Raw genomic sequence first — 553750 nt, 5'->3', positions numbered from 1 at the left:
TATAAACCAGAGCTTGCAGTTTATTCTACAGTGGCAGCTTCACTATATTCAATTAAACTTATTTCTTTTTAATCATATCCCTTATGAAAACGAGCCATCCTAACAGGGATGATTCTGACCCTCTTTGGTGAGCGTTACCTCACTCCATTCCCAAAACCAGTGAGGGCATAAAAGAAGCAAGATCCTGCTCCAGGTAAAACCATCACAGCTCTTTAATATTGCACTAATATCTCAGGTTTTCCTGGAGGGGAGAGAAAGCCCATAAAAGCTACTGTTGCTGGATCTGATTGCACTTACTGAGTCCGGAGTCATTCCAAGGGCTTGTTATTGCAGTGGTCTCAGTAGGGATGACATAGGTGCTCTTGTTCTTTACGAGCTGTTGGATCTACTTGGAAGAGCGTACGTGTTGTAAATAAATGGTGTGTTTTATATTATTGGAAGTTCAATTTATGACCAACCAAGGCCTCTTGCAGACAGCTATTTAACTTGTAAGTAAAATGACCTAACGCTTAAGAAATTTAGAAGCTACAAAACAACCTGTGTTGTGGCCAATATACTTATTTATCCTTGATTTATGCTTCATGTAAAACTCGAAATGGCTATATTGAATATGTTTTCTGTAAAAATAAAAATAACATTTTAAAAAAAGAACAAAGTTATGCTTTCACACATGCTGAAGGTTTGTGACTACTGTAGCTTCCTTCAGTTGCACCACTACCTCTGATTCAATACACAGGTCCCTTCCTATTTCCTTTTTCCCTGCACTGGCCTGTCATGCAGATGTGTAGGGGACATGGTGGCCTGTCTTCTGTCAACTGTGAAAGAGCTACTGCACTCAAATACAGTGCACTTGCTGGACATGTCTCTCTAAGTATCAATGGTAACTCTGTTGCTGCTATGTCTGTTCACCAGAGGCTATTCTGCCATTGCACTTTTACCATCGTTTGTAGGATGGTATCAGCACGGACCAGCAGGCTGCCTGAAAGGCAGCTTCTGCACCACAGAACAGGGCATAGGCTACATAAATCTTTGGTCTAGGCTGCTCTGGCTAGTCCTAATGCTTATTAAGTATAGGCCAGGTTAGCCTCCTTAGAGAAAGAACATTAAAGAAAGGATCCAAAGCAGAAGCTTGATCTGATGCTCTGAATGCCTTCTAAAGGAGTCTCTTCCCCTTTCCCTTTCTCCTCTTCTCTCTATTCATTATACAGAAATTCTATAGATAAAGATAACCTTCACAAACTCTTGCTCCCTGCTTTTTCTGTTTCTCTTTGGGAAGGGCCTCAGAGTGCTCTGCCCATGCAAACATCCCCTCTGCCAGGGTATGACAGACGGCTGCATTTTTATGACTCAGGAGCATGAGGAACAGCTTTCCTGACACCTGCAGAGGGAATCATGCAGAAGAAGAGCACACATTTCACAGCTGGATGTTGGCCAAAGCACCAAGGTTCATGCTACAGTGCCGTGCTGGTAGTTAAAATAGATCAAATGAAATGAAGGGAGCAGCAGGGAAGGAAGGAAAACTCTGGTCAAAGAAGGGATAATTTTCTCCATGGCTTTGTGTTTCCCAGCTTGTTTCCCACCTGCAAAATTTCAGAGGGCACGAGGAGTTACTGGCCATGAGGCAAGGAAAACAAAGAACGGATGCTTATGTAGCTATAAGAAAGACCTGGTTTTGAAGAGTTTAGATCCGTAGAGCTTTTCTTACAGGGATTTTTGGGAACAAATGTACCATTTTTAGCTCCATTACCTCTTTTGCCTGCTACTCTGTTGACCAGTCGTGCAAGCATCCATCATCTGAAAAGCCGATGTGACCGGTGGCACAGCAGTGGGATGGTGCTGAGAGGGTGTCAGCCACCTGCTGGGATGGAAACGACAATGACCCAAGAACACAGCTGGGACTGATTTGCAGCAAGCTTGGAAAGGAGAAGCAGCCCCAGGGCTGGAGTCTGTAGGTGGGCTGCCACACCCTTTGGCAACGCCAGCATCCTGCCCTTGGCTGTGGACCTCAGAGCCAAGGCACTCCCAGCCTCTGTGGCTCAGCCAAACTGCAGGAAACAAACATGCTTCTTCCTTTCTGTGCGCTGTTATTGTATAGCAAGAACCCGGGAAACTCCAGGTGCTGTTATTGGCCCCATTTCCCAGCTGGCAAAGAAGCCCTCGGATAAGGTACCTGCCTGCTGCACTTAGCCATCTAACTGGCATCTGAGGAAAGTGCCTCAACTGACTGAAAAGTGTTAATTTGTTTATTTTTTAAGCAAAAAATGTCTTGATGCAAATCATTTAACCTCTGTGTCACTCATCAGCAATGACGATAAGTGAAATTTGATGGTGCTACATGAAATGCACAGAGGATTAAACATCACTCCAGGCACAATAAAAGTAGGTGGTGTTACTGTATCTGGGAGATCTTAGGGAGGAGTGAGAAAATAGGTTTTTCTCTGCAGTCCAAGAGGCTGCACCCCCTTAACACCAGCACCAGCTGAGAAGGGTGCTCCAAATGGTGATCCTAAACACTTCCTGCAGGCCAGTGAATTTCCCTCGTTAGCAACCATCCAAGAACTGAACAGGTCTCACCTTGCTTGAGGAGCTCTCAGGAAATGATCGCTTGTCTTAGCAACGTCAGGAGATTTGTCAGTGACTATGAAAAATGTTTTCAGGGAATAGAAACTGGGACTGAGCCAGGTGAAGATTTCTACTTAATTGGAAAAACAAACAAACAAATAAAAAAACCCAAACAAACAAACAAACAAAGAAACAAAAAACAGCCTTTCCATCACTAACTGGAATTAGGAGCATTTTGAGCAGATAAGCAGTGGTTCAGGTGTTGAAAACATCAATGGCACCAAAGTAGTTGAGAAGGCTTCTCTTAGAGATAAAAGCCAGCTCTTGGCCACTGAACACTTAAAAAAAACCATTGTAATTGCCCAAATTAGAAGGGAAATGTAAAATCTGATCCCATTCAAAAAGCCTTCCTAAAATTTAACACATCTTAATAGCGCATTAGCCCAAAAACTTCCCAGCTTTAGACCCTGAATTGAGAAGAGCATGGGGCTGAAACATGACTTCCCAAGTAGTCCTGTAAAATCGACATAGAAAAGATTTTTTTTTTCTCCTAAAATATTATCAGTACTTTTTTTTTTTTTTCATTAATGTTTTAGCTGTCATTTACGTTTTTAAAATAACTTAGTATGCAAAGAGCTAGGCTGGCTTCATCATGGGTGAATCAATGCCAGAAGAAGTCATGTCTCCAAGGAGACCACAAAGAGCTGTTTTCTACCCCTACTCTTCCGACAAAGTTTTTGCACTTGTGAGAAGTTGGGATCAAGCAGATCTCACGAAAGCTGAAAGTGTAAGATAAAGTCAGAGGCTGAGGGCCTTTTAGATTAGCATAATCTCACCTTATAACAGGAAAATCCACATTGTTATTGTTTAAAATTATCCCGACTAACACACTGGGTGTTGCAGGTAGCTTAGCTAAGGCAAAACATCTTTCCCAGCCCTCATGTCAGTTCTGACACAAGGTACTTCAGGCAAAGCGATGGTCCGCAGATGTTTCAGCTGGGTTCAGAAATGGTTCATTTGGGAGCAAAACTAGTGAACAAAGGAGGGGGTCTTTCTCCCTTCAGACTAAACCCCATAGACAGAGGGGAGGAGGGTTATTTATTTTAAGATATTTCAAACACCTTTGCTATTCCTAAAAAAAGACTGCCGTTACTTGAGTAAAAATAACCTCAGAACCATCAGGGATTTGCAGTTGTAAACTTGCTTTTGTGTACACACATCAGTGCTCTCTATTAGACTGAATGAATATTACTTCAGAAAAAAAAAAAAAATCCTCAAATGAACCAAACTGGGTCTCACACCAAAACCTGAAGATTCTCCTCTACCATGAGTAGTGCAAGTGAAGCAGCATCATTTGTCTCATTAGCTACATTACCATGAGGCCATCCTGTCACGTGAGGATCCAAGAAGGGTGCTTAGGCTGTGTGAAGAATGCAGAAGACAGGAAAATGTGGAAAGATTCCATTTTGACAGGGTTATGGTGGAAGACAGTGAGTACAAGGATGGAAAGGTAAAGGTCCAACATCTGAGACACTCTGACAATGGCACCATTACCCTGAGATCCCCACTACCTTGACAAGTGGTCATCTCTTCCCATCTTCTCCAGGGTGGCCTGTGGCAGATCAAGTTGAATGTGCACTGTGTAGATACCTCCCCACCATCAAAGGCTGCTGCTGCCTATCCTTGCATGTTTCGCATTCTGCTCCTTGCATTGCTGAATCCCTTCAATCTGACAAAACTTATCACCTGTCAGCACATTGTGTCATCTCAGAGCATTTCTTCATCCAGCCCATTCAATTAAGACAGAAAAGATCTTGAGGTCAGGCCTGAGCTGTTTGTTTCTTTTGGTGGTGGTGGTTTGTTTTTTCTTAAGACACTGAACTTCAAGCCTACTATTGCTCGCAGCTAAAGAAAGCACAGACGGAGGGCACTCATGGGCAAACCTAGCCCGAAAGCTGAAACTTTGGCCAAGAAATATTTAGCTGACCTCAAGGATTTAGCTAATCCTGTCCTCAGAGAGATTTTTTGCTGGAGGCAGATGGATGTAGCAGCTTAATAGAGTTGCAAGGTAAGGCTTTGTGCTTTACCTAGGAGTCACCAGCAGTACAGCTGTGCTCTTTGTGTCAGGAAGCAGAAGATGGAGCAAGTCAGGGTATAAGCCAGTTATAAGAGACATCTGAAAGACCATATGAAGTATTGGAGGCACAATGACTCTTTGGGTGGGTTTTCCTGGCAGCCGTGCAAGCTTCTTTTTCTCATTTTGTAAAGTACAGGATGAGACAATGCTGGTACCATCATTGCTTCAACCAAGAGGTAAATTTCTCATTTAAAAGTTTATTTTAATGAAGTCACAATAAGGCCTCCAGCTGGAAAGGTTATTTATTAACCTCTTATTTACAAATTGAGCCCTGATTTGAAAATTAAGGCATTGTAATTTAATATTAACCCACATGTCAGAAGATAATGAGACAAACTACAGGGAAAATTGCATTCCATATTGCAAAAGACCCATTTTATTTATAATGACCAGGATTACAAGTCATGCCAACATTGATGGATCATACTTTAAAAATCTTGATAGCTCATTCATTTCTATAATTATATTTATTACAAATTAAATAAGTTGCGGACACCCTTGATATACAAAGAGACAAAATTAATTTGTGAATCAGTATTAATCTGTCATCAAACTAAATGAACTCTCTTTCTGGCAGCCTACTGAATGTAATGTACTGTATCAGCCTTCTGTGATCCTTGGGACATGAAAGTTATAGAAGTTCCAGCCCAAGATGTTGAAGGAACATCTCTTCACTTGGATGTATGTCATTTCTCAGTATGACCTTTCAAGGCAAGAGATGAGATCACAATAGAAAACTTTCTTGGCCAATTTCTGGTAATCGAAACAAAGCCTAACATTTCCATGAGCCTTGGTGCAAGATCTCAGTGTCCAGGTGCCTCACTGCAGTCAGTTGGTAGAGCTCCATAGACCTCAATACAACCTAGCCCTGAGCCAGCAGACCAAGCCAGTGGTGGCTGGTATATGCTTGGTGCAGCAGCAAAATGCGGAGTGCAGCATTTCAGCACATTTCCTGCGACTCTCTGTACCCAGATCACACTATGGAAACCAAAAAGACTCATCCATCACTGCTGTCCTTTCCTGACAGTGCAGCTCCTGAGTCCTCGGGGCAAAACCCCGCTGTGCACTGAGGCAGTGGTGAGCAACAGCAGCCCAAGCCACGAGCATGACTCTTGCTCCCCTCAGCCAAGAGACACGAAGGCGGCCGTTCAGAAGTTCCTGGATGAGATTACAGACCCTAATGCTCAACAACTGCCACTGCTGTTAGCCAAAATGTGTGCCCATCTGCTCTGGGGTTTTGTGCCTGCTGACAAGGAGCTCTGCCAGCTTCAAGAGGACTCAGGCTTTCTTCCAATTTAGTAAATTTGGAGGGGGGGGGAGGGAAAGGGAAGGCTCTGTCCTGCAGGTTAGAGCACATTGTCCTAGTGAACACAAGTAAAGCACTAGAAGAAGGGTGGTGGTTGCATGGTAGCCTGTCCCCTTGCTACCAGCCTTTCCAATGCAGCATCGTCCGCAGAGTCAGTGATAATGAGCCAGTAGTTGGGCTGTTCCTCTCCTTAAATACCACAAAAGTTGGGAGCAGAAGCACTTGCTTATCTCTTTGAGCAGAAGGGTATCATCCCTGTGTTCACAGTCATCCTATTTTCAATTTTGTCACCATCTTTTCTTCCTTTCTTTTTAGTTCTTCCCCCACCTCCAGGCTCTCCCAGAGGGAGGTGCACAGACTCATCATCTCAGAGACAAATTTGCAACTCCAGAAGGTTGGAATCCACGCAAAATTGGCCAAAATATGCTGAACTCCCCTGTCATAGTCTGCTGATCTCTCTATGCCATTTAGCAGCTAGGATCAACTAATAAAGTGCAAGATGTAGAAATGTCATTTAGAGTTACCTACCCGTAACTAAATAACTTTGTAATGAATGAAAGGCCATTTTGAGCTGATGCCTTAAAGACTAACTTCATCTCCATAAAGAAAGAAATATGACTCTAACAGAGACAGCCCACATATGGCATTAACAAACCCTCTTTGTGTTCCTGTAGGAAAGACTGACACCAAGTGAGTCGTGTGATTGCATCATCTTTACCTTATTTTGCTTTCATGCTGACAACTCCACCTCCAAATATTCTTAGGGCTTTAGGTCTGCTTGCAGGGAGCTGGTGGGCCCCTTCTCCAGGAAACAGGAACGGAAAGGTGTTTCTGAGAAAAAAAAATTTGTCTTAGGTTAACTTTAGTTATACAACAAGAACAGTGCCTGGTTTTGTAATACAACAGTAATTAATTCTGACTGTTCATAAAGAAAAACTCAGTATTGCAGGAAGAAATGATTTACACATCTTTCTATGACAGTGTTTTTCCATTCACCGTTTTTGGACCGTTTCCTTCAAAAGATGTTAAGCCCATACATTACTATTTAAAGAGTCTAATTCAACCCAGGCAATAATGATCCATAAATATTCATGATTTTGTTTTAACATTAAAATAACATCTGTTTCAAAACATCTGCAATCTGTTTTCAATGCTTCGGTAACATTTAAATTAACTGTAACTAATACAATAAACCACTATTAGGGATAATGATAATGAAAGATGCCCTATTAAGAGACAAGAAAAACATGGAATTGAATGAAAAACAAAACAGGGGGTTGGAGGGGACAAACCCAGAAGTCAGATACCAAAACTCCTTGCAACTTAAATCCACCATTACGGGAGAGTTTCCTCTATGTAGGACTATTGTTTAACCATCTCAGCTGCTGCGCCGCGGCTCCGCTTGGGTCATGTTCAAATTTCCACTGCAAAGGCAGTAATTTATGGCCCAGGCAGTGCAACTACTCTTAACACAGGGCAGAGAGGCTCTCGCTCGCAGGCTGAAGGGGCCCACAAAGTATTCCCGAGCTGGAAAGCCAACCACAGCCTTCACAGGGCTCTCCCAGCTAGATGTGGTTAATGAGCCCATTTAACCTCCCCAGCCAGCAACGACGCAAAGTGCAGAGCTAACCAAAACGGTTAACTTCCCCTCCAGAAGGGCTATTGTTTTCTGCTGCGATTTCTCCTCTTTTTCTCCCCCTGGCTGGGAGAGATGACATCATGCACATCTGCGTATCGTTGGAAGGGGAAGGTGAAGGTCGGGCGAGTGGCTGTGCCGGGGAGGAAGGTTCCCACCCTCTGCCGGTGGCTGCCGGGGCTGACACTTGGCACTCGCCTCCCGGAGACCCACACACACCTCGCGCCCACGGCCTCCAGCTGGGAAGTTTTACTTTCATGGAAAGTCTTGGTGGGTCAGATCATCAATCATAAATCAATTTGTTTAAAAAATCATCATGCTGTGGGTTGTTTGCGTTTGTTTTTGTTTTTTTTTTAAGCCAGCCCTCTCTCTTTGCTTCTCCCACTCCCCAACAAAATCTAGGAGGCGTTTTTAATCTCCTGGACCAAAAGCAAAAGGGTCAGATCAGCAAAAAGCAAGGATTACAGCAGCTGGGATTGCTTTTATCTGAAGACTTCTTTAAAAATAATATTCTATGTTCAAATACATTTTTTTTCAATCCAAACAAAGCCAGGACTTGCCACACATCTGTGCAACCTCAATGCAATGAGCTGTTTACGCTGCCAGAACGACGCCTTTTTACCTCAAAATCCTCAGGCAATCTGAAGAGGCAATTGCATAGGTACAAATAGCTCCAGGAATAATGCCGTGGCTGTTCATCCTCCTTGGCCCAAGCACTGCACCTTTGGCACAAACTCTGCCCTGGCCATGCTCCTGGCCCCTGGCACCAGGCTGGACCAGGTCCTAGCGGGCCACCAAGGAGCCGTGCCTCCATGCCTTTCCAGTAGTGACAGGAGCCTGTGGAAAGCAGAGCATAAATCCAAACCATTTAAAGTGTGATTAAGACTTCCCCTGATTACTGCTCTGCATGATATTGAATGCTTCGGCTGTTGGTGATTTATTGAAGTAATATATAATATGCTGCATTCAGTTAACAGTCCCCATCAAGCACAATCCAGCTGAATGGGAAAAAAAAAAATAGACAGAGAGAGAGGGAGCACGCATGCTCTAAGGAGAAATCTCCCTGGATTTAAGGGAAATTGAAATATGCACATGGTAATCTTTGTCCAAAGCTTTTAGCACTCAAAAAGTGCCACTTGCTAATACCATTGGCTACAATCAGCATTGCTTCCATGGCTAATGGTCCCAGTGCCATCCTCATGCTCTCCCTCCCGCCACCACTGAAAACTGGCACCTTCACCCAGGTTACTTCGAGGTAGACACTTGGCTTTTTGTTTTCATTTCAGCTTTTGGCTGCTTTTTTTTTCAGGTTTATTAGAGAATGAAGTTTCAGTTTCAGGTTCTTGGCAAACGGGAGGCTGCACCACAGTGTGTTGTGCGTTACCACCAGTGCCAAACCAGAGCAGAGGAGGTGAAATTGCTGGTAACTATAGACTGAAAGGGAATAAACTGGGGCTGATATTAAATATATATATATATATATAAAGTCATTCAGAGTAGTTCCAGTGCTTTTAATGCTTTAGTTCTAATAGCAGAAGTAGCTTTTAGTCATGCAGGGAAGAGGTTTATTTATTTTCATCTATGATATTTGATGTATTATTGCTCCTTTAGGATCTGTTTCAATGAGATACCTCCACAGTGGGCTAATTTTAAGACGTCATCTTCAATTAACAGTGATCTCAATCACAAGCTTTCCAAAAGAAGGTGGCTGGTTTAGAAATGATAAGATTATAAATCAAATGTTTTATTTGACATTTGCTTTTAAAGGATCCATGCGTCCAAGTTGTTGGGTGTTTCCCACCTGCCCCTCCTCCCCCAAGGCATAAGCGTTGGAAATAACTTTTTTAAAAACAGTCACAACAAAAGTAGATATTCTCACACAAGCAGCTCTGCTTGGGTTTTCACAAAATCAAGATGCACTGTCCAGAAATCACAAGCATTTTCAGTGCAATACTCAAACATCTCCAGCTCAACAAAAATGGCACCTGAAAACATACATGGGCTTTGATTCTTTGGTTTCATTTCTTCAGCTCTTAAAAATGGTGAAATAAAGACCCCATATTGAGCCTGATACTGGTGAGAAGGATCTTCTTCAACTCTGATGTTCTTGCATGAAAGTCATGGTGTTAGTTTTCTTGCCCCACAGTAGGATGCTGACTTACATCAGCGCCCAGGTGCATTTCTCTCCCTGCAGTTAATGTGGATGCACTTTGATGGGAGCAGCAAAAGCACAGCCCTGACCTGAGGGTAGGCACATGCCAACTGTTGAGGTCTTGCTGCAAGATCCAAGAGCCCTACAGCTTCTCTGGAAAATGCCTGTAAGAATATTTTAGCTTGGGCATCATATTTTCCCTTAATCTCAGAAATGACAGCATCATTTTAGCTGAAACTTTCCAGATGAAATTCAGCCCAAGGCAAGGACCATTAAAAGTCTGGCAAACTTGTAGGCTGCTGGGTCTTCCAATGGGAAGACTCAAGCAGCCTCGCAGAGAGGTGGAAATCCCAGCTTTGCCAAGGAGCTCTGACATCACCTATCTACTGAAACCTAGAGGAGCATCACCAGCCCAGAGACCAGACATTACAAACCACAAAATTGCAGCAGCAAAACTATTGCTATTTCTCAGCCCAATAAAGCAAAAAATGCATATGCAATAAATTGCCTTTTTTTTGTTATTTTTTTGTGTTCTGTTTTTTTTCACAGTTTGATTATCCGTCATGATAAGACATTAGTTAAAGCAGTGGTGACACTGTCTAATCATTCTTGTGAAATATAGACTTCTCTCTCCACTTCAGACAGAGCCGACATTAATACACATTTATGCAAAGCAGAGCTGGAGCTGTCAGGGGCTAATCTTTACAAGTATGATAAATGATGTTTATTTTCAGTGATGGAACGAAACACCCGGGCTGACAATAATTGTAATAAAAAGGACAGATCAACTTCTATAAAGTGATTGAATTACCAGTCTATTGCATTAATGCCTGATCTTGGCTCTGTCATAAACCTGCTTTAGGTTGCCAACGACTGAGCATTAGGAAACATCCACCTTCAGTAGACACCCTGCCCTTGACCTGTCAGATTGCAGGGGAGTCCCTGCTGGCTGCAGGTTTTGGCTACTCTTACCTTCCCTTGTTCACAGTAAAATAATGTTTACTCTTCTCAGGTCTGACAAGGCAGCATCCCATGTCTCTGGAGCCTTGCAGAGAAGTTGCAAAAGCTCAGCAGCTCCACGTGCCTCCTTCATGCACACACGATGCCCAAGCTCCCACACACAGGGACGTCGGCGCTGATTCATTGTTCATACCTGCAACGCAGGTCGGCGTCACCAGCATCCACAGGGACCAGCACAAGGACTGTGGATTGCCAAAGTTCCCTTGAAGCAAGAAATGGAAAGAGGTTAACCTTCCTCACCTACCCAGGGTAACAGCAGCATCCTGCACTGATGCAGCCCAGAGCTGTGGCGAAGAAGAGGAGAGCTGTGCCACACCACTGGGTCAAACCTGTGTCCCTCGTGCATTCAGACCAGCCTCCAGCTGAGACATAAGAAGATTCCCTCCACATCTCCAGCAAAGGCAAATTTCCAAGAGCCAGCCTTGGAGGTCAGAGCTCTTTTTGTCCCTGTCTTTATTTTCACAGAGAAGGATATTTTGATAAAATGTGGGCTCCAGACAGTCCACATGTCTCAGCTTTATCTGTCAGTTTTGTCGAGTGGGTGCTTCCACTAGTTCTTCTGTGGATGCCCTAGCTGTGACATGATGGGGAAAATAAGACACTTGCAACCCTCACAGGGCATCCCAGTGCTTGGGGTGCTCACAGGTAGCATGGAGACACACATTTCCAACAAACCCAGCTAGGGGCAGGGCTTATGTAGCTTCCCCAGGCTGCAGAGTGATTTACTCCAGGTTCAGGACTCAGCCATAGCCCACTGCATAATAGGCTAGATGAGGAGATGTGCTGCTGGCCCTGGGCTACAGCTCACCTCAGCATCCCTGGTATGACCAAAAACTCTCATAAATTACTGGGCCAATTGACTGCTTTGTAAGTAACTCTGTCACAGAAAGTAAAAACATTTTCAATATTCAGAATGAGACAGGTGTTGTGGGAAACAGAAGGAAAGATGGACAAACAGAACAACAGAGTGTGCAGTTATATCTATCTACGTTTATACACATCTATGTATGTTGATACACATGTTCATGCATCTGTTGTTCTGTGTTTCCCTCCAACTAGGAATTCTGATATGTGACTAAAATCTGAATTGGAAGGATAAAAATAGGATTCATCAGCAATCTCTCAAAAACAACATTCTGGAAACACTTAGCTTCAGGTCAATTGAAACAGTTGTTTGCATTTTTTTGTTATTTCTTTCATAGGATTCCCATTCCATTATGTTTAGATTTAGTATATATTTCATATTTTGAGTATTCCATGTTTCTGTTTCAGTCCAGATTTGTAGAGTATTATTCTGCATCATAATTCATTTTGCATTATTTCATGTAAGCATTTGTAAGGTGGTATACATTAATGCACAGTGGTGCCAAAGAGAAGTAATTTCAAACTGAAAACTTGAAATGTCCCATTCTGACAACTGACTGCTGCGAGTTTATTGAAATGAGTTATTCTGATTGATTTCCCCCCCCCCCCCAAATTTAAGTTTGTCCAAATCGACGCACTCCCATGGGATAGTTCAATTCTGGCAGAGCAGCATTTTCTGACAGCAGACATTAGGCAGGAAATTTTCAAGCTTTCTCTGTCATGTGTTTGTCTGCGTATGAGTGTGTGTGTGGTGCCACAGGGCAGGACCCACTGGGCTGGGAGCTGATGACCACGGTTGTGTGCTGGGCAGCAGAAGTTCTGATCACAGCCAAGATTATGGTTTCTGACAGCCCCAACTCCTGCCCAGCTGATGCTGGAAGGGTGATGGTACTCCCAAAGGTCCTAACAAAGAGGATCATGATTTTGCAAACATATCACATAATGCCATATATTCTTCAGGGTAAACTGCTGTCAGAGTGAAAATCAATCTCATTGGCAGCTACAGATTTTTCTTCCCCAGACAGCAATGAGAAAAGATCCAGCACAAACTCTTGATCATCCTGCCTTGCCTGTGTTTACACTCTAACTGCAGAAGTGCTTGAGGGCTGAGTCAGAACAGACGTAGCTGCTTCTGTCACATCTCACACATTTAAGAGACAAGCAGGGTTCCATCATCCCATAACGTCAGCAAAACACCAGCATTCTCAAAGCATTGCCAACTCCAAACATGCCCAGCTTTTAAGCCAGCCAGGCAAAGGTGTTTAGCTAAAAGAAAGAAACAGCAAAGAAAAAAAAAACATCCCCTCCTCCCCTGGCTCTGGGACAGCTGTCACTAAAACAGCTGCATTTCCCTGCCCTGCTCACGGGCTGCTGGGATGAAAAACATAGGTAAAGTGGCAAGAAAATATGTGGTATTTTCAGAGAAAATGGTTGGCTTGTTTTCTTTGGGTACCAAAGCAGCCACCTGCACCCCAGTGCTGCTCCAGGCAAGGGGGCGGATGGGGCCAGCATTACAAACCTCCCTGGCACTTCCCAGGAGGAGGGCAGGGAAGCCTGAATACATTTAATTTTTAAAATAACTTGTTTCCTGCCATACCCATCAGCTTTTCTTTTGTATTTTGTTCATACCGATCAACCTTTCATAAGGAAAACTAGAATCGCCTCCTTGATTGGCAAGAGCAAACACATCCCTCTCACCTAGACATGTACAAAGAGAAGAGAGAGAAAATCCAAGTATAGCCCCCAGGTAGTGGAGGGAGAAGCCCAGGATGGCAGTGTGACCGAGCTGGTGGCTGTAGTGGGCAGTGCCTGGCCCCCATGTGGAGCAATGATTGCCACCAGCATCCCAGGGGAACATGCCTCTAAAGAGGAGGCAATCCCAAACAAAGTCTCCAAGGTGTGTTGGGCTTCTGGTATGAGCACCACCAAGCAGGTGCTCTAAGAGTGATGGGGAGCAGGATGACCAGCAGGAAGAGGTACTGGGATAGCAGAGGCTTTTGTTCTGTTCCTCTCAAACCACAGGACCAAATCCCCAGACGCAGGGGGGAGCACATTTCAGCACCAACTGTTGGTGAAACAGGTCATGGTCCCCCGCTCCCACTTTGACCCCTCCAGCAGGAGCTACTGCTCTTGCAGATCTGCTCAAAACAGCCTGACTCACTCACACTCAGTATGTTACTAGTCTTGGGTGGGTTGCACCTGGGAGAAAGGAGGGGAGACTTGCATAACCTGCTCTCCCAGCAGTGATGTAATCACCCTGGAAAATGGAAAAGCAGGAGGAGGCAGAGCACAGAGACCTCATTCACTGGCACAGACCACAACCAGGGTATCTCACCATGGTAAAGAACAGCTGCAAGAGGCTGGGGCAGAGCAAGGCCAGGGTGTCTGGCATTGCAAAGCAGAGGAGTCACACAGGGGGTTTTTGCTGGGACTGCCAGAGCAGGGAAAGAGGTTTCTGACACTTGAGAGCACCAAAAGGCAGCACCATTACAAAAATTGCACGAACAGCAGGAACGTTTCTCTAATAAGTCCCCAGAGAAATAAATCACAGCTTAAGGAGAAATTGTGGTGCTATTTATTAGTCATTTGTGCGTGATTTGCTCACGCCATTGGTAGTGGAATTTCTTTTTCAGGTATTTAATTTTCATCAGAAATTATTTTTGTGCTGCACAGCAGTTCATACTGACACCACTGCCCTGCTGAGCACGGACACCTACCTGTAACCAACCATCTACAGATGGCTCCAGCCTCAAAGGAAAATGCTGACTGTGACCTCGTAAAGTAGACAGACAACCCAGTGGTTAAAAGCATCAACCTTTGCATGCATCTTTCTTATTTTTCAGAGATGTTAGGGTTCCTTGCATGACTGAGCAATACCCATCAGGTAGAACATGATCATTTAAGCTGGATTCCTTATTTCCAGCTGTTTCCACAGCCCAGTTTTGCATTGGGAAACAACAGACTGGGCGATAATGGGTGACAAGGCACAGAACAAGGGAGTTAAATGCTGGTGTAAAGGAAAACAAACAGAAACCATTAAACACACACAAATAACTTTTCAGAAGACTGAGTTAAATGCCACCCCAATTTGTACCTGATGTTAGTCCAAGGGGTTAAGTCAAAGCTGAATTTTCTCCCTGTATGTAACATCCAGCAGTACAGCAGCACTAGGGGTAAAGTGACTTTGCAGAAGCTCTACAGCAATTACTGCTGTACAGGGGAGACCTTGCTATTTCATGCTTCTCTGGAGCAGATTTTGCCAGCTTTTGGAGCAGTAATTAGCTGTCTTTCAGAGATCTTCATTTTGTGACCTAATGGCTGGTTTGACTGCATATGGCTGGGCAATTTTGACATTTCGACTAGCAAGAGGTAGCAAAGCAAGATCTTGCATGGTAGCCAGAAGCTTTCAAGCTCTTCAGGACTAGCAACAGCAAAAATTACCTGCTTTGAATACTTTTACTTAATTAGAAATTGAAAATTATCCCTATCTCTTGTTCTGATAGTTCAAGGTACACTCACTTCTCTCTAAGTGCCATTTACCAGAAGAAGCTGTAACTCAAAGGGTTTGGACTTTGAAATGAAGAAACCCAGACTAGACCATTGTGGAAAATCCATTTCTTACCTTATTCAGATACACAGAGAAATTTAGTCCCTAGTTTACTCCCTGGCCAAGTCCTTGAACTTGCAAGAAACACTAGCAGATGTTCATTAATGCATTGGTAACTAGAGAATTGGAGGTACTTGCAGACTCTCTATGTGATGAATAAATGTTGGAAAGTTTCTGCTGGGGAACAGCACTTTTGGTTTGAGGCCAACTGGACACACTCAAAAAAGTGAGAGGTAAGGGGAGCTGTGGCCAGCAGTTCTGCTTTGTTGCTCTTAATATTATTAATTTTAATTATTTGTGTAAGCTGTCAAAAACCTGAGGGTATCTACCCCCTACCTAAACATAATGAATAACAAATACTTGTGTGAGATTAATTTTGGTTTTAGGGTTTAATAAGATTTGGCTGCTTGCAAATACGTGTATGATGCCCTCCTGCTCCCTGGCACCATGAGAGCCTGGACATCACAGTCATCTCACAGAACAGCCACCAAGAGCAGAGCTGGCAGAGGACTACTGCAAGCACAGACACCACTTTAGGTGATAACATACCTCCCAAACTCTTCTTCAGATTGCACTTACCTGGCAAGTTCAGGATGTTTTCCTACCCTGCAAATACCCCTCCAGAGCCTGAGTCCACCATCAACCCCTCTAAATCCAGCAAATATTTCCTACTCCTTGGGTAGCTGTCACTTGCACAGACTAGTATCTTTTACAAGCAGAGAGGTGCTTTCCTCAGCATGAAATTATGCTGCATGTTTCCCAGGCTGGCCTGGGACTGCAAGCAAAGTAACACTGCAAAGAAAACTGAACTGTGGAAGAGAACAAAGGCAACACATGGCTTGGTGGTGGAGAAACTACTTCACTTTGAAAAACTCAAATGCTTAAGCGCTTCTTGTTAAAGTAATTCAAAAGCACAACACTGGCCCAACAGGAGGAAAGCCAATGCTTCTCCCAAGGCAGATGTCTGGGCCAGAGCTCTCTCTGCATGTGGGAGTGAGCAGCTCCGGTCAGTCTGTTAGCAGAAAAATAACTGAAAGTGATCTGTTGGAAGCTGTCTCCATACACACAGGCAGGCAGACACACACACACACACAGAGCTTTGATATGTGGGGTTGACTTAATTACAGCTGGCAAGCACAAAGGTTAGATATGCTTGAGAATTATGCTTGACAAAACTATACTCTGCAAAGGGGAACTCGGTTTCCCAGAGAAAAAATAAAGCAGATAGTGGCCACGTCTGGATTTTTTCTCGCTCTCACATCACTCTGCATTTTCTGGTTAGAGCTGGGATCTCCCCAAGAGAGGCTTTTCTTGTGGTATTTCTAGCTGGGACTGGATGCACCACAAATCTCATGAGAAGGTCTCTCCTTCCAAGATTCATGAGCTGGAGGCTCATGAAGCACAGATAGTTCAGGGATGTGACCGACTATGTGGATGCTTTCCAGACTCTGAGCCTTTTGGGGGGTCTGGTAGCACTCGCAATGATGTAGAGTCCCCTCTCGCCCCCTTCCCACCAGTATGGACACTTGATGTTACAACTGTCTGGAAAGCTCTTTACTTCAAAAAATTCAGAAGGGAAAAGAGAAGTCCCACTGTCAAAGAGGAGCAGCAGGACTTGGAGACCTGCCTGACTGCTTCAGGGTTGTAAAGCAGCCATCTCCCGAAACCCGCTGCTCTAGTGGGTAACACACCAAGGGGACAGGGACAATCCAACATCACTCAACTGCTGATTTCCATTTTCAGGGGACACCAGCTTTCCTCCATGCTGGGAGGTGAATGGTGTCCAGAGGAACCTCAGAGTTTCTCTTGCAGGGGAAAAACAAACAAACAAACAAACACCAACCAAACAAAAACCAAACCTTCAGGCCAATCCAAACCTTCTACTCCCATCAATCCCAGGTGTACTCCATCTCCATAGCACACAACAATAAATCATCTGAGAAGAAAAAAAAAACACCACTGTCTTCTCCACCCAGGCTCACACCCCTCTGGTGCATCTCCGGGTCTTCTGAAAAGGTACATAACAAGCACTTTGGAAGGCATTGAGCTTCCTGTGGGATACTTAGGATCTCAGCCTGGGTAATCCACTTAGCTGATCTGTGCCTCAGTTCCCTATCCATAAAAACAAGAGGGAGAGAGAAGTAACAGCGTTTCCTGGCATCCCCGAGATGTTGTGAAGATTAATGCATTAAAGAACAAAGTGCATCAAGATTCTCTAAAGGAAAAGCAAGTCAGAAGGTCAATACAGCACCGAGAAGGAGTGTGTTTTGACACAAGTTTTGTTTATTCCATATTGTTCCTGTCCAAGGGGGATTTGAAGCAGTATAAATGCATCTCTGTGTTCCAGAGGGAACTACTCAGTGTGTGGGCACATAGGAACACTTTCAGGAATAGGAGGTTTGGAAACTGTTGTGAAAACTGTGGTCAAGAATTAGTAAAACCCACTGAATCCCCCAAGGAGCCCTTACTGCCAACCAGTCAATGATGTCCTCGTGGGCAGAGGCTGGTGGACACAGACTTTCCTGCTCTTTGACCCCAGTGTGAAACCTAGAGCTGCACAGCCTGAAGGGGCTCAGCCACCACCAGGTGCTGAAGCTCTTCCTCCTCTGGCTGTATTGTGGCTTCAGGGTAGCTCATGCTGAGCCCACAAAACCCAGCAGGCACCTCTGAAAAAGCTTGGCACAGACCTTCCGCAAGGCTAGGGTTAGAGATCTCTTTGCAACATAAACCTGCTCCTGAATCACACAACCCTCCTTCCTTCCACTTCATCATCATTCAAACCTGAAGGCTTGTAGCTCTGCCTCTCCTGGAGGAAATCTCACCCTAACAGTGTGTTTTGGCACAGCATGCATTGGCCAGGGTCACACCACATGGGGACTGTGGTATCGTATTTTAGCACAGGACAACGGGGTTTCCAGGACCTTTCCTTTTCACATGAGACAGTGGCTATATGAAGAGCCAGCTGGGAGCTGAACGCCCTCCAGTTCAGTCTGCAGCATCATGCACCACAAAGTTTATTTTCCTTCTGGACCCATGAGACACAGATTCCTGAGAAGAGTCCTCTCTCTTTGGGGAAGTTAGAGCTATGTATTCAGACCTCCTTCAGCTGACAAAAAAAAAAGACAAAAATTCAGGTCCACCACCTCCTGGGTTCTATTAGGAAATACCTATTATTATCATGAGCCTGTCTATCTGAAGAAAACTGATCTATTTCTATTTAAGCACTCATCTTGACAGCTAAGAACAGAACACATTGCCTCTGACTCCTCATGTCATGGAAACAACTACGCTTTTGATGGTCCCTTGCAGCCTTGGTAACTACAAGTAGCTTCAGCTCCAAGCACATCACTGGTACATTCTCTCAATTGACTTAAACCATTGTCACATCCATCCCCATCCAGGCTATTGTGCTTAGGGAATTCACTGCATGGAAAACGTAGGCATCTGAGCCAGCATTATGCATCGCAGTGCAGTGCTGGGATCTTGAGCTTTCCAGGACAAGACCAGCTCTGACTTCTCGGCTGCACAGCTCTTGTTCATCCAGTTTGTCCAGAGAAGCTTGAGCGAGTCCCTGCTTTCATGCCAACTCATGTAGCCCATCCATTCAGACTTCAGATAATTCAAATAATAGCCAGCTTTTCCACCCTCCTCTGAATTACAGAGGAGTGCAAAAGTAAATCCAGGCATGACACTCAAGCAATGGGCTCCTGACATACCTCCAGACTGCAGCACCTATCACCTTTCCTCCTTTGAACTACTATTTTAGATAGTGCAAAAAAATTCCTAAGGTGAAACGTGGTACCCCAGAGGCAGGGAGAGGGCAGGCTGCTGGGCCAGGGCTTTGTTCCCTGCCAGGAGCCTGGCAAGCACAAACTACAGTGAGCAGAGCTGAAAAATCAAGCTACTCTTTGGTCTAGTAGCAGTCAAGGGTCCAATGTGCTGACCCATGGTTGCATCTCCCACTTTGCCCAGCCGAATTGAGCCTGAACTTCAAGGAAGATTTGGATGATGGGGGAAGGGCACAAAGAGGATGAGTGTGAGGGATAGAGGATAGACAAGGAAACACAAGTTTCTGAGAGCAGGTGAAGTGGTGGGCTTCAGATATGCAATAAACTAAAAGGGAAAACACTGTGTTCTTCCATGTTCTATGTTGAACTGTCTATTTCATAGCTCAAGACAGCAGCAAAGCTAATTTTGATTAATTTCTTATTTTATTCTATTAAATATGTTTGAGTTTCCAGAGGGAAACTGCAAGCCTCCCAGAAATTCAAGGGTTCAAGTGACATGTGCCAAAACCAAGCTTAGCCAGTCATATTCTTTTTGGGATCTCATTTGGAAAAATTTCTTCTCTTGCTAAATCATTCTTCTCATGATACCCAACATCAAAATGAGTTTGCAATTACATTTGGAAATACAAATAGGATGAAATGTTACTTTCAAGAGAACAGGAAAATCTTTACTCTGTGGTCAAATCATAGTTGCCTTCTCCAACCACTCACAGTATCACCATGTTCACTTCAGCACAAAAAGCCAGGGGCATCAAATACAGCAAAAAAGGTTCAGGTTAGATAGCAGGAAAATCTCTCTAACCATAAGGGCAACGCACCCTGGTCTTCCAGGGTGGGTTGAAGAAGCCCAGGCACACAAGTCACCTGAGACTGCTGTGAGCCCCAGTCCTGGGCTGTCACTGGGAGCACTGGAGATCTCAGTGGGAAATGTCACCTTCTTGAAGTGGCAGGGCTTCTCATGCCAAGATGCTCAACTCCCCATTCAGGCTGGTCGTAGATCTTACCTTGGGGTAACTCACTTTCATCAGTGAAAATTGTTGCCAATGCAGAGGTGTTGGACTCGTACAAGGGGGGAAAAAGGAGAGATCCAGGGAGTTAACAGAAGTGGAAAACACTAAAGGTGCAACGCAGATGTCAGGCAAAGCTCACCAGCTCCTTGATGGACTGTGGCAATGCTAGGCTCCCCTGCAATCAGCATGAGCACTTTCTCCCCCCCCTCCCTCTTTTTATTAGACACAGCCCATTTCAAACCATATTTCCTAAGATCAATCAGCAAAGGGTCATAAAACACCTACAGGTGTCAAAACAAATGTGCCACCGTGCCTGGTGCAGCAGGGACAGTAGCTGCTGGTGAGCAGGACCCAGCTCTGGCCGGGCTGCTGGCACCCGGGCCCTGCTCAGCACCCTGCCTGCTCTCTGCCTCTCCCCCCGCTCTCTGCAGTAGCACCCCTGGTTTACTTGGCTCAGCTAGAGTCTCGCTTAAAACAGAGGCCTTTAGTTTTCTATGATCCCCCCCTTACCTTGTGCTCAGCTGTGAGAAGCGGAGGATTTTCAGCCAAGCTCTTCTCTACCACCTAGTGGGAAAACTGATTTTTCCCACTATGGTGAGCACGGCGCTGAGCCCGATCGCTCTGCTGTTGCCTGGAAAAGCCCTTTGCAGCCCATCTGCCTGTACCCACCAGGGACATCCCAAGGGACCCCAAAGGCCAGAGCAGCACAGGGGCGATGGGTCCCATCCTGCCTCTTAGCAGCACCCTGGCTGAGGGGCCAGCAAGGCACGGCTGGGAGAAGTTACTCTCTCTGGGTCTAGTGCAAAGTGGGAGCATCCAAGCCCATTTTCTGATCAATCACCAACCAAAAGGGCACCTAAGTGTGCAGCATCTCAGTGACTCCCGAAGGCAGCAGCCACACCCTCCCCCCCCCCCCAAAAAAAAAAAAAAAAAAAAGCTCAACACCAAATAGACCTCAATTTCCCACTCGTGCATAAAACTCTCCGTGTTTTCCTGCTTCCAGCTACCCCATTGGAGATTTTGGCACCAGCCACAGAGCCCCGAGCTGCCCGCAGCCTCCAGAGCTGTGACGGCCGCACAGCACCCGAGCCCCGGCCCCGCAGCAGCTCACAGCAGAGAGGGGCTCTGGCCAAACTCCCGCACAGGTAATTGCAGCCTGTGTGCTTCAATTCCCCCTGCAGATACAGACGCCTTAATTTCCTGTCCTGAGCGGCAGGGCAGTGTTGCAGGGCCTCGTTAAACAGCTGCCACGAGCTACCCAGAGGGCCTGGTATGTCAGCGGGGGGTGGGTTCAGCAGGCTCCATGGATGGTCAGAAAGCAGGCCAAGAGGGCCCTGGGTGGGGCTGCCCCTGCCTCCCTGCTTCCCTGGAACAGTCCAAGCATCTCCGGCTCTCTGCCCTCTTTTTCACACCACCAAAATCTGGGCATCCCACACCTTCCTCTTGCCTGGTAAGCAAGTGCCGACGGGGAGAGCTGGTCTTCCTTCCTTCCAGCTGCTGCCAAAATGCCAGGTTTGGAAAATAATGGATGCAAAGGGTTAATGGTGCAACCATCAAGGCGGGGGGGTTCTCCTTGCAAACTGGAGACCCCTGCGAGTTTTATGGGGAGGGCTGGCGGGGGCAGAGGGATTGGGCGGGGGAAGAGAATTTGCTTTATGGCTTTGACAGGAACTCCCATCATGGTATAATTATGGAAGTGAGAAGTCTGCGCATAATGAAGACCATATGCTGTGTTAAAACACACACGCACAAATATTAGGCCCCCGTGAGGCCTGCGGGGGGATCAGGAAAGGGTGGTGGACCCAGCCCTGCCCCCAAAGCTCCTTTCAGATTTTCCAGCCACCCGGCTGTGACCAGGGCAGCCGAGATGTGGGGTGGCTGAGGAGCCCAGCACAGCTGAGCAGGGATGGTTTGGGGTGAAAAACATCCGGTTTCAGTAACATGCTGAGTGGAAGGAAGAATCTAGATGCCAAAAAAGAAAAAAAAAAAGTTTCACCCTGCATTGCTGTAGACAGCCCCTGGGAGCTGGGTCTCCTTCAGCAGCAGTTTTCCTCCAGGTCCAGCTACAGTTTTTCTCTTTCAAACTACACCCTCGCTGGAAAGCATCTGCACACATCTGTGGAGGAGACCAGCCCTCCTCCTCACCCGACCCAGCTGCACTGGCAGGAGCAGCGGGAGCCACGCGACATCCCCGAGCAGCTCCTGGGCTGGGGAAGATGACTTTGGCGAGCACCAGGGCCACCCAGCTGGTGTTTGAAGTCCCCATGCCATCCTCTCCATCACCCTGCCTGCTCTTTATAATGTGAAGCTTTCTTGGCTACGGCATATTAATCTCTCCTTTCCGGATCTCACATGTCTTCTGCTTCACATCTCCCCCTTGCTCTCTTTATGGGTCCTTTTGGCTTCTTTTGAGGCTGCTCCTCCCTTTGCAGGCCACACGCTTGCAGAACTACCTTCTTCCCAGCTGACTTTTCTGGGTGTGTCTCCCTGCAAGCCCCCATGACACCCTCACCCCCGCTCCACCAGCCTCCCAGCGCGCACTCACCAGGGCACATTCAACTATCCACCACATCTCTTAGGAAGCCATTCCCCACTTTAACCCTCACAGGGATGGACACAAGCTGTGCTTCATCGGTCTTAAACCCACTTAAAACATCCACCCCCACAGCTTTGTCCATCCTTTTCCCCGTCAACAGGACAGGCTCTAAGCTGAAGCAGGTGACCCTGTTTTTCCCCCACTCTGGACCATTTTCTCTCAGTTAGTGGGGTCTTAGCTGAGAGCTCCAGATCAAACTGCCTGGCCCAGGACCATTTTGTTCTTCCAGGTATTTTGCCAGCAAAAAGGGAGCTGTTGCTGTTGCATAGCAGGGTTGAAGGAGAGATCTGCAGGAGTTGCTGCTCTCCTTGCCCAGCAGCACCAGCTGCAGGTCTGGCTGGGGTCAGCAAGGGAATGCAAGGGTATGGGAAAGCAAAACTGATTAGCTCAACAGAAGCTCTCCTTGCACCTAAGAAGGGAAAAAGGCATCCCTGCACCTCTACAGTAGAAAAGAGAGGTGACAGGAAAACTCCCCATTCCAAACGACTGGTGGTTTATTCCAAACGGTTTCACTTGGACTGTCAACATGCAGAAGAGGAGAGCCCATAAACTGTATTTGCCTTATTTTTCATACAACCTCTGTATAAAATACTCTTTTCATTAATTTATACATAAACCGTTGTGTCCCCTCCTAAAAAATGTGGCTGCTTTCCACCCCCCAAAGCTGCTGGTATAGATTCATTACAGATACAGGCTTTGGGAGCACAACTCAAGAGCAGTGTTAGAAGAGGTCACCCACTCCAGAGGGGAAGAGCCTGCATTTCCCAAGCATGCAAGGGGGATCCACCAAGAGTACAGTGCAGAAGGTGCCTGGATGAATGCTTCTGCCAAATGCATGCTCATTTTAGGATTTATTTGTCCTCCCCACTTTTATCAGTTTAATTTCCTCCTGAACGTTTCCAGTCTGCATCTGCTCTCAGGCAGAGCAACGAGCATTCACTGTTGGGTTTAATTTTCTACTACATACAAAACTGCTGCTCTAATTAAAAGTATCCCTCACCATAGTGGCCAAGAATGCTAACACTCACGGATCACCCTCCCCAGCACCCACTGCAAACCCTCCCCACTGCTGCCTGTGCTCCTGATGGAAAACAGACGTGCCTGGAAGGGCCCATCCAGCTCAGCTACGACACAGGGAATTCTCCAGGGCTCCTGCAAACTTTTACAGCTGGGTTTATGGGGAAGAGCTGTCACACGTAGGTGAACCACAGGTGCAGTGCAAGTGGCCTTCCTCCACCAGGGACAGCAGGGCAAAGTCCAACCTCTTCTTTTCCTGGTGTCTGCTGCAATCCATGATTCCCGTCATGCACAGTGTGTCATTTCCCATGAGTACCTGCCTGTTTCTGCCATCTGCCATGATTTATAGAAAATGGGCAGTGATTAATAGCCCAGTCAATGCCGAGTGAAGCCATTTTCTTTCATTTACCTGCTCCCTGACCTCCCTGCGCAGTCCCAGACAGGGGCTGGGAAAGTGTATTAATCATGCACTTAAAAAATATTTTAAAGGCGAGATTGGCCAGGAGCTCGGTCGTATTCATGGAGTCATTTTCTACAGAGGGTGCAAGCTAATTGCCAGATAAAACAAATGGGATCTTTGAAATGGAAATGAGTCACTTGGAGGTACTCAGTGTTTAGTCCTTGAGTCATGCCCCAAGCCCACACTCCTCCTAGGGCTCCCTGTCACCTACCTGGGACCAAATCCAGTGGTGGCTGTGGCTCCCAGACACAAAGGATGGGGCACATCGCACCAGCTCCGTGTGCAGTCTGTCACCAGAGGGGTCTGTGCTCCCACCATACCATGGTGGTGGCTCCACAGCAGAGTGCCAGAAGGGGACAGAGAGCTCATACCAGGCTCCTCCACCTGAAGAGATCCTCTAACAGAGGAAGGGTATTTAGGGAAAAGACCTTGATTTCCTAGCACATAAGTTGTATTCCTGAAGCATGTGAAAGTATTTGGTCCTTGTCTGGGCCCACAATATGAACAGGCAACAGTGTTCCAGCCTACCTCCCCAGGCATAAAATGGCCTCTCCTCACTACTTTTGCCACCTCTGAGTGACAAGACCAGCCCTAGGGCTCCTCATGCCCCAGGAGGGCCAGATAACTTTATGGAGGTAAGCATCAGCGTCTCTTGCTTCCCCAGTCCCAGGACACGAGCCCCTCTTTGCCTCTGCTTTCTGTGGCACATTGCCATGATGCCATCATCTGGAGTGGTACCCTGCTCTGCTTCAGTTCTCATCTGACATTTCTGTTCCTTGTGCTACGTCCCCGGGTGGCACCGCGGGCACCGTGTCCTGTACGGCTCTGCGTGGCCTCCTGGAAAATGCCACTCTCCAGTAGGGCCCTAAGGACAACCAGGGTTGATAGCAATAAAATGAAAAACTCCTGTCAAGCCAAACAAAATTATTGAGTTATTCTCACTCACCAGAGACCAAAGCTTTGTTGACAACTTAATTAACTGTGTTTGTAATGAATTTTTGGCCACATGCAACAGACTAATTATCAAAGCAAACCTTAATCTCTTTCTAGTACATCAAAGTATTGGGAGCACAAACTATTTACATGACTCTCAGATAAAATTCTTTGCACTAATTCTAACATAATTAAAATTATGTAGAGGCTAAGGCAATTATGCATGGTGCTTATATGGCATGACAATGTAATACAAGCCTGTGATTTTTTTCACCTGTAGTCAATCAGCAAAGTTCTCAAATGTGCGTAACTTCTGTTAAGGGCATTTTCAAACAAGAGAAAACAGCACCACTTTTAAGCTCCGTTAAGGCATTTCAAACTGCCCACTAAGGCCAGGTTGGACATAAGGACTTTCATTATTTGTATTATCTGAGCTTTTCCCAGCAATAACTAGATATGAGAAAAGTTGGTGAATTTTAAATGGCCTTTCCAGCTGTTTCTGTGCCACCAGTGATGGTTTTCTTTTTCTTTCCCTCAAAGCATTAATGTGAATTGGATGACTGAGAAGCCGAGACTGTGACAACCCATCCTTTCCTAAGGGATGCCCCTCCCATGAAAAGGGTGCATGATAGGGAGAGAGAGAAGAGCAGGAAAGGGGGAAGCTTCCTGGGGTGAGCTGTGGCATGACACCTCTTTGCTCTGGAATGGGGGCACACTGTGACACAAGGCTGGCACCTCTAGCGTGGGAGGTTGCAATGCCTGAATATCTCTCAAAAGCCTCAGAGATGAAAGGGGGTCACAGACTATCCCTGTTAGATCCATCTCCTCTGCCTGGACCTGCACGAGTGGCTGTCCCAGCTGTCCCCATGGCTGTATGGTCTGCCTGGCCTCAGCAAGCTCGGTCCCAGCTGCACGTGTCACCAAGGAACTGCCTGCGGTGCAGCTCCCCAGCTAAGCCTGAGCATGAGAAAATGACCAACAGGCAAGGTCATTCCCAGGTCCCACCTGCCATCTGTGCTGGGAGTCACTTCTGCTGTCACAGGAAGTGACCTATTTTCAGGGAGCAGGTCCTGGAGATGTCACTCTGCATCCCCCACTGTATCATCCTGTCCCTGTGACCAGCACACCTGTGACCCAGGGCCTTGCGATGCGGGCCAAGCAGAGTCTGTGATGACCCAGATAATCGTTCAGCTGGCGAGCTGGGAAGGCAAGTTATCTGGGTGCAAAATTAATTTTTTTTTTTTTTTTTTTTTTAAAAATGCTGTCTTAGATCTGTCACCAAACTGCAGAGATACGGCTTCAGATGTCCCCAGCTTGTTCCATCCTTAATGTAGGACCAAATTTTCTTCCACATGTCTGCCTGATGGTACTCATAATGAGTTTCCTGCACTGAAGATGACACCTTGTCCCTCCATGATAGCACTCCCATTAGAAAGTTCAAAAGATGTAACTCTTCCTTGCTGGTGTTTGAGCTTCATCTCCTGTCCACCAATGGTGGGTCGAGCACAAAACCTCCATGGGTGCAGCAGCCTTGTCCCTCCCAGGACATTCATCCAGTGCCTGACCCCCATTCCAATCCACAATGAGGAGGGTCTCCTCTGTGTGGGTTGTACTACGTTGGAGCCTTCAGCAGCTGTTAAAACTGCCCCTTCTTGCCAAAGCACAGAGCTCAGCTCCCTCCTCGCCTGCCACAGTGGGTAACCCAGCATCAAAGCCACTGGGGCTCATGCTACACCCCTGACCAGTGGCTAAGGCTGTGAGGAGCACCCGGTCCCAATGCTGTCACTGCCACAGATGTCAAGGCATATGTTCCTGTTTTTCCAGATACTGAAATCAGCTCCTTTTGCCGCCTTTGGAGACATTTGTCAGCAGAAAGGCTGCCTTCCAACAGATTTCTGCCTAGGTTTTACTTCATTAATCAAATAATTTCTTGACACAAAACACCAAGGACTCAGTGGAGGTGCAAGGCTAGAGAGCAGGGACATGCCAAGCAGTTCCAAGGGGCTGCCCAGAGGTGCTCACAGACACACAGCTTCACAGAATCTTAGGGTTTGGAAGGGACCTTGAAAGATCATTTAGTCCAACCCCCCTGCCAGAGCAGGGTCACCTAGAGCACATGACACAGGAACTTGTCCAGGCGGGTTTTGAATGTCTCCAGCGAAGGAGACTCCACAACCTCTTCAAGGAAGCTGTTGGGCTTTCAGCTTGATCTACAAAGCTTAAAAAATTAACAGGTAACTTTAGGACAACAACAGCAACTCCTCCTCCTCCCAACCCCAGTTTCCCCAGTATTGCTGCAGAGCTGGTGGGGCCGCAGCGACAAGCCCAATCTTGACTGGTGGGCTTGCCCCCAACTCTGTAGGCATGGTCACCCCAGAAAAGCACATGTTTGGGGCAGGACTTGGTGGAAACCCAGGCACATGCCACCATAGGCATGCCCAGCTCCTCTCACCTGGGATGAGATCACCTAAACCCACTCCAAAAAGCTTTATCCCTGTGGCTCATGATGGTTGGGGCACAACCAGGAGCTTTCCTACATTTCAGGCTTTTGCATCAACCACAAACCACTCTGGAGCCAGACCAGAGTTTCATTTTCTGACTGGACCAGACCTCTGATTTCATATTTCCTAAGGTTCCTTTCTCTACAAAGCACAGAGCATCAGACTAAACAGAGACACAGATCTAAGAGGTGGATGAATGAGCAGAGAAGAGGCTTTCAGGGGATAACAGTTTTGCTACTCCTCAGTCTCAGAAGGCAGGTTGTTGTGAAGACTTTATGCTCAGTTTCCCACCAAGAGAGATGAGGAACTCCTCATGGGTAGAAAGTGCTCTACAATAAGCTCTCTTACTGGTACCAGTATCAGCCAGTGCTGGTCTACACAAGAGAGCTAACTATGCCAAGGAAAAAGAGCAATATCACATCTCAAGGTCCTCAAAAGGTGAATGAGCTATAGAGAGACTATATGGGTTTCTTCCAGAGCAGAGTTCAGGTGTTAACCTAGATTCACTTAGGAGACAAGCCCTACTGTTTGGCCACAAGAAACTAACCAGTTAATTGCCCTGAGGCATCTGAGGGACAGAATGGAAGGAAGCCTGATCATTAAATCTGTGTGCAGGGAAAGGCTGTAAGATCCTTTCCTCCCCCTGCCTCTCTGGCCAAACAGTTTTGGCATTTGTTCAGCATTTGAGTGGATGAAGTGAGATGAAGTCAAGTCCAAACATTCGCAGGCTCCTGTGCAGTGCTGCTCCGTAGTGCCTGATTGCCTAAAAGGCAACTCCCACGTTCCTCAAGTTTCTGAGCAGCTTGAGGTTTTGGGATTTTTTTTTTAAAGCCTTCAAAGCTCCTGCAGGATTAGGGCTCGGTTTAACCTGTGGCAGAACAAAGAGATGTTTTAAGAGCTGGAAAGATTTTAGGGGCTCTTTGTCCTTGGCCTCTGAGCAGAGGCCAGGACCTTTGTATTGCTGCCACCTTCCAGCCAGAGAAGAGGTGGTAGGGCTGCTCTCTAGTGGCCAGCCTGCAGAGAAAGCAGAGGAGCAGCGTGCAGATGCTACTTACATCTGAGCACCCGAAATAAACCACAGCTGGGGAGGCAGGCAAGCTTTTTGGGTGCAGGGAAAAACTGTAAACATTAGCTAGAGGAGTGGGGCAGGCCTCAAGCTGGTACGAATATCCTCCACTCAGGTTGCTCTCAACCAGAATCATAGAATCATTAAGGCTGGAAAAGACCTCTAAGATCATCAAGTCCAACCATCAAACCAATACCACCATGCCCAATAAAACACATGTCCTGAAGTGCCATGTCTACATGTCTTTTGAACCCCTCCAGGGATGGTGACTCCACCACTTCCCTACGCAGCCTGTTCCAATGTTTGACCACTCTTTCAGTAAAGATTTTTTTCCTAATATCCAATCTAACTGGCGTACTATTTTCCATTAGTTATCTAAAGGAATTTTTGATATCTGCTCAATGCACTAGATTTTTGTGTTTGCAAAAGGAATGCTCTGGATGTCCTTAGTGTGACACCTGAGCAGCTCCATATTTTTTAATTATTATTTATTTTTTAATCCTGACAAAACACTTTTAATATTAGGGAATATTAGCCCCATTTAAGTGGGGCTAACTTTAAAGGTGTTTTAGTACTAGCATAAAGGAAGTTTTCAGCATTGGTGGAAAAGGTGCATGGAGCACACCTTTGCATTTTAAGAGAATGAAATAAAATAAAAATGTCGCTCAGAGCATGAGGAAGGTCAGTTTTAAAAAGTAGTTTTGTAACCTTTTCATCATTGCGTTTTTAAGTTCTGAATACTAGGAGTTGGGAACTAAACAGAGTACTGAAATCCTCCAACTATCTAGCAGGGAAGCAATCTGAAGAGTTGAGAGGAGAAGGACTCGTGAGAAAACTAAATTAAAAAGAGTATTTTCAGTGAACATTTTCTACTTCATAGCTATGAACACTTTTGGCCTTTTCTCAGTGCAACATAGTAACACCACATTATTCCCAGATTATCAGTCCCATCATCCTGAAAAAGATGGGATTTGTCTATTTGACTGAAAACTACAAGATTGCACTTTGGGGGATAGGGAGATCTGATTCCAGCCTCCTGCCAGCCCCTGCCAGCAGCTGTCCCCTTTTGAGGCCATGCACAGAGAAAAGAGCTCAAGGTGGGCTTCCCTCATGGGATGAGCCAGCTACTGCATTCCTAGGTCCTGAGCAAATTCCCAAGGCAGCATCCAAAGCCTCTAAGGGTGCCCTGCACCTCCAGGCTTCCTCACAGCCACCAATGGCTGCCAGCATCAAAAACTGCCACTGGGCTGTGAGGGAACTTGACTGGTGGGAACAAGAATCAAAGAATAGGAACAGAATCGTTTGGGTTGGAAAAGGCCTTTGAGATAATCAAGTCCAACCATTAACCCAGCACTGCCAAGGCCATGACTAAACCATGTCCCTAAGCACCACACCTATATGTCTTTTAAATACCTCCAGGGATGGTGACTACACCACTGCCCTGGGCAGCCTGTTGCAGGGCCTGACAACTCTTTCAATGAAGAAATTTTTCCAAATATCCAATCTATAACTTCCCTTCTAAAGACATTTCCTCTTGTTCTATCACTTTTTCCTTCCAGATGAATCAGGACAGAAACATTTTTTTCCTGCTGCATAACAAAAATATCAATCTTTAATGACAAATCCTTAAACTGGTCATAAGCACCTACATCTAAGCCTAATGTTTATTCTAGAGAGGAAAAGGCACCAGCTCAGAGCCTGCGGTCCCACTTTGGGACGCGCAGAGCAACAGCAGATGGAGCTGCAAGACCAGGAGTGTGGGCTGGGGGTGCCTCGTACAGCTCCTCCCTGCTCAGGAGGGAAAGAAACATTTGGTTTTGAAGCGAAGGTGGAAAGTCTCGGCTCGTTGTGGCCTTTTGAAGCTCCCTCTCCCTGCCACAAATTAAGAATGGGAAATGTTTGTTTCAAATCCAGGGGAGAAAGGCCGGGAAGGAGCAGAGCCTGCTGGGTTTTACTGAGGAGAGGGATCCTCTGAGTTTGAGATACGGTTTTCAGCTCCTGGCCCCACTGCCACCACAGACTTCCTGTGCAGCCTTGCCCACATCACTCAGGGAGACACCTGAAATGGCCTGCCACCATTTTCCAGGGAAGTCAGGCAAATGCCATGCAAATAGACACTGGAGTATCCCTCATTCCTTGCCCACCCCTTCCCTCAAAGCCCCCTGAGATACCATCCATCCTAAAGACCCCTGCAAAAGCTTTTGGTGGTTGCTAATATTCTGCTGCTCATAGCCAAAAGACAGAGCCACAGTTTATCCAGGGTTTTTTGGTATTTTCAGAGCTGCCTTCCAGGGCAAAGCTGATGTTTGCCAGTCCTGAGCCACAGGACCAGCCAACCAGTGCTGGCCCCAAAGGTGGTGCTTTACACATATCGTTCTGGTAGGTTATAAAAACCCCTTTATGAAGTCAGCAATTACAATTAACGTAAATTTTATGGATATACAATGTTCTTTGGTGTTTGGGTCACAGGAAGGAATAAGGAGAGAGAGACTGATGCAAAGGTGCCTGAGCCAGCAAGCCCAGGCTGACCCTGAGACAGTCAGGGGGCTGATCCAGCTCCCCACTACATGCTCAATGTACAAATGTCTCAGGTTGGGAGAGATTTTATAGAAGAAATAAAGCAATAACTAAAGTGTGATAAGCCCACATGCAGCCATCCTTGGCTTAATTTTTAACTGTGAGGGTGACAACCAGCCATCCGAACAACTTCCACAAGGAGTGAGAGGACTTGTCATCTTCAACAGATCAGATCCATGTCCTCCTGTGGGGTTTTTCTCAGGAGTGGCAAACTAACTTTCTGGGGCAGGCTTAGTTGACATCCCAGCATCTGACATTGCAGTACTCAGAGAAGTTTTAAAAGAAACATATTTATCTCAAACTACATTCATGCAGTTAGATTAAACTTACTGCTTTGCAATGCAGTTGCATGCACACTATGCTGAGCTGTTTTAAGAGTCTGCACCAGTGCTCAGCACAGGGCTGGATCCCACACTGAACTATCAGCAGCAGCCCTACAGACCCTGAGAAGTTTGGATAAAGCTGTTCTGCAGGGCAGATGCAGCTTATCCCAATTATCATCTAATTTACGGACTTAGGGCAGCTGAAACAGGAGTTTTTGGCTCCAGGCACATGGGAGCCAACACATGACTGCAGTGGCTCCCCCTTGCTTTCACATTTCTGGAGTGCTTCTGCCACATGGTAGCAGCAAGGAATGAACTATTTGCTCCACAAGCATAACCACAGCCTAACATTGCACAAAACACATAGGAACAAAAATAAAGGCATGTTCTAACCATGTTGCAGCTATTGTTCTTTAGCAGGATTTTCATCTCACGGCAGTTTCTGAGGGAGTTTATGTCTTTGTGGTTTCTTGCATTTGGGGGGATGAAAAGATCAAAGTACAACACCCTCTGAGATCTGGCCTGGGCAACACTGTCCCCAGATCACTCTGTGGCATTGTAGTCTGCAGAACAGGTTTTCACAAGGCAAGATGCATGAACCTGAGGCTGGCAATGCCACCACAGGGCTGAGCAGCAGGATGAGGTGGGTAGTGGCACCTGAACCCCTACATGAGATGGGGGGACTTTGTCCTGGGTAAGGCCAGCACAGTGCCCTATAAAGCCTGTCCTTTGATACAACTTCTCCTCTGCGTGGTGGTACCACCTGCCCTGGGACACACAGTTCCTTCACACTCCAGCACAGCTCCTGCTTGCCAAGACAGATCAAAGAATTTCCGTGAAGGAAAACAACCTAGGAGCTCATGGGCAGGCAGAGCAGACATCCCGCAGTGCCCTGCCCACCTCTGCAGCCTCTGCAATTTGCAGGTATCCAGTGCCTGTGCTTCCAGCACTGGCCAGGTGACCATAGTGACCAGCTTCTCAGCCTTGTGAGGCAGGGAACACAACACATGGGGTTGGTCAGAGGAGCTGCAAGCCTCAAGCTACTCCCAGCAAACCCTCCTGCTTGCCTCCCAACTGCTCTGTGCTTACCTACAAGCCTTACAAACCCTGCAAAACCCCAGGCAACCTCAACTAAGATCAAAGTGAGCCCTGATTAAAGCAGGGAGTTGGATCAGAGACCTCCCAAGGTCCTTCCAGCCTGACTTATTCCGTGCTGCTACCTTTGTGCACCATGGAAAGTCATTCCAGGCCACCACCATCTCTTCCTATATATCTCGTATAGAGGTTAAACCACCCAGTGTTCCAAGCTCTAATGCAGAGGCTCTGCAGCCAGATTTTTCCTGGTATTTAACTTAACCCTTCTGCTGACCCAACTGGTAAAGATCATTGCCTGAGCTGGCAGAGGATGTAGAAGAGCCCATGCATCACAGCTGACTCAAACCCAGCTCTCCCAGGATTCCTCCTCTCAGTTGTGTCACACCAGCAGAACAACCCCAAATCTCCCACCAGCTTTTTGCTACAATTGACTAAGCTGATGCAGAAGGCCCAGGGCTTAGGCACCTCAGCCCTGTTAAGTTTGGAAGGTTGGAACCCGAGGAAGGAGACATTGAAACCCTTCCCACACCAGCCTCAAGAGGCAAAGCAGAACTTTGACCCTGGGAACTTTGATCACCTTGGTAAATAACCAGGCAGGGATTGGGAGACTGGAGAAAGACTCCTCTAACCCAGCCTGCCCATAAAATTAAAGAATAGGCTGTACATTTAATAACTTTGCATGTTTTATGACATTATTGTCTGTAAACCTTCTTAGTTTCCTTAGTAATCAGAAAACCGACTCCTTTAACAGAAAACAGTGTACTCACCACAAGAGCAGAGAATGAAAATCAGTCTTTCCTATGCAAATAGTTCAATTATGATCAAACATAAACACTGAAAAAAGGTCAAGTTCCCAAAAGGATGTATGTTTACATTATAAATAAGGAACTGGGAAACAGGAACAATATGACAGTTTTACTGCTTCAAGGCCATGAGTCGCTAAGGTAAATGGCAGTTTCACAAGGGGGCTTGAGGTGTGGCAAACTCCCAGTGAGGGCACTATGCTTGGGGGGGTTTTTTGTGGAAAATGGGAAAAAGGCTAATTATTTTTTTTCTACAAAACCATGAGGCTGACCCCAGATAGGTCAGCAGGGTTTCCTGTTTGGTGTCGGGCCTTGATGTCTGCTGAGTTTACCTGAAATCAGCACAAAAAACTCAGAAGAAAGCAGAATTTGTCACCCAAACATTTCACTGAAGATAAAATAGTATCTAAGATGAGTCCAAATGCCCATGGGTAAGGAACACATCAATTTCTTTTAGTTATTTCATAATTCATTTTTGGTTCCAGTCATGGATTGTTAGTACAGGCTGGCTTTAAGACATTGGAGCTTTTCTGGAGTATACTACTTATAAGTAATCTGTTACAGGCAAGTAATGCAGCCCTACTATAGCTTTGAATTAATGTATAACTTAAATAATTGCTAGCCTAAGTGCCATTGTGTTGGTTTACATCCGGGAAGGCTTCAGGCAAAAGCAGGGCCTGCTGCAGATGGTTTAATAAAACAATACAATGAAAGAGAGCCTAACACAAGAAGGAAAATAAGCCCAGCATAGGGAAATATAAGACAGGAAATATAAAAGGAAATATCAGTACAAGATAGTTTGCTGTAAAGGAAGACAGAAATTTCCCACTGTCATCTCCTGTGAGGTGCCTCAGTTTTTTAGGGCTGCAAGCTGAACCCACAATGTGGCTCCTGACTCCCACTTGCAGGAAGAGGTCAAGGCTGAAGATGATCTTCCATGAACACCATCCAGGTATGAAACATTCAGCTCAAGAAACATTAAAATGAGGCTGGGAGTGCCCAGTAATGAGCTGTGACTGCTCCAGCACCCTGAATGCAAGAATGCCACTCTCCTGTAGTGTTTACTCTGATGCACCTGCTTGGAAAGGATGCTCCCAGACAGAAAGCAGTACCCAGTATCCCACTGGCCCATCAGCCATGCACAGCTTCTCAAGAAAAAACAAACAAACAAACAAACAAACAAACTGGTGGAGAGATCTTTCAGGAATTCCTTGCCCTTTCCATTTTGAGTTGGAAAATTGGATGCTCAAAACCTCATTTAGTTCTTCTCAACCCCTACATTATCATACCTTGAAATTTACAATTAACAATTTCAGGCAAAAAGGCATTCAGCTACACATTCAAGAGAATAAAATTAACAGAATAAGAAGTCACATCCATACAGTTTTGGTGGAGTTAATGTTGAGATTGGGCATATGCCTTCACTCCAGCCATGTACTGAGTGCTGAAGGCCAGGTATCAAAATTTCCCTCATTTTCAGAGGTGCAGAACAGTTTCAGCTCCCCCTGAGATGCCAAGGATAGTTTTGGGGCGGAAGACTATCTTTGTAACAAGACAAACCCACAGACAGCAAACTAGATTCCCCAAAACTGCCTTGCATAAGAGCTCCCAACTCCCCATTGGAGCCACACAGAGCTTCAGACAAGGTTCAGCAGAGTTTAGCTTGGGTTTTCCCTAGTTATGAAATAAAACTTTGTATTGATCTCAAAAGAGATCTTTGTTATGAGGAGACAGTCAAAGCTATTGAATGCAGGACTTCACTACTTTATTTGCCTTTCAACATCAGCCAAAATTTGGATCACTTTTGTGTCTGTACCTGAGGACCTCAGCTACTTCCCTAGCAAATTTGTCAAAATTTATGAGATGCAATTGAAAAGTAATGCAAGAACCTTGAGTATCATTACTCCCAAACCCCTCTTGATCATTAGCAACCATTTCTACATAAAGAGCGTCATGCCAGCAAACTCAGAACAAAGAGGAGATGCACCTTTGCTTTTCAAAAGAGAGGAGAACTCCACATTACACACAAGTCAAGTTTGATCTGAACAAGACCTTCACATAGGTGCAGATCTTCACCTAGACCTTCACCTAGCTGCAGATGCTAACAAAATAATGCAAATAATTTCCAGGACACACAGGAGGGCAGAAATTATTCTGGAAATCACTACAAATGTCTAAAAGTTATCCAGAAGTCTCTGAGCTTATGCTGCCAGAAGAGAATTGACCAACACTATCAAAGAAAAGTTGTACCCGTGATGTCTTCTCCTGAGGAAAGCAGATGGAGCTGCCACTGCCCCCCTGCTGACCCCCACACCTCCACAGACACTAGGAACCGTATGGCAAAACACCTCCCAAGGAACACTTAGATAACCTGCCCAGCCTGCCCTGTCCACCAGCTGGTAGGCTGACAGTTCCTATGGGTCAACATGAATTGCAAAGCATAACACGTAGGCATTACACATGACTTATTTTATCAGTGCATTATCTAAGTATTTTCCAAGCACCTTTGCAACCATTTTACAGATGGAAAAAAATGAAAGATGGAGAATCCAAGAACCTTCACTTCACTTCTGACATCCCAAGTCAGATATACTCACTGATTTCAGTGTTTTTTGGGGAAAAACCCACATGGGGAAAAACTGTCCGTACTAGTTACATACATTTGTACACGTGACAGAAGAAGTCCACGTCAGTTGGTGCCTCTAACTCTTGAATTAACTCCCCTGCCCCAAATCAATCAGGACAATCAGCAGATTTACAATTTTCTAAAATCACATTAACTATAACAAACTTTTGTGAGCATTCCCAAAGCTGGATATAATTTCCACTTCCAAACAAGTGCAACAAGATATACTGCACTTCCCACCTAAGACCAAGCTTCTGGCAGTGTTGGCTTTTTACCTGCCCTAAATAGTCAAGACATTTTAAGCTAGAGGAGAGCTATGAGGATGATTAAGGGACTTGAACATCTCTCCTATGAGGAAAGGCTGAGAGAACTGGGGCTGTTTAGTCTTGAGAAGAGAAGGCTGAGAGGGGATCTTATAAATGTCTACAAATACCTGAGGGGTGGGTGTCAAGTGGAAGGGGCCAGTCTCTTTTTGGTGGTGCCCAGTAATAGGACAAGAAACAATGGGTATAATCTAGAACATAAAAAGCTCTGCCTCAACATAAGGAGAAACTTCTTTACTGTGAGGGTGACAGAGCACTGGAACAGGCTGCCCAGAGGGGTTGTGAAGTCTCCTTCTCTGGAGACTTTCAAGACTGGCCTGGACACATACCTCTGTGATCTGCCCTAGGTGGTCCTGCTCTGGCAGGGGGGTTGGACTAGATGATCTCTAGAGGTCCTGTCCAACCCGTAACATTCTGTGATTTGTCCCAGATATGTCTCTGCTACCAAATGCACAACCAGGTTGTAGCTTAAAGCACCTGCAAATGCAAAAGGTCAGAGAGCCCCAGGCCCATGAGGCTCAGAGCCTGCCCCCTCTCCCCTGTTAAGACACACAGCTGAGATTTCAGCTCTGCCAGCAGCTGCATTTGGCACATGGGATCAAACTGGTTCTTTGCTCGGATGCAAATTTTCAGGAAGGGAGGAGACACAATATGATTCATTGGAATGTGGAGTGAAGGTAGTGAAGGAAACCCAAGTCTTGAAAATACCCAGAGGAAAAAAGGGATGGCCTGAGGGGCTGAGTAATAAAGTGCTTTTTCTTCTAGGAGGCTTAAGGAGAACAAACAGTGCGACAGAGATGAACAGCCCTGCTCCAGCAGAAAGAGGGAGTAGGGACTGACTTCCAAGGGAAAAGACCCACTAATAAATTCAAAGCAAGATTCAGCAAGAATGTAAGAGCAGGATCTAGGTGACAGCAGTTATTTACTGTATGTTGATATAGACTTCAGCAGGACTCTTTTCCTCTTCTCCTCTTCTACATGTTACCTAATGCTGCTGTGCAGCATTTGACAGCTGCAATCCCACACTCCTGGAGGTGGCTGCACAGCAGCAGGGTGAATGTGTGCACACAGCCCATTAAATGCATAGCTCTCCCAAAACAGTCTCTGTCTGTACATTAACCACTGACCCGGGCTGGCTGCAGACAGACATCTGTGTAACACTCAGTGCCAGTGCTGCACAACCATTTTAGAAGGTTGAGTGAAGAAAAGCACAGATGTTTTCCAAAATCCTGCAGGACATTTTCACTGTTACCAACAGCTGGGCAGGCTTTTGCATGATAACTTCACAGCAGACAGTAACACAGAAAAAATGAAAGAGCTGGGGCCTGAGCTGAGCTGCCAGCATTCCATCAAGAAATGTTATTTCAATAAGGAACACAAATGGAGATGCAATTTCTGGGCAGAACACAACCCTTCCCCACCAATTCTTCATATGTGACTTGAGCTTTCTACCATCTCTCCCATAATAAGTGAAGTTATTTGTCAATGTGATTTTTGCTGCAGTCACAGTATTCTCAGCCACGGTGTTTCAGGAAAAAAAGGAACTGCAGGTTTCAGTGGCTCTTGTACCCAAGCCTCTGGGTCTGACTGCTGTCACTTGGTTTCCACATGTAGCAGGAAGTCTGTAGCTCATGGTGGGCCCTCCACCATCCAGAGCACTGGAGGTGCTGGCATCAGGATCCAACTGGGAAGCCCAGGAAGGGGAACCTGTTGCACGTGCATTCTAGCCGCAGGTGCTTACAAGCAAGACAGCTATTCTGCAAGTGCTAATGTTGTTTTCACACACTCTGGCTCTCTCCATCAAAAACACACAGGCTTGCCAAGATCAACGTGTTTGCTGGAATGAACCAAGACCTGAGAAAACCTCCCTTCAGCCACACATCAGCAGAGCCGAAGTGACCCCTCTCGACCAGGTTTTAGAGGAATGTGCAGTGTTCTGCCACATCATTTGAACAAGTTTGCTTCAAGAGGTGTGCAGAGGAGGGAGGGGCAGTTACCAATGGGCTTAGCTCATTCCATGCAGAGGTGTCATTAAAAAGTGAAAAACAAAGTATATCTCACAGTGCCACCTATTAACACAGCAATTTCAAAAGCTCTGCCACTGTACCCTTGGAAAAAACATCACCAGAGGAACAAATGTACTTTGAGCCTGTGTAAATGTGTATTGTCACATTACCACAGCTTCTTTCCACTCGAGAAAAGCACATCATTGCAAGTCAGTGTAAAAGAAAGCCTTATGTTTGTTTCTTTTTTGTAATTAAGTCTGTCTTGCAACCAGACAAGAGAAACTGGAGATTGGCCTGGATCTATGAGAGAGTAACACCAGGAGCTCAGAGCTACACAGTGCCCCTGGAAGTCACTCTTTCTCTCTCTCTGCTTTTCTTTCCTCCTCTTCCTCAACTGCTCTCAGTCAGGTCCACATACACAAAATCTTAATGCAAATAATCATCATTTTAGCCTATATATTGTGCTAGAACCTAGGAATCCTCCCCATCACAACCAGTGTCCTCACTAGGATAGGTGCTGTGGAAAAGTAGAAGCACAAACTAGTTCCTGACCACTTCTGAGATAAAAGCTATCCAACAGGAAAAGTTCTGGAGGGCCAGCTGATTTCCTAGGGAGAACAGTCAGAAATAATGTGTATTCCTTATCTCTAATCCAGGAGATCCACAGCCAGAGCATATAGGTCCATTCAGCAGAGCTGCTTTTCTGGTCACTCCACATCTCTCTGAGATTTGGTCCAAAGTGCTTCTACTCTCTGTTTTAATTGAGGAAAATGCAGAGAAAGCCTCAGGCTCCGTTTGTACTAACCTACAAAACAATTTAGTTATAGTTTAACTTCTGCTTGAAAACGAGGTCAAGAGGTGAAGCCTACCAACCAAGGAGAAGTCCTGCAGCAGGCATGTGGTTATTGGGTGCACCACATAAAATCACCTATGCCATCTCTGAGCATAAACTTATGATTCATCACGTGCAGAAGCCTTTGGAAACTCTTGAATACAACTATTTTCCCCAGAAATACCAGCTGAATTGGGTAAGAACATGAAGACCTTTTTTTGTGCTTTCTCCACTAGATGTGGTGCTGGGCAGCCCCTACTTTGCCCCAAAAGAAGCTGAACTAGTAAGTCAAACCTTGCAATAATCTGTATGTGCTCAGCTCAAAGTTACTGCATGTTTTCACTCTGCCAGGGCTGCTGGGACTCTAAAAAGCTTCTCAGAAATCCAAGACAGAACAATTACAGACTGACATCCGTCTTCCCCTTCTCTACAAGCAGTGAAAGCTGTTGCTGCACACAGGTCCCAGAATGTGCTATTCACCTTGAAACACACAGAAGACATCAGACAAGTAAGAGAAGAAACCCTGAGGCACCTGCTGTTGTGAATCTTGTCTCACTAATGGGGAACAGCACCACAAGTGACATTTCCTAAAGTAGGGGACTGTCCAGAGTACACTTGCAATGCAAGTGACCCACGAAAAAGCAGATGTGGTGGTCCTTTTGCAAGTTGCCTTCCAGCAAGGGCCACATGCTCTCCTTATTCAGCTGTAGCCAATGGATGGGACATCAAAATTCCTGAGGCTGTAAGGTTCATCTTTTATCTGATCTCACACTCCTGTCACCTTGGTATCTTAGCACAATCTGAAGCTTTTCTAAGTAAACATTTCCACAGAGCACCACTGGTATGTGCTAACTCTTTCCCTTTGCCCTCTGCATTTCCCAGGGTTGCAGGCAATTTCCTATTCAGCAAGGCTGAGGAAGCTTTGCTGCAGAGCTGAGGGAAGAATCCTTAAAGGATATGACCAAGCATAGCACATTTTTCTCTCTCTCTTTTTCCCTGTAGTGATGGTTCTGCCCCTCCCGCAAGCCAGCCAGACAAGAGTCTCTAGTCTGACTTGCTCTGCTTCCCTTCACCCCTCCATATTACCTTCCAGCATTTACCATGCCACAACAAAAATGCTTGTCTCCAGAAAATCTCTGTGACTGATTCAAACCTGCCCATGGATCCTTCTCAGATCCCATTTTCAGAGTTGGATGGAGGTATCTCAGTAGGCTGACAGCATTCTGGTGGCCTTCACCCATGTCACTACAGAATGAGTCTACAATCCTTTCTACTTCGTGGGATCCAGAGAAAGTAACTAGGATTTGACATTTATATCTGGAGGGCTTACAAGTTACTTCGGCATCTGTGAAGAACTATTGAGCTTGGGAAGTAATTGTCAATCTAAATTACATGAAACTGGAAGATTTCTTCATCCACCCTTCTCTGAACATCTGGGCAGATCTTCAGCTGGTGTAAATCAGTGTAGCTGTACTCAGTTACTCCAGCTGAGTATCTGGCACATATGTCTTGTAGCTCTTCCAATATTGAAAACACACATTGTCTTTTTATGTGAGCTCAAATATTTATATGACGTTCTTTGGACAATTTTACCTTTTTTTGGGGGGGAGCAGATTAGTCTCCCCAAAGAGATAGGTGTAAGTAAAATGGTTGCAGTGTTTAGGCTTTACTCAGTCCCCAGTTTCTGTGTTTCTTCTGGTTCTTGTTTGCATCATTTTTTTAAAGATGTTAAGTATACATGAAAAAAAATCCATGTATGGGAAAGGAGCTGATAGAGAACCAAAAGCTGTTTACTAATGATATGCAAAGTAGTTAATAGGCTTAATGCCAGAAGAGCTCAATAGGGCCAGCTGAGTTACAAGGGTGCCATTCTAGAGTTGAAAAGCAGAGTTGGTGCATTTCTAAATCTTATATGTAAGGTCATTGCATTGGACTTTATCCATTACCATTGAGATAATGCATGTATGCTCATTTACCTCAGAAGATGAACTTATCTATATATGGAAATGTATTCACCTCCCTGAGATTACACCACAAATTTATCTTTAGTCCTAGGCCACATGAAATTGAATTTAAAAGCTCTGTGTCACCATAATACCCCAGTTTCTCTAAGGATAAGACCCAAACTCTAGTCTTCTTGCAGCATCCCTGTCTCCAAAGCCATGAAGGAGTCTGGGGAATCTTTTTTGCTCGGCTGTGAACTTCTGCATCACAAGATTTTTCTCCTGACTTTCACTGCTTTTTTACATTATTTGATGGCCATCCCTTGAGTACAAGAGCAGACTTGCTTGATGGCTTCTGAATCTTGCCTGCAGTTCATCACTGTTTTTCACAATGTTTGCTGAAACAGCTCCATGTTAACTACTACATAAATCTCCTGTTTCCCCAAACACACACAGACAGTTTGGAATCCTCTGCTATGTGACTACAGTGTTTTTCCTTCCCATCAGTCTCTCTAGAAAAGTTATTAAAACCCCAGAAAGCTGTGTTTTCTGTACATGCCTGGAGAGCAAAAGAGGCTCCTTTGCAAAAGTGCCACATGCAAAGCTTCTATCATCTGCCAAGGAAACAACACCTGTGCTCAAAGCAGCAGAAGTGAGTGAACTGCAAGAAGAACCTGTGCGTGTTTGCTTTACCAACCAACCTCCAGCTGGTTCAGAAAAATTACTCTAGGAATCAGATTTTCTGTGCATTTTTAAAGCCCACAGGATTCCTCTGTCAGTGCTACAAAAATCCTATTGCAAAAACCCTCTCCATCTTGTATTGTCTGCCTACAGAATGAGCTGGCTAAGAAACATGGTTTACTTGGTCTGTCGCAACATCTGGAAGTCATATTGACACATCCAAGCAAATGAGAGCTGGAGACCAGTGAGTTATGTAAAGAATGAACATGTCTGGCTGACCCTCTCCCAGACACGGCGTTATCATGAGGGGAGATAAATGGACCCCAAAGGGACTTGCAGGTGTAAGAAAAGGATGATACTGGTACACTAACCTTTGTCATGTCAAAGGTCCTGCCTTTAGTTTGTGTTCAGAAGGACAACTGAAAGTACATACTAATCAATAAACACACTCCCCTGAAGAGTTTAAGGAAGATATATAGAAACGTAGTTATAACAATTAGTGGGGTAATAACTCCTAAGCTCTATTTTTAGCTCTTCAGCTGAGATACTGGTCCATTCTACAAGTACTGTATTACCATAATAGTCATGGGTGCATTGAAGCTGCTGGCGACAGCATCATGTCTTGCTAATAAAGCTCTGATTGTAAATGCCATTTTTTCCATAGTGGCTACTGACTGGCAGAATTCCATATTTTCATGCTACCTCTTTTCCCAGCTGAGCACCACACTGCAAACTGAGACACTCTAACTTGGACTGTTCAGCACGAACAGCTTGTTATCACCAGTTCTCAGTTGGTGGTGTCAATTGTATGGTTTTTAGGTCACCAAAGAAGTATTTCTGGGCTTGTCCAGTTGTCTGCCTTTGGAGGCCACCAGAGAGTGCAGTGCTAATCACAGCTGCCAGACCTAGGATGCTGGCACGCTCCAAAACATCTTATAAATTCTGCCCTACCATCTGATGTGCAGTTTGGAGCACAGGGGGCATTGGTGAAATATCTCTTCAATGCACCAAATATTTGTCAACATCAATTGTTCCCCAGGAGTCTCTCAGGAACATAAACTTCTTTGGTAGAAGCCAGACTGCTCCCAGCTACTTCCTTCTTGGTGTAAGATAGGAAAGGTTCAGGGCCTACATGGGGAAGCCATAAATTTCCCCCCAAGAAAGATCAAATAACTAGAAAGAACACTGGGTTTATTGTAGGGCATTTGTATTCTAGCTAAATATAGTTTAGGGTTCAGATTATTTATAAATGCTTTTTAGCATATTGAAGACCCAAATCTGACTGAAATTATAACACATAAATTTGAGATTAGGAGCTAGAGCCTGCCTCTGAAATGCCATCTCTGTATCTGAACTGAGAACAGCCACCCCCTGGGCAGGCTTTCCTTGGGAAAGCACAGCATTAATTTGATTGACTTGCAGTGCAACATTATTTCTCCATGCAGCTGCAGTCACAGAATGGGATGGTACCTCGTTCCTGCAGGGATTACAGAGATTGTACTGCTGTTCATGAAGATTCCATTCCCACCCACTGCTGAGAGCAGCAGCAGGCAGAGCAGCCCAGCTGCCATGCAGACAAGCAGCACTGTCCCTCTGTACATCATCCCACGTTTGGCCAAGACCAGTATGTTCTGGTAAAGACTAACTTAAATTTTTGGAGGTTAAAATTTTTGCTTCTGGAGGAAGCAAGGAGGTACTTTAAAGGCAGTTCTGAGCCTCCAATACATATGTCGATGTAAACGGCTGGAATTTTAAAGGCATCACTCCATGACAGCTAAGCACCTTCAGTTATTGCCCTGGTTTCAATTCAGATCCCATTTGAGGAGCCCACCTAAAGGTGAATGAGGGCCAGAAATTCAATCAACACCCTGAAGATCAGGGAGCAAAGAGCAAGCACTGTATAAAATACAATAAATTCCTTTGGTCAGATGAGAGACAGGCTGGTCTTGATTTGACACAAACAGTTGTAGGGCTTTGTTGCAAACTACAACCATGCAGGTATTTAATTTGTTTTTACCCTTGGCTGTTATCTCTCCAGGGCTGGCTCAGGCAGAACCAGGTCAGTTGGTTCCAGTCTAACCTTTCAAGGAGGGACCACTTATTTGCACTGCTAAGTAAAGCCAATCTTTCTATCACCATCTGCCCTGCTCCTTTGCTAGATGGCTTTTTTTTGTTAAAAAAAAAAAAAAAAGCATAGCTAGGAAGAAAAAAACCCACAAAAAAAAACCCCAACCATACCTCACCCAGCCTGCTTCTACTACATAGCTGCCCTAATCAAAGGTTAAAAATGAACTCTGGCCAATGAGATGGAAATAGAGAATAAACATGCAGAAGCATCTGAGATTTACTGCTCAGATAGAACTATTTTCCATAGGATTTGACTAATAATTCCTGGCAGAGGAATGGAAGGCAAATCTCTCTCTGTCCTTTGAATGGAATGGGGATTTTCAGGTCTTTCTCTGCCTAAGAGCAGGCATGTACAGCTTTCTGTGCATGTACTTAGATGTAAATACCATGTTCTGCAGTCAAAGGTTCAGCACAAGCTTGCTGCTTTCAGAAGATCTGAGATTAAAACAAAGCCCATAAAGACAGCAGGAGCCTTTCTTTGACTCAAATGCCTGATCCAAGTGCCAGTGAAGCAGCAGGTCTTCTGAGTATGGGTGATTTGCTCACTCTGAGAGTTTTCACTGAAATTTATTATGAAAGTTTGTAAAGAACCTTGTAATAATTAGAGCCAAAAGATGCAAATTTCCATTCTTCCCCTTTATTTCAGCTAAACAACTCCAGGCTTCAGCAAATTCCAGCTCTGCAGCCCAAACACGCAGGAGATCATTCTCAGCAGTCATAAATGCATACAGCTCTCAGCACACACCAAACCTATTTTTATGTAGGAACTGTTGCAATTAAAGCAATAAACCTCTCCCAATCTGGGAGCATCACACATCCCTAATTGACATGTCACAAACACAGGACATCCTTAATTAAATCCCATATAATTAACTGTGCTTCTCAAGCCACTCCAGCTACCTGAGCTGGTATCTCTGTGAAATGCTGTTCTAGGAGGCATGGATGCCCCCATTTGCTCCAGGCTAGCCTGGGGACCTCCAAAAACCCTGCTCAGCACAGATTGATCTCACTCCCACACACCCACAAAGAGGAGAGATGTTGCACTGACTCAACCAGGCACAAACAGTACAAAAACCCTTCTATTTTTTTAAGTTCACATGAATAGGTCAGTCAATTTGTTTAAAAGTTGAAAGAAGAGACATGAGGAGGATGGCTTTGGGCTCAACATAAATTTTGTGTTTGTGTAGGGTAGAAAAGCGCCCTTTTCCCCCTATAATCCCCATGCAGAAGAACTGATAATGTTGTCTGTGGACCTGTTGGCACTGTACTGACCTGCTTATTGAAATCAGTCTTACATGCTTACTTGCTGATTTATGCCTGTGCATGCAGACTCCCACTTGGGAAGTCCTGATCCTTAATTTCTGTCCACTGAGTGATATCTGCAAAATAACCACCCCATACTAAGCCCTGCAGCAGGCACAGCACAAATGCAGAGTAGGAGACAACCTATGTCAGTCTAAGCAGACTCCACAACTTAAACAAACAAATGGGGGAGTAGAGTCTCTCCCTTGCTGGGCACTGCTCTGGCCCCTGCTGGCAAATCTTCCACTGCTGGCCTTCACTTAACTGTATGTTCCACCACTGGTATCACTTCAGGAGTACTGGCAGGCAGATGGCTTTCAGTGTCCCTTCTTCCCCTAAAACACCTCCTCTAAAGCATCCCTTCTGCTTTCCCCTGTGCCTTTCCACATGCTTCTGGTGGCTCCTGAGGAGGATGGGGATGCCAGTGTTGGGAGAGTGCTGCTGAGGGAGCAATGGCTCTTGCTCATGGGCCAGCAATGGGTGCTGAGAATCCCCAATTCCCTCAACCCTCCTGGTTTTGCACCTCTGTGACCCATATAGGGTAATTTGCTATGCTAGGGGGACTGAGAAGTATCACTCCCTTGGGAACAGGAAAGTCATGTTGCAGCGTAGAGATGTTTACCCCACAGGATGCTACAAGAAAGTATCTAGCATTGGAGGGAAACCCATAAAAAGCCAGGAAAACACTAAGTTGCCAAAGGAAGGCTCGACATTCGAAGCCGACTGCATTCTCCTTGAAGCACAGAGACACAAGTCCTCAACTGGTGTTAACCGGTGAGCACCAGTTACATGATCCATCTCTCTAACCAAATTCAGTATATTCCTTGGGACCGCATCGTGCTTGGCAACAGCCTCCTAGTTCTATATGTGCTCCCAACAAGCACAACCCACGTTTGAAGGATGAGATTTCCAGCCAGAGCATTGTTTGAAGTTTGGGATTTGGAGGTGGCTCAGCAAATAAAACATCCCACATGACTTTAGATCACAGCAGTGGTCAGAAGCAGAGTTGTGCATGCTGGCTCTGCCTGAGGAAATCCAGAGCAAACAGAGCAAGCAAGCAAGGGAGGCTGTGGCTCAGCCTTTTACAGTGCACTTACTATGTGGACATCTGGGTACAACAAGTACAGAGAGGGTGGGAGGGCAACAGAGAGACTGTTTGAATACTTTTGCTTGAGCCATGAGAAATTTTCCACTGTGTTATCTTCTCACCTCGATGTGTTTAAATTCTTCTTACCTCGATGTGTTTAAATTCTTCTTATGGTTGGTCCCATCAAATTGCTGAATGGGGTTGAAGAAATCTCTTGGTTTTGAGACAGTTATCTCTCAGATTCATAGTGTGATATTGAAACTGTTCAAGGTTCTAATTCTTACCAGCATAACCAAATTCCTATTTAGGAACCTAAATATCATTGTGAAATTTAATCCAAACTTACTACTTATTTTCAGAACTGCTGAGCAAAATATGGAACTAAATATCTTTTTGAGCCTCCATACAGATGGGCTTATCCCTCAGTCATGGTGGATCCAGTGGGGCATGCAGGGAAATCTGGGCAGCAAGTCCCATGTTCCCACACCTGGGATTTCTGTATAAAGTTCTCACCTGCAGAAACCTCAGTTTGGATTTCTTCTGAAAGCACAATGCCACCCAGGTGCCATGCAAACTGAGCAAGGGACAAGCCTGCTGCACCTCCTGTGCTCATCTGCCAGCTTAGACAGACAACAATCCATCGCTGGCACCCAACATTTTGCATTAAGCGAAGGAGAGACATTGGCAGTAGTTTGCTTTTGCCCCACCTTTGCACGTGTACTGCAAACCCAGCAAGAGCTCTGCACACACAACTACCTCCTCTCATCTCCACAAGGTGCTCAAGGTCATGAACTGAGTCCAGGCAGGGTTTGATCTGAAAGCAACCAAGATCCAACTCAATGGACATTTCAGGACAACATTCACTTTCCATGACCCTTAGCAGGAGCCATCCTCAGTTCTCATGTAAGAGACAACTCTCCCTCACTCCAGGGAGCAGACACACTAATTCTGCTCCCTCTCTTTCTGAACACTATAGGAGTTCCAGCAGTAATTCACACCCTGGCTGGAACCGTTCTGAACCATGGTCACCGCTTCCAGTTTAACTCATGTTTTGTCACCTGCAGCTCTCCTTGGTGATGCAGCTTCCTCACCTTTAGCTCTAGCCTCCTGGAAATGTCCTGCCTTTTTCCCCATTTTATTACTAAATTACAGCTACTGTAAGCAATGACCTGAAGAATCTCTTTTTCATCTTCATGTTGAGTAAGTCTTTACATTTGCATGAACATGCGAGTCTTCACATACACCACTCAGAAATGTTCTTAGGTGACACCAGGGCAGGAAGACTATGGACACATACCACTTCGGAGGTGCATCACTTGTCTACAACAGCTACCCCATCGTCATGCCAAAACATCTTTCTCCCTGTAATGTCTGTTTCCTACTAAGACTGCAAACTTTTGGACAGACAGAGATCACCCTTTTTCTCCCTGATAGTATTTTCTTTGTTTTCAGTCCAGCAAAAGAACCAAAGAGAACTTTCTGCATGGCTAGGATTCCTGACAGGAGTATGTCGAAATACCTAATAAAGGTAGTCAGTATCACAGTTCCCAGTTGATAGCTGGGAAAAGCTGAGGAAGAAAGGTCATGCCTACCCTGGTTTGAAAGAGCAGGTCTGAGCAGCACAGCCTCCCACTTGCTTGCCTGTGCAATCTGCAGGAAGCCCAGCTAGCTTTGCCTGGGGGCACAATAAGCTGATGTGTGGGGGGGGATAAGAACATGCATGATCTGGATGATGCCTCAGGCATGGGTCACTGGCTGGTTGTACAGCAAATGATGGCAGCCTGAAGGCACACATTGCCAAGCAGATAGGTCAAAGACATCTGACAGGCCCATTTCTCCACATGGAGAGATGGACTTCAGACTCCTGATGCTGTTCTGTGTGTATCCTTTTGCCTTCCGGTCCACAGGTAATTAAAACACCCCCCAGCTAATCTAGAGAGGCTGCATTTTCAAGATTCTGACAACATTCAATCTGAGGATTTATCAGCAAAGACACGGATCAAAGTGTCCAGTGCCTGTAATAGTGACATTTGCATCAATAAACTGAGTGACATACCAAGTGCAAAGCAGGGGATGGTGCTCTGAGGGTAAGTAGGTAAGTATACCCTGCACAGGGTCTCTCATTCTCTGCAAAATCAGCTTTCAAGATATGTGTATTGTGGAACAACAGGCTTTAGAGGAACAACTAGGATTTACCAGAAAGCTCTTTTTTGTTCTTGTCTTCTTATGATATCACACCTAACACTGTGGTGTGTGCTACAGTACATGGTGGCAAAAACTGGGCCATACTGTAAGATAACATACTGCAAGTGCTAAAAGGTAAAGTAACTTCTGCTTAAACAGCAGAAGTTATCATCTAGATATTCTGATAGGACTTCTACTCGTGGCAGACAATTAAATAAAATACTCTTCAGCTGCAAGTCATGCTCTTTATGTAAGTCCCTGTTGGATACACTACAAGGAATTGCTCTAATCATAACAACTATGGGTTTTCTGTGGAGGCTTTGAAGGCAAAAAAAAAAAAAAAAAAAAAAATCAGACTTTACCAGACTTTAGTCATATCTGTGCCAGTGCACAGAAGAAAGACACTAGTGCTATTAAGGAACTAATGTTATTGCAAACCAGATATTTCATGCAAGTTGCCAGTCCTACTTCCTCAATATAAAGTGGTAGAAATGTGTCTATAACACAGATGTCAGGTCTGCTTCAGGGCTTGAAAGTTCATCTGGTGTGAACAACTCTCATTCCTTGGATGGGTTCTCTCCTTGGATTAATCACTCTGGAAAAAAGTCCTAAGCAACCACCCCAAAACAGATAATGTTCTTCACCTGACTGCAACCACATGTTAGCTCTTTCCCACACTGAATTCATCAAATTACCAGTGATTCACCCACTACTGTAACTGGTACAAGTCCAAATGCAGACTTACCCTGAATCAATTGGACATCTAAGAAAATTAAAGAAGAAAATTATTCCTGAGTTGGAAGGACAGTTATCAGGACAGTATTTACTTAGCTAGAACAAAACCAGCTAGGTTTTACTGCAAGAAATTAGTCCTCTTGCTTCTTCACCAGTGTGGCCTTCACTATTTCATCCATGCAAATGCCAGCTCTTTATATAATTTTGAGTGAATCTCAAAGGGTTGGGTTAAACAATCCAAAACTTGGAAAGCTTGTCTAAGCTATTTGACCTTCTTAAGTCTGCAAGGTCTGGTACCAAATACTTAGTCATTTACATTTCAAGCCAAAGAAACAGAAGGACAAAGACCTAAACAGATGAAAAACAAGGTGGAGAAGGGTGTGCTATGGTCACTGGAACTGGTTGTCAGGCTGACAAGATAGAACCACAGAAGCCAACAACCACCATTATTTGTGACAGTCAAAGCAAGTTTTGCACACTAGAAGACACGGGAGTGACTGCTACCAAAGTAAAAGGGCTTTTCCAATTGGTTTCTGCCTCAGCTTTGTTTTCCAAGCCAACTCCATCTTTTTTCGGAAATTGCTCACAACTTTCTTTAAGGATTCCTTTGGGAGATGAAGTTTTCTAGGCTAAGATTCAACCCAAAAGGTTTTAATTTTAGCCAAATTGATTTGACCGTTTTTGAGTGGTGAAGGAATGGAAGAAAATACTTTCCCCATATGTTCCAGTCAGAGGAGTATGTTTGCCGAGAAGAAAAAAATCCTTGAGGAGACAGAGGGAGAGAGGGGGTAAACATCTCAGAAGGATAAAAATATTCCCAGACACAACACCACCATGAGCTAAGCCCCAACTCTGCGTCAAAGAACACAGCAGCAATGGCATTTGCGTTTACACCAGCTGAGTATCTGGCCCATAGGAATAGAGAAGAAAGCTTTCTATTTAAATTTTGGATAGGACACATCAGAATCTAAGCACATGGAAAAAGCTTCATATGTTAACTCCCTTCTTGTTCTTTCTCAAGACTAAAGGACAGCATATTCCAGTGTATGGAGAAGACAATCTGTGGCAAGCCCTGCCTGGATGTGATGAGACCCTGCAGTAAGACATCTGTCTCCAGACCTTCAGGAAGTCTCAAGACCCCCCATGGGTTAATGATCTGGAGTAATTAACCACAAGGTATCACTAATAGCTGTGTGCTCCTGGCAGCATAGCTGGACATGCTCTAAGCCTCAAGACTAAGCCTGCCATATCTCCAGCAGGTGCCTCTTAGCTAAGGTAAGAAGATACCAAGTCTATGAAGGAAAATGTACAAAGTCAATGGTCAACAGTACTCAAAATTAGAGTTGCCCAAATCTTAGCAGTTCCAGCACAAGGCAAAGACAAACCTTAAAGCTGACAAATTCCAGTCCTGCTTGTGGAAGCCCACAGATCTATACTGCAGGACAACCAACACTGTAGTACTACTTTAAGTAGAATTCATAAGGCTTTAGGCACCCCATGTGAGATAAGAGAGCCAGGCCTCACAGGATCCCAGCTGCACAGCATGAAGCCCAGAAATGAAGAAAACATCGTTTATTTCTTAACTTACTCTTAACAGAGCCTCCAAGGTTTTCCAGATTCTTGTTGTCACATGCCAAGCCCAAGACGCTCCAGTTTCTTCAGTTTCCAAGGAGGTTTTCATCATGAAATTGTCATGGAGCTGTGGATAAGAGAGGCCCTGGAGTCACGAACAGCACACTCATTCTTATTTTTTACTATTAAATACCTGTATCATAAGTACCTCACCAGGATTTCTAGGTGTTGCACAAGCACAAATCCTCTGCCTCAGAGAGTTTCCAAGCTATAAAGATGAACGGCAAATAAAGGAGGAACTAGGCAAAGATACAAGCAGAAATAGATAATTCAACATCAGTTACCAGCATGAAAATCTACAGGTTTACTCACCTGAATGAACTCGTTCAGGCTGTTGCTAGTCTAGTGGATCTTTACCACGGTATTTATTACAGATGCAGACCTTGGAGAGAAAATAACTGGGTTTGTGCTCTGTTTCTTACAGTCTCTTTTGAAGGCCTGACATTGATCTCTGCTGGACACTGGCTCCTTATAAGTGCATGAGTACAGCTGGAGGACACTGAAAATGCTTGATAGGACACAGGTGAGTAGGGGGCAGAGGACTAGGTAATGAAGGGGTGGGGAAGCAAACAAGGTCTGAAAGCCAAGCCTGAGCCCCCCACACCTGCTACAGGTAGACAGAGAGGAGCAATAATGGAAATGAAGTGCAAATGTCTGTAACACCAACATCATAAATCAGTAGATCTTCCTAGTGATGATCCAGCTCCCCTACCTTTAGCAGTAGTAGCCTTTGGGAGGCTGTTTGAGAAAAGGAAAAGTAGTATGAAGCTGAGAAGGAAGAGAAAGATGAGAAAAGGAGGAGGGAGAGAACTTTGAACATACAAAAAAAATTGATATAAGTTATACATGTATGTAGTACAAGGGTCATATAAGGTGCCAGCCCAGATACATGGGATACATATCTAACTATTGCTGGTCCATAGCAAGGTAAGTTCTTGCAAAACACACCTCTCTCAGGTCCCAGCCCCGCAACAGGATCAGCAAAGTGACATTTGAGGAAATGTTTCCTGTGTTGCAACCTGCTAATTTGCCTGCTGTTGTCAAATCTCAATGATTAAAGACATGACTCACATCCCCAAAAAGCTGTATGTTTAGATAAAATATGATGAGTTGTTTGTTTTGTTTAAAAAAAAAAGATAATAAACACTGGCCTTCTTTTTAACTGCCTTTTGTTTAGGGTTGTCAGTTTTGTAGGTTAGAACTTGGATTACAATTGAAATTTATTTTTTTCACCCTGGGAACTGCAGCCAGAGCCTGGCAGGACCAGCTCAGTGTATCCCAGAGCAGAGCAGTACTGCAATGTGCACCCATGGCAGCACCTACAGCTTGCTCAACCAGCCACTCCTCCAGGTCCAGCTATCAGCGGGGACACTCGTCCTGGCCACTCAAGGGAGAGACCCAGAATCTGAACATGGTACAGCCCTCTTTCCCAAACAAATAGAAGGTTCCCGTGCCTCAGTCACGGGGTTGTGACTCTAGAGAGGACCTGGAGCTCCCTATGTGGCCTTGGGTCCTCATAGGACCCTATATGAGTTTGATGTTGTGTCTCTTGTGTCCAAGTATCCTATTCATCAAATGGAATCATAATGCTTCAGAGGTCCCCACTGGTCTCTTTAAACTATTCAGAGCAGCTGAATATGAGTGTAAAACAGGTTAAGGCAAGAGCTTCACCTGCAAATACAATTAATTCATGCTTATAAATGCTCTTTTATTTAATCTAACAGTATACTTAATTTTGGTCCAGAATAAGCATACTGACTTGCAGACAAGCAGCCAGGTACTGAGGTGCCATAGGCAGTACTTTGTTGCTTCAGAAGTTCTTGATTCTTGAGAGACAAAACCTGTCTCTATACCAAATTCTACTACACTGTTAAAAAAAAACAGGACATTTCTGTGCATTTACTGCAAGGTCTGGGCTGTTGGGTTAGTGGAGAAGTCGCCGAGTTTAAACATTAGGAATAGAGTAATGAGGCAAAGGAAGTGTCATGAAAAGCAAGCCTCAAGCAGGGGAGGAGAAGAAATTAACAAGGTGTTACAGCACTGCAATAACTGTGACCCTTCAGCACTTATTCTCTGAGGACCTCAGAAGTCTCTAGAAGATACTAGCTACCATGAAGCTTTATGGTTCCCCACTGGAAGGAGAAATGGGACCCATTAATTGCTCCACTTACTTGCTGATGGGGCACACTCACCCCCACCCTCCATTTCCTAGACACCCATGCATTAAGGACTGTGTTGACCACAGAGGTTCCAAGAGGAATCCTGATACCAAACTGAGATGTGGAGATCTTCTCTGGTTCAGATTTCAAGACTTCACCAGAAGGGAGCAGAAGAGACCTGCAGAAGAGCTCAAAGTAATGCATGTACTGTGGACATGGCTGGCCTGCACAGAGCCTGGCTTTGCTGTAGCACATCACATCCAGGCATCCAATAGATAAGACAACTGCAAGATTAAGAAATCTCACCAACATAATCTTGTAGCCTGAGAAACTGTAGCTTTGCAGTTCTCTTTACATGTGCAAATTGTATGTCCATACAGATAACTGAAGATAGTACAAGTTGTCCATTTCCTTTCCCACTGTTAATATACTGAGGGTTCATAAATACATGTACACCAGAGCTCAACCCTATGTAAAAGAAACAAAGTCGAGTCTCACATACTTTTAAAAAAAATTTAACTGTATCTATGTTTACTGGTAGGACAGGTTAAGACCAAAATAGAAATCTCCCCTTCCCTACTGACTTAGATATATTGGCCCCTATACCAAATTTGCAGTCAAGTATTGAGAAATCAAGCCTTAATTGAGCACCATGAAAAGAACAGCAAGAAGGAACCTAGTGTAAATTGTGTCTAGTTAGGAACAATATTTCTGAACATGATTCATAATAAAACAGGACAGTAAGTGCAGAAAACCAAGCTTTTGCCTGGTGCAGAAGTTTCCTAGACAGCAGTTCATGAGTCCCTGTCCTGGACCCAAGGCTTCAGTTGCTGTCTGGCACACAGTTGCAGAAGCAGCCAAGCAGCCCTGCAGCAATTTTTACAACTGGTTTTTTGGAAGACCAACACTAGCAAAACTTTCAGTGTAAATATGCCAATCTTTAACCACTTGGAGACCTGCCCTTTCCTACCATCATCTGACGGCAGCTACCCCCAGAATATGACTCAGGGCTCTCCACACCACTGTGCCTTACACATGACCTTGACAAACTTATATCAGAGGAAAGAAAGGTTTGTGATTCACATCTGGCCCACATTCAAGGTCACAGTCTTTGGGAAGGCTTAGGACTACGTGTTTTTCTCAAAATTCTCATACCACCTATGCTAGTCACTGGTAGATGTAGTAGCTGGACACCTTGGACACTCAACCCAAGCAATTTGGTTGCACAGAGTCCACCTTCACCTGCAGAAGCCTGGCACAATGGGCATGAGGAGTGCACTAAGCCCCTCCTCTCCATGGGTAAGAGTTCATACTAATGAGCCATTGTGAATAATTAGATTCAAAACCTGGGTTTGAATGACATTTGCTCATTAAGTACAAGCTGATTAAGGAGTTACGTAGGGGAACTAGCTAACCTGCATACAAGCTCTCTCTAACATCCAAGAGCAACCACCCCTGTTGCATCTAGCAGAAGCAGTGATGAATATTTACTGCCCATCTCTGTCTTCACTCCCTGGCTCAGTGTTGGTGCCAAGAGTTACCTGGGGCACATGGGCATTCCCTAAGTTGTTCCAGTGTAAGACTAGCCAGCTCAGGGCACATATTTTGTACCACATTAAACAGACAGATGACCCCTTCAGAGAGGAGCAGGTGACACTTCCAGGAGCAAATTACTGTCCATCTACCAAAGAGCACTGTGACCAGTCACTTGGATTAAGTTTCAGTGACAGCTCTGAGTTAACCCAACTGATTTTGCCCAACGTGAAGAAAGGAATCACATCCTCTGCTAAGGTGGAAGAAAACAGTAACTCTACAGATGGTGATAGGCTGGTGGTCACCAGAGGAGGCAGATATCTGTCCCCAGCTGAGATAGCCAACTTGGCACTGAAGTGGCCAAAGAGTGCCCATGAGGTCTGGGGTCTGGTGGGGCAACAGGCTCCACCACCAGCAGAGCTGCAGGTCAGCCAGGCACAGGTAATGCCCAAAACCTGCCTGGACATCTTCAGGAGCATGGACAGGAACCCCATGGGCTGCGCAATGGATCCTATTTAACCTTCAAATCAAAGCAGAGTTAGAAGCCATGAAGCTTTCCTTGCAGCTGGGTTATATAAACAGCAAACTTGGTGCTGATGTTTAGAAGACTAAGAGCTCATATCTGTTCATTTCTATGCACAAAGAACAAAACATTTAGGTACTTTCCAAAAAAATTTTGCTGTTGTCCTTCTGCCTCAGCTGTCCAAGAATGAAGGCTGTGTGACCAGGAGAAGGGAAATGCTTAGAAATCCTTCTCCTTCAGCTGCTGCTGTTCCTTGCTGACATTTAGCCCAGACAATGCGAGCACCACCCTCAGTTACACCCAGCTGGGCTCAGTGACTTCACTGAGAAGCCATGGTGTGGCACGGCTGTAACCAGAGGCAGAAACAGCCAAATATTTCTGTGTGGAGAATGAGATTGTTTGCTAGACTGAATTATTCTTTGCTTAGTATATTTTGGGTGCAACGTAAGTTGCTTCAACCTTGCTGCACAGTGCCTGGTCCCAGGGGTAAGAGTGCAGGGCAGAAGAGATGGAAACCCAGATTGCTCCTCCTGCCTCTGCCCCAGGGACAGCACTCACCTCTGCTCCTATCTCCTCATGAGGGGGAAGCAGCAATCCTCACACTGTTTTGCAGGCCCTGCAAGCTAGAGCTGACAGAGCAGGCTGAAATGCTGCCTGGTTTAGTTGCTGCATCTCACACCTTCCAAAATGCACACTGCAAAGGGTAATGGTGAACACCTAGGGAGGTGTGGTAGACCCCATTTAAAGGAAGCAAGCACTCAGACCTTCACTCTGCTGATCAATCCACATCATTTCAGAGCTGCAAATCTGCAAGCCTCTGAAATCAGGGTGGCTCAAATACCAACCCAAACCAAGACATGCCCCAGTTGAATACCAACATGCGGCCATAGGTAGAGGATGAAGGCAGAAGCAGGAATCATCTTGTCACCAACCATCTCCAGCCAGGACAGAGACCAACTCAGCCCCTACCTAAAAGAGAGCTCTGAGCCACAGTGCAAGAGCCACAAACCCATGTGCTGCAGGGAGAAAACCCCATCCACACCACTAGCCTTGTGACACTGCTCCAGCCCTCGTGTTTCTCCAGGGATCTTCACACCATGATGCGAGTTTGGGTCTTGCTGAGACAGCCTGATTCTCCACATGCAGATGCCCAAATCCTGGCTCTGGCCATGGGTCACCCTGATGCCTTTGCTTTGCCCATCGTAAGGACAGGCTCTTGACACTGACCCAGCACACTGCCAAGTGCAACACCAAGCATGGATCAGCGCTCAGCCAGGACCTTCAGACAGAGAAGCCAGAGCTCCTGATGAGTAACAGCCAGTTTCACTCACTTCATTCCTGGAAACCCTGCTTTCAGTTCTGGTGAGCTGTGCATCACTCAGCTTCACGTCCCCGGAGCAGCTTGTGCTGCGAACAGAAGACAAGGATTAGCCTGCAGTGCACCCTGGAGCTCCAGATCTCTGCCTGCCTTTCAGCCTGCCCTGCCCAGTGAATGTCTCCCCTCACGAAATCCATAAATAAATTAAAAATTGAACAGCTAGAATATCCCAGTTAATTATTAAGTGGGGACAGTTGCACAACTTCCCCTGGAATGTCTGTGTTGATGGCTGCGGTACACTGACGGGCAGGAATGGCAAAAACAGCTGGATAGCAAGGAGAGGACAGGGCCCAGGTGCCGCAGCAAGACTTGGCAGGAGATGGGTTGTCCTTCCACAGCAGCAGGCTGGTCCCCCCCACCCCAGTTAGCATGTCTCAGCCCCAAGCTCCAGAGGTTTGGGATCAGGGCTGGTGACAGCAGGGCTGGTGGCAGCCAGCCTGAGCAGGGCGCAGGAGTCCTGCTGGAAAACACCGTCATGCTGCGGGTTTGGTACCACCGGTTCACCTGCAGGCACGAGTCAGTGCAAAGCAAATGCAAACCTCGTGCCTCAGCGTCCTTACATATGTGTTTAAAAGCACAGAGCATGCTCATAAAAGGGCTGAATCTCCAGGGCTAACTCGTAAGCGCCAGACAAAAATCCATCAAGATCGATGAGTCTTTTTTTACAGCATTCGGCACATCCGGTGTTTCATTGGACATTGAAAAAGCCCTGCAGGAACAAGAGCCATTAAATATCTAGAATAAATACAGTAAAATAGAAGTTCAGACACCCAGCTGTTAATTTGCATGGGCATGTCCTACACTTGGAAATGCAGTAATCTTTCATGTCAAATTCCTGGAAAGATTAGCCTAATGCATGACTCCCAGACCCCACAGCTCATTAGGAAGAGGCTCTAATGCAACACCTTCCAAGCAGCCCATGTGCATGCCAGCAAGGCAGCTTCTTGCATGCAGTTGTTGGAGAAAAAAGTCTGTTTGGCTGATCATTGGGTCGTTTTGGCTACAGAGACAGCACCCAGCCGCAGACAGCACCCACCCAGCATTTCAGGGTGACAGGGAACCAGGAAACCTAACGCTGCCTCTCAAAAATCAGTTAGTGAATTAACTCATCTGTAGGTACAACGTGCTTCACAGCACACCTTTTACGGTGTCCAATAGAAGGCATGAGGATGTAAAGGTAATGGCCAGCACAACGTGTGGGCTATTTAATGGTATGTCCTGGAAAGAAAACTCTGCATTGCCAGCTTACTTCAGGATTTAAAAATATATATATATAAAGGAAATTTACTGACCACAGACTGCATGAAGGCATCTGGAGGTGAACCAGATAATTTCCAGTATTAATAATGTGTTACCCTAAAAAAATTCAGGAGAGGGATCTCTGTAAAGGCCACTGAGAAGCAGTCTTAGAGACAAGGCAGAGTGAGGGAGTGAGATGGTCCCACTGGGGAATGATCAAGAAGGACCAACCCCTGACATCAGAGACCACCCCCTTTCTCCCATGTGGAAGAAAACATAGGTCTATGGACTGACATTTGTTGCAAATAATCCATCTGGACCACACAGATGCTTGACTCACCTTTAGATGAGCAAACCTCTCAGTCTTGAGACCAGTTCTGCCCCTCAGGCGTGCCTTGGCCCCCTAGTGGCCCCTGTCTGGTTGTGACTGCAGCAATGCTTCATAACTAACAGCAATTATCATTCTGGTTTCATCATTGCTTTTCCAAGTGGCTTCTGCCTCTGTTGTTTGGAAACAATGCTTAAGGCTACCAGCACCAGATCAATAACTCATCTGGGAACAAAAAACTGAAATTAAGAGAGGTGGTTGAGGAAGGACTTTTTGCTGAGGGAAGGTTTTTCACCCCGTGAAAAGAACCAGAAATGGTCATGGAAACGTGGGCACAGAGAGCTGAGCATCAAGAGGCGATGCTGGACACAGTGCAAAGGGAGACCAAGAGCTGGAGAGCATTGCCACATTTTGCTGACATTAATGCTCTTCACTGACTACAGTTAGCTGAGAACACAAGATCCTTGTAGCCATGGGGGCAACATATGGAAATCCCAAAGTGCCAGAAAGAAAGCCAATGTGATTTTTAAGAAGAAAGCTCTGCTCTAAAAGTTCATGGGCTGGCATGCCCAGGGTTATATGAGACAATATTGAGGAATTTTAAGCGATGCATTTATTGTGGTTCTAGAGACCACAGAAGAGCTGGGGTTCCTTAGAGCTTGTCACAGGGAGAGAGAAGTGCTGCATGCATGGAGCTATTGCTGGGAGGGAGCCAGATGTGGCACTGTGCTCAGGCACAGATGGAGTCAGGGATGTGCACATTCCTCCCTGTGTTTCCCAGCCCTGTGTTCTCACTACTTTTTCAGCAGCATGGCTATATTCATCTATGTTTGTGGCCAGTGTATGCAGCACTGGCACCTGTTTGAGCACTCAATGCTCTGGGCACATTTGACCTCTTTCCATGGGTCTTACCTACCAACACAAATTAATTATTTACATCTCTACTAAACAAGTTACTCAAGACACTGTGCATAAAGCATTCAGCTTTCTGATTTTCAGAGCCTGATCCATTGGCCACCCTTTTAAGCCTTCATGTAAATTCTAACTTACAATGAAACTCTATCTCCTACCCAAGGGACCAGTGAATGGTTTCAGAAATCAGAGAAGCAGGATCTTGGGAAAACCCATCTTTGCAGATGCATCAGTTTTGCATGCACTGCCTGCCTTTAAGCCTGGGAAAGCACTGCTTTTAATGGCAGCACAACCATCTGTACTGGGAGCCCCAGGTATTAGCAACGTGCTGAGGGCAAGACGCATACCTCATCTGTATCCATGGCTATTCACAGGGATGTGCCAACATCAAGAGAGCTGAGGTGTTGACACCCACCAAGAGCACCAGTGGCACATGTTCCCTATATTCCACTGCAGGAATGAGCTCCTTCACAAGACAGTCTTGCTGCTCACCTTCCCAGATGTGCCAGGCGTGTGTCATTTGTATGTAACAAAGAGTTACCTCCTCATATCAGGAATATCTGAGGATGATCAAAACTAGGATTTTGCTTCCAATCTTGTGAGTTCAGGTTTTGAAGTACTTTGTAATAACGTACACTTGTACTTTATCACAAGTGAAGGTACACTCATACACCACTCATCCAAGTCCTTTTCACATGCTCTTATTTCTTTCCAGTGTTCTGAGTATTAAACAAAAGGGTTTCCCTTGTCATTTTTTCCTACCAACACATCTGTGGATTTTTTACCAAATGGAGCACTAATGAGTGCCTTCACCAAGAGATGGAACACAAAATTCTGTACATCTGCAATACCCAAAGACTCAGCTTTTGATAAATATTAAGTCCAATATTTGCACTGGGCTGATGCCTCATAGAAAGCTCAAGGTAGGTTTCTCTGTCATGTACCCCCATCCCCACTGCAAGATGCACCCCTCTCCAAAAAGAGGGGAAAGCAACTAAGCAAAGCACACACACTTCCCTGCCCAAAAAAAGAGTCAGAACAGACCATCATCAAGACAATGAAGAATATAATGACAGAAAACCTGCTGGATACAGCAGAAAGGAATAAACATCAAGCATCAAACTTCAAGCTTCTGGCCCAGTACGTGCTTGGGTCTTTTCCCAGGACTGAACACTGGGGAAGGTATAGAGAACTTCATAAAAGGCATGGGTGGAAAATAAAACACACTAATACCATGATAATTCAGAGAAGCTAAAGCCAAAAGCAACCATCTTGACTGTTGCCTTTCTATTTACTCAAACAGCTGTTTCTGTTTAAAATAGTATCTTGGTATGACTAAAACACACCTTTCACCAAGGACATCACGCAGTAGTTACCAAGAGACTTAATCAACCACATCCCATAGCAATTTGGTTAAACACCTTCCCCTTAAAAGTTGCATTTTATTTTCCAGTCACAATGTCTCTCTTCAGCTGGCTGCAAACACTTCATATTATTGCTCTTCTTTCCAGAAAAGGCATGCTGCTCTCCCTTCTGGTAGTACTTAGGATGATAAATTCAGTCTGCCCTGCCATAAGTGTAAAAAGACTCAGGGAGTTTCTTACATCTCTTACTGCAAAAAGAGGCTTCTACAATTCCAGTACCCTTATTTGGGGCACTTTTCTGTGCATCATTCATTTTTTATTTCTTTAAAAAGCTCTAGGGGTGAAGTTACTACACCAGCATCAATCTCACCAACAGCCTATCAAAGCAGCATAATCCACCTGAACAGACGAATGAGAGGAAAAAAGCTACAAATTTACTGAAATTTTAGTCACACACTTGGCACTTCACCACCACCAAAATGCAGCCAACTTCCAAAAGCACTATTGGCCCTTGAAAAGTTCACTTCAAATACACACTGGTTTGTTTGGCCATGATGAGAAAAGCTCTATGAAGAGCATGGTAAAATATAATGCAATATAGCACAGCGTCCTACAATATCATTTTAGCACTGGAGAGATTAATACCCTTACACTTAGAAGAAACACCTTTTTCAGTCTTTGAGGGCTATCTCTTAAATCCTTTAATAACCACTTAACTTTATGGTAGTGCCACTATGTCTATGCTGCTGCACGTGATTCAGTCTTTGCATACAGTCATTTACCAGAGGTTATGTTTTGGTTATATTTTAACTGAAGTAAACATGCAAGTCATGTAGCTGCTTCATATGTGCCAATATCTCATTTGTATAATGTAATCAAAGTACCCTCTGAAACTTCATATACCTATTAAAGATGTCTTTAATGAGTAGAATTGGACTGCTGGTAATGAATCTGTTATTAAAATTATTGTGCATGTTTGTAGCACACAACACATTAGGTCAAAAAACCCCAGGAACAATCTTTTCTAGATCACAGATAAATATATTTGAAATTACTATTGGTCTACCCTTAAAAATCTTTGCAAATTCCTCAAGTATCTTAAAATCTGTATTTCTCAGACTATGATGGCAAGGATTTCAAGTTTGCACTTCATATAATCACTAAGTTCATAAAAAGCATACTTCAGACTGGACATGCTTTTTCACTCTCAGCCACACAGTACACAATCCTCAATGCACTGCAGTTTTTCCATGAGTCAGCCATAAGAACCAACCCAAATAGCTCACAGCTTGTAGCTAGATTAGAGATTAAAGATGAGCAGGAGCAACAATCAGACTGACAACAAGCTAATCCAAACAAGATGATCTGAGTACATTTTACGGGGAAGGTTTCTCTGCAAAAACACCAGCCTTTGGGTTGGTTTGTAGTTGTTGTCCCTATGTGTGAAAATTGCTGTCAGCACATGTAGGTGATGGGCCAAAGCTGAGAACTCAAACTGCAGACCACCTTTGCTAGGGGAACTGATTTTTTCTTATACAGACAACGTAAGGAGGAGTCTGTATGAGCACAAGCACATGAGTGTAAATCATGGAGTTGTCTGAAAACACGACTGGTCAGCTCTGTAACCAACTATTAATTCACGACTTCTTGGAATAACAACTTGGAGTATCTTTAAATGTGGCACATATTAAATTCTGTTCATAGGTGCTTAAAAAGCTAGGAGAGAGGAAATCTGTGTTTCATAGAGGACGCCAATGCTCTGACAGGGACTGCATATTTCTGAACGCATTGATTTTCAAATATACTCTGAAAGTTTTCAAAAATGAGTGGCAGCCCATTGTACAGCATGCACTGCGATCAGGGAAGGAAAACAATATTTTCCAGACAGTGTCAGTGTCTGCACACTGCATATCCTGACTAAAAATAAAACAGAATTACAGCAATAAACTTCCAATCACCGTATCTGTGAATAAATTCCACCTTGTCACTGAGAGCAAAAGATTGATTTAATACTGAAAAAATGCTCAAAAGAGCATTAAAATGTGACATTTCTGGGGGTATTTGTTTGACTCTTGAAAAATTAGTCAAGATTAATCACAGAGAGCTATGTAAATGAAATTAAGTATGCACACAGACATATGCATACATGATGTTTATTATGCAAAAGCATACCCAGAATTTCTCCAGCCACACTGGTTTGAATGCATGCCATTCCCTTGTCACCATCCTCTCTAAACAGCATTCCTTCATTTTAAAACAGTAATGTGTTTTATGGAAAACTGGCTACAGCCAGTTCAAGCAGGTTGAAATTTATGTTCTTTCTATCAGTAATCAGTCTCTTACAAGGAAAGCTAAAGGGAAATGATCCTTGAAAAACCACTCTGGGTGGCTGTGGAAATCCTTTTAATTGCACACTATTGCCAACAGTGTCAATAAGTAGATACTATTTGCCAATAACATTGATTACCATCAGTCTGGGGTTACTATACTTTCACACATATAAACTGCATCTCAGATAACCCACATACAAAAGTATGAGCAGTCGAAATTGTGTCCTCAGTTCACCTCAGCATCAACCACATCTCACAAAGCCAGAGCTGGAGGCAAGTGCCAGTGGAGGTGGTGATCAGGCAGTGCAGCAATGCAGCTTCCCCTCGTGCTGTGCTTATGTGCACGTTGTCCCTCCTCCTGCTAAATCACAGGGAGTTTTCTACAGGTGACATGTGGATTTATATATTGCTACTTTAAAATACTGGCAGGAGAAGAATGAGGATGCCCAATAGCATTCCTCAAGCTCGGCACACTAAAGCCTCAGTCACTTGTCAGTTCAGTTTCAGAAGAGCAGTCACACACCAGAAAAGCTGAGGGAGATGCAGAAGTGACAACAACATGCTGGCTTTGATGGTCACAGCAGTGTCCTCCATAGCTGTCTGGCAGGGATCTCCTCACCGTGCAGCAGGTAGGGAGTACAACAAGCTGCAGTCACTTGCTGAAATGCCATGCCAGACATTTCCAGCAAATCCTGATCTCCACAGACTACTTCAAAGCCTGGCAAAAGTCATACTAGTGCTACCAGGACATTTTTCAAAAAAGAATTATATACATGCATGTTTCAAAGACCATCACTAACTGAACTTATAAACTAGGGACCCACTAGGTCACCCAGTCCAGCTCTCCACTGGAGTGTGGAAGATACAGGAAGTTCTGCAGAGAATACCCACGGCCAAAGTAAAGCTTGCAGAAATAAATTAAAATTACACAATAATTTCAAGGTAAACCCCAGGGAGAGGGAAAGTAGTGTGGGATAGGACACAGTTTGATTACAACCAGAATAACCTGCATGATAACATTTGCATGACATGCCCACTGCGACAGGTAAAGAGGAATATGAGGAGTCCTGAAGATGACAAGTGATGCAGGGACATCATGTTCCTAGAAAGGAAAGAGAGATCTATTTTGCAAGAATGTCCAGCAGCCTGAGTAGGCAAATCTTGAGGAGCTGCAGACAGTTTGCAAAGCATCAGCCCTGCAGTAGCACACAGGAACACAAAACTAAGATGTTTCCAAGCACATGAAAATGGGACACCAGTTCCCTTGGAGCAGCAGCAAAAGTGGAGAGAGGAGGCTTATGCATTCACATAACAGCAGCAGTGCCAGCGTGCAGAAACAGGGAAAGCAGCTTTGGCTCACAGGCAAGAAGCTGCTGCATCTTCCTGTACCGTGCAGCCCCTCTTGGTGTGTGTTGTCAAGTACCATCCCCCATTCAGAACTACAGAGATTATGGGCTCTGCAAATTGAAGACAAGTGTGGGTTAGAGTGAGGGGCTGAAGAAAGGGTTTGACAAACCAGAGAGGAGCAGAGACCACAGAGACTCTGTGTATCACAGTTATACCCAGAAAAAAAACCTGTCTGATCTCAGAACAAATTAACGACCACAATTGCCAGAGTTACTGCTGAGAACTAGACAGTAACTAAAGCACAGTCAGGTCAGGATAGCATTTTCCCACCATTTCAAGGTAGAGATTGCAGTAACAGGTAGTGTTTTGTTGAAAAGAACCAACAAGGTGCTCAGTAAAACATTACAGAAAAATATTGGTGAAAGAATCCAAAGGTTATTTGATAATTGGGAATTAAAGTCTCAAGTCATTTTTATTTGCCTTAAATGAGCAGTGACATAGAGGACATTGGTCAAGTCTGCAGCATGGGCAGATGCCTTGTGCTGCTGGAATAAGAAAAAGTGTCCTTCTGAGAGCATTACACGCACAGTTCTTTAAATTGAATGAGAAATTAATCTATATTTTTAGTCACACTTCCTTGAGCTGGAGATAACACAGCCAAAGCAGTCATTTTGCATGTCAGATGTATTTTTGCTGGACATAGCTCATCTGACACAGGATGGCAGTCACATAGGGTATAGCTCTCTTTGACTTTAAAGACCTTTAGGTGTTGCATAGGCAAGTAACTGCTTGGCCTCACTGCTAGCAATCCAACAAGCCACTTGAAACCATTTTTAAATAATGAAATATAAATATAAATATAAATGAAATATAAATATAAAAGGGTTTTGACATTTGACTGGTGCGTTTTTAGCCCTGCTAAGGCACACAGCTGTCCCATTAAACCTGCAAACATTTTGTGTAACAGAAAACTGAAAATAAAAATGCCTGGAATGGCAGAAACTGAGATCAGAGAAAGTAAAGATCTGTAAGCATATTAAGAAACAGATAACATCAAGCTCAACAAGAAGGCCATCTGAAATGAGGCCGTAGGAATGCTCCCACTTCAACATCACACCAGCCCTTCCATGCAATGACTACAACCAGGCAGAGACAACCCTGGCTTTTGAATGGAGTGACCTAGAGAAAAGACTATCCATCTTCCAGAAAAGAGAGGATATGGTTAAGGAGGACTGGGCCCAACTAATTCATTCTCCAGCATTTGAAATTTAGTCATCAATGTAATCTGGTCACCTAGGCTCTTTCTGCATATTGATGGGTGAAGAGGATTCACCCCAAATTGATGTGGAGACCTGAGGCAGGCTGGAGGAATAGCTCCATGCAAGCTGACCATAGTGGGATATGGTACCACTAGCTTAGACAAGATACTTGATTTTTGGATGGCTAAAAATTACTCCTAAACATGGTTTGCCATTTTGCCTGGAAAGGTGTGAGGGCCAGGCAGCACAGAGCAGCCACAGGACCTAGCACTGCCTGATCTACTGAGTTGATTTCCTCCAAAACATGGCAGAACTGAAGGAGATCTTCGAATCCAAGCTGTGGCTGAGGAAACTGGGCTTTGCTAGCAAACACTTGTGTCCGGGAGTGCCAAATTTCCTTAATCCTATCAGCAAAAATCTTCAGACAAACACTTATTTGGGTTTCCGACGCCAAGGCTGGCAAGTGAAACAGGCCATGTGGCTCTGCTGGTCTTATGTCCCTGCAGCTAAGCCCTCTACTCCACCATGGTGGGACTGGGACCAGGCTGCCTCCTGGGATCAGTCTGCCGTGGAGGAGAAGATGAAAACTGCCCCTGGCCCTTACCTGGGAGAGTAACACCAGGTGTGACCTGAGGCCATGCCAGAGAGCATGCTCAAGATTAAACATCATGGACAGCAGTGGGTCAGAAGCAAAGACCAGACTTCGGTGCTGTTTGATTTACTAGGTCTCATTTTTCATTACTGGAAACCTACCAGCCAGCACATCCAGGTCTTATTCCTGTGGAAATACAGCCCATGCATGTCAAGATCTTGCCTCTGCCAGGCACTGGGACACAACAGGGCCAGGCATGAGGACACAACAGGATCAGGCACTGGGTCTGGCAGTCACAGTCAAACTACTTTTGGTCCCATGCTGTTCCAGAGCCACTGCCTATTTTAAGCATTTCAGTTTCTCAGGCAATGGAGATGGCATTTTTCTGGAAGGCAGAGGACTCTGTGGAGCTATGTTACTGAATAAAGAGGGCTTCTTCTAACCACTTCTGGCCAGTGACTCCTGAGCCCTCCAATTTAGCTAAAGTTATCATCTGACTAAATCCAAAATATCTTAAGTTGTCCCTCAAGGAAAGATTTGTTCTGACCACCGACAGCCTCTGTCTGAAAAATGTCTTCTAGAAAAGGCAGAACACAGTAAATTACCTCATTAAAAAAAAAAAAACAAAAAAAAAAACCACCACGAAAAAAAACCCCCACCCACCAGAACTTATGGACATTTAACAAGCTTGAATCTTGAGAAAAATAGCCAGTTAAATCAACACACTTAGTAACAGCATTACACTGTCACATCCCAGCTGATATTGTTACTCACCAAAAGCCATGTTTGTATTATCGAGTCAAAATATTGGCACGTATTGCTCTCTGAAGGCATGAGTCTAGCATCTCATTCCTCCCATCAACCACAAATGTCTTCCCTAACGTTAGAAGACATCTTATTCCCTTTGCACACACCAAGCTATTCCCCCTTATCTTCCCTTCAGGAAGGTTTTGCACCTTCTGTCTGTTGAACTACCTTCCCTCCTTGATTTTCATTGATGACAAAATCACTTCGCTAGATACACTCACAGTAACAACCCAGGTGATTGATTTGCCTGGTTATATATTGCTATAACACTTAGTTTCAGTACTCATGTCCTATGATCAGCTTCACTGCTGGTAGACTTTCCTTCCCCCTGGAACACAGGAGGTTCCACGTAAACATCAGAAAAAACTTCCTTACTGTGAGAGTGACAGAGCACTGGGACAGGCTGCCCAGAGAGGTTGTGGAGTCTCCTTCTCTGGAGACATTCAAAACCTGCCTGGACACGTTCCTGTGTGATGTGCTCTGGGTGATCCTGCTCTGGCAGGGGGGTTGGACTAGATGATCTTTCAAGGTCCCTTCCAACCCCTAAGATTCTGTGATTCTGTGATTCCCCCATTCCTTGGGTTTTTAAGACGTCCTCTAATTTCTCTGCTCTCTGGAAGAAGCTGGGTTTCAGGGTCAACAATTTTCCATCTTTGGAAACTCCCCAACTAATATTTTTCTGTTTCTTGTGGTGTCCTTGTGACTATGTCAAGCTGCTATTCCTAAAACAGTTTTAGACTATTTTATTCTTCCCCTCCTGGGATGAGAGCACACACTGCTGGTTCACATTGTCTTGAATTCAATCTTCACAGCATTACACATGTTCTCAGCAGTTCCATTCATTGTAGCTCATTTGCATTGTCTGAGGATACATCCATAACACTATCCATTTTCCCTGCCTTTGTCAGTGGCTGCAGTTAACCCACAAGATGAGAAGTGGGATAGTAACTCTTGCTTACCATGCAATTATTACAATTTGTTACCCTAATGGATTTAGCATTTTGTAGCAGAAGATTTACATCTTCTGCCATTCCTGGTGCTCTGGATTTGCAGCTCAGATGACATATCAGATCTGAATGGCATGACACATTTTCAGATCCAAACAAAGACCTTCCCTAAGCCCCCCAAAAGGGAGCTGTCAGAGAACATAAATTGTAATGGCTTGTACAAGTCCATGGTATGGTTTCACCAGCTGGAGTTCAAGCTAACTTCATCAATTGATGAAGCAGTTAATCCCTGCAGTCTTCTCTCTTTTTGAAGTAGTTCTATCACTTTTTTTTTTTCTGTCTACACTTCTAGTCCTAATGTCGATCCTCAAGCTGTCAGCTAAATTGTTCTCACTTGTTTCAGTATCACTGACAAACCATTTTTGGTAACACTAATGACTGTCTGCTGGTCTAGGTACTTGGCTCATGCCCTTTCACTATTACCAAATTTAGCTTTGCTGTTATGTTGCAATTGGTGGCTAATGCCATATGTTAACATTCCTTTCCAATTAGTTTATCCTCCAAACACATGTGACAAAGAGAAACCTTTTGTTTTCTAAGTGCATACTGCCAGGCAACATTAACATACAGCATGGTCTTTGTGTCTTGAGTGAGAATGGTGTGTTTATGGCCACAAGGCCAACAAAGTTAAGACAACACAATCCAGGAGATTACAAGATGAAAGTTGCTTGCTGATGCCACAGATTTTTTAGTATTTTTTAGTACTTCTTTTAGCTTAGAACTCCCTCCCCTCCTCCCCCCAAACCCAGGCAAAACAAAACACAGAGCATTAAGGCAAAATTCAGAGAAAAGGAGAAGAAAAGGAAGGTGTTCTGCTACAGCCCAGCAGAGGTAAAGCCACTAAACCTGCCCGTTCTTCTCCTTTGTTTAGAAATACAAGATTGAATGTCAAGAATATCCTTTCCAACAGGCAGATTGGATGAACCAGCAACAAATATGCCAGTGAGAACTACACTTAAGTTGGCTCACACATGTTGCTAAAGCCCAGGTCACACTCAGCTCCTTGGCCTCATCTGACCCCAACACAGTAGAAGATGAGAGAAGACACAGCATCATAAAGAAAACTTTCCTATCTGCTCTATTCTCAGCTCTGGAGTCCTCAAGTCTACAGTAGCCAGTAGAAGAGTCTTAAAAAAATAAATCTTTCCTCAAGAATGACAGGCATTTAATGTAAGTACAATATGTTTTACTTTTGTGTGATTAATTTGTTTATCTTTGAGTCAGAACCCCCTATCCCTGAAGGAATCATGGCTGACCATAGCTCTCCTCATGGATATAAGGCCTTGTAAATGAGGAAACTGTTCAGAGGCCTTCAAGGTAACAAGTCATAACACACCCAAGTACTTCGCACATGTATACTTCCCAAAACAGAACTTCATAAATAAGCATTGAGCACCTCCATGACTGCTTTTAACCAAACTCAGTGTTCAAAAGAATCAGACGTGGGTTGAGCACATACAGCAACCAGGGCACCTTTGAGATGCTTACCTCCTTTTATCCATCCCAAATAGCACACAGAGGCAGAAAGGCATTTGAGCAGATGACTCAGCCAGACTAGGGTGGTTCTTCAAAGACTGAGCATTTTTTACATCATGGAAAAGATTTTCCTCAGAGTTTGGGAGCCTAGAGCACCTCACACAATTACAGAAATAAGATAAGACACTATGATTCGCTATCATGGAAAACCTGACCTGCTAAATCCCACTCAAACTATATTTAAGACATCTGTAGGCTTTGTTGATTGCTTTCCTAAGTGGCCTGTCCTCTAACACCATGACACTTTAGAGATGAGAGTTGAGCTTTCAGACTGCAGAGCTAGATTTAGAAGCAGCCATATAACACAACCCATGGGGCAATGACTTGCCTCTCAAGCAAATGTTTTAATTTGCTTTATGGAGCCTCATGTAAGTAACTGTTCGTCACAATGAGGATTTAAAATTCAAATTGCCATCAATTCGATGTGATTTACAGAATGGACAGAAGTTCCTTCCCCTGCAGCTGAAGTAAATGAGACATCTTGAGTCTTTGTGTCCAGTCACCACAGGTCAGAAGGCACTCAACGCAAATGCCACCGGTTTGCTACCTGATCTTGTCACTGTCAGTGAGAAAGGGGCAGCTGAGCTTCCCTCTGAATTTCAGAGTTCAGCTTAATACCAATGACCATGATGTTGCTCAAATCATCTGGTGTGCTTTGTCACATCTGTAAGTCCTGTTAGCTAAGGACTTCCAGGAGCCAGGCAGGATTCAGTCTGGGTGGAGATGGACTGGAGCCATGAAACCTGGATACAGCCCCGCGCAGTAAGTATCTCTCATGGATATATGTGTCTTTTATTAAGAGTCACATAAGGCGGCTAGAGAAGACAATCTGATTCCCACCTTTTTCGTGTCCTGCAATAGCTTCTTTAAGGCCTCACCACTGCTGCCTCTAGCCCAACCTATGCTTTACTTGTTTCTTTTCTATGTGTAGGACCAAGCAGTCTTTACACAGTCCTCTTCACATGGCTTTGGTTTGCTCTCTGCCCCTGCTCCCAGTTCCCTCCCAATGTCTTATCTATTTCAGTGCAGACCTGCATCAGGAAGCCATGGCGGTGGAGCAGCCCCATCCACCCCCAACCCAAGCCCCAAAAGACAGCAGAGGGTCTGGGGCACAGCAGCTGTGGGAAGTCATCTCCCCAGCATGGAGAGCAGGCAGCCACCATAGTCAGTCCAAGTCATCCCTGAGATGCCACAGTGATGAGAACAAGATGACCATGTTAGAGAGATGAGGAAGGGAAACCAACCAGTTTGATGCACATGTCAAAAGTCTGCAACACCAGCACTGGTGCATGAACCAGAGCCAGCTGGAAATACGGAGAGATGCTCGCAGGAAGGCAGACAAAAACTTTAACACCACTCTTAATAAAGGGTGAAGCAGAGGCAGGGAGGTTAAGTAGTTTACTTAAGCTATGGAGCAGAGCCTAGTTAGGAGTCCTGCAGCTGGGCACAAGCCACTGTTAGACCCACAGATTTGAAATAATCATTCCCACAAACTTCTTCTGTGGTGATATTTCTGAACAATACCAGGGAACATTCCATCATAAATTGTGCTGTGTTTCAGTTTCCACATTATAGCTATGATGTAACTCAGTAACACTTTGTCCCATCAAGCCCAACAACAATAGATTTAATCAGAACATTTGTCTCAGAGAGACAATGGGGAGTTCTGATTAATCTGGCACCCAACTCTGGCAGTTGCCTATAAGGGATTATTTTTTAATATTTTTTTTCTAATGCTTGCCCTTGGCAGCTCTTCAGTATGCAACATGCCAAGCCTGGAGGCTGCCAGGAGAGCTGTGAAAATGTCCCATGCCATTTGACAGGCAAAGAACATAGTTCATTTCAGAAGTTTCATTTCAGAAGAGTATCATTTCTGCAGAAGCTCAAGGAGGAAGATGCTGCTCCCCAGACATTTCACCAGCCAACCACATGAGCATTAGGGACATCAGACCACAATCAGATACAAAGGGTCAGTCCTACGAGACCTTGCTGGTGGAAACCAACCTGCAGCCGCTGAGCACCCAGATGAGGAGACTGGACAAGGGTATCACTACATCCCTTCTCTGCAATGGGTTGGCTGGTTCCTTTTGCACCTCTGTTACTTTTCAAGAAGCTCAGACCACAAAACCCTATGGATTGCTGCAGAGTGGAGAGACCCTTCCACACAGAGTAGGTGCAGATGGGAACTGAGGCGAGAAGTCAAAGTGCAGGTTTCCTCAAATATGGCAATTGACACACACCACAGTCAGTCATCAGAGGTACAGGAGCACAGCTACAGCCCAGTGAAATTACAAACAAAGGCAGGGCTCCATTCTGCTTCCGTGCACATTTCTGCAAAGATTGGGGTTGTCGTAGGACAGTGTATCCGAGATGACAAGCTGTCCTAACAATTTTCATGGCTCTTGATAATGCTGGCAATAAGCTGCACTGCTGTATCCAAGCAGCAAGTGGCACCAACAAGTCCCCTCAGGCCTGCAGGGTGGGATAAAGTATTTCTCCGTTTGGGCTGAGGAGGTAGCCTGCATTGTTCTCTCCCTGCTCACAAGCCATTCCCAACAGCTCCCTCCCCAGCCCACATGCAGGCAGCCTTTCCATCCCTCCACCTGTCCCACACACAGCATTTGCCACGGGTGCTGCTCAAATCCCACAGCCAGGCTGGCTCCCTGCATGCAGCTGCTTGCCACCCCAGCACTGCAGATTCAAAAAACCTTTGCATAAAGGGCCAGGATGTACCAAGGCCATGGCTCAGATGTCTTCCTGAAGTGGACTGCTGCTGGGCAGTGATGCTTTGGAGTCAAAAATGTAACAGGAGTGTCTATCTCAAACTAGTCCTTGGCATTTGCATTCTAAGAAAGTTTAACGTATGTTGGGAGAAGATATGAAAAAATAAAACTATGAATAAGAAAGAAAAAAGTAGTAACCAAAGCCTGCAACAAGGTCCCAAAGCAACTATCGGGGTCCAGCTCTTGCTCCATCCTTCTTTCTCCTGTTCAGTTTGCTGTCACTGCTTTCATTGCAGTAGCACGAAGGGGTCAGCTCTGCTAGAGGAGATTTGGGTGCAAATAAAGAAAAGGGCTTCCCCAGTGCTCCCCATCCAAGGAACTATAAATAACTCATTAGCATGGCACCTTCTACAAAGCCTTCTTTTTCCACAAAAAACAAAACAAACAAAAAAACCCCAACCAAACAAAAAAACAAGGTAGCTTCTCCAATACTTGAGACCATACAAAACTGTAGGTTGTCTTGTTTCTGCTAACACCCTCTTCCACTTTCATCCTCTTCCCTTTTTCACACTCAGCACAAAAAAAGTACTTCTGCAGTTACAAAAGCTTTCCTCTGTGTTGATGCTGGAGTTGAAAAAGATTTCTCTGGATGGATCTAGTCAGCCAGAGAAGAAGTTTCAGGGTTGTTATAAGCATATGACTCATCTTGGCCAGCCCCCACCTCCCATTCATTTCACTAAAATATGTTTTGTTATAAATCTTGATTTAATTTTTTGGGAAGTGAAATGCCCACCCCTGCTAAGAAGAGATGGTACATTCTACATGTCACCACTATGTCCTCCTCTTCTTAAGAGCTAAATGGAGTGAAATAAAAAGATCAATTTATATTGAGGCCAGATTTTTATCAAGTCAAGGCTTGTAGTGGTTAGAATCTGTGTATGAAAAATATATTAAAAAAATGACTGAGAATTACTAAAAAAGTCACTACTCATAGCATGTAAGCCACTACCTTGTTTGCTACATAACTTATTCCAAAATCCCTAACATTCTCATGACAGGTATATTATTGTTTCATCCACTACTGAAGTACCATCCTGACTCTAAGAATCCATTTCAATAGCTCTCAGATCATGCAGGTATATAGCTAAGTATACAGTCAGAAATGTAAAAAGAGTGGAAAAACACCTTTTCCTGAGCTTTCTTAGAGGGCCTTAAGATATCAAGTAGAAACCTCTCTTGTTTCCTAAAACCCTGGCTCATTGCAGGAATTCCCACCTTGGAGATGTGCAAATACTTCCTGAGCTGTTAGAGTGATGCAATCATTAGAGTTTGCTCCAGTCTCAGGGCTTGCTGGAAAATTCTATAATGCCCAGATTAAAGAAAAAAAAAAAAAAAAAAATCATTGTGGAGAGTTTTGAAAAGCAGATAGAGAAGACCCAGCTGTACAGACAATTACCTTCTAATATTATTTGGAAGCTATTCAAGAGCTGATAGTAGTGTGTATACACCATATTTTTGTTCCCCCACCAACAGCAGACTAATTCGTATGCAAGTACATTCCCAACCAGCATTACCCACATTCCTAATTCATGGCATTTCAAGTAGACTGTAATGTCACACTTAGCCTCTTCAAGACTAACCATATGGGTACTTTAAAACCATCTCTTCTGTTGCTCCATACCTTCATCAGAGATGTTTCCAAATTATATTTCTAATGCCCCAGCTTTGGAGCCATACACTACACAGACCTTGGGTCTATTTATTCTAACAAGCAAAAGCTGTAGACACGATGTTCAAGTTAGAGCAGTCCTTCATGCAGAGGCTCTTTACACCAACAAACTTGGTTCAGGCCTGAGCATATTTTTTCCATGCCATTGAGTGAGATACATTTACCACAAGTCAACCATGCAGTGAACATGATGGTTGCAGCTGGAAGGAACCAAGCCCTTCTCTATGGGTGGGGTAGAGACATAGAAAGAGGAACAAATTGAGCTGGCCTAAAAGACAGGCTCACAGTCAAGAGGAGCTTACATGGTGCTTCTCTACACAGATATTGCTCCCAGAACCTATTCACATAAGTAGCCATACCCACAGTTATCCAGTACTCTTCAGGGGCTTGCAAATAGCCATCACCTACAGAAAACCAGGGTCCAAAGCCAATCATCACCAGGTTAGTTCATATCTATATGTTATTTATTCATCCCTCACTCCAATATAAGATATTCAATCTAAGATATTCGAAGTTGTACCTCCAGGTTTTTTCTTTCCATATGCATTTCTGTTGGAGCCTAGTAGGTTTTATTATTTCCAGACCTTACAGCAAAAAGTGGAATGCTGAAAAAAACCTAACACACACAATGAGAACATTTTTTTTTTTTCTTAAAACACGATGAATAATCCATTATAACTGTCTTTGGATGCAGTCAAAGTAAGAAAACAAGTATGTCATAAATGACATCTTGATGTATTTTGCTATACCACTTAACTGCGTCAATGAAAATACTTTTAACTTGTTTGGATTAGGTTCCTGAGAAATCTTATCAGTATTAATGCTGAGGACAAGCCAAAGTTGATATTGTTTGTATTTTGAGCTGAAAATTGAGGGAAACACAAGAAGCCTTTTGGGTAACTCTTCAAGACAACTAAAAGAATGAATGATTTGAGAAAACAACAGTGGTTGCAATGGTCTAAGGGCACAGGCACAGCAATGTCTGAAACAAGACTATAGTGTTTCTTAAAGTGTTCTTTTGTGCCTGAAAACCTACCTATGGTTCTTCCAGCTATAACAGCCAGTTTAACAGATGGTGTGGTCTCTGCCTACAAACTTTGACCAGACTACTTCTACCCTACCCTCTGCCTACAAACCCTCCCATCCCTTCAGGGATTCCAGTTTTTCTTTAGGGCAGGTGGGATACAAGTGACACTTAGTGATGACCTACTGTGATGTGTGGTCTAATAGTAGTCACAGCTTATATTCACACGTTTAGATACATGATGCTGAAGAACACCACACACCATAGCACATGCCTGCATTCTTTTCATAGCCAGAAATCACTGAAATGACTTGTCTTCTTTTCAACTTTGAGATTGCCATCATAGGACAACTCAGTCCACTCTTCTTTAACATAAAGCTTGGCGATATAGCCCACTCTTCTAGCAAAAAAATGGTTTCTAATCATTCATTACTCCTCCAGGAAAATACTCATTACATTCAGCAAGCAATGTGCTCCCATGCTAAAAGTAAGATCAGGGTACATTTCTCAGCTCTGAAAGGCAATTGCCCAAATCAGGTGAGCAGTTTTCTCCTTCACTTCTAAAACTCTACAGCTTCTCTGTCACTGCCCTTGTTTTGTTTAGAATTTACAAGGATGAACTTTCTGCCCCTGCAATCAGCATTTGGCTTTTAAAAGGCCAGCAAACACGCTAAAGCAAAGTAATTCATTCATTCCTCAGAAATGGTCTGCATGCTAAGGAAATCTTGCACCACAATGAGTTCAAAGTAATTAAGTGAGTCTATCTTCCCACACATCAGCTCCCTCTCTCCAAAGGAAGCAGTAGGCTGGTGGCTTCCCATTTTGCTGCACAAAACAGAGAGCAAGTAGGAATGTAGAAGTCAGGATTAAATAAAAGTGACAATCCATGCTGCCTTGCAGAACGACAGGCACTCTGGGTTTGGGTTTTGTCTAGCTGACATCTCCAAAAAATACTGCAGCGCAAGGATTTGGTCTAGGCACCAATTTTTCCTCTTTTGCCAAGTCACCACATCTCCCAGTTTGCATCTGTGTGCTGCCAAATCCCATGTGAAAGAAGTTTTGCCACAGCAGGGCCACCTGTGATGATTAACAAGCACACGCACTGAGTCTCCTCTGTGGTCATGCTGTCTTGCTAGAACCTCATGCAGTCATAACTCATCTTGAAAGGGCAGTTCTGATTCAAACCTTATGGAAGAAGTCACACACAAGAAGTTAGGCAAAATCAGTGGTGCTGGTGTTTGTCATTGCAGGTAGACCTTAAGACTTCTGCACACTCTATGAACTCTACTAAAATGACACATCTTTAATTCTTTAAAGCATTCCTTTTGGTTAAAAGAAAAACCCACATCAAGCTGCTTTGCAGCTTCAGTCTTCAGAAGAAATGACACCATGTCTGTAGTTGCAGATAAAAATGAGAGCTCTTGGTGTGAGGTTTCCTAGTTTGAGCAATCCTGAAGCTTTACATACTATGACGTCTGAAGGACTGTCACAAGAGAGAGACACTCATTGAGAGAGACCGAGGGCTTTGGCTGTTTTTCAGCTTTCTCTCAAGGGAAAACAAGAGAGAGCATATATTTGTTTGTCTTTTAAGCAGCTGTACTTAGTGGAAGCATGAAAACGGGGGCTCCGCTGGGTGATTAAATCCTTCATAGCAAGTAACAAGTTTGCTCACACTGTTTTTTAGAGCCAGTGGCAGAGCCAGGAGCTGGGATTGCATCTCCTGACCGGTACCGGGCTTGCAGCAGGGAGCCAGTAAGCAGCTCTGGATCCAGGCTGCTGCCCGCTCCCTCAGAGACTTGTGTTCTGTTCCTCTGTGGGCTTGCATTTTTTTAAGCTACCCTTACTAGTGAATTGCTGCATTCCTAGCTGACGTCCTCAGTCAGATCCACAAGCAGCTTCCAGAGCCCAAGCTCAGATTCCCTATAGAGAAGCAAAGAGTTGGTGGAGGGAGCAGCAGGCAGCAAGGGCAGGCCTGGCCTGCTGCCTCTCAGCCTGCAACAGCACAGGAGCGAAACAAAAGGAGCACCCCACCCCTGCAGCTGTTTGGGAGGTCAGGCACCTCAGTCCTGTGATCGTTTTGACAATCACTCTCACACAGCCTGTCTCCACAGAGGAGAAAGGATCTACTTTGATCTGCTAAACAGTGAAAAGCAGGCTCATCATAACGTCTACATGAGGATTTTACCTCTTGGTAGTTCACAAACTCACAAAGTCTCAGTAGACCTGGGAAGCACAGGCTGGAAACGTCACCAGCAGGTGCTCAGATTGCCCATGACTCCTGCCTTACCTGTGCAGCAAGATGAAATATTGCTCCTGCCTGGAGCGGGGAGTCCCACCTATGAGCCCTAAATCTCCACTGACAATGGGAACTGGTGCAGCCACAGCTCCCTGCCCTTTGTCCCAGGGCTCTCCCTGGCTACATTTTCCCATGTGGAGGGCCTGGTCTGTGTGGCGTGATACACTGTACCTGCTTGGTACTGACTCAGCACTTGTATAGCTCCTCTTAGAGGGCACTAACGTCCATGCATGACCATCATCTAAATGCACTCTCTCCCCACCACACTTTTTATCTCCCTAGTAAGTAATTGCACCGAAGGAGGTTCTTGGATAAATAACAGTAGTAACACTTTCTCCCTTACTTGTCATTGTTCTTTCAGGATTCAAATGGCAGGTTTGAAAAACAGCCAGGGCTTGTAAAGTGTGGGAATGGAAAGTTTCTAAATGCTGGCAAGTGCTTATCAACCTTTGCATTGTAATATCAGCAATAGAGCTGTGCCAAATTAGGTGGAAAAGGAGAGCACACAATGAAAGATCAATAGATTTAAAGGTAGAATTGCTGTGAGTGTGAGTAATCCTGAGTAATTTCACCCACTATTTGCTGCAGCAGGAGTTTCTCTTCAGTAGCATCTCTAAGTATTGTTCCAGTGACCCTCAGGGAAGCTGGCAGAAACAGCCAACATATAATTCACCCCATTTTGCAGCTCTTATGCAAAACCAATCCAATATCTCCATCATCGTTACTTGGGGGAAATATTTTATTAACCCATGAACTATTTGTATCTGCTTAAGAACATCAGAGTGTTCAGATGGCCTCCTCAAAGGGAAATGTTACTGGGTGTCAATTGCGATATGATGCCACAGAAAAGTCCTTGCTCTGTACCAAATATATGGTTCTGTGGGAGGGGATGCAGTGCTGTAGTTGATAGTGTTAGTTCACTGACCAACACTGAGGTGATGCTCTTGCTTACACTATCAGGGAACCTCAAACACTGAGCAATCACATGCTGTACATCATCTCCCTGTGGTATAGACAGCTTAGCCATGCTTCCCTAGCACAGGTGCTGTCACAGGATTCTGACACAGCAAAGCTTTTTTGACTCTACAGAAATTCCATTTCCAGAAAATGTTAGGGGGTGTGAGGTAGGGGGTGGGGCTTGTGAGACCCTCGCTCCCCTTAAAATCCATCCAAATGTTACAAAAACAAAACCAACCCTTTTCTACCCTTCCTTCAGCAATTTTTGCAAGAACTACAGCATCTTCACCAAGCATGGTTGCCTCTCATGCACTGAGAAAACCCATCCTTGCCATTAAATTTCCACACATACCAGACACCATCCCCTTCTAAGCCCTCTCAAAGGCACTCTGTTAAAAATATAAAAATAAATTAATCACGTCACAGACTAGTTAGTGAAAGCTGGCATATACCTAATGCTACTAACCCTACAGATCTCATTAGAGCTGTTCCCTGAAACACTGCATTCATAGCCAGGAAGCATTTGGATTTATCCAGCATTAATGCCTTCTTCCATGCCAGGCACAGATACAGCAAAGTCCATATTAGACAAGGGCAGTTCCACACACTTGTGTCATTCCTCCTGAAAGGAAAATGCTTAAAAACTTGATCCAAGATTGTTTTTTTTAAAGTCCCCTCTACTGAGACCATAGCTATAATACCTATATCTTATGCCTCTGACTTTTGATATCTATTTAAAGCAGGAGAACAAGACTTCTGGCTGTTGCCATGGAAATCAGGAATTGCTGACCCTGGTAGACAGACCTATACTAAACTATGGGAAATCACTGGGAATCAAGGAACTGTGGACTAAATCTCTACTCTGTCACAAACTCCAGCCCACAAGTGATTTCTCCCCAGGTCTACAATAGCATCCAGGCACTAAATGGTGTGGAGGTGAGTCAGGTGCCCAAGTAATTAAGAGGCTCTAAATCTAAACCTCCTTGGGATTTCATTTCCTTCACTAAACATGAAGGAAGAGCACCTCCCAGCCTCTTGGAAAAAATCTGGGAAATAGGGGGAGATCACACTGCAGTTCATCAGCAGAGTGGCTAATATGCTGGTTAGCTGTGAGGGACACGTTGGCGGGTCCAAAGGACAAGAGCTAGACAAGGTAATTTGCCCAGAGTTCACATAGTAAAATGAGTGATGCTTTTTGGGGTTTTTCTGTCCTCTTCCTTAGCTGAAGGCACAGGGGATATCACACTCATGCTGCCCAAAACCACATCCTTCCTAGGCCAGGAACTGCAGCATGTACAACTGCATATGCAACATGCCAGGAGCTGCTTCGGCCAAGTCACTAGGTCAGGTGCCTTTTCAGAAGACACTTTGCATACTTGAAGCAGTGAGAACAAAGCGTACAGGCTAAAGAACCTAATAAACAAAAATGTACCTTAGGCAATTGGTGTTCCACCCTGCTCTGCTGCCCTTCATTTACTGAGGTGAACAATGAATTAAATTGTGCTTTGCCAAGGAAAGAAAAAGAAAAAAGTGATCTGTTGAATCGTGTCAGAACATCCCATTTTGGAAACAAAGCACAAGTATTTTTGAATGGCAAAACCTAAATTTACCATTTGTTGAGTCACAGTTCTGAAGTGGTATTTTTACCCTAAGTATAGATTACTCAAAAAAATAAATAATCATTACCAGCTATGAAGCAGAAAGAAGACTTCTCTTTCTCAAAAGCCTTCTCAGACATAGGTGGGCTGTTTGAGGGAAGTTTAAAACTAAATCCCACAAAAGTATTTACTACTGAACAGACCATGGTACCCATAGATCTTCAATAAAGTTAGCAAGGACTACTCACAGCATCAAAGGTGTCGGGTAATATTGAAATGAGGAAAAACCCAAAATATATATCTTTGTATTATCATCATTCATAGTTCTTCACATTTTTTGGTCTTTCAAAGGTCAGAGCCTTTTCCTGGGGTCTGTCCCACAACCATTACGAATGAAGGTGATGCACTGAGGACTAGGCTCTTCAGCATGGAGCCCATGCTCACAACTCAGATGATTAAGGAAGTTGCCAGAGCACCTGCTAGAATTTTCCCCTTTCTGAAGGAAAGAAAATCACACTTTCCTCCAAAGGAAAGGCATGAAAGCACCATGCAATGCTTCTTGTGCTTATAGCCTTTGAGCCAGACTTAGCTTAGGCTTCATAGTAGAGAGTCCTGACAATTGTAGCCTCTCCTTTCAAATTAAAAAACACTGAAAGGAAGACAACTTACATCTTCATTTACTTTAAGCCAGTAACTTAAGGATAAGCATCTCTTATCCTCCAACTCCACAGCCATTTCCCCTCCAAATTGTGTATTCTTTTACCATATACAAAACAAACAAGCAAAACAACACTGAGTTAATGTACCCTCTCACATCTGGGTTACACAGGACTCCAGAGCCAGCCAGCAGAGCTGGGAATTTGCAGTGCACACCACCAGTCCCACCTGTCACTGTGAAGCAATACTGTTAGCAAGTAAAACTTCAATCTCGGGTTGCAATTAATATGTGCTCAGCTCCACTGTGATGAGTTATAAGGTTAGCTGGCAACCATATCTCCACAAGAGCTGCCAGGCTTAGCAGAAAGTGGTTGCCAAGTTATATTCTTTCTATTTGCTGGGAAAAGTTATTAAGGAAACAAATATATCCCAATTTAATTTTTAAACAGTCATGCTTAAGGGATGAACTGAAAGATAATTATGGCTTGGCACGCCTGTGTTATTTTACTTTTCTCCCACCCAGCACTGGAAAGACAAAAGCTTTTCTTAGCGAGTATATTCATAGATTATCTGAGGCAAGAATGGGACATTATGCTCTCTGGTTGGATTTCCTTGCTAGCACTGGCCATGGGCTTGCCCTTGCTGACCCTACACAACACCAAGCTGTCTTTGGACTGGCCTGGCTTTGAGCAAGGTCTGGGCCAGATGACTTTTGAAGACTCTTTCCACCCTAAATCACTTTACAAGTCTATGAACCTATAGCCTTTGTCACACTCACAGGTCGGTATCAATCACACATTCTGGCAAGATGGTGAAACCCAATCTTTAGGCTGGGAGCAAGTTTCATCCATACTGCCAGTTTTTCAAGAGTAATTATCTCACTGAGTGCAAAATCACCAGACTGTAATTAGTTTAATTGCATCCTTCTGCAGCTCCCACCAATGCCAAGCACTACTCAGCCAGCACTGGCCTGGTAACAGCTTAAACACCCAGGTGAGCCACATCAGGACTGATCACCACAATTTGCAGCAGCAAGGAATAGGGTCTGGGGTCTGAAAACTTGTGTGCCTGTTTTCCTCCCCTAGAAAGCTGAGATAAATTTTTTGCTCTGACTTGCTGAGGAGTTGTTTCATTTACATGGCTGGATAGGCAAGCAAGCCTTCAAGTCACATAAAGCATTAAGGAATAAGGCAGAAAGAGAAGATGGGGCATCATCACTCACTAGAAAAAGACCATCAGGATCAGTAGAGGTTCCCATGAAAAAACTTCTCCAAACTATGCCATTAGCTTCATTCCTAAGTAGCACCCATTGCTATAATGACAAAGCCTTGTAGCATAGCTGGCATAGACCAGACACTGCTGGCTCCCAAGAAAAAGAGAGGCAGGGAAAATACCACTAATAGTGGGAAAGAGCAAAGCAATAGAGATTTTCACACTATGAAACCTGGGACAGACCTTTAAACAGCAAAATAAGGCTCAGCAAGAGGGGCAGCACATACTAATAGTTAACAACACACAAATTCAGACTGTTCAGCCACTTACCTGGGATACGTCCCCTCCGCATACTCCAGCGCTGCCTCTGCTACAGCCACCAAGAAAGGGAAATGACTGGGTTTATAAAGGCAGGTCTCCTGACCAGGTGCAGAGAGGGCTCGTTTTCTCTGCAGTAGTAATGCAGACCCCATCATAGAGCAATCCAGGAAATTAAAACTCTCAGCAACACCTGCTGGCTTGTTTGCACATCCCAGGAATATTCTCCCAACTTTAGTAGAAAGGGCATTTCCAGGCTTGGCTTCCCTTCAAGACCTCCCCAAAAAGACAAATGCATAGATTAAAACCAGTTATTTGTAATTAAAGGCCATCATTTTCTTCCTCAACACTGTCTAATAAGAGGCTTCCTTGTCCTCAACCCCCCCTGGCACCCTGCCAAAAGCAACAGGCAAAAGAGCTGAGAAAGGACCCCAGGGTTGTGACTTGGAGCCTTGGGGATACCAGTGCTCTGCTGGGGTGGGGTTTAGTGTCCTGTGTGCCCAGCTACCAAAATGGCCTGGCACTTGGTTCTTAATAGCTTATCCTGGTTCAGCTACAAAACTCTATAGGAATAATCAAGTTAAAAATGGTCTTACACTTAGTGATATGCCTTTAAGCAGACTCTACAGACAACAAACATACTGTCAGAATGGATCTCTATATTTAGGTCAGTTATTAACTAAGTGATGCATGTGATGTTTAAAGTCTTGCCATTCTTCCAGTGCTTAGGGAGTGCTCTGTAAAATTTAATTTATTATTTTGATGTATGCATTTTATATTTACTACCTTATTCTACCTGAATTCACCTCCACGTGTATTTCCATATTAATTCAACCATGATTGCTGGCAACTGGTCAGGACTTTTTCAGGAGTCTGATGGTTTGGGGTATTTTGAGTTCCACAACACTGTAACATCATGAGGATTTTATTTTAAAAGCAAGTTTAAAAGGGCCCCCAATGGCCCTTCCCTCCAGCCAATGGAGCCTTCCCCTCATGCAGGGCCTAGTGGACCTGGGCATTCAGACTAGTTCTTCTCCACAGCCACCAAGCTCTGGTGAGCATGTACATCTCTTTGACCCAGGTTCTCAATTCAGTCTCCCGATCCTTCTCTTTGTACTGCTGGGGCTCAGAGGCTTTGCAATTAACTATAATTTTTAAGGACTTATTCACTGACCAAGACAGACATCATCTGTGGCTGTGAGAGCCTGAAAGGTGATAGATTAACACCACTCAGTGATGTTCAGGAGAAAGGAAAAATTGATTCATTGTTTTGAAGTGGGAGTCTCCGAGAATCAAAAGGCTCATTTGCTTAATTGCTTTGCTTGTGTAGCTGGCCAGTATGTGACCATAATCATCAGCACAATTAGATGGAAAATGCAAAACTGTTCAACAGAGAACTGAAAAATGCAAAATTAAATCAAGGAAGCCTAAGTTGCTTTCTTGCTTTGGTCACCATCAACTAATGGTGGTGGGTTTGCTTGAATTCCCCTTGATGGACTGTCCGGAGACAATTTCTTTAGCTGAGATTCAGCTCCACTCCAGGCAGGGCCACATGAAACAGGACTAAAACACCCCAGCCCGGTTGCTACTGCTGCAGTAACACACGTGGACTTCACCCTGATAGTCTCCACTCTCCATCACAGACAATCTTCAAGTTCAGGTCAGACAATTATCCACCAAGAATGACATGGGTGGTGTTGATAAACAACTCCTTGATTATTTTGGGACACATTGCTTACCATCATGGAGTAGAATGGCTACTCTGTCATGGCTTCACATGTGAGCAAAGACATCTTTTCACCAGCAGTTGGCTTAACTCCCTCCCCAACCAATCCTGGAATAGCTCATGCATTTATTATTTGGGGGAAGACAGAAGCAGCAGCATTCAAAAAGTAACAATTTCTGATATTAGTTTTCACTACATGGCAGTGAAGGAAATTTTCTGATGACAAACCAGAAACCCATCCACTCCGTAAATAACCTACCTTAAATATAAAAATCCACTAGACCTCCAAAAGGTGGAAAAATGAGATTCCAGGGGACAATCCCACCACCTACTTTTAGCCATTACTTAAGGCTAGTATAATTAAATACCTGTATTGCTGTATTGTCCATGGAGCAGCACGGTGTCCTCCAGAAACCAGTAAGAACAGCCTTACTGGGAGGTTTCAGGCTCCAAAGCCAAGTGGTGAAAGCTAATAGTGCAAAATGCTCCTCCCCATCTTCACTACAAAATTTGTGAACTCGCTTTGTTTGTTTAAACAACTCTAGAGAGAGGTGTCCTCCTGAGCAGCCTGTCAGTAGGTTGCATTTCTGAGCAAGGTATGCAGGAGGTGGACCCACATTTAAACCAGTAAGGTGACTGCACACATACTTGGGATCAAGCAAGCCTCTTCTGCAAACATGATGGAGATGCTGCAGGGGCTGGCAGAGCCAGAAGGGAGCCAAAGCTTTTGGAAAAGCAAAGCTGAATGCCTCTCCTTTTTTTCCTTTTGCTAATTACTTCAACAATCACCAAATTTATCCGCATGTTCTCACTTGGACTTCATTTCTTTCAGGCCACACAAGTGACAGCAAACAACTATGGCTGCTCAAGAAACAAAAGTTGTGGCCACATAGGCACCACCATGAAATGAGGTAAATCTGTTGGAAAAGGGAAACTGTGGGTGGTTCTGGAATTATTTTGCTCAGGACACTGTTCTTTATCCTCAGTACAGCTGTGCCCAAGTGTGTGCTCGCTCCAGCCTCACACCCTCAGCCAGTTTTCTTCCTGCAGAAAGTCATGTGCCCATTTTTCACTCAACATTTCCCCGATTTTACCACCACAGGTTAAACTACTAGGTGATGTCATGGAGATCTTAGTTCCCAAAGTGGTGCCAATCATCCAGAAACGCTTTCTTCTGGGAGATGCTGAGCTGTGAAAATGTTCTCACAAAGAAATTCCTCCTAATGTCACATTTGCTCAAGTCTACCCAGCATAATATTTTTAGCATCTCTAAGGCATAGTCTTAACCTCAGCATTTAAATTTTCACCCTTGGAAAATTATTTGTCAGTGCACTAATGTACCCAGCTAATTTTGGATTCCTGCTAATTAATCTTTTTCCTAGCAATAACACATTTGCAGATGACTTAATACCACTGAAATCAGAACCGAGGCTTTTCTGGGCTGCAAAATAGATAGTAGCATTGCTTGCAACAGCCAAAAATAAAAGACTTTATAATTAAAAAAACACATAGTATAAATAAATAAACAAATAAATAAATGTCTATATAGCACTTACAAAAAATCTATCAAGTACCCTCAAGGGAAAAGGCACAAATTAGGGTCCTGTGCCTACAAATCCACAGGAGGAGGCAGGAAGACACTGGTTTACAAGTCCCAACACGAGGACATAGGTGATTTGGCACTTCAAGATCCCTCTTGACCTGGGGGGGGGGCTTCACCCAGTGTGGTGGTTTACCATCTTTTACTGCTTCACCTTGTTTTGTTTAGAATATTATTTTCTTTTAGCTCTCTGTTGTTCTTATTCAACAGGCTTCAATGTGGATTTTATTTGTTGCTGTAACTTACCAGCATAGAATAATATTGAGTGCAGAGCCTGATTTGTACCACCACCCTCCAAGAAACAAGAGGAAGGACTTTTTTTTTGTCATGAGCCAAGTCAGGCTGAAATGCCAGTTTGATGGGGACAACCCGCCTCTGCTGTTAATACACTAAAAAACCCCATAAATTATTGTAGTGTCAAATCTTTCCTACCCAAGTAAGCCTGGAAGTATTTAGCTTCGTTACAGAAAGAGTGTAAGGGATGTTGTTTCCCTGCCTATTCCACAGTTGTGACTAATCCTTTTAACTGAAAGACCACATTGTTTTGTAAATTGGAAAATTAATTTTAAAATGTTTGCTTGCTGTTGAGGATTTAGATGAGATTAGGCAAATGCTTTAGCTAAACACCTCTAGTCTTAGGTCTTGGTTTGCCTCACTCATGAAAAGCTCTTTTCAGCTCCTGTCCAGTTTTGATTACAGCTGCTACTGACTTCTGGCTATGTTCCCTAGGAGGTGTTCTCCTTATAAGCTTCTCTTGGTGTTTCCCATAGAAATTAAATTGTGCAGCATTACACCTTTCTCTGTCTTGGAATCAGGTTTATTAGACAATTTGAGGCAAAAACCTTCCAAGTATTCCTTTATGCATTTATCATCCCCTGCCAGCACATGGGTCATGCTTACAGGAAAAGAGGGTAATTTTGCATGGTGCTTGGTGGGAACCACCCATGCATGCAATGCTCACATGGCACCCAACACCTGGGGGGCAGAGGGGGATTCACCTCTGTCCTCCTCAAGGCCCCAGGGATGGCCCCTGCAGCTGGCAGGGCTCATAGAGCCACCAAGCACCTGCTGCCAGTGGCCCCAGGTGCGAGCACCCTCCAGCCAGCCCTTGAGAGCACAAATGCCAGCCTTGGTCCCCCGAGTGCCTACCAGCATCCTGCCATCACAGCACAACCCACCCAGCTCCCCTGCTGCTGCCTGCAAGTGGACTTGCTGAAGCTGAAGAATCACTGAACCGTTTTGTTTGGAAAGGACCTTTAAGATCATAAAACCCAACTGTTAACCCAGCACTGCCACCACTAAAGTCCAGCACTAAACCATGCCCCTAAAGCACTACACCTACACAGCTTTTAAATACCCCCAGGGATGGTGACTACACCACTGCTCAGGGCAGCCTGTTCCAGAGCCTGACAACCCCTTGCAAGGAAAAAAAAAATAAATTCCTAATAGCTGATCTAAACCTTGAGGCCATTTCCTTTTGTTCTGTCACTTGTTACTTGAGAGAAAAGACCAACCCCCACCTTGCTACAACCTCCTTTCAGGCAGCTGCAGAGAGCAGTAAGCCTCCTTTTCTCCAGGCTAAACATCTCTAGTTCCCTCAGCTTCTCCTTGCAATACTTGTGCTCTAGACCCTTCACCAGCTTCATTGTCCTTCTCTGGACACGCTCCAGCACCTCAAAGTCCTTCTTGTGGTGAGGGTCTCAAAACTGAACACAGTACTCGAGGTGCAGCCTCACCAGTGCTGTGTACCAAGTGAGAACATAGGTTGTAGCCAAATGTCCTGCAGCTTCTTCTTCATGATTCTTGCATATAGCACAGCTTGTGTTCTCACAAAGCATATGCCCTATGCCCACTATCACAGCTTTTGCAAGGATTAGGCATTTCTCCCTCACGCCTTGACCTGGATTAAATATGAACTGGTCACTTCAATGTGCTACAGAGCAATGAAGCCAAGTCCCAACTTGAAAATGCCGCAGGACATTTGGCTACAGCTGAGGTTCTTTCACCAGCATTTTGCAAACTCCAAATTTGCTGATTGATTTTGGGAGGGTGCCCAGCACCTTACAGCCACATGCAGAGGAGGAGCTGACGTTGAGGCTCTCCTGTGCCCATCCACACCCAGCAAAGCAAAGACAAACCCCACATTTCTTACAAACAGGTTTATTTGCATTTTGACTGGAGCACAGATTCTAGATACAGATTTCTTCTGCACAACAGTACAAGAGCCAGTGCAAAATATGCTTTTTTTTTTATTATTCATGTACAAAAAACCCCACCGAAAACCAACAAACAAAAAGACAAAGAGTGTGGCAGTATTTACTCACAACTGGTTCGCCTCAGCCTCCATTCGACCCACCTCGACTCACCCTCACCTGTCAGGCTGACTTTGTGGTCAGCATCTCCTGTCTTGAACGGCTGCATTGTCAGTGAAGAGAGGGAACTCCCCTCACCTTTTGAAAAATAAAAGCTCACCCAAGCAAACTGGGACAACAACAGGCTACTTAGAAAAGCTGGACCCACCAGCTGCTGACCAATGCATCCCCTCACAGGGAGCAGAAGAGTGTTGAGGGAATGGCAATTAAAAAAAGGTACAAATCAAAAATGCACAAAAAATTAGGCACCAGCTTAACTCTTTTTTAAACAGAGGCACAGATGTTAAGATACCCCTCCAGTCTGCCTGCTCATATTCACCCACGGCAGGGATGATCATGGCCAGACAAGCACTCCCCACTTCAATTACCCTGTGCTGTCAAACAAATTACAATCTGAAGAAAGTATTTCTATTAGTAGCATACAGTTAAACCATTCCATAACTGGAGGAGAAAGAGAAGCTACAGTCTGAATACAAGTATGACTTTGAGAACAGCCAAAACCAGAAACAAACAAACAAAAAAACCTGTCCCAGTCATCCACCAGATGATTGTTAGAATTACAGCCAATGCTTAAGCAATACAACATCGAGCTAGGAAAGTCATCGTACGGTTGTTCTGCTTAGGGAGTAGCTCTTACTAGTTTATGAAGCGTTGGGCAATTTATTTCTCTTTAACTAATCTTCAGAAGCTGCAATATAGAACTTCAGTGTTCATGCAAGAATACGCTCATTTTCACCAAGGCCTGGGATTTATATTGCAGAAATTAATCATCTTTACATCGCTTCAAGCGTACCATGTCCAAATCACCTAGAGTCACTATTTCGGACTTTTACATTTCTACCCCAGAAACGTCTGGGTTTTGAAGCTTGATCAACCAGAGTCTTTTACATTGAACTGCAATTAAACAAAGCAGAGTACCAGTTAAAGCCAAAGAACACAAGTACTCAGCACAGATATGTGTTGATACAGTACAGTATGTATGTGTGTATATATATGCATAAATATGTATATGTTACATTATAAGGAGACTGTCATTCAGGACTTCTCAACTGCAAGAATCCTTTGACCACCTCCAGATCTTGAAACTTCAGCCCATTCAATTTCACACCAAGACAGTGAGAACTCCAATACTTTCCAGATTGAATTATTATTTCTATTTTAGCCAATTAACCAAGCAGGACGAGTTGAAAGAACAGGAACTTTAACACCATCAGTTCTCTCACCTCTGTCAGATGCCACAAATTCCAGATTATTTGCCCATTCCCTGCCCTGCAGTTGTGGATCATAGGTATTTCCAGGAGTTCTCAGACCATCACCAGTCATGCTAACTGATCTGTATCAATTTATTCAGTTGCCGAGAAAACACTGCAATTAATGAAATGGTTTCAAACAGCCAGTACAGCTCTGATCAGAACCTGGCAGTACTGGCTGAAGTCACACTGCTTTTCATCATGTAATGGTTTTGCCTTTTCATCGCCAGCAAGTGCACTTCTACTCATAGTGGCTGTCATCATACATACAACCCGAGCGTTGGACAACTTGGGATACCATAAAATTCCTTGTAATCCTAAAATCCAGAGTTTATAAAGGTCTGCTGCACAAATTTCACATATAGTGCTGAAAAAAAAAAAAAAGTCCTATTTAAATCACCTTGAGCAGAAAGTTTCATTTCTTACTTTTCAAAAAGAAAAACAGGAGCAACAACAAAAAAAAAAGGCAAGAATAAACGTAACAGGCACTTAAGAGCAAAATAAATGCAAAACTCTTTGGATATTTAGATTAAGGGAAGCTACTCATCTCCTTTGTCTTTGGCCTATCTTGTATTTAGACATCTAGCCCAGAATAATAATTTTTGCTCCTGCCAATCTTGAGGAGACAAAAGCTGCCTTCTGGAGGCTGTCACACCCTCAAGCAGGGCAAATAAGTCTCTCCAGAGATGCCGGACTCTCTGTAACCACAGGGAGAGGCTAAGCCATTAGCCAGATTTCCTGCCACTTACACTGGTGAGACAAGTCTCTCTCTCCTTACTTTTCCACATAGGCCACCAACATAAATCCTGAAGGCTTTGCCTGGTTCCTGCATACACAAACTCACCAACTTCAACAGGGCAAGGGTTTGCTTTTATGTTTTTGGGAGGCATAGAGGAAGGTTTGTCAGCAGTCCAGTCTCACAGCAGGGTTGCTCTGGTCACTTGTGCTAGAGCTGCTTAGTCACGATGGTTTGCGGCCATTTTGCTTGTGTACAACAGCCTGTTGGTTGTGCAGCACCATGCAACAAGGGCAGAGGGTGCAACGTTATCCTGACACCTACAGATGCATCACAGTCTACACCTTCCTCAAGGGGGGCAGCTGAGGGGGAGCTGCTGATCTCCTCTCTGTGGTGACCAGCAGTAGGACACAAGGAAACAGAATGAAGCTGCCTCAGGGACAGTTCATATCGGCCATTAGGTAAAGGCTCTTCACGAAGAGAGTGGTCAGGCACTGGAACAGGCTCCCCGGGAAAGTGGTCAGGCACCCAGCCTGTCAGAATTCAAAGAGCATCTGGACGATGCTCTTACTCATGTTTTTCTTTTAGGTAACCCTGAGAGGAGCAGGGAGTTGGACTCAGTGATCCTTATGGGTCCCTTCCAAATCAAGAGTCTATAAATTGAAGTAACTCAACATTCTCCTAGACATTAAACTAGCTGTGCTGCACATTCATGGCATGGATGTTACTGAGAACAATCCTCCACATTTCTGCTGGGTCTGGAGAGGTTCAACAAGGGCTACAACTACTCTGCCAAGTAAACATAGGCCTTACACGCTCATTAAAGCTATGCAGCTTTACAAACAGGCTGACCTAGACACAACAGTACAGCCCACCCAGTGGGATAATATTTATAATCTGTTTGTTTACTCTCATACACCTTTTTAGCAGCACAGAAAGGAGAACAAGATATATTGTCAAATTCACCCTCATACCAGTATAAAATTATTTTCTTTTAAAAAATCTATATATAACAAGGCCCTAATAGAGAGTTACTTTTGTTTAAAATTAATCCGGCAAGTGCAACTGAAACACTGAGGAGTTTTGCATATCATTCCTTATGGGCAAGATTTGGTTTTTAAATAATCAAGAACAAGTTTGGGGTTTTGTTTATTGTTGTTGTTGTTGTTTTTTCAAATAGGGAAACAGTTCTCAGTCCCTGGAAGCAAAGCTACCTCTAACCTTTCTTCACACTGCTGTGTTTCAGTATTGCTGTGACCCTTGAATTACAGAGCTATCACATGTAAGCAGATATGGTACATGCTACACTCCTAGCAACTCCAAGGTCTTTCTTAAACACTTTTCATCAGATCAGATTCATCCCTCTGTTGCAGGCCAGTAACAGCCATGCCATATATTGAGCCAGTATTACAAAACAGGATGAAAAAGCACAGCCAACATACATCTAAAGCATCTCCCACAAAAGAAACCAAACAGCTCCTGCTATGCAGGGGTACGTTGGTCCCACCTACTCACACAGATGGAATTCATTCTGTTCTGGAAGGCAGCTATAACTATGTGGCCAGGGACAAGGGTTCCCCAGCTGCCCTCCTCCACGTGTGCAACAGTGGAGCCAGGGAGGCTACAAAGGCACCAAGGCAGGGTCGAGCTCGGCATGGCCTCACCTTTATCTGAAATAGATGGTGTTTCCCATCCTCCACAAAGACATTTCTTCCCCCAAAACTCGCCCTGGCCTCTCCATCTGATCTCCCCTCCTTGTCAGGAGACCACTTACAACCTCCTCACCTACACAACCTGGTCCTTAACCAAGAAGCCTCAAGCTCCTTCACTTCAGGAGGAACTTCTGTGACCCAAAGCCTGAGCATCCTTTTTGCAGAAACACTACAATTCATGGAGCGTGCAGGACAGCCAGTTGAGCAAGATCGTGCCTAAGTAGGCCATGTTACTCAATTAGCTGAGTTGGCCGAAGGTTTTCCCATTGTAACACAATTTTTCTATTCTAGTATTATTTTTGGTGTAAAAAAAAGAAAAAAGTGGGGATGGGTGGTGCTTTCTTCTCAAAACTCGATGCTTTTAATGAAAAAAAGGTTGCTTTTCTCAATATTTCGCTGTTTATTTCTGTTGGGAAAACTTGAAACACAGTGTTTGTGTCAGAAAAATATCAGTCCGTGTCTGTCCGAATTCCTCCCGTGTCAGCTGGGAGCTGTAATTCACGGGCTGCATGTCCCCCTCTTTCCCAGAAGGCTGGGCTCCTGGGCACCCCTCCAGCCTCCGTGACGCATTCCCCCTTTGACGAACCCACAGTAAGAGCATCATGGGATCTGTAACCCAGCCAAGGAGCCAGGCCCCAAGGGAGACACGGCGCACAAGGCACTTGAATGGTAATTTCTGAGGTCTGCAACAGTAGCTCAAACTGATGCTGCTTTAAGGGCCAAATGGATTTAATTAAATGTTTCCATTTCAAAAGGCTAGAACATTTTATTCAGCGTTTTCCAGCTGACAGTTTCTCGTTTTTTGAAAAATATCCATTCCAGGAAAGTTTTTGGTATTTCAGCTTTTCATCTCAATTCAGGATGAGATTAAATGTTCAGGTATCAGAATTTGATGCTATATGGACATTTGGTTTGGAAAACAGCCTTAGTAATTAGCTTCATCCATGCAAGGAGGGTGTCATCCAGTTTGTCTTTGACATCAGTGGAAGCTACTTTTTTGGCTTAGAGAAGCTTGGATGGCTTCCCAAAAGACCAAGGGAGGGAAGAGTTGACTATAGTTGCAGATATTTGAAACAAGAGTCAAAAGTGAAACAGCAAGAATATAAGAAGCAACAACTAAGATGATTGGTTACCTGGACTCAATCAAAACTCAGTTTTACTTACTTCAGTGAGTAACAGGAAGAAAAAACATTCAGATCATAACCTAGTTCCAGCAAAGATAGCAGTTAATCAATGCTTTGCAAAGCAGAATAAATCCATAGTATGAATTTGTCGTGAGCTCTGTAACTTTCAGTGTTCAAAACACTTCCTTGGAAAACCTTCATTTACTCCATTCAAGGAGACTACTCTGAAGCTGAAGACATAACATGGCACTGAACTGCTTGCCTCAGGTTGTCTGTCCTCTCTCAAACCTTGCAAAATCGTTCAGTCGGATTGGTATTACAGAAGCTCTGCCAGGACAGACCGAGGTCTCTGGACTTTGAGCACATCTACAGGTGGAAAGCAGCTAAGTGCAGGCTCCCAGGATTGAAACTCTGGGTGCAGACTGGGCACCAAGTCCATCCTCTGCACTGTCCAATCTGTTTCTATATTTAGTCACAAGCCTTCCACCTCAAAGAGTAAAAGAAGAGCCCCAGGGAGCCTATCTCCATCAGCAACAGGGTGTGTGTTGAAAGCAAGAGAGTACTCAGAACAGTAAATAAATCAATTCACCCAACCATGAAGTGTCTAGAAAATTGGGCTTTGTTTATCTTTCATTTCCCTTTAGTACAAGGCAGATGTTTCTAAGTAATAAGCAGAAACCTTGACAATTTTTAAGACTGAAGAGGAAGGGAGAGAGGAAGAAACATGTACAAGCTTTGAGGATGTTCTCAGCTTCAAAAAAAAAAACCCAAACAACTAAACCACACACCACCAAAAAAATCTGTAAAAGCAAGTTTTTCCTTAAGCTGTTTGGTAATTCTTAGTTCGTAAGAGCATTTTATCCAGAAGGTTCTTCATGTTTCCAGTCTAGGTTGTAGCAATCTCAGTGAGGCACTAATTTTTAGGCTGTTAAAGTCTTTCTGTGCAGGACGGTCATTTTAAAATTATGTGGTAGCCATCATTGCTTTCAGCTGTAACAAAGAAAAGCAAAAATTTTTTCATTGTTTTTAGAAAACAGCATGGATACAGAACTCCAGATTTTCTTCTCAGGTAGTTTGCAATGGTTTGAACCCTTGTTCCACAACCCATTCATAAAAATCCATGTTGAACATCTAAGGCAAAGCATTTATATAAAAAAAAATATAAGATGCTGTCATCTTTTATGATTTCACTAGAAGGTTTTCTGCTCATTTATGTCAGTGATATCAATGGATTTATGGAAGTTTTCTAACAGTGTAACTGAGAGGAAAGCACAGATCAGTCTATCACAGTGTAAGTTGATGCAACACCTTGACTTACACTGAATTAGATTACTTATTTCAGGATAGCTGCACTGAGTTTGTGGTTATATTTACTGCAACTTTTTAGAACTACATGTAATGGCAGCAGTAATACATACCTTTTAATGTGCTGATAACAAAACAAGATTCATCTTGGAAGTTTTGCACCATCTGAAGGGCAGAAGAAAAGAAGCCAACACAAAATACTTTTAAGAATTTCATTCAAGTTTCTTTCAGTGCCAGTATCAAATTTAGAGGACAGTTATCAACCAACATCTGGTGTCTAGCCCTACACAGTCATGAGTAACCCTGCTCATAAGATTATTAAAGTACATGACTGATTAATTAAGGGCCCTGCAGCTGCTAATGAGCTTAATAAAAACTTTACACTAAACTGCTTGCCTGGAACTATCTGGATTGTTTAGCATTTTACCATCCCCATAGCAGCTCTTGATCCTGCATGTTCTTATAAAACTCCAGTTAGTCTAGTAAAGACCATGCTCTTAATTGCCTTCCATGAAGCTAAACGAGTTTAGACTGGATGAAGACAGTCCCTCTCCTAAAATCTAGCAATGGTAACACACACACATTCAGCTGAACCAGAAAGCTTCACTGAGCTTACAAAAGCATCTAGGATAGTATCTAGAGGTGATCTGTTCTGAAAAACAGACTTCTTGCTGAACAAAGGAATATAGTTATGATCAAGCCGTCTCAGCAGCATCCACCTGATTATTTTGACCACGTATCAGTATAAATGCTGTGCTTGCAGGAATAATTTACCTGTTTGTATTCTGCCAAGGCAAAGGAATCTTAATAAAACTGCTAGAAGAGGCAAGACAGATCATGGGAAGTAAGATCAGTATCTAAAGCTATTTGAGTTATTCATGGGAAACAACTAGATTTTCAGAACACATGAAGGTTCTGGTGAGGCCCCTAACTCAAGAGGTGAGTTAGGTATTTAGCTGACTTCAGATACAATCTGAAATGCTCATTTAAGCTTCATCCTCAGTCATTCCTCCCACCTTAGAGCAGCTGTGTGGGACACAAGAGGTAAATTACCTTCAGGAGGTGTCTCATGCAGCTGGAGCAGATCCTGGCCACCTAACCTCATGGGGAGCTTCAAGCAAAAGCCTTCTAGCTATTGAGTATCACTCAGGCAGAGTGCTGAAAATTCTCACACCAAAATCCTTTTCAGCTTAGACTAATCTCCCTATTTTCTTTTGGCTTTAACATCCACCCCCTGCTCCCACAAATCAAACTTCATTGGTCAGTCTATGTGTCTGTGCCTAATGATGCATGAAGTACATTCATAGAGTGCCTCACTCTTGCCACTATAGTACTAGAACAAGAAAAAAAATTTAAAAAGCAATAGACATTGTTAATAATTGACTTAAATAAATACTTATAGGCTTATACCCAAGCTGGTTCAGGCAATTCCCCTACCAAGAGTTGCCTCCAAGCACTTTACATCCATAAAGCATCAAAGTTTCAGATTTAATCAGGCTGAAATAGCAAGGAGACTTTAGGAATAAGCATTACAGCCTTCAATTTAGGGTCCAGTTGAGACCTATGCTCTGCTTCATTTGTTTTAACAATGTTTCTTATAAATGAAGCTCCTTAAGTGATTCTGGTGCATGGATGACTAAGTAATTTAGCAGGGGAAAAGAGGAAGAAGGGCAACTCACTATTAACCCACAAGTTAATGGAATGGCCTAAATTAAGCCATCATCCAATGCAACACAAACAGCTAGCAGAGGTCCATGAAATCATAATGTGCACTTACACAGCACTGACCCAGTGGCTGTCATCACTGGCCAAGATGGAAGACTAGTTGTCCTAATTTTCAAACTTGCCTTCTTCAGGAACTTTCTTATTCAATTTTACAGATTCTCACTTAAGATCCTCTCCTCAGAATTTGTTTAAGTAGCCAAAATTAAAAGGAAATTATTTTTGTGCACTTTGTTTTGTTTAAAAAAAAAACCCTTACTTTACAAAGCAACAACCTTAAATCCACACCAACAACAATCATACTCATTAATGATTTGCTATAAGTATTTGCTTTAACTTGTTGGGATTAGTAACCTTGCAAAGCTTCCTTGAAGATACATTCCGTTATTTAAAATGGTCATTTTAACTTCAAAAAGTCAGACAACTGCTACAACTGTGACAGTTTTCATTAACCCCTTACCTCATTGCTCACTAATACATGGATCCCTGTGGGTCCCTGCCGATAGATTCGATTTATCTGCTGTGGAGAAATGCTGTACAAGTTGGCAATCTTCTCCATTAATTCCAGCGTGGTCAATTCTTCCAAGAAGATTGCATGATATACTGCAACAAGTCAAAAGTACTTACAGAATTACAGAGGAATTACAGAATATCAACTACAGGTAACACTAAGATGTTCAATAGCAACAACCAAATGGGTTTAAGACCAAGGTTCAAATCTTGACAGGAGATAAACAAGTTTAATACCTTTAAAGCAAATCCCAAATACCCCCAAAAATCCCAAATATCCCAAAAAAACAAATGGTTTGATGATCCACAGGAAAACAAAGTCTTTGGATGCAGTAGACAAATAAAGATGTCACTTTTGCCCATAAGAAAACACAGGACTAATGACAACATGTATCACAGGGCACTAACAAAACCTTCTCAATAAAGATATTAACATTTTGAGGTTCCTTCCAACCTGGCATTCTATGATTCTATGTAAGACAAAAGTAGTATTTTATTATATGTTATCCCACTGACTCCATAGTCACAAGCTAAAGACTACAATGTATCAAATAAATGTAGGTGTCAGTATTATTTTTCAAATCCAGTCCAAATGGTAGAAACCACCAGGTAAAAAAGCTATGCCTGGTAAATACTATGTGCAAGAACTAAAGACAATCACTATTCTTATTTCATTGCACATCATGTTGTGAGAGGCAATGAAGAGCAGTGAGTCCTCAAAAGCTTTGACATTTCAAGAATTAGAACCTCACTTTAAGACATACTGACCTTCCATTTCCCAAAATATTTTCAAACAAGCCATAATCTAAAGTGCATTTTGGATGAGAAGGTAGTTTTTAATGCTATAGTCCCTGTTAAGAACTGAATAGAGGTTTTGTTGTGGCATTCTCCACATAGCTTTCAGCTGGGCGTGTTCCCCAGCCAGATGGTACCAGTTGGAATCTTTAGCCCCAAAATTAACCAAAGTGGGATAAACAGGACGTCTTTAAACACTCAGGACACCAAGCTGCCCCACACAGGACCCCAGGCAGAAAGCAGCATTCTGACCAATTAGGTGTTTAACAAAATCCATACATAAGAACTTACCACAAAGACTGCCATCTCCATTTTCTCGTTTTTGGTGGAGATGGGACCTGTTTTGCTCCGGTTCTTGACAGACATAAATTGTCATCTTGGGCCTTACATTTCTACAGATTATTAAAAAAAAACAGTAGTGAGTTATTTAGTAGATCTAAAATTGTCCCAGTCCGCTACCAAGCAATGAGGTGGAATCATGCAGGCTGTGCATAAATAATCAGCTAAGGGATAATCTTGATGCTGGTGACTAGATGCTTTAGGAGGTCTAGGAAGAGCCTCCTGGGAGGTGGCAGTACAGGGCAGAGCACCTTAACCTCTTTAGGATTAGATAAAAACAAGCAGTTCACAGCACTTGCCAAAGCAGCTCATTTACTGATTTGCCTTTACTGATTTGAATCCTGCCCAGCTGTAGAATTTATGATGCAATACATCATGAAAGTAAGTTTAAGAGTCATTTGAGGGTCCAGGGCTTGGCTGGTTTGTTGTTTGTTATCTGTGATGCAGACACAGCACAGAATATTGTAGGCTGTGTCTCCACATGAGGTGGATGCAAGCTGGTAGCAAACAAACCACTGGAGATACACATTACACTGCTTCATTTCAGCAACGTTTCTGAGCTGGGTTTGGATTTGAATGTCATTGTGATCTCCAGCCTCTGATATGAACTGAGTGTTAAAAGCAAGTCTAAATGCTACAGCTCCAGGATTAACTTCTAGTTAACACTGAAATTACCAAGGCATACTGCAGTAACAAAACAGGGGAAGGAAGAAGTACAAACCTTCCTTTGATTGCATTGAAGAGTCGAATTCCATCAGCAGGCCCACAGATTTGAACAAAGTCTTCTTTGGACATCTTCAGTAAGTCAGCACCTACATATTTCAAATTGATTTTTTTTTTCAGAAGTTAATCAAATCTTAGCTTCCAAATTGCATGTATGAGCAACAGGAAAGGGCAGGGGCAGAGAATCCACAAAGCTAAATCAGACAGATTTTCCTAGAGAAGTTGCAAATTCAGAGAGGTGTAGACTGAAAAGCAATCAGTGTGAAACAGAGAGCTAGAAGCTGCCAAAAGAGCAGTGCTGCACTGGTATTCTAGCCAACTCAGAGACAAACTAGATATTAATGTTAGCCATTAAATGGCCCAATTTTCTCAAACTGGCATGTTCACCAGGTTATTTAATCATGTTGCAAGTCAAGGAGAGGCTGCTCAAGGTTTCAACATCTTTAACGATTCCCCCCTTCACCATCTTACTGCTGTGTACAACTACATAATGGGACAGTACAGTGAAGATGGAGGTGCAAAGGGAGCCAGACCCTTCTCAAAGGTGCACAGGGACAGGATGAGATGCAGCAGACAGCAGATGGGAAACACTGATTAGATATAAGGAAAAACTTTTTCACTGTGAGAGTAGCCAAGTATTTGATAGAGAGACTGTGGAATTTCCAACCTTGGAGACAATCAAAGCCCTGGACTTACTTTCCAGCTTCAATAATGCTGTCATTCTGTGATACTTCAAGCAGGTGACTGCACCTAATGAACTCAACAAGTCCCTTCTATCTTAACTTATTCTCTCCCATCTTTACTTATTCTATATTTCTACAAATTGTTTTGACAAATGCTAACTCATCTCAGAATAAAAGAACAACCACACTGGATCAGACCAGTGATCCCATCAATGGTGGCCAACAGCAGATGCTATTGATATGAAGCATGAGCTGCACTTACAAAAGAGAACAAAGACAAAATAATTGGACTGTTTAAACTCACCCGAAAAACTTGAGAAGAGTCTACAGAATGGAGAGAACCTATTACGATGAAGCCACTGCTGGGCATCTTGAATAGAAGCAGAAGGAAGGAGATGCTACATTGCAAAAAGAATAAGAAGGTCTTGAAATGAACTGTTCACCAGTGTCCTAAAAAAGAAAAGCACCACATTAACATGATCTCAAGTACTTACATCATTGCTGGGAGGCAGGAGCTCCACTTGGTGGGTTGGAGAACTGTTGCTAAAAAAATCATATAAAATTGGAAGAGAAAAAAAACCATTATTTTCAATTTTACATTGCAGTGTTCATCCTCTTCCCCCTCCTCCATTTGACTCAACTGTCACAATTTACATACCAATTTGTTTTTTTCCTCTCTCAGATTTTAAAAAAGCTGTCCAAAGTCTGGACCAAGAAAAAAATAAACTCTACTTGAGTCTTCTGTTGAAGGACCTCTACTTGAGGTCCTACTCAACACTGAGAGAAAACTCAGTTTACAGACCTCATTCAAACTTTTCCCTCCAAGTGACCCAGGAATGAGCCAGAAATTCCCTAAAATACACTGTGTCCAATAACGATTCTTAAAAAAAATTGAATAAAGGACCTTATAATCCAACCATAATGTTACCTTAAGCATAGTAAATTGCAATTTAGCTCTATTACACCGACCCACATTTCTACTAAACCCTGCCTACAACACAGAGAGGACTTCTACACAACAAGGATTTCCCCAAAATGTTAATAATCTACCACTGGAAGAAAATGCTCAACAGATCTCTCTGCTAACATATTTTTTATTATTTTGATGTTTGTCCTTATTCATAGGTTGAGGTCGCTCATTGAAAATTTGTGCTACAACATTAGTTCATTGATAAGCTCTGCAGGAAGGCAACAAGGCTGCAGAGCCCAAGGAGGAAAAGAAAGACCTACACCAAATTCCCAGGTGTTGCAGGGGAGGACTCAAAGTACCAAGGGACCCTGCTGTACTTTTTTTGGTCATCAGCTATCATCTTGGGTGTTTCAGGACCACTAAAACTGTTTCTTAATGAAGGCTATATTAATGAACAAAGCAGGCCTCCTGTTAGTCCTTTCCTCTGTAGCAGCTTCTCAAAACCCAGGTTGTTTTGTCCCAGACAGGATTTCTTTACATCCCATTCAACTAAGAATTCAGCACCCCAAACCACGTCAGGATAGAAAGGAACGAAGCAATACCAAATCTGAAGAGGTGCTGAAGGTTGAAAGCCTCCTCTGAGCTGACACTGGGAATTGCTGGTACAGGGCACGGTGTTCTCTGACTCCCCAGAGAAGACTAAGAGAGGGAAGTAATGGCAGGAATGGCCCTGGTGGTCCTCTGATGTTCACCTCCCAGCCACTGCATAAGCAGCAGGCACAAACAGTAGCCTGCATTACAGGGAATTCCTAGCTGGAAGGTCTTAAAGGGCTTTGTGGGAAGTATCTTCCCTTTTCTAGGAAGGGTGATTGGTCTTTGACCTCTTTCTCCAGGGCATGAAATGCATGGGCACACAAAACACATGCACCCAAAGGCTACCGTGTCAACAGGAAAGATAAAGCATTTATTTGTTACATACCCATCTCCAAGGTTGAAGCTGTTGGGAGAACTGTTGTAGCTTGGAGATGGAGCATTGTTCATTTGATAAGGCACATCTGGCCAGGGAGAGCACTGTTGGAAGAAAGGCAGTGGGGATACTTTCATAAGGATGGAAATAAAGGATTTGATTCTCCTCTCATACCACATTCATGCTGTTGCCACGCCACTAACTTCAGCTCATCACTCCTGCTGGGAGGAGAAGACAGGCCATGGATTTTCTACACTGCTCTCCAAGCGGGCTGTCAGGGGGCCAGATTGATTCCAGTTGTGCATTCCACATTTCTCCCATTTCACAAAGCCTGTCCCCAAATAACACTGGGCCAAAGTGTGCACAGCTGTAAGTCAGAGCAGCGCCAGTAAGTCAACTCAGACTGAAGGCAGCAATGATACAGAAATACCCCTGGTCTCAATTAGAAATCCCTAATTAAATCCAGGCAAGGGTGACAAACACGCTCCAGTGGCATCGCTTCAGGTTTATACCAGTGAAAAAGCAGAATGTGCACCAGTCTGTTAAATCCTCTGGCTATTAGTCGAAGAGCTCAAGTTATAAATGGGTATTACAGGGAGAAAATTTAAGAGAGAAAGACACAAAGCTACTAAAAGTCTTCACAAATATAGGTCAAACTCCATATTCTGCTACAGTAGTGTAAAATCAGAGTCACCAGCTAGAATTGACAACTCTGTTCTGAATTTAAGCCACTGTAATCAGCAGGAGAAATCTAGCCCTGTGGAACCCCTTGCCATCAAGAGCTAAAGAAAATGCTCTTTAGTATCCTTGTTTGCAATGATAAAAAGAAGACAAGAGTAGCTTTTGAGTTTTATCATCTTCCCAAGCACTAGCAAATATTTAACTCTTTGGCAACCCACGTTTTCCATGCAATATGTCAAAGTGCATCAGAGACCACAGGAAGAGTGTGGGATCTGCCAACTCAGTAGAATTGGGTCTATGTACACAAGAGCCTTCTTAACCACCACCACGTTGCATTAGAAAACATGCTGGTTCTTCCTGGCAACTTCAGGAAAATTGAGTAGGAGGGACTGGATCTCACAAACAGGAAACTTATTTAAATTAAGAAAATCCCCTCATTTTTAGAAGTCCAGCAAGCCACTTAAAAACAACAACAACAAAAAAAACCAAACCAAGAACTAAATCAAACAACAAAATATTCCCAGAGGGAGATGGAACAGTGCTTTTAAACCACTGTCTTGAGTCCTGTTGCTTAGTAATTCTGCAGCCTGGGGTAAGCTTATATATACATCTCAACAATGGCAGGGAGGGGTAGAAACACAGACATCTCTACACCAGATGCACTGGAACATAAGACATTCAAGATATTCCTAGAGTACAAGCCAGAATCTTCTGAGATCTGGTATGTAACAGTAGCCTCATAGACACATTCACAGAGAAACAGATTAATAATTTAGTCGGACAAGCTACTCATCTGTTCAAGTCCCACATCTCCAACATGAGCTTTTGCCAGACAGCTTTGAAGAAAATACCTCATACCAGTGGCATCAAAGTGCCACGACAAGTGCCCTGGAGCACAGCAGAAGATAAAGAAAATGCTCTCAAAGCCAGGCTGTTAATGGTTGGCTTATATCCTGAAACATAAGAAACTTTGGCATCTTTTATGAACTTCAACAGTGAGAGACATTTTATAATTTCCCTTGGGTCTCAATTTCAGTCAGATCTGGGCATACATGTCTCCACAAGACAATCTCCAAAACTCAGTTAGACTGCATTTTCTCTCACATCTATCTCCCAACATGCTGAAGTAGTCCGACATAGGTCTAAAACACTTTACCTCTGTAAGAATAGTTGTCTCATAGGAAGGCTGATACTTCTCCTTCTCTTGGGTGGTCTTCTTCTCCATTTTTTCCCTGTCAGTCTTCTGTTTTCTGTCTGCTCCTTTAGGCTATAAGCACAAGTACAAGCTTTCCCTCATGCCAAGTATTATAAGTTCGGAGACAGAGGCCAACAGATTTTTTTTCTGATCTTTTCACAAGCCTCCTTAAGATTTATGAGGACTCTACATATAGGAAAAGAGCAGACCTGCATTTTCTAGACAAAAATAATAGTCAAGCATTTCTACTGCTTGTAAAACATCTCCCATTAATACATATTGCAATTCCAAACTAGGCTGAACACGGTCCTGAGATTTGATACCAATAATTTCAGATCATGAGCCCCAGGAGTTATGTGCTTCAACCGCTATTTGTACTGTCTCTCCAGGAACAGGAAAGCTATTGCTCATAGAAGTGAGACTGGAGCAGCAGATCCACACCTGGAATATTATATCCAGTTTTGGGCTCCCCAATTCAAGAGAGACAGGGATCTACTGGAGAGAGTCCAACAGAGAGCTACAAGGATGATTAAAGGATTTGAAAATCTCTCCTATGAAGAAAGGGTGTGAGAACTGGGGCTGTTTAGTCTTGAGAAGAGAAGGCTGAGAGGGGATCTTATTAATGTCTACAAACATCTGAGGGGTGGGTGTCAAGAGGAAGCAGCCAGTCTCTTTCAGTGGTACCCAGTAATAGGAGAAGAAACAATGGGTACAAGACAGAACATAGAAGTTGCATCTCAACATGAGGAGGGTTACAGAGCACTGGAACAGGCTGCCCAGAGAGGTTGTGGAGTCTCCTTCTCTGGAGACTTTCAAAACCCACCTGGATGCATTCTTGTGTGGCCTGCCCTAAGTGATCCTGGTTTGGCAGGGGGGTTGGACTAGATGATTTCTAGAGGTCCCTTCCAACCCCTAACATCCTACAATTCTATGATCCCTTGAGAAAACAGGCCTATGAAAAGCTTGTTAGTTGACTACATGTCCGCCATGTCCAAATTAGGAGCTTCAAAGGTGAAGACAATTGTCTTTCTCTCCTTCAGGTAGCATGGAGAGGAACTCTGTTGCAACCAGCAAAGGGAATTTAAGATCTCCAAGTTATACTCTCACTGTTCATGGAGGACTGAATCAAAGAAACTGGAGATGTCCATACTGTCTTGATTGCCTAGGAGCACCAAAATACTGTGGATACCCTGAATATCATCAGTGTGACATGTTCACTCAAAATTACTTAAACCAGTATCCCCACATTCCCAAGAAGCTGGACCATATTTTGTAGAGTTTGCAATACACATCAGATTCAGGACACAAACTAATGAGGGGAAATGTCTTCTAGAGACTACTTTTCTATCCACAGAAGCACAGTTTGTGCACTGATGCCTCTCCAGTGGGTTTTCATCGAGTTTTGAATTGTTACGCAGTTAAAAGTTTATTATTATTACATCCACACAGCACAAATCTCAATTATTTATATAGTGTTCAAGGCACAACAGACTGGCATACGACTTGGTGCAACACTTGGGTCATTTGAATTGAACTATAATTGCTGTGTAGCAGCTCAGGGCTTATGTCACTTCTTGTTGCAAGAATCCTGTGTAAGATCTGAAGCATACTCAGTTAAAAGTCTGTTCTTTTACCCCACCATCACTGTTACACAATTTTTAAAACTACACATTCCTGTGTTCTTTGTCTAATCCAGTTGATGACAAAGCTAAAACTACCTCATACCTTGAACACTTTGATCTGGCAGCTTGCAGAATGCAAGTGTTCTGTGTATTCACCATTTTCATTCTGCTTAAAGGTGTCGATTTGCACCCGGAAGGGCACCCCTTTCTCTCCTCCATGTTTCCGTGGAGTAAATTCTGTGCTGATGCAATGTACCTGGCAAAACAAAAGCTGTGCTCATCTCTGGAAACAGCTGGAAGCCATGCAAATCTGAATTTCAGATTCCCTGAACTTGCAGGGATCCTGAACATGAGATTTTGGCTCCTCCTGAGAAACTAAGAGAGGCAGAAGAGTTCAAAATATTTTCATTTCTGTTCCTCAGGAAAAAAAAAAGTAGAACTAGAAAAGAAGGAACTTGGAGAGAAACAGGGCATGAGGAAGAGCATCCTTTGATTTAAGTAAATCCCACATACAGATTAAAAACAGATAGTTGGAGTTTGGGATGAAAAACATTCATAAAAGAGAAAAACAAGCAAAACTAACAGGTTGGCAACAGTCTCCTCCAGACAAAACCCATGCTTAGATAATTTTTTTTTTAATCTATTTATTTTAAACAAATAAATCCTAGCTGTAGCAGATAGCACTTCAAAACTAGTAAGTAGCTAGTGAGTTGGTTTAGCAAATATCCTACAAATTAATTATACACGATTGTCACTATATAGTCATTAGCATCTTCATGTCTTGGCCATCTTAACTCTCCAGGTGTTTCTAAGATACCTCATCATGCTTATTTACTCAGAGATTTCACTTCTCTCTTACCTGAATGAATGCTGAGGCTCTCTTTGATGGATCCCACAGAAATTCAACAGTGTTCAACTGGGTTGGACTGGCCCTGGGATCCAAGATACCAACTGACAGCGGAATATCTGTAGAAGAAAAGCCCTAAAATTTTAAAAATATTAAATTGAAGAAGAGAAAGCATTTCCACGCAATTACAAGATGCATGTGAAAAGCCAAGCCACCAATGTTACACCTCTTTAGGACCTACAGTGCAAGATTTCCTTCCCACCCAACGACACACAGGATCCCTAAGAGAGCAGGGTATAAAACCCCTAAGCACACACGCCAACACCTGATAGACCACTCAGCACCTCACTCCCAAAGGAACTGCACAGTAATGAAAGAGTCTCACCTATATCAAGGATGCGGTCCCCAGGCCGGCTCCACCTCCAGCCCTCGAGCTGCTGATGCTCCGTGTACTGCAGGCGTCGATCGTGGAAAACTACGCGAATGATGCTCTGTCAAGAAAAGATGGCAAGATGAACAACGTGACCCAAAGGCCCTTCTCGTGAGATGACTTTGGTTTTCCAGCATAGGAGCAAAAGCTGATCTGTTTCTCGCTCCCATTCATGAGGAGAGCAGAGGGTCCACCTAAGAGACCCATCACAATGTTTAGCAGATTTCTAAGGGACCCCTAAGTGAGAGTGCAACACACTTTCCACCTCATAGCCCGTGTCTATGCTGCATAATGCAGTTCTGTACAGCTTTCTGGGATTCAGTCTGGAAGCACTATAGCCATGTCCATCTCATCTTAGGTGTCATGCCACATAAACATCACTATACTGCCTCCAATCCAAAAAGGCTTACATGGGGGTCATATTTACTGTGTCTGTACCATGTCCCAACCCTAGTATATCCCACTCTAACTAGTAAATGTGAAAGCCAGCTCTCCTGTCCCTGCAACGGTGGAGCTGACATGCCCAGACACCTTGCCAGTGGGAATTAAACTTTAATCCAGCCATTAACAGTCAGTCATTGGCACTGGATTTGCACCAGTACACTGGTAATCTGCTTTCTACACAGTTACATGAGTGCAGAATAGGAAAACTCCTATAACAGGAGAATTTGCATCTCTAGCCTGCAGTGCTGCACCCATGTCTATAACTGGAGAGAAACAAGGCTGGAATAAGAGCAATCCCCAGGGCAGAAAAGTACAAGGTACCCTTAACTTAATATCTCCTTTTGTATATTGAGAATGCTACTCTAGCATGAGTCAATGACTCCTTACTTCCCCATTCCTCAAGTCCGTGCTCCTGCTGGGGACTTCTGTATCAAATGGGAGTGAGCATTTTTTGTCAATGAACCTTAGAAATGCCCAAATAAAATCCTAGCTCCAAGAAGCAAGCAAGCCTTAGTGGAAACACCTGCAAAATTGGAATCCCAATCCATGTGCTTCCTGAAATGGGCCAAAAGGAAAACAGGGAACTGTCTAAATCTGGACAACATTTTGAAATTGAGATTCGAATCCAAATTTTGCAACTCATCCTCACTTCTCAAAAGAAATCCTGAGGCACAACAGCCAAGAATTTGGGAGAGGAAAGTTTGAAGGTTGGATCCAGAACCAAGATCTGGACCCAAATTCTTGAATTTGAACTGTGAGGTGGGAAGCCACAAAAAAATCTCCCCAGAATCAAAGAGCCAAGTTCTGCACATTCATAATTGTGCCCATCACCAAAGTAAACTGGACCTATGCAGAATCTGCATGGCAGAACAATGCAAACACCAGGGTCCTCCAGTTGACAGGTAACAACCCAGCTGTGCTGCTGGGGTTACAAAGGGAGACACGTCTGCCTCTCAGCATTTTTGTCCATGTTCAGCTCTGAACGCTGGGATTTCCCTGAACCCAATATTCACAGTGAAACTCTAGGGTCATGATCATGAACAGAATAAAGGTTCCCCTGAAGCCCTGTAAAGCCAAGCTGCATAGTCCCATGAATCTTTGCACTCAACGACTCCATCAGCCCTACTCCCATTAAAAACAATGGCAAAGTATTTTCCACTGTCTCAGCGTGAGGAAGGTCAGGCCCTTCACTAGAGGCTCTATGTAGTAGCAGGAAGAAAAGAAATCTATATTTCTCCTTACCTTTACATATTTTGTGTTTAAATCTTGAAACTCTCCCAATTTCCTATTCTCAAGTAGACGGATTTCATAAGACTGACCTAGAGTTTAAGGAAACATTTCCAAGGTGTTTAATATGTTGTAGCAACGAGAGAGTCATGCTGGCATTTATGTGGCTAATAAAGCATACGTTTGATCAGGGAAAGCTCGTTTTTTGTAACATAATGCATTTGCCCCCAGTAGTCAAGTAGGCACTAAAGCACAGAACAAATCTGAGGGGACGATTTGCCTTTTGGCAGCTAAAAGCTCTCAGTAAGGGCATTGATTATAGTCTGTCTCCCAGGGCTGCCACAGTTTTTCTGGTCACCCTTCAGGAAGTCCCAAAAGCGTTTGAGGCAGTTGTCCCCATGTCACATGGCTGTAACAGCTCTGCCTTTGTCTGTCCATTCTGTGGAAGCAATGGGCATGTGGAGAGCTGCTGGCACAACAGGTCTAGGTACTGTTCTCCAGAGAACAGCAACTTGGGCAAAATCTTGCCTTCTTCAGAGAGCAGCCAGGTCTGTAAGGTGTTGCAGTGAACCAGATATACAAGATTTGCTCTGTAAGACCTTGAATGTGGCCGCCCAGGGCACAGATACTCCTTCAGACACACGTGTGAAAGCAGCAACAGGTACTACAGAATGTGCAAGGACCAATTCCAGGAAAGGAATTCATACTCCAACATCCCATCACCACCATCACCCTCAGCATAAGGAATTTAACCAATTCAGTAGTTTAGCTAACTGATTTATGAAATAACATCTCCCTCCAAGGCTGACAGTAGACAAAGGAGACTGATGTCCCAAACCTTAAACACAAATGGCTAAGACAGCACAAAAGCTCCCTGTACAGACCAACTCTGTACAATAAACATACAGCTGGTAAAGAGGCAGGACAGGATGGTGAGGTTTAATGGAGCCTATGTATACCTTACAGCTAGTTTTTCTTGTTCATCTTGCTATCCTCCCGCTTAACTGAAAAATGCACAAGTACAACAAGGCAGGCACCCAGAAGGAGATCAGGCTGGGGTTTTCTGGCTCAACCAGTACCTCCTCAGAACTGGCCCTGCAGAAAACTGCAAAGCAGATATATCTCCCTCTAAGCAGCTGTTACCAGCAGAGACCAAAAAATGCTACATTTCTTGATCTGGATGTAGAAATGGAAAACTTATGACTGCAGATGTGTCAGAAGGGCACCACATTTCAGGGACATTGCCTTTTGGGAATCACAGCTCCTCTGGTTGACTGTGTGAGTACAGACCATATATATCACTAGATCACAGGGACAACTGTGCTTATTTAGCTGGCTTGCAGGAAAAAAAATAAAAGGACAAAAGAGGCCTTATCAAAGGCCCAAACATTTGCACAACACTCCTACTGATGTCAATAGGAGTTCTGTAAACAGGAAATGACCCCTGAATCCATCAAGTGGCTTAGGGCATGGGGAGAGGGGGGAATAAACTATTGGTTGTACCAAATTAAGCACTAGAAATGTGCGTAGTTCTTAACCCATCTCTTTGCCTGTACATACACCAAAATAACAGCAGTGATCTCCCTTTGAAGGCTGCTGGACAACAAAAGTAGATTTTGTAAACCACAGTCCTGAAACTGAGGTCTCCCACACTTGCACTCAAGAGACTTTCTGAAGTTCCCACTGATACACGTCAATATTGTTTACTTGGCAATTTTTAGAGATTACGTGTCTCCCCAAGTAATCAACACTGTTGCATTAGAATAAAAAAGATCAGGCTCAGGTTCACAAAACTGGCTTTCTACATTGCACGATGTGTGTATGTAGGACACCTATCTATGTTGTGTGAGGTGCCTGACTGCTTAATGGCTCGGTTTGGGGATAGATTTCACCAGCTACAGGGTGATACAGTTCATTGCCTCAAACAAATGGACACAGCCAAGCATCTCTTGCACTTACAGTTCACTCCCATGCAACCATGAGTCTAATTTGAGTATTTGAGACCTTGAGCATCCAACAGACAGTAAAATACATTGACAACTGTCCTGAGATAGGGTAACAGGGTCAGAGGAATTAAATTACATAACCCATGTTATAGAGGAAGGCAACAGCAGAACCAGAAACACCACCAGCCATTCAGCAAGTATCTCGGAAATGAGTGGGTTTTTGGGACAGCTTTGTGCACTGATACAATGATTTGTTTCCCTGTAGTTCCAATGAGAGAAAAGAAAATTACGGGCATAAAAATATCAGCCACGTTCCCTTCAAACTCACATCAAGCACTCAAAACCTCTGCAGCCTACACCTTCCAAACACCTGCACGGGACAGGAGCAACACTGCGCCCCAGCAGACAGCAGGCACTGCACATCTCCCGATGGGAGCAATTCAGCTTGGATGGAGTGAGAAACAGATTCTGCCCACTGGTAAAAAAGAAATTGTAGTGGAGCCAGCGTTCATATTAAATGGAAAGGCAAAGAGGAAATAAAATGCTTTGATTAAAGATATACAGGTCATCTGATATAAGCCCTGGAACTCAGTTTACGCCATGAAAAACCTCAATCAAAATGGTATTTTATGCTAACTGCTTTCCCCTTGACCTCTGAATGTTTCACTGCAATTACTACAAAGAACTGTTATCAAAACAAGGCTGTTCCCAGCCAAGCTTCATAAACACGCAGTTTGGAACTCTATCAGTGAGAATTTGTTCCTAATTCCTCACAATTCCTTTATATTAAAATGTTTTGGTATTGATTTTTAAAAATTTATTCTCCCTACAACTTACTCCAGTAAATATATTGCTTTGTGGCTAATGGTAATAATAATTCAATGGTATAGCATGGATAGGGTTCAGATCCTTGTACTTTTATAGCTTAGATTGTATTTTTTCCTTTAAAAATACCTTCCAAACTTTGCTTACCCTATGTTTTGCACCATCACTACCAGCAAAACTCCTGAAATTGTGAATTATAATCTCAGCCCTGCGATTATAGCAATTGCAAACAAACCAACCAACGAATCAGTACTTGGCTGCTGAGAAACAGGATCCCTTTGTAAAACAGAGCGAGTAACAGCTACTGAACCTGAAGAAAGCTGAACTCCCCCTGGCGTCAAAGACAGCAAAGAAGTTACTCAAAGGTCTGGTACACAGATCATCTATGAATCCTGCATCACTGACTCATCAGCACCAGCAGGCACAAACTGTAATTTTCTGCTAAAACTATATCCACCATAGATCATTTTTACTCAAGTAGCTAAATGTGTAAAGAAATGTGGCTGCAAGTGTCACTAAAACAAATGGTATTCCCAGTTCCCAAGACAGACTGCTACTAGCCAAGCCCAAAACATAGCATCCCCCTTTACTGAGTTTTTCCATCTGTCTCAGATGGAAATACAGATCAGTACAGGTTAGACTGCATCTTTCCAAGTCAACATTTGTTGTAAAAGATGGAGAGAGGGCAGAAGGTACCAGTGCTGAGGCTGCAATTATTTGATTGAATGGTCTGACCTTGACCAGGCCAGTATCTGGTCCTCACCTGCGGAGGGTTTAACATCCACTGGGCTCGGAGGGAAGAGCCTGAAGAGAACATCTGTGGCAATTTTCAAGTGTTTGCCTTTACCAGGATGATACTGGACACTGCTGAATGTTAGTCTCAAACCGAGTGCTAAAGGCCAGCAACTTGCTGAAACCCTTTTCCTTCCATGCCCTCCACACTGGCCAGAGCTGCACCACCACAGGCAACACAGGTTCAAAACAGCTTCAAAGGTGGTGACTAGCCTGGTGTCTGGTCATGTTTTAATACTGGACACATACAAACAAAGGCACCTAAAGCACCTCTCTCACTATTTGAAATTAAGAATACATTTTGCAAGCAAACCCCCAGCACAGCTGAGGCCAGAGCAGCCTCCTGCATCAGCTCCCCTCACCCAGAGCTTGCCACAGCCCTTCTTCCCTACCTCAGGCAGGGAACAGAATGGTAATAAATATTTGGAAAACCACATTAAATTCCTGAGATGCAATTTGTGACCCAGCTTCACTGAAGGCTTCAGGGGCACCAATAAAAACCTGGGCGGGTGATGATACACTGTAATTTGTATTTTGAACAGACATTCCCTGAGCAACAGTGAATTTATGCAATCTCCTCCTAGGCTAGTGTTTGAGCAACTCTGTTTTATAAACAAGAGTAGTATCCAGCAAAGTAGTAACCACCCAGGTCCAAGGAGTTCCTGCTTGGTGATTCATAAAGCAATTGCATCTATCTTAAGGAGGATTTATAGACTGTTTACTTTTTTTAACTTTTATTGTCTTTGGTAATTAACACACATTAAATGCAGGCATGACCACTTGGTTTGGGGACAAAAGAACTGAGAGTCATCAATTTGCTACGGATGAAAAATAATTTTGTTCAACATGGGAACACTTTCACATGCTCAAAAGGTACAAGCTATACAGTTTAATTCATTTCCATTGCTGGAATTTAGTCAGCCATTAGGAATTCTAGGCAACTTCTGATTATAGAAGATTATAAATATTTCAATTCAAAGTTACATATCGTTCAAAGATTATTTGCTACACAACCACAATATCTTGCTTGCTTTTTTTTTGTGTTTTGGTGTTAGGTTTCAAAGGTCACTTGCACTATGCATTTTGTGGTTTTCTGCATGATACACCAATACAATACAGTCATTTCTAATTAGGATGCTGATGTTCCAGACCAGTATGACTCAGGCCTTACTTAATCAAGCCAAGCAGTCTGCTTGCCCTTCCAGCAATTAATGAAATCCTAACCTTATACTAAGTAATATCCCCAGCATATGTTGGTGGAAAGAAAAAAAAAACAACAAATGCAAGTCTTTCTCAAAATGGATCCACACAGCACTAGAAAGAACCAGCCTGGAAACTGTTTGATTATTAAGCCAAGCTGGTCAATAAAAATTCCATTTAGCAACTTTATATGGACATCCTAAATAGACAACAGATAAAGGCAAAGGAATGCTGACAGTCAAATGCAGCACACAGGAGGAGGGGGAGGGAAAAAAAAATAGAACATATCCTCCTACACCAAAGCACATCCAGCAGGCAGGAGGATCACCTTTGAAACAGCCAAATGCAACTATTCAGGGCATCAGGCACACAAAGATTTCTCTCACAAGAACCATTAATGAAACCACAGGGCAAACAGGCAAGAGTGACAGAGCTGGCATCTGAGCTAGACTGCTTGATTGCCTACACCTTTTTAGCCAGACAAAAGCAAAAATAAAACTTAACACAAGTCTTCCTGAAGGGTCCTGTGTGCAGACACTCTGCAGGACAAGAAGCAAGGGCAGGATCCTCCCACCCCAGGCCAAAAATGGCAGTGGATATTCTGTAGTTGCTTACTGCAGTCTCATTTGACCAGATGCTGTAGATGTTTATCCAGTGGATATTAGGAATTCACCAACTACACAATAGACCACCCTGAAAGCTCCAGCTAAGCTAGGAACATGCAAATCCTGCAAAGGAGGACCAACTGTGGGCCAGGAAATGCAAAAGGAAGAGAAGAGCCATCCTGGAACAGTAGCCCATCTTGCCCCACATCTCATCTTCAACACAACAAGCAGTTATAAGTGCCCAGGGATGGAGCTGGGTGGACACAGCCTGCCCTTTCCTGGCCATAACTTCCCAGTTTCTGGTATTAAGTGTCCAGAACATATCCATATCAAGCTGCCCAATCATGCCCAATGCTCACAAACTCCTCTTTTATACAACCTCCTTCTGAACTTGCTTACACTGTAGCAATAAGAACCACAATTCACACACTCCTTGCTTTAGTATTTCAGTCTTGCCCTTCACCTGCCTCTTGTTTCCCTTTCCAGCAAAGCTCCCTTTGCTCCACAGTACCCATCTGAGTCCAATACTGAGGATACTTGCCCCACGTGCCACTGGCCTCAGAACAGCCAGTCTGCAGGAACTCAGCAGACCAATTCAACTGCTTCAACACCACAGAGCTACGCTGTCATCATGTCTCTCTCTCTGTTTTTCCTCCTTTCACAATCCCGCCCCCAACTCAAGGAGGTTTCTTTGTCCCCTTCTTTTGCCTTCCCTACCTCTTTCTTGTGGGAAAGTCAAACAGATGCTTGGAAGTCAAGTTTGCTGGAGGAAAAATTCAGTGCTCATTTACTATATGAACACTTGGCTGAGCCCTACTCTTCCCAAACTTTTGAAGATGGTGTATTTTACAGTGGTGACACTTCATAGCTGACTGGCACTAAAAGAAACACTCCTCATTTACAGTGTTTTCCACTCAAAAGAGAGGGATGTACACTTAATCCCTCCAACACTACAGTTTTACTTTGAACCAAGGACACAAAACCAGCTAGTAGACACAGAGATGCTTCCAGTTGCTAATTTTACTGTGTGCATTTGGGCTTTTCTTGCATAGATCTTGCTTATGTTGTTGGACTCCGACTGATCTGAGCCATGGTATAAACTTTGATTCTTAGCACAAATCAGTGAAGAAATTACAGACTTCTGATGGAAAGCCGGAAAAAAATACCTGCCTTGTGAAATTTCTTCCTGTATTTCCACCTGTCCAGCATGTACTTGAAACACTCAGGACTATCTCAGTCACATCTGTCCAGCTCAGAAAACCTCAGCCCCTACTTGTGTAAGTAAAAAAATACAGGCTTTTTCTGGTTTCAACCTGTTCTAGGTCAGTTTGGACAACAGGTTTTATAGCTCTGTAAGAGTGGCTTTGTGTGTAATATTTACTTGAGTTTCAGATAACTAAGAAGAATGGTCGGGGGTGAGGGTACTAAAGGGGGATGCAGGAGGTCTGAGTAGATGCCTGACCCCACCAAGCAGCTCCCTCTGGCACCCTGAGGTAAGACACTTCCTTCACCACGTTTCCATAGCAAGAAAGTGGGAGAAAGCAAGTCCCACTCCCACTGCTGGCTACTCAGTTAGTGCCTCTCACAGAACAGGGGAGAAGATGTGATTGACAATCGTCCCATCAAAGCAGACTGAACCCTCAACACAGGTCACAAATGTGGCACAGAGCTCAGACAATAAAAATCTCACTGCTCAAGTATCTGCTCTCTGGATTCGGGAAAACATAATAAATGTTTGGTAGGAAATTAAGGGAAAAAAAGGGCATTTTTTTCCCCAGCCTCCTTAGAAAGAAGGTAGCTGTTTTTATTGGTGTAATGTATGATAATCATGTCAAACCTACAGTGCCTCCAAGCTTCTTATTACTACCTAAAATGTGATCTTTCATGACACTGCAAGTTAGGGAAAGCTAGTTGAAAAATTTCCACATCTGCTTGCACAGATAGATACATTGATACAGACAGCAAATGCTGTAAAATCACAGGCAAAAATTTCACTATTGTAATTATGAGAATCTTAAAGTATGTCTAGAAAATGGAAGAAAGTAAAAAAGTGACATGGAATATAAGAGAAAAAAAAATATCTTAGAGATATTCTGCTATCATTACTCTCAGAGGAACTTCAGAGAACTTCCTTCACAGATACTGAAGATTTATGGAAGTGGGAGTACAAAATGAAGTCTTGGGGCTTCCAGTAGGAGTTGTGCACAGGCTACAATCCAGCAAGTTCACAATTCATTTGAATTTCATCCAGATGTTAACAACAGAAGAAATGATTACACAAAGAATAGAAAACAGCCTCTTAGTTAAAAGTCAACTGAGATTCTAGCTTCCTAGGGACAACAGAAGTCAGATGCTCTACTTATGCAGAGGTGCCCTGTCATCTGAAGCAAGATTCATTGTGAGCTTAGGGATGCTGTGGTTTGGAGACAGGGCTGTTTATCCTGGGCTGCCAAGTGAAGACAGAGCTGCCAAACATATGGGGAAATTGCTGCTAGCACAATTAATGGCTTCAGCTGAGACACCAAAACCTACTCAGAACTGTCTTCAAAGTCAGGCAGGAGACAAATTCCTCCTCCAAAGACAGAGATGTGCACCACAAGAACCAAAAAATACCAAGAAACAGGAAGGACAAACCAGCCTTTTTAGCCATTTTTTAAGCCATCCAAACCCAGGAACAGATTGGAAAGGGGTCAAGGAGCAGTACAGCACCCCACAATGATCAGGGACCAAGGATGCCATAGGTGGGCAGCCACTGACATTCACAGTCTCAAGGAAAAAAAGTCATTCTGTGCTTGTGATCTCAGGCAAGGGTGGAGCACATGTCCACAGAGGAAAGGCCACCAGCAGCAGAGCCCCTGGATATATCCAGGGCCTGGTTAGTAATGGCAGTGACTGTTAGGAAAAGAGGCAGTTCTTAGCGTGGGACAAAGCAAAAAATATCCCCACAAACGGAGCTATAATTAAACCAGAAGCACACCCAGGCAGAGCTGGTCACTCAGACTTCTCTACACTTCATTTAGGCAAACAAAGAATTGTTCCAGGAAAACTACATTCAGACAGTTGTGACCCCATAAAAACTCAATTACGTATGAGTTAACGTCAATACAAAACAGCTTTTTTCATTTACTGTAAATCTCAGTGTTTAAAACTGGGTTCTCTGGCTGTAGAAGATTAGACAACTGAATTTGAACTTTAGACTTTTTAAGGGAGGCAAAGGTTTTCTTTTGCCTTCTGTTGTAAGCAATTTAATCTCCTACCCAAGCAACTAGCTTCATAGATGTCCCCTTCAGCTGCCCAGTGCTTTCTGCACCCTTCTTTGCAGGAGAAACCAGGATATGTTTGCAGTGAGCTGAGGCAGGACAACACCCACCAGATTTTAAACACAGCACAGTTTAAAGCACACCAGTTTGTGCACGTGTCTTGAACCTGGATACACACCTTTGCACCCAAGGGCTGAAATTTTGGGCTTTCATTTAGGTGTGACCCAGACTCAAACTAAATCCACCTTTAACTTCATGAGGCATCTGTTGCTTATTTACCTCTACAGCAATACTTCCAATATCACCACAGGTCTTCTCAGATGTTAGTGGTTTTCCCTCACGGTTTGGGTTTTTGGCTTTTTTGTTTTCTGAACTGTCTAGGACTGGCAATAAAGATGACTCCTGGAAGACACTGTAACATTGAGATGGCCAGCCTTCCTAACCCTAACCAGCTGTATACTAATATCCACACATGGCCAAGAACCACAAGTCGCATACCACAGACCTAGAGAGCTGAACAAAGCTCAGGAAAACTTCACAGGCAGGTGATGGCCAGCTACTCTGAAGTGCCACTGGGGGAGAGGGCTGGATTTGTCACACAGCCTGCTCTCAGTGACTCCCTGCCATCAATCTTAACCACCCTCTACTTGGAGTAATTTAGATCTGAGGCTCTGAGCCAACCCAATGCTGGTCATGAAACGAAATCATGACTTGAATAGCTCAGTCCACATGTGGTTCTGGCACTGCAAGATGATTCCCTTGGGCAATGACTTTCAGGTTTTTGTGTTTCTTGGCTTTTTGTTTTGTTTTTCTGAAGGAATTATTTTATTTCCTCACATTTATTAGCATTCAGATCTACTGTACAGTGCTTGTTTCTTCCACATTCCTCCTGGAGCAATTTCTGGAACCACCTTCATTGCTCCCATTTCTGCCCATGTTTAAAACTGGTTTCAACCAGCCATGGTCAAACCACACCCTGTATGACTGCAGACCATGGAATATGCAACTGCATCAAGCTCTCTTGCTAAAGCAGCGGTCTGTAATATGGCTGCTGGTTGATTGTTTGTCTGAAAAATCCCTATCCACAAGAGACACTGAAACAGTGCTAAAAGGCGGGCTAGTTCCAAAACCGCTAGGAGATGTTTGTGCTGCAGACTTCTGGACAGTGTAGCTCTGTTGACAGATGTGATCCCTGACAGCAGCAGCTCCCGATGTGAGGACACAGCACCTTTACCAGTTTCATTGTCTGCAGGTGGAGTGGCATTAAGACACCATAATAATAAGTCTATACTATGTCCCACTGGATGAGTAATCCTCCTGAGGGCCAGTAATAACCTCTTAATGTAGGAACTGCCATGAGGATTAGGAAACCAAGATCATGTTCAGTTTGGGCTAACAGGGCTCTGGCTCCAGTTTCCCAAGGAATGTGGGAAGGTTGGGGGGGGAGAGATCAGGAAGGACAAGTGTAATGAGTCAGTCTTTGGAAACTGAGCTGAAGATTTGACTCGTTACTTCATTTATAGGCTGGTTCTAGAGCTGCAGCCAGTGAGCACTCATGGTTTCAAACTGGAGCAGACAAGCTTGGGAGCCTGCCACTCCTGAATGTCCCCAAATCAACTTCACACAACAGCTAAGCTCAGTTCCTTATGCTCCCTCAAAAATGCTTCCCCCGCCCTTGCTTAAAACATTGGTCTCAAGCTCAGGACTCCTCTCAGCTTCCTCCTTCACCCTGTGGAAAGCCCAGGCCAAAGACCTCTTCCTCCTCCTCACTGCCACTGACCATCTCTCTGGGTCTACCCAGCAAGCAGTAATGCTTATGAGAAGTCATTGTACTCCACAAGCCGGGAGCCCAATCCCGTCCATACACAAACACAGCAACTGGACAGTCCTTCTAGCCCATATAAAACCCTTTTGCATCTCACCTGAATCTCTCCACTGGTTCCTCTTCTCTCTCTGCTATGTGACTTGGCCTTCAATTCAGTACCCAGTTCTTCCTGTTTTCCCCACTTCATATCTCTTTTAGACCCAAGCTTTCTTCTATGCAGTTCTGCACACAGACAATCTCTTGAGCTGGTCTGCTTAGCAACCACCACTGAATGACTCACATGTGGAGTGTTTCAGTGCAGGGAGCAGAGGTGCTTCACACTGACAAAAGGTCAGCTACCGAGTGGTGAAGAGCTCAAGTCAAGAAGGGACATTTGGATAGCAAGCAGCAAGACTCACCCAGCAAACAGAAAACCTCAAACCCAGTCCTCACAATCTGGGTAAGTAATCACACTGGATGTGCTTTGCTGGAGCTGGAACAGCCGCTGTGCCTTGGTATCTACCTTACTAGGAGCCAGGTATGACTGAAGCTCTCACCAGTGCAGACAAGGTGCAGGGACATCCACTAATGAAGTTACCCATTTGCTAAGGTAATCCATCACAAAACAAGCATATGACAAAGAAGGGAAGTTTTGTGTGAGGGTGTTTGGCCAGTCCATGATAAGTATAGAAAGAGGGTAAGGTGCAAGAGGTGTCCCTTTGCTGACAGTCAAGATAAGGCAATAATGTGTAGGGAATGGTCTAAATTGCTTCATGAGAGAGCTATGGCTCTGCAGCTGTGCCCCAGTGCTCTAGAGTCAGCCAGCCCTTCTGCCATGCCATGAGTATTGGCTCCAGAGGCCTGGGCTGCCTCAAGGTCCCCTTCACATACCTCCTCAGGCCCATGCAATCTAGTTCTATTAATGGGACTAATTTTCTGTCAGAGCCTTTAATTTGCATGTAGCTCTAGCTCAGACAGGACAATTGAGATTAGCATGGGATTCCCTGGCTTATGCTGAGCAGGTCAAAAGAAAGAGTTGCAGCACCCTCCTCTGGTTTTGGAGGAGAGATGAGAAAACATCTACATAACAGGTATGTGCTGAGAAACTATACAGCTCGGAATCTAAAGAGGTTCCCACAGAGAAGTGTTGCTAAAAGTTAAAGAAAATTCTACTAAGTTTTTTTTTAAACAGAAATACCTCCTATTTTTCATTCCAGAAAGGCAATGCATGAGGAACATGCTTTTGACACAGATGTAATGAAAAAGACAAAATACTCATTTATTTAGAAATTCCTAACCAGAAAATTCTAAGTGGAATGAGAGGTTACCTGCCAAGCCATATTGATTCACTGTCCTGGAATTGCAAGACAAATCCTTATGTCTTCTTAACCCCAGACAATGCCCTCACTGATATCCCACCAATAGAAACTGGACTCCCTGGCTCTTACCACAGCTGGTTGAAAAGATGTGACCAGCATCCTCTTTTCCCTGTATCTGTAGTTACCCTCAATGAACACACAAGCTTCTCACAGCAACTCATATCCACACAGGAGTAGACTCCAGTCCCTCTTCTTAACTAGCACAGACCAGGGTTTTTGGTCTATGGGCCTCAGTGTCAAGGTAGACTATATGTCAAGACAAATTTATGATCAAGGCCTGTCCTCAGTACTGGAAAAGGGCAATGCTGGGAACAAGAGTACAGTCCATTAATGGAGTAGACTCTGAAACAACCTGCTGGAATGGAGCAGAATGTTTTTTAAAGTAGGTGCACTGCAAGATCTCAAGAACAAAGAAATCCATCTGCATACAGAGAGCCTTGACTATCAAGAGGTTTTTCCAAGAAACCAAGAGCATTTCAGTGTTAGAAGCAAGTTGAACTGCTTGGGAGATTAAATACATGAGGTGGGGATCCTGAGAAGGTGGCAGGCAGATGCAAAGCTCCTGCCAAGAGGAACAGGAAGCAGTGAGCCAGTGAGTGACTCCTCCATCGCTGTCAGGAGATGCACCACCTTGTACCACTAGTCACCCCAAAGGCCCTCAAGGAACAGGTGCTGTTTCCATCCACTGTGGCAAGCCAGGGAGCACTAAGGAGTGCCCACTTCTTCCCCCCAAGCCCCTCCCAACTCACCCCACCGCACAGCTCCTGCCAGCCTCATCCATGCTTTATTGCTCCAGGCCTGTCCAACCTCATGCTCTCCAGGGTGTATTTTGCAAGGACACATCCTACCTTCCCCCTTGAGGGATAAAAAGATGCAGAAGATAGACAGGAACTGGCAGTCTGCCAAGGAAACAGGTGAGTCCTGTGTCAAGATGGTACAGGAGACAACTTGAGAAAGCAAGCAGGAGAGAAAGGCTAACACAATATTATCTATCTGCAAAGGCAGGAACAATCTTACTTTACACAGGAAAACCTAGACTACTCTAGTCGCACAGTTTTATAAAACTGATGGCACTGGTAAAGAGTTCTCTAACTTTTGCGCTACCAAGGTGAAAAGCAGGAACTGCTTCACATATGCTAAAATATTTGGCAGTTATCTGCTTTTCACAATATAAAATCTTCTACTCTGAAACAGGAAAGAATCTAATGTTTCATAAGAATCTTTATCTCCATCTCACCCTTGATATGCCCTGTATCACCTCCTGGGGTCTCCTGAATTTGAATGGATAAACTGAGAAGACAGTCCCAGATTCTCAAGAATCTTCTGGTTTGTGAGACAACACCATGCCAGCTTATGTGACAGGAAACATCTGGCTGCTTGGATAGAGCCTGCAGCACTTGGCTGAGCTTCTGAGGGGGGTTGCATGGGTCTACCAGCTAGCAACACAGATCCAGCAGCCAGACACACCTGAGGTTAGATCTCTGCTTTGTACAAACATCAAGAAAAACATAGACAGAGCAGCACCAGGGTGAGCTTCATGCTCAGTGCACAAAGTTTGAAGAACTGGGACAAAATCCTGAAGCTGGAGAGGACCTTGGTTGCAGAGAGCCTTCAGTTTGTTCCTAGGCTAATAGCCTTGTTTACAACCTGGCAGAAAGTAAGTGTAGTAAGTTTTAGCATAATCTGTGCCTGGAGAAGTCTGATTCCTCCAGGACCCACGTGCAGCAGAGGGCTGCAAAGCAACAGCCAAACTCTAACCACAGATGCATCTGCACTAATTCTGTCAAAACAGGGGTAAAAAGAAAAGCCTCTAGAAACACACGGCGCTTGTTTAGCCAGGAGTAAAAAAATAGCCTATGAGGTCAGTTACAGAGAACCTGCACTGAACACCAGCAACTTGACTGAGCAGAGGCATATTACCCAGCCTGTGGGAGCCACGCTGCACTGCCCAGACCACCGAGAAGGCCTCGGATACGTGTGAACTCATCCTCTGGCAATGCCCTCCAGCTGCGCCTGGAGACTTGCAACGTTAAGAGGCCTCCCCAACCCAAAGTCTGCCAATCTGCTTAATTAATCTGGCCTGTTAAGACGAAGGCAGGAGGCTGCAGTTAAAATTGTCTGAGATCAAGCCAGACCTGGCCACAGGGAACTGGCATGCTATAATACTGTTTCAAGTTAACAGTTACATCAATGATACTTCATTATTTTATATCAGTTAACAATCTGGTATATAAATGTGAAAAATTAAATAATCCTCCTTTCTTCCATCCCCCTCCCCATCTCCTCCCCTCTTTTTCCCATCCCACTGCCCTCCCAGTAAGGCACAAGTATGGGATTCAACCTCTCTCTCATTAATTGCTCCCAGGAAATATGCCCTCCTTCAGTGTAGTACAAACCCTACCTTGGTTGAGGTAGGTCAGAGTTTCTTCGTGCAGTTTCACAGCAGGTGACGTGGCTGTGCAGAGGACGTACTGAAAGGGAGGCAGTTTGGCATCATTCTCAGGAGACAACTGTGGTTCCTCCTGCTTGAAGATCGGCAATGCAAGGACATCTCTGCAACATACAATTCACACATGCTTAGTTACAAAGACTGCATAGAATATTCTCACCTCAATCTGCATTTGATTCTCATGCCCTAAGATAATGGAGATGGTCTCTGGAGAAATACCGAGTTATGACAGCTAAAAAGGAAAGATTTTTGCCTGTATAATGTAACAAGGCAACTTCTGCCTCTAAGATGTCAGCACTATACACAAAAGGACGCATCATTAGCAAAAAGTAGCATTTCTGAGAATTAATTTATTATTTTTAAGCATAAATCAGATTCACTTTTCCAATAAGCAATCATCTGGATGAAGAAAAAATTATCAATAGGTTCTTCATCCTTGTGGAAACACGTTTGAGTTCTTGAGTTCTCAGACGAAAGCTTTTCAGAAAAAAAAAAGCAAGAGAGAGCACATTTTTTTGACAGATAAATGTCAGATTAGTAAAACGTTTATATGTAGCAGCCAAGGGTCAGGAACAACCACAGCTCTTGTGTAAAAAGGAAATATTCAGGTAAATTAACTGCTGGGTTAATTGACTCATAACATCTCCTTTTACTCTAATAAACCTGGTCCCAATTGCTAAGATCTTAAGAGAACATGGGGCTACTTCATAAATGCACGCACAGGTGCTCAGGAGCAGCTTCACCAGGGCCTGTGCACATTCCCAGTTCTGGCTCCTTTACAAGATGTTCGTGCTGACCTGCCTGCTGATTTACAGCCAAACTGATCCCAACCCACACTAATCCCCAAGCAGAACAGGTATTAACAAGGCTGAGAGCACAACCGAACGATTAGTACAAAATGAGAAGTCAGGAATAAGCATCCTTATCTTAGCATGTCTAAAATTGAAGAACCACATTAGCCTTTCTCATCTTGCTAATATTTCTGATCATTGTGTCCACCTATTTAAGATGTTAATATCCTTCCAAATTAGGAGGATTATGTTGAGCACAGAGACAGCTCAGAACAAGAAGATTATTATTTTTTTTTCCACCTCCATTTCCTCCAGTTGTGTGAAGACTTGAGATTCCCATTACAGAGGCTGCAGCTCTGCTCCTTTCAGTAATCCCACACACACAGAAAGCTTTAAGAAAACCTGCTCAGGAACATGCCATTTGCTCCATATGGAAAGGGCATTAAGAACTTTTTCCTTTTCTGTTCCATTAATGATCTACCCAGCATTCATTCGTGGCACCCACAACCTTGAAGACTACCCAGGTCATCAGTGAAACAGTGCAGCATTTACAGCAAACTGCTGAAGCACCTGGTTCAAACACAGGTACTCCTATTTATGGCAAAATAAAGCCAGAGAACAAACTGTGCCATTTCAGATACAGATAAAAGAAACACCCATCTCTATTTCCATTCTCTTTTCCAACCTCACCCCACTCTGTATTATCACCAACTCAAAGGCATCCAGCTCCATTTGCTTAGTGGCATTACTGACATAATCCAAGCTCTTGCCTAACTGCGGCCATAGAGAGCAAATTTCTTTCCCTTAGTGATGATGATTTACTACAGCAATGAAGTGACAGAAGTGCCTGCAGTAGATTTCTGAAATAGATAGCATTGCTCCACACACACGCAGGATCTGATACTGCTCCACAGAGTGATGATCTCACTCACCCCAGGTGCTGAGATTCGCTCTCAACACGCTGGTCTGCACAGTGCTCTTGGAGCATGTGTTGCTCTACAGATGAGAACACATCACTCAGAAGCCTGAGAGCTTCTGCAGTTCTGCAAAACACAGCGCACAAAATCTGGCCCAGGTTTAACAGTGAAGGGTGAGGAATTTGTACACCTATTCAGCTGAAATGGTGGAGAAGTCAAAATTCAAAGACTGTATTTCACACCAGGCTCTTAACACCCCTACAGTTGCTGAAACAGCTGTGATGACTAAAGACCATAAGCACAAAGGAATCCGTTATTTGATTTCTAAAAAACTTTGCCATATTAAAGTGCTGATGAAGCCCTACAAATTAATCACATTTTTATTCCTGTAGTATTTGAACTAATGGTGAGTGGTACCTGTGACTTTGAATTAAGCTCTTCTAAAATACTTCACTGTATTAAAAGTGTTTGGAACTTGTAAGGTTGTGAACAACAGATCAAGGCTTAAAAGAATTTCTAAGCTATAGGTATTTAAGACCTTGTAATATTTGTTCAGCTCTCTTCACTCAAGAGTTGTAAATTGAGTTTTGGAAAAACCAGGCTTCTGCAACAGTTCTCATCCTTAAAAAAAGACACCCTTAAAACTGCCTCAAGTTTCATCTTTATAGTAAAGCTTTAGAGTTCTGCTCTTAACCAAGGGCTAGTCCACTTACCTGGGAAGAAAGTTATTTGAGACAGTTCAGCCATACAGCAGAACAGAGAATGAAATACATACAGGGTTTCACTAATAATGAATTCCTATTTGTAAGCATTTTCCTGTAGAATTGTCTTGCTATAACCACAAATACCACTGGGGTACGGCAGAATTTACACAGATGTCTCAGATACGCACAAAGCCTTTGATCTCTAAGAACCATAACTGCTAAAAACTTTTCCGACAGCTACTTCAAAGATGGTACTATTTCAGTTTTCTCTGCAAAGTTTCTGCAAGTGGGCATGGAAAGCCTTCAGAAAGACACAACTCAGCAGAAGAATGCCCCTCTAGAAATGCGTGTCTTGACACATTCCCATGGAGAGTGAATTGGCCAGAGTTAGAGGTCCCTACAAGAGGAAGAAAAAAAAAAAAAGCTTTTATTCAATCAACCTTCCCTGAAACACCTGAGGCCATAAAACTGGTTTTAGGACTTTTAGCCCCAGATCAAAACCACCACAGTCAGAGTGGCAGATACTCATGAAAGCTGAAGTTAGTTCCTAAAACACTGACAGGTTACCCTCATACTAGCAGCCTTCCTGCCAGATCAGGTATTCATTCTCCCCCCCAACCAGCATTCAAGTCTGGAAAAATAATTTAATGTGTTTTCTAGCCAAGTCCAAGGAGTTGGAATTGCAGGCTTGAGCCTGATCCAGATTTGATGATCTTGCACCAACTCTAGTGCTACAAATCCGTGGTGTTAATGAAGCAACGTGAGCACCATCATGCTATCACAGAGACCATATGCACCAAGGACCAAAGCTGAGGCTCATTTGCTGCTACCCTTCTCGCTGTCCTCAATTAATCAGGTTTGCAAGCACAAGGCAAAACAGCACAAGACTTTTGCCACACACGTTTTTAGAACAGACTCACTGGAACAGAGGAAGCAGCTGAAGCACTTTGACCGGAGAAACAGGGAAGCTGCCCGAAAGCAAGAATCTCACAGTATTGTATCATTTGATAACGGGAAATTATTATTCAGCCAAAAAAAAAAAAAAATCCTTTGCAAATACACCGATAGGGAGCAGTTAAGATTGCACGTCTCCTTGACAGGGAAGTACTATCTGTGTTTGAAGTGCTTCGCTGGACGAACTCGGTGTTTTCTCAACAGCGGTTTATTCGGGGGTACATTTTTGAAAGCAAGGCCCTTGGGCCACAGCCAGGTCCTCCACTGCCGCGATTCGGCAAAACCGCACTTCAGCGGAGCAATTGACACCAGCTGAGAGCTCAGCTTCACATGTTCCGAAAAGAAAAAAAAAAATTCGTAAGCACCCAGCAGAAAGGAAACTCCCAGAGTTGTTTGCTTTGTTGTCTTTTGGAGAGAGGAAATACGGGTTTGCGCTACACATGTTACAGGCTATTGTTTAGCAGCCCTTGTGCTTAAAATTAGGCACATTTAATTAAACGCGACTGTGTGGAGGCAGGAAAAAGCCGGTTTAGACAAGTTCAGAAAGTGAAATTCTGAGCTTTTTACCCGTCGTCGAAAAAAAAAAAAAAAAAAAAAAAAAAAAAAAGAAGAGAAAGAAATCCCGTCCTGAGAAAACTGGATGCCCTCTCAGGTTGTCAGCAGGCGTTTTTCCAGAGGCTTTTGACAGCGCTCGGCAGCTCTCTCACCTTCTCCCTCGGAGCCGCGCTGCCGGAGCCCCTGCGGAGAGGTGACCCGCAGCGGGGACACAACAAGCCCGCGCACGGTGCCTACCCAGGCGCCCATAAGAAGAATTAAAAATTTAAAAAGAATAGAAGAAATAAGGAAACAAACAACCGAAGCGCGTCTCTCTCTCACACAGAGCCGGCAACCCCGGGCGGTGCCGGCCCCGCCGGCTCCCGCCGCCCCGGGGGGACGCGGGACGAGCCCCCCCAGCCCCGCGCCGGGCACGCCCGGGGCTCTGACGCTGCCCGGGGACTCACCGCAGGTAGCTGCCGGTCGAGTGCTGGTTGTAGTGCTCCGGCTGCGTGTGCCAAAACAGCATCTTGGGGCGGCTGGCGGGGCGGGGGCCCGGCGCGGTCCCTGCGGCGGCGGCAGCTGCGGGCGGCGGGAGGGGGCCAGCCGGGCTGCCCGCCCCGAGGCGCGCCCAGCACGGCTGCGGCCAGACGGAGCCGCCACCGCCCCGGCTCCCGCCGCTTTTATGGCTCAGCCCCGGCGGCCGCGGGTTGGCTGGGCCGGGGCCCCGGAGCCGTCCCGGCCCTCCCCCGGCCCGCCCTGCCCCGCCCCGCCCCGCCGCTCCCGCTCGGCCCCCCGGGGCGCTGCGGGGCCGGGGCAGCCCCGCGGCGGAGGGGCCGGCCCCGAGGGGAGGGCGGCGGGAGGGGCTGCGCGGCAGGGAGGGTGCGGGGATGCGGGTCGCAGGATCTAGGGGCTGGAGAAGAGCTTCAAGACCGTCGAGCCCAGCCCTCAACTCAGCGCTGCCAAGACCACCTGAGCCACGTCCCCGAGCACATCTAGACGGCTTTTCAGTACCCCCGGGGATGGTGCCTCCACCACTGCCTGGGGCTGCCTGTTCCAGGGCCTGACAACCCTTTAAGTTAGGAATTTGTACCTACTATCCAGTATAAACCTTCCTTGGTGCCACTTGAGGCCTTTTCCTCTTGTTCTGTCACTTGTTACCTGGGAGAAGAAACCATCCCCCACCTTGGTACAACTCCTTCCAGGTAGCTCTAGAGAGATATAAAGTTTCCCCTCAGCCTCCTTCCTCCTCTCCAAGCTAAACCACCTCAGTTCCCTCAGCTGCTCCCCCTAAGACTTGTTCTGCACCAGCTCTGCTGGGACTTGCCGTCTGTCCCCCACGTTGCCTATGTGTTTTAAAAGCAAACCTCGAGTCAGGCCATGGGGGTCTCCTCCTGGCAGCTCCAGCTGACAGCAGCAGAGCTGAGTGTGAAATCGTGGCTCAGGTTCCTCTCAAGTCTCTGGTTTTGTTCTGTTGTTTGTTTTGGTTTGGTTTTTTTAAATTAAGGACAGCTGATTGTTTTTAACTTCTTGCTGACCATCTGACCCATGCTTCATGTCTATGTGAACTTTATTTTCCAGGTGGGAGGGTGAAAGACAAAGTAGTTTACCAGAGGAGGTGCAGGAACAAGAGAACAGTGTGAGGGCCTAGCCTCCCCCTTAATGGACTAAGCCATTAGCCATATGACAGCATGTTCAAAAACCCTCTTTCTTTCCTAACTTAGCTCCTTCATCTGTAAAGAGACACTCGTTTCTTCCCATCTCACCAATCCTTCTCGTGTTTGGTAGTTTAGGGAGGGTAGCAAAACAGTGGAGGGGGTTCCCTGTTTGGTCCTATTTTCTATCCATCAGCAGAAATGGAAACAGATCCTTAATTACTCTGAGTCATTAAAAATCTTCCAGTTGTTTTCAAAAGAGAAGCCTTCTGGCCTGCAAGCTTCCTGGTCAAATTTCCACTGAGAAAAAGGCAGTTAACACACTGCTATTGACATATATTATTATATACTGCCATATTTCGCAGCCAAGACAGTAGCATTTCACTGTGAGATTAAATTTTTCTTATCCTGCTATGATTATAGAATATCTACATTGTCATAGCACCTATAGAACAGCATTAGGTCAAGCCCTGCAGAGTCAGATGCAGTATAACCACAGGCATTGGCAGCTCATATCCTGGTGTGTCATAAGGTGAAGAACAAGGTTACCTGAAGAGTAACCACTTACCTTCACAGAGGTGCTACGGGTCAAAGCTTTTAAGTTGCACTATTTTTATCTGCCAGTCTCTGTTAGATTCAAACTAAAAAACAGCACAGATAGATGTACCTTTTAGGTAGTTTCCTCTGTTACTACATTGCTAGACAAACACCTGGTTCTTTCAAAGCAAAATGGCTAGAGTTCTCTTGTCCCTTTTTTATCTTCTTCAAAATATTTAGCTCTGCTCACACAGCATCTAAGCAGCAGCAGCTGCTCAGACCTTGATTGAGCAAAGTTTTTAAATAGCTCTTGGACAGAGAAACAAGACCAAGTTTGCTGAGATGTCCAAGGACTTCTCTAAACAGTAGAAATCCTTCCACAGTTCAAGCAGTTTTCTGGGCTGACTGGAGAAATATATAGTCCAATGTAAGAGTAAATGACCACACTGTGAAATAAAGGATCCCATCAAGTCTGGCATATAACTATTTTCTTTACTGTCTTTCTAGAGAGTAAATATGGTGGAAGGACAATGGCTTTATAATAATCTAATTAATTTCCTCTCTGGCCTATTGGTGAATGTAGAAAATAAGGTGAGATCTGCTAATCAATTTTACACAGACTTTGCCAGTAGGTCTGTCTTCTGAATATTTCTGTCCGTCTCATCCCTTTCTTAGCCAAATCTGATGGAAAACAAACAAGCAAACAAACACATCTGTGTTCTTTGTCTACCCTTTCCTGAAAGAAATCTCAGCCCCGTTCTCATCTAATTCCTGCTCTTGCCCTAGCACAGCAGTTTGCATGACAGCATCAAATACCCTTTCCTGATCTTCAAAATCCACCACATCATAGAGACCAAGTCCTTCTCTGCTCCCCTCTGGGGCTCCCTTGATCATCCAATGTCTGCTCTTCCTTTTTCCCCAAATACAGCCCCTCAGTGAAGAAATGTCCACCACAGCTTTCTCACCCAAACCTCCCTTTGCTCTCCTACTCCATCCCAGATGAAAGTAATTTTGTTCCCTCTGCTGTGCTGATTGCTCTTAATCTCTCTTTTTAGATGCTTGTTCAATTTGCCATGGTAAAATGCTTTGCTCATATGATTAAAAGGGATTGAGAGAATGTTTTGTCTGATGGATTTTTGTACTTGATGTAATACTATGAAGGGAACTCGAGATACTCCATGTGTGAAAAAGTATTTTAAAAAATAAGTACCTTTCCTGTGGACATTTGCACCTGGGCACAAAAGTATGGTGCCACTGAGTTTAAGCTGGCATAAAGAGGAACAATGTTGTTAAGTATATAAATCCTTTTGATGGCGGGAAAAAAGACAAACCAAAACAAAAACGAACAAACCAAAAACCAAAACATACACACACAAAAACAACAAACCCAAACTTAAAACCTTCAAGCATTAATATCTGCATTTTCAGTTTAAGATGTGATTGCTCCAAAAGTTTGTTCTGCTGCTTCTCTGGTCATCACAATCCCTTTATCTTAGCACCGAGTGGAAACACATGTATGCCCTTTACCTGCTTTGCTGCAGAAGTCAAGACATTCAGACCAGCTTCTCAGCACTTGGAGCCCAGCTAGTAGACTTTGCACTGAAATGACAGTCATACAGTCACAAATTTTGTTCCCTTTCTTCTCTGGAAAAAAGGTGTTTCCATTAGCCAAGGGACCGAAGGGATGCGAGTGTGAGAGCACTGTAACACTGCAGAGGTGGCTAAGGAAAAGCTCAGATTGGTAAAAGTAATGAAGCACTTAACTCTCACCAAATTCAGAGGAAACAAAGCATCTCTATACCTTTATGAATTCCACCACAAACACCTGAATTGCTTCCAAAAGCACTAACAAGAGCCTATAAGTCAGTCAGCAATTTAGTGATCATGAAGCCCAAAATAAACTTAGTTATAGGATGAAAGTTGAACTTTATACTACATTGAAGAGCTTCCAAAAGCTGCTATTTGCTCATTATGGCATTAGTCAAGGTTATGCAGGGATTACTCCAACTCTCTCCTGATATATGGGCCATAGATTTGCAGTCTTCCTTGGATGAACTGTAGATATCTGAGACTTGGGACAACTTGCTGGGATGGTCACCCAAGCACTGCATATGCTTTAACAACAACAACAAAAAAATCAACATGCTGCCTTTTTTGTTGCCTTACAGGCTTCCAGCCTCTGACTTGGGGATCCTTGGAGGAGCTACGTTTAAGTAGGCTTGACAAGATATCCAGAAAAAGTGGTTGAACTGTGACTGGTTAATTCGTGCTATTTTCCCTGGGAAAAAAATGAGGATATCTGAAACTAGAAAAGACTGGAAACACAAGTTTCTAGTCAACTGTGATGTTTTGAATGAAGAAAGGAACAGGTTTTATATAGCCCTTATTGTTCTAAAAGCTAGAAAACTATTGTGCCTTTTCCTGGGTTTGGGACAGCTTCCAGTGGCAAGTGCAATTGTTACCACCAAGAGTATGAATGTAGTCTTGGGATTACAACTCAGAAGGAGGACACTGAACTGGAAAAACTGTGAATGAGTAAGGTCTTGAAAATGTGCTTTATAGTGAAAGAATCAAGGAGCTTAGTTTGGTTTTACACAGAGGAAGATTAACAGTTGACTCAAACATAGTCTATAAATACTCACATGGGAAATCAACATTTCATAACAAATGCTCCTAAACCTCACAGCAAAGATCTAAGAGCCAGAGAATAAACACTGCAAATTAATAAACTGAGGCTAAGAACAGAATGCACAATTTAGCAAAGAAAGTAAGTAATCAACCATACATGCAGCTTTCCCAAAGTTTGTGTTAAAGCCCCTTCCCCCATTCCCATTTTCTAGATATAAACCAAGACCACCATTTTTCTCCTAGAAATATTAAAAAATTATTAAACAGAAGGGAATTCATTTAGGTCCTGTGGCCAGTTTGACAGAGGAGAACAAAGATGCTCACCAGGATTCTTTCTATCTTCACAATCTCTGACGTTGCCTCACCAAAGGCTTCCAAAGACCTTCCCAGTAGTCACCTCCCTGTTCCACCCTGTGTGTCTCAGGTGATGGATCCCTGTCCACAGCAGCCAAACTCCCAGCAGCGCTCGCCTATCGTGATGTGCTGTCAACACAGTCATCACAATGAGAACCCCGTTAACTGAACTTAATAGCAGAGCAAATATCAAGAAGAATACCTCACAGACTGGCTTACTCATTTTCTTATTCAAGTCATTCATTAAAACCCTCACCATTTTCTTCCTTATCGGAGGTCACCATCAAATTTCCAGCTGCCTCTGAATTTCCAGGCACGACGAAGCACTGATGAATCCACGAGGCCTTTTTGTCACAGAAATTAAGCCTCGTTTGCGAACTTTCCCCAGTGTCATATTAATCATTTTGACTGTCCTGATTTTATCAGCAGAATCCTTTTTTTTTTTTTTCCCTTCTTCCTGCTGAACATTTAAAGCCGTCTCATTGTGGAAACAAAAAATATTTACACAATGAGGATGATTGATGATTGGATGACAAAATAAGCGCTTTTTAAACGCTCATTATACATCGATTGGCATTGGCTCGCTCATTGTGAGCTGCAGGCTGCAGTGGTAGGGACAGGCACTCTGATGGAGCACACACAGTAGCTGTGTTTACATTGCTGCGAGTAAGAAAGCAACACTTGACCTTAAAAAAAAAAAAGAAAACCAACAACAACCAAAAAAAGCACGTGCTTTTTGGCCAGCAGCAGACACTGACTCTGCAAACAGCTGTGCCCCATGCATGTCTTGGGGATAAGTCACAGTCCCTCTGCCTGAGCTCACTGCACAGAGCCAGCTGTGGCTGCGTGTGCTGCCTGCCCCTCACATCCTTGGCTGTCCTGGATGGAGCAGGGTAAATACATTGTGTCCTCCCACACACCAGGCCAGCAGAGCAAGGGGGATCTCAGCACCTGGAGCTTTGCGGGGAGCAGTGGTGGGAGGTGAAGCATCCTCACCGAGAGCCAAAAACAGAGCGTCTGTGCTTACAGCTCCACTGTCTGAGGAAGCTGCTTCACAGCAAAAAAGATTGTAGCCAGGACAAAAATATCTGTGATGGCTGCATGTAGCCCACATCCACCCACCAGCCTGGTCTGCCACCCTGCCCCAAACACTGGTGTCAGAGTAACCAGACTGTGGAAGGGGAGGGATGGAGCAGCAGGGGGCCAAGCTGCAGCAGAGGCTGCTTAAACCAGCTGTGCCCAAGAAAAAGGAGTGGGAAAGCATGGAAAGAGGTGCCAGAAGATGTCAAGTCCATAGATCCCACAAACCAAGGCTGTCTCCTCTCTCCTCATGATAAAGGGAGTCTGAAAAGCCTAAACAAGAGGCAGCAGGCATGCTCTGCCAGTTTGCAGACAGCACCAAATTAGTTGGGGCGGGTGGTGTGTGGAGCACCAGTGCTTCCCTTCAGCTGGACCGTGGGAAACTTGAGGCCAACAGAGACCTCATGAAGTTTAGCAGACATGTGAAGTACTGCACTGAGCTGGAATAACCCCCAATGTTCCAGTTTGGGCTGGAAACCAACTGGTTGAAGAGCAGCCCTACTGAGAAGGCTGCATGGGTTATCTTGACAGCCAGCTTAAATAGAATACAACAATTCAGCCTCACCACAGATGAGGCAAACTGCTCCTTATAATGCAGGAGATCAAGTTATCATCCCTTCTAGTTGGTGCTGGTAAGAATTCACCTGTTTGAGCTTCCAGTTCAAGAGTGATGTGGAGAAGCTGGACAGGATCTAGCAGGTGAACTGCTAAAACACTCAGGGCCTTCTCCTGCGAGGACAGCTTGAGGGCACCAGGCTTGCTGAGTAATGATGATGAAGTTAAGACAGGACCTAATAGCAGCCCACAAACCATGTAAAGGCAGTTAAAGAAATGATGGAGCCAAATCCTCCTCAATAGCAGCAGCAATCAAAGCAATGTAAACAAACTATGACTCGGGGGTTAGACTGAACACTAGGAAAAACTTCACTAGAGGACTAGAACCCCAGACAGGCTGTGGCATCTCCATCCTTGGAGGTGTTCAAGAATCAACCAGGCAGAGCAGTAAGTAACTCAGTGTAGACTCTGGCCCTGTTTTGGGGTGGAGGTTAGAGACATCCAGAGGTCCCTTCCCACCAACATTCTGACAAGTCTGTGAAATCCACTTGCAAGGGCTACCATGGTCCCAACACAGGTTTTAGTGTACATGCCCCACAGTTCTGTTCTTGCTTAAGCCCATGTCCAGGTCTCACCACACAGGTAGTGCCCAAGCACATGTGGGATGTTCACAGCTTCTCAGCTTCTGAAGAGAGTCATGGTAAAAGGTCTATATGCTGCACTATTGCATGTGCTCTCCTGCCCGTTGAGACTTCCAAGCAAAAAAAAAATCTGAAAAATGGCTATTTTTAACACTGAGGGAAAGGCATTATTGTAATTTGGGCCTGGCAAAGCAACAGTGACAGACACCTCTTCTCAGATGTAAACTCAAACGGGAACTTATTCCAGGATTGTGATTAGACACAGCTGAGCATGTAGAAAGATCTGAAAAGCTGCACCCCAGGGTGTTTATCTGTTGTAGGACAGCACAAAGCATGAAGAAGTACATTACAGAGCCTGTCACCTCCCCTCAGACACTTTAGAGATAGTTTAAAATTCCTTGAAAGGAAAACATTTTAAGGCTCTTCATGTACTCAAAATACTTTTCAACAGCCCCTCAGAGAGAACTCTGCACCTTAGCAGAATCACTGTTTATAGCTCACGAGATAACTAGTCCTTCACAAATACTATGACTTGTAAACACTCAAAATATGAGAAATCAATAAGCATTATACTTATAATATTTGGTCTTTGCTTCAAAGCTCTCTTCCATAAAATTAGGGATTTCTTATAGAAATTCTGTAATTACATGATTCACACAACAAATTCATAACCAAGAAGATAAACTGGAAAAGGGAGTGTGTTTTTTTTATAAGCTACACATAGTTTGAATCTAATTATTCTCAGCTGGTATATCCATACATAAAAGCACTTTTGCAATTACAGTCATTTGTACAATTATTCTAATGACATGTTATTTCCTTAATTTTTATAAACCCAGTTGTTTTTGCACAGCAATTCCTGAATCTAATAACAAGGCCTCCAAAGTCCCCTGCAAAGAAAGGTGAGATGAGTAGAGCCTCATCCCTCTTGACTACTTACAAATGCTTTTGTTTCTTCAGTATTCCTTTTTCCCCTTTATATCCCAGATTTCCTGCTTGTACAAGGTGTCATCTCTCTGTGAATCCTGTGGGGCAAGTTAATACATTTGTATTAACTTCAAATATCCTGTCAGCATTCAGTAAAGAGCAAGTAGTCTTACCTTACAGGGGAGGAAACCAAACTGATGTCCCATCACCAGGACAGCAACAGATCTGTGAACAAACCCCAGGGTCAGGAGTCCCAGCCTGTATAGTCCAGCTCTCCGTAAGAGCCAGAGGGTTAGACCAGGGAGAGGACTTCTCTGTCAAGGTGGGATATGCTAAACTGAAGTCTGTGAGTTCATGTTCTTCTTATGCATGAAGGGAAAAACTTGGGAATTGTTTGACAAAAATTAGTGGGGTTACTCAAATGTAAAAGCAATGTAAGTGGAAGAAAGTCGGACCATTTATCTTGCTGTAGCAGCAGTGGGCACCTTGATCTCTCTGAACAATAGCGTTAGTAAGATCAATAGAGAGTTGGCAATTGTAGCTCATTCCCACACAACCCAGGGCAGCTGTACTCACAAGGGTTTAAGACACTGTTGTTTCCAAAACAGCAGAAATTTCATTTCTCTTTAATAGACAAACGACCAGACTGCTGAGGTACCCCTGTGGCACTCCTAAAGGCTTCCCAGGGCAGGATGGGATGGCAGTCTGAGGGCATGAACCAAAATGAGTATCCTCAGATAAGACAATCCCAGTGACCAAAGTGCAGAACTGCTACATCCTCACCCCCAGCCCAAGGCTCGCTGGTTCGTTTTCACAGTGAAATAACCAACCTCACTGCAAAACCCTCCTGAGGACCGTGGCTTTAACTTTTCCCATGATGTAGTTAAGCAAGGTCATCAGCAGTTCAGATGCACAGTATTCAGTACTGCCAGCTGAATCATGGCAAAAACTGCCTACTTCTTGTCTTCTTTAGGTTTCCTTGCAGAACAGCTGTTGGACTACAGACACCACAGACACTGAGGACGTAGCCAAGGCTCGGTGTACCAAACCAAACAGAAACCCTTGTCTTCAGAAGGATTTTATATCAGGCTAGAAGCCCTCCTATATCTCATACTAAGGACAAGCCTCAGACTTCCAGAGGATGTTTTCCTTTGTTCGACTTTAATCAGTCTCTGCCAATTAGTCAACATTTAGTTTCAGCTTGTGGAAGGAACAACAGAAATAATGACAGACATCCCATCAGCCTCTCCAAACCACCTCAGACAAATTGGCAATCAATTAACTGAGAATAAAAAGTCTAACACACAAGTCAACTTCTTTACAACCCTCTCTATTCCCATCTCTAGAGCCAGAATGACACAAAATTACTATCCAACCTCTGCATATATTCATATAAATGCAACATTATTCTGTCTATAAAACAATTTTGGTGGTTCATCCCAGAACATGGGCTCCTCTCATACCAAAATACAATGTGGACTTGTTCCAGGTGGCCCCTGACAAGGGAACAGAACATGTCTATGTATAAAACATCAGCAAAACAACTGTATTATCACAGAACAGTTAAATAAAGAGTTATGTGCTATAGGTTCAAGTTGTCCATCATAAAATAAACTTGCAGTCTTGAAGACAGGTTATTCTAGATGGATTAAAGTTATTAAAAATAAACATACTAGTGTGAAACAGAAGGGTAAGGATGTTGTAACTTTAGGTGTTTACAATGTGTAGGTCTGCTTTGTTTGACTTAATGTTAATGTCTGTGTAGGATAGGATGCAGCATCCTAGACTCCCTGGATCATGCCAGAGAGATTCCCCTGTCTGTAAACACTGGAGATGAATCAGATGAATCCTGCCAAGCATCTGCTTTCATTTATCAAAACAAGGTTAAGAAATTCAATCATAGTTTATAAACATCTCTTGGGAAGGGACTTTTTGTAACACAAGCAGCAGGGAGGCAGTAACACCGAACAGGAAGCTGACCCCGTCCAGCAGGGTCCAGCTCCTAACGCCTGGGGTGGGCAGCAGAGATCACCACGACTATAACACGAGAGAGCAATGCTATTTTTATAATGAATAAACAGAATAAACCCAAAGCAACATGATCTACTCGGCAGAGTCAAGCAGCCAGCTTTATACCCAACCCTCATAGCTGCTTTTCAATAGTTTATTTGGACTCCAATTTATTTGGAGTGCCTGGCATTTTGATTTTGTTATTGTACATACCACCTAAGCTTTTTTCCTTCAAATACATAGAATAAATTATTCTTGAGCTCTTCTGCCAGCAGGTTCCTTCTCTGGACTTTGGCAACCATAGCAGTGAGTAAAACTACACAGTTTTAATCCAGAAAATCCAAGCATTAACTATGCTGAAGAACCATCTGTACTTCTAATGCCAGCATTTAGCGTGACTTGGAATCCATGGAGAATTACAGCAAAAAACCCCATGTTGTGACAATATTTACGAAAGGGGAGGGATGGACTCCGTAAGCAGCTTGCTAACTGCCCAGACCTAAAGAATCAAACAGTAAATAACGTGGCAATATGAGGAGATGGAACTTGGTGGAGCCTGAGAGTGGCACACCCAGTGTTAGCTCAGCTCAGTGTTGGGAACAATCACAGACTGTCGTCTTTTAGTCAAAAGAAATGTGTTTTTCATAAAGGTAATTTCTTAGCCAGATCTCTCTATCTTAAAGATTTATATTTTTACCACAGTTCTCTCTAGGAGCACTTAGAAAAATCTAAAATCTGATTAACTATTCAGAAGATACAAAGATTGCCTGACTGATACATACTGAGGAAGACATGAGAGATGCCAGATTTCCTAAAAGAAATAAAAGGCAAAAAATAAAGTTCTAATGCAAGCAGGAGCAGCACAGGGCATGGGTAGGGGCAGAGAGCATCAGCCTTACTCATAGGGAGTGATGTGCCTAGGAGATGGTAGGAAATACGCACCTGTTGGTTCATGATTACAGAGAAAGTCTCAAGATGAGACTCTGGAGGAGGAAAAATGGATTTTATTTTAAAAACAAACCCACTTTCATTCAGCCTCTTGCCCACATACTCATAATCAGAAAAAAAATGTACGTCTGTCATCCAGTCACCAAGACGTGTGTGTCCAGGGTCTGCTCGGGTTCCCTCATAGAAACACAGAATGCAGGGGACACAGCTCTTTAGTCCTCATCCTCGCTCCTTCCATGGTTTGTGACCTCTCACGGCTTTGGGATGTGCTTTTTGAACCTTGGAGCTGACAGCAACTGCAGCCTTTTGTCTCTCCATCCCACCTCACCTCTGTGGGCCATCAGGGCTGACTCACTGCTGTTATCTCTTGAATGGTCTGAGCCTTGGGTGTATTCTGGCCTCTGGTGTAGGCCATTCCTTGCTTGACAGACCCAGCCTGAAGGTGTAGTGTTGCCAGTTCCAGCTTAGTCCAGCTTTGCATGGGTAAAGGTGACCAGAGGTGTTCCTCTGCAGCATCACCTATAGTGACTTAGATGCCAGCAACTGCAGATGCAATCCCATGGCTAGATGGGAGGTCACACTACAGCAGACTTCAGCCAGTGACTCAGAGACCTTGCAAGGGCCCAGGTTGCTCCTAAGGGGTCTGTAGAAAGTGACTGCACTGAGCTGGCCAGCTGGCTAGAGATCCAGCTTTTTGGAGATTCCTATCTCTACTGGAAATGAAATAAATAAATAAGGTTGAAAACCATTGGACTAGATAATTCAAGAGCCTTCCAATGGCCTTGAATATGCTATTCATTGAGGTCGGAAGCTGTTATGGAATTTTTCAATACATGATTTAATCTGAGCAGCCTGAGCTCCAGAAGCAGAGGGAGGAAACCCAGTGACTCTGGAGCCAGGGCCCCTCAGGCAAGGAAAGGGAACATTTTCAATGGCTTTTAGAGGATGCACTGGCCAAGTCACACGTCACAGCAGTTCATTGGCAGCATTATAAAGCTAGAAAAGCAGTGTCAGGTGAGCTGACTGGAAGGGCAATACTCAGTACAGACTAAGATTTGGGCCTCTGCGGGTTAGGCTTTTGTGGCCATCCCAGACACAGCGTGAGCAGCAGCTCCTCAGTGGGCAGAAACCTGCTGCACCACTGGCTTCTCATCAGCTGAAGTGTTCCACAGTGGGAGCTGGGGTGGCACAGCCCTGCCCAGGCAGCAGCCATGCCTCCCCCGGCGCCCCATCCTCCCACCACAGGACCTGGCCCACCTCTGCCCTCAGCTGCACCAGATGAGCAGCTCCCTCTGCGAAACAGGCTTTCTCCGTGAGAACAAAAAAACCTACTTTTATTTGGTCTTCAGTTTCCTTCTCAACCAGGTCAGTCCCTGGGGCTGAGTCCACCATGGCCATGCAACCAGCGATGCCAGCACAGCAAGGGGAGCAGGGAGGGAAGAATCCATGGGAGAGATGGGATGGATTCTGCCCTCACTCCTTTGAGGTATGAGCACCACTGAGGGTGTAACTGGGTGTCAGCTCCAAAAAGACCAGAGGCAAAACATTTTTCCATGAACCACTTCAGCAGGTCTTGGCCTTGATGATGTTCCTTCCTCCCTTGGGCCTGGAAAAGTTTGCTGAAGCTTTCTGCAGATGGTGTCTTCTTTTCTATTCCAGAAAATCTGGAACTTTATTAATAAAGCAAACAAACCCATGAGCCATAACCTTCACTGCTTTGTTTCATTCACTCCCAATGGAAAATAAAACATGCACTGCCCAATTCCTGCAGGGTGCAGGAACAGCTCACAGCAGGGAGAGGTGGCCTCTAGCCATGGAGCACCCAGGGGACACCATGACTGTCCCTCCTCACCCTGCACTGCACAGCTCTTCCCAGGCCCTCTGATAAACGTGTGCTGTGACAGATCTTCAGGGGTAACGTCCTCCAGTCAAGGGAGCAACACCACCACGTCCCCACCAAGGAGGAGCCCATTAAACTTTCTGTCCCTCAAATGCCAGCAGCCTGTTTGTGGGTGACTTTGATTTTAGAGATCAATAGAGCCCAGGTATTTATAGCTCACACTCAGATACATCCAACTGTTTTTAAAGCAGAGGGCATTGCCAGCCCAAGAAGTATAATCTTATCTCAAGGCCTTGAGAAATTCAGTGGCTGTTGTGTGTCTGTCAAAAGCAGCTCTTGGCCAAGGGCACCCACCACTAACCAGCATTGATAAGACCTCATCCCCCGCTGCTGGGAATGGTCCTATGCTCAAAGTGTGTCAGGCCCTATATTTTGTTAAACAAAATAAAGCCACCACAGCCTGGTGACAGGCACCATGCAGGCAGTGTCCGAGGCAGAGCTCCCTACCTGTCTCCAGGTACCCTCAGCCCTGAGTGTTGATGGAGGCCTCAGTTCAGGCTGTCAAATTTTCGTGCTGGCTTTAGTGCCAAAGGCAGTGGCATCGCCCCATGCAGACAGGGACCAGCAGTTGCAATACCCATCTGGGGGTTAATTCATTGCAGAGAGCTGAGAGGAGGAAAGCAAAGCTCTCCAGCATGGGCTGCATCCATGAGTGTCTGCTGCACCTACAGCAACCATGAGATGGGGTGAATCTGGGGCATAAGAGGTTACAAAACAAACCCTAGCACAAACAGAGCTGAAGGGATGATTTGATATAATTTAAACATGTTTTAACAATAGAGAAAGCTCATGTCTGAGCAGGTTTTTTATCTCTCTGTAGACATGTAATCGCTGTGGAGGGATCCCGGAAGTGCAGGGAAACAGCAGTGACTTGCCACCCCCTTAGTAACAGGTGCCTTGAAGGAAGACATACTCCATGCTCCCAAAAGACCTCCCAGTGGTCATAAATGCTTTGCTAATTTTGGTTTTTTTGGATGCAAGGTTTGTGTAGCCTTCTCCAGAAAGGGATCCTGCTAGCACACCATCCTGTGCCTCCCTTTTCCCACCTGCACAGTCAGGAGAACCAGGCTGTCCCCACAGGACCACTGGGAAGATGGATTGGTTAATATTTGCTTAGTGCTCTGGAGATAGCACTATATAAGTCTAATTACATTTTATGCCCTTATGTGATAAGGATGTCATCTTGGATTAGAGGGGATTAGTTGTTAATGCCATTCCTGTACATACCGGTCCCCTCCAGGGCTTTGATTTCTGCTGAGAAGGTTTTTCACTCTGCTTTCAAATCAGCAAGGACCTCCTAGCTATGTTTATCAAGTAAATCAAAGGTTCCTGGTGGCTGAAAACAGCACTTGATGGATACCTGGAGATGTCTTCAGCCAAGCAGAGGTTTGCGCTCAGTGAACGCAGGTGCCACAGCATCAGTCTTGCTGTGGCACCCCTAAACCTTTAACAGGACTAGGGGAAGGGGGTTGAGTGTGTCCCCTTCCTGCACGCTGGGCTCCAAACACACCGCTGAGTTATTAAGTGCAAACCTAAGTTAACGTTTAACGTTCTCCCAAAAGACGGAGATTGCTGAACGCCAAAGGAAATGGAGTGAGAAACCCCCTGCCAGGAATGCTCACAGGGCAGATACTACTAAAAAGACATCCCCACAGCCCAGCAGTGCTTGGACATCCCAAGAGTGCTCAGATCTGCCGTAACATGCCAGAGCAAGGGGGGGGGGGGAATCTGCTTCCCACACTGCACAGTGAGAGACAAGTGATGAGCAGGGGTTTTCCTTTTCTAAACCTGTGGCTGCAGAATTTATATCCTTGCACCTGCAGTGACTCTGACCACTGTGAGGACTCTCTGGAGAGCCAGTGTGCTCTCCCCTTGCTTCAGAGCTATCAGGGGTGGAGCCAAGATCCCTTCCAGGAATCCCTTTCCAGTGCTCCCACCTGGTCCAAGCACTGGCTCGCCCCTGGCATGGGCTGGATTTCAGTCACTGACAAGGAAGAAAAAGGGCTCTACTGTCTCCACACCAAAGCTTGCCAGTGGGAAACTCTGGATCTCTCACCTAGTGCTAACCAGCCAGGATTACCCAGGAGAAGGCCTCAGGCTCCTGTCATCAGAAGGAGAGGAAGGAAATCCCTCCCAGGCTCTTAGTCCCCAGTTGATGGGAGCTGCTTTGGCTCACCAGCATGATAAAATTATTCAGTGGAAAGGAAAACCTTCAGGGACTTCTTAACCTGCACTAAACTCCCAGAGACAGATCCCACCACGGTGGAAGAATATTTGTTAATTTGTTAGCACAAATAAAGTTGATCCCAGAGGAAGGAAGAATTCCTAAATTCAGGAGAGGTTTGGGATGCAAAGGGTACTCAGAGCCCTGTACGGTCCTGGGAGCACCCATGACAGCACTGAGTGGCACTGCTGAGCAAGGCAGAGGGTGGCCAGACCTTCAGCCCCAGCTTTGAGGTGCCCATGAAGATTCAGATGACCACAGGTAGGCTGAGCCTGCTAGGAGAGCTGCACTGTGCTGCTGCTCCAGGGTCAATGGGATGCAAAAGCAACCAGGGCTTTCTGCTTACCTGGGTTAGCTCTACAAAGCAAATAAACAGCTCAGTTTCTTTCTTATTATTAGCCAGAGGAGCTGGCCTGTTGCAAGACAGAGACTCAAATGCTGCCACTGTCAGTCCAGGTAGGTGCTCCCTGTCACCCAGGGCAAGAAAAGAGGGGGTGCAGTTTGGAGCCTCTGTCTCCAGCACAACTTTCTTAGCTCAGGCCAGTCCTACAAGGCAGAGCTGAAGCTGACTAGGAGGTTGAATTTTCATTCCTAAAAAAAAAAAAGAAAGAAGATTCAAGATTTTGAGGAAAAAAAATTGTTCAGTGTCTGAAACAAGATGTTCCCTGGAAGCCAACCCATGGCAGAAGAAGGTGCTGGGTGTTACAGAGCTGCAGATGCCACCAGGATGCCCTAGCTTGGCACAGTCCATCCAGAGCTGGTGCTCTGGGAATCACAAGCATCACACTCCTTTGGCTGCAAAGACCAACCTCCCTCCACGCAGCTACTGTGAATGCAGGCATGGAGCCAAGATGTCAGGGAAGCCAGCAGGGTCCCATTAGCAATTTTATCAAACCCAACATTTCTGGGAGAACATTTCCATTTTGGTGAGTCAGCAGCCTTGGAAAGTGCCTGTTGGTGGCAGCGAAGCTCAAGGTGGGTGTGTGGGGAAAGGTCCCTGGGACAACCACCTGACCTGGCCCAGACCCAGCTACATGGACACTGTGCTCAGGAGCCACACAATGAACTGCCCCACGTGTGGGCTGAGTCCATCCACTCTGTTCCTTGTCCATCAAAGGCAACCTAGTCCAAGACGAGTTTTCATGTTAAATAGAACAACACACACCAGGTGAAGACAACAGAAGGATTCACCCCATGGCTCATCTGCTCTTCAATAATCACTCTCTGCATTCTATGCTTAATCAAATAATAATTTTACCAAAACCAGGCCTGCAGACAAAGTCAACTTTATTACCCCAACTATTATAAATTTTTCCTCATCTAAATTTTTCTGGCTAAGCCCAAGACTTCTTGCCCTATCCACAGAGCAGAGATCATCCCCCCCCTCTCTGCATTCCCCTCCCACATATTTGAGGGCTGCTCTCATGTCTCCCCAGGCCCCTTCTGTCGCCTGTTATCCAACCCAGGTTGAGCTTGCCGGGAGTCATCACGTCTTCACTGATCTCTGGCCACCCTCCAACCTGCCCACATCTTCCTTGCCCCAGCATGAACCTGGCCTTTCTCCACAGCCCTTGTCTGCAAACCCCCAGTGCCTTCTTCCAGCAGGTCCTCATGCCCTTCACCAGGATTTATGGCTCGACTGTCGCTCGGCAGGGATGGAGTTGTTAGAGCTGTTGGAGAGATGGAGGAGATAGGGCAGAGGATGCAGGCATGGGGACAGCCGGCAGACAGGAGACTTGCTGGGAGCCCAAAAATGCTGCCAGCCCCTTCTCTCCCTCCAGCCAGAGGGTTTGTACACAGGGAGCAGAACCAGGTCTTCAAGACCAGCTCGCAGCACTTGGACCAGGGCTTCACCTGCCCCAAGACAAGGGACAGCTCCAACATAGCTCTGGGAGAACAAGGCAGTGGGGGAAAATGGGCTGGGGACTCACAGCACAGACCATGGTCATGGAGCCCCTGCCAGAGGAGGACTTAGTTTCTTTCCCCTCTCTTTTTCCCTTTTTTTTTTTTCCCTGTTTGTTTTTAACCAGGCTGGGGTACAGAAGGACTGAGAGAGGCAAGTCTGGCCGGTCGGGGCTCGGCCGCTCATCTGCGGCGCTGCAGACAGACCCGTCACGGCCACCAACACCTCCTTGCAGGAAAAAGCAGGAAAAAACTGGCAGGGAGTGGAACCGAGTGGCAAGGAGATTAGAGACCCAGCTCCTATTTATAGAGCAGACACCGAGAAACTGCCCCTGCGATAGGGCCATCGTTTAACCCTGTCAGCCCCAAGCACCATCCCCGAGGTGCTGAGCCAGCCTTGGCCCATGTCAGGAGGGGTATGGGAGCATTTTAGCACAGGAGAAACAGGAGACCCCACACTGGGGCACCCCATGGTGCAGAGGAAGCAGGAGGCAGGTCCAGGCATGATGGCTCTTTTATGACCCCCAAGTTTTGGCAGGGTTGAAGGCAATGGGAACCATGCATACCTGTTGTCCAGGAGCGGCTGCTGATGCTCGTGGGGGCTGTTCCATGCCACAGGAATGGGTTGTAGTCCACACCACATGCTGATCACCACCATGGTCATCCCAGAACTTGTCAGCAAGAGGACAGCCAGCCATCATCACCAGCTACCTGCCAAATTCACAGTGATTTGTTAAATCTAGTAGTGCTGCCAAGGAGAAGCCACACAAACACCAAAACCCAGAGCACATTGCAAGTGCCCTGTATGCCCAACAGCTGGGACCCGAAGCCAAGCAGAGAATGGGGTGAATCCTGGCAAAAAGCAGTCAGCACCTCTCCATGTCCCAGGAACACCCTGGTACCATCTTCCTGAAGCTCCCCTTTGATTACTACTCTACCTGCCATCATTAAATACAGAAATTAGTTGTTGGCAGCTTGCTCAGCTTCCGCCTTCCTGGGTCTGCATTTCACCAAAAGTGGTGGCAAGCAGAGAAACATCTGGAGAGGGTAAGTTTCATTATGAAAACAACAGTCCCCAATGTTAGTCCTAAACAGATTTAAACAGCTGCTTAGCTCTGCCATACCACATTAGACTTCAGCATAACCAAGTTTATCTGCAGGGAAAAAGACTGCAAAACTGAATGAGGGTAACTTTAGATTGGACAACATAAGGAAGAATTTTTTTGTTGTTATGAGAGTGAGGAGAGACTGGAACAGGTTGCCTACAGGAGTTATGGATGCTCCATCCCTGGAAGGGCAGGTTGGATGAGGCTTTGAGCAATCTAGTCTAGAGAAAGTGTCCTTGCCCACAGCCAGGGGAATGGACTAAACAATCCATAAAGGTCCCTTCTGACCCAAACCATTCTGTGATTCTGTAAAAAAAGCTGTTGTACCTGCTTAGCAGAGAGTTGGGGTTTGTACCTGGTCAGCAGCTGCTGTCCATAGTGGAGACTGCTGAGCAAGAAGCAGCTGCATGCTGGACATGCACAGGCAGTCCCTTCTGTGCCACCAGCAAAGCAGTTCCTGCACCACCAGCAGCAGGCAGGGAGGAAGGAATATTTTTCATTCTATTTTACCTCCCTGCGGCTCCAGAGGCTGAGCAGGTTGCTGAGGCCAATGGGTCCTGGATCACCCCTGCTTCCTGCACAGGGACAGCTGCAGAAACATGGGGCTCGGTGCAGGCAGGTTTCATTGCAGTTCTCCATCATTTAAGAACCAAAGCTCCCCCCCTTCTAACTCCCTCAGCTATAGGCCTCAGACATTTGCTGCCTCTGCACAGTGATTCTCCAGCTGTTCTCCCACTTGCTTGTGTCAATAGCTATTTTTACAAGATTGCTTTTCTCTACTTCTTAATTGATCTAAATCCTTTCCCTTGGCTTTCTTGTTAAAGGTGGATTTAAAGAGAAGGAGTTCATTATCTCAGCCATTTTTGGGTCATTATGTATTTCATCCGTCTCCTCATTAATTACTCATTACCCCTCAGCTCTGGAGGGCTGCTTTGTCCCTGATGTGTTTGTGAGCAGCTTCCCTGGCACCCTGTAATCCCCCCGGCCCCGTGTTAGCTCGGTCTGGTTTATGCTGCCTTTGCTTTCCCCTCTGCTGCTCCCAAGCCAGCTCTTGCCTTCCCATTGCACCTGAGTGGCTGGTTCTTGCTGAGCCCCCCCAGCTGCTCCAGGTCCCTCAGTGGGTTGAAACTCCTGAGCATTGTCCCTACACATCATACCTGTGCCAAGGGACAAGTGTCCATTCCCACTGATCCTCACACCAGGCAGCAAGGAGAGTCGCTGGCTCCTGGTTGTGGGGTTGACACTGGAGTTTGGATATAAATAGCCATTTTTTGGATAGCACTGGCTTTGCTTGGCCTGTTGTGGTACCTGCCAAGTTATGAGAAAGCAATGTTGATTTGGGTTTAACAGGCCAATAGTTCCCGAGCCTTTGGCTGCAGTCAGATCCCCAGGGAGAACCTGAAACATGTAAGCATCTCCTGTGCTATTGCTGCAGCAACCCATGGGAGCAGAGCAGAGCAGCTGCCATGGTGCAGTTGTCCTCCCATCTGCACATGAGCACTTTTCCCTGGTAGGGGCCGGTTGAACATGGTTCAGGCACTTGGGGACTGATCCTACCACAGAAACAACCTTCTCTAGCCCATTTTTCATGGACATAGTAGCTATAATCCCATATTACCCACAAATGGATCCATGACTGGGGATCACAAAGAGAGATGTTTTTTCTCTGCACTTAAACACACACACAGAAGCTCCCAGTGACTGCTGGCAAGAGACTCCCCCCCTCCAACCCAGCCTGATACTTGGGTTGACTTCCATGCCCTTGTTGCCTCAGCAGCTTCTCAGAAGCCTTGCAGAACTTTTGCCATCACAGCAAGGGATGGAGATTTATGATCTGTCCTCTCCTCCCTGAGGTCAGTATTACATGCATTTCTGTGCTGAGCCTCCTCCCAGCAGGCTCCTGCCAGGGCTGGGGCATGCTCACCAGGGAGGGACCTTTCCATACTTCATGTATGTGTATGAAAAGGCAAAGCAGGAACAATGTGTTGGGTTGTTAAAGGGAAGCGAGGGGTGTGCGATATTTGCTTGGGGATGGTAAATGAAGGTTGCACAAGCAATTGGGTTGCACAACCAGAAGCAGTGGAGTTATTTAACTTAACAAGTTACCACTGACCAGCTGAGCTGCACTTTCTCAGGGGTTTTAAGCCAAAACATCTTATTCTTTACCCAGAGCAAATTAAGATAAGGCACCTGGTCCAGAAGTGCAACTCTGCTGACATGCACTGAGCTGCTCCTCAGCGCATCCCTCAGAGGGAGAGAAGGGGTGGCAAAATAATTTGAGGGGGCTTGCAAAGTGTTGGGCTGCAAAGAAGTCTGCAGCAGTTCAGACCCTCCAGGACAGACAAATGGATTGAGAAAAGGCTGCAAGTGCTTAGAGCAAGCCTTCACCCTTGCCAGGAATTTGCTAACTACCTTTAATTGCTGGCAGCAACTCTGGCCCTCCACCATAGGGGACAGCCCAGTGAAACCATCTAAGCCAGCAATTACAGCCATTCCTCATTCTCCATCTGTGAAGCAATCATGGCTTAGGACAACAGGGAACTTTGTGACAAAGGCGTTACAAGGGACAGATACTTTGAGGTGGTTCAGTAAACAAACACCCCCTTGTCAACACACTGAAGTCTCAGACACAGAACCAGCACAGAAGGAGCCAGGAGACTGAGCAAGAGGATTATTTTCTTCTGCTCCTGTATTTCATTTGGAGTAACCTCTCCAAGTGCTCCTGTCGAGCTTTTCATTTGCTGGGGTTGTATCCCACAGAACTGCTCCTGCAGCAAAGAGGGCTGGCCTGTGCTGGCAACCCCCATGGTGCACGTCTCAGCACCAAGGCTCATATTTGTGTGTTTTCCAACATCAGCAGGATATCAGACCTGGGCAGTGAGTGCCTGGAGAGACAGGTCACTGCTGGGAGAAGACAGTTTCCCTGAGAGGAGTTCTGTGCATCTGGCAATGGTTGTCCTGAGCCAGCAGTTGCAGCTCCATCTTGGCTTTCTTCCTTATAACCTGAAAAACACTGCAAGGGTTTGGTAAAAGACAGTCACAGGGTATAGAGAGCTGCTCCCTGGAGATGGGGTAGGCAAATGCCCAGCCTCCTCTGGCCCAACCCTTGCTGCCTGGTGCTTTGGAGGGAGAAGAGACCTCCAGCCATGCAGACAGCCCTCTGCTTGAGTCTTGCACAAACTGCCAGAATGACCCATTTCTGAGCCTGAGGAATGCCCCTCTCCTCAGCCCCCACAAAGGGGTTTGCAAGGGCTGACCATCTTAAGCACGTGTCAGTGAAATCCAGCTGCCCAGCTCGAGTTGTCCAATACCACATAGGCAATGCTTCAGACTTCAGAGCTTTTGCAAATCCCTCATGGCTGCAAGGCTAATTTAGGCCAGCATCTGGGGTTTTACAAGGCACAGATGAGATAGTGCTCTATTCATTTTCTCTTCCCTTTCTTTATAACCACTGCTGAAGAAAAAAACACATGGGAAGTGCTCTGAGAAGAAGCCAGGGTCACTGGGCAAGGGTGGACCTTCCCTCGTACTGCTCTGACACTCAGCAGTGTCAAAACTGACCCTGCCACCACAGGCATGAAATGGTCCATCTGCAGCACAGAGAGTGATCAGTGCTCCTTGCTCCCAGTTGGGCCCCTGAACCTCGATGCAGAAGAGCTGGCATGGGCAGAGCTTAGTGGCTGCACCAGGGCAAAGGAGACATCAGTGAGGCTGCTGATGCTATGAAGGGTCTGCAGCTAAAAAAACCCACTAGAATTTGTCTGACACTTCCCAAAAATATTGACAGTCTTGCTTTAGTTCAGTAACAAGTTGAAGAGTAAAAGGGCAGATAATTTTCTTGCAGGAGGAGAGACAGAGGGCAAGTTTAAGCAACAGTGCCTTATCTAGCATGGCCAGAACCACCATGTCCTGCATGCTGGTGCTCATATACAATAACCCTCTCCATGTACTCCTCCATCTGGGAATATTCATATGAAAAGCATCCCATACAAAATCTGAACCTCCCATGCTCTCCTGACTTGCTTGCAGCCACCACAAGGTATTTGAGGACTAAAGCAATAGCGTCAAGGTAAAGTCATGCATTAGGGAATCTGTTTCCCTAGTATAGAGCACAATTTCACTACAATTTTTTAAACTGTGATGAGCTATTATTCTTCTGGACAACATAGACGCATTTGAGTGCTTCTATGCACTAAAGTTCTTCGTCTTCCGGTACCAGGCAGGGAGCTGTGCAGTTTCCAGCATTCCTTCACCTTCCCAAACACTCAAATTTCTACTGTCACACATTTTAAAACCTCTGCAATTCTCTTAATGATCCTCACAACACAAGCATCCTTTGACGCCCTTGCTCCTTGAGTTAGGTGACCTTGCACAAGACCATCAGCTTTCAAACAGCATACAGCTCTATAACATCACAGGAATCCCCTAAAATCATGACTTCCCGAAAATCATGACTTCCAAAAGGCTTTGACAAGCTGACAACAGAAAATCAGCACCCCAAAAGATCATCAGCCAGCTGACCCCACTGCCACCCACAGGCTGGTGCCTGTAGGGAACAGCCAGACCACCGGCATTCTCTAATTAACACATGAAAACAGAGCAGCCAGGACAGGAATAAGAGCAAATCCTGTAGGAGCAAAGGCTTCTGGAGTGAGGACCTATGTTGCATAACGAATCTACTTTAATACTTCCTCCCTCAAAAAGAAATCCAACTTCCACTTATTCTAGGGCAAACTCAAAAGGTTTTATTTTAGTTTTATTTTTTTAGCAAATTCTATCACATAAATGTTAACAAAAACATCTGTACAATTGCCATGATACACTCAAAAGTGAAACAAATAAGATATAAATACAGATATGGATGTAACATGACAAAAGCGGAAAAAATAGAAAAAAAAATACATGCGCATGAACACGGTGCCAACAAAGCCATTTCTCATGGCTGGCATTCTTCAGAGCAGTTTTTACTTCCCATTTAAAACATCGTTAGCAACGTCCTGCTGTATTCTACAAAGTCTAGCTTTCTTTCCCTTAATACGTAATATTATGCTTGATAAATAAAGGGGTGGGGAGAAAAGGTTTTGATGACAAAGATGCGAGTTACGTTACTTATAACAGGTTATTGGTAAGCTAGTAATAAGCAATAAAAAAGACAGTCTCGTATTGTATTGTCATCCAGGCAAGCACACATAGTGTACCTTAAGAAAGCCACATGCCTCGATATTTCTGCACTACATGAGAACTACAGTACGTAGACCTGTGGGGCGGATGGATCTGGTACTTGCCCATGCCCACGGAGCACTGGTGCAGCCAATGGCAGAAAAAACATCCACATCTGAGATTTCGGCAACCTTGCAGCCCGGAGCTGCTGTCTGCTGAGAGTTTTCTCCCATTCAGACTTTTAAAGCATGGTGGGCAAAGAAAATACACTTTTTTTTTTACTTTTTTTTTTTTTCTTTTAAAGGTACGAAAAAATTGAAGCCCTGCATAATGGGCAGCAAGGAAAACAAAAAAAGGCAGCTGCAGTAGGTGGCTACTGCTAGGAGAAGGTGAACACAAGCTTCACCGGGGCGGTGAGGCACTGCCAGCGTGCAGATCTGTCTCTGCAAGCGTGCATGGACACTGATTTGTGGCCAGAGAGACCTTTATGCTTGTTGAAGAGAAAGAAAAATGATTGTACAGCTTGTTGAAGTCAGAACACTGGAGATCAGAGGTGACATTCAGAGCTAGCCCTTTGAGTACTTCAAAGGAAATGCAAAACAAAAGTAATAAACGGGGTCATGTTCAACATACTGAACAACCTCACTGTGTACAATATACGCAATGATTTATAAATAGCTAAAAGCAGAATGCTCTCTACTGGATACAGGTATCACATACTGCTAGAGTACTCAAAGGATGAACAGTCCTCGACTGACTCACATAACAAAATTAAGTAGCACGTTAATGAGCATCTGTTGACAAACAGAACAGAATCTGATGCAGAAAGTAAGGCCTGGTTCTACCACTTGCAGCCCCAAGTGTGCCAATAGGATGGGAAAACACAGGCTCGTGGCCAGAGCCACAGCAGGTTCCACGTGTCTGTTGAAGGAGAAGCTGTTAACTCCTACCGTAGTGTCAGCGCCAGGGCTGGCTCAGGGACGTTACAGTGCGTTCACTCTCAGTGCATACTCTCAGGATTTTATAAAATATATAAAATCATTTGAGAAGGAATTCAATTCCTGGAGATTTGCTACAGTGTGCCATTCAAAAAAATCATAAAAAAATCAACAGAAAACAGTGATGGGACCAAGCTCCATCACAGCTGGGAGGGACTAATCGCCATCCGGTCAGCTATGCTGACCTTCTGAACCCCAGAACTGGAACAGAAGATGCTGAACTGAGATGGGGAGGAAAAAAAAAAAAGCATAAATACTAAGCAGTGAGAGCAAAAGTTAAAAAACCCAAACAAAACAACAACAAAAAACCAAACCCATTACTAAAAACTCAAACAAGACAGCTAACTGCTGCCAACGAGTCGGCTGAGTATTTCCTCAAAAGGGAAAATAAATTCATGTTAAACTAATTTGAATAAACCAAAAATTTAAAAAAGGATATTCTAACAAGCATACTGAAAGTTGTTTAAAAGGAATGGTCCACAGAAAGGGAGATACAAACCACGGAGCAGCCAATCCTTCCTCCGGCAAGGATGGCTTTTCTGAGCCTGCAGGAAGACCCTGGGGGAATCCCACCCTCCAGGTTCACATGGTTTCTCCTGCCATGGCATAACTCCTTGGGAGAAATGAGGGAACTAGCCCTGCAGCCAGCAAAAGCCTGGACACATCCTGACAAAGGCAGAAGCAGGTCACCTCCTCCGCCCTCCTGTCAGAAGGGAAAGGGTCTGACAAGCATTGCAGTCTACTCCTGCACATTTCCCACCAGCCCCAACCCCTCCTGAGCCAGGGACCGGGAGAGGAGCTGGTACCAAGTATCACCTCCCAGTACAGATCCTTGAGGCTGGAGCCGAGACACACAGGGATGCACAGACGGAAAGGGAGAACAATGGGGCCTTCCCCTCCCCGCTGCAGTACTGGAAACTCATTCTCAGTAGGCTACCAAAGTGTCCCTTCAGCCCCCGCAAGGGGAAATGGAGGGGGCTGGAGAGAGACTAAGGCACTGAGAGCAGCCAGGGAGCACACATCCATCACCACATCTGCAGCTCCACCATCTTCTTGTATCACAGGGGGCAAAAACCCAATTCTGATCCATTTGTAGGTTTGGGGTGGGTATGCCTGTCAGCCAGGATCCAGCCCCAGGCCAAACACAGCATTAGCATCCTCCTGTTTCCCCTGGAGACTGGCAGAGGTGGGGGGAGCTCACCCTCTGCAAACAGAAGGGTCTCCCCTTTGGGGAAAGGTGTTGCTGGTTTGGGTCTGACTTGTTCTGTGTCGCTGCACCCTCACCCAGAGCACCCTGCTGACAGCAATACCCAGTGAGGGCCCTCCACACCTCTCCAAAACACAGAGCACCCAGCAGGGCTGTGCATGGGGCTGACCAGGAAGGAAGAGGTTTCTGAAGGCAGCTAACAGTACTGCAGGCTCTTCAGGCACAAGAGGGGAGCTGTAGCAAGGCAACCAGCACTGTCCCAGCTGGCTCAGCAGGTGCTTCCACAGGGGTTTTTTTGTTCAGTTTCAAATGCCCTTTCTGCCCTCCCGGATGAACATTTTGCCTAAAGCACAAAGGAGCTGTGGGGACCAAGCCATTCACCACCCAACACCAGTGGGTCAGGTCAGAGCAGCAGATCAGCCCTTTGATGAAACAGAATTCAAGAAAAATGCAGCTGGGCCTCATGAGGCAGCTCCATGATACAGCCCTGCCAGCTCCCACTGCCCACCCACAGACACCTTCAGAGCCTAATCCAACACACACCCACCTAACTCCAGTGTCCCATCATAGGCGTCAGTCCCAGAATTGGGTCTCTGGTTCCCTTTGAGGTGTAACAGGTAAACTGAGGAGTCTTTTGAACATAGGAAAGAGCCAAACGGATTGGGAAGGGAAAAGTATTTACAGTCAATTAAAGGAGTGAGAGCCCAGCTGTTTTGCTCAGCACAGCAGGCTGGAGAGCAGTTAGAGAGAAATCAGCCCATCAGAGGTCTGTCAGAATAACTATGTACAAAAACTCAGATGTTTAAAAAGAACCTACTTTTTCATTACTCACTTGATATCTCTCAGTATTAAAGCATCCGAGGCTGCAATCACAGCCACATCTGCAAAGATCTCTCCATGGAGAGCCCTGCACATTAGTCAAGGGAGTACAAAACAGGACCACAGGACTTGTAAAAAGAGGAGAACCTAGGCAGAACAGCTGCAGCCATGGGGAGAGAGCATGGAACTACTACAGAAACCAAAACTGGGCGTGAACTAAACCAACAAGATTTGTTTGACCTTTACGTGTGTCCAGGTTCTTGGACTCAGTTTTGGAACACTAACCTAAACATATTTCCAAGATTTCAGCAGGCTATACAAATATGTTTAAGTATGGCTTTCGGTTGTTCACTTTTAATGAAGACTGCAACACAGACCTTGCTTCCTTTACATTCAATACCAGTAAGATTCTACATAAAAGCTTTTAAGGGTCTAAAATACTGATTGCAATAAATATCTGCATGGCCTCCTTGAGCTGATGGAGCGCGCCAGTGAAAAGTAGCAGAAAGGTCTCTGAGAGGCACCGTTGATTGCTTCTAAGTCTACACATATGTCCACATATCTCCATTAACTGTGCGTTGAAACATCTGAAGAGGAACTGCTGTTACTGTTGGTGGTCTGGGCCCTCTTTATGTACAAGTTTAGTAGCTTCATCTGAAAGAAGCAAACAAACAAACATCAGGAGAAGATGCCAGAAAAAACAGGCAGATAAAAGTCAGCTGCAAATCTTAACACTCGCATTGTGAAGTGAACTCAGTTTTCAGTGAGCTGACACTTGAGCTCTCTGGAAGAAAAGCAGAAGCAAAGCTGAGCATGTTGCAGAACAAACAGAGGCAGGAGGGTATGCCTAGTCCCACTGAAGTTACAGACAGATTTAATGGGATCTAGAAAAAACCTCTCGCATTTCACTTCAGCAGCCATCAGTTCACAGACCTCTATCTGCAGGCCTGCTCTGAGCAAGCAGGATTCCCCTGAAGGCCAGTGGGGCTGCAAGCACACCATCCCTCTGATAGTCACAGTTCCTCCTAGGAAACACCCTGAACTCTCCATGTTTTGTTTCCAACAACATTTAAATATCTTCACTAACTTGGTACACCTAGTGAAACTGCAGCTGTTGTGACTATGTACTTCTTTGCCTGCATTTTTTTCCTCCTGCAATGACTCATGCACACTTTTAACATTAAACATGCAGACAGAAGAATTACTCACATGTTTATAGTTGGTTATGTGGTGGGGTAAGCCTGTGGCACCTAGGATACTGGGATAATAAATTCTCTACAGCATTTTATAGGGGGATTTCCTAACTGCCCAAATATGAGGTAAACCTCAGCAACCATAGCTGTCTCTTTCCAGAGCAATCTGGAGGCACAAGTAATTTCCTTAAGGACAAGGCAACTCAATTCAGCCATAAAATCCAAGTGTCCTCATTCTTAGGTTGTTTTGGCCTATACCATACTTCCTACCCCTGAAATAAATTAGTACTTCAAAATAACAGAACAAAGCCCTCTGAACTAAGTAGCTATTCACATGCAGAGCTCTATTTCAGAAACAAAAATACAGAATTAATCTTAAAATTGCAGAGAAACCTTGGGTACGATGACTTCACACAGGATGAGAAATCTTGTGACTGCTTCCTGAGCAGCTCTGAAAATCAATTAAACACTTCAACACAACACACCAGCTCTTGCCTGATGGACAGAGCTGAATTAGGACCCAGTTTCACTTGCAGCATCAGGTCAGAATTTGAGTTTTGCTTCTACCATGACTGCAGGGCACAACACCATTTGAAGGGTCACCTGTGCTTGCAGGTGTCCCAGGAGGAAAGGGACACATCTGCCAGACTTAAGGGCAAAGTTTTACCTGCATTTCTATCAGCCCCAATCACAACCTGCTGCTGAGTGGACCTGCTCTCCCACCCATCCCAGCCATGCATTCCCACCACTCTTTGACCTCCATTACCTGTGCAGCCACTGAGCAAACTGAAAGCTAATTAATTTGCTCGGCAGACCTGGCTTTCAGCCAGAGCAGCCAGCTGCTCTGACTCACCACGGCCACCCCCGGGACCAGGTAAACACGCCAAAGGGACCAGGTAAACACGGCTGCAGCGGGAAGGACCCGCTTGGTGGCAGCTTGTGGATACACAGGATCAGATGCTTCATGAAACCAACCCCTGAACCCCATCAAAACTTGCTTTGGGGGATTTTGAGCAAGTGCTGTGCTGTTTGGCAGGGTGAAGCGGGATTTAACAGCACAGGAAACTTGACCTAGAGCTAGGGTGAGGCACTGGTGGTGCAGTTAGTGCAAGCCATTCAGCTGGTGACTGTGAGAACAGCAGGGACACATTGCTCTTGTACCTTGCTTCCTGTGAGTTGTGCAAGATGAGGTTTCAGTTCTTCTCCAATTACTGAGTAAATTGCCACTAGGCAAAATACACTAGCTTTACGGACACTGCTCTCTGTATTATCATAACCCTAGGAAACAAGAAAAAGAGATTGTAAGTCAAACAGCACTCACCAACATCCTTCCAGAGCAACAGAATAAAGAGCTGATGAACATTTTTTGCAGGTGTAGCTGATCTAACAGATCACTACAAAGGCCCTGCTTAACGTAACAGTTTGCAACCTGAACACTCAAAAGAGCGAAAGGACACACAAGAATTACCAACTTAAAAGCACAGTCCTTAAATGCTGTGTATAACAGTGCTACACACATGCCAGTCCATGACATGAATTACCTCTGTAACCTCGAGCTTTTTGATTACTTATGAGGTAGGAAATACCACACAAAAGAACATGCTGAAAGATCCCCGTAGGTGTGCCAGATCTCTGGCAGCTTCAGGAGAGCTCAAGCTAGCCACCAGGTCACTCAGCAGCTGGTGACATCAGTCCTGTACTTAGGCAGAGGGTCATCACTAAGCAGCCATCCCATGAGGAACACAGACATCACTTCAGCCTGCAAGACACCAGCTCCCCTGGACACAGGGAGACCTCTGCCGGGAACACCAGGAGGACTGGATGCAGCCCAGGTGGAGTTTTTTCCAGCTGCAGGGCCAAAATACAGCCTGAAGTGACAGTTTCCAACACCAAAGAGAACTGAACTACAAAGGCGGGAGGAGACCTACATGAGATCAGAGAAACATCAAGCTATTGAGGACCAAGGTGGAAAAAAGATTGAACCCAGGGCCAGAGACACAACCCACTGCTGGGAGGACAGTGGGGACACAGGGTACTATGGGTCCCAACCCAAAGGCTCCTGGACTTTGTTGCTCAGAGAAGCTGTGGATGCTTGCTCCCTAGCACAGCCAGGTTGGATGGGACATTGAGCAACGTCATCTAGTGGAAGGTGTCCCTGCCTGTAGAGGGGGTTGCAACTAGATGATCTTTGAAGTCCCTTCCAACCCAAACCATCCTGTGATTCTCTAAGTCATCAGATGCATCTGTTTGATCTCATGTTTCACTATGGGCTTGTCATTTGGCTGATATGTGCATCCCAAATTGCTCCCATGGGGACAGGCAGATCCATGTGGTGTTGAGGCCTGAGAGAGCAGTGACCTGGTGGGTGCTGGGCTGGTAGAGCCTGCTCCACCTCTCCATCCACCAGCCTGCTTGCAAGGCAGCAGCTGCTTCTTCTCCTGGTATTTAATAACAGTGCCCAACGGTTAGAGTATTTGCTCAGGAGATGACATGGGCTCAAAGCTCTCTTTGGCCTTACAGAAGTATCAAGATGCAGCATGCAGATGCACCTCACAGCCTAGCTCTTTTCCCCTAGCTCTGAGGATACCAGGGCTCTGCACTGGGACCAGGACAAACACCATGACACTCCCCAGCCAAGCCCTGCTCTCACATGGAGATTCCCATCTGCTGCTGGGGGTTATGGGGATCTCACTGCGGGCTGTTGAGCTGCACACTGGTGCTCACTCTGTGGTCATCCAACACTCCTCACCACTGCCAGTACCCTTGCCACACCAAACAAGGACTGGGGGATTGCCCTCTGCATATGGTCCTTCAGGCAGAAGGATGCCCAAATACTTCCCAAATGTGAGGAGCAGATTCCTTCTATCACTATGAATTTCTAAGGTGAGGAAAAATCACTGGCAGCTCCCAGATTCACAATGGTAAACTAGGCTCCAAAACAAAAACTGTTTTAAGACATGGAAGTAATTTAATAAATGAAATATAATTGCATTTTTAAAGGCATGCTGCTCCCAAACTTTTCCAGTGCAATGATGCTAAACTGTTCAGTGTTGTCTCCAACAATCATGGCTAAGAACTTTTTACAACAAAAGTTTGAATCAATACAGAATTATCCAATTCCGAGAAGTTAAGATTTAAGAAAAGAATTGCAGCAGGGGACAACTACAGAGTTGGGATGAATGCTAGGGTGCTAGAGGGATTTCTGACTTTGCTCTTGTCCTTTCAACTGTTTATGCTCACAATGAGGTAGCTTCTTCGTCCCAGATCTCCACTGAAGTTTACCCAGCCAAACATGTCTTCCCTTTCACATTGTCTGATTTGCTTCTGTTGCAACCCATCTCCAGTAAACACACACACACACACACACACATATTCTCTCTCCTCCCTCACTACTACCTCCCCTTATTTCCTCTGGCTTGCAGTTTCATTCCAGCTGCTGGCACTGGAATGAGGAATGATTGTGCAGAGGAACAGAAGACAATACCACTACTACCAGCACTGAAAGCCAAATTCACAATGTAAAACCAGGCCTCAGCACTAGCAAGAACATAGCTCCCCACCCAGCCTCAGAGGGTTATGAAAGAGGCTGAATGAAGTCACCAACCCTGGAGGCATTTAAATGACATGTAAATGTGATGTTGAGGGACATGGTTTAGTGATGAGTCTGGCAGTGGTGGGTAAATGGTTGGACTTGGTCTCAAAGGTCTTTTCCAACCAAATGGTTCTATGATTCCAGGTCAGTAAGTAGTTTGGTCCTGATTTCAGAGAGGAAAGAGGAAAGGACTAGCCTGCCCGTTGGGATTCAAATTCTAGTGCAAAGTACAATCAAAGTGCTGAACAGCTGAGAGCTAAGGAGGACTACAAGATGCATTGCCTGAGATGCACTGAGACAGCATAAGATGTGGCTGACTCCTACTCTCAGATTTATCTCATGGCTGCTACAGCCTTACTTAGGACTCGGGTTCAGGCAGCTTACTGTGGGACATACACATCGGAATCTGAGTTTTCTTCTCCTTAACATTAAAAACATCAAAAGTTCAAATATGAAAACTTAGAGGGATTAAAACTTTAATTTACAAAAATCTGGCTCCAGAGGGTCCATTATTCTCTTAGGTCACAGACTTCACAAATTACTCCATAGTGGACTGTGCTCAAGACCATTTGTGACATGGGATTCTGTACCTGCAACAACCCAGGAATTATATCAGGAAGGAGCTGATGCAACGATTCCTTGGAAATCCTCTCAATTACTTTTGTCTGCATTTTGATGGCAGCTAAATTAATTGGATAATCTGCAGTCTGAATGATGGGGCAAAGGACCTTGATGCATTGCTCGGGGTGGATGGAACTTGCCAGGGTGGAAGCAGCTTCTTCAGCAGCTCTGACGACCTGAAATTAAAGCAGAGCAAATCCTTATGTTAATGAGGTCACACACGACAGCCAAAACCACCAGTGTGTACTAGGAATGACTGCCAGGAAATGCTTGAGGATGTTCATTAACAGATTTGATGTGACTGACTATGAGAATTTACATAATTTGCCTCCAATGACACCTGTGCTCCAGCCAGTGCTAAGAAGTCCATCCTGCCTAATGTAAATGTGAAAGTTGTGGCTGGTTTGAAAGAGTCATCTGTCAACTAAGGATAGACACTCCCATCCCTGGAGAAACAAGAGGACAACATCTCTCCAGACACTGTCAGAGAGCCTAAACCCACCAGCTTAGACTGAATACAAAATGTATCTCTTTAAAATGAATGACAACTTAAAATGAATGTGGCAATTTTAAGTATGCATCTGGCCTGCTGAGTGCTTGGGTGCCTGAGCTGAGACACCCACGTCTATGCAGAAGTGTCCAGCTAAACTGGGCTGATCAAACCCAGGCTGCAGACACAAACAGGCTTTAGGGTGTCCCTGAGCAGGCAGCTGTGCTCTCAGCACATCTGAGCCACTAAGACAACACTGGGATCACTATAAAACACGGGAGGAAGAATAAATGGCAACAGTGGTAGCACCCACCTTTTGCAACTAGACCACACTGTAAAGCTGACACACAAGACAAGGGAGATCCCAAATTTAATTCCACTCTTAGCCTGAGGAAAGACAAATCCACAACTTTCACACTCTTCCCTGGTGGGTAGGACAGCTATGTGAAAGAGGAAAGACCCAATTCTGGTCTCTCCCCACACGAGAGTGTACTCATTTTACATTCTGCTGTAATTGGATTAAAAAAACAACAAAATGACCAACAACAAAACCAAATTAAACAACAACAAAAATTTTAAAAAGACCTCCACACACACACAAAAACACCACCAAAAAAACAGGACTGTGAGGCAGGTTTTCTTTTTTTTCAAGCATCAGTGCTAATAACCAGAAAACAAAACAAAGCCTTTTCTTGACTGCACCCTTCCTGGCCACAACTCGCACACTCTGTGCTCTGTTTCTGGTCATCTTGTCACTCACCTCTTCCCAGGGCTTACTTTTAAGGGAGGGTGGATTCTGAGTGGACAGAGATGCCCCAATGGGCAGACCAAAATCTACCACCTCAAGTCTAAAACAATGAAGCATTTACAAATCCTCATACTCAGCATCTCCCACCTAGTCCCTAACTCTGAGCCCAGGAGTATTAATGCAGCCTTTCAGTGCAGCCCACTTTCCTGATTGTACAAGAAGCTCAAGATGCCTCACACCAGTTCTCTAACTCATCCTAAGCTGCACCACCCAGACTTGTCTGAAGTTGGTACTTGGAAACCAGCACTAGATCCTCCCAGGCAATCCACAAAAAAACAAATAAATCAAACCACAGGTCTCCAGTCATTTCAACTGAAGCTGCTGCTGCTGGATACGACTCGTTCCCCTCTTCCATATTCTGTCATGGTATCAAACTTGGGGATTTCTGTTTGACTAAGGCGACCCATGGACAGATGTAGCTCTACCAAAGCCTCTAAAGAAGGCCAGCTTTCATTATTTTTTAAGTAACTACTGTGGATAATGCATGAACCAGGAGTATTCAGAACTTTCACAGAATCACAGAATCTTAGGGGTTGGAAGGGACCTCAAAAGATCATCCAGTCCAAACCCCCTGCCAGGCAGGGGCCCCTAGAGCACATCACACAGGAACTTGTCCAGGTAGGTTTTGAATGTCTCCAGCAGAGACTCCACAACCTCTCTGGGCAGCCTGTCCCAGTGCTCTGTCACTCTCACAGTAAAGAAGTTTTTTCCGATGTTCACGTGGAACCACCTATGTTCCAGTTTGCACCCACTGCCCCCTGTCCTAACACTAGACAGCACTGAAAAAGTTTTTATCAGTCCTTACTAGGACAAGAATGTCTCTCTGTATGTACTACAAAACATTTTCCAGAAAGGTTTATAATTTATTTTTAAGATAGAAGCCCAGAACAGTGGCCAGAAGAGACCATCTTCATCTACAAATCCTTCTTCACCTACAGTCACACCACTATCAATGATCTCCCACTTGTGCTGACAGCTGCCCCCCTGAAAAAGGAATAGCCACAGATACTTGTACCCCCAGGAAATAACTCATCCAACTTGGTGCTTGACATTCTCTAAAGCAAACCCAATAGTGAACATAATCTCAGATACTTGACATAGCACAAACACTGCATTGCAAGGTACAGGAAGGATGGTGAAGCAGACCTGAGACCATGACTGCTTCTGTATCTGTGCTCTATTTGCACAAGAAAAGTTGTCAAACTGCTCCATTACTTCAGGTCTTTTCCAGAAGGAACAGCAACCTACAATGTGGTCAGTATTAACAAAATGTCATCCTGAAAGGTCTATGAATGAATAACCAAGACAAAGGGAATGCTTGTTTTCCCTACTTCCACCAACTTTTCTCTCTTCCAGCTATTTCTTTGCCAATTCCTCTTCACTCTCACACATGAGAAGCATGAAAGTTCGTATATTCCCATGTAAGCCTGCACTAGCTTAGAAGGAAGCACTATTTGTTGGGAAAGCAGAAACAAGCAAGTACTTAAGGGAAACCTCATGCCATGCTGTGGCACCATAGGGTTGAATTGCTGGAGTGGATGAAGTCAGGGGATCCTAGGAGGTCTCCTTTAAAGGAATTCACTTCTTGGCACTGCAGCTTTTGATGTTGGCTTTCCCAGTGCTAAAACATGCTACCATCAAGCTTTCCACAAACAATGCAGTGGACTTACAGCCCGCATATCTTGTAATCAATTTAACAAGTCACTTTAGCTAAAAAATACACCAGCTAGAAACATTTAAATACAGGCTACTTTGGACTTTGCTTTGCAACAATTCCAAATACTGTCAGTATATGCTTTCAGACACTCAGAAATAAAAGCTTGCACATCTATCTCAACTAACTAAAAACTATATATGTGTATTTTAACCTTATATGCTCCTGGTATCCTACTTGATAGGATAGCAACAATATTTTAGTATGTACCTACGGTCAGACTCTGATTTCAAATATACCACTGGAAATTCCAAACAGTAAAAACTTTAATGAGTGATTCTATCTGGGCTTCAGGTCCACATCATGTTTGCATACAGTTTACCATGTACGTTAAGTTGCAGGTATGAGGCAAATGCATGGAATAAAACCTTTTTTTAACAGCCTATTGACCGATTTCAAGCACAAGGGATTAAAATACATCTAATTTTTGACAAAACAAGCAAGGGTTCAAATAGAAACAAAGGTCATCCATATTTTGGACATCAGAAAAGCAAGAAAAGTTGTGAAGGTGAAGGATTTATTTATGCTCCTGCAAGGCCTCATTTCAGCAAAGCTGCCCATTTCTAGCAAGGATCTGGTGGCATTTACACAGCAGTTGGGTATTACACATCACTTCTCCTCGAAGTGCCTTCCCTTTGAATACAGAAGGACATATTACACATGTCCAGTAGGCTTCCTGCTGATATTAGCTTGTAAATGTGACAACACCAGGGAGACTTCCAAGTCTTCTGAGAGCACATCTGGCAGACAGAGTTTGCATTTAAGCCACACTTCAGCACACCCCTTAAGCATATGTTTAACTTCAATAAGATGTTTCAGTCTCACTGACGTCAATGGGACTCCAGCATGTGCTTACATGCTTGCTTGGATCAGAGCCTCTGCAGGTAGCTAGCTCCTGACTTCCTTGGAAAGGGCTGGCAGAGGACAGGGTGTAGGAAAGGGTTGGGCAATTCCAGCTGAGAGTGAGCCAAAAGGACAAGCTCATCCCCGCTGGCAGAGAAAGCTGAATGCCACCATTCTGCAATGCAAGTACCAGCCCTGTCCAGAAGGTCTTTCCCTACTGGCTTTGGCAGAATGAAACATTCAGCCACACAGAACAACTCCACATCCCACAAGGGAAAGCACATCCCAGAATACTTATGCAGCACTATGAGTCCTGCTCACCTGGTAATGCCAGAGGAATCAGCAGCATTCCCACACAGAGGGAAGTGCATTACCAAAAGATACAAACTGCCAGGTCACGTGGCAACAAGAACATGCAATTACAGGAGAATTTAGCAAAGATATTTTGCATAGAGGCACAACCCTTGTGTCTTGCAAATATCATACAATATCAAAAAAATCAAATATCTTTTTTAAATCAGAGCTTTAGCCTGACCAGCAGAATGAGACAACCTTAAAAGGAGTGGGAGAAATGAGCAAACATCAAGCAACAGTTCTTCCTCCCAACTGTGGAGGAAAAATGAACAGATACACACACTGCAAAGTGACAGGAATGTGCCCATTAGGCTCATACAGCAGACACCACAAGAAGTAGTGGCTATGAAATGCATCCTTCAAATCTGAGAACAAGAAAGGGTGCTTTTCACTACACGCTCAGACTGAGGAGCTCACTGTCACAAGAGGATTAAAAATTGTACAAGTTTACTGAAGAAAACACAAAGGCCAAAACACAGAGAGGCAGGCAGAACCATTATCATGGGAAAGCTGAAAGGAGGGAAGAGATCCTCAGGCAAGCATCACTGTATGCTTGCTCCTTGCTAGTAACTGTCAGGAAGGATACCAAGTGAAGAAAACTTTTTGTCTGACTTAATGCCACTATTCTCAGTGATGTCAGATATATGAAAGAAAACTAGCTAAGTCATCCAATTACAATGGTAGCTGGAAGCAGAAAAATTCAAAAGGGTGGCTATGAAACAAAATGTGCCACATGAGAGCCTACAGTGTTTTAAAAACAGAGACACTAAGCCATGTGCAAGGTATGTCACAAACGTGATTTTACCTCCCAGTAAAACCTCAGAGCAAACCATAGCTTGAACTGGATAATTTGATGTCATTCAACACAGGGCAGGTAGTGCTGGAATGCAGATCTAAAAGATAGCATTTTGCCTTAAAGAAGCAGGTTTTTCTCCTTTCCAAATGCTTACCTTACACTCTACACACTACAGACTAGATTCTGACTGACTTGCTGGCATAACAACAGCTGTGTTTGCTGGTGGGTTCCCTGAAAGATACCTGTGGCACATTAGGACCTTTCCAGTGAGTCTCCCAAAAGAAAGAAGTGGTCATACTTCTACTCAGTTTGCTTTAGGGAAGGAACCATATTCACAGGAAGCCAGAGAGGTACAGCACACAGGTAGAGTGTTCACCTCTAACAATGTCCTCCTTAATGCTATAAAGGTGTAAGCTTCAAAGTAGCAGGTTAGATAATATATACTTGAAATGCTTTCTGATTTCAATGGGAGGGGAAATTGTTGATGAGACATATTAGGGACAGCATGATCAAGACAGCACTTTGCCATAAATCCCTTTCTTCTAATGGAAAAGCCCTTTGGCAACACTGATGTTTTTACAAAATATGCTGGACAAACTTTAGATAGCAACTCCCACTGGTTTGCCTGGTTCACAATGCACTGCAGCCATGGGATCCTGCTTACTTAAGGCAACCAGAACCAAGACTCCATCTTTTCTGCATAATTTCTTCTGCTCAGCTGTTGCTCTCAGTGGGTTACAGATGTTTTCTGCCTGATGGCTGCAGCAAGCAGCTTGCCTGTAGTAATCTGCTCTTAGTGAACATGCAGCAGCTTTCTAAAGGGTTTCTAAAGGGTAAGCCCTGCTGAAAACTTAAGAGTATTTGTATGCTATTGTGAAACACAAAAAGAGAACCACAGAATTCTATAAAGCAGAAGAACAAGGTTTTGCTTGCGGGCTCAAGGCATGCAGCTATGTTTTCTGAGCCAGTTTTTGCCATCTAGAGTTTGTTACTTCAAGCCAGCATAATCTAAGCTGGAGGGGATGGAGGCTTACCAACACCTAGCCAGGCAAACTCCCATCCCTGAAGGCTTTGGTCTGATCCAGCCAGGAGCCAACAATTAAGAATTTGGTTTCAAAGCAGGAAGTGGACTCAGCAATGGGAGTGTTAGGCAGATGAAGAAACAACGGTATTTGTATAAGGGATCCAGAGGCAATGAAGCAGATTTGCTTGTGTATTGGGAATTAGAAAACACATGAACATATACTACAAAACATCAACAACTGCCAAACTGTGGCACTTGGGAGCTTCCAGCATAGACTATATATGAATTAACCTTAAAGACTGATCATTTATTTTCTTCAGCAAGCTACGTTTTGCAGAAACCTGCATGGACCAGACCAGCATCAGGGGAGAGCTGCAAATCAACCTGTAAATGTCAGAGGCCAACCTAAAAGCACCTCAGTAAGATAGTAACAATTATCTGCAGTTAATGGATTGCTGTGATTTCTTTTTTCACCCTCTTAGATGGTTACAATAAAAAATGTTATAACCCAATTATGCTTATGAACCTTCTGGATAATAACAAAATTAGATTATTAAGACATGGCACAATATTGTTTTCTTACACATAGAAAATACTCATCAGCTAGAGCTATAGGCTTAGTTGCAGAGAGAAACAGTAGCAGAGACAGAAGCAGGGTATCAGTTATTTATGATTTTCACTTTGTAACCATTTCCCAAGACAGTGAACTACTTCTCTTTTAATATAGTAAATAAGAACTTCTAGTCATTTTGCTGGTACAGATCTGAAGCAATGTCATATCAATGGTATTGGGTCAGCAGGTAGTATCTCTCCTTAGTTATGGGTGAGTAACTACACTGGAACAAATGAGTTAATATTAACTAACTGGCAACAGAAAGATGGTTCTCTTCCAAATAACTCCAAACAAAGAGTGATAAAAATCAACAAGATTTAATACCATCCACAACTTCAATTACGTTCTAATGCTCCAGAAGTAAGTGAAAGGCATTTACATGTCAACCCCCATAAATATTTCCAGATACGATTGAAGCAGGCTTGACTCTTCACATCACCCCATTAAATCAAAAGCATTGAACAGACTGTTACACTAAAAACAGTGTAAAAAGGCTGAAGTTAAAAAATGCTAACTAAACATGGATCCCAACACAGAGTCTTCTAGTCTGTAGCCTGCATTACTTTAATTTTGAACCCCAGTGAGAAGTGTCCTTTGTCAACCTCATCCATTTGCACTCACAACAAGGAACAACTCAGTATCCAACTTCAGGTACCAACTTTTCCTCTCCGTGACCCTCAAAAGACAAGTGGTGCTCTTAGCTGTACTGTTCTGCTGATGCTAGACCTTGCCTTCAAGCAGCAGAAGGGGTCTAGCCATGGCAAAGACCCAACTGTCTAAAGAATTCTGGTTGGACTTGGAAAAACAGCCAGTTACCTAACTGGCCAAAATATCTAACTATGTTAACACTGCTTTGATACTTAAAATTATACAATCTAGAATAAAACCACACACCTTTTTTTCCAGATATTTAACTAGATATCAGCACTCAGTTGGAGGACGAGGTGATATTTGCTGGTTGGTGAAGGCATTAGTTTGTTATTTGATTCCTCCTGACCATATTGAACAGCAGCAATATTGGACTTCGGGTAGACAAATGGACCTTCTTGATTTTCAGAGAACTGCCTCAATGACATCTTGAAAACAGCACCCAAGACTACCAGTTCTGTACTGGGCTCCTCTTCAAACTCTTTGCTTGGTCACTATAGATTGATTCTCCATGGGTCATACAAAATGGAAAATGTGAGCAATACCTTGAGGCAATTAGCAGTCCCTGTACTGAAGAGGAAACTTGGGTAAGACAGACTGAAACAGACACAGCTCACTCAGCACAGTCCTCTTCTGCTAACTGACACAGCCTGTTGCGTGTCAGAAGGTCTCAAAACAAACTGGGACCACTCCTGTCTTCTACTGCAAGGTAGAAGCAGCCAAGAAACAACAAACCCTGCAGTGACATCCTTTTAGGGCATCACTGGTACATGGATTAACACTTTCTCAACCAAATTATATAGGAACATTCCTTGAAATAGTTTTTACCACCTAGAGGAAGATTTCATTTTATGTAGTCTAAGTGCAGTACATCACTGCTTTAACATTGCTCTGGTTCTGTGAAAAAGAAAAATGTAGAACAGACCACTGAGATGTGCCCTTTCCTTCTTCAGCTGTTCTTCGAAAGTGCCCTTCAATCACAAACCAGTGAATCTTTATGCAATCTGCTGCTCAGTGGGATTAAGTCAAAGGGCAGCTCCTCCACTCCCCCTGGAGAGATCAGTGTTGAAAAGTCAGCAGTGAGAGCGAGCTGGAGGGCCACCACAGGATGGAAACGTGTGACCTTGTAGCCCAGGACTACAAGTTTGACCAAACTGAGCCATGCCCAAATGGGCTCTCAGGTTTTCAGACTTAACTTATATTCTCCTATAAAGAAGTGCCATAACTTGCATCTCTTCATTCCTGGCTTAATCCTTTCTTTCTCTGTAGCAAAGATTTAATTCTTCTCTGCTTTTCCTCTGGAAGCTCCTCATGCAAATCCTGAAGAACCCTTCCATAATACAGGCATGAAGAACATAGTGTGGGGAGTACAGAGGAATAAAGTGTCATGTTTTCAGCACTGTGCTTCATTTCTGACCCAACAGTCCCAACGTGGACAGAGAGTTCTGAAGGCCATGAAAAACAATGCCAGAGACAGTTTGGGAAGGTCCTGCTAGAAATGGAAGTTTTGGAGGACTCTTGGAAAAAAAAAAAATACAAAGGGCACTGAGTCAAGGTGAGCTGAGAAGTATGCAACCAGGAAAACTTACCAATAAAAGGCACTCCTTCAGAACACAATGTTTTGTCTGACTGCTTTATCAGAAAATCAATTTACAACTGCTTCTTATTACTCTGAACTGAAAATGACAGGAGTGCAAAGGCTCTAAATCAAAGAGAGGAAGGTAGAGCACAGCAGTCCTCGTTCACGAAAGGATTAAGTATTTTCAAATTCTGCATTTTAGAGAAATCTAGCCTGTTGGTTTCTTTCCCTGAGGGTGTTTTTTATTTTGTTGTTTTAATTTTTAAACAGTCCAGTTTCCACAACATACAGCTGACATAACCTTATGCCAGTTACGCAATTCTCTGGAGCAGTCTGATCTATACAACGATCTTTTTCATGGCCAAAGCTTTCCAGACAGAGATACCTAAAATTGCTAGTTTAAGACAAGCCCATTGTAGAGAAGAGTGTCTTAGATTTCAAAGCAAGGACTTTGGTAACAAAGACATCACAGGCATCTAGTCAAATTCATGTGGAACTTCCCAAGATTTAGTTCAAATTTGCAACATGCACAAGGTAGATGCAAAGATCCATCTCAGAAGTCAATCTACAAAGGTTGACTTTAAATGTGATTTGAATTAATTTACTTCAACTGCTATAATAATGTCCCTATATTTTTGTTTTACTCCACAATAATGCCTTCAGTTTTACATACAAATTCTCTCACAAAAGGAAAATGCAATTCCTCCATCCCTTTGCTTCCTCCTCTGCCTCAGTTTCTTTCCAACAGCATAGCCTCTCTCCATCTCCTCCTGCTACTCGTCAGTTCCCAGTTCTCCAGCGTGGCCCAATTCCACCATTCGGTTTTCACACACAATTCTGGTTGAACAAGGGCTTTGTGTTCCCCAGTACATTTCCCATCCTTACCTGTACAGACATTGGGAGCCCATTGCCTCCATTGTGCTCTGCAAAATGATTCAACATGCACTTTTCTACTACAGAGGCTCAGCCTCTCCCAGAATGACCACAGAAATCCTGGGAGGTTGATATACAGTGACCTACAATTCCAGATAGTTTCAAGTCTTCAACATCTCTGCCAGTCTCAACTTTTTTCCTCCCTGCTCCTGCAGGCAAAAATCCTGTCTCTTCTTACCAAGGAGACTTAATATCAGTTTGTTCTATTGTCAAGGCGGGTCAACACATCTGCCTAAGTCTCACAGTTCCTACATTCCTTGAGCAGGTCTATATTGCTTCCTCAGTAACAACACTGAAAGGATCACTCACCTCCTTGTGGGAATCCTTATGTGCTTCCAGTGTTTTCATGATGGTCAACTCTGCATAGTTCTTAAACCTTGCTGGCTGGTTCCGTAAGATCTCTCTCAGGACTCTCAGTGCCAGAGCTCTTATTGAATGCTGTGTCAAGAGAAATCCATATTAGAAAAACTAACTTATCAAAATTGTAGTTTTAAGTAAATTCTCATGGCTCCCTATGCCACCAGAAATCTTGCATTGATCTACCAGCTCCAGTAGAGTAAGCAGTGTAATCAATGTAACTAAAATTCAGAACTGGTCTCTATGCTTACTTTTGCACAAATATTCACATAAACTGACTGTTGTCACAGATACAAGAAAGAATCAGAATAACTCTGCTTCATAAATTCCAAACTGTTCTAGCAATCAAGTACAAACTGGTACCCACCAGCAGCATGTCTGCATTGCATGAATCTACAAAGAAGCTCAGATCATATTTGCTTTGCCCTTCCATCTTCTGCTCAGCTTCGAGAAGAACACTGGGCTCCATCCATGAAACAAAGGTGTCTCATGTACTAATGCAGTAAAATTGACCCTCTTCCTGTAACTCATATGGAAATTCCTTTCAAGAAGAGTCAAGTTCAATTGTAGTCAGACTGACCAGTGTGTTAATCCTTTACATTAAAAGGATTTATAACACCTGCTTCAATTTCAAAACTTAATATAAAGTTTTTGGCCTGTAACCACTCCAAATAGATTCTATAATTTCAGCACAGAAGTACTTCCTTTACTCTATACTCAGCTTTTAAAACATGTCCTTCACTATTCATCTGGAAAACTCAGGCAGTAGCACAATTCACATGTACTTAAAGTCTCTGTATCTTCTGATACATGTGATGATGCTATGATTAAACATGTAGTATGAGAGCAATTCATGCTTATACTATGAACAATGACTGAGAAAACATCGGCCACTAATAACCTGGATCTTTAAACCACCCAGAAAAAAAAAGTAATCTACTCTAGGGTGCCTTTATCCTCCCTTTTTTGGGAATAGGTATGATATAGCTAAGAGCTTTTAATTTAATCATAACTTGGATGAGAACAGCTTTTGAAATCTTCATAGGTTTTGTACAAAATTAGAAGATAACTTGTTTTCTGATTGCACTTAAATTCCTAGTTATTTATAAGTAACACTCCGGAGGGAGGGTGAAACACCAGGACACTTCAGAGTACCTTAAAATCCATCATTGAACACACTGAAAATTAAATCTTAAATCTTAAAAAGCAGCTGTGCAGCATCACTGATGAGATGCCATACAAATGCAGCAGGTTTCGTTTAAACTAGTGTGGAGGAACCATCACCCAAGGTGAAGCAACGTACAGGAGAACTAAGACAAAAATCTACATCTCACATCTTTGTCTCCAAGCGTTTCCAGCAACAAAAGCAGAATGGTTTTGAAATGTTCCTCCCAAACTCCAAGATTATCTTCCCTTGTGATCTTCAGCAGTTCCAGGAGAGCTCCCTTCCGCTCCTCCACACGCTCATTGTGGTTGGAGAGCTCCTTCAGAAGATCAGCCACCAAATCTGAGTGGTCAATGGGTACTTCTAGGACAAATGGCAGCAAATCATTTGGAGGAATTGGGAAAAAGATCAAAGATTCCAAGTTCACTACCCCTCTACAGAAAAAAGTGTATCTAACAAGGGCCCCCCTCCCCAAATGCATCAATTCCCAGCTGGCCTCAGTAAAGCTGGCAAGAGAATCCAACTAGCCCACAATTTCACCCAAGCTCATCACACAGCTCATGAATCTGCACGTGGCTTCTAACAAACCAGGAAGACATGACTACTGAATTTAATCCAGTTCCAATAATTCCTTCTACAAGAAGAGAACTGCCACAGTTTTTCCCATACACACACACCCAAAACCAGTGATCACATGTATGACCTTTAGATCAAAGTACAGTGACTCAGGGTACTGCAAAGGAATAAAGCTAAGGTGTAAAATCATTTCAATTAAGTGAAAGGCTCGGTAACAATGAGCTACTGAGATGTTTTGGACAGACAGTGGAAGGTCCTCAAAATAATGTTCCTACAGATGGATTTAGATGCTGATGGGATGAGTTTGAGGGAAACACTAGGCAAACAAAAATTAAAACTGCAGTATAACATTTTCTCAGTAGCCATAGATCAGGTTCTGCTGGTAGAGGAAAACAGATTATTTCATCATTATACCTGAGCCTCAACTCAGATGCAAAGCCACACACAACCTACGCACGGGCAGGCGTGGATCTGAGAGCACTACCCCCACACAAAGATACCAGAAAAGGAGCAAGCTGCCTGCAGTTGTATGATATACTCTGATACCAACCATCCCGAAGCTGATCCATGTCATCATCAAACACTGCTTCCTTCAGGGCAGTCTTGTCGTAAGTGTTAATTGTGTCAGAGTAAGGGTAGGGGTTGTATTCTCGAGTGCGTGGCCCTGAGAAGGCGCGGGGGGGCTGGGTGTTAAGTAGGGAGGTTTTGTTATCTAGAGCCATCCTTCCACCTTCCACAATGTCACCACTTCCACGGACATCACTGGTAGGCAAAGCGAGGCCACCATCTCGAGACACCTGGGGGATCAGAGAAAAAAGACATGAGTACTCAAGTTCTGTGGAAGCTGTAGCTTTTATGGAGTTCACTCACCAACACCAAGAGGCATAAAACTGTTTACACATAAACAATACTTGAGTAAAACTTAAGGTTACCATCTCTTTCCCTTATATAACTACTACTGTTCCAAAAGTATCTAATTATCATAGAGCAAAAAATTATGCTGATGTTCCAAATTCTAAGGTAATATTGTTAAAACTGCACAAGCTGGGCTCTAGAACAAGAGTAATTTTCTATGAAAGGAAAAGGAAAAAAGCAACATTCTCCTCATGAAATTTCACGACCCACTGAAAGAGGAGTCTGTATGACGCTTAGCAAGCTAACATGAAATGAACAATAGAAGGGCCTTGAAGTAGGATCTCAGACCAATTTTTAGCCTTGAAGGCTCATCTAGATAGGAAGCAAGAATGTCATAGAAACTTAGAATACCTCAAGTTGGAAGGGACCCATAAAGATCCTTGTTTAAGATTTCTGTAAATTTTGAAGTTCATGTATTTAATTAAAACAAATGGCATCTCACAATGTAGACAATTCTATCCATTCATGTAGCATAATGTACCATACAAGTTGTCCACTCAGAGTGATTCCCATATATGAAGTATAAGCCTGTGAGGGAAACGACCCTCACATGCATTTTAAGAACTAACATTTCCCATTACAGACCTGACTACACAGTGAAAAAAACATCAGTGAGCCATGTTCAGCCTGAGGAACACTCAGCACTGTTTCCTTCACACGAGACTCCCACAGAAACCCAGTGAGCACATTTCACAGGAGGCTGGAGTTCAAAGGGATGACATTAGTGGGACCCCGTAATTTACATATAAGAAGTTAGTAACCAATAAGCTGAAGACACTTGCAAGTAGACAGCAGGAATAACTGGATTCTATACACCAGCAATCCAAACCAGGTTTGAACATAAGTGTTTTAACATTTCACCTCTCTGGGGACATTACTCTATTGAATACTTACAATGTCACAGTCTTTCTTTCCGTCACGTTTGATTGGCTCATTCAGATCCTCTTGACTACGGAAACTAAATTTTTCAATCGCTTCTGTGACTCCACGAAGAGAGCTGTAGATTTCATCAGAATTTAGGTTCTCCGTGTCATAATCCAGCATACTAAAGACCAAACGTATATGAAATGTTACATATGAAACTAGAATTCACTTTTGACTGTTAACAAAAGCAATGCCAAGTTGCAGACAGACAGGTTGGCATACCCTTTCTAACAGTGACTTCTAAAAAAATATGGATAGAATCAAAGCAGACATCAGGTCTGGGTCCCCCCTCAAGCAGGGCTAAATCTAGGAGAAGCTCCACTGAAATCAGTGGTGTTACATCACTGTGAGGGGAAATCAGGTCCACTGTTTATTACATTCCACAGCAGTGAGCGTGCTAGCTTCTGTAAACCAAAAGAAACCAACCTACCCCCAGCATGGCAGTGGTGTTATTTAAAAAGGAAAAGAAAGAAAAATAATAACTATTAGAACTCAAAGGGTTGTAATGGCTGGTAGAAATGGAATTAAAGTTTCATAACAGATCAAATATATTCTATCAATGGCTTCAAATGTGACAGATTTAAATGGAATTGCTCTCACTGAACTCTAATGCTTTCTTGTCATCTACCCACTCCTCAGAAATTCCTCAAGCAGCATAAAGCCACACAAGTCTTGGGATTCCTTGAAGAGTTATCCAAAATTAAGTTCCATGAAAAATGCCTGGCATGCAAGGGCAGATGATACAAAAAGATATGGCTAGAAAGAGAAGCTTTGACAAGCTCAGAGAAAATGAAAAGGCATTACTGGCAGGGCTTTGCTCTATCTAGGAGAAGCTGAGTTTTCATGACAACCAGTTTTCCAAGACAGATTTAATGAAGAGACCCAGTAACTGAGAACAATTTCTCTGGGGGAGCCTCAGATCTTAGTAGAGCCAGAAACAAATAAAACAAAAGAATCTAAGACATTTACACCAAGTTGCTTGTCAATAAATGGCAAGAAGTGGCTCCCTACAGGGGTGAATTACTATTTCTTAACAGCTGGGGAAGGATGACAGGATGGGCTTAGAGGAGGAGGGCTGAACAAAGAGCTGTGTTCCCTTTCCACAAAATCAAAATTCCCTGTGAGGTGGGTGGGAAAAAATAAACACAAGAAAACAAAACAAAATCCTTTCTGAATCCTGGGAACATTGCTATTATTTTCAATAGACCTTAAAGTCAGATGTTTAACATCTAGAACCACTACTTTTTTTCTGGAAGAAATCAGGAACTTCAGACAGAGGACAAGATTGGTGTTGCCCAATTCCTTTGGGATTAACACACTGAAAATAGTCCCTCTTCCCAGCTCCTGAGCAACACAGTGGCTCTACACTCACACAGGCAATAGCACCATTTATTTTGGCAAAGGCACCAAAGAATGACTCCCCAACTTTGAACAGTGTCTGTCAGGGCAGGAAGAAAAAGACACTTAAAGAACAGATGAAGACGAGGAAACAAAAGCTGGTTATAAATCTACAGAAGTATTTAGGACTTTCCAGGCAGCTGAATGACACTAATGCACCATGATGGCTTTCCAGACAAAAGTAAATGCAGTACTTAAGATTATTTGTAAGCATCAGGCAGGGACAGGACAATCTTTATTTCATATGATCTTGAAAATACTAATTTTGAGCTCAAGCACATTTAATTAATAGATCTTAAGAGGTTCTTCATACAATATTTAAAGTGAGCAATGAAAACATCATTTGAGAAGGTATACATGTGACTGTACCCATGTATCCACACAAAGAGATGACATAACTTCCCAAAGGTAACACAATGAAATCCATGGGCAAAAAACAACAAGAAATAAACACAGATATCCTGACACTAAATCTTCTGCTAAAATCATTGCTTCTTCCCTCAGGGATCAATTTTGCCCTGCACTGCTACCAAAGAATAGATCAAAGTACAGACTCTGCAATGCTAAAAGACTAAGGCAATTTCGCAAAGAGCCACCGATCTGACAGATTATTGAAAAGTGGTTTTGTTATTTGAAAAAAAAAAAAATCTAAGGAATCCAGTGATTTCTTTTGTCAAAAGTAAGCCCATGTAGGAGATCACATTATGGCTGTGTTCAATACGAACAAAAAATTCTACATGTGAACACACACATCTACTGACAGTATGTGCGCTGGAATACTTCACAGACAACACGATGGGGGGAATCAAAATAAAATGTAACTACACCCACCTTTCAGGAAAAAAAAATAAGGCACTAAAGGAAAAAAAAAATGACCCATGCAGAAAACTAGAGGAAAGTCACAGGATGCATAAGAAGTAGAGATGAGCAGCGTTTAGGGATGTCACAACATTATTTTCCATCTTCTGCTGCACTAAAACAATGCAGCTCTCTCTTAAGTTTATCAAGAAACAATTTAGCAGTTTTCCAGCCTGACACAAAACTTTTTACTTCCATAACCTATTATTCAGTTTCCAATCCAAACTATGTGTAAGTAATCAACAGTTTAGCATCCTCAAGCAGTACACAGTAAGACACTTCCTTACACTTTCAGGCTCCGGGCTGCAATACATGCCAAATTATTCCAAACCCTGGGGTCAGCTAATGAAAGGTGAAAAAAATCTCAGCTAGGTGAACTCCAAAAATCAGCATGGATCCCTTCCACAGATGTCTTAAGTGTTCTAGAAGAGTCAGAACATTGATTGAAAGTTTTAACTCTGCAGGTATTCACACAGCTATGGACTACAGGGTTCTGTTTTCTCTCTCAGATATCAGATACCTGGATTTTGAGCCCTCAAAAAAGCATTTGTTTGATTTCTTTCCATAGTTTTTCATTAAGAGTTTCTTACTTCAATGGAAACCTGTATATAGTCCTTTCTCAGGTAATGGGTGTATTTCCATCAGGAGAAACCACATCTACAGAAAGCCTGTTGTCAGGGTATAAACTTAAAAAATCCAAGGAACTTAAGAGGTTTGACAAATTGTTTATTCAGAAGGATTTTTATTAAAATCAGTATATAGCTTTAGTCCACTATACCTATTAAAGGTCTGTATGCAGATTGGAGCAAAACGTGAGGGCAAAGGAGGGCAAGATGTCAAAATTAGCTATCAATAACCTCCAAAACTTGTGGTAAAGCCAACTTAAATTTCAATACTAAACATTTCCAAGATGTTCTACATTCAGTGTGCAAGCAGCTAGTAAATGCAAGCTTCATCCTCACTGTTCTGCAGATATTCACTACCACAGATGTGAAATCAATACTGGGCCATTTTTGCCTGCTTCTAAATACTCAGGTGCTGCCTGCACAGTGTAGCCAAGCTAAAGATGTTGCCTGCACTACCATAACACAGCCAGTGCCTGATGAAAGTGCTCATCAACTGTGTTCTGCATTGGAAACCAAATGTGACACATACATCCATTCAGGAAACCTGGCAGGGAGAGAGAATCTAGAAAACTCCACCTGCCACTTCCCTCTCCAAAAGCTCTCATCATCTCTTTTCCTTTTCCAACCAAAGGCTCCGCAAACCACTTCCCACATTCGAACAAATCCCCCAGTGTGAAAGGTAAATAATACTGTGACACCTCAGACAAGTTGGTTTAACAGGTAGCTTGTTACCTGGGAGAGTAAGAGCGTCTGAAAGTCTTGTGGGAAGGAGCAGTGGGGATGGAGTTAGGCTGAGAAAGAGGGGGGTGCTTCGACAGCCCGTCTGCACTCCAACCCCAGAGCCGACTGCCGTGACCAGAGGAAAAACGAAAGAGAAAAAAAAAACAGAGAAAGGAGAGGGAAAGGGGGGGAAAAAAAAAAAGAAACTATAATCTGAGTGGCTTAGTGCTGTCATGCTGCCTTGGAGAGAGAAAAAAATTAATAGAAACAAAATTAAACAAGAATACTCCATTAAGCCCTGTAATTGTTTTGGATTTTATTGTTAGTTTCCATTTTTATTCCTAACATCACAATGAGGTTCACAGAAAATTAGCCCCTGCTTCTACTAACCAGTGAATTTTACAACTAGATACAGCCTCTATAAACATCTTTGAACGCTCTAATTGAACAATCCCTGATCACACAGCTGTATTAAAACTCCGAGCAGGTATTTGCAAGCAGCAGGATTTCCTTCAGAGAAAGGGAAGCCAGAGTTGAATTTGTCAAACACCCAAAGATAGGTTGTCAAATTTCGCTCCCAGTGCCTCTTTAAGAGCCTACAATCAGGCCCTACACAATCATCAAACCTTTGCAAGGCTTAAGATCTGATCCTATTTCATCAGATTCAAACTGAGCCCAAATATGCAGCAAGTGAAAGTCAGCCTAGAGTGTAAATGTGTATGGTAAATTGGGGACTTGGCCCAGATCTCAGCAGACAAACCTGGAAAGACTGGATGAAACCAGCCTCTAAGTCGATCTTTCATCAAACTCCCACAAGCCCCTTCTAGTTACTGTTTGACCCTGTGCCTTCGGGTCAAGGCAACTATGCCTTATTTGTCTAAACTTTGCTCTTGTCCTGTGCCCTTTATGGTACATGGATTTTCAAAATCATCTTCTCAATAAGAATATAGATGCTTGAGCTGCTGGAGTATTCAGGACACCACTTTGTTTCTATTAAGTACACTGTCTCAGAGAGTCACATTTGTGCAAATGCAAGTGAAAGATACTGCAAGATCAGAAGTGGCAAATAAGTCAAGAATTGTTCCAGTGGAAACAGCAGCCAAGCCAGTTGAAAACTCCTCTGAAGAGTGGTGTCAAGAAATTCACTTGTTAACCAGCAAATCAAAAACCATTGCTATTACATGCAACTATTATGGAAATACACCAGACACCCAAGTACTGAGTCTCATAGCTCAGGTCTCACCTACCTGAGAATTGGCCACCAAATGTTGCAGGCTTGTCTTTATTGCATAAGGTGGGTGGCTTAGTTTAATTCTTTTGCCATGCACTGCCTTGCTCAGTTTAATGCTGAAACTGTCAAGTTTTATTTTTAATTATATTTGGTATTGTCACTGAAAAACCAAGCATGTAAATTTACATAGCCAAATAAAATTGTTAGTCTTCTATTTTGGTGCATTTCTTCTAGAGATCTTTGAGGGACCGAGTTTGTGTTTTTAGTTAATGGAACCATGCTCAGTTTTCTGGGCTGCTAATAAAGGCAGAAACAATAGGCCAAACCTATTCATTTGATATTCCTTCAAATATTCCTACAGAATTCAGGGTGAAAATTCAGAACCCAAACGCAACATTTGAGTGTACAGAAGTTCATTTGCCATTCAGAACAGCATTCCTACACCAGAGGACTTCACAACTTAGTATCTTCCTTTTTGTCATACTACATGATTTATTAAATCATACAAGTTTTTCTCTGTTGAACAGAAACTCAAGCCATTCATCTGAGCACTGCCTTGGAAACATTCTTTCCTCCCAGTCAGAGGTCTGGGGTTTTTTCCTATTATTTTCAGCCTTCCCAAGTGCCCTTCCTTGCTTTTCTTCCACAGAAAACACCTCTTTCCTCCATAACCCCTTTCCCCAGAAGCTAAAACCATCAACCAAAAAAAAAAAATACAAATTCAGAAGTAACTCACAGATGCAGAGGATATGTTCTAGTGATCGTGAAGCAGAACTGGATGGAGCAAACAAGAGCAAAAAAAGGACGGACACTGCCCAAGGCCTTGAAAGCAAGTTAGCCTTCTGACGGCACTAACATCAGGGGATATTTAAGCAGATGTTATCATCTAGACAGGCAAACCAGTTATTTGCATCATGCAGTCCAGTTCAACCAAAACATTCCAAATCTATCCAGAGAGCTCAAACATGTGCACACACAACTACACACGCACAAAAATATCAGTCATCTGGAATTCAGTTGTATTGGAATAACAATGGGAGAAGCAATGTGACCTACAGGCAATGGAACACATATATACTACAGAAAACCAGTATCAACAAAGCCTTGCTGATTAAAATTGAGGATATTGTCCATAAACCATCAGTAATACAGGGAGCAGCTATGCTTAGCAGCATTTTTATACAAGACACAAATGATCCTTTCTACACATATCCCACTCCTCCAATTGGAGCCTCAAGAAAAAATTCAAAGGAAAATATAACTTTCAAAACCAAACCTGGCATTAAGAACTGGAGATAATCCTTCAACTGTCTGTACTCAGGTTGTCCACACAAGACATGGACGGACAAGGTAAGTAGGGCCTGCACAAGGAGCACCCCAGGAAGCAATGGGCACACACAATCTCAGTACAACCCTTTAGCAATAGGTCCCCCATAAAAAGACAAAGCCAAGCCTAGTTTCAGAGAAGGGCTACACAGAGAAACCGTGGGCATCTTTGCATTGCTATCAGAACCACTATGGTGTGCTCCTTTTCCAAGTGTTAGAGGGAAAAGTCACATTTTACACCACTGATGAACAGCCAATGACAAGTATCTGTAATGGAAACAGGATGCAGAAGCACCTATGCCAACAACTGCAACACTGCAGTGTGCCCTTTGTTTCTGAAAGAAGGACAACCACATGGACTTCTCAGAAACAGCTGAATTCTCCCCCCTCTAAGTCAGGACCATGCTCAAACTGTGCTACACAAGACATGTTCAAGAAGGATGCAGTTCAGCAGAGCATCAAAAGCTTCTGCCACCAACTTGCAGTATTTGCCACCACCTTTTCTGCAAGTGGTAAAAATCTGCAGCTACTGCTCAGAGGTCACACACCAAAAGAAATAGAACTTCTTCCCTGAATATTTTAAAGGGTTCTTCCAGCAGCTTCCATCTTCAACTATCACTTTTACACATCGCTCTTGAATAATTAAATCCATCAAGGACGCAGGACACTTCTTGAAGACACCCAATTTTCTGGATCAACAACTCCAAGAACTCCATAGAAAATTGAAGGAATGACTGTTTTCTAAAGGAAATCCTGGACCACTGCTCCAGTGGCAGTTTTGGACTTGACAACTTAATGGCAGAATGCTCTGAAATTACATACTATAACTATTCCTTGAGAACACATTACATGAGAAGACACACTCCAGTTCCTAAACACAAAATGGTAGAAAAAACAAAGTATGAAGTGTAAGCTGAATGCTTTCATCAATATTTTGGTGTGTATCTTGACATCAAGAGGTGAGAAGAGTGCAAAGACAAACTGAAAAGCACCAAGTGAAGTGGCAAAACACAGTTGTGTCCCAGTGGCAAAGCCAAAAAGCATGATAAAAGATCATGGATTTATAAAATAGGTGCCACACGTAAACGTGGCCAGCAAAGCCACAACATAACCACAAGGAGACACATTACAGTTTATAATTTCCCATGTCAGAAATCAGCAGGGCAACAGTGCTCAAGCTAGTCAAAAAGGAAGCAAAATAGATGAAACCATTCCTCTGAAACTCTACCACTTAATTTCTTAATGAAACCTTTGTGGAAAAGACTCTTAACAGGCAACTTAACCTTGGCCTGCAACATCTCAGTCTACTTTTGGATTACAGCAGATTTAGGGGTCACAAAGATCTATTTAGATATCCAAAATTTTCCTCAGGAAACTCCATGTGCTCCTCATATGCTGCTGGAATTGTGGTAACTATTCATTAAAGGCTAAAAGCCTTTGTTTTCCTGCCACGTGGGAACTCACCTGTCCAAGCATCCCTCCAGAGAGAGTTTAGCAACTCATGACAGAGCTGACTGGCAGATTTCAGTGTAAATTATATATTTACTGGACTATGAACTGCAAAGTCCTCATCCAATGTGTTCCCTTCTGACTCTATGACAAAGGGAAGTGACCTCCTATGTAGGGTCAGGGCAGGCAGACAAGTGCAGCAGCTTTTAAGCTTTCCCAGCAGCTTTTAAGCTTTCCCAGCATAAATCAAAGCTTGGCCAGGTAACAACCCAATACTTTCCTCCAATATTTCTATGGTCCCAGAGCACACTGTTTAAATTCCTATCTCCTCTAAGTTGTTATTATGCAAAAAAATGTACATTCCTAATATCCAAGAGTCCATATTTGCTCAATAAAAAAAGTTTTGGAGTCAACTAATACATATAAAGGCAGTACCTGCAACTTCAGCAAAACACCTAGTTGCAACTGACCTGCTGTCAAAACTCCACTGTTCTGCTGATGAGCAACCAGGAAAGTGATTTGAGGGGTGTTGAGCACTGAAACAGTCACCAGCTCTGTTTGTTCTGCATCCTCACAAAGGGTAAGAAAGGAATAATAGATGCAGTACTTCCCTCAGCAACACAAGCACTGCACAACAGTCCCACAAATTACTGATCACAAAGGCATACCTAAAAACCAGACAATATGAAAACTTTGACCTGCAAATCATTACATACTTTTGAGATGTTTGCAACCTCGACAAGAACTCATTTCTAATGCTGCCATTTAATATTGCCTTTATTGAACCCACAAATGTGATTCTGGAGAAGGAAGGCCTAGTTATGAAAGCAAATTAATATTATAAGAAAAGACATTAAGGTTACACAGATAACATGAGGACTAGAACAATGAAGTCAATCACCAACCATGTATTATCATGTTCAAACCATGTTTCTTTGGAGCAATCTACTGTAAACTTGTAGTCCTATTTTTGCTTTCAAAGTGAGTCATATTCTGCAAATGCATACTCAGTGTTGAAATCCTTTAATCTTTTGCAAGTAGTTTAATTAGCTTGCCACATTACCTTGGAGACAGTCCACCATGGGAACAGTTGGTAGGTGAAGTTAAGGGGCTGGTTCTGCTGCTGGAGTGCCGGGAAGGAGTTCGACCAAGGGTATTGCTGGGGGAGCCCTGGCATAGAAGCAGGAAGACAGGGATTAGCAACATGTTGCAATACAGACAGGAGTGAAGAACAACAACAGGTCCAAATATTGCCTTTGTTTGTGCTAGACAAGCTTAGTGCAGTTTTTGCTTCCAGCTCTTGACCTAAAAATATGCAGCCATAGTTCACGTAGTCATGAATATGTTCCGGAAGGTGCTGCTCCACCAAGGATCAGGAACATAACCTGCACTTTTCTACAGAACCTAGAACTTTAACAGCACAACATACATGGCCTGCAAATACTGCCAGAAAAATGGTTTATCAACCCACCAAGCTACCCTGCTTCTTAGACACTATTTTCCAGGCTCCAAAGTATGCAGACCATTACCCTGGCAGTTTAACAATTTAATTACACAGCTATTTTCTGCATTGTCTAAAGCATTCCAATTGTACTTGTTATGAGCATAACTAAGTAATCTAACTTATCATTTTTCCACTGGCCTGCAGAATCATTTATACCACAGTAAAATTAGTAGAAATTGTTCTCAATCACACAAGATGGAAGGGACTAGAGAATCCAGTCCATTTGCCTTGAAGCCTAAAAGTGCAGCTCTAACTTAAATAAAGGTCTACTTCTCCCTATGGAAGTGCAATGATGGGAGGGCTCAAATTCCAGCAAATTTCACAAGACTTCCACCACACAAAAAAGGCAAAAAATATCCTAATCCTTGCTGCTCTGGGAGTAAAAGTTTAGAAGGACACTTGCATTCTTTTCTAACATATTCCTTCAGAGAAATAAAAATACCTAAAAGCTTCATGTAAAACCAAAACATAAGGTAATAGGTGTAGACTGAGGAGACCTAGTCGGTCACATTAAAAATCCTGCAAGTTTCTTAGTAGATTTGGCTAAAACAGATCAGGACCAGCAACTCTGTTTTAACCAGAAAATCATTACTGGCAGGATTTTCAGATGTATCACCAGCTTGAAAGCACAAACCCCACCAACTTTAATGTGCTTCTCAACACTTATTTTTTTTTAAATCCACACTAGTTATGACTATATTAAATTTTAAAATAACTGAGTTTTTTGTTTAAACAGTCCCTAAAAAAGCAACAAACAGGAGCCTCTGTTGCCATCTTGCTTCAAGACAACTACAGCTACAGATAACTCCTGCTACTGAACATCTGCAACAGCTTATCAATGAGCTGCCATCTTTGGGGCTCTGCTGTTTGCAAGGACAAGGGCCTCTCACCACACTGGTGTTACTGGAGTTCTTGAGGTGGTTATGCAGAAGCTTGGTAGCACCATCCTGGAATGTTTTTGGCAAGGCACCAAGTAACATGGTAAACTCGGGCGTATTCAATTCGAAGAGAGAAATCAGGACTATTTGTGCTGCCTGAAAAGAAGAATAAAGAAAAGACCATCAGTTTTTATTCTTTGAACAGAGCATGCATTCTGTCTGTGAACAAGGTCAGACTCTCATACTAGGCAAATCTTCTACATATTCCTTGTCATGTGTCATAAGGAATTAAGTGCTATACCAAACATTTTAGTTCTTTGACCTTAAAATATACTTTTATATTTATATCATGGATTTCCCAGACGTGAAGTGTACAGCTATTCATAGCTAGTGACAAAAATCTTACCATTGTCCTGTCCAGCACATACTTGAATAAGTTACTGCAAACATTTACAAGAAACAAACAAAACCAGAAGCTCAGATAAGTATGAAGAATCTAGGACTACAATTTGTCCTTCCCATGCTTTCTATTTTACACGTGAAAGGGACTAGTTCTTTTCCCACCCAACTTCTTTCTAACAATTTAACAAGTTTGTTTCACCAGACAATCCCTGCTTCTGTTTTTCCACCTCTCCTTGCAAGACTCACCCTTGAGGCTACTCAGCAACAAAGGCTCCATTGCAACTGGAAGATCTACTGGGATGGTGAGAACCACTTTTCTCTCATCCATGGAGAAGTTAGATCCCACCAGATTCCCTGAACATAATTAGTGAAACCAGGGTACCACTGAGACAATTGAGAATTTTACTGTTAATTTCAGTGGACAGGGTTTGCCCTACCTGCCTGTCAGAACAGCTGCCAGAGCAGGATTTCCACTAACTCCATTAGCAAACATACAACATTGCATATCCTGAACTAAGAGAATAGAATCAAATGGGAATGAAAGCAGAATAAATCACACAGTGCAGAACTGCAAGAGTAATTAACATCACATGTTCCTAACTGGACTTCCCCAGCAGCATAAGCCCCACATGGATTGCATGGACTGTTTTTCTCCCCATCTTTGGCCTTGTAAATATACAAAAACATAAGAAGTTATTACAAGAACGAGAAAAATGAAGCAATGATGAAGGACCTCTAATAGTCTGCAGCACCACCTTCTCCAAGATGGGTATAGCCATTGATGTATTAACCTCCAGATACTGGAGATATCTGGATACAAAACAAGAGGCTTGGGCTCACAAGAAAGAAGCAAAGCTACACATGCTCTTAGTTTGGAATAGCATACATACAGGCTTAGGAAGAGCAGACACCTGCCTCTGACCCTTTCTTGAACTTTCTAAAGCTTCCTAAAAATGAAAAAAAAACTTGAAAGAAGGTAAAATATTCAGTACTGTGATTACAAATGAACTTAGTTCATCAATTCAAAGAAGGGATTTCACTAAGCCATGTGTTTGAAAAGTTGCAGTAATTAAGTGTATCTACAGTTCCCTGTGAAGTGGAATTCTTTAACAGCTGAACTTGGGTACAAAAAAACACTTTCACAGTGAGATGCAAAGTACCTCATAGTTTCAGTGTGCAAATTGTAAATCAAGCTGTTCTGTTCCTTATGCTATCAGCCCAAATTTGCAGTACCACTGCTTTGTATATAAAAATATTTTCCATACATAAAAGTTTGGTAGCAACATCCTTTTCATATGGCCAAAGAAACTGAGTCACACCACACTCAACAGGCTTCCAAGGACTGCAGAGAACAGGTCTTGAGACTCTTCATTCCAGACAGATCATGCTGCCTCCTGCCAAATCTCTCACTGACTTGAACAGAAACACAGCATGTCAGCGTTCACTTCAAACTAAAGGCCTAAGGATGAAAGAAGTGGGGAGATAATTTTGCCCGTGGCTTTCTCAACTCCATACTCTACCCTCCTCTGACCTTTAGTTTTGGGCAACTCTGCCATGAAGCCTGCCTGGTATCCCACAAGGTTGTGTATTTCTGTCCATTTTGATCCAAGAACTTTCACGTTTTCACCAGCATAGTATTTTCTATAATAAAATATTACTGCAAACGAGATCTGAGAACAACAACCAGCATGTTGAATTGCATACAAAGTGACAAGTCATGCCAAAACACATTCCTGTCTGTGAATGGCATGCATATTCCAGATGGTTCGGAAGTAGACATGCAGATCTTCTGTGTCAGAACAAGCAGATCTCAATGAATATGAAAATAAAACAGAGGAAAATTGAGCAAGAAGGTTCCTTGGGTTGAGAGATTACTCAGACTACAATACCTTGAGGTATCACCTGGCAAATCAGGAGCTGCTCAAGTGTGAGGCAAGAAAGGATCAAAGATACCTTTGTCCCACATATCTCCCATCAATGGGTTAGAAACAAGGTCATTCTTGGAGACCTCCCATAGGCACAAGAGCAGATGTTCTCTGCCATGTGACATTCTAGAGGTACCTTTCTTGTCTAACAGAGGGTCTAAGATGCATCTCATAGACCTGAGCAAAGTCTTTGCCAAAGCTCCACCAGGGACTTTATGATTCTGCAGCTTCACTGTGAAGCAGAGTTCTCACTAGTACAGTTCAAACCTAACACACCAACACTGACAGCACTCCATGCAACACTCATGCTTGATGACATATAGCTTGAAGAAAGTAGTAACTGAATTTTCCCTTGCCTTTGTGTCCCTGTACCATTAGTGTGGAACACTAATCCATCTCCTTTCAGTGACATATAACATAGACCCTACAAATAATCTAATCTTAATGAAGCAGTTCTCTGCTGGCTTGAGCTGGAGGAACTCCAGTAACTCCAGAGACTATTCAATGGGGGGTGTCTGGCTCCACGTCAGGTTCTTGAATTATTTGCAATGGATTGCTTATGTAACTCCATTATTTTCCTCATAACAATGTGGCCAGGGATCAGGTTCCACAAGCCAGTAGCAGCTCCCAAAGAGTCAGACTTTGGTCAATACAATTCATGCTGTCCAACAGTGACAGCTGCTAAAGGGACACAAATGCTTCAGAAACTTTATTCTTTTGTTTTCACCTAAACAGTGGGGTTTGGCCAAATTCATCAAAATACACTAAAGTCTCTTCAAAGTAGTTTGAACTTATTAAGCAAAGAGATCAAGGCTAACTGGAAAAACCCATTTATTCTAGAGAGAAAAGGTGGTTAGTGACCTAAGCTTAATACAAGGGCCTTGTGATTGCTGGTGTCACTGGTCAAACAGAAACAAACAGAAAAAGCAGCTAGTGGCCTGAGCTGTATGAAAGCAGTTTTCAAGTTACTCCAACTTCCATTGGCGTTGGACTCACAACTGTCAGCCCCACAGAAGGGAAAGCCCACTGACCCCAATTGTTTGATAGATTGCATCTAGAGAATTAACAGAAAAGCACACCAAAGCCAAAAATTACTTCAGACACACAGTTTTTCAGGCTCCCAGTCAAGGTCTCTTCACACAGCTAGACAGTTGAGACTGCAAACAAGATTAGTGTGATTAGTGCACACAGCTTTAGTCTACCTGTTTACATTTCTCTTCCAAGTTTCCTTCACCAGGCCCTGAGGAAGCTGTAGTTGTCCTAGCTGGCAAATCCTCACCCACCCAACTATGCATGGTCTGGGTTTGACAAACAGGAGAGTTTATATTATTTAGAGAAAGAACATATTTCAACCAAAACATCTAAACAGCACACACGCTATCTTTTTGCAAAAGAGTTTAATGAGTTGCTTTCTTAATTTCAAATTAAAAAAAATAAATATTTTATTTACCCAGAAGTGCATTCCTCTCAGCAGAGGGCAGCCAGCACTGCCTCAAAATAAAATTCAGCCACAACTCTCAGGCTTAGAGATCATCCCTTAGTTCTTCTACAAGTATTTGCTTGAGCAACCTCCTGATGGTCTCCACGACCACCTGAACACCTCTGCTAAGGTGCAGAGCCCTGGCAGTGCTGCACTGAGATGGCATTTGCACCTGGCCAGCCAGAAGTAGGGGTAGAGGTGCTTCCACTATTTTACACCTATCCTTGCAGAAGTCTCTAAGTCCAGAGGAAGAAGCAGTTAAGAAACTGCAATCTCCTGACCCCAGTCCAGACATCAGTCTGATGGACCAACACTGTCTGCAATGCCTTTTATCACGTCTGGGGAAGATCCACGCTAACACCTACTGACTTCTGACGTAGTTGTAACTCTGTATGTATCACCCAGTCAGAGGCAAGTGTGGTTTGAATAACTGATGTCACACTGGAACAGAGAAACGCTCCCTCTCATGCTGCTTTGCATGATATTAAACTGCAGATCAAATACAGAGCCATGACATGGAGAGGCAGCAGTGACACATTAGACAGCTTGTATTAGCACACACTGGCACAGGGCAACGCTTCAATTCTCCAATGAGCACAGCTGATGTTAAATTAATTAATTCACATTTACTGAGAGCATTTGCAGGCTCTAACCTAAAGCCATTTAAGTGTACTTTCCAGTGGACAATTACATATTAGCTGGCATTAAGCTAAGAGACTATCTACCAGACCTCCTGCTTGCTCCTTTTTCAGGTCTAGCATCAGATGAGCATGGACATCCAGATTACTGGTATAGTAATATGAAGCACAGTGGCTTCACCAATTCACACATTATCTAAGCATGTTAGCTTGACCACAACCTTTTAAACACAGTTTTCCCAAAATACTTCTATTAGAATATGCTGTTTACATCCACATCCTGAAAAGGAAGAATTTAACAGATTTAAATACAGAATTCACATACAGATTCAATCCACACTGCTATTGTGTTTTATACAGCACACAATATATTATGAAAGGCTTTTACAAGTCATGGACAGTTACATTACATGTGTCAAAGGCATCTCAAATAAGTGCCAGCAAAAATTGTTATTACAAACCTGACATGATCTAAGTCTGAGGGGCAAGTTCCCACATAAGCTAAGAAAGAAGATAAGCTACTGAAGCAAGATGGTTTGTAAGGAAAACATGCACTTCGATCTGCATGGAGTTTTGAAATCCTAGAATAAGAATGGCAGACATGCATCCCAGTGCACAGAAAACAGCCCATGGGCTATTTATCACATGGTTCTACAATGCATCATGTAAATATCACCTCTAATCTTAATTGTCAAAGTAGATACCTCACCTGTAGGTATGTGTATTTATATAAATGGCACGTGCATACGAACATGTTATGCACAGACAGATAATATAAGCATAAGCACACACATTCTGTTAAGGAATTTCTCCTGATCTCATATTACACACTAACTCTTACTGTATTGAAGAAACCAAGAAAATGTGCTTGTGTTTGCCACAATTACAAATTGTTTCAACTCAAAGGATACTAGAAGGCTGTATAAAGCAAAGAGATTTATTCTAAGGAAATCTACCCCAGCACCATGTTTCCAACAAGCACGTGATAACTTTCTGACCACTAACACTGGGAAAAGCCAAATTCCCAGTGCACTGCGTACACTACAAACATTTGGGCTCTCTTAGCTCTCTAGCACCAAATTCAAAACAAACACAAAATGACTGCTACTATTTTGGAAACACAGTTAGGACACTGAGATCCTTTTTGTTGTAATAGGCTTAAAACAAGTAAACACTGAAGTCCACAAAGTGCCATTTTTATTATATCACACTGTTTTTCCTACCACTGTGTTTAAACACCTGAAAGGAGTTCTGGTGTACATTTAGGCTGAGTTTGACTTCTTCAGGAATATCCTTTGGCTAAAAGGCTGACCTCAACAGCATGGACTAGGGTTTTTGATTCATCACAGAGGTTCTGTCTTCCTACCACATCCAATCCACTGTCTGTTCAAGGACAGGTTGGCCAGATTCAGTAACGAGTTCAAAGTAGTTTTCTCAGTTACATGACTGGAAGGCAGAACACGATGGACACATGACATGAGGCTGCCCCATAATCTGTAAAAATGCATTAAGGCCTGTAAAATAAAACTACTGTAACACTGTTTTACCAATGGAGAAGCCAGGCAGGATATCTGGCACAATGGAAAAATCTCCTCTGAGATTAGAAGTCCAAATGATGATCAAGCAATACAAGATCTGTTATTTATCATTAAGACCAGAGTCTGGGTGATTAATAAGATGGTGGGCAATGTCACTGGCCCATCACCTCGGAAGGCCCTGCTCTCCTTCAGCTGGTGCAAACTCCTTCTGAACACAGCTCCTGAGGGCCCTCACAGACTACTCCACCCCCTCAAATTCTGAGCACTCATGTTTAATAAAAGTTTCCATTCACCTGAGTGTTGGACATGAGGCTTTTTTTAGGCTTTGGCCAGAGTCAAAACAGAAGCCTCATTTTAATTTCCATTCTCAAAGTGATGGCTCTTTTCCAAGATCAAAGTATTTTCCCATGCAGAGCCCAAGCCTGTCATCCAAATTCAATAAGCACTTTACCTACGTAAGGATTGCATAACAGCTTTGCTGGCCATACTTGTGGTAACACACGGTGAAGTTACTGACTGACCAGTCATTACAGTATTTGTGTTGCCATTGTGTGTTACTTTTTTGTGGTAATTAATTGCCTTTTGTAAAATTATTTCACCAAATTTTACACATTTTCCAGAGAAAAATCAGAATTAATGCACTATTACAGAGAATAATAAACCAAGGCAGAGGAAAGTCAGGTGCATCACCTAATGTTAGACACTAGCACAATCCACACTGGAGCTGTTATCTGAAATCCTGATCAGTGCCCTGCCCATCAATACACCCTGCTTGAGGAAAAAAGCAGCAAGAGAGCTGTATGTGCAGAAGTTCCCAAGAGGTGCTCTTCTTGAACTGGCACCACATCCCATCCAGGTCTCCACACAATGCTGAGTGACCTCTTCCTACCCAATGGCTGTTTCCCAGCATGGAAGACAAACATTTTTCACCTTTCTTCTAGCACTGCTTGCAGGAAGTAAATCCTAACTTGAATGCAGGGTAAACACCCTTAAGTATTAACAATCTTAAAAACAAGGCAAATATTTACCCATAACACACTGTAGATCACCTTATTTTAAACATAAAGGTTGACAATTTTGACTGTACATAGTTCATGGCTACTATCGGCAGCTTAAATGGTTTCTGCCCTGAGAGGGAATCACAACGTTTGGTCAATGACACTGTAATATCAAACTGTATGTTCCTCAAAGTACATAATGATTTTCTTGTGATAACGAAGCTTGTTTAGCTACAGATATAATTCCCTATGAGAACATGAACTGCTTTATGCCCACCAGCATTCCCTTTGCCTGATATCTGATTTTGCTAGCTATAAAACATGATCTGCAGTTCAAGCAAAGTTTCAGACAGGTGAAGTGTGCTCATTAAGTGTGCTCAGTTGGTGATCCTAAGAATACACAAAGCTTTATTAATAAGTATTCACTTTGAAAAAGGTTTTTGGACTAAATGCCACTTTTTTTTCCCTCTATTTTACTCCACTGCCTTAACAGTATGGGGCTGGGATCTCCATGACCATCACACATAGTTAACAGCAATTATGGATGATCACTAATAAAAGGATAATCCCATTCCTGACTGAAAATATAATCTATTTCTTGAACAGACGCTTTGATTGCTACCATAGCATTTGATCTGCACAATTGCCAGGACCACACAGCAGCCACGTGCTGTCCCCACAAATGCTGCTTGCATTAAGGTAACATTAAGTAACTTAAATCCAACTAAGAACCACACTGGCTGCAGGACTACATTTCTTGGGGGAAAGAGTCCCCAGCTTGTAGGAGCACAGTTGTCTGTACTAGTCTCAAATCCATGTTCTACTGAAAAATTACCTTATTTTAAACTTCTTACAAGCCTCTTGTAGTACTTTGATCATTTGAAGACTGAATTAGTTCTTCTCCCTCTCCCCAATAACCTCAACTGCTGTTTCCATTTTTAGGTTGTGATAATGTTGACAATGCATGGTTTCTTCTGCACTTTGAACACCTCAGATCATGAAGGCCACCATCATACCCTCCACCAGGACAGATTCTGCTAATCCTTAAATTAATATTTTAAAAGGTACTTTGTTTTCCAGTTTACAGGCTCCAAAACGGAGGACAATTTTTTAATTGTGTTATTCAGAACATTTCACCTGTCTGGGTTGGCCCTTGATAATCCAGTTCGTTACTGCACAATGAATTTATTAGTCTGTTAACTACAATCCTGAGAGAGATAATGGACAATGATTGCTTCTTCTAAAGCTTGTGGTTTGTACTATGTTCTTAATAAAATCATAGTCCAGCAACGGTATGATGAAATATAGATCACCTGGGCATTCATTTCTAGTAGCCTCAGTTAGCTTAACTGTGTAATAATTTATTTGGAAGATACAAGCATCAGAGGCAAATCCAAGTCACATGCAGGTTTAATAAAAATTTAGATTCATTACTCTTATCAACTCCCAAAGCACTTGTTCAGGTGGAGTTTGCTGGAAGCTCTGCCAGAGCTCTGTGAGTCTTTGAAACAGATTAAAGGATGGACCACACTGTGAACACCCAAGCCCCACATCCCACAGCTTCACAGTCAACAACCAGTTTTTCCAGCTGCTGCAGATATTAACTCAACTTTGCACGTAGCAATGATGACCCCTAATGGTGGAATATTTCTTCTGCTGAGCAATACGCAGAGATTTTGCTTTCCGATGTAGATTTCAACTTGAATTAAAACTCCCTCTTGCAGACCTCCAGCAGAGCAAACTGCTAGAGGTTTATTTGAAGTGCAACAGAGAAGCAGCTTCTTTGCCTGTTTAATTCTTTCTGGCTTTGTACATGGAAGCATTAAAATGGAAATGCATATTACAGATCTAAAGCCAGGATTTAAAGTCACTTTTTTCTGAAGCAAACTATCTTGCGGAAGCAAATTCTAGTCACACTGGTTTGAGGAATCCCTGGAGAAAGTCTTCAGAAGAGGATGAGATTTTTCTCTAGATCCAATCAGCTGTATGCCAGAAAGCAAACAGCATGCACCCAAAAAGCTTCTCTGAAGCCTTGTGTCTGCTATCAGATAGTGCTACAGTTCCAGCACCTTTGATACCGAGTGATCTTTTCAACAGAATCAAATAATCACTAATAAAAAATATTTTATAACTTTGGAAATCATAATTACATGATATTCTAGTATTGATTCAACATTTTCAGTGCATGTAGAGTGTAAAAATGTAAAAATTTTTATATTCTGAAATGCTTTTTTTGTTGTCAGGTTTGTTTTTTTTTTTAATCCAAGTACCTATCAAAGTCTTTAACCCCTAATGAATCTACTTCTACATCTGAGCTGTGAAGAGAAGGTTTCTAAATTGTGTTACAGATGCCAGGGACATAAAACTAAGTCTCACTTTTCTCTTGGGAGAGATGAATATCACTGTCTGTCCCATTTTAGCTCGCCTGACACTTGCATCTACAGCAAGATAAAGAACAAGGTAACTTTATTACCCAGGCATGACCTAAATGTGTCAGGTTTTTTCCAAGTTGAGATAAACACACAACTCCTAAAAGAAGAGAGTTGAGAGCCTCTGGCAGCTTACTGATTTGTTTACTTTCTTTAAATAATATTATAACAGTTGTGCTAGATTTCTTTGGAATCTACAAAGCACAGAGCTTTCCCCTAAATAAACAAAAACCTAGAGATACTTCCAGACTGCTCAAGAAAAAGCACATTTTCAAACTATGATCTTTTTTGCACGGCAATAGTAATTAAAGTCACACAGCTAAGTACCTACTAGAAAAAACCACAAAGACATTATTTGGAGATGTGTCCTTACTCAAGGGGAATTTTGGTTTGGACAGTAAGGTTTGTAAAATCCATTTTATCAAACTCAAACCTAAAGACTGGAATTTTAATTACACATATGACCACTTTTTGTTCATGTTTTTGGGTTTTGCTTTTGTTTTTTCAAGAGCAATAATTACTGCAAATACTTCATCATTCTGACTTACCTTTCTCACATCTGAGCTCTTTGGTTCAGTTGTCCACGTTATAATTCTAGATACAGCAAGTCTTGTCTCACTCGAGTTCACAAAGTCTGTTGGATCCATTTGTCTTGCCAAGGACTCAATATACTTCAGGATGGCAACTTTCACCTGAAAAGTGAAAAGGGATTTGGTATCATGAGCTGGCAAAGATGGATTTATCCCATAATAAACATATACCACTAGAGATTGACCAGACTTATGTCACATGGGGAAAAAGATATCCCTATGACATGTGTCTGTGTCAAAAAATCAAGAGCAACTTCCTACCCGGGATAAATTTTGTGTAGTGAGAGTCTGGAAAGGTACAGCAGAAGTGATGTGAAAACCTTGTCTGCTTGTGTGTCTGCATGAGCATGTCAGTACTCCACCATGCTGTTTCCACCAGCAGTTATTGTTGCAGATGCAAACACAGCTTTAGGTCTCAAACCAAATGCCTGATGCTGGAGTCTCAAAAGATCCAAAATTAGGGAGACAAAACGATCACTCGAGTCACGTGGCATCGTGTGTTACTTCTGTCTCTGGAATATGAATATGTATGACTTCCAGAGTTTACAGCGTTCCTGTAGTCCCGAAACAACAACCTTCTGAAAACAGTCTGTGCAACAGTATCCCCTTGGGAGGATTAAGTAACAGAAAGCTCTGATGTTTGGCTTTTTTATCAAGTCCCACGGGTGCTATGCCTGATCTGTGCAACAAGCACTGGTTAAGGTGTGCCTAGCGTCACAACTTCCCAGCCATTCAGACAGGGTCTGGTCCCTTCTGTCCTGCACAGCCAGGTTTTCTTCCCACCAAAACCAGAGTCAAGAATCTTCACTGTCTAAACTTCACTATGATGCATTCCAGTGTACCTGAAGCCCAACTCTTACTGACTTGTCATAGGGACCTATTTTAAATATATTTAGAATTACTAAAGTGGAGAATGAGAGAGTTAAAGTTGCTGATGTGATTTCTAAGCAATGCAGGTACTTACAATTAGTTATCTTGTCATGATTTCTATGCTTTACAGTATGCTTGACACAGCAAGGTAAGAGAATCATGTTGATGCTTTAGTGAAAAAGCTTTTGATACTGACCTTCAGGTTTGGTGTTTGGGTCTGATCTACAATAAACCTCATCAGAATGTTAAACTGTTGATCAAATGGAAAAGAATCCCTGTCCAAAGAAAACAAAGGCAAACATGTAGTGTACATACATAATTTCTCAGGACTAAATTAACTTGATACATTAAAGCTTATGTGACAGATTTCAGCTTCTTAACTTTATCATCAAACAGAGAAACTCCAAGTCTCAGGATTAACTGAGTATTCATTTAATACTACCAAAACCTGCTAAGTCAACACCTTTATACACTCTTTCTCCACCTACTCTCTATACACTTATCCAGCTTTCGGCAACACCTGCCCATTCCTTCTTCAAGCTATGCTTTGTTCCCTTATCTCTAGCAGCAGACTGCTTTGTCTTTTCCTCAGAGTTCATACCTGATTTTGATTTCTCTCCTCTTTTTCCATCCTCTATCTTATTTTCTCCTGCATTACTACTACTATTTCCAGGATGAGCTGAATTTTTTTAAGTGTCCTGTGGGGGACATCCTTAGAAAAAAGATCTGGACTACAGAATTGGTGTGCGTATCACACTAGTTTTCAAGGTCTTTCTTACCCTGACATTACCATCACTTGCTATTTGAACACAAAATATGCTCCAAATTCATGGTAAAGCACCACGTGTATTCTGGAAACTGTAAATATATAATAAAGGAAGAAAACTGATACCAAGACATATGCACACCAAAAAGCCAAACCAACAAAAATAACCAGTGACATGTTTTAAACATTATGCTTTAAAGTTATCTAGAAAAGAGACAGGCCCTTTTAATTCAATGCTTGAAATACTGTGACATAACTTTTTTCTCCTTTGGTATTCATCAAGACTGAGCCCTCAAAATATACAGCACTACTGGGTTTCTAAAATGTTCCATCAGATGCCTTCCTGTAATCCTGCAAAAGCCTCCTAACACTGGCCTTCTGAGTACCTGGTGACATCCAGAGCTTTTTGAACTTTAGCCTGCACAGACCCCAGCAAGTCTGCTCCCATCTTCTTTAGCAGCTGGGTCAGGAGAACAAAAAGCCAATCTTGCAAGTCATCTTTATGAATGATGATGAAATCAACCAGGGTTTCCAGAAACATGCTGAAGACCTACAAACAAAATAAGTGTCACAAAAAGGGATATTATACTCTAAATAAAAAAATAATCAAAAGGGAGGGGTCTACAGTGAGTTTCAAGATGATTTTGTTATTGACAGTTTCATGAGTGTATGATTTTAGTGACTACATCGCTCAAAAAAAATAAGACAAGAAACGTCTAAAATGTGTCATATTAAAATACCACATGAAACAAATGAAGGAAGGGGAAGAATAGACTTACTCTCTGTTGTGAATTCCACGGCAAAGCAGACCATGCAACAAAACAAACCACTCGTTAGCACACATAGTGATCAAGGCTGGTTGTTCAGATGCAGTTTGTCAACAGATAAAAGATGCATTCATTGAAAGTTTACATTTTCTTCAAACACAATCTCTCCTCAGCAGTTACTTCAATTAGCATATACCTTAGGTCACACCCAGTCTCCTCACTCAATGTAACATAAGTTATATATAACAAAGTTTACTTATGTTGTAGCAATAATTAGATGAAAGCAGTGCAGATGACAGATCACTGCTGCCACACAGGACGTACTTGAGCCCAGTGTGCAATTATCCCTCACCTTACTCAGAAATTGGAAGTATTTTGCAAACAAATGGCTTCAACTATTTCCACAACACATACTGAACCTTTCAGACTATCACACTTGGTGAGGCCTGTGGAACAGCTGGTCCAGACTAATTATGGCCAAAAATGCATGCTTTGTGCATGACCTGTGACAGGTGACAATGCCTGCCCAAGAGATTTCTACCTGACAGCCATTTTGTAAAACTGGTTTACCAAGTAGTGTGAAGTACAAATACTCTCTCAAACTATATTTAACCCAACTGCAGATGTTTTTGCCTAGCCATTACTGGTTGCTCTCAACCAGCAAAACTCCACAGAAGCACTAAACTCCTTTTCCCCTTTCCCTGCTCCTGCTTACCTGTCAACAGAAGACCAAGAAAGGTATCTGTAAATTCATGCCACAGCCTTTAACCTCAAAAATCAGTGTTACAAAGAAGGCAAAGTGGCTATATTCAAGACTTGATTGATGATATCCAGAACAACATTTTGGTGAGACTCCATACTGCTCCCAGGTATATACAATACACAAACCCCAGTGACCATGATGCTGAACTATGGCTCATTACCCTTCATGGACCTCACTTTACTGTCTATCACCAAGACAGTCCCTAGAGAGGTTCAGATAACTGAACCTCTCACTCCAGGAGCTGATATCTAAAAGGCATTAGGTTGCTCCTTGGAAAGCACAGAGTAACCACTTCCTCACAAAGAGACTGAGATGCATCCCTTCATTGTAAAACAAACAAGAATCAAGAAGATCTAGAAATGCCAGTTCCCCCCAGCAGATGGCAGGGGTAGAAATACAAAATGTTCACCCCAAAACAGTGTCAAATATGCACACACAGTAGTGCAAGAGAGTGAGCCCCACCTTTGTGGCCTTACCTTGCTGTGAGGGTCAGCAAACATGCGAGTAAATATTTCACAGAGCCTTTTTAACTCGACACGGCTAAAATACATAAATAAAACATAGTATTAATGCAAATATGCTCTAGCTGCAGCAAAAAAGCTAGTAAATATTAACAGCTGAAAAATCTAACCTTCTGCATTTACATGTGACTTAAGAAACACTTTGAAAACTCTGTATTGAGGCAAAGCCTTAATTGGCATTCTAGTTTAGCTGCAGGGACCACCAGCCTTACATTAAGAAATCTAACAAATGTTTTTTTCAACCAAAGCCAGACACTTGCATGTTCTGCTGCTTCTATTTTCTTCAGTACTCTGACTTGCAAAAGATAACGTGAAATTTGCCTCTTTGGGGGTTATTAGCTTTCTATCCGTACCAAGGTGACCAACTGGTGGAAACACAGGTCTTGGCAGCCTAGGAACAGGCTTCTCAAGCCTCCTTTGTGTCAAGGAATTTAAATTCTCAAGTAAAACCAGAACTTTCATACTGTTTGTGCAGATAATCTTAAATATTTTGTACTAAGTTCTCAGTAGCTTCAGCAAAATTAGTCTAGAATTGTAACAGTTACCAGAACTGTGAAGCCTGAGAGCAGGCACACTGAGGAGCCCAATGTATAGAACTGGAAGACAGATTAATAAGTGGGCAACCTCATAAATCAGAAGATAATTAGATCAAAGCACAATCTTAGTGTAAATTCTTATTACTAAAAAATCATTAGATGCTCAGGAATGCTCTTTTTATGCAAGGGGAAAAAAAGAATGATCTCTAAGTGCTTTTCATTAGATACTGAGTTAGAGTCCAATGCAGAACTGTTTGGTGCCAAAGCTCTTTTTTGCAATGTATTGCAAATACAAGTCTTAGTTTTCCTGAAAGGCAAACTGCCAAATAATGCAGAAGTTTTGTTTTTCTATTGTGCAAACAAAACCAGAGCAAGTCAGTTAGGTGAAATTTCCTGCATACTATGGATGCAAATAGGTATTTTCCACAACTACTATGAAACCAGAACAAATAGGGAAAGGCACATGGATTGCTCAGAGAACAGCCATTCAGGTCTTGACTATAGGTACTCTCTTTCCAGAAAGATGTTAAGTCTACAATCCACCAGCTTATCTTCCTCTCTTTCAAAGTAAGCTTCAACGCCCAGGCCAGAACACACTAGCAGTCTGCAATGATTTTATGTTAGTTTGTTTATAAGTAATGCAGGACTCTTTTTTTCAAATAAACCTGTGCATGAAAGTCTGATCAAATTTTAAGAAGGTACAAAAACAAGGGTCTTAAGAGTTTGATGCAGAGGAAAAAGTCTTTGTAATGACACCTTGTCAGCTTCATTCAGAACAAGGCTGCAGAGTCTCAAAATGACTACAAGTCTCCTGACTTCATGCAGATTGGAGCTCTCTGAATTACCTCCTATTTATTCCTCTAATGAATCCTCTTTCTGGACAAAGGTTACATGAAGCTAGCAAGTATAAACAAGTCTCTTTCTAAAAGCTCAGGAACCTGAGGTAACAATATAAAGTACTAAACTGAAACAAGCAGGGGAAGAACATTTCCTTAACAGACTTGTTGGCCTTGTTTTGTTTAGAAGACCTTATGGGGGCCCTTAGAAAACTAGGCCACATGAATCTGTATAAGACAAAGAACAAGTAGGTGCCACACCACTTCACATGCACATCTTTCTGGATATGTAAATCCCAGGTAAGATAGGATCAGCCATCTTTCAGTTCAGAGTACTAAAGAAAACCACATTACTGCCTTTTATTAAACTTGTGATACTACAACAGAAGATACCAGATTTAATTAGAAGACAGACAGACTTGCCCCTTAGACTAATGACCTTGATGTTGTCCAAGATGCTATGGGAACAAACAGGATGATAAAATCTAAATTATTAGAATGAGCACCAGATCAACCCTGAATCAAGGAGGAAGCAGACGAAAAGCAAACCAAAAGGAAATAAAGAGAACTAAAAACAGTATCAAATAAAAAAAAAAAACAACAAACACCAAAACAAAACAAAAAACAAAACCTCAAAAAACCAACAAAACAGTGTAGTTTCTGTGACAGGTTTATAAACTACCCAGGATCAAAGCTAAGTAAATGTGCTAGCTTAAGGGACTAGTAACAGCAGTACAAGTTCAAACAGTGCGACCAGCAGCGCTGAAAACAATAGTAGAATTCTACCTGTATTTTGGCTAAGAACTACTGGTCTGGATAAATAGCTGGATAAATAGCTGGGTAAATGCTGTCTCAGCATTTTTCCCTTAAACTATGCCCAACAGCACCCAAACCCTTAGTTATAATCCTCACACACCTTCATGGCAAAAAGTCTCACTCAACTTTTTCATGCACATATATGAAGTGCCAGAGTCTTTCCAGACAGTTTGTTAAAATAAAAAGACAGTATATATGTAGGAAGTAAATTCTGAAAGACTTGTAAAGAGACTACATCAAAAAGCATCTCTGATCTGGAGGACCTATCCATATTAAAAACCTGCACCACATCATGTGAAGTGCTAGAATTTTTTTATGACAGCAAAAGACTAATGTCTCTAGGCCTGCTCTCAGTAAATTTTCATTCAGCCTGTTAAAATGAAACATCAAATATTTTTAGCCAGTGTGAAGAACTTCTGCAAAGTTCTTTGAACAACAGAAACTGCACAAATCCAAGTAGGAAGGCTATAAACCATACAACCACCACTTATGAACTCAGCCATAATGTAAGTACATCATATTCATAACAGGAAAATAAAAATGTTGCAGCTATTTGTGAATGTTATCAAAGGACCTAGAAGATAAACAGCTTGCTTCCAACTGCTTTCACCATAAACTAAGGTTGAAAAGCCTATGCCCTGAGAGCCAGTTGACTAGCTAATGTGACCTGTGGCCATATGGAGCTTCCACGTGACTACTGGATAATTCTAAGATCTGTTTTAATGTGGGATATGCCAAAGGTGTTTGAAGGGTTCCTGTGGCTTTCAGCAAGAGAAAATGTTCTGCCTCTCCTACCATAAGCAAAGTACCAGAGTTGGCACACCTACTTTATTTCCTTAAGAAACTTCCCTCTAGATTATAAACATGATCATTTATAGGAGACTCAAACTGCTAATACAAGATTTTTCAAGAGTTACAAGTAATCCCTCTAATTATACCTAACACAGCCTTCATAAAGAGTTAAAAGTATACTCAACATACTGACAGCATCATCTGATCTCATCTTTGAAAAGACACACACCCTGAGTCATTTTAGAGTAAATGAAGTGTTTGCTTCACCAAGTTCGTGGGGAAAAAAATACTGAAGGTTCAAACAGACCAAAGTAAAACCAGTACCACACTTTGAGTGCATTTACATTACCATCATTGTGGGAAATCTCACTGTGCTGCAACAAACACCTACTGGAGGTGTTCATGAGACAGAAGAAGGCTAAGATAGCATGCCACCTGAGTACTGTCCATATTACTGCTACAAGTTCAATACTAATTATCCTGATGACATAGCAGAAATCTTTCAAAAGGAATTAAAGTCTAACACTGTGGAGATTAAGCCTTCACACCTATGAGAGATCCTGCCTAAATAAGACAGGTAAATATTACCAACTTCTGACTATAGCCAACTCTCATGCACGACTGACACTATAAGACTATGAAGGTCACCTCAGAGTCCGCTGGCTTTTCAATAAGTTCTGAAGACCTATGAGCCCCTCTTTTCTTTCTGACCAGTTGGAGCTGGCACAGTGGTTCAGGACTTCAGCCACATCTTCAGTCTGGCGCAGGTAGTGAGGAATGCCCCCGTTCCTGGAGCCATAGGAGCGCTCCGAGCAAGCGCTGGAGGCATCGCTGTTCGCATCGTCATCAGAATACATCCCATAGGGCTCATATCTCCTTCTCACTGGCTTTTTCTGGAAAAGGGGAAACTCAGGCTTAGTAAGTTACACATAGTTACATCAATGCCAAAAGAACAACACTATCCATAACCACTAAAAGGAAGACTAACGCTATCGTTATAGTGCGATAAGTGTTTTTAAGATGTCCCCAAGTGCTGCCTGCTTAACCCTCCCTGTAGGGCAAGACACATCCCATTGATTTCAATGACACTATTTGAGTGACTAAGTGGAGCAGGGCCTGCCTGGCCCAGTGGAATTAGCTACTGGCAATGAAATACGTTGTTTTACTGTAAATCATGGTCAGATCCATTGTTACAGATTCTATGATGATACAACCTGTACTTCAAGGAAATAAAATAAAGGAAGAAAGAGCTGAAGGAATCTGTGCTGGCATGCACAGTCACTTCAATATTGATAATGAAGTGACTCTAGAAATGCACTCATATATAGGCAATACTTTCTGTTCAATTAGGCTAGGATTTTGAGAGGCTGCTAAGGGAGCTGATTGAGTACTCAAATCCCACTCACTTCCACAGCCTGGCATTAGAGGATCTGATTCCCTCAGGTACATCTTTGACAACCTCAATCCTTACATAATGGATATTAGAATAATTATGGTAGCTAAACAAATTGTATGCTACCCTAAAACACGAAGTCTTACATGAATCTTAACAGAACAGGATTGATAAGACAATGTATCTGAAAATGATCATCTATATACTAAAGTGTTTACTACAGAATTCCTTCCATGTCTAGTCCTGCAGTTCTTGGACTTGAGAAGTCAGCACAATTTTGGTTCCACTAGGACTGCGGGATCGAAGCATAGAAACTAAATTAAGTGCAGTATCATGGGCGTTAGCAACAGGGTGGGGAAAGTTGGAAAGTAGAAATAAAAAGTCAAGAAAGCACTAGTACCTTGCTCCTGGAGTCTCCTAACAGCTGTAGGCAGGAAAATATTGAAGGGTGGGAAAAAGCATAGAGAATTATGTCAGAAGCTTATGTAGGGTTTGTTTGTGCAACAAAAACGTATAGCAAATGTAAAATAAAAAAAATACAGTTTATGCAAAATAAAAGTGGGTATAATAACGCCTGCCTTTACCTCCTGCCTGTTGCACTACTCATACAAGCTGCAATTTCCATTAGTGAGCTCAGATATGAGATTATCTGTTAATGTGTTTTTTAATAACAGATTTATACACAACTCTTGCCTTACTTTTCAGAAACATTGCTCTGGAAGATGCCAGAGTTTTTTGTAATGATGTATTCCCCCAGACATTATCAGTAGCATTTTATTTCAGGGTCTTGGAAAGAAACTCTGATGTCAGGAAACCACTATCTACAGTACAGCACATTTAATCAACTTCACTTAACCAAGTTCTCTTTCAACCCACAGTTCTTACACCACACTTTTTTGAAGCTTAGTTTATTTTAAGTCTCCCTGGCTGGCACCCCCAGCTTAAAGGGCTTGCTAAACACCAAAGTTTCCATCACCCTTTGAGGTCTTCCAATAGATCCAAGCACTAATTCCCAGTACAGACACTGTGGTTTTAGGCCAAGTCCAGCTCTCAAACAGAAGCAGTGGATCAAACGCGAGTTGTACACAGGGAGTAGATATCACAAAATGCCCACTGTGTTTTGTTTAAACTATTTGGCTGAAGCCACCTTTAGAGAAGCTCTTTCCATCTCCTACTACAGGGGAAAGAACACTCCTCTGAAAACAAGGCTGCTGGCTAAAAGCTGGCATCGCATTACTCTCTCAAAAGGAGCCTGAGCCGAGTTTGTGAATTGCTTGTTGTGAGAAGACAACCAAGAAAAAGAGCAAACTGGGGTGGTGGGAAAGAAGGGGACAACAGGATTGCATTGTATCCCCTGAAGTCTTATAAATTCAGATTAATCAAGGAAGTCAGTAGCACCACTAAGTTCCCAGGTTAGACCTAGGGATTTCTCTTTTAAGTGTTAACCCTTTAACATTCTAGTATAATGCTATTTAGTTCAAAAGAGAGTATTTAAAAGAGAAGTCTGTAAATCTAGCTGAAAATTAAGTCACACCCAAAGAGATCTCAGTGATCAGCAGTGAACTGAAACACTGACTCTCTCCTCCCTCAAGAAACCTGTATTTAGCAACTGCTCATATTCTGGGATACACCCCGATTTCATTTACACAGACAAACCATCACCTGTAATTATGTCCTGAACTGCTCCAGTAACAAATTTGAGGTGCTGAGAGCAGAAACTGGCTCACAATCTGTTGTATTCACTAATGAAAATGCCCACTAATGATTCAGTCCACTAAATGCAACAGTGCCTTCTATTATATCATGTCCTATCTTTGTTTTATTTACATATACTTTTTTAATGAAAAAGTAGACTTTGTAAAAAGTGACATTTCTTTAGGAGTATTCTAATAAATATCTAGAAATGGAGGTGACATGAGCTGGGTGATAATCAAATACAAAAAGGAAAATGTTAGCCATCCTTAAGGAAAGTGCACGAGGAAATGGAAAAAGGACATTTATCAAACTCTGGGGAGATGGTTCACTCTCCATTGAGAGCGGTCGAGATAATCGGTCTCAAGACATCACTAAAATCCTCCTCTCAGCTCAGTTCTAGAGCTGGAGAAGACCCAAGGTACCCCTGTACCCAGCTAATGCAGTACACTAATTGCACCTGCCTCTACACATCCTCCCCCTGAAATACTCAAGGTAAATCCAAAGGCTTATCTTAACACTTGTCTTTTGAAGAGCAGAAAACACTTTCTGGGCTCTAGCTGGGAGATATGACAGTACAGGACAGCAAAACTTTAAAAAGTGACAACAAATTTACTTGGAAATGCACTGTTTGAGAGTACTAGCAGCAAACTAGATACACTCTGATTTAAGTGCATTAGATAGTACCAATTGCAGGCAAGTTTTGAGCTGATCCGAATATCTAGTCAGGTGCAAACACAGGACAAAAATCTAACACAGGACAGGTACTTGTGAAATTCTCAGTTCTTGTTAAAACCTGCTCAGAAATCAACACTAACAGAGAACACTGTTTTTCTGACAAAGTCTTCATGCAAGCAATGGGATTGATGGAAATCCCTGACCCCATGGGTGCCAAGCACAGCACCCCCCAGTGACACATGCATCCTCAGACAGCCCAAGTGAAAGACAAACAGCTGATCCAATCCATCCTGCAGCTCTAGCATGGAGCCACAGCAGCCTGCTTGGTAACAACTGTGGAAAACTAACATGGAGTAAGGACACAAATACTGCTTCCTATTTAACCAAAGACACAATAGCAAAAGGTAACTAACTCCACAGCATCAGACACTGGCACAATCAGAACAAAGCTATTTAGAAAGAGGAGAACGTACGTACAGGTAACTTTAAGCCACTTTCCGGTGCCGGAAGCATTTTGTATTTTTCCTCTTACCAGTGCATCAGCCACAGCAGCCTCCAGATCTGTGCTTGTGCTCAGGACTCGCATGGCATTCACAGAAGCAGGCATCCTGCCTGGCTGTCCGAGTCCAAACCGGTCTGCACAAAAGACAACATTGAAAGGGACTATTAAATGAACTCACATTCACTTGGAATCCTAATCAGGTGACCGAGCAGCTCTCCCCACAGGCTCTGGGAACTTGCAGTGCTTTTCCATTAAATGCTCTTTTATCCACAGCTCTAGAGAGTTTGCCATTAGAGCAAGAAATAAACTATTGTTTCTTGGGCCCCAGAGACAACTTTGAATCCTCAGGGCAACTTTTCATCTATTTATTTATTTAAGCTGGGAAGCAGCTTTTGTGTTTGTTTTTACACAGAAGTTGTTTCAAAGTTTCATTTTAACATCAGAGGCCGACATGCCGGTCCCAATCTGGCACTCTCAGAAGTCAAGAGTAAGTTTCTCATTAACTTCAGAGAGAGAATCGTGCCTGGTGTCAGAACATGTTAATACCCAAGCACTCAGCCATCCTGCAGCTTCTTCTCAAGCAAGGAACGCAAGACTAGTAGCACCAGATTAGCTCGTATTAGGTCTCAAGGCTTCATCAGTAAAAGTTACTCCACTACACCCTGCAGTATATAAAAAAAGGTTTATTATTCGTTTCTGAAGTGACGCCAATTTGTTTTATTACTGTTCGTGAGAAGCAGTTTAAATGCCGTCTAAAAGCTCTAAAAAAAAAATTAAATTCTGATAGATCATAATCAAACAGTATCATTTTTCCCCCTTTGAATTTGATGGCAAAGCTCTCAATGGGATCCAGAGCCACAGAGTTGAGTCCAAAATGGCATTTACACTCCTAATATTAATTAGTTGCCCAGTCTGCCAGAAAAGTTACCAAAATTAGTTTACTTGAGCAAAGGGCAAATGCAGAGTGTCAAGCTAGCAGGGGTATGACAAGAACCAATGACTAGAGTACCCCAGGCCAGGCTCTGGCAGCACAGCCCTAGATGGGAGTAGGTCAGATGTCTGGTCTGTAAGCAGCAAAAGACTGGGTTTAGCATTCCAAGTTCTTCTATGTGAGTTTGTCATTGCTCAAGAAGGCCTGAGAACACCCTTCCTGGGACATACCTTACACCTCTGTCCCCTGCATCCACGTGTGGCAGTAAGAATTTTGCCAGCAAATTCAGTGGTGTGCAAATCAAGCTGCATGAACCCATTTAATAGACCTTCAGCCAACCCATGCTGGAGGCAGACATCAAACACCAAGGGAGAAGGATCAAACCACAGAGGTCTTTCATTAATTGATCTATATTTACTTTAACAAAGGAACTGTACTGTTTATCGAAATGTGTAACTATACTGTGGATTTCCACAAAACTGAGGCCAAATATAATATTCAGCAGCTTACTGTATTTTTTTTGGGGGGAAAAGCATTGCATTTATCACAGATCTTCAATGCTTTCTTCTTTAAAAACCTACTTCACTAAAATATCTTTTAAGGATTTAGCTCACACATTATTTAAATCAGAGACTGATGTTTGCCACTCCCCTGTCCTAACTCCAAAGATTTACCTGAGTGTTTCATAGATGAACCTACTGAGGGGAAATAGATTTTTTAAATCTGAAGTATTCTGAGGAAAAAAAAAACAAACCTAACAACAACCCTCGAGAGTAGTACTTATTTTAAATAGAAGTGTTATAGATCAAAATTTGCTGTTTCTCAGAGTTATGTACCCAGACAAGACATTTCAGATTAACAACAAAAACACATTTTCTACAAAACACAAGTGAAAAAAAAAAAACACCACTTCTTAAAACTACTGCCAAAAAGTAATCAAATCATGACATTTCACAAAGAAAATAAAGTTGTATGCGTTATTACTATCCCCTTTTTTAATGCACTTCAGTTGAAGAATCATTTAAAATATTTAGGAGAAACAGGACTTCACTTCCAAAATGGAAAGGTCTGTACTTTATCAGAAGCACAGAGAAGATGATAATGCATTAGGTCTGATTGAAACTGAAGTCACTCCTACAGAGATATACACTACAAAGGTGTACAGAAGACAGGTATTTTCCTAAGAATAAATGATATCTGGTACAATACAGTATAAATGTGGAGAGAAATTCTGAAAATAGTTTTATTTTTAGAACCAACTCCATGACATCACTCAAGTGTTACGGAGATCAGAATTTGGCATTAACTGTTGAAATACCACAGCACCCAAAAATACCAGTCATCTGTTTTCACATTAATTTAGTATTACATTAGAAAAGGGAAGATAGTTTGTTTTTTAAAAAATGAAGAACAGAATGACAAATTAATTCAGTTGTAGATCAGTTTAAATACCCAGCATAAATAAAGAAAACTGAGCTTTTTTAACAAATAAAGTACAATGTAGCATGCTGGCTTTTATCTGTCTCCATGGCTATCAGGAATTTTCTGAAATACTTTTTCTAGTGACCTTTAAATCCTTAACACCCAAATCACTCTGGGCTTCTCCCCTAGACACTGTTGCCACACCTGAGTGCAGAAGTTAGACCTTAGGAGAGACCTCAGCATCTCTCTAATATGGGGCTGGGAATATTTGGCTCCAGGAATAATCATTAGTAAAGGTGAGCCCAGTGTTACTGGGCAAGAAACAAGAAGAACATACTCTTGACACACTCTCATCTCCCTGACTAGACTCATTATACTTGTTCAAAACTTGGTGAAATCTCCTAACCGCCATTTTTTGCTCAATTTTGCTATTTTTAAGGAGATTTTGGAGATTCTTTAGGACTCAGGCGACCATATACAATTTCATTACTCTTTGTACCAAACCACAGGAGCCAAGAAGTGACTATCACATGAAGTTGAAAGCAAGCAAAGCTTAAATTTGCATTTGAGCTGAAGTTTTTTTGGTTTTTTCATGTCTTTATTTTTTAAAATACAAATTCAAATTATCACTTGGAAAAATTCCGAATAATCAAATCAGCTTGCATCATTTCTGCTGAGTAACGTGACAAGGGAAATGTTTTGAGAGCTTTAGATAAGTGACAGCCATTTAACTAGACCTAAGAGAAACAGAACACATTTTTTTGCTCTCTACCTGAAGGGGCTTACTGACGTAACTTTCAGTATCTCTAATTCTTTATGCAATCTTAGCCTCCAAGCAAATACTGAAGTCTTTATTCATCTCTGACATTATCTTTGTCCCCACAACTCAGTTGCTACTGACCTAAAGCTAGAAGCCCTCATTCCTTTAAGACTCCCAGTGAAATATCCTGATTCCAAAGGGAGTTACAGGTTCTCCACAACTGCAAATTCAGCAGAGGGGTGGGGAAGAAGCCACTGGAATTTGCAGATTTCTCTCATTATACGTAAGCAATAGTCTCCTGATGGAAAGCCCGGTGAAATTAATAGAATCCTTTTTTCAACAACTTCCATGTACTTTGGACAAGGCCTTCAGAATTATATGAAGGATGGATCAGCACTTGTTAACCTCCAAAGTTCATTTTGAAAGCTCATCAGGTGCTTAATTTTTGCCACTCTTCTGTATTTTGGAGAGGATCCTGCAAAGCACTTAATTAACAGAGACAGGAGTCCAGAGTATTTAGTAATAAACAGGATGAAAACCACTGGGATCTGGTCCTAGGCCTTGGGAACTGCTATACTGCTAAAGAGGAAGTAAAAACAAAGTTGCAAGTACTCTGCATCAGTCAGGATTTAGCCCTTGCTGCACAACTGATCCAATTTACAGGAGAATCGAGAAAACCCTGGATCACCCTTTGTTAAAACGTTGCTTACAATGTTCCTAAAATACATAAAATTAAAAACATCCAATAAATTAAATTCAGAACAAAAAGCCACATTGAACGAAACAGAACAGAAAGCCCCACAGTGGTGAGAAGCACATGCCAAGTGCTGGCTGATGCACGTGACAGCAAATGTTAAGATGGTGTAAAAACAAGACTACGGATAAGAAGCGGATTCATGCAGTTAGCGCTTGTTCACCTGACTGCCCAACAGAATCAGCAGTGGAGAGAGCACTAGTGGACCTGGAATGACGTCGAGAAGCTGCAAGTAGAAGGAATGGCAACACCCACAGGATTAACACACATTGAACCCGAGACAGAAAATGCCACAATCCAAAGGGGATGCGTGTGACCGCTACCGGCAAAGGTGTTTCGTAGTGACAGGGAAATGACGCTGTGTATGGATGCATAACAGATACAGTGCAAGCCCCACAGCGACGCCTCCATCTGTGGGTCCCCCCTTTGCCCCAGGACCATAAACATGATGCATGACAAAACTCATTTGTAACAGTCCCAAACCCAGTGCAGTTCAGCAAAAAAACCCGGTGCACATCAGTCACGTTCCAGACCCGCAAATCTGGAAGATGGCCATCATGAGAACGTGGAGCACACATCTACAGAGCAGGGTTTAGATGTGTCTGATCTAAACCCCAAAGTGAAGCCATGATGAATGGTTAGGAATTGTGCTTGCAGGTATTTTTCCACAACATTATAGCCTATGCATAAAAAAACAAACAACGTTAACAAAGAGAATGAGTAACCACAGAAGTAGAAAGAGTCATACAGGGAGGTCAACCAACCACTGCATATAGGTCTTCGGGCTAAGGTTTTTTTTCCAAGTAAACACATGTACACACATACAGCTGTTGCTACTACCAAAAGTCTCTTGCTTTTAACAAATTTTGCATACATGTTTCTTGAATCTAAGTACATACATGCACAGAAAATCTGAATATGCACAAGACACCAATCTAGAACTACACCACATGTATACAAACTGTTAATAGCAACAGAGCACACAGGGTAGCAGAAGAGCTGAAGCCAAATACACCTTCCACTTCAATTCCCTGTTGTCAGCAGCACGTGAATCACAAAATGCCTTTGGAGAGTTCTTGGATTCAGCAGAAAGGTAAGTTCTTTATGAAAGCAAATGGAAAGCTGGTCCAGCCACTTCCAAATAACAGAAATGTTGTTTCTTTAAAGAGGTTTTCCCCATGTCTAGCAATGACATGCTCGCCTAGCTCAAAACAACTGACCCGAGAAACTGATTGCTCATTTGAGCAATTCATCACCACAGACTCACTGAAAGCCTTGTTGCTTTAACATCATTACTAGTACTGTCAAGAAACAAAAAAAATAAAGCAGATTCACCTTCTAATAGAAATAGGCTTTGTCAATTATGCATATATGTGTGCAATAGAAAAATTGTTAAGTCTTCAGTTTAAGGCTAAGCATTCATAAACACAAATACTAATAATATAAAATAGAAATCAGCAAAGAAAAACAAAATTTACGGTTTTTTCCCACTGTGAGAGCTTGGCTAAAAGCTACATAAAATATGCAATGTGTTTTTTTAACTATGGAGAACACATGCATTTATTCAAGAGAACAATCCTACTGACACTCTAAGTAACTTCTGAAAGATTTGCAGGATCAGTGCAGGATTATGGAATGAACCTTACAATTAAAATTCTGAGCTCGCAATTGCTTTCTCCTGAGCCATCCACTACGGACATCACTGCAAGATCAAGGCCCATGAAGAAAAAGGAATCACAGTTTAAAAAAATCCCATCTCTGCCAGGAGGCAGAGTGTAGAGTGACTCTTCACTCGTATTTCCTAACTGAGGAAGTGAGATGTTTGGTGCACAGACGGACATAGCTGCACAGCAGCCCCAAAACAGTGCAGAGCAATTTGCAAGGTCAGGATGTCAGCGTTGACATTGACCATACTACCATTAAATGCAAGAATCCTGTCATTCACATATCGCTAGCTTAGGTATAATTAACATACAAGTTCCTCTTTATAAGCAAAAATAGACCGTGCACAGTAGGACTATATTATCTTAGTATCAATATAAGGTTAACGGCTTTTAGAAATAATGTAAAAAGAGTCAGGCTGTTTGGCTTAAATTGACATATGTAAGTTTCTTTCAGATTAATTACATACTACATAAATTCATAAATGTATTTTCATACGAAATGCTTTAAGCTCAAGCAAGAAAAAGACAACAGCTAACAGCTATACTGGGTTCCTATTACATTGATACTTCCTCCCCATCTTACCTTAATGACTTTGAATACCAACGTCTTTCTAGAAATGCATTAATGATCAGGTAATATCATTACTTAAGATGAAATTTGTTTGAATTTGTTACAATCAGTTTAACTGACACCTGTAACTGAAATGTTGTATTCTGTCTACAGGTCAGACTCAGAGCTGGTGGTTTACCCGATTCACACCAACTGATTCTGGTACACAGGGCTCAAGACAGTATTAGAATAAATATGTTTTGACCAAAATGAAACAGCACAATAAATTAAAACACTGACAGGTTAACACTGAAAACTAGCCTGCTTAAACACTTTGGCTGGAGAAAATAATCCAAAATAGAAGCTAGACAAGTAACTAAAAATGGGGTGTAATTGTTTATCTACTACTTTTATGGCTGTGGTATCAAATATGCTTTACTTATTCAATAAGAAGTTCACTTATTTATCTTAAAGAGCTCTGAACCAAGTTCTGAACATTAAGGTGAACTCATTTTTCACCAAAATTTGAGGTACTACAGATAAAGCAAACAGATTTTGTAAGTCACTACAATTCCAAATAATTAAGTTTTGAACCCAAAAGCCTAGTATTAACTTTAAGATTCCACTCTACAATAGTAACTTTGCCAGTGATTTCATATGGATCAAGACAATGAAACCCTCTCCACTGACAGTGTTCAAAACTGAATAACCAAATCTTTTAAACTTGCATAGTTACTGTCATTATATACTGTATATATATTATATACTGTAATTATATTAATCAAGCATGAGAATTGAAAAATTTTGCCCATCTGTCCATGTTCTTCGTAACTTTTTCTCAGGATTGTATTAAAGTTGCAGAATTAAGCCCAGAATGCTATGTTCCTCCTACACACTACTTCATACACCTGCATTTTGTCACTATGTAAAACACAGATCCTGTAATAACATTCTTTGGCATTGATGAAATTTCTCACTTTTAATACCACATGCACAGCTATGAAACTACCACATAAATGAAGAGGGCCTGGAGACCAACTACGTTTCATTATGTCTGAGATGACAAACAAATTTTTCATACAAGTAATGTACTTGGGTTGAATATATGGTATGGTATTTGATCAGAATCATTAACTATCCTGCTGTGCAGAAAAAAAACTTCTGCATGTGGTAAAAGATTTTCTATTTGTACTGTACACACTTCACCTGCACAATAATGATGCTCCTCTAAAACCTCAACATTTCCATTAATTTAGGCTGCTTGACAAAGTTTCCTGCAAAATGGTACAAGCAATTGTTAACTGAGTATTGACAATGTATGTGAAACCTCTACAAAAAAGGTTCTGTGCCTATTGGAGGATTTAGTATAGAAATTATACACTGCTACTGTACTTAGCTTTAAAAAAAATCAGATCATGAATAATTAGAGTCACTCAACAAAAGGCTACAATGCTACTTCACTGTGACCTAGAAAACAGGGGCTTGCTCTCCCACAGATTTCCACCAGTGCTGTAAAGTGAAGCACAGCAGCCCCATATAGGCAGATTAAATAAAACTAAAAATCACCAGTTTAGTTTGAACAATTTTCCTACTAGCAGTGAAATGCTGAGAACTAGAATTGAAGCATGCAGAAGAAAACAGGAAGGAAACAGGGTTGGAAACAGGGAGTGTGTCAGGAATCCAACAGAGGATAGGAAACAAGCTCATTCTACCTAGCAGTGTCTTGAAAGAGCAATCAGAACAAGGGAAAAGGAGAAAAAAATTGACCCTTAAAGCTCCAATGCCTACATGTACTCACCAAGTGGAGGAAAGCCCCGAGCAGGGCTTGTATCTCGACTGCTCTCACGGCTGGTATCGCGGCTGCACCCCTGACTCATGCTGGGTCGGGGGATACGACTGCTCCGTGCTAGCATGCAGCATGGAGAGTTTCAGAGAAGGTGAACAAGTTTAATGAGGACAGAAAGCTCAAAGTCAAGTCACATTTCTGTTAGTTACGGTCATTACGGTAATCAGTAATCATAATTTGCAGCAGCCTGCTCAGGCTCTTTACAAACCGACTACCTTACACGCTGAGCTGTGTTTGTGATGTCAAGTTTCAGCAGCATTACACATCTGGTTGACACCCTACCCTTTCTTAAGCAAACCAAGTTTTGTTAGTCAAGTAGAGCAGGAACCTTCAATCATTTATGGGAGCTCTACTCCTACAAAACATGCAAAACAGATGAGGCTGAAAGAAACCCTTCCGGAATATTTTGTCCTTAATTAAAAAGATAAAACACCCTTCTGGAATTAAACAGCAACGTTTTTAACCAGGTCAAATTTGTTAAAGTAGTGACAACACCAATATGCTATTTTTACATGGGTTTGCCTTTCACAAAGATAGTTTTGACTTGAACAAATATCCTAATGAAAAAGGTGTATTGTACAGACTTGCAGAGATTTATTTCTCCAATGAAAGACACTGGGAAAAAGCATTTAAATCCTGAACACCTGAAGGACAGGTTAAAAAGTGGTTTGTATTTTAAGACAGCAACACCTTCAGATCTTTAACAGAAGCTGTCTAACTTCCACGCCTCAGACCTTGTATTTATGGCTTTATATGCACATAGCTTGAGACATATGCATGCTTAAGGGAAGCTTTAAACTACATTCTTTACTTTGGCAAAAGACTCTTATCTGTAGTCTGGCAGCTATCAAGTGCTCAATTTCCCACAGCCTAATAAGGCTCCTGCCTATCAGCTGTGTCACAGGAACTCATCATGTGCACACTTTATTTAGCCAAACCCAAAGTAGAAGAGAGAAGATGAAGCTGCTTTAATAGTAAAAAGCAATCTCACTGACTTCAGCTGAAGTTTTGTCCAAGTAGGAAAACCAAAGCTAGGCCCTCAGAAGGTCACCTAACATCAAGGATTTGAAATTTATAACTTTCTAACATGAGCAATTTAGGTATTTAAAACTGGATTATTCCTCTACAAATTCTGTGTCATTTTGATAAGACGTTTGCAGAAAGTTATTTACTAAGCTTTATGCCCAGTGGAGAATACAATGTTTTCTTAGATTAAAGAATAGCAGTTAATTGTAATGAGTTTACCTTAAGGAATGTAATAAGTAGAGGGATTTCCTTTGCCATTTGGAAAAAAAGAGTAGCATATTTTAAGTGTCATGAAATACCTTTAAGGAGTTTTGTCATGCAGATTCAAATTTAATTTACCAGCTTTGGTGACAATGTAGCAGAGGCACTTACATAAAAGATGAACCTGATTTACACTAATACGTTAACAGAATCCTCCTATTTAGAAAAAAAAAAGTGCTATTTGCATGCTTCAGAATATATATAGTCTTATAAATCTCTATTGCTTTGTGTACTGAACTTAAATGCCTAGACTTAAGCTAATAAAATTCCCCTACAGGGCTTCTGTGGGCTCATAGACACAGGAACCATTCCTGTCCTTTCAAGCAAAACAGTACAGAACAAAATAGAAACCTTCACATTTAAGCTTTAAAATTGAGATCTGGACTACTGCCAGATCCTTGGTTTGTCAAATCCTTCTCAGTTTTGTAAAATCCAGCTCATATATCTCAGATAAATTAATGGTTCTGATGGTTGACCTTTGATGTCAGACAATACAAGATGAGGTATTGACCGAGTTGATTAGATCACCGTAGTGTCTAAAACTTCCATGTGGGTTAGATGGTCTTATAATAAATAAAACAGACTAAATAATATGAACTGGATGAAATTAAGGTCCAGGAGCACAAGTATTCCTTGTACACCTGAGGTGGAAAAAAGCTGACAGGTGAACTACAGGTGAAAATAACTCTAAAGTCTTCCACACAAATACTTTCTTGAAATTGAGGACTCTAAAAGCAAACTTCTCATTCTTGGGTCTTGTGCTTATATGTAAATAATGGCAGCCTGCACATCAGGTTTGCACAAGCAGTTAGTTATTTAAGTAGAGAAGATCTGTCAATCTTTTCTATAATATAACCTTACTAAAACTAGCAAATGCTCTTTAAAGAGGGAGAGATGTGAATGATTAAAAAGAACTGATGGATGCACACACTACATTGTACTTCCATAACAGCTAACAGCAGCAGCATGAGGTATGACAAAAATGCACTGGATGCAAAAATGCAACTGGATGAGAACAGACTAGCAGGACAATGCTGCAGATGAAGCACAATATTGACTGCACAGAGCACCCAAATGCAAATGCTGGGTACTTCATGAATCATGGTCAAACAAAGGTCTGCATGTTACTGCATACAGACGCAAAAGCAAGGGTGCGGGGAGGGAAAGAGTGGACTGAAAATAAACGAATGATGAGTCTGTTGTGGACTCCCAAGCACCTGTCCTGTATTTTTACTACTGCATTGTGCAGGGAAGACTGGATATCAGCTGTTCAGAGTATTTTTTTGGAGCACTGCCAGCAGTGTTGTCATTTAGACTAGTCTTCTGCACCTTCACAGCCTGCCTTTGCAGTGCAAGCAGAATTCTTAATTTCAGAATTCCCTATCCCCAAATGTTGAACAGAAATTGAGTACTAAAATTGATTAAAAGGAGTAGGCAGGATAAAAGCAGACATTGTGCCCACAGCCAGTTCTAGACTGAGCGCCTAGAACAGGACAAAGATGGGTTGCTTTCAATAAAATCCCAACTTTCTAGATGTGTCCTGTGCTTCTAAGTTTAATCCATTTCATCTGGAAAGGCTGAGAAACTGGTACAGTTCACACCATTATTAAAACCCACTGTTAGGCTGTTTTACACCAGTGGAACCAAACAGATGCAAATACCAGCAGCAGAACTCAACCACACCCGTTTACCAATCTACCACTTGGAAGAAACCTGTATTTCATTAGGGTGTGATTTTTAATGACTCTTTAAGTGGAGACTAAAAAATAGCAGACGCTTCCTTTACATTAATACAAGCATTTTAAAGAGCCTACAAATGCTGCCTAAACAGCCAAAGGAAAGCTCCACAGTGGGATACACCCAATAGAGGCAAGTCAAGAACTGCCTTCAGCTTTCCAATAACCACACAGAGCATATTTCCAGAGTGCTGCTGCACGAAACTGAGAGGCAGAATGCCTGCTCCAATTTTTGGAGAATGACAATTTCAAATCTCTCACTCCTTTCAGATCCAGATGTGTCACATGATCTGATGAGCATCCAACAGAACTTCAAGTAGATAAACATTGAATCCATGGGAAATGGACATTACCTTTTGGGGGAAATCTCCTTCAAAGGGCCCAAAGAAAAGCTCAAGACTAAGTGGACTATACTCTTCCTTCCCCAGCAGACTATCACCCTATAAATCTCCATCAAGCAGACAGCAATGGCAAGGTTAAAAATGCCAAGGGCCACAGAGAAGGGCCATATAGGTGACCATGCAGGACCTCAGCATGCCAAATGTGCCTCCTTGTGCTGCCTCTTGGAAAACAACATACTACTACAAGGTTTCCAGCACACAGCAGGAAAGTACTTCTTGGATACCTGTAGTCATCATGGAAATCTAAGCTAACAGCAAGGTCCTGATGCTAAGGGGCATCCACATGCAGAAGCTCTGTTAGCTTGCCACTGCTCCAGAAGGGCCTGAAAACTCCTGTAGATGCTTCCTATGTAAATCCCATTTGCCCTCAGGGATCCACTCTTAGTGTGCTTAATCTTGCACACACAGCACTGCTCCAGCTACAACTCCCAGTCACCCCTGCAAAAACTACTCAAATCCATAAGTGAGTTATGAACAGGATCCAGGAATTACCCACGTCTAACAACCTGATCTGCACAACGTTTAAACATCCACTGCACTGCAATATGACCACAGGCTCAAGAGATGTTTCTGCCCATTGCATAAATCAAGTATGTATCAAATACATAAATAATCTCACAAAGCCTAAAGTATTGTGTGTACACTTGATCTCACGTGTGTGCTTCTTCAATCAGTCTGAAAAGTTCTAACATATTCAGGAACATTTAGGAAAGGTGAGTGGGAGTCTATATTATGAAATGGACAAATGAAAAAAGCATCAAGTAAAGACAGGGACTGAAGCAACACAATAAGAAAGCATAAAATACTGTTAGCTACTATGTTATAAAGTAATAAATCCAATGGAACAATGGTATAACGATGACAGCTCAAAAGACATCTCCATCCAAGTCAATATTGCCATTTTCAAGATCCAAGGAAGACAATTTCTGTTACTGAGTGCTAAAGGCACCACAAGTGTTAGGCTCTCCTGCTCCCATGGCAGCCAATAGACCAGGTTTTGGCTATAAACTGAGGAAGGACAGGTGGAAACCACGTATCTGATATATGTCAGAGCTCTCTCCAGCTCCCAAAGAACAAGCACTGACTGTGCTCATAGGGAGCACATCAGAGCAACAAGATAGCAAATTACACTTTAAAAACAATTCAAGGCTCCCATAATATACCTGAAAGCAGACAACCCAAGAATGAGGACTTGACACATGGCAGTTTCCCTTCACATGCTCAAGACTCTTTCAAATCAGACCACATTATGTAAAGATCAGCTTAAGCATATGTGATGGTACCATCCAACATCCTTTGTTTCCTCCTTAAAAATATCATTCTTCTGCAGAGCAACAGCAGAGCAATTACTGGGATATAAATACTTTACATTTTTAAAACAACAAACAGAAAAGCTCAATTCATAGAGGCCATAAAATAGATCAGACATTATATTTCCAAACTCAGTGTTCTTCTAATCACATGAACATGCAATATTTTTATGAATCGTAACAGTATATGCACTGAGGTGCTCTAAATTAAATTTCAATATGCTTGAAGGATGAATAAGATACTCCTTTATCAACAACACATTCTAAATAAAAAGGTAGCTTAAATTTAAAACAATTCTTACGACAATAGTTCAACATTTAACTTACAACAGTAGGTCTATCATTCCAATCAATTTCAGCCTACTAGCAAATTCTTTTGAGATTAAAATAATTTAGTAACAATATTAGTGTTCTTCTGCTATATAAGCTTCAAACTTATTTCCATTTAAAACATTAAAACTTTTACTTGTTCAGGCAACAGACACAAGCTTTTCACCTCAATTCAGATACATAAATTTGTAATGATGCTTACTCACCCAACTTAGTGTCTGCTGATAAATTTGAAAATAAAAAACTATATGAATTTTACATAAAAGTCACTGAGACAGGAATATTGGAAGCAGAACAATTCAACCATAAGTCTAAAATGCCACCTAAGAAAGTGGCTCCAAGATATTAAGGATGAGAGAAGCAAACCATTTAAGCTGCAAATTTCTGAAATAATCCAAAAGGTGCTCTTTGCCCTTGATTCCAACTGACTGCAAAGATTGCTCAAATCATTTTAGTCTTAAGTGGTTGATACCAAATGAGGCATTTTTTGCTGGGAAGGTTATTCACAACAGCTATTTTTGCTGCATGATCTAATAATATCCCTCATGTTGAATTTCAAACAGAAGGCATCTCGTGACATCTTTAGGCCTACTTTGAAATTATAGCTCAACCTGGAAAATTGAAATTACTCTTACAAGCCACAATCACATTAACTTGCCAGTGGAAAACCTCAGTATCAACAGTAACACAGTTTCCTAGTGGACAGGGAAGTCTCCCCTACAAGCACACCAGTCAGCATGTCACTGCAGTGACTATACTTACCTAGTCCTATTCTGTTGGGACTTGTCTCCCGACTGCATCCCTGGCTCCGAGGGATCTTGCTGCGCTTCTCTGAAGATGATGGCACTGCCTGGACTCTGGATGTTCCACCACTCAGGCCACCATAAGAGCTTCCTAACAGCTTACCCGGAGAACTAGACCGACTACCAGCTAGAAAAGAACCAGAAATAAAGGGGGAAAAAAAATAATTAAAAACTCCCAAGATCTTAAATACTTTGACAGCAAAACTGGAACACACTCAGGTCTAAGAATTTGATTGAAATCACTCAGAAAACTAATGGGCTTTCAAGGAAGACTAAGGAAAGTCCGTGGTTGTTATTAAGCACTGACATCAGCAATCCTGCCTGTAAGAATCACACTGCCTGGCTGGGATCAAGACCAAAGCAATGTATGAATAGCCCTGCTGGCTTTACCAGAGCTTGGGGAGGTGCCAGGAGCAGCCTTGCTGCAGCAGCATGGAATACACAGGCTGCTGCACCTCCTCACAAAGCAAGACAAATTAGCCCTTATGGAGCACAAAGCTGCAGCAAGCTGGCTTCTGGCACATGGAACCTGCTGCAAGGCAGCTCAGGCACCTTCACACTCCACTGCAGTGCTGGCATGACTTGCCTGCAATAATTCAGTGAAGGGAAATTTTTTAAAATACCATCTCAACAGCAGCACAATAAAGGGTAAACAGAGTGAGCCTGTCACATTTGTAGAGATCCTTACTTGGGTCTGACTGGTTAAAGCTAAGCTATTTAGTTATTTTTCAAGTGAAGAAAATTTTTAGCCAGCCGAGTAGTTGGCCTGTTATATTTTTCTTTGTCTGAATAGTCAATGGCTAGTTTACACTTCTTGTAAGCAGTATTATCTGCAAGACAGTCTTTACTAATCAAGTTATTTACATTCCAGTTGCAGTAGAAATTTGAAATAGTATTTCCAACTTGGTGAGTTGAATGATTTTTTTTCTGCAGATACTCAAATGCTAAGTTGTTTGAAAATTACATAATGCGAGCTTAAAGGTAATCACAAACAACTGTGAGAGCAGGATATGACTTTTTTGCTTTTCCAGGTCACTGAAAATTTGGTGCTGATATTACAATTATATATTTGAGAAGATAACAAGAACATAATTGGGCAAGTTCACATACTGAACCAGTATTCATGTTCATTTCTTTCTGAAAAGTATCTACACATCTCACAAACATTTCAGTTCTAGATACTATTATGACTAGCAGGAGTTAAAGGCTGTTGTTCTGTCTTAATTTAAGATGACATACAATTCTGTTAATCTGATGGACAATATCATAACACATGTATTTTAACTTACTTACCCCTCCAATTTCTTGGGCAAAACTATTCTGAAATAATCAAATCCAACAATGTATGTGATGCTGGCTCTGCCATTCCCTCTACCGCCCTGACTGCACTTGTGAGGTGCAGTTTCACACACAGCATCCCCACTCTGAAAGCCAATATTCCCCTCAGTCACACTGCTGCAATCTCACTGATGTCAGCAGGGTTGCACTGAGGTAACTGGAAAAAGAATTTAGCACCTGGGGTTTAAGCTGCAGCAACAAGCCAGCTTCAATATGCAGAACATGTGCTTACCAGGTTTGATTACTATGAGAAAGCAAAAGACACATTTGGATTTGTGACTTCAGGAATATGCTTTTAAAGTCTCATAGTTAGGAGTGAGGGAAACTAAAAGCTTAGCACAGTTAAAAATGTCAAGGAAATAATGTGAGAAAGCAAGAAAGGGAAAACGTTTCTTACCACCAGCAGGATTAGCTGATCTGGATCCTTGATTATGAGGGCAGACCAAAGGACAGGCAAAAAGTGGATTAAAAGACAGCAAGACAATACAGCATTCAGCATGCAGTTTATGCTATACACTACATAGACAGATTTATTCACAAACATGTCACTCAAAGCTTCTGCAGAATGCAGTGAGTTAATGAGCAGATGCAACTAAATTTCCCAAGGTTGATTAGCTTCTTAGCTGAACACCAACAGACACTGAGCCCCACATTCTGCTCTAAACTCCACCCCAGCCCAGTCTGTGAAATTGCTATAAGGTTATCCACTGTGTGGGCATGGAGAGTTTGGTCCTGCAACCATACTGTATTTGCATTCATATGTTGTTTCATGCAATGTTCAGCTTAAGGATAAAGATCACATCTGGTTGGGCTAGGCTGGAATTAGGATTCAGCAAACTAGACGAAGGGAAAAGGTTCAGATGTGACCATCCTAAAGCTTCATAAGACATTCTATTAAAAAAATTAAGACCATAATCTTTGAAACCTTTGGATATTCAATTATACTTTGAATACTTCTGAGTCTTCTACCATCTGCTCTGATTATTTTTCACCAAACTAAGTTTAGGATAAAAGGTCATTTCTGGCTTTGGATCAGTTTTAGGTTCAAAACTGAAGAAATCTATTTACCTTAGTATAACAAAGCCCAAATTCCTTCATAAGCTCAATGTAAAAATTCCCATTTAGCCCCATCCTAAATATAATACTTCTTTATTTGGCTCTCCCAGCCTTACACAATGCTATGAACCGCTCTCCCCATCCCTCAAGCATGGCAGAGCAAAACAACAAGAGCATGAACAGAGAAGGACTTTTAAATAGGGGTACAAAGCAAGACAAGTCCTCAGAACAAATAGCTCTTTCCACAAACCCCATCTTCTCTTACCCACAAGCTTGAAGGTCCTCAAAACATGAGTAGCTTTCTCCCTCCCCTCCCTTTCTTTTAAAGTTTGAGTGACAAAACTCTCCTTAGATAGACATGACAAATATGCAGCTGTACCATATATATGTATGGCTCCTGGAGGAAAACCCTGCCTTGCCAGGGAAGCCAGAGTGTGCAGATGTATCATGTGTATCAGGGAGCAGAACCATCTCCTCAGTATCTACACAAGATAGGTAACATCCTATTTTAAATTGATGCCAACTCACATTTACTTTAGACAGCTCACGTGTTACACGTACAGAAATAGTCACATAAGCAGGAGAAGTTTGGCAGGGCAAGAACCCAGGACAGCAGTCAGCTACAGAGGCAGAGGGTGGGTTGGTGAGACCCAGAGCAAATTTTGTAGTACTACACATCACAGAAATATGAAATTCTGCTGCACAACTGGTAGAAAAAAGGCAGCAACTAAGCACTCAAGATTTGGGGCCCTATTTGTCAGCAAGAGCACACACTGAGTGGGGATACGTTTTGTTACATGGCCAAACATTATTAGCAGAAGTGACCCCAATCCTCAGCTGAAGCTACTATAAATCAAGAGAAACATTAATAACTCTAAGTTTTGCTCCCCCAGAAATACAACACTGCTTACGCTGGGATTGGGACACCACTTTAGCCCGGCTGCGGCCTCGGGTATCGGCAGGCGTTGAGGTGACGCTTGTGGCACTGCCAGAGCTCTGTCTCCGTGTACGGATCCGACCTGGAGGAATGCAAAGACAACCAGACTGTCAGTACGTTTCTTCCAAAGGCAGCAGCAGTGTCTAGCATGCTGTTCTAGGCTTGCTATATACACAGTTAACCAGGGTACAAAAGGAAAATTTTTACAGGGAGAAGCAACATCTTTCATTAGACTGGCTGAGAAGCAGGGCAGAGAGTGGAAGCAGTCATGGTCCACAAGCCCAAAAACATCTTTTCTTTCTGTAATGTTATCAGCCAGTTCAATTAAAAAAAAAACAACAAACACCTCTCTATGACCTTTGCTTCTTGTGCTATAGTAGCTTCTTTTCATAAAGGATAAACAAGAAAAAGTTTCAGTCTCATAAATGCTGCTTCCTGTATCAAATTATTACTTTCTGTCAAGGTGATCACTCGTTCAGAGACAGGTGTGACAGATGCCCCCACAAAGTCCATCACTGGGTTTCCCAATTAGCAGTTTCGTGCTTTATATCCTGCTCCACACACACAGGCTGGCGTGCACTCCTGCCAGAGTCTGTCAACACAGCCTGACTACACTTTTATTTCAGGCTTATTGCATTTTCTCTCCTGTTTACAGATCCCTCATATTTATCCCAAGATCAGTGTAACTTTACTTGTAATGGAGAGTCCCATTTAACACAATGAATGCTGTGGAAAAATGATTGTCTGCTCTTTATTTAAGCAGAGAATGGATATACAGTCTCAAAGTGTTGGTCCTTTTTCTGTCTTTTCCTCATGAAAAAGCCACAGAAATTTGAGCTAGAAAAGCTAACAGGGTCATCAGTTCATCCCCTTCCTGGGACAGAGCTGATTCCTACAGAATGTTCTTTCCAGTGCTAAGCTTCAATTATCTGTCTCTAGTTAATGGGAAAGAAATGATAATTAAGAGCAGCACAATGAAAGCCTCCACCAGTACTTTTCAACAACTCAGTTCACAGCCAAATCTGAAGCTCTTTCTCAGGACTCATGCCAGTGCTATCCTGCATTCAGAGGATGACTTCAAGTTTCAGGCTCAATAATACAAGGAAAAAAAAAAAACAGGTAAGAGAAGAGTCTAGACAACTGCACCCACAGGTTGTAGATAACCATCTCCTGCCCTCTGTCTCCATCATAAGCACACAGAAATATGAACAAGGAGATACACACTTGCCACCCAAAAAAATAACTCCACATAAGGTACACATGCAGGACAAGACAATGGCAAGACGCCCGGGCTGAACGGATTGAGACCTCTGTGCTTCTGAGTTCTCAAGGTATTCATAACATGGTCTGCAAGTTTCTGCTAGACACAAAGTGACAAGTTGATGTTTAATTTTGAGAAGAAAGCCCAGCCTTGTTTGTGGGGTTAAAGTCTAGTAGACAGACATCTCCATCAGCATCTAAAACAGTTTGGTAGGCAAGATAGAGATCTACATTCAAACAGTTGTTTGTAGACAAGATGTAGAAGAAATCATTAGCATAAAAGTGGGAAAATACAATCACTTCTGAACTACTGGCTCAACTAAACAAGCTCTGACCACATCCATGTGGGTCCAGTCATGAAACAGGCTGCTGAAGTCTTACCACCACCAGCAAGGCTGAAGACCTCCTCTGCTCTAGGACATAACCTGCCCCTTACAAATTGTCAGCCTGATACACCGCCCTGAGGCAGCTCTGTAGCTCTTCGCTGACCCATTCCCACCCATCATAAGTTTGGCACATGTACAGCTACTCATATCTGAACAGAGACACTTTGCAACTTGCCACAAGGTGCACACCCCAAACCCACCCCAGGCCTAAAAACAGGCAGGCATGGGGAAGGAGGAAGAAGGGCCTCACGCTCTTCTCAGAAGTCTCAAGGCTTCCTTTCCTTTCTCCCATCAGGAGGGCATCACTGGTGATAGCAAGGGTGCAACACAGTAAGACAAACTTAAACCTGATGAGTCTTAGGAACCACTAGTGAAATTTACTGCCTTCCAGAATGCCAACAGAAAGCAGTGGCATTGCAGATGGTCCTGAGAGGTAACTCAAGCTGAAATCCAGAATTACACACAGCAACAGACATTGGTGGAAAGCACGTTCCTCGATGTGTATGGGCCAAGGAGTGCAGAGGGACTGATGTCTTCTCTTACACACATGCCACTCTTAAGATCCTCAAAATTTTTTGTTCTTCCTGCATCTACATTTTTTTTTTTTCCCTTTATCAGCAGGTGACTAACAACAAGGACAAAATGGGGATGACATAAGTGACTCTTTCACTTCAGGAAATATGAAGCCTAAAATAATAATAGCTTCTGATCTCAACTTTGGGGGCTCTAAGGAAAAAAAAAAACAAACAACAAACTGAACAAAACACCAAAACTAATGTGTGATTATCAGCAGGATTAGAAAGAGAGCCCAGTCCTATTTTGAAATCCCTGAGAGTGAGCAGACAGATTCCTACCAACTTCAGCAGTTTCTGAATGAATTTATGCCCAGGAACAAAATTCTGGTTCCTTTTGCACTGGTAGATTTGCACAATGTTCTGGTCTAATGGGTGTCAGAGAGAACAATGTGGGATGAAGAGTTCCTCTTGCACAGGAGGAACAGTCCCAACACTGACACTGGGTTTTTCATCAGTCTAAAAAGGCTGACAAGCATTTGACCTAATGCTGCACTGAACTTGCCCTGGGCAAATGATAACAGAAATAGCAGACACTAGAAATTCCTGACACAAAAATCACGTACAAGTACGAATACTGCAATACAACAGTAAAAGCTCACCCCATCCCATGGACTTGAAAAAATAAAGTACTGAAGTAAAACATGAGGGAGAAAAAATGCTCTCAAATTCAAGGTCAAATTCTGCACATGGTTACAAGGAAAAAGCACTGTCTAATACCTGTTATATGTAGCCTTTGAAGCATGAATTGTTAATGTATTTCCCAAGTTTTACTTTCTAAACTTTAAAAGTTATGTGTTTTTTCATACATTAATCTTACTTCTAGCATACAAATGGTTTAAATTAAGTGAATCAAAGCTACTCAAGAAAAAGGATTTCTTTTTTTTTTTTTTAAAAAAAAGGTTTTCCTATCCAGATACAAATTTTAGCTGTAAAACAAAAAATGACCAATTGAAACTCAAAATTGCTTCAGGTGAATCTATATAAGATAGAAAACTGGGAGATGGAGTTGGGATCAAAAAATCATAGAATCATTTCGATTAGAAAAGACCTTTAATATAATGAAGTCCAATCTTTAACCCTACTCTATCATGTTCACCCCTACACCATATCCCCAAGCACCACGTCTTTACAACTTTTAAACACATCCAGGGATGGTGACTCAACTATCCCCCTGGGCAGCCTGTTCCAATGCCTGAAAACCCTTTCAGAGAAAAAGTTCTTCCCAGTGTCCAGCCTAAACCTGCCCTGGTGTAGGTTTAGGCCGTTCCCTCTTGATCTATCACTATTTCCTTATGTTAAGAGACCAGCACCTACCTCTCTACAAAGTTCTTTCAGGTAGTTGTAGAGAGCAATAGTGTCCCTTCAGCCCCCTTTTCTTTAGGCTAAATAGCCCCAGTTCCCTCAGCTGCTCCTCATAAGACTTGTTCTCAAGGCTGTTCACCAGCTTCGTTGCCCTTCCTTGGACACACTTCAACACCTTGATCCCTTTCTTGTATTGAGGTGCCCAAAACTGACCTCAGTACTCGAGGTGTGGCCTCACCAACAGTAGCACCACTTTGCCCTACACCAATAAGAACAGGCAAATCAAGTCACCACTTGCAAAAGGATGAACCAAGACAGACACCCACTATCCTAGCATTTCCATTTAAGATACCATGTTCAGTACAACTTTCAAATTATTCCTTGTCCTTGAAGTCAACAAGGAAGAGCTTTAAGGCAGAGGAGAAAATGGAAATGGTGATTTCATAAACCCAAAGCCTTTGGTAAAGCTCAAGATGTCCAACTGAACTTAGGCTCAAAAAGACATCTGCTATCTGAAAACTCATTTTCTTTCTGGTGAATAATAGAAGCTATTAAAAATCGTACTACTGACTCTGGAAACTGTTGATCTTATTTTAAACTTGCCAGTTTCAGGACAAACTGGCATTTACACTTCTCCCTCTTGGGAAAAGCTTGTCTGAAGGGTTTGTCTTTATGCTCAAGTTGACAAATGCAGCCAGATAACAGAAACACTCAGAATCATTATTCTATACTGAAAGCCAGCATTATGCACCTTTTTAAAATCCTCCTTGAAAAGCTGTTTCATGATAAAACAAGTAGAAACTTTTCTGAGGTTTCCTTTTAATCAGGTATAAGAAATGTGGATTTAGGTCACAACTGCTACTTGTGTATCACTAGCTTTGAAGTCCTGATCAAAACTATAAAGGTTTAGATCTTACGGGCTTTCTGCCTGCAAAGCTCTTAATGAAGTTTAAGAGAGACCCACACATTAAGAATCTACCAAGACCCAACTATACACTGCATGAAGACACAGCCTCACAACACACTGGCAGCAGAAGACCTGCACAGATTTGAGTGGTATATAGACTCATGCTTCCATAAGGAAGTGTATTTCAACAGCATTTGTCAACTGGGATAACACTACTTAAAACCTAAGGACTGACACTCTGCTTTTAATTTGCATTCTCACCACTGGCATAACCCATTGTATCTTGCTCCTGCTTTGAGATGTCTGGATCAAAAACAAAAGACTGAGAACTGAGGGCAAAGCAGATGGGAGCTGCCAAGTTTGCACAATGCTGGTTCCCAGCTGAGGGGAAGGTGCAGAACTTTTACACCGTAGCTACAGAAAGCCATGATGGACACCAGACTGCAGTTTAACATCAAGCTGAACCACACAAAAAAACCACAAGGATTTGCTCTTAAATTATTTACTAGTACCTGCAAAAAAAACAAGGGGCATAGGTGTGGATGGAATTTTTTATATGTTCAAATCTCTTGCACACAAGTATTTCCAGAGCAAGGGGATGTTTCTCTCTTCCCCTACCTCTTTTTTAAGCTTATGTCAAGATCATAAAGTTTTGCCTTCCCTGTAGCTCCTGGAAAACTTTGCAAGATCAGAGAGTTGATAGATGGCAGCAGCTCAGCCCCCACCTGTAGGGCACACCAATTCCTGAACATAGGCTGGTTTTCCCTAAACTGTCTCAAGAAAGGAAAATAAAGATGAAGAATTTAAAACAGTGATTAAACTCCTCCTTCAAGTGCTCTAGTTGTAGTCATGTTGTTATAATCCTCCCTTAACCTCACTTTCCCAAAAAAAAGAGAGCACTAAAAAAAAGGAAGATATGAGATCTGGTATTTAACACAAGGGGATGACAAGCTCCATTTCTGAAAGTTCATCTCACAACCTTTCACCCCAGGCCACTTGTTGGTTTCCATTACAAATTTTTACAAAGTTTGATCTGCTTCCAATGTAGCTTTCTAATCTTACAAAAGAGTCCACCTTTTGCATGATGACAATAAAGCATTTAATAAACTAAAAATAAAGGTATTCCAGAGGACAGGTGTTGAAACAGGCCTCCACGACTATTATTACAACCTAGCAGAGGACTGAGACACGCATAGGGTATTTCATAAATGGACATTAGACTTTCAACATTTCAAAGTTAGGCCAAAAAAAGAAAAGTATGAGAACTGGTGGGAAAGGGAGACGAAGTTAGCAATAAATTAAAAAAGCTCAATTACAACAATTTGCAGCTTCCAACTAATTTGCTATTGATATAAAAACATGGTAGTTTAGGCCAACTTCATATTCCTTATCACTGAGAGATCACAAAGTACAAAATTGCCCATGATACAGGGCCAGTCCATCTCTCAACACTAAGATTAAGTGCCACTTCCAAAAACCGTAGATTCCTTTCCCTCTAAATAATAAATCAATGTATCAATAATAGCAAGGAAAACACACACATCACAACAGCACAGCAGCACTTCTGAGAATGCCACATCCAAATACAAGCAGCCATCAAGGACATGAGAAAAGTCCCACAAGACAATAGCAGATCCCTTGAAAATAAATTTGCTTCAGGAAAAAAAGGTTTGTTGGGAGGTGTGGTGTCTTCATTATGTGTAGAAGGCATTCTTGTTTTCAGCTCCTGTCTACTTCAGAAAAAGTTATTTCCCACTGATGTTTTTTTGCTTGAGAGAAATAAAGAACAAGCTTTGATAATGAGCCAGAGAACCAAACTGGGAGCCCTCCCAAACTAGCAGGCTCAGTGTTCTTGAAAAAAGCCTTTCCTCCAACTGCCTTAGATGTAAGCCATCTCACTCAGACAGTTAGCAACAAAAAGAGAGTTCAGGTTTAAAGAGGTTGACTAAATATTCCCCCTAGAGATCATTGTTTACTGCCCTGGTTTTCCTGCCATGTGACCATCTCATTCAATTCTGTCCCGAAAGCAGTTGGCAGTTGCGACCTGAGCTTTGAATGGAAAAACACAGCAAACCTTTACACATCGAGCAATAAAACCCAAGCCCTGTGTTGTTTTTCTTGTTTGTGCTTTTGGTTGTTTTTTTATCTGTGCGCAGGTCACCTTCAATCAAAAGGAGTGCTTTAAATACAGAGACCCACATACAGAAGTCATAAAAGCAGACTAGTGCCTATTAGTGGGGAGGAGCAAGGAGCCTGAAGAGAAAGTGGAGAATACCCCATGGCATCAAATGAGCGGGACAACCATGCAACACTTCATGCAGGGTCACCAGTGAACATGGATGAGAACCAGATAACACTTTGAGAACAGAGACTAGGCAGGGTGGTACGACTGGACACACCTCAGTTACACAGAGACTGCTTACCCTCGGTTTTAGTGGTAGTACCATCTTTAGGCAAATTAAAAAAAATAAGGAAAGGATTAATAGGGAAAATTAGTAACATTAACAGAAATGGGCATTATATATTAGCTACAGAAATATGCAAAAAAATAAACAATTCAAGAAATTTTAGAAGTTGAAGAACACTTTCAGATTTTCCCTTCCGCAATAACCAACCTTTGCCAAACTCCATTTTCTTTATTTGCATCACCATTTCTCTCATAGGAATGTGCAGGTGACAAATGTCCCTACTAGCTCAAAAGGAAGCAGGCTGCTTTAGGAGCAGTCATGTTTGCATCACTTAAAGTGCATTTGCTGCTTTTCTCCCACACTTGGTGTCAAGAGAAAGACTAACACTGTATGCAGTTTCCCAGCTCCAAGGACAAAGCCAGCTTTTAGCAGATACTTCTCCTCTTCTGTTCTTCCTCATAACATGGGATTGTTTGAAAGTAGTTTTGCCACTGAGGCCAGTACACAGCACTACTGAGAAATGGTTGCATCTGTAAGCTTGCAAGTATGCTGGTATGAGATCAACTTTATATTCTGTGTTGTTTTCTCTGCAGTGTTTCCAAATCCTGAACTGAGTATGAACAGTTTAAATCAGAATAAGAACTCAACTTCTGAACCAAATACAACCACCACATTTAAGCCAAGTTAAAATATTTCAGATATGAAAGAAACATGTCTGCAAAAGGAATCTATAGAAACCATCCCTATGTAACTCACCAAGCCTATTTCATCAGACTGAAGACCAATCCCCTTACAGAAAGGTGAAGCAAGTTTTCAAGTGACTCAGTAAAGAATCTATAGAACTTAAATAAAGATCACAAACTTCGGATTTTTCTTCCTCTTGTAAAGGTAAATTGATGAGAAGTCTGGAATTAGATTAGCATGAAAGTAGCAGAATGAGAAACTAGCTCAGATGATCCACTCAACCCCTGAGTTGAAGCTCTGCAAATAGTGTCAATCACTGCCTTGCATTTCCTCCTTCAAGCCTCCTTCAACAGCATCGCCAGAAGAGAAAGATCAAATGCAAACCTTGTTTTAAGAAAACCTGGGGCACCTGAAAGTGATAAATGATGCTCTGAGACAAAAAAGTGACATGTGACTATAATCCAAAAAGAATCAGAATAAGGAACAGATACTTATATCCTGTGTGGTGAAACAGGAAGGCCAACAGCTTCTCTTTGCTTCCACATCTTTCTCTTTTGTAAAACAAAGTGATCAAACTCAACTAAGATGCACTGTTAAAGCATAAAACAATTAACGGAATAGCAGTTTCAGGAATGGAGGGAAGGAAGAGATGAGGGAAAACGCTGAAAGGAATTGAGCAGTGTTTTCCTCAACAAAGTCCCAGAATCGGAATAAGATCTGCTTTTCCCCAGAAAGAAGAGTAAGACGCAGACTATTAAATAATTCAAAACCTAAGAAGCTGCTTCAGGTCAGTTCTGTTGCAAAAGGGCAAAAGACTGTGCACCGATCCTGGAGAGCTGGTAACTATCTCAGAGATATGTTCTTCTACTTACAGTTTAATATTAAAATAAAACCACGAGGAACTTTCTGCTAGTAAATAAAGTTAACTGCAAGAGTAGAAGAACATGTAGATTTACCTAGTGATGCGTATGAGCCTGGGGGCAAGGCTGCAGCAGAACTGAAGGGGGTGGATGCTCCAGAAGACGTCACTTTTGACTTGGCACTAGCTGCTGCATTCACATCGACGTCACTGCGGGATCGCTGCAGAGATCCTGGTGTTGACACAGATTTTGTACTTACTGTAGATGCTGCAGATGGGAGTGGGAGATCCAGAATAAAGAAGATTAATTTTTTTGAGCTGTGTGCTTCAAAGAGCCTGACAAGCAGTTTAACGTACTATTTTTAACACTCTCTGCTGGCACTGAAAAGCCTCAATTAAGAACACTTTATCAGGGCAGTGTGGGCTTCCCCACACTGCCTGCAAAGATATTTCAAAACTGACCTGATACTACATCTAAGAACTTGATCAGGCACTAAACTAAATGCTGAGATCAAAAAGACTGCCAGGCCAGTAATAAAGAAATTTCTAACAGAAGCTAGATGGGAAAGTTCAACCACAGCACCCATCACCAGCCTGCGAGTGGCTGGCCAAAACAGACCTGCAGGTCGTTCAGTTCAGGTTCTACTAACTTCCTTCCCAACACCTCATCTTCTCATGAGGACTGCTGTTCCCATCACTTGGTGATGCTTACCCTCTTAAGCATGAAGCTTGTCTATTCAGCTGCAAGTAAACATGCATTTATGTGCACAGTCAAGTAGGTTCCACAACAGTTATCTCCTTGAATCAAAGTTTTCATTAGGGTGTAGCATACACACAAACTAGCAATGACCCAATCTTGGTCAGGTGCAGAAGGCAGCTTATCTTCTACCACCAAAGTTTTGTCTGTTATATTCTGTATTAAAATTTAATATTTAGATTACTGCATGCATTTAATTAGGACAGAAAAACTGTGCCTAAATATTCTATCTAATGGTAAAAACAGATTGGCAACAAGATAGAATTTAACACTGTTGGACTTGGGGGCAGATAATGACTCCTGTAAGTCCTGAAACCACAGCAAATTCTAATGCTGAATGCACCATTTGACTTTTTACATGTGTATCTTGGCATCAGTGGTTTATTCCAGGTACTGCACAGCTGAACATAGCTTGGCTACAATTCTCGAGGCTTTTTAGCCTCCATTCAGGTGCAAGCAACAGATTTACTAACTTTAAAAGCATCATTATATCACCAGATGATGCACAGAATGTGGTGAACAACCCAAAGCTAATTAAAATTTTTGTATTTAAGTTGCCATTTTAAAGAGCACCAAACAGTGATCAAAGTTAATCTTTGCATATTATAGTGTCTGAAATTCTCACTCTAATTCACACTCTCTGCAACACCTGAGTACATTTTTCAGCTCTTATTCTCACCTCGAGATGTGGTGCTTCCAGTAGGACTTCTTTTGGCAGACAGTGGACGGCTAGAAGGTAATGTAAATATTTAACATAAAACTGGTATTTCACAGTCCTTAATAACAGTGCTACTCTGATCCCTCACTACAGAACTGAGTTAATAGCAAACTATTTACATACAAAAATAAAGGCTTACTATTTAAGAAAAAACATAGCACCACCATGAAATTATTTATAAAAGCACTACAAAAAATAGCATGCACATTATTTGAGCAAGAAGAGATCTTTAAGAACACTATTTGTAGATTTTAAAAGTTTCACCAAGAAGTTGTGGATATTTTTCATATAGATCTAACACTTAAATTGCAGACATAGATTTTAAGTTGATTGTATCTCTAAGAGAAGTTAAAATACATACACTCAACATAAGAGTTACCCATTGATTTTGCAGTTACAACTCAAATTTAGTTTAGCCATCTTCTCTCTTCTCCATAGCAAGAGGCAGTCTTAGACCTCTAGGATTAATGCTAAACACAGGATTTCAATCCGTGTACTGTTTTAAGCATACCTGGAAGGAACAACTAACTGTATCTGCTGAGCACAAAAAGCTTCCTAGAATGTTATTTCTTAAGTCAAGATACTGATTTAATTTTTTGAAAGCCAGTGATGGGTTGTGCTGGCTTTTTATTTTAATAAAACATCAGCTAAAAATAATTTTGGAATAACCAAGTGCTCAGACCAAACAAAGACCAGGTAAGACAAAGCCATGTGATGGCTCCCTCCAATTCAAGGGATATATCTGCAGTATAAATGGAGAGGTAGTGAAAATTAAGGACTTACTTGAGACTCTCTTGGGAGCTGGAGGAGGAGCGATCTGACTGGGGCAAGGATACGATGCTGTCAGAGTTCTTCAAGTGTGACTGCAGGGCCTTCTGGTAAGAAGACTCCAAGGTGTGGTACAAATGCTCTGCCTCCCTGCTGAAGTGACTATGGAAACCCCAGTAACACCTGGAAACAAGACACAATTTGGTGAGCATTTCTTTGTCAGGTTTTTAGGGGGCAGTGTAGCACAGCTACAGTCAGAGCCCTTTTCACTACTAGCATTAGTGGGCTCATCAGCCCAGTCATTTCAACCATCTACTGCTCCTATGACACACTTGAAACACATCACTTTCTTCAACCCAGCCACACAGAAAACAAATGCAAATGAGTGGAACATATCATTTGGTGCATTGTAAAAACAAAAGTAGTGTGTTTAAAAAGGCTTTATTACAGAAGAAACCCTTATCTCTCTGTCTACCATACATGGGAGATGGTAGACCCGCTAGACTGATACTAGTTTGGGACTGGGTGCCCAATAGTACTACAAAAACAAGCCAAAAACAGAAAACACGTGTGGAACTGACTCAGGAAAACACCAGCTGGTGGTGTTTTTTCCCTTAAGTTTAAGAGACAGCACTTCTATAATGCCACAGAGACAAATCTCATGTACCAACTTGAGGCTGTGCACTGTTTTTTGGGAAAGAATTCACGAGTAAAAGGAAAGATTCTCCTACAGACTTCCAATCAGTGCCATGCTGAAAATAAAGAACATTAAGATGAGGGAAGACTTCCCCTCTGGTCCAAGTCTCCAGGCAGAGAGCTAAACACCATTCATCCTCATCACAAAGGAGATGAGGGCTCTTGGCACTTTTCAGGGGCAAATAAATGGGTAGTTTAAGAGTAAGATCATCATCTCAAATGAAAAAAATAAAATTGCTTGACACCCAGTCCTCAGAGAAGTCATTCTCACATCAATAGAAGGAAACAAATTTCTGCCTTCAATCAGCCACACTGAATTAAGTAACATGGGAAGAGAGAATGAAGCATGCTCTCTGAAGTTTCGTGCCATTCTCCCTGTAGTCTACTCAGCTTAGCTAGTCACCTGCTGTGCAGGCTCAGCACGTACTGTATTTTTCAGTAGGGGACAAGTTCCCCTTCAAAAAGACTTGAGTCCTACTGTGAAACAGCTCTGCTTGTAACAGCATTTAGATTAATGAAATTTATCACTCATTGACTTCATGTTTTACAGCATCCTGTCTGAAGAAAAATGTTCCTGTAGTGTTCTGTTTAGAAGAGCATTATCCTAGTATTTCAGCATACTACCACAAGTACAAACACACTAATGGAAATGCAAGAGATCTTCAGCTGAGGAATGAGCTGCAAATTTTAAGGTTTCCTATAGACAAACATTATTTCAGTGTCATAAAATATTTCCTTCATTTAGGATAACATTTAGCAATGTACTAACATAAGAACATTTGTGTCAAGAGTAGCAAATAGCCCAGGCTTGCATACAGGCCAAACACTAGACATATTATTTTTGCACTAAACAGAAGAAATCTCAGTTAACTGCAAGCAACTCAAACACAAAAAGTAAAGAGAAGGTTACTAGTTCTCAACTCTAGATCCTTGAACAACTCAGCTAAGCACTTTACCTGCTCAGACAGATAAAGAGAGTATTACAAGAGCAAAGAGAAACAAGCACCACCAGAAGGTGCAATACATACATAATTCAGCCCTATGTGATCACCTCATATGACATGTCCTCACATTCCCATTGAAACCAAAGAAAAGCTGGCATCAGCTGCCAGGAGAATGTAACTTGTCTGAACTCCTGTCTCCAACATGCAATACCACTGACTCACAACAATACAAAGAAAGGGAAGAAGACACCAACAACAGCTTTTGCTTACTTTCTTGCCTCTATCCTGGCTTCAGAGTCTGCATCATGAATTCCCTTCTTTATGGTTTCAGCCAACACTGATATGTGTCTGAAATAAGAAGGAAAACATTATTCCACAGTCCAGAAAGTTGTGCCACACTTTAAAAAACTGATTTGATTTTGCCTCAGTCTCTAAGAACAAAATGTTCATCACATACTCCCATTTCCATGTAACATCCTTTGGAGCCATTATTTATTTACTCTTACAAGTCAGTTTTATTTGACTGACATTGCTGACTAGGAAAAGGCAAGCAGGTTCACAGGTCAGTCTGTAGTTAACTATGGAAACAACTTGGGTTGTCTAGGGCTAGGGAAACTGTGTCCCAGTCTCTACTCCCACAATTACTTTCTCTGTTCACTCAGCCAGGTTCTCCAGTGCTGGCATGGGAGACAGAATCAAACTGACTGCCAGAACTACAGGGATGAATGGTGCATGCATGTACATATAGGCATTTTTTGTGACAAAAATCTCTATTAGAACTACCTGATATAACCTTACATCTTCGATTATCCTTTCTCCAGAATGAACCTCCCCAGACATAAGCAGGAGAGAACTAACCCACTTGTTTCCAGAGCTTACCTTTCAAGGGAGTGTGTTTGCCACTCCTGCAACAGCAAGTCTAGAAATTCAAAACAGCGCCTGAGAGAAGAGAAAAAAAATGCCAAGTTCTGAGTTAAGAGGCACACCAATTTGACCATCCCTGCCTCTAAGCAACAGCCACCTTTTGTTAAGAAGCTTTTTGAGACATTAGAATTCAGTAACAACCCATATTTTAAGTGCAGAGAGGACCATTAGCAAATCCAGTCCATCTTCCAGATGACAGAACACTGCTTCTGCTCACTGGATTAAAGAAAATCTGTCACTACTCTGGCTAGCAGTGGGGAATAGGAACAGGTCTGTAAAGAAGCCAAAATAATATGTAAAAATAATAACATGGAATGCAAAGATTAGTTCAAAGAACATTTTTCTTTGAGAAGTGCCTTCTCTGCAGTGCTGCAGTTTACACAAGATAGCTGACTTTGAACCCAACTCACGGCAAGTGAGATGCATTCTCTAGTAAGCATTTATAGCAACTCTTTTAATGAACAAAAAATACACAAATGTTATCAGAAACTACACAGGAACCTATATACTGGTTAAAAAAAAATAACATTCAAACTAAATGCTCACCTTCTAACTGCAACAGACTTGGAGGTACAATTACTGGTTATGATGGGTATTAATCGAGGGATGTGCGTATGCTAGAAGAAAAACCACAAAAACATGAAATCTTTACACCACAGTTCCATGGAATGACAGGTCATCTCCTTCAGCCACCTGAGCCCAGTATGTAGATATTTTTCTTTGATTCTTAAAACCAGAATTGCTAAATAAAGGAACATTAACAGATATGGGCAGATATTTTTATTTAAAATATTTTATATCTATTAAAATATCTTTTACAGATATTTTATTTTCTTGTACAGTGATAGGCTCCAGTGAGTCAAGGAGCTGAAGTCACTGCAAGAGGATCTAACCCATCAGTGGTGACAACCTGAGATATCAAGCTACCTATAGCTTCCCTAATAAATCGCTAGGCAGAAGTCACCTCCATGACCTAATGATTTTAGGAAATGTTCACTGGCTGTGAGGAATTTCAGATCATAATTAAGAGGATGAGTCTGTCAGGCAAGGAAGGCTTAAAACCCATTCAAAAAAGTTTGCTCAGCTCTTAGAGGGATGGAAATACATTACTCTGTATGACATCTGAGACAGCCAGACTCATCAGTAAAGTAGATTAGGCTCTTAATCTAATCTTCATTGCAGTAACATTCATATTTTTTCACAAACACCACACTATTTGGTAGTTTTAACTTTTTCTCTTTTGATGTATACTTACTCGAATGATTAATCTAACTGCTACAACACCAGAAGTAGCCATGACTTTGGCACTATTTGGAATTAGATTAAAAATTGTTGGCATGATGGCTTCTGCCCCATGGTCAAACTTGTTTCCCAGAACTGATGACAAATGTCTGAAAAACAGAATGAAGTCAATCTGGTAAGTGTGGTGAGGATTAAGCCAGTCAGACTTTTATAGAATATCTGACCTAAGCACATCTGACATCACTCTTCCCAACTGTCACCTTGTCAGAAAACACCAGCTTTCAAAAAAGTTTACTTTCATTTCAAACTCGTGTTCTGTATTCATTTGAACTCTGAGAAACAGTAAGTTCAGCATGAAAACTAACAGTTAAAAAATGTATTAGCAAACAAATGGGATCACGCTTAAAGAATGTATTTTTCTGAACTTGTTAATTTGTGCATGTTTGGCTGAAACTACCTATTTTGCCTTAATGTGCACAAATTCAAAAAATGCTGTTAATAACACTGCAGCGCCATTTTTCTTGAAGCATTTCACAAAGGATAAACCATCAGAAAAAACCAAACAACTAGCTCAATCCAAACCAGAGCAAAACACATACATTTTCAGCTTTACACAGTTCAATCCTTCCCTACTTGGTGCATGAACACACGGGGTGAATGATTGAGGAGGCCATCTCAAAAAAGCATCATGTAAAACTCAAGAACACTGGCCTAACTGTAGTTAGTTCTCTACATGCACATTGTTTTAAACAGCTGTAGCTAAATCTTGCTCTACCCCTAAACATGTAGCACTAGCAGCACAGGTTACAACCTAGATGTGCTCTAACTACTGTCTGTCCCTTTTTTCCACATGACATTCCAAGCACATTTAGAAAGTAAACTTACCCCAACGTGATACAAGCCTCTCGTACTACTTGAGATCGCAGATCTTTAGCGGATAATTTAAATGCTCCATCCAAAAGTCTTAAGTGTTGGAAAAAGTTATCATATTCTGCAGCTCCAGCCAAAAGTAAGGAGCGGATCTTTTTCAACTGTTAGCACCACAAAAGAAAGCAGTGACTGTTAATGAGCAATAAACACAAGGAGAGTTGTGTTCATGGCTGGTACTTTGTCGCCAGGTGCTTTGCACTGCTCCTCAACATGCATTGAGAAACTCCATTCTTGAAGTCCAAGTAATTTCATTATTTCAGACCTTATTCAACTCACAGGTTAACATGCTAAGTACAACACTATAAACATGCTAGCTGTCACAGGCATCCAGTAGTGTTGCATACAGCTAGTCAAATTGTCTTCTTAATAACCCAATGATTACTTTATGAGCCAAAAGTTATCTTGAAGGTTCTCCTCTATTCCCCTTAGAAGCCACCTATTAACAACAGCTTCTAAAGCTTAGGTCCCCTCACAGCTAACTATTGTATTAAAGATATTACTAGACTTGAAGGACATGGCTCATACTGAGATTTGAGTAGTAATGACTTATATCTAGAATATGTCTATTGACTTCACTAAAATTATCTGTCTCTACTAGAAGAAGGAACCCTAATCCCATCAAATCAGGAAGTTCTCTACTAGTATTACAGGGACCACCATTTCACCCTACAGACATTCTTCTGGACACTTTCACAGGCCCACATGTATACTGAGGCATTTGTAAGGTGCCAATTTAAGCTGTTACTTCATAGAGAAAAAAAAATATTGAAGCTGAATCAGCAGTTTGCCACTCAGCTCTGTAATGCAGGATTTGACAGACACATGTCAAAGTTGCTACACCAGTGATGAAAGCCTACAGCGTAGACAAGATCACACATCTATTTATATCATTAAAACACACCTCGCGTTGTAAATAAAACTCAATCTTGGCAAGCATAACACATCTGATTTTCCACTTCCACATTTCCCAGTCTTATTTATTAATAACTTAAGTGTGTACATTTTCTGAATTCTTTTACACTTCCTTTTGCAAAAGCATAAATAAGTTCTCTATCAGCAAAGCAACCTTCTGCCTCATCAGTAACTTTTAAGATATTCTGAATATCACTTGTGACATTTTGATTTCAGCATCTGCTACAGAATTTCTAGCTTTACATCTGGATTTGCTGCACAGTTTCCAGTTCAACTTGAAGTTGTCTCAATGGATTCCTGTATATCAAATAGCATTTTCCATCCCAGATGTGGTTTAAATTGTCTCATAAGGAAACATTCCACCCAAGCTTGAGGGAACATAACAGATGTTCACCACTTAAGCTACATTCTGGCCTGAGAGTCTCCTGGTACCCTCTTCATGGGATTAAGCTCAGAGCAGGAAAAGCTGATATTAGAGTTCATATCTAAGTTCACTACTTACTGCAGAAACTCTCTGTTCCCAGTCGTGCTTATCATCAGACAGTATCTCTCTTATTTTGTTTATGGATTCCTCAAGATCCCGGCTAGAATAAATCTGCAAATTTAAACACACATAATGCAAGACTTACATCAACAATAAGGTCACTTCCAAATTACATTCTTACTTCCTTTGTTCCTTAATGCTTAAATGTCACATGTCAGCCTTGGACACAGCTGGATTTGCACAGTGCAAAAAACTTATACCCATGTCATACAATCAAAAATTACTAAATGACCACAAGATGATTACAGGATTTTTTATTCTTTTACTGTAATTTCATAATTTTAAGCAGCATTCTGGGGATATATGTGCCATGCAGCTGTCCCAAATATAGCTCTGGAGAAGGTGTATGTGGCACATGTCAGCTATCCAGTAAATCTATCAGCAGACACACAAAGTCCAGCTGTCACACAGCAGTGATCCTGGATACACAAGTCACCATTACTGCTTCCAGTTTCCAGCTGGTAGGTGAAATGCAGAGAGGCTTCTGCTGACTTAAGTATTTGTTTGACCAAACTGCACTGTGCACCGTGCACATCCAGTCCCAGCTCCATGTCTGCTCCTGTGTTATTACCTCTATCACAACCCTCCCACCCCCCTTCCTTTCACTTCTGAGGGTTTCACACAAACTACTGGCAGATAACACCATTTAAAACTTGGTTGCCCCTTATGGCAGATTTGCCACCACACTGAAGCACAGTTTGCCAGCGATTAGGACTAGATCCTATATCCATCTTCCGCTTTTCATCACTGTCTGTTTTAAAGTGTAATTCTACTTACCTGAACCGTTGGGACATCTTCAAATGCCTTAATGAAGTCTTCCTCATCCACAGCACCTGCTCCCTCTTTGGCTGCTGACACACAAATGAAAAAGCCTTTTCAATCTTCTTATCAACAAGAGAATCAATTAAGAAGCCACCAGCTATCAAGGCACCTAATCAGGAGAAAGTTCACTATCCATGCAGCCTTGAAGTGCTGCAGATATAAATGAAAGCAGACAGGGAAATTCAATGCCAGGCACAGAGTAGACATTCACAGCATCCTTCAACTCCTAGGCACAGAGGGCACATTAGGGAAGTCATTACAGTAGTCACTCAACAGTTAGGGGACAGTCTGAAAGATGAAAAAGAATATTTACTTTAATTATATGGGAGAATTTATTTTAAAGGATTTAATTCTATCTATAATAGATGAAGGTGCAGACCTGAGAGGTGCAGAAACAGATATGGAAGATAAAGTCTCTGGAATACTAATCAGATCAGAGACTGTCTGATATAAGGAACTTTCTCCATTCCTCTCACATGTCAAATTATAGTAACATTTAGAATTACTGCTCAGCTTTCTTTCTACACCTTCATTACCAGCAATGCCCAAAGGTCTTAGGAGAAAGCCAACATGTCAGCTTTAGATTGCATGTGCTGAAGTTCAGCATATAGCTGTAAGCAGCCTGCATCAGCTCAGCTAGAGGTGTAGCTATAAAGGCAAAAATCTACACACTGTAACATCAACATTTACTTACAGACTTCAGTGCACAATGGCACAGATCCAACCTTTAAAGAATGCAAAATGCATTATAGGGATGTGGGGACTGCTTGGAGATTCGTCCTACCAAAGTTTGGTCCTGGCAAACAGACAACGTACACATAGATTTCATAGAGAAAAATTTGTTCCTGGAACCTGGGAGCCAGTCTGGAAATTCTTGCAATTGCATAAAGGTGAATCACATATGCTATCAGCTTACTTGAAGACTTGGAGCCCAGAGCTGCAGACCCAAGTCTACGGGTAGTCCCCATCCCAACTCTGCGAGAGTTTGCGGGGGTCTTTGAAGATGTAGAGGAGCTAGCTGAGGAAGGTCTGTTTCCATCCACAGAGTCTTCATCATCAAAAATTTTATCTGCCAAAAAAGCACACTTGGTTGTAAGTCTCATGAAGCAAAGGGATACCCCAAGGAACATAGCCAAAGTGATGGCAAACATACTACATGTTCAGGTCTGCTCTGCCAGCTTTCATCTCAGCACCATCTTCACTCCAGAAACCTGTTATTCATGAATGACCACCAGGCCACTGAACACAATCCATTGCTATTGCAGCCATTATGTTATGAACTCTTTGAAAGAAAGCATTTAGATAAAAAGAATAACCTTCAAACCTACAACAAAAAGACAAAACCCGCAGATAATACTTGGGGTGTCTACAGCCTATCATGCTTATGCCCTCCACAAGCTATTTTGTCATGGGCCGTAGTGAAACCAAGACCGTAAGCAAATTCAAATGTGGCAGGGATCAGGCAGCAAAGGCTGCCCTGTCCCACCCCACTGCCTGGACCACATAGAGAATAAAGAGGGTGACCCAGGAAAAGATCACACAGCAACAGCCATGCCACTGATAAAGCACAGAACATGAATCACAGAGCCATCCAGAGCTACAAATCCACTTTTAAAACTATCACCAGAGATTCTTTACAAAGAAATAGAAAGTTACCTGAATAAAAAAACATTAATGTAAGATATATTGAAACTCACTGAACCCTCTGTGTATATCCAAAGGGAACTGCAGCCTCTACTTCCAAACATGAACATAAATTAACTTTAAATGAATTACAGTCACTTTGATTCTCAGTCAAGGTCACTTTAATTCCAAAGGAGTGCTTATATTGCAGTTTTATACAGATTAGCTAATCCACTTTAAAAACCAGCCTTAGGTTGAAAGGTGACCAAGTGTTTGGACAGCTGATATAGATGGTGCACATTTATTGAGGCCAGAAGAACCATATCAGGCCCCATCACTTAGCTTTTCAACACTAACACTGCATTCAAGAGTTGAGACCTGCTTCATGTGCATCCCTGTGCAACAGTCCAAGATACAAACTCATTTTCCACCATTTCAGGAACATTTGTGAAATTTCACTTGGCAAAAATTCAAGCAGGTGCTTTAATCCATCCCTACTCAAGGAAAGCACCTGGGAATATCTAGTAACAGACACAGGCACCTAGCTACACACTAATGAGTGAAATTCAATACAGATCAAGCTTTCTGAAAGTAAGAAAATAAATTGATAGCAGTTAGGACACATTCTAGGGGAGGTGAAAGAAAGACAAGACTGTACTATCCTTAGCCCCACAGCCTGCAAGAATTTTCCCTTCCCAAAGTGGTGTTGGTTTATTAGCATCTGGGCACAGGAGAGCTATCACAAATAATCTAACCAGTGCACATGGTGCCATACTCCAATCCAAAACACTGAAATGACAGGTAGACAGCACCATCCAACAAGTTAAGAAAGGCGGCCAAGGACATCTCTCCCCTTAGTTTTGATGTTCAAAAACTCTTAGAATATGAGAAAGGGCTGGAAAAAAACACACAACTGTAACATCTAAAGGAAACGGGTAATACAACAACAGCTACTCTGGCTGTTAGTCAGGGAAAAGTGACCAAGATGTGAGTGAACACATGAACATTAACATCAAGACACTTAAGGTCACACAGCTAAAGAGAAAAATATAAGCCACAGTTAGGATGTGGGCTCTTTAACACAGTGGCCATGGGAGACTGTGCTCCCTCCCTATTGACACTCATGTTCAGACATCCGTAATTGAAAAATAATTTGAAAAGAGCTCAGAGAAGGATCATGAGAATGATTAAATTATTAATATGTTTTTAATATCCACTGTAGGGGACTGTTTAGCCTTACCAGATTCTTAACAAGCTGCTTGATTATAATCTGTGTTAACACAGAAATGTAAGATTTGTTACTGTCATTTTACAATGTGACTAATATTGTTTCTCAATAGAAAAATACACAGCACAGTGGCTGGCTGGAGGCTAAAACCAAACTAAATTCTGAATTGCCTTTTTTCCTCTCTTCGCTCCCCCACTCTCAGTTTTTGCAATAGTTACAGGACCAACTCCCTGCAAGGTTAGGAGTTGTGCCACCCAGCAAATTCTACCACAAGCAGTTCTTAAAAAGCAAGATCTTTTTATCCTGAAAGATACTGACTAGTTCAAACAGGAATTATTTTTTTAAAAAACCACATTTGGTGAGAGTTGCACAGAAGGTCATGGCAGATAAAAATAGACTTTAAAATGTGTAGTCTCTGAAGCCTCTAGAAGGGGGTATAAAGTGATGCAGAAAGACTTGCACAGACCCAAAATACAAAAACTTCAGAGCAAAATTTGCCCCAATTGCATTTATTTCAAAAACTCATGTATAGATACTATGAAAATTATCTGTTATATATACACATACACACACCCATCTCCAGCCAAGAGAAAGTCATACTTAAAACAAAAGATACTTTACTGCTTCAAAACCACTTTCAGCTGGTAATAACATTTCTCCATCAGCTGCCTTTCAGGCTACATAGATGCAGTCTTAGTTAACTCACTTTTTGTATCTCCATTTTTAAAGCCTCGCGTCTCTGAAAGACGAGGGTGTGGTTTGCCATTTCATATAATACATAAAAAAATCAGAAAAATAGATGTAGCAAAGATCACACTCCTTTAGCACTTTAACCATCAAATTAACTATAATTTTCATTTAAAACAGGCTTTTCTGAGCATTAGCTAAAAAAACCACAACACTCCAAACACCAACCAGCCAGCCCACAGTTTTGGGGATGTTTAGATTACAATCACATCTTCCTGTTCATTAAGTCTACAAACTAAGCACTGCATATTCATCAAATCAGAATATCCCTTCAATAACCCAACAGCATTTTCTCATCTGAGCAGTGCAGAATGACAGCACCACATTCAGAACTGCACATCAAGTCTTCCAGCAGCACGTGTGCAGGACAGAAAGAGAAACAAAGAAGAGAAAGAAACCTGAACACGGAAGTACAGGGAAGAATAAAAATAAGCTATTACATTAATGCTAAAAAGCCTTTTTTCTTCCCTGTTCATTGACTGCTGTTGACAATAATAATTTGAACTAGGATCATTTTTTGCAGCCTATCTGCAAATCTTGAGGTGGTAAATTCAGCATGGATGTAACTCTCATGATTCCAGCAGAGGAGCATTGAAGCGGAATCGATGCTGTCTTCTGACATAAAATAATCATTGATGTTCCCCAATCACAAGAACCCCCCGTGCTCGTTTCTAAGGGCCATGTAGTACTCTCCATTGGAGACATGCCCTTATAAAAGAAGCCTTTGTCTCCTCAACCACTCTGTCTTACAGAAACAGAGAACACAATTTGCTTTACATTTTTCAATTCCTTTCCATTATTTAAGAAGAAAAAAAATGGCTTACAAGTACATATCCTTCTGCAAATAAGCTTCCTCAACATTCCTTCATCTTTTCCATAGCGTGCCCAGATGTAACAGTGCTTCACAGAGCGCCGCGGCTTTCAGTCCAGAACATAATCAATCATTGCCCCTCGTATTCATTAAGCATGCTGTCTTCACACGTGGATTTAAACAGCTATGGCTTCACTCCTCTCTGCAACTGCAGCTCTATGGGATTCTCATCAGCACCCATTTCAGCCCAGGAAACTTCAGTTCACTTCTAGGAAGTAAATCCCCTGCTAGCGAGGGGAACTCAGGACAAATAATCCAGGATGAAAATGAGCTGAGTCTGCCTGGCTGGGCTGGCTTGCACTAGGAACCAGCCTGACTTTATCCCCTGGGAAGCACTAACAGGAACATCTCAACAGCTGTCATCATTTGTCCATGATGAATAAATTTAGTCATTATTCATTTTAAAGTGTAACCCCTTCAGGTCTGGGCAAGGTGTAAAATGGAGAGAAGAGACAGTGCTAGTTGTTCAGGAACCTTGGGAAACAAGAGCCAGCATTTCCCCTGCCTGAACCACCAGCCTGGGACCTTTTAAAGCAAAGTAATTGAGTCTCAGATTTCCTTTCCAGTGAAAGGAGATGCTTTCTGGCTTTTAAAAACTTCAAGATGTCAGATTAAAACCTTATCATTATTTATCTGTACGTTTTAAAGAAGAGAGGTACTCTAGTGACCAGAGTGTGAAAAGCATCTCATGATTATGTCTATTCCTACCAAGGATGTCCAGCTATGGTCTTTAAGCCTGACTCTGCAAGGTACTAAACCTGCTCTGGCCCCACTATGCCCAATTATCATGTCCAAGCATCAGTGGCACTGAGGTGGGTGAGCAACTTCTCAGAACTCCCTTTCACAGGACACCACCTTCCTCCCCTTCAATTGTACATTTAAATTGTTAAATCTCTAGTTTGACATCCATATAGACTGAAGCACCACAGCCAGAAGCTGGTATCTATAGATACTCTGCCTGCTCTGGAAGTGCTCCTTTTTGCCAAACACAACTCAGTATGAATTGGCCGATGTTTTTTACACAGACACCCCTTGGACACCTCATGCGATGCCCTGTAAACCCTCTAAAAATGAAATGACATTCTCGTCAGCAGGACTAAATGTTTAAAAGCCAATGAGTCATAGTCATGAGCAGCAATATGAAGTCACAGCACATTATAGTGCCTCACTTGGCCATCTCCCACTGTTTCCCAACTGTTCCCTCCTCTTGGCCCCAGCCATGGCCCCTCCTTCCCCTCCCTCCACACCAGGCACAGTGTTTTGAACCTTTAATATACCACCTGCTTAGGCTCAGTGGCTCTGCTCAGCCTCCCAGTGCCACCCACTGTCTCTCTCTCCTTGGGTCCAGATCTCCCAGGAAGACCCAGCCACCAGCTCCAGCCCATCCCTGCTGCCACTTTCTGGCACAATTCAATGAACCACCTCATCTTCCTTCTCAACTGGCTTCCAAGTGAATTCCCAAAAACTTGACCTCAGTGGGGATCCCTGCAAGGGCTCACCAGGATTGAGCCAGCCTCAGCAACAATCACATCTGCAAGGATGTGTGTATCACCATTACCTTGGCTTCTCTCTCTTGTCTCACACACATTGCCCTATTAAATTAGACCATGTATAGTTGTGGGTGAGAGTTTGCTTCTGAGTAAGGTCTCTGAAGTGTAAATCTAGACAACATATTTATAATTATAATAAATACAATAAGCAATACTGCTGACATCAGCCACAGCTAAGGTGGCATTTAGAGACCCAAGTCAAGTATGTCATGCCAGGTAAGTGGACAAATGCTTTTTTTTTATGATCCTTCTAACACTCACATGCATTTCTTTAACCCAAAATGTTTCCATTTTCCTCCCTTTGCTAGCAAAGATGACACTCATTAACTTGGCTGCTGCCTCGTTCTGTCTAATCACAAGCTAATGAAGCTGCTCATAATGTAACAGCTCTTCAACTGCTATCACAAAAGGGAAAAAGGATCCCTGAAAGACCTAACACTTGGAATATTTTTCTGCTCCAAATACATGACATTTACACAGGCAGTTGGCTCCAACACACATCCTGCTCAGTCCCACACACACAGCCACAATAATTTCAGAGTACTGATGTCTGCCATCCCTCCGTAAGCAGGAAAACAATCAAGAAGTTGTAGCAACAATGAATAAATCATTTCTGTGAGGAATCCTACATTTAGTAAACCAATTCCAGTATGATAAAGTTAACTGAGGCAATTGATGTATACTCTGATCTGACCATATCTAGCACCCAATTCTGTACATAGAAAGTAAATACCAACTTCTGCCTGACAGAATAAGGAATGGCAACATTCAAAATCCACTCTCAAGGACTATCCTAGTAAATCAGACAATCTTCCTGCAGAAGACTAACCTGAAGTCATGCCTCTCATGACTGATTCAAGTTACTTTTCTTAAGGATATTATAATTTTCAATTCTGGAATCAGATGGCTTCAACTTAAGTTGTATCCCTGATGGTTGGGGGGCAGCTTGGAAACAAAGCCTTAAGAACTTGAAAAACGAGAGACAAATAAGAAGGATTCAGTATGAGTCTGTTTGCTTCAAACCCTTATTTTTTTAAACTGTAAGGTTGACAATATTAATGTCCTCATGTTAGGAAGCCACTGCATGCACTCTCAAAGTGTATAAGCATTAACACTAAGAATTCAGGCAAATGCCTTTCAGAAACTTCTGTTCATGAAACTAACTCACTTTGAAATGGGAGTTTAAGAGGTAGTGACACTGTCATTCAGGCAGGTTTTTTTTCAGCAATATAAAAGTTTCCATTAGCTTTCACTAGATGAGATAGTACGAAGGTTTCACATTCCTACAAGCTTTGTAAAATTAAGATGCATTGGGAGACAACAAAAGAGGTATAATATTGGGTGAAGGAGCAACAACTCTTAACAGCCAGAAGAATTCACAAAAGCACCAAAAGCCAAGAAATACCCATAAAAATAGTGAGGACTTTAGTTTCTCTAATTACTTTAGTACAGTTCATACAGACACCTAAACAAGAATCACAAACCCACACGGCTAGGAGCTGCACAGACACAGCTTTTGCTCCATACAGATTAAAAAAGTGATTACAATCAAGAGACAGACATAGATATGCACATAAAAGGGAAAAAAAAAAGTGAGAATAAATAAGAATCTGTTTTTCTCAAGATCATCCTTGGAAATAAAATATTCCCAGTGCCCTTTCCAGCCAGCCACACAGCTTTCCCCCAGACCTCAAGAGCATCAGGAAATCCAAAACACATGCCTTGGAAAAAATCCCACACCCATCCCAAAAGCCCACATGTTTACATAGAGTTTCAATTTAAAAAGCAACCCCAGCCTTTCCCTACCCTGCAGCCAGGCTTTGTTTTAGCCCTTCCAGGGCACCAGCTACTCACAGCCAGGCTGTCCACACAGAGATACCATCATCTGCAAACGCAGCCTTCTAAACACACCAGCTATTTCAGAGTCTATTAAATGCTCTGCAACAGGATGTTGCTTCTGTGTTCTGCTGCCTCAGCTTTCCCTGCTGGCTGCCCTTGGGGGCAATGTCCCTGTTCTGGACCCTTGAAAATACCCTTTATCTTGCACTGGGTGGAAACCAGCCCACAGCAGCCCCAAGCAGACATTAATTATTCCCTTCTCACAGCACTCTCATTAGCATAATCTTAGCAGATAAAGCAAAATGGGTCGTATACCCTGAGCCCTAGAGATACTGATCAATGAGAAAGGCTTTTTATACAGGATGGACCAGGGGGATCTTCTACAGTCAGGAAATACCTTCTTCCAGACCTACCGGAATTAATGGCCTCTTGCAGGCCTGGTATAGCTGCAGAAAAGCATTCCTTGATTCCTGAACAGCATATAAAGCAACTGGTTTTCCATTTTAATATTAAACCTCTGTACTGCACAGTGTCAATATTTAGGTTTCTCCTCAGTCTTAGTAAAGTTTAATTATTTAGGCAAATAATTTATATAAAGAAAGGTAATTCTTCTGCCTTTGTTTACAAGACAGCAAAATTCCTTCTCCAGAAGCACAGGAGCTCCCTGAGGTTCCTGCAAACTTGTGGCAGGGATACATCAGGTTGAAGCATAAGCAATGAACCTTCCCCATCCTCACCCTCACCTCCAGATTTTAGCCAGTGCTCCACAGTTGCCAGAAATCACAGCAACAGCCCAGACTCCCTGTGTTTGCATCAAGCCTCTTGTTGGAAATTCCAGCAGCAAAATGGGCAGTAGCATCATCCAGCTGCTGGTCATCCACACTATATCCACAACCCCAGGCAGCAGATTGCTTTGCCAAGGTCTGTGGTCAACCTTGCACAGAACTTCTTCTAAAATGCTATGCATGCGATTACAAACACAGCCATTCCACAGCTGTGAGAAATATTTTAACATGTGAGCAAACTGAAAAAGAGTTGCTGAGGGATATTCTCAGGGGTATGAAAGACTTAAGGGCATTACCAGAATCTGGATTAAGCTCCATTCCTAAACATACTTTTTTTTCTACATTGCTTTTTCCTACCACCTACTAAAGGTGAGAGTAGCATCCCACATACTTTCTGATTTTCAATATTATTTTCAAAGACTGTTTAATTCATATTCAAAAAGGACATTTGCAAGTGACCCAGAGAAACAAAAAATCACCCCACAACGTATTAGAAAAATAATGTTTTAATTTAGTTCTTCTTAAGTTACTTGAAGCTTATCCACACTTGAAACTGAGTTCTCAGTTTCACAGGAATGGCACCCAGCAACGCTGCAAGAAAACAACTACCAAAGACACTGCTGAACCAAGCTGGTAACAGCTCAGTGTTATTTGCCAAAACCCATCAGAAGAAACAGATACCTGGAGAATCAATAGGTCAAGTTTTGTCTTACCTGGGCTGTCTATACCTTATATAAAGTTAAGAGGTACACCAGGAATCTGAAGCCCTTAAATGGGCATATGCTTTCCACCTGGAAAGGACAGGAGCACTGTGTGCAGTGTCATCAGGTGCCTCCACCCTCAGCCCAGGTTCAGGTTTCCAGCTATTAGCACCATCTGTTGCCATGACATCATAGGAAAAGGCATCTTCTCCTGCCTGCACTCAACTGGCATTCCCCGCACAAATCCCTCTGCCTGCTTCAGTAATTATCATGAGTGTAGCCTGCCTAGATGCTGACTGCTCTAACACACTTCATTGTCAACAAAAGGAAATTGCACTTGATATTGTTATCACTTACTGCTTCCCAAAAGGCTGCTCATTTTCTATACATCCTGCACACTAAAGTGTTCAGTGTTGACAACTAGCATGCAAAGCTGGATCAGGAAGGAAAGCTATCCTGACATTTTTAGGACAAAGCACTGTTATGAAGACCAAAAGCATCTTGCTTCCTCAAGTTACCCATAACATGTTCAGGGGGGGCAGAAATGCTGCAGGAAATCCCACTTGCAGCCACCACAGAACATCCTCCCCAGTGCAAAGCCTGCACACAAGCTTTGTGGCAGAAAGCTTTCTAGAAATACCTACAAAGAGAAAAATGCCAAACTGCAGTTTCCTTTCAGGGCAGGTCTAAGAGCATAGCTGGGTTGAAGTTGAACAGTAAGATGTGTTGAAGGGATTTGGGGAAACTGGAGCACTGGATCCAGAGAGCTTTGTTTAACTGTATTTACAATCAGTAACAGGGGAAACATGCTGCCCAGCACTTCACATTCGCCTGAGATAACCATCCTGAGATCCTGGGGCATCCTTAACTTCCAAACAGCCTCCTCTGAGCCAAGAAATGTGTGTGCAGTTATTCCTGAACAACAAAGGATAAAAATAGGCATGTCAGCTTTAGTCTCCTATACAGCCACAGAAAACAGGAGCCACGTCTTCTGTCCTGGCTAATGCAAGAGGAGAGTTTCCTATTGCTAATACAATAGGCAGTACAGCTGCAAAACCTGTATGGTGGTACGTACAATACATACTCATGACTCCTACCCAGAATGCCTAGCCTGATACATAATTAATATACTTTAATTAGATAACTATTTAAAATACTGTGAAATGCTCAGAAGGGCAATGACCGTGAGACAAAAACATCAAAAACTGCAGGTGGTTGAGACAAAAGAGCCATCAGAAAAGGCAGACGGGGGAGCAGCGGACAGTGATTCTACATCCTATGTGCATCTTAAGATTATCAACTGCTACAACAGGTATGATCAGCATGATGACCAGAAATTTCTACCATAAAGAAATGCCTCTTTATAAGATGCCTATTACTACAGCCTGTCAAGACACATATGCAAACACCAAAGTGTACAGCCAAGTTTTATCTAAATATAATTCAAAATTAGGCATAATTAGGCATTATGACCAAGGCTACGCTTTGTATGTAGAAATGGTTACCCAATAGTAGTAGTTTGAGACACTTCTGCTTTTAGAAAACACTGGGAGAGTTTCAGTACCCCCTGGGACAATTGCTACTATGTTAAAAAGTTGGCTGTATGTTCTCCAGAGAATCTACTGCTTACAGAGCATCCATCCACTTCCCTGTCAGCAAGGGAAAAGGGAAAGTGATAGGGAACCTTCCTTGATGCTGACTCTTGCTCTGGAGTATTTGGTGGTAACAGCTGGCTGCATCAGCACCCTCCTAACGCACTAAACAAATTTTTGCCTACTCTTAACCAATAAAACTAGCACATGGAGGGCTCTTGCTCCAACCCCAGCTCTATGCAAGCCAGCAGAGCCTGGCTTTGTTTAATTGCACACACAAAAGATCTCACAAACGGTACTTAGCACCATTATGCCAGTGCCAATGTTTGCAGCCCACACCCGCTTTTGTAAATTCAACTACAAGGAGAGTTCAGATCAGCATCACACCAGAGGTGGTGAGAAGCATCCATTTCCCACCCACATCACACCCATTTTGATAGATATTAGGAGAAAAGCAGCAGTGGTTTGCTGTCAACCAAACCACCTTTATTTATTCTGTTTTAAACGTGGGACATGAAAACCCAGTAACTGAATATTTAGCATTTCACATTTCCCAGGATCATTGCGGGAAAAAAAAGCTGCGAAACAATATGCAAGGCTTCAACTTTGAAAATGTTTTTATAAGCAAAGGTAGAAACTAGTAGATAACATTGATTACAAAAGCATTTTGGATTCTAATAACTGGTTCAAAAAAGGCACCCAAGCTCAGAGCAATAAGATGTTTTACTTTTAGTGAAAACTATGTTTGTTTGGTAACTTTTAGAAAGCATTTTTAATAATGGTTAATTCTAATAATAAATTGCATAGATGTATTTTTGTATTACCAGGATAGGATTAGTTCCATTTTATTGACACAGTGGAAACAGAGGCAAAAATCACATGAAGAGGCTGACTCTAATATATCCAGAAAATCAGAGCAAATGCCAGAAAATGCATCAGAATACAGGATTTCCTTTATGTAACCACCATCACACTAAGCTAAATTCTGCTTCAGCTCTGTATGTTGGGGATGGAGGTGAAAGCAAGAGTGTGCAGAACTTGACCTGATTACTTTTTAAATGCTAATGTCTCAGATTTCTTTGTGACTTCAAATAAGCATGGAGGGGATTTTGTAAGCTAAACAGTAGCCTATTCAGACACTTCAGTACAGTGTATAGTTTCCATGTGGTTGGATAATGGAATGTAAAAGAATGAAATTCATATTTAATATGGCTTAAAATATAAGCATAGTCTGAATTCCTGATCTCCAAGTGGAAAGCTCCAATTCCAGAGACATCACTTTTTTGGGCTTTCTTCACCCACCCTTCAAAGCTCCATTTTAAGCAAACAATTGCCTCCAGGAAAAAAGTCATAGAAAAAGACTAAAGTAAAAAATGTATCACAGCTTATAAAATATTAACAGCCAGTATGGCTTGTTTTTCCAAAGCCTGTTTCCCATGCCTCCAACTCCTTCAAAACAAAAGGCAGATCTCAACTCCTTACCTCCACATAAACAAATAAAATAGTATCATTAGGTGCAGCAAATAAAGGCATCATAATTTGACGGGGTGTAGAACACAGATATACAAAGGTGGAGTCATGGGAGACATTGCTGAAACTTTCATTCCTTTTCTCATTAATGACTTGAGACTACAAAACATATTTATATTTCAGAGGTAACATGAAACTGAGTAAGTAGAGGGACTGTAATGTCCCACAAAGAAAAATGCATCTTGCCAAAAGAGCTTACAATATAAATAATGCAGTCAATGCATAGTTAAAAAATAATTACTGATTTTCAGACTTTTTGTATAGAAAAAATAAGCAAAAATATCTTCATCCCTTTTTTAAAAATAAAAAGGGCAGTTAAAGAAATGCAAGTATTTGGTCCTAATCAGCCTATTTAAGGCAATCCTGCCTAGCTCATTCTTACTTGACCTCCATCAGTGGTGCTATTCACTTTCTCCCCATATCTCAGCACCCTTTTTTAACCATCCTCAGGTCTTTGCACCAAGGGAAAACCTAACCCTGTCACCCAAGTATCCCATGTTTTCAACTATGAGCCATGGTAGGTCCCAAATGAGACTTAATTTACTTTGACCACACAGTTGGTTATTTGGAACCGTCCTGTCTTCCTCACATATTGTGTGCACAGTAGACTTCTGCAGCTGTTACATCCACGAATGAATGATGAAAGAAACCAGTTTCCCCACAAAGCTTCTTATTGCATTCAATAAAAAAAATAATAAATCAGTCACGATCAATTAGGAAATCAAAATTAGAAGAATGTGGTATGACACCAGTAAAATAAATCCGTTGACCTGGCCTGAATTCTACTGGTTCCTCTACCATATCTCCTACACCACTTGACAGTCACCCTGAGACCACCTTACCCACAAGAAAAGCTAGACAAAGAGAGTAAAAGGGCAGGCTAACTTTGACCTTAGTCACTTTGATTTAAAGCAAATTCAGAATTTTGGAAAGAGGTGGTGAAAGCTATGAATAAACATTTACAAGCCAGCAAAAGAACTCCCCTGGTTCAAGGACAAAATCTGCCAAGGAAAAATGAAGGATGAACTTGCCTCAGGACTCAGACTCGCAATCAAATTATTGCTGTTTAACAAGTTATAAGACACCAGCTGAGCCACAGTAACAGCTCTTGTGCTGCTCTTAAGCTACAGCAAATGCAAAGTAATATAATTTAACTTAGCCCTAAAGTAAGTCAGTTAAGCCTAGCAGAATCATTCACATTTACCACAAAGCATACCAACATTAATCACGACCCACATAAACATCTTACTCTGGGTATAGCCATTACAGACCTCACAAAAACAAATATTGACCTAAATGGAATTGGAGACAAAAATACAAATAGGTTCCCATACAAAGGCTGAGCACACTGACTGCAGAGAAGCCTGCCTTAGCCATTTCAGCCACTGCTGGGGAAAAAAAACAAAACCACTCATCATTCCTTAAGATGAGTAGCACCTTTTCATAGGTGATCCTGCCAATTTAAGAGTAGATGATGTAGAACAAGATTCAGACAAGGTGGTGAGCACTGCTGATTTAAGTCCTACCATCTTTCCTCACTTAGAAAAGACAGGGAACTAATTAACTGAGGCAACAGCAGCAGCAAGCATTGGCATTTATTAAATCAAACACTCAAAATCTGAATATCCATTAGGAAACTCACATCTATGCAGATGCAAAGAAAACCTCCATCCCTGTCTCACAGGTTAACTAAACAGCTGATTTCCATCTATGTAGATTTCTTGTTGCAGACAGGTGAGACTTCAAAGGAGTCAACAAACCAAAAATAAAAAGAAAACAGCATTTCATTAATCCAAGGAACCATTTTCTAAACAGCTTGAGATCTTTCCCCTCCCTAAGGCAAGTCTGGCTGGCACAGCCATCTTGTACATCTGTGACCCTGAAAGATCACTGCACTGATAATTCAAATGGACAAACTGGATAGCAGCTTCTTCCTTCTTGCACTGCTATGTCTACTCTGTAGATAGTTACTTCCTTTGATACATTTACATTCATACTCAATTCCTAACATGCAAGCTGTCAAGTGTAGTCCATATAAAGACTGGGCACCTAGAAACAAGCTCTGCCCTTTTCAGCAGGCTGCTCACGGTAGAAGGACAGGTCACCAGGAGAACCACAGGCTCCATTACACCACTGTTTGTGTTGTTAAATACTGTGTCAAATAGCAAAGAAAATCTAATATACATGGTAAGATTAACAGTTCCTACTTTTATTTCAGTTTCAAGATGTACAATTAACCCCAAAGCTTAAAATGATAAATGTAAGTTTTAACGTTTATTTTTACTACCTGCCTGAAACAGAGATTACCCGACAGAGAAATCTTTAGTCTCAAGTGCCAACTTGTTGTAGCATCACCTACACAGACCCCACACCCTTGCAACTTTTCCTGCCAACTGTGAGGAGTCTACCAGGAAATTAAGGTTATGAAGTTATTCTCACCAATTGTCTGCCACCAGGCACCATCCATCCATATTCTAAGTTTACTGACTAACTTGGAGTGGGGTGGGATATTTTTGAGAATGGGGGGAAACAGTGATCAGATAAAGGCAGGAGACTCAACTAAGTGATTTCTACCAGCAGCACAGCAGTTATTTTTGGTCTCTCTATGGTCAAGCAATGCACAAAACTAGGTAACCAGCACAGAGCCGAGTATGATAATTGACGTACATTGCCTGAGCTAAACTTCAGGAGATGGAAATATGCTCTGAAAAGTACTAAGGAGAGGCAAAGATGTTAAATTTCTACAACACACAGAAGCTGGGATAGAGAGCAGAGAAGTGATGACAAATCATTGTAAAACATGCAACTGGATGAGCTGTGTGCACTGTCAGCCATCCTGGGAACCATCAGTCTCCTTATTTGTCAGATCCACTCATATCATGCTCAAAGAGAAAGAGAATGGCACCCCTTGCAGTTCAGCAATCCAATTAAATACTTCCTTGTGACTGAAATAATGAATCCTTATCCTCTATTATTATGAAGTCACTTCATACAGTTTGATAAGTAAAAAATTACTAGAACAGTATCGTAACCAAGAGATAACTCAAATACTTATTAATCCCACTAAGATTGCCTTCTTGGTGGGTAATTTCTAAGTTGCTAGGCACAGGCTGAAAGCCCAAGATAATTACCTAGGATTAATCAAGGATGACCAATTTAAATCTTCCTCTTGCTCAGGCACATCACAGAAAGTACTTTAAAACATGAAGACGTTCTGGACAGGCCTCAAAAACTTCAGACCCATCTGTTCTCTGGGAATTACAAGACTGAGACACCTTTGTATTGGGGTAGGTGGGAGAACAGGCAGAGAAATCAACATAAAGTGGATTCATAAGATTGCAATATATTACCAGTCTGGAATAGCAGAAAGCACATGAGTTAAATCAACTGCAAAATCAACAAGCAAAAGTCCTAATTATTGGAACTGATGACAGAAACTAATAGATTGCTTTAATGCTAAACAGACTTCTTTCAAAGTTATATGGCAAATTAAAATAAATAAGCAAGGCTGAAGTTTGAGACAATTGAATCTTGGAAATCCCAAATGGTTTCAGGATCAAGCGAATGGTCTTCAGTTACCTACTGGGACTTTTTCAGTGCAGTAGTGCTGATGAAATCTTTACCAGACCCCAGGCTTACTGTAAGTGATGACTGGAAGAAATTTCTTTTTCAAGTTCACTGTGAAGAAAAACACCCCACAGAAAGTATCTGCAGCCATCATGTCACAGAGAGAACAGACAAGAACTGAGGGGAGGAAAGCTCTTTCAAGCACCTATGAAACCAAAGACAGGAGGGGCTACTTCCTCAGCTTTGTATCATTCTTTGTAGCCCCATTTTTACTGAATGTCTATTTTTAGATTATTTTGCTTCCATCTACCCCTCACTTCACCTTCTCAGCATGACTCAGAGCAGAGGAGATGCAGAAGAGCATCATCTGTTTCACATGAAGTGAAATGCATTTTCTTCAGAAGAGTGAGCTCTTCTAGTGAGCTCCATGCAGGTCTTTATTCAAATATACGGTGCTCTACAATGCACCTACTATGCAGCAAAAAAGCCTCATTTCAAGGTTATTAAATGCACTTTGTCTTATGCACAGTAAGGCCTCCAGGCACACCTAGTATTTACATTTCAGAGAAGAAAGAACAAAAGAGAATGACATGTCAAAGAATGAAAATATTTAACATTTTTCAGATACAGGAGCACAACCTTGGGTCAGAGGTACAAACCTTACAGGTATGTACCAAGACTAAAAAGGCTTGAGTCTGCTTTCTAGCATTAATATTTAAATGTTCATATGAAAGGCCTTTGGCAATATGGCTGCTCCTTTTACATGTATCAAAAAAGAGTACGTGATTTGGGGAGAACTAAAAAGATACTACTGTTAAAAATGAAGTATGTTTTATCCAGTAAAATCTAAAAGTAATAGCCCTTGTATATCATTCATATCACAATACACTCTCACGTGTGTAAAGCTACACTTGTATTATATACAAGTATATTTGGTTGCTTGCATTTATTATTTGTACCACTTCGTGTAGCAACATCCAGAATCCAGGTGACACCAAGACCTTCGTTCTGCTAGTTCCAGAGACACTGAAACCAATCTTCAGTTTGCGATGCCTAGTTAAAGAATGCATCCAACAGTTCGTTTCTGAACCTCCAGCTTCTGGGCTCATTCAGCTGGGTTTTCACAGTGACCCACAGCCCCACAAGTACATCTATCCCACAGTACAGGCAACTTCAGCCAGTTGTAAAAGTGTTTGAGAGCAGAGCCTCACTATTTCCATTCACTCATTCAAGTAAGAGGAGCTTAACAAGTGTTGGGTTTTTTTTTTAATTAAAATACTGTTAGAAGCAACAGTCAGATTCCAGATTGTTACACACTTGCTTTACACTTGCACAAGCCAGAAGCAGAAGTGACCGTGTCAGTGTTGTGCTACTTGTAACTACGTTAGTAATCCTGTCTGTCAAAACAAATACTATCTGTTGGCACATCAAAAATGCTCACAAAACCCATGACTCCAACACACACAGCCAGGTATGGAAGTGGTAATAGCACAGGGGAGGCATGAAAGTGGAGGCAGAGATGAGCACCAAATTAGCAAGTTTTTTATTTTAGCAGCTGTTTCCAGGCATTGCTTAGAATGTCTGAGGTATCATTATGAAGAGCTAACAAAAATGTGCACAGACAATTTACTATAGACTATAAAGATGCAAACTGAAGGAAAATGGAAAAGTGTACCAGTAGTAGCAGATCAGAAAACATCAGCAGACCAGATCACAGAATAAAAAGCCAGTTAAATCTTTTTCCATCCAATTCAGTAACATTTAGCATGCAGTCTAGTCTGCTGGTACCTTCTTGTTTAGCTACAGATAACACAGAGTGCTCATTACGAGCTGAAACTGAACAGCTAAGTTATACTTGGCTACTTGCTATTAGTACTGCTGTGGCAGCCTGAAGCAACCAGTGACCAGCAGCAGCCTGGGTCACTGGATATTCTCCAGACATGGCCAGATACTGAATCCATGCTTAGGAAACACAAGCCAGTCAGGGAAGCAGTGTTTGAACCATTAGCCTGTATATGAACCAGCACCCAGAGGGGCTTTCAGTCTGGCTAAGATAACTCCATTAGCTTAAAAAAATGAAACCACACTCATGCTGCCCCTCCTATGAGAGTCTCCTTTTGGGATTATTTAGGTCAAAGGAGAAGGTCTGTGAAGGGATAATGAGACCTTTGCCTCCTGGCACTATGGAAAGAAAAATCCAAAGTGTATGTCCTACATTTGAACTTCTCCATGCATGTCCCATTCTCATTTAGGCTCCACACTGGCAAGAAAGTCTGCTTAACAATACATGACTGGAAAGGTCAACAAGTACTTTGCTAGAATGGAAAAAGACCATAGATCAATCCCATCACAAACTAAAACAAAGGGACATAACTGAGGAATTTGAACTCTCTGCATGAAGATTTTGAACTCAAAGCAATGACAACAAAGCAGTTTCAAGCTTGTCCAAGTCTCACTCCTGCAAGCACACCACCATGCTGGCAAATCATCTGGTTCTCTTTAGCAACCATCTGTGCTTGCCTTCACTTAGAGAAGAATTGGCAAACAGAGGAATTGGCACACATGAAGCACAGCACGTGACAAGACTATATTTAGATTTACTTCGAACTTTGCTTCAGAGATTGAATGCAAGTAATATCAGGTGCTTTAACTGGGAAATAAGAATTCCAATACCATTTTTACATACTGGCATTCATCAGAAGTCATTGCTCCAACTACCCTCCTTTTGAACTGTTTGCCTTGCCTGCTTTCCCATGAAAGCTTCACAGGCCTCTACTGCACTCCCTCCACTTTACAACATGGAGACTCAACCAATGGAGCCTTCACTGAAAAGGCAGCGCAGAGGGAACAAGCCAGAGAGCTTCCACTCTGTTTTATAGTAGTTTTATGTTTAGTTTCTGAACACCAGAATCAAGATCCTACTAACTCCTGATAGCATCTGGAAACCCCCTCCCACTGACACAAAGAACCACTGACAATTACTGCCTAGAACACACAGCTGGATTTGTTGCAAGGGGTGGGGTGTGGGTATGTGTCTTAGTTACCTAGATTACATTTAAACCAGGTTTCCTTTAGCAAAAATTATAAGGGAAAGAGGGTCAGAAACTCTTTGTCAGAGACAAACTGCATTTAATATTTGGTTTTTCTACATGGAGAATTGGAACACATTGCTCAGCCAGCAAATTAAGGCTTACCATTGCAAGCAAAAGTTCAGAAGACTTCTAAAAAGAGTATTTTAAGGAATGGCATGAAGGTTAAATGGAATCAAATAACCTCACCTACTAGTTTGTAGCAAGCTGTTCCTCAGATAAACAATTAGAATGTTCACATTTAAATATCAAGCTTTAAGTTCTTAATATTAAAGAGTAATTTATCTTAATTCTTCACTAAATAAGCCCGTGTGTAACTTGACAGTCACACTGATGACAAATCAGTAAAACTATTCTCATCAATTCTAGTATAACACCAAATCAGCAGACAATGCCCACTAAATGATACACATTGCCATTTATAGAGGTGCCTCTGTTGTGGCTCACAGGCATTTCATGCTGACATCAGGTTGTGTTGTTAACTGAGGTCACATTTTCTTCTGCCTTTAGCCCTGTTAGCACCCTTGGTAAACGGAAGTGTTCAGTAACAAACATCATCTCAAATAACACTGGCAATCAAGGAATCCAACCTCCTTCCAAAAGCAGGATAAATACAAATAACAAATACAAAAACAAATACAAAATTGTATTGCTCAGAACCCCATGAGGCCAAGCTTTAAAAGTCTCCAAGGATAGAAACCCTCTGGGAAGCTTGTTCCAGTGTTTCGCTCACCATACTCCAAGTGAAAATACTATCTGCTCATGGCAAAAAATGAGCCTAGGACTGTTCCCTCAGCCCCTATAGTACATGAACTACTGAAACCTGCATAAAACACAATTTAAATCTCTTGCTGGATGTGAGGGACCCACCCTCAGGACCTAACATAGGAAGTGGTGTCAAAACAGCATTGTAAGCCCTCAAACAATGACCTACCCAGGCTGTGACACTGGAGAAGGTCTTATTTCCAATTCAGAAGAATTAGTGGTCCATGCATTATAAGTACAGGAAAGTCAAGATTCTAGCCTAAAAATTAAAGAGATGAGCTGCTCTTCACTCTGTTATTGGTGTTTGTACTGTGTTGGTTTATAGAAATTGCTTCCATGCTATACAGCAGCAGGGACAACCTGCTTTAAAAAAAGGCTGGTAGGGTCATTACTGGACAAAGGCAAGGAGACTATCAAACATTGTTCAGGTATACTCTCACCTCCAACAGGCAGTATTTTCTAGGGCATGTAAACTGTGCTGGTTTGGATCCAGCCTTCCCAGGAGAAGGCTGGTGGAAAGATCAAACCTTTTTCTCACACACACATCAGAGGCTCGGAAGGGACCTTCCTGCTGTATCTGATGGGAGCTCTCTGCCTGGTTCATACAAACAACACTGTTGCCCATGGTTCTCAAGGAACCACCTTTCCCCACCAAGGGTTTCAAACAAAATACTAAGGTTTAATTCTATTTTTAATGTGGACTAGCCAGATAAAAGATAGGCTCCATGTTTATCTCCAACTGGTCTACAGGACCTTGCACTGTCCCACCTTTGTCTCAAACTTCCCAGTGCCCCAGTACACTACAGTATATCCCACACTCTCAGGCAACAGACTGCACAGAGCTGCTTATCCCACACTGGTACAAACAAGAAATAGTCTGGAAAGAGAGGGACAAGGCTGCTTTAGAGCCCATGCTAATAAATAAGCTTCAGGGAGCAACATGAAGGGGAGCAGCAAGAAGCACAATGTGGGTATGTTAAGACCCACCCCAGACTCGGATCACTGGAGAAAGCCCACTGTAGTGAGACAAGACACAGCAAATAAAGAAAAATCCACATCTGGGAAAAGCTAGAGACAAGTACGAAGATTCTTAAGGGGAAGGGGACAGAGAATAAGTTTCAGTGAACTGGTGCATAAATATTTTGCCTATGGAAGCTGGGATCAGCTCTTATTTAAGTCTTCAGTGAAAAGAAGCGTGACTGTCTCTCCACATCATGGGAGCTCTGAGTGATTAGAAGTCTCTGCAGATTGAGCTCCTGCCCAGCACAGAGCTCAAACAGCAGGAGTGTAAATCGGAGCTGAAGTGCACTGGCAGAGCTGCAGAGGGAGAGACATGTGCCCAGCCCAGCCTCTCCAGAGCTGGCTCCAGGACTGTCCTTGATCCCTCCTGCTCACAAGGAAGAGCTGGGGGGAGGTCAGGGGGAGCAATCTAAACAATCAAGAACAAAGTTAGACCCATTTTTCATAAATCAGACCTAATTAGAAATGTCAGGTCTTATTAAGGCAGGCAAGAATGCCAGAAGATCTGCATGGATGAACAAAGAGCTCCTGGACACTCTTAGATGAATAAAGTCTCCAGAGGGTGAAAGCAGGGACAGGCAGCCTGGAAGAAATACCAATAAGTTGTCTGAGAAGCCAGGGATCAGGTTCAGAAAGCTAAAGCCCAGAGAGAGTTAAACCTGGCCAGGGACATGAAGGGTAGTAAGAAAGGTTTCTGCAGGTACATCAGTGATAGGAGGCAGAGTAGGGAAAACATGGACCCTCTGCAGAAGAAAACAGAAGTCAGGCAGGATATGGAGATGGCTGAGGTATTAAACAACTTTTTTGCCTCAGTCTTCACTGGTAAGGGCTCTCTGGTCACACCGTCCGGGTGTCCGGGTCACAGAAGGCAGAGGCAGAGCCTTGGAAATGTAAGATCTGCCCCCTGTAGGAGAATCACAGAATAGCCATGGTCGGAAAGGACCTCTAAGATCACCACAGGGAAAAAAAAAAAAAAAAAAAAAAAACCACACAAAACCACATCCCAAAAAAAACCACAACACAACCTACAATCTCAGCTGGTAGAGCATGCCCTGAAGTTGTTCATTTACATCCAAGTATGGCGACTCCACCACTTCCCTGGCCAGGATGTTCAAGTGTCTGATCACTAGAGGGAAGGGAGGCCATTCAGAAGGACCTTGACAGGCTTGAGAGGTAGGCCCATGTCAACCTCATGAAGTTCAACAAGGCCAAGTGCAAGGTCCTGCATTGGGCTTGGGGCAACCCCAAGGACAAATACAGGCTGGGCAGAGAATAGATTGAGAACAGCCTTGAGAAGGACCTGGGGTTGTTGGTCAACATGTTGCTCAACACGAGTAGGCAACATGCACTTGCAGCTCTGAAAGCCAACCACAGCCTGGCCAGCAGGTCGAAGGAGGTGATCCTGTCCCTCTACTCTGCACTTGTGAGACCCCACCCGGAGTACTGTGTCCAGTTGTGGAGCCCTGAACACAGGAAGGACAGAGCTCTTGGAGCAAGTCTAGAGGAGGGCCACAAAGATGATCTGCAGGCTGGAACACCTCTTCTATGAGGCTCTCCTGTTCAGCCTGGAGAAAAGAATGAAGAGAAGGCTCAAGAAGACCTTACAGGGGTCTTCCAGTATCTGAAGGGGGCCTGAAGGAAAGCTGGGAAGCGGCTTTTTACCAGGGTGTGTAGTGATAGGACAAGGGGTAATGGTTTTAAACTGGAAGAGAATAGCTTTAGGTTAGACATTAGGAAGGGATTCTTTACTGTGAGGGCAGTGAGGCATTGGAACAGGTTGCCCAGGAAGGCTGTGGATGTCCCCTCTCTGGAGGTGTTCAAGGCCAGGTTGAACAGGGCTTTAAGCAACTCTGTCTAGTGGAAGGTGTACCCCTGCCCATGCAGAGGGGTTGGAACTTGGTGATCATTAGGGTCCCGTCCAACCCAAACTCTATAAAGATGAGCCAGAGCTCTACTAGAGTCCCATTACTCAGGGGATATGTACATGGCATACACACATCATATCGTAAAGATGTACTCATCTTCTCTACCCACACTGCACCCAAAGGGAACAGTCACATTACACAGGGGTGGAGGCAGCACCAACTCCTTAAGAGACAACACCAATGGCAGAAAGAAAACACTGGGAGATGCAGTGCCAACCCTGCTTCATACATAAAATTTGTATTTCTCCCTTCCCTCTGAAAGACAAGGAGCAATCATGCCTAAAACACCTTTAACAAGGCTATTACAACATAGTCAATCAGCACTTTACAAAGGGTCCTGTTCATTTTCCATTGAAATCATTAGGAAGAGTCCATACAGGGAGCAGATTTGGACTAAAAAATAAGTGTAAGTATATCTTTGCTACCTCTGCATACAAGCACCCAAAACTATCAACCACCATCCTGGACTCCAATGAAGCCCAGAGATGTTTCACATTCAATGGACATTAGGATCTGCATCTAATACCACAAGCTTCCACATCAAGCATCTAAAGGATTTTCATGGTGCCCTGACAAGCTCTGAATGAGGGTGGGCCAGGTCTGTGACAGGAAAAGGAACAGGTCTAGAATGAAGTTGATACAGATTTTGCCATTCTTAGGAATAGTTCAGATGCCACTGTACAGTGAATGAAGATATTTCTCTTTTCCTCTATAGTGCATAATTTGTGGTAAAATTCACCTGGTTTGAATCTGAAGGCCAACTGCAAAGCAGCAGCCATTAGCAATTTTCTTCATGAAGATTTGGCTGCAGCAAACTCACTGCAGGCTACACATAGGATGTAAACCAAGTCAGGATAATTCAGGGCTGTCTGCAGTTTTGGGCTTCAGGGGAATAAACAAGAAAGAGACTCAAACTGCTTTGCACAATGCAACAAAAAGATTCCTTTGACAGAGCAGCTGGGCAGAATTAATTCCTTCAGCAGGCAGAAGAAACCCAGCCATTATACAGTATTTGCTGTCTTAATACTATAAAAATAGGACACTTTTACTTATTATAGCTTGGTTTTGCTCTATTTCACATCCCTATATCTATGTTACAAACAAAACACTCGGACCAAACAACATGAAGGAGAAGGGCAATGTAATGCCAGACCAGGGCCAAGTACAGACAAAGCATTAACTGTACTTCCCACTAGAGTAACAGATGAACACTTGTCCACTCCTGTGTTTGGAAATAAGTCCTCTTCATGCCCCTAACTCACATGGCTGTAACTGCAGCTATTGTTCTACCACTGTATATTAAAACTGGATACACTATGTGTACAGTAGTATGTCTTTCTCAGAAATGGACTTGGTAGTCCAATCTTATCCAGTCAATTGTTTGAACATGAAAAGTGACGAGATACGAGAAGTCCTTCAAGCCTGCAAGCATTTTTTTCTTAGGTTCTTTAGAAATCAAGCAGGTGTTCTTCAGTCCAGACACTTGAACAACATCTCATGGTTACACAAGTTGCCACTCCCACAGTTATGCTGTACACACGCTATTCTGCAAGGGCAGGGGTGCTCTTTGTCACCAGCAAATGAAACACAACTCATGTACTCTCACTGCCCCTAAAAGCCTATTCTGTTGACCACCGATTACCTGGGGGTGACTGCTGTCCTCAGAGGCTGCTAACTACAGCAGCTAAACTCAGTTCACTCATTACATGCTCAACCTGAAAACAAATCTCAAAAGAAATTAGAGCAGCAGCACAAGAGATGCAAGTCATTTTATCTCACTCCCAAGCAGTCTTTGGCTATCACTGAGGCTGCTGATTAGGGACAGCAATTTAATTCTAAACTGGGACAGTGATTCTATATAAAAACAGCCCAAAGCATCTGCTCATAAAAAGTATCAGGAGACTATGCTCAAGAACCTAGCACTCAGCCAAAATACAAAGAAGGGGACGGAAGACCTCCACCCCTCCACAGCTTTTTGTGGAGACTGAATTATTTCTGAGCCTCAGGCAAAGTTTCCTAGTCAAGAACACTTCTGTAATTCTTTCCATAGCAGCAGAAAGCATGTGATACCTTCACTTATACGCACTGAAGTGCCTCACTGTGCTTTGCCAAAAAGCACTAAAGACAGAGTGTGTGAAAACATGGACAACAAACACAACCCAAATAAGTTTCACAAATCTGCAGAATATACAACTATGGGATACCTTCCACTCACGCCAAGTTGCCCTTAGTAAGGCAACCTTCCTTTAAGATATTCGAGTAGTTTCTACTCCCCACCTCTCAGAATTTTTGAGAATTAAAAGGTGACTTAAAATCACTGCTGCATTCAGTAATCAATGTGCACACATGCATGTGTATGAACCATCCCATTGATAAATTAGCCCCTGGAAGACGCTGTGTATAATTAACAAAGCTAACAGACCAAAAATAATTAGATTTAAAGTTAGTCCTTCCATTCAAAAAATATAACTGGAGTTAATAGTGCTCCAGCCTTGACCCCTAACCTCTTTCTCACAAAAGATCTACAAAGGAGACACAGCTGGGCAAAACAGCACAGAACATACCAGGAAACTGGTCCAAAGATTTAAAGACAGTGACCACTGTAGACTTGATGCCTTGTTATACAGATTAAACCAACCTGACAGAGCAAAACCTGACAGAAGTTGGAGGAAGACCACAGCAGAGAAAATGGGAACGCTACTAAGCATTACTGAAATCTGATCGGCACTGAAGCTTCTCCAGATATCACTGCAGCTTTCATGGGGAAGGTGTAGGATCTTTTCTGATTTGTTCTAATTCTTGTTATGGACACTGTACTGTATATTCATCCTTTCAACATGTTCCAAGTTTCATGTACTCTAAGACAATCATTGAGGTCCCTCATCTCCACATGGTACTTCTGCCAAATGGGAAGATACAGGCCCTGTATAAAGCTCATCTCCACATGTGCAGGATTTTCATACATTTAACCTCCATCAGTGATAATGGAATCATGCATGTTCATCTTCTGCTCATGAGGTCCATACTAAATGGCATCACCTCATTTAGCTGCCCACTCCTTTAGCCTACACTTGATGCACATCTCTTGGAAATACCATGACATGTACCGGTAGGGTGGTTCTGCTTCGTTACACCAAAGCTGTGCCAGAATAGCACTTCTGTATTCATATAAAACCATCAGGGGTTAAGGAAGTGATGATAGACACACAAGCAAAGTAACTCTGGTCTCCTGCTTCCTTGCAAGGGAGTCCAAGGGTCAAAGTACTTTGTATTCATTTCAGAAGACACAATAGCACTAACAACTTACACACTTATTTTTCTTCTGACATTCACTACTACCACAGTTCAGACAACCAATGGTCTGAACCTAGAGGTCAGACATTTCCCAGCTGATAAGACCAGCTGGAATATGGCCCCAGGCTTTGCATTCCACAAGACAATCTTTCAAAGTTGAGAAGTTCCCAGCATGATGAAATCATCATGCGTAATCAACAACAATATATAATTGTTTTCTTTAATAAAAAGTTAAGCACATTAATTATTCAACACAATGCCAAATTTGGAAAAATAATGTTATTCTATTTTACCTGGACAGGAGAAGCCAGATTGAAAGGGTCTCTCAGCTGTAAATGGTGACACTGTCCAGTGACAGGGGATGCAGTTTGGAATGAGAAGGAGAACCAGCCAAGACTTGGTGATTTGTTCCTGGAGCTGGGACACATTTACTGACTGCTCACAAGTAACACCATACATATCCATCCCCTGCCTCCTCTGAAAACACATGTAGTAACTGCCTTAGAAGAACATTATGAAATCATAATAGTCCAAAAGGATCCAAGCCCCTATATTTAAGAACTGCCTCTAAAAATGGCATGCACTGTCACCTGTAACATCAAGTTCATGGCATCCAATTTGCCCAGGTGATTTCCACCTTCCAATCCATTACAAAAAGCTGCCAGTTAACTCATACCTTGAGACAGTAAATATCAATATATACCCAAGGTTCAGAGAACTCATACCAACAATCTCAGATTTCCTAAATTTCATATACTACATCCAGTGTAATAAGGACTTCAACAAGACAACAACAGGTACACTGAACAAAGAAGGGGAAGAAAAAAGATGCAGCTTTTGCAAAGGGAGCTAACAAATAATTTCCTCTGAAGGCCAAGAAAAAAAGATGTTGGCTTCTGATGTACCAAAAATAAATGCAATACATGCTTCCATCCTCTAAATTAATTCTTCACAGTTGAATGGATACAGAATTCCTCCACCTTCCCATTTTACCTAATCCCCTCCAGCTCCTCTAGCTCCTGCAGTTACCATTTTTGTTACAGAAATGCAGTTAAAACACAAAAACACAGAAAAGCCAGTGATGTCTCCATCTGGCATGTTCTTGGAGCTATGAAGCAATGTTAAATTCAAAAGTGCTTATTAATTTAAATAATCTTCCCAACTGATGCTGCAAATAGACAGTTAGGAAATGAAAGCCTTAGCAATCACTCAAAAACATCACAGACCAGGAAGGCTATCTGAAAATACCTGTCCTTCACCTCTCACAACCTGTTCTCTTCCCTTATACATACACACTTCCCTTATCTATACTCTTTCTTCACCCAAAACAGATCATTTATAACATTTTATAGCAGCTTAAGCTGAGCATGATGCCATCAGGCTGCAGATGTTTACAGGCTATTTTTTTCAAGTTTCACTTTTACTGTAAGATTGCTTCAGTCTCCTTACACCATTAAAAAGAAATTAAAGGCAAACATTCAGACACTGACAAATAAACCCATCTATCCCTGTGGCACGTTCATTAACACCTACCTTTCCCCGTAGTCATTTCTGCAGTGCTTGTGAGATGCTGGGCAAGAGCAGTGAGCTCCGGGAGCAGCCCTACAGTACATGTCTCAGCAACTCAGCCACCCCTCCTCCAAAATAAAAGCCTGCTCAGCATCCAGCTGAACACCATGTGTCCTCCTCTGCCTGCTTGCTCACATCCCTCCCTCCTGCACTGGAGACTTTACAAGCCAGGAGGCAGCAATAAGCTTATTTCCAAAGCTGTGTAAAAGAAAGGGGGCAGAGCTCCCAGGGTCTTGCCCATTTACATCTTCCACAAGGATGTGCTATCACTTAATAGCACTCGTGCAACTATCACTCAGACATTACTGCTCTCAGCCCCCATGAGATGAAGGGGTATTTCCTGGCTTTTATTTAATGCCACAGGAGTGCCGAGTTAAAATTTACACTTTGGTTTTCTATTTCAATTTGAAAACAGTCTTCACAGAGAACAAGCCATAAGGGAAATTAAATTGCACAAGGACATATGAGTGCAGAAAAGCACAGTATAATGTTTGTTAGTTCAAAACCCCTCCTTCCAGCCTCTAATGCTTGTGCTTGGATGTTTGTTGACAAACAAAATATCCCACTCAGACACATGGCAATGCTTGGTAAGCGTGGGTGATTTTTCATCCTTATAATAAATATCAAAATAGCATTTCAGTGACTCTGCTTTATTACCAGCAAAACACAGGAATATAGAATAGTTCTGCTTTCCATCTAATTGCCTCCAAGTTGTCAACTTCATCATAAACAGAATTAATTCAACAAATAGCATATTTACTTTAAACAGTAGCTTAAATACAGAAGTAGTTCCGCTCAAGAGTAACATTGCTCCTTCTTCATGGACTCTCAGAAACTTGAATTCTCATCTGTTATTTTAGCATTGTTGTAGTTAACCTGCATGCTCTTAGAACACCAACTCATGCAGGCAACTACCCAAATTACATTCTCCCCTCACCTTACTCTAAGTGAGTACCTGTGGGGAGAGATCCCAGCTCCATACTTGTGTTAACATCTGCTTTGATTTCCTTGCAGCCCAAGACAGACCACTGCCACCTAACTGTCCCTAAATCTTCTTCTCCCAAGCCAAGTTGAAATTCAGCATAAACAAGAAAGTTCAATCCCCTCCCTACCCACAGGGGCCATACTGGCACACCACTGCAGCATCCCTGCACACAGCCATGTAGAGGCATCTCCATTTGTGAGACTTAAGCTAAAAAGAGAGGTTTTACATAAAACAATTGTGTTACAATATTGCAATGATCAAGAACATATAAAACACACCAAAATGTTGGTGGTACTAATTGCTTTCATTTAGGTCATCACTTCCTATCATCCTGTATCTCTCAGTAGATAACTTATTTCATTCTTACTCTGTCCTGAAGCTTGATGATAAAGTCTTCTAGAGTCCAGGTCTGATCCAAAGTCAAATAAAATCCATGGAAAAAACGTACACTTTATGTTCAGGTCCTTCCAGATATAATAGCAAGAAAACTCATGCATGTGAATTTCCTAGAGTCTCTGCTTATGTTCAATAGCTTCTTCTCTGTATCACATTCAACTAGAGATCATCACACAATGCCACACAAAACCAGCAGCTGACTAGCTAGCAATTATTGGCTCTTTCATGCTGAAAATGTATTTGTCCCAGGGGAATAAGGCATCTGCATAATTAGCAAAAGCAGTTACACAGAAAATAATTAGCTTGCTGAAAGCCGAAAGGGGGAAAGACTATAATTTTTGTTTCAAGAGGCTGACTAATTATATGCCAAATAACAAAACAGAGATGCAGTGAGAATCATCAAGAAATTCAATGTGGATTTTAACTTCATATTCTAGCAGTAAGGGCTGGCAGTAGCCTAAGCAACAAGAAGTGTACTTCAGCATGGCAAAACCTCCCTGACTTAATAAAATACATCAGATTACTATGCAAACCTCCCCTGCTCCACTATGCATTTGACTTTTGTATTAATAAATGCTAAAAACAAAGCCTAGCCAAAAAAATAAAGCCATTAAAAAACTGAAGAGACACTAATGGACCACAATATAGAAAAGTAAATGAGGCATACAAATTATTTTCACAGACTTAAAATCCACATTCTAATTATAATTGATTCATTGGATTTATTCATGGGATCAGCAAATGCTCTATTATTTTAACCACTTTTTCTGATAAACTGAAGAATTTTCTCTTTGTATCTTGGAAAGCATTAGTTAAGGAATCTTGAGCAGTTTACAAAACACTCACCAATATCCAAATTACTCCTGCTACACAAAAAAACATTGCTGCAGTTACTTTCTTTTATCTGCACCTTTAGTAACCTGCTAGAGGAAACTTGCCAAACAGTAGCCTCAGATGACAGGCATTTTAGTCTTCGTTCTTTGACCAGTTCTTTTCCCATATTTTATAATTTCAGAAACCACAAGTTGCTTTCCCACCTGCCCAGTACTGCTATGTTTTGCAATAAGGCAGGTTTGAAAACCACTTCCAGTTCTTGTAATTAGCACCTCCCTAGTCCTCCTGATCATTTAGGTGTAACATTTCAGCCAACAGCTTGCTCTTGGTTACCGATTGAAGAAGTACAAATTCACCCATAAAACAATGTTAAGAAGTTCAGATTTGATCTTTGCTTGTGAGCTGGGAACTCATGATCTAGCTTCAGTTACCCTTTCTGTTTCAGAGACACGCAGTAACCCTGAACAACAGAAAGCCCTTCCCCAAGGGTCAAAGAGTGTTACTTTTCAGCCAGGTCCGATATGCAACCAACATGGGGAGAAGCTCAGGGCTGAACAGCCAGGGTGAGGGAGCAGAGGCTGCTCTTCCTGCAGTGCCACTTTATGCAGACAAGGGCTGACAGACTGCAGTCTGTCCCCAAAAACCTCTGGGACACTCATGCAGCCTGCACAGAGCTCAAAATAGCACATGCTAACTACAGAGAGGGACTAACACCAACTTCTAGGACACAGTACAACTCCACCATATTGCCTGAATTCATCTGATCCAGGCCACATAACATGAAGGTTGAAGACTCGATCATGTTATATATACCCTCAGAGGCAGCACCTGGCAGCATTACAATCTAAAAGGAGGGGTGCTAATGAGAACAGCCTCATCATCAATACTGTACTCTGCCACACTCCAAGGAATAACGAGACCGAGACAGCTATTTCCTGAAAAAGGCAAATCTTTTGGATGTGCAGCATTTATCATCTTTCCTGGTGATTTTGACAGCTGCTGAAAGTGTCACCTTTGTTAAACAGCTGCAGGAGGTGTCAGGGACACAAGAAACCTGACAAACTTAGCTTGTCTTTAGGCCATAATAAACTTGTGACCATGGGTGAAGATAAGCTTCCTCCACTGGCTTGTACAGCCTCAAGAAGATAAACTGGAAGTTGCACAGAGCTGTTGACACATGAGATACGGGGAGCATGTATGCTCTATTTGTTCTGTGTTTGGAAGATGAGGAAGAAACAACCAACCAGCCTATGGCAATATGGGAAACTGAACCCTCAAACACACAAAAAAAATATATTAATCAATATCCTCATTATTAGCTTCACAAATGAGAACTATTTTTACATTAGCTCATGTAACTACAGACTTGCTATTGTTAAGGAAGACGAAACAGTCCTAGTAGAGCAGAAGGAGTTCCTATTCTTCCTATGCTTTGCTCTCTTTGAGCCCTTAACACTCTGGACTCCACTCTTCCCAACTCCCTTTTTCCCCAGGCTACTTTTTGGTCTCAGTGCCCACACAGGAGATTCAACAGAGAAGAAATGCTAACACACACATGCTCTAGGGACTGCATCCAGCCACAGCACGAGCAAGGACAACAAGACATCGGCAGATCAGGTTAAGCACAGTGAGGAAGACAGGAGTACTACTGTCTAGAAGCACAAAAGACCGTTCAATGAAGGCAAGGACACAAGATCGGGTGTGTAAGGTCTCAGACACTGCATACACAAGAAAGTTAGATCTTCGAATTAACATAAACCGTGACAGAGAAAGGGATATTTAAAAATAATTCTCAATGAAGCAAAAAACTAACATCTAATACACATTGATGCTTTCCTTGCACTTAAAGAAAAGTGTTCCTATGGAATCCTTCCCTAATTTTAAAACAGTGTTTGCTTTCTTGGCAAGGGATGACAGAGTTGTCAGCCCAGAAAAGGTCATCCTCATTGTCCCATCTTGCTTCTTTTGATATCTTCAGTGGTGCCAACAGCCTTAAATCACACCAGAGCACATACTAGGATGCTCTGTCTACAGATAAACACTACCTCTCAAAAGCTAACAATTACTAAATGATCTCTGGTGCTGTTCTGGGACATGTACATGCAAAAATTGTTGTACATCTAAAACTCATGTTGCAAATCGAAGTTAACTCTAGTTTCTTGCTCTTAATTGAAGTTGATTCTTATGTATCTCTCACCTATTTCATAGAACATTCTTCTAATCAGTTGTGATATAATCGATTTTCTAAGATCACCTTAATTTGGATTGGAAAATACAAAAAAATATATATTAAGCTCCAAAATCTTTCCTCCTTCCCCTAGAGAAGAAAGCCAACAGAAATCCCAGAAATCCCACCATTAAGCTTTCCCACTACAGCATGTGCTTAACACCATGTAGCAAAATCTCTCACCACAGTGCACAAATGTCTCCTTGAACTCCAGAAAACGGCAATCTACATGGTAGAACATATCCAATTAATGTTTTCTCCTCCTGATACTACTGAGACAGAGCAAGCTAAACAAAAATCAGTTTTATTTGCTGCAAAAGATGTGTATATTTCTGATCACCCATACTTGTTTTCTCTAACAGAATACTTGCTCTATGTCCATTTGAAAGCCTTACCAATTGAAAATTGCTGAAAACCCCAAAGAGAGAGTACAAGTTCTTTTACTCACCACCTGAACTCTGAATCATGTTTCCAGATTTTTGGACCTCATCGAATTTTGTAAAAATTACATTCAACCTGTTTGAAAGTTAAAGAAATAACAGTGAAGAGTTGAATTCAATTTTTAGGAATCTAGTTTAAGACATTACATAATAAATTTTGGTTCACTTGAGTCATTGAGAACACTGTCAAGAAGGTCAGTGTGGAGGGTTTTTAAATTTTAAAGTAGTAAAATCACAATATGAAACTGCTGATAAGAAAAACTAAGAACCAACTGATACTGCAGAGACATAAGAAATACAAATGGAAATACTATATTACTGAAGATGTAACATGTCTAATTTTACGTGCATTTCCAGTTCATTACTATTTGGTCTATCTTAACCATTTGCAGAAATACCAACCTTACACAACACTTGTCTGACCCATGCCTGATGGAGCAGAAGACCCTTATCACATCTCATTATTCCTTCCCACAGAGTTTATCACTTCAAGCCACACTGTGGCAGCAGTTATTATCACTGGAGAACAAGAGGCAACAGCACTGTTGGGCTGTCCTCCCACCTTCCATGTGCACCCCAACTCAAGCCATCGCTTCCCTCACTCCCTCCTGCCTCTGTGCATTCACACGCTGCCATCTACTCCATCCTCAGGTCTAACCATGCTCCATCCTGCACATCAGAGATGGCAGCAAGCTACAGAACAGCTTTCTTACCATACCTGAAGTGGCACACACAGAGGGATGGGGCTTTTGTTTTGGTGTGCGGTTTTGTTTGGTTTTGGTTTTTTTTTGATAAAGCCTAGGAACAGATATTTACTGTTTATTTCTTTATGACAGCTTTCTAAACTGCTTACACACAAGCTGCTCTGAAGCATCCTCTCTACACACGCAGAACACAGGAAAAACACCACATTCAGTCTTAACTCAGTTAACTATGTATACATCTGTAGCAATTTTATTGGTCTTCCCAAGATGCTGCGACATACTTGGGCAAAGGTTGAGGATCCACATTAAGTGAAACCTGAGCATGTGTAGGATGAAACAAAACAGGAGAAGGTTCAGTCATGCAGCTCCTGAAGCCTCCTAAAGGAAGGATGGGATTAAAAAGCAGCCTAAAAAAACCAAAAACATAAAGCATTTCCAACTCACCGGGATTGGGGTAATCCTTTTTTACTGAGATCAGCCCTTACACGTTCACCAACATGTCTGTAAATTTCCACAAGACTGTTTATTGCTGCATCTCGAACCTGAATGTGAGATATGGGAGAAATCAATCATCTTTAGAATTTAAACCAATAAAACCCTGCCCTACCTTGGAGAAAGAAGTTTGCACATTTCTCAGCAAAACCAGCAGCCACTATACATGCTACCACAGAGCTCATGAAGAAGCTTCCATCTCTGCATTTCAGAGAGTAGCAGCATCAGCAGCACTACTCTTACTGAAAAGGCAGCCAAGACAGTGAAAGGTTTCATATGTAGGGACACATACAGGGAGCTCAGCTGCCTTTGCCAGACTCCACCCCTTGTGTGCAACAGCTCCATTTACTGCATCAAAAAAAAGGAAGGAGGGACAAATAGACATGATACCACTAGTAGGTTATGAAGCAAACTGATTTTTGATGCTGTCTTACAAACTTACGTTTCTGCGACAACCAAATATGGAGGGAGGAATAATCAATCACCTGAGTTACTATAAATTTTGCATGTTTTTCAAAGTGATTTACAAAACATTACTGAGCACATCCTTCCTCCCACCCAACACAAGAGCTACAAATCTGATTCAAGTGTCACCTTTCTGTACTGCACTCCCTTCCGCCATCAGACACAGCAGGCAGAAGGTAAACGATCTGCTCTGCCTACAGGAATTCCTACACAGCCATGCACTTCTGCTTCTCAGGTGATGGCCCAGCAAATACCCAAGAAGCTGCACACATCAGCACCAGCCACAGGATATTTTGTGGGCACAAACTAGAACTGCCTATAGGTGGGACTTGAAGGGCAGACATACACTCCACAGCCTTCCCATGCAGCAGTTCCCAAGTGCTGCCTTCACTCAGGCCAGCCCTTACTCAGTGGTCTCACCTCTCTTCTCTGCCCATCAGCCCCACACACCACCAGGCAGGACACTTTCTGGGCACAGCTCAGGGCAGATTCTTTGATGCTTCCAGTTTCTGGGTACAGAGACCCCAACCCAGCCTCATTCTCTACCACCTGCAGCCAGGGAGGAGAGGTGACAGCACCTGCATCTCCCATGTACCTGCACCCAGGGCACACTGACATACCGTGTGCCTGCTCCAGCCACAGCACATGAAGCAGCCAACCCAAGGTCTTCACATGTGACCAGGGAGGGCTGCTTGTGCACCAGGTTAACCAGAGGCACAGTTACAGGACTGGTTAAACCCCATATTGAGGCAAGGCAGGGAGCACCTGCTACTATACTTGCTTTAGTCTGCAATAGCAAAGCTTTAATGCTCGATTTTATTTTTGAGAAAACAGTCATGGTTCTAATACAGTTGTCCTACAAGACACTTACTGGGTTACAGGAGCTCTTAAACTGCATTAGTTGAAAACAACCTAAAAACCACTGAGATGGGCAGTACTAAAACAGCTTCTACGTCTACGACAAAAGAGGAAAAGTGCCGCACTTGACCTGGATCTGTGTTTTTCCATCATCTCTCACCAAGAGAGGGCAGCATTGACCGAGCATAAGGTATCCCAGAGCTCAGGAGAACGCACTGGGAGCCCGGAAGCAGCCCCAAGGGAGCGCAGTGCCATCCCCAACCCCAGACAAGTGCTTTTCAACCAGACGCCACTTTGACACCATTTGCGTCTGATGAGTTCAGGCATGGGATTTCCGGGGATGAAGCACCAGACCCAGGATCACGGGCAAGAGATCAGCTTCATTTCCCACTGCAGCAGGGGACTGGGATAACGAGCTGTGCCAGGCACAGGGAACGGGCAGTGCAGAGGGAAAATGTGTCCTAGTCCTCTCACCAACTCCAAATCTTCTAACAGTTCACCAATGGCAGGATTAAGGTGTCTGTGCAATAAGAGGGTGAAGATTAAACTTCCCCCTAAGCTCCTTGGGAAGACAGGCTAACTAACCCTCATGCATTGGCTAAACCAACGCAAGAACACTGCTTCACCACCCATCCTGCCCTTCAGTAGGGAAGGGAACATGCCCAACTCCAGAGCCAGCATAAGCCCATTCCCCATTTGGCTGTCCCATCCTTCCTTCCAGCTAAACACCTGCTCCAAACCTGGATCACAGACACATCTACCCATGTTGGGAGGGTAACAGGGATATTAAACTCCTTGTACACAAATTGCACTACATTAGTTTGAACCCTGCTTCCCCACCCTGTCTTCTCAGTAATCTCTCATACTTGCATCTAATTTCAGATTAGATCCTGTCCAGAGCAAGACAAAAAGCATAGAGATATTTTTCAGCATGTATTTTCATTTGGTGTGCATCTCTGATTTAAGGTTCCTACACAGCTTCCACCCTTGAGTCAGAATCTCCCTGTACAACTTCTAGAAGTGCACTGATCCCATTTACCCTCCTTGTCCAGGCTGATCCTTCTCTGAAGGTGAAGGGTGCTGCACTGAGCCCAGAGGGATCCCTGCAACCTCCCTCATATTCATGTTGCAAGGCACAGGAGTTCCCTTCCCACAATCATTTTCTGTTCAGTTCATCTCACCTGCATATTCATGTTACTCTGTTGAACTCAGAGTAATTGATACACTGGTTTAGACATACTTCAAATCATACCTCTTCAAAACCAGCCAAGTGCTCTTCATAAACAGCATTGTTCAGAGTTCACCACCAACAGCACATCTAACTGATTTACCAGCCAGAACACAGAGCCCCACACTTACCCACAAAAGCAAATCAGCACAACCTTTACAAGTGACTCACACCAGAAGCTTACCTGGCTGTTTGGATCTCCAAGTAAGTTACATATATGTGGCACTATCTTACTCAGTGTTAAACTCTGAGCTCCAGATCTGGAAATAAAGAACAGAAGGGCACTGGTGTGAGATCCAAACTAGGCTGGTGTACATAGCACGGGTCTACAGGAGGTTCTGACTTACGCATTGAGCGTTGCAATAAGGCAGAGGCAAATCCCTTCTCTTGTCCGGAAATTCTTGTGTTTGAAACCTCCGAGCATCCTGTCCCACACGTACTGTGGAAGACAAACATGGTGAGACAGGAAAAAAGGAGGTGGGAGAAGAGACGTTCTTTCTTCCAGCAGACATGGACCTTTACATCCGTCCAAATAGAACAGGACAAGAAGCAGAAAGACATTTTTAGATGTAATTGTTTGTTCTGTGCTGATTCTGCAGTAACTCCCCATTAGCTAAAACAACAGTTTACTTACAGAAAGCAAGTACCTTCTAAAGACCCAGAACAGCTACTCTAACATACATCCATCCCATACTTGGGAACTCCACAGTCCCACATGTATCCTGACACACAACAGCATTCTCAAGTGAAACATCTCATGCCAAGGCATAGGGAGATGAAGCCATCAGACAGAGCCCCAGAAGAAAACCCTCTGACAGAAAAAAGTTTAAGCAGTCACTCACACTGCAAAGGACTGTCAAACATACCTGAGGGTTAGCAGCTTGTTCCATGATTTTTAGCAGCAAGGTCTGATCCTGCTCCCTCACAGAGTCCTTAGAGTCTCCCAGCCTATCAAGTAAACTTGGCAGCACTGAAGAAAGAAAACAGGAACATCTAAATCCCTCTGAAGAAAACTTTCAGACCAGCACAGCCCCTCTACCATTCCCTCACCCAATGGAGGGACCAGCCCTCCTGACCTTCAGCAGAGCCTGTAAACCACCAAGAGCCTCCAAAGCAGGGAGCAAGAAGGCTTGGTATAGAGCAGCCAGAGCAGATCCCAGCAGAGCCACAGTGACATCCCCCCTCACACACAGAGCCCTTACCTGTGCCAATCTGGGCCTTGAAGCGATCTTGCAAGCGGGACACCAGCGCCGAAAGGATGTCGATCCCCAGAAGAACCACCTGCAGGTACAGGACAGACAGTGTTTCAGCCTGCAGCCCTTTGCCCCTGGCCTCAGAGAGTGCACCCAAGAGAGCCCCTTCTCACCCACGCTGTCAGCAGCGCTCACCCAGGTAAACAGGGTGCACAGATACAGAGAGCTCCTCTTTGCACGGCTTCTGACAGACAAGCAGAGTGTTTTGCAAACAGAAAAGTCCCCAAATGATCGTTCCCTGTGAGATTTACAAGCCAAAACTCACTGCCAAGAGCTTGACAAATCCAATGACTGTAATTGCTGCTCAGTGCTAAATTCATTCATATGTATGTGCAACGTACACATAGCATATGAATAACAATTTCAGTATTTGCTGTAGCTAACATTTATAGTTTATTGTAATTATTAAACTTACAATTAGAAAATCATGTGTACTAACAGCTGCCTAATTATTCAGTTGTAGAAATTAAACCAAATACTTGTGTGACATAACTGAAGCCCAGGGAATAACAGTGGGAGAGGAGCTTCAGTTGAGGAGGCTACAGATCAAAAAACCCACTGATTAACTTTGCTTCACTCCACAAAAAAATGGTTTGTATACTGAATATACAGTGTAGCTCGTGCACTAAGTACTCGAGGAGACCCTACAGATCATAAGTCTGGTACAAGACAGCTCTGCAGGTTTTTTGTGAGGTGCTGAGGGTAGTAACTGCTGGGAGCGCTACAGACAGCCAGGCTTCTGAGGCCATGTCACCAGGGCTGTCAGCCCCGCTCCCTGCGGAAGGTGTACGTGTGTATACACATCCTATATGTATATATACATGTCTGTATGTATCTCCACACACAGGCAGGCACGGCCGCGGCAGCTGGCGGGGCGGTGCAGCACCACGGGCGGGCGGCAGGGGGCGCGCTCCGCCGCCGCCACCGCCCGGCTGCCCACCCACTTATGCAAATACACTCCGGCAGGCGCAGAGCACTCTGGGTAGAGCCGCCACGGCCGAAAAAAGGCTTAAAACGGAGCCCGAGCCGCGACAGAAACGCCGCTTTCCGTGCCCCGACGCAGCGGAGCGCCGGCCCGGGCCAGGCGGGGGGACAGCGGGCCCGCCGGCGCGGCCGCCCCTCGCCTGCACCTAGAGCGCGGTCGGCTCTCCTGGAGCGGCGGCGCGCGCGGCGGTCCGCCAACCGTCCTTATCTGGGGGTGCGCGGCCGCCCGATGAGCGCCTGGCGAGGGCGGCCCTGCTGACACCGCAACAACACAGTCGCGCCCGCCTTGCGCGAGGCGCAATTTTTGGAACCCCGCACCGCGTGCCCGGCGCGATGCGATCACGGCAGGTCCGGGTGGACCCGTGTCTGTCCTAGTGCCGCTTCCCGGCGCGGCGTGCGCTGACCCGTACGCTGACCCCCGCGCACGCCGCCCGCTGCCGGGGCAGCAGCGCTTCCCGCCGCTGTCCGCACCGACCTTGCCGCCTCCTCCAGCACCCCCGCTCACCAACCCTCCCTCCCTCCCGCTGAGGCTGCCCTGGCCGCCGCAGCTGCTCTACCCTCCTCCGGTTGGTCCGCAACCCGAGCTCTCCACCCCTCATCCTGCCCTATGGATTCACTCCAAATTCAGCTTTGTAGCAGCAAGGGAGCCAAGAACGATGTGCAGAGGAAGCAGCTATTCCATATCAAGCCTCCTAAAAAGAAGCTTCACCATCAAAGCACCTGGATCCTGACTTTTTCCCAACATACCACTTGACCTTCTCCTAACAATCCTCCAAACACAGCAACAGAGCCTTCAATCATGTCACTTTTCTAATTCAACACCATTTGCAGCCTGCCAACAAGGTCTAGATTCTACCCACAGGCCAAGCTAGAATTTTCCCCATGCTTTTATAAGCTGTGTGTCATTTGCACATTCATCTTGCACACCGGATTTAATCTACCAGTGACAAATGCTTGGCCAGGTCCAGACCCTGCTGCCTGAAGCCTTCATCCCTGCCACTTGCCTGCCAGCTCCCTGGGCTCCTCCAGGCTGGGCTCCAGCAGCAGAACCCCAGCAAGAGGACAGGCTCTACATCCTCATTAGCTCAGAGGTGCTGTTAAGAAAAGTCACTGGGACTCTGAACACCAGCCATCCTTCACAGCTGTCTGATCAGAGCCCCATCACAGCAGCATCCTGCATGAAGAAGTGTATTGCAGCTGCCTGCAATTACAGGGGTGCCCTGGGGATAAACGTAACCCCGGGAGAGGAAGGGATGCATCTCTTCTTCAAACTGCCTGCAAGCTGGAAAGAGCGAGAGGAACACATCACTGAAATATTAAATGAAACCATCGCAGTGCAAACACAGCCAGTTACCCTGCAGATTGCCCCCAGGATAAGCTGAGCCTCCCAAGACTTTCTGCTGTTGTGCTTATAGAAATGGAGAACTAATTAGCACCGTGATTACAGTGGTGGCTTGGAAAGCTATCGAGGAAACAAACACTTGAGGTGACCAGATGTTACTCCTTCCATGCTGGATTCATGTATCAACCCTGATGTGCCATCTGCCTCTGAAGCTGCCCAAAGGTCAAAGGTGGAAAGTTGAAATAGTGTATGGATTAACAGATCTGTTGGATCTCAGAGAGAACAGAAAACCCAAGAGGCACGACTGGCAAATGAATGACACATGAATTGAATTCCAGCCCTTGCTGCATTGGGTTGACTGCACTTCAGAGCACACCTCAGTTCACTACCGAAGGAGCTATGGAAGCTCTGCTGGAATTAACACACTCGTATGACCAGGAGACACCTCAAAAGCAGGGAGACTGTGAGGCAGAGCTGGAAAAGCAACAGGCCCTGTCAGCAGCCAGCCCATTGCTGTGATCTTGCAGCACACCCCTCCCCAGGAAAGCCAGCTGGCAGGCACCACTCCACAAAGGCACAGGAAGGGCAACTCTCCATCCAAAATTTCAGATAACATTGCAGTGCTGATAACTACAGAGCTATTTCAGGCCTTTACATCAGAGCACGTCTTTGCTTCACGCTTCAAGCAAGGCAGGACTCAACTCACCAGTAACTCTAGTAGCACAGAGGCCCCCAACCCTCAACCAAGACAATACCAGGGCAGGAGCTGCTACTTTTATCCCCTTACTTAACACAGGCTCCTAAAAGAGCCATCTCTGGTCTCCCAAGCCCACTGCAGAAACACAGTGGCACAGCCACAGGTCTGCAGCTCAGGTACTTTGCTTATTTGACACTGAGGTTCCTCAAGACAGTCAATAAAGCAATTTGTGCCATCCAGTATTCAGCTCAATTGGCATCTGCTGCTAATTTGTAATGTCTCAGAGTACTTTCCATGGGGCTGTCAGCAAGCCCTTCTGCTGCCTCACTCCAGCTGCCAGGTCTAAAGGCACTATCATTCCCAGTAAAAAGGTTCTAGTTAGTTCCCAGGATGCAACAAAGCCTTTCTCAGGACAGATGATACTATTTTTTAAGAGGTCATAAAAAAAAAAAACTTCATTCAAAAAACTCAAAGCATCTGTCCTTTAATACCTGGGTGGTGTTGAAAGGCTTGTAGGCTGCTCCATGTATCACAGAGCAGCTCCATGTATCAGAAAGCAGAAAGCCTACCATCATCTGCTCTAGCAGTAAATGCTCACCAAGGAAGCAGATTTGTGAAAAAGAACACTTCAGCTTCAAAAGAACACATTCAGAAAACTGACACAGCACTGATGCCCCACATCACTGCCTGATGACCCCTACTAATCAGACAGGAAGCAGTTCTAATTCCTCAAGACATAGAACATCCACTGTAACTGAGCTGGACACTCAAGACCAAGCAAGAGCTAAAATTAGCTGACATTTGCAAATTTAGTTTTGAAATTGGGTAGGTATTTTGGGTCAGTACAGCAGCAATAATACAACTCCCATCAGGGAAAGAAACATGAAATTAGTTTATGAAATGATGACTGCTGTATTCCATCTGCACACAAATAGAACTACATTCATCCTGGAGAAGTCCATCCCCTTCTGCTGTTCCAGTAGCCAACATTTCACGTTTCAAGGCAGGACCACATCTGCACTGGCAACTTGAGTTGCCCAACAATCCCACTACAGACAGGTCATATGAGCTTTTCTGTAAAACACAGTTTGCAAAACCAACACCAAACAAGGAGGCAGCAACAGCAATACAACTGGTTTCACTGGCATGACTACAAGCTGTGGTTAAACAGCTGAGCAAGGGAAGACTTGAAATAGTTCTTCCTGGGTTCTCTCTTTACACCCATGAGATACCACCCATTCTGTCTCAGACATCACCTTCAAAATTCATGAACAATTCTGAATGCTGGGTCATTGATTTGTCATTCAATACAGCAATGTCTCAAAAGAGTGGCTTTTGGTGTGGCCATGTAAGTTTTCCTATTGGAACCAAGACCACAATCTCCTGGAGCAGCTTCCTGGGGCAAAAATACCCCTTTTATTTCTCATAACCTATAGACAGATTTGTAGATTTGTGAGATTTAGAGAATTTAACTAATCATCATGGGAACTCCAATTTTCAAACACAGCAGTGACTTTTCTTCTGTTTAAGATGCTGAGGACAAGCTAGACATCCATTTTGGATTTAGAAGGAAGGGGAAAGAGCTATAGAAACCTTTCAGAAGGTTTTTTTGCCCTCCTATACAGCCAGTCATTCTGCCCAGAACAAGGAACTACTCTACGCAATACCAGGTACACCAGATCCTGTACACTGGAAAGTATCAGCACAGAGAGGCTCCTTACAGCACGTAACTGTGCAGAAAATCCAACTAGCAGCACACTCAACAGACCTGGCAGGATTTAAACCCCAAATCAGCTTTCATCTCTGTATCCCTTTTCCCTGTCTCTTCCACCTCATGCTTGAAGACCTTTTCTCCTAGCAGTATATCCAGATATGCATTGCTCTTCCTTCCCCACAGTCCATGCTCAGCTTCCAGGGAAGCAGCACTCATGGTAATACATCAGGAGACTTTGCAGTTAAAGGTAGAGTCCCAATTTACACCAGTTTCCTGGCTGAATTATCCTAAGCACTCCTGAAAATCATCAGCAGCAAACATTGTTTCAGAAAGGTAGTCCTGGTTTTGCAGCACCTTACAGATATAGATACCTGCATAGCATGTACTCAATGCTTTGTGTCTTCACATAAAGCAACATCAAAAGGAAAATACCTGCACTACCAACTGCTGAAGCCTTTGGTTCCTCACCACAAAGCTGTTAAACACATTAGTCACAAACACTGCCACCGTTCTGTACATTTCCATTGCCCCCAGCTGAGCACTTACACTTACAGCCAAGTCCTCGGCCATTAAGGAAAAATGGCTGTAGCTCTGTGAGCACTGATGAGATCACACCTGTGTGTGTCACCTGGGGTTCAGGACCACCACATCCTTGAATGAGCTTGTAGCTTTGGGGACAAGTTGCATCTCAGGAGCCCAAAGGCAAAATGAAGCATCATAGAATAAGTGCTAAGATCTCTTACAGAAAAGCAACAAGAATGTCAGGGAAAGGAAAAAAGCTATTCCAATGCCCTGCTTTATTTTCTTGGGAAAACTGAAAGCTTTTATCATGGCAAAACTGCAAGCCTTCATTATGACAACTAGTAAATTGCTAGTGTAGCCATATGCCTTATTAACAGGCCAGATTGGTTTTTTAAAAGTGTTTTTCCCTCCATTAGAGGCAAAACCCTGCTACAGTGCACAGAGAAAGCCAAAAAAAACAAATTGCACTGGTAATCCACCTTTAGGCAGAACTATATTAGCTGGGGCACCTCAGAGCCCAATGCCATCTCCAACACCTACAAGAATAGAAAGTGCTCAGGACATTTTTAAATTGAAGAAGTGATTCTGAGGTTTTAGACAGCATCTGGCTAAAACAAGGCAAACAACATAGCAGGTAATCACCCACAGTGTTCTCTGCTCCCTTAGGGCTCCAGAAGAGTGGCAAGAGGATGAGGTGAGGATGCTCAAATACCCAGCTACCCCCCTTGACCACTAGCACCAGACACTATAAGCTTTTATGAGGAATGGCAATCCTGCAAAGTGATGACAGACTGCATGGACAGTCCCGTGAGGAGGACATCAAATAGGTGTAAACACAGCCAAGACCCACTAGCTGCTGGTAACGTGGAAAAAAAAAACAAAACCTGAGGAACTCTCAAGGGAGGCCAAGTAGTCACTGTGGTGAGGAGTCAACAGAAGCTGACTGAGGGTAATTACCAGGTGCTAACATCTCTGGCTAGATCACAGCTAATGAAGCTTTAATTCTTGCCTTGTTTGGTAAGAAAAAAAACACATGGAATTAAGAGTGCAATAGTATTTTCAGCAGCCACAGCCTTTGCAAAACTCTGGAAACACCCAAAGACTGGACCTTTTCACAGCAGCTCCCAGCCCTGCACAGACTGCCTGCTCAGCATCTACCATATGCTCCCACACCCTTGAGAAGAGTCTCCAGACACAAACCACTAGGACCTAATAGTACAACAAGGAAACACAGAATCATAGAGGAGAACTCCAATGAGAAAAAGAAAGGTACAAGATGCCTTCATTAGCTGCAGGAAGACAATGGCCCAAAACCTAAACAAACCAACACTCCAAAACACCAAACACTTCAAGGGAAGAAAAGTGAATTCTTCATGCTGCATTGCTTGAAGGAGCCAGCATTTTCTTAAGGGAAAAAAAAACAAACAACAAGCCATCTGAGCAACTGAGAGCACAAGTGGAAAACCAATTGGAAAATTATAGGGACAAACCACGTACCTTTTGGCTTCTATATCCAGCTCGAAAAAACACATTTAAGCAAGTCGGGCAAATAGTTCCTATTGATGGTCTAGCACCGCAACTACATAAACAAACATCCCTCACATATAGAGGTTCCACAAATTCTTGTGGTTTAATACAAGAAAAAAAAATAATTAAATGTTCAACTAAATCATTAGCTCTTGGGTTAATTATCTTAAATGGAAATCAAACTGAAGTACATCAGAGGAACAGAAGCTTTAAATGAAATACAAGAAACTACTCAGCTCAGCACAGGGCACACAAACAGCTGACACCCTGGGAAAGCACAAACAGATGAGGCAGGTACCTCCAGGACAGGCTCTACTCATCTTTCACAATGTTTTTACTACATTTATCTCTCCTTCACAACTCACATCATCATTTTCAACACAAAGGGTAAGCTGAATCAAGTGTTTCAATACCCAGTTTTATTGTGATTTTAAAGATCCTTGTTTTATAATTGTCTTAGTTGTTTGCTCTCACTTTTTATCAAAAACAGCCTCCTAACTTTCTGCTCAACAGGATATACTTTATATTTATGCAAGCAGTTAATAGCACAGCACACTAAAAAAACGTGAAAACTTAAGAATTTTAATATACCTTAGCAAAAAAAGAGGCTGCGTCGTGTTTCAGAGAGGGAGGGGCTTTTCTCACCCCAACACTGCAGAAACTTGAAGCAACACTGAAAATAACCTTGAAGAAAAAAATGTAACCTGCTGGATGCAGGTCACATTTCACCTCAGAAGGGGAATGGAACAGCTATTATTCAAATTGTTTATTTTAGTTAAAATAAACAGGTTTGGGTTTTGGTGGTTTATTTGGTTTTGGTTTTAAGAAATGTAGAAATATTTGTAATTTGCCATGGAAGAGACTCAAAAGACTCAGGTACCCCCCCCGTCACCACAAGCAGGTTCAAAGGCAGAATTTAATTGTCTTGTTTTCAAGATCCTAAGGGAGGCTTGTTGGAGTTTTTGAAAGCACAGACTAGGTGACAGCTCAAACAGAAATCAGCAGCACTAAGACCTATAAAAATGTGCCCTTCACATCTTTGAGACTGCTTTGTCCTATGCTGTCTTTTTCTTTTCATACAGGTTGAAAGTCGTGCAAGCCTTCCTGCTGCAATTTGACAAGTGGTTACTTGACTTTGAGGCAACTACTCAAAACTGAAGTGCCCCATTAGTATTAAGCAATATCTTTTAGACAGAAGGGGAAGCAGTCATTCCGAGAACTCCCAGAACCAAGACCTGGTGTCTTGTGAATTCTGAAACACCACACTCACAATGGTGGACAAGATAATGTGATATTGTTAACCTGCCCTGAAAAGGATGCCAGAATGTTTACTCCCATTCCATCCAGCCCTCCTGCACATTCTGCACAGCATAAAAAGACACAACAGCTCTTTAGCATAAGAAGAGGGCCCACCAATAAAAACAGGCTAGACAGGATCTCCAGAGACCAAATAGTCCAACACTACACCCACCCCACTGCTCAAAACTAGACCAGGTTGGTCACAATTCTACAAAGCATTTGATTTGATTCTTAATATATAAGACTTAAGCTGTCATTGACTTCACATGTTCATTAATCTTGAAATAGTTTTGTATATTCTAGCTAGAAGCAGCCCTGTCAATTCATGAATTGATTAAACTAACTTCTGTGTCACTAACAATATGATCTTACTGGCACACTGTGAAACAGCAGAACTGATAGTATTTTTTTTAAATCCTGCTCTACAAATAATCTCCAGCTATGTGATCTGATCCATGACAATTCTGGACTTCAATAGGCTTTCATGAAGGTATAAAGGACCTGAGACATGGATTAGGTAGTAAATTCAGCACATACATGTCAAGTTCAAGTATTTCCAGCCATAGCAGGACTTGGTACACTCTTTTCAGTGAAGAAACAGCAATGGGTTTTTGACTTATTTATCTACAAGGGTTTGTTTAACTTGACATAATCTGATAAAATTAAAAAGTTCAAAGTTATACACAGTGATAGGTTCCAATTACTACTCTATCAGTCCGTGTCAACAGCAACTTTGTTTAGGAAGGAAGAGGGATAGCTGCCTCCAAGTCTTTTACAGTCTACAGCAGACAGTATTTCAGAAGAACAGGAGATTGAGTTTCACAGATAGTAGCTATGTCAGACTAGAAAACAACATGTAGAGAAAGAGGAGTTAAGACATGATGATGCCTGAGGATAACACCAAGAAACATAACATGCTTTCCTGATACCAGTGATTGTGGTGCAGGTTAGAGATCAAGTTGCTGCTTCTGGTTTCTGCACACATGTTGTAAGAAAAGGCAACTACATCAGTTGCTAAATCTTCCACAAAACAAATACCACCAACTGATTAGGAGGGGGATCCAGCTACAGTTACATCTGTTCTTACCCTCCATCTCTGTAAGCTAACTGCACTTCCCTGCACTCTAGTAAGATAGTAAATATAAGCTAGTGTTTTTTTCAAGAACTTTCATATCCTCATCTGGAACTACAGAATGTTATTACTATCATAAACTTGTCACACTGAGGTCTAGCAGTACAGTCTGTATGTTGGAAAGTATTATTTGGCTACTTCATACACATCTGCCTGCAGTGTTGGGACTGTGCCAGCATGCAGTCCAGTTACAAATGAAGTTCAGCCTGAAATCTATCTATATATGCAGGGGAAAAAAAAACCATACAGAGCTACTTGCACACTCACATCACCATTTAAAGGTATTTCTCCTCCATCCTTTAAAGGATTTGAAATTTTTTGAGATCACATATATACATTCTATTCCTTGACTTCCAATTCAAACATCAAAGATAATGCCACAAACACAAAGCAACACAGAAGTACAGAGAAGATTCATTAACTCTTTTCTTTAAAGGACTGCAAGAGATGCGCAGGCTCTGCACTGTTTTTTGATTTATCTTGACTTTTTAATCAAAGGCAAGGAGTTCAGATTTGCTGCTGTGGGCCAGATTCTGACCCATCAGACTAGCATAAACCCAGAATCCGAAGCCAGCTGTCTGCACTAACATCATGCTCCCCAGAAACAGAACAGGGGAAGCTGTAGTCACTGCATACTTCTACCATTTGATGACTTAACTCAGACCTTAAAGGTCACCTAAATTGTATTAGATAGGGAAAAAATAATTCTAGAAATAGATTTTTAGCTACTAAGCTAATTTAAAGATCATATGATCTATTTAGTAGACCAAAGAGTTGCCTGGGTATGTGCTAACATTACATATGCCTTGACAATTTTTTTAAGTGACTTGTTAAATAACCCAAGAGAGCAGAAACTTTATTTTGCAAGACAGATTCAGTTGCATTACTTTTCCTTAAAATTTTCCTTGATCGGTAGATTATTAGAACTAGAAGGCAGGATCTGGCAGCATAAACAGTTTGCTTTTATCCCCAGCAAGAAACACAAGGTCTCAGGCAAAATATCCATGGAAAACAACCTAAGTCCCTGCTCCTCAGAACTTAGTCTAAAATCCCTTATCAGGATGGTTTGAGAAGGGATATAATAGTAACCAACACCCATTGTATTGTTCTTTTTGCCTGTGTAAAGTAGCATGTAGGCAAATAGCACCCTTGTAGCCTACACTGTCTCTGCAAGGACAAAAGGAGGTTTTGTGTCCAACTTTACAGAGAAACTGGTACACTCCCAGCTGACTCTGAGCACCACAAAACAGGCCTACAGCAGAGCCAGGATTAGGCTCCCAGGTCTGCTTCCCAAGCCGTTGGTCAGGTCTTCTTCATCTCTGGGTCTGAACTGTCTCTACCCAGAGCACTTGCAACTTGAGCTGACAGCAGTTGGCAAACTGCACTAAGCCTGGGAAGGTTAACAAACAACATCAGAAGAGATCTTAATTCAGCCCTCTGGAGTGGAGAACCAACAACCCAGCCAGCTGACAGAAAGCAACATAGGGGTAAGCTGTTTTCTACTACAAATTACATCCTGCCTAAACAGACTTCAGAGAATGTTTTTTACTACTGTGCCCACCCAGTAAAAGCCTGAAAGTCACTTCAAGTAGGATCCAATACTTGCACTTCCCATCAGGGCCCTATCACAACAGTGCCTCTCATACCTTCAGTGTTCTGGGTTTTCGTTAAGTCCAAGGAAAGACAGGTTTATATGATAAAGGCCCTACAGAAGAACCTAGCAGTAATTGTCAGACCATGGCTGGAGGATTTCTAACTTCAAATCTCTGTGGCCCCTGCTACCTGAACATAGCTGCCACACAACCAAGCTAAGCAAAAAGCAAGCCCAGCATGTGCCATGCTTAGGAGGGAGCTTGACAGACACCACAGCTCTCCAGCCCCACCAAGTTAAAGCAGAAGAGCAAAAGTCAAGCCAGTTTTCTGCTCACAACTGCAGTTCAGAAACTTCTTTTGAGGCAGGCCTAAATGCTATTGTTCACTCCTTTCAAGCTCTCCCTGTGTGCATTCAGCATCTCTCAAGACAGCAGTGTGTTGCAGATCAGCTTCAGAGAACACGTGAAGTGTGCCCTTCCTCAGGCTGCAAAACTAAGGAGGAACACCAAAAAGGTTGCTCCATCAAGGAATGGATACTGAATACTGCTAATACACAGTAACAGACCAAAGCACTATTAACATCACCAGTTACTTCTACCATGTATCTCAGATTGCTGTAAGACACTTTATAAGCACAATGACCACCAAGGAAAACTACAGCCCAACTGACTTGTCCAGGACTCTTCTGCTGCAAGCCTCCAAGAACATTTCTCTTCTCCACTGTTCTTTCCAGGCTGTAAATGCAATAAGTTCACTCAGAGGAGACTGACTTGGGCTCTATCTCCAAGAGCAAAATTCTCTGTGCACACAGATCAATTCTACCATCTTCTACTGATCCCCTTCCCCAGAAATGCCTTTAATTCATATCATCACATTCTTGATCACAGCAGAAGTTCCTACCCAGGGTGACAAATCAACATTGTGACCTTCTTGTCTACCACAGCACAAAGCTTCACAATGCTGTCTCCTTGATATGACTGTAGCTACACTCACTCCCATCTGCCAGCGTGCTCTTTTCCCTGCCACATGCTGTGCCTTTCTAGAGACCACAAGTATCTCTGCCTACAAAGTCTTCAAAGCTTCATCCCCTATCTCCCACATCTCTGTTAATGACACTGACACAGAACTGGAGCTAGAAGCCAGGGCAGCTAGTGTAAAATGGCTAAAGATTCATTTAGCAGGTTCCTTAATTCAATAATGAAAGTGTTGCACCTCCAACGGCACATGATCCCTCAGTCTAAGAAAGGCATAAGCAAGGCCTCTGCCCTTGAGCAGCTCTATCTACAGGCCAGGGAGCTGATTGTTCTCCACCCTTCAATTACTTATCACCTTTCTGGGATGAAAGAACAGTGTGCCCTTATCCTGGAATCACACTAGATCTAGCAATTAGAGGATACTTAGCACAGACAAAATTCTGCCAATGCACTGCAGAACAAAGCACAAACTACCAGCCTCTGGCAGAAACTACACTGGAGAGACTTTGCTAGCATGGGCTTGAACAAGAGTGGTGATCAACTTTTCCTATATCCTTCAGAAGGATAAAAGAGAAAACCTGTTAGATTAGCTAGAAAGGAAATTAAGCATGAAGAGCAGAAGGGCACTGGAACAGACTAATTCAGGAGGCTCTGCAATTTTCACAGGATGCATTTTAACCATTGGTTGGATTTAACATCTGACAGAAGACATCTGGTTGCCTTCTGTGAACAAGAAACTGGATTTAACTATTTCCTGAAGTCCCTTATTTACAATACCTATAAAGCCTCAAAAGTTCCTCCCTGCCTAGAAATACAGTATCAGCAAAGTAACTTACGTTACTAGTTGGTAAACATCCTTTGTGAACAATAGAAGGCAAACTGACAATAGACTTTTATTAGCAATCCACTGTAGACATAAATTACAAGTTACTCCCCAGGGTAAGGTTGACACTCTTGTTAACAAAACTTTCCAACACTGGCTTAACTCAAGATTTATGTACAACCACAAAGCACTAAAAGGCTAAGTTGAACCTCAGACTCCCTCTTCTGACACCCAAACCATAGCCATCCTTTCTTTCCCTGCACTACACCAATGACACCAACTTAAACAAACACAAATAAAATTTTCTTGACAAAAAACTTATTTTGGGTTCAGTTTTAAAAATTATGAAACATACATGTAATGAGATTTCTTGGCAGAGTAAGCTAGGCAAGTGCTCACTCACAGAGAACATGAAAGAGCTTCCTCCTTCCCGCAAGCAAGATGCAAGCAGGCATTTGGATTCTATTGCGCTGCGCTGGTCCAAGACCCAATAAAATTCCTCATACTTGACATTCATTATTCAACAGCAAACAATAGGTCCTAATAAACTTTGGGCTATTCAGAACAGTTTTCTAATAACCCCATACATCTAACTTCACAGACCACACATGCTGGACACCACATGAACGGGATCAAGGTTAGTTATTCAGCATACTTTGTACCAGCTTCAGTCTCACTGTGACTCAGTTGTGCTGCTCTGCCACAGCAAGACTGAAGTCAGAAAAAACACAGAGCAGCCTTTCTGCAATTAAATTGAACCCACTTATAGAACTAAGTGAGCTAAACCTCATAAAAAAAGTCCGCAGGCCACTCAAATATAAAATTCACTTTAGGCTTATAGTATTTTAGCTCATTAGGGACAAGTTTAAAGTGAACTGTACAAAAGTATGTCAAAAAGGGAATTTTCATTATTTCCCAAGCTTTACAATATCTAAGTGTCTTCCCTCTATGTAGTTGAGATCCACCACTGAATGAAACCTCAAGGCAAGGTCTATGCTGAGAAGCACTCACACATCATCCTTAGCTGTTGGCTCTGGAGTGGGTAAGAAACAAGCTGATCTTAACTTGGGCATCCTTCTCCAGCTACAGGTCTTGATATCAGCTCCCAGTTTCAAATCACTACAATGGCCTTACACAACCAGTATCCTGAACTTAATAAGCACATATTTTCCCAAAAGAACAGAGAATCAAGAAGAAGGAAAGACATTATACACTTGGACACTGTATGCTGCCAGCCAGTGGCAGAGCTGTCAGCTGAACCCAAGTCTGCAACAGCCCAGTTCCTGCATGAAGAATGAGCCTCGTACATATCCTGACTCAAGCTGTGAGGTTCACAACCTGTGCTCCTAGGCCGTGCAAACAGACTCGCTGATCCTCATACAAGTGAAGATATTAAACAGTACTGGAAACAGGAAAAAGAGGGGAAAAAATGGAAAAAAGTTACTTGGAAACAAAAACTTTATTTTAAAACCTTATCTCAGGAGCTTTTTTTTCTATGGATAGCCTGAATACCATAAAGGCAGAGACCACCAAAACACATTCATTACCAGAGGCTATTTGTACACATTAACATGTAGCACTTGTATCACTTTACTGCAATACCCATTCATCTTAAAACCACAAGGGAAGAAAATACAGTTTAGCTCATGGTTAAGGTTTCCTAAAAAGCTATATGTAGTCCCTGAATGCTCCAACACTTTCTTCAGAGCTTTCCCCTGAAAACATACAAACAAAAAGGGCTAGAGATTTGCAAGTGGGCCACTCTGCACTGCTGCTAGAACTGTGTGTCTTCTTCCTTTCTCCATCACAGAGAACAGGAGGCTACCGGCAGGGGCAGTGTCTCCTTTTTGCCTGCAAACACTACAAGTGGGACAGAAATACCAAGAAAAGTCTGCTGATGTCTGCAAGGTACAAAAAACTCTCATGAGCTACCCTGCAAATACGCTGGACTGCTGTTCTGACTTCCTACACAGAAAACCCTCATTGTGGTACAGACCTGTGGTTTTCAAACCTGGATTTTGTCATTAACACCTCTATTTTATAGCCTCAGCAAGTAAAGAAGGAAGAAGGGTTTGCTGCAAGCTAAGAGTCAATGGCAGGCTCTTCAGTATTAGCCATTCTTCATTATTTCTCTCCTCTAAACTGACATTAAACAAAATCCACACAGCTCCTTCACAGGTCAGGCTGGGAGCAGAACTAGTTGGCTAACAGAGATCTACAACAGAAGCTTTCTTCTTTCATACCTACACTATGCAATACATTCAGGGAGGGGGAAATGGTAAGGCTCTGCCCTCTAGTTATTTCCCAAGAGCCCAAAATACTGGAGGCATAATCGCAATTAACTGCTGCTAAGGCCACCAGCTCAGCAGCAACTAAGCCTTTACTGCAGCTTCTGAGGGAATTCAATGCAGTAGTCTGAAGGCTGGAGTAAACAGACAAGACTCAGCAACCAAATCCTGCCAATACACTTCTCCCTTCTTTAAATAGCCTTCTCGAGACCTGGGGGAACAAGACAACATTAATCTGGAAGAAGAAGCATCTGCATGTGGCATTAGCTAGAGCACCTGAATATACAAGCAAGAGAGAAAACACCTTTTCCCCTGGAGATAATGCCTGCAAGGGCACCTGATTTCCCAGCAAGCCTGTTCACAAGCAGAAACCCAGTTCCCACTCAGCTGCTCACAGTTCAGCAATCCAGGCAAATGGCATCTAACTTGTAATAGTAATCTTTAGATGCACACAAAACCCACCTACAGTAGTTTAATCGTGCTTTTACCTCTAAAGCAGCAAGACTAGTAAGCAAACCATCCAGCCTCTCTTGCACATAGCAAGGAATTTTTCTTCTCAACCGGAATTTGTGGAGCAGTCTCCATTCTTTTGGGAGTGACTTATAGCTTCACAGAAACTTAAGTGTGAAAATTATCCAGGGATTTCCTCTCTACTACCAAGTTCCCTTCCCTGCCAGTCTAATTCAGTCATGCAGACTGAGGTGGGCTCCCTCTCATCATGTCTGGTGCAAGCATTTTCCTAAGACTGGTTATGCACCTCTTCCTCCAAATGGAGGTGACAACACCACATGCCAGGCTCTGGTGTTCAGTCAAATCAGAGCTACCACACAAGCATGGTACACAAAAGCTTTGGGCTCTTTGGCCAGAGCTGTGGAGGGCAGAGACTGCAGGCAGAGCAAGAGCAATGTAGCCATTAGCCAAGCTAACTAATGCAACTGCTGGTGAAGCAAACGGGAGAAGGAAAAGTTTCTTCACGTGAAGCAGGGGACAGTGAGAAAGAACCTCTCCACTACTGTTTCGGCAAGCACCCATAACTTCAGTGCATTTTCTTTTCCATTCAGAGGGCAGAAGGGGAGCAGGGTACACTGCAAGTACGCTGCAACACTTTATATCCAAGTTACACAAGGGCTTATTTCTGTAACTCCAGAAATACTGTGTGGAAAACTTCAAATCAAGTCCAAGGAAACAAGAGAGAAGCACAGTCTTAACTCACGTCTAGCCTTGTTTTTACTGTTTGTTTTGCTTTTGTTTTAATTAAAGAGGAGACTGTCTGCTAACACAGTTTGGAAAACATTGTATCTCACAGCAAAGGACCATTCCGGCTGCCAGCAAGAATCAGAACAAGTTTCTGCTTGTAAAGAGAGGAAGGACATCAGGCAGGCACCTAGCTACCATGAACTTATGACACCTGCCTGCCACAGGAGCACATGGCCATCAGGACCAGCACGACTGAAACAAGGACAGCTCAGCAAGACATCAGGTGCAGCAGGGCCCTATCCTCTAGCACAGCCCCAAGGTGAGAGCTGTCATTCTCCCACTCATTCCATGTGCTGGGGGCTGAGCTTCCAGACCTGCTCCACACTCCACTGGCAGCCCAATTACTAGTTCAGAGGCCAAGGAGTACTACAATTCACTAGCCCATTGCCAAATTTTCCCTGTAGGATTGCCTTGCTACTTTTTCTGTGAACTAGGAACTAAATACAACCTCAGCCTTAATGTCTGGTGACTAAAGAACATGGCATCAGTATTTAAAGCAATACAATTCCCTTGACAGAAAACAATCCATTTGTGCCAAGCTCACTGTTCAAGCAGGTACAACAGCAAGCTTCAATGATGAGTTTAGCCATTCTGTTCATATGAAAAGTAATTCCAGATCCTTTTGGATGAAGAGTACAACAGAATTTATATTAATCTCCTCCTTCCAAAATGATTTTCTCTCTTTTGATCTAGCATCAAAGATTTTGGGATACGTGTATTATTAACTATGCCAATCAGAAAAAGCAATGAATCTCCAAACCAACTACTTACAGTAAATGTAGCAAAAAATATGCATTAAATATTTCTAAATCAAATCTTCCAAGATCAGCGGAGAACAGGGTTCCTCCTAATAAGTAGAAATTCCAGGAAATTGTATACACAGAATAGTTTTAATCAAGGCTTTAGGCATCAAACATCAAACAGCATTACTTGCTCTGAAGGAATCCATTAAATGCTTCAACCCAAATATTCTAGACAGAGTCCCTGCTGAAAGAAGTCACTATACAAGGCATTGGGACATAACCACAGTCCAAGATCCACTAGGCCTAGAAAACTATATAAAGACTAATGTGAGGTTCAACTGTCTATAGTGCAGACATATCACTTACCGCTCATTACTAACAAAAGACTATAAAAAAAATAGGATATTACAGTTCCTCTGGAAACCTTTATCCTCCCCAACTCTCCCCTTGAGGACTCCTGGTGCATGCGCACAAACTTGCTTTTATCAAACCTGGAGCTCACTGCATTAAGGAAAAAATTAGCTGTGCAAGTCAAATGAAGAGCATATGCTTCTTTTCAAGTTTCTTTTTAATCTTTTGATGCTAGATAAAAGAAAAAATAAGATCTCACGTATGCAACTGTTCCCAAAATGAGCACTGAACAGCAGAGATGTAAAACAGACAGGTACAAAGATGAAAACAATATCCATATGCACCTTAAGTGTGTCATCCACAAACACTGAACCTGTCAGCAAGAAAGAGATTATGATCTCATGGCAATGGACCCCTTTCAGCCTTACTTGGGTTCAATCCTTGCCAAGCCTCAGCCCCCAGTTCAAAGGAAGCAGAATGCACCTCAAGTTCTTGCAAGAATCTGGACCCAACAGCAGGTCTTAGGACAATCAACTATCTTCTTATGGACTCTTCCAAACACCTCATTCTTAGCTGTTTGCCACAGAACAGTAACCCTCTACAAATCTGATCAGGGACAACCACTCTGGTGAATCAACCAGCACTGACTCAAGCAAATAACATTCTGCGCAATGACTCTCCTTCACTAAAGCCTGGATTCCAAATCACAATCCAGCTTGTAATGCTGGTGAGCCAGCTGCTCTTCTCAGCTACATGTATACCTATAACAACCTATAACAACCTATAACAACAATTCCAGTAAAACGAGATTCTAAGCTTCCTCCAAAATAACCAAATGCAGAAACAAGTATTTTCTGGAAGAGGGAACATCCTTCTCATACCACTGATCTGAGAAGGACAAATGAAACAAGGATGAGAGGAAAAACCTGATTGAAAACAGCATTATCTGCCTATCATCAAACTACATGAAATAACACAGCCAGCAAAGACCATGATCTCTTTGCCCTACGTTATTTGCACCCATAAAAGATTTTTAGAAGCAGAAGGGGCTCAATAGGTCAGTTATTCTGAAATTCTATGCAATACAGGTCATGAAATCCCAACTAGTTCCTCCTGCACTGAAACCAATTATTTTCTGTGAGTAAACAGTTTCTTCTGGAGTAGTGTTAGGGCTTAACCTGGTTTAAGATTTTCAAATCAAATAAAGGGAAAAGATCAGAATGAAGAATTCTGACCAACAACTTATTTTTTGTTACAGAAACAAACATGGCATATACCACAGTAACATGCAGAAAGTCAGATATTTTTCTTATCTGCCAAAAAAGGACTTCCCCACCTCAAGATTCACATACAATCATTTTCAAGCTCCTGAAATGTCCACCTTCTACATACTTTCTAGTACAGATGTGGATCTCTAGAGAGCAAATGTAAGCCCATAGGCAACAGCCTCACTTTCTTCAAGTTATCTTTTATAGCTCCCTAAACAATCTTAATTCCACATGGCCCAAAGACCAAAGGTGGGAAACTGGTGCCAGACTGCAAACAACCAGAAAAGGCTTGGGTTGTTCTCTTATCAATTCCTGCAGCAGTATAAAAATTAGCAAAAGCACGGGAATTTTTTTACCATCTTCTACTTTGTAAACGCTTTATACAAAACAGCATATTTCAGAGATGCCACATTCACACAATGCCACAGTAACTGGCATGAAAGATAAAAACTTCTGATAGAAATTCACAGTTGACAATAAAAGACTAACGAAGTTTTTACTTTAAAACCACAAAAATGATCACAAGGAAGCAAGATTCAAAAGGTTTAATAGGGGTAGTGGGAAAATCTTAAATGTCAATCTCATACTCTTTTGTAACAAGAAGAGTAAACAAGATTAGTTCCCCCCCATTACCAAACATTATCAAACATTAGCCTCAAAGGAATGTCTCCCACATAAAAACTTCCCTAAGAAACAGATTTAAAGTGGAAATTAATCCATATTAATATGCACTCAAGTAACACCAGCATAGATGTTATTACAAGCATTTCAAGAGTTAAAACTAAAACTTCAGACACATTTTTCCCCTACATTAGCTTTGGTGTTCATCCAAAATTACATCCCATCTCTGGATGCTTTAGGCAGCACATTGCATCAGTTGGCATTTGTCTGAAAATGGCAGCAGGATCTGGCTGCTAATTAATTACCAGATTTCCCATTGTTCCAACCCTACCCCACCTTTCCTGATTAGAAAAAGGCAGCTCTTAGAGCATTTTTGCTTCAGCTGCTCAGCCAAGTTCAGCTGCAGAGCCATTTTCTGGCATACATTCACTTACCAGAACTGCTGCTCTCACTTATCACAAGTGTCTTTTTGATCCCCAGAAAGCAACCTCCAGTAACACATTTCATTTCCACCCTCTCAGCTTAAAGATACCAGTCACTACAACTGTTGAGAGCAATTAAGTAAACAGAAGGAAGATAAACAGACTCTAGTAATCTCCTTGACCTCCCAGAAATTGTTTCTGGCTCACCTCCCACCCTGATGACCACCAGCTCAAAGTCCTGCCCTTAGACTCTTCTTTGCCTGTGCTTACCTCACCCTAGTTTAAAAAGGCACACCAGAACCTGTTATCCTGCCCTGTTCCTCTCAGACTGCCATATGACATGCACTACTGTGTATCTCCCCACAGGGAAAGCAGAGTCTCTCACCCTCATCCTTCCCCCACATCCCCATCTTTCCTCAGATCAGCAGCTGTCTTCTTCTCCAGCTCTCACACATCTGCTCAGATTTCCCAGAGAGCTTTATCCAGGCCTCCTGAACCACCAGTGCTATCCCATCTGCACAACAACTAGTTCTCTGAGACATGGCCACTTACACAGCTCCCCAGACTTCCTCAGTAAGTGTGTGATACATCCCAAGCACAGCTTTTAAATGCACTCCTGCAAAACAGTAGCAATAAATTTGGATTCCAGTTAAAAACAGAAAAAAACAACACAGGAGTCTGGAGTATCCACACAGAGCAACAATTACAAACTCCAGCAATTCATCCTGCCTCTCCTCTCTAAGTCAAGTTTCATTTAATTTCCCTCCCTTATGTTAGCTGAAAGAACCGTGGAACCTGTAAGACTCACATGACCTAGATGATTTCACTACTACATCAGGAGAAACCTGTTTTCCACAGACAAACACATTACCCATACAACCCTCATAGCACCTTTCACATTACTTATATTCAGTAAAAGTAACCAACTCTTGCTCATCTGTGTTTGCCTCAACTACAGCACTCTCCTGCTACAATTCCCACACACCGCTTCCTCCTGAAAACAGCCACCAGAAAACTCTTTGAAAGATGCCTGTAAGATAACAATTACCATCAGCCCCAAAGACCTCAATGATAGCACAGTGAAGGGTAAGCAGCTGAGAAAAGACCATGCTAGTACCTAACACTCAATTAAGATCTCTCCCTGCCTAGGAACTTGAAGGATACCTTTCACATATAGTAAGTCTCACCTTGAAGTATTTCATGCAGACCTAAAATCCAGCCTTTTCCATCTGTCCTAAACAGCTAGAAGTTCTCATGTGGTTTTCAGTAGGTCACTTTTCTACTTTCACATATCCTGCCCCTTCCAGCTTTGCCAAATATTCCAGCTCAGCCCCACTTCTGTCATGACTGCTGTAGAGGGAGTTGTCTTACCCTGTTACCTTGGCTAGGATGATCCTCTCCAAACCCCTACCCCTCTCTAGCATTTCCACACATTGAGGTTTTCATCTCTCTACCTCCAAGAGCACTGTTATTTGGCCCAAGATGTCAGCTCCTGCCTTCCCGTTCATCTTTAATACCAGTTCCCATCACATCACTTCTGGGTGCAAGTTTCCAAACAAGAACCACTGCCCTTTCTTTGTACATGCCCCTCTGCTTGCAAAAAGTTTCTTATTAATTGTAAGCTCACTTACTAGAACAGGAAATTCTGGAAGGAAAGATTAAATTGCCCAGAGATAATAGGGCCCAAGCAACAAAGAAGCAGAGCTCTTTAAAAATTACAAGAAAGCTCAGATCTAGACAGGGACTGGAGCTGATAGTCTTCCACAAGCACACTTACTCCCATAACTTACTCACTGTCCAGCAACATTATACAGGTAACAACTTTCCAAACACCTAAAGGGACAGGAGATAGAAGAGGCAGGCAGACAGACTATCAGGAAAGCCACCTATGCAGGCCTGAAAGAAAAGCTTTAGCCAGTCAGACAAAAGAAAAACATTCCAATCTGTAAGAGCAGGTACCTCCTAAAACCTTCGAGTAGTTTCTACTTTGTACACAACATCCAAGCAGTGTGAGAGAAATTCTTTTTGGAGGTCAAGACGACCAGCCATGCACATAATAGCAGTGTATGAGTGGCACCCTTCATTCCTCAGGATACACCACCACAGTGCTCCTCTGAATGACTCAGTTAAACCAAGTTCACAACTATCTTCTCCAGAATCTTAATATAAAAAGCTAGGAGTGTACCCCAGCATCTGTCCAAGGATCATTCTGCCCACAGCACTCTTAATTAAAACAGATAACCTGCACAGATACACTGTCCATTGGGGAGTTTTGGTTTAATTAAGTTGGTGCAATTGGACCAACTCCATCAACTAAGAGCAAACAGAATTCTCTCCAAAATTCAGGTACACTATTTTGATGTGAAGGCTAGACTTTTTTATATTTATGAAGCTATTACAGAAATTGGGTTCTTAACAGGTCTGGCTCCATCAGACAACTTTGGTGATAGGCATACAACAGTAAAAGCCTGTAACATACAGCTTTAAACAGCACTAAACAAGTGGCAACCCTTTCATTTAAGCTCCCAATAGTGAGACATTAAGTCCTCCTAAGCTGCTAAAAGCAGACATTTGTTCCACATCACTGCATTAGCAGGGATGCCTCCATTTGCAGTTAAATTTCCAATTAGACCCAACACTACCATGTCACTTGATATTAGTCAAATGGAGTCATGACAATGCAAGGCAAAAATACTGCCTTTTAATAAGATATGGTTCTAACAGACACAAAGAACTAAGACAACTAGCGGAAAGAGTTGATTTCTAACATACAATTCACAGTAAATGCAAATATTACTCAAACAGTATAATTTCAAAATACACTGAGAAGTAACTTTGGGTTTTCCATTTGGTACTGCCAGATTCTCAATCACGAGCAGACAGGCACAAACACTTCTACCCTGGCAAGCTGGTAACACCACAGTTAACCTCACAATGCTTCCAGATCTCAAAGACAGATCCTGCCAGACTTCGCACTTGTGCGCACGTCCTGCCCGCCTGGACAGGGCCAACATCAAGAGGGATATAGCAAACCAAATTGCTCATTGTTTCTACAAGCTTCTCTCAACAAACTACATTTGGAGATGAAAAAGCATTATAAGGCATGAAAATTCTTTCTCACACTTAATTCAGGGCCCAATCCTACACATTCTTTCCTCTGGCTAAACTTCCAGCCATGATATAAAAAATTATCTTGCTTTGTACGCTCTGATAACTGGGACTCTTTGCTCTAATTCTTGAATACTCAAATGTTGCTTTGTTTTAAAGTTTCATATTTGGCACAAAAGCAGTACTAAATGAGGAACACAGCAGGTTTTGTCTGATCAAAAAGAAATCTGATCTAAGAGGAGAGTAATGAACAATTCGTGGGAGGTAATGTTCACTTGCAGAAAATCAGACTACATGTCTCCACTGTGTTCCACACTTTCCCTCCTGCATCTAATATGGCCACAGAGCAGACAATACATAGGATACAAATACATGAGATTTATACAAACTCACACAGAACAATATGCTCATTGAAAACCTGTAGATCTAGGCAAGCCGAGCAGCAGACAAATAAGACTACTTTGAGCCTCAGCTAGATTGTCACCAGTACCTTGGGTGGCTCATCTTAAACATTTTTAAGATAAACCCAAAACGCTACACTGCCATCACTGGCATCTCAAAAACATTTATATGGGAGTTGATTCACATAGACACTGAAATACACTTATGTGCTAATTAATTTTGTTAGAAAACAAGAAATGAAGTTTTAATGCCTTGACTCTAAACAATTATAGGGTGGATGAAACTTCACAAACCCAAGAGCACTTGCAACCCCAATTACCCTGTGATTCTATGAGCTGATCCTACTACTATACAGGAAATCTTACCTTTCAGTCTCAAAATGCAACTGCTGCAAAGAAGGGCTGCAAGAGCCAGAATCACATATCTGAATGAAATAAGTATCCCTTCACCAGACTGCCTAGTCTCATGGGCTGGTCCTCCAAAAATTGACATAGCTGCACTTACTGCTAAGAACACACTGGAATATGGTTTTGGTTTGTTTGGGTTCGGTTTTCTGTAATATTTCATTACTACATATCAGGTATTTTTCAGTCTTATTTTTAAGGAAGAGATCAGTAAGTTATTAATGTGTCATTCATATATTATTGCATCTCTCCATGATTTCAGTTTTCTGTAACAATTTTAGCAAGCTTCAACTTAACATGGTAGAACAGAGATCCCAAAGCCATTATGCTCTTACAAATATAGTAACCAAGCAAAAGAGATTCCATTAAGAGACAGACTTCAGCATAAAAAAACCCACAGCATTAAACACCAGCAAATCTACATAGAAAAAGCCAAAGGAAATGAGGCTTCATAAAACTTATCTACTTAAAAAATAACTTGAGTAAAACCAGACTAAGTCAGAGGCAACTAGACTTCATTGCCACTAGGACTGTCAGCAGTTGATTTTTCAAAGGATGAGACCAGAGCAGCCTTCAAGATGCCTTCAGGAATATACCACAAAAAAGACTTGGAAGAGCATTCCTACTTTTAGGTGAGAAGCTAATAGGCTGTTGTTGCTGGGGGACCCTGCAGGCTGACTAATGTTTCTTTCAGCATCAAGAGAACAACAGAATTAACTACATTGAGCCATCTAGAGACTAGCAAAAAATCCAGAAGCCTGTAAACCCATCACTGCAATTAACCTCCAGTTCAGATAGTGATCCTCAGGAGTCAGAATGTCAGGGCAAATGAGAATTCTCCCCTACTCACCCTGTTACCTACTAAAAACAAGGAGAGCTGGATCACATATGCATGAGTGCCTGCTAATTCCAACCGAGGTAACAGGAACATGATCCTCAGGCATAACATGAAGAGCCTCTGAGTCACTTTGGAATTTCAAAAAATCAAAGCCAGTACACTTAGAGCAGTTTCAGACACTGTCATACCCATTCTACTGTACAAGCAAAGGACTGAAATGAACTTTATCACTGTACATAATCCTGTTATTCTGTATAGAATATAAACTATTCATAATTGTCATAAGACCTACCCTAAAACCAAACTGTTGCCTTGTTCTTATCTTTTCCTCTAAGAGTTTTTCAGACCCTCAGTGCTCTTGCTGCAGGCAACTTTCATCTCACATCCATCCTAAATTTACTCACTGTCAGTTTATACCCATTTGTTCTTGTGCTAACCTTGCCCTTTAGCTCTAATAGTTCTTTCCCCTCCCTGATGTTCACCCCTCTGATGTATTTATAGTCAGTAGTCGTATACCCTCTCAACCTTCATACTGTAAACCAAACAAGCCAAACTTTTAGTCTCCTCTGGCCAGGCTGGCTCTCCAACCCCCCCAAACACCACACTAGCCCTTCCCTGCACCTGTTCCAGCTTGAATTCCTTCCTTGCAGACACACAACTAGAACTATACAACACATGCCACAGAAGAGCTCAACAAGGCACTGTACAACAGCATTAGTTTACCCTTATCCTCACAGAAATAAATCCCCAATAATCTGCCTTTTCCACCAATGCATCAGCTGTGACCCTCAGTCTGCAGCCAAGTAATACATTCAAGGTTTCCCAAGAGCCAGGGAACTGTGTTAAACCTCTGAACAAACCCTAGTGACAAGCACCGAAGTGCTGCAACTGAAACACTACACCAGCATTAAAGGAATAGCTTTATCATCTCAATTTAGTACCCACAATGGTTCAGCCTGCTGTGTGTTGACCAGCCTCTCAGATCCCAACAAGAGCCTGTTTGGCCTTGCCAACGTGCTGAGACAGCCACACCTCCAAGCACTCAAGAAAAAACAGCTCTAAAAAAAGCCAGTAACAATATTCTTGTCCTGAGTCAGTCCCAGCACTAAAATCCTGTGGGAATGTAATACAAATTTGGTCAGAAAGCAAGACCAGGGGATTAAATCTCTACAAACCAGAAGGATATACAAGGGACACACTTTGTATCACATTTTCATAGTAATCTTTCACCAACCACAGCCGGCCATGGTGTGACAGGATACAGAGTTGCACTGTGTGTACTGCATGCCACTATGGAAACAAACTCCTATTTATTTCTGCATTGGGTCTCTGGTCTTCACACTCCTTGGGATCCTGTAAATTTTCATCATTCCTACTTGATTTCATAATACCTAGGTAAACAACTGAAAGATCCTGTTGTCTGGTACACTCCAGCTCACAAACTCTACTTTATGCACATCCACATTTTATATAAAACAATTACAAAGTATTACTACTACACTACAGTTCTTCTGGAAAAGGAACAAACCTTCCTGCTACAACCTATCATTACCTTGTAAGCATTAAGAAAAGCCACCAAAAAAATGTAAATGCTGATTTCCTACAGTCGTTCATTTTTTGTCCTAAATATGGAGGACTGAAGCTAGTATTAAATCTGATCTAGCCCAGCTGCTACAGATCTATTCTGCATTGCATCTTCTGTGGCACTCCCCATACTGCTGATACCAAACAGACAAGAGCTGGCACCATAATCTGATCAAATTACTGTACAGTGCAGTAAATGTTGGAAAGGCAGGCCCAGCTACTAGAGCCACAGAAAAAAACTGATCAGCTGGACTGGGAATTACCATTAATGCCTACAGGAAACTGGATATCCTGGAGCCAAAATTCTTCTCCTTCCTAAATCTAAGGCAGGAAAACTCACCTATTAAGAACAAGCCAGCACAGCAGCCCAAAAAACAAGGATTGGCCACACTCTGCAAATGCAGTTCAAGCCCATTGAGTCTCTAGCCCTTCCTGGGATAGCTCTTCTCTCCACATGAAGAGGCAAGAAAAGCAGTTTTCTGCCAAGATGCCTGTTGCAATATAGGCATACACTAGGAATCACCTCTACTCACAAGTTCAGATCATTCTTCCTCGGTAGTTGATTTCTCATATCCTTTTAGCATCAAAACGAATCAGTTTTGATTCATTTTTATTAGCAATTAGAGGTTCACAGTAAAAAGTTATCAGGGATGCAACTGCTAAATCAATGTTTGTATTACTGAGCCTCATGTACCCCCCTTGGCATCCCAAAACTCACCAGCTAACAGCAGCTGCTTGGAAACCCTTTACAAGTCTATTTTTTTAATTCCTTAAGTCTTTTTTCCTCTGTGCATTAAATACACAACAGAACACACTTAGCAAATTATCATATCAACCCACAGTCATGCATGATAATTATTTCTTAAATCAGGATTTCTTCCACTGAATTTCAACCAAAATAAACACTGTACAGAGAACAAATGTATGCTTATAGTGAACAACCACTCATCAGCTTAAGTAACCCTAATGGATGCCACTTTAAACTAAGCCTGCACCATCTGTTCTACCCCTCAATTAGTGAAGCCAAAAAAATTATTCAACACACAATTTAAGAAAACCAGCTAATTTATGCATGTAATTTTATTTCTCTTCAGCTCAGTGAATCATGCTCTTGTAATACTTGATATTGAGACACAGATGAGACTAGAAGGCAGTTTTCTCTAACAGAATTAGGAGTTTTGTCAGAGGAAATCTTCCTGCAATATTTCAACATACAAAAAAGTCTCTAAAAATTTAACAATAAAAAAGTGTGATGTCTCTGTAAGTAACAAAAACAAGCCAAAACTGAAATCCTACACACATGAATACAACAAAGCTTGGGACAGAGCCCTGCACAGCTCTCACCTTGACAGACTGGGTCTACCAGCACAGCTCTGCTTCTTCAGCCAAGAGGCTTTCACAAGTGCAAGTATCCTCAGCCACTGGGGGTCTGTTAACCTTGTCAGTCCCTAACTCCCCTTTCACAAGCAAAGCCCAGTCAGTTCCTAACTCCCCTTTCGTCCTGCAAGCTGCTGAGCAGAGCCTCACACAGCTCAAGCTGCACCAGGGCAAAGGGATCACCCCATGCAAGGGTAAGATACCCTCCTTGGCTAGCATAGCCTGTGCATTTGAGGGCAGCACAGCACCAAAAAAATTACTACCTGCCAAAGTGCAGGATAACACCAAAAAGTCTCAACTAGTTCCCTATTGCAAACTTCTACCCAGTTTCACTTCAAACAGGCCTCTCCTACCACTCTGATGTAAGAGAACACTAAGTAGCACCTCTCAAATTTCATGGACCTGACTTGCTTGAAGGCTCTGTCACTACCAAATCTCTAAGCTGAGTTCACTCTCAGATGTTATTACAGTGAACACCAATACCAGGTACCTCCAGTGTAAACCGCAACTCCAACAGCATAGATCACACCCCACAGGGAAGAGAAAGGTACAGGAGACCTCATGCCCATTGCTAGATGAGAACAATGGTACAATACTCTGTTGTGGGCAAGCAGGCAAGAAGGTCATTGCCAAACACCCTCATTCCACCTCTAGGAGTAACAGTCTAGTAGAAAACTACTTTCAGATCCTGGACATACTTCTTCACACTAGCCCTCAAAAACGAAACAATGGGACATCACAGTCTGGATACTAAGAAAGGCACGTTGGCCACAGACGAGTCAGGAGATCCTGCGTATGGGAGCATTACCAAATGGTGCCACAAGCAGCTCAAAGTGAGACTGTTCAAGGAATTACTGATTTCAGCTTTGTCACCTTGCTATAGGATTGTGAAGCTAGAAGAATGTCCTGAAGACATTGACACTGCTATGCTGTTTTGCTGCACATCAAGATAGACCAGCTCAGAGCAGGCCTTAGTTACTGTTCAAGGATTCAAAGCTCTGAAAAATAACTTTTTTCTTAACCAAGGAAGAAACAGAGTCCAGCTGAATGACCATCCTGAAATAGCACAGACCATGCAGACAAAGCATGTGAACTAACAACAGAAGCAGGATTCCTCTTCGGTCTGCAGCATCCTGCAATACCTTCCCCAACCCAACCTCACTATATGTTTCACAACTTACAGTGCCCATACAAACATAGGTTGTCTGCTTTATGTAACTGAGGTCTAGAGAAGAGTAAGAGATCTCAAAGAGAAATAATGTTTTTCAACCTGCATCATTCTTCTGTATTCCACCTAACTAACTACTGCCGGGAAAATGTGGGCCAGGCAATACACTTCAAGTGCATTTCAAGCACACCCGTGACAAGCACAGATACGTAAATGGCCTTGCACTGGACCTCAGTACCTTGCTTCATATAACAACCCTCATGTTTCCTTGACTTTAAAAGCATCCTGAACTACCCAAGTAACTTCTGTACCTAAGGCAGCTGCCTGTTACAAAGTACAGATCAGTGACCAGGTCACAAGGCCATTTGCTAGAAGAGTTTTGAGTGCTGAGTGCTGTCAGAAGTGTTAGGTCTCACCCTGTTTCACACATGATGCTCTTACAGATTTGGACAGCACCACAGTACCTCTTCCACCCTCCCCTTATTCTATTTTTCTGCATCACTTGAAAGAAAAGATTTTGTCTCCAAACCCAGTGCTGAGGTCAAGGACTTAAAATACCATCAGGTTAAAATAGAAACAATGAACAAAAACGACCAAAGCCTAAAAATGTCAATGAAGATCATGACTTACATAGCTCAAACTTCTATGCCAATGAGGGAGACAGCATGAGCCCTCCCTGTAACACCATAGTAACTTTACCATCAGTTGAGGCTTCTTTTAATCCAAACTGAACTGGATTGTCTAAGGGATGTCACTTCTCTATGCTTTGCTGATGTTTCCCCAAGTGAAAACATATAAGCACAAGTGTTTAGTTAGAAGAATCCTAACTGGACTCTTGAATCAATTAGAAGCTGTCCCAAGTTAGTGGGTCTGTTATCCAAACCCAGTCTAAGTCTCAGAACACACTATCACTGAAGTGTTAGGAAATTTCAGATCATGCAGATGATCTCAATCTTTGTTTTAAACTGATTCCCATAATTTGAAAAAGTGTCAAGTGTGCAGAATATGGCTTTTTCAACTGTGGCTTAACAACTGCAGTTTAGCTCTCCAGATGGTTGTTCTAGGGCAGCAATGCTTGGCCTTTCACTCTCAGGGTTGTTACAGTAATCCATGAACAGGATCAGATGACACCAGCTACCCTGTTCTCCCTCACACCAGACAGATTGAGCTTCTGAACCCTCACTTAACAAGCAGTCAAGAAGAAACACAACAGCAACACAGATGCAGGCACTAAAACAAAAGTAAGAGGTTGGCATATGATTAAGTAGTAAGCTTTGGTGGGATACTGAAGCAGACCTCACTACATCACTAACCTCCAGGTAGCCAACTTGCCCCACTCAAACGTTTCACATTCTGTTATGCTCATTCACTGATAAAACACCCTCCAGACGTCGAAGACATGTCTCTGTTATGCTTACTAAAACTCATTAAACACAGCAAATGCTATCTATAGAACACACACATTAATGAATGTCAGCTTAGAAGCATGAGTTCTGGAACAGTCTCACTGCAGTACAGAAGTGCCACCAGTTTGTTACTGGAGAACGAATACCACAGTGAATAGTTTGAAACAATTTCAAGTTTAGTGTGCTGGAACTACCTTTGCAATAAGAATCACGGAAGTCTGAGAAAGCCAGTTAGCAGGAAAAGGGGGAATATCAACACAGTGCTCTCCAAAAATGTTACATATGCCACTTGTTAATGACAGCAAATTAAGATTTCTCCATATGGTCATTCAGAATGGATCCTCTGTTGAGAATGTACTGGCTTTGGTAGCCTGTTGGCTTAGGTTTCTTTTTCTTCCTACATACCAAACAGATTCTATCACAGCTGCTTATTGACAAAAATGAAGGAAAAGATGCAGCTGTGCAGAATATGTTGACCAATACACTGCAATCTCACAACCACTTCTCAATCAAAATTTCTCTTAAAAATAATGTCAATTCATTTGAGGATGGTAAGCTCCAGACCACTTGCAACCTATATGGCTAGTCTCCCCTTCACTACTACAGGAAAGAACTCCAGCACAACTCCCAGTTATCTTCAGGTTCAGCTCTGGAGGAAGTTGAACTCTGTTTTTTCTGGACTTATTGGAAAGGAACAAATTATCCTATTATAGTCAGTACTATAGCTTAAGTACTCTATTAAGAGTACCTTCCGAAGGGACCAGCACAGAAGTTTTACAAGCAACAGCTGAGAACCCCTCCCCAATCCCACAGTCCATGGAAATGTAAGGACTTCCTCACTAAGACCTGTAGGGAGATGAAGCAGCATGACAGGGATAATAAGGCAGTGGGGTTCCATGTCCTACCAATGTACTGCAACACTGTCAAATTCAACACAACATACATATACACACACACTACCTTTACTGAGCTAAGTGCAGTAGATCAACTGTACTTAAGTTGCCCATTGGAAATCGGAAAAAATTCTAACAAGATTTAATGACAGTAAAAAGATACTGCTGGTTATGTTTTCTGCAGTTTTATCAACTTTTTCAATGTGGCTGAAAATCACTGGCATTGCTAACTATGGAATTGATAAAAGCACATAACCAGTTAATAAGGCATACCAAAAAACAGGACACAGTATAGTGTTAATACCAAATGTAAATCCATTTAAAGATAAATCCATTTACTGAATTCCTACTACCTTGAGTCCTCAAGATCACATCAACTATCAGCTACCAAGAAATGGGCCAAGAATGGTTGATTCAGCATAATTATTAGTTTACAGAACAGTGTATTAGCAAGTCTACTGGACAAATTTTACTGGGATCAAGTAGCACTTCACTTTAAAACTTCTGACTGTAATCACATTTCATCTGACAAGTCTTACCTTATAATTGCTGGAATTCACCCAAGAAGTGGCAAGTCCATCAACCATTTTATCCAGCATAGTTTGATCGTGTTCAAGATCATGTGACTTCTGTTTATCTGAGAAGTAATCTATCAACTCCTGGCCAACTTGAAGTCTCTTTCCAACATCCTTCTGCAGCACCTGCGCTAAGCAGTACTCCATACTGGGCTCCATAGTGTCTTAGAAATACAGCACCAGCAAGAAAGCTAGAGGGCAGCAGGTCCAAAAAATCCCTCTATAAGTGTATGCAGGAGGTCGCCTCTTTGTTCGATGAAGGTTACTGAGGGTCTGGGTTTCAAAGATGCAATTCTGAGAATGGCAACAATGCACCATGTGTGTGTGAACAGCAGCTGGCAGGATATTAAAAGTCCAATTTAAATAACTAGTAATAGACGGAGCAACGAGCTGTGCTGTACTGTTGAGTCTGCAATAATTCTCAATTCAGTAGTCCATTCTGCAAAAAATGAAAAAGAATAGTATTATAAGTTAAATTAAGACTGGAGCAAAAAAGATTGAAAGCATGTCACAAAATAGGTTCTTCACATACAGCTGCAAAGCAGTGATAAGCTGGATACCAGCAGCATTGTTCTGTTTTAAGGAATCAGACAAGGTAGATCAGGACAAAAGCCTTTGGTTCTTCTTTACAACAACAGTTACCCATCAGTTCCCTAGAAGTTCTAGTGACAGTAAATCTGAGGCTTAAGAACTGATTAGTAATCAGCATTATTGCAACTACTATCATCACCATCCACCCACAAAGGTAGTGACAAAATCCTTAAGCAGGTCACCAGGAAAACACATCTGCTTTAAGAAGTGAAAGCAGGAAGAGCTCTGGATCCTGTTTTGACTGTTGGCCTTCAGCAATAAATGCCATCAGCTGGCCAGCATGATACAACACTAACACTGTGCTCCAGGAATGTAAAATGAGCAGTTTTAAAAAACTAGGTGCTCAAGCTGTTTCCAGGCTGAACTCTGTTAAAACCTGACTACACATGCCCAGGACACAGCAACAGTGTAAACACAGTTCAACCAACAGCGCCTGTGGCATCCCAAAAAACAAGGCTATAGAAAAGAAAGGCCAACCCAAACCTTTCTGCCACTCAAAGGCATAGCATCATGTGTAAAGTACACTTTTTGCTTCTGTGTAAAAAAAATTAAAATGGCTATGTTTGGGGTTTGGTTATGGTCCTCAAGCCTAGAAACTTTCCTGTCCAAGGACTTGAATAGGGACCCAGCTATAGCCTTTTTGTCCCTCCCAAAGACCAAGGTTCTCAGCATCACCATACTGCTTCCTGAAGAACTCCCAGGTCACGTTAGCTCTTTCAGGAGGGGGTGATAAAAATCCAGAGCATCTTTTTGTTTCCTGTCTAATAATATCTCAAGTTAGAAATCTGCCCTACTTTTTTCCTGTCAGCAGGAGGAAAGCAGGTCAAGCTCAGAGCAAGGGAAGAGGCTATGCAGCAGACACCTGGTTCCATAAACAACTGGAAGGAAACTGGAGACACAAGTTCACACAAATTGGAAGTACTGAGGCAGCAAATCTAAATACCTTCTGTTTGAGTAAGTAAGGCCTTCACAAAAGTCTAAATAAAACAAAGCGGATCTTACAGCAGATGGGATGCACACAAAAACCTTAGCAGGGAGACTAAAGCACACCTAGCACAGCAGACTGTTTCAGTTTACTGTCTCATATCTATCCCCTTGGCCAGAATTACAAACTGCCACATCTTAGCACCACCGAACACAGCATCTAGAAGCAGTACAGAGGTTTGTTGCCTTGAGCTTCCCTAACCCTTCAAGTGCTGCCAGACATATTCCAGCTGCCCACACTGGCTGCGTTGCTTACTCACCAGGCAGGAGGAGTCACCAGAGAACAGGTCCCTCAGTCCCAAACAGCCAGTTCAGATCCCTGCTGGCTGACAGCAAACAAAACTGGTTCTGTACATCCAAGGACTTACCTCAGCCAACTGTCTGACAAATCCTGCCATCAGCCAGAAGGGATTGTTTGTGCCTGTAGAATAAACTGCTTCCTTGCCAGCAAAACCTCATCCTCCAGAGCAACAAGGAAGTATTAGCTGCAACTGCACACACAGTACACCTAGGGCTTTAAGTTAGTGCCATGACAATTTACTCCTCATGACCATCACCCCAGCCTGAACTGTCTAAAGAACTAGAAGCATAATGAAGAGAGTTTGCCAAGTCACTTCAAGAGTGATTTGACTTCAAATTCTAACATTGTTAACACCACCTCAATCAATACTCTTGGAGTAATGCCTTTTTTCTTTCTAAAAGAGAGGCATTGGTTCCAAAGTAGAGGAAAGCCATGTCTTTTCTTAATGCTGAAGGTACAGTTTCTCACTCAGTTCAGTTTAGCATCAACTCTGGAAGATGTGAGTTTTCCCATCCTCAACCAAAATGGTTCACAACACAGCTCTGACTACCCACAGCAGCACAAAGAATAGGGCTGCTTCAAGCAATCCTAAAAGTGCAGCCAAAGTTTTCCTCACAGTCTCCCTTTCCGTACCTTTGAACACTGAGTGTCCCTGCCCTCTAGCATGGGCTGAGCCTGCTCCATGCTGAGGGCACTGCTGTTATGCAAGACAGTGTCACACACAGGAGTCTAAGCATCTAACTGAAGGATTTTCACACAGTAGGGCAGCACTTCACTGGACAGCTTACTAGCAGAGAGCTACTGGAGATGGGGCAGGTAAGTGATATTCAGCAGCTACCATTTTCTAGCTGAAACCTTTAAAGTTAGCTGTGTAGTTTGCTTCTGGACACCAGAAGCTGCATACGTGTTCATAAGGGGACTCGATAGACCATGGTGAAGAAAGTCCCCTAATTGCTTTTAAAATGGAAATTAAGAACTTGCTTAAACTTGAAAATTCAGATTACAGGAGGGTGTGAATGACTGCAAGTTACCACAGAATAGACATTTTTTATTAACTTCACACATAGACAAGTCCAAACACATCCAAGAAACCATTAGCTGGCCATACTGCCATAAGAAAGGAGCATTTGAAGTTTCAGTCTTTCTTCTATGTGGTTTACATTTATGAGTTTATAAGCCTCTGCTACAAGCACAGAAACATTTCAGTCAAACTAATATAAACAAATTTCTCTCCTGAGTTCCTCGTTTTTTAACGTGTGAAGGAAGGTATAGAATTTGGTTATTCTAAAAATTATCATGCACTACAGGAAACAGATTTGTCATAATCTTTATGACTGTAATCCAAAGGAGATCCACTATGTTATATAGCACAACCACCAAATTTGTACAGGCAAGAAGGGCCAGAAATATATTTAAATCCTGAGGAAAATTGAAATAGTAAGCCAAGAGGAAAGGCTCAAATTGGCTTGCATCTACCAGCCAGCAGATGTTTAAGTTGCACCTTTTTAACTTAAAAAAAGCTTTTCCACACATGTTAGGAAGTCTGTGGTCTCCCCCTCTTCCTCACAAGAGGAAATAAAAAAAATACCACCTCAGAAAACCAAGACCCAAATGACAAAAAATGAATCTCCTAGACAATGAAGTATATCTCATCAAGTTCAAAATCTGGGCAGATGCTCCTCACATAAGCTTTGGAAAAAAGTTCAGTCTTAACCCCAGTAGCGTGCTTATGTTCCTGCAGGATTTAAAAGCCATGGGGTTTAGGTAGTCAGTGTTACAAGACACAATTTGGGACTAGAATTTTGAGTACAAACTCTTCCCACAGAAGTAAAACTAGCAACTCGGTGGCACGCGCCCTGTATTTGGAGCTCCTCCAAATTTGAGGAGGGTTGAAAATATAGGCTCCAAAGCAAGGGTTTTCTCCAGTCCTCCAACTGGGGTCGCAGTTTGCTCTCAGGGAGACAGGCTAGGCTATATTTGACATACTGTCGACATGTAGAAAAGATAATTCAAGAGAAAAAAAAAAAAAAACAAAAACACATTCTCCCCACCACCTCAATTCTGTCACTGCAAAAATGAGATTTCCTTTCACTAATAAACCATCAAAACTATGTGTTTCGTCAAAGCCCCTGTCAGTAATGCCTAAATTTTCCACCACGAGCTATCAGAGCCACTAGAAAGGCTTAAATTTAATGCCAGCTTGTAGCTCAAAACGATGAGGTTAAAGGAGAAAGCTGACAAAGACCAAACAGACCAAAGTTACTCAGCCCAGATGCTGCCACCATAACACCATAAAAGCAAAGCAACTGGCTCAGCATGTAGAGTAGGTTCACCCAAATAATAAGGAAATACTTGTTACCTAAAATGCTGCTGCAACAATAAACTGGGTACATAAGCAAACTAACATTTTTCAATGCTTTGGAGAACCCTACTCACCCCAGACTAAGTGAAACACGTAAAATCGTCAAATAAGACTTTATCTTAGGAAAACTCTACAGGAAACTTTGAAACTTCTTCCTCTTGCAATGAGGAAGAAAACCTGAAACATGTAAAGAACGCAATACTACTCTCCTGGGTGTTCATCTGTACTTGGGAGCTCTTCCAACACAGCTATTCCATTTTAAAATTACCTCCCAACCTCTGCTGCTCTATTGATCAGTTGGGGTTACCATATTTACCACATTTCACCATCATCTTCATTTGCTGACAAACCAGGGCAGTCCACAACCTCACCAGGCAGCTGCTCCAACAGAGCTAACTTAAGGCACAAGCTTGCCGAAAGGAAAAATATTGCTGCTGCTCACTATCACTCCAGACAAGAGTCAGTGCCACTCAATAACCAGACCTTTCTAGTCACCTTCCTGAAGGTACCTCTGTTCCTACTTTCAGCCAGTAAGCTAAACTAATAAACATGACAACACTTCTTTAGTGTCTTTTGTTCTGTATATGGTAAGCCATAGCCCAACAGTCGCAGAAATAACACAGCAACACAGTACCAGCAACCCTCCTTTTTCCCTAGTCTGATGACCTAACAGCATGTAAAGCTGAGCTCGAGATTAGTCTAAGGTACATCAGGCAGACAATTCTGTGAACCGTGGCTTTCCACAACAAAACTCCTCTTCTCCTTCAGAAGAGCTCCACCTTAGAGAAATGCAGCAATTTTTCAAGTATAAAAGCCACCAGGCATCAAAACTGCAGTAATTCACCATAACTGGAAGGTGGACAGCATAAATCCTTCGCTATTGGGTTTGCCAGCCAAGCACCCTTGGGCAAGAGCAATTAGAACAGCACCTAGAAATCATGTACAGCAAAGACTAGATGGAGATCTTACCAACAAGGCACAGTGTCAAACTGCAGCTCTGCACGAAGGCTAGAAACCCTCAGCCCTGTGTCTATTAATTCTTCTCTATTTTTGTTTCAACTGGTTCAGCCATTCCCTGCCTAGAGGGGATATGGTATCAAGCGTTTACAAAGTATGATACTCTCTAAGCACTTCATCAAGCCTACTGTTCCATCATCGTGCAAGTGGCAGTGGACAAAGCAGCTCAAAGTATTCTTAGTTTTTCAAACCCTCTGAGAGAATGAGATGGCAAGTAAAATAAGTGTCATACTTGAAGAAAGCAACCCCTTCCTGGAGCCAAAGGCAGTTTGCAGGAGACACCCACCCAAAAACTGACAAATGGGTGCTTCCTTTTGTTTACCTCTCTCCAGAAGAAGGCAATAATGTTTCTCTAGTGCCCAGCAATATTGCACAATTACCGTGATTGTTTTAAATCAGTAATTAGCATTGCTTTGTAGTTGAGTCTTCCCTTAATCCAAAGATGGTATCTTAGATTTCCAGCCTGACAACTCATGCTTTTCTAGGGACAGCCCTGTGCTTATCTCAGTGTACTAAGTGCCTCTAACTGCACTTGGGAGACTCCTTCCACACCCCTTACACAGTAACTGTCTTCAGACAGAATAGCCAACACACTTCTAGTACTTGCCAGGACAGCCTTGTTGATAAGCAAAGCACTGCCCACATGGATGCAGCTTCATTGTTGGGAGTGTTTACAGGTCTTCAAGAGAGGGTTTTTTCCTCCACCCACAGCACCAGCCACACCAGCGAAGCATTTGTAAAACGTCAAATTTGTGGGCAGTGCACCTTCATGAGAACCACACCTGGCTGAAGGCTTGCTAAGACTCTGATAAATATTAGGTTTTTTCCAAATTTGCTTGGACTCTATTAGGGGCTTTAGGCTTAAAGTACAGACAGGGACCAATCTACATCAGGACACAACTTCACAGCCACAACGAAAACTGAGGCAGATTTCTAAAATAAAGGCAGCTGAAAGATTTCCAGGGCTTAAGCTAAGGCCTTTCAGTCCTCACACAATACTTCTCAGCCACATGCTAGCTGTGAAAGTTGCATTACCTTACCCTGGGTAAGATGAGAGATAAGCTTCAGATAACAGGAACATTTATGCCTCCACTGAAGGTCTGCACTGCTGCCTCTGTAACTGAACACCTCATTACAGAGCTACTGATTTCAGTGAAGCATGAATCTTCAAAAAACCTTGCCAGTAATAAAGCTGCAGCCAATCAAGACAACTTGCAGGTCACTTCAATGTGACCCAAATACCCTACACTAATGGAACCACTTTGCAGAGTGGGAGTAACCCTCCAAGAGTAGGGTAGAAAATTAGATGAGCTTTAACATCCTTTGTTTCCCTAATACAACCCCTCTCTGAAATTAGTTTGGGTTTCACTTTGAGACCAAGGACAAGTCTAGAATGAGCTTTCAAGGTCTTCTTCCTTTTTAACAGTTTGAGCATTGAGATGCAGATCAAAATCCTATGCTGTTAGGAGCTGCTCTGTGTGACTCCCTCTTGTAGGCATTTCAGTTTATGGTTCCAGGGCATGAGGGGCCTACTGGGCCACAGAGAAAAAACACCAAACAACTATCCTCATGACACTTTGCCTTGTGAATAGTACCCAAATTGTGGGTTTATGTGTACAAAAATATTCTCTCTCCCTTAAACTGGAGATCTAATCTTACCTTAGAGCCTGCAGACTCCAGCTCTGACACCTGTGGGTCCCTGGCCAGCAAACCAAACAGCACTGGCTCCCTAGGACCTCCAGCTCTGCTCTGCAAAGCATCAGAGCCAAGGGAGCACAGGGTCCCATGAGGGATGGGGGTGTTGTATACCAGAAGAATGGAGATGGTGTCCAGCCCCCTTCTCACTGCATCTGTGAGTACAGGACAGAACCTTCCAGAGTCAAGTCCTAACCTTCTCCTTCCCAACCCAGCAGAACTATTGGATCATCTGGAAGATTACAGGAAGAAAAGGAAGAGACTTTCACCTGTAGCCTGTGGGTAAAATGCTTAGCAAGGTTTGGAAACACAGCACTACTGAGAATGAGAGCAGGGTGGCCCATCACTTGCCAGATTGCTAGCAGGATGACTAGATCACAGCACACATCTGAATCTTGTAATCTCTATCTGTACTGCAATATATGAAGTCCCTCAGCCTAAGATCACTAATTTAGCTGATCCTTAAGATGGAAAGCCTCTTAACATACAGTAATTGAAGAAAAGGGTGGGAGAACACCAAGAACCTCCTATTTTACAGGCAGGAATAGGGCAGAAAATCAGTGCCTTTCCCAGAGCCTCTGCAAAGCAAGTCTCCAGTAGCAGCAGGAACCAAGGGTAAGATATTCCCTTTAGGAAAGAAAAAGCCATAACACCACACGCTGATATAAGACCGGGATAACCTAGTTTTAAAGTGATCAGTGGGTTTGATATAAATTCCATACTCAACAAATGCTGTAGAACCTTGTTATGCCTACTGCTGTATACATAACTGGCTAGAAACACAAAAGAAGCAGGTTAAGTCTTTGTGTACAAATCCAAAGCACAACTACCCTGAAAGGAAGTACTTGAGACACAAGTGCTAGCAGTAAAATGGTAGATTGGAATGAAAAAATAACACACAAGATTACACTTTGGGTACAAGCCCTCAAGGGACACCAAGTGTCCAACTAAGCACCTTTCAGTAAGACTTCTTCCCTCTGCATCTCACATGGTTTTTTCAAAATGTGCAAGTGTATTTTAAACAATCTTAAAATGTGTGCTATGTGGAAGGGGAAAAAACCCCACTTCATGCTATCTGCAGATTGAATAAGTTCACTCACAGAAGAGCCTCAGGCAGGTAAGCAGATACTGCAGCCACAGACAAAAGCACCTCCAATTCTAAGGTAATTCCTTTCATGCATACTTTCCACAAGTCAAGCCAAGATGCTACTGTAGAAAAGCCAACCAGACACCCAAAACTGAACAAGGCAGGAACTCAGGTAGGAGCATGTAACAGACTGGCTATGGGATGCAACAGCAGCAGTTTGTAAGTCAACAGTTTTGGGAAAAAGGTTATTTTCTTGATCTCTAAACACAAACTTGTCTGCATGACAAAACAGGGCTCTTTGCCTACCCCTGTTCTTCCAGGCTGCCAGCCCTCATGGAAGATAGTTGGCCAGGAACAAAACTCCCAGCAGCAGCTGGATTTCAGCTGCTGAAAGGGGGCCAGGAGAAACCAGCACCTAGGACCAGGTCAGTTCCAGGGAGGGCAACAAGGGTAACCCTCTCTGCTAAGGTGAAGCAGATTCTGTTCAGCATGGCATCTGAAATCACAAATGAGTAGATGGCCAAAAAGAAGCCCCAACACAGGTAGCATGGAATTGCAGAAAAGTCACCACTACATTTAAGATTTATAAAACAGAGGGAGCACAGGATGAGGAGCAGAAATTGTTTTTGTTTGACAATACCATGAATTGGGCTGAAATATGATGGCAATTAAGAGACTGCTGGGCTCAGAAACCACCTGAAATATAACAGGCAGAGAGACATACCTGCAATTTCCTCCCTTCTGCTCAGCATCACTTTGAAACACAGGTCAGAACCTGACTACATTTTGATCAGATCTTTGCCTAAGCAACTAATTGTTGGCTTAATTTGGCTTTCTGAAATATCTTGTAATATGAAGCATGTACAAGCAAAGCATAAAGAGAGGGCCCCAGCTTAGACCTGACACCCAGAAACACCACAACAGGGAATGGCCTGGTTAGGTTGTTTTGCCTATTATTTTGCTGGCGGGGAAAACAAATGAGATTTTTACATCTGCCTACTCACTTCCAATAAACTAATGATAATAATACTTTTCTAACAAATAATTTTGCTACTCTACTTGGCATACTGTTTCTAGACATAGAATGGACATCTACATCTTTGTAGAGCCAAACATGCAGAGATTTAATTAAGTGACAGAACAGGAAATCAGATTAACTCAAATACTAACCAGGAATTGAGATCAAACTTGTTGGACAGCACCTGCAGCCTTCCAAACCACAAAACCCAGTGGTTGTCCATCTATAACTTGAACAGTTACAACTCCATCCAATTTATTTGGATCTCGGTGTCTTTTGGTGTAAGAGTGCTAGTGCTGCCAAAGAGAAGAGAAAGCTACCTCTCATGTTTATGACAGACGCTAGTGCAGAACACCAAGGAACTTGCGTGTGTTTAGCCCTTCAGTGTCCTGCTGTGCAAAGCTCACATCAGGCTTTCAGAGATCTTCCAGAACTGATAACTGGTTGGTGCAATAGATAGTAACCAAAACACTTGAGTTAACTCTAAAGAAACATGCAACACAAACTTCAACACTGCATAGGCTGATGAAGAAACTGAGCAAAGAGTAACATGAAGTGTACACCATTAAACAGCAGGGTATGGCCGCTCTGTGCTAGAGTGCCACAAACAGCAACTCTTCATCAAGGAAGGAAGCAAACCCCTTTCCTCACAGTTAGTCTGCTTACAGTTTACTGAAGTCACAGTCTGAACAAATAAATAGACCGAACAAGTTGATTTTATGCACTCAGCTGAGAGGCCTTTATGTACTTGTCAGCATTTTTTTAATGCACTGACAAGCACTCCTTGGAGGTGCAGTGTCAGAATCCAGGAGAAAACTTCAATTACAACTGCCAGCTGAGAAGGCATGAGGAGCAGGAAGCCTGATCCAGAGGCACGCTGAGATTTCCAGCCCTAGTCTAGGCAAGGCTTGAGATAATGAGAGACTCAGGGTGACACATGAGCCAGATCCAAAGTCATATGAGGTCAGAAGGGTACCCATAATGGAAGTCCACAAGCTTCAAAGCCATGTTACTCTCACAAAAATTTGCCTGTATGTTGAAATGTGGAGGTAATTACCCATCTGTACATCTCCTGTCCAGTCTCCTTCGTATTTCTTACAATACAGCATGACCTGCCCTTAACACAAAGGCTGCTGAGGGGAAGAACTAGCTCCTCATGTTGTAACTCACTACAGAAGTGATCAGACATGCTGTCAGCTCTCATCCTCTAAAAACCAACAGCCCGAATGTCTGATGGATAGGGAAGGACTGACTAACATATGGTAGAACCAGATGTATAATTTCAGTTTGAGTTTTGCTGGTTTTGTAAACTGGTTTTTTTAACACTTGTAGCTCAGATTTAAGATTCCTACAGAACTTCAGAGATAACTGGAAAACTAGCTCTTGCAGTTGTGGGCGCTCTCTGCAATTGTCCCTCTAGGGAAAGTCACATGAACTAGATAAACACTTTAATCTCACAAGCATGCTGCTGTGTCACTTTTAGCACTGTACAGTATCAACCAAGTGAAACAAGGCCAAAGTGTTAAACTTCATGGCATTTTTCTTCTTGAAACAAACTTCTGAAGCTGCCAGATCAATTCCAAGGATTTCACAGGGACAATGCAGACATCAGCATAAAAAAAAAAAAATCCATCTATGTTGGTACCAAGTTTTTTACAAAAATTAAATGTGTGACTATGAAATAGAGCAAGGATCACTCATGGTGAGACATTTATTACTCTGTCTCCTAACTCCCAGGCTTCAGACCCACTAACTGACAGGATTCAACAGAGAAAACAAGCAAAAGCTGGACTTAGCCAAGCCCAGGACTGCAGCACAAAGGCTTGTTCCACACAGCAATCTACACTGCCACGATAAGGAGGACCCCGAATATGACAGTACTGCAGTTCCATCTTGAAACTGGTGTAGTCCTTTGCTCCTGTGAAAACTTAACACTATTGGAAGTTCTCCAACATATCCAGCTGCAGCCCCAACTCCAGTTGCAAACCTCTTTTAAATCCAGTTCAGAATCCCACACAGAAGCAAACACGTTTCTAATGCCTTTGCAAGATCTAATTTGAGATCTACAGATCTAAATGGTGGATTTACATCATCAAGTATCAAGCAACAATTCTTCAGTTTGTCTTCTACAGCACTCAGGTAGCATCAAGAGGAACATGCAGCAGAGATGCAACTGCTCAAGAGATGCAGAGAAGTGGTCTGCACTGCTGAGTAGCAAAATGGACTTCAATGTCTTTGCCTGAGACTAGAACACGAACTGAGGTGGAGACCACACCTTTGCCCTGCCGACACCAGCTCAGCACAGGCTCCTTTGCGTAACCTTTTTCTCCTTCACTAAATGTTGACTTACAAAGCAAATCTGAAAGGGACAGAGATCTACTGGTCAGAACAACCCTCGCACCTGGGAAGTCCCGGCTCTACTCCACCACACGCTTCCCACACAACCTTGAGCTTGTCACCCTGCCTCAGCAGCCCACCTTTCCCAAGAAGCTGTGCAGAGGGCTGGGGAAGAGGGGAGGCTCTTCCTTTCCTCGTAGGCATCTGAAGACACACACCTTAAGTGTAGTCTGCACTGGCCCATATAAACTCCCTGACAAATAACTACCATCTCTTCGCTCAGACCTAGCATCTCTGAGGCATTTCTGCGGGATTTGCCTAATGATCAAACCACCTCCCTGCGCAGGCACATACTTGCACTCGAAATTCTGATGGCAATAAATGAAGCAAAGCACCACGCGCGCACAAAAAAGGGGCCAAACACAAGGGCTGAACCCAACCCCACTCACAAGACGGTTTTAAAAACGCAGCAGCCTCAAGACGTTACCACAACCCCGCACCGCTGACCGGACGCAGCACAAGCTGCTCTTCGCCTCCCTTCACGAAGCCTTCGCGCCGGGGGAGACCCTCGCCGAGCGGCCTCTGCCCCGCGGCGGCCCGAGCTCCGCCGCCCAACCCCGCAGGGCTGGCCGCGCTCCCGCCGGCGGGCACGGCCCCGAGCCCCCCGCACCGCCGCACCGAGGGCAGCGGCCCCGCGGCTCGCCGGCCCCCCCGGGGCGGGGGTTCCCGCGGCAGCCGTTAGGCCCCGGCAGCCCCCGCGTCCCCCGCGGCCGTTAGGCCCCCGGGCCGCCCCGCCCCTCCAGCCCCCGCACCGCGGGGCGGACCCAGCGCCGCGGGCGGGCGGACCCGGCCCCGCCGGCGCCCACCCCGCCCCACCCCACCCCGCTCCCACCGCGGCGGCACCACACAAAGCCCCCCTGAGCGCGCTCCTCTGCCCCCCCCCCCCCCCCCCTCCCCGGTTGCTCCCGGCGCAGCGGCCCGCCTCGCCCGGCGCGGTGGGTGCCCGGCGTTACCTGCCGGCCAGGGCGAGCCGGAGGCGGCGGCGCGGGGTCGTGCGGGGTCTGGCGGCGCTCAGAGGCGGCGGCGGGCCCCGCACCGCACCATGGCTGCGCCCGCCCCGCGGCCCCGGGAAGAATGGGAGGCAGCGCGCACGCGCCGCCCGCGCCCCGCCCCGCCCCTCCAGAAGGCTCCCGGGCCGGCGGCGCGCACGCGCGGAGGGCCTCGCGCGCGCCCCGCCCCCGCCCCCCGTACCATAGAGCAGCGGGGGGGGGGGGGGCTGGAGGGCACCCGCCTCGCGCCGCTCCCTGCGGGGGGTGCGGGGGGGCCCCGGCGCGGCGGGGTGAGGTCAGCGCGCGCGGGGCGCGTGCGCGGGGGCGGCACCGCCACGCCCCTAAACCCCGCACCCGCTGCGGGCGGGGCCGGTTGTCCTGGCGACGCCGCGCGCGCGGCCGGAGCCCTTGGGGCGGAGAGGGGGGTGCGGGGGGTGTGCGGGTGTGTGCGGGGGATGTGCGGGAGTGTGCGGGGTTGCGGATGTGTGCGGGAGTGTGCGGCTGTGCGGGGAGTGTGCAGGTGTGCGAGGGGTGTGCGGAGGGTGTGGGGGAGAGTGCGGCTGTGCGGGGGGTGTGCGGATATGCGGGGAGCGGGTGTGCGGGCGGGGGCAGGGAGGGGCTGCGCCCCGCGTCCCCACGCGCTCGCCCCGGCAGGCAGCCCCCCCGGGCTCCCGCGCTCCTGGCTGGGGGGCCCGGCTGCGAGAATTCCGATCCCGGGCGCTCGGAGGCCGAATGTCGCGGTGCGGCAGCGGCCGCAGGCAGCACGGCGGCGCCCAGCCCCCTCACGATCCCCCGCTGAAGGAAAGAGCGTTTTGTGCCGCCTTCTTGCATTTAAGAGCGGCTCTTTCTCCCAAACGGCGGGAGCTGCCGCAGCCCTCGGAGCTGGGGTGAAACCTGGAAGCGCCCCGTCCAGGGGCGGGCGCCTTGGCCTTCTCCCCGTGGCTGGTGTCGGCCTCTCTGCGGGGGCTGGGGAACCTTCCCTGCATCGCAAACACCTCCAGCCGCCCGCGCCCTCTGCTCTGCAGGCACGGGTTGACCCCCGTGCAGTGGTGCAACACTGCCCTTCCCAACACGTACGCAGTCAGAGCCATCGAAACAGTTCACGTGGAAGAACCATGTGTAGAATGAATGGGTTTCACCCATAGCTTCTCAAAATCAGGTCCCTTTGTGGCTCACAGGTTTGGCACAGGAATGGCTTTTCAGCGAAGCCCCCTCCAGATAACACCGAATTTGCCGACTTGTTCCTTCCCACCGTCAGGTCCCAGAGCAACATGCAGTGTAGGTAGGGTACGGTAGGGACACAGCAGCTCTGCTTCAGCTACTGTGGCTTTCCAGTCCCCACACTGCCAGGATCCATGTGCTCTCAGGAGAGGGGCAGCTCTCCCTCCCTCCTTGGGCAGCTCTGCCACCAGGATTCCAGTCGCTGCCCTCCTCTCCCTTTGCAGTCTCCTAACAGGAGCTGATGGTGGGGCAGGATCATCAGTACAGCAACAAAGAACCAACCATTCCACTTCAGCTGAGTATGTTACAACTATAGGCAAAGTTTTCTCAGAGTCTAGATACTAGTTCCCTCTCTGCTACCTAAAACACCCCCACATTCCATTTTGAGCAAGAAAATCAGATTAAAAAAATTGAACAAATAGTTCCAAGCTGAATTTTGATAAGAAATATTTCACTTAGTTTTTGTAAGAAATTAATAATCGTGTATCACACCTATGCTGTGAATTCATCATCTTCAGTGTTACAATAAAGAGGCATTTACCTTGGAAATCCCTCAAGACTGCCTTTGGATATAGTTGGGGGTTTGTCCTTCTTCACAGGTTCTGGTAGTGATGGTAGGGTCACTGTTCAGGAGTCTAAAGCTTCATAAAGAAATAGTAAGAGATGCAGCTGGCTTGGTTTTTTAATGTTTTCTTTCCCCTCTCCTAGATAAAACTTGCAGAGAAAACAAAATTTTGATTTTCTCTTTTGCTGCAAGACTGCACAGAACATAGAAGCTTCCTCGCTGTGAAACAGATAGATTGTTCTCACTTTCTTTGTGTTTTCTCCCCATTTTTCTTATAAAACAGGTAGAGTCTCTGCACAGAAATAAATTTATCTGTCATTTAATCAGCTCTAGTGTTTGGGTTTTTTCTGTTACTACATTACCATTTCCTTGGCTCCCCGCAGAGACTTTTATAACAGCTTCTGCCTGTATTTTTACAGTAGTGCTGCTGCTTGTGGAACAACTGGTTCCAGCAGCAGCACAAAGATGCCTGGCTTCCTACCAACCTGTGCTGTTTGTCCCCCCGCTCCCCCAGCAGCCCTGCCTTTCTGCATGTGGCCGGTGACACTCCCCTCTGAGGGGACACTGGCAGCACCAGTGGGCTAGTCCAGGGCTGTGAACACCTGCAGATCAACCAGCAGGCTGCTGCCAAAGGAGTCACACCACCCCGAGCTCTCTCCTGCCTGAGGCTGGCAAAGATTATTATTTCTCTCCTCCAGTTCTCATGAAACTTGAAATTCTTTCCTCCTCCCGAAAGGTTGAGATGTAAAAAAGGAGGGGGTTAGCCTGACAGATGCAGACAGACTGATCGAGGTCTCTTCCAACCCCTACCATTCTGTGATCATGTAAGCTTCCCATTCATGAGGAATGGAAGTCTAAAATACATTGGTAACCTACAGGTTTTCTTTAAACTTTTTAAAAGCAGGCAGTGGAGGCACTGTTCTGATTCTTGCCCCTTGGGTTCCTTAAAATTAATCACTACTGCATATGGGATTGCACTGTAACACACACCATAATGCATATTTGATCCTGCATTCTCTAATTGGACACATCCTTTTGTGGATGTGTGTGGTTTTAGCTTTATTTTAGAGTTTCACAGCATCCTAGCATTCTTCAACTCTGCTCAGAGGAGGCTCCTCTTGATTACATGGCACAGTCCATCAGCTTGCACAGGGACATCAATCCACATTCGTTTTGTCAGCGTCTGTGACAGACCTGCACGCCCATTACCTGCAACAGTTCACAATGGAAACCCATCATGACAGCAGGTCAGGATTTTCCAAGGACAAATACAAGTTTCTGGATGGAATCAAACCTGCGCAGATGCCTCAGCTTATCCAAAGTTACTGTTAGGTAACAACCACTCTATTTCTAACCAGTCCTTGGGGATTCATCCCCAGGAAACTGGCAGCGCTGCTACCATCACAGGTGAGTGCTTCAAAAGGACTGCAGTACCAGTGGTTTTTGGCATTACCCTTACAAATAATGTACCTAAATAAAGGTACTTCTCACTGTGCTCTCATTTCTGAAAGATCTGCATTTATTTTGCACTCCAGCACAGGCAGGACTGCGGCAGCAGTAGGGTAGGAACATCCATCTCCTGAGAGGATACTGTTCCCAGTGAAGAAGCAGGTATCTCTCTCATCAGTCCACCTGCAAAATGCACTGTTCCCTGCTTGCTGAGAAAGGTCTGGTTCATCACAAGAAGGAGGTGTGTGCCTATACTTGTGCAAAACACAGCACGGTCCATTCGCAAGATGAAACAGGAGGTCAGCTTATGGTCACCTGCAGTGAGGGCACAGAAAGCTGGAAGGAAGGGCAAAGTAAAGGCAGCAACCTTTTTTAAAGTAACAGAACATGTGGATATTCTAGCTTTTATTTACCAGCACTGCCCAGCACTGCCCTTTGAAAGAAAAACACACCAATAAAACTGAACTAGTGGGAAGCAGAGGGATGGACTGGGAGGGAGAGAGGCTCTGTTTCAGCAGAAACACTCACTACAGCTGAGTGACCTGCTCTTCCCCTTTTCTCCTGGGCCCTTTTGCACAAGGTCTGCTCAGGAATCTGATGGCCGAGCACCTCAAGGTGAAATGTATTCATTTGTGAAGGACAGTATGGGGCTGTAGTTGCCCATGACGGCCAAGGTAGCAGCATCAAAGCCTGGCTGTCCCTAGGTTGCTTCCCTAGAGTCCAGCACGCTGGCACCCAAACTTAGAAAGCCACATTTCCTCTATGTGCTGTCCCAGCCTGACTACTGGCATGGCAAAGGGAAAGAACAATTTCACCTGACTCAGTGTAGCACAGCATCTCTCCTTTTGGCATCTCCTGGCGGTTACATCTCCTGCACACATCACCTGAGCAGACTTGTGCAGTGCTAAGGAGGAGGCTGGATTGTTGCTGGCACAAAGATAAATACCATGGGCCAACACAAAGTGAAGTCCAAGTTCCCAGATTCTGAGTGCTGCTGATCCCACTCTGGCATGGGATCCCTGTGCAACTCACCTCCTCTACCCCTCACTTGCCTCTGAAACAGGGAACAAACTCCTTGTCCACACTTTCAAACACTTGAATCAGGGACAGCACTAGCTACGCCAGATCAACATTAAATTTAATAATTCCTCGTTCTTTCCTTTGCACATGACAGTTGTCACAGCCCCAGATTCAGGCACTTTCAGCTCAGACAATATGCTCCTGCACTGCTATCTTTAATTGGCACTTTCCTGCCAAGCCTCAGCATTTTGCATCGGGCTTTTTTCCACGTGAGAGCTGCCACAAACAAAGCAGCCTGCTGACCCACTTAACTCCCACGTGAAGGCACATGAAGCACGGCTTCGGTCACCCAACAGAGAGGAAAATGTGAGAGCAGAAGGTTTTGATTACAGGGAAGTGAGCAAGTGGCTTCAAGGCTCATCATGTCCACATGGGCACGTCTGCATGTGTTCACTCCTTGCAGAAATTTGGCCACCCAGAGAGAAACATCACATACAAAGCAGGTAGTCCTCGTGCAGCATCAATTGGATTTGATTCCAGATTTCCTGTTGGCATGAAAGTCCTGTGAGCCATGTGACATCCCCATGGGCCTCTTGCTCTGACCTGGAGTGACTGCCTCCAGGGTGGCAGGGAACAGTTCATTCTCCCTGGACAAAATATCAAGAAAGGTACCAATTAGTGTTAATTGTGTTTTGTGACTGGAGTCTGAGCAGAGACCCCCCAAAACCAAACACAGGCCACTGGCAGCAGCTCTCCACTGTTGCTGACCCAAGCTAGATTGAATACAGTAGTCTAGAAGAAGATCTCTAAACCAGGCATAGGCATTAGGTTTTGTATTTGCATCAGAGATGATATTTTTCCTGGCTGCCCCCAGGCCTCTTGGAAAAGAAATTTACAGGTCAAACTAACAGGAGTCCTATTTTTGTCTTGCACTTAAATTTACATTAAATAACATTTCGGTTCCATGTCCTCTTCCCTCATAATTCCCTATTTACACTATTTCAAATGGATTTATCTCTTCCTGTGCTCATTCTCTGCTGTTATTTTATAGAGTTATCTGTGTTATTCAATCTTTTTTCCACCACCCAAACACTTAAAATTATGCTCACATCTCTTTTTTCTTTATGCTTGCACATCACACATGCACATACCTTAGCAGCATGGATTCTTTTAATCTTTGAAAAACATTTCCTTTTTATCCTCACCCAAATATTTAGTCAACTGGAAAGTGACACATCAAGGTTAGGAATGCAGTCTGCTCCTGACAAGGAAAAAACGCTGAGCTTTGCAAGAGAGGCTAAGTGGATTAAGATCCTTTTTAAAGATTAGGTCACCCTTCACCCCAAATGCAGATTTCTACTGAAATTAATGGAAGCTCGTACAAAATGCAGTGGTGGGGCTGACATTGAACACAGCAAACATATCCTGGCAGCCCACTCAAAACTGATTGCCCAAATCACCGACTCCAAATGGTTCTTAACAACCCCACTGATTGAGTCTATACTGTGTATTAACACGGCAGGATTTCATCTTGTAAAATTATGAGCTGATGGGGAAAAAAAGCTGAGCTAGTAGTTCTCAGGATAAAAACTTAGGCTGTGATTCATCTGATGTGGTTCCACTGACATTACACCAAAGGACAGGTTTGCCTTAGGAGAATCCATGGTGCCTCTGACACTGGAGCTTTGCTCTCACATAGCTCCTGCCAGCCTGGTCACAAAGCTCCAGCAGCTCCAAACCTGGATGGTTTGGTTTACAGGATACAATTCAACAGAATGCACTTCAAGGATTATTCAGCTCATAAACCACAAACATCATGCCTTTGTGTGGAATAGCTGAGGAAAAAGCCTTATAGATTTGTCTTACATCTCCTCTGCCCATCGCTTCTGGGCAGATGAGCCGAGCCCTTTTAACAGGCAGAACAGCAAATGCAACCCAGCAGGCTGCCATACCAGGTCCCTTCCAGACCTCTCATCAACAGAAATAAAAACCCTGCAGACAACAAAGCAGCTGTGCTGCTGCTGCACACCTGGCCAAGACCCCAGCCTGCTCCCCACTGCACCCCAGCCTTCTGCAGGGTGAACTGCGGAGAAGCAGTAACTCTGAGTGCCCTCAGCAAGGGGAGGTGCTGCCTTCACACTCAACGTGGTGAAACACTTTCAGCCTTGCAAAAGCACTTGGGTAAAGTAACCCTATTTCCCTGCTCTTTTTAAAGAAACCAACACACAAGCTGGGGGTTTGTGCAAGCAGTTGTGGGGAACTGGCAGCAATGCCACGCTGTGGAGCAAGCAGCCCTGGTCCCACGTCTGTACCTGCTCACCAAGCCCTCCACTCAGTCAGCACTGGAAAATGCATTGAAAAAAACCCAGGACTTTCCAGAATCGCTATCCTAAAAACCAGTTGTATTTGGTTTTCTCCTCCCGGTTGTCTCAAACAAGTTTCAAATCCAGGTCAGGCCCTAGACTCCACATGATGGGTCAAGTGCAGGGTTGAATGTGCGGCCACGGAAGCCATGACGATGCCCACGGCTCACTGCAGACACCCATCTTGCTGTCTCAATGTCCTGCATTGGTCCCCACAATCCTCCCTGCTCTCTTCAACACCACATTTGAGGAAAATTATAAACCAGCATTTTTTTCCCTAACTGAAGTCAAGACTTGTGTAGGAGCTTCTCTGTAGCTTACCCTTTCCCAGCACGGGAGATTCACATAGTTACTGACTACAGACACTCAGGTGTGTAACTAATCCAAGCCTCCCGGGGCAGCCAGCATCTGTGTCCCTGCCATATGCTTAATTAATGCTGGGTGGGAGAACTGATAAGAGGCCTTGCTGCAGCCTGCATGGGAGAAAATGTTTCACTTAGCAATTCTCACTCTTGCAGTTAACCATTTCCTCAGCTTGCTCTGACAGCTGCTGGCCTTGGGCAGGAAGGGATGTACCTGGATTAGCAGTGCCAGGCAGCAGCCTGACACACAGAACAGTCCTCCCCACCATCTCCCATGTATCCTTGGCCAAGGAGGTGCAGATTATTGCTGCCTGGAGCTGGACATTTCAAGGTTTTATAAGTTAGGTTGTGAACTGTGGAAAACAGGATGTGTTTGAACAACACCTTGGACAATAGTCTGGTCCACGAGGAGGACTCGTGGGTCCTGAATAACACTTAATAGTGATCACATCTACCACACTCCTGTTGCTGCTTGCTGGCTTTCACCTGCACCACACTGCCTAGGACAGGGATCTGCAAAGCACCTCACACCACACAGCCCCACTCTGGCCTGTTGTGCTGCACTGGCAAAGTGAGAACCAAACACTTCAGCACTCTGAAGGGAAAGCTGGGAGAAGAATTTGCTAGAGCTACCCTCTGCCTTGCTGGTGCTGTACTTGGAGAGAATGTCACCCCTCAGAGCCACGCATAAACCCTCTCCTGCACCATGAGCTGTTTGCAGACAGGTTTTAGTCTTGTTCCCTGGGGCTGCAGCCATTCTAAAAGCCAGGTATGTAAGCAAACAGGCTTGTTATTGGTAAGAGCAAGTGTCACTTGCCCAGCCTGCTCTTCTCCTCCACTCAGAGCTCATGAGTAAGCACTAACACTTGGACCAGGGTTTGCAGCACACTCCTGACACACTGCACAGCCTGGGCATCCCACAGCACATCCAACAGGTGAAACAAAGAAAAACTCAAACCATCTTTAATTTCAAGCAGTCTAACACTGCCGAATTCATCAAGGCCTTTGTCTGTAGAGGTGAGCACTGGCTTCATAATTCCTTTCTCCCCTCTCTTTTGGCAGCTGATTCTGCCTTTCTCTTCCCCACCTCCTTCCCCATTCCATCTCTTCTTTTACTTCCAGTGCCTCATGTGCTGGGGCATGCTGTGCACTCCTAAGCTCAGCTCCCCTTACTGCAAAACAGAGAAATCAGAATAAACAAGTGTAAATTAGCAGGCTTTGCTAGCTCTTCAGTGTTTCTGACAGCTTGAAAATGGTATTACATATGTAGGTGTTCAGTAAGCCAGCTCCACAAAGACATCCATTACAGAAAGGCAGAGAGCTTGCAAGTTATGCCTTGAAACCAAAGTGCGACACTCCTAGCACCCCAGGAAAAAAACCTCCCAGCCTGCCCTAAAATCAGTGGCCAGGAGGTTTATGTTTGTCCAAGATGAATGAAGGACTGGAGAGCTGAGAAATAAAAATCTGTGCAAGGGCTGAGGCATAACTCATGACACAGCACGTCTCTCCATTTGCTATGGAAACTATGTTTGGCAAGTATCAGGTGTCTGAATTTCTGCTTATGTACATCTCCTGGGACAGCAGGATATTAATAACACAGGCAGCCTAAAAACAGACACTATCACCAAGAAAAGCTACCCTTCTGCTGAGAGTTCCTTGCAGCAGCCTGGGTATTGTTGTGCTCGACTCAAACAGCACAGAATTTTGTTTCCTTGCTTTTCAGATTTGCCATCTAAGCTGATCTCAATTGAAGGAAGACAAATAAACAAAAGGAAGGGAAAGGAAAATAACCGCAGGAAGCAAACTTCATTGTAAGCACAGCTTTCTTGAACGTCTTCCCATCAAAGCTGGCACTGACATGTGAACATGGAGAGTGAGCAGCAACCAGGGTACAAGTCTAAAGGCACAAACCTCTTCAAGGGAACCGCAGAAGTGTGAAGTCCCTGGAAGCTCAAGCAGTTCACAGGGATAGCCCCGGCATGGCAAGCAGCATGGAAGAGTCAAACATAGAAGAAAGCATCAAGCAGACACAGGCTTCCAGGCAGGGGCAGTGCACCAGGCACTGACAGGAGCCCAGTAACAGAAAAACAACACCTGGTTAAAAATGCAGGCCAAGGGGCTGGAATGGGAAACACAGGAATAAACCTGCACAGGCTTCAGTTAACAGGATAGGCTCCTCCAGATAAAGCTGCTCTTTAGAAAACTTAGTTTGTCTCAACAGCTTTGGTCAGAGTGTTTTTGGCAGCACCGAAGAAATGGGCATATTTGATTAAGATCTATTCTAAGTTTCTCTCATATTCTCAAATCGTGATAGAGATGTGTGAGTCACACCAGTGCAGCCAGGCACTCCAAACTGCCTGGACTAGACAGGCTCCTTTACAAATCCGGGAGAAATCTTACTTACAAATCCCTGGAAACCCCGTGCTGTCTTTGTGAGAGGGCAGCGTCGGTCCACACAAGAAGAGTGTGCTGCCCCCCGCTGTCAGATCCAGAGATCCAGCTCCAGACAGGAGAAACTGCAGCCACATTTCTAGGACCCAACAGCCATCTCTCTTTGCACAAAACAAAGTTAGGAATATGGATATTAAAATAAAATTGTCCATTCTTGGAAGACGCATTTTGCTTCTCTTCTGCCGCTCTCTGCTGTATGAAGTCAAGATAGAAAAGGTTTTTCAGAGCCCCATGCCAGTTACTAACAGATAAGCAATTTCTGCCGACCACTCTGACCGTGTCTATCTCAACCTGAACTAAGGGTGTATTTTCCAGGGGGTTGAGGTGTAAACACTGCCTGCTTCACATCAAACAATGCACAAAGAAGAAAGCCTGCAGATGTACACAGCAGGACTGCAACTGAAAGGCAAGGACTGTTGGTGACCATCAGGCTGGTCAACAGATTTCCCTACCATGCTGGAGATGACAAGTGTTTGATATACAGACACACTCACCCAACTGTCGTTCAGAGCCACAGAGAATGATCCAAGTCACTGAGTGAATGTCACTATGATCACATGGTTATTAAAGTGATTAGGCCAGACAGAAGAGAATTAGCCAGGCCAATGGTTCAGATTTCTTCTCCTCTGCCAAGTCTTAAAATAACCAAGGAGTTAGTGCCAGTCACCTACCTGAGCAGCTGTTTTTTATCACCTGGGCTTTCCCTGAAATCTTCTGCCAAGTCTGACCTACAGCCAACACTGCAGCAGCAGAGAGTTTCATCTTAAGACAATAAATGATCAAGACTAAGTACGTGCTACAAAACCCAAACTGGAATTTCTACAGGTCTGATTTGTAATAAAATCCAGATTCTAGTTGTACAGTCAAATTGCATTTTCAAACAGGACCGGGTAACTGCAGTCAGCTATGACAGGTTATGCTGGAACATGAATAGATCTTGATGTAAAACAAAAAGTTACACTCAATTCTCTGAACCTGTTCTACTGGTGACAAAATGCTGCCTTCCCATCCCTGGTTCACCCACTCCAGAGGTTTATTACACTATTGTAAAGTTCTTATCACACCCTGAAGCAGAGGATATAGTTGTTTCACACAAGCAGTGAAAACTAAAACACAGGGACAAGGTGCTGCAGGGCCCAAAGGACAACAGAACTCCTAATACAACCCAAACTGTTCTGATTACTGGTGCATCTTCTCCAAAAGCATTGCTCACTCTGAGAACAGCTGTACCTAAGGGAGCTGCTTCCATTTGCTCCTTTCCACAGTTCACCAAGAAGTCCATCTAAAGGCAGCCACACTTTGCAGATGAAAAGACACTGGCTTGCTCAGGCAGAATGGTAATCTGCCTCTGTCCTGGACAGTACATCTTGACTGATCACAAACTGGAGATGAAATTCAAGGTATGGGTTTATTTGTGTAAATGTGTCAGAACTCGTATGCAATACAGACGTTCAGTTAAACAGAAGGACCACTAACAAGAGTCTGCTCAGTTGAAAAAATGTTTGGGTTTTTTTATAGCCCACCATTAATTATAAAGGTAAGATACTGCCCACATCAGCAAGTTCTGAACTGTCAACCTCACATCTTCTTTCCGAACAGTGAGCGCCAGAGACAAGACACAGAATTAATTGAAGGTTCTGGCACAACTATAGGTGTGTCACAGCACAGGCACTTGTGAGGACAAAGTCAAGAATATCTTCAAAGGTAAAGAAAACTGTAGGTCCCCACATGGCTAAACAGGAGGGGCAGGATTTGTGAACAGATTCCTTGGCTAGATAAGACTGAAACAGTCTAGCCAAGATGAACAGAGCCAGGGCAGCAGAACCACTAGAAGCTCCACTTCACCAGGTTTTGAGTTCAGAAAAAACATGGCTAATAGCCACCATGATTTTAAGTCTATTTCTGTTTCTTCCAGGGTTGTCTTTTTCTTGGCTACTTCTTTGGTCTCTCCACAGCTTTCTTAACACTTGCAGGGGGCAGTCTGAGAGTTATTTCTTTGTCCTCTGCATCATCATCCAACTGGGCAGCTTTCCGGCGTTCGAGCACTGTTGGAGTACAGACTGGAGTAGGATCCTGAAGAGATCAGAAAAACATGATTCATTGCAAAGCACCTGCCAGAGAAAGTGGCCACTGCCCCTCTGGTACCAGAAGGCAGCTCAGTCCAGCTCTCCTTCAGAACTTCCATGTTAGGGAAAATGGTTTTCTGTTTATAACTAGCTATTTTTGTAGACAGTATTTTGTGAGACAAAAGTCTCATCTTCAAAGAAGAGTATGTGAAAGGCAAATGTAAACTAATTCACAGTTTCTAACATGTCATCCTGCACATTTGCTTTCTAAACTTTCTGTTTCCTGACTCAAAGCACGGAGAAAGCCAAGAGGAAAAGAATCAGGAAAAAAACCCCACAAACTTGAGACTGGCATACAGAAATGCCACATTCCAGCCCACAACTGAGCTGAAGCATCCCAGCTTTATTATCACAGTAAGTTCTCAGAACCCAGTTGACTGAACATATGAGCTATCCTGTCTTCCTCACAACCAGCCCTGTCCTAATTATCACAAGTAAATCCAATAACACTAAAAAACAAATAAACAAAACAAAACCAAACTCACAACAGTGATGAAATAAACCAGAAATGTTAATGCCTGACAGAGTTTTCAGACTGTGTCCAAACCTCAGTCCTGATGACCTGAGCTTTCTTTTGATCCTACTGCTACTTTTAACTTGCATTAGTTTGCAAAATACTGGACCACCACCCCAGGAGAGCCCAAGGGAGGAGGGACAGCACAGCACGTAAATGGAGACAGACAGTACTAGACTGTAACAGTCCAACATCCTTTTTGTCAAAACAGGCTGGTATTACAACGTAGCACAGACCAACAGAAGGGTGCCAGCAAGGAGACCATTTTGTGTTGGTCTGAAGCACAGATGTAGGTGGTGTAGAGGTGACTGTCCCCAGCACCCTGACTTTCTCCTGCTCCAGTGCTGAGCAGCAGAGCTGGCACCACCGGACGCACCTCGGGACACACGCTGCTGGTTCCACCACACTGAGCGGAAGCTTTTGCTGCCAATTGAGAGGAGCCAATCACCCTCCCTCAGGCAAGAGTGCTAATGCATCTCAAAGGAGCTACTTTTGGCACAAAAATCTCTCAAGCAAATACTATCCAGGTTTCCAGGTGTTGAAATGAATACGAAGAAACCAACTGCAGACCTGAACCACGGGCCCAGTGTGAGTGATGGGCTATGGTGCTGGGCACCACCAGGACTGTTCCATCTTACCTGGCTGCTCAAAGAAATGTCCGGTTTTGACTTCTTGGATGTTGCAATTTTTTTTCTCTTTATGGCAAGCTCCTGTGCAGCCTAGGAAGCAAGACAGACCAGGTGGGTCACTACAAACTTCCTTGTGTGAAGATGTAAACGGTCCCATAACAGTCCTATATAGCTCTATTTGCTTCTTAAAAACAAGGTCTTGGCTACAGCCATTAAGTTTGAATTCATAAATCACAGATCACAGAGGTGATCTGGCTTGAACAAAAACACTCAAAGCAACGTGATAAAAGCTGCTTCTGTGCATTTAAAAAAAATATATCACATTAAACAGCATTGCTTAAATTCAGGGACCTCACCCAAGCACTCTGCAAACCAGCAGCATGCTTGGTCTGCTTAGGCAAGGTCTAGAGATGGAAGTTCCAGTCTTGGAGATTTCTGCCTTCCAACAATTTTCTGCCTTCCAGCCCCCCTGCCACAGCTTCCCACAGGGCTGGGCGAAGCCCCCATCACTACCCTGTGATCTACAGGCAAATGTAGAAACCACAGGATATCCCGGGGTTTATGCTAAATGAAGGAAAGGAATGTCTTCCCTTTGCTGCTCCTTATTCCCTTCTCTCAAGGAAAACCCACACGTTCACACAGCACAACCCAGCAACCACACCACACACATTTCCAGGAGCTTCCACAGAGTCCTCACCACAGGCGACTCTCCCTGGTGCTGCCAGTTCCTCACAAAACGTATCATCTTCTTGCATTTAGCACAACCTCACAAACAGGTTTTGTGTCAAACGCTCACTGAAATGATGTCCAACTTACAAATCCTGGGAAGTCATAATCCAGCCCCTTTTCAGCCAGCCTCTTGCGGAGCAGCTTCTCCTTCCGCAGCAGCCGCTTGGTCATCTTTGCCTTCTGCAGCAGGGAGCGCACCCGGTTGTACCGCCTGACCGCCGGCTGGGAGGGCTTCAGGAATATCTTGTTACTGCTTTTGAAGAGATTTTCATGGACCCTTTCAGGAGGTAGGAACTGACCTGGATCACAAACACAGGACATCAAGTTATAGCAGAGCTGCCCCTCTCACCAAACACACTCACAGGACGCTGCTCAGTTCTGACTGCAACGTTACCCGCTGCTACGACAGAGACCTGGTGCAGCACCCAGGGACAGGGGAGAGGGAAAGGCACTGAGAGAACTGATCATGGATGGATGGAAGGAAAGAACACTTCTGCAGTTTCACCCAGAAAACAGTCAGGAAAACTTGGGTTTTCAAAAGCTGATGCATACGTAGCTCACGATCTTTCACAGAGCTAGTGTGGCTGTCACCTCGTTTGAGAAACTTGCTCGTTTCATTCATCTGTTAATCAGAAAAGCCCTCTGTGTCTGACTGCACAGCAGCTGCAACAGTTGCAAACAAGAAAGAATTTCCACATTAAAAGAACTGTTTCCACAGCAAACCCCACAGCTCCCTGCCATTTCAAGTCACACAATTAAACAAGCATTATCAGCCTAGAGAGAAAAAAAAAACAGTGGAGAAAAAAGGGTGTTAGAGACATTCTTGACACATGAGGAAAAGCAAGCAAAGCTCAGGGCCACAGAAAATCCTTTTGGTACAAAACTTCCCTTAAAAAAACTGCCAAGATTCTCCAAGGAGTCCAAAAAAGTAACAGAAGTAACTATGAATTTCTTTTGCAAGTTAGAGGCCTTACTCTTCAGCTTATACTTACACTTCAGCAGCCTTTCAGAAAACAGGTAGTTGTTCATTGTGTCTGCAACGATCTTGGCCACATCATCAGACTCAAACTCTATGAACCCATAGCCCTTGCTAGCTCCAGTCTGCAAGCAACGACAGGAAAACATCTGAAATGACACTTCTGTACCTGCAGAGCTAAATCCAAACCGTTTTATGCTGCCAGAGTCATAGCCCATTCTCAGCTAAACACAAGTAATTTAATAAAGTTCAGTAAAAACATGAAAAACACCAGATTTATTCCTAAACATGCAATTATTCATAAATACATATTTTCTGCTGCTCAGTGTACACAGCAATACTGTAACACGACAATAAATGCAGAAATGAGAAGTGACATTTATTGAGTGTACAGCAACAAGAAACCTAAACCAAGAGTATTTCCCATGACATTTCTTGTTCTATCTTGAATCCCTGTATTCTGGCATCACTTCTCACGCAAGTGTACTTACTTACAGAAAAAAAAGAGACTACAAACGTCGCTGAAACTGCTCCTCTGCAGTCACAGAATCACAGAACGCTTTGGGATAGGGGGCACTTTTAAAGGTCACCAGCGCCGCCCCAGGCCAGCGGCCTCGCCTCACGGGCTGTCAGGCTGATCCTCCCTCGGGAAGGGTTATTTCTGGGACGCCCCGCGCGGAGCCCCCGCTGCCCGCCCACGGAACCGCAGCGCCGCGCTGGGCAGCGCCCCGTGCCGCGGCAGCAGGAAGGCCCGGGATCCCCGCTCCCCGGCCGGGGACCCGGCCCTGCCTCACCTTCTTGCTCCTGGAGAGCCGCAGCCGCGTCACCGTCCCGAACTGCTCGAAGTACTGGCGGATCTGCGGCTCGCAGAGGCCCCGCGGCAGGTGCCCCACGTACAGCACGCCCGGCCTCAGCGCCTCCTGCCAGGACACGCGGCACACGGTCAGCTCAGGCCCGGCCCGGCCCCGCCCCCGGGCCCCGCCCGGCCCCGGGCCCCGCTCACCTTGCCCGCCCGGTCGCTGCGGACCCGCTGCACCTTCTGCTGGAGCTCCCGCTGCAGCCGCGGCTCCAGGGCCAGGAACGACGCGGCCGCCGGGGCCGGCGCGGCCGCCTCCGCCGCCGCCGCCATCGGGCCGGAAGTGCGTCACGCCCCGCGCCTGCGCCGGCGCACGCGCGGGGCGGCGGGCGCGGTCTCCTAGCAACGGGGCACGGCGCTGCCCCCTCCCCCCCGCGTCCCCCGCACCCGGCGGCGCGGGCCCAGCCCCGCAACACCGCGGCACGGCCCCGCAACACCGCGGCACGGCCGCTGCCGGGAGCAGCTCCCCATGGGCACCTGGCCCCGCCGCCACGGCCCGGGGGCTTCGGGCGCTCAGGCAGTGCGCGGGGCAGCCCCCGCGCCGGCGGCGCGCAAGGCCCCGGTGAGCGCGGGAGGCCCCCGGGGCGGCGGGCGTCATGTCGGTGAGCGAGATGTTCATCGCGCTGCAGGGCGCGCTCACCGCCGACCAGGACATCCGCGAGGTGGGCGGCGGCCGGGCCGGGCCGGGGGCCGGGCCGGGGGGGGCCGGGCGGGGGTCCGGGGTCCGGTCCGGGGCTGACGGCAGGCTGTCCCCGCAGGAGATCCGGAGGGAGGTGCAGGCGCTGGAGCAGACGGCGCGGGAGATCCTGACGCTGCTGCAGGGCGTGCACCAGGGCGCCGGCTGCCAGGAGAGTGAGTCCCGCCGGGCGGGGGAGCGGGCAGGGCCCCGGGGCCTTTCCCGGGTGTCGGTCTGGCTTGCGCGCTCCGATTGCTGGGGGGGTTCAGGTCGGGTACGCAGAAAAGCTGCCGTGTGCCCTCAGGAAATGCCGTTCTCTCCTTCTTTCCCCTCCCCAGCCTGGCGTTCCGCCGTCTGGGTGGAGAAGCGCGTGTTATTTTTACCCCCCAGCGGGGTTGTTGAATTGGCCGGGGCAATAAACGGCACTTGCCAGATGTCACATACTTAGACTGCAGTTTTCTTGTATAATGGTTGTAGTTCCACTGTTCTTAAATAGCTGTTTGGCTTCACTACAGCGTTTTGTTGTTTGAGTCCGTAGCACGTTTTTACTGAGAAACTGGAATGATTCTTCCTTAGTAGATTAAAAAGGGATAAATGATGACTCTGAGGAGGAGATTATTCATTGCAACAGGGCTCTGGCCTGACTCTCTAGCATTAAGATGTTTTTAGCCTTACGTTTATTTGAAGTTGTAAGAAAGACTATTAACACGAGTAAAACTATAGTGAATAGTTAGCTATATTGAACTATAAAAATATTAAATAATAAATGAACTAATAACTAATTAACAAAAAAAGAAAAAGTTCTAGTAACTGCTGCAAGTTTTCGGGACAGAGCAGCTGAGGATGCTTGGTGGCTGTGGCTGTGTTGCTGTGGGTGGTTCAGGCTAGTGCCCTCCCTCATGCCAGTGTATGTGTGGGACAGCTTTCCTTCTCCCACAGCCTCCTGACTGATCATCTGTAATTATTCTTGCATCATCAGTTGAGGCAGAGTGACAAAAACCCAAGGAGAAAAGGGAGAGCCAGTGAAAACAGGGAAAGGGGTTGCTCCAGGCTGAGCAATCCATCCTGCCAAAGAGCAGGGTGAGGAAGGGTGTGAGCTCTGTTAATGAAGTGTGGGATGGTTGGAGGTTGGGTGGAGGGCAGCTCCTGTACCAGCCAGTGGTGCATCAATGGCAGCTTGCACCTTCCCTCTTTTCTCCGGGCACTTCCAGTACCTCTTGGTTAAACCTGCTGGCATTGAGTTTTCCATCCACCCTCGGTGACTGCTGGGCAGCCACCTGCCCACAGACAGCAGCAGGCTCAGGCTGCCCTGCTCTCTGGTCCCTCCTGCACCGAGCGTGAGATGTGAGCTGTGGGAGATGCACTTTCAGACATAGCCTTTATTCAGCTGTGGGGAGGGAAAACCAGCAGAGCCTCAGGCCAGCAGCCTTTGGCACAGGGTTGGAGGATCTCTCTTTCAGCTTCCTCTCTGCTCCCTGCTCAAAATGGAGTTTGAGAACTGCTCAGAGAGCTTTTACATCGGTTTGGCCACAGGCAGACACCACACTGACTCTGTGCTCCCCTTTCCATTTGATTCCAGTTGCCCCTTGGTCTGTAGGTTGTGTGACCTTTCCAGCATTTCCTTCTGCCAGTGCCTGTTACAAAATGGGTTCTTCATCCATGACATCAGTTTTATAGCAGCAGTTATTAATTATGATTAGCAGTAATTCTTAAATCACACTGGGCTCTCCTGTCTCCAGTCTGAAGCTGAGGACTAGAGCAGATTAGACAGGAGTATTTCTCCTCTACCTGTGTGACCCAGGGTGCCACAGTGAGTGTTCTTAGGTCGGTCAGATGTCCCTACACTACCTGAGACAACAGAGGAATGTGCGTAGTGCTGCCTATACTAGGAAACTCTTCACAAAACCCTCTTCTCTGTCAGGTACTGAATGATGCACTGTTTCTTTTTTAGTATCAAAGAAATGTCAGAAGGCTCGTGAACACTTTGGTACAGTCAGAACACAGCTGGAGTCTCTGAAGACCAAGTTTCCTGCTGATCAGTATTACAGGTGTGTGGGATCACACACAGACAGACATGGATGTGGGAAATGCCTGGGCGTATATGTTATCATTAGTTTGGGAGAATGATTTCAAGGTTTGTGGGCCTAATGCTTCTTTCTGTTTGAAAAGTAAATCATGGTAGAAAAGGGTAAGGTTTTTATGAACACAGCTAAGAAATGCTTTTGCTCAAAAAATCTATAACTTTTCACTGAAAAGATCAAGTATTTAATTCTTTTCGTATAAACTTTTTTTAAAAAGAAAAAGGAAAGTTTAAGAAATTTATGTTTATTGGAGCTGCCCTCGTTTCTGTGAGCAGAGCGTTTGCTGCTCCATTAATTCCAGTTAAGTTCTTAGGTTTGGGGCATTTCTGAAAACGGAGCTCTAAATCTGCCATGAAATGGCTGTGTGATGCTGCAGATGCTAAATGAAGCTGTCACCTTGGTGTTTTATTTGCTGCCAGAAGGGGACAGTGTCTAGCAAGAACATTTCGAAGAACAGGAACCTTGTCAGCTCAAATCTGCTGAGGGAAGATGGGAGGGGAAGCCCGGCTAATCCTGTGGGCAGGACAAGTGGAAGAACCCCTGAACTGAGTAGGTGTGTGAGAGGTGTCCAGTGCAGGATCCTGGGGGTGAAATTCTGGAGTACCAAGGAGATGACTTTAAGCTGGTGCTGTTTTGATAAGCCAAAAATATTGCCAAGTGCTATCTATGCATGAAGGTGGAAAACAGAAGCTGTTTAACAGGCCTGTTGCCTGACTCTCCAGTCATTCATGTTGCTTATTTATACCTTGACTTGGTGTTTTCTTCAACAGATTTCACGAGCACTGGCGGTTTGTGCTTCAGAGGTTGGTGTTTCTGGCAGCATTTGTTGTCTACTTGGAGTCAGAAACATTAGTGACCCGAGAGGCTGTTGCAGAAATACTTGGGAGTAAGTTAATGTTGTAACTGATGAGAAAAAGCTTATGAGGTCTGGAGGTGGTGTAGCTTTCAGAGGTACAGGGAAACAGCAGAACTTAATTTCTACCCTCCCCAAAATCCTAAATGTATCTGGTACATTTCACTGTGTAAACAATACATTATTTTAGAAGGTGGAAACTAAGGTGAACAAAAGTACCTATTAATTAATAAGTGCTTTGTCAATGAAGATTATTCACTCAAATTGCCTAACTCTACCAAAATAATAATATAAAGATGAGAGCTTACTTTTATCAGTTTTTGGTGTTATGGAAGTCTGGAAAACATTAATTTTTTTTTATGCTGTAGGACAGCTCTGTCCTCCCAGAGCAAAGGATTTGAAAAACTGGGAAAACTATCCCTGGTGACTAGCAATAGGACAAGAGGAAACGAGGTCACATTGTGCCAGGGGAGGTTCTTCACAGAAAGAGTGGTGAGGCATTGAACAGGCTGCCTGGGGAGGTGGTGGAGGCACCATCCCTGGAGGTGTTGAAAAAACAGGTAGATGTGGTGTTTCAGGAGATGGCTTAGTGGCCACTGGGGTATAGGGCTGACAGTTGGACTTGAACTCAAAGGTCTTTTCCAGCCTTAATGATTCTGTGATTCTATGATTTTTCTAAAAAAGGACCAGACACCCCTCTCCTATATATTAATGTAAATTCAATTATTCTGTTGGATCAATTATAACCTCTTGTATGTCCAGTTGAGGATGTACGAGATGCTAAATCAAAAGGCTGAGAAGAGGCAATAATTACATCATGCACAGGAAAAGGCTGACTTTTATTTTGTAATAATATTTCATAAATTTGATATTGTCAATTAGCTCCAGTAAACAAATGCAGTTTTCCTCATGTTCTGTACCACTCTGCTTTCATTTCAGTTGAAGCTGATCGAGAGCGGGGCTTTCACCTGGACATTGAAGACTATCTTTCTGGTGTATTAACTCTTGCCAGCGAGCTGGTAAGAAAGATATTCTTGTGAATATTTGGATTTAAATTGACCTAACAAAAAAAATGTTTTCTAACTTTTCCAAATTGTTCCTGGAAGTTATGATATGCAACACCTTGATCTGAACTTCCAGCAAATTGCCTCTCAGTATGCCAGGGTTGTTACTGATGATATTTTCAGAATTAAATTAGTCCCTTGATTGAAAATCCAGGATTATGGTCAAGAAGAAGGTAGATCTAAGGATACCTAATCTGACTGCCTGGAACAAAACTGCTTCATTTGGGAGAGTAACTGATGGGAATAGTGACCCGATTGGGTTGGGTTCTTCTGCTGATGTTCTCCTGTGCGTTTTCCTCTCGTAGTCCAGGCTGGCAGTGAACAGTGTCACAGCTGGAGACTATTCTCGCCCTCTCCGCATCTCAGCCTTTATCAACGAGCTGGATTCCGGCTTCCGGCTCCTCAACCTGAAGAACGACTCCCTGAGGAAACGCTACGACGGCCTGAAATACGACGTCAAGAAGACCGAGGAAGTGGTTTACGACTTGTCGATCAGAGGACTCAATAAGGAGGCAACGGTTGGTGTGGGTGGAGAGAAGTGAAGGATGCTCAGTTTAACAGCATCCCTGATTACCTCAGATGGTTGCCAATCCGGGAGGCTCGCTAGCAAAGCCTTCCCACGTAGTTTAGAAGAACTGCAGCTGAAAGCTGCTCTCTATTTTCTTACCGGTGGTGTAGTACGGGTGTTAGATCTCACATGTTTTGTAAAATCATGTCCAGATTAGGGCAGGAGGCTCCCTGTTCCCAGTGGAATTCCTCTGTCAGAACACGGTGCTGTTCTGTGCACAGCAGCAATAGCCATTAGTAACTCCCATGAGCTGAAATTCCCATTAGTTCTGTAGTGCTGCCACTGCTCTGGCAGTGCTGTGCTGCCACTGCCCCCTCACACACCTGCACAGGTGTGCACAGCACACAGCCCAGCACAGGCACACGGTGTGTTTTGGAAAACCCAGGCTGTAAACACTTGTACTTTTTTTAAGACACTGGTTTTTGCCTTTTTGTTTCTTGTATTTTCACCTGTGTCAGTAAGTTGAACAGATCTGCATAACTGTTTAATAACCACATCTTTTTAAAATGGCTTCTGTTAGCGTATCCCCCTTAATTGACAAATTAGTGAAAATATTCCTGGGAATTTCTCCATCAGAACTGGTGTATTGCACCCGGGTACATCTTTGTTGTTCTTTCTCTCTCTCTCTTGTGTTTTTTCTTTTCCTCCAAGATTTCAGTTGCCAGGGAGAGCAAGGCTTTCTCAAACATCTGCTTTCACTGGCTGTTTGTTTTACTAAGTAGATGCTGATCATTTGCCTTGAGAACTTGGTGTAACCAACATTTTTTTTTAACTGCCAAGGTTTCCAAATAAAGATGCGTTAACTGATCAACTGCAGGTAACATCTGAGTTTTAACCACCCATATAGGCTACAACTGTATGTGCTGGGATTAAAAAACCCGCAAAACCAAAACTTCCTGTAATAAAATGTTTGAATCTTCAGAAAAGGGGAAATTACTAGTTTCAGACCCTTTGCATGTATGATGTTTACAAACACCAACAGCCTCTCTCATATCTCCTGGGGTGTTTGTTCTCTTGTCCTGATTGACTTTGAGTTTTGCCTTTCTCCTTCTGGTGGTGCAGGAGCAATAACGAGAGAAACTTCTTCAGGAGGATGAACACAAATGGTCACATTTTCATGGAGTTTGTTAGTGTTTAATTTTGTTAGCAAAGATTTCCCACTGTTTTAGTTAGGGTTTTGGTTTTTTGGAAGAAAATTATTTCTTGATTATTTTGGCCAATAAAAGCTGTTCTTTGATTTTGGTCATTTGATAATTCTGCTTGTTGTCTGTTGTTAATTGCTTCCCTTCCTGGGAGTCTACTCTGAAATATCAAAATTTAAGCTCAGCCTTCAGCTGTACTTGGACAATAACAGGACACCTAGCTGTGTGCTGGTTGGTGGCCCACTATTGCTCACCAGTGAGTGGTGCCTAAGTCAAGTTGCCAACAGATTTCATAGGCTTTTTAAAAAATTATTTGTAATTTTTTACCTGTTCCACCAAGTAAAACATGAGAAATATGGAGGAGCTTATCGTTACCAAATCCAATATGTTGTAAGGTTCATCTTCAGAGAATCATTTTCTTCTGCTGTGAAAGAGGGGTATTGCCATCTCCCCAGGTTACGTGGCCAAGTTAAACAGGAGAGGTAGGGAGTTTATCATTACCGCGTTAATCTTTCATGTTTGTCTTCATGTCACATAATGTAGGGAGAGGGTAATATCCATCTTTCACAGCTGAAAAGAAGGTGTAACTTCCTGAGCCCCATTGCAATGAGACCAGCTTTCAAAGTAGCTCTTTGTTCTTGTCCTACTCCACTGTTTGCTTCTTTCTCACTTTAACCTTGTGGAGGTGGGAGGAAGGAAGGAGCTTAAGCCAGTTCCACTGCCAAAACCAGAGACTGGTGAAGCAACACCTTAAGACTCCAAGACAGCTATGCAAACCATGGTCACACAGGAAATGTGTAGGAGCAGGGGAAACAAAGAGAGGTTTTCTGAGCATCAGTCTGATGTCTCTCAGGCTGGAGGACTGGCATGCAGGACAGGGTTGTGAGGCCGTGTGGTGGGGCAGGTTTCTAATTGCAGGACAGGTGTTTATTAAGGCTTTGTGCTTTGTGTCTCAGGTTCACTGGTTGCATTTAGTCATGCAAAAGGCCTGCTTCCTGACATGGGGTCCCATGTCCCTATGGCAGCTTTTCAGTAGATCCTTGTTCTGCCAGCTCTTGCATTTTACATGGTTTCCAAGAGCTGGTGAGGACAGAACAGTGCTGTGCAGAGATGCAGTTACTGTGGGAGGGACAACTGAAAGAGCAAGTCTCTTACTTAGGGCTTACAGATCCTGTGGGATCCTTCTGTCTAAGGCTCTGTGGAGAGCAAGTGCTTGAGACTCTCCAACATTGTGTTCCCAGGGGGTGTTTAGCAAACACCTTGTTCTTTCCTGTTCCTATGTTTTGGAGAGTCTAGCATCATCCTCTGGAAAAGCATCACTTGCAAGAGCCAGGCTGCACAGTGCATTTCCAAGCCAGGCCTGGTGAAGGGAACAGGAAACCTCAAACTTTCTTCGTAGGCAACAGCAGGGAAAGCCAGGGATGTGCATTTTTTGTGGCTTCCTCTACACAGAGGTAGCCTTTAGGACCTTGTGGCCTTGATTGTGAACCTGCACATTATTCTGGATCTAAATTATAAGTTGTGTATCTGTCTCAGAGCTGGGAACAGAGGCCGGAGGGGAAGACCCAGAAGGACTTGAGTAAGGGGTTTCTCTCTTCGCTGACCCTTCCCTTTCCCAGGCATACTGGGAGCAAGTTGGCCAGTGGGGAACAGCAGTAAGAGATGGAGGTCAGGGGACTGCAAAAGCATGATGGCTCAGGATGAATCAGATGCACTTGAACTCTGAACAAATAACTCCTGTTGGTAGTGAATGGAGGGCGCAGCGTGTGCTGGCAGCTGGGAGGAGAGTGAGTCAGTGCAGGAGTCCTGGAGAGGCTGACTCAACAGCCAGCACAGCTATTCTCTGAGCCACTCCAGCCTCAAGTGTGTTCCAGGGAGCAATCTCTTGGATCATCTTTGTGTTCACTCTTGTTTGGGTTCCCTCCCTCCCGCATCTTGACGTAGTTTCTGTGGGTTTTCTTTATATCAGTATATGGGGCACTTACATAGTTGATTAGCTGCTCTATATTTATAGCACTGCCTGTTAACCCCCTGCAGATCAATGGAAGTGCTGACCTGAAACCATTTGGGAAATAGGGGTGGACAGAGCTCTGCAGAACAGGATGCAGAAGAGAGCTTGGGGCTTGTTGTTGAACTGGGCTCTGTCTGCTGGAATTAACTGCAGCAGGAGACCAGCAACCTCTTTAAGCTGGCACTTGTTAAAGGACATGTCATCACCTCCAGACTTCCCTTTTCTAGTGCCAGCACACGTCTTTGTGCAGTGAACTGGATCAAGGAGCTGATCTAGCTGAAACAATCTTTATTTTTCAGCAGTGTTTGCTCCAATCCTGTTCACCACACAGTCCCCTGGGGTGCCTCTGTGTGTGTTGGGAGGCTTCTTCCTCTCCCTGCAGTGCCAGCTTTCAGTGTTCCCTGAGCTGTAACACTGCATGGTCAATTGTCTGGGTTTTTTGGGGTTTTTTTGTTGGTTTATTTTTCAGTATTTTAACTGCTTCCAGTTCTGTTTGGATTGCCAAGGGTTTCCTCTTTGGGTAAATAAGTTGCCTTCATTTTACTGTGAAGTGATGACTTGGGTGCTGTGGAGCCTCACTTGCCTTTTCCAGCTGGTAAGGTCATTACACACCGAGGCAATTAACAAGAGCAGAAAGGAGTGACTTCTGGGGTCTGTGCATGGATATTGACCTGTTACTCATCAGCAGTCCATCTTCCCTCACTAAAGTACTGCCTGTTGCTGGATGCTGCAGTGCAACTATACTCAGGTGTGTATAGGGGCTGTTCAGAGAGCCTCCTGCCTGCTCCATTTGTGGAAGGTCATTAAGCAAGTGTTTGATGTTGAAAGGAATGGTCCTTTACAGTATCCATCTCCTGTACACATGCTGTGAGTCAGGCATGAATTACTTGAAGATGGGTGTCTCTTTGCAGGTTTCTCTGTTTATGGGAACTTCAAACTGCAGCACTTCTGGCGGGTTTAGTCATCTCTGGAAAGCTGCCCTGCCCAAAGGGGAAATGGCTGTCCTAAAAGCAGCCCCTTCTTGACAGAAGGGGGAAGCACTCCTTGTCTGAGTGCTTGTTCATCTGTACATTGACACTGTGAGTGTACAAATGTCTAACCTGCTTCTGGTGGGGAAAATGTAAGAGCCTGAGTCCTATCAGGGCACTGCCTGCTCCCCAGCCCAGTAGGGAGAGCTGTGCACCTGCCTCTGAGTCTGCACCCAGGCCCTGTGCAGCTCCCACAGGCTTCTGTGAAGTCTGATGCCTACGACAGCCTGTTGGAGACTTCAACAGGGATTGCAGAAAGCCTAAAAGGAGGAAAAAGCCTCGGATTTCAGCCTCTGTGAAACAGTCCAGGGCTATACAGGCCTTGTGCTCTTCACATGTTTTGGTTACCCCAGGCATCAGTCATGGGATCTGCTCTGTGACTTTCTTGTGACCTCCAGGCTTCATCTACCAGCACTCCTCACAACACCCAAAGACGTTTGGTGCAGATCCCCCCCAAGCATGTGACTCTGGCTCTGCAAGAGAGGTTCCTGTTCTAGGAGAGAAGGGTTCAAAGCCACCTCGGGCCCCATCACTGCTGAAAGAGGGAGTTCATTTGCCTACTTATGTGCAGGGCACCTTCCCTGGGAGGGCTGTTTGCAGTCTGGGTATTCTCACCTGCAACTGAGATAATTTCTCAGGGATGCCTGTGCTGATGAAGATTGTACTGGGGCAGGATATGAGCTGGAGAGTTGCAAATTATCATTACATTCATCTCTGCTAATAGGCCTAGAGCCTAATGCCAGCTTTTCAACTTTTTCCAGCTGTGTAACTGCTCCCAGTCAAGCCTGGGCAGAGGCTGGTGCTGGAGGATACTCTGCCTGCATTCTGATTCCTCATTAGGGTTCTTCACTCTCTGTTGAAGAGGACCCTCAAAGTTCCTGTCACTCAGCTTTTCCGTCCATGTTGTAGAAAGGTTTCCCTTAGGGGACCACCTTCAGCTTCCTGAGGGAGATGTCTTCCTTCCTAATGAGTGCCCTTGGCATTTGCCTGGAGGTTTTGGACTGTGCAGTGTTACTGCCAAAACTTTGATTTTTAAATTATTTTTTTTAATTTCTTGTACCTGTATCTAGTCATATTGATATTCTGCAGCAGCCTCTGTGAGAAATAAGGGAATTTCTTTGTCTGCCTCACCAGTAATACTTTTTGGTCCATCATATCCCACTGTAGTGACAGAAGGTTTTGGGATGTGCTGAGGTCAATCACTGAGTCTCCAATGACAGCTACAATAGCTTCTTGCTGCCAAACCAACACTGGTCCTCCCTTTCAGATGTGTTCTTGATCACCCAGCAGAGGCCCATGCTCAACACCCCTTCTGCACCCTCACTTCTGTTAAGGACAACCAGGAATGTGCAAGGACACCACAAAATAGAGGATCTCTATTCACTAAAGCAGAAGTCTCTGTACTTTAAAGTATTTGCTCTTCATCTCCCTGTGCTTTTTTTCAGGCTTTCCCATTCAGCCTGTTGACTCTTAAAGCATCACAGAATCACAGACTCTTAGGGGTTGGAAGGGACCTCGAAAGATCATCTAGTCCAACCCCCCTGCCAGAGCAGGATCACCCAGAGCACATCACACAGGAATGTGTCCAGGAGGGTTTGAATGTCTCCAGCGAAGGAGACTCCACAACCTCTCTGGGCAGCCTGTCCCAGGGCTCTGTCACTCTCACAGTAAAGAAGTTTTTTCTGATGTTTACATGGAACCTCCTATGCTCCAGTTTGCACCCATTGCCCCTTGTCCTATCACTAGACATCACTGAAAAAAGCCTGGCTCCATCCTCCTGACACTCACCCTTTACATATTTGTAAACTTTGATGAGGTCACCCCTCAGTCTCCTCTTCTCCAAGCTAAAGAGACCCAGCTCCCTCAGCCTTTCCTCATAAGGGAGATGTTCCACTCTCTTCATCATCTTTGTAGCTCTGCGCATCTACTCCCTCTTTCCTTGGGACTAGGTCTCTGAGGGGGCTCTTAACCCAGTGTTGTGTTATCATCTTGGGTCTGTCTTGAGCTCAAAACTACATGGACTCAATGATAAATACTGCTGCTTGTTGTTGTTGTCTTCCTCATAAATGACCAGTAGGACACATCCTAAATTCTTGCTAAAGGTCATCTATGAGTTCTGATAAATCAACAGAGCAATATGACATCCTCTTTTTCCCCCTAACATGGTACCTCCATAAAGGCCTGCTTGTGTTATTCGGCTATGTTCAGTGGGCAGGAGTCTTGAAAAGTAATCTTGGTATTGTCAGTCATGACTTCTGAGAGGCATAAAAATATCACAGAGCCCTAGGATGGCCAGTTTGGAACAAGTAATTGCTTTCTTGGCTTATAGACAACCCTGTTCCCAAGTACCCTGGGTTATGATAGCATTTTGTCAGGTTTGTTAATCAGAAATGGAAAAATACAGCACAACTAATCTCCAGTGCTGCCAAGTAAGATGTGTACATGTGGTACTGAAAGACCTGGAGCTTCCCAGGAGAGGGATCATCTAGTTGAGAAAGGTGCCCAGGGATTATGGAAACTTACTGCCCTGTCAGTGTGCTGACACGCTCTGCCCTTCCTGTGCAGGCTCACCCCACAGCACCAGCACCCACAGGGCCATGGAGATGGTGCTGTGCTCGTGCTCCCTTTCAACACCTGCAATTTAAAGGCAGGCGAGCAGCTGAGTACACACCGGATACATACAAGACAAATAACATTGGAAGCACAACCTCTGTCCAGTCTGACAGGTTCAACAATCAGGCTGTCCCAGATGAAAGACCTTGTACTGTTCCCTGGCCACAGGTTTTTTAGGACAGGGCTACAGCACCAAGTACATGTCCTGCTCGTAACTCAACAGCCAGCAATTATTTATGGACTTTCTTTTGGGGAGGGTTTGCTTGGTTCAGAGGAAATAGGCCATGATTACTAGGAGCCTGGCAGGCAGGTGTTTCCTGTGATACCTAGAAAAACCCTGAATCTGACAAATGGAACAATCACCCAAATGCAAGATTGATGCTAAATATCAGACCTTTTACATATACTTATTGTTCTCTAACCTTTTTGAACAGCCAGCATGACTGAAGGTATCTTGATTTAAAGATATGACTGTACAAATAGTCCAAGGCTGGTTCTGAGTATAAATTGGTGTGGAGAAAACCACTGTGCTGGAAAGTAATTGAAAAAAATTCCAGGAAGCAGCAGCTTTCTGTGGCTGTGAAAGCCACTGGCTGTTTGGATAAATCAAGCTATTAGGCTCACTGTACTTTAGCCTTCCCTTATCAAAACTGCCACTGAAGGTAAAGAAGAGAAGGTAGCTGAGCCATTTTGATCTTGGGAGAGAAAACAAAGGTGCTACAAGCTGTTGCTTTTTGCACGTTAGGTGGATGGGGCTTGAAGGCTGTGAGATGCAGATCTGTCATGACAGCATCAGAGAAAGGTCCCTCCAGCAGCTGCCATGCTCAGGCATCCATCTACTTAAAAAAACAAGCAACAAACTTCTCAAAGCAATGTTTCATGCTCGTCAGTGGCTGTTCAGTGCATATTGGGGGGGAACAAACAATTTATTCTAGTCTTATGATGAGGAACAGCTGGAGGGGATTCCAGCCCACTTGAGGGAGTCAGGCTGCTGCCCCAGTAAGCATTTTGCCAGCTTTCACTTGCCACAGCACTTAGCTGTGTGCTGCCACCCTTACATCTTGGCTGTGTGTTTGTGAAGCCTCCAATGAAGCAACAACTCCCATTTCCTTAAGGACAGAACAAAGCACTAAAACACTGGATGGTGCAGGTGCAGATAAAATCCAGCCAGAAATCACACATCTTACTGCTGGTGTCTGCCTCAGTGCCTGGAGAAGTAACGAGCCCAGCAGCTGTGGTAGGAGGACAAAGCACTGGACATGGTTTGGAGGCCTGCTCAGGCCTGGGGTCGGTGGTGTCTTACAACATGAGGGCTACCTACATGAAGCCTCTGTCCACCTTCCTTTGTGTGCTCACTGATGCTGGTTGATCTCTGGAAAAATACACAAATATGCTTCTTTGTGTGAATCCTCCCGTAAAATAAATGCCTGTAACAGAAATATTTTGTTGTGAGTGAATAATGCTGATTAACTTTGTCTTTACCTTGGGGTCTGAAGGAACACTTACAGGTTGTCCTCTGAGATCCACTGACCAAAATTCAGGGTGCTTTAATTTAGCCTCTGGCATTTGCTATGTATGTCACAGTGTGACATTTTGCTGCTCTTGTAATCGCAAGGTCACCATCATTAGTAATGTCAGGCTGAAAAGGTTAAACCCTGTTTGCCTTTTTACCATTGTTCAGTTTCGAGTCATGTCCCTGCTGTGGAGCTGAGAGAGGCTGGACCTCATGGGGGAATGTTTTGTGGCCTCAGCTTTGGCTCTCACGCCTGGACCGCCAGGCCTGACCTGGGCGGCCAGAGCATCAGATTTTGTGCCAGTCTATTGCTTGTACTGTTCTCTCAGTCTCATTTGGGGTAGCCCCTGAACTCTGCTCAGGGGATCCAATGGACAGATGGAGGCACATTGCTCACCTGAATGCCACCCACACCACATGAAGGATCTACACCAGAAAACAAATGTTTTAAAAAAACACCCACCTAAACTCATTGAAACATAACTATTAAAACCTTTTATGTTACTCTACAATACAATGTAAATTGTTGCTTTCAATCAAATTTTTAAATACACTAGATTACATCTTTTAAATAATTGCAAACTTTTAAGTTCACTATTAGTGGCAGCAGAGCTATATTTACATACACTTCTGATATATTTCAGATGCAGGGTTATGGTCCAGTCCCTAAGTCAGTGGGGGTGTACTGCTTTTCCACAGCTTCTACACATATTTGGGGTGTTTGTGTCAGAAAGCAAGAACCCTTTAAATCTTGTCTGCTTTTTTTTTTTTTTAACTTTTTTTTTTTTTTCTGTGTGCATGCAGCTGTATCAGAGCAAACTGATACCTACTTGATTCCGAGAAAAGATGAAAGACCTTTCTTTTCAAACAAATATTTTGACTGAATATACGGAAGTGAATAATGAAATATAGTCCTTAGGAGTAGTGGTGGAAAACATCCTTTTCTCCAACCTTCCTCCCCTGTTGCATAATACTGCACCTAATTTTGACCCTGACTTTACCTAATGCTGATGAAATGCAGTCAATGGTGAAAACCTCTCTCATGTTGTCAAGACTGGCTTTCAACACAATCCATGCAATGGCAAGCATCATACATCATTCTCCTGCAGTGCAATATTAACAAGATAAACTCAGTGTTTCCTTCCAGGGATCTGCTCCTCGAGGAAAGCCCATCTCTGGATGTACAACAGCCACAAATGGGTTGTGAGTCCTGAAGCTGGACAACAGAATTAGGCTGTAACACTCGCTTCCAGTGCTGCTGAGAGTCTTTGTGGGCCAGGCTTCTCCCTGTGTAGTCCATAGAGCAAAGCAAAATCAAGCCACCAAGGCTCCTGATGGTCCTTGCACATGGCACCAGCCAAGCCAAGTCTTCCCAGGTGCTGCGTGTGCAGGACTCAGGGCCTGGTGTGAGGGGTGCTGATCATGATGTTGGGCAGCGCGTTCCGCCGCTTCTTCCAGGAGCCCAGCTCCCGCGAGTAGCGCCTGATCTGCCTGAACCAGTGGTGAGTCCGTGCCCGGTCGCTGTCCCGGAACACAAACGCCTCCCGCCTGATCTCAATGAGTTCAAAAGTGTCATCGCAGTCGGGATCAGTGGAGACAATGCAATTACTCAGCCTCAAGGGCTCCCTGAGCAAATGGAACTTCCCATTATTTTTGTCCCTGATGAGTACCAGCACGGCGTCCTTCACAGGCCCTGGCTCGGCTGATTCCAGGCTGGACTCAGATACACGCTTCATGTTCACCAGGAGGAGGACCTGCATGTTCTGGAACTTCAAGGTCTTGCTGCCTTTCTTCACCCATTGGCCGTCAGGGGGCTGAGCCAGCTGCAAAGACCCCTCCATCACAAACCGTGTTTCCTCCCGCAGCCAGCCTACAGTTTTGAGGGCAGTTTCTCTCATCTCAATGTTGATGACTTCTCTCTTCTTCTTGCTGTCCTGACGAAAGGAGCGGAGGGTCCATGTGTTTCCCTCCTGCTTGGTTTTCATGTTGATGTGCTCCAGGTGAGACTCGATGCGGCTCTTGGCCTCCCGCAGGTTGCTGTGATCTGGGTGGTAATCAGTGGTGGCCTTGATGATTCTGCTGAGCAGCAGTGGGTACTTGGTGACTCTTTGCAAAGGTGCCATCAGGAAGGACCTCAAGTTCATCCGCCGCAGCGCTGTGTTGTCATTCTGGGAGACATTGAGGAATATTCTGCAGGGATTTAAGAAGAGGGAATGAAATGATGGCTGTTCGGCCAGCAGATGCTGCAATCCTACATGCAAAAGGACAGCGTGGTGCTGACAGCTGCTGGGCACTGCAGCCTCCCCTTTGGTTTCAGCAGCCTTGTGAATTCTGTCTTCTCAAAAAACAGCCACAATTTCTGCAGCTGTGCTCAGCTGCAGAAGAGCAATAAGGTGCCTGGGACACTAGAACATCCTGTCAGTCCTCTATTAAATTGCTATTAAAATAATGAGGGTGTGATCTTTCTCTGGTACACACTGACGTAGGCTCAAGGCAGATACACCATCTTATATCTGATGACACTAATTTGTAGCTTCTTTCATCATTAGAATACAAAGCACTCTAAGCAAGAATTTGGTACTGTCATCATTTAAGGTCTTGCAGTGGAAAGAGAGAAGTGACTTGCCTGATGTTGCCCAGCAGGCCAGGGTTAGGAATGGGAAACAAATGCAAGTCATGCAAACTCCACACAGTGGCTTTCCCCAGTGGAAATCCAAAGTGTGCTCTGGAGCAGGGACTGAGAGCTGTTCTCAGCTGGGTGTTACTTGGTGACCACTCAGCCCAGTGGTCAGGGGGCAAACACTGGTACCACAAAATACAGAATATAGTTGGGGACCAATTGGCTGCCTCAGTGGAAGTATCAAGGGGTTAATATATTTTGGAGGGTAAATTACTCTCCTCACCCCAAGAGAGAGCAGTTCATCACTGAAGAACATCGGCATCAAAATTTGGATCTCATTGAACAAAGGCCTTCCTGTCCCCAAAGCCTGGCAGAATACACTCATTCCTTTTCTCACCTGAGCAACTCCTTCTCCTTCTCCAGCGCATTGAGCATGTTCACAGAGGAGGACTGCTGGAGACAGTAGGTCTGAAAGGCTGGCAGCATATTGACAAACTCTAGAAATATTTCGCCGATGCACACAGTCATCAGGTCATCATCACCCTGCAAGCATGAAATACATGGTTAGTTCAGGAGAGGCACAGCCATAGAGCCTGCATTCAGTCCTACCAGCACCAACCTACTGCAGGATCTGGAGAGGGCCAGACCAAAAGTGGAACTGGGCTCACCCTTCCTGGTGGAAAGGCAGTCTCTGCAGGTCCAGGGGGAAGCAGTGCATGGGCAGGGGAAGGAAAGCTGGTCTAACTGCTTGCTCTTTTACACATACAGAGATGTCTTCTCTGCTTCTACAGGCTAGACCAGTGCATCACAGCAGGGGCTCAAAGGCTAGAGGCCAGAGTGAGCCTGCTAGTCAGAAGAGCGTCCTGGGGACCTTCTTGCTGGCAGGTCTGCCATACAGCTAATGCAGCAGTCCAGAAATTAACAGTGAGTGTTTATGAGCAAATGGGGAGGGGAGGCCTGTAACTCAGGTAACAGACAGGGCCCTTAACAACTTCTGCAATTGTAGTCAGCAGCAAGCCTGTCTGGGAAGCAGTCTCCTTCAGTTGTCCTCTTACTGGCTACTTTGATGACTAAGTGAAAAATAAATGTCATGGTAAATTGTTCTCTGACTTCTGGATGTGTAAGCCTAGCAGCTGTGACCTGGCACAGGCCTACTGAAATAACTGGTTTACAATAGCTCAGGGAACAAGGGAATACATAGACGACCAAAACCCAGGAGTCCTACCTCCCAATCCTCTGCTCCACCTGTGCTGCCTCACCAACACACAACCTATACCTGTTTGCCCAGTCTGGCCTCTTTAGAGCATGCAGCATCATACCTGGTCAAAGGCCTGATCAATCTCTTCCTGGAGTATCTCCAGGAAGTTCTCATTGAGGTCGATGAGCTCCTGGATGTTGCTGAAGATGCCCAGGAGCTGCTCCTGGCTCAGCAGCCCAGCTGCCTGCATCGGGAGGTAGAACTCTTCTTTGATGATGCGCAGGTCCTCTCCATAGCTGGCCTCTGTATTAACAAACTCCAGCACAGACTCCTTGCGCTCCGTCCTGCGCTTGCAGCACTTCTCACAGAGGTCAGCCCGCCTCTGATTGCAGTTCTGCACATCGGTCTCCACTGGGAGGTCCCTTTCTCCACAGTCAGTGCAGGGACGGTGGGCTTCCCAGGCTTGCAGGGAGCTCAGTGTTTCGGATGCCCTGTTCCTCCACTTTCTGGCTGGCATCTGGCCAATGCCACTATCTGCCCTCTCCACCTCCACCGACTTGGTGCGGGTGGCCTTGCTGGGATCCAGGTCATCCTGGAGATCATTCACTCCAACAATCCCACTGTCCGTGCTCAGGCTGCTGACATTGCTCCAATGACGTCTGGAGCGCAGGGAGCCACGTGGGGCGCGGCGGGTCTCATCAAAACTGCCACCGTGGCCAAGGTTGGCTTTTGCTACCACTGGACCTGAGAAGAGATACAAATCACTATAGGCACAGAGCTCGCCTGAGGAGCCCAAACTGGCACACCCATGAGTGACAGGAACCCTTGCGGGGGAGATCTGGTGAAAGCAGGGCTTCCCCCCCCACTCCTGTTTTGCTGCTGGGAAGGGCAGGGTCAAAAGTAAATGGCTCCCAGGAAAAATTTGTCATCCCTGCTCTGCCCATACCTGTGAACTCATTCGGTCCCTCTCCCCTGCTTCCATCTGCCAGGCAGGGACAGGGGCACATCAAAGTAGATCCTCATCTCTTGCACACCTGGGTGAAACGCAGAACACTTCCCACCCCCAGGTCAGCAGAGTCACTCCCTATCTACACCAGTGTAGCAGGGCTCGGCAGTGGCCCATCAACCCCCCCGAGTGTGCAGAAGGCGGGTACCGTAGTCTCGCTCCTGCCGGCGCTTCTGTGCGTGCTGTCGCGCTGCCGCCGCGATCTTCAGCTCCAGCTGCTTCCTCTTCACCGAGTCCGTGGGCATCGGGTCGCTGAAGTGCGGCCGCAGCCGGCACTCCCGCTGGGCCTTGGCACCATCTGCACTCTCGTGGGCAAGGTCAGAGCTGGAGCGGCGGCAGCTGGGGCTGGGAGTCTGCAAGAAAAGCAAAGACAAGCAAGTAGGTTTGGAGCGAGGAAGTGGTCCAAGCCGTGCCTGGTTTGCACCCACCGGACTCTAGTTGCCAAAGGAGAGAAAAGGCAGGTCCTCAGTGTTAGGATTGTAAATGAAGCTCTGCTACACGATCATTAGGAAATCTGTCCCCCCAGGTCCCTCTGTCTTGCTTAGTCTCAACAGCAGGGACTCCTCACCCTCTGTTGATGTGTAGCTGTCAGTACAGTGGCTCCATGGTGCCTGGATCACAGCTACTGGAATAACTGTGAAGAAGTCAAGAGCATAGCACTGGCTAAGGACCTAAAGGGGAGGCTGAGCCAGACCTCCAGGGATCTGAGCTAACTTGCCCCTCTTCTCTGAACATTTCAGCACTGCAGGGCCAGGAACTCCAGCCTCTATGCCTTACCTGCCTTGGCGGTTTGGCAAAGTGGGGACAGGGAGGGCATCTGTCTGAAATCCTGGGCAGCACAGCAATGAGGGGCTGGTGCCACACTGAAAGCCATGAGAGGTTATTGCTGAACTCGTTGCAAGAGGTGCAGTAGCAGATAGGCAAGGGCACAAAACTGACTCCTGTTTCATTAACTGTCCTAAAAGAGGCACTAGAAATCCTTGTAACAGAGTTTAATCGCCCATGGGAGTTGGTGTGATTTCAGATCCCAGGTTCCTAGTCTGCACAGTTCCTACAACAAAGGGATTCTTTAGAGCTTCTGACAAGAAAAAAATCATAAACATGCTCAAGATGAGAGGTGAGCTTCTCCCCCTTACATTCTCTGCAGGTGGAGTGCCGCTGGGTGTCTCGTTACTTGGCTTGTCCTCCCAGGTCTCTGTTGCCATGGACATCGCTGTGGGCTGCTGGCTGTCCTCCGGAGGTGGGAGATCAGGTTCCCTCAGATCACACTGCCCCTCCGAGGGGGATTCGGCAGCAGTCTCAGCATTGCAGCTGCAGGGGAAGAAGCAGACTCTGATGAACGTCACATATGCAGTTCACCTGCCATTCCTGACACAGGTGAGACTGAGCAGAAAGCCCTGGTTTGAACAACCAGCCACGACTGTTCGGGGGAAGTGCAGGCAGGAATCTAGATTGACGGCATGACGGCCGTGCGTATGTTTCAGAGGCTCTAAACACAGCCCAATGATAGCAGTGCAAATGGGGTAATTGCACTCATGCCAACATCAGTCTGGGATATCAAGTTTTGGGTGTTCTCAGGGCATTTTTGTGTCCATAAAACACGAGGTTCTCTCATAGGGACCAGAAAAACCTCTTTCTAAGTAGGCCATATCCATATTTGCTGCTATTTAAAGTGCTGTTGTCAACACAGAAACTGAATTGCTCATCTGGAAGAAAACCACCTGCTAAAAACCATAATGCTTTGAAGAGATTTGAGGATTAAAGGAGCTTTCCCTCTGGTTTTCATCTCATATTATCACAGGCTCACTGAAACCACTGGAAAGATTCCCTCTGCTTCCAGTGATCTCAGGTTCAGGCCTTTTGGTGCACCTGAGAGTGCTGAAAAGATTAGCAGAGTCTGTTGTTCCCACTTGGCAATTCTGGGATGCTCGTATTCATGGCTGCCTGGTGCTGACAAAGGCCTGGCCTGGCTGATAACAGGCAGCCTGTTCCAACCCAACATTCCCCTCTCTGTAGACACCACCACCTCTCCAGACAGACACAGTCTGGTGCAAAACCACTGACTTGACAGAGTAGTTGACAGGCTGTAGATTGTGATACTACTTGTGACACTTTTTTTTTTTTTAACAGATTCTCTAAGACACCTTATTTCCATGCATAATGAAGCCTGCCTGGAAGAATACTAATTTTTTCATTTTGGCTTTACTTAATTGGTATGGGCTTGGATTCCTTTAAAAAGAAATCTTGTCAGGACTGGATATGGATGCTTGTACATAGAGGAAGCCCACGTCAGGGACATATTTCAGGTTATTCATATATTTTATGCTTAACAAAAGTCTCCTATGACAAAAATCTGCTTCTTCTTAAAGGCTTCAATTGTGAACTTCTGCTGGTAGGTCACACTGCTAATGTGCAATTCCAACACTATCATCTACAAGCAAACACATGAGACAGATGGGCACTTTTCTTTCAGTGAATGACAGTTGCTACTGGTAACAAACCATCAGCCAATACTGAAACTGCTAAAAAGGGAACAAATCTCCCAGAACACAAACTAACTCTGTTGTCAGGCCAGAAAGTCAGTTTGCGACTTTCTAGCTGATGCTTTTTCAACTTCCTCCATTTATGCTCCTAGGTCCCAGCTAACACTACCAGAGGATTTACCAGCTTAAAAAGAGCTTAGCCACAGCTGCACAGCAATGACACAGTGCTAACAGCAGGCTTCTCTCTTTGCTTTTGCTGTGCTAACTCCCTGCTAGATGGATTTGGAAGCATCGCTTCACCCCTCCAGGCCTCTTCTCCCCAGCCTGTAGAAAGGTGACACCAACACCAGTGCTGCCCCGGAGCAGCCTGTTCTATGGACTGTGTTTGCCCCCCTACAGGGTTGCAGGAAGAGCAGCACAGGCACACTGCAAGGCTGTGGTCCCACCATGGTACTGGCCTGGCCCGGTCCAGCTTAAGAGGTTCCTGTCTCCTTCCTCCCTCCTGTCCCCAGCCACATTTGGCTATCACTTCTTCAGCCAGTCCAATGTAACTGTGTGGCCATGATCTAAAATCAGTCATTAAATGATCTGGGTTTTAAAAAATCCTCCCTCATGTATTCCCAGCTAGACTATGTCATCACTATTTGAGTTGGATAAAGCGTGAACAGTTCAGCTGGGCACACTTGTGGGGGAGATGGTGGAAGTTGGGGAGCAAGAAAGCTCCTGAAGAGGATCTGCCACTGCTAGAAAACCACCACTTCTAAAAGCTGCTCCTGCTCAGACAGCTTTTGGTTGAAACATGCGGAAAGAAGGAATTACAGTGAAGCACAGAGAGGCAGTGGGATGTGTCCACACTCAGTAGCAAAACTCAGCAATGGAATATTCTCCTCTTGATCACACCACCTTCCATCATACAGACCATATTCTCCAAAAGAAGCATCTGCTTTCCTTCATGGTCTCTGTGGGATTCTTCATGGTTTTATCATTGTCCAGGCTGGCAGTCCTCAGTCCTTTCCACATGCTCCTGACTCTTTCTGACTAATGGAAACATTTTTGTCTGCTCTTTCCCTGCTGGAACCTGCCTGACAGACTTGGAGTCCTCTGCTATGGGAAGCTGTTATTCTACCCACAATCCCAGTGTCATTCCAAACACAGCCCAACAGTCTCTTCAGGAAGCCTTCTCTCTTAGTCATGTCCTTTGCTTCCTTGTGCATCTTAAAATAAAGAGACCTAAAATAAAGATGGCTTGGATGTCAACAATCATAACTTAGGACCCAAAGCAGCCAGAAAAAAAGTCTCTCACCTCTGCAGTGAGAATCAATTTACGTTATAAATTAATATTCAGGCACTTTACAGTCTCAGGTAAAATGATGGAAAACTGAGAAACTTCCACACTAAAGAAACTGGAGTTTCCCACTAACAAGTACTTTGGCACTGCCAGCAGACTTGTTTTCCTCTTGCTATCCTGAATAAATTACAAACTTTACCATTAATTTTTATTACTGTGGAAAATAAACAGGCCAGGGTGGTTCTTCCCTATGAAACAATCTCTCTAATACTGGAATCACCATCATCTTTGCTTTTAGATCAATTATCATTTTGGTATTAATAGAATCACCTCATATATTTTAACAAATCCACCTAGGGAGACAGAATACATTCACAGAAACAAAAAACACTGCAGATATTAAAAGCACAGAAACCACTTTGAAACCATAAAGGCCCTGGGCAGAAAGTGTTTGGAGGCTGGGAGGGTAGTAGGAAGGAAGATCATATGCACTACTCAGTTCCTGTGTGCTTTGCTATGCATGCTCCTCAGACTCCTGATACTAGTCAGACCTTTGATCTGCCTAGAGACACCTGTTCTTATGCTCTTACTCATGACTTGTGCCACTCTGTGTATTTCGTTTCATATCAATGATAAAAATATCCTACTCAATGGAAATGGTTGCATCCCATACTTTCTCATCTGTTTCTTCATTGGGTTTTCACAATCTAGGTCAAAAGCACAAAGGCTGGGCTGGACAGCTGAAGGAAGTATTTAGGGCTCTGACTGCCACCTACTTCCCTTTGGATTATGAAGTTGCAGAAGTATTTCTGCTTGTCACTCTGTCTACATGGGGAGCTTCAGCTCCACGGAAGTTCTTTCATACAACTCTCATTCCTGTGCAGAACTCACTCTCATCTCCTCTAAAACCTGAGCCCAGTCTCAGAACTCTAGCATTCCAGAAATACCAAGTCATGATACGATGCTTTGGCATTTCACACACCACATCTGTCAATCTGCCTGAAGCAGCCAGGAACCAAGTCAAATATAATTCTTGGTAAAGCCAGTCCTGAATATCAAGCATATGGAAACAAACCACTCCACCAACACTTACTTCTCCTTTTCCCATCAGCCTTATCTGGAGTCAAGACAGTAATAACTGACCCAAATTTCTAACTTCCAGAACTTTGCTGGTTCCTCTTGGTCCACCTGCTTGCATAGAAAGCGATCCCCATTTCTTTGGCAGGAGGGAGGTAACAAGACTGCAGTGTCCAAAAACAGGATAGAGAAAGCAGTCCTTGTGAAAATCCTACCCAGAGAAGGGTAAAACACGGTTGGAGATGAGGGAGGAAGGATTTACACAAGTACTTTCTGTCACTGTTTACACTGAGTTGGCAGAAGGACATTATTTCCAAGTACTTTCACTTGCAGCCATCATGCTTTCATTTGTTTGCCAGTTCACTACGTACAGGTCACACTACCTAAATCTTCTTTCAAATGTATTACACTAGTACTTCGCATCCCTCTGCTGTCCTCTACTTTTAACAGAAGTTAAAAAAACAAACATAAACAAAAGACCTTTCAACAATTTATTAGAGAAATAAAAGGGGTGGGAAACTGGGTGTCAGGGCTACTAATGGCTGCTGTCTGCACAGGATCAAGGTGTACAAAAAGGCAAAGTCTAGATGTTTCTGATGTTTAATCCCAGGCAAAGATGGAGTTTAAGCTCAATAGCTTCAAGACACACCCTTGTGGCTATCAGAGACCCTAAGATGAAAGGCTCTGCCAACAGCATATTTATGCTACAGGAGTTAAATGTACATATCAGGAGTGAGACCAGACTGTTAACAAGGAAACTGCTTTCAGGTAACCCCACAGAGCATGTTACCTTTTCTTAATAAGTTCCAGGGCTGAACCTATGAATTCATCCTTCATTTTTTGTAGTTTAGCTCCATAGCTGGATAAGTCTGTGGCTTCTAACAGCAGCGATGAACAGCAAGAGGACTGGGCTTCAGAAGCCAGGGACTGCCCTGCAAGATGGAGGACATCATTTAATTGTCTTGTCTCCCCTTTCTGCTGCTCATCACTGAGCATCTCCTGCCCAGCAATGTGTATTGCTACTGCCTGCAAAGGTGATCTTGGATTAGGGCTAGAGCAAATGGGGACCAGGGGTCTATCCAGGCTGGTGATCTGCAATGTTCTGTCCTTCACCTCAGGGCTGCTCATTCTCAAACCATCCCTTATGGCTGGATATTGGGAAAAGCCAGCAGAGGTGTAGTTTTCATGGAACACATTGTCATCATCCTCTGCTGTGACAGTGGCTTCATTCACAGTTTTGGTCCCCAGAGCTTCTGGACAGACATTCTTATTGTTCTCCTTCTCCAGCATCTGGTTTGCAGGCAGACCCTTATTCAAGCACTCTGCCGGCCCACTGCAGCTGGCAGATAAATTTGCCTCCTTCCTTCTCATTTCCTTGAATTCCTCAAAGGTGGGTATGTAAAGATTCCCTTTGCAGTGGCCTTTCCTACTCGGTCCCAATGTGGCTTTGATATCTGTTTCCCTGCTACATGGTTCCAGGGTTTCTGCTGTTTTGGATTTGGCCATCTCATGGCTTTCCCCGGCATGCTGGAGGGGCAAATCTGGGGAGCTATTTTGCCTGTGGAGCTGAAGCCTCCTCTGAGTCTCCTGCTTGATGTCTTCTGGACTGATGATCCTGTGTGCAAAACACAGTCTCTGCCTCCCAGTGAGGCTGTGCCTGAGAGCACTGTGTTCCACCAAAACGCTGCAGCAGTTGACTGCACAACCATTCTTGTACTGCTGGCACATCTGGCATTCAAAAAACTCCTGAGCCCTCAGGTCAGGCAGGGTCCCCTGTGGACACACTGGCTTGCAGGGCTCTGGCACCTTACTGCTGTGCAGCCTCAGCTTCTCCTTCAGCTCTTTTCTGGCATCCTTGTGTAGAGCTCTTTCCTCAGCAGAAGGGAAAAGCCACTGAGGCACTTTGGCAAAGGGAGAGAGGAGCACATTCTGTGCTGATCGAGATGTCTGTTTCGTGTGGAGAGAAAAGCTTCTCAGAGAGTCCAGTGTGCTCTGTACTGGGGCCACATCCACGCAGCCTTCTGTCCACTGACTGGTGCCTCCAGAGCGAAAGATGATCTCATTATCCAGGCTCCGGCAGTGAGAGTACAGCCCAGAGTCAGCAACTGTTGCCCAGTGAAGGTCCTCCACGCTCCGATACATCCGGTTTTCCACAGGGCCGGCCAAAGGTGCCTTGCCTGTGTGGCAGGAGCCTAGGGTGTGGAAGTCCCCAGAAAAAACACGAGTGTCTAGGTTCTTTAGTGGATGCATGCTGCTAACTGAAAAATCCTTTAAGCCATGTTGTGCATAGAGCTGATTATTTTGGCAACTCAAGATCACCCGGCAGTGTTCCTGTCTCTCATCAACACTGATGTATGTCATAGCAAATGCACATGGAGGCTCTAAGACAGTGGCGTCTAGGGGAGAGGAGGGAGCTGGGGTGTCGCTTAGATGCCAGTCAATGTCCACAGACCACAGACAGCAAAATGTGCTGCTGGGTATTCACATAAGAGAGCTCTCACATGGGTTGAGCCGCCATGCGTAGAAGACCTGTGAATGGAAGGAAAGATGAGTTACTGAAGCAGCCTGGTGATGACTCGTAGGATGCAACAGTAGGTCTGCTTCCAGGGGATGCAGAAGTCAAACACCAACAGCTTGGGTAGAAACAGAGCAGCATAACTAGGAAATGAGCTGTGGGGCTTGAGGCAGGGAATCTTTTCCATCTCTAGCCAAGCCAGCAGTGGCCTTACCCTTCTGAATGTGGAGAAGTTTATTCTACCTACTTTCAGCAAGCCCTTACAATAACACTGCTCAACTCTAGTGAGGGATGCTCAGAAGTGCTTGCTGCAGGCTCAACACAGCAGCCCTAAGGAGATGGGAAGTTTACAAGAGACAATGAGGTTCTTTCCCTCAAATGGGGTGCAGACAAGAGTGTGTGGTTTAAGGAGGAGGCTGGGAGTGGGAAAAGATGACATGATGGTGTGGTCTCCTGAAAGGTTCAAGTAGCAAGGAGGAAGAAGGAGGCTGTCTGGTGGTGGGTTTGGCCCTGAGAGTTACACTGCAGCCCCTTAATGCTCTGATTTACCCTCCACAGGTAAGATGCATATCATTTAGTGACTTGTAGCCAAGCATTTCCAAGGCTTTTTCAGTGCAGAGACAAAGGTACCTCACGGACTATCACAAATGCACCCTTCTCACCCCTTAGAATCAGGTCCAAATGATCACCCCCCATGACAGCTCAGCGGAGGCCCAGAAAGACAAGGTGTGGCTTCCACAGCTGTTCCTATGATCTGTGTTCAGCATTGTAAGGCCCAGGGAACTTCAGTAATTCAACCAGATGTTGAGAGAAATGTGGAGAATTAAATCCCAAAACTTCAGTTTGGGTCAGCAGGATGTAGGACAAAATCATCCTTGGAGTTAGAGGGTGCCTCCTTACATTGAATAGAGAGACTACAATTTTCTCTTAAGGATTTAGGCCTCATGGATATGCTTGCAGTCACGCAAGACAGCAGTACCTGCTAGAGCCTGTCCACCCTCTCCCTTGGCAGCCAGAGGCAAAGGGAATAAGTGAGTGCCATATGTAAAGGAGAAGACTGAGCTGGGACAATGGGGTTAGCCTGAGATTTGCACGGACAACTTAGAGCTGGGATGGTGGGGTATGGTCCTCTAATAATAAGCTAGGCAAAAACCAAACAGGTTGACCACCCAGGAAGAGGTCTTGGTAGAGCAAGCCATGACCATGTAAATTACAGCCCAGACTGCTTCGTAGTGCAGCTGGGTTCTCTGCATGCTGCCAACCATTCAGGCAGCACAGCCATCTCGAACAAAATAGGAAGGAAGAGGCTTGTTACTCTTTGAAGGCTAGGATACTTCAGGCATCTAAACTGAGTGAGGCAGCAACAGACATCCTCCATCTGAGAAGACTGAGGCAGTGCATTGCTCGCAAGCCAATCTTGGTAACTCGCTGGCAGCTTGATTCACCCCTTGCTTAAAGTGGTTCAAATTAACATACTTTCCCTGCATTAATGAAACTATCTCTAATCTAATCCCACAGAGGGAAGGCAGAGCTGCTCCCATGGATCACCACTAAGTGGAGAACATTACCTCAGTCTGTCATAATTGCTAAAAATTAAAACTAGCTCTCAAGGTGTGGCTGTTCCCCAAGATGTCATAGGCACTTCTCACCCAGTCTTCTCATGGTGGGGCTGGAGTTCCCCCTTCTTCACGGCTCTGGAGGAGCCCATAGGTGACAGCAGAGAAACGTGAGGACCAGGACTTTCTGTGATCATAGGTTATAACATGATCTGTCAAGAAAGAGAGAAGGAGATGATGTGAGAGCCAGTCACTGAGTAGGGAACAGGGCTCCTGTGAGAAAGTGCTGTTAATGAGAGATGCCATGGCCAGCCAGGTTGGCCTGTGATCCGGCCACAGCCATGGGACTAAAAGCCATCGTGCATTTCCTGCATTCTGCTTTCAGAACAAGTAGAAAGAAGAAACAACTCTTGCTGTAGTGAGGGTTGAGAATAAAGCTGTCCTCGCCCAAGGCAAGGTGTTACAAACAGCAAGGCCTGAAGAGAAACCAAGGCCCTTGTGAGGCAGGTTCCTGAGCTACACGCTTGCTGGGCAAGTGCTGCCTGTGTGCATGTGAGAGCCAGCCAGCCAGCAAAGACAGGGCACAGGCAAAGGGAGAAGCAGTCATGAGAAGAGCAAGGAAGCAGAGGGACAGAAACAGTAGGGTGGGATCTGTCTGCAGCAGCTCCCTTCACCAACAGACAGGGCAGCACTGAAAATACAACTAACTTGTGTCCTCACAGTCTCTCTTCAGATGGAGACTTATTGTCAGGGTCCATAGTGCTGACTGCTCCTTGGGCTGCAGGACAGCTGCAGTGACACCAGGCATGGTGGCATAGACCACATAGGGGGTGCTGTGTCTCTCCATGACATGGGAGAACACCTCAACCCCTCCCTGATCCACAGGAAAGCAGAGGCTCACTTCCCCAGAGGTATGGAGGGTACAAGTGCTCGTGGACACCGCCAGGCAGCCCCGACCTGCTGCTGCTTTGCCAGGGCAGGATTTTCCAGGTGTGTGTAGGGCAGCAAAAGTTGCTTTCAGGGAGGGAGCAGCTGGGAGAAACTTTCTGTAGGCAAAGCGGAACAGGCAGAGAGTAAAGGACAGAGAAGGGCAGCAGAGGCAGATTTGCAGAGGGGAGGACCCAGAGAAGACAGAGCACAGCCAGAGCTGGCAGTGAGAGACAGCAGGAGACAGAGATTTTCCAGAGTAGGTTCTGTAGAGTTTGCTGACATGTAGGCAGACACAAAAAATTACTGGATTAAGAGGAGAAAGAGGGGAATTTTATTTCCAAATAATTTATTTCAAACTTTGTCATCTATTTGAGCTGAATTTGCTTTCTCTAAAAAGTTACTCTTTGCTCTAAGACACAGGTTCCTTTGATACTTTCAGGAGAGCTCAGAGCAAAGGTGTACATGGATGTAGCTCAGAGGTGGGCATGCAAGGGGCTTCAGTGCTCTGGCTGCAGTGAGTGGGAGCCTCAGAAATCCATGAGCTTTGTTTCACCTCATGGCTTCAAGGCAGCTGTGGGATTCCTAACAGCCAGCTTGGACAGAAGCACCTTTCTTCCCTGTCACTCCCTCCTTGAAAGGGCTCTCTTTCCTACTGAACTCACCTAATCTTGCCCTTTTCCCTCATGCCACTACCCTGAGGGCTGTGCACAGCATGTCAGCTAGCAAAGCTTAATTTCACTCATCACCCAGACCAATTGCTGCCCAAGTCATGACCTGTGGCAAGGCACATCCTGCTTCCCCCACTGCCCAGGGATGTTTGGAGCAGGGAAAAAGCAGAGGTCTCTCTAAAATACCAGAGAATTCTGACCTGGCCTGTAACCAGGACACACCAAGCCCTTCCCCCATCTTTTCCTGTCCCTGTGCCCTATTCCTCATGGCACACAGTAACAGCACCACAGTTTCAGCTCGGATGCCTGCGTTTGTCAGGTCAGTGACACTGCTATAATATAAAGTATATGCTTACACACTCAGCTCTAGAGTAACCTGACCACAAGCATGTTCTAGGCACTCTGCTGGAGAAAAGCATGAAATGGAGTCTTACACAGATTCACCAAAGAAACACTGAGAATTACAGCAACACATAAGAGCTGGTGCTCTCACCACTTCAGAGTTCTAACTGCTGTCTATAGCTACAGCAGCAATAGCAAACTCCACTCAAATGTGAGGCAGTGGAGAGAAGTAATTGCTGATCTCTCATGTGGTGACCCAACCCAAAGTCCTAACTCACTCTCTCCTAAAGGTACACTGCAGTCCTAACACACCCTGTGTTCTCTTCCAGTTAAACCAAGGAGTGACTTGCCACTTCTTTGTTGCTCTCTAGTGTTCCCCTTCATTTACCCACCTGTGTACTTCCAGGCAGTCCTGTCCACACTTCCCCAAATCTAGGGCTTTATTCTAGTCCAGCAATCCTCCAGGCCAATGCAAAAAAGAGCTTAGAGTTGGCTGCTGCTTTGAGATTGGCACATCATAACTCTTTGATCATGCTGTCTGTGCAACGTTTGCCTGTTCCCTGGCTCAGGGACTGAAAAGCTCCTGGTGGTTATGAGCCTCACGCCTTAAGAGAGCATAAGACTAAAGGCGTTGTGTGCTCAGCTTATTTTCTACCATGTGATTCTGTTTAATCAACTTCTGCTCCACTACTCTGATAAGTGCTTGCTTGGAGACTTGCCACTAACCTTCATTTTCCTGCAAAATCCCCCCAAAGAACTTTATTTCTTAAGGATTAAAGCTTGAAGGATAAATTATTCCTTCCCATACACATAAAAACTGTTCTGCCTGGCTGACCTTCCCAGCAACGCATCAAACTGTCAGTAGGATGACTCAGGCAGGCACAGAGTACATTGTTCAGTCCTGGTGAAAAGCACTGTGAAGAGGACCAGTCATGTCCAGGGACTCTAGGGACATGAGGACAGGGGACCACAGAACCTCACAAGGCCTCAGGAAAAGAGGCCACCAAATCAGGCAGGGCTGAGTAGGCTTGCCAGTGCTGCTTCACAGAGTTGACTGCAACAAGATTTGCTCGATAGACTTGCCAAACTGGGAAGGTTGTTCCATGAGATGGCACAGAGCAGCTTGCTAGTGTCTAGCCTCTGAGAGATCAACTGAGTTTGGTACATTTTCCACTTTCCACATTTACAACATCCCAGCCACAAGCAAATTAACTTCTGAGTCATGGCCATCACACCAAACTCCTGTGTAGAGGGGAGGGGAGTAACTGGAGCCACCTTACTCCATCTTGAAATGAGATTAAACTAACCTTCAGGTCTTGCTCTAATTTCTCTGCTTTGGGTTTTGCAAATTGCACCACTGAACAGAGTTTGCTTTATCCTGGAGTACAGTATGCCTTTTATTTCAGAGATCCAACCAGCCAGAGGGATGCAAAAGGCACATTTCAAAGAGCCATAAAAAGGTTTTAGCAAGCTACGATACTGCTGAAGGGGCTTTGCTCTGATACAGCAAACCTCATGGACACAGCCCGATCTGTCTACTGCCATGTCATGCACATCACACCAGCTGAACACCAGCAATCTCAAAAGAAAGAATGTCAGATACATTTATTTTTTTCAAGTTAAAGGTTAACCAGAAACATAAAGGTGCCCTGGCTGTATTTGCTTTCTTGGCTGTTCACTTAACTAGAGCTACGCTGCAGGAACCAGTTGACGCAGTAGGATGATTAGGTGACTACAGTAATATTTCTTGGGGGTTTCTGTCTGTTGTAGCAGCTGAAACAGGAACAGGGCTTATAGTGTCTGTTAATTACAGCAGGAGAGGTACAGCCACAGTAGTTATCTAAACTAGTACAATTTCCTGAGTTTCTTTTCCTCCCTAGGGTAAACTGCTGAGCCTAACTTTCCTTGAGTTTACAGTATTATCACTGCTTTCATTGTCTGCTCCATGGCACGAATCAGGATCCCTAAAAAAAGGAACAACTGCTATATTGGTTTCAAAACTAGGTAATACAGAGAAAACCATAACCTCTATAGTCTGCTCACTGTATTTATAGTCCTTGTGTTCTCAACTTAATCATAAGCATGGATGGCGTCATCTCAGACCATCTTGGCACAGGAACAAAGTCTCTTTTGAACCTCTGAAGATCCAGTGCAGCCCAGGGTCTAGGGGGTTGCTGAGAGCACAGGCAATGGCATTACATTTCTGCTGTGCAACGAGCTCCTAGCCTTGTCACATGATATTGTCTAACCATTTTCCCCCATTCGCATTTCTTCTCATTCTTTTTGTTTGTTTAGTTTTGGTTGGTTTGGTTTTTTTTCCTGCTCTCCCAACTCTTCCTCCACACCACTGCATTCAACACAAGTTTAAACAGCCCACCTGTGCCTGCTGCTTAGCAGGTACCACTTCTGAATCATCATCACCATTACCGTTGCCTCCAGAAAAAGACCTGCTCTTGGCCATGGTCAGGGCTCACTGACCAGAGTAGCCCAAAGATACACATGTGCCAGCCAGATGTGCCAGAGAGGAATCTGTCCATATTATCTGTTGATCACCATGGGAATATCCTGCAACAGTACACACAGTTCCACCAGAGAGTGCAGGAATCACCTCCACTTCACATGAACTTCTGTTTTGGTCAGACTGGCCCCTAAATAATCTCAAGGCAGTGGAAAAGCTAATCTCAAAATTTTGTAGAATCACTTGAAGGTCTTAAACATTCTTGGTTCCCTTTCTGTGGGATTTTTAAGCTGTTTGGTGACTTTACTTTATTGACATGAAAGGTTTCACATAGGAAGCCCTACTGCTCCACACATCTGTGCACTTGGCAGCGGTGTCTGATGAATTTTTCTGGCTGCTCTCTAAGGCTGAGCAGCTTCTCCTTGTGTCATAGGATGGTTTTCTCCTTGTGTTTCTCCTTTGAAAAGGCTGTGATGACATGATACTTCCAGCATACCTCTAAGGACAGGCACACTGGTGCAGCACACTTTGAAGGTGGCCTGAGTTCCCTCTTGATTCCTTGCTTTGGTGAAAGGGCATCCCCTTTTGTTTCATCAGTGCACCACTCCATCTCTTGGGCAATATTGTTCCAACAGTCCTACTGACAACACAGCAGAGGGAATGGAGCTTGAGAGGACAAACATTCACCTTGCAGCAAACAAAAGCTGAGTATGTTAGTTACTGTAACAAAGACTCTTGGAGACACCAGTGTGACATCCCCATCATGTGCCCCAGCTGGATCTGCTTGGCAGCATTGGCTATGAAGCGCCCCAGAAGATGGCATCACCCATCACCTAATATTTCAGTTAGTTAACCCCCTCGTTGGCCACAAAGCTCCTTTAGATGACTCCTTCTCAGGAGGAAGAAAGTCCTGTTTGCAATAAAGTTCCCTCCTGGCACAGATCACACAGAGAATCAATGAACCTGCAGGATGCACCTGACTGATAGATTCTGTACTTCACTGTAACACCATGAGACACACTGTTCCCCTCTTACAGCTGGAGAAAGAACCCATGGGGAATATGTCCAAGCAGAGACAATGCTTAGGCTTGAGTTAGCTGATGTTCAGGACCCAGGTGGTTTCCCCGGCCAGTGTACATGCCATGAACCAAGTATTCCCATGCCTTTGGGGCATGCAGAGCAGACCTGGGCTGCTACCCACCTCAGACTTGGCATACACACACAGCAAGCACTATTAGCCTTGTGAGAAGCAGGCGTGAGCTGAACAGCCTTCAACTGTGCTTCACACCTGGCTCCAAGCTCCTTAACTTCAACGCAGCTCTTGGAGGCAAACCTGAGCCAGAAAAACCCATCCTGCACACCATGAGAACTGGAAAGCACAAAGCCATATGTCAGCCCACTTCACAGCATGGCACCCTTGCTCCTCCATATTCCTACTCTGCATAGATACATTAGCACTACCTGCAGAAAATGGTCACAATGTGGCTACAACTGAATTTATAATGCCTCAGGGCAGGTGGGGTGGAAAAGGTCAAGGCTGTCACCTGAAGCTCAGCCCCAACAAAGGGTCAAACATAAATTATAACTTCCCAGTGCCAGCTCCAGCCCATTCTCTGGCTTTCAGCTGACAGAGACACACCACCAGCACAACCCCACCAGGGCTCAGTTGATTGCTAGACATGCCCAGAGCTCTGTCTCCAGCAGTGATCAGCGGCAGATAATTTTGGAAAGAGCAGACACAGATACAGCATGTCTGCAGCAGGCAGATGAGGCTGGGGAACTGTATCTCAGATCATCTAAAACCATCTTGACCCTCTGCATTTGTTTTATGAAGGCAGAGAGGACAGCGCAAAAAAATAATGCGGCATATCAGGTTAGGTGAACATGAGAAGAGAGAGAGAGAGAGAGAGAGACACAGAGAGAGAGAAGTAAATCAAGCCAGCAGAAGGAAAGAGCCAACAACTCCCTTCCCCTTGCAGCATGTGGTAAGGGTCACCAGAGACTTCACCTAGGCAGTCAGCTGAATGTTTTCTTCCAGTGTGCACTAAAGGCTGGCTTTTCAAGGTGGAAATACTCCTGGCTGGACTAGCAATACATGACCAACAGGGAACACAGAAACACAGATTTTCCCAGGTCCTGTTATGTTGCCTCCACCTGTCCCAGGAAGACAACAGAAAACCAGTCCTATACAGTTGGATCTATCAGGGTTACTGAAGGAATTCCCAATTCCTTCTTCTAACATTGCCCCAAGAATCCCAGCCCAATACTTAAAATGCATAGGGCAGAGGAAAGAAAACGGGTTTTGATTCAAAGAATAAGGTGTGCATCAAAAGTTTCTGCTTCCTTCCTTTTACCAGGAAGATGGATTTTGCAGCACAGCCATACACCCCAGACTTTGAGAGCACTAGTGGCCTATTCCAACAGGACAGCATGAACCCTGCCTCTCATCTCACTAGTGGGGAAAAAAAATCCCCCAACCTAACTCTGTTGATCTCAGTTTGTGAACTTTGCACTGGGACCTAGTACAGCACCCTCAAATCCCACAGAAGGTGGAGGAGAAGAATCCTTCTAAGACAGCAATGCACGCCTCATCTATGAGCTCAGAGAGAGGCCTAGGGGAGGAAGGAGGTGTTCAGGAGGGTGAGGGAGATGGATGATCTCATCCTATGCCTTGTTTAGTCACATCCCAAAGCACTTCAGCATATTGCTGGTGGAGACAGGTTTGGCATGAGGAAATGTGCATGGCAGCAGTGTCAGCAGTCCTGGCCAGGGTGTGGATGGCCACAGGCAGTCACACTTCTCATTCCTTCAAGCGTGGAGGTGTTCAGCAATGCTTCTACAGAAACCTGGGAGGACTGTACCCCTCAGCTGTCTCAGTTGAGGGATTTGTCCTCAGAAGGTTCAGTGCTGCATGTTCTGCTACCAGGCAGTGAGAGTCCTGCCAGGGAACTGGTGCAGCTGGCCAGGCTCTGCCTCTGCATGAGCCCCAGGGAACATTCACAAGCTTTTCCCTATCTACCTAGAATTTATTTCCATCTTTTTTTTTCAGATTTTCAACTCCTCAACTCCCAACTGCTCCTATGGGCATCTCTAAACAACTCCCACCCTTTCAGATGGTGATGCTTTTCAGCTGATTAGACTGTGGGCCAGACCAGGAGCTGGGTGTAAATCATAATAGCTTGCCAATGCTAATTTACACCCACTGAGAATTTCCCTTCCTTCACCATTTAGCAGAATTATATGACGTGTCTTTTATCTCTCCTCACAGTTTAGCCTGCTGCTCCCCCTTCCTGGCCCCCAAGCCTCCTGCTTTGCTCTGAACTCCCTGTTGGTTTGCAGGCTAAGTTGCTTATTTGCAATGTAAAATGTTCCATGGTGCCAGAGCCCCGTGCAAACAAACCCAAGAGAGGCACATTTATCCTGAGTTGTGCAGCAAAACCAGCTCCATTTTTTTTTCCCAGCAGCAGTTCCCTACAACACACACTGTACAAGGTTTGCTAAGGAAAGAAGTAAGTCCCTTACTGCCACTAGGCAATGCAGGACCTCTCTGGGGAGATGGAGGGGAGGGAGAAGGAGAGCACGGATCCCACAGAGACCCTGAGCTTTCGCTTTTCTCCTTGAAGCTGATGGCAATGGCTCGCCACCCAGCTCAGCACTGTGTGCTGTCAATAGGCAGGATACCATTAATGACTTCTTGTTTCTATGGTGATATTGATGGATAGTCCCTAGGGTTGGTGGGAATTCAGGGAAAGCTAGCGAAAAAAAAAAGTGGGTCAAAAAAATTCCCCGGGAAAATGTGAGTTTGCCTACACATAGGCAGTTGTGTGACACCCTCGATGAATTCAGTGGCACTTCACACTTCCTGACTCATCCTCCTTCTTTCAAGAATGCCGTGGTGCTGTTGAGAGGCAGGGCACACACTGCTGCTCACAGCAGGGCTCTGGCACACAGGCTCACTGCTGCAAGCGAATTTCATTACCAGGCGTTATTTTTTGCAGCTTCACCCTGGCAATTCACTTCACATACAGAGTAAAAATCTTGGCTCCAGTGAAATCACTTGGATCTGTGTCAGCGGGCACAGAGCCAGGATTTTCCCTAGCTCTCCGGATGCCTTATCACAAGTGACAATTTCATTCAGCTGCCATGATAGCCACTGGGAACCTCCTGCCTCCCCAGAACTTTTTTGAGAGTAGAAGAGCCACTGTTGCTCAGAGTTGTTTTTTTTTGCTCTATTTTCCTGAGGCTCAGCACTGTACACTCTCCAAAAGTGGTGTCATGGGCTCCCTCACAGCCTCCAACTCTGCAATATGCAGTATAAAGTAATCCTTTACACATCATCCTAGCTGAGTCATGACTGCTGGCAAGGACAGGCTGCACTCCAGTCACAACTGGGCCCTCTCACCTTGCACAAGTGTTCTAGGCATTTGGAGCACAGGAACAGTTTCACTAAAACACCAGTTCTCTCTTTGACCTTGCTTTCTCTGGGAAAAAAAGCATTCCTAATTCAGGCTGGTGACATCCTGATGAAGAAGTGATAAAGTCCTTTGCACATGCAATTTATTTAAGCTCACAAAGGGGTGCAAAAACTGCAAGACACCTTGTTTTGGGGGAATTGAGAATGACTAGTAAATATGAGAGCACGCTTTTTTGTCCTATAAAAGACTCTTTTCCACTGCGTTTTAAGTCCAGGAGTTGCCCTACACACATACAAACTTAGTAGAGAACTTTTTATGCCAAACAGTGGTACCCCTCCAGGGATACAGCACTCCATCACCTGATGGGAACTCTTTCTTTCCAGAAAGTTACTGGTTTGGATCTGTTATTATGGAAGAAGTATATCCACAGGGGAGTGGTGTCTATAGCAGTATCATTACGTAGGCAGTTTTGCCAGTAAATGCCCCAGCGTAGATCAGATATAACTGATGTGTCAGCTTTTCCATCTACTTGTGTGTTCAGATCCTGCACCTCCACTTGAACTCAGGAACTGGAGACAAAATTACCCTGCCCCTCTCGTTTGCATCTTTTGATAAATGTAGTTTTAATGGACCATGGAGTCTGAAAGCACTTTACGTCAGAACTAATGCCCAGAGCGAAATTTGGTCAGTTTCTCCTACATTACATGTAGCTGTTAATCACATTCATTGGGCAAGGTTCCTAAGCACAGGGAGGCCAGACCAGCACTGGCACAGGCTCTCGCTTGTATAGCAACCCTTTGATCACACTGTCAGCATCATTTATTTACTTGTGTTTCATATTCTTGAATGCTCCAGCAAGTTATTTTTCCCAGTGGACTATCAGAAGCAAAGACTGCTCTTTCAAGTTAGATTTGCACCTCTTTCCTTCTCCTCAGTTTTAATTAGCTATGGAAATTATTTTTTAATGTTTTTTCCTAGCCACTTTTTGCCTGCCTGTCTGTATTAGAAGCTTTAGGAACACCAATGGCTCCAGTTGGTGTCTTCCCTGTAGGAAAGGTTGTGGTTTGCAATTAGCAATCCTAATTGCTCTGCTTGACCTGCTGCTGGCCAGGGTGGAGAATGCAGAATCAGCTGCATCGCCCTGTCCGCTCCCCAGCTGGAAGCGAGGAGACATGGGGGCTGTGAGGGCTATGGGTGGAAGACAGGAGGTATGACCACAAAGAGGTGGGGCCAGACAGAAGCAGGAACAGGTTTGTTGCACTGGGAGACAGAGAAAGCTATAGGAACATAATGGCTTCTAGAAATTGGGTCTCTGCCTGTGGGGAACTGCATATTCAGCTATTATCTTTCTGCAAATGATTCTGTGACTGCAGAGACATGACAGCGGGTGAACTGCCCAGAGCATCTCAGGGCAGAAGTAGCATTTTTGTGGCCACCCTCTGGACTGGCTCCAACAGGTCCATGTCTTTCCTGTGCTGAGCATGCCAGAGCTGGACACAGTACTGCAGGTGGGGTCTCATCAGGGTAGAGCAGAGGGGCACAACCACCCCCCTTGACCTGCTGGCCACACTCCTTTTGATGCAGCCCAGGATATGGTTTGGTTTCTAGGCTGCAAGTGCACATCGACAGCTCGGGTCCAGCTTTTCATCCATCATATCGTTACTTTCATGCCATTCTGCTAAATGTTCCAATTGTCTCATGAAGGTTGCTACTTTCATGTTAACCTTTATTTTTTTTTGTAATTGGAAAAAATAAGACACACATCATAGTAGCTGCTAAGAGCCCTTTCACACACATTTATATTACCAAGGCAGTGCTAAGAGCTGAACCAAGAGCACCACGGCTGAGCTGCAGGCCAACAACCAGCTTTCTTCTAATGACCTGGCTCCTGCACAGCACTGAAAGTCTGCAGTCTTTGTGGTTGTCTCAGAGTACTCACACCTACCCAAAGTTGAATAACCTACTGCAAGAAGAGATAAAACCACTCCATAGATACAACTTGGTCACATTAATCAAAAGAAGAGGAAATATTGTCCATGCAGACACCCAGTCACTCATGGAAAGCAGGTATGAATCCTTTGTAAACACGTTATTTAAGGGGTACTTTGAGAAGATATGGTGGGGATGCTGCAGCCACTGTGATGGTAAGAGTCTCATGCAACACAGCACCTCAGAAAAGGATTTAACTTCTCTTTCATAAATGCTGTCCATCAACAATTCCTACATGTAGCTCTAACACCTCAGAAAGTTTAATTACCACTTAAGAAATGGAAGACAAAATGAGCTATGTGACCTTTCTGACTACAGATCCTGTAGGTCAGCATTATTTAAGACAACTGGGAGCCTAAAAAGCTAAACATTAGTATTGGCAGATGAACAGATGGATGGATTGCTGCCAGCATAATCCATCTTCCCACTTGCCTCTGCAGGACTGGGTGACATTCAAAACTAACTACTTCCCTATGCAAAGAGAAATGCAGGCAGTGCAATAAGCAGGTTTTAGAATGGAGTCATCAGCTGGCAGGACCAGTGGCAAAATGCTTTATGGCTGCTGTTTAATGTTGCAGGCAAGGCTGTAAACAACAGACATCAGGCTATGACAGAAGTGGGGAATGCAGTGACCACAATGGATTTGCTGTGAGTCAGCCCCTGAGCAAGCTGTAAAAATCTGCCAGGATGCTGCCATGTTTCCTTTGTGTATAAATGCTCTAAATCTAATTAACCTTTTAATCAGAGCAGATAAAATTAGGGTATTACCATCAAAGGGGATGCTCTATCTGCAGTTTCACCAAAAATTTACATCTCTGCTCAATTTGGAGATTTTTTTTCTACTTGGGACTCTACGAGTGGTCCCTTCAAACACAAAAACAGAAAAGAGTGAAGTTCGTTTTGTAGGAGATTCTTTAACATGGCCAGTTACTGTGCAAACACCAACTTGCCTGGAAATTGCCAGATAGGACTCAGTCCAGAGCCTTCAGACCCAGCTCAAAAACCTGTTGTCTGAGCACAGAGAATGCTCCTGCTGCCAGAGCGGGGCAGGCACAACAGCAGCTGTGACTTGTTACCCTCCTGACAGAGAGGGCACCAAAACCCAGGGAATCCCACATATCTCAGGACCTTCTGATGCTCAGCAAGGATTCAAAGTTAAAAGAATTTCCTTCACCTACTAGCTACAGCAGACTATTCTGTCAGCTGTTAAGACTACAACACAACTTCTCTGAATTGACACAAGTATCTCTAACATATCTATTTGTGCCTAGAGTGACCCAAAGGAAAGTGATCACTGCTCTGACTGGCCTGCAATATCTCACCCAGATCAGACTGTATGCTGTGGTTTGTTTTTTTTACAATGGCTGAAGTGTCCAGGATTTTCTGCATTTGCTGGCAACCATCTATACTGTTGACAAAGTCAGCCAATGCAGTCAAGTGCAGAAATAACCCAAACCAAGATCTGAACCTGAGACTCCAGGTGAATGAAGCTTCCTGTCTCACCCACTGCAGCATCTGGCTTCAAGGAACTTGCCTGTGCAATCTGAACCAAAAAAGCACTCATTTCCTTTTACTGTTGCCCATATGCCACCTCTAAATATACTTACATATTAGCATTTAGGCAACATTCAGTACAAAACCCATATGGCTCCTTTCAGCAAGAGGCAACAGCAAGATGGGCGAGTTGCAAAGAGAGGCTGGAGATAGGTCTTGTAAAGATTTCTTTCTAAGCACCATCCAGCACTCATTGCAGATGGACAGTGATGGAAGAGTTGTTACGAACTGCTCCAGATGGGCCATGTTTTCTTTTTTGCATGAAGCTAAAAAATGGATTTCTTTTATATGAAGTGTCTACTAGTGATCCCTGTGGAACAGAAGTTGGGTAGCAAAGCAGACCCAGGCCTAGGCTGAGGAGTATCAGAGCTCCTCATACAACAGCCTCTAATTACCTTGATCAGTCCCGTCTCAGACCTCCACGCTTGGTCCTGCCCCAGTTTCGTATGGGAACTGCATTTAAGCCCTCACCCTGCTCTTTGCCTAAGGTAGGCTGTATGTGTACTGATTCTGGTCTGGCCAACTTGACTTCTTGGGTGACATCAGAGCTGTGTTGTGACTATGGCTTTCTCTGGTGCTTATTGGGCTGTTGGCTGAACCAAGATACAGCCATGGGGCCCACTCTGCTCTTCCCATTTGCGCACAGTGGGACTGTACCCCTTGTTCAAGGTTGCTGTCCCAGCCAGCCCAGCCTTATCTTCCCTTCCAGAGATGTCCACTGTTACTTGCTCCCTCACAGGAAATATTCCAAGCCCTTGGGTTTGGTGAGTATTATGTCCCCGGGATAACAGAAGAAATGTTTACATGGAACAAGGGAGTAGAAAATTAAGTTTTCAAATGTCCCATGCAGCAACCACTGCCAAGAGATCTTCAGGGCTGTAGAGGCAAAGCAACTCAAGCCTGTCACAAGTGGCTTCTGACTTCTGAATGGCAAACAACACAAATAAGAGCCTTTGAATGCTAAGGATTTGCTTTAACAGATAAAGGGCAAAAACGTGTTTGCTGTCACTGCCTAAATCACAGAAAAAAAGGTCGCAGCCAATTAACTACTTCTGGATAATGCTTACCTTAGCCATCCATTTCACATCCACTTGTGAAAGCAAAGAATATAATTGGGAGAAGTCAGCATGGAATCGCCAAAGGGAAATCATGCTTGACAAATCTGATTGCCTTCTATGATGTCGTAACTGGCTGGCTAGATGAGGAGAGAGTAGCAGATGTCATCTACCTTGACTTCAGCAAGGCTTTCGACACTGTCTCCTATAACATCCTCATTAGGAAACTCAGGAAGTGTGGGCTAGATGAGTGGACAATGAGGTGGATTGAGAGCTGGCTGTGTGAGAGAACTCAGAGGGTTGTAATCAATGGAGCAGGGTCAAGTTAGAGACGTGTAACCAGTGGTGTCCCCAGGGGTCAACACTCAGTCCAGTCTTGTTCAGCATACTCATCAATGACATGGACAAGGGACAGAGTGTGTTCTCAGCAAATTTGCTGAGGATACCAAATTGGGAGGGGTGGCTGACACTTCAGAGGGCTGTGCTGCCATCCAGCATGACTAGATGATCTCTGGAGTTCCCTTCCAACCCTGACAATTCTGTGATTCTGTGAAAAAGGCTACATGCCTGTAAGGGACTGCAGGCAGAGGGGTAAGTCAGGGGCATCAAGCTTCTGTTACTCCCAATCTTACAGATTATGGGTTCTTAACTCTGAAAATTGTTGTATCCCTTGTGGGCACATGCTGTGTTAGACTTAATCTGGACAGATAGCAAGGAATTGTTCACAGAATTAAAAACATAACTGGTTGCTTAGTTACCAATGATCACGGCACAGTTACATTTGCTGTGTGCAAACAGAGCCCAGTGCAAACCAATTATCCATCATTAGGACTCTAAAAATGTCAATTTCCGAGAGCTGAAAACAACTGTGAGCCAGGTTATAAAGGAAATTTGAATAGAAAAATTTAAAAAATATTTTTCTTCTAAATGTCCAAATAGCCACAATCCTGTGGCTGAGGAAAGTAAGTATATTGGTTTGGAAAAAAATATTATTCTTGTTCACTGGTAAAGTGAAAGCTAGCATGTTATGAGTATAAACACTGGGAAAATATAAAGTAGTAAATTAAAATTACAAGCTAAGAATTGCACAAAACTGGTAAGGGAAAAAATAGAGTTAAAGAGTCTCAGGATTAATGATGGCATGAAGGAGCTGAAATATGTTTGGTCCTAAACCCAGCATGGTGTCATTCAAAAAATGAAGTGGAATCAGTCAGTAGTAGTGCCATGAAGTTCTGTAGACTGGTTTCTACTTACTGGTTTGCAGTAAGTAGAAAGCTACCTCTGTCAGCTGCTCAGCAATTACTGTGGAGCTCTTGGGAGCTCTTCAGGATTAATCTGAGATTATTTTTTAAATTTTTTAATACTGAAACATGAGATAAGAGTGGCCTTAGATTTAGGTCAGTTTGAAAAATACATTTCATAAGAGAAGAACATTCCCGTAGGTTGGGAACAGACTAGACTAAAGCAGACTACAGAAAGCTGCATGATTTCATAGAAGGTTTTTAAACTCTAGGACCATTTTCTTGGGACTGTGATGGTTAGTGGGAATGACTTGGGCACAGGCAACAGCCTTGTCTGTGCGAGGCAGACTGGAAGAGCCAGCAGGTGCAATGGCTGCAGGGATCTGCAAATGTCCCTTCCACTTCCTGAAACACAGATATATGGATATTGCTCTTTAATACACTGTGAGGAGCTACACTCTTATTTCTCATAATTAAGTGCTATTCTTTCATGTTCCATTCCCACAGATCAAATCATTAAATCTCTCATAACTGTGACCTTCCTTTAGCAAGGTCTGTCTTTCATTTATCAATCAAACTGAGCCTTGGTGTCAGATCTGTGAATTAGCTGCTGTACTTGGATGCCTTACTAGCAGCACATTCATGGTAGTATCCACCACGTAGATGCTTGCAGGTTAGATACTAACAGGCTAACCCATGGACTGAATTCATCACCATGGCTGTAGATAATTTGTGCTCAGCACTGCTAGTCTTCACCCTCTCTTCTCCTGAGCAGTTCATCTTCCCCCTCCTGAAATACATGCAAATGAAAGCAGCAACAGATTTCAGCCTTCCTTGGATGTGCTGTACTGTGCAGTTATGCTATATCTGATCATGTCCTCATGACAACTTCAGTTCTCTGAGATAGGAACAGTCAGGGCTGGATGCAGCCACAGTAGAAATGGGTGAAGGCTGAACACTCTGCTTCTCTCCTGTAAAAACTGCATGTCCTACATTCACAAAGGATAAGGGCCATAAGCTTTAGACTCTCTGCAAGACCTGAGCTGAAAAAAGTCCCTGCCGTGAATAACTTGCAGTTTACAGAGGAGGAAAGAAAGGAGGAAAATAGGTCAGTTTGACTTCTTTATGCAACACAGCATAATATGGTAAAAATAAATTCTAGAGGGTACACTCAACATCTTTTTGCCTTTGACTCTATTATGAGATTGCTTCTTATTTGGCCAGAAGAGCAGAAGTGAAGAACAGACAGAAATTCTGAGGCTGATGGTGACTGAGCAGAGACAAGTGTGCGCCTGCCTGCTCAAGAGTTGGACAGAAGCTGCTAACAGTGCTTCAGTGTCTGTTGCTGGGTTTGAGCAGAAGCTCAGGAAAAGACAGGTTACAAGAGTCACCAGCTCTGCTTTGCATTTGCTTTGGCAGCTCTTGAGCTATGAAGAAGTTTCAGCAGCAGCCTGGACATGATGTATGCAACATTCTGAGGTGCTGCTTGCATGTGTGTTAACAGTGTGCGTGGCAGTGTGTGTGTGTTACATCTAAGCCTGATCCACCCAGATGCTTACTAAATGAGATTGTTTCATTAACACCACAATCTGCCTGCTCTGGAGAAATATTAGAGACCTAGGAACTACTTAATGACATTGAGTCTGTGTGAAAGATGGGAAGTGCCTCTCTCAGCTGTGGTGGAGTCCAGGCCATCTGTCTGAAGGGTTACACTCTGCCTAGGAGGTCAGCATGTAGCAGCTGAGTCCATTTCTGTACATGCAAAGTCCTCTTCACCATGTAAAGATAAGACTTTGCCACCTCCCAAGAGACAGGGGTGTTCTGTTGCCTCTTCTGCCCACTGTAGGTCTACCCCAAATCAGCACTGTCTGCTACTTATCTCTTGTTAACTAACTATAAAGGCCCTGAGGAATGTAAACCTGGACCAAATGAAAAAGACCTCACGAAATAATGGGCTTACCTCATCATATCCCAGCTGGCAGCTCTGCCTAGAACATGATGGAACACTTGATTTATTAAAATTAATGAAGGAACTGGCTGGTTTTCAATAATTCATTATATATCAGCTGCTGCTGAGGTAATAGGAGCTTTAGCACTGCACAGTGCCTAAAGTCTTTAAATAAAATTAAGACTGGCTAAAGATTGACAAGCTTTCTCCATGTGAAGTGGGAGGCCCTGCTTCCAGTCACTGAGGTCATCCAGTTGCCATATGGGAAAAAATGACAAGGTCTTTCAAATGAAAGCCAGCCAGCTAACATCACTGATTTTTGCCAGGGCACGCAGCCTCAGTCACCAGCTTCTGCAGAATATAATGGCTCAAATTTTCATCATTCTTACTGAAATCAAATTTAGATGTTGATATTTACCATAAGCTAGGGATGTCTGGGGATATTGGCTTGCTTTTCTGATTATTATGTATAAAAATAAAACAGCTGGACATGCAAAGAAGCAGGCACTACCATCTGAATATGCAGATCTTAAGATGCAATTTCTGCTCCTGCTCAGGGCTTTTGTAAGCACCAGCAGAATCAAATTACCCACAGCCTGGGTAGTGTCAAGGGTGGATTTTTGAAACCCTGAACAGAATCCTGATAACTTAATCTGGTGCCACTCGATGAAACAAGGGCTCTTTTTCAGGTCTGAAGTCAATGTTAAAACCTTTGATCGATGTGTAAAAGCAGCACCAAAATCAGGAAGTGCAATGGGGTGGCTGATATTCCTGTATGCCTTCCTCCTGCAGAGGTCTGAGGAATTGTAGTAAACAAAGAAAGAGGAAAAAATAGATAATGCAATGAATGCTCTCCTGCCTCCCAGCTGCTGGTACAGGGTCTCCTAATGCAATCACAAAACTCTCCACTACCTCAGCTACAGACCCTCCCTCAAGCTCATCACTTTCTCTGTGATGATGGGAACTGGCCCCACAGTGGTGGTTCTGTTCTCAGCTCCAGCTCTGGTTTGCATTGCCTTCCTCTGTCCCCCACTGGGCACCTAGGAATTTTGACACCCTGATGTTACAGCAGTCCTGGATAGTGTTTAGACAGTTGGACAAGACAGCCTTTGACTCAAGATCCTGATGCCCTGTCGATTGCCTCAAGCCAGATTTTATTTCCAGATGCCATTCTTGCTTCAGCCAGAGCAGATGATTTTAGCCAGGCCTCAGTATCTGAAGTATTTTGGTAGATATACTCTGATGGAGCTAATTGGCATTCTGAGATATCTGACTGAGCCCCAGGACACTGCTATTTTCCTCACCTCTCCAAAATTACTGTTTCATCAATCACTTGTGAAAGTATTTTAAAAATTAAAGCCAACTCCCCTTGCCTTGAAATGAAGGCACCACTTTCTTCTCTTGCTGTTTGTTAATAGCCTCTCTGCAAGAGGTCACAGGACATCGATTTCTGCTCCCGAGCTTTTTGTGGACATACATTAAGATCATTTGGAGAAGCCACAAACTGATGTTGTGACTTCTCACCCCAAAGTGTGTCAATGAAGCCAATATTCTAACTCTCAGAGCTACAGAGTGGGAGATGCTGTGAACAGGTTGTAACCTGGTAACATGCAAGACTGATGTTGGGTCCCCAATTTCCTGGGGTCCTCCCAGACAAGACACCCCAATTCCTGTGTTTCAACTCTGGTATCTGTAAAAGAAGATAATAAAACTACCTTCCAGCATCTGCAAGAAGTAGACCTTTCCTCTCCTCGCAGCTTTTGAGCACCCAGGAAAGTCAGGAAAGGTTCCTAAAACTGAAGTGTAATTCTTTGGAACTAACTGAACTCTAGGACCTGTGTTCAAGTGTATCAGCTCCAAACCACAGTCCAAGCACAAGCTGGCATGGCTCTAGCTACCTTGAAGGACACAGATGCTTTTCCCTCTCAAACTGTAAGGAAATGCAGGTATGTAGGCAAGAACAGGACTATGGTATCGAAGGACTAGTCTACGGAGGACACACACCACCAAGGTAACTGAGTGTGGTTTGACCTCTGCAGCTACTTTTTGCATTTCACCACTTTTTCTTCTCCTTTACCTTCTTTCTTTCTCCCTTTTTAATTTTTTTTTAAGTCATCTGTTATCATCTAGAAAGGGCACCTGACTAATAATGATGTACAGTTGCTCTGAGAACTGTTTTAGGAGGCACAGTGCCCCTCTGACTTGCCAGACAACAGCAGTTGCTATGTGGCTTCCTTTGTTTTATTCCTTCAGGAGACCAGTTGGTATTTACAGCATTTTCTCTAAGCAAGGCAACATCCCTGAGATGTGTTCACGTGAGTGTGCTTTAGGGAATTCCAGCTGGGAGGTGAGAGTAAAGGATTTCATCATTAAAAATAAAACAAACACCAAAACACCACACCACAAAAAACCCCTCACAAAACCCCAAAGAAATCCTGGAGGAGATGCTGTTTTCTATCAAGTAATTCTGTGAGGTGGGGATTGCAAGAGAAGAAGGGAAGCAAGGGTTATACCAGTTCAAATACAATCCCTTCTTTTTTTCAGGAAGGTATTAAAAGTGCATTTCAATGCAAACCCATGCAGAAGGATGGAGGCTGAAACCTGTTCAAACATTCAACTGGTTTCCACTTACCCAGCCTAAACAGTGAAAAAAAAGGTAGAGAAGGGCACAAAGCAGCATAGTTCTTACTCCAGGCAGAAAGGAAGGCAAACTTGGTGTAAAGCAAGAATAGCACAACTCAGATGTTCCTGTTATGTTAGCTTGTTTGTGGTTTTTTATACCCTAGAAGATAGAAAATAGATGTAATTAAGCTGGCTAGGACTTTGGGGACCCTGGGGTGGCTAGGCTGGGATCACAAAAGTCTGTAAGTTGCTTAAAGAGACACACTTGTTTCCTTGGGGTGTGACAGTGAGGGCCCTTCTCCTGGTTCTCCCAGTTCTGCACTCAGTGCTGTGGACGGGTGAGCTGAGCTGTGTTTTAAGTGGGCTTAGTCTTGGGGGCGGCGAAGTTAAATGCTTTTTTATTTTCTCTAAGGATACAGTGGAACTAAGCCAGAAGTGTGTATTTGTACAGTGTCACCTAAGGCAGCATAAGCACCTTCTCTGATGAATCACTGGGTCCCCAAAGCTTTTGCTTCTCTTAAATGAACACCAGGTATCCTGGGGAAATGCTGCAAGGTACAAGGACACTGTGACACTGCTGGGCTAATGCATGACAGGTGTCCATGGTTGAGGGTCTGCACACATCTGCCCCAAGATCCCTAGGATGATGATGTCTGAGATCTAATCCCTTGTATCTGACTGCTTACTGTGCCCAAATTTACCTCAGTTTTTCTGACTAGTGCTATTTTCTAATCTTCCAAAAAGTATTTTCCCAGTCTGTTGCCTGGTACCTCTCAGGGAGCTGGTGACAGCAGTTTCTTGCTGCTCAGGGGCCCACATGAGTAGGATGTCAGGAGACAGGTGCACAGGATAGATGGACAGAAGATTGCTGCCACCATGATGCTATGGAAAAATCATGCATGGCAAGGTTTGGAAACAGAACTTCTGCAAGATAGAGATAAAGGAGGCTGGGCCAGACCCATTCAGATAAACCTGAGGCTTCCTTGCAGCTACAGCAGCCATGTTAACATGCACTAGATGAAAACCAGGCTCAACTGTTTTGATGTTAACTGCCTGGCTGCTTTAATTGGATATAAGCTTCTAAGTCCTAAAGTCATCTGTGTGACAACACAGTTAATACTTACCTCTTATCTCCTTTTTCTTGGCTTGCCAGTGCTGCATGATCAGTACATTTATTCCCACGCATTAGAATTGTTCACAGAGCTGGTGCATTTTTTTTGCAAGAGGAACAAGTAACATTTTACATCTGAAGTGACTGTTCATACTCAGAGTTGAGGCAAAGCTACCAGGGCCTGAGTTCAGTTTCTGCTTCACGGAATGCCTCCCAGGCACCAATAACTATCATCACCAACCAGGTAGTAATGATGGAGCTGCAGGGATCCTCACTGGCAGGGCACTGACTGCACTTGATACCTGATGGCCTCTGGCAATACGACACTTGCATCGCTCATGCACTCAGTGTCCCTCTGGACTTGCTGAGGGACACACTGGTCTCGTGCTGTAATGGCACACAGAGCTAGAGGATCAGCTACCACAAAGTAGTGTTTTGAGCTGGAAGGTTATCAGCATGGCTGAGGATGAGGTAAGACCTCTAAGATGGGTCTTGGCACACTAGGTTTCCTGCTGCAGTCTTATCCAAGGGGCTGGCATGCAGAGGGGATTCAGGGCTGCTGAATCCAACTTCTCCTCACTTTCACCTCTGGCTCTTTGCTACACAGATTGTGTAGGATAGGAACACCAAGGGGAACAGGAAACAGCTCCACTACTTCTGAGCACTGCACTGCCCCAGAGCTTTTTTGATTAGGTGGAGCACCATGTCTGCAGCCAGGCCCAGCAAGCCAACTGCAGCCAGGAGCAGCAGGCTGCATTGTGCAGAGCCCACCTGTGGTTCCAGGCTTGGGCTGCCCATGCACTCCATCCAACACACTGACACACCCAGCCTGGCTCCACTGGGGTGTCTCTGAGCCTATGGAGCAAACTCCTGCCAATGTGGTGGCAGGTTATCTTGCAGTCACCCCTGTTACGACCAGCAAGACATTGTCTCAGCCTCCTTATCTCAACCTCTGGTAGGGCTTTGTGTTAAGAGAACTCAGGCTCTGTCCCTCACCCCCATTACAGCTTCTATGATGTAAGAGCAAAGGAATAAAGGACATTAAATACTCTGCATCAAGGAGGGCAGGGTCTTTCTCTAAAGAAAAAGGGGGAGAACCCCTCACTAGGGTGTAGTCTCACACCACAAGCCCTTCTGTCAAATTCCCTCACTGGGAGACAGGCCCTGAGGCCGTCTCCCTGCTGCTCTGTGACTCCACCAATACCCAGGCAGTGGTGCAGTCTACCATGTTTCCATCAGCCAAGCTCAGCACATGGAGACAGAGGAAAGAGGCTGGCCACTGCCTTGCAAAAAGCTTCCTGGACAGGCACGCTCCTGGAGAAGCGCTGCTGGAAGAGACCTCTGGCTGCAGCTCTCCTCCCTCCCTTGAAGGACGATTCCCCTCAGGGAGGATCCCTGCTGTGTGCCTGGCCTAGAAGCAGGTTTGTCTCCATCAAATGACAACCTGTCCTCACACTCAGTAACATCGAACAGGAAGGAATCCAGGAGACCTGAACTATTGCCTGTCAAGAAGCAGTACCATAGTCTCCAGTTTATCCTCAGTTACATGAATGTAAACAACCAGATCAGAAGCAAGCAAAGGTACCTGACTGTGGCTACTGCCACAGTGTCCTCCTAGGAGGACACTGCATGGGGCACAGAGCTACCAGGGAAAGCTACAGTGGAATTGGCTACCTCTTCAAGCCATTTAGCACATCACGAGGCAGGATGAATCAATATATATTGAGCTGGGAAAGTTAATCTGCATCCAGAGCATCATAACTAATTAAAAGGAAATAAAGTCAGTACAATTCCACTGGCTCTCATTACTATCACAGTGGAGAGTAATTAAATCCGTAGGCCAAATTCAATGCTGGAAGGACTCTCCTGAAGTCAAAGGTACTGTACAAGGGTGTTGCTTTTCCCAGATGCTATGTGTTTCAAACAGCAGCAGGAGTGGCAAAACGGGCAGAGAGGATAGGGCAGGGCAAGATGAGAACCTATTTAGGAGCCAGGCATTCTGCTTCTTGCTCTTCCTCACCTGGAGTCATGCTGCCTGTCTGCTGCTTTGGTGCTTGATGGGGCCGAATTTCAAAAGCTCCAGGCATTTTTATGTGGGGCTCCTGCTCTGACTACAAAGCCTTCCCAAGCCAATACACAACTGTCACTCATCAGCCCTGGCTAACACCCCTGTCCTACCCCTTCCCTGCTGCACTGCCTTACCCTGCTCCCTCTGAGCTCCTCTCTACTCTAGGCTCCTCAGCACGGCCACCCCTGCTACATCCTCTCTTTCTTGCTCCAGAAATTCCTTTCCCTGCCACAGTGCACAAACTGCTTTCCTGTTGCCTGATGAGGCTCTCAACCCATCTTTCTGTGCCTTCCTACAAGCTCCTCATCCTTTGGCCCTCCCAGGTCCCTGAAGAAGCAGCTCGAGGAGGACTATCACCTGCCCCCAAAGCCATAGCCACTTCCATGCCCACTACAGCTTTGGTCCAGCCTTGCATGAATTATGAGCTGGAGCTGTGCTATGAAGTAGCATCCACTGCCCACACTGTGGTACCCTCCCCCTCTGTGAGCCCCCACTGCCCCACACAGCTCTGTCTCATGTCAGTCCAGCAGCTGATTCCCATTGAGTGGCAGGAGAATGTGGGATGCAGCAGAAGCATATCCCACATCTGCACACACAGCACTCTGTCCAACTAATCAGCACTGCAGAGTGAGGTGGGAGAGCAGCCACCCCACAGGCACCCAGGGAGGCAGCTGATGGTGACACTGGCTGCCGACAGCCAGCAGGACTGGGGATGTGAATGCCAGAGTTTTGTTCACAAGGCTCAGGGTCTGGAAACAGCCATTAAAGGAAGGGAGCACTGGACAGAAGAAATCAGTGTGGGGAAGTCCTGCAGCCTGTGTGTCTAGCAAAAGATTGCATCTTATCATTCTTATCAAGCCTTCAAGTTTATCTCACGTTACCACACCCTGTGCATGGCTTCTACCTATGGAAGCTATGCTGGCATCAGCAGGATTATGCAGCTGCTAAATACCATGTGTGGCAAATTGCAGTCTGCACACGATACTGCTGAGGACTTCTACACATGGACACGTTTACTATGCAATAATTATTATAATCTACAAAGATAACACAAATACTATTTTACAAATTGATGTAGTGGTCCTGCAAGTGGGACCATAGACTGACAGCTGTATTTCAAGACATATCATTACCTTGTTCACTCTCTAGGAAGGTGGACATCTCACTTGACCTAGCTTTGCCCCAGTATGCATCTCAAAAGTTGAGTCACTCTGTTAACACATACCTGTCTCTCTAAGTATGTTCAGTTCTCATACTGAACTGCACAAAAGCCTCATTCTTAGAGGTGTTCAGCACCTGTATTCAGAGCCATATTATCAAAGAACATGCTATATTATTTCACTAAAAATAAGTGCTCACATCTTTCAAAACAATTCAGCGGGGACTGCAGAGACTCTCTGGACATCTGACCCTGAAATAAGTACATATTGAGGGGCCAACCTCCCTCATTTCTCCAATTTCCACCTGAACATAGCAGATCATTTATCCTGGTCCAGAAAGCCAGGACTTCTGTGCTGGGCCAACTTTTTATCTATCCTGCTAAAAAAACAATCAGCAGGAGCTTCTGCTGTGTCATGCAAGCAGGTGCATTCACCTTGGCTACTGTGGGAGGGAAAGGCTGGGTCTTGTTTTGGGAGGAAAGCAAGAGCCACAACCAGGCAAGGGGAAGTGTTTTCTTCCACAGATCTTAAGAACAGAAATTATGTCTAGATTTATCTCTTTATGGTGGGCTAGGAACAGTATTTTTAACAATATACTACTGAGCACGTATATCATCTGCCTTTCCTATTACAACAACTTCGAGTTGATTTGTGTAACATTTTGTATAATCAAAGGGATTACCTTTATGGTAGTGCTAGCTTGAGGTGTAACTGCAGTTCTGTCCTGAATATGACTCAAAACCGACTGTTCCGACATAGTCTTTAAACAAGATGAGATACAGGTAAAAGTATGGCTCTTCATGCAGTTAGGAAATAAAGTCCCTGACTCTTATCCCTCTGGACAGGCCAGAGGGACTTGGGAGCTTCTTCCCATGGAGGTCAAAAGCCTGTACAAAAAGCTCCAAGCTACACACTAATGCATGCTGCACTGCTGGAAGCATGGAGGGGATGGCTGGCCTGACTGTGGGCTGCAGTAGTGCCTGTGGTTGCTTCTGGACTGGGAAGCCCTTAAATTAGGCAGAGGACTGCTGCACTGGGGCTCTCCAACAGGTTACGTTGTTTTGCAGAAACCTGAACCCTGATTGTCCACACAGAATAGAGCTGTTGCAACAGCTGTGGTAAAAAAATGGGGCATATCAGTGCAAAACAGTTAAGTACCACAAACCAGGACTCCCGAGGGAGAGCTCTCAGATCTTCTTGTAATTGAGAGGTCTCAGTTCAGCACAGACCTGAGGTTTTTCTAGATTAAACTACCACCGCATGGATTAGCAGTGAAACTGTATTGACCCTTTATAAGATGCAGTTACCTTTCTGGCTTTTGAAAGGCACTTTATTGAAAGCAGTCTTTCAAGTGGGCCTTCCTCTGTGTATTCCTAGAAGCAGGCTGGAAGCTCACCACCATGAGTGACAGTACTTCAGCACAGAGCTGATAAATATCCCCAGGCACTGATGTCCTGTTAGTCCACAGGTCTCAGCTTCAATTCGGTACCAGCCACAGCTGGAGCAGCTAATTCTGCTCCAGTCAAACTCTAAACCCCTGCATTGCCTCTAGACCTCTCTGCAGGGTGGGTTTATGGAGCAAGGTGCCCAAGATGCAAAGATCCTTAAGATGAGCAAGGACCTGATTAGAGGGAATGGTAGACATGTCCTTGAGACAAACTATGAAGCCAGCAGATAAATCTTTCACAGCAGCTCTGACTGGCTGTGACACTAGAAACAAATGTGTATCACTTCTGTGCTAGATCTGAATGGAGCTGTCTCTCCTCAGCGTCTGAGGGTCTTTAATTCCCTTCTTCCTGAGGGAAGAACCTTGCATGAAGAGTTCAGCTGTGTGTACTCCAAGTCTTGTGAATCACTCTCTTGTGATCAAAGCCACTGTCATCTTTCAGTTGCTAACTGGCTTCCTAAACATGCCTGCAGAAACAGTCAGATTGCTGTGTTACAAACAAATGAGTTTTGACAGGACACTGCTAGCAGTGCTCCCAGACACCAGGGAAACCACAAGATGGGCTGCAAAGTGTCTGACTGGAGCAGCTCTAGCACTGAATTCATAGCTAGTGCAGTGTCTGGCTGCTTCTGCAAGCACTGACAAAGAACCAAGCCTGTAAACTCCCACTAGCATCTGCTGAAGCTTCGTATCTGAAAGGAAAAAATGGATTTTTGCTTACACCTCTCTTTAAGCATTTCAGCAGCAGAGAAGGCAAGGGCGTAGACACTCTCTCTAGCTAAAACCAGAAAGCCATGTTTTTTCCTTATAAGAAAAAAATTACTGATGCTTCTTGACTTCTTGTCTAGGAGAGGAGATGGAAAAGGAATTCTCAAGCTTTAGTCCATTTCGTTCCTTCCTAAGTTTTTAACAGAGGTACTGTTTAATTCCCAATCAGGTTATTTCTAGAAGGTGAGAGGACTGACTGAAATCCATGTTCCAAAATGTCTGCTGAGGGCCCCAAGTTGTTTCAGACTCCTAGATGTTCCATGGCAAAATGACTATCAGCAGACAGTGGAGAATTTTTTTTTCATTTTCCTCTTGTGCTTCACCTTGAAGCAGCTGTTAGCAAAGTCAGAAAACTCCTCTGCCCCTCAGTGTATTTAATGCAGCCTTGGCAACGCAATTGCAGTCTGTCATCTCATGAATATGGGAATTGCCTAAATCTCCAGCTATTCTTATTACCTCAGCCTGAGGGTCCCAGCTTTCCATAACTAGTTTCTGAAATCACAGACTCTCCACTGTCCTTGCTGTCCTTGAGCAGCAAATTGCTGCTTCTCATATAACTGATGCTGGCATCTGCTGTGGGGACACAGGTTTCCCCAGGGTCCTCCCTGAGAAGGGATGGCACTGTGGATAGGACTACTGACCCCAGCTCTCCTGTGCAGTTCCCAAAGCTGCTCACCCTTTGTTGCTGTAACTTACAGCAGGGTGTTTTGAAAATAAATGCTGCATGGAATTCTGCAGTGGCTCCGAAGCCTGGGCAGCAAGCTGGTGGCAGTAACACAAGCCATCCCCAGCAGCAGAGGAGATCCCTCACCCTGCTCCTACAAGCCACAGAGTTCCCTGCCTCCTTCCATGTCCTACCACATCTTCAACTGCCACAAAGTCTAGGGATCTGCTGGGACTCCTACGAGTCAATTTTGTCCTTGTCACATACGTTTTCAGTATACCTTCCCTCCCTGTGCCCATGCACCTGTTTTTTGCTCCTGCATTGTTTTTCCTAATATCACTGATCCTGCCAGCCCTGTCCACCCTCTCAAGACTCAGAGCTGAAGCTGTTCCTGTGCTGGAAGGTGATAATGGCTGCCAGGAACCAGCTGTTAGGGCTGCTGTGAACTGCAAAGAAGCTAGAGGATGAGGCTGAGCTTATTATGAAACAGGGACTGTGAAACTTGTGGAGATTCTGGACAGAGGTACCTCATTTATTCCCAGAGACAAACAGGCTCATCCTTTGAATGTCAGCAGGTGACATGTGAGCAGGAAAGTCACCAAGCTGTGGCTAGATTTACCATCCCAGCTACAGAGTGCTGCATGTGATGCCTCCTCATCTCACAAACCCCCACGACTGCTGTTGCCAAGCTGCTCTGGACAAGAAGAATGTTCTCAGGCACTGCAGTGGCAGCTGAGGCAGTCTTAATGCTAGTCTCAAGAGCCAGATTCCTGCAGAAAATAGGCAGATAAAGCCTATTCTCAGAGGCCAAGAAGTGCCTACAGTAGCACAGGCTACTGAGGCAGGGTCATGACAAGGTGGAAAAACCCCTAAATTCTTCCTGTTTCTTTTGTGATACAGATTTCCACCCCACCCCCCCCCCGGAGTTTGCCAAAAGGGTAACTGCATCAATGTTGCATAAAAACTGGATTGTATCTTGTAGTAGTTAATCTCTTCTTCGTGGTTCAAAACTGGCCTATACAGAAGCCACAGAAGGAATCACCTTGGAAGTCCATGGGCTTTGTAACTAGAACCTCCCTTTCAATTAGTCATATTATAGGGCCGCAAATACAGTAATTCCATCAATACTATGGAACAGTCATGCTGAATTTGTATTAACATAAACAAGTCCTAATGTGCCATAGAGCTAATCTGTTATGACAGTAATTGGCTGATGCCCAGCCATTGAGGCCCCAGAGCTATTCTAGCTCCCTCTTCTCTACAAGAAATGTCCTCTGGAATACTGGAAGGGAAACCAACTGTGATACTGTATCTCTCCTGCCAGCAACAAACGAGCACCAAGGGGTTTGGGGATCTGGGGGAAGAAGGGGGACAGTGTGTGTTTGGTTTGGGTGGGAGTGTTTATAATGTGGAATTCGATCTCCTACAAACTCAAATATTAAGAAATCAAGATTTCCAGAACACCTTGTGAGACTAGATCAGACTCAGCAAGCATCCAGTGGATACAAACCCAGAAAAGCCATAAAAGCATTCAGTCTGCTCCTTTCCCTTCCCTCTGTGACTACCAGGAGCTGTACACCATCACCTAGCCTGCAGCAGGCTTTTCTTACCCAGACAAAGCTTAAGCAGCTTAAAACTTTGTAAATGCTTTGGGGCTACCGTTGTTGTCTTGTGCAGGGCTTTACAGACAGGGCAGCAAGACTTCAGTCTGGGACTGCAGCTGGGATTCTCTAGTTCAAGGTCTTACAGATCAACACAAGCAATGCCTAAGGATGGGAACCAGATCTCAAACACAGCCCAAATCCTGTCTGGGCCATGAAAACAAATAAACAGACTCGAAAGCAGACTAGGATCAGGAGTTTTCTGGGTTACTGTCACAATAGGAACCACTTATTCTGCTTTTAGAAATTTGCCCTGCAGAGACAGTCTTAGCGAAGACAGAGCCTCTCTCTTTCATGAGGGAGGCTGTCAAAGAAGTCACAGCAGATATTTAGGCTTTCTGCATTCGGCTCATTGGCTCTGTGCATGCTTTGCTGCCTGGCTGTGCAATGCCTTGCCTAACGCACCCTCATCCATGATAGAGCTATTGAGTTCTACCCCAGTACAAACCAAAGAATTGGAGATTTGTTCTAATCAGAAATCATTCTTCCCAACAGTTTGGCACTAAAGACACATAATTTTTGGGGGGACAATATGCAGGAACAGTATCCCAAAGCACACATGGCCTATCAGAGCCCAAAACAGCTCCTGGAGCAGCCAGTGAAATTAAAAGAGGGCTTTGTCAAAGGAGCTGGGAAAGAGCACGCTGAAGATAGGATTTAGGATGTGTGATATGATGGCTTAGGCTCTGAATCTGACTTACATCTTTCTAGGTCTCTGATCTGCTCCTCCATCTGTAAAATGGGATCAGTAAACCCTCCCCAAATTGCAGAAGGGCTCCCAGTCTTAATTGATGCCTGTGAAGCATTCTGAAAGCCATGAATGAAAGAAACCATCAACAAGCCCTCAGGCCTTACTATAATACTAAAAGACAATGCAGAGTTGTTTATAATGCTTTTCAGTGCCACAATGACTAGGAAAGGAGGGAAGGCAAAAGTACAGATGCACCCAAGGCTGCTTTGCTGCAGTGCAAATAAAAATGGTAGCAGCAGGTTTTATAGATTTCCCTCCAGGGAATTCTGTCATATCTACTATTTTCAGTCATGCAGTAAAACTTCTACCTCTATGGATTCAAAGGGATGCCCTTGCTAATAGCCTGGGTATCAAAACCTAGCAGGAATTTAGGAAAACGCGTCCTGAATTCGAAAACGTTGCGAACCACATGGAGGCGAGAGAAGAGGTGACTCACTTGCACCCCGCAGGCTGACAGAGCTCGGCGCTGCTCAGCCACCCCTTACCATTAAACTCGGGCCAGCACCGCCCAAGCGCACAATATTCCACCTGGCGCAGGACAAAAGCCCCGCGGCATCGGAAAGGCTCTAACCTGCCAATTTGCAAAGGTCGCCGCTGCGGCTGCCTCTTCCAGAGCCGGGGGGAAGAGGCCGGGGGGGCTGCCGAAGCCGCTCCCCGCGCCACGGGGGGCCCGGGCTGCGGCTGCCGGGAGCCAGCCAGGGCAGGGCGGGGGGGCATGCGGGGCCCGCAACCAGCAGCTGTCCGCCGGGACAGGGGAGGGGGGGCTTGGGGAGCCCGTGTCCCCCTCCCCGCCCTCGCAGCGCTCCCGGGCTGGGCGCGGAGCGAGCGCTTCTCTCCGAAGGGCCCCGCCGGGGCGGGCAGAGGACCCGAGGGACGAGACCCAACAACCAACACAGAAATAAAGACACGAAAGGCTGCGCCCGGTGCCGCTGCGGGAGCGGAGCAGGAGCCGGGCAGAGGCCCCGGCCAGCCCCGCAGCCCTCCCCGCAGCCCTCGGCCTTTGTTGCAGCCCCGCGCCCGCAAGGCGCGGCGCCGGGCCGGGGCTGGCGCCGGGATCGCGCCCCGGGCCGCTCTGCCCTGAGGAGAAGGGACCCGCGGCGCGGCAGGGGGCAGCGAGCCCGCGGGAGCGGCTCCCGGGAGCGACCCGCCCGCACCGCCCGCACCCGCCTACCTGCGGAGCCCGCCCGGGACGCCTCGCCTCCCGCCTTTGTTGTGCATGCCCCGGCAGCGCCGCGCCGCCGTCCGTCCGTCCGTCCGTCCGCCCGTCCGTCCGTCCCCCCGCGCCCGCAGCCAGGCCCCGGCTTAGCCCGTCGCCACGGCAACGGCGGGCGCGCGGCGGCGCGTGCGGGGCGGGTGGGGTAACGGCCGCGGGCCCCGCCCGCCGCGCGCCTGGGGCGGGGGGGGGGGGGGGCAGGGCCCGGGGGTCCCCGCGGGGCCGCAGGCGGGAGCCGGGCGGGGCGGCCCCGCAGCCCCCGGCGCTGGCTGAGCAGGAGGCCGGGCGAGCGCTTGCGCCGCTGGAAGGGGAGAGGGCGCAGCCCCGCCCGCCCCCCGGCGGCCCCGCAGCCCCCGCCCCGCTCCCCGCTGCCCAGCGGCTCGGTCCGCTGCCGGCTTCCCCCGCGGCGCCCGGGACCCCCGCGTTCCGCAGCCAGGAGCCTTCCTTTGGCTGCCACCTCGGCAGTCCCTAACATCTGGGCACAGGGCGCACACCCCTGTGTCCCGGAGCGAGCGCGGCTCCGGGGACTCCCGTGACCGCCTCCCGCACCAGCCCGCGCAGGCTCTTCCAGTCGCGCCGGAGCTCTCAGAGAATAAAGCCCCTGCCTGCGGTGCCCCCCGTTGCTGCGCAGAGCTGGGCTGGACCCGGCGTTTGCAGCTCCCCCGTTCTAACTTGCCGTGCCGGCTGGGACACCTCCTCCCTTCCTTCCTTCCTTCCAGACAGCAAAGACTCAGCAAGTGTAACGGGTCCTTTGATTGTTCCAAGGATTAAGTGTCACCGTTCACTCGCTCTGTCACGCAATGCTGGGTTGAGCTGCATCTTCTTACCCCTTTTGTCTGTGTGTATGTTCATCTTCTTCCAAACAGGCAGGTTCTGGATTGGTGAGATGTGTTCAATGGAGTTTCCCTGATCAGAATTGCTCGCTTTTCTGGGTTTTATTAAGTGATCAAGCACAGGTAAAGACTGTTCCTCTTTGAGGATGACATCAAATAGAGAATAACTACACCCTGCAGATAAAAGCTGCATTCAGAGAGAAATGAATAGCTTGGCAACTCTGAGCTCTCGTGGTGTTCAACATCTGATCATACAAATGTTTTGTCTTTCTGGGGCTGCCAAACTCCTCTTTCACCTTACTAGAAAGGGATTTCAGTGGCCCTGGGCTCATGCAGCATCCTCCGCTGAAGGCTCTTAAAAAACATCAGGAAACCTCATCTGAGAGAGGAGAAGACAGAGAAAGAACGTGCTCAAGGTCACAGAGGACTTCTCCAGCACAGCTGGGAAAGATTGCCAGAGCCACCAGGTCCTGCCCTTGGTCTTCACCTACCAGACCTGCCTGTCTGTCCTCAGAAGGCAGCTGGAGCAAACCCAGCCCTGCCTTCAGCAGGGCCAGGGGAGAGGGGGTGGGAAATACCCACACTTCAGCTCCCCCTGGTAGACCTGGCCCCATGTATCACTCACTTAGAAAACAAAGTATTAAAGAGTTTTTCACTGTGCAGGAGGATGCCTGGCAGATGACCCGGTGTTCCTGTGCTGTGAAGAAGGACAACAAGGAGAACCTGGAGACTGATTGCGATGATCCTTGCAGCTCCCTCTGTTTCTGATTCATGCTAATTTATAAATAGCCCCAATTCCTCTACTGGGGGAAAGCTTTCATTTCTCCTTGTCCTTGATGTACGTGATGATACTCTGCAGTGGAGAGCAGATGTTTCTAGCAGATTCTGCTCCCAGGGAAATCAGCAGTGGAACAATCAGAGGCAAGAGGTGAAACAGCATCAGGGTTATCTCCCACTCTCTGCTCAGAGCTCCTGTTACAGCCCATCTGAAAGGCCAGGAGATGCCCTTGGACTTAGCAGTGTGGTCTCAGGCCTGTGTCTGCTGGAGATGAGCATCCTGTTGTGTGCAGAAGCCAGTTACAGCTAAAGCTGGGAAAAAAAAAATATCTGTCTGCATAAACAGGAATTTTCCTCAGTTGCAGAAGCCAGCAGAAGACACTGCTTTGTGTCTTGCTCTGAAAGGACTGGGTAATTTTTTTGTTTGTTTGTTCCTTTTACTGCCTTCTTTTGCTCCATGACTCTGGTGTCACCTTCAACAGCGGAACAGCTGCTGTCCCTTCTTTATTATCTATATCCATCAGGGGATTTAGTTTTTCCAGAATGTTTGCTGCTGCTGAAGCTGTAGCAGTAATGCTCCTGTATAACTTAAGGAAGAAACAAAACCACATGACAAATTGTCTGATTTATCACAGCAACAGAAACCTGCAATTCAGCTAAATCACCCCCACAGGCCAGCTTAGGTGGTGTCAATATTTAATGACCTGAGCACCACTGCTTTTGCAGCTCTGGCTTCACCTCTGCCCCTCCTCATGTCACAGCATGTCCCCCCAGGTTTGTCACGACACCGATGAGGGAGGGCACCCCTGCACTTCCTCTGGTGTGACAGGGTCTGTCTTCAGGCTGCCAGGGCAGATCTCCTTGCTAATCAACTTGGCACAGCCCAGACCTGCTGGGCACAACTGAATTCTGCCCCTTTTCCTACCTGGACCACCTGTGCAGCACATTTATACCCAAGTGGTATAAGGTATACCCAGCTTTCTGGGTATGTCTATGGTCTGCAGGACCATCTAAGCTCATAGCCTCTCCTACAGTCTTTTTTTGGGTGATCTTATAACCCAGACAGGACTATTCACCTGGTAGCAGGATGGAGATGGCTTTGCCTCAGTTGTCTTTGTTCCCATTACTCAGGCAGGAGTATTTTATCCCAGAGGTGAACTAAAACTCTATCAGCGTATCCTGCACGTGGCACAGAAGGACCTGAAAAGAGGAAGAGCCAAGCTATGCCAAATCCCTCCCACCCTTGGGCCCAGGCTCCAAGCTGGCCACAGCAACTGGTACCTGCCAGCATCTTCCAGCTCCAACCTGGCATCCTTCCTGCCTTGCTCTGCCTGGGACAGCAACAGGAACCAGTTACAAGTTATATGGTTATATATAGGGCTACAGGCATGTTCCCTCATGGCTCCCTTGCCTCAGTTTCCCTCGACTGTAAAATTGAGACAATTGAGATCTCTTATTAGGGCAGGGGTGGGGCACAGGAATTTGCACTGTTGGTCTGGTAGTGAACAACCCAGAAACTCAAATTCCTCCAGCAAGACTGCACCTTTCACCAGACTCTCTGTTCACTTAAAAAAAAACCCAAAACATTATCCAGCAAATTGCATATTCCAAAGGGGGAGTTCATTATCAGCTTAAATGGCATGAGTGGCAGAGGCCATTACCATAACAATAAATGGCTTTTTGGTAAGATGGCTCTATAATTCACTTGGTATTTAACACTGGCCAGGGGGGCTCACCTTTATTTACATCAAATCCATTAAGCAAAGCACCTTTCTAAACATCCCCCTGTGCTAAAGAGCTATTATAATGAGGGTGATTAGGAATAAACATAACAGCAGAAGCTGCTGTCTCAAAATAGTTTGGATCAGCAGTAGAAAGGACTATGTTGTGCACAGAGGACTCTGGTATTTCCGAGGGAACAGCTGGCTTGCTGCTGTTCATCCAGAGACACTGGGCCTTTTCCAGCACCAAAGCTTGTTAGCTGCTGAGGGGTCACTTCCATCCCCTGGAGTGCTTGGTCACTGTCTCCCAGCTCCTCCAGTCTGGTGGTTGTAAGGCAACTGTCTTGTTACAGATACTGCCTAAAACTAATAGCAAGGCTGTGCAGAACAACATGTAACTCAACAGATACATGCAAGTGCACTGGCAAACACATAATGGATATTTTCACCAGTTAGCTCTCCAAGAAAGGACCTAAGAGCCAAGTAAGTACCTTCCAAATCACAGCTCTGTTACAAAAATTAACCTGGAGCACAGCTCTTCCACTGGGCAGCTGTCCAATTATTAATTTCAATTTATCAGATGCATCTGAATGGGCTTGGACTTCTGCCTGCTATTTCTATTTATTTGTTTTTCCCTTCATCTTCCCTAAAATTAAAACTCAAAACCTTCTAGAGAGAATGGAAAAACAAACATGCTGAACCAGTATTGCTGCCCACAATACAATTGCCAGAAATCACTGTGCTTTTTCCTCTTCTGCAGTGAGGTAGATCTAATCCTTAAGACTCTCTTGGCGTCTTACCTAAAAAATAGCACAGGCACCTAAAGCACTAGCTGCAGCCTGGAGTACTCCCTGCTGTCTGGGCACATTGGTAAGCAACATCATTCAGCCTGTGGCTGTAGGTTTTTACCATGTACGGGGTCACAGTGACTGCAGAGGCCCCATGCTGGAGACATTTCTGGATCAACCAGCATCTGGATAGTTTAAGAAGATGGATGGTCCAGATGGTCACACTGAGGCTACAATCCCATGTAACAGTTTGTACTGCATCCATGTTACAACATGCTGCACTGGCTGTGGAATGAGCTGCATGCTTTTAAAGGAAAACACATTTAATCCAAGAATGTTGGCAGAGTTTTTCTCCCCTTGCTGTTCTTGAGGCTGGTGAAGGTTCCTCAGGCCAAACTCGCTTGTGCAGAACAAAGTTAGTTAGTTGTTCTACCTTGCCATAAGCACCCAGCCTGCCACGTGCTTGCTTGACTTCTTATTGATGTCTTGGTTTGTTCTGAATCCATTTTACCTCAAAGCACATCACCCAATGAAAGGTTTTGCTATAAAAGCCCAGGCTTTTAGAATGATGTGATTCTTTATGCATCCCAGTGTGAATAAGAACTGAAAAGCCAAAGGTTATGAACTTACTTTTAAAGTGATACAAATTACAAAATATCCTCATTTACAACTACAGTATTTCAATCCTATTTGCAACAGCACAATCTGTAGGATCTAACTTGAAGTACAGGAAGATGTTCTTAATAAGTAAAATGTACTAAAAGAAGGCTTTGGTCTTTTTTCAGTGCTTTGTCTTACAGTTCAAGTGTTTTCCTTCCTTAAAACACACCCAAGTGAATGCATAGTGCAAGGTATGAGTCAAGCTGAGTGAGGAATTCTTCTGCCTGTTACCTAAAAGGATTTCTTCCCACCAATGAATAGAGTTCCCAGTTCTGCATTTAGGGCATCATCAGGAATGACATCATCCTCCTCAAACTCCTCTCCAAGCTTCTTCCACCATGGCCAGTGAGTGTGTTTCAGCATAGTGTTGTGGGATTGTCTTGCCTTGGTAGCTACAGGTATTGATCGACTCATAAAGACATCAAGATCTTTTTCTGTGGTCTCTGCTAACCCTGGAGCATCTGCAAGAACAAGAAGAAGAGTTTTCTGTATTTTGTTTCTTATGCTGTGGTTATACAAGTGCTTCAAACAAAAAAGGAAGGAGCACTACCTTCCTACTTCCCATTGTCCTAGGTCACTCTTTTCCCCAGGCTGGCATACAGTTTCATGGCTGCATGATAAACCTGATTGGAGAAGCAATCAAATTAAGACTAATCTGAAAAAATAAATTCATAAGCGGGGAGGGAGAAGAAGCAGGGAAAACAGCAGTACTTCATTCAGGTGCAGTGGTGGCATCCACCAAAATGACTTCTTGTGAAACTATAACCTAAGAGAAAGAGGTGCTCCTGGTTGCTGCTGCTGGATTAGCACCACTGGTGCAGCTGACATGAGTGAAGTGTTTCCAGTGCTCTGGAACAGCAGTGCAGTGTATTCCCTGCCTGGGGGACACAGCACAGTGTTGGGTGTGTTGCTGATTGCTTGATCAGGCAGAGATGACCTGCAGTGACACAGCATGCGACAGGCTAAGAAATGGAATTCAGTAACTTGCTGAATTTTCTCCTGCTTGGGTGCTCTCTGGTGGCTGCCGTTTGCTATTCTCACTCTTTACTCCGAGCTACTTGTCTGGAATTACAACAGCACAACAGTGAATTCCATTTTACATAAAGCCAAGCCAGAGAAAATGACTTGGAATTCATAGCTCAAAGATTTCCCTCTTTATCTGCCATAGCTGAGAGCACTTCAACCAGCAGCTTACTTACAACACAAAGAAACAGAAAAAAGCAAAAGAAATGTGGAGGAAGAGGTTGTGCAAGTTTCCCCTCTAATGCATTGTAGTGCCTTTTACAGGGCCTTGGCTTTTCCTGTGAACATATTAGAAACGCTTCTAGCAGAAAAATAAGCTCAAAAGCAGTGGTGTATACTTGACCTACACCAACACCTGGGTAATCTTTAACAAAGCCTGTATCTCAAGATAAGGCATATGGCAGAGAAAGAAAGAAATTTTAGTCTTGAAATGAGGCTTTGCCACTGTTCTAATTTTGTTTCTAAATTAGCTTAATCCAAATGGTAATCAGAAGTATGACTAGAGCAACCACTTACTCATTAGCAGCTCCACATCAGTGTTGACCTGAGCCAGTAATGCCTCTCTGCGCTGCGCTGCTCTCCTATCCAGTCTGCTCCTCAACAGGAACTGTGCCAGCTTTTCCTGGGCCTGCATATGTAATTCCTTACTCATTTCTTCTGACATTTGGGAAGCCTGGAGGAAAATAGCAGTTCATTATCATTAGGAGCTGGCTATTTTAAATCTTTTGTGAGCAGAATTATGTCTAAACAAGGAATGCAAATGCTGTACTTAATTGTTAACTTAATAATTATGTTTCCTCTGCAGCTCTCTCCAGAACTATCCATCCTCAAGTATCCAAATTTTCCAATTACAGGTTGCTTGACCCCGTTTATTAGATTAATGGTTCAAATCCCCAACATTTTAGCACCTTGCCCTCAAACAGGCATGGTTAATATTATGAATTCCTCACATGGATTATCTTGATCAAAATTTATGAGAATTTATCCCTACAGTATTTTATGCTGCATCATTAATGCGAATTATGAAATGACTAAGAAACAGACCGGATGCAGTTTGATGTAGTCATCCACCTTCTGCTGCAAAGCCAGTCTCTGCTCATCTGTCACTCCCTTGGGATCTTTCCAAGGAGAGAGAGGTCTCCTCCTTCTTCGTTTTTCCAAGAATTTACAAGCCTTTGTAAAGAACATAGGAGAATATGACAATCACAGGCAGGAAGCTTGTCTTCTTGCTTTGTTTGTAGTCAATCAGTGAGAGAAAAATGTTTCAGTATTGCAACTGTTAAAGTATAAATTTAGCTGAAAAGACAACGTGCAAGGGTCACCATGAATGCTAAATAGTAAGAACAGTCGTAATAAATTCCTGACTCATCTGTAGTGCGGTGAAATTCCAACCTTAGGTTTCAAAGAGGCAGCTCTTATATTTGAGTTGCAAGATGGTATCAGGCTTTGTAACCTATGCAAGGTTTAACGCATCTAAAAAACTTGTGGCTCTGGACTATCACCCTCTGAATAATTATAAAATAAATTGTAGCTACACCAACAGTAAGAGAATAAACAGAGCTTTTTAAGGCATTGCAATAATTCACTCAATCCTAGCTAGTGTCAGAAGAAAGTATATATACTTACTGCTCTCTGAATGATGACAGCTGCTTTATACTCCTTAAGAGATTGTCTCTGTTGATGAAAATTTCTTCTTGCTCTATATCCTCGCCAGAATCTCTGGATAGTTAATGCTGATTTCCTCTCTGTTTCCTCCATATACTTATTTACCTGACCTATAAGTGTAACAGAAATCCAGTTAAAATACTGTAGGTTGGGATCTCTTAACAATTTGCATTTTTAATCCTCAAACTAGGGACTACCAAAAAAGCTCATGAGTTAAAAACCCCTCTTCTTCCAAGATCCATTGGCTGTGGACCATGTCTCAGAGGCTTGTAGCTGCAATGGAGCTTTTTAACACAAGAAAACTGGGTCTCCCTTTCTCCTGCACCATTCTGAAGACAGCAGATCTTGATGAGTAGTTACTGAGCCCTTGTAGAATTAGCATCTCCTCTGTCAGATGACTGGGTCAGCAGGTAGTACAGTAAGACTACAGTGCAAACAGACATGCAAGATAAGGAAATATTTTTGGGGAAACTGTTCATAAGGAGACCCAGAACAGTTTAATCTTCTGATATAGTTTAATGTAAATCATACTGGCATGGATTATTTCCAGAAAGGCCAGCTGTCGTTCATGGAAGAGTCTCATGGCCCTCTGTCTCTTAAGTTGAATTTGTAGTTTCAGAGCCTCATCTTCCTTCTGTTTTTTTAACTGCTGCAGCTTCTGTTCCCGTTTAGCCCTACAATAAACAGATACATTAACAATTAGCTTTAGTTGTATATTTCTTAAAAGCATCTCTCTTTCTCTTGTGTTACATGCACCGAGGGAGGAAATTCACAAAATAATCTGCCATCCCAGCTGTTGGCTACAGGACCACACCAAGCAATGAGAACTCACCTGCAAGCTAACAAAATACCACACTATCTACAGCCACCACAAATTCTGAACCAGTCACTCAATCTCCTATCAAATCAAAGGATATGTTTTTACTTAGAATCAAGTTCTATGAATAAAGAATGTGGGACATTTAGAGCTAGCATGAACTAGAATGATTTTGGTTCCATCATCTGGAGAAGAGGTAAAGCAACATTCCCCATCTGCTCTAGGATGCACCTTTTCCAGGACATCTACCAGCATGCATGGCACCTGCTTTCCATATTACATACTGTGATTTTTGTACTGAGTGCCAGAGCAGGTCAGGATGTTGGCTGTTAAGGCTCACTTCATAAATTTGGAGAGATTTTTTTTTTTTTTTTCTCCAGGAAATACACACTGACACATTTTCTCCAACAACTTTGTTAACAGAACTCCAGGAAAGAATTTTCTTGCAAATTCTTCCTGATCTGTATTAGGTGCGATTTGATGTTGGGATGTTGACCCACTGTGCTTGGCATTGGAAAAGGTCCAGCAGATATTTCACAGATGGGAAAACTGAAAACTCTTTAACTGTCCCTGGAATGTTTAAGCTAACAATAGCCTGTATATCAATTATATACACACTAAGATATTAATAGAGAGACTAAAACATTAATATGAAATATACTGATCTATTGATTCTAATAATTATTAAGATCACTTGGACATAGTTCCAGTGAAGCATGAGGAGCTGTGAGGTAGGGCTCCCCCTCTCTTCACTACCCCTTCTCATCCTAAGGGACCCGACCACATGCTTGAAACTTCATGAGTTCACCCCACAATGAGGTAATAACGTGACTCCTCCACTTCTATTGCAGCAAAATCACTTGCCTGCTCAGGACCCGAGTACCCTCACTGGGCCCACAGCCCTGAGTTCTGCTCCCCTCTAGCACTTTTCTAGGGACAAATGAAAGTAGCAGCTTCAGCACTAGGAATGAGAACAAATGGACAGAGCACAGGCATAAGAGATACCAGTAAGGGAAAAAAAGAGGCTGTAGGCTAGAATTAATGTCCAGTAATTTTGGCACTGCTGCATCTCACATACCTTTAGACTCATAGTACTACTGAGTTGTGTGTTTCCCATTGCTAGCATAAATTGCGTTGTAATTTTTCCACCAACCATAATTTCTCCACAGTTTCTATACCTGGGTGGGGAAAGATGGGATGGAAGCTATTGTGTAATGGAGATACTCTGCATTTAAAGCTCTGGCCCTAACTGACAAACAGCCTCCACCATGATCTGAGAGACCATAATCCTTTTATGACAGTAATGCAGACTTGAAGCGTGCCCACACATCTACCTACAGAGACAGATCATGATGTGTGTGATTAGGTCAGAATGGGCTCAAGGAAACTACAGGTTCTGAGCCAAGACATTTCTGCCAATTAAAGCTGTAAATCTTCGCATTTTTAATCCAGGCAGGCACACGTTACACTTCCAAGTGGAATGATGTCACAGGATCAAACAGGGCTTTTAATGACATTGTCTTGATATAACTATTAATAATTTACCCTAGAAATTTATATTAGCTCCACTGAGTGGAAAACTACAAGGATTTTTCATGAGCTTCTCAGATGTGCATCTGTGAAACTACCAATAGTGTCTATCAGGTATTTAAATGTTTCTTTCCTTTGTAGTCTGCAAAACATGTGTTGTTCTTCATTCTCTGTTCCTCCTAATGGTAAGACATTTGTTTGCACAAGACCACACTGTGACAGGGAAATGCCTCTGAACAGAAGCAAAACACACACAGAGTAAGGTCCAAACTTCCTTCAACAGTTCATGCCGAAGATCAGCCACCCTCTGATCATCTCTTTCTATATATAAAATGGTTTGATTCTTTTTTTATTTTGACACACGAGTAATACAAATTATTGCCATTCTAACAGTTCTACCATGAGCTAAGTAACAGTGAACTAACCTCAAGGAAAGAGATTCACCCAGGAAATATTTCTGAAACCACAGAGTTTCAAAAGTTTGTAACTTGCAGGGTTTAGAATCTTCCACTGCAGCTGCAGGTGAGCAGAGTTCAGAGTCTCAAACTCAGCAGCATTTAACCACGCTTATTCTAAAATAAATCTGTGAAAATAACCAAACCCTGACTGTTACAAATTCAAAGGACCTCCTGAAAGCTTTTCTAAAATCATGCTTACAGTATTCCAAGTACTATTTTTCAGCATAACACTAACTGCAGCTTCAACCTGGACAGAAAAAAACAACACTGGAGCTGTACAATTACTATGCTGTACTCAGTACATTGGGACTGACTGAGCCATGAACACACAAATGTAAGGATATTAATACATTTCCATTCCTCAGCACATTCAAAAGTCCATTTAAATGACTTAAGAACTACTTAAGAGGCACACACTAACACAATAATGAAAATATGACATGGGAAAGTCAAGCAGCTTGTGGATTTTCGCTAGCCTCACCACCCTTTTTCCCTTCTCCTTTACCATGTTATGCCTTAGCCCATCATCCAAATTTTCTGGGCTATGATTTTAGCCTGCAGGCTTGCAAGGTGCCTGATGAAGGAAGGAATATTGGCTCAAAGTGTATAGTGGAGTAAAAAGGAGCAACAAGGATGTCATCCTTGGTGTTACAGCACAAAAGTTGGAGTGGCTAGTGTCCCACTGCTTGCCTCTGAAAATCTTCCAGAATCTTTAGATTATACCCTAGATAGTCCAGTATCTTCTTAATGCCACAAACCATAACTGCCTGCTTTCTAAAACTTTGGTCATAATGAAATGTGATTTAACTAATTGATTTGTAAGATCTAGTTTTGCTCAACATGTGCAAAAATGGTTGGAAAAAAAACCTCTTCTGTGGAAACTAAACTTGATTCAGCTCCCTTAACCTATGTTAAATTCACATCACATTTCTCAAAAGAGTTAACCTAATATGTGCTAACATTACTGCTGAAATCCTACTTCAAGTAAGACAAGTACTACTTACATAGCTTTATTCTTCTGTGGTGCTCCAAGTTAGAGGATACTATTTCTAGATCATCAAAGTGACACCACTTCAGAGAGTCCAAGATTTCAAATATTAATGAAGAACAAGGTCTTGGAAGCACCATGCTGAGCAAGCACCATGGTCCTTGGCTTCTGTAGCACTCTGGCATGGCAGATTGGAAACTCCAGGACAGCTCTACATTCAATTTACAGTGGAATTTTGTGTCAACTGTGAACCAGTTGACTGCTCTACCACCATCAGCTTCTAGTGCTATTTAGTGCAATCCCAAGGTACAGTGTACTGAACACTTTCAGTTTTCCATATGCCACAAATTTTTACACTGAAAACATAAAAAAAACATCATAGAAGTAGTTTGTTTTTTTTTTCATGGAGAAGTCTGACAGCTGGGAAAGGGACAGTTGGAGCTTTTGGCATCAGAAGTGGCAGTTTGATGCTGCTGGAAAAGCACATGGTTTGGATGTTTCTGCTAAAATAATTTGTAGTGAAACAGCTCATATTGGCATCACATTACTTTTATGTTTCAGAAATAACAGCTGACTGGAAAAAGGCATCTTAAAAATGAAAGAACTCTTGGTCAGCCCAAACTTATGCCCTGGGACACAGAAAACAAATCCTTGGGCAAGATATTTCCAGGAAGGACAAGAAGTGAATAGGAACAGTCAGCAAAGATTTATAACAAGCAAATCATATTTGATCAGCCTGATGGTCTTCTGTGATAGGATGACTGGCTCTGTGGATGAGGGGAGAGCAGAAGATGTAATTTTCCTTGACTTTATCAAGGCTGTCATCACAGCCTCCCATGCAGGACAGGGCTGACACTCAGAGGGACCTCCACAAACACAGAAAACGGGTCAGCAGACACCACATACAGTTCAAATTCAGAGCTCTACACATCTGCTACAAAATAACACCATGAACCAGGAGAGGTTGGGCACTGACTAAGGAGACAGCAGCTATTTCCAATGAAAAGGGCCTGGGGTTCCTGGTGGGTGACAAGTTGAGCAGAAGCCAGCAGCATGCCCCTGCAGTAACAAAGCCTAGTTGCAGAGTGGGCTGCACCAGCAAAAGCTGGAAGATAATTATTTTGCTTTACTTAGCACTCTTGAGGACACACCTGGAATATCGGCCATGCTCTACTAGCCCCCCAGTAGAAGACAGTTATTGACAAACTAGAGGGATAGAGACTGTTCAGACTGAGCCAATGAGGTCTAGGGAATGTATGATATACTAAGAAAGGTGAAGAGATGGGTTTGTTTAGGCTAAAGGAAGGGTGGACTGAGCCACACTCTTAGAATTACACAGAAAAAGGACAAGAGGCAGTGGTAAAGAGCTGCAACAAGGAAATTCCCACTGGCTGTAAAAGAAGAAATTTTCAACAGGGGAGTCATGCAGCACCAAGACAGGGGCCAAGTGAGATGGCTGGATCTTCATCCTTGGAGACCTCCAGAACAGGGTACAGCCCTGAGTAACCAGTTTCCATTTTAAGGCTGGCCTTACTTCTAGTAGTAGATAGGATCAGATTACCAGCATTTTTTCTGTGACTCTGTGACCCAAGAAAAAACAAACCAAGCCTTCTCACTAGATTCTTCTCTTTAGTGCTTTTTACAAAGCCATACTGTTTACCTGAAGCTTCTCTGTAAAGTGGTCACTGCTTGGGGTAGTTTTTTCAGCCTTTTCCTTGTCTGAAATCCCCTCCACGTAGCCTGGATTATACAAGCTGCTTGATGCTGCCTCTGAAATTAATAAAGCAGTTGGCAGTATATTTTCTCTGCATATAAAAAACACTTTCTTACTGCGTGTGTATTTGGAACAATTTCAACATTTGGCCAAAACCCATCAGTTTTCAAATGCGTGAAAACTCAGTATTTGTATCAGTTTGGGGAATTTAAGGTCCTACAAGATGGTTATTATCACAAAACTTATACTTCCTCCAAAGGCAGCTAATCTGATCACCTGGATTGATGCTCTCTGTGGTAAACAAATGAATTTACAGCACAAATATAAAATCTAGATTAGCTGCATTAGTCAGTGTAAGAAATTTGTATTTAAAACACCTGAAGCACTTGATGTTTCAGATGGTGATTCAATTAAACTATCTAAATTAAGGAGGACAGAAAGACAAGTTTGGAGAATTAGCAAAAGGAAAAATGTTACATTTGCAATAAGACACTGAAATGCAACAAATTTGGAAAAATAAATCAATGCTATTTTTAAATGGGATTAAAAAAAAATAAAATCAACAAAACAAAACCTAACACCACAACACAAAACACCCTGCTCTGTTGAAGATGGAAACAGGTCTCTACAAATATAACTCTCATTTCCTTTAAAGTACTGTCTCTGAGAAACCTGCATATAAGATGTTGGTATGAAGTTCATAAAGCACACATCATTTCTTTTATTGGGAACACAGCCCAGAAGGTGTTCTTACTGAATATTTTATCTATATGACTTAATTCTATTTGACCGCTGCCTAGAATTCAGATATCTAAATTTGTAACACCAATGTGACAAAAGCAGACACAGTTATTTTTGGTTTATAGTTATCAAAACCAAATTATTTTTTTTCTCTCTATAGTTGTATAGCAATCTATGACGAATCTGCAACAGAAAGTCAATTTCTTGAGTCACAGTCCCATACCTTAATCACTGGACAATTTCTTGATGTCTTAAAAATTATGGAGGAGGAAAAAATATTAAATAGGAAATTTTAAAATCCATTAATATAGTGAAAACATAACATGAGTTTTGATAAATGTCAAAGTGATAGAGTAAATTCATAAAAACATATATATATACACCACATGAAACTCAGATTTCACACACAGAATTCTCATTAAACTTCAGCACCTGCATTTCTGCTTTTCCATTGGATTGTTCCAAGGACAACAGGTCCAAGAGTTGACTGAGATCCCTGTCAAATCCTCTGCCAGTCCACTGCTTACTTAAAAGTCTTTTCAATCCTAAGAGAAAGAAAAGCAGCATGTAATACTGCTAAGATGAATTTTTCTTTCCAGGATTTCAAACTAACAATTTTCAAGTAAAAAATAAATAAATTAAAAAATCAAATCGGAGTCCATGTGCAAAGGAACACTAAATTGGAGCTGAACACCATCAGTCATCTTTGAGTTTCAATGTAGAATACTATCAAAGAGCATCTGGTGCTCCAACCATCACAGAGGAGTATTATACAGGGATTGTAATTCTGTATGTCCAAGTCACTATCTGTTGTATCTACATAACTGGCAGTTAAATTATTAATGTACTTTCAGTCCCTTATCAGTAAGTCATTGTAAGGTACTAAAGGATGTAAAGCACCATGCAAGTGCTAGGTTTTATTAGCACTGCTTTAATATATTTGAAAACTGGAATTCTTTGATATCTTATCTGTATAGCATAGTCTAACTATGAGTACACATGCATCCAATTCCTGAGACAAATATCTTTTTAGGTTCATAGGAGATAAAAAGCATACTTGTGCTCCCCCCAGGACACATACACACTCCCTGCGTGGCACACAAGACACAAGTAGACAGTAACACAGGCTTTTTAGCTTTGTATCAGCCAAGCCCCAGAGCTTGAGAGTCCTACAGGGAGTTGAAGGGAAAAGGAAGGTGGGCAGGAAGTAGTTGTGTTTGGATAGCCTCCTCAAGAACTGCAAATTCAAGTAACTTTTCCATCTTCAAACCATTGTCCTTAAACATAATTGTACACTGGGCAACTGCAAGGAATAATCCATTGCATATGCTTACAGCATCTGGATTTGGAGCACAAAGTGCTTCATGGAAACAGAAATGGCACCTCTGCTCTAGCACACGCAGACAATGATGGTTAAACATTTGAGAGAGACAGGTGAGACTCCAAATGGACCTGGTTGGTGCCCTAAGGCTGCTGAGCTCTGCAAAAGCATGTAGCCTGGCTACACAAGTCAGTTCCCTCACAGAAATTCTGAGTCTGACACAACCATTTGCCAGTTTCCATACAGACTACACAGCCACCTGACCTCTCAGCAACTAACAAGGAGTAACTCAACTGTCTTTCTCAGATGGGTCAACCCCTGCAGACAAAAAGACCAGGCCCTTCTGGAAGCCTGATATAAAGACTGTGCTAGCCTCAGAGGTGTGAGGTTCAGGTGATGTCCTCACCTCTGGCAGGCTGCTTTTACTGACAGAAAGCTTATACTGAAATACCTCACACTGGCAACAGCTCTCAGCCACTATGAAGCCAAGTTACTTCAATGAGATAGCCAGATGGAGGAAATGCTGTAATGCTTGCTTTGTTGCTGCTTTTTCTCAAACTATCTAAAGAATTTCAAAGCCTGAGTAAAAACTAACATAAGGACTCTAACTTAAAGGGGTTTTGTCCCTTTAGCGGAAACAGAAAACATGTACAGAAGAGATATGAGAGTCTCTAAATGACTGTGGCATGTTGTGATTCTAGGGCAAAATAAAACATAATCGCTTGATGGAGACTTGCACCTCTTCAGACAAGTCAGCAGTCTATAGCTGGGGTGATCAGACCATCACAGCCATTTCCTGAGAATTCACAATGTGATACCAGCCTTGGGCACATAACACTCAATTTCATATGAAAATGAAGCCATCCTCTCTCATTCCTGTAGGCAAAAGGGTGGCAAAGCTGCATATCTGGTCCAGAAAGTTATCGGGCTGGTCTTGCCTAATAGGTGGTCAGGACAGACATTAAAAAAAAAACGGATTTTGACCTTTTTGTTTAGCATATCCACTTCTTACTGTCCTTGTCCACAAAGCACTGAGGCTGTTCACAAGTAGTTCTGACCATCAACAACATGTGAAAGACCAGGCAAACATCAAAGCCTCTGTCAATCTCCATGAGCATTGCAGAGGACAAAGACGCTTCCTAGAGCTCCCTGCTAGGCTAGAGACAGAAACCTTAAATGGGACACCTCATTAAATAATGAGTAACATAGAGAAACTTATATGGATTCTCAGCCTCCTCATCTAAAGGCATCAAGACAAAATGATAAACTCATGGATTCTTGGAAAGAGTTCATTGCAATCACTTGGATATCAAAAGGCAGCCAGCTCCTCAGTAACAGAACAGCACCTATCAGACAAGCAGACCTGTAACAGCCAGGGTCAGAAGCTGGCTTTAAGTAAAACTTCCATGCTTCTGGAGTAGTGAGTGTCAGCCCACTGGCTCAAGTCTGACACACTGCTCTTACCCTGGCAGTACAGGAACCCTGCTACTAGGATCTCTCAATATCCTACCTACATAGGAAAACCAGAGGCAGAAACAAACAAGTAACACCCGTCAGCTTGGAAGTGACAAACAGCAGCTTTAAGAGACAACACCCACATGCAGATTCCTCAATACACAGAAGAAAATAAATACAGGAAACAGAAAGAGGTGCAGCACCTTAAACTACAATGAAAATTAACAGAAGAAGAGGAAAAAACGACAACACAGCATTGCAGTTTCCATCTCTGTCAGAGGTGGGAAACCTCCATCTTTGTATTCCTACAGTGAATGTCAGAGGAGGCCAGTGGTTGATCCTGCTTGTGTTTACAAACCTTTGTAGCGAGCTGTGAGTAACTTCACAAGCTGCTGGCAACATTTTGCCACCAACAACAGCAGTTTTGTAGCAGCACTTCCTATGACAGGATTGGTGGTAGATGAAAGCTTATAAACAAGTTCATCCAAAACAGTGTGGAGGGTCTCTTCATCAACCTGAAGCAAGACAGAACTTTAAAAAGAAGGAAAAGAGGGGAAAAAAAAAAAAAGAAGCAGGGGGACAGAAATGAAGTATTAATTAGAAATTATGAGCTTTTTAACAGTGACTTATTTTTAGATACATCAAGCATTCAGAAAGCCAGCCTACCCAGCTGACCAGCAATCTGACCCAAGCAGTACAACTGTTTCAATCAGCTGGCTCCCATTTCCTCGATTTAACAATACAGAGAAAATAGATTTTTTTTTTTCTATTTCTACAACAAAGACTGGGGGAAAAATGCTCCACAACAATTCTCGTGTATGTAAAAGTTCTATTTTACCAAGCAGTAATGAAGTGAGTGCTAAGTTTAAAATTCAGGAAAATTAGTAAAGTAAAAACAACTAACCTACTGACGCTCAAAAGATTGTGTAAAACAGACATCATTATAATTGCGGTTTCAACATCATCTGTTATTAACAACTGCAGGAAGTTCTCATTTTGCAGTACTGCAAAAACAAACAAACAAACAAACAAAACAAAACAAAAACAAGCAATCACACAAACAGAACCAGACTTGACTTGAAAGTACTACAAAACAAGTAAACTTAATTATGGAACAGAAGCCATAGCAAGTAAAACCAGATACTGTTTCTGGAACAAACAGCCTCTTTTGTAATTTTTACACTGAAACTTACTGGAATAAGGAAACTACTTCAACATCCAAAACAATGTGTTAAGGCCTTTGGATGTCCCTTGGGCACTGGTGCTACAATGGAATAGAAGTTTAAAACCTTTTACGCTGCCCTGGTACCAGTTTCTTATGACAACAGTGGAATCAGCACCATGGCAACAACATCCAGGAAGGAAAAGGACTTCAACCCTGACAGTTTCTAACCACCAGGTGTATTTCATGCAAGTCCACTGATGTCATTAAAGCACCATCTTCTTTATTCCAGTGTTACCACTCTTTACGGATTTAGTAATTTTTCTGGCTGTGTGTTTTAATTACCCATCTTGTGATCCTTAGGTTTTTGTTCTATATTAGAAACAGAACCAAATTCTGTTTTTTAAAACCAGTGTGATTAACTTTGGTTTAATTGAAAGTTTATTTTGGTCTGAAGTGTATAGTGAAGTTTGTTAGATATTTGTAAAATTTCCTGGCATGGCAACAACTTCAGAAATCTGTTTTCAAGTCTATCCACTTTTCAGGACTGGCAATGTACTCTGGTCAAATTTCTGTATACGTTAATCACACAAAGGTTAAAAGACCAACTTTATTGTATCAGAAAAAAAAATATGGTTTTTTTTAAGTTATAGAATGACAAAGGGAAATTACAGGAAAACACTTTTAATGTTTGCCTCTGAAAGATTAGAAGGGGAATTCTTTAGTGTTTCCCCTTAGTGGATCTTTTCTATTTTAGATATTGTGGGTTTTGTTGAGAAGACTACTTTAGGATGATGATTTAACATCTACTCCAATTTAGAAAAACTAGGTGGAAAGTAGCTTAAGAGTGATTCTTGATACTTGTAGTAGCCACTAATAAATTTTCAGATGTTTTAGGGGTTTACTTTTCCCTTACCGCATGCTGCAAGTTGAACATGTCCACTGAACAGCCAGCAGGTGGCATCAGTTACTGTTTGGAACCAACGTAAAAAATCTTGCTTATCCTAAACAAAAAAGAAGTAGGTAAAAGCCTGTGTACGAATCTTCACTGAGGACTTCAGCTTGAGGTAGAGGCAAGGTTTGTATGCTTCAGGGATTTGGAGACCAAAACTCCACCAAATTCCTGGATGAGGACGGTTAAACTGTAAGAACCACTAAAAAAACCCAACTTGCAAGTTCTTCAAGGCCAGAGACCAATCAAGAAAATCAAAACATAATTTAAAAAAGAATCAATTCCTGAAAAATAATCATAGCAGAGTGGGAAGTCTTGTTTATGCCTTAACAAATATTTGATAGCATGGGAGGGCTAAGAACACAAACAATAGCTCAGTACAAATCCATCATAGATTTAGTCCACAAAGTGGGAAATATATTGTTTAAGATTAAAGCATAGAGGGAAATGAAAAGGGTACTAAGTGGCCAAGGACACTGTTAAAATGGACAAAGTTCCTAAAAACTGGCATGGTGAGACTTCAAAAGCACCTCCTAGTTGGAGGTCTGGGAGCAAACATCAAACCACTATTAAGCTGAAGCTTGATCAGTTTGCCAAACAGTCTATGTTATGTACTTGCCTGTGATAACACTGGACTGGAAAAAAAGACCAGAAAGAACCCAGGTTTGAACGTGTGAACACACAGTCTAGAGTCTGTATTCCAGGTGTGAGCCACAGGCCCTGGAAATCTAAAATCTCAGCATGTCAGACAGAAAATGGGCTTTTTATACTTCTACAAATAATACTATAAAGCACTTGGCCAGATATCTCCCAGATTAACTGAGCCTCCCTAAATGAAACTCTGGAAAGCATATTCGTAGATCCATGCTGTAAACCCCAGCCATCAGTCATGGTTTAACTTTGCATTTGGTTGTTACTGCCAATGAGAGATACAAAATCACAGCAATAAGTTAAGCTGTAACGTTATCTGCTCTGTGTTTTGGCAACACATCAGTTTCTGAAAGCTATTTCAGTGTTTCCCTTTACTTCAAAGACTTGTACAAAAAGCAAACGAGGGCAGAATAAACTACAAATCTCCACTGGTAGAGTGGGATTTCCAAAGTTCCACTGAGCAAGCACCTAGTCTGGGTGCCCAGTCACCTCTGAGACCACAAGGTTTAAAAGCCAAAGGGCAAATTAGAATGTAGACTGCATTTGCATTCAAAAATAAATCTTTGCCCACAAGCATGACTCAAGTGTGTAGGCTGAGACATAATAAGAAAGTGTGGGGGAAATTACATATTGTGGATAAGACTTGAGTCTCCTGGGACGTCATTCAGGAAGCTTCCTTCTTAAGCACTAAATGCACTTCTAAAGTATTGAACTAACAGCAAATACGTTCAGAACTTTCTGAGAACTGATTGTGTTTGTGGTGCCCATCACAATACTCTGTAGGAAAACTCTGGCTAACTGCAAGAAGTCAGTGAGCCAAGAAATGAGATACTAGGGGGAAAGTGAGATATGAAAAGAAACTATCAGAATCCATGAGGTTGGTTATTTAAATTATTCATGGGTTTTGTTTCTTGGGTTTTTTTTCCTTCTGATTCTGGAACTCAGCATGCTTCAAAGGCATGAGGAAACCTCACTGGGCTAAACCCTTCTTCTCTGCAAAGAGGGACAGAAATGTGAGAAAGTGTCCAAATCTACAAATTCAGTCTGCCTTTGGGGTTCCCAACTTCCAGATTCAGAAGCAGTGAGCATTTTTGGAATTTTTTGCCAATTTTGTGGCAGAAAACGTATGGCAAAACAAACTTCAACAAATCTGATCTGAAGTCTTAAGACTTCCTAAACCTTTTTTTGTAAAGCTGAATAAAGCAGTGGGAACAGAGCCACTACAAAGACTGAACTAATTATATGCTAAGTTAAAAAGACATTACCGTGACTGGGATGCTGCTTTTTGTAAGGCATTCCTTTCTATCATACTGCTCTAGTTCTTCTATCCTACTTAAAATTGCATTCTTGCCCCTTGCCTTTAAAACTTGTGAAAAGTAGTAGCTAAACTCTCTAAACAAACCTAGGGTAACAAAGTAGCTTTGCACAGGTCAGGGCCAGAATGCGTGACAACCACAGATCACAGTTTCAAAGCTCCAAGGCATAAGAAAAACTACTGTAAGTTCTGGAAAATAGATTTTCATACTATATTGTCCCTAGAAAAATATCCTACTTATACAACATGTAACCTTGGAAAGTTTACAGAGGTTCCCTGCTCTTTTAACTATGTAATTTAAATACCTTGATTGCTCGGGTAAACCGTGCTTGCAAGCGTCTTCCCAAAACCAGCAGGTTGTCTATCACTGAAGGAAGGAATTTATTGTAAAAGTCCTCAGGATCTTCTTTCACCTCCAGTCCTACACAACAATGACTGAAATGGAAAAAAGAAAAAAAAAAAAACCCACAACAAAACAACAAAAAGCAAATCAACCTGAATAGTTGAGGGCCTGTTTGAACAGCTTTGAATGAACGTCATGTCATGGAAGAAGAAATGCTTCAGTGACGTGGGACAATTCAACACTGAATAACAGTTAACTGCTGTGACTGGATCTGAGGTGGCTGCCTCAAAAGGAAGAGGAATCACTGGCAGGCTGGAGACAGCAAGCATATTACTGCTTACTATAGCACGTCTCAGTTTAAAACATATCCAAGGCACTTTCTCCTTGAGCTTCACTGGATCTGTTCAGGCTTGTTCCACATGTTAGGGAAGGGCCCTGATGGCCATAAAGGGAAAAAAAAAAAAAAAAAAAGGCAAAATAGAAAGGTAAACAAAAACCTGAGACAGGAAACCTGATGAAGTGGGAGTAGATCAGGCAAGGAAAATATGTACCAAAAAATATCACTTAGCACAAAATCTTCAGTAAGTTTATCTACAACTTTACTCTAGCTGAGGAATACGTGTGGGCTAGAAATCAGTTCTTCAGATCTCAGTTTTATTTTACTCACTGCAAATATGTTGGTCATTTCTGGAAAAGCTTTTACAAGAAACTGAACGTCTGACACTTGGGAAGTTTTTCAGTTCTGACACTAGTGCAACAAAAGAGTCCTCCTAACTTTTGATGAGTTTTGCCTTCTGACATCTTATCTAGGCTTGGTTTGCTTTTTGTGAAGGCACAGATGTAAATCTTTGCTTACCAAAGCCCTTGGAAAGCAAATTCTAGGCACGAGCTAAGATTCATCTACTTACAAAAGGACATTTTTATAGCTAAAATAAATTTAAGCTTTCACTGCCAACTGAAATAGCTTATAGGGGATGATTTAAGTATCACACAAATCTGGCGATAAATCTTATATCTCTTTCTGAAATTCCTGGCATTAAAAATTCGTACTACAGATACAGCATAAATAAGAGATGGTTACTTAATTGCTTCATGACTTAGAATTTTGCTCTCTAGCTAAGGAAAAGTCAAGTACAACTTGGTGAAAATTTAAAACTTATTCTTCTTCCTGACATTGAAGATTGAGATTGGATCACTGGGGATGCGAGCTTAAAGTTGTCTTGTTTCCTAGCTATGAATTAACCTTAATTAAGCCATTTTCACAATATCACTATGTCAAGCTACCTAGTCTGTATGAACTGTGTCCTCTGTTATGTTTAAAACGTAAATAGGTATTTAAAATAGGTACATTGAATAGATATTTCAATAGCAAGCCAAGCTATGAGTCAATCAGGCTGAAGATTTTTTTTGCAAGATGCAATCTAAGTAAACAAACTTTTAAAAAGAACCACAATTCTGACTAAGAACTATGACACTGATGAGTACTGTTCACAAAAAAAAGGTGAAGCCAAACCAAAGTGTGTTCCCACCAAACAGTTTACCCAGCTCAATGAAACACAATGCAAATGAATTAAACAGGACCAATTAGGCTATGCCTGACCCCCCTGCTCTTGACTGCTCTCTGCACTTTAACCCTGGCCTTTCCTGAACAACAAGCCTTTTTCTGGATGGGAGCCAACGTGTTACAGCTTGAAAAGAAAAAGAGCAAGATGAAAGGCCAGAAAGAAAACAAGAGGAAAACTTCAGGGCAGTTGTTTTTACCTTAGGATCTCTGCTAGCTGGGCAGCAGTAGCCCAGCCTCCACGCAGTCTGGAGTGATCTTGTCTAAGGACCAGCATGCAGTACTGAGTAAGACCATAATCATATATATCTTGCTTAATTTTTTTTGATTCTTCACATCCCAAGGAAGCACTGTTTAAAATTTCTGTGGAAAGAAAGCAGGAGAGATACAAAAAGAAGTGTAAGATTCTGAAGTAAGAGATTTATTTTTTTAAAAAAAACACAGGAGGAATATGTGTACACAGAGTCAGGTCTGAGGTAATTCTAAAACTGCTAATAAAGGCATGAAATATTTTCTCAGCATTTTTCACTCCTACAGCTACAACCCATTTGTTAGATGATATGACAATTGGGAAGGACAGCTAAGCTTAGGTTTCCATTTTCTCACTACATATTTAGTAGTAAAACATACATTACCTGGGATATATAGCCCACTTGTATGAATTTCCTAGACCAGATAAAACCACAACCACTGTGAAACATATGGCCTTCCTTATAATTACATCCCAATTTAGAACAGGGCCGAACTTGTTTCTACCCTTCCTAGGAGCAGTGACTGTGTGGCAAAGGGAAAGAGGGGGAGTCACACACGAGCTTGCAACTGCATTTCTACGTTGGGACTTAAACCCTGAACACTGACAACCGTTCTGGCTCTCCCTGCTCAAAGGCACTGGGAGAAATGATCGGCCCAAGCGTAAGATCCTTGCCCACATCAGCAGGGGTGCTGCAAACCCGGTGACAGCTGAGTGGGGAGAAAAGGCTTCTCTCCCACTTGCTCCCCAGCTCCTCCTCCTCGTTGTTGCCAAGCGAAACGCCACTCGACGCCACTCGGAACAAGCCGCGTCACCAGCCGCACAGAACATTCAGGAAAATCTTTTGTGCTTGAGGGGGCGCCAGGAAGGGGGGGCTGCCCATACTCTACCACCTCACCCTCTGACTTCAGAAGCGGCGTTAATTACCCTTCAGCTTCAGGAGCAGCAGGGGGATGTCCTGTTCCCCGCTCTCGGGGACCTGCGCGGCCAAGGCCCGCAGGCGGGGCCCCGCAGCCGCCGGCCCCGCGCGGGGGGCGCTGGCCATGGCGAGCAGGGGCCTGGCGACACCATCAGCGAGGCCTCTGTCCCGCCGCGGCCGCCTCGGCGCGGGCAGCGGCTCCCGCAGCCACCGCTGCCATCCGCCCTCCGGCTCCTCCGCCCCCCGCGCCGCGCCGCGGCCCCCCCTGAGGCAGCGCAACGCCCGGGAAGGAACCTCCCGCTCCCGCCAGGGCTCCCGCACCTCGGCGCGGCGCGGGGGGGGGACCAGGGGGGCGGGAGGGGAACCCCCCCGGCTGCAGCCCCAGCGCTGCCCCGCAACCCCCCCCCCCCGCCCCGCCGCGTGGTCGCGGCCGCTTCTCCGCCAACCAGAGCGCTCCCCTGCGGGAGGAGGGGGTCGTTTGCATATCCGCGTGCGGGCGGGCGTGGCAAGCCGCAGGGAAGCCGCCCAATCCGAGCCCGCGCTGCCCGTGACGTCACGAGGAGGGCGGGGCTCCTCCCCTCGCCGGCCTATGGGAGCCGCGGTGGGCGGGGCCTCGGGCGGGCGGCGGGGGCGTGTCCCGGCGGCGGGAGGGATGCGCGGCGGCGGCGGCCGGGCTGGCCCTGCGCGGAGCTGCGGGCCGGGGCGATGAACGGCGCCGTCCCGCCGCTCTTCGACCCCAAGGAGCGCGTGTTGAAGCTGGGCGAGAGCTTCGAGGAGCAGCCGCGCTGCGCCTTCCACACCGTCCGCTGTGAGTGTGGGGCGGGGCAGCCCCTGACGGGACCGGTCCCCAGCCCCGGGCTCAGCGGCTCCCCGAGGGGAGGACAGGCTGTCCGGGCAGCTGCCGGGACCCGGCGTGGTCTTGCTCGCAGGCCCGGCCGGGCATCGGCGAGGGCAGGGCAGGGCAGGGCACGGCGTGGCGGGCAGCGGGTGCTGAGGGGGGAGGAGGGTTTGGCTTCTCGTGCTTAGTTTTTAGAAGTTCAGTGCGATTCTGCAATCAAAGGGTAGAGGCAGCGCTAATCACAAAGCCGGTATCCCCTCCCTGAGTGCGTAATTACTGTCTGGAGAGGTGTGTGCTCAGGGAGTCTGAAAGTAGCTAGGAAACAAATGCTCTCAGGATCATAAACGCGGTAATTTGGGGCTGCTGCTGCTGCTTTTGGTGTCTCATGATTTATAGACTGATTCTCCAGGATTCGGCCTCACGTAGGCTCTCTGGAGAGTGCCCCGTGTGCTTTCACGCAGGGCAGCGAGACGGGAGATGTGCCTTCCGTGAGCGAGCGGGCTGCCTGCAGCTGCGGCAGGGAGGGAGGGAGCTGGCAGCGGCCAGAAATGCACTTACACAAATGCTGCGACTTGAAATTGGCCCTAATTTTAAAGAGGACTAAAACCCACGTCTGGTCCCTCCTACCCTTACAATTTCTTGCTGACTTCTGTAACTTGATGGTTTATTCTGAGACCTGTTTTGAAATCTCTCTTCCTTTCCAACCAGTGAGACCCGGAGGCTGCCACGGTCCCCGGTTCTGTCAAATGCGCGTGTAAAAATACCCTTTACTGACACCTGAAGTTGATGTTAATAAATGGGTAAACGGGAAGACATCTGCTGGTTAGAGGTTAGGCTCAGAAATCCGTTTATGGAGACGGGAACCGGTATCTTAGTTTTCCAAAGGGCTAACAGTGGCTGTACGTGAAGGCAAACGTTCTCGAATTCCTGGTGAGAAGCTCTGGAGCTATTTCACGCGCAGCCCCGTCGGATGGCGTGCGGGGCTTTGCCGCACACAAGGTTCGCAGGGGCTGCTCCCTTTAGCTTCAAGCCTTCTGCTGTGTGCTCAGTCCTGCCCACCGGCTCCTGCAGCTCGGCTTTCCTGCCCGGCTGGTGTGCAAGCTGGAGCCAGAGTTGCCGGCTGCGGTCTGTGCCGCCGGGCCCGCGGGCTGCGGGCAGTGTTCCTGGGCTGGGAAGCTGCCCGGCCGTGGCAGAGGGGCAGCCGCCTCCCACCGGGAGCGGCTGACGGGACAGGCTGGAGGCCGGGAGCGTGCCTGGCGGGTCCCCCCGTGCCTCTCCCCGGCTGCGATGGGGTGCTGCACCCCAGGGAGCCAGGCAGGGCACCCGACATTCCCGGGGCCCCAGCCTGGCCCCGCGTTTGCTGGAACCACGGGTTCCGAGCCACATCTCTTGCCACGTGCCTTGCAGGGCCTCTTGATGCCTTCCTACCTCTCTAGATCTCTGCAGGCAGCCCCTTCAGCTGCAGCCCTTCCCAATTCGTTTGTGGTGCAAGTAGTATTTTATGGGTGATGGTATGTTACAGAGCTGCAGTTCTGGTGCCTAAAACTTGCTCATTTTCAGTGCCTCAGACTTTTGAGATCAGAAATTGACATATTTTGCTTAAACCTTATTTTAATCAATACCTTAGATGTTGAAAAAGACAAAAAGGAAATAATTATCTAATTGGGAAGTAATTTCACTTTTGACAGAAGCATATATATAGTAAAACCCAAGTTTTGGTCAGTTTCTGACATGCATGTTACAGTCAAATCAGAAATGGATCCAGAAGTGGATTTGAGGATCGATGTTGTTCTTTGCGTTTTCAGGCACTTTTCTACATCTCCCATGTTTGGGACCAACATTTTCAAGAACCACTTACTGATTTTTCTGAAAGTAGTTATGTGAGGATCTATCTTTTGAAATGCAACACAGCTTGTTCAGCCTCTTTAACCATTAAAACCTAAAAGTGTTTTTCTAATTTTGACTGAAAGATGTTGACACTTACACTGAATCTTGGCAAAACCATCTTGACTTTGAATTCTACTGGCTTATGGAATGACCTGCTCAGGAGGACAGTAGAGGATACACTAGCAAAAAAAGGGTTTCACTTAATAGCCTCCAAATGCAATTAAAAGGTTTTTTATATTCATAAGATTCCTGAAAAGCCTGTAAATAATCCAGTTTGTTTTTGTATCTAGATGACTTTAAGCCTGCATCTATTGATATGTCCTGTGAAGGAGACCTTGAAGTTGGCAAAGGTGAACAGGTGACAATAACACTGCCAAATATTGAGGTGAGTGGTGGGCCTAAGGGAATGATTGATCTTAGTGTCTTAAAGATAAACTGAATCGAGAAGGATATGACGTTTCGGTGCTGTTTCAGAGCTGCTTATGTGATTTTTAGAGTAGCAAACCAATTGCCCTAAGAAGGCATAATTGCAGAAGACCTAAAGGTTAAAAAGCTGCTCTGTAACTTTAAGTGCATTCACAGCATTGGAAATATGCTGTAGGATGACCCAGAAGCGTTGAGTACACAGAGACACTGCGTGTGGATGTTGGCAGTGCAAGTTTCCCCTTGGTATTTACTGCCCTGCTGCAGTCCTAAAGCAGGAAAGACTGGAATGGGAAAATTTACTACCTGCCATTCTTTACTGCTCTGCTGATATGGTAATTGAAAGCCCTTTTGGTAAAAGGAGGCCTGCAGTGAGCACACTGTCATTGGGAAATCAGCATTTCATCAGTTTCAAACTAAGCTGAACCGAGTCTGTTCCAGTCAGTCACCAGCTGCTTTTGGTTGTGGCTTCTCTGAATCTAATTTGAAGGAACTGATAACATTTTTAGAGGCTAGAAATGATCACTTGTAGTGAATTTGCCATCACTGTGATGGATTGTTGTTTCTAATGAAAACAAAAAAAGACTACAGTAGTGACACTTACTGCACTTCTGATTGAATAGGGCTCAACTCCACCAGTGACTGTGTTCAAAGGCTCCAAGAAGCCCTACCTAAAGGAATGTATCTTAATTATCAACCATGACACCGGAGAATGTCGCCTAGAGAAACTCAGTAGCAACATCACTGTGAAAAAAACCAGGTGGGTGATTTACAGGGGAAACAACTGTGCTTTACTCATTGTGAAAATCGCTTTGTTAATGAGTCTAAATTGAGATGCAGGACTACCTGTTACTGTTTTTAGCAAAACATCATTTTTAGGAAGTCCTTGGCCTTGTTCAGTAGAGTGAAAAGCCTGCTTCCCCAGCTTTGGGGTCTTGGCTGGTGGAAGAAATGGGCACTTTTTTTTTTAACTAAAAACTGTCACGTGATTGAAAGAGATGCTAACTATTTTCTGATGAGTTTAAAGGGGGGAGGGGGAAATCTGTTTGGAAAGTAGCTTGCCTACTGTCTTCTGACTTCTAAATGAGAAAATAGAAAGGGATAAATTCTGTGACGTGCTTCAGTAATATTAATGGCTTGTTTTTCTTGTACCAAGTTTTGGTATACTTTTTTTTTTTTTTCCTGCTGCTGAGTCCACTTGAGTAATTTGCAGCAGAATTATTATTATTAAATGATCTTTGGTAGCGTGGTATAAAAAATATCAGCTGACAAAGAGTTAAAAAGTTATTGGCACTGTGTTAAACAATTTTTTTTTTAATGCATCTATATATCATTATATGCCATTATAATAACATACCTAGAAATCTAATGATGCTGTTTAGAAAGGCAGGACAAATAATTCTGTAACTTAAGGTGCTTTATCCCCTGCATTTTTGCCTGCTTCCTTGCATTTTGTCTTCTAGAGTAATTAAAGAACTGTTGCTTTTACACACAGGGCTGATGGAAGCAGTAAAGTCCAGTCTCGCATAGAGCAGCAACAGCAGCAAATGCGAAATGCAACCAAGGTTCCAAACAGCACCAAAAATTCTCCACCCAAAGACAAGATGTTTCCATCTTCTCCTATGGATGATATTGAACGAGGTAAGCTCCACTGTCACCCAAGTGACAGAAACTTTGCTCTTCACTAGCAACTTGTTCTTAAGAGCCAAGGGGTTTTTTGTTTGTGTGTATTTTAGTTTTCATTATTTATTTTTATTACTTATTACTTTTTATTTCTTATTATTTCATTTTTTATTTTTATTATTTTTTCTTTTATTTTTTCCTTTTCCCCTTATTTTCCTTTTCCCCTTATTTTCCTTTTCCCCTTATTTTCCTTTTCCCCTTATTTTCCTTTTCCCCTTATTTTCCTTTTCCCCTTATTTTCCTTTTCCCCTTATTTTCCTTTTCCCCTTATTTTCCTTTTCCCCTTATTTTCCTTTTTCCTTTATTTTCCTTTTTCCTTTATTTTCCTTTTTCCTTTATTTTCCTTTTTCCTTTATTTTCCTTTTTCCTTTATTTTCCTTTTTCCTTTATTTTCATTTTATGGTTCACACTAGATGCTGATTATGTAGGCACTTTACCCTGATATGGAAGTGACCACTCTGGCTTGAGTGGTAGCAAAGCAGTATTTGAAACTTTGTAATGTCAAAAACTTAGATGAAGGATTAGGCTTAATAAAGCCAAGGGTCTCACTGCTTTCTCTCCTCGACTCTGTCTCCCACTGCTGTTTAAACAAGTGTGGGGTTGGTTGTACTGGAACCACCTGAGTCACTTCTATTTGGACACTGGTCCTTCTTCTGTCTCTGCCCTCAGAAAACACACAGGTTACCATGTTTTACAACTGAAAATACATTTTAAACTCTCGGATGAGACCTGTGAAAGATGAGGTTCCAATGAAAAAGGCAGCTAAAAACCTGCATAAATCAACCCTTGAACAGTGCTATGTACTCTATTCTTGAGAGACTCTGGTTTGGTGTGACACTCGTATTTCACTTAATAGGAGGCCTTATTTCCTTTTGGAGGGCAAAGAGGATGGCAGGTGGTAATTACTTGCTTCAGAAATGCTGACAGGTGGCAGTTTCGTTGACTGGAATCGACATCTGCCTCCCAAGATGTTATGAATTCCTTTAAACAGATTTTTGTTTTGTTTTTTAAATGTGTCATTATGAAAGATTGTTTTTTACTTCCATTTTGGTTTTAAACTCTGACCAGAAATCTATAGTACAGAACATTACTGCAATACAGCTAAGGTTGCAAAGAAGAAAGAGGACTTGAGCGCATGGAATAAAATTACGCTTTTCCTCGGTGGTCTGTTGTTCTGGAGGCAGGGGTGGTGTCAAACATACCTCAGGACACTAAAGTGGCTGCCAACATGTATCAAACTCTTGTGTAGCACCCGTCCAATGTTGAGTACTGCTAAAGAATGTGGAATAATGGACAAATAGGGATGGTAGGGACCTCTTGAAGTCACCTAGCCCATCCTTCTCTCCTGAGGACAGATTTCTGACAGAATTTTTTAACCTGTTCTTAAAGCTTTCCAGTGGCAGAGTGTGTGTTCCCTCTGGCAATTCATTCCAGGGCTTTGCTCTCCTTACTGTGCAGGTTCTTCCTAATAAATAATCTAACAGTAAGCCCATTACGACTTACATATTTCTCATGCAAGTATAGACCAGATTACTCTGCTGCTTTTCAGCAGTCCTTCATGTACTCAGAAGCTGCTCTCTTTCCCATTCTATATTAAAAATTATGCCAGCTGGTTCAAATCTTTCCTTAGAAGTTAAGTTTTCCAGACCTGCCATTCATTGTCACTCTCCTTTAGCTATCTTCTCATGAGTCCAAAAACTTCCTGGAGTATAGAGCCTAAATACATTTGCTGCAAAGGTTTTAGCAGTGCACTGTTCATCTCTATACACAAAGAGCAGATCATACCATGTCCCAGTGTAATGCTTGTAATTTCTGCAACAGCACGATGCAGTAGAACTGAGTGGAATGATCCACTGTAAGTCTCAGACTCTTCAAGTGTTGCCTGCTTAATCGTTCTTCATCCCATGGTTGTGTAACTGACTATTCTTGCTTAAGTACACTACCTTGAACTTGTTGCTAACTTTGTTTTCTTGAGCAGGTGAAAGATCACTCTGCCTTTGTCCTCTACTATATGTACAGCACTTCTATCACTGTTTGAAAAAAACTTAAATTCTGTCAGATTGAATTACATCAAAATTCAAAGGAGACATCTTGTTCCCCAGTTTTTGGTATTAACTGTTGGCCTTTCACTTACATTTTTTTATCTTATTAAACATTGGTGAGAGCCAGAGGAAATGCATTTAAGTGCACAGGACTTGAGTGGTATCTTTTGGTTAGCTTACAGCTCCAGGTATCTGGTAGATGAGTTGTTCCTTTGGGTTTTCTTCTCTAGCATTACTATTGAAATTATTTCCTCATTGTACTGCTACCTGCATTTTAATTTTTGCCTTAGCTTTTCTATCCATAAGCTGTTCTCTTATACATGTATGGTCTTTTATTGTCTTTTCTATTTCTCCTTGGCATTGGGTTAGTTTGCCCTTGTAGCTGTGCCATTTCAGGTGCCATTTCTCATGAACACCATTCTCCTTTAGCCTGGTCTTGGTTAAACTCTGAGCCATTTTGCATCTTAATGACTTTCATCTTCAACCTGTTCTTCTATATTGGGTAAATTTGAAGTGAGATGAGCCACTCTTCTACTTGCTTTTTATGTCTGCTGTATCAAAGCTGCTCCTGAATTATTCCAAATGCCTGTAAGACCATCTTAACAAATGTCTGGCTAGTTAAAATCTTATATAATGATGAACTTTTGCACTCTGGGTAACTCCTCAAGTCGCTGTATGAAATCTTCATCTACCACAATTCAGTGGTCTGTTTCAGATGTCTTGCTTCAGCAGCACCCCTATTTTGCACAGTTATTATGGGTACCCTTTCTGCAAAATCTAACTTCATCTGTATGCTGGACTTTAGCTAATATATATATAAAAATACGAACTGTGCAGCACGTTCTATCCAGTCACGCTCCCCTAAATATTATTGTAGTCAGATGAATTATTTCCTCAAGAATGCAAGTTGGTGGAGTCAGTTTGATCTGTTAATTTCCAGTATTTCTTGTCTCATGATGTTCTAGTAGTTTTCCCTGCCCCCAAATCTAGAAAGAGAACAAAAATTTGGTGGTAATTTTACTATTACTTCCTAATAGTAAACTGTGGATGATTCCTTTGGATATTGTTCATGCTCAACCTGGATTTCAGCAAAATGTCACACAGTCCAAGCAAGTGTATTTACTGTAATGTTGAACTGCTGGAAGGCATTTTGGGTGCCACTGCCGACATCTTGCAGCTAACCTGTCTGTGTGATTGTAGCTGCACTTTTTAGTCAGTGAAAGGCATCTTCGAGGTGCTAAGAAAAATACAGAAGACTTGCTAGTTGCAGAAATGAAAGGCTATGGTGGGATGCACCACTCTGTGGAATGTGGGGTTAGCATTTGGGTTCACAGTCACCCTTGTTCTCATGCTTGGCTTGAAAGGGGGCGAGCACCCAAGCTACAAGAGAAGAAGACCACATGACAGGCTGGATGCTTGCTTGTGCCCTTTTCTTTGTTCTGAAGAGTCCTGGTGGTTTTAGTTTCAATTTTTTGGTTGGTTGGTTGTGGTTTTTTTTTTAGTTGCTATAGTAAGTGTACCTGACCTCTGTTGGTGATTTTTCCTTTTTATTATTTTTCTCTCTCCCCCTTCATCTATTCCAACTATGATGAATGTTGACTAAGAAACAAATCATATCATTTGCAGAGTTAAAAGCAGAAGCTAGTATCATGGACCAGCTGAGTAGCTCTGACAGCTCATCTGACTCTAAAAGTTCTTCATCCTCTTCATCAAGTAGTGAAAATAGTTCTAGTGATTCCGAAGACGAGGAAATGAAGCCCTGTCCTCCTATGTCAATGCCGTATCTGCAGCCACAGCCTGCTGGGCCTGCCATACCACAGCAGGCTGTCCCTGACAAAGATGCCAGTCATAACAGATCCCAAGAGAGCAGTGGTCATATGATGAATACACTACGTAAGTACAAAGGCTGTTCTTTTCTTAGTGCACAATTCCAGACATCAAGATTCTGAAAGGAAACCATATTGTTTTTAAGTATGACTCTGTTATAATTAAAACTGTGGGAAGTGATGCTAGGGTTTGATTGTTCAGCAGCAGTCTGAATTAGACACTGGGCTTAGAAGGTTCTTGGTGCCCAGAGATATTAAATTAAAGCTGATGCAGTTGAAAAGTATTTCCTAAGTTCTTCTGGCTTCCTCCCAGTTATATGCATTGGTACTGTTGAGCAGTAATTTTGTATTGAAAATACTTGAATTAAGAGGGCACTCCCAAAACATGAGCTTAAAATTTCTTGGATGGAACTGTGGGAAAGATAATATTGTCATACTGGCAATAGTCTGAATTACAGAAGTCATGGTCTATTCTTAGCTACTTCAGTAACCAATATTCATGGCACTGTTTCACTGGACAGTATGGCAAAATGCCCTTTGCATATAAGGAAGGAGATTACTTGCTTTTAGGTGATATTATCTTAATCCATCCATTCAGGCAACTAAAAAAGTAATTAGAAGAGTAGCTGTGATGTTCTTCAAGAAGTAGTTTCTGTACAGCCTGGAGTTAAATGCTCGCTATATTCAAAAGGGGAGAGTTTGAAAAGAAAAAACCCACTAGGTAGAGAACCTTAAGTTTGATACCTAAATATCAGGAGTATTCAGACATAGAAGTGAATATTGAGCTATGGTGACTCTTCAAAAATAATTATATTTTTAATGAGTTACTTAGCTGTAGGCTCCAGGGTTGAAGAGATTCCCATCAACCCTGGTTTGCAGGCTAGGATCTCTAACGTTTATCATTTGTATGTAAACTTGTTATGCTGAATTTTTAGACTCTGGCAGTTCTACTTTATTTCAGTACTTAATGGGTAACATGAACAGGTTTTTTTTTGTAGGTAGTATTTAAATACTTAAATAAGCAGCACAGATATCTAAGTACTGCATTAATGTATAAGATCAGACTGAAAAGTCCTGTGACTTCATGTGCAAGGACTAAAGGCTGCTTTCATTTTACTGTCACTGTAGAGAACCATGTCTTCAGGTTTATAATTTGCATAACTCTAGAGTGTGCCATTTATTTCAACCCTTATTCACAAATGGGATTTCCCGTTCTTCATGCTTTAAATAAAACTGTTATGAAAATGAGATTAAACTCTATCCCCAGTGACAGAATCCCAGCTGGCAAAGCTTCCACTGAGAAACACACAAGTACAGGTGGCCAAGTCCACCAGTTCCAACAGTCATAGTGAGAAAATGCTGCTTAAAACATGACATCAAGACTGTTACAGAAGTTGGTGACTTGATGGTGCTCAAGAAACCACATTGACAGGTAGAACCTCTGCAGTGTCAAGGCTTGGTCTTGACTGTCTGAGCTTGTCTAGATCTTTAGCTGAATCCCATTTACTTCTGTTATGGCTAAAGATCTATTTACTGCTTAAAACAATTCTGTCCCCAGCTTCCTGTATGGTTAACACTTAAAATACACTTCAACTAGACAAAGATAAAAACGGTTACTTTCAAGGAGAATGTGTTTCTCTAGATCCCTTCCTGAGAGAATTTGGCAGGAGAGTGAAACCTGGAGAAACTAAATGGATAGCACATGGTTTTAGCTTGACTGGAAAGAGTTCTCAGCTGGGGTCCTGTACAGTCATTTCTTCCATCTCAAATAATGTTTTACAAAAATAAAATACTGAATCAACAAAGGTCAGCACAAGCTGTTTGCTGGTCTAATCCTGTTTGGAGGTTTGACCACATGTGTGACTGGTTTTGTGCACCTCTGTAGAATCAGGGCCATACTGGGTAATGAGTGAAGTCTGTCTTTGGCTTGCTGTGTGCAGGCAGAAGGCTGGGGGAAGGGTTAGAGAGCAGAGTTTCATCTTGCATGTAGAAATCTTACAGCTGAGGTTTTGTGGAACTTGGAAATCACAGGGGGTGGTGTCTAGAGCATGGTAGCCAAATACTTCTGTCAGATATACATGATCTGTCTCTTCAGGAATCTGGGATTCAAGGCTGCCCCTCACCCTCAAAATACTGCTTCTGCCCCTTTCTGCCTTCAGAAGCTGATTATATAGGCTCACTTGCCTTACGACCAAGTTGGTAAATGGTGGCACTAGTGTATCTGTTCTACATAAATATTTGATCTTGTATTGCTTTATGTCTACTTTTTGTTTAAACAATAGTTGTGTTAAGTAACTTTCCAAAGAAAAGCCAGCATAGCTTGGCAATCCTGGAGGCCTGAGTTGTGTACATAAGGCTCAATGCAACTTCTTTTGATACTTAGTGCTGGTACAAGCAGCAAGTCATGAAATAATTTTCTCTTGTATTAGTCTGGTGTTGGTGTGACTGCGAAGATCTGGGAAACACAGCTCACTCCTGTTAGTTTCCCTGTCCCCTGCAAGAATTCAATGGAATGTATTCCTGTCATTGACTTAAAAGTTGAGGAAATGTAAAGTGCAATGTCTTACCCCAGTTGATACTGCAATTTGCACTGTGAAAACTGAATGAAAGAGTTTTCTCCACTTTTTGCTGCCTCATAAGTACAATAGAGTTCAGGTGTTTCTTCAGAGTCCTAGTTAAATGAACTTTCTGTTCTTGCACCAAACCCATCTGAAAGCTACCAGCTCTAGCCTCTGTTATTTTACCATGTCTCTGAAGGTGTGGTTTGGAGGTGGGGTTATAAAAATGAGGTGGAAAGTTCTTCCTGAAGTAAATCCTAATCCATCATTTCTGACTTTGGAACTTGGAGTTCTTGCTTTTTCTATCTGCTGGTTTTCACAAGCATTCGTATTTTTAGCTGATGTTATGGGGTTTAGTGTAATTTCTATTAACTATGTTGAAATAACTTTTGAAGGCTGCAGAATCACTGCTTGGAAGCTTATCTTCTTATTCATACTTTCAGGCCTCTCCTAAAGTAGGTAGCCCATAGCAGGGCTGGGATTTTTAAGAATTCACTCTAAGTTTTCCTTTAAATGATAAATGCATGACTTTAATTTACTAATGCCATTCTCTGCCATGAAATATTATTCCTTAGGGTAATATATTGTTCTGAATAATTATTGACAAATTACTTCATTCTGTTCTTTCAAAATTCCTTTTAAAATTTATATTAAAATAGAATGGTTGTAAATGTCTCTATATAGAGGACTGTAAACAGCCATTTTCACTATTCTTGCCTTTTATAAAGTGTTTTTTGTTTGGTTGCAGAGAATCATGTACCTATTTCTAAGCTTTAGTGATGACATAGTGGAAAACAAAGGAAGGCTAAATGCAGCCATATGAGAGACTTCAATGTTCTGGCAAAAATGATGTGCCTGATAACAAAAGATCCAGACCAGCTGTCTTGCTGGGTTTACCCTCTTGAGGTTACTTTTTAAATTTCTCTGCAAAAGTGATCTGCAAAGGGTGCTGCAGCTGAGGAAAGGCCATGTGAAAATAGCATGCCTACTCACTTGCAGGGATTTTTCTTTGCTTTTTAGGCCATTTCTGCACAACCTGAGATGCAATCCTGGGTTTTTTTTATGGCTCTTTGGCAAGGGAGGTGTGAATAAAAACATACTAGCTGGCACAAATTCTTAAAAATGCATGGGAAATTGCTAGATACAATGTAGATTCTGTATAGCATGCTGCTTTACTTTTTTTATTAGTTATCTGCCATCCTGGGAAGATTTCCTCCCTCCCACCCCTTAAGCTTATGGACGTTCATTGCAAGCACAATGTAATCTTTCTTCTTTCTTCTTCCTTCCCCATTTTAAAACATATAGAGAGAGCCACCAAATTAAAGTGCTGTGTAAAATTTCTTTTGATGTTTTGTTTGTTCACTTGTTCCAAAACCTGTTTGAAATAGTAGGTCACTGATACATCTTTAAATGATACATCAAAGGCCTGCTCTTCTTGATTGAGACACCACTTTGTTTTCAAGCACAGCTGAGTGGCATTCAGATGCGTTAAAAAAAAAACAACACCCAAACCAACAACAACTTGTTTTTCAAAAAAACTGCCTTCACCAGCAGTTTTCCCACTTACGAAGCATGAAAATGTGGGTGGCAAAGATAGCTAGGTGTTGTCTTTTGTGATCTGGTGATACCAAATAAATGCATTTCTGGCTAATAAGCTAATGGCTTCTTTGCCAGGATTTTAAAATGGTAGAAAAGTGGTCTCTCTAAGGTTCTGTCACTAGGGAGTTTGGTTCTACAGCTGTTTATTCCCTCTTCATGGAATATTTCGGGTTAGAAGGGACATTTAAAGATCACCTAGTCCAAACCTCCATTGGTGACCTGCTTGGTACTAGTTTTTGTAAACCTTTAATGGGGAAAGGGAGTGTCTTGAAAGAAGAAAAGTATTTCCTTGAAAATTACTAATATGATTATTCTCTTTCTTCTAGGAAATGACTTGCAGCTGAGTGAATCTGGAAGCGATAGTGATGACTGAAAACATTTTTGGCCTTAAATGTATCACCTTTTTTTGCTAAATATGTCTTAGCATCTGTTTTGCACTAAGATTAGATTACCAGAGACTGGAATGAATGTCCTCAATTTTGATAATAGACATCCTAATTTTCTACTGACACATCATGTCTATAATACAGCAGCATTGATATCCTGTCAGTGCTATGGTTGTGTGTTTATCTTTCAAATTACTGTATTTACAGTAAAATTGTGTATGATCTGATTTTGATTATTTTTGCCTCAGCCACCTGTCTTACTTGAAACTGATTTGTAACAGCTAGTTACTTTATATAAATAGTTACGGAATGGAGAAATTTCTGATATTTATGGAGGCAAGTTTCCTTCCTATCATTTAAATGCTGAATGCTGATCTCACAACTTTTACTTGGAGCGAGTGAAAGGGAGAACAACTAAATGAGGTCTGCTGTGTCAGCTACGCTTTTTGTTCAGTTAACAGTTCATACCTTTAAGGAAACTGCTGAATAATGTGGTCCATTAGTGTAGTTACAGTTTACAATTGTCCAACACATTGCTGAATTCCTAATTTCATTGTATTATAGGACTTTATATTTCTGAGCCTCAAGATTCCTAAGGGAACTTGTCTATTCTCTGCCTTTTTTATGTAACTTGAATAGGCGGGTCTTTTTACAACCTTTTTGTATCTAAATTTAGGAAACTGCAGAGACAGCAATGAATTTCCTTCATTTAATTCTGTAACAGAAATCAGAAAATTTCTTTGTAGGAGTATCAATGTAATTTAATAAAGCAATATTTATCATTTTTATGCATCCAAGTCTGCTTTTTACTGGTTAAGAACTCCACTTTGTACCTATAGTAGTCGTGGCAATGACAGAGTAACGCAAACAACCAGAAAGCAGTGAAACTGTAGCCAATACAGAGTCCCCCTGCAGTCTGCAGGACTTCAGTGCTTGTTGCTTTTGCCTACTTTGAGACAAGCCCTAATTAGAGCTTTCCATAAGTCTCTGGTGGTGCTAGTGTACTGAGGAGTGTTTGTTACAGATTATATCCCAATGCCATTGGTAAGTAATACTGTGTTAGAGAAGCAAAAGTGTTGTCCTAGTCTTATTTTTTCCTCATTTGAAATTATATTTCCAGACCTGAAGAACTGCAGGGAGGAGCCCAAATTTCATCCTGTAGTTGACTGCTGAAGAGTTTTGTAACTAACAGTAGGAAATGTCTGTAATATGAATTCTGATGAGATAAATCTGCTCAGTCTTGCACAGAAGTCTCCTTTGCTAGATTGCATGGATTGAATCACAGCTCTGTCTAAACTGTGAGGAGTGACTCTTACATGGAAGCCTGAATGTGCAGACATGAAAAAAATGCACAGTCAGTAAATGTACACAATAGATGGTACTAAATAGCTGTGCTGCAAGAACCAGCCCATGCTGACTCTAGACAGATTAAGAGGCCAAGACCATGGCCACCCCTCACCAAGGAACCTTTATTGTTACCACCAGCAGAAATTCTGCTTTCTGAGGCCTCCCCACCTTGCACTCTGTATCCCAAACTATGGCACTGGTCCATGCTCTGCACTAGGTAACAGCTTCCTAAAGTTGCTATCATAAGAAGCAAAACATTTCCTTGTTGATACTCACAGGAAAAAGCTCAAGTTAATAACCATGGGCAAACAGGTCTTTGAGAAGAAAAGGGCTAATGAGCAACCTTGAGGAAGTGTGCTATGTCATAATGACTGTAAGATCTTTGGAACTTTCTCAAGGGAAAGTGTTCTGAGTTCTCTGATGGATCATAGCTGTAGATCTGGGAACTCTAGCAGAGTACTTGGTTCTTGGCACCTACTGCTAATAGAGTCCACTAGGGTGATGTGAGGAGGGGAGATGTTGCAGGTAACCTTAGGACTAACGAGTAGCCCAGTGTGCTAAATCAAGGGGTGCATGATAATGCAGTGTCCTGAGCTGAAATGTCCTCTCTTTGCCTTTCCCCTGTTCCCAGTGGTTTATTGGCATTGAAGCCTTCCTTTAGGTCAATGCTGAATTCTAATCCTAGCCAGAATGCTGCTGTTCTTTCTGAATAACTGTGCATTCAGGGTGTATGAGGGTGAGCATGTGTGTGGAAGCACTGACAAGGCCAGGGTCTAAACCATGGAGGGGGTGTGTGTACTCATGGATTGTAATCACTCCTTCAGGGATAAAGCTGGTGAGTACAATCTACCTGTATCTGTATATAATTGCACTTACACGTACACAGGTGCTTAAATATAGCTCTGGGAGTAAAGCAGATTTCCAAGTTCCTGAGTGTCAGGACTGTAACTAAGCCTGTGCTATCTTTAGGATTTGATCTTTGGGTTGAAAGCTTTCTAGGATGGGAAGAGTCTTGGTTAAGCTTTTGTACAGCAAATGGTAGAGAGTGATTAATGGTCAGTCAGGCACTACCCAGTGTGTGACCTAGATGACTCTATTCTGTCAAATGCACAGCTGTGATAATTGAGGAAAGGAACCTTTTAAATATCAAGACAGGAGATAAGATTCTGGAACAGAGTTCTTAAAAGGGAAAAAAAGATAACAGATCTTAAATGTGTGAAGGAAAAAAGCTTTGTATTTCTGGTTCCAGTCCAAACGTATGTGATCTGAGTCTTCTTCTCTGGGTAAATGTCAAACAGTGAGCTAAAGAACTTCTGTTATATAGAGGGGATTGGCTTGGATCTCATTTGTGAATGGCTGGGGGTGTTTCCTCCCCTAAGGCTTGGTTTGTGAGGCCCTAGCAGTGCTGAATCCTGTATCTCCTATACAGGGTGTTCTTAAATGGCAGGAGTGAGAAGGTGGTTGAATTGAGATTTAGAAGCACAATAAGGGAGGTATTCTAGCAGGAGAGAAATAGTCTGGGAATATATATATATATATATTTTTTTTTTTACTCTATTTCGAAAATTCTTTTCTGCTCCTTTAAAAACAGTTTTAATTCTGACAAGTCAACTAGCAATTAATAAAATCAGCAACTGCCATAGATTCCTCTGACCACTGTTCCTATGAACTTTGAGAACTTCTTCCAAAATAATTCTCTCAAATATATTTGGTTCTACCTTGTTGCTCTCACCTGTTTTGTCTTCACATCCAGAGATTTAAACTTGTGTGTGTGTCTCTAAGCAGTAGATACATTTGAAGAATATTTTTTTTTTGTGACATGATAATTAGGCTATTGCTTATGTTCTGGATTTGAGGAACACCTGTGGATTACTTACACTGATAAATCAAAAATATCTTTGAAATGCAGATGAAAACGTTTGAAGTTTTTAGTCTTCTGACTCCTGCAGTGCTAAGGAGCACTGTGGCCACAGCTCACCTGAGCCCTTCTCTCTGCATGGCATGTGGTATGTGCACAATTTGTCTAGTAAGTACTTCAGGGTACCTGTTGAGTCCTGAAATGATGATTATGTATGCTTACCAGCTTTTGTAACTACCTTGCCTGGCAGCTTCCAATTTTTATAAGATCATTGTACTACTCTTGTTTTTCATGAACTCTGCCTTGGGGTAGGTGGACAGGCTGAGGTGATCTCTTCAGGGCAGCCCTGGCACCACGGTATTCCACAACTACTGCTGGGATTGCCATTTACTTGGGTTTTTCTTTCTATCTGTAACTCCCTCTTGAGATCCTTCCCCTAATGCTGTAACAGGCCTTTTGGAAATTATAATTTATAAGGATCAAACTTGCTAAAATATCCATGCATTTTCTACTTCGTAAGTAATTTATTTCCCACATAATCTATGAAGGTTATTTTGATGCTTAGGCACGGATTACTGAAAACAGAACTATGGTATCAACATCACCTGGAGCACAGCTCATTGTGGAGTTCATTGGCAAAGCAATTGATATGATCAGCTTCATTGCATTAGCTTTGTTTTTTGTTTTGGAGGAAGGCAGGAAGATAGCAATTTTTCACATTAAACAACTTTAGTAAGTCACGTCTGTGCTAACAGACAGTGAATCATCTCGAGAACAGAGCAGCAGTATTTCTAAGAAGAATTATTTGGTTTATCTTTCTTGACTGATTTCTGAGGAGCGAAACATGAGCAGATGATCTCAGACAATAGTTTGCTTTGGTTCTCAAGATTTTGGCCCACAAAAATTGAATTATTTCTGGTCAACACTTTTTATTTTCTTTAGAATTTCTACAGGAAGGTTTCTGAGAAAAGACAAGCAGATTGATGAATCCTTCTTAAACAGAAGAGATGCAGATACCTAGGCTGCAAAGAAACAAAGAATCCCAGAAGATGACTTGGCTCATGATGGTTCCTAGGCTGAATGCTTGCAGTAGATGTGAATTCCTCCTCTCACAACTTAATTAAGTCATTCAGGTAACCATGTAAGGTGCTGTGGACAGTCTAAGTAGATAAAAGAGTTCAGGTTTTTTTGAGGAGATGTCAAAAAGAAGAATAAACAAAAGAGAAGTTTTGAATAAGGATGTTTGCATTTTGTTAAAGTATATCTTCCTGCTGCTTTGGGGTAGGTAGGGGAAATGCTGAAAGGGGCGGATGTACTGAAATGAGGAGAAAAAAGTGGGAAATGGTGATTTCTTTCACAGTTTAAACCTAAAACTTGATAGGTGTAGTTATCCACATCTGAGGGGAGAACTGAAAGACCTGTGTGCCTCCGCTATTACTCTGCCCAGTTCAATGAAACTGAGCTGACAGCTTCTTCTAGTTGTTAACTGGTTAGCAATTCTGTCCCAAGTGATCTTGGTCCCCCTGCACAAGGATAATTCATGATGGCTTGTGTGTTTGCAGGCAGCAGCTCCTTACTTACCAGCTATAGGCACAAGAATGGGCTGAACCAATGGAAAGCCCTACAGACTCTGTTAGTGTGGCTTTTACTTCACTGCTTGCAGGTTCTGGTGTTGGAGAAAAGCTCCCAAAGGCAGACTCGGAGCTCAGGGTTTGTGTCAGCAGGGAGAACTATTCTGCTTCTCAGCAGAGATACCAGCTTCATACAGGGTTTTCATAAACCCATGCTACATCTGCTGTAGTGAAGGGTCTGGCCTGCTGGGAACAGCGAGGGCCTGGGCCCTACTTGTTGCTGTGGTTTTCTAAATGCATAGAAGAAATGAGTGTGTTCTCAGATTTTCCTTCTCTGACAAGCAAATCCCTCTGCTGTGGTGAGGAAGGAATGGGGGTTAGAGGCAAAGATGAAGGCGCCTTTCATTCAACAGAGGAGGCTTTGTTGATGTTCAACACATACGTGGTGAGTTACCCGCTGAGACCTCTCCTGACTTGCTTTGAACAGGGGCGCTTGTTACAGAACCTGTTCCCCATCTCTCATCTCCCAAATGCTGTCTTTTCTCTGCAGCTTGGTTTGTCTCCTGAAGATTCATGCCTGGCTTGTTCTCATAAGCGTGCTTACACATGACAGGATTATTTGCTCCTTCTAAGAGAGGAGGCCTTCTTGATGCTGTTATTTAAAGAAAAGTGGAGTGTCTTAAAAAGGTAATTAAAGAAGACCCAACAACAACCCAAACTGTTCTTTAATCTCTTTAGTTTCACTTCCACATGCTGTGTATCTTGTTCTACCAGTTTCAATGCTCTTGCAAAACAGTTGCACAATGACTTCCTCTTAGCAACCAGCAGAATTAAACCTGAGCTCACCTAACTGGCTCTACCTTTTCTAAGCCCCTCAGTGTATTGAGTTTCCAGTAAACTCTGCAACCCCCCTCCCTTTTTCCTGCACCTTTTCACTGCCACAACTTTCAGAAGAAATACCCATGGACGTCCTTGTATACAGCTCTCAAAAAGACATGGGAGCTGATGCCAACTTATCCCTTAACCAATTTCCTTTTTACACCTGACTCATCCGCTGCACATTTACAATTCATGAAAAGATCTAGACTTTTACCAGAGTTTTGATCCACCAGGTGTTCCTAAAAGCTAAGGCCATTTTAAAGGCCAATGTCCAACTGAGATTCCGCCTTCAAATAAAAACAGGTTTTGTGTTAGGTTTTGATTTTGCGGGAATAGGAATGGCACAAACTATTTTGGAATTAGCTGTGTTTCAGCAACTCTTCCAGAAAGGCTTGTGTGCTTTACAGTCCTCTCCCACCATACTGTGGAACAACTTCTACTCCCACGCTGAATGACAACTCAGGTCTTTTTTTGTTGTTTTGTTTTGTTTTTCCCCTGTGTGAAAGTCACCAATAGAAACATTTAGCTAGTATTTCATAAATGCTTTTTTTATAAATACTGGTCATAACAAATGTTTCTCAAATGTGACTTGAATGTAGGTGGGGAAAACTCCATGCAGATTAGCAGCTACATTTGTGTTGTTCCCTTATTTGAGCTACTTTCCACCTTACAGGCCAGACTTGACCTAGTAACCTTCATCAGGATATGGTATTTGTCAAGGATGCTGATGATCAGTGGCTGTGGCTATGTTTGATCAGAGGATACAAGACCATTACGCTATTTAAGAAGTTCTTGCCACAATGAATATATTTGAGAAAGCACCACCTGGAAGAAGGGTACTGAGCTTAGTGGGGACTTTTTATCCCCGTTAATTTGTAAAACAAAATGACTGCAACTAGCTTAGAACCCATCCCTGCTTTTGTACTTTCCGTTTGACTCCCTCCTGGTGATGAAACAACAGTACTCACAGGTGAATAACTGAGGTCCCCAAGAGAGAAACTTGTTAAAATTTTAATAATGTCTCAGCTATATTTATAATTCTGCAGAGAGCCTCTGAGCTGAGCGAGCCAAAGCAGCTGCCATGTTACATCAGAGCCTTTGATCCAAATTACCTCTGCTCTGGAAACAAGAAGTGCTTATGCTGCACAAATCTCTCTAAACCTAACAAGAATATGTGAAATTATCTGTGCTGTACTGGAGAATGATCACTGCCAGGTAACTTCAGCTGCTGTTAAATGGGAGCAGCTCTGTGATGGGAGGCTGGCAAACAGCCAGGGTCCGTGGGATGTGTTTGATGGTGCTGGTGGATTGATCTGACACTTCCTGGGACCTTGGGAGCAACCCCCAGGCACGTGCGTTGGTTGCTTGAAGTGCAGAGACAGCAAACTGCTTCCTCCTGTGTAGCAGCTTGTGAATCTCCTGGGTCTCATCAGCAGCTCACACCACACAGAGACCTCCTGCCTGATACAGATGCCCAGATGCAAGAGGCTGCCTTGCAGCTGCATTTTCTTCACTTTGTACTTTTTTTTCCAAGCTAAATTAAAACTGTAATTTCAGGCTTGCTGTCCTTGGCACCTTTCAAGCTTTTCCAGTTTACAGGGATAGTTGCAGAGTGCTCATCAGGGAGGAAAATATTTTGGTCATCCCACAATAAGGTGAGGTGACTGTTCAAGGTTGCACAGTGGCTCAGCAGCAGGACTCCTCACTGCTGGACTCTGCTCAGATGACAAAACCATGCAATTTAACACCCAGCCAGCTTGCTGCACTGCTCCAGCCCTCCCAGACTGGCACTCGAAACAGTTCCAGTGAAATCAAGCCACTTGGTCTCACAGGCTTCTTTCCCCCATGTTTGCATGAGATTTCCTCCTCTCTTCCTATGGGAAAGGGTATTTAGGATTGTGTTAACTGCAACCACTATGGGGAGTTGATAATATGCCCCTGCTCCTTCCTGGCTTTGCTGAGGCCTCCTTAGCCTGGTGTCACAGAGCAAACCACTGAAGTTGCTTCCCACTGCATCAGGGTGGGAAGCTTTAAATTTAAAGCACCTTTGCAATGCATACAGCTACTTCACTTCCTCTGACTGGGAGACATGGAGACAACTCTTCTGTCCCTCAGCCTCAGTGGCTTGGACCACATCAGGTACCTTATCTGAAAGCACAACTATGCTGAAGTCAAGCTGGAGCCACAAGGGAACATCTAGATTACCGTGCATGGTGGTGTGTGGTTGAGCTGCTCAGGAGGTGAAAAGAGAAACAGGATATCTCCCGGTCTCCTGTATCTCCTTGGCCCAGGGCAGCTCTGTAGCAGTGCTGCATTGCTTCCTTGCAGACATGCAGCTGTGATGGGTGCCATGTCCCATGCCCATAACCAGTGAGCATGACTTTCTCACCCTACTCTTCATGTCCCGTCTGACAAAAGGGAATAATGAGACCCAGTCTTCCTAAAGGGTCCACTTTCAAAGCACAAAGAGAGTATTTCAGAAGGAAAACCAGCAATGGGAACCACCCTAGGTAGTCCTCTTCCCTCTGGGCCTGCGTTAGTCATGCATCCAAGCTCACAGTCCTGTCAGGGCATAACCCACCCAGCTGCATGGCCTCCCAGCCTCCAGAGCTACTGTCCATGAGGAAAGAAAAAGCATAAAATGCAAATGTTTGAGTCACAAACAAAGGGTGGGTGAGTAGGATTAGGTGAGGCGGTGCTGACTAACCCACCCCAGCAACAGGCAGGTATTGCTCCCAATTTGTCTTAAAGGAGGTGGATCTGGCTGTGCTAAAGCTCAAGGTGGTGTTGGAAGATGCTGCTTGTGCAGAACATCTGAGCTCTGATCCTGGACCACCCTGCTAAAATGGAATCCTAGCCTTTGATCTGGCTGAATTTACACAGTGGCATCATGAAACTGACCATAAAAAGCAAACCATGGATGGATAGATATATTGTTGCTACTGTTGGATCTGACAAAGGAGAGTCAAATCCCTTGAGGCAGAAACAATTTATCTGTGGCCTGAAGTGACTCATTAGGAGCTGTTTCAAACAGTTGGCATCTTTGTATTGAAAAGGCATGTCCTGATGAATTTGTCAAGGGCGCAACTTCAGATCATTTTTATGGTCTGCTTTGTAAAGCTGTACGCAGAGTTAATGACAGTTTAGTATTAATTGTGTATCTCTGGTGATTTGCAGAGTCAGTTTTCTGACTAGAATCTTGTTCCTGCTTTCAACATTTTTAGTTCTTGAACAAGAAAGCACCTGGAAATTAGAGCACTGCTTTCTCAAATGGCTTTATCTGAGGCTTTCAGGGCATGATACAATTAAGCATTTAATTGTGAGGTCCTGTATGGATGGCATAAAATTTACTCATCCCCAGCTACAGTGCAGCTTCCCCCAGCCCAGAGTGTGATGGCTGTTTGTCAGTGACCAGCAGTGCCACAATAACTCTTTGGAGAGGCAGGCTTACAGCTGACACTGGGCTGGGAGGAAACAAGATGTTCAGGATGTATTATTTAGCAGTAAAACAGCTTACCTGTTCAGTCACACTGACAAACAGATGCATAAACACAGAAGTATGGCTTCTTATCTCAAGCAGCACATGTGAGTGTGGTCTGTGACCTGGCTGCTTTGAATTTCCAGGAATTAGCTGGTAATGTATTAGCTGTGTTAAGATAAAACTGTGTGTCTGCAAGGCCTGCTGTTAACTCTCTTTTTGTGTGTGTGTGCAGAGATACAGACGGCTCTGAGGAAAGAGCATCTGCTGCTGTAGATTCTGGTCTCGACTTCAACAGGAGGAAGACAAGTGCTACACAGCAATTGTTTGGTGAAGGGCACTTATTCAGTGCAAGAGAGAAATGCTTTACCCTGGGTCTTTAAATGTCTCAGGATAGTAACACAGATTTGAAATTCTGACCATCATTTAGGTTAACTGCAAAAATTTAACTTACTTCAATGTGACCAAAATGACAACTTGAATTTACGAATATCCAAGTGGCATTCTGCAGGGCATGGAAAAGTAATTTCCACGGGGATTAGATGCACACACAACAACTTCCAGAGTTGCCTCCCTTAGCTTATTTTGAATGACTGGTGTGGTTCAGTTGGTCTTTCTGCACTTCACTCTTCTAATGATGGCCAGCAGGACTGTTCATGCCTATGCACTAGTGTGGCTGGGCAGCCAGTGGGGAAGAGCATAAAGGTCCTCAGAACACCCCCTCTCCTGGGGCTTTGGTACCTGGGCTTGGGCTGAACTAGAGCCAGTGGAGCCAAGGGCAGACTCCTTCCTTTGGTGACAATGGGGAGAGGCTCCCAGACAGCACTGCGGGAACCTGCTGACAAGGCCACCATCTCTGCCAGCTGCAGCATCCTGCTTGAATCCTGGCTCCCCACCCCCAACAAAGAGGGGGTTTTGATCCAAGCAGGTGGTTTTGGTTTGGTTTGGGTTTTTCGTTTGTCTGTTTTGTTTTGTTTTCCAATTAAAAGACACTCCAGTTGATGAAAGTATTTGCATTCCATGTGCTTGAAGGTTTCCAAAAGCTTAAACATGGCATCCCAAATAATTCAACCTACTTGACCACATTGACCTCAAGTATCATTGCTACCCTGTCTGGCAAACTTTTACTTTAGTTTCATTTCTTCAGATTGACACTTTTTTCCAGGAGCTTGTCTTACATCAAAGACTGACATTCACATGCTGGTAATAAATAACAGTACTTGAGACTGGTGTTTCAGCACACAGCTGGGGGGATTTGTGTGTGAGACAAGTTGGTGCTGTATTCAAGAACAGTTCGATTCCCTGGACTCTTGCTTTACAAGGAAACATGAAACAATTTAGTTTGGGGGCTCTTCCTACAATGTTCTAGTCTTACATCTGTTACTTTCGCATGTTCTGTGTTTTTCTTCTTGTGCAACCACAGTTTGCTGAGGAAGGCAGACAATTTTTCCACAATCCCAAATTGAGAGTGCAGAGATCCTTTGAGGCTTGGAATGGGAACCAGCCCCATGACAGTATGTGCTGGTGTCAATTAGGACACTCAGAGCTCAGTGGGCTTCCCAAAGTTATTCCATGATGCAGTTCGGAACTGGACCTTTCCTTAATTACTGTCTGGGTGCTAACAGATCCTCCAAGCAAGACACTGGGAATTTGGCACCTAGAAGATGAAGCTGATAACTAGCAGGGATAGAAAAAAAAAGAAAAGAAAGACAGTGGAACGTTTTGAAACATATCCCACAGAAGGTGTTTCCCCTGAGGGAACTCTGAACTGAGTTGTACAAACACCCAGAGGGCAGCTGTGTGTGCCCTGTGTCCAGTGGGCTCACTTGTCAGGTCCCACACAACCATGCCCGTGAGTTTTGATACCCTGCTTCTCCCCAGCTCCAATTCAAGGACTTGCCCCTGGATCACTCTTCCAGAGGGGATAATGTGCCTTGGAGCTCAAGCCAGGTGCCAGACCAGGCAGCTGCCCTAAGGTTTTCTGTCTTTGAAGAATGCTGGTGTCTGGGATCTCTGACTCCCTTTATTAAAAGCAATCTTGATGTTCAGATAATTCTGTGATGCTGTTTGCTGCTGCAGAGAAATTAGGCTTTGCTGTCGATTTGTATGCATATGTCTCCATATGGGTGAGAATAATTCCTGAAGGCAATGGTTTCCTTCCTCAGCTCGACCAGAGATTGCCACGCGTCCTAAGGATCGCCTTCCCAACCGCAGCCCCGAATGAAAAACACTTCCAAAAGAAAGCGTTTTTCATGTAAAACAAACGACCGACCAACTAGAAGACCCCACCCCCAAACAACTTCATGCTGCATTTTTGCTGCTTGCAAGTGAGCATTTTCTCCTGCGTTTCCTGGGGCCTGTCGCAAGCGCCCAGTCCCAGCTGTCACGCCAAACCCCCCCGACAGAATTCCTGCGCAGCCTGAAAGCACCAGGTTGGCGGCGAAGCTGTTTGGCAACCATTCATCACCCATTTAAAGATGTAAAGGTAGTGACGGCCAAGGAGAGCAGCAGGGAGGGTGTGTTGCTCCTCTGCAGCCCTGTCCAGGGGAAAGATAAAGACTCTCCCGGCCCAGGTGTTCACAGGCCGCCTCAAGCACTGCTTCCCTGGACGGCTCCGTCGGGTGCTGGAAAAGCCGTTCGCTGGAGGTCACGGTTTAATCCTGCCGGCTGCAGGCTGCCAGAACGAAACCTGGTGTTTTTCCTCCCAGGGCTGACCTCGAACGCTCCTGTTTCTCCCCGCGCCGTGTCAGCGGGGCAGGGAGCCGGGCTGGAGCCCTCCGCCCGGCGGAGAGAGGCAGGCGCTCCCCGGGGCTCTCCGCTGGGCTCCCGTCCCCCGGCGTCCCTGGCAAGGGGCTGGCTTTATTTTAATCGCCCCTGCAGGAGACAGAGGAGTCTAACTCGGCACCCCGCAGGTGCTGTCCCCCCTCAGCCCGCCAGGCCTCCCGGGCGCCGGCGGTGGCTGCGGGGCCGGCGCCATCTTCTGGGCTCCCGCGCAGGGCTGGATCGGGATCCGCGGGAATCGCCTCTGAGGGAGCAGCGGGGATGGGGAGAGAGCGGGAGCTCGGAGGGGCCTGGGGGAGGGAAGCCGGCCCCGGGGCTGGGGCTCAGGGAGCGCCGCTGGGGAGCCGAGAGCTGTCGGGGCTTTTCCCGCCTTTTCCCGCCCGGAGGCCGCTGCCGCGCTGGGAGCTGTCTCGGGTAGGGATGGGGCACCTGCACCAGGGCTGGGAGGTACGGGGGGAAAAGGGGGGTCAGGAGCAGCCTGAGCAACCGTTCCTCTGCCAGGGAACCCCCCTGACTGCCTGCAGGCAGCTGGCGTCAAAAGTAGGGCTGGCAGTCAAAAAAAAGAACTCGGTGGGTTGTGGTGTGGAGTTGTTCTCCCCTCTCTTTCCTCACACTGCAATGTGGGCGTTTATACTTTACAAACTTGTGTTGCTCAGACGTCTCCGTTGGGGAACAGGGAAACCAGAACCTCGTGCTCTCCAGCTCCCGGCACGTGCCCTGGCTGCTGCTGGCCGAGAGCTGCCCTGGCCAGGCTTCGCCCCGGCACGGCGTGCGGTGCCACGGGCTCCCCGGGCGCCTTGGGCTTGCTCTGCCCAGCAGGACGCTAACTACACGAAAGCAGGAAGCAAAATGGACGCAGCTCGTTTGCGACCAGGAGCCACACGAACGGCGCTTGGCCTGGGTGCAGGGGCACGCGCCGTGCTCACGTACCGTCCCTCTCAGACACGTTCCAGGGGCTGGGCAGGGAATTCCACACCGCCCTGAGCGGGAGCAAGAGTGAGCAGCGCTGCACTGGCTCTGCCGTGTATTTCTGGGTGGGATCTGGCTCCAACCAGGCCGTTTGGAGCTCGGGAGGCAGGCATGCCCACAGAGTCTCAGGAGGTGTTAAGTACAGGTCTTCCTATTTGCACGTAACAGCTTCCCGAATTCAGTGCCCCCCAAGAAGGGCTTGGTGCTGCCAGTGCTCTCGCCGGGCATGGGGATGACATCTTGCACAGTGCAATTGTTGTATCTGGTGCTTTTAGGCACAATTCTGGTATTTCTGCTGCTGCTGATTCCTCACAGTGACCCCTGTGGTGGTGCTTGTGCTGCAAATCAGGAAATTGTAGAAATATATCTCTTCCTCTCAAGGGTTTTTTGTGGTTCAAGCAGAGTTGCAATGCAAGAGACCTCTTTTGCCTTGACATGGGCTCGCGTGACTGTAGGCAAGTTCCTCTCTCTGGAGGAGCTTAATGTCTCTGAAAGTTTGAAGAACCTGTACCTAACATGAAAACGTAGTCCAGAGTGGAATCACTAGTGTAGTGATAAAGTACAGGAGTGTTTTTGTTCTTGTTTAGTTGTCTTTATATTAGTTACAACATCAAAGAAGAAAATCACAGAGGACATGAGTGTAGAGGATGATGTGTCTTGAGGAATACTTAATTCATTGAAAAATACAGTTTTGCAGATGAAATAATTTGGGAATCTGGGTTGAATACAGTGATTTTTTGGGACCAAAATTGAAGAGGGAGGACTTTTCCAAGGAAGGTTTTGTTCTAACAGCCTCAGAATACAATATGACACATTCTGTTGAAAGTCATGTTTATTTGAATCCCAAATTTTGAGGGAGGAAAATGCAACATTTAGTGTGACCTGGAGGAAGTAAGGGCTCAGAGTTGACTGAAAAAGCCTGAAAACCCCCTCAAACTGTCTTGAGGTTAGCCCATTTTATGGATTATGGTAATATTTTGCTCAGCCATCATCCAAAGCTCCAGGGTCCTCACGATGAAAATCCTGGGCTGATGACAGGACTCCTTGACACTTTTCTTATCTCAGAGTCACAGTGTGCTGCTGCTCTCACAGGAAAAATTTGGCTTGCATCTTGGTGAGGAGTACAGGGGAGCAGTAGCAGTTTCCAGGCAAGGATCTACTTGAAACTGGTGACTATGTCATACAGCTCCTCAGCTGGATGGGCTATAAGATACTGAGTGATCCTTCAGAAGGGTTGCCTGCCTTGCTTTCCCCCTCAAGCAGCAAGTCCATCCTCTACATACCTGTGATGACACAGACCTCTGTGTAACTCGAATAACCTTGGTGAGGAGACCCACTTTCTTAGACAAAAGGTGCCAGATTGGAGCCCTTTTCACTTAAGATAAATTGTGTTGTGTTCTAAACTCTTTGAATTGCAGATAGATTGTCTTAAGAAGAAGCTCCTAACAGGCAAACCCTGTCTATCTGTTAGTTTGGTAATGAGCCCTAAAGTCCTCAAGGAAGAGGGAGAAACTGCTGCAGCACTCTCCCAAGATGAAAAGGCTGAGATAGCTGGAGGTGTCCCATCAATGCTTATAAATATCTAAAGAGGGGTGTCAGAAGGATGGGACCAGATTCTTTTCAGTGGTGTCCAGTGACAGGACAAGGAGCAATGGGCACAAACTGGAACACAAAAGGTTCAAGTTAAACATAGGAAAAACTTCTTTAGTGTGAGGGTGACTAGAACAGGCTGCTCAGAGAGGCTGTGGAATCTCCTCTGGAGACAATCCAAACCCACCTGCATGTGTTTCTATAGGTGACCCTGCTCTGGCAGGGGGGTTGGACTAGATGATCTCCAGAGATTCCTTCCAGCCCTTACAACTCTATGACTAAGACTATGACTGTGAAGTCTGTAAGGAAACACTGTTTTTTTTTGTTTGTTTGTTTGGGTTTTATTGTTGTTTTGGTTTTGGTTTGGTTTTGTGGTTTTTTTTGTTTTATTTGACTTTTTTGGTTTGGTTTGGTTTGGTTTGGTTTTCCTTGAAACTGAGGGAGAGTGCTTGGTGACTATAGTTATTTTGTGTTTGAGTGTGCTGGTGGGGAAACTGAGTTATCCTCTTGGTTACTAAGGATCAGGAGTGATAACATTTCTGGAAAGCGTGTATAACCATCTTCAAAGTCTGGCTAATCCATCCAGTTGTGGATGTCGATGAAGAAGGAGTCTGTCCTGCCTGCTGGATTGCACTCCCATGTGTCTCTGATGAAGCTCTGAGCTCTGCCAGTTGCTCAGCACACCTGTGGCATCGCTGCTGCAGTGGGCAGATGCAAGGTTAGTGGAGCACATGCCAGTCCCCAGGCTGGCCAGGCAGTGGCACTGAAAGCAAAGCTAAATCCCAGATGTCAGCTCTGGCAAGGTGTGTGCTGGTTAGAACAGAGGTGCTGGGCAGGCTCACCTCTGCCACAAGGCCTGTGGAAGGAATTATCTGCAGTTTGCAGGGTGCAGGGGGACGTGCTCAGTCTGGCACCATTTGGGAGCTGTTAGCCCAGCTACTCACAGTCTGCTTCTCTGCTCCCACTTGGCTTTCTGGGGCTGGATTTCACCCAGGCTGTTATCAAAGTGAGGATCTTTGTTGCTTGGTCGGTTTGCCCTGCAGAATGACAGACTTCAGCTTTCACTTCTGCAAGAGAGGTGTATTTTCAGCCCTCTGTTTGTTTTTTGTTTTTTTTTTCCCTGCATCAGCTGTCCCATGAATGAGATGCTGACTTTGCCCATGAGTGCATCTACAAAGCGCATGGAAGTAAAGAGAAGCCGGAGGCAGAAGTATTGTTAAAAGAACATGGCAAGAGGGGAGCCTTTCTGCAGCAGCAAAGGTTCTCAGTGTAGCTGGTGGCAAAGGCAGAGATTCCCTATTGATCTGCTAAGTTGCAGAGTATGCACAGCACAACAAATGGGTTTGAGCTGTTCTACTTAAAGTGGCTGAGAATATTTTGATGAAATAATTTTGCTCAGAAAACACTCCTCAAAAGGGAGGTGGTTTTGATTAAACTCAGCTTGAATCAAGGACATAGAAACAATTGCTTGCAGTGCATAGCATAGGAGTCACAGGACTCATCTGCATGGCAGGAGCTGTGAGAGACTGCTGCATGTGAGCTTGGGTGAATGCATCCCAACTTCATGCTCTTAGGTTCATGGCTATTTTAGGGCAGGTTTTTACCAACTTGTCCTGTTGAAACTGTTCCACTTTGTAGAAAACAAATACTCATTAGCTCTGAAAAAACTAGGTGCAAGTCACTTTTTGGTTGAAGTTGTGATAATTGTGGAGTGCAAAGAAGCTCCAGCAGCAGAGATGGTGGTTTACCCAGTAGCCTGTTTGCAGGAGACCAGCTGAGAAGTCAACCTGGACTTGAAGAGTCTCACCTTTCCCATTTGATAGCCCCTAGCCACTGAGGTACACGTGCATTTATTTTCAGAAAGGTTTTGAGAGGCTTTAGTTTTATTCTAAAATGGGATTTTTTCAAAGTTGCAGAAATGTCTGTGAATTAGGAACCCATTTCCTACCTAGTACTTGTTTCAGTAGAGCAGCCACAGGAGTGCAATGCAGGGTTTACTGTACCGTGTGGTCACATGCATGTGGTAGCTAATGGAATAGGACAATTAAACTCCCAACTCAATAGGTTTCTCTAGTTTCCAGATGTGTTCTAGATTGGGGACATTTCCCAGAAGACTTGCTGTAAATCTTTGAAAATACATGAGTGTAGGTTTCTTTTCAAACTGTATTAGGTATTATCTGTTAAATAACTAGGAAAGCACAGAGCAAGCTGAACCCCTGACCTGCTCAAATTAAACGAATCTCTCTGCGTCTGTCTGAATTAAAATAATCCTGCTGGATGGGAAGGCTCCCTTTCTGCTTTGGCTCTGAAGATCAAAACACTATGAAAACAAACAATCTTTCCAGACCCTAGTGCTTCTTTTCAGACATCACCTGCCTTGGTCTTGTACAATATCTCCAGTGCTGATATTACAGCTCTTCCCTTCCTGTGCCTAGGGACAGAAGGGGTTGTGGACCAGAGCAGATGTCCTGTGGATTGCTAGTTCCCTCCTTTAGCAGATAACCCAGTGCCTCAGACTGTCTGAGTTCATACGCAATATTGTTCAGGATGTGCTTACTGCAACATGGGATTATCAACTATCTTTGGTTGCCTCCAAGTGCTGTGCTTTCCGCAAGGTGTCTTTAAAGAATGCAGCTCTTGCAACTTGACTCCCTGTTTTTCCAGCCTCTAAACAAGAACATAGATTGATTTTGCCTGGTGTTTGGCCTTTAAATTGGTGGAGGAATCATCAGGCTTTCAGTTAGCAATGATCTGCCGTACAGATGTGTGCCCATTCTGTGCTACCTGATGAGCACTCTGCACCTACCACCTCTGCAGTAGTGAGGGGCTATGGGATCCCAAAAGACCTGGAAGAAGCTGCTTCTTTGGCCTGTGGTGTCCTGTAATTTTATGTAAGCAGTAGGTAGAGTCCCTGAGATAGGAAGGGGTGGAACCAAAGGGTCATTGTCCTAAAATACAATCCAGATATGTTTGGGATGCAGAATGAAGTTTTTCTTTCATATTTACTGCTACTTACCTTTGCCAGGCAGCAAGATACAGGCACAAACCTCAGCTCCTGCTAGTCCCTGCTGCCTGTGCCTTACATCAGCATTCCCCTCACCTAGCAGGTATATTGCTTTCCTCCTCTGCTGTCTGGCTCTGATTGATGCTGTCATTTGTGTATTGAGACACCCAGAGCGTATAAATCCTTCCAAATAACCTATTATTAAAAAGGGATCTCACCTTCAACTTTGGGGTGGTGAGAAGGGCTCATTATGCTTCTGTTTGTTAGCTGTGCTTATGCAGGCAGTGTCTCTTGGGGACAGAGATAACGCTCAGATGTGTGGTGTAATACGGTCAGTGAGTAGGTTGCATGCATCAAAAGGTATCTCAGGGCCAGGCAGAGCTTTCAAAGGCAGCAGCCTGCTGAAGCTGAGATTTTTACAGCTGCACTGTGAGGGGCTGGTGATGTGGGGATGGGCATTTGTGACTTCCAGGTGACTGCTCTCTCCAGAGCCCTTCAAAGTGGTGGCACCAGCCCAAGGACCCTTCACTGGTTCCTTGCCTACGAAGGTGAAGATGGCTATAAAACCAGAGGGCCTTCTTAGCTGGTGCTACACCTGCCTCAGGGAGCCTGTGGCAGTGTTTGAGGGTCACAGAAACAGCCTGGATGAGCAAGGCATGAGCTGTTTTTAACTCATGAGAGGCTACTCAGCTTGCTTCCTCCTATGTCCTGGGGTCCCTGCTTCCCTAGGAGCTAGCAGGCATGGACTGGCCATGCACCAAGGCTAACCCACAGGCCAGACACAAAGACATCCGTGAGAAGCCATCCATGTACAGATTTGGCATTATTGACTAATTGTCTACGACATGTCACCTCCAAAAATAAATAATGCTGGGCTAAACATCTATCTCTGTGCCCAATTGGACTGAGTTTTCCTGCATTCTGGTTATTTCTTCCCCATTTTTTATTCTTTTGCCTCAGGCTGAAGGATCTTTTTTAGGGCCAGCATAATAACTATCATAACTTTGTCAGACTGACACATCAGTATGGTGCCAATCACAGTTATAGAGATCCTGGGACCACTTCATCACAGCAGCTTCACTCCAAGGCTCCTTTTAATCTTTCCTAATAAAATTTAAATGACAGTAGCTGTTCCAGTCATGAACCAAGAAAAGCCTCTCATATTATTTCCTCCTTTCCCCCCCCCCTCCCCCAGTGTCAAGTTCTTCATTTTATAGTGACTAATTTATAAGAAAGCTGAGGTTTTCCAGTGTGTCTGAAACAAGTGGCACTTCTGTTTAGTGACTTTTCTAAGCAGATAGGGTGTTTCCAGAGTGATGTGGAAAATTGTGTAGTTGGGCCATTGCCACCCTCATCAGAATCTAGGCTGAATTTCCTGATGCTTATGGAGGCTTTTGACCAGGAACTGTCTCGAAGCTTGGAGAGAGATTTGCTGCAGGTTCTTCTAACCAGCCATTAGGAAATCTGACACATTGATCATAGAATCACAGAATTATTTAGGTTGGACAAGACCTTTAATATCATTGAGTCCAACCATTAACTTAGCACTGCTAAATCCACCACTAAACCACATCTGCATGTTTTAAATGCCTCCAAGGATAGTGACCTCACTACTTCCCTGGGCAGCCTGTTCCAATGCTTGATAACCCTTTTGGTAAATAAATTTTTCCTAATATCCAATCTAAACCTTCCCTTGTGCAACTTGAGGTGCATCTTGTTTTGTTTTCTCTTGTCCTATTGCTTTTTATTTGGGAGAAGAGACCAGCCTTCACCTTGCTAGAACCTCCTTTCAGGCGGTTGTAGAGAGTGATAAAGTCTCTCCTGAGCCTCCGTTTCTCCAGGCTAAACAACCCCAGTTCCCTCAGCTGCTCCTTATAAAACTTGTACTCTAGACCCTTCACCAGCTACTCTGTTCTTCATTGTTCTCTGTGGTGTGGAGGTGCCTGTCTGCCCTTCAGTCCCATGTTAAATGAGGAGGGCCAGCAGCTCCTCACACACTTCCACTTTCCTCCTCTCCCGAGCAGAAGGTAGTAGGACAACTTAAAAAAAAAAAATGCACAGCACTTTCACTTCAAGCATGAGTGGCTTTAAGTGGCCTGCCTTGCTGCAAAATGGGCCTTGCACTTGGAAGAGGATGTAGAGCAGTTTGTAGCAGATTTTAGCTCCTGCTGGCAGCACGGTCCATGGACTTGGACCAGCCCCTGCGAAAGAAGTCTTTGGCAGTAAGAGTCAAGCCACAAAAGCCAGTCTCAGCCTTTCTAAAGTGTGAGGGGTCAGGGAGCTGTTTGGAAATCCTGTGTATTGAACCTCAGTCTGAGCTATTTCTAGCACTGAACGCACGGGTGAGACTGGAGCAATAATTTGGATTATGCCCATGCCTTTTCCTTATTGTTAATTTAACCTGCTGCTGACTGCTGTCTGGTATTGCTTTTTAGACCTACTGAGAGCAACTGCTTGTGACTGCATTAGTGGGAATGGATGTTTATGACTGATCCCTTGGTGGCTGCAAAACTCATCATGCTCCATCAAAACATCACACTGAGATTGGTTGAAACAAGTATTTTTTTTTCTGGGCAGTTCCTCAGTCTGCTTCTAGCAGAAAGCTGGAGAATGACCAGAGTCACTGAGGCTCTCAGACTTCTGGTGGGAAAGAGAAAGGATGCTGCATGGAGATGGTGTCAGCCTGATGGGGTGAATGCTGCCCCAGTCTGACTACCCTGTGGGTGAAGCTTGTGTGTTGGGATTGTGTGTTATGGATGGACCCAGACTCCAGGCATTTCCAGGTTCTCTTCATGTCATTCATAGGTTGAGAAGCTGGAGGGAAGGCTGGAGACTGTGCTGGTAACTTGTGAAATCCAAGTGCTCTGGCAGGGAGGTGGGAGATGGGGGCTGACATCCTTTTCGGTCTCAGTTAACCTCTCCATCCAGTGAATTTACACTGGTCTGGTGTGGGGAAGACCTGCTTTAGCTGCTGCACCAGCATATACATCCCCTCTGACCTTAGGACTTTTTCTTCCATTCTTTTAGCAATTAGCTAAGTGATGTGTGTAAGGGAAGGGGCAGTGAATTATAATCAAGGCATCTTCCATCTCCTTTAGGAATGTGGGTCAGGGAAAGTGATACCTGGAGCCTTATTAATACCACAGCAGTGAAAGGTCACCAACTCTGTGGCACAAGCAGGCCTTGATTTACATGAGTATAGTAGAGATCAGACTGAGGTCCTCAGACTTCAGTGTCAAAGGCCTGCAGGGTTGTATTAAATTTTCTTCCCTGCTGATGAAAATGAAGTCTTGGGGGAAATGAGTGGTTTGGTCTCATCTGAATTCTTTCTGGAGTAGTGTTGCCTTCAGAAACACTACCTGGCAGTCAGTGCCTCTCTTCTTGGCAGTCTCAGCTGGAAAAACAGAGAATGAGTGGTCTGGGAACAACATTTTTGGCATCTTTCAGCTGTCCATGTTATCTCGTTTAGCTACAAGAGGGTTTGTTACCAGGAACATCTGTTTGTCATGGAGAATGAGATAACATTTAGAAGGTACACTGTGCATCTGAATCTCTGCTGCTTTCTAAAGCCTATTCCAACCAGACCTTTGAAGGAGATGACATATTTTGTTACCTTTCCTGTCTTTACTCAATATCCGTTGTCCTTCCATCAGTCTGCATCTTTCTGCATGACTGTTTGGCCCACACCCCCTAGCATCATTGCCTTCTTGTGCTGTTACCTTGCTGTAGATCAGGTCACTTACCAAAATTGCTTGTTTTTGGGACACTTGACCTCACAATGGCCAAAATGTACCTATCTCAAGAGCTTGAATGTTACAGGGCATCATCAGCTTGTTCTATCCTGAGTTATTTGTGATTGACTCATTCAGCAAACACTACCTAAACTGATGTTAGCTTTGCTGACTGTTTTCAGTACTTAGTACTTCTCAAGTTTTAGAAGGCATGAGGGAAAGTGAACTAAGCTCAGATCTGTAACATGAAGTTAGCTATTCTGATCCTTTGGCCTGTGCAGGTTGTTTTGTTTTGGTAGTAGGATGGGAGTTCTGGCTGGTGCTGCTGCAGGAGATGAGTGGGAAGATGCTGTACATGATTTCCTGGTGGCTGGACAGGCCTGGGCTTCTTGTTTCTCTGTGTGTCAGTGGTTCTCACCCGTTTCTTGTTACAATGATCTTCTTGGGCCCTGTTTATCCCTGCTTCCCCTTCCTTCCCTTTTGTTATAAATTACAGCAGAAACTAAGAGGTTGTAGAAAGGTTGGGGCTGCTTTTATTTTTCCTCTTTCCAGGTGAATAGCTTCCCAGGTTAAATGTCCTTGCTCCATTCTAAATTGCAAATACCCCCCAAGGGTTGTCTCCCAAGGACAACCTTGTTAACACCGAGGCAGAAACAAAGCCACATGTATCATATTGATTTCTGGCAGCCAACAGTCTGTGTAGTTCAGGAGCTATTTCCAGGGTACATGAGGACCTTGCTTCTCATTTTCAAGGAACCAAATCCTTTTCAGCTGACTCTATCCCATGTAAAGATTTTACAAGATGTCAAGAGCTTGCTACAGACTAATGCTGTCCAGAGACCCTTTCTCCAGTCTATTGCTTTTGGTGGATCTCTAAAGAACATAATAAACCATCAGTTTTGAAGCTTAAGAGACCCCTAGGGGCTAACTGAGGCTGAAAGACTTACAGTAATTCCAGCAACATCTTTTTAAACCCCTTTCTTTTCTCTTACAACATTTTAAATCCTGTGCCCTTGTGGCATTTTTTTAGCATGTACCAATTATGTGCAGTTTCTAGCAGAGCGCACCCACAATTCTGTTTATGGGGAACTTGTGTATGAATTATTACCTGAAAAGCTAGCAGTCAGGTAGTGGCTTATAGTACTAATTAAGGTAAATGTCACAGCAAGAGCATGCTGACGTTGTTGGAATTAATGGCCCAGAGCATTACTACTTAGTACACCTTTTGAAGTTAATGGAATCGTATTAATTGGGATCTTGGAGGGACTGAGGGACACAGAGTACATTGCTCCTGAGCAGCACCTCTGTTATTACGTTAAGGTTGGAATAGCATCCAGGCTCCTGCCTTTTGTGTGCCTTTTGCACAGCCATTTCACAAATGGATGGTTCTGACGAGGCCCAGGGGAAGGTTGTTTAGTCCTAGGGTAAAAGGTGAAAAACTCTGTTCCAGTTGTGGTTGCAGAGAATCACTCTGCTGCCAGAAACCACTGCTGAGAACTGCCCAACTGCCTCTGGCACAATCCTGAAAAAACAAGGAAGTGGGTTCAAAAATAATGTGTACCCTTGTCCCTGGGTCTCGGTCTGGGTCTGCAAATTCACATCCTCTCCATGGAGTTTGTTCTGGGGAGCACAGTCCGAGGTGTTGGTGTAAAGTGCAGTGTCAGAGCATTAAAAAAAAGCATCTGTCAGTGCTACTGAGTCATTGTGGATATTTGGCAGCTGCAGTGGCAGTGAGACTGGTGCAGTGCATGGTTAGACCCCATGCCAAGGAAATTTAATTTTGATATAGCAAAAAGCAACTGATCGACGGCATCTGCTTTCTTTGAAAAAAAAAACCTGAGGGAGCTGATACTTTTCCATAGGAAACCAAACCTCAAAACTTCTACTACAGTCCTTTGTGCAGTTGAGGAAAATGAAAGAAAGAAAAAAACCCAACAAAACACAACAGCAGTTTTCTACTGAGAATTTTTATTCCAAACCAGAATGTTCTCATTTTCATCCAAGTTTTCCACATGGGGGAAATAATTTTCAAGCATCTCTCGTATAAAGTAATTAACCATAGATGGGGAATGGATGATTTCAGAAGAATAGGAACACATACTATCTCTAGATAATGACATTAAATCTATTGTGCACCGGGAATGGAAGTTTTTATGATACTGTAGATTTGCTGTGCCATTTCATCCTTGTTGAGTTCAGACTGAAAAAAAAAAATAATAATACTCAGCTCTGATATAACATTTTCTCTGTATTAAGAGGAGTACTTTATTGTCCTTATTAATTGTTCTTTGCAGCATTACTGAGATGTAGGTTCATGATTAACGTTGGCTAAATTTGTAGACTTACACATTATCTCCTGTATTAACAGAGGCAAAGCATTTATATTTGCTTGAAACTGTGATGATTTGATGTCAACTCATTCTCCCACTGCGTAGAAGTTGAAAACAACAGCATAGTTGAGCTGGTGCTGCCTGCATGGGAAGTTCTCTGTCAGCTCCATGCTGGTTGCTCCTCCGGCCTTGGACCCCTTTGGGGCCTGACTGCAGTATCCAGAGCTCATCACGTATGGCGCTGCTCAGCTGGGCAGGAACTAGATCCTGTGAGACCTCATCCTGCTACAGACTTAGTGCATGATGTTGGACATCTCAGCCTCACTGCTGGGTCTGCTCCACAGCCACCTGTAACTGACTGCGAGGGACAGGCAGGGTTTCCCAGCAGAAAGTCCTTCTGTTCAGGGCAGTTTCTCTCAGTGCTTGTTACCCTGACCTGATCCTGCAGAACTGCTTTGCTCCCAAGCAAGCATGAAATGCTTCTGGCTGTTTAAATCTATTGCAGTTCTGTTTAAATTGAAAGATTCCTCTGTTCCTCGGTGGAGTGTGTTGTAAAACAATCAGTGACATTTGTTAAATGGAGAACACATAGGGCAAGGACTCCATCAGCTCTGAGGAGACAGTGAGTAATGATCTCTTAATGTCTGGGACCTTTAAAGCTACTATAATATTCTTCAAAGTCAAGATAGTCAATGTGGTGGGGCCCCACATTGCTATCCCATGTTCAGGGGCAGGCCATGACTGAGCACGTAGCCAGCCACCATATTTCAGCAGCATCTATGTGGAGGGGTAAGGAATTAGTTGCTGTGCAACATGCATCAGAGATGAGACATTTATTATTTACTCGGGAGCATTCCTGTAGCACCCATCACTCAGCTGGCTACCCATGCCTGCTAGACACTACTTTGCACTTCTAGCACTTGCTCTGCCTTCTTCCTGACATAAATCAATACACTAAGCCTCAGTGCATTTGGGAAGGAGGTAAAAGTTGCACAGCCTTCACCACAAAAGGGGGAGTGGAGGGGAAGTGCTTGACTGTGACCAGATGGTAACTTACAGTACAGCTGGACACTGCACTCCTTGTTCTGGATCCCTCAGACGTGGTGATGCCAGTGATATCTGTCCAAGAGCTTCGTCTTACCTGTTGGGCAGGAAGGTCCTGTCTCTGGAGGGCTCTGAATAAAAGGCAGGACAATAGAATCATTGGATGGTTTGGGTTGGAAGGGACCTTAAAGATCGTCTAGTTCCAACCCCCCCTGCATAAGCAGGACACCTCCCACTAGACCAGGTTGCTCACAGCCCCATCCAGTCTGGCCTTGAACACTTCCAGGGAGGGGGCTTCCACAACTTCCCTGGGCAACCTGTTTCAGTGTCTCACCACCCTTACACTAAATAATTTCTTCCTAATGTCTAACCTAAATCTACCCTCTTCCAGCTTAAAACCATTATCCCATGTCTTATCACTACACACCCTTGTAAAAAGTTCCTCCCCAGCTTTTCTGTAGGCCCCCTTCAGATACTGGAAGGCTGCTATGAAGTCTCCCCAGAGCCTTCTGTTCTCCAGGCTGAACAGCCCCAACTCTCTCAGCCTGTCTTCATAGGAGAGGTTCTTCAGCCCTTGGATCATCTTTGTGGCCCTTCTCTGGACTTGCTGCAAGAGCTCTATGTCCTTCCTGCTGAGGGCTCCAGAACTGGACACAGTACTCCAGATGGAGTCTCATGAGTGCGGAGTGGAAGGGCAGGATCACCCCCCTTGACCTGCTGGCCAGGCTTCTTTTGATGCAGCCCAAGACACAAGTGGCTGCATTTGGTTCCAGCTGAGTGTCTCTTTCCTTCATGTGCAGAGCTCTTGAGCTGAGGGCAGCAGCTTAGTGGAGGAGGCTGTCCTGAGCACATGCAGGACCTGTGAAGGCTTTCTACCAGCCAGCATTTCTGCTGCCATGCACAGCAGAGGGCTGAACTGATCAACCTCGTCTGTCACCAAGACATGAAGATGCATATTAACACTGTTTGAAACTTGGCTGAGTAATAACTATGTGGTAATGAACTGTGCATTTTTAGCTTCAGGGTCTCTGGGACAGACAGATGGAAGCAGAGGGATGATTTACATCCTCAAACCTGTTATTTACAAGCAGTCATGTTCCTCATCTTCCTGTAGACAAATTGAAAGAGTTGTAAAGTTGCCATATACAGTCCCTTAAGCTAATGCTTATGGGAGATGTAATTTAAAACACTCATTTGTCCTGGAGAACTGAGCCTGAGCAGCTTTGCCAAGGAAATAGGTACAAAACCTGCAAATAGCTGGATACACTCCACCAAGTCCTTACTATAAAGAATTTGTTGTCCATATAGACACAGTAGAAGAAGCAGGAGGGAAATCAGGTCTCCTGAGTGGCAATTCACTTTATTAATCACTGCCAGTAGTGAATAGTCAAGGATTAATTAAGGCCTAACTGTGGGTCATGAGAAGTGAGCCAGCTACCAAAGAGGTATGACAGCATTGGACATTTATTCCCTAAATGATCATTTGGACCTGAAAGTGCACCCCCTGCTTTTAGCAAGCATGAAGCTACTGACATTTTAGAATTGATCTGGAAAACATTTCTGCTGTGTTCCTAAGGAAAAATCTTGTGTATGTGTCTGTGGAAATGCAGCCATTATGTGAGATAAGGTACAAAGTGTGTGTGTGTGGTCAGGCCTTGGAGTATTTGTATTTCTTTCTTTCTGGACACTTCTTTGAGGACAGTGTTGTTCAGTAAGACTCATCCCATGCAGAAGCATTTGTAAGAGCAGGGGTGGTGAGGAACTGTTATTTTCCTTTGCAAATAGTCAAGTACTTGAGTATCATCATTCCCCAGTGCCTGTGGCTTAGCATCCTGAGTTTCAGAAAGTGGTGAAATATAGCCATTTTTTTGTACTTTGTTTTCCCTGCAAATCTACTTTTAGCCTGGGATATGGATTTTTGAGGACTAGTGTGGAAGTCAATAGATCTAGTTAAAGGGACTGGATTCCCTTTAAGTCTAGTAATTTCACTGGCTTGACTGGAATTCTTACTCATCTATAAGAAGGAATTGCCAGTTGTGCCACTGACTTCTTATGTGAAGAAAGAGGCCACCCCTCTGTAATATTTTGTGCCTCAGTTTTCTCCTCTCCCAGCTTCAGAGTCTTGTTTCTTGCTGTGAGTGGAAAGCACCAAGTACAGTGAACCCCCAGTGTCTGCCCAGGCTCATGGGCAGAACTAATGGCAGGTTCTCAGAGTTCTGGCCAGAGGCTGTGTTGTGAGCCTTGCTGTCTTGCTGTAAGGCTGTCACACATACCTAAAACACAGAAGAATACTTTACCTATTTGTCCAGGGCTACTTCAAGGTAATGTTACAAGACAATGACAGCCAAAATCTGTGCTCTGGATCTGCCTTCCTTCATTTGTGTGCATGGATCAACCATACCTAGGTGCTCTGCTGAGCCTGATGAAATGGAGCTTCACACGGTAACTAACCAGTCTCATAGTTCTGGTGCTGTCAGGGCATCTGCTTGCATGCCAGTGCCACCGATCCTGCTTGAGTGTCTCAGTACTTTGCTAATACAGTAGCAATATTCCAGTACTCATCAAAGTATTACTTCCATTGTGTTCCTTCACTAGCAGTGCCACGTGTTTTAAAACAGCTTCTTTAGACCTGATGCTCTCTGGCTGTTATCTTAATTTCCCGCACAGCTCCTAGCTGTGTTTTCTCTTTTAACTGGGTGTTTCATGTATCTGGTTTAGTGAATGCTCTGTATTTTCCAGAATCATTTTTATTGCTATCTACCCATTATGTATTCCTCTTTCTCTCAGAGATATAGTTCCTGTCATGGCACTGAATCCTCTTTCCTCTACAAAGAGGCAGGAGAAAAAAACCAATGTCATAAATTCCCCCATTTCATCACCTGCTGACTCCAGTTCACCCCTGTAATTTTTACTGGAATAATTGTCTTGTTTACTTTCTGTCTGGTATAGACTTGTCTACAGTGCACTGTGCTTCCTGGGAACCTCTTATAAGTCTGATGCTCCGTATCTCTTTCTGGTTCCTTAATAATCCTCCTAACCTAACTCACTTCATCTTGTTTTTATAGGTCTTCCAGTCCCCTTGCTAGGTAGTTCATATCTTTAATACAATTCTATTGCTTGTCCTCCTCTTTACCTTCTGGCCTAAACATATTGGCCTCTAATGCCTTGGGTTTTGCTCCTGGTCTAGACTCCTGTAATTAGAACTGAGCTTACAGCAGGTGAAACAGTGATAATACCAAGTCACTCATGGACCTGTGTGTATGAGAGAGTATCCAGAGACAGAGCCTGGGTTTCTCTGCTCCCAAACTATCTCTAACCCTGATGCTCTTACACAGTGCTGTTCCTTTCCTTTTCTGTGGCCTGTTGTTATTTCAGGTATTAACTTTGTCTCTTACTAGGCCTGTTTGGCATTTACCACAGTGGAGCTGAGCATGAAGGTGTCTTCCATGTACAGATCAGAAAGATATTCCCTTGGTAGTATTAGTAGGGTTGCTATCTCTCCCTCTGCTGTCTGCAGGCCCTTCACAGACTTCTAGCTGTTCTAAAAAGAGAATAAAGACCACAAATTAATTTCCTCCTGAGGCTAGGTGGAGAACTTTTCCTCAGGTCAGTACATTGGCTTATCTCCACATGCAATGCAGAAATTCTTCAGATGGACACAGGACTGCTAACAGGGAGGGAACATCTCTACAGGCAACATGTTAACAGAGTGGAAATAAAAATCCCTTCTCCTTCATATCGCCAAGATAAAAGTGTTCTCCATGTCCCTGACCTGTCACCTGACTTCCTGTCTTGCCTTTTTGGCTGTGACATTAATGACAATAAGTGATCCACCAGGAATGACTTTACATCGAAGGCTGCAGAAAGGCCAGATAGCTGAGATATTATTATTCAGAAAAGCAAAGATCTTGAACAACAATTACAATTGTTTTTTTTAATGTCAAAAAGCGGTGCCAGTATGACTCTTCCTGGTGCAGGGAAGCTACAGATGTGCTTTTGAGTGTTGGCATGTGCATAGCATGTCTTATGCCTGGTATTGCTTTGCCTTCTTGCTAGAATTGTGAAGCACCAGAGCTTGCAATAAAGTGGAAGGGATTGAAACCAAGAAAGACATAAAGGCATCATGGTGGAGTAGTTGTGGTTCTGACATGACAACAAAAGGCAGTGATGACTTGTGCTTTGGAGAAGAGAATGGCACTGAGAACTCCTGAATTCCTTTATTTTCAGAACCAAAGTGTGCCAAGTAGGCCTGCTTACCTTTTTTTTTCCTGGGTACCATTACAAAAAATAATAGATGTAGGTAAAAACACAGTGTGTGGAGTAGAGTAAGGTATTAGAAACACTATTTCATGAGATGGTACAAGCAAATTTAATTTCATTTGGCTGGGAGGTAAATGCTGCCCCAAGGTTTCATTTTGAATGGCTAGAATATGAAATGCATACTTTTCTCTCAGAGGGGTGTCTGTGTGATATCTGTGCTTGATTATTAATGTGTATATGTACTTTGTCTTGCTGAAAGAGACAAAAACAGAGGTGGGGAATGTTCTGAGCAGTTTCCCAAGCCTGTATTTCAGCAGGACTTGGGCACACAGCCTCCTGAATCTTCTGGGGCAGGGTCCTCTCCCCTAGCTGCAAGTCATCTAAATGTAGGCTGAGCAGACTTCATCTCCTCCTAAGGAAAGGGTTGGAGATGGGCAGACTAATTGTCTGTCAGAAGAGTTAATCTCCCTTCAGTGACTAGAGGGGCCATCTCAATGAGTAGGTTAGACTACAGGTGTCACTTCTAGATCGCTGAAAATAGTTGAGTGGTGCCTCACACCTGCGGTCACACATGCAGAGACGTTTAGTAGGAGTTACCTGACTGCCCATATACTTAAGGACTTTGGGAATTCTTGCATTCAGTAGACAATGCCTTGAGGGCAGCTGAGGATAGGTGTGGATGCCACCCATTGCAAGTAGCTGAATGTACATGCTCCTGGGTACTGGAGAAAAAAGAGAATACTTTCCAATTTCAGCATTTGGGGAATAAAATAGTAAGATAAAATCTCATCATTCTCATTTCCCTGTTGGTTTTAATCTTCTAATATCAAGTATATTCTTACGTCAGTCATGAGAACTGCTGGCTATGGAGTTAATGCTGCTCAGTGCCTTGGAGCAGAGCACACCAGTATTCCTGTGCTGCCTCTGTTTTGAGGATTCAGAGGATGATTAGCTGGACCTGAAGTGTGGTCTAGGGGGGAAAGCAAGACAGGCATCACAGGAGATGATCCTTTTTGAAAGGATTATTTTCTTTATTTCATTCTCATTTTTAAAATCATCCATATTTTCTTCCATTCCCAATTCCTCAGCAGTTTCAGAACACTTAATTAAAAGGTCATATTCATCTATGCCTGGTGCATGAGATAGCTTCTGCTTCCACTTTCAAGAGAAGCTAAAATTCCCTGGTGAGGATAAATGGGCAAAGTATTAGACCAAATTGGATAGATGCAGTTTCTGTGGAACACAGGGAGAAGGAAAGCATGTGTAGAAATCACGTCTCCTGACAAGACTCCTCAGGCAAGACATTAGTCACAGGCTGGGAGTCCAGTGGTTTCCTGAATAACACTGGGAAACAACAGCCATCATCAAATGACACATCACAATATGATATTTGGTGCAAATTGCTTAATGCATATGCATTTCAGCTTAACTCACTGTGAAATAAGGACAACTCAGTGTTCACTCATCCCAAAAAGTAAATATGTAGGGAAAGCAATAAGTTCACTAGATATTCATGTCATGGGATGATAAATCAGAATGTACTGTGCACTGAAGCTTATGCACTGTTGCCTGTTCTTGACAAACATGCAATTTCATGTGGTGATATCTGGAAGCATCTACTTAATCATCCAGGACTGGAGAGGTTTCACCAGTGTCCTGAGTGGGACATACTGTCCTGTTAATGCAGAATGCTCCTACCCTCTGATACATGACAATGAAATATCTTTACTCGAGCACTCTGCATGTCATATGGACATTTTTCCATGCATGCCCTTATCTGCATACATGGTGGAAAACTAAATTCTCTTACCCCTTAAGCAAAAGGTTATTAAAACGTGAACCCCATAGTTAAAGTTGTAAAGCCAATTTCATAACTCGTGGTAATGTTCCCTCTATTTAATGAGGCAATTCGTTGATCTGCAGCAGCAAATTATACTTTTTGAGCATTTAGTAATACTTCCACTTGGCTTCCAGTTTATGAGGCTGTTTAATATTTCCCAGGGCTCACTAGTGCTGACTGTACAGAACTTCTGGTGTTGGGCATTTATTCAGCATAGAAGCTTGAACAAAGTTATTGCTATTTTATGCACAATATGGGAACATTTCCTTTTAGAAATCTCCCCTTTGCCCAGCTACCACCAGTACCACTGGAGTACACCCGATTCTGGCAAATGAATCCAAAAGGCATGGATTAATCCAAGTGTTGGCAGCCAACATCAGGAACATCTGACCCAAATGGGACTTGGTGCCAGATTTCTAAAGCCAGCTTGACCTGGTCACCATCTCTTGAAAAGCACCACAGGACCTGGTGTCTCCTCTGAATAATGAGGAGAATTCAAATATAAGAATCAGGTGCCTTGAGAAAAACTGTATTGGAGGGAGCCATTGAACAAGAACTGGTAGTACTTGTGTTGAGCCTTAAATTATTTGAAGAAGGTATTTTATGACCCTAAAACTGTTTTGGTTTTCTGTTTAGGTCACCTCATGTAATGAAAGATATTGCTCCTATCTGCAAATCTTCTCTCACCATAGCCTTAGACCATGGCTGCCAAGACATTCGCAGCTGGAGTCCTCACAGTGCTGACAGCAGGAGCCCCCTGGCCCCATCCGTTTGCAATCATGGTTGTACTGGAAATCTGGCAGCACACTGGAGCTGATTCCTGGGTACAGAAGTATCCTGGTCGTAATATTCCTTTTTTCCCCCAAACGGGTACTTCTTCAGCTAAAATCCCACCTTAGCCTGGAAATACAAACATGTTCGTTCCGGGATCTTTCAGAACAATTTGGAAAACTTTCCTTTAGGTGGCAGCAGGAGTACAAGAATATCCAGTCTTCCCTACCCGGGGCTGCTGAGGTGGCGCAGCTTCATGCTGAGCACAAACCCAGTTTTACAGCCCTTTCATAGCCGAGCGCACACGAGTTCTTGTTTTCATTATTAGCGCAACTTGCTGATGAGCTGATGTCATGAGTCAAGACCCCCTCACCTGTCTGGCCAGTCCTTTGGTTCTCTGCTGTGACAATCTGAACAGTATGGAAATGGTGCAGTCCCTCCCTAGGGGATCTCAGTCTGGACTTGGTATTGCCTACACGTGTCATTGTGATGGAGTGTGAAAGGCAAGGAAACAGGGAGGAGAATGCTCCAGATGACTCTGTTGCTTCTTCACCTGCTTTACAACTTGAGTTATCAATAGTCTAAGTACAATTACAGCAGAGCTGCTAAACTTTGCAGAATTCCCCACTTTGCAGAATTCCCCATCCACGCATGGAAGCCAAAAGATATTTTTCTACTTCTCCCCTCATTTTCAGACTCTTCCTTCCATCAAGCCTTGTTTGCTTTGGAAGGAAATTCCCAGCTGATGTGTCCATCACATTTCTTAGGAAATGCTTTGAAGTTTATAGTCTGCTTGTGAGACAAGGAAGACTGCAAAGCCCTATCCCTTTGGACACTGGTATGCTTAGGGGTCTCCTGGGAAGAGGAACAGGGATCTGGAAGTGCCATCTCTATGAACTCCATAGGATGTCATTCAGGTACTTTCATCCAGCTGGGAATGAGCCAGTGGCTCTCAGAACTGCTGAGGGGGACTTGCCTCAGGCCATACTGGCCTTGGGCTTGTGGGAAGCAGGGCAGAGGCTGAACTATGGTTGTTATCTCTCCTTCACCACTATGTGACTGATGTGGGATCTAGCCGGGCTCCGATGGTTGGAGCCTCAGGTGATTGCTCCTGTCCTGCTGTGTAAGAGCCTGCTCTTCAGATCCTTCTGCTTTCTCTACTTGCTGGCCTCAGACTCCTGTTTTCTCGGTGCTGCTCCAGAGGAGAAATCATGTTTTTCTTACCTGTTGGGCTCCTGCCTTCTCAGGAGAGCCTGAAGGGCTTCACCTTTTTGAAGAACAAGCAAGTGCTCCTGATCATTGCAGTGACTTGTGGAAGCTGCTGGCTGGGTGGTATAGGTCCCAGTATTGTGGCGTTCTCTGTCACGCTCAAGGCTCCTTCCATTCATCTGTCAGTGAACAACTACCTTTGCCTCACACCCTCCTGGAGCCTGGCCATTTATCCAGCTTTTATGGTGAGTAAATAATATGCTCAGTTATATGTCTGGAAAGAAGGTTCTGTACAAATTCCTCAGGCAATCAATATACAGAGTAGTTTTATGTTAGAAATAGCTTGTTCCAAATGGCTGTATATATCTTTATTATACTGTAAATTCTCACTGCCACTGAAAGCCACATATGCCTTATTACCCAGCTTAGGCTGCAGAGCAAACTCCTTCCCTTCTTCCCTTCCCAAGCCTCTTTTTCTGTCCACTCATCCTTTTGGCTCAAGGCTTAGGAATTAACTGACCTCTCCAACAAAGCACAAAATCTGCTTCCCTTCCTGATACAAAAGTATCATCTTGGGGATTTTTTTCTTCCCTTGAAGACCCCACTGCAGCCTTATTCCAAAGAAACAAATCAGTCTTGAGATGCCCATGCCCTATAGCCTTCTCTGTCAACATTATTTCTATGGCAAAAGCCTTGAGAGCACCTAGCCAGCACTGAGCCCCATTCCCTCAGGTGCTGTACACAGTGCACTAGGTGGCTTTAGCCATCTTGGACCAATAATTTAACCAGAGGTCACCTGCATCCTCTGGTTGAAGTCTCTCCAGATCTGGTGACTACTCTGAAAGGTTTGTGAAAGATAAAGTTGTGGGACCTGGGTAGTCAGATAAAGTGAGTATAGTTCTGGCCACATAATGAAATACAAATTGCATTGCATTTGTACAGGCAGGGATGGAGGAGATGGGTGATTGCTGCCCCTCAGCAGCTGGGTGGTTGCCTCACAGTCCTGTGCTTTAGCTAGAAAATCACTGGCAGTGGTATAGGAGGAGGTTTTTGGTAACTGTGAGTCTTCTCTGTTGGGAAAATGTAAAAAACTCGGATGAGAGGCAGAGCGCAGTGATATTTGCAGATGGGGAATGAGAGCCCTTGAACACGGGCACAGCTGACCCCTACAAACACTCCCATTCTCCTTCCTGAGATGGGGAAATGAAAGCTATTTGCAGGGTGAAAGTTACGGGCACTGGAGCCAGCAAAATAAACAATAATGGCTTGAAGAGAAGACAGAGAGCTGAAGCATGGCTGTGCCCTGGGAGCAGTGACTGCTTGCTCAGCTGAACACCAGCTCACTGGGTCCCACCATAAGACTGTGAATTACTTTAGGGGGGGTATCTCTTTTTACTGTTCTTAATGCTTTTGTGCTTGGAGGTGGCAAGCAGAGATGTTTTGCTCTGGCACAACTGTAGCAAAGCTCAGCTAGGGCCCGCTGTGGAAGAGAGGGGTGATGCTCATGGGGTTAGGAACATGGATTTTAGCTTACTGTGGGTGTCAGCTAAGCTCAGAAGAAATAAATTTATTTCCAAATGCAGCATGTTCGTGAGAATTCCTGAGGAGACAACTAAAATGCCTTGCTGGGAAACCATTTGTGGTTTTTAGAATGAGGATGGATAATCAGGTGCAGTTACATTGCACGGTTGGGCCTGGGTGGAGGGACTGAAACATGACCCACAGGTCTGGGACTGAGAAGTTTCTCCCCAGCTGGTTAGAGCTCCACTTGGAGTAAGTAATTCTCTATGCTAGGGTCTGGTGCTCTACTTAGCACAGAGGTGACCACATCTTCAGCTGTGGAGAGACTAGGTATGGTCAAGTCATGACCTTGATCCAGGGCACTCAGGGGAGACTTGATGCCAGCTCTGTGGTCTGACAGACAAAGGATAAGTTGCTCAGTGTGGTTACATGACATGTTTGGGAAGGCTGTTAATAAAACACAGCAAGGAGGACTGTCTCCATCCCCCTGGGACAAGGTCTGCATCTCCGTGAGCATCACCCCTTTTGCTAGAGGAGTGAAACCCTGCCAGAGCCCCCTGTAGGCCAGCACCGCTTCTGTGGGGAGACAGCTCCTCCGGAATAGCCAATCTAGTCCTGCAAAATGAGGTTACAGCTGCAGGCAATGGGCACATCCTTTATTGGTGTAAATCACGGTGACCTGATTGATTTTAGGGCCAGTCTTGGTACTGAAGATGTCACAAACAGTTCCTTCGAAGGAATCTTTAGAGAAATGTTTTCCCCTTGGTCTCCTGTTAACGCTTGTGATCATACATCTGCAGCGTGCTATCGGTGTGGAGCTTGCTCAAGAGGAAAAGAAAGGAGAGAGACTGCTGTTCATCTTATTGACTGCTTACTCACTTCTTTAAAAGTAATTAGGAGTTTAATCAGAGTTTCTATGGATTTTTGGGAGAATCTGTAATTAAAATCTGCACAGTCCACTTGCATTATATACTTAACTTTCTCCCAGAGCTGCTCAAATATCTTTAATATTCTCACTTCCTTTAATGGAAACTGTCAAGTACTCCAACATAAAAAATGAGCAGCTAACCAAAATGCTGCAACAGGCTGCCAAACTGCAGCTCCCAACAGTTTTTTTGTTGTTAGGCAAGGTCTGATCTGTGATAAGAGCCCAGGCTGTAGGTTAACAGGCTTGATTGACTCTGAGCTGCTTTTTCTCTAATGAATAGAGATGTTTCTTTTGATCAGCCTAAAGAGTGCAGCGTATGGAAAGGGGGAAGGGAAGGAGAAGAAAAAAAAGCTGTCTCACTGCGTAGGGATGAAGTCAGTCTCTTGATAAGCTTTCAATTAAGAGCAGATTAAAATTAGGTTTATCTTCTCCTGAAAATGGCAATGACGTTAATATAATAATACAATGTAATAGCTTAATAACCTAGTTGGAAGTGACTCATCCACATTGGAAAGATCACAGTTTTGCTGCCTTGTTCTGAGGAGGTTAAGTGTGCCCATTCCTTGTTCCTGCAGGCATGCAGGCACTTGTGGGGTGAGGCAAAGCTGGACAGTAATTCATGGCCTGGCTGCTTCTCCTGCCTGAGTGGTCCTCAGGGTGGTTGTATCATCTAACTTGAGGGCTCTGGAGGTGAGAGTTGGGTTGAGTGTGGCTGAGGGAATGATTAAGAGATCTGATTTGCCTCTTGTGGCAAATATCCTGATAATTAGTGTAGTCCTGGAGAAAGATCTTCACTTGCTGGCAGGTGGATATCCAGGGTTAGCCCAACTTTCTCTCTGCAGCAGACCTAACAGTGCTTGGTTCTTGGTTAGCCCCTACCTGGTGGGAGAGTCCCGTGTGCTTGGCCCAGGCAACCAGCAAGGGACCAGTGGCATCTGGTGGCCTAAGCCATATACAGGAAGTGCATTTGGCTCTCTGTGAGATCCAGTGTTCAGAGCAGCTGGTGCCCATGTGCAGCCAAGTGTCCCCACCCCTCCCTGGTACACAGCCCAACACATGGGCACACACAAGTAGCTGGTCTGGCCCATGGGACTGAGTCTGTATTCAGGCACTCAAGTCTATGTAGATCTCCCTTGCAAGTGAAGAACTACCACGTCAGCTGAGTAGTGTGTTCCTGAGCACATAGGTCAGTCTGGCAGGTCAGCAGCTCCAAGAGAGGATTTTCTTCCCTGCAAACTGCTCCCAAACTTCCTGTTCCCTCACCCCTATGGGACCTAAAGCTTCCAGCAGCATCAGGAATGTTAGTGCTTGGTCAGCTGGTTTGGAGGTGTACGTTGAAGCTATGCTGACCTAGACCACCACTGCAGATCTGCTCCACAGCAGTTCCTCTTTGACTCCTTTCTTTGTGCCATTGGCTTTTCCCAGTTTCTGAACCCAGCCAGGTCCTGGAGGAGTACTCTGTTGGCATTTCGCTTGCATGATACACAGATGTGGAAGCAGAGCTAAAGGCTTCATTTTTCTAGGTACTCTATTAGCATTTGGCTCCTACCTCCAAGCAGTTTGGTGGGACTGACAGTGGAGATTTGAGGTGCAGAGGCGTGTGATGGGTCTATGTACAGAAACAACTGTTGATGCTGAGTCCTCCAATTCCTGGACCTCACTTCTTAGCCAATCCTGCTGCTCCACCAGGGTAAGGACAAGGTCCCAGAGCTTTGAGGTGTAGCAGCTGGTGTTTGGCTAGAAAAAGATCCAGAATCAAACACCTATGGCTGATTGTTCCCTACTTCTCAGTCCAGCCCATCACATGTGTTAAGGACTATCAAATCTGCTGACCTTAGTGGGACTTTATCGTCTCTGTTCAGGTAAAGGAAGTAGATTTCCTCTGCCACAGGAGAGTGTTAGTGAAAGCTGCCCTGTGCAGGGTTTGCTGCCCTGAGCTCCAGTGTTGACCCTGCAATTAACCCCTATGTCACCCAGGAAGAGCCTGATTGAACTGGTGTTGTGGGATAGTGAAGCTGCTTATGCATCTCCTGTCTGGATGATCTCAGACATGGCCTTTGGTTTCAGGGACAAGGCTGGTAATATTCCTGCAATCCAGACAAGGTAGAATGCTCTTCTCAATAAGGTTCCTACTCTTCCTGGACAGAGACTACATGGATTTATTTATGTCTGGGAAAAACAGTCAGAATTTTTAAAATTTTTTAATAATCTCTTGCTTGAGATCATAGCAATCCACTTTCCTCTTAATGTCTGTGGAATCCTGCTGCAGATTCAGGCCTGCTCCTGCAAAGAGCTGCAGGTCCTCTGCTTCTAAAACTGTGTGGCTTTGTATTAAATCCCTGGGGGCCAGAAATCAACCTCCTAAAGACCTGACTGCCAGAGCAAAACCTTTGTAGGCCCTTTTATGAGGGCCCACTAGCTGGAATTAGCCTTGATGCTTACCATCTGTTTGATATCACTGCATTGGGGGTCATTCTGCCCAGACTTTTACTGTTAACATCAATCCATTACATCTCCTGCTGATCAGTGCTCTGTTGCCAGATGTGAGGCAATTCCTACTGCACCCCTGGAGGACTGCTCGTGTTCAGTATCCTCTGCACACCCTGCAGGGTACATGTGACGTGCCCTATTTCTCACTATTCCTTGGCAGAGGTGACTGCTGCAAGATGCTTAAACCATACCTGGTGCTTAACCCCTCCAAGAAGCTGAGATGATCAGCTTCAGAGGGAGAATCAGGAAGGAGCTTCCAATTTAAGGCAATCTCTGTTATCTTTAGCTCCTTCTTGCCAGGGCTCTGCCACCTGCCCTCTGGATTGAGGAGATCTGACTTGGCTGGGGATGATTTCCCCATCTCATTTCATGGATTGATAAACACTGTAGCCTGTAACTCACGTGTCAGGGAAAGTTATTTGTTTCTGTGCCCTATGTGGTATTTTATGGAGGAGGGTATAAAATACTTCTCTTTCCTTGTCGTGAAGGCTGTTGTCTTGGTCCAGAGCTTGGGCATTGAGCTTTACCCATGAGAAGTGATCGGATTAAATGTGTTGTCTTCCCAGATAGAGCACTCAAGCCCTCTAATAATAAAGTGTAATGATATAGTAATTTTCAACTGACAATGTCTAAGCACTTGAATGAGTTACCATGCTTTTGTGTGCTGGCCACTCTGTCATGTGCTGGAGATTTCCTGCACTTCAGCATGTCAGTGGCTTGCTTGTGCCCTTGAGTTTATTTAGCTGAAAAAAAATGAATTAAAGCAGCTCTCCAGAAAGACACTTAACCTGTGCCCAAATGCAAAACCCTTCAGAGCAGGATTTACTCATGTCTGACCTCTAATGTGGGTCTAATCCTTTGCCTTTTGTGTGAGTGGCTCACTGTAATTGACTGCAGGATAGGTCTGCTCAGTCCAGTGCAGGTGCAGGGTGGACAACTTCAGTGGTAAAAAAAAGTGAAAAACAACAATAAACAACAGAAGTAACAAGGAAATATCCTAGAGAAAAAATGACCAGATATCTTTATTTTGGCATTATGGGCTGTGATTTTTCTGTCCATAAAATGGAGTGTGGAAGACTCTTATGGTCTTCAAACTCTAGCTTTAATTCAGAAATGCCTCTTATGCACTGGAAAGTCATCTCATGGAGAGTGACAGCACAGTAATTATGTGGCCATGACTAACCCAATCCCACTCCTGGTTTTGCACCTGGAGACTTTAGAATGGGAAAAGAAATGGCTTGAAAGCAATTGCACTAGGAAGTAGTTAGATCCTTCATAATAGCATTAGGGAGAGGAGAGTAAGGGAAAACAAGGTGAAATGAGGAAAGGAAAACCAGGAGTTTTTCAGGTGTAAAAAGAACATTGGATGAACTTAATGAGATGTGGCATCAACATCCACAGCAGGAATCCATCTGTCCATCCTGCACTGGTGATAGGGATCAGTTCCTTTACCCTGCTCTAGTTTGATTTTGAAGGTCACTCAGCACCCATCTAGGACCAGAGGTAAGTGACCTTCATTCCTGTGTTTTGTCTGAGGTGATGCTCATCAGGTTCCTTTTCACCACTCATTGTACTGGTGACCTGGTTTCTCTGTGCAAGAACTTGTGGATGCAAAAGAGAGGGGGGACATTCCTGGGACCCCAGTTGTCCCCAGGTTTGTGTCTGACCTTGTGTGACCAGTATCCATGAATTCAGTGCTTGCTGTTAGAGGAGCTGCCTATGTCAGGAGGGGATGAGATAGGTAGTCTTTGCTGCTGGCATTCAAGGTGAAACTTTGCAGCCTCTACAGTTCTGTTTTAATGCTCTTCTCCCTCAATTGTTTGAGGTAATGAAGGCAGCATTCCTGTTTGGATTTATGCTGCTTTGGAAGATCATGCTGTGGGTTCCTTTCAGGTACTTCTGTGTCCCATCACCCACATCCCATGACAGCAGATTTGGGAAGTGTCTGCTTAGCTGCATTTCCCTCCAGATACTTACCAGTAGAACAGACTGTATAGATTTTTTAAGACTGTCAGGGGAAATGAAAAAACACGGGCTATTTTGCAATGGGAATCTGATTTTTATTGTATCAATGATATAGTCTGATTTCTTGAGCTTTGCCCTGTATTATTTTAGCCTGATTTTGAAGCTCTTGTTTTTAATAGTTTTCCATTGAGTGACACAGAAGGCTACTTGAAAAATTGTAATATACAAATGTTGCACTCTATAGAAAAATAAGATATTCATGTTGTCCATCATAAAAGTCTGAAATTCAGCCTTTGACAGCAAGAACAAGCTCAGCTGATGGCCTCTTCCCTAACTTGAGCCTGGCATCCTCTGCAGGCTGGATGTAGAGAGGGAACAATGAGCAGCTCAGGTACTGATCCCTGGCTGCCTGTTTATGAAGCAATGCTGCAGGAGAAATCTCCTTTTCTTAAGCACAGGATCCTCAGGGTAGCTGCAGATATTCTGGATTGTACCTCACAGCACTTATCTCCCAGATGTGTGTAGCTGGCTCCCTGCCATGGGCCTGGCTACTACTTAGTCAGGATATAGATGTTTAGTCTGTTTTAATTTGCTCTGCACAAATCAATTCCAGAAGCCTCACAGCTATTTCTGCTGCCTTTCTCCCAGTGCCATTCAGTTTATCGATACTCTGCTGCTGGAGATAAAAAAATTTATCTATGTATTTTTAAGCAAGCAGCTCTTTGCACTGAGCTTTTGGAGAGCAGCAGTTGAAGGCTACGTGCATGGAGGTGTACAGGGAGGGGAAGCTGGAAAAGGGAGGAAGATTCACTAGGGTGCTTGCTGTCTCTCCCTGACCCCATTGAGGACCTGCTGAGAGCCCAGGCCTCATTTTGAGTCTGTCACTTCAGTCATCGGGGAGCTGCTGGAACAGGCTGGGAACATGCTGTGCTGATGCCAAGGGCACTACACAAAAAGGCATTCACAAATAACGAAGCTCTGAAACACCCTGAGCAAAAGTGTCAACAGCTTGAATTGGGGTCACTTGTGCCTCGGAGAGAAGCAGGCTGGACCAGGGGAGCAGGGAAGAGACCTCCCCCTCTTCTGCTTGGCTGGGGGAAGGGGCCTCCAAGGCAATGGGGAGCAAACCTGCTCCTGACTGTCCCTGGGAAGTGGGACTATAGCAGAGGACCTTAACCCTGCTGCAGATCAGGGTCTGGTTACCCTAGTCTTCTTCAGGCCTCACATGGATACGTGTTCCCAGCCACAGAGTTTGGCTTTCTGAGGCTGCTGTAGGCAAATAGATGCTGCCCATAGACCAGCAGTTCATGTAGCCTCCTGACTGTCTGCAGTGCCCTGAACAACCTTGGGCAAGTGGTCATCTTGCTCCATGCCTCAGTGTCCCCTTTTCTATAAGAGGATAATAATGCTGATCTAGCAAGGGGATGGGAGAGGTGAGGAAGGAAGTTTTTTGTCATTATGGCTGTCCCTGCCTGAGGGGCTGCTGCTCCCAGACAGTGAAAGAAGGTTAGTTTTGAGACAAAGGCAGAAGGGTACTTTAGGCCATTAAATCAGTGGCTGGTGGCACCTCTTCATGCTTTTTCCTTAAAACACGAAGGCAGATCCCATCAGATCCAAGCAGCCCCAAGGGTTTGCTGAAGCTTAGCTCTGAGCTGGCCAGTCTGTGGTCCCCATTTAAAGATCTCATGTCTCAGGCTAAAGGAAGCTCATCAAGCCAAGTCATAAGGACTCACTACAGCAGGGTGTATAAAACAGAGGCTTTCCACTGGCTATACTTGCTTCATGAATCAACTTTGAGAGAAGACTTTTAAGGCTGTACTGAGTGGGAGCAAAGCCTGCCCCTGCCTCCCAGGTATTTAATAACAAGCTGCTGAAGGACTTTGCCAGCATAATTTCTCTGCAGTGCAGCACCTATGGTTGAGCCACTGGTGCTACCTGCTCTGGCAAAAGATGCAGTCCTAAGGATGTGGGGGATGTAGTGTTGCTGTTCCTCATACTGGAATGGTGCGTGTGCAAATACCAGCTGGACATGTGCTGAGGGTTATTAGAAATGCAATCACCAAGTGCTGTCTCCTGAAACCCTGGGGCTACCTTGGAGCAAATTGAAGAAGAAAGCAGAAGCCCATATGCTATTTCACTGGTCAAAGTGGGGAGAATGAATGAAAGTGCCTTTTTTAGCACAGTGAGACTGTGCTGTGCTCTTCTGAAGACAGTTCCTGAGAAGGCACCTATCCATGCTTGATGGAGGGGAAAGCATCTGGCCTAGCAACAGCCAGTTAGGCAGAAGTGGCAGGGCTGGCTAATGCTTGCTGTTGGGGAAATCTTTGGGTGACAGCTTGGCAAAGACCCACGGGCAGATGCAAGCACCAAACACTCCCCACTAAGTAGTGTCAGGTGCCTTTCATGGGACTGTCACGTGCCAGGTGAGAGGGGGCTGTGACCTACACAACAATGGAGCATTTTAGGGCTCAGCAGCAGTGGGTGTCAAGTGTTCAGTGGGATTAGTTCACTGTTGGTTGTGACTCTGAGTTACTGTTGGCGGAGTGAACCTGGGGAACCGGGTTGCAGGAACACTCTTCAGCTGCTGCCCTGCAAAGGCAGGCAGATACTTAAAGAGCCTTTAGTGGTTTTTAAGCAGTACAGACATATCATGTATACCATGTTACTGTTAAACCTTGTTGCACTCTGGAAATGTCTGGCATTCTTATTCTGCAATTAGCAAATGGGGTTTAGGAAGTTCAAATGTCCAGAATCCCAGTAGATTTCTGCATGAGGAGAAAGTAGAAAGGTGAGGGTGTTATCATGTCTTTTCACAGGCATAACAAGTGACGGGTGGCTGTTGCTAACTGTGCTTGTTCTTTATTTCTAACATAATTTTTATAATAGAGACAGAGTTGGAAATTAGAGAAAATGTCACTTTAGTGTTAGCAGACCACAAGAACTAAGTCTCTCAGAGGATGTAGTCCCTCCCTGTACATGTATGTAGATGGTGGGTATGTTTAACCATTTCAGTGTCCAAAATAATGTAGGGGGATTGTCAGTACCTTCTTTTAACTCCTTGCTGATAGTGCTTTATAGTTGACATGAGATTATTCAATTACATTAAACCACACCAAATCTAGGCTGAAGTTTCCCTTACTTGGTGTTTAGGACCTTACACTTTGGAATGAGTTCAGCCTGTGATATGTATGTTTTTAGGTGCTTCTGGGCTATTCCTGTGTGGTCCACAGCTGAGAAAAGTCGTTCTGTTATCAGGTGTTGTTAGTTTGCCAAGCAGTGTCTATCTGTCTCCTGGAATGTTCTTATGGGTCTGCAGTCAATAAAAGGTTGCAAATGATTATTATAAAGGGCTGGCTGCTTTAAAACAAAAATATAGTTTATTTTCTTTTCCAGGTGAAAACTTGTCCTAAAGATGAAGTGGTTTGCTGAAGGTGCCTCCAAAAATGTAAAGGAGAGACAGGAAATAAACCCACATCGTCTGATGCCCCATTTGATGCTCTCTTAACCAAACTGCCTGCCTGCATTATGGGAAACTCAGCAAGAAACATGGGTAATGAAGATGCCCAACTGCTTGGAAGAATGTCTCTGCTGCTGTACAGCAGGTAATCCTTTAGATTTAAGAAATGGCATAACTTGTAAGTAGGATGTTTAGAGAAAATGTTGTCTGAAGACACTGCCATATTTAATGCATTTGGTGCCAATGATTTGCTTTCCCTTGCTATGCTGTTTACAGAGCAGCTGGTGCAGAGCTGTTGAGCTTGCTATTGAAGATGAAAGGCTGGTTGTTTTTCAAAGCCCTTTGTGCCTCTTTGCTCCTAACTGGAGCTGTCAGTGCAGATGCTTTTTATTTCCTTTATCATTGGAGGTCTGAAGTCCCTTCTCTAAAGATTTGCTCAATTCAAAGGAAGATTTCTTTTGCTCTTAGTCCCATAAGACCTGGAGGTTCTTTGCTCTTTTGTTTGGGCTGGAGACTCCACAGGCAACAGCCAGTGCCTTGGAAGAACTGCTGAAAACCTTTAACCCCTAGACAGCCAATGTCCCCTCTGAAGTTCTGTGATGAAGGCATGGGGAATGCAGTCTGTCCTGCTCATTGCTGTGGCCTGGGAAAGAGGACACCTTGAGTCTCTTGAACTATTTAGAGACAGTGAAAAAATTCTGGTGATTACTAATTAGTATTGTTTACATTGGTACATAAAGAACAAAACTTCTCCCCTAGAAACAGCCACAGAGTGCATGTGTACAAACCCCACAAAGAGATGCTCACTGAAGCTGTTTAAAAGCCAAGTAAACAAGGCAGCAGAATATCTTCCCCACTTCAAAGCTGAGGTACTGAAACTATGGGACGTCAAGTAATTTGTCCAAGATCATGAGAGGAAGATGAGACACAGCTGAGAATTGAAAACAAGGTGCTGCTTTGGTACTTTAACAACCTGATTTTCCTCATGTGCCATCTCTTATACACTGACATAGGCTGGATTACAGGATTTTTTTCTCTCTCATACAGTCTGTCAGCTGGTGGTTCTGTTACATTGGCGGGGGAGCTGTCATAGAAATTTCTATGATCAGTCATTAAATCTGCATGATCTCACTTTTTTTTAAAATGTTCTAGCCAATGAGTTTCACTCAAAGCTGATCTAATAGGTCCTTAGTGGCAGTCTGAAGGCCAGCCCCTGCCATGCCATTCCAAGCACACCATCTTCCCACCCAGCCTGCACCAGCAGGGTCATCTGTCACTCAAACCAGTGCTCCTGTATTGCCCAACTGGAGAGCAGTCTATGCAAATCATCACGAAGCTGTACTGAAAAGAACTGGATCCTGAGTGTTCCCCAAAGCTCTCCCCATCAGTGCATTCAAGTGACTTCTGACTGATAAAATGTTCTTCAGCTAAACGTGCTTTTCATCTGTAAATGTGTTTTCTGTAAATGATTCATAGAAGTGATTCCAACTGGTATTTTTCAGGTCACCCCATAGCCCTGCTGCCAACAGACACCCCTCTTGCTGACCACACAGTATAGCCCTGGAGGAGAGCTGCAGCTGAGCTGCTTGTGAGTTGTGCAGGGCTGAAAAGCCCACAGCCTAGACACTCAGCTGAACAAGAGAGAACAGTCCTGAAGTCACATAGTTCACTAATGGCCAGAGCAGATCTTGCTTTCCTTGCTGACCAGTTTGAGCAAATTGATACCAAAGGGTGAATGCTGATGCCAAAGGAGAAATGTCTCTAGATACATTTCCAGCTTTAATGTTCTCCACTTACCAGAAAACGATGGCACCCAACACTGAAAGATCCAGGCAACTATCTGCTTGATTTCCTTCTTGTTTTGTTTCTTGGGGTAATGTTTACACAGCAAACCACAAGCAGAATGCACACAGCCTTCTTCCTTTTGTGCATCTACGTGTGAACTACTTCTTTGCTGTTACTGATTATCCATTACTTACTTAAGATTAGAAATACATGTGTGTGAGGAGGGTGACATGCCTGCCAAAGAAGACTTGTGTCCCGCATCTCAAGTATCAGGTCACCAGAGAACAGTGTAAAGAGTAATCAAAATGCTGAAGGTAACTGCATCTCAGTTGGGAATGCAGTTCTTTTCCTCTCCATTATATTTGCACTGTATCAATGCACAAAACGTTCCCCAAACTCAAAAGACTAGCTTCACACCCACCAGAATTCTGTACAGAACTGGTAAGTGTGTGAGACTTTTTAAGTCCTAGAGCATTACCCTCAATTTGTTTTCTAAAACCGCCTGATCTGAGAACACCATAAATTCTCTACCTGACTCTGTTACCAACTTTGATGATTTATATTTTAAAAAGGTTTTGTTGATTTTAACTTTTTTTAAATTTCAACCTCTTCAAAAAATATCCCAAATGCACTGAATATGTCTTCTCCTGCCACAGAACCCATTTGACTTAATAATTAAGAGATTGATCACCACTGGCAACAGACATAGAAGTTTAAACTGTGTATAACTCCTCTCTGTGCTAATGCAATAGAAGTGGTTTTACTTTTACAGTAGTAATTTTAGCAGCAATCTAAATCAACACCCTGTTGATGATCAGACAAATCTTCCTTTAAACAGAAACACAGTGCGAGTAAACTAGTTAGTATTATGGGGACATTATTGTCTTTGCTTTCTGCAATCAGCTTTTATTCATTCTTTTACAATAGGTGTAAATTTTTACATTTCCTTAGGCAAGCAGAAGAGTGAACTGAACTTCTAAAAAATTACTAAAAATCAGCGATGGTGATAAAAAATAGACAATCCCATGCAATTTGTAAAAGGTCAATGGATTAGAGTGCTGAGTACTGCAGATGGGCAGCCCTGCTAGGCTGAGGCTGCCAGGCAGGCAGCTGAAAAAGAAAAGCTTGACTGGAGCAGTGTTTCAAGTGTGGGGGGGTGTTTTCTATGTGGAGTTGTGTTGGGGAATTTGGGAGCGGAGAGGGAGAACAGTGAGGAGAATATTCTGTGGTATGAGGCACAGCCACTGGATGAATTGTGTTTGGAAAAGGAATCCTTTCATGTGAGGATGGATGACTTACTCCTCTGATAGACCTGGGCTCCTTTAGCTGTGTCTTGTCTTTATCCCACAATGCCAGGCTGCTCTCAGCTGTGACCAGGTGCAGAGACAAGAGAGACCAGGGAAGTGGCTTTGCACCTTTGAGTGATACAGTGGCAAACACACTGTGCAGACAAGAGTAACTCTGGAAAGCTCTAGGTTTGATGCTCCTACCAAGAATATGGGGTAGCAAGTTTTATTGTCTCATTCTCTTGACAATGTTGGTTAAAAAATGTTGAAAAAAAATGTTGAGAGCTTGTTATGCTGAAGTTTCAAGGGCACTCATGGCATGGAAAAGCTTGTTGCTCTACATGACTGTATTCCCCAAGCTGCACTGGCTCAGACAAGCAATGTAGTGGCAGTTCACACTTGCAGTTCTTCCATTGGTGGAGCTTGTGGTGTTCCTGTTTTCTAAGTCTCTCCAAAGCAGCCCAGGTGAGTCACAGGATGCCCTGCATGCCTCTCTCTGGAAACTCTAGGTGGATTTATGCTTGCAGTTGATTTGAAGATGACAACTTTGCTTTTGTCAGGAGTGCAATTCCTTCTGGCTTCCAGGAGAATCTGTTCAGCTGAACATCTAGACAGACATGTTAATTATTATCCTTTCTGCACCTTTAATGTCTGGATAGTCCCTTGCCATCCTCTTCCAAAACAAGACTACCCATGAATCAGTTTGAATGCTACATGCAATGTGTTGCTCCTACCTGACAAGGCTCAGCTGTTCTGTGTGCATGGCTGCACGTCGGGAAATGCTTGGAGCAAGGTCTTGAGGCTGACCTGCCTCAAATAGGAGTCACTGCCCTGTGTTTTTTCCCATCTGTAATCTTTCAAACTCTTCTCCCATCTGACTGCTGTTTTTTAAACTCTCATGAAAGTTGGTTTCAAAGTGCTATCATTGCAATTTTCAATCAAAAGGACAGAAATGGTCCTGGCAGATTCAGTGCAGTGGAACTGAAGGCAGTGACATACATTGCATTATAGTTGGCCTTTCTGTCCCCTTCTTTTTTTATGAGTAGCAAGATGACAGTAAGTCATCTTATGTTGACTGTTTTGTGCCTGAAGAGCCATGTCAGTGTACTGAGAGATGGATATGTGATGAACAAGTTGAATGGTGAGCCTTGTATGTTCACCAGTCTGGATTATTCCTTATTAAAGCCAGTTGATACTAGTGCAAGTTCAGATCCTAAAGTAGAAGCAGCTTCCTTTGCAACCAACAGGGATCTGCTGGGCCATGGCCTTGTTTCTCAGGCCTGTTCCAGTTTGCAGAAAAACCCATTTTCCTGGGAAGGAACAGACTGCACCTTCCTAAGTTGCTTAGTCAATTTGGTTCACATAGCAACAGGAGGATGGGTATAGCAGCCTGGCTTGCTTTGTCCTAGTGAGCTGTGTCTCCAGGGACTCTTAGGCCATCTTCTCTGCAGTTGCTGACAGATGGGGCTGGCTTTGATATCTGCTTGCTTCTTCCTTGGGGACTCAAATTGAATTAGTAGCTCATTTTAGGTGGGCTGCTAGAGAGCTACTGAATGGCAGTGCAATTGTGTTTTGATACCAGTGGAGAAATCCAGGACTGATTACCTTACATGTCAGGGTTAGAACAGCCATGGAGGCTTCCACAGCTGATGGAAAGGGAAGAGACCAGGGATGGAGAGTGTATGGATCAAAGACCATCCATGTGTTGAAGAACAGAGAGACAAATCCATCTGTCAGCTGATAATTATAGCTTGTCACTGTGGTTCTGGAGTGACTTGGAGGACAAGCATCCTTCAAACTGCATGCTGGAAATGGAAGGTTCAATGAAGTGAGCTTCTGTTGTGTTCCCTGAAGCCAAAGAATGTTTATTTCAGGAACAACCTAGTGCTGGCAGTGACCTTTCATATCCTTTCCTTCTTTGAGGCAGGTTCTTGGCTCTGGTGCTCTGTGTAAGCCAGTCCTTTGTCTTTGCTTTGTCTTTCCTTTGCCTTCCCAGTTCTGGCTCACCTTGGTTCATCCCATGTCAAATTACTTTAATCCTTGGTGCCTGCCATGGTGGGACATGAACAAAAAATACAGTAGAGCAGAAGGTACCACAGGCATCGTCTGCTTTCACTGGCCAGATGCAGCTGTGCAGTCCAAGCCTGTGGTCCCAAAGCTCTTTCCTTGGCCTGTGAGTAGGCAGGGAGTCTGTTGCCTTCAATTACTCTTTTGCCTAGGAAAGCACTTTGTGACTTGTCCCACAGCAAGATGTTAAGTGGTACGTACTTGCCTCTCTCCAAGCTGTATGCCCAGCCTCAGATGGAGAAGAGAAGCTGTTCACTGTGTTGTCTAAGCTGTGTTTGGCCATCCTGATGTTTGGGCAGATGTGCTGCCCTTTGCTGGCTTGCACATCAATACCAACTGGCTCAGGCAAGCACTCAATGCATCTGCCACCTCTCTACAAAGCAGCCACGGCTTTCATTGGCATGGCCAATCATCTGTTCTGCAGGAATGGAGCTGCCCAGCATCTGGCACATCTCTGCACCTGTGGGATCTGTTGTAAAGAGTGAGGGATTGAGTGATCCAACAGCCTAACTGTAGAGCAAGATTTAGTCACTGTAAGCAATGGCTCTGCCCAGACATGGTTGCCTTTGAGTTTTGAGCTGAAGTGAGCCAGGGTCCTTCCCCATTTAAAACCTCTAGATCCACAGTGTCTGGTAGAGTCACGCTGTCTGTCACATAGGCAGTTTTTTGGGTGCCCATGGCTTCAATTTCAATGGTGGGTGCTCTCTCCATGGAGAAGTTTGCTCTGGCAGTCAGCACATAGCTGAGATACCTGAGAGTCTGCCCCAGCAAGGGAGGGCTGGTTGAGGTGGATAGGTGGGGCAGATTTGGCCCATGCACGCAGCAGTGCTTCTCCATCCTGGGCAGGTAGCCATCCTGTTTGGTCTGCCCTTCCCTAACAGCAAACACAACCCCAGAGCTTGTCCTCCTTGGCTGGCTGGTAAATGAGCCATGTTTACTGAAGAGGCAGATGAGGCAGCGTAAACCTGTATTGCCCACTGCTTGGCAATAACTTCTCTGCATGTGCTTTGTCCATGCAAGTGCACCATTAGCAAGGAGGAGAAGTGGCAGGAGAGTGCACTGGCAATGCTGCTGTCTCTAGCTCTAGAGGATTTGGGAATGTAATGGTCTTAGAGACTCCGAGATGCACATTGCCACCCCACCAGAATGTGTGAGATCCAGCAAATCTTCCTATCCAGAAGTAGAACAAGCTGCCTGTTTTGAAAAACTGGAAAACATGGCTTGAGTCAGTCAAAATGTTTGTAATGTGTTTGAGCTTTTACTATGTGTTTGCAGACTTTTCAACTATAACAACTAAAATCTTTCAAATTACATATTTGAAACATTTTGAAACTTTATTCTCTCTCTCTTTTCTTACATAAATTCAAACTTCTGAATTCCTTTCCCCTGCAAGCCCACATTTTTCACCAGTCCAAGTGAATCCCTACTTCTTTCTTAAACAAATAATAAAATAAAATCAGTTGGTATAATATAAATATGCTTGATTCAATTAGGAAGAGCTTTTTCAAAGCTGAATGTCAAGGAGTTTATCTCTTGAATACTAAATGGTGGCAAAAAGGTCATCACTGGACATAAAATTAACCCTAGAAGCAATTTTTCCTAGCTTCTAGCTCGGTTTTAAACACTAGTAATTCTGTCTTTGGATTGTGCCAGGAAATCCCAGTAACAAGCCTCATGAAGCACCTAGAGATATTTGACAGAGAGACACCAAACAAACAGAGATGTGCATCCACGTTTTACAGCCCTAACTGCAAGTAAAGACATTAACTACTCATTCACTAGCAGCTGGTTCCAAATCCCTCTACAGGGCTTTGAGAAACTTGAGATTTACCATCAGCCAAGTCTTCCCTCATACTGAGTCTTGTAGCCACTTGATTAATGAAGTGAGGCACAAGGCTTCAAGCCACCTAGCAATTTAGCACCAGAATAAATCTATTCAATCCTTGCAGCATGGATTGTTTTATAACTAGACTTAATTCCAGATCTGTGTCCCTAGCACAGAGGACTGTCTTGCTGGTGACAATCCCTTGAAATCTGTGGAGTTACGCTCTTGCATCTGAGGATCTGGTCCTACAGGCTCCTCTTGGTCTTCTGCAGCCTCATATGCCATGCTACAGCTTAAGCCTGGAGTGTGACCTGCCACTGGGCTCCAAGGCTGGCATATTAAAATGTGTGGATATATACATATTTTTATGTATTTTAATAATCTATCTGTAATTGTTTAAACAGTTCAGCCTGAGGAGGATTGAACTGAGGTGTAAAGGAAGCACCCCTCCCTGGCCAAGGTACAGCAGAGGAAGTATCTACTATAACCAATGATAACAAACCATGCCCATTATTAAATCAAAGCTAAATCCATATTTAATCAAGATAGTAAATTTAGGACATCTTTGGGATGTTTTGAGAAGGATAAAGTCCTAATCAGTGCAAAGGGAATTGTTCCTATTTATTCCAGAGTTGAAGTTGCTCCCAAATTTGCAGATGCTCATTTTGAAAAGAGAATCAAACAGTAGTTTTTAATAAAGAACTTTTGCTCCTTGGGAGGTAGGAAGAGGGACTGAAAGCATTTCCTCGTATGGTTTAGAGTTCATTAGTGCACGGATCAGGGAAAGCATGCAGGAAAAATGAAGCCAGATGAATATTCCAGATTTAACTCTGAACCAGTAATTCAGAAAAAATGCAATTTCTTCTAAGTCTGAGTTCCAGGTGAATGCCTTTTATCTGAGCTCCATTAAATTATTCCCCTGCTAAATTCTCATGAAATAGACTGTTTGCTCCAGTAGCTGTTGACTCCTTGAGATAATTTTGAAACCAAAACATTCTGGTTTTATTAGTAATGATCCATCTTCCACTCTGGTGTTGTGAAGGGCTTGAGGAGGGTGTTTGTGCCTTGTTTTTAACTTTCCACACTGAGTCACTGTCACTGGCAGAGGGACAGGCTGGATGAGCTGGTTCCTGCTTGTTTCATTGGCTGTGGACAGCACTGGGCTACAACAGAAAGACGTGAGAGCATTTCTCAAGCGGCATTTCAGTGTCAAAGTGATTCTCATGTGTGTAGAAAGTGGGGGTGCCTGAGAAGCGTTTGGTAGTCACAGAAGGACCGGGTTTTTGGAGAAGCTGAGCAGTAGTAGATTCCCCCCTGCTTGCCATTCACCAAAGCCTAAATCTAATTTTAAGCATAGAGCTGAGTATGAACTCTTGAAAACATATGGCATCAGTTCTGATTGATGATCACTTTTAGTAAGTTGGCTTTATTCAGCCAAATCCTTTGAGTTACTTTCCATTCCCTAAGAGGGAATGTGAAAAAGGAATCTCTTGGGCTGAGAAGGACCAGGTCTGGCCAAGCTAAGCACCAACATTACCCCTGTTTTAGCTGTCTTTCCTCCCTGTAGGACTAGCTGTTTCTAGAGGAAACCTGCTCTGGAGCATTGCAAGTCAGAAAGTGACCCCATCCGTAACTACACTTACAAAGCTATTGAGTGGTACAGAAAATACAAAAAACTGCCCTGAAATACATGAATGATGAGTGAAAGAGTTAATGAATCCTCAAGAAGCTTTAAGTTTGCATGCAGAAATTGGAGAGGGGAGGTTCACCAGTATGTTTCTCTGGCCAAGCCCACAGATGAAGATTAACTGAAAGCCTTTAGGGACAACAAACAGAACAATGTTACTGTGAGGCCAAGAGCTTGTTTCACCATTTGTTCTCTGTACGTCAGCACAGGATACAAGAGCTGGTGTGGGTACAAGAAGAAATAACCTTGTATTCATTCAATAAGCTACATTCATCTCAGACACATCCTGAAGTTTGAACAGTTCATAGTGCTTATATTTTTGTGTTGGACCACTTCAGTGCTTCCTCCATGGAAATCCCTGGGTCTGGAGACACTCCACCAACACATTTCTTTGAGACTTGCTGCAGATATTTCCGTAAGTAAAGTGTTCCTATTCTTTCCACATTCCCTGGCAGGGAGTGCTTGAGCAGACAGACATCATAAGAGGAATGTTTGTGGGAGTGGGCTGCTTTGAGGCAATCATTCAAAATATCCATGAAAGAGCTTCAGAAGGAGAGTTGTGCAAATGTGCACTGCAAACCTGTTTCTAAGATATGTGGTCGTCCATGTGAAACATTCTGAAGTGTACAATGTAATGTGTGTCTCCTTGTGCCTGCTTATATTGCAGATCACTAATGCTGTTGAAGTACCTGAAATTGTTTGCAGATAATACTTGGCAGATAGTTCTGAAAAACAAATAAACCTAAGAAAAACCCACATCTGTTCACAGAGGGAAAAAGCAAAAGGCAGAAAATGAGCAAGTTACTATTATTCTTTTTTGTGAATGAATCACTCATCTACAGATCTGACAAAATAGCTCAGAGGAGGCTGGAGTATCTTTTTGCTCTATTATCAGCCAGTGGTGGAAGCAAAAGTGATGGAAATCTCTCTGCAAAGCCTGATCTGGTGAGATTTCCAGCCAGTTTCATGAATCAAGTTGGTTTGGATTAAGTGTGACTGAGCCCTTGGGCAGAACTAGCAAATTATATCTTCATTGATCACAGACACTGCTGTGCATGGGGTCTGACCCAACACTCAATACAGGCAATGAGAAACCTACTGGGGCAGCTCATCTGAGAGCTGTGCATCCTCTTTGTGGTTTTCTCCAAGGCAGCTGGGGTCAGCTATTGCCAGACACTGGAAACTGGATAGGGGCGAAGTATGCTTACAGTCCATTCACCCTATTTCTGGGGATTTGCATCAGGCTCAGGGACAAATTTTCTCCACCATACACGGTTCTTTTAAAAAACTGGTTTAGCAGATGAGGCCCAGTAAGAATCAAGCTCATCTTTTCCTCCAGCTGCTTCATTGCTTGTTTCCCAACAGTAACTAACAGGGACAGATGCCTGCTTCTTCTGGAATTGTTTAACTGCGGGGACAGCTTCAGGGCTGTCCCTGGAGGTTTCTTCCACAAGTAACATGTTTTTTAAGTTATGCTCCTCTATTGATCCCTGGTCTGAACAATTTCCAGCCGTGCTTGCTCTGAGCCCAAAGGTGTCAGCAATCAACCCCGGAACGACATTCGAGGAGAGCACAGTTTTAAAAGGCTGCCTCTCATGAAGGGTCCTGTGTGTTTCAAATGTGACAGGTTACACAAGAGGACCTGAAACAGTGACATGTGAGAAAGCCTGAGAACTTTTAACCCTTGAGCCTGAGCTTTCTGACTTTGGTTTGGGAGCCTCTGATTCTAGCACATGCTTTGCACTCGGTGTCCACGCCTGGAGCAGAACATGTCCCCTGTCCGATCCAGAGGGGGCTAGAAGCCTTTGAGAAAATCAAATTCTGTCAGAAGCTTTTGCCTCAAAATTAGTTCCCCAACCTGGTAAGAACGATAGATCTCATGAAATCTCATAATGGTGGAAATCTTGTGAGACTGTCCCCTACCTTGCTTTGAAATGCATTCCTCTGTGCCTGGATTCCTCTTGTGTGCCCAAATCCCAGCCTCTATCTAAGCTAAGCAGGAAGTTGCAGCAACAGCTTCAAGATGGATAAAACTTTTCATACCCCTCTGTATCCTAAGGACATACCAAAAACAGAAAATAAAACACCTACACAGCTGTACAATCAAGCACAGAAAGCACTAGGTTTGAGATGAGCAAGAGTGAGAGTTTGTCAGATTTGGGTCTTCACCAAGTAATTATGGGATAATTAATTTATGAGAGACATCTGTGGACCCAGCTGAGCTGTACTTGGGTGGGGCTGGTGACAGGCAGTTTAAAAGGCAGCATATCCCACAACTCTCTTGGTGCAGTGTTGCCGTGGGGGTTGGATTTGCTGAATGCTCCCTGAGGATGGAGTATTAGCCCTATGGCATAGAGGTTACCAGTTGTTTCTCAGGTTTGTGTGTAGTGCAACAGTGCTGTTGTAGTGCAACATGCAAAAGGCTTGCTCTCTAGTTGCTTCTTAACATCCTGCTAGCTTCCTGGCTGTGTTTGCTGTGCTGCCCTTGAATGCAAATGCTGAGGGTTCTCAGGGAACAGGGACTTCTGAGGTCTTTGCTGGCTTTGTGGTTTGGTTTGTTTTTTCCCTATGAGTGTAACTGGAGCACATTTGGAGGACCAGTTTGTAACATAAGGGAGAGAATATGGGTTTCTAGGTCCTGCTTGTACCACAGCTTGACAACCTCTACTGAGCTTGTAAGTCCTCCTGAGGAATGACAGAGGTAATGTATTCTCTAGCATCTTTATGGTTCCTGCAGAATAATCACTGTTTTCAAGATGGCTGCCTTGATACTACAAGGTAATACTCTGCCTCACTAAACCCTGAAAATTTGGTGTCTGGTAGGTAAAAATAATTGAGAATGATTGTTATGTTTGAGGCATGAATAACTTCAGGAGAGCTGTTAAGACAACAGTTCAGCTGCTCAGAAAATGGCAAAGAGGAATGTTTTGAGTCAAGTAGCTCACTTTACTTGCCCTGCAAGCTCCAGCTGAGGCTCCTGGGGGTCAGATTTTCTGCAGGTGGAAATACAATATTGAATGTCTGATGGGGGCATCAGGGCTTCCAAGCCTGCTTGTGAGGCTGTGTGTTTGTTGAGACCTGGAAGTACTGAGTGAGTGATCATGCAGGAGTTGTGGGTCCAGTTCTTGCTCCTGTGGCTGTTTTTCTGCACAGCCTTGGGGTGGTTGCTTGTCCTTATATTAGCTCAACTGCTGGACCAGTCTTGCAATAGGTAGGAGAGAGTAGGAGAGGCTGGACCTTCTGTCAGCTCCTTTATGGATTTAGCGTAGCCCCACAGCTGGCTGGGTTTCTGCCTGGAGTGGCCTGAGCCAGCCAAGAGCCAAGGCAGCAGAGCCCTGTGATTTCTGTGTTTTTATGAGTTGTCACTGAGCTCCTGAGCAGTTGTAGCACCAAACTGTGCTTGTGGAGACACATGCTATGCTGGAGATAGGACTTGGAGCAAGCATTCTTAAGGCACAGGTTTTCCTTCAGATAGCTTATTTTAGAAGGTGGGTAGTCCTCTATCCCTTCTCGCCAGCTTGGTGGCAAGTTACTTGGGCTGACACTCCTCAGTCTGGAGGCTGATGGAGGAAGACAGGTTGGAGAGAGCCTGTGTTTGAAGGGGTCTGTGCTGATTAGAGCCACTTGCTGTAACCATAGGGGCAATTAATTGAGGTGGAATGAATAGACAGCAAGCCATTTATCCTTCTAATTTTCTTTTCCTGCCTGTTATTAAAACTCCTGAGAGGAAGTCTGCCTCAACTTTGTTTATCTTTAATTCTGGGACTGCAGTAAAAGCCAGTATTTGAGAAATCACTGAATACAGGATAGAATTGGTTCTGTAATAATAATAACAAGTTGTTTTTCCTCTTTGAAAATAAATCTGGTCCTTAGTAGAAAGATTTACCCAGTCAATCAGCCAGGACAATTTGGCCTCTGAGTACTTGATTAGAATAACTTTAAGAAAAATTGCCTTCCTGAATCAAGTGAGGATCCATTAACCTGATGAAACAGGGTTTGCTTATCTGAGAGGTTAAGGGCTCAAAACACAGCCTGGGCTGCTTTAGATGAGGCCTCTTTTAGAATGGCATAAAGATAGAAAGTAATAAAAATGCCATCTGTTCTGTCTAGTCAATCAGATCTAATATAAGAGAGGAATTATTTCTCTGACTTTATCATTATAAGTTCATCTGTTTGTTAACAATTGGAAGTGTCAGAAATGCTGAAAACTGTTTGTTGCTTCAAATTATTTCTAGCTGTCTTTATCTTGGAGAGAATTAATATTAATCTGAGTTCATACAGCAAATAAATGTTTCTAGATGAGTAAAAAGCTAAGGAAGTCCGTGTCGAGTTTCTGTAGTGATTTATTGTTAGAAGTAAAACTGAATGAAAGATGGAGAAAAAGTGCTATGTACCCTTTGCTTCTGAGAGTGATTATTTCTATAAACAAATCTCCTGCAAGTTATTGAGCACTCAGAGGTTCTTTGAAGTCAATTGAATACATCTCCTGAGTGGCCCTCTGCATCTTAAAGGACTGGTGTGGCTAGAATTTCTCAGGTAGTTCAGGCATAGCTGGAGGTCATGGAAAAGATGATTGCATTTTTTTTACTTGGGTTTATTAAAGCCAATAAATGTTAGCACTAATGGATTGTTCTGTCAGTCATGAGTACCAGTGTGTTCTCCTCTTTACTAAGGGCTATGCAGTAGCACTTGGAGACATCTAAAAGCCGAATGCCAAACTGGAAAGACATGCCAGCTGTGGGCACAGGAGATGGAAGGGGTGATGGAAAGCCTACACCAGCATATTCCCAGCACTGCTGCTCATCAGCTGGAGTGGAAATGCCATCTGCCCTTGTCATGCACCACAGATCAGACTGCAATTAATATATCATCATCTAGCAGCTCTTGCTGTAGCTGGTACAAGCAAAGGCTACCTCACAACCCACGTGTAGCATTCCCATCTTGCTATTGCAGCTGATGATCTTTTCCCTGTTTGTCAGGCAGACATTCTCTCTGGGAAAATAGGTTTAAGAGAGCAAGTGCTGGGACTAGTGAAACCTCTGCTAGGTCTGGGCATTTTGCTTTGCTCAGATTAAGATGGGGTTAGCTACTGGTGAGTAATGGATGTTAAGAAGACCAGATCAATAGCTGGTAGCTCACCACAGGTAGATACTGGAAATCTGCTGTGGGCTTCCATCTGTATGGTGTATAAGGAACTGCTTAGAAATAGATTAGGAGAGCAGAAGGACTGGAGTTGAATGTAGTGGCCTGAAGAGTGACCATAGCTTAATTTGACTTCATTAAACTTCCTGCTGTTGTGTAGGGCTCATGTTCCGAGCCTGTGTCTGCAGTCACTCAAAACATAGGTCTGGCCCTGCTCCTGGTAAAGCCAGCAAGCCTCTGGTGGCCTGCAGGTGCAGTAAGAGCAACGTACACCATTACCTGCTGCTTGGGCACATGCCGTGCTGCTGCCCTGCGTGTTCAGCACTGCTCTATAGCTCCTGGGTGGCCATGAGCTGAAAATACCAGAGGTGGTTTTCATGTGCTCATGGGGAAAACATTTCTGTGTTCAGAGTTGCTGTTTGCACAAGTGCAACAAGTATAGTTTGCAGGTATGTGATGCAGGACTGGGCCATTGTGTGATGGTCACCACCCCATGCAAGATCCCAGGAGGAAGGAGATAGGCTGGGGGTAGAAGAGGAGAGTTAGAGCAAATGCCTGATTCAGTACTCAATTCTAACCAGAAGATGAGCTCTCGTAAAGCTGCTGAGACAGGAGAGGGTATTTCAGAGAGGGAGGGGTGTTGAGCAAGGGGAAGTTAATGTGCTGTGGGAGAGACATCTGGGAGAGGCTGAGCACCCTTGGTCCCACTGATGTCGGGTGGATCTTTTGGGTGGTGAGTATAAGGAAGAAGAGGCGCAGGTGAATTTTTCCATGTGAGTATAACCTTTCTCCCTTGATAGTCGGAGATGATTTGCCATGAGAGCCAGTGGGGTGCAGACTGGCCTGGGCACAGGATAGCCAGGACAACATCAATTGTGCTATGAAATGTCAGAATCCTTGGAGACCCAAAAAAACATAGGTTTAAACCTATGTTAAAATAAGCAAAAAAGGTTTCTAAGTTTGTGCCTGTCTCTTGGAGACATGATACAGGGAAAACACATATGACTGTACTTCCAGCTGGAGCTGGGGACAGCTACTTGCACTCATCATGTCAGCAAATTGATCCCTGTGTTTGCTCAGCAGGAGGCTGAAAGAATGGATGGCACTGCAAGCTCGTTATGAAAATGCAGGGAACCAGAGTTAATGAATCTTGGATGAGCCCCTGATCAGCTTGGCCCTTGGTGTGGCAGTGGAGGGAGCTGCTTAGGGAGGATCTTAATAACATCTTGGTGGAAATGACAGTCCCTAGAATGGAGAAGGCCATGTCATATCTGTTGGTGCTTGCTTCTGGGAGAGGTCACTGTCAGGGAGCTGAGATCATTCTGGATTAGATCTGCAGGTTGTTTTGCCCCTTTTTTTTTTTATCAGAAGAGAGGTATTTTGTGGATTTACATGTTCTCTGTCCCTGGCAGCTTGCCCTGGTGAAACACTGATTATGCAATTGCAATCTAACTTAAGCTGTAGTCAAAAAAAATGGGCTGTGTGCTGGGATATGTTAAAATTACTCTCTCTGGATGGCAAAGATTTGCAGTTGTGCAATGCATTATGTCTCCTGACACAGATGCTTTCAAAGAATAAAACAGTCAGGCTGTTTACTATGGGTGGATGGAAACAACTGGAAAAGCTGTAATTAATGCCATCCCTGAGATTCTCCTAGTCCTATACTGGGATTAATGAGTGAAACCATTTGTCCCAGATGTACAGGAGATTAACGCTATTTGATTCTTGTTTTGTGGCCAGTGCAGTTAGGGCTGGGAAACCTGAAATACGTGCTCGAGCTGCCTGACAAGTAACATAGTAGGGTCTTCCTGATACTTCCTGTAGCCATGTCCTCTCCTTCACTGCCCCATAGACACCCCCCACCCCCCAGTGCCAGGCATCCTTGTGAGCTGGCTGTGAGGAAGAGAGTAGTTACAGGATTCCTGCTCTCTCGTTACCAGCTGCCTCTCACTGAAGGAGAGGTTAGCAGTGAGTAAAAGGAGCTTTTCACTAAAGAGCTGGGTGGGAGAGAGTGCAGGGCTTGGTACCAGAAAGGAGTTACTGCCCAGCTGCCCAGCTGAGGGGTCAGTGCAAAAAGGGAAATTCCAAGGCAGTATCTGTCCCAGAGGCTTGAAGTGAGCACAGAGGGGAGGGCAATTCACACAAGGGAAGGCAGAGACGCTGGATGTGGCTATAAGTGTTCCTGCAGACCCACGGCTGCTGCAAGCTGTGGTATCTCCAGTAGCTGAGCTATCCCTCAGAACCTGTGGCAGAATAAATCAGGATCTGGCTTTTTCGTTGCTGTGATGATACTACAGGCAGGGCAGCTTAATGGATAGACTGCTGGGCTGGCAAGCAAGAGGTTCTAGTGGAGTCTGTGTTCGTCAGGATGGTGTTTTCCTCTTTTGCTCATCTCTGAAATGGAGATACTGCTACCTGCTCAGGGAGATGCTACAAGACCTGCTGCTGAAAGGCATCAAGTAAGATCCTGCCTGTGATACTACCAGGGAGAAAATGTTACTGGGGCACCAAAGTGCTTTTCCAAAGTCCTGCCACACCACATCCATCTTTCTTCCAGCTGCAGGGACCTCCCACCTTCTCACTCCATGAAGGGGACAACCTAGCTTCAGGCAAGTGGACTGGGTAAACCTTCAGATTTTTCTTTTTCCAGGTTCTCTCTGTTAATCAGAAGTTTTGAACAGTCTGAGTTATGCCTGAGCCAGACAGTTGTGGCGTTGGGTGTGTGAAGGGCTGACACACTTCATTTGTTAGGGACATAAAGACATTCAGAATTGATCACTTACACCCTCGTGAGTCAAACAGCACCTGACTAGTGTGTTAGAAACTGAGCTCATGTTCCTTTTACACCTACCTCAGCTCTCCTTAACTTTTTTTTTTCAGAGCACTCTGTTTCTCACTTGACATACCCATATGAATGTAAAACTAGCTATTGTTTTAACTAGGGATGATCCCTAAGAAGTGGGCAGCATTCTTACAGTGCTTTAAATCACTATAAAGGGAAAAAAAGGCCAAGCAGAAAGAGCAGAACATAGAAACATCACTGGGACTGGACATGTTCCCATGGGTCCAGATTGCCTGGGGCATCCGGATGTCCATTTTCTGTCTTGAACTCACCAAAACCAGTGTTACCAGTCAGCTCTAGGTCAGGGCACAGTGCCTTATCCCAGAGCATTAAGTACAACATAGACCTGGAGGGGAAAATAGCTGGAAAGGAGTTAAAGAGGTTGCTTAGCCTTTCTCCTTACTGACAGCCTGAATAGTTAACTTGTTCCTGATTTTTCTATGCAATATGTAGCTGCCTTGGTATTCACCTACTGTTAATCAGTGGTCTGTTCTGAAAGTCCACAAGTCTTATTCTGGAGCCAGCTTCCAATTTTTTGTAGTGATTGTGATACTCTCATCTTGAGAGCCTTGAAAATAATTGAAGTTTTTCTGTGGTTTGTCCTAGTTTTCTTCATTGCCTGCCTCAGCTGATCAGCTCTATCTTTCCCTGTGTTTTGCTTGGACAGTCCCTCCAACGAAGAGGGAAATCCTAATTTTTCCATGCTATGACAGTCTCTTAAAAAGTTCTTTGGAAAGAAAAGCCCTTTCCTGCTCTGTGTTTTCCTCCCTAATCTTCTAACAGAAGTCACAAGCATTACGAAGTCACAAGAATTACCAAGTCAAGCTTTTTATTCTTCTCAGCAGCTATTCTCCTTCCAGCTTTTCTTCCCTGTTGCATTGTCTGGCTTGTAGTGCTCATACTTCTTCTCTGCTTGTTTTTCACAGTGCTTGCTGACAGTCTCATTCTGCTAGCTTTGCCATGCTGTGCTTTGTATTTATCTATGGTACATCTTCTTTTAATGTGACTAATGCTCCCTGGATCCTCACCATAGATCCTACATTCTGGATTTAAATCCTTCTTACTATCTATCTTTGCTTTAACACATCTTGTGTGAATAGCCTGTTCTTTTGTAGCCATAATTATATTGTGCTTCAATTCTTTCACAAGCCACTTAAAATTTACCATTGTCTTCTTGTTGTTGTTGTTTGTGCTGTTCTTCCTTTCACTTTGGTCCATGCAGCCCTTGTTGCTTGATCAAATGACTCAAAATTGGTAGGAATTTATTCCTAATTTATTTCTGGAATTTGATCTGCAATTGACTTAGCCTTCTTGCTATTACATAAATAAGCAGTTATTGCTGCATGTTTCTCTTCACTGTAGAGTTTGGTTGTCTCTTAGTGTTTCCTTAGTGCATCTTTCTAGTCCTGCTTCCCAGTTCCCTTGGGTCCACCTTTATTCAGCTAACAGCAGGGTTCATTAGGAACTACATCTGTGTTTGTAGCCTTGACTATATTTTGTATGCTGAGAAGACTGAGAGATCTGGGGCCATGAAGCATGTGCAACTGGGACTGCAGTGCAGTTAAGAGAGGAAGGATGCAGGTGGCTCCAGGGCCATGATGTGTTGTGCTGAAAACCTGGTTTTGCTCTGCTGCTGAACATACAGAATTTCATTGTAAAGGCATTTTTGTATTTGCAAAAGATATCTGGGGCTTTCATCTGCAGAGGAGGTGCTTTAGAGCCTCTCAGAAAGAATGTCAGTTTAGAGGAGGTTATTGGGGCAAAGCAGAGAGAAATAAACAGCAGAAGCACAGCAGAAAAAGCAAATGTTGGTCCTCCTTCAGGCAGCTCATGGCTTTAAAGTGAAAAGGGGTCCAAGAGGATAGCATGTCAATGTTACATCTTACATTCCTGTGTGACACGTAAACTGAAGCCACTCTGTCAAAAGGTAATGAAACCATGTGTCCTCACAACCTTAACTATTAAAAGATGTGTATAGTTAAGGCTAGCTCTGTACCTGGTCTACAACTTCAAAAGTTTGGATTTATGGCCAGCTGTAGATCCTTCCTAGTCACAGGTCTAGTCCTTGTTCTCATCCAGAGACAGTAATTTTATTGAAAGATAGTGTAGCTACAGCATGAAGTGATTGATCATGAACATCCATGAAAGATGCATTGCAGCCTTAGAGGCTATATTCAAGGAGAAAGGCAGATTTTCTCTGCTTAGCTGAGCAAAGATGACTTCAGTTAAAGATAAAAAAATAAATGAAAGTTTAACTATTTTATTGGTGACCAAGGGACTGCTGTTGTGAAGTGAAACATTAACAACAGGGTGGGAGTGAGCCAGGGTTGCTTAACAAGATTCATCTTCAGGCACAACGGAGCTGAGGTCCAATGTGCAGGGAGCAGCAGGGATGACAGAGGGGGACAGCATACTGCAGGCTGCAAAGGATGCCCAAGCTGGTGAGAGAATTTTCTAAAGATTTCTTGCAAATCGTAGGAGATATTGAAGGCAAAAAGGCATCAGGGAAAATGAGAAGTTTCTCTGATACAATTTGACTATTGACCAGATGACAGTTTTTTAAATAGGCAGTTGATATTGTTAGTGATATTAATTGAAATATCTTAACAGCTTTGAGTCTATAGGGGCTAGTGAATAGAACAGATGCAGGTCTGAAGACTTCTGGCATATTTTCCTAGTTGTTCAAGTGATTTGATACATCATTTTCTTAAATTACTTTGAAGTTTGAGAGAAGTCTGGAGGCAATGGAAACAATTCTTTATCTGTCTAAATTGGTTAAGCCATGCTTTTTCCTGTGGCCAAAGAATTGGAGAAAATAAGGCAGAAGAGACCTGGGGAGGTTATCTCATCCATCCAGGGCCAGGTCATTAAACCCAAAGTGTTGCTGACAAACACTAATCTAGCTGCTTATAACCTTATTTTGGAAAGAGAGAAAGGAGAGAAGCACAGATATGGTAAAAGGCATATAAAAGTATGGCCAGAGTGTATGAATTAAAAATAAGATTCATTATTATGAGACCAATGTGGCTGAGCTGAAAATGAACAAGGGATTGTACCACAAGATGAATGCAGATAAAAGTGAAGAGATCAGCTGAGTATAAACAGAGCAATGTGTGCAGTACTGCAGCAGGAAACAGTGAGAATCTGAGGACTGTAAATGCAAAGGGAAAATACAGATTGTCTTCCTGTGGATTTGGGAATGAGACAAAATTAAATGATGAACTGAAAGTCATAGAATAATGTATTCATAGGAACTTCTAGCTATATGAGGCATCTGTTAGCTGAATATTACATTTAAGCTTGAATCATCCTGCAGATTCCCCACTTGCATAAAGGATAACTCAGAAAAGAGGAAATGTTACAGAAAGCATTTCTTTTGTGCTTACCAGCTGAAGTTGTTTAGTACATGGTTTTTATAGAAATTCAGGAGGGCACCTCATCCATCTACCTGCTCTGGCACAGGACCTGACATTTAGCCAGTCCCTAATATGTTTTTGTATAACAGACATTAGGGATTGCCTGAACTCTGCAGCCCCAGCCATGCTGTCTCTGCTCCAGTGCTCGTGTGTCCTTGCAGAAAGGGAATTTGGCCAAAAGCAGCCCTGAATCTCTTCTACTGAAAATATAGTCAGTTACTCTTCTCATCCTCTATGAAAATTGAAAGTAGTTGGACTCTGTGGCTGCTTTTCCTGCTGATGGATAATGGTAACATTTGGTCATCATCTTCCCTGAATGTCATCTTTTCATTCCAGAGCTGCCAAGTGGCTTCTCCCATTTCACATCATTTTGAGTTCATACACTATTCTTCCCCAGGCTTGCTTCACCCTGGTTTTGAACACAAACATGAACAGCACAGTGGCTGTGCTGGTGTACTCTTTGCTCATGGTAAAGCTCAGGATCTCTGTTTGATGCCCTCCTGATATTATGGAAAATCAGTGATAGCTACTCTGAGAGGGATTTCCCAGTTGCTCTCTATATGGGTATTTTATCTGGATCCTCTTTTCCTTGAGACACTAGAAACACTAGAGTTAAGATACATCACATCCTGTTACACCACTTATCCTGCCACTGAAGAATAAAAGTCTTGTTGGAGAGCATTTTTTCCAACCCAAAATGGCTGGTTTGTAACCCTTCTCCTTTTGGTGCTTGGAAGAGATTATCTGATGCAGTATCTCTCTGGCTATGAAGGAACATGACCAGGTTGTCCTAACCTGCCTTTTTAAAGGCAGTGATGGTTCTTGTCCTGCTTCTGCTCCTCACAAGCAAAGTGGTTCAATACTACATTCTGCATTTGAGAGTAAATTTCATCAGGGTTTAATGACTTGAGCACATTTGAGGTATCCAAATATTCTTTAAGGGATTTTTGTCTCATTTCACCCATATTCCTATTGGTTCATTTTAATTGTGATATGTACCTTGTTGCAATTTATTTTTTTTAGCCAAGACAAAGAACAAAACTTCTGGCTTCTCTGGATGAGCTGTTGTTTGCTTGTTTTCTAGTTTAGATAACAGACTTTCATTTTCCTTCCTCTTTCTCCAATATTGAAAGCATTTCTAACACCTTATTGCCTTTTGTGTCCCCTGCTAGCTGTAATTCATTTTGTGCCTTAGCTTTGCAGCCTGTGTCATGCTATGCTTGATCTGTTTGTTTATACTTGTCTTCAGAAATGCCATCTTATTTCCACTTGTGGTACAATTCCTTCCTGATTTTTCAGCCCAGCCACACGTTTTCTTCTATTGAGTCTTATTCTGAATTCATATCCAAGGTGCTTCCAGATTTTCTCTTTAACTTGTTCTTGCTGTTTGCCATGGGTGACCATTTATTAGCAGACATTTGAGTTCTTTTTCTCCTTTTCTGTCTCAGAAAACCTGGCAGCTAAAGACCTAAACATCTTGGCAGTGTACTTGACAAGCAGGATGTTAATCCCACAGAGTGATATGTTTTTTCATACTAGTATTAAAAAAATAAAATAGCTTATGTGGCTCACAGGGCTATGTACACACTCAGGAAATACAGCTGCAGGATGCAAAAAATATTAAGGCATCACATTGCAGCAAGATGGGAGCCCTGCACAAGGGATGGTGAATCCTTTTCTGTTTTGTGTTACTCCTTTAGTAACATCATTGCTGTATTTGCTCTGCTTGCCTGTGCACAGCATAATGTCTAGTGGCAGTTGTGTAGAGAAACTTGGGGTAGAAAGGGGTATCACCAGAGGGCTCAGAAATGTTCCTGCTGCCTCTAGCACAGGGCTAGACAACAGTACATGCTAACCTGGTATGCAGGAGACAGGACCAACAGGCACAAGGCCTGTCCTTGCACTGCTCCCAGTGTTGGGTATGCCTGAGAGTCACTCTTGCCTATGGAATAGGATTAGTAAATCCAAGCTGTCTGGAGGCTGTTTGTGGCACCTGAGAAGTGACCCAGGTGAAAAGCAAGGTTGTATGGGTGTGCAAATGCCTAGGAAGTCTGGAGATGAGTAGCTGCTCTGTGGCAGTATGAGAGATGTAGCAAACTGTTGTTTTGCCACGGCTGTAATTGAAAAAGGCATTAAAAAATGGGTAGGCTTTCCTGGCCTCATCTGAAGTTTGGGCTTTGCCTCTAGCTGCCCAGTTAGCAGCAGTGAAACAGGACCCATGGGGATCTTCAGAGGATGCAATGCCAGAGCACAAGAGGGAATGTGGAGAGTAATTGTTTCCTTTGTGCACTCTGTCTCATCTGAGTCTCTCATTTGTGTTCCCCATATCTTGTTAGTAATAACTGAGGACAAATTAAGGCTCTGTAGTGTGAGCAAAGGACTCTTTCCTGGTCTGTTAGCTGCAAACCTAGTTCCTGAGGTACCAAATGCTAGCAGCAGCTTGGTATTTGACTTAGGGATGAGTTTATGGAGCCTCCTTGTACCAACTGCAGGATCTGGGTATGGTCTGTACTTTTGCTAGTAAGAAAAGGGAGAAACATTTGGGAACATTCTTTTGGACATTTGCCTTTTAAAGAAGTCAGTTGTAAAGGGAAGAAAAATAACCCTGGCCCTGCACTGAAAATGCTGCAGAGCCACAGCCACTGAGAGTGGTTTGTGGAAAGGTTGTGAATTTTGTTCTGTAGTTGCAACTGGCAATAGAAGAACACTGATAAAGAACTCCTCTTCCTTCCTCTGTGGAAAGGGCATGGCAGAAGGGACAACAGGGTATTGGCAGGGAGCTGAGCCCTTATAGCTGTAGGGGGTATTCCAGGGGCTCCCAGCACAGTGTAGAATGGATTTGTAACATAGGTGGCCTTTGGGATATAAGAAGTGGAGACAAGGCTTGGGGCTGCTCCTGGGTGCTGGCTGCACCCTTTGAATTAAACTGTCCCGTATAAAAAGACACCCTCATTCCAGGGAATCGGTGCAGGAATGAACCCTGTCACCTCACTCCTCCTATAGCAAAGAAATTATTTAACAGAGTGCAGGTATCCGTGACATCCAGTGTCCAAGGGTTTGGCATGCTGAAGGTTTTAGTAGTTATGACTTGGGATGGACGTGTGGCTTTGCAGTGGAATGAGATCCCTGTAGTGCCTGCAGAATAAACCTGTCCTTACTGCATTGAAAAGGGAGATGCATGCTCTGCTCCAAAATGTGCAGTCTCTAGGGATATCTGGGACCTTGGATTTTTATTCAGCTCACATCTGTTCAGCATCCAGTGCTTGGGCTGGTATGCCTACAATAGCTGGGGGCATGCCAAGGAAATAGGAGGTCTGTGCTGCAAAGTGCTGACAGCCCCAATGTGTGAATGATTTAGGCTGAGTTCCCTGACTCTTCCTGAACTCTGGACTTGTCTTTCCTGGTAGCATCTCCCTCCCTTTTCTGCCCTGGCTGTAGAAATGTGCTCAATTAGGGTTAACTCAAACTGAATCAAACTTCATGCCTGATGTTGGAAATCTTCCCAGTCAACTCACCACAGCCACATAGCATGGTGGGAGACAAGGCGAGAGTGGAGATGAACGCTTTTCAGAGAAACGAATCCAAGGAAACTTTGTTCACTTTTATTTCTGCAGGAGATGATCCCCCCAAAGGAGATTTCCCTGTTCAGAAAAAATCCCCGGTGAGTGTTACAGCTGGTTTCCTTTTCTTTACTTTCTGCTCAGCTTGCTCTAAATATTGCAAGATCTCTCTGTTCTTTTTCTCTGTTGTGCTCTGGCTAGAGACAAACACTCTTTCTTGCAGAGGGTTGAAATAAGCATGAACTCAAGGCAAAATCCGTCCATTAACCTGATTAAGTTAAGAAAGTGCAGCTTAAAGGAAAAAAAATAACTGCCTGAATGTTTGTGAAAAAGGGTAAAGGTTTTGATTGCTGCCTTTTTCCTGAACACTACTTTCCTTGTGGGAAAGGACTTAGTTCCCTGAAGAAGAGGGGGGAATATTGTGAGTGGGAGGGAGGGAGCTGATCTGTGCATTTGCTTAGTCCAATGGAACCCACTAGGGAGGTGTCCCTAGATGCTGCAAAGCAGAAGAAAGGTCAGGGATTGAGGACGGGCCACTAATGTGTGCTAGAGAGCCCAGCTGTAGTGCCAGACCCTCAGGTTTACATCTTTGCCTCTGATTTAGAGCCAGAATCAGATTAATATTTTTTTGCCTTGTGGCTTTGATGTCTGCGCAGGTTTCCAGGCTAGTTCTGCTGAGTGCTTGAGCTCTAGAAACTGTACTGCATTGACTTCAGGGAGAACAGAGCTTGTATTGCACCTGCTTTAGCTTGCAGGACAGTATGGTAATACTTGCTCTTAAAGCTCACAGTCATGTCATTAGCAAGCCAACTATTGAAGTCACAATTTAAGTACTGTGCAGATGTTAACTATTGGATATCCAGAGGTCCTGGGAAATCCTAATCTCTGTCACATTTTGCAGCTAGTCAGCAAGAAAGAGGTGAAAATGAATGTCTCCTCTAGCTGGCATTTGAAATGACCTTTCTTTTTTCCGAAGACACAGACTATCAACTTCTCCAGTATCTTTAAGAGCTCCATAATCCCACAGATCCTAGACTTACAGTGGTAGCACAGAACAGCAGCCTATCTGTGCACTCATGAATCCCGGCTTAGCCTCTTTGCTGGTGCCGGGGCTCTCTGCTGAGCACGGTCCTCCTCCACGGAAGGAAGCAAACTGCATCTGGCTCTCTGCATGGATGAAAGCTGCCCACTTTTGGATGCCCAGGCAGGCCACAGGCAGGTCAGTGATACAGCAGAGAGATTACATGAGGGTTTCTGCATATGCTGATGCCATCTCATGACATACAAGCCAGATGGAAGTACCCCCGCTTGTAAGTCATTGCTCTGTTTGTAAGCACTTACTCAGTGTCCTGGCTCAGGTGTTTGGGGAGGTTTAGCTGGGAAATCACCACCTTCTGCTCTGCTTTCCCAGATTGTCTGTAGGAGGTGCCCAGGAGTGGCTGAAATGGGTCATTCCCTGGTTTTCTGTCACTGCAGGTCACAGCGTGGCATGTGTACCTTAACCTGCTGCAGCTAAATCCAGCAGGGCTTGTGCATCGGGTATGGATGGGTGAGTTCAGGTGGCAGGGCTCCTGACACCTGGCCATCTGGGTTGGAACAGCCATGCTTTGCATCTCCATCAAATGTTATTACATCTCATGAGTACTGACAGCAAGGTCTGTGAAGGAGTAGGAAAAACATCCCTATTATACAATTTTACTTCCAAGTTCAGAAAATGCTTCCAAGTGCTTGTAGGAAACATAACTTGCCTCTTACGGCTTTTCTTATGAAAAACTTGTTGGAGAAGGGTATTCTTTGTGCATATGCATGTGTGTTGGTGCATTTACAGCTTATATATGCTACCATTTTTAGGCTAGTATAAAGGCAGGAGGCCCCAGTGTGCATTCCAAGGGAGCCCACTCTGTCTTACAAGCCATATGCTGAGAATGATGGTTTTGGAATAAATAGTAAATGGAATGGATAATTATATATTTACTCAAGTAAAGCAAAGAGGCCAAGGGTTTCTTAATAAAAAAGGCAGCTCATAAATAGCATGAGAAAAATATATATTAAAAAGGACAAATATTTGTCTTTAGGGATGCTGGGTTAAGTAATGGAAAGCATTGCTTTTGTTTGCTGTTGCTGTGAACAGTCAGTCTCTTTTGTTGGTCTTGTATAATGTTGAGCAAGACAGCAACATTAAGCCTATACTCTTCCAAACTTGATGCAGTTGCTTTGGGAATCTACATAAGCTCAGGTCTCTTGGTGGTGAAATAAACCTAAATAAACACATCTATTCTAGTACCTATATTTGCATTTGGGACTGTGGGAAGAAGTACAGGAATTTTATTTCCGACACGAGGCACAGAAATGCATGTGAAGGGTTCATTTCACTTCAAGCCATAAATATAAATGCAGCTGTTGCTATCATATTCCCCCCATCCCCCTCACCAAGTGCAGTGCCAGGCCCTCTCTCCCACTAAGTGGCAGAGGCTGGGCAGTGCTGTGAAAACCCACTTTCCCTGTTGTGAGGCAGTGGAGCTAAGCAGCTTCCAGCTGCTTATCTCAGACTGCAGTGGAGTAGCAAGAGGGTTGGAGGCCCACACAAGGTCATGCCAAGACTCCTCTGTTTAAAGCCTTCTATTTCACTTGGAAACTGCTCATTTTAGCTGGAGTAAAGTCAGAGTGGCCAGGTTCAGGCAGGTTCAACAGTTGCATTGATGTTTTGTTTAGTTTTCATTAATGAATTGACTTATCCATAGCTATGCCAGGTTACTGGAATAGGAAACGGATGCTGTGCCTGAGGAGTGCAGGACACAGGGCTGATGCTCTGCTTCAGTGAAGTTGGTGGCACAATTCAGTGCAAGTGAGGTGCAGAGGTTGAGGGCAGCTGTTGCACAGGAGGGAGCAGCTTCACACAGCAGACAGCAGCTGATTCACTGGGGAGCCTTAACCATAGCAAGACAGGTGTGGGGTCCCTTCCCTCCTTTGAGTCTAACCCACAGGCCAGTCAGGCAGCAGTGGGCACCTGTTTTTTTTGGACTGGACTTCCCTCCACTGCCCGGGCACTGTGGGGATATGTTGCTGGGGTGAAGGCTTTCACAGAGCTGACATGTTCCTGTTTGTGTCCTGCAGAAACTTTGTGGCTCCAACTACCCCTTAAGCATTGCCTTCATTGTGGTGAATGAGTTCTGTGAGCGCTTCTCCTACTATGGCATGAGAGGTATGTGACCTGCATCTGGGAAGAGACTTTACCATCCTTAGGTTTTATAGATGCTGGCCTGGTGTTCCAGGGCTGTGCTGTACATGGTCTCAGGTCTCTTTCAAAGTAAATTGGCATTTTGGGATATAGGTGTAAGCAATGTGCCCTAACATTGATGCCACCTCTTCTCTGAGCAGAACTTAGGACTAGAGAGCTCCAAATGTACCTTCCAGTCTAAATTTTCATGATTTTCTGTATCAGACCTGGTTTCCCAGTGTGTGATATCTTTCTTAGTTGTGTGCTCAGCATGTTTGGGAATTGAATCATACAGGTACCTAATTTGCAAAAAGAAAATATGCATAAACAGAAATGTTGGTTATAATAAGATAAGCTAGAAAATATATTTTGCAGCCAAACATTAATGTTTACGAGCTAAGAATGCCTGATACTTGTATATCTCACTTTAGCTTTTCCAGTTCAGACATTGAGGAACAGATCTGAAAGCACAGATCTTTCCAAAACAATGCTCATAGCTGCTAGAGGAATCAGCATATTTCTTGCCACCATGTTCCTGCTTACCCGCAGAGCTACACATTAATTATCTGATGTGATTTTCTTGTTGGCTTTTAGCTGTGTTGACACTATACTTCTTAAGCTTCTTCCACTGGGATGAAAATCTCTCCACTGCTGTGTACCATGCCTTTTCTGCACTATGTTATTTCACACCTGTCATTGGAGCCATCATGGCAGACTCATGGCTGGGAAAATACAAGTAAGTGAAGACATGTCTCTTGTTCAGACAACATACATCTACACCTTGCAGTCTGTGCAAGGGCAGTGCTGTGTGTGCTCCCAGTTTTGAGCTAGCTCAGAGTGCAGCCAAGACGCACTTGGGAAGGTCAGCACCTCTCTGTCAGGGGATGAACAGCTAATCTGTTTGCTCTTGTTTTTCTGTGCTGCACTTTCACCCAGGGCCAACAAGCAACAAATTTGGAACAAATTAAATGTCACAAGTACACTTTTTCTCCACTGTCTTCCTTTATTCACCTTGAGGAAGCTGAGGTGTGGGTTGATTGACCCTCAGCTTGTCCAGATCTGCTTCTGAGAAGAGCTCAAAGATGGTGAGGAAGTAGTGTCACCTGTGAGGTCTTGCAATTTCAGATGAAGTGTCACTAACTCTAGTGCACTTATGCTTTCACTGTGTAGGGAATGTGTAAGCACAGCCATTTTTATGCCAGAGAAACCTGGGTTCACTCAAAATCCTCTCCCTCAGCACATAACATGAGAAAGACATGGAGCTGTTGGAGAAAGTCTAGAGAAGGGCCAAGAAGATGATCTGAGGGCTGGAGCACCTCTCCTATGAGGACAGGCTGATAGAGTTGGGGCTGTTCAGCCTGGAGAAGGCTCTGGGGACACCTTACAGCAGCTTTCCAGTACCTGAAGGGGGCCTAAAGGAAAGCTGGGGAGAGAGTATTTGCAAGGGCTTATAGTGAGAGGACAAGACCTAATGGATCAAAACTGGAAGAGGGGAGATTAGGAGGAAATTCTTCAGTGTGAGGGTGATGAGACACTTGAACAGGTTGCCCAGGCAGGTTGTGGATGTCCTCTCCCTGAAGATGTTCAAGGCCAGGTTGAATGGGGCTTGGAGCAACCTGGTCTAGTGGGAGGTGTCCCTGCCCATGCAGGTTGGTGAGGATCTTGAAAGTCCCTTCCAACTCAAACCATTCAATGATTCTATGAAATTCTCCCTGAGCAAGTTAAGCAGTTGTTACTTACACTGATAAATTGTGGGGCCATCATGTGCCTCAGAGTGCTGGTGAGCAGCTGTATAGGACTTTCTTTTCTTGGCACTGTTTGTTCATTGAGAAGTCTTGACTGTCAGAATGATGAAGTGCAGCTGAACCCTTCTCTGTAGGACTAAGCACATCTGGCAGAGCAGTTTCAACAGGAAAATAACAGCTGCCATATGATTTTCCAGCAGAAAGTTCTTGAGGGGATATCGATGTTCTTTTTGTGCTCATTTTAGTCTTTCTCTTAACTCATTAGCTTCATTATTTAAGGTCAGCTGGCAATGTTCATTGGTATTTGAGGATCTTTATTTTGCAACATGGTGTTGTGAGAAGGTAAATCCTTATGCAGACTTCTGTGCTTTATGCTGGAGTCTTTCCCTAGAGTAATCCATATGACTTAATGGGAGATGGCCTTTGCTGTAGTAGCTGGACCTTGGCCAATGACCAAGGGTCTTGTCCTTTAACAAGGACAGGACAGCAGATTAAAGGGGCTTTTAGGAATTATCTGATGTGACTTTAACTGTTGCAACCAGGGTTTGAATGTGTCAAGGACCACTTCTATACTCAAAGCTCATAAGATTTCCTCTAGTGCCTCTGTTGAAACATTCCCTCTGTGTGTGTCTAGTTTGCACATAAATACATAGACACTTTGTAATCCTGAAGGTGTTGAAGGAATAGAATACAGTCAAGAGCCTGATCGTCCTAGTCAGATTTCTTCTCTCTCACCAAGACATGGAAGGCAGATAGATGAGCTTGGTTCTTCAGAGGTACTTGGGATCTAAAACAGACTTGTAATCAAGAAATCACACTCCTACTTGAGACGTGTTAAGTGGATTGAATGTAGGCAAGAGTCCCTGTAGCTGCCTTCCAGTCAAGGGATTCACTTAGGCACATGCTACAAATATCAGTTATTAGTAATCTGAAAACTGAGTACTCTTCTATTTGCTGCCTTCCATGCACGAGAAGACTGGAATGTTTTTGGTTTATTCTGCTCAGCAACTTCTGCAGAGAAGGGACTATCCCTTCTTAATCTGAACCTGTTTGCCTTCTTCTTTCCTCCAGTGCACTCAGTGTTGACAAAAAAGGGTTATAGCTGCCTGCTGTGACAGTGGTAGGAACAAGCCAGTTCCTTGTGTGTCTGCCAAGTAGACCTGGCATATCAGGAAGCATGGGCGCACTCTTGTTTTTGGATTGTACATCAACCCAGCACCCTCAGTCACTGCTGTTTGCTTTCCTCACAGGACGATCATCTACCTCTCCATTGTGTATGTGATTGGCCATCTGATAAAGTCAGTCGGTGCAATTCCATCCCTAGGCAACCAGACAGTCCATGTGTAAGTAGCTGTTGAAGCTGCAGCACTGCAGTAGGTTGTGATGGTAGCTGGTTTACCCAGAACTGTCATTTGTTTCACCTCTATCAGGCTAGCAGTTTGGGAGCTATGTATGGGTTGTCTTCTTTAGGGAAGGGTTTGGGGATATCTGAGTGAGAACAGAAGAGCAGATCTAGAGTGAATGCACCAGGACCTGGAAACCACCACAGAGTCTCTAAGCCCTTTGATTCGGGGAGCTCTGATCACCCCTACTCTGCTATACCATGCAACTGGAGTTTTGTGTCCTCCATCCAGCTGTCTGCACTAGGCTCATTCTTCCTTCATTTCCTTATCAGCATAGCTGCCAAGCTCAGCAAGGTCCCCCTGTGTGCTTAGGAACACAAAACCAAAGATGTATTTTCTGAAGTGACAGAGGAAGGGTTTCTCTTCCACAGGGTACAACCTTTCTTGCCCTCTAGATTCTGAACTGGTAGTGTTCAGAGTAGTTCCCCAGCTGGCACCTCTGAAACCACTCAGCTTTTTTTGCCTAGGTGGTCACAGCTCTAGAAATATGCATATGCAGGAAGGAGCACCTCTCATTTAGAGAACAGTTTCATTTTGGCTGAGACCCGCCCAGTCCTGACACTCCTGTTTCCTGTGGACATTTTGAGGAGCACTGGGGAGCAGAAAGCACCCAAGAATGAGCCCAATTCAAACGCTTTCTCTGTGCTTGCCCAGGCTGGAAGGCTACAGAAGAGGCTTTTATCATTATTTTTTTTTTCATTTTTGTTTTTCCCAATTGGTCTCTGCAATCTTTTGTTCTCATATGAGTGAAAAATAATCCCATAGATCTTTGATCTCTAGTATCTCCATTGGGCCTCAGAACAGCAAGAAACTGACAAAAGCAGTTTGCTTAATTGACTGGTACTGAAGGCAGAAATTAGGATAATTAATTTGTTTTTCATGCTTACCTGACTCATCCCTAGCTGTGTGCAAAAGACAATGATACCAAAGGAATCATGATTGGGTGACAGTAAAATGCTCTCATTATCATTGAAGAGTTCTGCAATGGTGATATTTTTGTTCTTGCATGAAGGATCCTGTCTATGGTTGGTCTGTTTTTGATCGCCCTTGGAACGGGAGGGATCAAGCCCTGTGTCTCTGCATTTGGTGGGGACCAGTTTGAAGAGGAACATGTAAGATTTATTTTCTTTCCTAAAATCAGCAGTTTCTGCTTACTTTATGAGGATGTTTGTGATCAAATCCTGTTGTACTACAATAAGGGGTGGTTTGCTAGGAGAAGATGCAGTAAGATGTGAGGCAGGATGGTTTGCATGAAACTGGAGAGAATCTGGGTGCTTCAGGAAAGGAAAATGATGGCAGAACTGGACTGATATCTGGAAAGATAGCTCATAATTGCATATAAAGTCATAAAAGTTAATTTCACATCAGAGTAGTTGGAAAGTCCTGTGTTATGGTACTGTTGCCATTTCTGAATGAGGTTAACAGGTGATTATCATGCACTGCAATGAAATACACCAAATAAAAGAGAAAATTGTATCATTAGCACAGGCTTCCTTGGGATTTTTCCCTTATGCCAGTCATAATCTGTGTCATGGATGTTGTTCAGAAAGAACTGCAGGAAGTCCCAGTCTTTTGAAAGTAGTCCTGGTACCATACCTATGCAGAATGTTTTCTAGCCATTCCAGAACGGAAAGTTTTGAAGCTTTGGGACAATGTTTCTTTTTGGCTCCATTCATTCTCTGCATCCTGTGAATTGTAGTTCAGTTGCTTTGTGCCCTCATTCTCCACCATGAATGCTTAGACCCTCACCTGCACTTATCTTAAGCTCCCATTATGCAGCACAGTGGCTCAACCAGGGATAAGGTAGTTCCCAAAGAAGCAAAGCAGGTCAGGGAGTACTAATCCTCAGGCAAAATGCACAATTTTCAAATTAATCTGAAATGTAACACTCATATTGTCATCTAACACACACAAAAAATCACTTTTCTCAATGACAGTATTCAAATCAGCAACTTCTATGCATGGTGTAAGTCCTCAAATATGTAGAACACTACTATAAGGAAGAAAATAAGAGTTGGGAGTCTGTGATGAGCAGGCTTAAATTCAAGGAGGATTTCTTAGGACTGACAGTAGGAAAAAATCTTCCAGAAATAGATCTAGAGAAGCACTGGAAAATATTAGTATATTTAGGAGCTGGAGATGCCCATCAATGGAGGTATTGAAGAATTAGACCATTAGACTAATGGTTTGTCAGGAAAGGCCTTGGTAGAATTGGACAAGAGATGGTTCCTTGGCCTTGGACAAGGGATGGAAGCCCCATAGGGCAGTTTGCTGTTAGTCTTTTGCAGTGCTCCAGCACATGGTCAGCATTTAATGAATGAATAATACAGACTAGAATGTCTATTTTAAAATTTTGTGAAGACTTGCGATTTCTGCACATGAATTGTGATGAAGCTTATGGTGTGACTAAGGAGTAACACAACACAGGGTGTTTCATGGTCACTTGTTCAGAGCAGACCCTTCAGCTGGCATGTCCATCTTGTGCTGCCAGTTGGACCTGGTGCTTCAGAGCATGCTGCAGAAGAGGGAGCAGCAACCATTTGGTGGTCACCAGTCTCCCCAGCTGGCACAACTCTGACCAAAGGCAGTACAGCACATGTGCTCTGGGAAAACACTGCCTGTGTTGCTAGCATGTGGGCATCCCAGCTTGCAGTGCCAATAGTTGCTTCAAAATGATTCTAACGTGTGTCACAGCAGTGTTTTCGGAAGTGCTACTTCTATGAATATTAATGATTTAATAATGTTTATCCAGCATCTTTCAATTACCACCTAATTACAGTATGATATGTACCACTTATCTTCAGAGTGTTTTGTAGACTTCAGCTAATGAGTTTCAGCACCCCACTCAAGCACATAGATAGTCTTTTCCCAAACTTACAACCACAACTGAGTTAGAGGGAAAACTGAATTGCTGGTGGTTCTGTGGGCAAGTGTCCGTTCTTCAGCATTCAGACTACACCTCACCAAAAAATCTGTCATATACCAAGGCTCAAATATTCACCTGTCTGTTCTGTTCAAGGAAAACTAATTTAGAGAAAGAAAACTGTAAAAAGCCTTCTGATAAGGACAATGCATTCTGCTCTATTCATTCTTTTCAGAATATAAAGTTTTTGTATTTTACCATTTTGAAATTACTTGGCCTTTCAGAAGAAAAAAGAAGGGATTTATTCTATGTGATGGGAAATACAAGTCTTTAAAATCGGAATGAGAAGTTTTGATTTTATAAGGAATGAAAAAGTTGGTGCTGACCAGAATATTTATTCCCTCTGGAGTAGTGTTTGAGAGGATTTATCCTCTTTTCTCTTTTCCACTCCAGGTAGGATGAAATAAGTTTTGAAAACTCCCAATGAAATGAAGATTTGATTCCCCCCCTTAGTTTTCAGGATACTAATAAATTTTAGCTGAGCCCTTAAGTGCACAGGCTTAATTTTTCCATCTGAAAACTGGAGATGTGGTAGTTCTGTATATGAAATTAATAAATAAATTGCTCTGCTTTTTACCATGTAGAGAAAAATCTGTTTTGAAGTAAATGCACACCATTGGTCTGGCTTTCTTTTAAGTACCTCATCAGTGTAATAGTCTTGGATCTGCCACTTTGAGAACAGTACTACTACAGACAGCGATGGAGGTTGTTTTAGCAGGAGGTCAGATAAGGAAAGTGGAATGCAGGGGATTTCCAAGCATCTTTGTCTATGGGATTGAGTTCATGCCTGAAAAAAAAATCTTTACAATATTCTACATGAATGTGAAGGCTGCTGTGCATATTCATTAAGGGCCAAAGCTGCTTTCAAACATTGTGGTATGGTGTTTAAGGTACTAAATAGCTTTCTCTTTCTTTATTTTCTGGTTGCCAAGGAGATCAGGATTATGGTGTATGGTATCTCCTCAAATTAGCTAATCCAAATCATGTTGCTAATGTGCGTCTGCTCCAAAGATTAAGAAAATAGGGTGGGAATTCTTTTTTCTGATCAGTCTAATTTATGAAATGTTGGGTCATTTTTGTACTCACTTCTGCTTTTCTATGACCATTTTTCCCATCACTAACATCTGAAAATGCGTAAAATAAGATGCTCCAAATTATTTGTGTCAATATCTTCTTCTCTGACCAGTACATTCCTTTTGGTAATTGCTGCTCTAGATTTTATGTTGAGAGCTGCAGGCTTCAGTTTTCCTCAGCTCTTAAAAATCCTGAGTTGCTCATGAAAATGTCCTAGAAAAGGGCAGGACTAAGCCATAGCAGGGCTACTCTTGGAGCAGGAGAGATTGCTGAGGCTGCTCGTTTCCATAGATTTCCTTATGATGACAAATAACTGGTCACAAAGGTAGAATGAAGAAGAAAATATACTTTTATTAGCTTAGTGGTAGAAAGTTCCAGGTAATAAAAAACGCTGGTAAGGACAGGAATGGAGTGTAAGAGGCAGTAAGACCCAGTGCTGTTTGCTGTTAACCATAGGATCATGCTATAGAGATGATTATTATAAGGCTTATGAATTCTTTAATCCAGGGTAAGCCATCCACAAGTTAGGTATGGATTAGATTCCCTGGAACACACTGGGAAATAATTGTGGAAGAACCAAAAGCTCAAGTTAATGGAGTCATCAGAACTGTGGTGTGGCATGGCAAAAAGCCTTTAATCCAAGTGAGGGGACCCCCAGGTTCCTTGTGGAAGTGGGAGGTGATGGGGCTCTCACCTTCACAATGCCAGGTTCACAAAGGGATGTAAAGCAAAGCCCTCCCACCTGGCCGCCTTCCCTGCAGTAGTCTCCTGTGATAAGAAGCTTCTTGCCATATGAAGTAGCAGTATTTTCTGTTAGCTGCAACATCAGTCATGGGAAGTTTTGCTATGTTTTTGGATCCTAGGCTTCATTCCTTAAGAGCTGTCCTCTTTGAGCTGCCTGCAATTCTTCACATTTTCTCATGTTTTCAAGTCTTGTGAATGTTTTTGTCTTAGAGAAAGGAAAGAAGCAGGACATAGTGGAAAGAGAGGGACCGGAACCAGGCTCCTCAGGAGCTTTCTTACACTAAGTTTTGCATTCAAATGATCTGTATGTCATAGAGATGTGTCTTAAGGTGCTCTGAGGAGCTGTCTGCCAAGTGCCTAGTCATGTCCCAAGCACTTTTGCCACTATCTTTACAGGAGCTGGTGACAGCTGTGAGTGAAGTCTAGATGCACATGGAGTATATTGGCTACCTGGGCTTGGGCTGTCCTTAAAATGCTGGTTTCACTGACTCATGTGTCCCATAGCTGGTGATACAGATGAGCAAGGGGTAGGTGAAGTAGCCTGCTCTCTTTTTCTCCACTCTGCTGGCCCAGCCAGGCACAGGGAGGGGTTGAACTGTGGGTTTGACCATGGTGTACATCTGCCTCCAGGCAAGGAGTGACTGCTCTCAGTTTAATGCCCTCACACATTACTACTGCAAAAAGGACCAAACTGCATCAAGCTCTTGATTCCTTCCAAGTTACAGATTATGGAGGAAGAAAGAAGATCAATAGGAATCTTTTGACTGTATGAATTATATGTTACAACATCAGTTAAATTCTGAAGTCTTAGAGTTCCTCCCTCCATCAGGCTCTTGAATTTGTTGCTGTAGATTTAACTTAACCTGTTAATTTGAGGTTGACTGGCTGTAGTTTGGTAATCTCCTGTCTGATGGACACTCCTCATTTGCTGATACTCTCTCATCTATGCTGTAATTACCAGCTCCTCAAAGTACACAGGTTTCTTTTTCTATTTCTACACAGCAGAGGAGGGGGGGAAAAGAGCTCAAACATGGGGAGAAATGATGAGCTTGTCAAACGATGCCAAATTGGATTGAATTAGGTGACAGAGGATCTGAATCATGCTACTTGTTCTGAATAGGTAAATGCTCTCCACTCCTTCCAGTCTTGAAACCCTCTCAAAGCAGCGGCTTTTCCTCTGAAATGCCAAAGAGCCCCAGAGCACTTCTCAAGTAATGTGAGCTGATATTTGTATGAGCATTTACCATCACCTGAATGCAAGCTTGTTTGCTTAACATTTCATGCACTGCGTGTCAATATTTACCCAGCCTTCCTAACAAAAGAATTGATAGTGTTCAATTTGCAAGCCCAATGCTGTGTGTTAGCTGTGACATTGATACTGTCTTCTCTTGTTTTAGACTGCGGAGAGAAGCAAGTTTTTTTCCATCTTCTATTTGTCCATTAATGCTGGAAGTTTGATCTCCACGTTTGTAACTCCTGTATTAAGAGGTCAGTGTTGATTTAGAATAAGACAATAAATTAGCTGCCCTCTGACTACTCTGCTCTGCATAGCTGGGCTCTTATGACGACTGAATGGCAGAAATTATATTATCTGTGGAGTGGCCAGTGTATTGCATTTATGCCTGGTTAATCCTGCTGTAGCAGCATAACAGATTTATAGCACTAGCAGACAAGCCACAGAAACTATATTCCTTGTTGTATTTCAAAGCCAGCCTGAACTGCAGAATTAAAATATGAAAGGTGAAAGGACCTATATGGTCATCTAATCCTCCCTACTGCCCTTGAAGGATTATTTCTCCATCTTGCCTGCAGGTAACTTGTGGATAGGAACTGATCTCTGCTGTCATGTGCAGCTGTTAAGGCCAAAAAACTTAGTAGGGCTGGTTTTGAAGTCCTCCTTTCTCCCTCCTACAAGGTGCTGCTGACTTCTGGAGGGCTCTGTCCTGGCAACCAGGCGTGTCTGTGTGGGTTTGCTTGCAAGATTGCAGCCCTGGGCAACTAGCCTTGAAGACAAAGCACAGGCCTATGCCCCACTTAAGACCTACTTTACATTCTGGCCAGCTTGCACGGTGCTTTTTTAGTCCCAGAGTCTTGCTGCACTTACTTCATTGTATCACAGGGCCTAGAAGCCAAAGGGGTTGGCATGCTCTAAATACAGAGAGAGAGGCAGAGCAGCAGGCCATGGGCAATGGGGACAGGGACAAGGTAGCCTTCAAATTCTGTAGCAATTTTTAAAGTTCTGCCCCATGGCCTATAGGAAGCTTTCTTTGTTCAGTGGTTATTTTAACAGGACGTTCATTTCACAAGGCTCTGGGCAATTGTGCTTGTCTCCTGTTTACACCATGTGTACAAGAAAAGACAAATGCTCTCTTTTGTGCTCTATCCCACTGGTGTCCCCAGGTGGGCAGATGAAAATTCAGTCCCCTCTGAATATCAAAGCTTGTGCCAATACAGCCTAGAAATAAACTAGTTGCAACATGGAAATGAGGTGGAGAAGATGGTGAAAGAGTAAAATTTCTGTGAAGTATGAAAGCTTTTCTTGGAAGGGCAAGAAGTGCAGCTCATAGATGTTTGGCAGAAACATGGAATTTATAGTTGTAGGTGGAGAAATCCAATTAATTTTGCATGTCAAAAGTTCAGTGTGCCCATAATGTCTTACTTCCAGTTTAGTTGGATTTCAGCTAATTTGCTGAAAATAAATGCTATGCATGCACACAGCAGCATGTAGCTGACTGTGACTGCCCAGGAACAACTGAAGGCTTCATGGACTTGTTTGCTGTTGACTGTGTTGGTTTATTTTAGCCATTTTGTTATTGCTCTATGTAAGAATGCAGTAATTTGTAGTCATTGGGACACAAATACAGACCCCATTGCTGGCTTGCTTTTTGCAACTGGAATTCCAAATTCCTGTGGTGTGAGAACTGACCTGGTCAAAGAGGCATAGGATTTCAGTGAAATGTAGCTTAGATCAATCAAGGTCATGCTGTAACAAACTTGGTTTCCTGGTAGGTTATTTCAAGAGCTGACATTTGGAGCAGGCTGCCCCTAGTGGGAATTGGGAAAGTGCTGAGAAGGGAAACTGGAATGTTAAAACTAATCCTGTGCTTCCACTTATTTAGTAGGGTTATTGACTTCCACTTTATCCACTGTTGGTAGCTATGAAATCAGATTCAGGTTTTTAGCTCAGTAACTCCTACAGCTGGCACAAATAATGTGGAAACACAGTACTGGTTATTTAGATCTGTGCTAATATAGAGTGGCTTCAGGTTGTTTTGAATGTTGTAAGTTTTTTCCCAATTACTGTTCATGCTAATTCTTTCTATCTACTGGTCTGTCCCCTCCCTTCTACCTTTCTCATCAATATCCCATTACCAGCTGCCTTGGCTGGCAGACACCAACCCTGCTTCCCAATTGTCTTCAACAAGGGAGGACAACTGTTCCAAGGTGATTCATTTCACAGTGTCAAGCACCAGAGAAGATGATTTAAAGCCAGGGGAAGTGACTGATTTAGGAGAAGCAAATCAAAGGCCCCAGTAACATAAGTCTGCCTGTAATGAGGTGCTTTTGTTTCTGACTTCTTTTTCAGGGGATGTGAAATGTTTTGGAGAGGATTGTTATGCATTAGCTTTTGGTGTCCCAGCAGCACTGATGGTGTTGGCACTTGGTGAGTGGAAACAATAATGCTTGTAATAGGAGTTACCATTTTTGAGTCTATGGATAGATGAGAAAACGCACGAAATCCCTATCTCTGGATGGATACTGAAATGGAAAACTCAGGAGTTCGCATTTATCCAACAATTCCACTGTTCAGAACAAGAAAAATCACTAGTTCACATGAAGTTGGGCAGACCATTGTTTTACTGCAATCCTTTATTATGATACTGATGAGGGGGTGGTCTGATGGATGTTTCATAATTGCCTTGTTTGATACAGTAAAGGGTGGCACTGAAAGGGTTCTCCTGATGGCTTGCAGCTTTGCCTATGAGCAGGCTTTGCCTTTGAACTGCAATCTAAGCAGTCCTCAGAGTTGCCCAGTTTATGGAAGAGAAGCTTAACATGACACTTCTAACCTTTCCACAGGCTCTTTGCAGCTTGGGGCCATCTTTAATGGCTTAGACTTTTGCTTCAGAATCTGTGCACCACACAGAAACAGCAGAAGGAGCTGAAAGAGATGTTACTTTATTCTGAGCTCTCACTTTGCTTGTCTGAACTAATTCCCACAATTACAGTGACAGTTTATTATTATGTTGCAATAAAAAGCCCTTATTGTCCAGGTGTCAAGAGGCAGCTGCAATCACCCTACTTCCTAAAGCTTGCGTCTTAGTCCCATTAATGTACTTGTCAAGATTTCTTTTTCAGCCCTTATAAAATACTCTGCAATTTCCACATTCTTCCTGTTACTCCTTGGTAGCCGATGGAGAGGACACCCCATTAACTTTAGTTTCACAGTTGCAAGCTGCTAGAGGGGAGCAGTCTCCTTATTACACTGCATTTGAGAGGCTTTGACACAGCATGGGGTGACTTCTCATTCAGCTTGTTAGCTTAACTGAGAGACCAAGCAACTGTATGATTTCACCACAGCATCTGTGATCTGAAAAGTTCATCACTCAGAGAATGTCAATGTGGCTCTTCCCCTCAAACTTGCATCAGAAAGAAGAATCAGGACACTAGAGAAATGTCATCAGGCCACAGCTAATGTTACAGCAATTATTTTCAAAAAAGTGTATGGTCTGAAGTTTTCCTTTCTCCTTGTGGCTTGTTCCTATCATTTTAAGACGGCACAGGCTCCTCTGTGCACCCATTGTGTGATGAATGTTTCTAGCAGGTTAGTAGTTGCCCAAGGGAAAAAAGGACACGTAAATATTGCAGTTTTGGTGAGGGCATCAATCAAAATGTGTTTTCAGCCTGTGTCCTGCTGCCAGATTCCATGGCCTGCCCAACACAGCAGCTCTGTGTTCTTTTGTAACATGCTAAAATGCTCCTGCAAGTGATGTATTTGACTATGTGAGTAGCATGCAGAACTGGAGAAAATACCCTTTCAGCTCTGACTGGCCCTGTTCATGTGCTGGTGCAAAGGAAGGATAGACCTAGAAGCATAATTGAGATCTTATAGAGCAAGATTTTCTGGGCTGCTTCTGGTTTTGAGAGAATTTCAAAAGCCAAACCTAAAGCAGGAGCCTCAGTTCCCAAAGGAGTTAGTGATGTCACCAAAAGGTATTTCAGCAAACCAAATCAATCACCTTTTAGAAGCACCAACATGTCCACAGGGTGTTGCTAAAAGTTAGGTAGCGCAGCTACCCACCCTAGGTGACTTCTAACAAGTGTCTTTCCCTGTGACTCACCTAAACAGATTTCAGAGGTCTCTCTGAGAGGTCTGCAAGTCAAAACTGGATGCAAAGGATCTTCATAGTCAAAAAAGAGAGGTAGTGAGTTCACTGCAATGTCACAGGCCTCCTGTGGTAGGACAGAGATGCCTGCTTTTCTCCACTGGCTGTGGACTGACCCAGATAACTGGGTTAGTTTAAAATGTTGAGGTTGGTTGGTTATATGGATTCCATGCTCAGCTTTTATGATGCTTCTTTCTGTTAAAATACTTGGAATTGCAGTGTGCTCAGAGGTTCTGAAAAGGCAGGAAAAAATATATATAATCAGGTATTCCCCTCTTTGACAAGGTTTTGAAGCCTGGGTCCAATATTATTTGTGCTTTGAGAAAGAAAACCAAGACAGTATCTTAAATAGTGCATCCCTTTGTGGAAACCATAAATGGAGGCAAATTCTGTTAACACCAGTGTATGATGTAGTGGCAGTTTCCTGGCAGTTTCTGTTGAAATGTGTGAGATGCAAGTGTGCAGAGACCACTTTGGATCTGGATTACTCCTCACATGTTTGCAATGACTTGGGCCTGTTTCCAACACCAGGTGCAGCAATTCAATGTGGATTGCATGTTAAGTTTAGCTTCCAAAATGCATAGATGGGGAAATTTTCAAAGCTTTGATTCCCAGTGTTAATCAGATGTGGAGGTGCCTTTTGTGCCAGAGCAGATTATGAGAAGATGACAGTGACTTCATAGAGGTCACACTGCCTTTTGTAGGATGTTGCATTTTCTTCCATCTGAAGGCATTAAAGGAGTGCTGTGTATTTATTGTGTTAACAGTGCAATCCTGTAGGCCCTAAGGGCAAAAGATTGCTGTTTAATAAAGGGGGTGGGAGATCCTTCCTGGCAGGCAGTGCAGAGTTGAGCATCAGTCATGGGAATTCCCTCTTGGATTATAATATTTTTCAGTGGTCTTCATTGCTGGAAGTGGACTGTACAGAAAAACGCCACCACAAGGGAACGTCTTACTTGAAGTGTGCAAATGCATCGGTGTAAGTGTGTGACCTTCTCTTTTTCATGCATGATTCTGAGGTTGCAAGTCAGCAAAGTGGAAAGGGGAGGTGACACTTGGAGTTCTGTATGCTGCTCCTGGATATCTTGCTGATAAACTGTAACGAATAAGAAATTAATGTAGGTCTTAATCTTTTGACTTTACAATACTTTTTCCTTAACTCCATGAACTGTTCAGTTGATGTCAGAAGAACCACTAGTAGTAGATGTGGAGGCTGTACTGAAAGAAAAATCCAGAAACTCAGATACAACTCAGTTGTTTTTCAGCTGAATAATTTTACTGGAGTTTATCAGCTCAGCAGACAGTAATAGCACACGTTCATATTATGCACATTCAGCATGTTCATGTAAATGCAAGAGACACCTGCTGAAGTTGCATTACAGTCTTATCAATTGTTTTGTACTATGTGATGGGAATGCAGTTTGAAAAAATATTCTTTTATTAAGTGGATAATGATGTTTATTTTTCAAACAGCTCTTGCTAACAGTAGATATTTTCTTTTTACCTAGGTCAATCCTAGTGACAGATTTACCCTGGGGAAACAGGCCAGATCTTAAAAACAGGGTTTCTAATTGAGGCCTGCTGCTCTTTTTGCTGGGCTGGCTGTGTTCAGTGGCTGGAACATACAGAGTAAACAAAGAAGTTATGAATTTATTGTCACTGATTTATCCTTCAGTGAGAAAAGGGCTTGAAAGCTGGTTTAGGAGTGAATGAGACATGGGCTGTGCCAGGAATATATAAAGCAAAGTCTACAGAACAAGAAGGGAAGGAGAGTTCTGGTTTTGACATTGCTTTGGATAATGAGGCATTTCCTCCCCTGCAAAACAGGCAATGCAACAGGTGTTTTTTGGCAGACACCTGAAGAAATTATGTTTAAGGCTTTATCATGCAGCAAGTTTAATCAAGCATGAAACAGTCTTCGGGAGCTGGTGTCAGATTTGTCTCTGAAAGAGAAGGCTGAGAGGTTCATTCCCACATCATGCCTTTAATCAACCAATGCCCCAAACTTCCCTGCAGACAATTGGTCATAAAGCACCCAATCCAAGATTTTGGAAGTGTCCAGCATAATCCTCCCAGTTTTCTGGCACTGCTTACATCTGAAGGTGGGGAGGGTAGACTGGGGTTGGGAACATGACAGGGGCACACGTACCATGAGGGAGTTTCTCACCTGTTTTTTCTCCCTAGTTTGCCATTAAAAACCGGCTGCAAAACCGCTCCCGTCAGATTCCAAAGAGAGATCACTGGCTGGACTGGGCGTCAGAAAAGTACTCAGTAAGTGATGCTCTATTTGGCAGATTGGAGGGGAAGGGGAGACAGTAATACTGGCTGGGCCACACTGTTCCTGACATGCACCAGGCTCATTTGTCCCTTCCTGTATCTGTACTCTCCTGACCCTTAATGGACAGTTTAGGTGCTGCACTGAAAGGCAGAGATGCCAGTTTGTCCCATATCACAACTAAGTGCAATGAATAACTGGCATGCAGAAAGAAACGGGAGCTCTTTGTGCTTTATGGCTTGAATCACCTGTTGGTTTTTAACCCCATCTTACCTTTTTGCCTCTTCTCTTTCTAGAAACAGCTGATTGGGGAGGTTAAAATGGTGACACGTGTTCTTTTCCTCTTCATACCACTGCCAATGTTCTGGGCCCTGTTTGATCAGCAGGTACAGTACTGTGTGGTGCAGATCTGCCTGCTGGCCTGGGTTTGCACCCTTTTCCTTCCAAGGTAACACCAAAGCATCCTGGGGACACAGAGTGCCAAGCTCCCACCAGGTGTCCAAGGGCTTGCCAAAGCAGAACCTACCATCTCTGCTGGCTCTCCCTTTGCAGTCCTGTCAGGTGTCTGGCACAGGACGGTAAGAGGAAGAATTTACCCTGCCTACTGGCAGGGGTACAAGGGAAGGAATAGATGGGAAATAAGACCTCCAGCATTGTCTTTTTCTGTCCTGATGTTTTCTAGTCCCATTGGACATCTTGAAGGCTTCACAGATGTCTCTTTTCTTCTTAGGGATCCAGGTGGACTTTGCAAGCCACAAAAATGAATGCTGATTTTGTAAGTACTTAATGTCACCAGGGCTGGTAAGACTAGTAGTAACATCACTGCTCTTGCTTTTTAACCAGAGTCTCGCAGTACTAAGAGCACCTGCTTGATGAATCTGGGTGAGTTGCACTTTTGGTGATTAGAAGTGAGGGGCTCTGTGCAGCCATGTTCAGTTCATCATAGCACATCATGGCAAGGAGTGAGGGCTGGGGAACCATCAGCAGCCTTACGAGGTCAGGAGTGCTGACCTAATGACAACTGGTCATTCTGTGACCTTGAGCAGGTAGGGTTGACAGCCTGCTGCCCCCCTGAAGATGGAGAAGTCATGGAAAGTCCACACAGCCTTTATAAGGTGTAATTAGAGCTATTGTAGTTGCATATGTCTGCTCTGGCTTAACCTGCTCTTACGTCAATGAAGCCTCTCAAAACCAGCAGGAGTCTTGTGTATGAGGTAGAGATGTGACGAAGATTAATTAGTAGCCATAGAATTCTTCAAAGATGTGAATGGCAAATGGTGCAAGGTGCAGTATCAGATAGCTGTTCCATGTTTATCTGCATAGAGATGACACCATACAGGTTTTCCAGACACACATGTTTTAACAGGCCATCTACATCTTACCTGTGGATGCTCACATCAGAATCTAGGATTGTAAGTGCCCATTTTCTGGCTCAAAATCAAAAGCCCAAAATTTCAGCCCTTCTGTGTTATTCCTGTAAAAAAATTGGTCTCTTAGCATGTGATACTCATTAGGCTTAATTCAAATGAGGCATGAAAAAGAAAAATACTTGGTAATATTTGTCCACCTCAGACAAAACAATCACTGTTCATGCAGTCTTTGTGATGTATATTTAAGTCCTTTGTTTTCTGCTGTTTTGCTCACATGTGTTTAGTGATCCTTTAGCAGAAGATCTAACAATCATCAGGTGTCACTTATTAAAGTTTCCCTGGTGGAGGATGACATATTCAGGGCTTCTTTGTCACACCAGCTTGGATAGCTTTTTGTTTTGTTTCAGTCCCAATGCAAGAAGGTGAGAATTAACTGCAACATTGCAGTGGTCCCACCATTAAGCTTGTTGTTGTTCACATTTATAGTATTCTCTGCTTTTCCCTTATGCAGACAAAGGGCTCAGCTAGGAAGTCTGGAGTTGAACAGGGAATGACTCTAGAACAGCTCAGGACAAGCCTGGCAGACGTGAGACAAATCCCCACAATGTTTTCTGAGAAAGATATTATTTCTTATTTTCTTACCTCTTATCTTTATCTTCAAATAAAGATCATTGATTGCAACTCAGACAAACATCATCCCCTTCCTGGAGACAGCTCATGTGTCCCTTTTGGGGACTGGGATCCTTCTGTCCATCCCTGTTGACCTTGTGAGGGCTGGGTACAGTGATGTGAGGCTGAGTCACCTCTTCTAGCCTCTTGAGGACTCTTGGCTCAAACCAAGAAGTTGACCAAAGCCTGATTGGTGCTCTGGGCAGATGGAGGGAGGAAAGAGGTATTTGTGCAGCCCACTGGCTTGGGAATGCTCTTTTGTTATCCCTCTGGGCTGCTTGGGAGAAATGCCCAGCAGAGCTTCAGGGGTCCTGCAGCTTGAGAACACTCACTCATAGGATTTGGGCTTTTCCCATTACAGAAGCAGGAAAGGAAGGAGCTCTAAGTCCAAATCCCAGTGGGAACTCTAATGCCTCCCATTCCTCCCCACTCACCTAGTTCATGGCTCAGCCAATCTGACAGATGGACCTCAGTACCTGTCACAGGCTGTTCCCACTGCTGGGTATCAAGGACTGAGTGCAGCTTCCTTCTGCAAAACAATTCTCGTTAAACCACTGTGTCCTTAGATGGGAAGTGTTGAGAGCACAATATCAGCTGCTAAAGCCAACACGAAGCTTTTGAGGAAACCACCTTTGCTGCTAAGGCCATGTCATGGTTTGACTCAGGATTGGCAATTAGACCAGTGACAACGATGCTCTTGATCCCCTCCCACCCAGGTAGAGAAGGAGAAAAAATTAGGAGAGAGACTTTCTGGATGGAAAACAAGATAGCTTTAAATGCTAATGATAAAATAAATATACACAAATACTAATGTATTCAGGAATGTGCAAAACCCTGTTGCCTCTCCCCACCCCCAGCAACTCTCACAGCATCTGAGCTGTGAACAGTCCCAAAAGGTCCTGGAATTGCTGGAGAGAGCAGCAGAGCAGACAGGAGCTGAGGGCAGAGTTGTGAGGGTCAGGAGTGCACAGGCCTGGGGGTCGATGGTGATGGAGAGGTGGAGTCCTCCCTGGACAGCAGCCCAGAATGGAAGAAAAGGGCAGAAGAAGCAGGAAGGGGCTTGACTTCTGTGATCCCTGACTTTATACTGAAAGCTAAATAGATATTAAGGGATGGAATACTCCCCTTGGTCAGGTTTGCCATCTGTCTAGTCTGCTCCTCCCTATGGGAGAGTTGCAGATATGACTCTTCTGCTCTGTTAGTATCCAAAACAGAGCAAAATGTCCTTGGTCTCTTGGCAGTAACATAAATGTTCAAGTGTTATGAGTCCACTAGCTGGAAAACTTGCAGCTACTTAAAAGAGAGCTCACTGAAGAACAAAAAGTCAGTAAAAAGAAAATTGGCTTCATCCTGGTTCAAACCAGGACAGGCCTCTGCTTGAATTGGTTGCTTACTTGCCATATGCACTGTTATACTATTGCATTTATGAATCACTTGAATTATTTTCTTGTTTCAGGGAATATATGTCCTTCAGCCTGATCAAATGCAGGTAAAAGATACTATGTGGTAGCAAATAATCCTTAGAAATGTATTTTTCTGTTCTCTCTCATTTTTATTTTTCTCATGGGACTAGCAGCCTTTCTCTGCTCCTTTTGAAAGCAGGAGCAGTTCTTCTGCTGACTCTTCTGGTATGGACTCTATCTTATTGCTGACTATCTGGTTTGCAAGCTTAGTCTTGGGGTTCAGATAGAGCCCAAGGATATCCTAATAAGGAGGTTGAATCCTGCAGAATAGTGCAGAGGTGTGGGGAGGCATAGTTCTTGAACTAGTGCTGGCATGTGGACAATACAGGCTGTGTCATCTTTAAACATGCCCCTGCTCTGAGATAAGCATTATACCTGAAACGTATTTCCTTCATCCCTTCCTGCAGGGCATATCAAAGTGGGAAGGCTCCAAGACAGTGCCATGATATCTACAATTCTAACACTGAACAGCTCTGGAGAAATTCAAAGCTGTCCTGTTCCCTGAAATCTTCCTTCGAAACTGATACAGTATCTCTCTCTGCTTGTTCTCCATCACTCTATTTTCTTGCTCTGCCACTGCTGGCTGGCAGACAAACTTTGGCCTTCCCAGGAGAAACATAGTTCCTGGAGGATTATGAAGCTGTGTGGGAGTGTGAGAAATTGCCAGTCTCACAGAATAGTGTCTGTTCCTCTAGAATTTTGCTGAAGTCCCAAGATGTTTCCATTATTGCTGGTTTGTTGTAATGTCCCACCATAGCACCAAAGGTCACCTGAATCTATTGTCAGTGGGTTTTGTACTCATTAAAAACATACTGCTTCAGTTCCCTCTTCAGGGAAACTGGGCCAGTGATGCTTGCTTACATCTTGGAGGGAAGGATATGAACAAAATGTATTCATGCCTGTGAAAACTAAATAGGAGAAGCTGTCGAAGTGCAAACTATGATTATATTTTAGAAGGAGGTTTTTAAGTGTTTGTTCATGTCCTTTCTGTAATGAAATTATTTCTGGAGGACAGTGCTTTATGAGTTTAATTACTGAAAGTTGCTTTCTAGTCACTAAACTCCCATTCTTTTGTATTGCAGTTCTTAAATCCACTCCTTATTCTTGTCTTCATCCCACTTTTTGACCTTGGGCTCTACCCTCTGATAAACATGTGCAAATTTAATTTCACGTAAGTACTCAGGGACAATGCAGATGCCTCAGTGCTTTTCCTTTTGCAGAATAGCTTTTAAGGAGGAGGAGCACAAATTTCCATTCACTTGTCTCAGTACTTGCACCTGTTTCCCTGGTAGGCAGCATCACTCTCTTCCATAGGCTCACGAAATTTCAGAGTAAAATTCAGTGATGTTGGATTCTGCTCTCTACAGATTTTCCCTGAGAACAGGTATGAACGGTTCCTCTTTGAGTTTGATCAGCATGTTCTGCACCTTATGTCCTCTATTTCCTCTAAATAATTTCCTCCCTGAAACAATCCAGTGGGGCCAAATTCACTGTCCCATGTGGGTCACATGTGGTGTTGTGAAAGCAGATTCCACACAAAGGCCTGAACCAGTGATTGAGGTTTCCATATGGCTGAAGGATGTTATTCCCTGTGTAAGTTAGCAAGAGGTTCAGTGCAATAGCAGCAGATCTCCAGGCTGGTTCTGAGACCCACTAAATGCATTTTGGGTGATTTTGCAGTATTTGAAGTCTGCCTCTGTGGACTTTAGCAGTGGGAGTGTATTATATCCACTCATTGAGTGCCTCTGTCAGTGCAGTTTCAACTGAAATTAACTATTTCCCTGCACAAGCACCACTTCTCAACATGACCTCAGCATGCGAAGGAGCAATGAGTGGGAGACTTCCTTAAAAAACACATTCCTAATCCAAATTAAAGTGCTGGATAAACAAGGCCACATAAATGGGGATGGAAGGAGCCTCAGAAGCCTACACCTTCAACCTGCTGATCCTCTCCCTTTGTGCCAAATTGCTTGCACCTAAAGAAATATTGAAGACACTGTCCAGCCTAGCAGAGGTGCCTCTTGGAGGACACACATCAGAAGCTGCTTCTCAACACTACCTCAGTCTGAGCCCATGCCCAGGACCAAGCCCCAGCTTGACAGAAAACTTCCTGCCTGATGACCAGCTCACAGGCTAGTACCCCCAGCAGCACAAACTCATGCACTGATCAGGACTGACTGCCATGCTGTTTCTGTCCCTTGGATGTTGGATACTAACAGGCTTCTATCCTGTTTAGCTGTAGAAGCAGCTGAGGGGACATTGTAGCTGTGTGACTGCAGAAGTTCATACTACAAAATCCCAATGCAACATTGAAGATCAAAAACATTATTACAAGATGCAAGCAGTAAATACTTTCTTATTCCAGGACATGTAACTGAGAGATAGAGTTTGGGTTCCTACTCTGAATTTCCCACAGCCCAGTTGGTTTGGAATGTGAATGCAGGCTACTACAAAGAGTGGAGACCACTGAATCTGTAACTAGATTTGTTTCAAATCTCAACAACTTGTCACTCAGTTTGGACCTGCTGTGCGGGACCTATTTTATTCTGCTTTATATCATATAGTCTCATGTAACTCTATCAGAGTTGCACTAGATTTGCTCCAAGCTCAGAAGCAAGCTCTTTATTCTCTAGAAATGTGAATGTGTTGGCATGAGAAATAACCCAGAATGATGCCACAGATGGTCAGGAACAATGATGACACGAACTACTCACTTTTCTGCTCCTTGGTCCTGCTACTATAGCATGATTCTCTTCTTTTGCTTTTCTCAAATGGCACTTGAAGATACGTGATCTCTAGTGCTTCTTTCAGCATCACAGGTTCACATAATGCCATGAACTATTCCCACTAGAAGAGCTAGGAACAAGATTATATGAAACTTGCAAGCAAAGAGCTTTTTTCATGACATAACAGTTTGAATTGGCCTCAGTTCTGGCCTCATACAGAATAATAGAATAGTTTTAAGTGATTGGCAATTTAAACAGCATATCATCCCCAGTGCCACCTGTTGGATATTTTATGACATGGTTTTGGCACATCTTTGGCTCTAATGAAGTCTATTTTTTTTTTTTTCCCCTTAATGGCACCTCTTTTATTTGCTCCATAGACCTATTAGGAAAATGGCAACAGGTATGATCCTTGCAGGGCTGGCATTTGGACTTGCAGCCATTGTAGAAGTCAAAATAAATGTAAGTATAGAACAAAGGATTCCTAAAAAAATCCTTTATTTCCCTGGGCTATTTTTATTGATGCCTGTTAGATACTCCTTTTAACCATTGTGTTCCTTGGTCATAATGTTAATATGTTCTCTACAATTAAGCATACTGATCCAGTTGCTAATGATAATTCTTTGTCTGCTTTTCCCCCTCTTTGTCTCTGTCTCTCTTTCTAGTCTTTGCACTTTGCTGTGCTGATCATCTGTATTGGTCTATATCCTAGATTTCCATCGTCAAAGTGCTTGACAGACATCTAGTTAATACTAGTGATTAATTCTAAAAGGTAGTCTGTTCTCTCTCCTATTTCTCATTATAACTTGCCTGTATTTTACTGTTTAGGGGTTTTGTGTGTCTGTGTGTGGTGGTTTTGTTTTTTAATGTAATCCCTTTCCTATTTCAGGGTGGGGATGTAGATTTTTACAAGCCAAATTGTTTCTCCAGTGAGGCAGCTGGATGTGGTCACTTCCATAGTCACAGCCACTGGAGACTGCCAGGCTTTCCCTGAGAGGCTGACAGCAAATCTCTTGTAAATTTGATGTTAGCCCCTGCAGGCTTGTACCATTTGTTTCTGACCTGTGACCAGCCTTGTGCAGACTTTGCTGACCTTTGGCTCATGGAAGTTACTGTAGGATTAATTTTTATAGCTTCCATGTATACTTACACTTTCTGTTAGAGTGGCTGGCGCAGAGCCCTGGATTAACATGTGCTGGTTCCTTGGGTGAACCCACTGACAAGTCTCCTACTAAAATGAGACTTTGTGGGTTCAGGTCTTTTTTCTGATCTCTACATGAGCAAAGGAATTATCTCATTGCCAGGACCAGCAGCTCTGGTTGAGCACTGAAGGGCTGCTCTGGCTGTGGGTGACTCCTCTGGGCAGAGGCAGGGGTGAGTTAGAGGTTGTCCTCTACCTGTGCATGGAAATTTACCCTGAGGGCCACTAAAATTTTAGCAAAGAGGGAAATAGGATGGCCCACCTGTAGGTAATGTGGGCAAAAAGCCACAATAATTTGCTGGATACCATTAACAAGCCTGTTGGTCCAGAGCAGTGTATGGGTACAGGGAAATCAGGGTTGCCCAGTCTTTGAAAGTGCACCCCCCACCAAGTTAGGGTCAAACTACCCTGCCTGCATTACTCCACTTATAAGTTGAAGTAGAAAATTATTATTAGCTCTGAAATATTTCTGATGGCTCCTTGAAAATAAAGTGAGGAAAAAAGAGAAGTTTTAGAGAAAAAGAATAATTTTAGATCTGTAGGTAGTATAAGCCTGGTGATGCTGATTGAAGTACTCTTTCTGGGAAATTATTCCTGACAGAAAGAGATTCCTCTGTGCTGGAGGCATTGTCTTCCCTTTCTTGGGAATCGAGGAAAAATAACTATACAGTTGGCTGTTAAATAGGATGGTGCAAAGTGGCACGAAAGCACCAATTGTAGACATGGAACTGGACTGGGATTTTCAAAAGTGCTCGGCTTCTGGCCTAATTATTTTCCCAGTCACTGACTGCAGTGGGAAATAATTATTCTGGTCACCACTTCATAAAGCTACATACCATTTTTTTTCCCCGTTCTGGTATGGCAGTTGTTCCCAGGCACTAGGGACATCCAGGCAGTGACATTGTTCTTCCCTACCCAGCAGTTGTGTAGCCTGGATGCTTAGTGATGTGAAGAGCAGTTTTTGGGAGTAACAATAGGCTGGCATTGAACTACTATGAGGAAACCTCCCTAAATAAGATTAATGATAATTTTTCTCTCAGTGCAACTTCTGATGAGGAAGGGATGGAAAAGTGTCATTACAGAGAGGAAGACTATTATGGCTAAAAATGAAAAGATATTAAAGTGCTAATAAAATGTGCAGATAGTATTTAAAGCCTTTTACTTTAATTAGGAAACGGATATGCCTCGACTTGTCCCAGAAGAAAGTTTAATTCGTGTCCTGAATTTGGCAAAGAACCCTGTTAAAGTGACAATCCAAGACCAGGACCTATTTCAGCAGCCTGTGGAGTCTTTTCAGGTAAGCATGTATTTGTGTCTGGAAGGCCTGACTTGCATCCCATTGAAGAAAGGGTGGGCATTTTCTAACAAAGCCCACAGATGCTGGAGCTTGTACTCCTCCACTGCCTTGGAAATGTGTGGGAATAGCTTTGAAAAATGGAACATATTATCTTCATTGATAACATAGAAATGGAAAGTTTGGAGACATGGCAAAGGAGGAAATGGCTAAAACTACATTCACCGGTAATTAGAAATGAAGGATACTTGTCCTGAGGTGGGCATGGAGATAGATTCAGCTCATATCTCCCAGCACTCAGACCAGGCACTGCTGCTGGGATCTGAATGGGTGGCATCTGAATGGATCTGGGATGGCATCTGAGAACTATTTGCAGAGCCTGAAACAAACAGGAAGGCAATTAACTGGGCATGGGCACTGGTCTGCTTCCTAGTTCAGCTTCCAGTTTACTTTACAGGTCAGACAAGTCCAGCAATCCATTGGCCACCACCTTTCTGCCGTGTTCTAGATGTGGTCCTACTGGGGCAGGGCAGGGCCAGGGGAAAGTGTAGCCATGAGGCCAGGAGGTGTGCCCTGGCCTTTGGGTTGCATCTGGCAAGGGGAGGTACCCCAAGCTCTGGCTTTCCCAGCCCAAAGGCTGTAGGTCAGCATAGGTCCTTTGCTGTGGAAGACAACCCTGCTGTTGACCTCTCTTTCCAGTGTCCCTTGAAGAGAGGATAGGGTTGTACTTGGTGGGAAGAGCCAGATCCTTTCTGAAGAAAGAATGTAACCAAGCTTTTTTTTCCACAGAACCCAGTTGAATACTCAAAATTACTATTGGATGGAGAGCAGCAGAGTCTTCGCTTCACCCTGCAACACCAAGGATTGTCTCTTGCTTTTAACTACACTGTGAAGGAAAAAGCAGTATACAGCTTAATTGTTTTTGAGGCAGAAGGAAGCCTATCAAGCCGCTTAGTGAGTGTGGGAGTGAAGTGTAAATACGGTATTAAGTCAATGGCTGTGATGATACAATGGGGTAATGGCCTCATTAATTCATTTGCTCAGTTGCAATGTCTGTCTGATTGCTCTCAGATGCTCCAAACCTGACTTCTTAGCTGGCGGCGCTGGAGCTGTGTGCGTTTCTGAGGGTTGATTAATGGAGGTGTTAAAGCATCTGAGAGTTGCTGGGCACACTTTAATCCAGGGAATGCTGCAGTGGGAGAGCAGAGTCATGCCTGCTAGGCAGCAGAGCTTGAGAAAGCTTGAGGAAACAGCCAAAGTTGTTTGGTTTTTTTCCCCCCCCAAAGGTGGTTCTATAAAGCAAAGATGTTAAAGGGGCTCCAGGGCTGGGCATGGAATAAAAGCATCAGAGGAATAATTTTAGGTTTAGTTATTGCAAGTGTTTAGTGAAAATGCACAGAAGGCCTATTTGTTTTGCTCTACAGAATAAATGATGTTCATTTCAGGCTCTGCAGCAGAGCCAGCTGTATTTGGACTTCTCTGTATTGCCACAACAATCACAGAGGCAGGTGGGATATGTAGGACCAGGGTCTGATACCTTTTCCATGCAGCTGTACCCCAAGAACCTCTCTTGGAAAAAGTGGTGCTGTTGTACACTGTGGCAGGTGTGTGTGTGTGTAAATGCCATCACAGTCTGTCCTCATGCTTAAATATCAATTCTCTTTGCAGTTCCTCAGCCTCCTACCTGGCAGGGTTGCCACACTAATAATTTAGTATTGTATAGTAGAAATCAAACAACTATTTTTAAAAATAAGGAGTTTTAAGAATTTATTTCCTAACAGTGGGGCTTGTGGGTTTTTTTGTTTGGTTTGTTGTTTTTGTTTGTGGTTTTTTTTCTGCTTTGTGGTTTAGACCCTGGGGCTCATTATCACACAACATTGTTAAGTTTCCCTGTGGCCCTAATGACTGTGTGCTGTCATCTTGAGAAATGGATACTTGTACAGTGATTTTCACATAGTCTTTAAAAAGAGAGAGCCTGTGGCAGGATGGAGCAAAGGAATCTCTGAGCTTCAGTGTATCTCTGTGCTGACCCAGCTATCTGGCCTGTGTTTAAATTAAAGCTCACCCTGGTATGGGCAGGCTCCCATTCACTGGGGCACAGCAGTGATTTTGGGTGATGCTATTGACTTGTAATTCTCAGCTCTATATAAGGGAGGTGTGGTAAATGATGCTTGCTTTTCCAGCATTACAACACCAAGAAGGCAATGCCAGCATCACTGCTGTGTTGCAGGGCTTGCCCTGGAGTTGCCATGGCTCATGCCAGCCTTCATCACTGCTGAGTTTGGGCCCTCACTCAGGTGGGGGTGCTTTCCTGGAAGGAGCCAAGCTGAAATTGTTTTCTTCTTTGTGATCTGTTGAGTGGGCAGGAAATTAATTTGAGAGCTCTGGGGGATCATTGATGAAAGCAAGTAACAATTTGGCTGGTGTGTCTGCAACAAACAGTGCAAATCCCCATGCACCTCCCATTGAAAAAAAAAGGATGTTGTCTATTATTTATTGCTCTGACATTTATTATTCACTATGGCTATTTATTATTTAGGGCATGCAATGTTTGTGAATCAAACAGAAACTTTACAAGTATACTGGAATTCTAGATTTTTAGCTTTAAATGTTCAGGGTTTAACATCAGGAGGAAAGTCTAGAAAATGTTGAGACCCAGTTTCTGAAAGTAGATTTGATCCCTTTTAGCTTGTCTAGGTTCTGTCTGTGGGCAGTGGAAACTGAAATTGCCCTGCCAACTTTAGTGGACGTGGCACAAGTGTGGGTTTCTACCAGCCAAGAATCTTGCTCTGTATTATTTTTGTGTGACATATAACCTTCTGTCATTTTTCAGCGTTGTACCCCAAATAGGCTCTCCTAAAATTAATGTAGATCATGTTGACCATTGAGCTCATGCTCTGTGATCTCCAGGAGAGGCACACTCACACCCCAGTGTGCCCAATCAGGTGGCCAGTTCAAGGATGTGAGTGCAAACAAGCTCAGGGCATCTTGGTTCCTCATGCTCTCTGCCTGCACTGTACAATAGTTCAGTCTCTTGAGGGTTGGGGAAAACATGAGCATTACATGGTGATCAGAGTAGTAACCTAGCACTCCTGTTGGCTTTTAGATTTCTGTGAAGTCTGAGTACACCATGAATCAAGGTCTAAAAATTAGGCAGTTCAAGGCACTCATGTTTAATTGTCATTATTATTGAAAGAAGCTAATGTAGATAATGTTCTTATGTTCTGATCAAGACAAATACTTTTTGGAGGGTATTACATGCCTCAGCAGAGAAGGGTGAATGGCTGAAGCTGTAGCCTTTTCTTATGCAAGAGGTGAGGAAAAAAAGGATGATCTCATCTTAAGCCCTTGGTGGAGCTGAAGTTTTTGCTGTTAGCTTTATTGTACCAGGACTTTACTCCTGTGACCAGATGTAAAGCTTTTGTGAGAGTCCAGTCAAATTCCACAGAGTTTGCATGATGTGTAACTCCACAGACACTAGTGTTTTCTGCTGCACATTGTTTATAAGGCAGCATTAATAAATATGTTTGATTCTTTTTTTTCTTTCCCTCTTTAGATTACAGACTTGGAAGCAAAGCCAGAAAATGGTTTGGCAGCTGTTAGGTAAGAATGGCTTTTTTAAAAGGATTTGGAGGTGGTGGCATGGGGGAAACAGCTTTTGTCTAATGCAAACTGTATGTAACATAATCCACATGCTCTCAGTGTGGAATCTATCCCATGTGTCTCATGCAAGACTCAGGTGTCAGCTGCAGAGGCTGACAGTGTGTCACCTCCCCTGCTTGCCATGCAGAGCTGAGCATTATTGCCACTTACTGCCTAGGATAGACTGGGTTGCAATGGCAATGTTCCTCCCTTGGAAGAGTGGTAAATTCATCTCACTGTGTCCCACCTTCTTGGGGGAAAAAAAGGAAGAAGCAATCCGGAAGAGGAACTGTTGCTGTACATCCTCTGCAAATTGGCCAACCCATGATGTTCACTTACCCAACCTCATGTGTAAACACCTACTAAATTGGATACAGGGACAATTTTACATCCTTGTAAACAATTCAGCTGGGCATCAGTTCTGCACGAGCAGCTAGTCTACTTTCCAAATTCGAGCTAGTCCATGAACAGTCCTGAGCCAGTCTGTGCCAAGATGCCATCTCACTGAGGTCACAGTTACCTCCAGCATATCCCAAGACCTATGCAAGGGTGTTGAGATGCAGAATAAGCAGATTTCCAAAAACCCCCGAGGGTTACAGCTGAGTTCTCTGAAGGATTTGGGCAAGTTACAATTTAAGAACAAACAAACAAAAAAAACCCAAACAAAACCAAACAGCCAAAAACCAACTAGACAAATAACCTCCAAAAAACTTTAAATAGTTTAAAACAATGACCAACTCCCGTGCTGACAGCTCTGAAAGGCTGTGTTGACAGAAGCAGGAGACCAGTATCTCTTTATAGCCCTATGTTTGTGAAGGTTTCTGCTGACTAAACAACACCTTGGAGACTTGATGAATACCCTCAGTCAGGTATTTCTGACTTTCCTGTGAATATTTCTGACAGAATCCCAAAACTTTCCCTTCAAAAATTTATGAAGAGGTTTCTTTAGGAAAAAAGTCGCTTTTGTTAAGCACTTGAGTACCTTCAGGGATTTGAGCCACCTTTTAACAACTGAAAACCAAAATATTTTAGAACATAGATCAAATGAAAGGTGTTTGGTTTTGCTAACAATTTTTAAGTTGTCAAAAGAAAACTCTTTTGTGTGCAAAAAAGAACATAGACACTGGATGAAACAACCCAAACATTCCCATGAAAATATTTTATTTTGCTAGGAAACTTTCCCACTTGTAGAAATTCCTTGGAAAGTATGCCAGGGTGGTGCACATACCCATCAGGACAACTCACTTCATAGTCTCCTGGGGTGGGCTGGGACTCTGTCCTCTTGAACAGCCACGGAGCGATCTTTGAAGGTCTCTGAGAATGGGTTGCTTGAAAATCATAACCCACAAAATGTGGCAGTCACTTTTAACAGGAGAATAAGAAGGTAAAATTACACAGCAAGGAAAACTAATCTTATATTGAAAAAATGGGCAACAAATCAGACAAATATTTTTATAGTTTGCAGGAGAGGCTGTCATAACCCCATGGAGTTACAGAAGGCTTTTGAGGAGAGAGTGCACTACTTCTGAGGTGTCTGATACTGTGTTTCTCCTGCCCTGCCTGGCAGTTCAATGCAATATGCTTTCTTTGCAGATTCATTAATGGTTTGAGCCAAGATGTCAACCTCACCATTGACAGCAGGCGGTTCATTGTTGTTCAGAAAAACTACAGCACTTCTGAGTACTTGCTGCTAGAGAGGGACAAGTAAGTTTCCCTTGCTGTGCTGAAGGGCTTTGCTGAGGCCTCTCCTTGAATACAATGGGGTTTTTCTTGGGCAACTAGCAAAATCTTTGCTGCTATAGTCTTGGCACTTGGTTGTGGGGGCAGATGCTTGTAAAAAAACCCAGAATTATCAGCTCTGCACAGAGCAGATGCTCCAGGCCACTTGTGTGTGTGCAGAAGCACCATGCATTTGGTCTGTGAAGTGTCCAAGCCAAAGGACAGCAAATCAATATCCCAGTGGATAATACGCAGTTGAATAGATGCAGCCTCCCAACAGTGTCTAGGGTAGCTTCCTCCCTGTGAATGTTACTGCTTTGGTAAGATAAAACCAGTAGAGACAAAGCTTGGAAACTGTATTCCCATGACGTGAGTATAGTGAGATCCTGTTTTAGGCCATACTCTGAGTTTTCTCAGAGTCAGGTGAGGGGAATTTTGGAAACTCAGAAAGCCTTTTGAAGAAGTCCAGATACAGGACTTAACTTTCTCTGAGCTTTTATTATCCTTATTTGGGGGCTTGGTGGGAAGAGAGAGGCCATTCCTGTGCATCTGTCAGCAGAGAAGCGTGGGACATGGTGAAGTCCACTCTGTCACTTAATGCCTGCTCTATTTTGGTATTCTCTCAGGCCCAAACTCTCAGTGTTAGGGTGCTCTCAGGAAAAGACCAATTCATATTCCACGCTACAAAGTGTTGGCATGTGGGCTGGTAACATCAAGTAACATTAAAAGCTTCACAGGCTGGGCTTGTTAGACAGGGGCTCCATATGGCCTTGGTTTGGCAGCGTTGGAGTTGGCTCTTGTAGGCTATTTCTGGCATTTGCAATGTTTGAAAACAAGCTTCATGACTTTTCTCTGCATCAACTCCATCCAAAATATTTATTGCTGCAATTTAGTAGGATGCAGCAGCCATTGAGGCAATACTGCTGAGCCTTGGTGCCATCTCACACATCCAACGCAGAAGAGCAAATGTGAAGGCTAATTTCCTCTATTGATAGGAAACAGAGTGGCTTGTAGGTGCATGTCTCTGATTTCCTGAAGGCTGCTTGAGCCTGGCTAACTTGTCTGGCCCACAGTTCCTGAAGGAGTGGATGAAAGTCTGGAAGGAAAATAAGCCTGATGGGGGGGTGAGAAGTTGGCAGAAGCCATTTAAAAATATTAGTAATAGCCCAGGTCATTAGGTGAACTCCAGCCAGTGCTTGAGTGTTTCTGGAAGGTAAAGAATGCAAGAACACTAGTGATGATCTGACAAACTTTACTGCAGCTTTCCATCATACACCCTCCTTACACCACTGTAGGGGCACGTTTGATAGCTCTGTGCTCTTTGTGGGAGTAACTGGGAAATATTGTACTTCATCCTTTTATCTAGATATAATAACGGAAAATGCATAACTGAAGCAGGAGAGTTCACCCTGGAGTTGGGGCTGCTCGACTTTGGTGCATCCTACACCATCGTGATAAATAATGTAAGTGTCTCTGTGATGGTGACAAGCTCCTTCTGTTCTAGTCTCTGGCCGTACTTTTGTTCTTCTGTTTGTGACTCTCACTTGCTTCCTTCATCCTGCAAGACATGGGCAGTAGCATTCTAAAGGCAGTCCATTATACAAGGGCTAGTAAGAGGTTTTGGCATCTATCTAAGCAAGGTGAGTGGGTACTCGTTGCACCTTACACTGTGATCTTGTCACATTTCATGGGTTAAAAAAGAAGTAAGTTATTTTCCTTGATGGAAATCCTCAATGGAAAATTATATTATCCATTGTTTGTGCTGGTCTCATGATATCCTTCTTCAGTTAACACTGACCCAGTGCACTGCAAAGAGCTGTTGCAGTCTGCCAAGAGCCAACCCTATTTGAGGTCTTTGAAGTACACTGGCTGGTGGTACCTCACACCTGAAAAACTCTGCAGAAACAGTTTGCTGCATCCTCACATTTAACTTGCTGATCTTCTAAGACTTAATGATTATGCAAGGGGGAAAGAAGGACAAAATGTTGAAGGAGGAGGTTGGTGAGATTATGCATCTGTTTTTCCTCCTCTCATTGTCTGTAGAGCTCATTTGGAGCCTAGTGTAAAGTCAAGGCAAATTTTCTGGACAACGTAGCCCTGATGGGGTGTGACCACTGCTGAGAGGGTGGATTTCTTTCCCTGCCTGCCAGCCTCTTAAGCATGCTGCTCCAACCCTGGTCCAGCTGGCAGGAGCCATAGAGATGAATGTGATCAGTTTAGTTCTCATTGTAACCTTTCCACTGCACAGGCATACAGACAAACCAGGTCTGACAGGACACACTGCTAAGCTGCCCTCTGGGACTTTGACTTCTGTGTTGTGATGAGAGGAGCAAAGTGCTGTCAGCTACTCCCTGGCAGTAACATCTCCCTGTTGGGCAATTAATGGAAGCTGTGCATGTCTGTGGAGTCCAAATACATAGGGGGAAAAAATATAGCTGCAAAGCACCTGGCTTTTTTTTTTTAACTCCAATAGCTGGAGCAGAATACACAGTTCTGGAGGGAACAGGCAGATGCTGCCCTCTCTTGAGTGTGGAGATTCACATACATCAAGCGCATACACACTTGAAGAGATGTTGGCCAGATCCTTCCTCCAGGGCTGCAAGTGCCTTTCACCAAATGAGAAACTGAGTAGAGAAGTTGCATGAAGAATATTACACTAAGAATATTGTCCCAGAGCCTCTGGTAATGCAACTGAGTTAGAGCCAGTTGAGGCAGATGAATGTCACATCACAGTAGGCAAGGATTTCAGCTTGTGGTCCCATCTACAAAAGTCCCTGCCATGGCTGCTTGGGGGTGGCTTTGTGCCTCAGCCCCTCTGGACTCTGTCCTAGTCCTTGATTTTTGACTGTTTTTTTCTATCTCTCTCCCTGTGGTTTCCTTCTTCTCTGGAGAGTTTTCTCCAGGCCAAGATAGCTTTTAATTATTGCAGTGATTTTTACTGAGCCATGCTCCTCTGCCAGGAATGCCATATAGAAGAACCAAGAATGCAATATATTAGTCTGCTAATGTGACTGAGCTGTGATACTTAAATCATGAGGATGTTGCCTTCTACTCAGCCTTCCTCTGTGTGCAGTTATAGCATGGTGCTTGTGAAACTTCTTTATGGGCTAAAGAGCAATGCACAGCTCTCCTCTCACCCCTTTTAGCCTTCTGAAATACAGTCTCTTGATTTGCCTCCCTGCATGGTGATTAAGTACATCTCATAAACATCCTTTGTATTTTCCCAAGTACTGTCCTTAAACACAGGGTTTTCTGACTGAAGTAATTTCAGCCTAGTGTTTTCCTGGCTAATAGTCAAATCTCTCTGCTTCTCTGCATCAGAGGCAGTATTAAGTATGCCCAGGAAAGCAAACAAAACAAATTATGAATACAGCTACCATAACTGTTGAATACATTTGATATGAGGCAGTCTTTCCTACTCTTGGTATTCCTGAACTAGATTTGTTTGGGTGTCACTGTTACCGTAAGGGAATTGTACAGTGCCCATGAAATGGGAGCAATGGCCACATAAATGCAATAAGCATATATTCCCTCATCTTCTTTTGGCCTTAGGGACAACAGCAGGTCACAAACTCTGCACAAGTGCCACACAGGCTTTTCCCAGCCTCACTATAGAAGGCAAGTTGCCAGATTGTGATAACTTGTGTAATGCCTGTGGCACATGAATGAGCTGGGACCCTTCCATCCTGCCATCTCTGCTCTGGGCAGGCTTGGAAATGGCAGGGGTGTCAGACCTGTAGTTTTGCTTCCAGGGCAGAGTTTTACTTTTACTTTACCTTTGCTTAAAAATTTGTTTTGATAAATTTATTGTTGCTCTTGAGGGTAAGGAGGACCTGATCTTTCAGTGCTAATCAATGTGTCTTTATTATTGTGCTAGGTTTCTGGAGGTGCTGTTAAGACATGGAAGTCAGAAGACATCAAAGCAAACAATGTCCATATGGCTTGGCAGTTACCACAATATTTACTAATATCTGCTGGGGAGGTGATGTTCTCCATTACAGGTCTGGCCTTCTCTTATTCTCAGGTACTCCACTTAAAGATAAGGGGCTTGCAATGAGACTTTAAGGATGTTTTTCTGCATCTGCCAATTTACTTTTTATGTGTCATTTGGCATGATGATTACTGGCAACATTGTCTGTGCTTCACCTGAAAGTGGGATTTTAACACTTCTTGCTGAGTGCCCCCAAGCTAAATTAATTCATACTCTGAAGATACCCATTCTTAATTATACTCAAGAAAATCCTTTTCTGGTAAAGCTGAGAACATAGAACAGAACTGGATAGAAGTGTGTGTGTGTGTAGCAGTGTTTTAATGTGAAAGCTCTATACACTGTAATATTAGGTTTTCTCTCAGTGAAGTATTTTGTGGAATGTGTTTTTCAGTGATAAAAAGGCAAGAGTATCTCAAGGACTACAAGGTGGCATGGGGACTTGGAACCTGCTTTAAACTGCAATACTGAAGGGGTCTAAGCCTACCTGAGTCTGTAACAACAGAGCAGAGGATAATGAGTGTGCAGTAGTGTACTGTGCTGTCTGAGGAGAAGGTCTGTTAGAAGGGAGGACTGAGACACTACAAGATCAAAAAGTTGAAGCTTCTTAGATTTATCATTGAAATAAAGTTTAGTTGTTTATTAGTGAGGACAATTAATCCAGTGGGATGGTATTTCATGGGCTGTGGTAAATTTCTCATCAGCAAGAAGTTTAACATCAAGATCCAGTCTGTTTTCCAAAGGTGTACAGGCACCAGGCTCCAAGTTGCAGGGTTTGTTGTGTGGCTCCTTGGGCTTCCTGATCTTATGATTTCAGACGATGCAGGTTGGGGATGATCAGGATCCTGCTCTGCAAAACCAGCATCTCCTTCATGTGTCCTCCTGGAGGACATGTTTTGAAAGCTCCTTGTATGCAGCTGTTGAAATTAACCATGAAGGAGCCTCTATGTAGAGGAAATCCCTCCATCTCCTCCTAGGCTGAAGCCAGTGACACCTAGACTGGGCAGGACACCACAGGGTGAGCCAGGGCAGAAGGGCAAAGCACAATACCCACTGACCAGGCCCTTCTCTTTTCAGTCTCCAGCCAGCATGAAGTCGGTGCTGCAGGCAGGCTGGCTGCTCACGGTGGCTGTTGGGAATACCCTTGTGCTTGTTGTTGCAGAGGCTGCACCAATGGCACAGGTATGGTTCAGCTCTTAAAACAGAGGTAATGCTTTGAAATGGGCCTGGATGGTGCTTCTGGAGGTCTGTGTCCTGAGGCACTGATTTCTTTGCACAGCCCCAGGCTCCTGCTGTTAAGTGATGGCAGCCCACACCAAGCTGTCTCCCAGCCAGCTCTGTATTGCCCTCAGCAGTGTTTCCCTCTGGAGCAATGGCTCTCCCCAGGCCTCCCAGTGACAGTAAATAACAGTGACCTGCACTACAGTAGTGTTGCTGCAGCTCAGCTCTAGGCAAGCAAGCCTGTATTTGGGCCTGGAGCCTGGACACGGTGCCAGCCATGCATTGCAGTTGCCTTCATCCAGCTAGCCCAGTGGGCAAGCAGCCTCCTCAAGCATCTGGCCTGGGACTCCTTCAGGGCCAGCTTCCTGTGGCACCCTTGAGATGTTGGACTTGAATGGGGAGGTTGTGGTACAGAACTTGTTTAATTCAGGCTATCAGACTTTGTGAGATGAAGGCATGAAGGTGTGAAATGGGGCTTATTTCTGGCTAACAGGAATCTGCCTATCCCAAAGGCATCATGTGGCCAGAAAGTTCCAGTCAGGACATATTTTGAGAAAAGATTTAATGAAACTAGCCCAGTCAAAATGGTTTGTTTAAAGGTATATCACCTATGCATAATTACACTGTGTACATGAGTTTACTAGAAAACAGGATGAGAAAGTTCCTATCTCATGAGCATCTCAGAAGCTAAAAAATAATTTTCACCCAGCTCTTTAAAATGCATTTGGAAGTGCAGAGAAATCCTCTGGACTTAGAGTCTGGGGTCCCCTGACCTGCTGTTCTTTTTTCTTTCGTAGTGGGCTGAATTTGTCATGTTCACTGTTCTCCTCTTTGCTGTGTGCATTATTTTCTCCATCATGGGATATTTCTATGTCAGTGTGGATCCAGAGGACTTAGAAGAAAATGAAGAGAAGAGAGAGACCTCAAGCAGAGGAAACATGATTAGTCTTGTTACTCAGAAAACAAAGCTCTAACACATCATGGGTTGGGATCTCTTTTTTTTTCTTTTTTTTAACTCAGTAGAGGGGAGGGTAAAAGAAGGGTAGGGACAATATTATTTTCTTTTATAGCATTGCAGTCTTTATTACTCAAAAATGTAGCTACCTTCTAAATAGGATCATATAGCCCACTAAAAAAACAATAAGGGTCCTGAAATCCAGAGCAAAACTCCCTGGGAAAACTCTGGTATTAAAAGCTCTTCTAAGTAAATACAGTGTAATTTAAAACCTGCCCATCTCTTTAAGCATGGAATGCTTTCCTATGGTTTTGCTATAAACATATATTTAAGGCAGCATGGAGGAAGGAATGCCATATGACAGCAAAATTTTGAGATGTTGGGAGAGAAGAGTGAAAACCCAGTATAGAAATTAGAGAATAATAGATGTTACAGACAGAAGAATTCTTAATGCTGTTATCAAGGTCTCAAAGTGTTACACACAATCCCAAAGGATTTCATCATGTAACACTCCTTATGAGTGTTTCACCTCATTATTGCATGTTGTGAATGGTCCTGATTTATGATTTTCACCTCCAGGCCCAGAAGTAATAACAAAGAATTAAATTCTGCAGGCTATAGTACTCCCAAAACACTACTGAAGAAGATATGCATGTTGCCATCTCTCTGATACCTGTTTTTTTCCTAGCAGTTTTTAGCAACTGATGGTCGTCTTTGATTAGATGTGATTAGAGAATTGGTTTATGCTTTCTTTTTTTCAGAAACCCAGTCAGCTATTTGCCATCTTTCTATATATTAAACCTCTATTGGGCATTTCCTTTTACAGCACTGGCCACTGCAGGTTAGGATCTAGCTGATTTCTTACCTCATGCTTCAGTTATTTCCCTACTGGGAAAACTGTTGCAGCAGTTTCTATAAAATTCCAGACATCCCACAGTGAGTTAAACAAGGATGCACTTTATCATTTTTTCAGTCTATGGGAGGATACCATGGCATAGGTTTTTTCCTTACCCCAGTTTTTGAGTCTCTCTACCAAAATTTGGATATAGCTATTTTATCAGAATTGTGATCTAACTGCCTGATTTTCAACACTTGCATGTTGTGATTTCATGTTCTGCATAGAAGTAATTCAGCCATTGCTGATCTAGTAAAACTCCTGAGAGTCTCTGCCTTCCTCTGTTGCTTCCAGGCTGCAGCTGTAACAGGTATGGCTTAATTTACAACAAGGTTGCCAACAGGATTTTCAGGTTCACAAAGAATAGGTTTTAAATTATGCTTTTCTCTTCCATCTTGACATTGGCCATAGGTGATCACTGATGCTTTGATTCAGATGATCATGAAATACATGTTTAATAATTCCTGTTCAGGACAGTGCTTGAGAATACACTTAGCTCAACATCTCTGCTACTTTAATGTGCTGCCAGTTCTTGGGGCTGAGAAAACCCCACGTTTTGGTTTGTAACTAGAAGACTCACAGCCTCAAGTTGTTTTATTTGCTTCCTGTCCTAAATTGTCATGAACTTCCAGTTAGTTCTGCATAAGCTCCTGCCTGCTGTGAAGTAGAACCTGGGTCTTATGCCAGAGGGGGACACCATGGTCTCAGATAAATGGTGGCAGTCTGGGGGTGTGCAGACAGAAACACTGTGTGGTTCTGTTGATGCAGGGCCTTTTATTAAGCTGTGGTGGCTGGATCTGGGCAGCTGAACCTTGCAACTCAGTGGGGAATGAAGGGCATTGAAAGCCATCTATTGGGTCATCTGACCTGCTCTTCAGAAGCCAAGTAAGGATTATTCCCTCTGCTCCTTTCTGGTATTGTTCTCCTGCCATGATTCTTTGTGTGGGTTCTTTCTCCTCCAGGCATTGTTGTTTTCCTAATCCTGTTTTATGTTACACTGTGTATCAGCTCAGAGGCTGCTGAATCATTCTGCTATGATGCTGTTTGACTGGCTTCCAATTTGAAGCACTAATAGAAAGTATTCCTTCCTCTGCCCCCCAACAAAACAAAAATCCCCAAACTGAAGGAATGGACAGGCTCCAGTAACACTGAACAGACACAATTTAGAATTATTGGGGCATTTAATTTTTTATAAGCCTTGAATTTGGAAGTATGTTGGAGTTTGAGGGCATATGTGGTGAAGAGACAATTGAAAATTATTGGAGCACTTTCCTTGGGGGAAGCACTTGATACCTCACAGCTCAAAGTGACATGAGGGAAAGCAAGGGGTCCAGAGGACATGATCTTTAAGACCAGCATATACTTACAAACCTCTTGCTTTTTGTTTTATTTCCTCACTGGCAGCACGACCAGAAGCTGTCACACACTCTGAGCTTAATTTAAAGGAATCATTCCATAGTCATAAAAGATACATTTAGGATGTCATCTGTATCTGCTTTTTAGACTCCTGATGCCAAATTGCCCCTTTCCAAATATCTCAATGTTCCAAACCATCACCATAATGCTGGGGGGATAAAACCTGCAATTTGCAGTCAGGCAGGTTACAAACAGGAAGGCAATGCTATGAATGAAGTGCTAACAAGAGGCTGGGGGCTGCTCCTGCAGCCCCACCAGGGAATTATTTGCCTGAGGGAGTGTAAGGCTCTGTTCACATTTCTCTTCCAGCTGACACAGTTACTTCTTCCCACCTGTTCATATCACCTCTTGGAAGCTTCTCCTCTGATCTGCCAGCTTGGTTGCTGATATGACTCTTCCCCACTGTTTCAGCTGCAGTTTTACAAAGCTTTGCTAACTGGACCCATTGATTTGAAATGCACCAGCAGGTTGGAGGGATTTCCACTGAATGTGCTGACAACCAGCCAGGAGCAGGCTGGGGGCTGTAATGAAGAGCTGCCCATGCTGTAGCTGGAGAAGGTGGCAAAATAGCCTGTTCAGCATAGCACTTCTCCAATTTTAGAGCCACAACTCCATTCTCAGCCCTTTCAGCATTTTCAAATGGATTGAAGACTGGATCAAAGATTTAGAACCTGATTCTGTAGACTACTGAGGTCTCTGGGTATTTGTCCCATATAGTCAGCTCAAAGATGGGACCATCTTTGGTACATTTTAGAACAATATTCCTTATTCCTTCTGCTTCTTTGATTTAGGATTAGAGGGAGAAGCCAAAATAGTGGTAGTGTATGAAAGCTGTGTGAACATCTGTAGAGAAATAGCAGCTTGCTGCCTCTCCAGCTTCACCTCTCACTGCAAGGAGTCTCAGCTGTTGGTGGAGTTTGCTCTGGAGCAGATTAGGGAACATTCACACCAGCTGTTTTGGAGGCTGACCTACAGAAATCATCATCTCTAGCTAAGAGACAACAAAGAGCTGGTGGGGGGATCTGTAGCTATGGAGATTGCAGGGGTTTGGCTTTACTGTGGAAGCATGTCTATCTGTTTTTCTGAAGGATGCTTTCTGATAGGTTGTTTTTTTTTTTTGTGCAGCAGATTTCCCTTCAGTTGCACTGGCTGTTATTCAACACATTTTTCCCCTTAGCAGGACGTGTGGCCAGTGTTATTTCCAACTTTGCATGAGATAAGCATAAAAATGAGATTTCAGACTCAGCAAAACAACTTCTTGGCTGTGAGTTCCTTAAATTTACCTCTTCTTTCTGAGGCAGTTGAATGTCTTTAGGTAGCAAGCTGCTCTGTGCAGCTCAAGGGAATTTTTTTTTCTCCTCTTCACCTTTCCCCACAGCTCCACAATTCCAGATGAGCCCTGGGTGGGCTGCATGGGACTGGCTTGGATGCAGCTGGTGCTGGTGGGGAGGCAAGAACCTGGCCAAGCACAGGAGCTGGTTCCTCTCTGGAGACCCAAATGGTGCTGGGCAAGTTTGCCTGGGGCAGGGCTTGCCCTGTTGGAAGCCCTGGTTTTCTGAGCAATGACCTGAATGTGAGTTTTATTGTGAAATGTGAGTGGAAGGAAAAGTTTTCTCTGGCTTTGACTTTAGCCTGAGGCACTTTGCAAGGAGTCTGAAGGCTGATGGGCAGGGAGGGGAAGAAAGGGCCATTTGGTCAAGGTCTTCCCAACTCCACAATGAATAGCTGAAATCCCTGCCATTGAATTAGTTGGAGAGAAAATGAGATGGGAGAAGTGGAAAGCTCAGCCACATAGTGGCTGACTTCAGACCTTTCAGAAAAGAGGTCTCTTAACTCTTGGGGGGATATCAAGGGGGTTAGTCACCCATGGCTTGAAAACTAGTTCATTGTTCCCAAAGTATTCAAAAAAACCAGCAGACAGACCTGTGTCAGTGGGTCTGCAGTGACTGGAGGAGGATGCAGCTGTGCTCCTGGTGGTGCCCTCACCATCCATGGCAGCCACCACCTTGGCTTGCCCTTGGGACAGACAGAAACAGCTGGAGGTGTATTACAGGTGGGGGTAGCACAGGAGGGAGAGCTACAGTTAGGGGTGGTTGGCAGGTGGTTTTAGCCAGGGTCACACAACAAGGGATAATCTCTCTGGGTTGAATTTCTTCACTTAGCTACAAGAAACATTTTCTGCACTTAGCAGCTTAAAACTAGGAGTTCAGGTTCATGGCAAATACCACAGCTGCTGAATTTTGGATGGTACCAGACTCTGCATTTCATTATCACAACATTTGTTATTGTGATGTCATTTTAGAACAGCAAGGAAGAGATGCTTCTGGTCTTGTGCGTTGAGAGACCTGGCCAGGGTTTTGCATGTTTTGAAAGCTGGATTTGCACTAGTTTTTCGTGTTAATGTGTGATAAACCCGTTGTGCCCCCCTGGCACTGGCTCGCGACACCTGTCACGTACAAGTAGCTGTTGTGGGGCCTATGGGTTTCCCCAGCAATTTAGAAAACAAAACTCCACATCCCCAGTGGAGCTGGCAAAGCATAAACTGTGGCATTGCTTCCTTGTCAGAGCTCCCCATATGCTTTATAAAGCAGGGACCCTCATTAATCTTTTGCAAAGTGCTTCCCAGAAAGACAAAAACAGGGAACACTATTAAACATTTTTGCCTTGAGTGAGGCTCATGCTGCATTACAGAAATTGCATGAAGGAAAATAATTGCTTTGCTTAAAATCCCTCCCTTCTTGCCATCTCATGTGGTCAACAAGAAATGAAACATTGCTTCTTAGTGAGCTTTGAGTCAAGAAGCTGCTGCATCTTCTCAAGATCTTTCCCTGCTGTGTTTTACCAGCAAGATCAACATTAACCTGCCTCTAGTGTCTGTAGATCAGAGGATTGCCAGGATGCAGAGCAGCCACACTGTAGGCTCCCACTGTCAGCTGCTCAACTCTGATCTCTTCTTTTTTTAATGAACAGTTTTAGCAGTTATCCTGCAGGGCTCAGCCAGAATTGCTCTAAATTTAGGCCAAAAATAAGGACCTGGGAGACTTGTAATGAGCAATATAAATAGCAAAGCTCTCAAAAAACCTGCTAAAACACTGGTTTAGTGCTTAATGAATATAGTAACGTGCTCACAGAAAGTAAAAACCTAAACCAGAGTACAACAGTTCAGTCTGAAGGCTGAAGAGCTGCAGTTGGAATCCAGCAGCGTGGCAACTGGCAGCCCAGCTGAAGATAGAAAAATCAAGAAACAGTGCTTTTTAGATATTTTTTTTTGTCATTGCATATGTTGTTCAGTCTGCTTGGCTTGTCCTGTTCAATCTACCCATGTGTGTAAGGAAAAGATGCTGAACTGACTAGTGGAAGCCATGCACCCTTCCCAAGTTGCAGCTTGTTTTTTTTCTTGTTGCAGAGTCCCAAGTTGGCTCCAACCAACTCCCTTCTTTAGCAATCATCCCCCTTATTCCCACATGCTGATCTTCCCCCTCCAGAAGTCACTCAGTTTTCTCCCTGATGATTTTGCCTGCCCTCAGCACCCTGCTTATTCCTCCTGTCATGCAGCCTCTATGATGCCAGCAACAGCATGTCTTCTTGGGGGTTGTCTGGGTAATGCTGCCTGCTTTCCTACAGACAATAAAAGCTTCTCACCCATGGGACAGGCATGTCTGGGCAGAAATCACACAGAGCCAAATATCTTCTGGTAACAGGGCATCTGCCCTGGCTTGCTTTGGCTCTGACCTCTTGTCACAGCCGTGAATGACCCTTTGCATTTTCTGTAGGCAGATGAGTCCAGAAGCACTGGGGTAACCTACAATCTGGGCCCCAGTGTGTCCCTCCCCTTGGTCCTGTGTGCAGTTAACTGCCTGCAGTCAGCTCTTGTGTTGTGCCCTGTTGAGGTTTAGGGACTCCTGCACTGACATACTGCTGGAACCAGCCACGGGGGCTGGGGTCTGTCTGTGCAGTCCATGGCCCTTGGTGGCCACAGCCTGCTTTAGCTATCCTTTGTTTATGCATTATTTATGGTCAGGCTCCTCTTTCCAGCTTCCCACTTGTGCCAGAGGCTCTGGAGCATGAGTCTAAGCCCTCAGGCACTCTGTGAGTCTTTCTCTTGTAGAGAAGAAAGCCAGTCAGGTTGTGTTCATCACAGCACTAGTGTGTGGTCAGTGGGCTGCACTGGCAACTGTGGGTCTCCTGTCAGCGTGGACACGGTGGACAGTGAAGCAGGGCCAGCTCTTCTGCCAGCAGTGCTGTCCCTGCTGGTGTTGGTGAGGCTGGCTCCGTGGCCTTCTCAGCCTGGACTGTGGTGTGTCAAAAGCCAGTATCAGCATTTTGCTGGGACAACACTCATTACTATGGTGCTGCCAGGCTCCAGCTTCTGAATCCACTGGGCAAAGAGCAGCCAACTACGTGCCTTGGAAGAGCTGCTCCTACTGGCACAGGGGCCTGTGCTGCTTGCCCATGGCAGGGTAGTTTCTGCTCCTTCTTAATCTACTTGCCCAGCCCCAGTGACTAGAACTTGGGTAACTGGCATCTCCCAGACCTTGCTGTATGATGTGCCCACTCACAGGGGAAGTTTCTTCGCCTGGAAGTGAATTTGGTTGCATTGAGCTCTGACTCTACCCAAATCTGCTTAGAGCCTTTGTTCAGGCTCTTTCTCTGTTTGACCTGTGCATCAAAACACCCTCCATACAGGCCTTCATGCTAGACTCACTGCAGACAAGCACCTCTCATAGATGCTGTGCCAGTAAGGATTTTTCCTGTGCAAGTTAGAGGTGAAACAGGCAGCAGGAATTCCCCAGGAGCTGCTGCCTTTCAAAAGGCAACCTGCTGTCAGTCCTGGTGGTTCCCCACATGCGAGGCCATGCAGCCCAGATCCTGCTGTGCCCTGAGCTCAGCAGAGATCAGTGGATGCTCCAACACCTCTCTGGGGCTGCAGCTCCTGGGTCCCAGCATGGGCCAGCCCACCTGTGTGCTGTTCATGACCTGTCAGAACCAGCTTTGCTTCCAGACACTTTATGCAGACCAAAATCTGCAGATCAAAGAGAAGAAAGTTCTCTCTTTCTGCAGAGTATATTTACTTTGCTCTGTTAGCTTAGGCTCTGCATCAAGCCCTGAAGATGAGAAATGTCTGACTGGACACAAATGCAATTTTGCCTGTTGTTTTCCTCTCAGGTTACTGAGTCAGAGCTGGATGGCATATGTAATTGTAGCAGGACTATTCTTCTCTCTTTTTTTTTTTCTTCTAAGGAACATTCATGCTGCATTTTAATTACAACATTTATAATACATCCAAATAGCTTGAGCTCAAATTGATCTTGTTTTTCAGCCAGGAAGCTTGTTTTTCATCTATTATAATAATAAATGTGCTATTGATAATAGTTTAGGTGCAATACAGCAAAGCTTTGTGTTATACATCAGCTCTGGCAGGCCAAAATTTTCTTGTTATCCGTTATTGATGTGACAGTTTGCAAATATTTAACAAACAAATTACAAGGTTTTCCTTGTTCTCCTCTTAGTTTGTAGTCTCAGTCTGTTTGACAGCTGAATTCAGGATTAATTATGATCTTATTGAAGACAGTTGTTTGCTAGCAGGTTTGTTCTCTAAACCTAAAAGTGCAGTAGAACCAGTAGTGGCATTTTGAATTAAATCTCATCCTTGAAGCAAATTTTTTAGCTGCCTTCCCTCTAATTCTCCCAAGTGGAAATTGGATTTGCTTGGCAAAGTGCTTAGACCTGTTATTAATTTTTCAGTTTGTGTAGTCATTTTAAATAGAGAAGCTTAACACGAAGGGCTGGCGAAAGGAGCTGGTTTTCTCTCAATCCTCACCTTGCTGGGTCTGTTTTGATTTTAAGTGCTTTAAGAGATAGGTCCTCTCTAAGCCCAGGCATGGGAGCAAGGAGACTACCTTGAGCCTCTGTAGAAAAGAGAATCAGAAGGACAAGCTGGGTTTGGTCCTCAGTAAAGCACTGGAGGCGGCACAGACAAACGTTCAGCCCAGCCCCTGGGACTGAGTGACTGGTAAAACACATCCATGCCCTGCAGCAGCTTCCTTGCTGCCAGCTCCAGCTCTGAGCACTGGGTAAAGGGTATGGAAAAGGCTGAAGCACCAACACCTGCCTGGGAAGGTTGTTTCTGGTGTAGATGGCTGCAGGTGAAGGAACAAGGGTGTTAGACCCATGGGGAAAACCTGATGCTTCCCCCAGAGTTTAAGCAAGGGGTTAGTTAACCAGTGGGGAAGCTGTCACAGAGGCAGGGACATCTTCTGGAGGAAAAAACAGCACCAGAATAGAGAAACAAAGCAAGCATGAAGCACCTCTTTTTGAGCACATGCTGGGCACTGGGCCATTTCTGCCCTGTGGTTTCTGACTGTGGGCTTTGCATACACAATGCAGGAATTCACTGGTGTGTGAGCCAGGCTTTGGAGATGAGAAGTGGATTTGTTCTCAAGTGAAATCACCTTTTGTTAGCAGAAAATCTTTGAATTGGGTTCCCTAGGGGACTAGTGTTTGAAAATCACGGATGATTAAAAGATAACACATTTGAGGGGATTTTTTTATTATTATTTTTTGGGTTTTGGGAAGCTGGACCCAGCACAGAAGTTTCTCCACAACCGACCTGGTCCCGAATGTTTGTATTAATGCGAGAACATCTGAGTCTCTCCTTAAAAGAGGAGCCCCCAGGAGTTCTGAATGCCATATGTCACACCAGCAAAAATGACTAAAGTTGGCAGCTCTGAGTGTAGTGTATCACATTGGTCTTAAGCAAAAATAAGCCAAATCAAACAAAACTTCATGGAACAGAATAAAAGCAGACAAATGCCACAGCTCGGCTTGAAATAATGCATTAATGGAAAGAATGTTTCTTCATTATTTTTTATTCAATAAGTGGTAAAACCACAGACTCATGCTGAACACTGTAGGTGCCCTTTGCTAATTGCCCATCCCTGTCTGCAGTGTCAGCACTCAGTGCTCACCTCCCTTGAAGCCAGTGGTGGCCACAGTGGGGAGGGGCACAGCTGTGTGTTGCAGCATCTCTTCACCTGTGTTTTCCATCCTGGAATAATCCCCATTATAAGGACATTTTAGCCTGGTATTTAAATCTTCATCTCACTTCTTTTTAAGGCTTGCTTAACACTTTTTCCAGTTGATTGATGCAGCATCAATCACAGCAAGATGCTAGCTATGATGTTCCTGTTGATAAGCAAGGAGCAGGTTGGCTCAGGGCACTGTGTGGTGCCCTGAGCTGAGCATGGCCATTTTCTCCACAAATGCCAGGGGAAATTTGCTAACCATAGCGACTTGCAGACGTGCCAGACAGCAGCAGCAAGAATCTGCCTGTCATTTGGTCCCCAAGCATCTCCCAACTTGGGAATATGGCTATCGATGTGGTTACATTTGCAGCCTTCTTCTGCTGTGGGGAGTCAAGGCTTTGAGGAAAAACAGCCTTACATGGAAGTTTGTGAATTGGCACTACCAGCTGGACACACCAAGGGTAAACTGACTCCAATTACCCGCTTTGCTTGCACCAGCTGCCATGTATTACAAATCAAACCAGCCACAAGGAACCAAACTAAGCTGCTTTCTCACAGTCATTAATTATGGAGATACCATTGCTCATGTTTGTAATCTGTGAGCTGTCCCATGATACCAGATTTTATTTTTAGTTCAATGAATTGCAATGGTGAGGCTGCAAACAGTGTTGGCAAGTGATTCCTGCAGGGACCCACTCCTGAAAGTCTGACCTGGTGAAACTTCCTTTTCCTGACATGAGCCCAGCACAGAGACTGTGTGGGTACAGGTTTATGTTTCCCCATCCTCCTGGCCAGCCTCTGGGAAAAGACCAACCCTAATGTGTCCTGCTTAGATGGCATTTCTGAAGGCCACCTGAAAGACTTTCTCTGGCATATTGAACATGCCAAAACTTTGCTGGGATCCATCAATCTGAATACTAACTTTCCCTTTCCTGCTTTGCCATCTCTTAATATGTTTATTGTCCACATGACTGCGTAGTGAGAGGGGCTCTTATGCCCCTCCAAGAGCAAAGGTGCAAACCCCAGAGTTCTTCAGGTCTCCCTCAATTCATCTGCTGGTGTTTGGCCCTCCTTGCACATCTCTGCCCTTTCCTGTTGCTGGGAAGGGGAGAAAAATGAGTCAGAAGAGGAAGAGCCCTCCAAAGATGCTTATGCCACCAAGGTCACTTGCTGCTCGTGTTGCCCACGCTCCGGAGACTTGGGACTTGCTAACAGAGCATCTGGGACAGTCTTACACTCTTTTCTCCTGTAACTGCCTTCTGGACAGATGTCTCCCAGCTGGTTGTTCTTCTCAGATGTGCACATGAGTCCATGCGTGTGATCAGATCACTGATAGATGCCTTGCAGCCATCTGGATAAAGGGAAGAAATGATAAATCCCCCCCCCTCAACCACACCTTCCATGAAATATTGATGAATGAGATCTTTATTGGCTGCTGGGCTAATTAAATAGAAGTTGCATCACCTTCTAGCTGACAGGCTCTAATTGCTCCTGAGCAGATTTTGAGAGGAACAGATGAATAGGAAAATAAATGGAAATACTGTGGATTGGATCCAAGAATGTATCTGATTGCACTGAGCTTCAGACAAGCTGAAATTTGGTCCCACCTTTCCTTGGGAATGGGGACAGGGTAGGGGCTCCTGTGCTGCGAGAATACACAGGGAAGTGCTGTCAGAAAAGCCAAAATTAATGTAGATTAAAAAAAAATAAAAAATCTTGGTTTTAGGTAAGAATTTCTGAAGCCTTCTCTTGGCTCCAGTCTCTAGCTTCAGCCTTCAGCAGCCGGTACCCCCTGCTCTGTGCTCCTCTTTTCTGTCTGTCATGCAGGACTAACAGCACCTGCTGCTGAGGGCTGAACTGCCCCAGATGCTCTGGCACCACATGAATCCCTGAGCCTGGGGTTTTTTTTTCCTCCTCTTGCCTTGAAGTCCAAAAACACCAAAAAGGGTGTCAGGTACCCAGCAGCCCCCCCAGTCGAGCCCAGCCTTCTGCAGGCCTCAGGAGAAAGATGCTCCCCACAAGCAACAAAGATGCTGGAATTTTGAGCCTGACCCTTTGTGGTGCATGGTCCTTTGGAGGTGAGAGGTGCTGTGTGTTTGTGGTGTTGTGTGTTTGTGGTGCTGTGTGTTTGTGGTGTTGTGTGCCAGCTGCCAGCGAGGAGTGCAAAGACTCCTGCTGCTTTTCCTCTTTGCAGGAGCAGGGACAATTTGCTTCTCTCCTCCAGGCTCTTGCCTAAACCTCCAAGTGGGGAGTGTGGGTGGTTCAACAGGAGAGTCACTAACAGCAGAAGTTGCTGTGTACCCAAGTTTTAGGTTGGTCCAGGACAGAGCTGGGTGCAGTACATGGTAGATCCGGGCACTGAAAAAATTAAATTAATGGCTGAGCCCTCAGTGACTTCAATGGTGTCATGCTTTCCCCAGTGGACTCTGCAGGCTTTATCTGGGCACATCCAGCCTGCAAGGCTTGTCCCATGTTTAATTTATGGGATGATGAATGAGTTCTTAGCATACAATGCACTTAATTCTATTTTGGCCTGATTTATGATGTGATGTGAACTGCATGTGAAGTTTTTAATTCACTAGGTGGTGACTCTGATTCGGTATATGGAGTGTGACAGAAGAGGTGATATATTTCATTCCAAAGGTGATGCATCAATTTCAGTGTGAAGTGCATCAAATTTCTCACATGGCAGGTTGGTTTCAGTGCATGACACCTCTGCGACAGCAATGCCAGGACAGTTAACTGGGATACCTTCACTGTATCACCAGTGGTCCCCAGGTCCACCATCTCCCCAGAGGAAAATGTCCCCTGCTGCTGGTCTCTTGAATAGAAAGGGTAAAATGTCCCATCAGGATGGGTAAAAATATTTGTCTTCAATTTAATACATGCCCCAGGTAAGGGCTTCTGATATCCCAACTATTTTCATGTCTCAGGAAGATGCTGCTGCTCCTGGGAATCTTAGCACCAACCTGCAAATTTGCCTCATTCTGGGTTCATTTCAAGGCTCAATATTTCTGCTTTTAACTCAAAGTCTGGCTGATCCACATAGCTGGATGAGGCTGGGGAGCTCGAGTAGTCTCTGGGAGAGAGAGACTTGAACATTGAGCTCATTCACATCTGTAACTTTTGAAGGGAACTTAAAAAAAAATACACCTGGAGAAGACTCCTCCTCTTCCCACTCACTCGACACTGGGGCTGCTTTTGGGATAAGACTTCCCTGCTGAAATGAATCCCCACCAGGGGATTTTAGCAGCATTCAGTCAGCAGCCATTTGGACTGATGGGACCTGGTGCACACAAGTGGGACAGCCTGGGGTGTGCTGGGGACCCAGGGGGCTCCCAGTGCCTGTGGTACCCAACCCCATCCCCATGGCCCAGTAACACCAGCACTGATGAAGCCAGCCTCTGCATAGTGGAGCATGGCAGGTCACTAACACGGCTGGGAGAGACATGAGAGGGCTGATGAAGGGATTTGGTGACAAGCTGAGCAGGAAGTAATTACTTTCCTCCTTCTCTCCTACTCTCACTGCCACAGCCCCTGCAGCAGGGAGGATAAATGCAGTATATTAGCAGCACTGAGTGGCAGATTCACTGAGCTGCAATTTATTACACTGTCCTCCCCAAAGCCTCACTGGAGTGCATTATGAATTTAGCTTTGTAAAAGGGGATAAAATGATGAGAGTGTCATTCTGGAAAAGCATTTGGAATCCCTCAGAAAAGGAGTTAAATTTCTTCTCTCCAAGCCAGGTATGTCTCATTGAGCTGACCCCAGTGGAGCTACGAGAGAGGGTTAGTGCTCATACATCAGATACTAAATTTAATCCAGTGAGAAGGAGCAGATGTTGATGTGCCAGGCCTGTCTGGCTGCCACCATGTCTAATGCTTAAGGATGGCTGAAAAATCTCCCATCAAAATGTTTTTATTTTCTTGAAGAAAATACAGAAAACTTCTACTGGATAAAAAAAAAAATGAACCCTCAAGGCAGAAAACTTACAGCTGAGAAAATTTTGTCTTCAGACTGTTGATAAAGGATTGTTGCTGTCAGAGGGTATAAAGAGGAAGATGTTTTTCATCAGCCATGTTAATCTGATCTACCCCTGCACACAGGCTTGTGCAGGCAGATAAAATAAAACAGATCCCAATATGCTGATGAGCCAAACCCTATCCCAGTTTCCAACAAGGAACTCTGAGCAGCCTGGATGGGGTGGCAGGGGAGGGCTCTTGCTTACAATATACCCCCTGGTAAAGGGTGTCAAGCACTGGGGACAGGCAACACTCTAATGTGCCCCTGGTCTGCCTGGAGAGAGCTGTTTGCAGGCTCTGACCATGCTCTGAGCTCCCCAAACCTCTACAGCAAACAGGTCACACTGTTCCGCCCCTGATAGCCTGGTTCCTGCAGGGAGAGGAATATTTAACCCAGTCCTCCACTCTCCAAACAGATTAAAAAAACACCCTGGCATACTTCAAATAGTTTAAAAGTATAAGGGAGAGGAAATACTAAGAAATATCCCTATTGATAGCAAAACCACTCATGAATCTGAACTATTTCAGCATGACGTTGCGAACAGCTTTGTTCATGACCAGGGTAAGAATGGTTGGGTCTGGGAAGTCCCTGTGTCCTTCTCTTCCATCCCTCAAGCACCTCGTGAGGTATGTGCCCTGCTGTTCCCCAGCCAGAGGGAGCAGGTGGACTCCAGGATGCTCCCACCACTGTCCTTCCCAGTGAACTTCAGTGGCTGAGCCTGCTGGGAGCCAGGACGAGGAGCAAAGGGCATCCAGCAGAACAGCATGGATTCTGCTCCCACATCCCAACTGTGGGGCAGCTCATGAGGCCCCAGCACAGATCCTCCCACAGCACCATGCAGACACCCTGCAGAGCTTCCCAGCTGCCAGAACATCTTTCCATTGTGGTGAGAAGTGTGTAATTTATTTATTTATTTGTTTTTCATGGGGGAGAAGGCTGCTGGTTTATAACATCGAACAACCATTTTAGCTGAGTGTGGTAGGTCCCATAAATCAATCTCCCTCTCCATAGCTTTAACCAGTCACGAGGAACCAGCAGTTTCATGATAACTTTTCACTGGGGAGATTCTCACCTAGAATACTGTCCACCTCTGGTGCCTCCAGCTCAAGAAAGATGTGCACCTGTTGGAATGTGTCCAGAGAAGGACCATGAAAATGATCCGAAGGCTGGAGCACCTCTCTTATGAGGACAGGCTGAGGGAGTTGGGGTTGTTCAGTCTGACAAAGAGAGGCTCTGGGGGGACCTCATAGTGCCCTTCCAGTACCTGAAGGGGGCCTACAGGAAGGGTGGGGAGAGTCTTTTTACAGGGGCTTGCAGTGAAAGGATAAGGGGTAATGGTTTCAAGCTGAAATAAGAGAGATTTAGGTCAGAGATCAGGCGTAAATTCTTCAGTGTAAGGGTGGTGAAACCCTGGAACAGGCTGCTCAGAGATGCTGTGGGGGCTCCATCCCTGGAGGTGTTCAAGGGCAGGTTGGATGGGGCTCTGAGCAACCTGTTGTAGTGGAAGGTGTCCCTGCCCATGCAAGGGAGTTGGAACTCGATGATCTTTAAGGTCTCTTCCAACTCAAAAAATTCTGTGTCCCAAGCGAATGCATCTGTCACTCCAAAATAAATATTAGCTGAAAAAGGGTCCCTTTCCAGTAGTATGTACTCCAAAGGCTACTGGTCCCATTTAGCCAGGCCTCCTAGGGACTCTGTTTCCTCCTGTTTGGTTTTCCTTCAAGACCTTTGTCTATCATCAGCTCAAGGACGGTGAGGTTTCTGGTCCTGTAGCCTGTTGGGATGGCTCCTGTCTTCTCCTTGGCTCACTCTTCTCCACCATCTCCATCTGTCCATCCACCTATCCATCCATCACCTTTTATTTAGAGGGCAAGATCCCAGGGCAGGAACTGTCTGTCTTTTCTCTGGTTTATGCTGTTCCTTCTGTGGCAGGTTATTACTGACTTACAAATAAATACAGAGCTCATTTCTGGCCATGGTCACAGAATCACAGAATCCTAGGGGCTGGAAGGGACCTCGAAAGATCATCTAGTCCAACCCCCCTTGGTTCAGCTAATGTGTTGAGTTTTTTCCAAGCTTTTAAAGCATGATCCCATATTTTTATTTGAAATTGCAGTTTTTAGTTTCTGCTGACTAAAAAGAAGTTTTATGCCTTGTGAGCCACACTGGACACCCACACAGCCACTCAACAGGGTGAACATCACCAAAGGGGATTCCTGTACCCTCCTGCCCTGCAGGACCCCTCACACCTCTGATGATCGGAGAGTCACTCTGTACTGTTGGATTTCCTGGAGATGTCTAAGACTCAGGTGATTTGCACCATTTTGTCTCACTCAGTTTTCCTACACCGCTCTGCTATTAATTTTTTTACACAGAGAAGAGGAAAAGGAGATCTGAGGCCTCTGGCTGAAATTAATCCTCTTCAAACAGAGTGAAATGCACACTCAGCTGGACGTGAGCCTGTTTTGGCTTTTGGCTTATTATCTGTACAGATAGAGTTAAACTTAGTTTCATCTGTAAAATTTCCCATTCACATCAGAGGATGTTTCAGTTAACTGGTAATCCACAATGATGAGGTTTTTTATGAACTACAGGGCTCAGGAGGCTTGAAGAGAGTATCTCAGTGTGTTTCACAGAATCACAGTATTGTCAGAGTTGGAGGCAACCTCTGGAGATCATCTAGTCAAATCCACCACTAGAGCAGGATCCCCTGGAGCACATGACCCAGGACTGCATCCAGGTGGGCCTTGAACATGTCCAGAGAAGGACACTCCACAACCTCCCTGGGCAGCCTGTTCCAGTGCTCTGTAACCCTCATAGTAAAGAAGTTTTTCCTCATATTTAAATGGAACTTCCCATGTTCCAGCTTGTGCCTGTTGCCCCTTGTCCTATCACTGGGAACTACTGAAAAGAGTCTGGCTCCATCCTCCCTGCACCCACCCTGTAGATACTTGTAGGCATTAATAAGGTCTCCCCTCAGCCTTCTCTTCTCCAGGCTGAAGAGTCCCAGCTCTCTCATAAGGGAGATGCTCCAATCCCCCAGTCATCTTTGTTGCCTTCTGCTGGACTCTCTGTAGTAGTTCCCTGTCTCTCAGTCTGTGGAGCCCAGAACTGGACTCAATATTCCAGATGTGGCCTCACCAGGGCAGAGTAGAGGGAGGGAAGGGCCTCTCTTGACCTACTGGCCACACTCTTCCTTATGCACCCCAGGATTCCATTGGCCTTGTTGGCAGCAAGGGCACATGGTTGGCTCATGGATAATATACTATCCACCAGGACTCCCAGATCCATCCCCTTGGAGCTGCTTTCCAGCACCTCTAACCCATATTGATGCCTGGGCTCCAGGGTCTCTGCCTTTGGCATGGGGTGTTTGGGAATGGCTGGGGTCCAGGCTGATATCACTACTTCCACTTTAAAAGGATTTAAGTTATAAAATTTGGGCAGCTCTTTGTTTTGAATCAGCTTTCCCTGATTTCCACCAGCAGCATCTGGCTTGGCACGGTTTTTATGTACAGCTTCAGGTTGCAAACAGAATTGAAATTTTCAGACATACAGTGCTAGCTTTGTAAGTGGTAATTGCATCAACTTAGGATCAATGGAGCAGAATAATATCTGCCCACTAATAATGGCTTAATAAAATTAATAGCATTGGCCCCACCATGAATTACTTTAAAATAGGGATTGGAGGATAGTAATGTAAACAGTAATTGATTTTTTTGGGGGAAAGTAGAGTACCGTAAATTAGATATGACTCTCTTCAGTGTGGAGGTGATACCAGACAATGCAGAGAAGGTATTGGAATACCTCAAAGGTGGGTGGAGAGGGAAAAAGCAAATGGGCCCGCTGGGGCATCAGGGAGGTGATTAGATAAATGAAATGATCCTGGACCAGAAGATGAAAGCTCAGAGCTGCATAACACTCAATATTGTTGCCATCCAACCTGACCCAATTAGTAACATATTAGCACAGAATAGGTCTGTTCAATGGCTCAGGTCTGTTAATTGAAATAATATGATTAATGGCATTGAAGGACATGAGGAATACTTAGAAAAAAATGATGGGAGTCTGCAGCTCTGTGCAGTGGCCAGTGGGTTCCTGGGGGTGAGTGAGGTGGGAATCAACCATGCTCCTCACAACACCCAGCCTCATGTTTTGGCACCCTCCAACTGCCCTTCAGTGCTGCTTTTAACCCCCTGAGATCCCACCACCACCCCAGCTCTGAACTTGGTGTCAATGTCGGTGTGTGAGAGGTGGCACTTGGAAGGACCAAATCCATCCTCAGCCTTTCCAGTGGGAATGGGGCAGCCACGTATGCTCAGCAACAATCATGGCATGTGATTTCCATGTCCATATCCAAGCTGCATCTGGCAGCTGGTAGTCAGGCTGGAAGTGGAGCTGCCATTCTTGTGAGAGCCAGGACCTGTGGATGACACAGGAGGATGCTGAGGCCCAGCAGGAGCATGGCTCCATTACCACCAGCTCACATGCACCCAGAGTCTAGATTTCTCCTTCAGAAGCCAGTTTTCCTGTTGATTTCCAGTTAACCCCAATTTCCAGTTTTTGGAGGATGCAGTGGCTAATGGGGAGGGTCCAGGTGCCTTCACTGGCAGAGGCTCCGTGAGCCAGGGCCCTTGCTTTGGGGCTGTCAGAGGCAAAGGGACAGAGCTACAAAAGCAGTGGCAACATCAGAGAGGAGTGGGTTCAGAAGAAAAAGTCAAAGCACAGCTTTTAATATGGGGAAAAATAAATGAACAGAAGGAGCCACAGAGCCACAATGAAACATCCCTAAAATCCTTTGTTTTCATTTCAGATGATAAAGGAAAATTATTAGGCCTCAATTAGTGATGAAAGACACGGGTCCTTCTGCATTGCACCAGCTTGAGAGAGCAACTCCTGCTCAAGAGCACAACTTCCCCATCCAGTGTGGGATCATTAAATATCAAACACTTTATTTGTCCTATTTGCATTGCCTATTGTGCCCCTGTGTGGCATGAAAACTCTGCAGTAATAATTGATGTGTATAATTTTAAGGGCACTCTGCTCTGCCTCACAGAGCTTAAAATCAGTGGAGAGCTGGAGGAGAGGCTCTGGGTGGTGGAACTGCCAGTGCCACTCCAGCAGCTCAGCAGGATGAAAAATAAAAGGGAAAGGACTGACAGATGAGTTTACGTGACCTTGACATGGAGGCATAAGGATTTTGGGTGTTTTGCCTTTCCCTTGGGGATGGAAAGGAGGGGACAGGGGCAGGTGACAGTCACTGGGGCCCCAGCATGTCACTGGGATGAGTTAGTGTTCCCTCCCCACTATGCTGGGAGGAACTTTGCTGCAGAATATTGCACACATGTACATGAGGCCTCTAGATATTTATGCAGCTGTAACTGATGCTGAGGTGACGGGTGAGAGAGACTCCAAACCTGGAAGGTTCCCAGAGCTGTTTACGTGCCCTGCTGCAAGCCCTCACTGTGCATCAGTGGGACCCTTGGTGGTGGTGGCACAGGGATGAGCAGACCAAGGACATGCCAGGAGGAAATAATGCAAATACTCCATTAAAAAAATCACAGAATGGAACAACCCCAGCCCTTCCCTCTCCCCAGACTTGGCCACATTGCACACAGGCTGCAATTTGGTTTTATCACCATGGGAGATGTAAAGCACAGCAGCTGTGCAGTACTTACTGCTTTTATCCCCCATGTTTCTCCCTTTATTTCTTTGCTGAGACTGCAACTGAAAGAGCAGCTTAGTGGCTGTGCTGCTGTCACCATGCTCAAAGGCTGGGAGGACAGAGACTGCCTGGGGTGGCTGAGGTGTCTGGAGCCCTGCATGGCCCCGCAGAGAGGAGCCAAGGCCAGCACAGGGTGCAGAGGAGGGACAAGCAGCCAGGTCTTTGCTCTGTTTTGGCACGAGAGTCCGTGTGATGGGACAGAGCAAGCATCCCTGAGCCATCAACTTGGGGCAGGTTATGCAGCTGGGATGAGCTGTGGCAGAGGATTTTGGCAGGAGCAGGTTGGACATGGCATGAGATCCAGTACCAGCTCACCTGCCCACAGGGGAGGAAGATGCTTGTGCTGCCACAGGCATCTCAACAGCTTCGGGAGGAAAAGCCTGGCCAAGCCTGCCTGGACTAAAGCAGAAGGGACCTGCAGTGGCTCTGGGACTCGGGGATTTAGTTCCTTCCTCTCCATGCATTATTTTCCTTCTTGCAAGCAGGGGCTGAACAAATAAGGGGCTGTAATGTACTTTTAGATGTATGGTCTTTAGAAAATGAATTCACATTTGGAGCGCAAGCTGTAATACTTGGCTTTATTATTTAATTACAGAGTTTGTAAATGTAAATGGATTTAGACTCTTAATTTTAGGAGCCTTGAATAACCTTCCAATTCCTTGTTTAATGTTCAGGCAGAAAGACTCCCACGTCTGGCTGCAGCATATTTGGGGTGTGCAGCACAGCCGAGTGAGCCGGGCGTTTTCACTGCTCTGTCGTCTCATTTGTAGAAGTTGGGCCAAACTGTATTTTACTGGAAAGTGCTTAAAATTAATTAAGTGGCAGAGCATAAAGGAGCTGGTTTGAGTTCTTTCCCCAGCAGCAGTTTGCAAGCTGCAATAAGAAAACTGAGGCTCCAGTCTGCAGCTTTTCTTTTGCACGTGAAAATGTAAATCCTATCTTTCTGGGAATGTTACCCCATGAGAAATTGTTTCCCTGATATTAACCATGTCAGATGAACCCCCAATGGTACAAGGCCTCCTTGGCTTGAAATTTGAGCTCTGTTCCTGCATGGTACTGGAAGCATGTCTCTTGTTTTAAATAACTTCTGTCAAAAGGCTCGAGAACATGTGTGGGCTGAGCCAGATGATCTGCCCCTGTTCAAGGTGACTGAGGCTCCAAAATACTGAAGACCAAGCAGGAAATGCTTTTGAGGACTCACATCTGAGCCTCCTTTGATCTTCATAATTTTCCACTTGGGTGGGTGCTACTCTTCCAAAATAGCTGCTTTTCTGGAAATTTTTCCATTAATTTTCTTCTAGTGAAGATTTTTCCAGGGGAGTTGCCCCCCTGTTTTGTTGTGGTGGGTCACTTCCAGGCTAAAGCTCCCAGTGGGCCCTGGGGAAATGTGCTGGCTGTTGTGCTGGGACTCACAGAGGTCCTGCTGCCCAGCTGGGCAAGGATGCTCCTGGGTTGCTCCACAGGGGTTTGGGGGTAACCCCCATGAGCAGGACAGCAACACCCACACCTCTCCACATCTACCCCTGCCACCCCAGCGAGCCCGGGGCTCCCACACCATGTCCCTCCCAGAGACACCACCAACCAACGGGGCTGTTAATTAGAGGAAGCAATTTGTTGCCCAGGCAAGGAACCAGCACCAGCAGCACTGCTCAGAAGTGAAGTGTTTATTTAGGGAAAACCCATAATTGGGCTTTTGCATCCCCCTTCCCCATGGAGCTGTTCAAGTGAGATATTGCCAAGTACTCGTCTGGGGAACACAGCAGTGGTGGGAGGGTTTGGGACATGGTGCTTTCCTGCTGCTCCCCTGGTTACCCCCCATAAGCTCTATGGTGGGGCCAAGGCTGGTTTGGAGATGCCCCACTTGTC

The 553750-nt window shown here is 43.9% G+C and overlaps 8 protein-coding genes and 1 non-coding gene across 20 annotated transcripts; 4 read left to right on the top strand and 5 right to left on the bottom strand.

Moving 5' to 3' along the window:
• Positions 1–92277: 92277 nt before the first annotated feature.
• On the bottom strand, positions 92278–125369 carry TFCP2L1 (transcription factor CP2 like 1). Of its 2 annotated transcripts, XM_051623095.1 has the most exons (15): positions 125307–125369; positions 120892–121043; positions 106695–106771; positions 104964–105069; positions 104591–104697; positions 103835–103987; positions 102071–102181; positions 100246–100337; positions 98851–98899; positions 98661–98754; positions 97672–97762; positions 96903–97003; positions 95767–95909; positions 93698–93749; positions 92278–93269 (listed from the first exon to the last, which is right to left on the bottom strand). In XM_051623095.1, the coding sequence occupies exons 1-15, from the start codon at positions 125366–125368 to the stop codon at positions 93232–93234; spliced, it is 1428 nt and encodes a 475-aa protein (XP_051479055.1). In that variant the 5' UTR covers position 125369; the 3' UTR covers positions 92278–93231. The 2 variants fall into 2 exon arrangements, with proteins under 2 accessions (XP_051479055.1, XP_051479056.1); XM_051623096.1 differs by lacking the exon at positions 103835–103987.
• Positions 125370–148025: 22656 nt separating this feature from the next.
• CLASP1 (cytoplasmic linker associated protein 1) lies at positions 148026–317711 on the bottom strand. Of its 5 annotated transcripts, XM_051623080.1 has the most exons (41): positions 317615–317711; positions 305174–305648; positions 273847–273925; positions 273511–273614; positions 272992–273083; positions 272829–272904; positions 270046–270143; positions 268906–268973; positions 237237–237389; positions 236276–236346; positions 235457–235549; positions 233998–234143; positions 233126–233261; positions 232417–232487; positions 231826–231885; positions 231217–231294; positions 229322–229489; positions 228500–228549; positions 227161–227331; positions 225536–225559; positions 218657–218764; positions 217087–217113; positions 215311–215478; positions 209437–209544; positions 205588–205650; positions 201588–201691; positions 199086–199109; positions 197941–198185; positions 194268–194331; positions 192648–192811; positions 191692–191770; positions 190584–190727; positions 180638–180781; positions 179307–179413; positions 170606–170756; positions 169347–169593; positions 168390–168583; positions 167008–167136; positions 156866–157072; positions 153845–153961; positions 148026–152144 (listed from the first exon to the last, which is right to left on the bottom strand). In XM_051623080.1, the coding sequence occupies exons 2-41, from the start codon at positions 305366–305368 to the stop codon at positions 152058–152060; spliced, it is 4614 nt and encodes a 1537-aa protein (XP_051479040.1). In that variant the 5' UTR covers positions 305369–305648; positions 317615–317711; the 3' UTR covers positions 148026–152057. The 5 variants fall into 5 exon arrangements, with proteins under 5 accessions (XP_051479040.1, XP_051479041.1, XP_051479044.1 ...); XM_051623081.1 differs by lacking the exons at positions 205588–205650; positions 209437–209544; positions 217087–217113; positions 225536–225559 and having other exon boundaries at positions 236276–236349; positions 317615–317710; XM_051623084.1 differs by lacking the exons at positions 205588–205650; positions 209437–209544; positions 217087–217113; positions 225536–225559 and having other exon boundaries at positions 168390–168580; positions 236276–236349; positions 317615–317710.
• Positions 275079–275193, top strand: LOC127386767 (U4atac minor spliceosomal RNA). The gene has a single exon (XR_007889975.1). It is a non-coding gene; the product is annotated as a U4atac minor spliceosomal RNA (small nuclear RNA).
• A 10759-nt stretch (positions 317712–328470) lies between the features above and the next one.
• Positions 328471–333188, bottom strand: NIFK (nucleolar protein interacting with the FHA domain of MKI67). Its single transcript, XM_051623098.1, has 6 exons — positions 333059–333188; positions 332850–332975; positions 332072–332180; positions 331167–331378; positions 330360–330440; positions 328471–329154 (listed from the first exon to the last, which is right to left on the bottom strand). The coding sequence occupies exons 1-6, from the start codon at positions 333182–333184 to the stop codon at positions 329014–329016; spliced, it is 795 nt and encodes a 264-aa protein (XP_051479058.1). The 5' UTR covers positions 333185–333188; the 3' UTR covers positions 328471–329013.
• Positions 333189–333475: 287 nt separating this feature from the next.
• Positions 333476–339407, top strand: TSN (translin). The gene is made up of 6 exons (XM_051623100.1): positions 333476–333573; positions 333670–333763; positions 335539–335635; positions 336439–336554; positions 337461–337540; positions 337891–339407. The coding sequence occupies exons 1-6, from the start codon at positions 333508–333510 to the stop codon at positions 338125–338127; spliced, it is 690 nt and encodes a 229-aa protein (XP_051479060.1). The 5' UTR covers positions 333476–333507; the 3' UTR covers positions 338128–339407.
• Positions 339408–346939: 7532 nt separating this feature from the next.
• Positions 346940–391111, bottom strand: LOC127386280 (uncharacterized). Of its 2 annotated transcripts, none has more exons than XM_051623086.1 (8): positions 391096–391111; positions 360297–360415; positions 356923–358661; positions 352421–352595; positions 351433–351637; positions 350400–351022; positions 349478–349623; positions 346940–348650 (listed from the first exon to the last, which is right to left on the bottom strand). In XM_051623086.1, the coding sequence occupies exons 3-8, from the start codon at positions 358491–358493 to the stop codon at positions 347855–347857; spliced, it is 3516 nt and encodes a 1171-aa protein (XP_051479046.1). In that variant the 5' UTR covers positions 358494–358661; positions 360297–360415; positions 391096–391111; the 3' UTR covers positions 346940–347854. The 2 variants fall into 2 exon arrangements, with proteins under 2 accessions (XP_051479046.1, XP_051479047.1); XM_051623087.1 differs by lacking the exon at positions 391096–391111 and adding an exon at positions 390227–390266.
• Positions 391112–395005: 3894 nt separating this feature from the next.
• On the bottom strand, positions 395006–414190 carry IQCB1 (IQ motif containing B1). 2 transcript variants are annotated; one of them, XM_051623094.1, is made up of 14 exons: positions 413921–414190; positions 412944–413106; positions 411145–411274; positions 408838–408925; positions 407664–407763; positions 407118–407290; positions 404416–404528; positions 403189–403298; positions 398267–398409; positions 397697–397845; positions 397115–397243; positions 396587–396743; positions 395598–395670; positions 395380–395508 (listed from the first exon to the last, which is right to left on the bottom strand). In XM_051623094.1, exons 1-14 carry the CDS (start codon positions 414036–414038, stop codon positions 395469–395471), a joined length of 1686 nt encoding a protein of 561 aa, XP_051479054.1. In that variant the 5' UTR covers positions 414039–414190; the 3' UTR covers positions 395380–395468. The 2 variants fall into 2 exon arrangements, with proteins under 2 accessions (XP_051479053.1, XP_051479054.1); XM_051623093.1 differs by lacking the exon at positions 395598–395670 and having other exon boundaries at positions 395006–395508; positions 413921–414188.
• A 367-nt stretch (positions 414191–414557) lies between these two features.
• Positions 414558–427946, top strand: EAF2 (ELL associated factor 2). The gene is made up of 6 exons (XM_051623099.1): positions 414558–414720; positions 416928–417022; positions 417684–417820; positions 418556–418701; positions 422412–422678; positions 427095–427946. Exons 1-6 carry the CDS (start codon positions 414618–414620, stop codon positions 427139–427141), a joined length of 795 nt encoding a protein of 264 aa, XP_051479059.1. The 5' UTR covers positions 414558–414617; the 3' UTR covers positions 427142–427946.
• A 51152-nt stretch (positions 427947–479098) lies between these two features.
• On the top strand, positions 479099–553151 carry SLC15A2 (solute carrier family 15 member 2). 5 transcript variants are annotated; one of them, XM_051623090.1, is made up of 23 exons: positions 479099–479242; positions 493842–493888; positions 496902–496989; positions 497599–497740; positions 500000–500092; positions 501165–501264; positions 506291–506381; positions 508480–508557; positions 511177–511259; positions 512465–512551; positions 512852–512941; positions 513286–513330; positions 516051–516083; positions 517140–517228; positions 519164–519245; positions 521156–521281; positions 522068–522232; positions 524835–524881; positions 526514–526624; positions 528006–528102; positions 530517–530663; positions 531705–531809; positions 532646–533900. In XM_051623090.1, exons 1-23 carry the CDS (start codon positions 479176–479178, stop codon positions 532820–532822), a joined length of 2190 nt encoding a protein of 729 aa, XP_051479050.1. In that variant the 5' UTR covers positions 479099–479175; the 3' UTR covers positions 532823–533900. The 5 variants fall into 5 exon arrangements, with proteins under 5 accessions (XP_051479050.1, XP_051479049.1, XP_051479048.1 ...); XM_051623089.1 differs by lacking the exon at positions 479099–479242 and adding an exon at positions 550973–553151 and having other exon boundaries at positions 493575–493888; positions 532646–532832; XM_051623092.1 differs by lacking the exon at positions 479099–479242 and adding an exon at positions 494764–495006 and having other exon boundaries at positions 493861–493888.
• The last annotated feature ends 599 nt before the right edge of the window (positions 553152–553750 follow it).

Source organism: Apus apus, chromosome 6, assembly GCF_020740795.1.
Source record: "Apus apus isolate bApuApu2 chromosome 6, bApuApu2.pri.cur, whole genome shotgun sequence".
Taxonomy (NCBI): domain Eukaryota; kingdom Metazoa; phylum Chordata; class Aves; order Apodiformes; family Apodidae; genus Apus; species Apus apus.
This window is presented reverse-complemented; position numbering and strand designations above follow the sequence as displayed.

Bases quoted from the DNA above. Each gene is read 5' to 3' on its own strand.
- TFCP2L1 (XM_051623095.1), bottom strand. From the start codon at position 125,368: ATGCTGTTTTGGCACACGCAGCCGGAGCACTACAACCAGCACTCGACC. The intron at 97,763-98,660 runs GTGAGTTTAAAC...TGAAATATGTAG, and splicing joins ACTCTTCTCAAGTTTTTCGG to GTGCTGACTTACTGAAGATG. The intron at 93,270-93,697 runs GTATGTATTACT...TCTTTGTTACAG, and splicing joins TGTTATCAGCACATTAAAAG to CTGAAAGCAATGATGGCTAC.
- CLASP1 (XM_051623080.1), bottom strand. From the start codon at position 305,368: ATGGAGCCCAGTATGGAGTACTGCTTAGCGCAGGTGCTGCAGAAGGAT. The intron at 231,295-231,825 runs GTAAGCTCTGGA...TTCTTATTTCAG, and splicing joins CAAACACACTCCCTTGAAAG to ACACATATCAGTGTTGGCTG. The intron at 217,114-218,656 runs GTAAGCAGTGTT...CTCATAATCAAG, and splicing joins AGTGGTGTCCCAATCCCAGC to GATCCAGATCAGCTAATCCT.
- NIFK (XM_051623098.1), bottom strand. From the start codon at position 333,184: ATGGCGGCGGCGGCGGAGGCGGCCGCGCCGGCCCCGGCGGCCGCGTCG. The intron at 332,181-332,849 runs GTGAGGCAGGGC...CGTTGCTTGCAG, and splicing joins GGCTCTCCAGGAGCAAGAAG to ACTGGAGCTAGCAAGGGCTA. The intron at 329,155-330,359 runs GTAAGATGGAAC...TGATCTCTTCAG, and splicing joins ACATTTCTTTGAGCAGCCAG to GATCCTACTCCAGTCTGTAC.
- TSN (XM_051623100.1), top strand. From the start codon at position 333,508: ATGTCGGTGAGCGAGATGTTCATCGCGCTGCAGGGCGCGCTCACCGCC. The intron at 333,574-333,669 runs GTGGGCGGCGGC...CTGTCCCCGCAG, and splicing joins CCGACCAGGACATCCGCGAG to GAGATCCGGAGGGAGGTGCA. The intron at 336,555-337,460 runs GTAAGTTAATGT...CTTTCATTTCAG, and splicing joins TGTTGCAGAAATACTTGGGA to TTGAAGCTGATCGAGAGCGG.
- LOC127386280 (XM_051623086.1), bottom strand. From the start codon at position 358,493: ATGACATACATCAGTGTTGATGAGAGACAGGAACACTGCCGGGTGATC. The intron at 352,596-356,922 runs GTAACATGCTCT...CTTCCCCTGCAG, and splicing joins CTGGAACTTATTAAGAAAAG to CTGCAATGCTGAGACTGCTG. The intron at 349,624-350,399 runs GTATGATGCTGC...TCATGCTTGCAG, and splicing joins TTGATCAGGCCTTTGACCAG to GGTGATGATGACCTGATGAC.
- IQCB1 (XM_051623093.1), bottom strand. From the start codon at position 414,038: ATGGCCAGCGCCCCCCGCGCGGGGCCGGCGGCTGCGGGGCCCCGCCTG. The intron at 408,926-411,144 runs GTATTTAAATTA...TTTTTTGTTTAG, and splicing joins GGTTTACCCGAGCAATCAAG to GATAAGCAAGATTTTTTACG. The intron at 403,299-404,415 runs GTGCTGAAGTTT...TATTAATTTCAG, and splicing joins ATGGAAAAGCAGAAATGCAG to AGGCAGCATCAAGCAGCTTG.
- EAF2 (XM_051623099.1), top strand. From the start codon at position 414,618: ATGAACGGCGCCGTCCCGCCGCTCTTCGACCCCAAGGAGCGCGTGTTG. The intron at 417,023-417,683 runs GTGAGTGGTGGG...CTGATTGAATAG, and splicing joins TAACACTGCCAAATATTGAG to GGCTCAACTCCACCAGTGAC. The intron at 417,821-418,555 runs GTGGGTGATTTA...TTTTACACACAG, and splicing joins ATCACTGTGAAAAAAACCAG to GGCTGATGGAAGCAGTAAAG.
- SLC15A2 (XM_051623089.1), top strand. From the start codon at position 493,715: ATGTTGGAAATCTTCCCAGTCAACTCACCACAGCCACATAGCATGGTG. The intron at 493,889-496,901 runs GTGAGTGTTACA...TGTGTCCTGCAG, and splicing joins CTGTTCAGAAAAAATCCCCG to AAACTTTGTGGCTCCAACTA. The intron at 531,810-532,645 runs GTATGGTTCAGC...TTTCTTTCGTAG, and splicing joins AGGCTGCACCAATGGCACAG to TGGGCTGAATTTGTCATGTT.